The sequence below is a fragment of the Peromyscus californicus genome, unplaced genomic scaffold, assembly GCF_007827085.1.
Source record: "Peromyscus californicus insignis strain IS unplaced genomic scaffold, ASM782708v3 Scaffold_15__1_contigs__length_86483966, whole genome shotgun sequence".
In the NCBI taxonomy this organism is placed as follows: Eukaryota; Metazoa; Chordata; class Mammalia; order Rodentia; family Cricetidae; genus Peromyscus; species Peromyscus californicus.
Window position 1 is genome coordinate 70,683,163 of NW_026294447.1, and position 573,560 is coordinate 71,256,722.

The 573,560-nt window shown below is 45.9% G+C and overlaps 14 protein-coding genes and 2 long non-coding RNA genes across 40 annotated transcripts; 7 read left to right on the plus strand and 9 right to left on the minus strand.

Annotated features, from left to right (window-relative positions):
* Window positions 1-16,965: 16,965 nt before the first annotated feature.
* Window positions 16,966-19,144, minus strand: Vrtn (vertebrae development associated). Its single transcript, XM_052738232.1, is given in 2 exon segments — window positions 16,966-18,735; window positions 18,737-19,144. Coding segments are annotated over 2 exon segments (2,178 nt in total).
* A 47,653-nt stretch (window positions 19,145-66,797) lies between these two features.
* Window positions 66,798-82,944, plus strand: Abcd4 (ATP binding cassette subfamily D member 4). 7 transcript variants are annotated; one of them, XM_052739296.1, is made up of 19 exons: window positions 66,804-67,011; window positions 68,927-69,045; window positions 69,168-69,295; window positions 70,441-70,580; window positions 71,584-71,700; window positions 72,052-72,177; window positions 72,748-72,798; window positions 75,549-75,643; window positions 75,921-76,042; window positions 76,120-76,211; window positions 76,353-76,442; window positions 78,611-78,819; window positions 78,953-79,044; window positions 79,477-79,513; window positions 79,846-79,895; window positions 80,546-80,598; window positions 80,886-80,962; window positions 81,513-81,628; window positions 81,765-82,944. In XM_052739296.1, the coding sequence occupies exons 1-19, from the start codon at window positions 66,974-66,976 to the stop codon at window positions 81,831-81,833; spliced, it is 1,821 nt and encodes a 606-aa protein (XP_052595256.1). In that variant the 5' UTR covers window positions 66,804-66,973; the 3' UTR covers window positions 81,834-82,944. The 7 variants fall into 7 exon arrangements, with proteins under 7 accessions (XP_052595258.1, XP_052595256.1, XP_052595259.1 ...); XM_052739297.1 differs by lacking the exon at window positions 66,804-67,011 and adding an exon at window positions 67,056-67,178; XM_052739298.1 differs by lacking the exon at window positions 81,765-82,944 and having other exon boundaries at window positions 66,798-67,011; window positions 80,886-80,954.
* Window positions 82,945-90,940: 7,996 nt separating this feature from the next.
* Window positions 90,941-116,544, minus strand: Vsx2 (visual system homeobox 2). 2 transcript variants are annotated; one of them, XM_052738234.1, is made up of 5 exons: window positions 116,125-116,544; window positions 114,773-114,857; window positions 110,018-110,141; window positions 93,911-94,091; window positions 90,941-93,160 (listed from the first exon to the last, which is right to left on the minus strand). In XM_052738234.1, exons 1-5 carry the CDS (start codon window positions 116,492-116,494, stop codon window positions 92,835-92,837), a joined length of 1,086 nt encoding a protein of 361 aa, XP_052594194.1. In that variant the 5' UTR covers window positions 116,495-116,544; the 3' UTR covers window positions 90,941-92,834. The 2 variants fall into 2 exon arrangements, with proteins under 2 accessions (XP_052594194.1, XP_052594193.1); XM_052738233.1 differs by having other exon boundaries at window positions 90,941-93,217.
* Window positions 116,545-154,592: 38,048 nt separating this feature from the next.
* Lin52 (lin-52 DREAM MuvB core complex component) lies at window positions 154,593-242,998 on the minus strand. 3 transcript variants are annotated; one of them, XR_008218474.1, is made up of 7 exons: window positions 242,809-242,994; window positions 239,422-239,496; window positions 237,164-237,201; window positions 234,798-234,864; window positions 232,572-232,655; window positions 167,350-167,410; window positions 154,593-156,459 (listed from the first exon to the last, which is right to left on the minus strand). XR_008218474.1 is itself a non-coding variant. In XM_052739303.1 (7 exons), the coding sequence occupies exons 1-7, from the start codon at window positions 242,837-242,839 to the stop codon at window positions 156,404-156,406; spliced, it is 372 nt and encodes a 123-aa protein (XP_052595263.1). In that variant the 5' UTR covers window positions 242,840-242,998; the 3' UTR covers window positions 154,593-156,403. The 3 variants fall into 3 exon arrangements, 2 of the variants coding, with proteins under 2 accessions (XP_052595263.1, XP_052595264.1); XM_052739303.1 differs by lacking the exon at window positions 167,350-167,410 and adding an exon at window positions 232,455-232,475 and having other exon boundaries at window positions 242,809-242,998; XM_052739304.1 differs by lacking the exon at window positions 167,350-167,410 and having other exon boundaries at window positions 242,809-242,979.
* A 359-nt stretch (window positions 242,999-243,357) lies between these two features.
* On the plus strand, window positions 243,358-262,210 carry Aldh6a1 (aldehyde dehydrogenase 6 family member A1). 2 transcript variants are annotated; one of them, XM_052739311.1, is made up of 12 exons: window positions 243,358-243,485; window positions 250,666-250,725; window positions 251,887-251,961; window positions 252,124-252,285; window positions 252,736-252,814; window positions 253,929-254,231; window positions 256,183-256,304; window positions 257,408-257,597; window positions 257,798-257,979; window positions 258,811-258,990; window positions 259,311-259,409; window positions 261,550-262,210. In XM_052739311.1, the coding sequence occupies exons 1-12, from the start codon at window positions 243,435-243,437 to the stop codon at window positions 261,652-261,654; spliced, it is 1,608 nt and encodes a 535-aa protein (XP_052595271.1). In that variant the 5' UTR covers window positions 243,358-243,434; the 3' UTR covers window positions 261,655-262,210. The 2 variants fall into 2 exon arrangements, with proteins under 2 accessions (XP_052595271.1, XP_052595272.1); XM_052739312.1 differs by lacking the exons at window positions 243,358-243,485; window positions 250,666-250,725; window positions 251,887-251,961; window positions 252,736-252,814 and having other exon boundaries at window positions 252,189-252,285.
* On the minus strand, window positions 259,416-295,417 carry Bbof1 (basal body orientation factor 1). Of its 3 annotated transcripts, XM_052739308.1 has the most exons (12): window positions 295,163-295,416; window positions 292,204-292,432; window positions 290,298-290,363; window positions 285,937-286,080; window positions 278,491-278,571; window positions 275,700-275,770; window positions 272,009-272,153; window positions 269,717-270,210; window positions 266,777-266,878; window positions 264,580-264,654; window positions 264,324-264,438; window positions 259,416-259,535 (listed from the first exon to the last, which is right to left on the minus strand). In XM_052739308.1, exons 1-12 carry the CDS (start codon window positions 295,216-295,218, stop codon window positions 259,473-259,475), a joined length of 1,641 nt encoding a protein of 546 aa, XP_052595268.1. In that variant the 5' UTR covers window positions 295,219-295,416; the 3' UTR covers window positions 259,416-259,472. The 3 variants fall into 3 exon arrangements, with proteins under 3 accessions (XP_052595268.1, XP_052595269.1, XP_052595270.1); XM_052739309.1 differs by lacking the exon at window positions 285,937-286,080 and having other exon boundaries at window positions 295,163-295,417; XM_052739310.1 differs by lacking the exons at window positions 272,009-272,153; window positions 275,700-275,770.
* On the minus strand, window positions 281,315-286,050 carry LOC128111102 (E3 ubiquitin-protein ligase RNF113A). Its single transcript, XM_052739316.1, has 2 exons — window positions 285,937-286,050; window positions 281,315-282,820 (listed from the first exon to the last, which is right to left on the minus strand). The coding sequence occupies exon 2, from the start codon at window positions 282,563-282,565 to the stop codon at window positions 281,552-281,554; it is 1,014 nt and encodes a 337-aa protein (XP_052595276.1). The 5' UTR covers window positions 282,566-282,820; window positions 285,937-286,050; the 3' UTR covers window positions 281,315-281,551.
* Window positions 295,418-295,680: 263 nt separating the features above from the next.
* On the plus strand, window positions 295,681-334,231 carry Entpd5 (ectonucleoside triphosphate diphosphohydrolase 5 (inactive)). The gene is given in 16 exon segments (XM_052739315.1): window positions 295,681-296,227; window positions 299,396-299,465; window positions 315,152-315,216; window positions 315,218-315,432; window positions 316,352-316,431; window positions 318,427-318,570; window positions 322,349-322,424; window positions 322,641-322,676; window positions 323,530-323,618; window positions 323,891-323,970; window positions 324,579-324,640; window positions 325,420-325,521; window positions 327,158-327,298; window positions 328,624-328,680; window positions 329,888-330,003; window positions 332,106-334,231. Coding segments are annotated over 15 exon segments (1,359 nt in total). The 5' UTR covers window positions 295,681-296,227; window positions 299,396-299,456; the 3' UTR covers window positions 332,193-334,231.
* Window positions 334,232-337,355: 3,124 nt separating this feature from the next.
* Window positions 337,356-352,488, minus strand: Coq6 (coenzyme Q6, monooxygenase). 2 transcript variants are annotated; one of them, XM_052739313.1, is made up of 12 exons: window positions 352,266-352,487; window positions 347,614-347,748; window positions 344,687-344,745; window positions 343,938-344,061; window positions 341,017-341,147; window positions 340,281-340,388; window positions 340,140-340,202; window positions 339,750-339,857; window positions 338,873-339,075; window positions 338,683-338,798; window positions 338,393-338,559; window positions 337,356-337,488 (listed from the first exon to the last, which is right to left on the minus strand). In XM_052739313.1, the coding sequence occupies exons 1-12, from the start codon at window positions 352,438-352,440 to the stop codon at window positions 337,459-337,461; spliced, it is 1,419 nt and encodes a 472-aa protein (XP_052595273.1). In that variant the 5' UTR covers window positions 352,441-352,487; the 3' UTR covers window positions 337,356-337,458. The 2 variants fall into 2 exon arrangements, with proteins under 2 accessions (XP_052595273.1, XP_052595274.1); XM_052739314.1 differs by lacking the exon at window positions 347,614-347,748 and having other exon boundaries at window positions 352,266-352,488.
* A 142-nt stretch (window positions 352,489-352,630) lies between these two features.
* Fam161b (FAM161 centrosomal protein B) lies at window positions 352,631-367,999 on the plus strand. Of its 3 annotated transcripts, none has more exons than XM_052739305.1 (9): window positions 352,631-352,764; window positions 355,708-356,027; window positions 357,786-358,354; window positions 359,201-359,550; window positions 361,408-361,535; window positions 364,258-364,416; window positions 364,643-364,742; window positions 366,551-366,693; window positions 367,096-367,999. In XM_052739305.1, the coding sequence occupies exons 1-9, from the start codon at window positions 352,711-352,713 to the stop codon at window positions 367,166-367,168; spliced, it is 1,896 nt and encodes a 631-aa protein (XP_052595265.1). In that variant the 5' UTR covers window positions 352,631-352,710; the 3' UTR covers window positions 367,169-367,999. The 3 variants fall into 3 exon arrangements, with proteins under 3 accessions (XP_052595265.1, XP_052595267.1, XP_052595266.1); XM_052739306.1 differs by having other exon boundaries at window positions 352,632-352,764; window positions 357,804-358,354; XM_052739307.1 differs by lacking the exons at window positions 366,551-366,693; window positions 367,096-367,999 and adding an exon at window positions 364,958-366,537.
* A 1,270-nt stretch (window positions 368,000-369,269) lies between these two features.
* Znf410 (zinc finger protein 410) lies at window positions 369,270-400,836 on the minus strand. Its single transcript, XM_052739317.1, is given in 13 exon segments — window positions 369,270-370,042; window positions 376,740-376,867; window positions 378,288-378,428; window positions 379,526-379,651; window positions 383,800-383,889; window positions 384,842-385,023; window positions 385,622-385,772; window positions 387,707-387,746; window positions 387,748-387,899; window positions 389,404-389,622; window positions 393,012-393,147; window positions 394,038-394,220; window positions 399,692-400,836. Coding segments are annotated over 12 exon segments (1,437 nt in total). The 5' UTR covers window positions 394,071-394,220; window positions 399,692-400,836; the 3' UTR covers window positions 369,270-370,003.
* A 110-nt stretch (window positions 400,837-400,946) lies between these two features.
* Ptgr2 (prostaglandin reductase 2) lies at window positions 400,947-431,053 on the minus strand. Of its 8 annotated transcripts, XM_052739322.1 has the most exons (11): window positions 430,942-431,034; window positions 428,863-428,933; window positions 425,560-425,644; window positions 423,785-423,903; window positions 419,872-420,063; window positions 416,489-416,659; window positions 413,300-413,509; window positions 411,603-411,724; window positions 410,043-410,130; window positions 406,691-406,730; window positions 400,947-402,911 (listed from the first exon to the last, which is right to left on the minus strand). In XM_052739322.1, exons 3-11 carry the CDS (start codon window positions 425,594-425,596, stop codon window positions 402,835-402,837), a joined length of 1,056 nt encoding a protein of 351 aa, XP_052595282.1. In that variant the 5' UTR covers window positions 425,597-425,644; window positions 428,863-428,933; window positions 430,942-431,034; the 3' UTR covers window positions 400,947-402,834. The 8 variants fall into 8 exon arrangements, with proteins under 8 accessions (XP_052595282.1, XP_052595278.1, XP_052595283.1 ...); XM_052739318.1 differs by lacking the exon at window positions 428,863-428,933 and having other exon boundaries at window positions 430,942-431,053; XM_052739323.1 differs by lacking the exon at window positions 428,863-428,933 and having other exon boundaries at window positions 430,872-431,040.
* Window positions 431,054-431,068: 15 nt separating this feature from the next.
* LOC128111106 (uncharacterized) lies at window positions 431,069-455,105 on the plus strand. The gene is made up of 3 exons (XR_008218479.1): window positions 431,069-433,080; window positions 451,333-453,855; window positions 453,960-455,105. It is a non-coding gene; the product is annotated as an uncharacterized LOC128111106 (long non-coding RNA).
* A 42,552-nt stretch (window positions 455,106-497,657) lies between these two features.
* On the plus strand, window positions 497,658-567,522 carry Mideas (mitotic deacetylase associated SANT domain protein). 3 transcript variants are annotated; one of them, XM_052739327.1, is made up of 13 exons: window positions 497,658-497,786; window positions 544,520-546,203; window positions 547,229-547,531; window positions 554,337-554,682; window positions 556,444-556,510; window positions 556,985-557,127; window positions 557,253-557,356; window positions 558,018-558,093; window positions 558,721-558,809; window positions 560,582-560,731; window positions 561,852-562,067; window positions 563,447-563,643; window positions 563,999-567,522. In XM_052739327.1, exons 2-13 carry the CDS (start codon window positions 544,752-544,754, stop codon window positions 564,159-564,161), a joined length of 3,306 nt encoding a protein of 1,101 aa, XP_052595287.1. In that variant the 5' UTR covers window positions 497,658-497,786; window positions 544,520-544,751; the 3' UTR covers window positions 564,162-567,522. The 3 variants fall into 3 exon arrangements, with proteins under 3 accessions (XP_052595287.1, XP_052595286.1, XP_052595288.1); XM_052739326.1 differs by lacking the exon at window positions 497,658-497,786 and adding an exon at window positions 524,994-525,316; XM_052739328.1 differs by lacking the exon at window positions 497,658-497,786 and adding an exon at window positions 526,305-526,536.
* Window positions 522,769-523,624, minus strand: LOC128111109 (uncharacterized). The gene is made up of 2 exons (XR_008218481.1): window positions 523,519-523,624; window positions 522,769-523,067 (listed from the first exon to the last, which is right to left on the minus strand). It is a non-coding gene; the product is annotated as an uncharacterized LOC128111109 (long non-coding RNA).
* A 952-nt stretch (window positions 567,523-568,474) lies between the features above and the next one.
* Pnma1 (PNMA family member 1) lies at window positions 568,475-570,846 on the plus strand. The gene has a single exon (XM_052739329.1). The coding sequence runs from the start codon at window positions 569,038-569,040 to the stop codon at window positions 570,097-570,099; it is 1,062 nt and encodes a 353-aa protein (XP_052595289.1). The 5' UTR covers window positions 568,475-569,037; the 3' UTR covers window positions 570,100-570,846.
* Window positions 570,847-573,560: the final 2,714 nt, after the last annotated feature.

Consider the following 573,560-nt stretch of genomic DNA (forward strand, 5'->3'; position numbering starts at 1 on the left):
TCTGCTTTTTGTCTCTATGTGTTTACCCTGCTGCTTATTTAACACAAAGGCGAACAGACGATGGGTGGCCTTTTTGTGTCTGGCTTCCGTTACTCAGCATAATGGCTTTGAGATTTATCCAAGCCAGGTGGAACCTGTACCATTACTTCATCCTCTCTTCCCCACCCCCATCTCTGGGGTTGACCCAAGGCTCTCATGAAAGCTTAGCTTGCACTGAGCTGCTGACCCAGCCCCTCCGTGTGTGTCTATTCAAACCCCCAACCTACAATTCACTTTTTTTTGCCTTTTTTTAAATTTAAATTTAAATTTAATTTTATTATATATTCCAGATATTCAACTACTTTCAGATACATAATTTGCAAATATTTTACCTCATTTTTGTGTTTTTTCTCTTCTGCATTTTGTTTGTATTGTTTTTCGAGACAGGGTTTCTCTGTGTGGCCCTGACTGTCCTGGAACTCATTACATAGACCCGCCTGGCCTCAAACTCACAGAGATCCTCCTGCCTCTGCCTCCCAAATGCTGGGACTAAAGGTGTTTGCCACCACATCCAGCTTGTCTGCATTAAAAAAAAAATTATTTGGATATGAGATGTAAAGCAAAGGATAACTGCTTCAGGCCGCAGGAATATATCATAAGAACTCAGCTGGTTATGGCAAAGTCACTACCTGGAGGGATCAAGGAATTCCTCCAGAGGAAGCCAAATTCCAAGGAACTTTTGGTGTTACTTGGCTTGTTATATATCAGCTGTCTTCTGTTATGAAAATCATGTGTGCCTTCACAGCTTTCCCAATTGACTTTTCCCTAAGAAGGGCTAACAGTGTGGACTGATCACTCTCTGGACATACACATTCCAGGTATTTGGAGAACAGCCTCAGGAAAGGCTTTTTCTGGAATCAGATATCTCCCTTGGCCACTTTCAAGGACTAGCAGTAATAACAGTCCACATGCAAGTGGATAAATTCCACAAAGAGACACTGCCTAGGTCAGGTGGACGTTAAGTAATAGCTTTACATAATTTAGCTTGAACCCTCCTTTCTTACATCCCTACTAATTTTATAGACCTCTAACTCCTTACCTAACCACTTCTAGGAATATTTAGATAACCTTCTGCGCTGACAGCTATGCTCAGCCAGAACCCCAGTTCAAGCCTCCCTGTAATTATCATCATTGGCAGCATCCGGCCAGGTCCATCCCCAGTTGGAGGAAAGTACCTTATCAGAGATACCTCTGTACTCTCTAAAAACAGACTTAACCATCCAGGCTACCTGTTTGAGAAGGCCTGGTGGATGTGCCAATTAAGCCTTACTTCCTCCTTTCCCAAATCTTACCTCTAGTTCCAGATCTCCCTTTAACTATCACCAGAGGCATCTAGCTGTACACAGGTTGCCTAGCGACTGAGCACACTTTCCCCCACCCTGCAGAAAAATGGCAGATAGCTTGGACAGATATGAGCCATAGGAAAAAAGAAGACAGTTTTATTTTCTCCCATTGACCTAGCAACTTATAGATTCTTAACATTTTCTACTAATCACGTTTAAGACTACAGTTGAGCACATAAGAGCCCTCTTCTTAGACAATACCTGAATTTAGCCTTTAGTTAATTCATTTCCCCACTGGTTACTTCCCTTTGGGGTTGCAAATGATAATTAACGGTTATTGCCTCTCTATGTGATTCTTATCGCCCCTCCGTTTGACCTGGAAGCCTGGCTTTACACTGCTAAGGGAATACTGCTTGTAAGTGTATATATACCAGAACTTTCAGGGCACGGGGAGACAGAGAAGAGAAAAGAGAATGGAAGAACTAGATGGGTAAGAACTTGAGAGGAACAAACTGAGATGGGGAAGAACTAGATTGAAGGGCTAGAAGAGAGGACTAGAGGAACGAGATGGAAGATGAGGAAGAGCCAGGTGGGGAAGAACAAGATGAGGAAGAACAAGATGAGGAGAGAGAAGGAAATGAGAGAGGAGATGATAATGGGAAGGAACAAGATGGATGAGAACCTAGAAGGGGCAGAACTAGATGAAGGAATTAAGATAGAACCCAGAGGGGACAGTAGATAAGTGTAGAAAGAAATCAGGCAAGAAATGAGCTAAATATGAGAGCAGAATATAAGCTTGTAACTGACACAGAATAATAAAATATATGGACTAAGGAGTTTCGTGTACATGGATTCATTTCTTTTCATCAAAGATTAATTATCAGCTGGTTATAGATTCTTCCCGGACCCTGGGAGGTCCGGGACTGGTCCCCCATAGTCCCTGATAGATAACCAGGCTACAATCTACTGCCCTAGAGAAGCTTGGTAACAAGGAGGACCCTAAGAGGGATGCATGGATTTCTCTGGGAAGGAGAAATAGATAAGATCTCCTGGATAAACTGGGGGCAGGGGTGGGAGGGTAAGGTGAGGAATGGGAACGTGAGAAATCCAGTTGGTTGAATTGGGGGTGACATAGAGTGGGAGAGCAATGAAAGAGATATCTTGATAGAGGGGGCCATTTGGGGTTAAGGAGAAACCTGGTGCCAGGGAAACTCCCGGGAATCCACAAGGATGACCCCAGCTAAGACCCCTGTAATCAGATTGGTGAATATCCTAATTATCATCATAGAACCTTCATCCTGTAACTGATGGAAGCAGATGCAGAGATCCACAGCCAAGCACTGGGCCGAGCCCTGGGAGTCCAGACTTTGTCCTTTTTTTTTTTTTTTTTTTTTTTTTTTTCCAGAGCTGAGGACCGAACCCAGGGCCTTGCGCTTCCTAGGCAGCACTCTACTGCTGAGCTAAATCCCCAACCCGTGACTTTGTACTTTTGACCATCTCCAGCACCGGGGCATTCTATGGTTAATCAGTTGCTACCAGATGGCTCGCCAAACATCCTGACTTTGTCCTGGGACCTATGTCAGCAGCTCTGAGAATCTTGAAACTCAGGCCTGTTTCAAGCTGGGGTGAGGGGCTTGCTTGAAAGGGGGGTGCTTTGGTTCTTCACAGTCAAAGAGAGGGAGGAGGGGGATTATATAGCAAGGGGGTGTCAGGAAGGAACAGTAAGAGATGAGGGAAGGGAAACAATGGTTGGTATGTAAAATAAATTTAAAAATGTAATTAAAAAATAAAAATAGTTTGTTTATTTGTATTTTATGTGCATTGTTTGTGTGACTGTGTCAGATCTTGGAGTTACAGGCAGCTGTGAGCTGCCATGTGGTTGCTGGGAATTGAACCCGGGTCCTCTGGAAGAGCAGCCAGTGCTCTTAACCACTGAGCCATCTCTCTCTCCAGCCCCCCCCCTTTTTTTTGTTAGTTAACACATAAAAGCATTATTTAGGTTTTTTGTTTTGATTTTAGTTTAGGAGACACAGAGTCTCATGTAGCCCAGGCTGGCTTCAAATTACTATGAAGTTGAGGCTGACCCCCAACCCTCCTCCCACACGTTAAGATTACAAGCAGACACTGCCATTTCCTTCTGTTTTTTTGTTGTTTGTTTTCGTCTTTATAACAGGTCTAGGTTTTCTTTTGTTGCTCATATTTTTAGTGTCAAATCTGAGAATCTATTGCCACATCTGTGGTCATAGTTTTATAATCTTAGCTTTTACAGTTAGGTTATTGATCTGTTTTGAGTTAATGCTATATTGGGGATACGGCAGGAGTCCCAGGAGAGTCTTTGCAAGTAACTGCCTGGGTATAAGAGCATCATTTATCAAAAATAAATAAGTAAAAGCAAAAAGAGCCAAACTCAATTCTTCCTTTTGGAATGCTCTCAGGACCCTCGTCAAAAACATACTGGCCAGAGAGATATTTGTGGTTTGTTTTTGGAATCTCTTTTTTATTTAAAGGTATTATTGTCATTATTTATGTGTATGGGTGAATTACAGGCAGGCCAGGTACCCTAGGAGGCCAGAATCAAGCACTGGATCCCTGGAACTAGAGTTTCAGATGGTTGTGAGGCACCGTGCGTGCGTGCGTGCGTGCGTGCGTGCGTGCATGCGTGCTTGAGTGCATGCGTGTGTGTGTGTGTGTGTGTGTGTGTGTGTGTGTGTGTGTGTGATGGAGATTGAACCTGGGACCTCCAGAAGAGCAGCCAGTGCTCCTGACTGCTGAGCCATCTCTCTAGCCCCTAATTTTGGAATCTGGATTCTCTTCAATTTACCTGATTTTTATATCATTTTGAAGACTGTAGTTTTTCTAGGACATTATTTTTAAGGTATAATCTAGTTTGTGGGTTTGTTTCATTGAGGTAAGGTCTCCCAGTGGAGCCAGGGACTCAGACATAGTCCTCCTGCTAGGCTCCAGATGCTGGGGTAACACATGTGCCCCACCACACACAGGCTTCTTCAAAGTTTCAAATCTGAAGACTTAACAATTTTCCAGTCTTATTTAGCCTAGGCTATCCTCTAACTAACCATGTAGCCGAGGATAACCCTGTGAACTCCGGGTCCTCCCTCCCTCCCTCTTTTGAGTGTTAAGGTTCCAGGCACGAGGCAGGCCGCCAGCTGATTTTCCATCCGTCATCATTTGTGGTCTTCAGTGGGTGAATCCTTAACCACCCGCCTAAATTCACTTCCGGGTAGTTTATCTTTTGAGCGTTGTTTTACTTGAATTGGTTTTTTTAAATTTACTTTTCAGGTTGTTCACTGCCGGTAGATGGAAACACAATTACATGGGTATATTGATCTTTGTGTTGGTTTTGGTTTTTCTTTTCCCTTGTGATTAAATACCTGAGCAAGACAATTTGGGGAGGAAAGTAGATTCTTCATTTGTTTCATTTTTGGTTGTTTTTTGTTGTTGATGTGTTTTGTTTTGTTTTTTTCGGGGTACGGGTTGTTTTTGTTTGTTTGTTTGTTTGTTTGTTTTGGAGACAGTTCCTGGCTGACCTGGAACTTGCTCTGTAGACCAGCCTGGCCTCAAACTCAGAGATCCTCCTGCCTTTACCTCCCAAGTTCTAGAACTAACAATGTGTGCTACCACGGCCCACTACCGTCTGGCTAATTTGTTTGTTTTAATTTGTTTGTTTTGATTATGAGAGAGGATGTTATGTAGCCCAGACTGGTCTCTAATTCACTATGTAACCCAGGCTAGCCGTGAATTCCTGATTCTCCTGCCTCCACCTCCCAAGTGCTGGGATTATAGGAATGTGCTACCAGCACTGCTAAAGAAATTCTTAACCCCACACTTCTTGTTTTCCCATGCTGAGAGGTCTGTCTCCAGGGCCTGGGCATCATTGGCAAGCGCTGCACCACTAACTCTCATCCTTAGCCCTAAAATGTTTTTCTTTTTAAGGGATTTACTTATTTTTATTTTGTGTTTGTGAGTGTTTGCCTATGTGCAAGCATGGATGTGCACCAAATATGTGCCTGGTGCCCTTGGAGAGCAGAGGAGAGTGTCAGGCCCCTTAGCGCTGGAGTTACAGCTGCTTGTCTTCTGCCCTCCACAGATTCTGGGAATCAAACTCAGGTCCGCTACAAGAGCAATGCATGCTCCTAACCACTGAACCATCTCTCCAGCCCCATACTTTCTTTTTAGCTTTTTATTTTTAAGTGCTATTAAGCCTCCAAAAAAATTTGTTTAAAAAAATAATAGTACACAGAATTCCCATAAGCCCTTTACCTAGTTTCCTCTACTGTTAGCGACTCGTTGGAGTGTGGTGAAAAACCATCATAACAGGAGAATACCAGCAAGATCCTGCTACCTAGCCTGTGGGGCTTCCCCATATTTCACCAGGGTTCTTCCAATGTCTTTTTTTCCAGTGTGCACTGAATCCAGGGTCCACACGGCACCAAGCTGTCTAGTCTCTTTAGCCCCCTTTAAAAAATGTGAAAGTTTCTCAGTTTTTTTGGTTTTTTGGGGGGGTTGAGACAGGATTTCTCTGTGTAGCTTCGGAGCCTTTCCTGGAACTCACTCTATAGACCAGGCTGGCCTTGAACTCACAGAGATCTGCCTGCCTCTGCCTCCCAAGTACTAGGATTAAAGGTGTGCGCCGCCACTGCCCGGCTAAATTTCTCAGTTTTGTTTTACATGATCTTGACATTTTTGTTTTGTTTTGTTTTTGAGACAAAGTCTCACTATGTAGCCTTGGGTGGCCTGGAACTCGATCTGTAGACCAGGCTGGCCTTGAACACACAGAGCTCAGCCTGCCTCTGCCGCCCGAGTGCTGGGATTAAAGGCGTGCTTAACAATGACTTCTGAATAATACTGGTCAGTTACAATGCATAAAGTCTCTCAGTTGGAGCTCATCTGGTGTTTTCCTCCTTCCACCCTACACCAGACAGGGTTTCTCTGTGTAGCCCTGGCTGTCCTGGAACTCACTCTGCAGACCAGGCTGGCCTCGCACTCACAGAGATCCACCTGCCTCTGCATCCCAGCTAGGACTAAAGGTAGGCTCCACCATGCCCAGCTTGTCTGGTGTTTTCTCGGGATTCAATTCAGAACATAAATCTCTGGCAAAGATTCTACACAGGAGGTTGAAGAGACGGTTCCGTGGTTAAGAGCACTGGCTGCTCTTCCAGAGGACCCAGGTTTGATTCCCAGCACCCACAGGGCAGCTCATAATCATCTGCAGCTCTAGTTCCAGGAGATCCAACACCCTCTTCTGGCCTCCAGGGGCACTGCAACCATGTGGTGCATGGATATACATGCAGGCAAAACACACATACATATAAAATAATACAACAATAAAATTTAAATAAATTGGAGGGATGACTCAGTGGTTACACACACCTACACACACATGCAAATAATTTTTTTTTTTAAATTAGGGGCTGGAGAGATAGATGGCTGAGCTGCTAAGAACACTTGTTGGTCTGGCAGAGAGAGGACCTGGGCTCAGTTCCCAACACCCACGTGGCAGTTCACAGTTCACAACCATCTGTAACTCCAGTTCCAGAGGATCTGACACCCTCTTTCTGGCCTCTGAAAGCACTGCACACATATAGTGCGCAGACATACATGCCAGCAAAAATACAAACCAAAAAAAAAAAAATACACATAAAAATAAATAAATCTAAAAAATTAAAATAGGTTTTTAACTAAAAGGGGCTAAACTGGGGGTGGGTGGATGTATAGCTCAGCTCAGTGGTAGAGTACTTGCCAGGACTGAAGGCCTAGTTATGGAAGGAAAGAAAGAGGGAGGGAACGATGGAGGGAGGACCCATCTAGTGTGTATATGAGGGAAATTAGTAGGGAGTACATCTCAGTCTAATGTGAGGATGAAATCAAAGGACAGAGTCTATATTTAGAAGGTAAGAGTCATAGGACATGTTAATTAGACCATGCAGATTGTGATTTTAATTGGTGTGCAGTTGGCCTGGACAACGCCAGGTTTGAAAGCACTCTGATGATTATGTTGGTCCACAGGTGAGGTGCAAGGCAGCCCGTCACTTGTTTTACACCATCCTTGGGAAAGGTGCCCAGTGTCTCTCAGGCAACCCAAGATGGAAATGGAGCTAGTGGAAGACCCGAGACACGGTCCCCTGCCTTCCTCCCAGTGCTCACAGAGTTGCTAACCACAGCTCCCACAGGGAGAAGTTACTGAGGCCAGAAAGAATAGTCAGTGAACACTGAATAATTGTTCATGTATGTCTGAAGCACCCTGTGGAGCGTCTCACCCCCCCCCCTCGTGTGTGTGTGTGTGTGTGTGTGTGTGTGTGTGTGTGCATGCGTGCATGTTTACATGGTAATGGGATAGCAATAATTTTTTTTCCATAAATATGCTCCATACAGGCTGGGAAGGGCTTGGTTGGTAAAGGGCTTGCTATGCAAACCCAGGACCAGAGTCTGGATCCCCAGGACCCATGTAAAAAGCCAGGTATGTTGGTATGCATCTGTCACCAGTGCTGGAGGGGAGAATGAAGTCAGAAACAGACCCTGAGGATTCGCGCTGGCCAGCCAGCCTGGAGGAAACCATGAACTCCAGGTTCATCGGGAGACTGTGACTGGGCCTGGAAAGATGGCTCAGCGCTGAACATTTTCTACTCTACCAGAGGACCTGGGTTTGGTTCCCAGCACAAATTCACATGGGCCACCTCTAACTCTAGTTCCAGGAGATCCGATGCATGGCCTCTATGCCTGCCCCCATATGCATAAATAAGAATAAATTAAAAAAAAAAAATTGTTTCAGGAACTGGAAAGATGGCTCAGTGGTTAAGAACACTTGTTCCTGCAGAGGACCTGAGTTCAATTCCCAGCACCCACATGGTGGCTCACACCCATCTGTAACTCCAGTTCCAGGGACTCTGACTCCCTCAGACCTCTGAAAGCACCTGGCACCCATGTTGTTCGAGTACATACATGCAGGGAAAACACTCATACACGTCAAAATAAGTAAAATGACAAATAAATATTTTATTTATTTACTTACCTATTTTTAATAGTTTTCAAGACAGGGTTTCTCTGTGTAGCCCTTGGCTGTGAAACTTGGCTCTATAGACCAGGCTGGACTCAAACTCACAGAGATCCTCCTGTCTCTGCCTCCCGAGTGCTGGGATTAAAGGTGTGCACTACCACAACAGGCTTAAATATTTTTTAAACATATTATTTCAACTAGCCCCAGTGGTGCATGCCTCTAATCTCAACACTTAAGAGGCAGAGTCAAGCCAGGCGGTGGTGGCACACGCCTTTCATCCCAGCACTCGGGAGGCAGAGCCAGGTGGATCTTTGTGAATTCGAGGCCAGCCTGGTCTACAGAGTGAGATCCAGGAAAGGAGCAAAACTTCACAGAGAAACCTTGTCTCGAAAAACCAAAAAAAAAAAAAAAAAAAAAAAAAAAAAGAGGCAGAGTCAAGATGGTCTACACAGCCAGTCCCAACTTATCCAAGGCATCACAGCAAAACTCTATCTCCAAAAAAACTGTGTTATCTGAAATTCAAATGTAACTGGGTATAAATTATTTGCCTAATTCTTTTTTTTTTTTCTTCATAGAGTAATAACACTTTCCTCAAAGCCTGGGTGGGTTTGATCCATTTTCCTCTGTTCTGAAGGCTCTAGATCAATAGACTTTCTTCTTTCTCCTGCTCATCTTCCTCTGCCTCATCCTCGTCTGGTCTGGTGAAGACTAGGCCAGCACCCAGGACAGGCTGCCTGTCATACTGCTGTCTCTGCAGGGCAACTCACACCGGGACTCTAGCACAGAGCTGGAAGGAGACGACCCCTGCCCCAAACCCTCCGGTTCTCAGCTCAGTAGACTTTTGAGCACTTACTATTTACCAAGCACGATGTAGACAGCAGGATACGTCAGACATGTTCCTGCCCTCTGGAGGCTTGCACCCCAAGTTACTGGGATGACTACTTCAGATGGGGATTCAGCGATGAAGAAGTGTGATGGTAATGGGGTGACCTGATAGAGTTAGGCCTCAGTAGGTAACATGGCTTCGCCTAGAAGGATTGACAAGCAGCTGTGTAAAAATAGAGGGAAGCCTCTTATATCTGGCTGGTTTATAATGCTTGTCAATTTCTACGGTATGATGCATCATGGCTAGAACTGGAAAGATGGCTCAGTGGTATTAGAGCACTGGCTTTGCAAAAGGATCTGGCTGGGCATCCGTGGCGCACGCCTTTAATCCTGGCACTCAGGAGGCAGAGGCAGGTAAATCTCTATGAGTTCAAGGCCAGCCTGGTCTACATGGCCAGTTCCAGGACAGCCAGAGCTATACAATAGAGACCCTGTCTCAAACAAACAGAAAGGACCCTGGGTTGGACCCTTAGCACCCACACGGTGGCTCACAGCCATCTGTAATTCCAGTTCCAGGGGACCCAATGCCTTCTTCCAGCCTCCTCATGCACCAGGTACACGCATGGTGCACATCCATGCAGGCAAAACAACCGTGCACAGAAAAGACATCGTGGGCCAACACAGTCACTTTTAGAAAGCCGACATTTTGAATGTTTGGAGCCCGTAAGTTCTGGAGCTAAATCACTACACAACAATTTGACTTTCATGGGAGTTTCCACCAGGCCTTACATTCTCAGTTCCTTTCTTCCTCAGTTTCCCTCATTAGCACACTGTGGCTTTTATTTTTAGTGTTGGGGATCAAACTGAGAGCCTTGTGCTGGACAAGCACTCTACCCTAGTCTTTGCACTGACTTTTAGTTTTTATTTTGTGACTACAGATGTATTGTCTTCGTGGATGTCCTGTGCACTACTCATATGCTGGCAGAGGCCAGACGAGGGTGTCAGATCCTCTGGAACTGGAGTTACCGACGGTTGTGAGCTGCCACGGGGATGTTGGGAATCAAACCCAGGTCCTCTGGAAGAGCAGACAGTGCTCTTAACCATGGAGCCATCTCTCCAGCCTCCCCCTGCCATCCACCACTTAGTCTTTGGAAACCTATCCCAGCTCCCAGCAGAGGCAGCTTATTCCTACATACCAGTCAAGAGTCCTGGCACCATTAATGGAAGTCTGTCTCTCTTCCACCTTTATGGGAAGTCTGTCTCTCTTCCACCTTTATGGGAAGTCTGTCTCTCTTCTACCTTTATGCAGCCACCTCCTGTCAGAACTTCGAATCAGTTGCTCCTCTTTGTTCTTCTTATCTGGGACTAATTATTATATTTTTTATGTATGGATAGAGGGCACACATGTGGTGGTCAGAGAACAACTTTGTGGGGTCCATTCTCTTCTCCCACCTTTTTGTGGGTTCTGGGGATTAAACTCAGGCCACTGGGTGTGTAGGTCAAGTGCCTTTACCCACCGGGCTGTTTCAGCTTGGGTGTGAATGTGGTGATTCACGCCTTTGATCTCAACACTTGGGAGGCAGAAGCAAGCGGCTCTCTCTGAATTTGGGGCCAGCCTGGTCTACATGGGAAGTTCCAGGCCAGCCAAGTCTATATCAAAAAACAAACAAACAAATCCACGGAGCCATTTCACTGGCCCTGTTTTAGAGACAGGGGCTCATATATCCTAGGCTGGCTTCAAATTGCCATGTCGCTGGAGATGACCTTGAACTCCTGACCCGGTTTATACAGAACTAGAGATCAAACCCAGGGACCTTGTGCATGCTAAGCAAGCACCCCACCAGCTGAGACACATCCCCAGTGCCCTAACCCCTGTTTGGTAACCATAGATGGGAGGAATGGAGCACCTACTATCCTACAGATACCAGCCTCCTTCCTGTCCTCAAAAAGCTGAGCTCCGAAGATGAAGATCGGTGCGAACCACAGCGCCTGTCATGTCTCCTAGCCCTGTTCCCAATTCTGACTTCTGCCAAAATCAGGGAACCTAAAAATTATCAAAACTCGCAAGTTTCAGGAGGCAGAGGCCCCGCTCTGAGCCAGGCTGGCCTGGGGAGGTGGAGAAGGGGACCCAAAGTCATTCATTTCTCTCCAGAATCTCCCTCACTCAGGACTCCCGCAGCCTGGCTTTTCCTCCTTCCCCCCAACACCGAGGGCTGTGGTTGAAGCACTGGGGAGGACCTCTGTGGGTGGCCTTTCCGCCTCCAGCCACCCCAGTGGCCACCCCAGGCAGAGCGATTACTTCCTGAGCGGCTCCGGCTGAGTCTCCTAGCTGCCTTCCATGCCCCCAGCACTCGGCTCAGCACAGAGTTAAGCGGATTTCACGCTATTTCCAAAGTCATCTTCCGTGGAAGAATTTTTTTACACCATTAAACCTACTTTCTGCTGCTCTACATTTCCCTAAAAGCTCCACCCCTCCTCTTCCATGAGGTAAATAGCGATGGGGGCACTTAGGGACCTGTTCATGACACCCTATAGGTAACCCTGACATCAGGAGCTGGAGAGAAGGTTCCTGTGAGAAGTGGGTCAGCCAGCCCATGGGGCTGCCGTGGGCTCCTCTCTCTGCATGCAACTAAGCCTTGCTTCTCAGCTTCCTGATCCTTCCTAAGGACCGATGCGCCAGAGCTGTCCCTCAGATTAGCAGCCTCCCTATGTACACAGCAAACTGAAGTCAGTCTTGAAGAGGAATCAAACTTCGTGCTTTGCGTGTACTAGGCAAGCACTCTACCACTGACTGAGCTGCACCCCAGTGCTCCACCCCCACCTCACCTCAGCCTCCAAAACAGCTATAGGTTGGGTCATGATCAGGATGAACCCAGCTACCAGGCAAAACCAGCTTGCACATTTCATATAGAAACCTACGTGCTGGAGAGATGACTCAGTGGTTAAGAGCACCGCCTGCTCTTCCAGAGGACCTGGGTTCAATTCCCAGACCCCACATGGCAGCTCACAACTGTCTGTAACTTCGGTTCCAGGGTATATGGTACCCTCACACAGACAGGTAAAACACCAATGCACATAAAAATAAATATTTTTTAAAGATTTATTTATTGTGTATACAATGTTCTGCCTGCATGTATGCCTGCAGGCCAGAAGAGGGCACCAGATCTCATTACAGATGCTTGTGAGCCACCATGTGGTTGCTGGGAATTGAACTCAGGACCTTTGGAAGAGCAGCCAGTGCTCTTAACCTCTGAGCCGTCTCTCCAGCCCACATAAAGATAAATATTAAAAGAAAGAAAGCTATGTGACACGCCAACCCTAGAGGAAATGAAGTCAAGTGACTCTCCTGAGCTATCAGAGGTCCCGAGGTCCCTGGGTGAGAATGGATTATATCCCCCTGGAGTAAGACAACTGACCTGCACCTCAGCCCACAGACAACAGGACAACCAGTGGCCCATAGGTGGGACCCGGTATCAGTGGAGAGGGCTAAGATGGACTAAACAAAGGATTCTTGGTAATCTTGGAATGGAGAAATAGCTAACCCAGCCCCTGGCCAGCTCAGCTGATAGCTGGATGCTATAGAGCAGGTTACCCATAGATAGAGCAGGTTACCCATAGAAGAGTGACTTAGTGAGGACGGGGAATGAACCTGGAGTGGCAGAATATCACAAGTACTAAAATCCAGGGACAGGCTTTCTTTCTTAGCCTTTTTTTTTTTTGGATGAGGTATCCTTGTCTATGTAGCCCAGGCTGGCCTCCTCAGCTTCCCATAGGTTGAGATTACAGGCACATACCACCACACCCGGCTGGTTCTCGAGAAACATTTGAGCAGCAAATCATGTGCCCGGACAGACAAGAATCTCCACAGAGACTGATCTCCTCAGTGGGAAATGTAGAAATAAGAGGGAAATGAATCATGTTTCTTTAGTCTGGTTTTTAAATTTTTAAATTACATTTGTTCATTGCTGTGTTTGTAGGTGTGTGCCACGGGCATTCCTGTGGAGACCAGAAGACAACTTGTAGGAGTCAGCTCTCTCCATCCTGTGGATCTCAAGGACCAAACTCAGGTCCTGAGACTCAGGACCCAGTGCCCTTACTGAGCCATCCCATCTGACCTAGGGTGAGTTTTTTCAGCCAGGCTCATTACATAGCCCTGGCTGGCCTACAGCTCACAGAGATCCACTTGAAGGCTGACCTCAAGCTCAGATCCGCTTGCCTCTGCCTCTGGAATGATGGAAAACTTTTATATTTAAAAGGCGGCTGGAGAGATAGCTCAGAGATAGCTCAGCAGTTAGGAGCACTGGTTGTCTTTCCAAAGGCTTCCATTCCCAACACCGACATGGTAGTTCACAACTGTCTGCAACTCCAGTCCAAGGGGATCTGACGCCCTCTTCTGGCCTCTTCAGGGACCAGGTGCACATGCGGTACACAGACATACATGCAGACAAAACACCCAAACATATAAAATAGCAAATTTAAATAAAATAAAACTTGCCCTTAGAGCCACACAGAATGTTGCTCTCAATTTTTTTTTCTTCATAGGTATCCAGCCAGGATGAAAAGTGGCACCAAAAAAAACACAAATAATTTCAACAAATGTCAGTCTCAAAACCATCATGAAGCTGGGCAGTGGTGGCGCACGCCTTTAGTCCCAGCACTTGGGAGCGCAGAGGCAGTCTTGCAAGTCCGAGGCCAACCTGGTCTACATAGTCAAGTTCCAGGACAGGCAGTGCTACATAGTGACACCTGAGTGTGAACATTATTGACAAGTATGAACACAGCTTAGGTACCTTTGCCTTGAAAGGCACGTTACAAAGGAAACAGTTCTTCAGCACAGTAGTAAAACTGAACCCTGCAGACAGTCATTTTCCAGTGATACTGACATGTTCTTTGCATTCCTGCCTCCCTGAAACAGAAGCTAAAATTTCTGCTGCAGGTTTAAGGCTCCACACTGGACATGGATGAAATGATCGTTCCATCTCAGGACTGGAGACCGAGCAAGCATCCCAGGCATCTGCCTACCCTCCCTGCCTCAAACAGAAATCAGACTCCAAGGGACCTCCATAGATCACTCACCTAACTCTTACATGCCTACCATACCGTATGACTGAGATCCTGTCTTCAAATGGGAAAAAGTAGACACACGAATGTCTACGGTGGGAATGAGTAGATCTGGATGGGGCCCTGGAATCCACATCCCTGACTAGCCCTCCCCCTTTCCTCTAAATAGCAACCCATAAATGTGTTTTGGTGTCAGTACTGGGAATTGAACCCAGGGCATCACCCATACTGGGTAAGTGGTTATCCATTGAGCTGCATCCAAAATCCCATGATGTTTTTTAGGTCCCACTAGGAGACTCTGTTCCCAGGCTCAAAGGGCCTGTTCTGGTGCCGAGTGTGTGCAAGAAAATGTAGTTTCAGCACTTACATTCTCAGAAGGGACCTTGGGGCTACCTCATGGCCAAAATGGATTGCACTGGACTGCCACCTGCTGGCTAGAAGTTGCTACTGCAAGTTAGATTAAGTAGGGGCTGGACTCCAGTGAGCCCCACTAGTTTGGAATCTGTGCTGAGGGCAATGGGAAAACCAGCAGTGAATCAGATTCAGGTAAAATTATTCTAGACCTCATCAGGAAGAAGTAATAGATCAAGTGGAGGGCAGAGTCGGTTTGGAAAACAATACAATATCAAGGCAATCTGGTGCTGGCACAGACTACGGGGAGCCGCAGAGACGGGGGGGGGGGGGGGGGGGGGGGGGGGAAGAACTGGCCTGTGAGAAACAGTTAAGACATTGGTTAGGTTTGCAAAAACCAGATCTCACAGGATTAACAGTAAGAGAGGCTTTAAAACTTCATTCCATTCTTTCTCTTTTCAAATATTAGCACCTCCCGTGTGTAGAATTCAGTGCTGTAAGCAAAAGAAAAATACAAACGTTTTTTTTCATACAGCCTGTACGCTAACGCAGGCAACCAAACAAGAAAGCCGCAAGAGAAACGAGACCCCACTAGAGAATTCAAGAGCGAGGCTAGAGTGACTCCGGGATACAGGTCTGCTGCACAGATAACGGAGAAAGCGTTGAAATGGGCTGTGGTGTTGTACACCTGCAATCCCCCCATACCGGATGCTAAGGTGTGAAGAGCTGGGTGATGCAGAACTTGAATCCAGCACCCAGGAGGCAAAGGCAGGCAGATCTCTGTTGCGTTCAAAGCCAGCCTGGTCTACATAGCCACGGTTACATAGTGTTTAAAACGAACTCATTTTAAAAGGAAGGGGAAAGACAGGGATTGAGGGGAAAACGAGGAGAGGAAGGAGTGAAGAGGAAGAGGAGGAAGAGCATTTTAGACGGAAGGAAATATGTGAAGCCCCCGAGCAGAAAAAGAGGACACATGTTCAGCATTGGGGACAGCCAATGTGACAGGAACAGTGGGCCATCGCAAGCATGGTACAGAGGAGAGTGAGCCGGGGCCACTTTACACTGCCCTTCTCAAAGGAAGGGATTCTGTGAGGAAAGGAGGCCAAAGACAGGACAGTGACATGATCTAATGTCATCAAAATCCCTCCGGAGATGGGATCATGTGGGAGGGGAAGGAGGGAGCTGTGTTGTGGGCAGCGGAACAAAAGGAAGGGAGATCCTGAATAGAACTTGGAATTTAGGTAAAAACGGGTCTGGGGATGACTCAGTGATGGACCATCTGACTGGTGTGCACAAGGCCCTGGATTCCACTCCTAGCACCACACAGTTAACAGGGTTGGATGTGGGGTTAAGTAACAGGCGGAACCCAGGCGGCTACAGGAAACTATGAGAGGACCTAAGAGAATCTCTCCTCAGCTCAGTAGACAAAAGCCTTCATCTGTGGCTGGGCCCAGCTTGCCTGACACACCTCATATGTGGAGGAAAAAGTGTCTTATTCAGCCAGACCAAACTGTCACTTTAGGTCCAATTCCTACCAGAGTCCTACCACCAGTAAGCCTTGGTCTCAAGCATGTACTATCAGAAGACAGAAATGGTATCCCAACCCCCTTTAAGCCAAAAGGGCGCCTGGGAACAGGCAGTCACATCTTAGCCAAACAAATCCCAGAGACTTCGGGCAGTGTGTGAGCAAGGCATCACTTTATTTCTTTGGTTGTCCAACTTTGCTGTTGGACAATGAAAACTCAGTCACCCATCAGCCTTTATAACCTTGTGGCTCCTTGCCAAGGATGAGACTCAACAGCCAGCCAGGCTGGCGAGGACTGGCAGAGACCTCTTCCCCAAGAGAGGGAACAGGCCTTCCTCTCCAGGGTCTCCAGTGCCTAGGGGCCTTCTCCAGATTAGAAGCTACCATGGTTTGTTCTATGAAGTCCAGCTGATGATGATGATGATGATGAAGAGTCTGGCACCTTCTCCCCTGGGGGCAGGAGACAAAGCCACACACCTGCCTCATACTCAATTTTCTTGTTTCTTTAGAAGACATCTTTGGGAAAAAAGGACATCACCCTAAAAAAAGTAAAGCTATATTCTGCCTGACAGAAGATACATGGCCATGCTGTAATACTCTTTGTGGGCCCAGGAAAAGCTGCAGAGGGCTTGGGCACAATCATGACTTCCACTGGCAAGGGGGTCCTGCCAACCCACTTTAATGGAAAAAAAAATACTAAACACAATAAAAAATATATGACGAGCCAACACCCGAAGAGTCCATCGACACTCCTGTAGCTTTCGTTAGAATAGGTGGCTGACTTCCACATTTCCATCCCAAGCCGGGAAATTATGGAAGAGTAAAGGGCATCCTGGCCAAGTCAGGGGACAACTCAGGTCTCCCCTTCATCAGCCATCAACCAGCGTGAGGCCTTCAAAGAGCGCCCGCTTCCACATGTAGTAGGTGGAGCGGGCAGTGAGGGGGAAGAGAGCTTGGAACTCCTTGTAGGAGGGGAAAGTCTTGGATTGGAAGCGCTTCTGTAGGAACAGCTTGGCTTGGGCCTTGAACCTGGTGGTGGTAAGCATGTCCATCACCAGCACCTGGCCATCCCTGCCACCTGCTGCCGCTGCCACAGTCTGGCTTGACAGGAATCCACTGTGGGGTTGGCCCTGGGTCATAGGTGTCTCCTGAATGACCCCTTCTCGAGAAGGCCCTCCCTGGGCATCTTCTGGAGTGTTTTCTGGCAGGGTCTCCACCTGAGGAACCACGGCAGATGTTACCTTCTTAACGGCTTCCATCTCCGGCCACTCATTTGATACATTCTCAACAGCTTCCATCTCCTGCCATTCATTTGACCCCTGCCCTTCATCTGGCTCCTGGCTCCTTTGGCCCAAAGAGGAGGCCTGCACCCTGGGCCATCCCCGGGAAAGACTTTTCCATACCCAAAAAGTGGAGGGTGACAAGCTAGGGTAGCGGAGGCGGAAGCGACAGAAAGGCAGGTGCCCGCTCAGCACCTGCTTGCGGGCGGCCCTGCGTAGTCGCCTCTGCCAACGAGACAGGGGCATCCTTGTGGAAACGAGCCCCTGGGAAACAGGAGGGCCTCCACCTCCTGCTTTCCCTGTCCCCTCTTCTCCCACCTCATCCTTCAAAGGGAGCAGGGCCCTGTCCCCAACATCTGTTGGGGGTAGAGACTCAGCGGTTGCAAGGGCTGGGGCCAGCTTGAAACTGGGGCTCCTCCTGAGGGCCTTCCGCCTCCAGTTGTAGTAGGTGGACCTCGAGATGCCAGGGAACCTGCATTTGAAGCAGCGATAGGGTACCAGTTTGTTCAGAGAGATGCAGTGTTCCAGGTACGACTTGGCGCGCTGCATGAAGAGCACGCTAGGGCTTGACACCCCCGCCGCCAGGGAGGAGCGCCCCAGTCCCTCAGCAGCCTTCTTCCCTGGCAGGCTCTCCAGCTCGGGCCCAGCCAGTGCCTCCCCGGGTGGAGCAGCCGGGACCAAGGCTGAATCGGCACCAGAGCCCAGCAGCTCATGCTTCCAGGCATAGTAGGTAGAACGGGAGATCTCAGGGAATCTCTGCAGGAACTGTTGCAGTGGCACAAGGCCCCCACGGTAGAAGCTGTCCTGCAGGAAGTGCTTGGCAGAGAAGCGGGTGGCCACCTTCTGCCGGTGCTCCTGGGTCTGCCGCCGCCAGCGGTAGAAGGTGCTCTTGGTGATGCCGGAGCGGTCACAGAGGTGGGAGTAGCTGAGGCCAGGCTCCCGGTTGAGCAGCTCCAGGGTTTCGGCTGGTGGTCGCAGAGAACCCAGGACCGGAGGAGTGGGGTTCAGGGTAGCAGTACCATCAGCCTCCACCTCTTCCAACCCAACCACGGGGGCAAAATACTGGGGGCGGAAGAGGTGGTTAGTGAGGGGCTGGCCAGCCCACATGATGTGCAACATGGAGGTCGCATGGGTGCAGCGGCGAGGCCTGATAACGCGGTTAAAATAGGGTCGGATCTTGACGTTGCGCATAGGGTAGATGGAGTAGATATTGCGCTGAAGGATGGAGGCCAGGGCGTACAAGTGCCACACGTTGGAGAAGCTGGTAGGGAAGCACGTAGCCTTGACATCTGCATCAAAGATGGCCTCCAGCGTGGCGGAAGACAGGCTGGTCATCTCGGGGGACTCCTCGGAGCACAGGGGAGTAGCGTACAGCCTGCAGCATCACCTTGGAGTCGATCATGCCCTGGAGATAATAGTGCCTGTGCAACAGCATCTCTACCACAGTGCGGGCCCGCAGCTCCAAGCTGAGGCCGGTGTGCCCCCACAACAGCATGCTGGCTGCTTCAAACAGCAGACTACCCTCGCCCTTGCACACCAGGGGCAGCATGTTCCGAGGGGCATCCTCTGGGTACAGACTCAGGGCCACAGAGTCCACCTCCAGCACCTGGGGCCCAGGGCCACCCTTCTGGCAGATGGGGAGGGTGAAGGAAGACAGGACCTGCTTGGCCTCCACGGCGGCACTGGTGAGACTTTGCAGGCCCTCGGACTCCACTGCCTCCTGCAGATCCCGCAGCACCTGCTGCACCAGCTGATCCCGAGAAGTCATCCTGACAGGGCAGAGGGCAGAGGTCAGAGGTCAGAACAAGATGCCTATATGATACCCAATAATGGTGGATGCCCTGTGTACTCTTACACCGTCTTCCCAGAGCAGTGGTTCTCAGCCTGTGGGTCGTGACCCTTTTTGAGGCCGAACAACCCTTTCACGGGGGGGGATTGCCTGAGATCATGGGAAAACACAGATATTTCCACTACAATGCATGACAATAGCAAAATCACAGTTATGAAGAAGCAACGAAAATAAATTTATGATTGGAAGTCACCTCGGCAGCATTAAAGGGTCGCAGGCAGCATTAGGAAGGTCGAGAACCACTGTCCTAGAGGTAACGTCCTTTTACTGGTACTTCTCCAGGAGACATAACCTCTAATTGCTACCTTGGCTTTGTTTAGTCCGTGAGTCTGAGGAAAAGCATAGTCTCTGGAACTTTGAATCCCGGTTCTGGTATGGATCTGGCAAAGCACTTCACCTTCTGGCTTCTGCCTTCTCCCCTGCAGAAAGGGAGTGCCTACCTTAGAGCATCTATTGGCTTAACTGATATAACGAAAGTTAAAAAATCACTGAGATCCACCTGGCTCTGCCTCCAGAGTGCTGGGATGAAAGGCATGCGCCACCACCGCCCAGCTGGATTTTGCTTTTTTGTGTGACAGGGTTTCTTTATGTAACAGCCCTGGCTGTCCTGGAAATCACGTTATAGACCAGGTTGGCCTCAAATTCACAGAGCTCTGCCTGCCTCTGCCTCCCAAGCACTGGAGATTAAAGGTGTGCACCACCACTGCCCGGCCTGGTTTGCCGTCTTCTCATTTGAATAGAACTGTGTTATCTGATGGGGAGTAATAGCTTACTCCTATATTCCCAGCACAAACTACAAAGTGAATTCCAAGCCAGCCTGGGCTACAGCGTGGGAACCTATCTTTCCGATAAAGGCAACAGTATCTAATTATACCAGAAGTCATGTTCTTCCCCCTGGTGCCTTCGAAGAATGCCCTTGAGAACACATTTTATTAAACAGAAGTCCTTAATCACACCCACGTGTTTCTAAAGTGGGCCTTTCATCATGCTGAGCAGGAAGAATGTCCCCTTTGGACTATTATTGTTTAGAGGTATGCGATGAATTAGCTTTTAGCATGGAACATTTTTATGTAGAGCAGGCTTGCCTCAAACTCAGGCCTGCCTCTGCCTCTCAGTGCTGGGATTGAAAATGTGCACCACGCCCCATAGAGCAATTTTTTTTTTTTTTAAAGCGCAGCTGGGAGTTAATTTAAGAGTTCTCTGCCATGATGGCACACGTCTTTAATCCCAGGACTCAGGGGGCAGAGGCAGGCGGATCTCTGTGAGTTTGAGACCAGCCTGGTCTACAGAGTGAGTTCCAGAACAGCCAGGGCTACACAGAGAAAACCCATCTCAATAGGGGAGTGGGGGTGGGACGGGGGAATGGGATTTGTGGGGGAGAGACGACAAAGAAAAGAAAGAGAGTTTTACTATAGATTTAAGGACAGCTCTTAAGAGAAAGGCTTAGGAAAATGGCCTGCTCTAGCTTAGCATAGCTTAGCTTCTCAAGAGTTGGCCAGAATACTCCTTTTAGCAAAAGACTGGTAGACATTATATGAGGCATGGCAGTACACATCTGCAATCCCAGCTCTGTGAAGCAGAGACAGAAGGGTCAGATTCAAAGTTCAAGGTCAGGCAGGGCTATAAGGCTAGTTCAAGGCCAGCTTGAGTCACAGAACCTGACTCAAAACAAAAAACAATTAAAAAACAAAACAAAACAAAACACCACAGAGATAGAGAAATGGGTTATGCTGACTCAGGCATATTTGAGGGATAGTCTCTCAAAAATGAACCAGGTGATGAGCTGGAGAGATGGCTCAGTGGCTAATCATCGCTGCTCTTGCAGAGGACCAGGGCTTGGTTCCCACACAAGCACATATCCCCTGTATCTCCAGTACCAGGGGATCCAACACCCTCTTCTGGCCTCCTTCAATACTAGGAATGCATGTGGTATCTATACATGTAGGCAAAACATTTATACACATAAATATGCTAATTTTTCTTTTCTTTCTTTCTTTCTTTTTTTTTGATTTTCAAGACAGGTTTTCTCTATGTAGTCCTGGCTGACCTCGAACTCACAGAGATCTGCCTGCCTTTGCCTCTGAGTACTGTAAATAAAGGCATGCACCACCACCACTGCTGGGCTTAATTTTTTTTTAATAATATAAAAAAGAGGGCTGGAGAGATGGCTCAGAGGTTAAGAGCACTGACTGCTCTTCCAGAGGTCCTGAGTTCAATTCCCAGCAACCACAAGGTGGCTCACAACCATCTGTAATGAGATCTGGTGCCCTCTTCTGACCTGCAGTCATACATGCTGTATACTAAATAAATAAATCTTTAAAAAAAAAAAAAAAGAGTTCCTAAAATAAATATATATATAAATAAATAAATATATATATATACACATATATACATAAAGAGAGAAAGAAACAGATCTCTTCAAAGAAGTTAACTATATTACTGTAACTTAAAAAGCTTGAATTTTCACCTGAAAAATAGGGAAAGTAATCACCAGTGTCCAGGGATTCAGAGCTAGCCTGGGAAACACCATTCAGACTCTCTATCAAAAGATAATAATAGCCGGGCGGTGGTGGCGCACACCTTTCATCCCAGCAGAGCCAGGCAGATCTCTGTGAGTTTGAGGCCAACCTGGTCTACAAAGCAAGTTCCAGGAAAGGCGCAAAACTACACAGAGAAACAGAGAAACCCTGTCTCGAAAAACCAAAAAAAAAAAAAAAAAAAAATAATAATAATAATAATAATAATAATAATAATAAAAAATCCAGGTACACAACTTTAATCTTAGCACTTGGGAGATTCACGGCCAATCTGGGCTTTGCAGTAAGTTTAAGACTACCCTGGCTGATCCTGTATCAACTTCCTCCAATTTTTTTTTTAACTTGATATCTACTACAGTAACCTTGCCAACTTCCCAATACCTAAATATGGATGACCTTGTAAGGTCAAGCACTTTGTAAAATAAGCAAAGCACAACATATACAAAATTTTCAGGATACAGTTTGTTTTCTTTAAATAGTGTCTCCTGAGCCTCTGCTGAGAGCTGGGAATAGTTATGGTTTGAACCCTGCATCATAACTAAGCTTTGGCCAATTGTCATGCAGAGTTCACAGAGAACAGCAAAAAGATCCATTGAAAATCCTCAAAGTCCCCTTCAAATAGGGATCAAATGGGGGAGGGGAGGTTGGTGACGCACACCTTTAGTCCCAGCACTCGGGAAGCAGAGGCAGGTGGACCTCTGTGAGTTTGCAGCCAGCCTGGTCTACAGAGGCAAAGTAAATTCCAGGACAGCCAGAGTTGTTACACAGAGAAACCCTGTCTCAAAAAAACAAAATGAATAAATGAATAAAAGGATTAAAGTCAGATTTTCCTAATTTTTTCCACAACAAAACAGTGTATGAAGACAGACTGATGAGGATCTTCTAAACTAGTATCGCAGAGATCTGAATAAAGAGAAATTAAATGATTCTTACCTTTTCTTTTACTATAGAAATTTTTCCTTTTTAAATTAGTGCTAGGGATCAAACCCAAGGCCTGAGCACATCAGTGGCAAAACTCCACCACAGATCTGTACCCACAGCCCTGAAAAAGTTACTTTTCATAACAGTGATTAGCTGTTACTATTTCATTTTTACTTTGTTTTTAATTCAGTATTAGGAGTTGGACCCGGGGCCTCGAACGTGCAAGACCAGTGTCCTGAGCTCCTTGGTTTTCATTTTGAATGTAGTACACATTGAGATATTACCTACATTACCAAAGTCTTCAAGCCCCCTATTTAAAGATCCTGAAACTAAAAAAAAGCTGAGACCCGCAGTCTTGGAATAGATGGTCTTTCACAGAGGCAACAGGGAAGATGTCTGGTGCGGAGGTCTGTGGAATGGAAACTGCTCGTATTCTAAACCGGGCAGCAGGACCACAGTGTCAGAACTACTGGGATAGCTCAATGGTAGAGCGCTTGCCTAGCATGAAGGACACCTTGTGTTCAATCCGCAGTACTGAAAAAAAAAAAAAAAAAAAAAACCAGATGGGGAGAGAGCTCAGTTGGCACAGCGCTGGCCGGAAACCTGGCCGGAAACCGGGGCCTGAGCTCAGAGCATAAGAATTCATGTTAAAGCCGGGCGGTGGTGGCGCACGCCTTTAATCCCAGCACTCGGGAGGCAGAGCCAGGTGGATCTCTGTGAGTTCGAGGCCAGCCTGGTCTCCAAAGCGAGTTCCAGGAAAGGCGCAAAGCTACACAGAGAAACCCTGTCTCGAAAAACCAAAAAAAAAAAAAAAAGAATTCATGTTAAAAAGTCAGGGGGAGCAGCACACACCTGTACAGTCAGGAGGATCCCAGAGACCTGCTGGCCAGCCCCGCTGGCTGAATCAGAGAGCTCCAGGTTCAGTGAGAGAACCTATCCCCAAAAGGAAGATGAAGAGCAATGTAGGAAAGACACCCAACATCACACACACACACACACACACACACACACACACACACACACCCCAGGCGACAGACAGACACACACTCACAGACACACTCTTACACACACACACACACACACACACAGACACATACACAGGAACACAGACAGACACATGTACACACACACAGAGACACAGACAAACAGACACAGAGACACACACACAAACACACACACACACACACACACACACACACACACACACACACACACACACGAATCAGTGAGTAAATGTGTTTACTGCCAAGCCTGATGACCTGAGGTCTGAGTTCAATTCCTGGAACCCTCATGGTAGAAAAAGAGAACAGACTCCAGGAATTGTCCTCTGACTACCACATGTACACTACGGCATGTATGCCCACTACATACAAAATAAATAAATGTAATCATAATTAAAAAAAAAAATCCTGGGCAGTTAAGAACATTTGTTGTTCTCACCAGTGACCCAGATTCAATTCCTAGCACCCACATGGCAGGCATAACTCCAGTTCCAGAAATCTAACATCCTCTTCTGACTTCCACAGGCACCAGACATGCCTATGGTGCACAGATATACATTCAAGCAAAACACTCATACACATAAAATAAAATAAATTTAAAAAAATAAATCGTAGGGCAGTGGTGGTGCACGCCTTTAACCCCAGCACTCTGGAGGCGGAGGCAGGCCGATCTCTGTAAGTTCAAGGCCAGCCTGGTCTACAGAGTGAGATCCAGGAAAGGGGCAAAGCTACACAGAGAAACCCTGTCTCGAAAAACCAAAAAAAAAAAAGCAAGTCCCTGATTTAAAAAGGGTGTGTGAGGGCTGCCAGGAATATAATTCAGCTAGCAGAGAGCTCATCTAGCATGCAAGAAGCCACAGATTCCATTCCTACCACCACATAAACACCTGTGTGGTGCATGCCTGCAATTCCTGAACAGCGACTCCAACACTCACCTATTATTCCAGCCTGCGGGAGGCGGAGGCAGGAGGATTGATGCCCAAGGTCGTCCTTGGCTACACCTCCAGTGTGAAGTTGGTCTGGAATACTTCAGACACTGTCTCAAAAAAGAGAGGGAAAAGTTGGTCCTATCATTAGCCCCAATTCACAGGTGGAGAAACTGAGGCAATTGGCAGCTGCCTAATTAGTCTAAAATCTCACCAGTGACTGAGCTAGCCCGGCGCTGCACTCCCATTTAACCAGCCGGCCTCCCTTCGAATACAGGTCAATCTCCCTAACTTCAGGAATCGCCAAGCAGAGGCATTCCTTTATGGACAGCTTTTCGATTAGAAAAGAGAATGGTTTTCTTCTCTGGCTTCGCAGATCTGGTTCTCAGAGCCTAACACATTGCTTTAATCAGCCCCCACTTTAAAAGTGTGTTTGAGTATACTTGCTTCAGCTCACCAAACTGTATACTTAAAGAGATGCACTGGAATGTAAATCGTAATTGGGTAAAGGTGGGGAGAAAAGAATTTTACCTGATGGCAAGCAAGGAAAACCTTTCAAGCAGTGACAATAACAATCGTCCTTAGTTAACACCATAGGCTGTAAAGCCTTCAAAATGTGTATATTAAGGAAAAAAATGTATAAGAATTATACCCCAGCCGGGCCGGTGGTGGCACACACCATTAGTCCCAGCACTCGGGAGGCAGAGGCAGGTGGATCTCTGTGAGTTCAAGGCCAGCCTGGTCTACAGAGTGAGTTCCAGGACAGCCAAGACTGTTTACACAGAGACCCTGTCTAGGGAGAGGACACACGTGTATATCAGGAATAATCTGGCATAAACTCACCAACTTTCTACTTTTGCAATCTTATTTAATCTAGATTTGGATTCTTTTTTTTTTTTTCTTTTTTGGGGGGCAGGGGGGTAGAGGTTTTCGTTGCTGTTCTTTGAGCGGAGCACAGGGTGTCATTATGCAGCCCAGGTTGGTCTTGAATTTGAGATAAGTCTTGCCTCTGTCTCCTAAATGCTGGGATTATAAAAGTGTACTCTCGAACCCCTTGTCCCTCAACCTCGACAGAAATTGGCCTTTTGAATCTTTTATCTTTTATGCATTTTACATTTTTGAAAACTCTTTTTCCGGGGCTGTTGAGATGGCTCAGCAGGTACGGGGTTTGCTGTACAGGTCTGGAAACTTGGGCTGTATCCCTGGAAGCCAGATCAAGGTGGGAGAGTTGTCCTTTAACTGCCACATGCCTGCTGTGACACATGTGCCCACAAATATGTATCATACACACAACATACATATATACATAATAATAATTTTAAAATTTTAATTCTAAACCAGGTGGTGGTGACACACGCGTTTAATCCCGGCACTCAGGAGGGCAGAGGCAGGTGGATCTCTGAGTTAAGGCCAGCCTGGTCTACAGATTGAGTTCCAGGACAGCCAGGGCTACCCAGAGAAACCCTGTCTCAAAAGACCAAAAATAAATAAACAAAAATAAATCTATCATTTTCCTTTGGACTTGGGAGATAAACTATATGCAGATCGTTAGTAGAAAAACACTGTAACACAGGCAATAAAAAAACCGAACCCCCAAAACAAATTCTAAAGACAAAGAGCTTTTCCTCACTGTCAAAAAATCGTCCCAAGAAACAGGATAATGTCCCCTGTTTATCTTACAGGATGTCACCCACTAAGTCGTGTCATACAGCTGCATGCAAATGAGCGCTCTGAGATACTTTGCAAACAAAATTAGGAAAATAACTGCCACTTACTGACTCTGCACTAAGCGCATTTAACTTCGGTAATTCAACCGAAGTCTCAGAAAGAACAATTTAGAGCGTGTAGGTGAGTCTTCCTGCTTCCACTCCATGCTTACAAGTGGATCGTGATGTTCCCCTGGGTGATCACAAGTCCCTGTGGGCTTTTGTGGGGGTGAACACTGGATTCCAGGTTTTCAGAGGTAATTTTATTACCCTGTGGGTCTCACCTTCCACCCCGCCAACTACAACTCTATCACACCTACCCGGATCCCAGGCATCAATGTTCCTAGCTCACACCTGGAGAAGGGGAGGCTCAGCGGGGGTTCAATTAAGAAAGAACATACAGCTATTAAAAGCTGACTCCAATGCTCTCCTAACTGCTGTAATTCCATCACATAAAATTCTCTAAAGCATTTATTTAAGTGATCCGGAGAACTTCTTGGCATTTTGAGATGCACCTAGTCACTCTGCAGACAAGGAAACAGACAAGGTACCAAGGGTAAAGCTGACTTGCCTGAATTCCTCCAGGAGTGTCCACCACAGCGTCCAGATACGGCACTCTTCCTCTGCACAGACCTACCTACCCCCCCCCCCCACACACACCCTACTGGGTCCTACCCTGCCTCATCTTCCTTGGCCTGATCACACCTGACTCTCTTTCCTCTCCCCCCCCCCCCGCCCCCCAAAGAGGGAGATGTAAGTAGGTAATGCCCGGCTTCTGGCTTCCTCAGACCCTTGCTGAGAGCAGGGTCTAGTGGCACAAGCCTGGAATCCCAGCACTCACAAGGTTCTTGAGTTCAAGTCCAGCCTAGTCTACGTAGGGAGACCCTGTTTCTAAAATAAAAATTTTAAAAAGCAGCCCCATACCAAGTAGGACTGGACCACCAGAAGGCAGCCAGTGTGGAGGGGGCAGGGGATGCGGGAGGAAGCCCTTAAGTAGCTGATTGGTGATGGAGTTCAGGTGCAGCGCTTCGGCCATGGCACCCCTTCCTGAAGTGTACGCAGGGCCAGCACCACTGCTGCCAGGTGCTCTGAAGGAATGATTCCAGTCTGTGGCTGGCCTCCCTGAATCCCCACATAGCTCCTGGAAAGGGTCTGAAAAAGTACTAAACCAAAGAGGCAACCCCTGCCTCCACCATACAGACTTCAAGTTGGAAGGGAGGAGGTAAGGCTAGGCCATCAGTTTCTAAACAACATCTTAATGCCTGGGAAGGATCTGGAGTCACATAAGAGATAAGTGGACAGGGGCAGCACACTTTATTAGTCACCTTTACCAGGGCCACTTCCCTGTCGCCTCAGGGATCTCTGCAAGCAGATGGAAGCTGCGGAGCCAGGTTCGGGTTTCTATCCCCTGTATTTTAGGAGGGTTAGGAGATCAGGGCTCTGTGTAGGACTAGGAAGGGAAAATAAACTCCTTCCCTACCAACTGTATCCTGAACTCCAACTGAGAATCCAGAGCTCTCTGGGAGACTTCCCCCTTTCTCCCTGTCCCTCCCAAAGCACCCCCTGCAATCTGTAATCTCCTAAACCGGCAGGCATGTGGGCCCACAGACTTTAAGGCTCAATACGGTAGTAGAGTTTGATCCCTACCTCTCCAGCCTGCCTGGCTTCAATTACCAGGGCGCAGTGGCCTGGCTGCCCAGGCTGCATGGCCAAGGGACTGCCAGCCATCTTGGTTTCCTCCTCTGTGTCTAGACATGGCAGGGCTCCTGGGACTCACTGGTAGGTCCTTTAGACGCTGACTTCCCAAGGGAACTCCCGTCACAAAAGGTAACTAAGGGGGTGCACCTGAGGCCAACCAGAAGAGCCTCGGGGGTACCAAGTTCAGTACCCTGTGTCTGGAAGGGAGGGAGAAAAGTAAGGGCAGTCCACAAGGGGCATTGACAGTGGCCACCAGGCACCCTTGGGGGTGCTAGAGTAGAGAACTGGCCCACCTGGAGCTGCAGAAACCAGGACCCTAACCAGAACAGCTCTGCGGTCTGGGGAGGGGCTGGGGCCATACCATTGTGCCCGCCCCCCGGGGGGGGGAGGGAAGATAGGCTAGTCCGTGGGGGGTGGGGAAGGGGCTGGAGGTGTGGGGGTAGGGAGAACGTAAAACAATGCCTGGCGTCCCTGTCCGCACGCTCCCCTAGCATCTCCACCGGTGGTTCTTAGACCTGAATCCTTTACTAGCCAACCCCTAGGTGCCTGGGTCACCAAGCTCAATGAGGAACCGGCCCCTTCTGGTTTTGAAAAAAAAAATCCTCCCTTACTGACCTCGAGGGTGGTCCAGAGCCCTGGGGAGCATCCAGTCTTCTCTCCACCTTCCAGCCGGGGTCATTTAGGCCTCCCTACAGGGAGAGGCCTTCCCGGAGCGCTTCCCTTGTTGACCTCCACTCTCTCGGCCACATCAGTCCCATATCTGTAGTGGACCGTCAAGCATGGACGGCCGACAGCCAACTGACTGGTGGGGAAATGGTTTAAGCCACTCCCCCCCAGGAAATCGCCCACCTCCAGGGCTCTGGTCCCAAGATGAAAGAAGTGTAAATTCGGGGGTCACTTCCAATGGTAAAGTGATAGTAGCTATTGTCATCCACTGTCCCCCGCTGGGAGTGTTAAAATGGCCTGACCTAGCTCTGAAACAGACCCCTCTCGGCCCAGGGAAAACTTAAAAGAAAATTAAAAGATTGCCTAAGAGTTTGGGGGGGGGGGGGGGGAAGGGGGAGGGGAGCAGAAGGGAGGAAAAGGTGAGTAGAGAGAGGGAAGGGAAAACTTTGTAGTTAAGCTTGAGGGTTGGGCAGTGTGTGTGTGTGTGTGTGGACAGCTTAGTGTCGCCCCAAAAGAGGCATGGATGGTTGAGTAGAGAAAGACTTGGGTGTTTTCCGAACCCCTGAAATGTACTTCTGCCTGAGCCAGCTTGCCCAAGTAGGCCCTACAGGACCAGAACAGTCGGGCTGGGAAGACAGCTCCCTGCCCCCATCTTGGTGAAGGCCTGGTTCTCACAAAATCTCCAAAATTATGTCTCACTGTTCTTTGCTCATCCCTCAGGCTGCTGGGGCCTCAACACCTCTTCTTGCCAAAGCTTGCCTGGGCCTCAACTGCATCTGGCAGCGGCTGGGGGGGAGGGGAGGGGGCTATCCCAGCACACCTAAACTCTGGGCCCACGGGGAGGAGGGGCTCTACTGTACCAGGGGCTTTAATCCCTCCCTGCAGTTCACCTAGGGCCCTAGGGGCTTTAGATAATCCCCGAAAGGATCCAGTCCCAACTGCCTGTCTAGTTTTGGGCAGTGGGGGAGGTGAAGGGCTCCGATGGCTGCCTTTGGAGGGGGCTTCCCTCCAGGAGTTTTCCTGCCCGGTTTTAACCCTTTGGAGTGTTGGGAGTAGCTGGTTTCTCTCCCAAGCTTCCATGTCTACCTCCCTCTCTTCAGTACTCTTCTGCTCCTCAGGGTCCATTATACCCAAAATCACTGTTATCATTTTTTCCAATTACAGGCTCTCGTATCACTCAAAAATCCCGTCTTAGACTTGCCCTCCACTGAAGGGCTGGCTGGCTGATGGGCCGTTACCAGCGCTCCCCACTGTGATGGAAATGTCCTGAGGCAGTGGTTTAGCCTACTCTCACCGTCGTGGATTTGAATACCTGCCCCGGGCAGATAGTTAACCCTCAGAACGCTGACTTCTTGGTTACTGGGGCGTACATAGCATTTGATGTCTTGATCCATTGAAAGTATTTTGGATTCTGCATGGCACAAAGGGAGTATATTCCAACTCCAAAGCCCGCTGGTGATTTGAAATTGCTTTTTATGTTCTTCATGTAAGTTTGCAGCGTTTTTTAAGTTTGAGAGAATAGTGGGAGTCTTGAATTACAGAAAACTTTTTTATATATCTTCTTCCTGTGCTGTTTGACATTTTATAAGGGGCTGTGTTGGTTGCCATCTTTTTTTTAAAAAAATGAAGATAATTGAAAATTCTTTAAACGGCTAATGGAGTCTTTTAAAGGTGTGTGTGTGGTTTGTTTTTTTTTTTTTTTTTTTTTTAAGATGTAGTAGAAAAAAGAGCTTGGGGGCTGTTCCATTACAAAGAAAGAAAAAACTACATGTAATTTCATTATCTAAAGGCAGCTATTGTGAACATCTTGGTATATTTTGTTCCTAATCTAGATTTTTTTCTTCCCCCTTGTGATTACACAATTTAAGCATTCTCTTTTTAAAAGATTCAAGTGGCACAGGGTTAAAAAAAAAAAAAAAGGAGAGAATAAGAATCCATCGGGATGGCTTAGCCCGAAAAGGCCATCAGCCCTGTAGATGTGAGTTCAGTCCCTGGAACCACGTGGGGAAAGGAGAGAAAGATTACAGCAAATTGTCTTCTAACCTCCACATGTGTGCTGTGGTACATGCGCCACACACACACACACACACACACACACACACACACACACACACACGATCAATAAAATGAATTTTTAACAATAGAATAAGTTTAGCAGATTCTGTTCCCAGGCTCAGCTCACCACTGTCCCTGTCTGCCAGTGTCATAGCAGTATATTCCCATCTGAGGCAGATTTCTCTGGTTGGAAGTTTTTGTTCTATGTTAAGGATTTAATCTTTTTTCCCCTGATTCTGGTAATTCAACCCAGGGCTTCACTCGTGGTAGGCAACAGCTGTAGTCCCAGCCTCTCTCTCTTCACTTTTTATGTTGAGACAGGATCTCACTACATTGCCCACAAATGCATTACGCACATAGGTAATATATAAATAATATATCACAATACGTATAAAAGATCCATAATAGAGGCAGGGAGGTAGTGCAACATAGATAAGCTCTAGCCCTAGAAATCTGATCAACCTTGATCCCCAGAACCTATGGAAAGAGCCCGGTGGGGTGGGCCAGCCAGCCTGGAATAAGCCTGGTAAGAACAGAAACAATGGAGGCCTGCCTCGGCAAAGTGAAAAGCAAGAGCTGACCTCTGGAAGCTGTGTGCCTTGATGCTTGCTCACATTCACACGCACATACAGTAAATAAATCATATAGAAGCCGAGAGAAGGCTCCGTGCTCAGGAATGTTCCCTGCTAGTCCAGCAGTGGTAGTGCACGCCTTCAATCCCAGCACTCGGGAGGCAGAGGCAGGTGGATCTTTGAGTTCGAGGCCAGCCTGCTCTACAGAGTGAGTTCCAGGACAGCCAAAGCTACACAGAGAAACCCTATCTTGAAACAACAACAACAGAAATGAATGCTTTCTACTCTTTCAGAGGACCTGAGTTCAGTTCCCAGTGCCTGAATTATCAGATTGCTCACAACCACCTGTAGTCCAACTCAAGGATCTGACAGGCTCTTCTGGCCTCCTCAGGTACGTACATATGTGGCATGTACTCACACAGACACATATAAATACACATAATTTTTAAGTGTAATAAAAAAAATAGCCGGGCGGTGGTGGCGCACGCCTTTAATCCCAGCACTCGGGAGGCAGAGCCAGGCGGATCTCTGTGAGTTCGAGGCCAGCCTGGGCTACCAAGTGAGTCCCAGGAAAGGCGCAAAGCTACACAGAGAAACCCTGTCTCGAAAAACAAAAAAAAAAATAGATGATATTCAAAATACTTATACACCTTGGCTCAAATCTTTATGAAAAGATTTAGAATTCAAAGCTTAACTCTGTCCTCTAACGATAGTTTCTTTCTAAATAAATACCACTCGTTCTGACTAGATTTTAGTCAACTTGACACAAGCTAGAGTTCTTTCAGAAGAGGGACTCTCAGTTGAGGAAATGCACAAACAACAGATTGGTCCATGGGCCAGTCTGTGCTGCATATTCTTAATTGATGACTGATGTGAACAGGCCCAGCTCACTGTGGATGACGCCACCCCCGGGCTGGTGGTCCTGAGTTGTATAAGAAAGCAGGCTGAGCAAGCCATGAGGAGCAAGCCAGTAAGCAGCACTCTCCATGGCCTCTGCTTCAGTTCTTGCCTCCAGGTTCCAGCTCCCCTTGATTTCCTGCCAGCTTCCCTGCCAGCTTCCCTCTGTGCTGATGGACTCTTACCTGGAAGTGTAAGATAAAATAAACCCTTTCTTTCCCAAATTGCTTTTGGTCTTGGTTTTTATCATAGCAATAGAAGCCCTCACTAAGACACCACCCGATACTGTTTTTAGTGTGTCCGTTCCAGAGACGGATTTAAAAAGCAAGGCCGTGACTGGGGAGGTGTAGCTCAGGTAGTAGAGGCTTGCTCAGCATGTTCCAGTGGTACACCCCTGAAATCACAACACTTGGGAGGTGCCCAGCATGTTCCAGTGGTACACCCCTGAAATCACAGCACTCAGGAGGTGCCCAGCATGTTCCAGTGGTACACCCCTGAAATCACAGCACTCTCCGGAGGTGCCCAGCATGTTCCAGTGGTACACCCCTGAAATCACAGCACTCAGAGGTGCAGGTATGGGCTGGAGGAGAAAAAGTTCCTTAGATAACCGTCTTCAAAACAAAACCCATGTCACAAAGAGGGAACAGATGGAGAGGCCTCCCCCTTTCGTTAGACGCAGTGTACTAAGCACTCTTATGCACCTCGATTTTGTCAATTTCTTTTTTTTTTTTTTTTTTTTTTTTGGTTTTTTCGAGACAGGGTTTCTCTGTGTAGCTTTGCGCCTTTTCCTGGAACTCACTTGGTAGCCCAGGCTGGCCTCGAACTCACAGAGATCCGCCTGGCTCTGCCTCCCGAGTGCTGGGATTAAAGGCGTGTGCCACCACCGCCCGGCTTTTCAATTTCTTTTTATCCAGAGCCGTCACCGTCCAACGAAACTGGATGAAAGCCACACTAAATAATATGCACTGTTAGATAGTCTTTAGGCTCTTTTTAAAGAGGAATAGCAGTGCACGGTGGCACACACCTTTAATCCCAGCACTCCAGAGGCAGAGACAGGTAGAACTCTGAGTTTGAAGCTAGTCTGGTCTACAGAGCAAGTTCCAGAACAAGTCAGGGATACATAGAGATCTCATCTCAAAACAAGAACAACGAAAACCTATTGGCTGGTGAGGTGGCTCAGTAAAGGGACTTCCTGTGCAAGCCTGGGGACCTGAGTTCCACCCTCTTAACCCGCAGTAGGAGAGAACCAGCTCCACAAGGTTGCATTCTGAGCTCTTCATGCTCACAAACACGTGCACATCACACACACACACACACACACACACACACACACACACACACACACACATTATGTATTATTTTGGCTCCTGTAGCAGCAGGAGTATGAATGTGCTCGCTCACATCGAGACAAGTTGAAAAGCAGAGAAGACGGAATTTTTATTCAGAATGCTGTATCTCAAACACAATTACTCTGGGTTGAGGATGTTACTCAGTTGGTAGAGCGCTTGTCTAGCATGCACTAGTGCATGGGTTCAATCCCCAGCACTACATAAACTGAGTATGGGAGCCATGACTGTAATCCCATGGGAAGGTAGCAGCAGGAATATCAGAAGTTCAAGGCTAGAGACCCTAGGTCTGAAAACAAAGAAACAAACAAACAAAAATCCAAAAACAAACAAAATTTATTTTTGGTGGGAAATATTAATTATTTTAATTAAATTAATTAATTTAATATATTAATAATATTTAATTAAATATTAAATAATAATTAATCACTTAATTATTAATATTACATTTACTAACAACGGAGGTGGCACCTGAACTCCTCGAACTCCAGAGACTGAAGTGGGAGGATTGTCCTGGGTCCACAGGTTACATGGCAAGTTCCAGACCAATTTTAGCTGTGAAGTGAGACCCTACCTCAAAAAAAGAGAGAGACAAAGACAGAAAGAGAGAGAGAGACACAGAGACCAAGAGAGACAGAGAAATACAGGGACACACAGAGAGAGACAGAGAGAAAGATTACCTTTCTTTAGTTGTTTTAGCTTTGCTTCTGTTTCCAGACCGACGGAGCTGGGGGGAGGCCCTTCCCTTCAGATCCTCCAGCTTCTACCCCCAAGAGCTTGAATTATAGCTGTGTGTCACACAGGTGTATGAGCTGCTAGGGATCAAAATAAGATTTTACTCACGGTCGGCAAGAACTCTATGAATGAATCCACATCCCCAAAGTTATATTTCTCACAACTGTTTATTAACATTGACATTTTCATAATTGGATCGACTTTTTTTTTTTTTCAAAAAACAATATTCCATGTAGCCATGACTGTCCTTGAACTCACTATGAGGTTGATCATGGTCTTGAACTCCCGATAAGGCCTCCCTCCACCTTCCAAGTTTGGGGATTACAGGTTTATGTTACCATGCCCAGCTTCCTACATTCCTCCTCTACCTAGTCTTCAAAATCTGGTGTGTTTTTGCTTCATCTTATTTTTGTTTTTGTTTTTGAGACAAAGTCTCCTAGCTCTGGCTCGTCTGAAACCCCAAATCCTCTGCCTTCACCTCCAGAGTTCAGAGATAAGAGACCTGTACCACCATGTCTCGCTGGGATGTCACATTTCATTAAGCTAAAGGCATCTATGTTACCACAAATGTACACACAGCATGAACTGGGAATGAATCAGTCTAGCTCTTCAGGTAGTAGTAATGGTTAAGATTGTTTCCAAGCCAGGCAGTGGTGACACACATCTTTAATCCCAGCACTCAGGAGGCAGAGGCAGAGGATCTCTGACTTTGAGACCAGCCTGATCTACAGAGGGAGATCCAGGACAGTTAGGTCTACACAGGAAAACCCTGTCTCTAAAACAAACAACATCAACAACAACAAACTGTGCTCATATTTTTATATTAAACTATGCTAAAGTGAATTACAGTGAAATAACTATTTGGGGTTTGTTTGTTTGTTTGTTTGTTTGTTTGTTTTTGAGACAGCCTAACTCTATAGCCTAGGCTATCCTAGAACTTCACTGCTTAGCTTAGGCTAGCCTCATACTCATGACAATCTTCCTACCTCAGCCTCCTGAGTTCTGGGATTATAGGTGTACATTACCACTATGCCCAACACAAATGCTTTGTGCTCTTTGTTGATCCCATTGGCAGAAAATTTGTCCCTTTGTCCCTCAAGTCAAGGACATCTTGGGCTACATGAGACCTTCCCTCAAAAAAATAAAATAAACACACACACACACACACACACACACACACACAGCTCAATATTAGACTATGTTCAACTCCCCAACCCTGCCCCCCCAAAAAAAGAGGCCAGGTGTGGTGGTGCACATCTGTAAATCTGGGCACTTAGAAAACTGAGGCAGGATTTTCATGAGTTCTAGGTCAGCCTGAGCTACATAACAACACCCTTTCTCAAACGTACCCAAAACCAGACAGTGAGGTAACACAGCAGTAAGGAGTGCCTAAGGCTCTGGTCATAAAGTTATTAAACACCAAAAATTCCCAGACTCCCAGCAATAATTAAACTGGTGTCTACAAGCAGACATCTTTAGTAAATACATACCTAGCTTTGAACAAAATCCAGATTGAGGAAGTGGATAAGTCAACAGTAATCTGTCACTTATAAAGGGACATGCAGAAGAAAAGCTTTCTTTTTAAATACTGAATGAAGCTAGGGAATGAACTGTTGGACGTTACAGCTTCCCGGGGGTAGCTTAGAGGGGGATCACGGTTCACCCGTTCTTACTTCCGCTACCAAAACCACATTCCTGATGAGTAAAGTACTTGTTGCGAGTCAGTGTAGAGTAGAAAGATAACATCAGTTCCTGCTTTGCCCCGTGGACACTGAGCAAGATCTCTAGCCCACCGACAGGAGCCAATTTCACTGGGCTGCTGTGAGTGGGGAACAGGCTGCTGGTGGAGTGTGCTGTGAGTGGGAACCAGGCTGCTGGTGGAGTGTGCTGGGTGGGAACCAGGCTGCTGGTGGAGTGTGCTGTGAGTGGGAACCAGGCTGCTGGTGAAGTGTGCTGTGAGTGGGAACCAGGCTGCTGGTGAAGTGTGCTGAGTGGGAACCAGGATGCTGGTGAAGTGTGCTCTGAGTGAGAACCAGGCTGATGGTGAAGTGTGCTGTGAGTGGGAACCAGGCTGCTGGTGGAGTGTGCTGTGAGTGGGAACCAGGCTGCTGGTGAAGTGTGCTGTGAGTGGGAACCAGGCTGCTGGTGGAGTGTGCTGTGAGTGGGAACCAGGCTGCTGGTGAAGTGTGCTGTGAGTGGGAACCAGGCTGCTGGTGAAGTGTGCTGGGTGGGAACCAGGCTGCTGGTGAAGTGTGCTGTGAGTGGGAACCAGGCTGCTGGTGAAGTGTGCTGTGAGTGGGAACCAGGCTGCTGGTGAAGTGTGCTGTGAGTGGGAACCAGGCTGCTGGTGGAGTGTGCTGGGTGGGAACCAGGCTGCTGGTGAAGTATGCTCTGAGTGGGAACCAGGCTGCTGGTGAAGTGTGCTGGGTGGGACCCAGGCTGCTGGTGGAGTGTGCTGGGTGGGACCCAGGCTGCTGGTGGAGTGTGCTGTGAGTGGGAACCAGGCTGCTGGTGAAGTGTGCTGGTTGGGAACCAGGCTGCTGGTGAAGTGTGCTGGGTGGGAACCAGGCTGCTGGTGAAGTGTGCTGTGAGTGGGAACCAGGCTGCTGGTGAAGTGTGCTGGTTGGGAGTGGGAACCAGGCTGCTGGTGAAGTGTGCTGGTTGGGAACCAGGCTGCTGGTGAAGTGTGCTGTGAGTGGGAACCAGGCTGCTGGTGGAGTGTGCTGTGAGTGGGAACCAGGCTGCTGGTGAAGTGTGCTGTGAGTGGGAACCAGGCTGCTGGTGGAGTGTGCTGTGAGTGGGAACCAGGCTGCTGGTGAAGTGTGCTGTGAGTGGGAACCAGGCTGCTGGTGAAGTGTGCTGGGTGGGAACCAGGCTGCTGGTGAAGTGTGCTGTGAGTGGGAACCAGGCTGCTGGTGAAGTGTGCTGTGAGTGGGAACCAGGCTGCTGGTGAAGTGTGCTGTGAGTGGGAACCAGGCTGCTGGTGGAGTGTGCTGGGTGGGAACCAGGCTGCTGGTGAAGTATGCTCTGAGTGGGAACCAGGCTGCTGGTGAAGTGTGCTGGGTGGGACCCAGGCTGCTGGTGGAGTGTGCTGGGTGGGACCCAGGCTGCTGGTGGAGTGTGCTGTGAGTGGGAACCAGGCTGCTGGTGAAGTGTGCTGGTTGGGAACCAGGCTGCTGGTGAAGTGTGCTGGTTGGGAACCAGGCTGCTGGTGGAGTGTGCTGTGAGTGGGAACCAGGCTGCTGGTGAAGTGTGCTGGTTGGGAGTGGGAACCAGGCTGCTGGTGAAGTGTGCTGGTTGGGAACCAGGCTGCTGGTGAAGTGTGCTGTGAGTGGGAACCAGGCTGCTGGTGAAGTGTGCTGTGAGTGGGAACCAGGCTGCTGGTGAAGTGTGCTGGTTGGGAACCAGGCTGCTGGTAAAGTGTGCTGTGCAGGTCTGACACCAAGACGCTCAGCCAGTGTCCTGCTGATCAGCCAATTCTCTTCCCTACTCACTACCTTTTTTTTTTTTTTTTTTTTTTTATAATTATGTCTGTGTATGTGTATCTGGGGTGTAGATGCATGCACGTGAGTGCAGGGGCCTGTGGAGGCCAGAAAAGAATGTTGGACCCCCTGGAGCTGGAGTTATAGGTGGTTGTGAGCCACCTGATTTAAGTGTTGGGAAGGGAACGTGGGTCCTCTGCAAGAACAAGAAGTATTCATAACCACTGAGCCATCGTCTTGGCCCCCAGTTTGTTTGTTTTTTTTTTTGTGTGTGTGTGTGTGTTTTTTTTTGTTTTTTTTTTTTTTGGTTTTTTTTTTTTGTTTTTTTTTTTTTGGTTTTTTCGAGACAGGGTTTCTCTGTGTAGCTTTGCGCCTTTCCTGGAACTCGCTTTGGAGACCAGGCTGGCCTCGAACTCACAGAGATCCGCCTGGCTCTGCCTCCCGAGTGCTGGGATTAAAGGCGTGCGCCACCACCGCCCGGCCCCAGTTTGTTTTTAAGACAGGTTCTCACTGTGTGTCCCTGACTAGCCTAGAACGGCCTTTACAGACTAGACTGGCCTCGAACTTGTGTTGATCTTCCCACCTTTGCTTGCCTCCTGAGTGTGGGATTACAGATGATTGCTATCATATCTGCCCTATACAGATTTAAAGAATTCATTCCTTTGTTACTGGACATGGTGATGGGGGAATGTCTGAAAAATAAAAGAAAGAAAAAAGAAAAAGACGAAAAGAAAGAGAAGACGAAGAGGAAAATCAAAAATTTCTCCATCTTGCTGGGCAGTGGTGGCGCACGCCTTTAATCCCAGCACTCGGGAGGCAGAGCCAGGCAGATCTCTGTGAGTTCGAGGCCAGCCTGGTCTACAGAGTGAGTTCCAGGACAGTCAAAGCTACACAGAGAAACCCTGTCTTGAAACAACAGAAAAAAAAATTCTCCATCTTTCCTTTGTATTACTTCAGCCCCTCAGTGATTTACTAAAAAATGTGTATTATGTGATGTAACCCATCATTCTTTTCACCATTGATTTATTAAGATAACCATCCACTCATTTATAATACACTTGATCTTAGCCAAAAGGCCAGGAAGTGATACCATCCACTCATTTATGTCTAGATATAAATGGGGCAGATATCTGAGGAGCCTAATGTTGTCAAGGTAAGCCTGAGACTACCACACAAACACTCATAAAGCAGAAAGAATGTCTTTATTTCCAGTGTGCTGCTGCACCAGGAATTGACCCAAATCACAAAGCCCTGGGACTTAAAGCCCTTTGTCTTTTATGTGCAAAAAAACACATCCTGATTGGCACACTTCAGTTAGCAAGAAACAGAACTACAAAACCAAAAAGCAGGTTAGTACATTTAGAGACTTTCCTGGGACTATGGACGAGGTCTTTGGTAGGTTAGGTCTTTGTTTCTATTTTGACAGGTGTTGGGGCCTCTGTGCTGGAGTTTAAGGTCAGAATGGAGCCGCTAATGTGTCATCAATTGGGCTAAGGTCTGGGGCCTGTTACACCTGGTATGTGTATGGTCCGAGGCTAGCCATCTACAATGATGCACATGTAATCATATATAGACATGACTCTAGGCCTTAGACCACAGGCCATATAGCCAACACAAAATTGTAAACGTTTTTTTTACAAAGTTTACAAATGTTTTGCTTAAAACATTACAAAATATCTTGTGTGTGTGTGTGTGTGTGTGTGTGTGTGTGTGTGTGTGTGCAGATGCCTTCAGAGTCCAGAAAAGGTGATTGAATCCCCTAGACCTAGAATTACAGATGTTTGTGAGCCATCTGATATGGCTGCTGAGAACTGAACTCGGGTTCTCTGGGAGAATACTATTTTTTATGGTACTTTCAACTTTTTTTTTGCTAATTTTTAAAATTATGTGTATCTGTATGAATGCATGCACATGAGTACAGGTGCCCGTAGGGGCCAGAAGAGTGTATCAGAACCTCTGGAGCTGGAGTTAGAGGTAGACAGAGCTGGCTGAGACATGTGCTCAGCATCCAACTCGGGTCCTCTGCAAGAACAGTATGTATCAAAACTGCTGAGACACCTCTCCAGCCCCTTTGTGGTTAAGTTTTTTATAACTCAATTGAGAGGTTCTTAATTGTAAAAAAAAAAAAAAGAAAAAAAAGAATGTAGATGACAACATCATGTTGCAATATCAAGGCTCCAAAGACTTCACTCCGGTAGCTGCTTATTTTTACTTCCACGGCACGGGGAATTCCTGGTTCCCTTTCTTCTTCTTCCTTCCTTCTCTCCCACCCACCCTTCTCTTTTACCCTCCTTTCTTCTACCTAGGTTTTGAGACTTCACTACCCTATCAGAGACCATCATCAGGATTACCAGGAGGGCTGGAGAGATAATGACTCAGCAGTGAAGAGGTCTTACCTGCTCTTCCAGTGGGCCAGTGTTCAGTGCCCAGCACCCACCTGTTGGCTCACAGCCATCGTGGAATTCCAGTTCCAGGGATCCAGTACCCTCTTCTGGCCCCCTCAGACACCAGGCATGCAGTACACAGACATACATGCAAGCCAAACACTCATGCACATAAAATAAAACAGACAAACTCTCAAAAATAAAAGAGTACCAGGAGATGGATGATCAATTAGTCCAAACTTGATGGGGGTCTTGGCTTCCTCACTTCTCAGTTATGAGACCTCAGGCAAGTCTGTTACTCTATCCTTTATTAAAAGAGGACACTTACATCCTCTTATAGAGCCAATGAAATGATCTACTATGACCAATATTATCGCTTGGCTGTGAACAAACTGTGAATACCAGGACAGCTCAGCCCACCCAGCTAGGCAATCTACTGAGTGTTGTGGAAGATGCACAAAGAGCTAATGGAATCTCAGGGCAGAAAAGTTTTAAGCAGGGTGTGGGGGGAAGAGATGAGGAAGAGGACGGGGTAGGAGGAAGGATCAACTGACAGTGTATGGAAGAGCCATAAGGGAATCTGGTACTTGATAAACTAATCAAAAAAAATTAAAAAAATAATTATTTAAATGAAAAAAAAAAGCCTGTGTGTAGGTTTTTTTTTTTTTTTTTTTTTTTTTAAGATTTATTATATACACCAGAATAAGGAATCTGATCCCATTACAGATGGTTGTGAGCCACCCTGGGGTTGCTGGGAATTGAACTCAGGACCTCTGGAAGAGCAGTCAATGCTCTTAACCACTAAACCATCTCTCCAGCCCTTAGTTGTTTGTTTTTATTCTATACTCTTTTGGCTCTTTAGCCCTTTGGGGGGCCTGCCACCCAGTTCCCAAATAAATCACACGCAGAGGTTTGTTATTACTTACAAATGCCCAGCATTTGCTTGGCTTGTTTCTAGACAATTTTTCTTTCTTTTTTTTTTTAAGATTTATTTATTTATTATGTATACAGAAGAGGGCACCAGATCTCATTACAGATGGTTGTGAGCCACCATGTAGGTGCTGGGAGTTGAACTCAGGACCCCTGGAAGAGCAGCCAGTGCTCTTAACCTCTGAGCCATCTCTCCAGCCCCTGTCAATTTTTCTTAACTGAAATTATCCCATCTACCTTTTGCCTCTGGGCCTTTTCTTTTTCTTACTTCTATTTATTCTCTCTGTTTGCAGCCCCGCTTGTCCTTTCTCCTGCCTAGACATTGGCCATTCAGCTCTTTATTAGACCATCAGGTGTTCTAGACAGGCACCGTTAACACAGCTTCACAGAGTTCAACAAATGCAACATAAAGGAATGCAATACATCTTTGCATCATTAAAACAAATGTTCCACAGCATAAACAAATGTAACACATCTTAAAGTAATATTTCACCACACCTGTGTGAGTGGATAAAGATGTTCCCAGAAGCCGCAGGTAATTAAATGAAAATTCCGGTGTCAGGGGGTAGGCTACTGCTCCACGAATTGTTGTCCAGGAAAGTCCCTGACGCTCCCGAACAACATAGACAGTTGTTACTACTCTTGGTCACACATAAGAATTGGATGGTCCGACTGCTATCATAAAAACACCACATATGCCTTGGTCAGAGGAAATAGTGAGATCAAACTGAACTGAAAATTCCCTCCCTGCAGGCTAGCCCTCACAGTGCCATGGGGTCATAGAGGAGAAATGCCATCAATACTGATAATTACCTGTGGTCTTTTCATGCTGCCATGCTGACCAGCCAGACCAGATGAGTTCACTGGTACAATAACGGCAAGTCGGTATAGGAGTAACCAAATGCTTTCTGGTTGGATTTGATGACCGCTCCACGAGGGAAAATTCACGCCTGCCACTGTCAACGAAGTCAGAAGCCCCTGGCGAGGAAAGACATGATTTGGGGGGGGGGGGGGCCCTACTGCTGTTGATTTTCTAGACGGGCATGATATGTGTAGTGGGAAATCGAGTAGAGTCGTTGTATCTAGGGTAAACATTAGAATGAAGGAGTTGTTGTCTGGAAGTACTTAGACCTTGAAGAAATCATTGTAGAAAACAGTGGTTGTCTTCTGTGATTTGTAGAGTTGTTTTTCTGAAGGAGCTTCACAGTTTTCGCATGACTGTAGTCATAAAACCATCCTGGCCAACCTGGAGCGTCTTGGTTACTGAGTTGCGTTATTGAGTACTGCCAACCGTGCACAGTAAGGACTGAAACTGCAGAGGTGTGCCGTTTTCCTTCACAAACACATAGATTAGGTCTGGGCTTCGGTATGAGGAGCTTGTTTTATACAAAAAAAACACAGCTCTTGTGTAACAATCAATAAATATGCTTCTCCATGGCTGGTCGAGGGTCAGTTCATCGGAGTCTGTTCCTCCCTGCTGCCTCAGAGCCTGATTACATTCTGGAGTGACCATCTTTCTTTGATCGTCCCTCGTGGCTCAGAGCATCCACAGATATGCCTGTCAATTTGCCTTCTAAATGACTGTGTTTCTGCTCACAGAATAGTCCTGCTGTTGGCTTTTTTTTTTTTTTTTTTTTTTAGTGATCTGAAGTGATTGCTGAGACTCAACTGATGGAAGTACTTAGAATAAATGACTATTGAGTGCCCAGCTATAAATGGGACATCTGTATCATTCCCTCCAAGGTGTTGGAAATATCATGGAAGAAGGAGTTAAAGGGATCAGAGGAATCAGTGAAGGGTGGGACCCTGTGTGCTCTGGGCATTACAACTATTTTTCTCTTTCCTTCCTCCCTTCCTTCCTTCCTTCCTTCCTTCCTTCCTTCCTTCCTTCCTTCTCTCCCTTCCTCCCTCCCTCCTTCTCTCTCTCTCTCCCCCCCTTCTTCTCTCTCCCTCTCTCTTTCTCTTTCTTTCTTCTGAGACAGAGTCTCTCTATGTAGCCTTGGCTGACCTGGAATTTCTCAGAGCTCTACCTACAAGGCATGCACCATCAGGCTAGGCCACTGTTTGGTTCTTGAACTCACAGCAAGATTAGGCCTGTCAACACCCTGTCCCAAAGAGGGGAGAAGGCGCCCACGGGGTCCCAAACCTCCCTGAGGACTTAATCCTAGTAAAGGATGATGGGAAAAGGAAGGACATTTTTCTTCAGTAGTGTAGCCACTGGTAAGGGGCACGTACTCTTACAAACAAACTCTTATCTACACGCCTGTAAATAACCCTAATGAAACTCAGTGGGACACACACACACACACACACACACACACACACACACACACACACACAAAGTGGACTAGTTGGGCAGAAGAAGGTGATGAGTAGGAGTGGGAGAAGAGGGCAAGAGACGGTAACTAATAGAGGGGATGAATATGATGGAAATAGATTGTGTACATGTATGGAAGTCTAATAATGAAATCCAGTACTGTATATAATTAATGTGTGCCAACTCAAGCAATTTTAAAGAGCTAATGTTAATTTCTGATAGCCAGCACAGGAAGGTACACAGTACAACTACATAAGAGCTACCGTTATTTTTCACTCCCAGGAAAAGAACAAATGGTCCTCCACACATCCCTGAGCTCTAGCATATCCTAGACACAGTCCTGAGAGCGCTGGAGTTGGCATCTCTGGAGCTGATCACCCCTCCAATCTGGCATCACAAATGCCTCTGAAGCCATCTGACTTTGCGAAAAAATTGAATATAGATCTTTAAAGTATCCTTTTTTTTAATGTTTACGTTTATTTTATGGGTGTTTTGCCTGCATGTATCTGTTTACCATGCACGTGCAGTACCTGTGGAGGGTAGAGGAAGGTGTCAGATCCTTTGGGGACTGGAATTACAGACAGTGGTTAGCTGCCATGTGACTGCTGAGAACCAAAACCCTCTACAAAAGCTAGCCCTAAGTGCTCAAAACTGTGAGCCCTCTCTCCTGCTCCCAGTCTTTGGCCTTTAAAGTACCTTAACATATCTTAAAGAACTAATGATAAATTTATTAATAGTAATAACAATATGTTGGTTACATAAGAAAATGTCCTACATTGCAGTCATACATACATATATTGAGAGTTGAATCTTCTCTACTGATTTCTTTGAATTTTATTATTTTATGTATGTGAGTTTTTTGCCTGCATGTATGTATATGCCCCACACTCGAGACTAATGCCTTTAGAGGTTGGAAGAAGTTGTCAGAGGTGCAGAGGTCACGAGACCCCCCCCCCCCCAGTGTGGATGCTGGGACTGAATAAATGCTCTTAACCTCTGAGTCAACTCTCCAACTAATCCCACCTTAATTTGAATGGCTAGTACCAAAAAGATAAAAAATGGCAAAGGTGGGCTGGAGAGATGGCTCAGAGGTTAAGAGCACTGGCTGCTCTTCCAGAGGACCTGAGTTCAATTCCCAGCACCCACGTGGTTCCTCACAGCCATCTGTAATGAGATCTGATGCTCCTCTTCTGAGAACACTGTACACATAATAAACAAGTAAATCTAAAAATAAAAAGTAAAAAAATGACAAAAGCTGACCCTTCTCATCATGCCTGACTCTGTTTTTTGTCTTGTTTCAGTTTTTAGACAAGGCCTCACTCTGTAGCCCTGGTTGGTCTCAACCTCATGATTCTCTTACCTCCATCTCCCAAGTGCTGGCTACCACCGCACCTGCTTCCACCGCACCTGCTTCCAACTGTTACATGTTACTCTATTACTGTTAAAAAGGTTTTAACAGCCGGGCGGTGGTGGCGCACGCCTTTAATCCCAGCACTCGGGAGGCAGAGCCAGGTGGATCTCTGTGAGTTCGAGGCCAGCCTGGGCTACCGAGTGAGTTCCAGGAAAGGCGCAAAGCTACATAGAGAGACCCTGTCTTGAAAAACCAAAAAAAAAAAAAAAAAAAAAAAGGTTTTAACAATTAAAAAAAAGGAAGAAGAAGAAGTAAGGGGCGGGGCTGGAGAGATGGTTCAGTGGTTAAGAGCACTGACTGCTCTTCCAGAGGACCCGGGTTCAATTCCCAGCACCCACTTACTGACTCATAACTGTAACTCCAGTTCTAGGAGATACATGGGTACTGCGTGCATATGATGCACAGACATGTATGCAAGCCAAACACACATAAAAGATATTCTAAAAAGAATTAGGAGATAAATTAATAAGATTTCAAGGGCTTGCATTTTAAACTGCAAGAGAAACATAAATAACAACATATTGATAGTTACTGAGTTCCTTAAAGCATTCATTCTGAGTGGTTCATTATTCTACCTTCTCATTTAGGTAAATGCTAAGTAACTCAAAACATAAAGTTGGGTATGGAGGCCCGTGCCTGTAATCCCAGCTCTCCAAGGCTGAGTTAGGACAGCCAACATTATGGGTTACGTACATGCTGACTTCCGGGACAGCCTAGGCTACGAAGGAGAGCCTAGGCTCAAAAAGCCAGCCCCCCTCTGCCTCCAAATTAAAATTCTCTGAGGCTACATAGAATGCAAATTATGAGTAATAGCTTCAGACCAGAGAGAGGGCTCACGGGGTAAAGGTGCTTGCCACCAAGCCTGAGGACCTGAGTTCCATCCCTGGGACCTTCGGGGTGGAAGGAGAAAACTAACTCTATTTAGCAGTTCTCTGACCTCTACATGCATACCAAGCAAGGCGCATGCCCCCGTGTGTGTGTGTGTGTGTGTGTGTGTGTGTGTGTGTGTGTGTGTGTGCACAATAAATAAATAAGTGTAATCTAAAACACACACACACACACACACACACACACATATATATATATACACACACACACACACACACACACACATATATATATGTATGTATGTATGTATATCCTGGTGAATCTGTTTAGTATTTATGTAATTTCAGGGCTGACCCTTTGGCCTTGGGTCACCGATTAAGGGGTTCATCCTAAGGATAACCTACTAACTTTCCTTTTACTTTTCCCAGAAGTCCTCAGCTGCAGGTAGTTCTCTGTGTAAGGGTGGGGTCCCATGAATTCCCCTCCCATAACAGAGTGTCTGCTGGTGTCACTTGTTCAGGTCCTGCTTAGGCGGCCATTCTGTTAGGATTTCCATAGTGTAACTTCCCTGTCATTTCTGGGAGACACAGTCTACAGCAGACTTGCTGGTCCTCTGGCTCTTAGACTCTTTCCACCCCCTCTTCCAAGATGTACCCTGGTTCTAGATTCAGGAATAAATGCAATTAAAAATTGTTTTTTGCTAGGTAGCGGTGGCGTATGCCTTTAAACCCAGCACTTGGGAGACAGAGCCAGGCGGATCTCTGTGAGTTCGAAGCCAGCCTGGTCTACAGAGCAAGATCCAGGACAGGCACCAAAACTACACAGAGAAATCCTGTCTCAAAAAAAAAAAAAATATATATATATATATATATATATATATATATATATATATATATATATATATATATATATATATATATATATATATATATATATATATATATATATATATATATATATATATATAAATTTGTTTTTCACCTGGTGGTAGTGATGCACACCTTTAGTCCCAGCACTCTGGAAGCAGAGGCGGCCAGATTGTTGAGTTTGAGGCCAGCCTGGTCTACAGAGTGGGTTCTAAGACAGGGCTACACAGAGAAACCCCATCTCCAAAACAAAAACAAACAAACAAACAAAAATCAAAATAACATAGTAGTAGCTTCAGAATTGAGTAACCATGGGTTTTTTGTTTGTTTGTTTGGCTATTTTGAAACAATCTCTTTGTGATCCTGACTGTCCTAGAACTTGCAATGTAGACCAGGTTGGCCTCAGAGAGATCCACCTACTTCTGCCTCCAGAGTGCGGGGATTAAAGGCACATTTAAACCACATCCGGTTTAAACACAAATTTAAATCTCAGCTCTCAACCAGGTGTGGTGGTGCTTCTCTGTCACCCTGGGGAACAGCGGAGGCTGAAGGACCAGGAATCCAAAGCCAGCTCCAGGCCACATGGATCTCAGGAACAAATTAAACTCTTAGAGCTTCAATGTCCTCATCTGAGAAAATGGTCATTCTAATAATCACCTCCTTGGATTCTGATAAAGATGAGATGACCAGCGGGAAGGGTCTGTGGGCAAAGGGGCTTGCCCACAAAGTGCAAGGCGAGAAGACTGACTTGTTCTCTGCCCTCCAGAAGGAGCCGGCTATATTGTGTACTTCCTGCCAACACACACAAATAAATAAATAAACGTAAAGAAAAAATGTTTAGCTTAAATAATAAAACATAAAGAAAGAATTTATACAGTGACTGTCACAGAGAAAAGGCTCAAGTGTGGGTCAGCTTGTGAACTAGTTATTCTTCAGTCAAACTAGCTGGCTGCTAGTGGAGGCGGATGCTTACCATTCCAGCACTCCAAACAAACAAGGCGGAGGAGGCAGCAGGCAAAAGATCACTGGGAGTTCCAGGTCAGTCAGGGCTAACAGCAAGACTTGTCTCAAAAAACTTACAAATAAAAACGACGAACTCAAAGCAGAGATGTGTGCTGTCACCAGACGCCTTATCCTGCGTTACGCTTTGGACCTCAGGTGCGGGTGGTTATGAGAAATGGCAATGTGGCACTACAGTCTACTGCCAGGATCTAGTCCAAAGCACCACACACTCTTCCAAGGTGGGAAGATGGAGGAGGCAAGGGGTGGGTGGTCTGAGGGGTATGCAAGGTGGACCTGAGCAGATGTGTGTTTCTCTGGTCTCTCATTCTTCTCAGTTTCTGTTGTTTTGTGTGTACACAGTTTAGGAAGGCATTCACATTGCTTACGAACAAGCATGGCTCTGTTGGAGCATTTAGCCATTTTGGCCAACTGAAGGTCCAGCTTTTAGGTTTGGAAAGCAGTGTTTTTACAAACTTTTCTCGGACTCACGTTCGCAAAAAAGTTGCATTTCTCCCAAGCAGTTGGCTTATTGTGGGCTGTTGATTTTAAGTTTTTATTTTTTATCAGTGTGTGTGTGTGTGTGTGTGTGTGTGTGTGTGTTAGCAGAGCCAACAGATTTATTAAGGGACTGTAAAAAGAACTCCCAGGAGGGGGTCCAAGGGATGAATAAGTCCCTTTTTTCCAGTTCCAAGGCATGACAATGTGCAAACCTTAGAAATGCTGCCTGAAGTCTTCTGGTACAGAGCCGCCCCTCCTGTCCCTACAAGATTGTCTTTGATACATTGACCCACAACTTCAGAGCTGGAAGTGCTTTGGGAGTATCTTAAAAGACAGAGTTAACTAGCTCTCCTTTTCTCTTAAGGTGGAGCTAGTCCAGTGGGCCAGGACTTGCAAGAGAGGGAGGCAGAATTGTGGCAGCTGATCCAAGCCGGACGTAGAACTAACTCCCCAGGGCATCTCCCAGCACTGAGGGGTAACTGCCCTGGGACTGGGTGATGAGAACACAATGTATGTTCCAGAGGTTAGGAAGGGCCAGTCTGGGCCAGCCTTGAGGACCACGAAAAGGCAGGATGATGCTTTTGCACACATATGGGAATATCAGTGAACAGGTAAACAGCACGGACTGGAGGGATTTGGACAAGACATCAGTCCTCAGCCCCACACTCAAGATGTGGAAGACCTGGATTCACATCTTAGTGGTTCTGCTGACTTGCTGACATTGAAGAGACCAGAATGAACTCAAAAGCTCCGACCCTGGCACACAGGAAGTGCTCGGTGAATAGGTTACATTTATCAGTGGATAAAGGAACTATCTGAGAAAGAGAGGGATCAATGTCCTCCAGGGAAGTGAGGCCAGAAATCAAGTGCAGTGACCAGGCAAGAAGCTTCCGGTGACCCTGTGTGCCTTTCGATTGCAGCGGTGTCCCATGGAGTCATGGTGTCCTATACAAAAGATCAGCACCTGCAGTCTAAGCCGTGAATGCTCACATGGACTGTTTCCCTGCCCACTCCACAGGTAGCCACCCTCAGTCTCCAGAAAACTGTGAGGATCCTAGGGTCTCCTGGCCGTGGGTGGAGAGAAGGGAGTGGGATGGGCAGGTGGTAAAAAGTGTGAATGGTGTGGTAGGAGCTCGGCTCCAGCTGTCTGGCACTCCCCGGAGCTGGCAGAGGCCGAGAAAAGAGCTCTAGACTCTGGGCGCCTTTTGTCTCAGGGCTTGGCTATGTAAAAGGTGGGGGAAGGGGCCTGAATTCTTGGAACTTGTCGGTTCACTGGAGCCCCCGCTGCCAGCAGGTGCGACCGTGGGGGAGGGCTCCGCAGACGGAGGCCTGGAAGGTTTAGAAATGAGAATAGAGACTCAGCATGCCCTGGACCGGACAAACAGATTCCACAGCCTCCCAGCCTGTGAACTTCCAGGCCAGTCAGACTCCATCCTGCTTATTAGAATTTGGTCACAAACTGAATCCCCCACCCTTCAATTGTCATTGCAAGTCCCCATCCCTCCAGTCCCCAAATCTGCCTAAGCTTCCCGGGCCCTATAACTACGGCTGCTGAATTTTCTGAAGTTTGGGAGATGTCTTGTTTTTACTTTTCCATGATTCTCTCGCTTGGGACTCACAACTTCATGCACCAGAGGCTGACTGGACATATGAATCGAGGTCCTAGACAAACCAGTGTCGGGAGCGAAGACCTTGGACCTGGGTCCAAACCCACATCCCCTTTCCAGCCGGGAGAACCCCAAACATGATGACAACTCGGTTTTCTTTCCTTCCATCTGTCCTTCCTTCCTTCCCCCCTTTTCCCCGCTTCGTTCTCCCTTTCTTCTATAGTTATTCAGTGACAGAAGTAGAGATAGTCTGAAAGAAGAGAAAAGCACTTCCAAGACTGGGAGTAGACTAGGGAGCCTCCACAGGACCAATACTCAAAAGCCATTCAGAGTTCCACAGGTAAAATCCGCATCATACTTCCCTGCTTCCCGGAGGGTTTGTACAGGATAACTGCTGGATCAATGTCTTGGCTTTTGTTTCTTGAAACAAGGTCTCCGTCTGTAGCTCAGACTGGTATGGAACTCACTGTGTAGCCCAGGCTAGCATCAACAGGCTAGTGTTTTAAAATAGTTATATATATAATCATACATAGTTACATATAATCATATATATTTATGTATTATATATAACTCTCTATATATGGTGTGTGTGTGTGTGTGTGCAATATATGCACTTCTATTTGTAAGTTTGTGCCATCCCTCCATTCTCATTTGGAGGCTAGATGTCAACGTTGGGTGTCTTCTTCAATCGTTCTCTACCATTTTTATTTCTGTTTTAAATTTTTTTTTATTTATATGGCTTTTAGTTTTGTTTTCTTTTGTTTGAGACAGAGTCTCACTATGAGCCCTGGCTGACCTGGAACTCTCTCTATAGGCTTGCCTCTGTGTCCAGAGTGCTGGGATCAAAGGCATGTGCAACCATGCCCATCTCTCTACCATTTAAAATAAGAGTATGTGTGTGTGCGTGCATGCAAAAAGAACGTGCATATGATGTCCATCAGCACACGTGTGGAAGTGTGAATCCTTTGTGGATTCAGTTCTGCTTCTGCCTTTATATGGGTCCTGGAAGTTGAAATCTGGTTTTCAAGTCTTTACCAGCTGAAACAGCCCATCGGCCCCTGTGCTGTATTTTCTGAGACAGAAATACGGCAGTTTTCTCTCACTGAATCTGGAGCTTGCTGTTTGGGTTAGATTGGCTGGCCAAGTATCTTCCGGGATCCATCTGTCTCTTCCCCTCCCCTCCCCTCCTCTCCCCTCCCCTCCCCTCCTCTCCCCTCCCCTCCCCTCCCCTCCCGTCTCCTCCCCTCCCCCTAGCTTTCCCACTTGTGGGCTAACAGGACAGTGGAGCAGCCTACATACAGGACTATGGTAGTTTGTGCATGGCTGAATAGTGATGATTTATAGCATCCTGGGCTTTTCATATCCATGAACAGGAATGGATGGTCATTTTTCCTTGTATTTTCTCTTTTCTGTAGAGGGATGAGGGAGACCCTTTGCAAATGATGTGTTCTTTTAGGGAGGTTGTCCCTGACAGAAAGGCAGGCTTTTTTAATTTTTATTTTTTTAAAGATTGATTTATTTATTATGTATACAGTGTTTTGCCTGTATGTATGCCTGCAGGCCAGAAGAGGGCACCAGATCTTATTACAGAGCCACCACGTGGGTGCTGGGAGTTGAACTCAGGACCTCTGGAACAGCGGCCAGTGCTGTTAACCTCTGAGCCATCTCTCCAGCCCCTTTTATTTTTACTTTTAATTGTATGTGTCTGAGTGTTTTGCCTGCTTGTGTGTCTGTACACCACATGCGTTCACTGCCCACAGAGGCCAGAAGAGGGTATCAGATCCCCAGGAATGGTGGTGAGCCACCCAGTGTGGGTGTCAGAACCCCAAATGTGATCCTCTGCAAAAGCAGCAACCACTGTCAACCACTGAGTCATCTCTTCTGCCCTGGTTGGTTTTTTGAGATAGGATCTCAAGTAGCTCAGGCTGGCCTTGAACTCTCTGTAGCAGAGGCTCCTCCTGCCTCCATCATCTGAGTGCTTTGCTTGTAGGCGTTTACCTCCACACAGTACATTTTACTTATTTGGTATTGATATATATTTGCTATGCTGGGCACCAAGCTCAGGGCCTTGTGCACGCTAGGCAAGTCCTCTGCTGCTGAGCTCATCCCCGGCTCTTCATTTCCAAGCTGATCTTAAACTCCTGATTCTCCTGCAGTCTTGGAATGCTAAGAAGGCAGGACATAAAGATGGGGAGATCTGTTGAGATGAGGGAAGGAGCCCCTCATCCCAGAATTTGATTGATGTCTCTGAGCAGCTGAGAATCAAGAATTGCTACATACACAGTTAATGACTTTTGCCTTTCTCCTTTCCTAGCTGTAACTTGAAGTTTTCTAGGACTCTCACCAGAAACCCCATTTAAAGACATGTCCTAAACCCCATAGGCAACCCTCGGGGCTCCTATACATTTCCCCCATCGGGCTGTAACCCCATCTAAGGCACATCTAGAGCCACCCTAGAATCTCAATTATTGAAAAGGGAAACAGAGTAGAAGAGGGCCCCTTAAAATCCCATTGAGCAATGTTATTTCAAAAGCTTCTGAAGTCCTTTAATTATACCAGTCTCAGGGCCTCTCATATTCCGGGCAAGGACTGTACCACTGAACTACACCCCAATCCTCGGCCGCTTTTTTTTCCCTCCAGAGTCCCGTCATATAAATAGTCCGACCTAGGTTTGAACTCCTGACCCTTCTGCCTCTCCTTCCCCCAAACTGAGGTTGTTAGTTTAAATTATTCTCTTTTGCTGAGCTGGAGAGCAAGCCTAGGGCCTCACACATTGGAGGCAAGTGCTTCTCCGGCAAGCTATATCCCCAGCCCTGTTTTACGCGGATTAAAGGCATGCACCACCACCACCTGTTGGAGGTGGGATCTTTATACATTCTGGAACTCTGGAATTTGTAATACAATTTATTATTGTTTTTTAATATTTCATTGTGCTCGTCCTCTTTTCCTTATCCTCTTTTTCCTTTCTTGACCCACTGCATTGGTCCTTCCTTTTCCCACCATCTTCTCATTGATGCTCCTCAGGCAACGGTCTCATATAGATTGATTTTCTTGACATTTGGGGGCTCCACGTTCCCTCTGGAACCCAGGACTTCCCAGGTCTTTCTTATTCCTTGCTTTGTTCTCAAAATATGGAAAGCCTGCAACTTGCACGACATCCCAGGTCTGGTCCAAAATGCACACGCTCCCCCTAGTGGTCCCTTCAGTAAGCACACTGTTGTTTTTGTTTGCTAGTTTGCCCCCTTGAGGAAATGCCATCTGATTGATAAATTAGTGTCACTAATCTTCTCTTTGGGGCACAAGGCTGACTCAAGCTCCCAGACAGCTGCCAGACAGGCCAGACTCCTCTTAACTCACTGTTCACTGACGCATTTCTGAGAAGCTGATGTAAATCTAATGTGATAGGCTAGACTTAACTGCTCTCTAGGAGATGCAGAAATTAAAATGAAAGTTATGAATCCTAATAGCTCATTATTGGGCAGTCACCATGTGCCATTTGCTGTGTGAGGCACCTTTTCATGAAGATCTTAGTTAACTCTCACCACAGTGAGGAATGTCCCAGCTTCTCCACTTTGTAGATAAGGAGTTCAAAGGAGCTGTGCAGCCTGGCCAAGATCACCCAGCAGGACGGTGACCAGACAAAGCCAAGACAAATGCAGGACGCCCATTGCATTTTGAACTGAACATAAGTAATTCATAATGTTTTAGGATCGCATGTCCCAAAGATTGGGAGCCCTACCCAGCTAGTCAGTGATGGAATACAGTGGGATTCCAAGTCTCCTGACCCCCTGACCTCCAAGTGTTGAGAGCTGTGAGGATCATGTTTGATTCCTGTTCTTGTTTGGTTTATAATTTTTAAATTACATTTATGTATGTGTGTATATATGTATGTATGTATGTGTGTGTGTGTGTGTGTGTGTGTGTGTGTGTGTGGTGTGTGTGTGCATGCATCTGTGTGATGTGTGTGGATGTGACTATCCAGATGTGAAGGTCAGAGGGTAACTTGCAGGAGTTGTAAACAGCTGTCATAAATCAAACCTGGGTTTCCAGGCTCCTCAGCTTGACTTGAGGAGCCATCTCCTCTGCCAAATTTGTTTGGCTTTTGAGACAGGACCTAACTATGTGGCCCTAGCTGCCAGGAACTCACTGATTAGCCCAGGCTGGCCTCTAACTCGCAGTGATTCTCCTGCCTCAGCTTCCCAAGTGCTAGGAATATGGAATTCTTTGTAAAGCAAGAAAACTACCCTACTTCAGATGTACTGAAAACTGTGTGGGAAAATACGCTTAAGACTTTTCATTTTGCTTTGTTTGTTTGTTTTTCCTTCTTTACAGTGCTGGGGGTCTGACCTGTGCTCTACCACCACACACTCACTCTACCAGCTCACACTCTACCACCACACACTCACTCTACCAGCTCACACTCTATCAGCTCACACACTATCAGCTCACACTCTATCAGCTCACACTCTCTATCATCAGCTCACACTATCAGCTCACACTATTAGCTCATACACTATCAGCTCACACTCTATCAGCTCACACTCTATCATCAGCTCACACTCTATCAGCTCACACTCTCTATCATCAGCTCACACTCTATCAGCTCACACTCTCTATCATCAGCTCACACTCTCTATCATCAGCTCACACTCTGTCAGCTCACACTCTCTATCAGCTCACACTCTATCAGCTCACACTCTACCAGTTCACACTCTATCAGCTCACACTCTACCAGTTCACACTCTATCAGCTCACACTCTACCAGCTCACACTCTATCAGCACATGCTACACTCAGGAATTTGTACTCTTCACCCTGACAATACTAGAAATAGACCCCCAGGGCCTCAGGCATGCTAGGCAAGCAGCTCTACCACTGAGCTACAACCCCAACACCCTATCCTCCTTTTTTCTTTTAAGACAGGGTCTTATATAGTGCCCAGACTAGCCTCAAACTCAGTATGAGCTTGCCTTGAACTCACAATCTTCCTGCCTTTACTTCTCAAGTACTATGGTTTACAAGTGTGCATACCACATGCAGTAGAATTTCTGCTTTCTCAGCCTCCCAGATGTTGCAATTACAGGCACGCACAACCATGCCTGGTTATTGCTCTCAGTATTGTTTCCAGCTTGTTATATTGTCACCCCACTTAACTGCCTGTGGCCTCCAATACTCTCAGTACAGTTGTCCCCGGCATCTGTCAGGGATTGGTTCCAGGGTCCTCTTTTCCCCAGAATATCAATTGTGCATACACCATTTATGTATACTCAGGTCCTTTCTACAGTGTATTGGTTTTATTTATTTGTATTGAGACAGACTCTCACTATTTTGTAGCCCTGGCTATCCTGGAACTCACTCTGTAGACCATTCTGGTCTCGAACTCACAGAGACCCTCTTGACTCTGCCTCCTGAAAGGCATGTACCACCTCACCTGGCTTTCAGCCAAGTCTTGAAAGACCAGTAGTTATCTTTTCCTATTAACAGGGGAATAAATGGCAACAGACATAAACATTGGGCAGGAGTTAAAATTTGGAGAAGAGATAGTTTGGGTGAAAATGGAGGGAAGAGTATGAACTCCAAAGCCAGAAGTCTTGGTTATATCCCCAATCCATCACTTAGGAGCCAATGACTGAGTTTATGAAACTGGTTCCTTCCTATGTGAACTGGGGTTAACAAAATGACCGGTCTTACAGATTGGGTTTACAGATTAAATGATTCAAATAAAATGCCCATCACCTGCCTGGCGGTGGTGGTGCACACCTTTTATCACAGCACCCAGGAAGGCAGAGGCAGGTGGATCTCTGGGAGTTTGAGGCCAGCCTGGTCTATATAGTAAGTTCCAGGACAGCCAGGGCTACATAAAGAGACCGTGTCTCAAAGAGGAAAAAGAAAAGAAACAAGAAAAAAAAAAAAAAAAAGTCCAACATAGCTCCCAAGTCTTTGTAAGCAATCAAAAAAGGGTAACAACCATCCCCTCCAGAATTTCTTTCCTATGGTTTGCGTATCTGTAATATCTGACTCCGCATTCTCCACTTAGCTACTGGCACTTTATCTGTTTCTCTTTTTTTTTTCCTTCGAGACAAGGTTTCTCTGTGTTGTTCTGGTGCCTGTCCTGGATCTCACTCTGTAGACCAGGTTGGCCTCGAACTCACAGAGATCCACCTGCCTCTGTCTCCTGGGTGCTGGGATTAAAGGCGTGTGCCACCACCTCCCAGCTCTGTTCCTCTTTTTACGGCCCAATTCTGAACTCTCTATAGCCCTCATTTGACGGGAGCCATAAGCCTAAGCCACCCTTGATAGACATGCTGCCATATTTGGGTTTCTCTCCTCTTTTCTTAGATCTAGCTTAAGTCTCCATAGCACCAGAACCTCTTCTCACAGATACCAGAACCTCTTCTCAGATATCAGGTGACTGCGCTGCAGTTAGGCAATTAGGCAGTTAGACAAGGGTAGATAGATAACCCTCAGAGCAACATTCCCTGCTGGCCCAACAGCCCATAATTAAGTCCCTTCCTGCTTGCAACCCCCATAATTAAGTCCCTTCCTGCTAGCAACCCCCTTTGCCTACCTATATATGCCTTGAGAGAAAAATAAAATTTTGGAGCTTGATCAGACGTCCTGTCTTGCTCTCATTCTCTGTGTCTCTTGTCCCTCTCATTCGCCGGCCATCCCTTTAGGTCCCCGTTGAAGACCCCGCTGGCCGGTGCACCTGGCGCCCAACGGTGGGGCTGAAGCTGAGAAGGGCCTGGCGAACGTTGCACCCAGGCAAGCCGGCTGACATTGGACCGCGGCGGCCCTTTGGTCGTGAGTGAAGGTCCGAGAGGAGATCGCTGTCGGACTACCCGCCCCACGAGACAGATCCGAGGAGAGACATTTGGTGTCCAGTGAGTGAGTCATCATGGGACAAGCATTTAGTAAATAGGACCTGTTTATTTCAGGTTTGAAAGAATCTCTCAAGACATAAGGAACTAGGGTAAAGAAAAGGGATCTTAAATTTTTTTTTTTTTTTGAACTATATTGGGGACATTTGTCCTTGGTTTCCTCAAGAGGAAACTATAGATGAAAAAAGATGGAAACAAATAGGAGATTGTTTAAGAAATTTTTTTTTTTTTTTTTTTTTTTGGTTTTTTCGAGACAGGGTTTCTCTGTGTAGCTTTGCGCCTTTTCCTGGAACTCACTTGGTAGCCCAGGCTGGCCTCGAACTCACAGAGATCCGCCTGGCTCTGCCTCCCGAGTGCTGGGATTAAAGGCGTGCGCCACCACCACCCGGCTTGTTTAAGAAATTATTATCAAACTTTTGGCCCTGAGAAGGTGCCTGTTCAGGCCTTTTCTTATTGGAACTTGATAAATGATATCCTAAAGGTTTATTAAAAAAAAAAAAAAGTAAGGAAAGATTTAGGAGACCCCCTAAAAGCGGCCAACCTTATGAAATTGATTTACCATCAGACTATTATAAGCAGCAGAGAGTCTAACTCCTCCCTTTAGGGAGAAACCTGCCGTTACTTCATTCAGGGTCTTACAAGGAGGTAACACAATATTATCACACTTACAAGACCTCCTGAGAGCGCAAGCCAGAACTAATTAAGATCACTATGTTCTCCATAGTAGCAGCAGCGTCCTGCTACAAACAGTCTTTTTTGCTAAAACTATCGGAATCTAAGGGCTAACTTGAGCCCTAAACTTGCCCTGAAGCTAACTAGGAGCTCTGCTCCAGCAGCCTTCATTTAAATTAACAGAAGCCTCACAGCCAGTGCCGATTTAAAAACTAATGGCAACTCCCAGCTCTCCTAAAAAAGTGTCCTTTTCTCCTCTTTTTGGGTTGACTTTTAAGTTCTTGGTAATTTACAAAAATCTTGGCCAAGTACAAGAACTTCAGTTAACCCATTTCAAAAAAACAGGTCCTGGTTAGGGGACGCCCTAGTACGACCTGTATGGATTCATCAGACCCCCGAAGACGTTTGGGGGTTGGAATCCTAAACAGTTGCCTTCTTCTCTCCGAACCTAACTCTCTGCTCTCTGCATCTCAGCTCACTTCCACCCCTCTCCTCACCCTGCCATTCCCGGTGGCGATCTGGCTTGATACAGACTGGACACACCGGCTGCAGCTGCTACAAAAAAAAAAAAAAATCCTCCTCTGTTTTAGATTTTTTTACTGTGCTTATCTCATTTCATGATACACCTTCAAGGATTTATTGAATTGTTACTCTCCTTATATACTATATTTTCGAACAAGAGTTCCTATTTCTATATTAAAATAACTTCAGTACAAACTTAATATTTTTCAGGCTAAACCTGACAGGTATAAAACCCAAGTTCTAAGTTTACAGAGACAACTAACTTATAAATTGTTAAATAAGTTTACTTTAGTTAAAGATAATTAAGAAATAAAATTTATTGATTGATTGGCCAACGTCAACTGTAAACTGTTAAGGATAAGTTGTACTTAAGCTATAAGCTATTAGAGATAATTATTAGGATACAAATTAAAGCTTGATCGTTTTATGATCAAATTCTCTAATGTATACAAAATCACATTTTTTATATACATGCTAAGTATGCTAAATTTCATATAATCAACTCATTACTTAGCCCCCTAGCATTTAAAATGCTTAAGCTTTGGACAAAACTGCCATACCCCTTATTGCCAGGGTTTTGTCCAAACTATGCTTTGAGATCATTTAGATTATATCCCCATTTAGCAGGCCTAAAAGATAATGTGCCTTGCTATCCAAATTCATAGAAAAGATAGCTCGCCAAACAGATTTCAAAATAATCTTTGACTGTTCCTTTGTTTAAAAGGATTCACCACATTGGCTGCTCTCAGTAATCAATCACCTATATCTCCTGATGAATTAAATACAAAAATGCTTTTAGATGTAAAGTTTTTATAGGACATGAAGGATTAGATATAAAGAATGTTTAAGAACATTAAAAAATAATTTATTACATATGTAATGTAAGTCACTGGGATAAAAAAAATAACATATAAACATCTAGATATATTATAAATGGTACGTAAATCTCAATAAATAACCTAAAGATATTGAGGATGTATGCCTAAGTTAGATCTATGGATAAAGTTTTTATTGAGGTCTGAGATAGATATATAGGCTTTAAAAATAAACTTATGTATTGACCCGTCCCGCGGGCCAGGTTATTGGGGAGACCCGAGGAGGCACCTCCTGAAAGATCAATGGGGGCGAGAGAGAAAGGAGACCAGGCGCATTAAGGAAGACAGAGTCAGTCTGAGTCGCGTCAAGGTCTCGTTTATTGACTGGGTATTGAGGTTTATAAGCAGGGCTTCAGGCAGGGAGGGGGAGCAGAGAAAGCAGAGAGAGAAGAATGAAAAATTCCTGAGGAAGGGTGAGGTCGCTTTGGTCCCAGGCCCCTGCAGCTAACTGATTAGCACGTACTACCGGAAGTTGTACAGCCCGCAGTTAGGCCAGGAACCTGTTTTTTGCAAGGTTTGATAAAGTAAGGAAGGTCACACAAAATTCAAGACACAGCTATCCGGGGTCGGCCCCCAACAATGTATACCTTAATACAAGAGTCTATGGACCTCCCCAGAAGGGACACTGGGGCTAATTATAGGCCGTAGCTCATCGGCTGTACAAGGTTGCCCCAGGGATGTGCGATTCTGACTTTACTGGAGAGATTAAGATCATTGTACAATTCAGATTCATACAGGGCAGCACCTAAGGGAGCTGCTCATGTGGATTCTAGTGATATGGCCTTCTGAGTTCAGGAAATTAAATATTCCAAACCAACTAAACACTTAAAATACAGGGAAAGAAGATAATTGGCTTGCTAGACATAAGCATGGATGTTTCTTATATTTCAGGAAAAGATTGGCCAAGTACTTAAGATGACTATTACTTCTTCGTCTCTTACAGGCCTAGGTCAAGCTAATAATGTAGCCAGAAGGTCAGGAAAATCTAATGCTCCTATCTGGATCAAACAATGGCTTTTGAATGCTGAGAGAATTGTAATTGCTACCTGTCTGGTGGAGGAAAAACTTAAATATTGGGCATATAAAGCCCCCCACCAGCCCTTAAATCACCCTAATATCTTTTTATTCAGGAAAATCAGGCCTATAGACTGTTACAGGTCCTTAAGAAATTAAATAAAATTTATTAAAGCCAAGGGAAGTCTCACAGCCTGGCTTGCCATCTCCCATGGCCATCCCCAGAAATAAAAAAAAGTAATAATCGTCATAGATATACAAGATTGCTTCTTTACCATATCTCCTCAACCTAAAGATTGTCAGCATTTCACTTTTAGCTTGCCTACTCACCCTGCCATGATGGAGGCCAAAGGTGACATACAGAGCAAGAAATGTGAGTTCTATTTATCCAGGACTCATTCATTGAGCAAAGTTCCTCATTATATATACAGATTAACTATCAGAGCTAACTGTCAATTATAGCTTCCTCACAGTTCCCCAACCTATATGTATGTATACATGTATGTATATATATATATATATCTTACAATACATTTATTGTACAGATGATATTATATTTATATCAAACTATGAAACTTATGAGTCTATAAAATGGCAAATAACTCTACAGGATATACTGGCACCTTTTCATATGTCTGTCCAACAATTATAAATTCTCTCTCTATGGAAGCTCACCCATGAGACTTACATCCTGATTTATGATTTATGGTTATGAAATAAGAAATAATACACCATTTCTTTCACTGCTTTTCAATTTTAGGAATGCCTGGAGCTCATGTATAGACAACAGCGTTATATATACTTCAAGAGCTCTTAAGAATTGGTGCTTCCGGCCGGGCGGTGGTGGCGCACGCCTTTAATCCCAGCACTCGGGAGGCAGAGGCCGGCGGATCTCTGTGAGTTCGAGGCCAGCCTGGGCTACCAAGTGAGTTCCAGGAAAGGCACAAAGCTACACAGAGAAACCCTGTCTCGAAAAAATCAAAAAAAAAAAAAAAAAAAAAAAAAAAAAGAATTGGTGCTTCCAGGCAGTGGGACCGGGTCCTGTACTCAGTGCATGAGTTGGCTGTTTGAAACCTGGGGCTTATACAGGGACACTTGGCTCAGCCTGGGAGGAGGGGACTGGACCTGCCTGGACTGAGTCTACCAGGTTGAACTCAATCCTCAGGGGAGTCTTTGCCCTGGAGGAGATGGGAATGGGGGGTGGGCTGGAAGGCCAGGAGGGTGGAGAACAAGGGAATCCGTGGCTGATATGTAAAATTAAATTAAATTATAAAATACAAAAAAAAAAAAGAATTGGTGCTTAATTTTTCATATCCCCCACTACAGGTATTCCTCATCACCACCAGGCCAAGCCACAAAGTTACAGCTAAGCCTCTGATCTCCTCACTGGAATTTAAAAAGGTCCTGATGTTTTCATAATGTCAGGAGGAGGATACATGTCTTTATAGGACATTGACCCACCTTTATGAATCCTGGATCGCCTGGTCACACCATATATTAGGCAGATGCAGGACAAAGGCTCTCTAAAGCTACCAGTCTAAATACAGGCTGTTATTTCCCTCTAGATTCTTAAATATCGAGCCTTCAATATAAATAAGTTGATACAATTCCAGATCCTTTTGATGAACTGTTCATCAATGATATCAAAAGTTATAGAAATATGATTAAAACTAATAATTCTGTTCTAAATGCATTTTATTAATTTTTGTCAAAATATATATGAGACTTGAGAGATATATAAATGACACATTTCAGATTTCATTCTCTGGCTATCCTGATGTTTTTTTTTTTTTTTTTTTTTTTTTTTTTTAAGATTTATTTATTTATTATGTATACAGTATTCTGCCTGCATGTGTCCCTGCAGGCCAGAAGAGGGCACCAGATTTCATTACAAGTGGTTGTGAGCCACCATGTGGTTGCTGGGAATTGAACTCAGGACCTCTGGAAGAGCAGTTGGTGCTCCTAACCGCTGAGCCATCTCTCCAGCCCTATCCTGATGTTTTGTTGAGGCTCCAAGGACTCATAATTTTGCTCTGATAAAGTTCACCACTGGTATATTGCTAACATGTCTAAGATTTTGTCTATTAAGAAGGTTCTAGCCGGGCGGTGGTGGCGCACGCCTTTAATCCCAGCACTCGGGAGGCAGAGCCAGGTGGATCTCTGTGAGTTCGAGGCCAGCCTGGGCTACCAAGTGAGTCCCATTAAAGGCGCAAAGCTACACAGAGAAACCCTGTCTCGAGAAAAAAAAAAAAAAAAAAACGAAAAAAAAAAGAAGGTTCTTATAAGCTTCAGGAGATCAAAATTTGCCAACACCCACAAGCCAAGAAGGACTGGGAGGAATACAACCTGACTGACTGCAGTTTATATCTGCCACTTATAAATTTTCTTTTTCTTCTCTGGGGTAGGGTCAGACTGCCCACAATTGTAAAATTTATTGGAGGGAGGAAAGCATAGGATGCCCCTATTCTTACTGCAAAATTCATGATACCATTCCTCCTGCTAAGGGACAGGCAATTGGGAGAGAATGGAATGGCCCAAGCAAAAAAGAGCTGTCTTCTTGCCCCTTGTGGCTGGAATTTCCCTCGCCACCTCCCTGGTCTCTGCAGGCTTGGCGGGAGGAGCCCTGGGTCACTCCCTCATAACAAAGGCTCACCTATCAACAACTTCAGGTAGCAATTGAGGCTTCTGCAGCGTCCTTGTCCTCCCTTCAGAGGCAGCTAACCTCTCTCGCACAGGTTGCCCTACAAAACCGACGGGCTTTGGACCTGCTGACAGCAGAAAAGTGTGGGACATGCCTTTTTCTGAGGGAAGAATGTTGTTATTATATTAATGAGTCTAGAATGGTAGAAACCCAGATAAATAAGCTACATAAACTTAGCCTAGAGCTACACAAACAGCGATTCTCTGCCACGGCAGATGACTGGTGGAGATCATCCATGTTCTCCCTTTTGATTCCTCTCGAAGGACCATTAGTCAGCATCTTGTTATTTGTAACTTTGGGTCCTTTTGTAATTGGCAGGCTAACCCGAATCATCAAAAAAACAAATAGACGGGCTGGAAAGATGGCTCAGAGGTTAAGAACACTGACTGCTCTTCCAGAGGTCCTGAGTTCAATTCCCAGCAACCACATGGTGGCTCACAACCATTTGTAATGAGATCTGGCGCCCTCTTCTGTATACATAATAAATAAATAAATCTTTAAAAAAAAAAAAAAAAATAGACTCCCTGGCATCCAAACCTATACAGGTCCATTATCATTGGCTTGATTTTGCCGATCAAGGCCATGCAGAGCCTTTGAGCAATGACTGTCCTTCGGGAACTGCATGAAAACCCAGAAACATGCAAGCTCGCCCCACTTGGGAAGAGCTTGGGTACCAAGGAAAGTGTGAGGCCAATGGCACTGCAAGGGGAAGGACCAAGCTTTCTGCCTCTGGGTCCCCCGAGGAATATCCCTGAATGCATAGGGGTTGGTGTCTAAGGATGAAAATACATCCAGGGCCCCTCCTCCAGCAAAAGACACCTATAATAAACCGGGAGGATCAGGGCAATGTTTCCCCTCCTTGGTTAACGCCCATCGCTTCCAGGTGAATTTGTATGCCACCTTGGACCTACATAAATAATTAAAAGGGAGGAGCTGACGGGAGCCATAAGCCTAAGCCACCCTTGACACACATGCTGCCATATTTGGGTTTCTCTCCTCTTTTCTTAGATCTAGCTTAAGTCTCCATAGCATCGGAACCTCTTCTCACAGATACCAGAACCTCTTCTCAGATATCAGGTGAATGAGCTGCAGTCAGGCAATTAGCCAGTTAGACAAGGGTAGATAGATAACCCTCAGAGCAACATTCCCTGCTGGCCCAACAGCCCATAATTAAGTCCCTTCCTGCTTGCAACCCCCATAATTAAGTCCCTTCCTGCTCGCAACCCCCTTTGCCTACCTATATATGCCTTGTGAGAAAAATAAAATTTTGGAGTTTGATCAGACGTCCTGTCTTGCTCTCATTCTTTGTGTCTCTTGTCCCTCTCATTTGCCGGTCCTCCCTTTAGGTCCCCATTGAAGACCCCACTGGCCGGGGCACTCATTCAGCCTCCCCTCGCCCCACAGACCCTCTGATAAGCTCCTCAAGGCAATGCCAGTGGGCAGTTCAGTCTTCCCCGGAACCTTTCCACAGGATCTAACAGCTGGCCTATCTTGCTCCCTCTCCTCTTTTCTCTCTTCTGTGGTGCTGGGATTGGATCTAAAGCTCATGCAAACTTCTTCGGAGCAGACTTGCCTGAGATCATGGACTTCTTGAAATAGCATAGATTCTAAGACTTAGCAACTAGAGTAGAGAGGGTAGCTATCTGTGCCCAGCAGGGCCAATCCTGATGCATCATTTTAGTTCTGGAACTTCTTAAGGGGTCCCAGGAGGCGAGATCCTCGCATGGTGATTTCCTCCTTGGTTCTATCTTGCTTTCTTCCACAGATGTGATCCCAAGAGCATTCCTAGGGGCTGGCCATGCTGGCCACATGCCTTTGATCCCAGCACTGGGGAGTTTGAGGCCAGCCTTGTCTACAGAGCCAGTTCCAGGACAGCCAGGGCTACATAGAGAAAACCTGTCTCCAAAAACAAACAAAACAAAACAACAACAACAAAAATGTCATAGAAACTAAGAACTATCTCAGGGCATGGACCGGTGAACTCGACCTCTGACAGCTTGCTATGGTCCTTCTTAGCAGAAGCTGATCTGTATATCATTTCATTTGTTTATTGTTCATGGGCTTAAGGCCAAATGCAGTTATGAAAATAGAGAAAAATTGTTTTTAAAGATTTATCCTTTAAAATACGTGTACCTAAGTGTAGATATGTGTACCTGCAGAGGCCAGAAGAGGGCATCAGATTCCCTGGAACTGGAGTTACATGAAGTTGTGAGCCTCCTCATGTGAGTGCTGAGAACCAAACCTGCGTCCTCTGCAAGAGTAACAAGTTCGCGGGCGGTGGTGGCGCACGCCTTTAATTCAGAGCCAGGCGGATCTCTGTGAGTTCGAGGCCAGGCTGGGGTACAGAGCGAGTTCCAGGACAGACTCCAAAGCTACACAGAGAAACCCTGTCTCGAAAAAAACCAAAAAAAAAAAAAGAGTAACAAGTGCTCATAATCACTGAGCCTTCTCTCCAGCCCTTGAGATTTTTTTTTAATGTTTACTTTTTTTGTTTTGCTTTGCTTTGTTTTTGAGACAGGTCTCAGGTAGCTCAGGCTAGCCTTGAACTCTTACTCTACCTCCCGAATGAATGCTGTGTTTACAGGCGTGTACCCCCACGTGGTGTTGAAGCTGCTATGTCTCCAGTCCTTAGAATCAGGCCTGACACAGCAGAATGATTGTCATTGTTACCATCTTTCTCTATCCTGGATTGATTGCCTCTCTCATATGGAAACATTGTTTTTCAATGCTGAGGAAGAGAGTGAAGCCAGAATTTTGGTCCTCTTCTCTGCTAAGGGATATTTAGCAACATGTTTTTGTTGGCTGATTCCGGGGCAGTGCTATGGGTGTCTTAGGGCTGTTCAGTCCTGAGGCATTGCTCAGGCTCCTATAACTCATCCAACAAAGACCAGGCCCCAACAATTGTTGGTGTTGAAGTTGGGGAAGCCTGGTTTTATTGTTGTTGTTGGTTTGGTTTTTTAAATCTTTGTCATGGAACTTCATAAAGACAGTCGTGCTGGCCACCTGACAGACCTGGAGACTTAGAAATCCCTTGAGGACGACTGATGTGTGCTATCTTGTTGACTTGTCCAGTGGTTGGCATAGCGTTGACCATAACGGTTGAGGGACAATAAGAAGATACATCTAGATTCAAATTTGGGGCCCCGTGAGATGATATTATTGTTTTCTTGAATCTCTTTAGGAACTTTAGTCAGTTAGTTGATGAGAATTTCATCCATGCATCTTTTAACACTATACACCAGCCAGGCGGTGGTGGCACAGGCCTTTAATCCCAGAACTCGGGAGGCAGAGGCAGGTGCCTCCGAGCCCAGCCTGGGCTACCAAGTGAGGTCCAGGAAAGGCACAAAGCTACACAGAGAAACCCTGTCTCGAAAAAATCAAAAAAAAAAAAAAAAAAAAAAAAAAAAAGAAAAAGAAAGAAAGAAAGAAAAAGAAAAAAACAAAACAAAAACACAAACAAACAAACAAAACCCCACTATACATGAGCAGTGTTGAAAACAGCAATGATTAAAGAATCCTCCCCCCTTTTTTTTTTTCTTGAGGCAGGTCTCTTGTAGTCCAGGCTAGTCATGAACTCAGCACTTTTGTTTTTTTTAAACATTTTTTCTTCTATAATTTATTTATTTTTTAAAATTTTATGCGCATTAGTGTTTTGCCTGCATGTATAGCTGTGTGAGGGTGTCAGATCTTGGAGTTATAGACAGTTGTTAGCTGCCCTGTGGGTGCTGGGAATTGAACCCAGGTCCTCTGGAAGACAGCCCAAACTCAGCACTTTCTCTGTAACTGAGGCTTATCTTGAACCCCCCCCCCCCCATCCTCCCGCTTATACCTCCTCAGTTCTAGAATTACAGGCTTGAGCCGCCGTATTTGGCTGGGAAACAGATTATATGTTTATTTTTGTAGCGCTGGGGACTGAACCGAGGGCTTTATGTATTCCAGGCGAGCCCTTTACCACTGAGCTACAACTACCTGACTTAAAAATCACTTTGGGGAGAGAAGGAACGTCCTGGAGAGATGGCTCAGAGGTTACAAGCACTGGCTGCTCTTTCAGAGGCTCGGGGTCTGTAACTTGAGTTCCAGGGACTCCGATGCCCTCTTCTGGCCTCTGCAAGCACCAGGTACGCACGTGGTACTCAGACATACATGCAGGCAAAACATCCATATACATGAAATATATTTTTTTAAATCATGGAAATCGTGCCGGGACCAACGAGCTGGTTCACCCGGTGAAGGCTCTTGCCGCCAATCCTGACAACCTGAGTTTGCTCCCCAGGAACCCTCAGGATGGAAGGAGAACACTGACTCCTTGAAGTGGTCCTCTGACTTCCACCCTTGTGCCCTGGCTCACGTGACTCGCGTGGGCACACACCTACGCACACTGAAGATCACGCTGGCTTCTCTGGGAGAAATTTACACGGCTAACTACCAGTTGTCAAAAGAAACCTCCCAGACCCAGTGGGGACGCTCTAGCCGCCGTGCCAGCTCCGTACATCCTGGCCATTCTCTTGCCCTTTCCGGAAAGCCCGCGCTTCCGGGAGCGGCCGCGGCGCCCGAGCCGTCCTCTCTATCCGCCGCGTCTCTGTGGTCGCTGGAGTCCCTCCCCTTTTCCTCCCGGGGCGGGACCCCGAGCGCCGCCGCGGACTCTGCCCGGGGTGGACACGGGGCTAGCTCGGCCAGCTCTTGGCTCGCATCCCGGGTTATGGCGGTCCCAGGGCCCAGAGCCCGAGCTGGCGCCAGGTGAGCAGGGCTAGTGAGGACGGCCGGGTTGGTGGGGACGCCCTGCCTGGGCAGCGGGGAAGAGGCTGCTGCCCCCGCCGGGCCCTCTCTGGCAACTGTCCTTGGAGTTCTCGGCGCTCTTTGGAACCCCGGCTTCCCAGAATGGAGTTGACGCTGCTTCATTCTTGGTATTGCGGACACCCCTCCTCTGCTATCTTTCTCCCGTGGTTCGCATTCTCAATCCCAATCCGCTCCTCGGACACCAACCCCCCCCCCCCCGCCCGCCCCGTATTAATTTTTTTCAGACTCCCTCACTTAGATTGTCATGTTACCTTAAATATATGTATTGATTTTGAATTCATGTAAGTAATATGTTGTGATTTGGGTTTGTTGTTGTTGTTTGTTTGTTTTGTTTTTCAAGACAGGGCTTCTCTGTGTAAAAGCTCTCTGGCTGTCCTGGAATTCACTTTGTAGACCAGGCTGGCCTCGAACTCACAGAGATCCACCTGCCTCTGCCTCCCGAATGCTTGGGATTGAAGGCGTGCGCCACCATCGTCTGGCTTATATGTTGTGATTTTTAAAACAGAAAAAAAAAAAAAAAAAAAAGAAAAAAGAAAAGAAACACCAAAAACTTAAAACTGAGCTTTGGGTTTTGAGGTCATCTGAGCAATAAGAGTTTTCACTCCTGAGTGTTGCCTGGTATCACCCTTCTTACTTAGACTATTTTGCCCATTTCCCTAGTAATGGACACCTAGATTATTTCCAATACTTAAAGCACCACAAAATATGCTGTAATGAATATTCCGGCAGTTGTCTCTTGGTAGATATTGCTGAATTTTCTCTGGGCTATCCACCTGCAAATAAGATGCTGAGCCATACTTAATTCCACAAGGTTATTGTGTGGAGTGGTCACGACCAGTTTATACTTCCCGACAGCAGTATATAAAGGTTCTGGTTTCCCTTATTTCCATCCCCAATATTTGGTATTGTTTGGGTTTTTTTTGTTTGTTTTTAATATGTATCAATCTGATGTGTGTAAGATAGTGTTCTATTATGCTAGCCTTATTTTTATTTTATTAGTGTGTGTGTATGTGTGTGTGTGTGTGAGATGTGTATGCTGTGACACATGTATGGAAGTCAGGGAGTAACTTTTAGGAGTTGGTTCTTTCTTTCTACACTGTGATCTGGGGATAGAATTCAGGTCTTAAAGACAAACACTTGTACTGACTGAGCCATCTTGTCATGTGTTAGGCTTGTGGATTGCCCCTTTCGTAGACTACTTGTTTATATGCTTTCTCCACTTTCCTGTGAAGTAGCCTGACTTGCAAAATTCCTTGCATGCTCCAGATTGTAATTTCTTACAACTTTCATTCTGTAAATACCTTCTCTCGCTTAACCAAAATCTGTGGTACTGTGTTGAGTAAAAAATACTTCATTATAAATTAAGCCCATTGCCGGGCGGTGGTGGCGCACGCCTTTAATCCCAGCACTCGGGAGGCAGAGCCAGGTGGATCTCTGTGAGTTCGAGGCCAGCCTGGACTACCAAGTGAGTTCCAGGACAGGCGCAAAGCTACACAGAGAAACCCTGTCTCGAAAAACCAAAAAAAAATAAATAAATAAAATAAATAAATAAATTAAGCCCATCAGTTTTACCCTGTACTGCTTGTAGATTTAGGGTCTTATTTGGGAAATGTCTTCCCACTCCATCATTGTTAAGGTATCTTCATTAAAATATCTTTTTTGTTGTTACATTTGCTTTTATTAGGTTAGTAGTGTCACTTTTTACACCGATATCCATCTAGCTACCATCTTCAGTATCCATAAGCCAATCTTCGTGCAAAGCCTGGACCCTCAGTAAATGACGAGGCTAAGCCCGATACCTCCTGTGAGGCTGGACTGTCCTCTGAACCTTCTCTCCATGTCTGACTTTCTGCAGGCCCAAGTTAGATCTGCAACTTGTTCAGCGGTTCCTGAGGATACAGAAGGTTTTCTTCCCTTCTTGGTCATCACAGAATGTCTTAATGTTCGTGACGCTCTTGTGTGTGACCCTCTTGGGTGAGTGAATGGGCTTTGGGGGATGGGAAAGAGCCTGGGTTTAGGATTCCTTTCCTTGTCTCTGGCAGGAGGAAATGTCTTTCCTTTCCCCTGTGATTTCTGGCTCCTCTCCCTCCCCACAGAGCAACTGGTGATCTACCAAGTTGGCCTGATCCCCAGTCAGTATTACGGGGTCTTGGGAAACAAAGACCTGGATGGATTTAAGGGACTGACCTTCCTGGCCGTGGCACTCATTGTTCTCAACTCCACCGTAAGGACTCTCCCTTTCCCTGTGGTCCCCCTTCTCCAGTCTAGTGCAATGCCTGGTGGGACTTAGTTAATATTCAGGAAGCAGGAACCAAGCTCTGAGTGTGTTTCTGCCCCTTTCTGGGAATTAGAGCTTTGTTTCCCTGCAGGTCAGAACCTGAGGCAGGGCCATGATCTTGCTGTTGGCCTACTTGGGATGAACTTCCTGGTTTAGCATTCAGTGGAAACAGTCAAGGTCCCTTCCCATCCCAGAAGTCTCATTTCAGGGAGCTCAGGACACTTTAAAACTTGGATCTGCAGCCGGAGAGCTGGCTGCTCCTTCTCTGGCAGCTGAGGCTGTGACTCATACCTCCAACCTTCCACCTGCTTCTTTCTTGTCCCCTAGCTGCCTTCCACAACTTGAGTTGGCAACACCCTGCTTGTCTTCCATGGTACCTTTATTGGCACTCTCTTGAGTCTTCCTCAACTTTCTTTTTCTTTCCCCCATCAAAGTCAACCCTGTCTCCGTCTGCACTTCCTCTTTGAGTTGACAGCTGCCGCCACGCTCCTTACGCCCTTGTGATGCCCTTGTGATCGTCTGCTCGCTGGCTGGATTGTGAACTTGTCATTTCCCTAGTGCTTAGCGTGAGGCTCTTCAGAAGTGGCAGGCGATGGAGCAAGGCTCTACCAAGACCCAGCCTGATGCCCTCTGTCAGGCTGGACCAGCAGTTTCCTGGGGCTGCCCTTTCTTGTCCTCATGGGGCCATTTGGGTGTGCTTTCAGTCAGTAAGACCTAAGACATGTGGAGGTCTCTTCCATGCTTGGGGACAGAGGGGGTAAATCATAAATGGAGCAGACCATACGGTGTCCTGTCTCCAGCAGCACCCCTGCTCTCTGTGAGACACTCACTGCAGAAAGGGGCCTGAGGGGGCCTGCCTTTGGTAAGCTCGTTGAGATTTGTTGAAGGACTAGGCACATGAGCAAATGGGGAAGGGGAGTCTCGTGATCTGAAGCCTTACCAGGGAACTGTGCTGAAATGATCCGAGTGGATTCTGCCTTATCAGCAGAAGCTCCTGCCGGCTCTGAGCTTTGAGCCTAGACTTGCAGGAAGCCATCCTTTCCTCCCCTCCCTTTGCCCTGCCCCCCCCCCAACCCCCACCCCGTGCACAGCTGAAGAGCTTTGACCAGTTCACCTGCAACCTGCTGTATGTGAGCTGGAGGAAGGACCTCACCGAGCACCTGCACAACCTGTACTTCCGGGCCCGAGTGTACTACACCCTGAACGTGCTGCGGGATGACATCGATAATCCGTAGGCACCCCTCTCCATCTTTGCTGCCTCCTGAGTGTCCCAGGCAGCTAGCTTAGTCCTGCAGACTCCTGGCCACGCTCACCTGCAGGAGGCCAGTGTGGCCGCCCGGAGCTGCTGTGTAGGGAGGGTGTTCTGCAGAGAGACTGTGGGGCCGAGAATAGGGTGCTAAAAGGAAGAGATTGGGAGCAATTCCCTTTAGTCCGTTTGATATATTGAGTTGAAGCAAGTGAAGAAAGCATCCTTGCCAGGAAACAAGTTCTTGGATGTGCAGCCGTACAGGGCAGAAGAAAAAGAAAGTGACTATTGCTGTCTGGGTTTCAGATCCCTATTCCCTCCCCTCCTTGCGTCTAGCTCTTATGTTCAGTAAGTCCCACCTTCATCTTCTGTCCAGAGACGATCATAGTGGTTCCTGTCTCAAGGATGTAGTGAGGGTGAACTAAGACCCGACCTCAAGTGTTTCAGTGTAAGCTGTAATTTTAGAGATGAGGGATTGTGAGCGGCCTGTCCCGGCTCATGTCTCTCACTGGGAATAGGAGTCAGTGTGGCCCCGGTGGTGAGACGAGACCTGTGGGATCTCCCCCTCACACTTAGGCCTTCCCCACCCACCACGTCACAGCAGGTGCTGCCTGCCCGAGGTGACTTTTCCTCATCTCAGGCTGAGCTTCTCAGTGAAGGGCCTGAGAAGATGGCCTCTTCGTGATGACTCAGCCCTGGTGAAGCTGTCACAACCAGCTCCTGACCTGGAGTAACCTCAGGTCCATAGAGAGATACAGGAGGATTGAGATTAAGGAGACCATGTTCCCGACCATGCAGGAAGACAGCTCTAGCCTCAGATTTTCCTTGGATCTTCAGATGGCTTTTTTCCCCCTCCCATGTAGGGTAAATTGAGACAGCTGTCTCGAATCCTGGCTAGAGTCTAAGGACTATTTGGGTCCGTCTAAGTCAGGGTGAGAAGTGGAGGTTCCCCGCCCGCTGGGCTCAGCCCCTCTGTCCTTGGCTGCAGGGACCAGCGCATCAGCCAGGATGTGGAGCGGTTCTGCAGGCAACTCAGCAGCATGACCAGCAAGCTGATCATCTCCCCCTTCACTCTGGCCTACTACACCTACCAGTGCTTCCAAAGGTGCAGCCTCTGCCTCCAGGGGCCCTCCTCCCCAGCCTGGTGTTTACCCAGAGCCTCCCACACCCAGGGCAGGACAGGGTCCAAGGGAGGCTCATCTTTCCCACCCGCACCCCAGGGAGACTTCCCAGCTCACGTGCTCATGACCCTGTCCCCTCTTTGGTCCTGTTACACGGTATTTCACTGTCAGGGACCCTGGCTCCATAGCTTTAGCCAGGTGTCAGGTGTCACAGTGACGCAGAGATCGAACAGGGGCTACCTGAGAGGGATGAGGGCAGGAAGGAGGTTCGCAGAGCTACCTGCGATGTGGCATCCCACATCCTCTCTCACCCTTCCTTTCTCTCTGCCGTTCAGCACAGGCTGGCTTGGGCCTGTGAGCATCTTTGGGTATTTCATCCTGGGAACCATGGTGAACAAAACTTTGATGGGGCCCATCGTGACAAAGCTGGTACAGCAGGAGAAGCTGGAGGGGGATTTTCGGTGAGTCTTCTTGGTTGAGATTAAGGGGCAGGGTAGCTGCTGTGCCAGCCACTCGCCATGTGTGACCTCGTGGGGGACCCAGGTGTCATATGCCTCTTGAGATTTCCGTTCTCTCATCTCTGAAGTGAACGATGTGCTTGTCCACTGAGAGAACTGTGAGAATTAAGGACATCATGCGTGTCAAGCAGTAAGAAAGGTGTGGGTTGGCCATCACCAGCATCTTCCGGGGCCTTCTCACAAGCTCATGGTCTAATTGCCCAGTCTCTTGGGCTAGCAGCTGATCTACAGCCTGCCCCTGCCCTGTGCTTCTTGCCTTGGTTAAGCTAGGCCTCGGGGAGGAGGTCCCATCGGCAAGAATACACTTGTCCCATCCCAGAAAGCTGAAGTCAGCACAGAGCTGAGGTCAGCGCTGTTTGTACAGCTCCTGCTGCTCCACCCAAGCCCCCGGGGTTTTTTACCCCTGTGACAGTCCAGGGACAGGCAGCCACAGTGCTGAGGGAGCGTGGGAGTGGGCTTCCTCTCCATCCAGGGCTCCCGGCCTCAGCACGTGTTCCCCTTCTGTCTGCCCAGGTTCAAGCACATGCAGATTCGAGTGAATGCCGAGCCTGCAGCTTTCTACAGGTGAGTCAAGTGGAGGAGGTTCCCCTCCTCCCCACAGTTAGTATCAGGACAGGAAAGGTAAAGTCCACAACCATCCTGGCACCGTAGAGCTTGTCACATTTAGTGACCCTCTCCCCAGCCTTCTCCCTGTGCTCCGGCATAGCGACTGCTTCTGGAACTGGTGGCTTCCTCAGTCTCAGTGGCCTAACATGGGGTCTAACATGGCCAAGGAATAAAGAGTGGGTGGCTTCATCTGGATTGAGGTACTGCCTTTGTCTCTTTGCCTGTCTGTGGAAAGGCTTCCTTTTGTCTCGGCAGTGTGGGGGTGGGGTGGGGGATAGGCTTCTCACAAAGGTCACATCTGCTCGCCCCACTTGCTGGAGCCTCAGGCCTGGTGTCTTGCTGGGTGTTGTGAGGTCCCTTCCCTCCTGGACCAGGGCAGGTCCTGATGTCGGTGTCCAGGCTGGTGGCATAGGCTGTATTTAAGAAGTTGAGGGGCTGGAGAGATGGCTCAGAGGTTAAGAGAGTTGACTGTTCTTCCAGAGGTTCTGAGTTCAATTCCCAGCAACCACATGGTAGCTCACAACCATCTGTAATGAGATCCGATGTCCTCTTCTGGCCTGCAGGCAAATATACAGACAGCACACTGTATACATAATAAATAAAAACTTGGCAAAAAAAAAAAAGAAGTTGAATTAGTCCCTGAATCACCTGTGCATGGGGTGGATTTAATAGATCCCTTGCTCTCGAACAGTCTCTACTGCAGTTGGCAGTCACCTCCGTGTGGGGACACCAGGAACACTAAGAATCTGAGATGAGCCAGGAGGGCATGGCGGCTCACACCTTTAATCCAGTACTCAGAAGCAGGTAGACCTCCATGAGTTGAAGCCAGCCGGGGTACATAGTGAGACTCTCAAAAAAAAAAGGAACCTAAGCCGGCTTCTGGTGGTGCATCTGCTTTGGATCCTGCAGCTTCTGCTGGTGAGATCCGACAAGGCAGCTCTTACAGCTGCAGACGGGTTCTGCTGACTCTGCAACATTCAAAAACGCCCCCCCTTCTTCCCTCCAACTTTTCTTTTGGAGAATTTCCGCCTGTGTTTGAAGCCTTAGGTTACCTCCCCGGTGGGGTTGGGGATGTAGCTCAGTGGTAGAGTGCTTGCCTCGCAAGCCCAAGGCCCTGGGTTCGGTCCTCAGCTCCGGAAAATTAAAAAAAAAAAAGTTACCTCCCGGGCAGCTGCCCTGGACTCCCTTAGTGGACACGCCTGTTGGTTGCCGTAGTCCTGAGGACACACTTGACACTCCACATTTCTAGTGGCAGGACCACCTGGGCCACCTGCCATCCACTGCGAGTTTCTTAAAGGAAGGAAAGGAACTGTTTGTTCCCTTGCACTGTGTAGCTAGAGTTTTCCTGACGGCCAGCATGGAGTCTGGTGTGCAGTGACTGCTCCGTTTCATTTGCTTAGTCATAGTAGCTCTTGAGGTTGGCGGTTGTAGCTCAGTGGTAGAACACTTACCTAGCATGAGCACTGTCCTGAGTTCTAGCCCCTGCACTGTAGTAGTAATAATAATAATTAATAATAATAACAACAGCAATACTAATAGCTCTTATTTACTCAGGGTCCCTCGTGTGCATGGTACTTTATATTCGGAAAGTCTAGGGCTAGAGGTGTGGATCAGCTGGCAGAGTGCTTGCCTGGCATGCCTGAGTCCCTGGGTTGAGTCCCCAGCACCACATAAACCAGGTGTGGTAGCACATGGCTGGAGTCCTACCATTTAGGAGGTAGAGGCCGGCAGTAATTCAAGATCATTCTGGCTATATGGCATGTTAAGGGCTGGCCTGGATGCATGAGACTGTGTCAAAAAAGAAAAAAAAAAAAAAAAACAGAACTCTTTTTTCTTTTAAATTCAATTGCTTTGAATTTTTTTTAATTTTTTAAAAAAATTTTTATTTACTTTATTCGAGTGTGTGTGTATGTGTGCTGGTGTCATTAGGGCCCAGAAGTAGGCAGTTGTGAGCTGCCTCCTGTGGGTGCTGAGATTGGATTGGCACCCACTGGAAGAGCAAGGATGCTCTTAACCACTGAGCCAGGCCTCCAGCCCCCTACCGCCTCCCTCTGTAGCCCTGGCTGTCCTGGAACTCTCTCTGTAAACAGGGTGGCCTCGAGCTCACAGAGCTCTGCTTCCCAAGTGCTGGCATTACAGGCGTGCACCCCTACGCTAGGCTATAGGTTTTTAAGATTTACTCATTTTATGTGTGTGAGTGCTTTGCTTGCGTGTCCATCTGCTCCATGTGTGTGCCTGGTGCCTGCTGAGGTCAGAAGAGGCAGTCAGGTCCCCTGGAACTGGAGTTAGAAGCAGTTGTGAGCTGCCATGTGGGTGCTGGGAATTGAACCCAGGTCCTCTATAAGGGCAAAAGCCCTGAGCCTTCTCTTCAGCATCCCCCAACAGAACTCTGAGATCACGATCTAACTTTCTATGTAGTCGTCACTAGTTCAGTTTTAAAGCAAGGAACAGGTGTTCAGTAACTGATTTCAGTAGACACCAGCCAGAGTTTTGGATTGGAACCAGGCCTGGCCAACTTCAGAGTTCATGACCACAGACTGGGTCACGGGGCTCAAGCTGTGGGTAGGTGCTCATGGAAGGAAGTGTCTGAGGCTAAGATCGTTTGCATGGGCTTGGTCTCTAAAGGAGGCCATGGCAGCGGCAGTGACGGTGCCCCAGCCTCGCTGAGCCCCGGCAGGTCCTATAGACACCTCATCCTCTTCCACCAGAGCTGGACTCGTAGAGCACATGAGGACGGACCGCAGGCTGCAGAGACTCCTTCAAACCCAGAGAGAGCTGATGTCCAGGGAGCTCTGGCTGTACAGTAGGCAGAGGGGCCCTGGGAGGTGGGACCCCAGGATGGGGATGGTGCCATTAACACTTCACTTGCTTACCACCCTACTGTCTGCCTGCCCTGGTGGGGGATCCATTTACTGAAAGGATTAACCAGGGGGAGCCCCTGCCTTTGCTGTGGGTATCCTAGGGGAATGGAGATCTGGAGGAAGTGTGACCTTCCTTGGCTTCCTGCTCCCCAGCCTGAGTTATGTCCCCCGCAGAAGACATGAGCGACTCCTGGGTCTCACGAAATCTGTTTCCCGCAGTTGGTATCAACACCTTTGATTATCTGGGCAGCATTCTGAGTTACGTTGTCATCGCCATCCCTATCTTCAGTGGGATCTATGGAGACCTGAGCCTCACAGAGCTCAGCACCCTGGTCAGCAAGGTGAGGTCCCTTCTGATAAACCCTTACCCTGTGGCCAGTGCCTGGGGCCTGCACTAACTGCTCTCCGTCCTGACCAGAATGCCTTTGTGTGCATCTACCTCATCAATTGCTTCACCCAGCTCATTGACCTGTCCACCACATTCTCCGATGTTGCCGGTTACACACACAGGTGAGCAGAGTGTGTGCCATTAGGAAATGCTGAGTGGGAAAAGGACAGAATCCCACCGTGTGTTAATGGGCGTGAGACAGGAGGGAGCTTCCCCTTCACCTGGCATCTGGATCCTGACTTTGTTCTTACTTTCTTTGCCAGGATTGGAGAGCTTCAGGAGGCCCTGCTGGACATGTCCCGAAAATCACAAGACTGCGAGAGCCTAGGCGAGAGTGAGTGGGATTTGAACAAGTGAGTACCGAGCTGTGGTGTGGGTGGACGAACGCAGTAGTCAGCAGCTGGTTTTGATGTGGAGCCCCTCCCGCTAGGCAGCAGAGTTATAAGGAGTGGGTGGAAGCAGTCTCCATGCTGTATCAAGTGCATTATTAGTGTGCGCTGTCGGCTGACACCTTCATTCTGGCACCCGTTGTATAGATTGCCATCATTCTCCAGCCGGAAAAAGCAGACGTACACACCTTCTGCCTGGCATCCTAACAAAACAAAGAGCCAGGCATGGATGGTGGCTTACACTTTTAATCCCAGTATTTAGGAGGCTGAGGTAGGACTGTTTTGAGTTTAAGGCCACCCCGAACTACATGAAGAGACCCTGCCTAAATAAAATACATATTGTTTTATTCATTTATCAATAAAAATTATATAAAATAAATAAATAAGAAAGAGAAGGGGTTGGGGATTTAGCTCAGTGGTAAAGCGCTTGCCTGGCAAGCGCAAGGCCCTGGGTTCGGTCCTCAGCTCCGGGGGAAAAAAAAAAAAAGAAAGAGAAGAGGGGTTGGGAGATGTCTCAGTGGGTAAAGTGCTTGAGGATCAGCCAGGTGGTGGTGGCGGCGCACATCTTTAATCCCAGCACTCGGGAGGCAGAGAGCCAGTCGGATCTCTGTGAGTTCGAGGCCAGCCTGGGCTACAGAGCGAGTTCCAGGAAAGGCGCAAAAATACACAGAGAAACCCTGTCCCGAAAACCAAAAAACAAACAAAAAGTGCTTGATTATCTGCGGTCCAGTCTTTGGCGACCACATGGAAGCCAGGTATGGCAGCGTGTTCCTATAGAACTAGAGCAGGGTGGTTGGGAACAGGCAGATCTCAAGGGTTCAATGTCTAGTCAGCCTTGGCAAACAGTGAACTCCAGGTTTGGTGGGAGACTGTCTCAAAGGAGGAACACATGACATGACCTGTGGCGCCACATGGCATGACCTGTGGCGTCACATGACATGACCTGTGGCGTCACATGGCATGACCTGTGGCGTCACATGATATGACCTGTGGCGTCACATGATATGACCTGTGGCATCACATGACAGGACCTGTGGTGTCACATGACATGACCTGTGGCATCGCATGCGTATGCACGTGCACAAACTTGCACGCACCACACAGGACAAAAGTAGTATTTTGCTTTTTAAAAGAAGAACAAAGGTCTGAATAATGCCCTCCTTACCTCTTCTTTCCGCTGAGCCCGCCACTCTCCCCCACCGCTGTCCCTTTCCTAGGGTGCCCCTTGTTTCATGCCTCCCTCAGACCCAGAGATGTCTTTTTTCATGTATGTCTGGGGTCCCGCAATGTTTCTGGCTCCCTGTTTCTTCTCACGGGCAAGTTGCCTGACTGTTCCGAGTATCATTGCCTTGATCTCCAGAAAGGATACTAACGAAATCTTTCTTGGAAGTAAAGATTAGATATGGCCCTTGGAAAGTGCTTGGACAGTGGCCACCAGTAAGATTCCAAAAATGGAAATATGGCTGAGTGTGACCCATGCCTTCAATCCTAGGACACAGGAAGCAGAGGATCTCTGAGTTGGAGGCCACCCTGGTCCACATAGCAAGTTCCAGGATGGCTTGGGCTACACAAACCACAACAAAAAAGACAAACGATAGCCCCACTAACCCTAGAATGAAGCTGTGTAGCCATGGGCAAGTCACTTGGCCATCCCAGCAGGTTTCCTCTGTCTGCCAAGCAGGGCAGCATTTACCGTTCATGTGCCAAGACTGATTAAGATCAGTCACGTAGGGGCTGTCACAGTAGGTTACAAGTTAGTGCTCCTGCGGCATGTCCACGCTAATTCCTAGGCTGCCATGACATTCTACCACAGACTGGCTTAGATGACAGAAAGTTTCTCACAGTTCTGCAAACTAGAAATTCAAGGTCTAGGTTAGAGTGGGTGGGTTTGGTTTCGGGAGAGGCATCGTTCTTGGCTCACGGAGGGTTAGTTAAATGTTGGTTGTCACTTGGCCTCTCGGTATGCCCTATCCCTGGGGTCCAGCTAGCAGCCTCATCTCCACATGCTTTTACACCCTGAGGCCTGGGGAGTTTGAAGGCCCCCGGGACAAAGGTGATATACCTCTAGGCCAAGCGCACGTTCCTGGTACTACTCACATGGCCTCTCTTCCCACCTCCCTTTGCTGCCCTAGGGCCCCAGGGTGGCCAATAGCAGAGCCATCAGACACAGCTTTCCTGCTTGACCGGGTTTCCATCATGGCCCCCTCCTCTGACAAGCCCCTGATCAAGGACCTGAGCTTGAAGATCTGTGAGGGGCAGAGCCTGCTCATCACGGGCAACACAGGCACCGGCAAGACCTCCCTGCTGCGGGTGCTGGGAGGCCTGTGGGAGAGCATGAAGGGTGAGCCATCCCTCCCGCCTCCCATGCAGCCGTGGCCCCGTTGGGCAGTGTGGCGGGAAGCGGGTGAGAGGAGAGAAAAGGCAGGCACCTTCTCTGCGAGGTCTGCCAATGGAGGCTTCTGTGGGCTCTGCAGGCTCAGTGCAGATGCTGACTGATTTTGGGCCCCACGGGGTGCTGTTCCTGCCACAGAAGCCATTCTTCACTGATGGGACGCTTCGGGAGCAGGTCAGCAGGGCCGGGGTCCACTCCTCCAACCTCATGCCATCCACTTGTATCTAGGGCGTCTAGCAGTGTGCCAGGCCTCAGGCCCTAGGAGGCTAGGGACAATAAAATGTTCATGCCTGGGAGCCCCCCGCTTCTGAGAACCTACTGCGCAGTATTTATGGGCTGGACCCGGAGTCACTTCCCTGGGGTGTCTAGCCAGTTACCCCGTTTGTCTGTTGGCCATCAGAGTGTGCCCTCAGGAGGCTCCAAGACTCTTCCTCCCCAGCACACTTCCGAAGGCCGCTGTTGCCTCACCGGCTGCCTCTGTGGCTCTCCTGCTGGACCCTCAGGCTGCTCTCCCCCCTCTGTGGGCGGTTCCTAGGAGTGCTGAGGGGTGGGACTGAGTTCGGTGTCTCTCACCCCCTGACCTAGCCAGAGATGTTCTTGTTTCAGGTGATCTATCCCCTGAAGGAGATCTACCCCGACTCAGGTGAGCTGCCCCTCCTCGATCGATCGAATCTTCTCATCACTGTGCCCCTGCTCTGCCTGACTGGCCTCCCCTGTGCCTGAAGAGTGTCTAGCCAGGCTGTTGGTTTCAAGTTGGGTCTTATCCTTTATCTGCTCACTATTTTGGGGTCCTCTCCTTGTCCGGTCTTCCTTTCCTGAGGAGAGACACCCACTGGAGGAGGGAAGTGAATATTCCCTTCACGGGCCCTTCTGCCGCGAGGTTTGTCCTGGGGAGTCTGCCCCTGCTGTGATGCGTGACCTCCATCCTGGCCAGCCTGAGGCCCCCCGTGTGCTGAGGAAGCCCCTGTTTTGCAGGTTCTGCTGATGATGAGAGAATCATGAGGTTCTTGGAGTTGGCAGGTCTGGTGAGTGGGACAGGGGCTGCGAGGACTCAGGCCCACCTGAGAGCACGGCCACCGGTCGCTCCTGGCCGGCAGAGACATTGACGTTTCTGGGGCAAAGGGTGGGAGTGCCAGTTGGCAGCAGGAGCTGCGGACGGGGCACAGGCACTCAGGAGCTGTGCTCTTGCTCTCCACGGAGATCTTATTTTCATTGCTGGTGTGTGTGTGTGTGTGTGTGTGTGTGTGTGTGTGTGTGTGTGTGTGTGTGTGTGTTAGACATGTGTGAGTGTGCATGCCACATCGTTCATGTGGAGGTCAGAGGACAACTTTGAACTCAGGTCTCTCCGTCTAGCTTTGTGTGGGTCCCAGGGATAGGGCTCAGGTTGCCAGGCAGGCTGGTGTGCCAAACACTCAACCCACTGAGTTTTCTCACCTCTGTGGAAAATTTTAGAACAGTAACAAAGCTGATGGAGTCTGTCAGCTTTTTCTTGTCCCCATACTCCAGCCAGCCTAGAGCATAAGTGATAACATCCCCCCCCCCCCCCGCTACCTCCCCCCCCCCCCCGAGGTATACCACTGTGGTGTCCGTCTCACAGACATTTGAGGTGGGGAGGAAGGACTACAGAAAACAGGGATGCACCTTGTGTGGACTTCCTGCCCTCTGTCTGTTACAGTCCAGCTTGGTGGCGAGGACGGGAGGTCTGGACCAGCAGGTGGATTGGAACTGGTAAGGATGAGCTGTTTCAGGCAGCTCCTCCGTGAAGACATGGGACCCAGCAGCCCTGTAAAGGGCTGGAATGGCTCCTGACCCCAGCAGCCGGCTGTTGGGCTGGTCCGCCAGTTGGGGATCTGTACCTCGAGTGTGGTTTGGGCCTCACCTATCATGTGGCTAAGCGGGAGGGCCTCTGTCCCGGAGCCAACCTCTGCAGTCAACTTGCTTCTTTCGAGACCTTATTCTCTGAAAAAGTCCAGCTGTCAGCTCTTTAAGGGCTCACTTCTCATTGCGTTTCCTAGGTATGATGTCCTGTCTCCAGGGGAGATGCAGAGACTGTCCTTCGCTCGCCTCTTCTACCTGCAGCCAAAGTACGCAGGTGAGGTCACCCCACGGGTGCACGTGCCCGGTGCTGTGTGTATTCACAGGCGCTCACAGCATGTGTTCACATCCACCTCTGCTCACCTGCGCATGGCTGGGCATCCCTGTGTCCCTTACCTGTGATGAGCCGTGCTTGGCACTTTGGCATAGTCCTGAGAATGTAAATACCCATTGTTAAGCTTCCTGCCATGGCAGCTTCGGTTAGAGGGGTTGGGGTTACAGCTCTTTGGGTTCTTCCATAGATGAGTGGGCATCCCCCGAGCTGTGCCTGGCAGGGGTATATATGTGTGGCAGGTATGGACGTCCTGGATCATACAGTCTTGGGACAGTGTTATTTAGCTGTAGGCAGCTGAGAGACCTGGGCAATGCTCACAGGTGTGTTCTCTGTCCTGGTGTGACTCTCTTGGACAGTCGTGTCCCTGAGGCAGGGATCCCGTAAGCCAGGGTATCTGTCAGTCCTCCACACCCCGGGGTGAACATGGGTTGGAAGAGTGACGGAGAGGGCAAGGGCAGGTCTGTGACCCCTTTCCACCGCATGCTGCCGCCAGTGCTTGACGAAGCCACCAGTGCCCTGACAGAGGAAGTGGAGAGTGAGCTCTATCGCATTGGCCAGCAACTGGGGATGACATTTGTCAGCGTGGGGCATCGGCCCAGCCTCGAGAAGGTACCCATGTCACAGGGACGGCCTGAGGAAGGTTGGGCCTGGCCAGGGCCCCTCAGACGAGGCCTTGGGCGGCAGAGGGAGCTGGGTGACTGCTCTGGCAGCCATCTGACCTCAGTGGGGTAATGGTCTCTTGCAGTTTCACTCCTGGGTTCTGAAACTCTGTGGAGGAGGAAGGTGGGAACTGACCAGAATCAAAATGGAGTGAAGCCAAACATGGATACACCAGGACAGCCAAGCTCTGGGCAGGCCTGCAGTGCCCGGGGCAGCCAAGCTCGGGGTAGGCCTGCAGTGCCCGGGGTAGACAAGCAGGGCTGATGAGACAGGAGGAGCCTCATATTCACCCTAGCAGCCTCAGGCCCTGCCCAGGGTCGGCCCTGCAGGGAACGCTGAGGTCTCCCCAGCACTCCCCCGTGATTTTTCACAAAAGCTGAATGAACTAAGAAGTGAAGGGTCAGAGTGGGACAGCTATTAGACTCAAGAAAGCGGATTCAACTTCAGTGACAGATTTTTTTAACTTTAATTAACCATTTGGATTTTATAAGTTTTAAAAAAAAAAAAAAAAGAATAAACATTAAAAACGTGGCTTTTCTCTACTGTAGAGTGATCTTTTTTGAGTGAGTCTCCAGACTTGTCCTTCACGGTTTGAAGGTACACTCTCCTGCCTCACACCTGCCGGGTGTTTCCACTCAACCTGTCCCTCCCCCTTCCACCAGACGTCTGGAGAGGACACAGCGTGACCAGTGCCCGGACCACTGACCCTTGGGACCCTCTGTCTCTGTTATCTTTGGCTTGTTCTGTTACTGGGAATTGAACCTACAGCCTTATGAATCTCAGGCAAGTGCTCTACTACTGAGCTACAGCCCTGTTGTCTTTATTATCTAACTCGGAAGAAAATAGTACCTTTCCCCTTACCAGGTAAAATAAGGTCGATGGGTTTGTTTTGGTTTGGTTTCTCCCACCCCAAAAATAAATAAATAAATTTAAAAAATAAAATAAAAAAATCTGTATTGTGGAACAAGAAAAAAAATTAAGCCAAGTGTGGTGTTGTATACCTGTAATCCTAAAAGTATGGTGGCAGAGGCCGGAGGATCATGAGTTGAGACTTGCCTGGGCTACATAATAAGACCCCTCAAGTTAAACAGACAAACCTCAAAAGCATAAAATAAAGTTATTGAACCCAAAGTCCTTTTTTTTCTTTTTTGCCAGATTTCTGTATTCTCTGTATGTATGTACTTATGTATTGCCCCAGTACGGAAAGATAGGACATTTTTTAAAACTTAAAAAAAAAAATCTATTAAATTTTTTCATACAATTTATTTTGATCTCCTTCTTGATCCTCTCCATGATTTTTGTTGTTGTTGTTGTTGTTTTTCCTGAGGTAGGATTTCTCTGTGTAGCCCTGGCTGTCCTGGAACTCAGTCTATAGACCAGGCTGGCCTCTGCCTTCTGAGTGCTGGGATTACAGGCTTGTACCACCACCACCCAGCTTTTGTTTTTGTTTTGAGACAGGGTCTCACTTTATAGCCTTGGCTAGTCTGGAATTCACTATTTAGACCACTTCTAGATTTGAACTCAGAGATCTGCCTGCCTCTGCCTCCTGAGTACTGGTATTAAAGGATTGTGCCACCATGCCCAACTTGGATGGGACCTTTAAACCAAATGGGGAAAAAAAGCTTTGCTTTTGTGTGTGTGTGTGTGTGTGTGTGTGTGTGTGTGTGTGTGTGTGTGTGCGCGTGCGTGCGTGTGTGTATGTGTGTGTGTTCATTCATGTGCACTCATGTGTGAACATGTTGTCATGGTCAGCTGACAACTTTCAGAAGTCCATTCTCTCCTTTCCCCACGTGAGCCCCGAGGATTGAGCTTAGCTGGTCAGGCCTGGGCGGCAGGCACCAGTTTATCGTCTTACTGGCCCAGAGGTGGACCCTTAGAGGTGCTGAGTCCAGAGTGCATCGCCCTCGGAATGCCCTGAGGCAGTCACAGCATAGATGGCTAATCGTAGAGGGGGGTGTCTGCTCCCTTCCCCCTCTGCCTCCTTCCTTTTCTCCCCCTCTCTTTATGTCCCCTGCCTTCCGTACTGTGACCCAGCAGGAAGCCCCTCTTCAGCCTTAGCTTGGCCAGTTTGCCAGTCCTGGAATAAACTACATTTTTTTACAAAAATAAACTATTTCCTGTGGTATTCTTTTAGACCAGTGGTTCTCAACAACCTTCCTCATGCTGTGACCCTTTAATACAGTCCCTCATGTTGTGGTGACCCCCCCAACCATAAAATTATTTTTGTTGCTACTTCGTAACTAATTTTGCTACTGTTATGAATCGCAGTGTACATATCTGTGTTTTTTGATGGTCTTAGGCGACCTTTGTGAAAGGATCTTTGACCGACCCCTGTAAAAGGGTCCTTCGATCCCAAAGGAGTTGGGACCTACAGGCTGTAAACCACTGTCTCAGAGAAACAGGAAGTAGACTGACACACCAAACATACCAAAACAAATGATAGCCTTTTCCCTGGGAAGTCAAGCGATGCCGCCCGCTGTCCAGTCAGCTGCCTGAGCTGGAATAAGCCCCGCCCCGCTCCCTTGTTTTGAGGGTTTCACTATGTAGCTCTGGCTGGTTTGGGACTCAAAGAGATCTCTGCCTTCTCCTCCTGTTGTGGGGATTAAAAGTGTGCCCTCCCACATCCGGCACAGAACAAGTCATTCTTTTTTTTTAGTTTTTGAAAAGATGCATTGTAGACGAATTTTTAAACAGTCTTATTAAATAAGAAACACAGAGCCAAATACAGAGGTAATAGCCAAAGAGATCAGCGAACTAGGGAAGAGCCACGACTACCTTATCGTACCACCTCACCGCCGTTGCTTCCCCAAAGAGAGCTTCTTCCTGTCTAACCTGTGTTCTTATTGCTTTCCTGTTCTGCCTTCTCATTGGCTCTAAGCCCAATCACATGACTTCCTTGTCACTGCCTGTCTATACAGACCTCCTGGTCTCTATGGTTAGTACTGGGATTCAAGACTCACGGGTCACCACGCTTGGCCGTGTCCTTGACCACACAGAGACTCTGCCTGCCATGTGATTGGAATTAAGAGCATAGGCTACCACCACCTGACTTCTATTCCTGGCTCACTAATGACCTCTGATCTCCAGGCAAACTTTATTTATTAACATACAAATAAAATCACATTTCAACACAATTAAAATATCACCACAATATATTCATTGTATTTTTATGTGCATGAGTGTTCCCCCTGTATCTATGTCTGTACCACATGTGTGTCAGAAGAGGGGGTCAGGTCCCCTTGAACTGAAGTTAGGGATAGTTGTGAGCTACTGTGTATGTGTGTGCATGGGTGGGTGCGCGTGCATGCGCACACGTGTGTGTGTGTGTGTGTGTGTGTGTGTGTGTGTGTGTGTGTGTGTGTGTGACATGAGATCTGGTCTCCTGAACACAAAACTAAAATAATAACTAAAGAAATCAATCAGCAAAACTCAAAATATACTCCAGGGCAGTATGAGTAGCTTAGTGCAGATCATTTCTCACCATCTCATCGGACTGTGGCGAGAGCCCTGTGAAGAGGTGCCATGGTAGATGATGAGTCTGCCATCATCCGGAGAGGTTGAAGGTACCATCTCTTTGATCCACCCTGACATTCTTCCCATCTCCTGGCAACACTGTTTTCATGGAAGACTGTTACCCCTGGGCACAGGCTTAGGAATCCCCAGATGAGGGAGGACTCTGTGCCTGGCTCAAAAGTCTGGTCTCTGCTACTTTCCTCCATGCTACTCTGCACCCCACCCACCCCTTCTCAGAGACATGCTCCTTTTACACACATGGAAATCATGTGCAGACTTATTGCTGAGCGGTAGCACATTATGGGGAACATGGGATATGGGGGAAGGAGCCCCTCTGAAGATGTGGCCCTTTGAACATACCCCGTGTCTATTACTATTCAGCTCAGCGCTGTCCTAACAATTTCTTGTTTTGTCCATCTATTTCCTGTGTCCTTGCAATTTCAATTAGCTGAGCCACTTTTTTTTAAAGGTGTGTGTGTGTGTGTGTGTGTTGATGAGTGTGTGCTATGTGTGTATGATGCCCTTGGAGGCCAGAAGAGGACATCAGATACCCTGGAGCTGGAGTTACAGATGATTATGAACTGCCTGATGTATGCTAGGAATTGAACTCGGGTCCTCTGGAAGAACAGCAAGTGCTCTTGATCACTGAGCCATCTCTCCAGGCCACTAAACTGCTTTTCCCCAACTGCTTCTGCTTCTGAGCAGCTTCAGGCCCTGCGTTTGATCCCCAGCACCCCATACAAACCTGTGCCACTTCACCTATCAGAAGGGAGAGTAGCTTCCCTTTCACCCTGGGGGGCCACCATGATTACCTTGTTTAACCACCCACCCCCAGGCTTCAAGAGGCCCCAGGCAAGAGTAGGAGAATGTCTTAGTTACCTTTCAATTGTTGTAAAAAGACACCATAACCAAAGCGACTTATAAAAGAAAGCATTTTTTAAAGATTTCTTTATTATGTATACACAGTGTTCTGTCTGCATGCCAGAAGAGGGCACCAGATCACATTACAGATGCTTGTGAGCCACCATGTGGTTGCTGGGAATTGAACTCAGGACCTCTGGAAGAGCAGCCAGGGCTCTTAACCTCTGAACCATCTCTCCGGCCCCAAAAGAAAGCATTTAACTGGAGGCTTGCCTACAGTTTCAGAGGTCGAGTTTCATGGCGAGGAGCATGACAGCAGGTAGGCATGGTGCTGGAACAGTAGCTGAGAGTTTACATCTGATCCACAAGCAGGAGGCAGACACACACACACACACACACACACACACACACACACACACACACACACACACACACGCGCGAGTGACTGACAGACACAGACTGGGCCTGGACTTTGGAAACCTCATCGCCCACCCCCAGTGACACATCTCCTCCAACAAGGCCACACCTCCTAATCCAAAACAGTTTGACCAACTAGGGACTGAGCACCGAGCAACCAAATATGTGAGCCTGTGGGGGCCATTCTCATGCAAAATACCATGGAGGGTGAAGTCCACCCGATGTACTACAGGACAGCTTGTGTCTTTTCAGCTTAGCACAAGGCCACCTACCTCATCATTCCTTAGCCCTTTCCTGTGGCAGAGACTCCCTGAGGGCCACACACCGCCTCACTCAGCCACACTGGGAACCATGGAGATGAATGGGAGGGGTCCCAGGCACAGTAGACAGCAGTCGGGAGGGGGATGAGGTTGCCCATCAGCACTAAGAGGGACTGCTCAGGAGTGGGAAATTCATGGAGGAAGGCACCGTTAGTTCTGCTCAGCTGTGACTGACTGCCCTGATGCCTGGGATGAGGAAGAGCATAGGGAAGGCCAGGGGTGGTGACGAGGACCGCAGGGACGCCTGCAGGCAAAAGAGACTACTGGCTTTTGACCAGAGGGTGCTAGGTGACTAACTTGGTAATCAGAGACCTAAGGATTAGAGACAGGGCAGGGGGCAGGTCTGGCGCTTGTTCTAACCCGAAGATGCCACCTGCTGAGGGCTGTGTTCCACGTGCTCTCCACACCTGACTCTACAGAATTGAGAATTGAGGCCCAGCGTGCCAACACCCCTCCCACACACCCCCATTTCCCATTATTAACGTCTGTCATTTTATGCCTCCTTAGTGATAACTGATGGGCCAGGTGCAGCACCCCAGGGGTGTCTGGGAAGACAGAGCACCGCCCCTCTCACGGAGCAAGAGAAAGACCCCAAGGCCACCATGGAGTGGGGGTGCAGGTGACACAGGAAGTTGGAGAGGCCGGCATGGAGTAGCGGCCAGGTCCCAGTGGTTACAGAGACCAAGTCTCTCCTGTTAGTGTTTTCTCCAAGCCACGGGCCCTGGCCTCAGGAGCTCCCACTCCATCCCCCCCCCCCCCCCCCCCCCCCCCGACACCATGGGCCACTCTCCCCGCCCCCAGCCAGCCTCCTCCTCATCTATCCCTGCCAGGCCTGTGCAGCAGCTCCGACAGCCCTCATCAATCAGTCCTTCCTGCTCTTTTTATCACTTGTGCTTCCCAAGGCTCACGGTTTTCTATGGGCAGCCAGTGGGGCTGTGGCCCCGTTGCCTTATCCCTTCCACGGGAGGAGTTCCAGGGTCTGCACCTGAGCAGTGATTCTCTTTGCTCTGCCCTGATTGGGCCTGGCCATCTGCCATTCCTGCCTAGCTCTTCTGCCATTGATAATCTGAAGACCAGTAGCCAGCCTCCTGCCTCCTGGTGATTCTTGGTAGCCATCCCCTGCCTCTTCCCACGTCCAGGGTGATTGTCTCTAGGAGGATCCCCCAAACATCTTGATTGTCCCAGCTGTCTGTCACCCAGCTCTACCTAGAGGTGGAGCAGCCGCCAAGGGCTCAGAGCTTGGCGTGGTGGTTTTGTGGGACTTTTCCCAGTGTCCTTCATCCTTCCTTCCAAAGCTGTGGGAACAGATAGTAGACGGCAAGAGGTTCAAAGGTGAAACTCCTTGACCCAGAACCCCAGATGGTCACGTCACTATATTTTTTGTTTTGTGGTCCCTTATGCTTCTGAGCCCTTAGGTCCTTTGCTGTTTTACATTCACTCATGTGGTTACTGGAATCGGTGTCCCTCTCTCCTGACTGTAACCTCCATGAGAACAGGCATTCAAGACTCCTCTGCCTGTTACTGCTGCCCAGTGCCTTGCCCGGTGATACACGCTGGAGGCTGAGATGTGTTAGAGCTCGTACACATTAGATACTCGATAACTCTTGTTAAGTTATTGATGAGTAAGTTATAGGTGGAACATTCATCCCTCCCTCCCTCCATCCATCCATTCAGCAGTGGTTGAGCAGCAGGCCCTGTGATGGGGCCTGGGATAAAAGGACAAATCAGATAGATGTAGGCGCTGCCCTTAACGAAATCCATCTGGTGGGGAAGATAGACTTGCAAACTAAAAATTACACCGTGACAGGGAAAATGCCAGTATGGTGCCGTGTACCAGGTGCTGCGCCAGAGAGGAGGCCATCAGCCCTGACTCAAGGGACAGGACTGAGGAGCGGCAGTATGCTTTCCTGGAGGGTTGGTGTGGCTAGGAAGAGGGAAGGGCCTTCCAAGACTAAGGGGTGTAACTGCAGAAGAGGCCTCCTGTGTACAGGGAGCCCACCAGAGGCCCAGTTTTGTCCCTGCACCACAGAGGAGCCAGCTGGTTCCCATGGGTACCCTCAGGCTCCGGGATGAGGAGGACCACACCTAGGGCTGATCCAGGTCTGAAGCCTTCCCCTTCCTGTCACTCAACTTGATGGGCTGCCGAGCAGTCTCTCCTGCCAGGGAGTTCCAGGACTTGAGCCGATTTAAAACGACCTTATGAGATTTCTTGAGCCCAAATACCACTTATCTCATCTGCTCACTGCGCTCTCTCATCTCAGAATTCCACTCAAGACATCATCAAGTTGCGGGTCACAGCTGTCTGCAGGCAATTTCATGCACTTTCTGAGAGCTGTGTCTTCTTCACGCCCGTCGTCTGCTTTTAAAGATTGTGTGTGTGTGTTTCTGTGTATGTGTTTGTGTGTGTGTTTGTGTGGTGTGTGTGTATCTGTATGTTTGTGTGGTGTGTGTCTGTATGTATGTGTTTGTGTGTGTGTATCTGTGTATGTGTTTGTGTGGTGTGTGTATGTGTCTGTGTGTGTATATCTGTGTATGTGTGGTGTGTGTCTGTATGTATGTGTGTGTGTGTATCTGTGTGTGTGTTTGTGTGGTGTGTGTGTATCTGTGTGTGTGTATCTGTATGTGTGGTGTGTGTCTGTATGTATGTGTTTGTGTGTGTGTATCTGTGTATGTGTTTGTGTGGTGTGTGTCTGTATATGTGTTTGTGTATGTGTATCTGTGTATGTGTTTGTGTGGTGTGTGTATGTGTCTGTGTGTGTATATCTGTGTATGTGTGGTGTGTGTCTGTATGTATGTGTGTGTGTGTTTGTGTGGTGTGTGTGTATCTGTGTGTGTGTATCTGTATGTGTGGTGTGTGTCTGTATGTATGTGTTTGTGTGTGTGTATCTGTGTATGTGTTTGTGTGGTGTGTGTCTGTATGTATGTGTTTGTGTGTGTGTATCTGTGTGTGTGTTTGTGTGGTGTGTGTGTATCTGTGTGTGTGTATCTGTATGTTTGTATGGTATGTGTCTGTATGTATGTGTGTGTGTGTATCTGTGTATGTGTTTGTGTGGTGTGTGTCTGTATGTATGTGTTTGTGTGTGTGTATCTCTGTGTGTGTGTTTGTGTGGTGTGTGTGTATCTGTGTGTGTGTATCTGTATGTTTGTGTGGTGTGTGTCTGTATGTGTTTGTGTGTGTGTCTGTGTGTGTGTCTCTGTGTGTGTATCTGTGTGTTTGTGTGGTGTGTGTCTGTGTGGTGTGTGTGTGTGTGTGTGTGCTCGAACCTTTGGGCACAGAGGCCAGAAGAGTGTCAAATCCCTCAGAGCTGGAGTTACAGGCATTTTGCAGGGCATCTGGTTTGTTATGTGGGTACTGGCACCTGAACTCTGGTCCGTAGAACTGAGCAGCAAGCACTTTCAATGGCTGAGTCATCTCTGGTCCCCCTTCTGCTCTGTCAGGGACTCAGCATCATCTGATGTGTGTACCTTTCCTGTGTGCTGTTGTGGAGGCTGAAGGTGAGACCACACCCAGGTGTGTACTAAATGAAGCGAGGCTGTGGACTGTGGGGTCTCCAGAGAAATAGCCTTGAGCAGAAGTACCAGAGGGAAAAATAACGTCTCCTTTCTGTGTGGGGATGAGCAGGGGCCTAAAGGTAATTACTCAGGAGATGTAAATTGGGCTTGCAGTGGAAAAGGGTCCCACAACACAGTGACAAATGTCACTCAGATGTGGTATGAGCTCAGCATTGAGAGACAGGCCAGTTATTCCTTGAAGTCTGCAGTAATTTGTTTTGCTTTTTTTTTTTTTTTTGAAACAGAGTCTGGCTGGCCTGGAACTCACAGAGATCCACCCACCTCTGCCTCCCAAGTGCTGGTATTTAAAGGTGTGCGCCATCATGCCTGGCCGAAGTCTGGAGCAACTGTGGATTTACTTTGTTTTTTTTTGTTTTTTGAGACAGGGTTTCTCTGTGTAGTTTTGGTGCCTGTCCTGGATCTCGCTCTCTAGCCCAGGCTGGCCTCAAACTCACAGAGATCCGCCTGGCTCCGCCTCCCGAGTGCCGGGATTAAAGGGGTGCGCCGCCGCCGCCTGGCGTGGGTTTACTTTTCATGCCGTCTCTCAACACACACAAGCAACCGGCCCACCTGGAGAGGGCTCCTGGGTCCGTTTCCAGCACTCTGCATGAATTTTATTCTTGCTCTTGTCTTTACAGAAAACAGCACAGAAATTATGCTTTTAATACCTAAAAGTTATGACAGTTCAGTGTTTCAAACACCTCAGGATCCGGTTTCTTCCCTTCCCACGCTATGTACATCATTTACATAGGCTGGAGTCTAGCATCTCAACCCGGAAGAAGACAAGAACTTGGGAGCGGGAACGTTCTATGAAGAAACCAACCATCAAAACAGATTTAAAACCGCCACTCAGTGTCCCGGGCCTTTCTCGTGAAGCAGCCCCAGCAAAGGTGGCTGGGGTGCCTAACTTCACAGGGTGAAGGGGGTCTTGTGGTTGGCCTGGGAACCCAGGAGCAGAGGACTCCGTAAGGCGGTGTGCCCCGTGACCAATATGAAGACGGGAGAGGGACGTCTGCAGAGAGGCCATCGGTGTGGACAGCTCTCCTCCTCTGCAGGCAGAAGTCCCCCAGTCCACCATGGCTCCTCACCTGTGGCCACGCTCCTGGGCACACAGCTGGCGTGAAGCTTGAGTGCCTGCAGCTGGGTGTAGGTTTTCACTGGCCACCTGCCTTGCCTTACTTTGAGTTTTCCCCTCTACCTTCCTTATCACACATCCTTGATGCAGATGCAGAGCCCAGGCCCGCTTTAGGTTTGGCCTTTTAGGACTGCCTAGGCCAAGGTGAAGCCGGGTCTGTGGCTTTCAAGCCTCGCCGTGTTCCTCCAAAGCAGGGCACATGTGAACCGGCAGGCTACAACAAGTTCTCAACCTGTGGGTCACAACCCCACCCCGATGTCGCATATCAGATATTTACATTACGATTTCATGACCGTAGCAAAATGACAATTAGGAAGTGGCAACGAAATCACTTTGTGGTTGGTAGGTGGGGTAACCACCACACAAGGAACTGTATTGAAGGGGCATAGCACTAGGAAGGTTGAGAACCACTGGTCTGTAGGACGCTCTAGCCGAAGGAAGCCTTAAACAGTAGGTTGACGTCATAGGCAGAAGAGTCAGAACGCTTCAGAGTAAGCTCTGGGTAAGGGTTTGAGCTCCACAGCAGAACAGTGAGCCACAGCGTTGGTGAGATGTGCCCCTCCCTCAGGGTGTAGGGCCTGTACACTGATACCTGTGGTGTTGCCCACCTCTGCAAAGGAGGAACCTATAGGGCAGGCTGGGTGTGAGAAAGGGCCTGAGGATGCTCCACAGCATGGCATGAGGGTGGGGTGGGGGTGGGGACCCAGTCTGAGACTTGCCCTGTTTAGTCTGGAATCTGGCCATCAGTGGGTAGGGCAGACGATGCAGAGGTTACACATGGACCAGCAGAGCAACATATTCACGCAGCAGAACCCGAGGTCCAGGCCTGCGAGAAGGAACAGATGGAGAGGGAGCGGACCTGCTGAGTCCTGGGGGACTCAGGACACCAGAGCTGGTGTGCGGGTCCAGGTCACAGCTGTGTCAGGCCCTGGGCTTGCAGCAACAGGCTTCAGGCCTGGGCTGGTGGAGTCCACGAGGGGAGTGAGCTGCAAAGGAAAACTCGAGGGAACAGGGAGTGAGGGGTAGGCTTGGACAACCAAGAGTCACCAAGGGATGGAGTGGCAGCAGGACCTTGATGTTGGGGTGGCGAGAAGGCTCCAGAGGCAGGCTGTTAGGATGAGCAAGAGGAGGATAGAGTCAGGAGTGGGTCCACGATGTCTCAGCATGGTCCAAAGCTGTGGCCAGAACCGGCCCGTGTCTGGAGTTGATGGGGTAATCAAGGGCCTGTGGTGCAGGGAAGAGAGACAGAAGCCAGGCCTGGCCTGGCCTCGGAGAGGATTCCCTGCACCACAGGCCCTGAGAGGAGCAGAGTCTCGGCGTTCCAGAGCCAGCTCCTCTCCACCTAAGCCGCGGCCTCCTAAGCCATGTCCTCCAGCTGTGGTGGGCTGAGCTTCCCTGCTGGCCTGTCTTCGTCCATGGCTTCCTCCTCTTCTGGCTTCTCAGCGTTCCTGGCCAGGCCGTCAGGCCCTGATACAGTCCCCAGGACCTTGGTGCTGTGCTCCTGAGCTTTGGCTCGGAGGGCCGCAATGCTGTTCTCCCTCAGTTCCTCCTGGGAGATGGCTGCCTGGGCATCCGGGGCCCGTTCCTCCTGCTCCATCTTGTCGAGCTTGGGCAGCGTCTGCCGGTCCACCTCAGGCTTCCTTCCCGACTCAGCTGCTGCCTCCAGCGACTTTTTGTGCATCCCTAAAAAGAATTGTTGGTATTCGGGTTTAGAAAAGCGTCTGGGAAAGCCATCTTGAACTGAAAACGGCAAAGATAGAGAGAGGCCAGAATTAAGGAGGAGCAGAAAGCCGTTCTTCACAAACCACAGTCAAGTCCCACACCTGGACCAAGGTCTGGGGTGGGAGGGGGCCTGGTGGGGGCAGGTAGAACTTCAGGCCACCAGCTGGGGACCAGGCCTTCAGCAGAGTTCTCTCCACCAGACCCTCAGGCTTGAGGACACCCCCAACCTGTCCTGTCCCTTCAAGGCATCTCCCCTACCCCTTTGTCATAGGATTCCAGGTTTTAGGACCCCAAGACAAGCTGATGCCTAGATGGTAGTTGAGAGATGGCATATGGGAGGTCTGGGGCGAAGAAGTTCTTGGGCAGAACTAGAGAGGTGGCCCAAGGGACATAGGAGTCCCCTTAACCCACGAAGGGAGACATTTCATTCACTGTAAGCCCATTTTCAGTCAGGGAGAAAGTACAGGCTCTAGGGAAAGGCCACATCCTCATGGGACAAAAGAAGCCAGTGACTCCAGAATGGGAGTCTGGACACCCGGGACACAGGTGCAAAGGATGGCCCCAGAAAGATGGGATCGGCTGCCTGGAAGACCCCTCTCCCATTGGTCCACTGTGCCCTAGGTCTCCCTACCCGGTGTTCAGGTCCCTCCCCCAGGGAGCCCGCTCTCCTCACCACAGGGGCAGGGCCCCAAGGAGGGCGCGGGCTCTTACCCAGCAGCCATGGGGCACAGGAGTCCATGATGCCATCCTTGGCGGACTTGAGGATGGACTCCGGCAGGGGGATGGAGTGCCGCACCATGGCCCCGTAGAGCCCGTACTCAGCCATGACACTGCTCCGGCCCCAACACTTCTCTCTCTTCCTCCACTTGGCTCTGCGGTTCTGGAACCACACCTGGCAGTGCAGAGACATGGTCAGAGCTGTGCTCTGAGGAACTCCAGGCCCAAGGCCCTGACCCCTGTCTGCCTCAGGGGGTTCTTAACCCAGCTCCCCTTATCCCACGGAGTCCCCGAGGTATCTCCGACTCAGGCAGGGTGACATTAAGACATGAGATGACCATGGGCAAAATGGGTCCTTTTTTTTTATTTTTTATTTTTTGGTTTTCCGAGACAGGGTTTCTCTGTGTAGCTTTGCACCTTTCCTGGAACTCACTCTGTAGCCCAGGCTGGCCTCGAACTCACAGAGATCCACCTGGCTCTGCCTCCCGAGTGCCATTTGTTGTTTTAAATCAAAGCCGTTCTGGGGAGATCAGCTTGGAACACTTCCAGACAAGGCCCTGCAGGTGGGCAGCACCAGTAATGGTCCTGCGTTTGCAGCTACGATGTCCACGCAAATGTGAAGGATCTTGGGGATGCTCACACCTGCAGTGTACAGATGTGTCTTGTCTCCTGACATCGCAGCAGGATTTGGTCTCATCTATGAAGTTCTGGCTTGAGTACCACACAATCAAATTTAAATAAAAATATAAAAGCCAACCCAGGCGGTGGTGATGTGTGCCTTTTTTTTTTTTTTTTTTTTTTTTTTTTTTTTTTTTTTTTTGGTTTTTCGAGACAGGGTTTCTCTGTGTAGCTTTGCGCCTTTCCTGGGACTCACTTGGTAGCCCAGGCTGGCCTCGAACTCACAGAGATCCGCCTGGCTCTGCCTCCCGAGTGCTGGGATTAAAGGCGTGCGCCACCACCGCCCGGCGTGATGTGTGCCTTTAATCCTAGTACTCAAGAGGCACAGGGAGGTGGATCTCTGTGAGTTCAAGGCCAGCCTGATCTACAGAATGAGTTCTACAGCCAAGGTTACACAGAGAAACTCTGTCTCAATGAGCCCCTCCCCTGAAAAGCCTAATGTGATATTTTAATTGTGCTGAGATGTGATTTTATTTGTATGTTAATAAATAAAGTTTGCCTGGAGATCAGACGTCATTAGTAAGCCAGGAATAGAAGTCAGGTGGTGGTAGCCCACGCCCTTAATCCGATCACATGGCAGGCAGAGTCTCTGTGTGTTCAAGGACACAGCCAAGCGTGGTGACCCTTGAGTCTTGAATCCCAGTACCAACCATAGAGACCAGGAGGTCTGTATAGACAGGCAGTGACAAGGAAGTCATGTGATTGGGCTTAGAGCCAATGAGAAGGCAGAACAGGAAAGCAATAAAAACACAGGTTAGACAGGAAGAAGGTCTCTCTCAGGGGAAGTGACGGCAGTGAGTGGTAAGCTAAAGGGAGTCCTGGCTCTTGCTCTGACCTCTTTGGCTATTTCCTCTGTATTTGGCTCTGTGTTTCTTATTCAATAAGATTGTTTAGAAATTTGTCTACAGCCTAAACCTTATCATATTTTAATTAAGTTTACAATTTTGTGTTGGGTAACATTCATAGCTGTCCAACCCACAGGCCATGCCTGTAACAGACACTCTGGTTTGCAAAAAGACAAATTCCAGGAACACTGGCTTTTCTTCCAGAGGACGCAGGTTTGATTCCCAGCACCCACATGAGTTCACAGCCTTCTGTAACTCCAGTTCTAGGGGTCTGACACCCTATTCTGGCCTTTGCAGGTACCAGGCACACAAGAAGTACATGGAAGTACACACAGGCAAAACACCCATACACATTAAATGAATTAAGATTTTTTTTCTCTTTTTTTTTTTTTGGACAGGGTTTCTCTGAATAACAGTTCTGGCAGATTTTCTTTTTTTTTAAGAGCAAATTCCCTAGCCCTGTTATCTGCCACCATCTGGGGAGAGTACAAGAGTGTGAGTCTGTGGAGCCCAGAAGAGTGGATACATTTGGAGGCTCCACCGCACACATGTCTGCGGTCTGGCCGACTCAACACTCATCTGCCATATCTTCCTGACCTCTCCCACATACTTTGCTGCCCATCACTTTGATTTCAGGCCTAACTTTGAATGGAATTTTGGAAAGGTGGGTGACATTCCCGGGTCAGGTAAGGAACTTGACGTTCTCTAGAGCATTAGGGCAGGGAAGAGTAGGGACCCAGCAGAGGGATTGGTAGGTGTCATCCTAGAGATGGAATAATTGGCCCCAGAGTTGATTGGTATGGGCTGAATATGAATAACACTGGGGGTGTCTGCAGCATCATCACCATCACCATCATCATCATCATCATCATCATCATCATCATCATCATTCATCATCTGCAGGGCTGGGTATGGAACCCAGGGCTTGCCCATGCTAGGCAAGCACTCTATCGCTGAACTACATCCCCAATCCCACTGCAGCTTCCAGGAGGAAATCCACACATTCAAGGGACCAAGATGTCTCCATCTCCCCCAAGCAGCCCTCCTGAGACCTGCTGCTGACAGAACCCAGAGTTTCCCTACCCTTGGATGCTCTCTGGGAAACCGGTGGTCCTGGAAGGCCCCAGGCACCTCTGGTCCCAATTTGACCGCAGGGTAAGAAACTGGGGACAGAAAACCAGCTAGCTTCCCGCGGGTGCTTTCCATCCACTCGCCTCTGGCGCCCCCGCCCTTCCCTGCGGACCCCTCCCCCGCCCTGGGCGGCCAAGGTATCAGCTTTTGATGAAAAATTGCTCCTGCTCTATTCAGGAGGCGGCAAAAGAAGAGTCACCCCCAGGGGCAGCCCTGGGCTGATTGAAAAATAAGTTAATTTCAGTTTGAATCGATGGGCCTCAGGCACTGAAATATCACGGGAAATTAAAGCGGCTTCTCTCCCGGGAGCCACGGCATTGACCCGCACTAATTAATGCTGGGGAGGCAGTGATCGCCTCACCGCGAGCTGCTCCCCCTCCCCGGGGGACCCCAAACACTTCTCATTTAACTAATTAGACGGGGAAAATTGGGTGTTAATTTGTTTAGGATTTTTTCCCCCCTCTTCCCCTCGGCACCTCCCTCCCCGGCCCCCGCCCGGTGCGGGGGCGCGGAAATGAATGCGGGGCTCGCCGGCAGATGGCTGCCCCGGTCACTCTGCAATCTTCTCCGACTTGATTGCTTGATTAGGTCGTTAGCACATTAAAAAAAAAAATTGCTTGCCGTCTGGCGCTGGCGTGATGAGTGGGACGCGCGGCAGCGCCTGGGTAATTTATCTTTTTATACGGCAAAGAATTTGATTTCAATCTGCAGATATATGGGGCGCCTTTGACACCTGTTTAACTTCGCGCCGCTGACAGCTTAACCCTTTGCTGCCTGGGCAGCTGGGAGCCAAGGCTCGGACGCGGGGCTCCGCGGGGCCGCGCTCTCTGGCGTTTCCCGCCATCGCCGCCAGATGGCGCAGAGAGCGCGGATCGTCCCCTAGCCGCATAGCCCGGTATAGGGCCAGCCACGGCCAGCAGGGGGCGCTCCTGGTACTACCCATCCAGTTAGGTGAGGCACAGGGATGCTCTCTTCCTCCCTGGGAAAGACCTCACCTTTCACACCACCTTAAGTTAACCCATATAGCCATGTTTGGGCACCTCTTCCTTTGCAAATAATCAGGAGCCTCTAAAAATAGGAAAGGGCCGGATGCGGTGGTACACACCTTTAATCCCAGCACTGGGGAGAAAGAGGCAGGTGGATCTCGGTGAGTTTGAGGCCATTCTAGTCTACAGAGTGAGTTCTAGACCAGCCATGGCTACACAGTGAGCCTCTCTCAAAAATAAATAAATAGAGATAAAATCAAAATGAGAACATCACTGCCTGCCTCAGAAGCTGTGATTCTCCCCCGCCCTCGCAGTGACCAAAAGCTTTAGAGCGCCATTGCTGGACTCTTCCTGGATGGCAGCACCAGCCAGAGAAACACACTTTTTGCCACATACCGCCTATTGGAATCTGTAGTTCCTGTTTAGATCTGGGGAGCAAAGATACAAGACCTCCTCCTGGTACTCCAACCCTTTGGGTAGCTCACAGGGAAAGAGTTCATATAAAATGATGGCCACTAGGGACTGGGGGTTAAGAACATTGGCTGCTCTTCCAGAGGCCCTGAGTTCAATTCCCAGCAACCACACGGTGGCTCACAACTGTCCACAGTGAGATCTGGCGCCCTCTTCTGGTGTGCAGCTGTACACGCAGGCGTAACTCTGTCTACATAATAAAATCTTTTTTAAAAAAGGTGTTGGCCGCTAGACGGCTGGCCTCTGTGCATCAGAGTTAGGAGCCATGAAGATGGCCTGCTTGTCCTGCCTTGGCCTCACTCTGTGTTTAGGTCCTCCCCAAGGCTGCCTGCCTGTTTTCCAGGGTGTCTGCCCACTGTCTGCCCTATCTGGGTATGACGTTTGTCTGGGGCTCCTCTTGTTCCACGTGCTTGGTCCCCGTCTACAAAGTACTCATCTGTTCCAGGCTTCCTTCTCCCGACAGAGGCAAAATCTAAAAGGATTAACCTGTATACAATCGTAAGTGACTTCCAGTTTCCTCGACCCCTCAGACAAGAGTGTATAATAGATGGTGACAGATTCCACCCACCAAAATATGAATGGAAACAAGCCATATGCCCCCAGGCCAGGAGACGGCCAGTCTAGCAGGAGCTTTGAAAGTCATTGAGGTCATAATTCCTTAAACAGAATCCCTGCAGCCAGAGAATATCTGGGACTTTAGAAACAATATGTAGCCTGGACTGGAGAGGTGGCTAGTAGTAGTTAAAAGAGCATGTGCACCTTCAGAGGACCTGAGTTCAGTTCTCGGTACCCATGTTAGATGGCTCACAACCTCCTGTAATTCTAGCTACAGAGGTAACCAGTGCTCTTTTGCAGCCTACCCAGGCACTGGCACACACAGAAATAAAAACAAATCTTTGAAGAAAGTATATGTAGCCGGTCATGAACGCACAGACCTGTAATCCCAGAACTTGGAAGGTAGAGGCAGACAGATGAGAAGTTCAAGGCCAGGCTGGGCTACATAGGAAGTATAAGACCAGCCTGGGTCAAATAAGACCTTGTTTGAAAACTCGAGAAGGAAGGAAGGATACATATAGCACATGTTAATGCCACTCTGCCCCCTGAGCACCACATAATCGTATCCACCAGCCTCAGTTTCTGCAGCCAGACTCACCCACACTGAGACGTGTAAACTGCACAAGGTCTGGTCTGCTTTTGCCACTAAATGAGTTTTGATGCTAAAATCATTAAAGACCTTTCCATTTTCAGCACAGTTTGGATTGAGGGATTCTGGAGAAGGCATTGTGGAACGAGCAGAAAACAGAACACTCCTGGCTGTCCTCCATGGCAGGTGTATCCCCTAGCTGGTCCAGGAAGTGCTGGAGGTGGGGCAGGGCTGTCAGGTAGGAAGAACATTTTGGAACTAAAGAAGGGGTACAGGCTTGCAGGTCCCTTCTGGGCTCATAAACAGAACCCCCTTTCCTGGTTCTCCTCTGGCAAATGAATCACTAGTGTGGAGACCAGCTTTTGCCCATGACGCTCTCTCCCAGGGGAGCATGCTGCCAGCTGGTAGCTCGAACCTGGACCCTCAATTATGAGTTCCTGGAGTGCCTGGCTCTCTGCGAAGACCAGATGTGGTTCCAATTTACGGAGGAAACCTGGACAGCCAAAACGATTTTGTTTTAGGGCATTTGGCATCAAAATGAAAACTGCCTTGGAGGGAAGTGGATAAGGGATTAGTGAGACATTTTCATAGCTATCCGTCTCTTGTCTTGATGGAAGCAAGCAGCATGTCTGCAGAGCTTAAAAGTCACTACACTTGGGGCTGGAGACATGGCTCAGAGGTTAAAAGCTCTTCCAGGGGACCCGGGTTCTAGTCCCAGCACCCACATGGTGGCTCACAACTGTCTATAACTTCAGGAGATCCAGAACTCTCTTCTGGCCTCTGTGGATACCAGGACCACATGTGGTGCACAGACGTGCATGGAGGCAGAACACCCACCCACATACATTAATTTAAAATCTTTTAAAAATCACTGCCCTTGATCTCAGCCAAAACCAGTCAGAACTGAGTAGTGCCGTGTGATCTCAGGTTCGCCAAAGAAAAACTGCAATCGGCCTTCTGTGTCCACGTCAGTGGGCTCAACAACCATGGACAAACATGTACAGGTGTGTGTGTGTGTGTGTGTGTGTGCTCTGTGAACTGTGTGCATGTGCAAGCACTCATGTATGGACACGTGGGATGTCAAGAGGTTGGTGTTGGCTGCCTTCCTTGATTGCACTCTACCTTGTTTTTTTTGAGATAGGGTCTGTCACTGAACCTGGAGCTCAATGATTGGCAAACTGGCTGGCCAATGAACTCTATGCAATCCTGTCTCCACCTCTCAAAACTGGGATTGCAGGGGCACGCTCCACACCAGGCTTTTTACATGGGTCCTGGGGATCAGAACTCACATTTATTCCCACAGCAGATACTTTATCCACTGGGCCATCTCCCTAGGCCCCCCCTGGTACTTTTTGTGTGTGTGCTGTTTTTCCCAAAACAACATAGTGCAACAACTATTTACACAGAATTTACATCAAGTAGATATTATAATTAACAGATGATTGAAAGCAGACATGAGGATGTACCTACATTATGTACAAATTCTACGCTTTCTTTTTTTGCCATGGTAATAATAGAAGCCAGCGACTAACACGGACTAGACATCACCAGCTCTGTCAGTTTATATTGGGGACTTAAGCATTCCTGAGGAGAAAGGCTAGAACTAAACCCCCTTGGATAATGAAGGACCCTTGTGCCTACATTTCAGGCTCATTCGAAGATTAAATAAAATAAGTGAAAGTGCCTAAAATCAGATGGTGTCATACAGATGGTGCTCGATAATTGCTGGCTATTATTACTTCAGAGGAGACACAGAAAATCAATGGGAGTCTGCCTAAAGGGCAGGTTAATCAATGGCGTCGTCACCTGTCCCTCTGAACTCTACACATAGCTGGACTTACCCAAGACAGTGAGTGCAATCGAAGGCAGAGAGGGGCAAGCTAACTAACTTCCAGGCAATAATCTCCCTGCCCCACATCGGGATGGAACCTGCGCCTTACACATGCTTCATCATCAAGCCGCATGCCAACCCTAAGGCTTTCCTTTCTTCTTTAATGCGTGTGTGTGTGTGTGTGTGCGCGCGCGTGCACACACGCCTGCTTGTCTGCATGTGCACCATATGCATGTAGGTGCCCATAGAGACCGGAAGGCATCGGATTCCCTGGACCTGGAGTTACAGGGGTTGAGAGCCGTCTGATGTGGGTGTTGGAACTGAACCCAGGCCTTCCTGCAGAAGCGAATGCTCTTAGCTGCTGAGCCATCTCCAGGCTGGGCTTCCATGTTTGAATACAGACAGCCTCTAATTTCCCTGTAACGTCTGAAGATCCAAGCAGATCGTGCTGAAACTCTATAGTCTAGGCTCAAATGGTAGTGGTCCTACAAAGCCTATCCTGCCCAGAGCTGCTTCAGATGTGTCTACATCACAATGTGTCTACATTGGAGATTGCTGCTCTGTCTGCGGCTGCCGCCGTGACCAATGCACATCCACTCACCTCCGAGAGCTTCCTGCTTCTCAAATGCCCTGTTACCACCCACTGGCAAGATTGTCAGGGAACGTTAAATAAAATAGCATGTGGGGAATGCCTGGCATGTAGTAAGGAACCAGCCTGACACTTGATAGAGTCTGTGGACCACAGTGCTATGTGAGGAAGCCTCTTTCCGGCGCCAGCTTTAGGGTCACAGAAAGGGGTCCTCCTCCTGCTTCCCACCCTGCAGAGTTCACAGCAGCCCCTTCTATTTGACTCTTGGTTCTGAGAATCCCCCAAGAATTCCTGGAGTTTCCTGATTCTACTTCCTAAAAAAAAAAAAAAAAAAAGATAGTCCCTCTATCATGGAAATCTGGTCCCAGGGAGGAGCAGAGGCCGGTCTTACAGAGAGCCTGACAAAGGTCTCAAAGTGACACAAATAGCCACCAAGTTTGGGGTCCTCAGCAAAGGCTAGCTGGGAGGCTTTGGGGCTTTGGGAAGGAGCCTGGGTGTCCAGGTACACATCCCCTTAGAGGAGGGTGCCCGGCAGTCTCAGGAAGCCCAGCCAGCATTCAGGTAGCCTCCAGCTGTCAGCAGCTGGTGCAGTTGTCTCTCCAGCCGGCAGAGGGCACCTGTGTCTCCCAGGTGAACAGCCCAAGGACGGCCTCCTCACCGAAGGGCTGCTCTGCTGCTTCAGGGCACACAGCAAACAGGCCAACCAGGCAGCTCTACCAAGTCTTTCTCCCACTTCGTAGGTGACCAGTACCAGTAGCTGTAGCTGCGCCCCAGGACTCCTCTCTCTCCTAACTCCTCACATAGGTCCCATCTGCAGCCCCCACCCCAGTATCCCCACAGGACAGCATGCTCAGGGTTCCTCCCAGGCTCACCCCTCTAAAGGTGACATTTTGCAGGATAGACGCTGTTCCAATATTTGTCACCTTGTTACCCAGACTTTGCCTTTTGTTTGGTTTGTTTTAGATTTCACTCTGGTAACTCAGGTTGGCCTTGAACTCCCCAGGAAGCTGGGGGTAACTTCGAACTCCTGATCCTTCTGTCTCTATGCACCAAATGCTGCCATTACAGGCATGAGCTACCACAGCCTGCAAGTTTTGCTTTTTTTTTTTTGAGACAAGTTCTTACTATGTAGTCCAGGCTGGCTTCAAACAATCCTGCTTTATTTTTGTTTTTTGTTTTGTTTTCAAGACAAGATTTCTCAGTGTCACAGTCCTGGCTGTCCTGGAACTCTCTTTGTAGACCAGACTGGCCTCGAACTCACAGAAATCTGCCTGCCTCTGCCTCACGAGTGCTGGGATTAAAGGCATGTGCCTCAATGGCCTGGCCCTGTTTTGTTTTTTAAGTTGTTTTTTTGTTTTGTTTTGTTTTGTTTTTTTTTTTTGGTTTTTTCGAGACAGGGTTTCTCTGTGTAGCTTTGCGCCTTTCCTGGAACTCACTTGGTAGTCCAGGCTGGCCTCGAACTCACAGAGATCCGCCTGGCTCTGCCTCCCGAGTGCTGGGATTAAAGGCGTGCGCCACCACCGCCCGGCTTTGTTTTGTTTTTTATGTGTACCTGTGAGTGCCTGCATATATGTATGTGGTATGTCCCTCGAGGTCATAAGATGCCAGAAGAGGAGACTGGATTCCCTGAAACTAAAGTAACCGGCAGTTATGAGCCACCATGTGGGTGCTGGGAACTGAACCTGGGTCCCCTGAAAGAGCAGCCAGTGCTCTTAACTGCTGGGCCATCTCTCCAGGCTCCTGGCTTATTTTCACTGTTGCCGATTGAGACCAGGTCTCATGTCATCCCTGGATGGCCTCAAACTCACGATGTAGCTGAGGATGACCTTGAACTTCTGACCATCCTGCCTCTACCTGCCCAGTGCTAGGATTACAGTCACAAACCCCCAGGCCTGGTTTATGTGATGCTGGGAATTGAACCCAGGCCTGTGCAGATTAGGCAATCACTCGGCCAACTGAGCAGCATTTCCAACCCAAGGCTTTAAACCCTGTCTTCTGGCCTCAGCCTCCCAAGTGCCTAGCTTGTAGTCATGACCACCACGCCCAGTTGTCTGCCTTCCAGGCTTGTTACGGGCCTTTATGTCTGGCTTTATCCGTCACATTTACCCAGCCTCTTCTCTGATTCAAAGCTGATGAATTTGGGATTGTTGCTAGCATGATCTAACATTCCACGGCCACGTAGCATTGTGTGTGTGTGTGTGTGTGTGTGTGTGTGTGTGTGTGTGTGTGTGTGTGTGTGTGTGTGTGTGTGTTTAGGGGTTAATTTGTTTTGAGACAGGGTTTCTTTGGGTAGCCCCTGCTGTTCTGGAACTCACTCTGTAGACCAGGTTGGCCTCGAACTCAGAGATTTGCTGGGATTAAAGGCGTGTGCCACAATGCCTGGCTTTTTTTCTTCTTTGAAACAGAGTCTCAGTATATAGCTGTGGCTGATCTGAAACTTCCTATGTAGACCAAGCCGGCCTGGAACTCCCAGAGATCCACCTGCCTCTCTTCTGAGCCCTGGAATTTAGTTGTGTGGCACTACACCTTGATTTTGGGGGGCTTTTTGAGATGTAGAATGTAGCCATGGATGGGTTCTAACTCATGGTAGTCATCCTGCCTTACAGCGGTTTTTCTACCTCAGCCTGCTCAGCGCACGTAAACTTCTGACACCATATTTCAGCAGACTTCTTCCATGCCATCCAGCGTAAGGCTCAAAGATCAAGCTTGTCATGGCCTTTGATGCCCACTAGGGGGCAGCTCGGCCCACATTTCTAGAACTCTGAAAGCAGCGTCTTTCTGTCTACCATGACACGTTCTTTCCTTCCCCACCCCACCTCTGTCAACCCACACTCCACACTACCTTCCACGTCCTTTAACCCACTTACAGTCCTATCCTACGCCCAAGACTTGGTGTTCTCACACCAGCTGCGTACAGAAGCAACCCCCTGGAGAGATTTGAAACACAGACACCAAGGCTCTACTCCAGACCAATTCAGTCTGGATTGATGGGCATAGGGATGCCACAAGGGTATTCTAAAAAGTTGTCTGTGAATGCACAAGGCCCTGGGTTCAATTCCCAGCACTGTAAAAAATAAATAAATAAATAAACAAGGAAATGGAGACATGACTCCACAGTTAAGAGCATTGGTTGTTCTTGTAGAAGACCTGGGTTCAGTTCCCAGCATCCACATGGTGGCTCATAACCATCTGTCACTCCAGTTCCAGGGGATCCAATGCCCTCTATGACCTCCGGGGGCACCAGGCACACATGGGCGCACAGACCTACATGCAGGCAAAATACTTGTATACATAAAACAAGTACTAATAAGCATTCCAAGCCAGAATCCTACAAACCCTTTCCCATCAGGACAGCTACCTTGAACTTCTGGAATAGAACTTTGAGGATGGGGTGAACAGTCTCACTGTGTTTCCAAGGCTGGCCTTGACAATGGAATCCAGGCTGTGATGAAACTCCAGCTCTTCCTGGCTGGGATCACAGATGGGCCACCGTGCTTAGCTTCAACCATGCCTGTTCTAAAGTGGTCTCCAGTCAAGGGAATGTTAGAAGTGTTAGGTGGGTGCGGTGATACATCCCTAACATCCCCAGTACTGAGGAGGGGAGGGGAGAGGATTTCACGTTCCAGGCCAGCTTGGGCTACATAGCAAGACCAGGTCTAATAATAATAATAATAATAATAATAATAATAATAATGCCAAAGTGGAATAATGCTAGCCAGGTAATCCATACTCACCTTTCCCACACAGTAAGAGCAGTGTGAGACTGTATCCATCCACTTTACATATTTGCTTTTCTCATATAACAAGGTATCTTTTGTTAAGAACAGTAACAGAGTAATCAATTAAGAGAATAAAGCCAGAACTGGTACTGCACTTGCCTATAATCCTAGCAATTGGGAGGCTGAGGCAGGAGGATTGCTGAGGCTGGTTGGTTGCTAGTTTAGCTCCAAATTCAGGGAAAGACCCTGTCTGGAGGAAATAAGACATGGAGTGGGTGGTAGGATGGGCCACCTAACCTTCCCCTCTGGTCTCTGGGAACACGCCTAAGTGCATGCACCACACCCCCACATGCATCTATACCACAAGCACACTCAAACACACACACAAATTGAAAATAAAAATTAGATTTTAAAGAAGAAAAAGTATGTATTTTAAAAGAGGGCCAAAGGGGCCTGAAGAGTTGGCTCAGTGGCCAACAGGACTGGCTGCTCTTGCAGAGGACCCAGGTTCAGTTCCCAGCACCCACGTGGTGGCTCAGAACTGCCTGTTACTCCAGTTCCAGGGGATCCAAGGCCCTCTTTTGGCCTCTGCAGACACTGTGCACACAGCTAAACATGTAAGAAAAATTAAAGACAAATCTGAAAAAGCCCCACAGGGCCAGGGATCTGTGAAGCTCAATGGTAATACGCTTGCCAAACACGGGCATGGCCCTAGGTTCCATCCCTAGCACCAAAACCGAAAACAAAGACCCCAAAACCATGTATATAGCCCCCTCTTATAGTTCTAGTAACCTGTGACCTCAGAGAAAATAAAATCAGTCTGGAAATCCATTTCCTCTTCCCCAAGACTGACATCTTGAAGAGGCTTCCAGAATATATATTCTAAATTTTGATACATAAAGAGAACCGTGTGGCCAAGTCTGTTGTGGTCACTTAGAACCTTTTCTATCCCCAGTGTGCCCCACATCACTACACCTAGCCCAGAGCTGCCCATTGAGGCCTGGCTCACTATCACTGCCATTTACCCTAATTACAGTTTGTACAGATAGTGTCATTTCATCTCATGGGATAGCAGTGAAACTGGGCTCTGAATCCTAGCCTCTTATCAACTTTACCTTTCAAGCCCCTCAGTTTCTCTCATCCAGAAAATGGGGTATGAAAATTAACACCAGACTCATCTGGTGCTGAAGGGTGAAATGCTGTAAGACATACCATGCAGCTGACCGCCGAGGGCAAGTGGTGAGTATTCAGTAAAGGCCCCAGATCACAACACCTTCAGCAAGGTAGGAATTTGGGGAAATGTTATTACTATTTTTATGAATGAGTCATATGAGGCTCAGCCTGTGACTTTGCTGACAGCGAAACAAAGAAGGAAGTAGGTGTGCCTAGTGTCCCGTGTGTGCTGCGGGTTGTCATCAGACTGGGCGGGAAGCCTCAGCTACACCGTGAGTTGACTTGGCTTGGATGAGCAGGGGCTCAGCTTCCCAACTGCCTACTTAGGGCTGTTAAACTCTACTTAGCCCGCACTCCCCCCGTCCCCATCAATGGCAGCCTAGAGCCTGGCGACAGCCGGTGATCCTGACAGCGCTGCTCCTGTTCCGGTAGCTCAGGGGGTAGGGTGCTGGGCGAGTATGCAGGAGGATGTGGGTTCTACTCCATGCCACCACCATCACCAAAACCAAAACCAAAACCAAAACCAATCGTTGTTCCCATTTGACCTGTAAACTCCTGATTCTAAGGACTCCCCATCTCTCTCTCCTCTCTCTCTCCTCTCTCTCTCTCTCTCTCTCTCTCTCTCTCTCTCTCTCTCCACACACACACACACATACACACACCACACACAGCCTACTGCTGACCCAATGTTGTAGCAGGCTGTACTCAAGTGCTCGCAATCCATCTTCAGATACTTTGGTTCCACCTATCAGCATGCCCAGACCCCACTTCTGAACTCAAATCACTTTCGTTCTTCCAGATTTGAGTTTAGCTTCTTCAAACCCAAGAAGCCCAAGGCAGAGGGTGCATTTTAAGACCTACGTTCCAGCCTTACGCCCCTCCAGTTGCTAGCTATGGAGCACAGGAAGCTGTCAACTTTCATTTCCCAGTTCTAAAGGAAGCCATTGGTCTCTGCCCTGCCACTTGTCACCAAGAGTTAATGAGAGCAGAGCTGACTCTGAGTGAGCAGGGACACATGTCCCTCACTGCTCTGAACTCTGTTCACATTCAGCCTGTTGGATCTGCACAAGGGGTGGGGTATGTGCACTCTAATCTCACACGTACAAGGAGACTCTGGGAGGAGATGCCTGGCTGTGAACCCAGGAGTCTGGCTCTGGAATCAGTGTCACCAGCCCCTGCCTCACCTTGCTTTGCCTGTACACACCTTTGGCACATGAAAACTTCTCTGAAATACCTGGATTTGTTACCAATACACATCAAGACCTTTCCTAAACCACTTGGTTATGCTGGGGGCAAGACCACTTAATCACTCATAAACTCCTGTAGGGGGCAGCACTTAGCTATGTGGTGCCCAGAAGATTGGCAAGACTCTGGTCTCATCTCTCCTCTATCCACCCATACATAGTCAGCCGTCACAAACAGTGTATGCTCTCTACTCCCCACCCCTCCTTGTGCTGGCTATGGTGACTTTGAACCCCTCCCAATAGACAACCTCCAGGTGACTTAATGAGCTAGCCTGGGCCTGTTGGGAGCATTTACAGGGCAGTTACAGGGGAGGTTCCGGCTTCCCACAGCCCTGCCCACCACACCACAGCCCAACAGAGATTAGACAGCACACCAGAGAGACAGCAGCTCCTTCTCACTAATGAACAAACCTGGGCCTGTCAACAATGGCCTCCAAGCCGCTTGGAATGGCCAGCTTGATGCTAATGAAGGCCGGAAGGAGAGGACTAGCCACACCAGGCCTCGGTTTACAGAGTACACACCGCCACCCCATGCACGTGTGTGCACACACAAACAGTTCAGAGGCAACACCCACCCAGATCACCCCCACTAGAACTCAACTGGGTGAGAATAAACATCCCCAGGTCTCCACAGATAAGCATAAGCTGCTTATGGATAATTGAGCTTATTGTTCGTGTCAATGTCTAAAGCCTGGAGCTGAAATTCTGAATTGATTTCTAGTGAAAGGAAATCTCTTTTGGAAAAACAGCTCCTGGCCCATTTTTTTTTTCTTTTTTGGTGTTTTGAGACAGGGTTTCTCTGTGTAGCCCTAACTGTCCTGAAACTAGCTCTGTAGACCACACTGGCCCTCGAACTCACAGAGATCTGCCTGGCTCCGCCTCCCGAGTGCTGGGATTAAAGGCCACCACTGCCCGGCCTGGCCTCACATTCATTCTCTGGTTCTCTAGTCAGAACAACCCATAGCCCTTGCTTCCTTCTCTAGCACACCTGGGTTGCTCCCTCCATCAAGCACTTGCTGACAGAAACAACCTCTAGTGGAGACAGAGAGGCAAGATGCTGGGCAGGCAACAGCATCAGGAAGTCAGTACCTGATCTCCACACCCCCCCAACATCCACGTCCCCATCCCCACACCTCCTACCCCTAACCCCCTCCCCACCAGTTCTGTAGCAGCAGGAATCCACCCTCTGGGCCTGCCTGGAGCAGCTTTCATTTAGGGCTAAGATGTACCTGGAATCAGTTCTGGAGATACTCCACCCATCCCACTCAATTCTCTGGCCTCAAGATGTTCCTATATCCTGGGGTTTCTGGGCTGGGCACACCAATCTAGAAAAGTGGCTGGTTATGCCACACAACCACCCAGGAGGAGGAGGGGCTTGGTGAGTCCCACTAGAGGGTATGTGTACCCAGTCACGTTCTGGGGTTCTGGGCCAGTCCAGGAAGAAGCACTGAACAGGAGCTGCAGGTGGGAACAGCTGCCCCCGTCATGAGGGGAGCACAGAGCTGCAGCTGGATGCAGTGGTGAGGAATAGGAGGTGAAGGGGAAGGGAGAGGCGGAGAAGCCGGCTAGGGTTAGAGGCAAAAGCCAGCTTCCTCTCTCAGCCACCTGGTCCTACCTCTGGTCTTAAAAGAGCCTTGTGCTGCTGGGTGGTGGTGGTTCACGCCTTTAATCCCAGCACTCGGGAGGCAGAGCCAGGCCGATCTCTGTGAGTTCGAGGCCAGCCTGGTCTACAGGGCAAGCTCCAGGAAAGGTGCAAAGCTACACAGAGAAACCCTGTCTCGAAAAACCAAAAAAAAAAAAAAGAGCCATGTGCTATAATAGGCTTGCTCGGGACGCCCCTACCCCTACCAACTCTCTCTCTCTCATTATAAGGCCTCCTTACAGTCTCTACAATGTACTCTCAGGAAGCCTACCATCTGCATTTTGTTCGTTTGGGTTTGGGGTTTTGATTCGGTTTTTTACTGGGAATAAAACCCAAGACCTCTCTCAAACTAGGCAAAGCACGCCATCACTGAACTATATCCCCAGCACAGGAAGCCTACACTTTAGAAGAGCAGGCAAGACTTATCTACCAAGCCTCTTGTCCACCTATCACTTACTTGGTAGGTATTCAGCAAATACCTGTCCGCTTAATAGACTTGACTAAATGGTTTTTACTGAGGACAGGGTCATTGGCAAATGGTCCTTCCCCCAGGGAAGGGCATAGACGCAAGAGGATGGGCACCTGCCCCTGGGGATATAGACGTCTCCAGGCGTCTCCAGATGGCTGGAGGGGACTAGCCACTGTTACCTGTATCCTGTCTTCTGGCAGCTCCGTTTTCATGGCCAGCATCTCCCGGGCATAGACATCTGGGTAGTGGGCTTCATTGAATGCCTTCTCCAGCTCCTCTAGCTGGTAGGAAGTAAAGATTGTCCTGAGGGGAGCAAGATCAGAACTCAGAACCCTGGTACTGAAAGAGCCTGCCTGCCTTGGAGAAGGCAGGATCTCTCTCTCCTGTGCCTTGGTCACAATCAACTCCTCTCTTCTCTCTCTCTCTCTTCTCTCTCTCCTCTCTCTCTCTCTCTCTCTCTCACACACACACACACACACACACACACACACACACACACACACTGACCCTCTAGCCTCTTCTCTATCCAGGGCAGAGGTCCCACATCATCCTGGTCATGGGCACCCATTATTTTAGCTTAGGCGACATTTCATTCAGAATCTTTCTGAAAATACTCTGGGGAAAAGTGCGTTAAGAAGAAAATTCTAAGGTGGTGGTGGCAGCGGTGGCGCTCGCCTTTAATCCCAGCACCTGGGAGGCAGAGCCAGGCGGATCTCCGTGAGTTCGAGGCCAGCCTGGTCTACAGAGCGAGTTCCAGGACAGGTGCAAAGTTACACAGACAAACTCTGTCTCGAAAAACAAACAAACAAAGAAACAAACAAAAAATACAAAGAAAGAAGAAGAAGAAAATTCTAGAATATTGAATATTGAAAGTCATTCTTCCTCCCCCACAAGCCAAAGAGAAGGTCCCCGTCAGATGAATAAAGTCTTGGTCCACTGGACCTGCATCCTGAGCTCCTCCCCACCAGACAAATGTAAAGATTCTCTTTAAAGGCTAAAAGCAGCTTCACTTGGATAGTTTGTCCAGTGAGAATGGCGTCTCACACACCTCTGACCTCTCCCTCCTCCCTCCCCACCCCCACCCACTCCCCTCTCCACCTGTGCACAGCACTGCTACTACCCAGACCCACCACACAGGGTCAATTGCTCACAGGTAAGTGCGGGGATGTACCATCCCCTCTCCTACCTCCAGAATGGTTCCCACTGACCCATTTTAAGAGATGATGAACCTTTAATCCCAGCACTTGGGAGACAGAGGCAGGCGGGTCTCTGTGAGTTCAAGGCCAGCCTGGTCTACATAGTGAGTTTCAGGACAGCCTGTGTAGAGAGACCTTGTCTCAAAAAAAAAACAAAAAACAAAAAACCCAGACCAAACTAAACCAACCAACCAACCAAACAAACAAACAAAAAAACCAACAACAAAAAGCTGACAAAAGCTACATTCTCTCACCCCAGGAAAATGGGCAAATAACAAGCCTCCGATATTAAGGCGTTCATAACCCTCCTTTTAGAGTAACTAGGAACCACCCACCGACAGCTGCAAACTCTCTCCACAGATTCTATATTCGTTGCATTTACCCGTCCTTTATCTTACCCCCTCGTAGACCACAGGTCCAGTTTCTACAAACAGAACTTGTACAAAGGGGCATGTCCCTTCTTGATCCTCTGAGATTTGGACCCTGGGGCCAGCACAGGGTTTATTTGCAGAGTGTTTCCCTACTGTGCCCTCCCCTCCCCAGTGCATAGAAAAAATGCACATATAAGCCCCATTTCTTGAGCTAATATGGACTTCAGTATATCCAGGGGTATTATACAGGGTGTGAGAGAGGGGGGGGTGTGTTCTTTATAAAAAATGACTAGTTTGTTTTTAAATTATTTTGTCTAGTCTCTTGGTGGCAATATGTGGAATTCTTATGTGCATGGAATGTTAATACATTGGCTGGGTGTGGTAGTGATGCTTTTAATCCTAGTACAGAGGCAGACACGGGCAGATTTCTGTTAGTTAGAGGCCAGTCCAGAGTACATCAGGCTAGCCAGAACTACACAGTGAGATCCTGTCTCACAACAAAACAAGCAAAGAAAGAAAAAAGAAAGAAAGAAAAAAAGTTAATGCTTCAGGATTTTGAAGATCTGCAGCTCTCTGTTTCTCTCTATTGACTTGCTGGAGGTCTCTTGAGCAGATTATCAAAATAAGCAATCAAAATATGCAGGTCCCTCTTAAAACCAGGGAAACTGAGGAACACAACTGGTGTAGCCTGGCCAAAGTGCAGGAGGGAGCTTACTGTGGATCATTTAGAGTTTTTAAGGGCTTTTCTGTACTTGGAAGAGTCCCACTCGAAACAAAATTCGGTTGTAGTAGGGACTGCTCTGTGTTCCTGCCATTGGAGGACTGGGCGGGAGGAACAGTGAGTTCAAGGCCAGCTTGATCAACATAGTTCAGGCCAGTCAGGACTATATTGCAAGAAAACAAAAACAAACTAAAAGCTAAGAAAGTAAGAAAGAAGGAAAGACAGACAGACAGAAAGATGCAAACCTTAAATCCCTCAAGCTTCTCTCATTCCTGCCTCAGAGCTGGTCTCCCCATTGATAACCACATACTCTTCAGGAGGGTCTCTTCCCCAACCCAGAGACTGCAAACTCGGCTCCTGACTGAGGTAGAGCACAGGATCTCTTGCAAGAGGATCTGCAGTTTTCCCAAGAACAAAATCCCGGAGCTGGGTCACCACTGCGCTGCATCCCTGGCCTACTCCCCTTCCCCCCCAAGTTCTGCTGAAACTGGTTTGTTTCCTGAAGCGCATCTCTCGTCACAGGGCGCCAGGGGCTCTCTTCCTCAAAATCCTCAAAGACTGAAGCTCAGGGAATATGCTTTGTTTTTCTATGCCCCCCCCCCCCGCCCGAAATCTATAGCCATTCTTCTTTCCGATGATCTGCTTGCTACCTTCATGCGCCAGAAAAAGACAGACACCCAGGGCAGCTAGTTCTCTGATGTTGGTGAACTGTTCTGCCTGGCTCCCAACCCACCCAAACCCCAAATGTTTCTCTATCAGAAAGGATGGAACGAGGGACTTTAAATACGGACTTAGAGCTGGGGCCACCTTGCCTGTTTCTATGTGGACAGCAAAGTGAGATGTCCTTATGCCTTCTCAGCACTGTCCAGTACGGCCAGAGTTTGGGGAATGCTCTTTCCAGGGCTCTCCAACCCTAGGATAAGAGCAGAGCCCCCCCCCCCCCCCATGTTGACCTTATCCCAGCACGGAAGATCCCATAGGTAACGTTTTAATTAATATTTGTTGGATGATTTTTTAAAAAGACCAGTGACTGGACTAATAATTTTTTTTCCTTTTAAAATAAACTGGGCTGGTAAAATGTCTAAACATTAAAGGAAAGGCACTTGCAGCACAACCTTGGAGACATGAGTAGATTCCCCGGAACCCACAAAAAGGTGGAGAGAATCAACTCCACCGAGTTGTCCTCAGACCGACCACCAGGTACATTTCCACGGCGTAAATGAGTCCCCTCACCCTCACCCACACACCCCCCATTACATGCACACATAGTAGTAACAAATACAAATTTAAGAAAAGAATAAAACGAATTGAACTAACGCCCCCAGCTGCCCGCGGAGAATGAAAGGAGGTTCCCCCTGAGACCCAAGCTGAAGTTCACTTTCCCTTAAGCCAAAACCTGTTCCGAGGTCAGGAAAGAGAGTCAGTGATGACCTTTGGGGGGTGGGGGAGGCTAGGGAAATTCAAGACGCAGAGAAGCACGGAGGGGGGCGGCAGGGGAGAGGATGCAGAGACAGAGACCAAATTCGGGGGAGAAGAGGGGATGCGGTGGGACCACTGGCCAGAGAGAGCGGCAGCGGGGAGCTAACTGTCCCTGGGGCCTCCTCACTTGGGTTAGGACAGAGAGAAAAGTGAAGGAACCGGCCTGCTAGGGAGTGCAGGGACAGAGACCTGGGAACCGCACTCCCAGAAACTCAGTTTTTTTGTCTCTCTGGCTTGCCCTAGCTTAAAAAAATCGCCTGAGGATTTCCACCAGGAACGAATTAGTGTTGACGCTGAAATGAATAAGAGTCGGACACCCCTCCCCTCCCGGGGTGGGGTGGTGGTGGTGGTGGAGGGAGCATACTTCTTAGGATAGACCCATTGAATTTTTAACTTTGGACTCACAACGTTTGTTTAAAGACATTTTGTTTCACACTAAAAATATGCGTATGTGTCTGCTTATTAGTACGTGCACGTGGTGCCCCAGGAGGCCAGAAGAATGCATGGATCCCCATGAGCTGACCACCTCTCCTTAGAATGTACACCAATGCAGTCCACCCCACTCCGGTCTCCGCAGGTGGAACCAGATCGTTCGCTTTCTTCCCCATCTTCCAGACTAGGAAACTGAGGCTCACGGGAGGGTAGCGACCCGCTCAATAGCACAAACGAGCAGAGGCCGAAAGCAAAGGTCCATCCGTGCAGCAGTCACTGGAGTTTGAAGGGGAACGATCGCAATAGAAAACTGGAGAGTTGACGAGACAAGGCCAGTGTAAGAGGAACCGGGCGCCCAGGGCCGAGCTTGCACGGACCCGGCTCCAGCGGGAGGTGGGAGTCTATCTGCTCTCCACCGGGTCTGTCGCTCTCAGACCCGGTCAGTGCCGGAATCTGGGGCCGCCGACGCCTCTCCAGCTCAGATCTGGCCTCAGCTGGTCTTTCCTTTCTCCAGCGCAAGGAGAAAGCAGAAAAGGTGCGGCCGCCCGGGCTGACACTCAGTCACCCTCAGCGGGTGCCAGGGCTGCCCCGGGGCAGGCTCCAGCAAACCACGCAGGTGTCTTTGGTGCAGCCCGGGCCCTCACATCTGCGATCCGCAGAGAACAAAATCTGAGTGACCCGGCCGGGGAAAAGGAAGCTGGGGATGGGAGCAGGAAAGAACTGTGCGGCCCTTACCTGTGTCGCCGCTTCTTGCGTTTCTTGGTCTGGTTTAAAGCCGATTTGGACATTTTTCGGTCACTGGAGGAAACATCTTCGGAATCTGAAAAGCGGGCGGAGAGGCAGGAGGAGGAATGGGGAGTGCGCTCCGCTGAGCTGCAAAAAAAGGTGAGGACCCCACCTTCTGCAGCCTGAGCGAGCCGCGCGGGCCTGTGGTCTCTAGCAAGCCCTCCGGGGCCTGGGCGACCGTCTCCATCCCTTAGCCCAGGCTGACCCTCCCCTGGTCTGCTTCTGAAACCAGAGATTTTGAACAAATTTCGTTGCAATAAAGACCAAGGCCCAGGCGCGCTGGCAGGCAGGGACGTGGGAGGATGAGGTAGGCACTGAGGATTCAGGGACCCGGGTTGGTACTCTTAGCTCTGCCCTGTCAAGTGCAAGTCCCAGGTCGAAAAGTTGACCCAAGGAATGGAGGCTTGTTGGAGGGGAGCTGGGGCTCTGGAAAGGTCTGGAGACTGCGGGTTCGCTGCCTCCTTCGTGGCACCCACAAAATGTTTTTCTGTTCGAGTTCAGAGAGCCTGCGACGAACCACTTTTCGTTCTCCTTCTACACTTAATACATACTAAACAATGGCACGAAAAACCTAGGGAATTACTGAGAGCCAGTGGTGAGCTAGAACTCACCGCCAGGAAAGTGGCCCTGAAAGGGCGAGAGGGAACTCATCCAGGGTCCCTGATCCAGAGAAAAATCAGGATCCAGTACAGGATGCGCTCAGGTTGGATCTGATGGATGCCCTTTGGCCGCCGATGTGGCTTTATTTTCCCAGTTCTTAGCGGGGGAAGGAAATCGAACCTCAGCTAAGCAATACAGAGGTTTGGAACGGAGAAGAGGGGAGGAAAGTGGGGGACAACTTTGCAACACGGGGGCAAGAGCCAGGGCTAGCTTCTCTTTCCTGTCCCGCCAGCAGCATAAGGCTTCAGGAGCGCAGGTCCTGCCCAAGGCCAGGGCACCGTGGAGCAGCCGAGCTGGGGCCCTCCAGCTAGCTCCATAGGGGATGATGCGACAAGGACTCAGCCACCCGGAGCCTAGCATCCAGTAGGACCCCCCAACCCAGAGATGGGATCGTGCAGGGCCAGACACTAGTTCACAAGAACTGAGCAGGGCTTGGAAAAGCTGAATCTGAAAACCCTCTGAGTCCGGGTCGCTGGCCGGGGGCCCTCTGACTCTAGGCCTGGGCTGAGATCCATTGGCCTGTGCGAACTTTTCCTCCCGGGGGAGGTCGCGGCCGGCTGGCGAGAGCCGACGGGCGCAGGCAGGGCTGCGGCTTTCCCAAGCAGTGTGGCAGGCGAGCAGCCTTGCCCTCCCTCACCTACCCGAGCTGGCCGTCTGGCTGGTGTCCAGCGGCCCCGACGCTCTGCCTAGTGGCTGCAAGTGGACGCTCTGCGGATCGGACAGCACTTCCAGAAAGGTGGGCTGCGCGTAGAAGCCGGGAAGCCCCCCGGGCCCCAGCAGCCCCATGCCGCCCACTCCTGCGGGGCTGAGCACCGAGCGCGCAGCCAGCAAGTGCCCGGGGGCCAGGCCGTCGAGGGCAGCCCGCGGGTGGGAGCTGGGAGGCTCCTTGTTCAAGCCTAGGATCTCCTGGATGCCGAACCCTGTGCACCTGGCCGGGGCGCCCCCCGAGGTACTCTTGGCCACTGTCTCGGATTTGGGCTTGCTCAGCGCTTCCCCCGTTTTCCCCGTCATCTCCCGGTTCTTTGGAGGGGCTGAGGCCGCGGGTCTTTTGCTCCCCCAACCCCCCCCCCGCCGGGCTACCCGCTTCGTGAAGTTGGTCCCAGGTGCCCCCTCCGGTGTCTAATGCTCTGGAGCCCCAAGGAGATTCCCTTTTTATCCAACCAGGCGGCTGCCCAAGTGGGGTCAGAGCTGAACAGCCAATCACCGGGGCCAGGAGCGATTAGGAATTCCAAAAAGCTGGCAGCTCCCGCCGCCACCGGCACCGAGGGGCCAGGGCGCTGCAGGCCCAAGTGTGGTGGGCTATGCAGGGTGCCTGCCCTTGGGCTGGATCTCCTGGATCCCGGGTGTGTGTGTGTGTGTGTGTGTGTGTGTGTGTGTGTGTGTGTGTGTGTGTGTGTGTGGTGGGGCGGAAGTGGAACAGCTAGGTTTGAGGCTGTCCCAGGAGGCACAGTGGATGGGGGCTTTGAGTTGTATAACCTGCCTGGGACCAAGTACCGAGGTTCCCTGGGACAGATCCCTGGTGTGGGGTTGGGGGACGTTAGGATGGGCTGCAGACAGAGGCTAGAGGTTAGGAGACCTCCCTCCCTTACCCTCAGGAGGCTCAAATAGACTCAGATATGGGACAAGAAAGGCTGGAGGGCCCTGAACTGTGTGATGGGAATTGGGGGGGGGGGGGGGTTAACCGGAATGGGCTTCAGCGTGGAGAGGGAGATGTGTGGGTAGGGACTTGTCTCCCCAGTACAGAAGAGCTACTCAGTAAGCTGGGCCACCTTAGAGGTGGCAGGAACAGGATCAGGCCCTAGGGGGAAGAGGAGCAGCTAGGATTTTTTTCCCGACAATAAATATGGGGGCTTCCCCCCTCCCCCTTTCTCCCTAGCTCACCCTTCTCGCCCAACCTTTCTTTCCATTTCTTCCTGGGTTTTTAAAGACAAAATCTCTCTCTAGAGTCCAGGTTGTTCTCATACTCGCTCTTCTCCTGCCTTGTCCTCCAGAGGGACAGGATTTTACCTGGGGCCCACTTGACCAACTGTGTATTTCTGAAGTGTGCCCGACTTCACTCAAAGATCATATTTATTTGGTCTTCCAGTCACTCAGTTAGCAGCTCTAAGTCAAAAGCGTGGAGTTCTGCAGCAAACCAAATAGGCCAGGCAGAGGGTCCTTCGGGCTTGCCCATGTAGAAGAAGGAGGATTAGGAGGAAACTAGAAGTGAGCAGCCGCCCCCCCCCGCCCCCCCCCCCCCCCCCCCCCGTTGGTGGGGCCCCTCTGACCTCCTCCTCCTCCAGGAGCTACAGGAGGACAGTCAGGGGTGCCAGCTGAAATGTAATCAGAAGGGTAGGACACTGCTCCAGGCAAGCTGCGAGTTTTACCTGGAGAGCAGATAGGCCGGATTCCTGAGTTGGAGGTGGGCTTTTGGTTTCTCGCATACTCTTGCTTCAGGTCTCAGATCAGAGTGTGGTCCAAGTGTCACTAGCCAAGGTGAATATGTGTTCCATACACGCTACAGACCCCCCAGTTAGTGCCTCTGTCACCTTCCAGAACTGGAGTTTATCTTATTTATTTTGGGACTTCCCTGCCCGCTGTGCAGAACATATGATGATTTTTAATAAATGCTTCTTTGATTTGAAGAAGGTAAAGGCTGGACGAGGACCCTGGTGGCGCAGGCCTTTAATCTCAGCACTCGGGAGGCAGAGCCAGGCAGATCTCTGTGAGTTCAAGGCCAGCCTGGTCTACAGAGTGAGTTCCAGGACAGGCTCCAAAGCTACACAGAGAAACCTTGTCTCGAAAAACAAACAACAACAACAACAGAAAAGGAAGGTGAAGACAGTTGGTTGTTTTGGGCAGAACATGGAAAATCAGACAGACTGGCAGGAGATTTCATTCAGAATGTTTTGGCTTCTTTGCTGTGACCCTCCAAAGAATGGGGAACCCTCTCGCCATCCTCTGCCTGCTGCCATGGTGTCTGGTATTCTCTGTGGCCTCTATAAGGTCAGATTGAGAGGTCAGAGACACTATAAAGGGTGTGGAATTAGGCTTTGTTGAGTTGGGTATGGCAGCGCACACTAATTCGAACACCTGGGGGGTGGAGGCAGGAGGGACAGAGTTCAAGATCACTTTAGCTACACAGTGTGTTCAAGGCCACCCTGGGCTTCTCAAAAACAAAGCACTCGGGAAGCAGAGGCCTCTCAGTGAGAACTCTCAGTGAGTTCAAGACTAGCCTGGTCTACAGAGTGAGTTCCAGGACAGCCAGGACTGGTACACGGAGAAACCCTGTCTCGAAACAACCAAAAGAACAAACAAAAAGAAACAACAACAACAACAAAAATCACACATACACACAAAACCAAAAACAAACAAACACACAAAAAAACAAAATAGGAGCTGAGGATTTGGCTCAGTTGGTAAAATGATTTCTGCTCAAGCATGAGGATTGGAGTTCAGTCCTCAGCTCCCTGGTAGGACACTGGGCACGGTGGCTCGGGTTGTAATCCCAGTGCTGGGAAGACACAGACAGGCCATTCTATGGGCCTTCCTGGTGCCAGCAAGCAGTGATGGTCCCGATAATTGCCCGTTTGACAGAATCTAGAACCGCCTGGGAGACAGGCCTCGAAGCATGTCTATGGGGGACTGTCTTTTAAACTCATTGTTTGTGTGTTGGTTTTTATTTAAGTGTATCTGTGTAGGGGTGTGCCATATGTGAGTTCAGGTGCCCCTGGAGGCCACAAGACCGAATCAGATCCCGGGAGCTGGAGTATAGGCAGTCGTGAGCTGCTTGATGTGAGTGTTGGGACCCACACTCAGGTTATCAGCAAGTGCTCTTTTGTGCGTGTGTGTGCGCGTGTGTGTGTGTGTGTGTGTGTGTGTGTGTGTGTGTGTGTGTGTGTGTGGTTTTTCAAGACAGGGTCTCTCGGTGTAACAGCCTTGACTGTCCTGGAACTTGAAGTGTAGATCAGGCTGGCCTCGAACTCACAGAGATCCACCTGCTCTGCCTCCCGAGTGCTGGGATTGAAGGTGTGCACCACCACCGCCCAGCTGCAAGTGCTCTTAACTGCCAAGCCATGTCTTCAAGGCCCAGAAAATTATCTTGACTGCATTAATTGAGGTGGAAAGACCTTCTGACTTTGAGTGGTACTGTGTTCTGGCTGAGGTCCTGGACTCTAAGTAAGGAGGCTGGAGAGATGGCTGAGCAGTTAAGAGTACTTACTGCTCTTCCAGAGGACCAGAGTTCGATTCCCAGCACTGCAGCAGGAATCTTAGAGAGTCTTATTAATAAAATCAAACCTGAGCCAGGTATTGGGGTGAACACTGGAAGGTCAGAGAGACAGAACAAGCCACAGCTACCTCCCCTTGCCAGTACCTCAGTTGGTCCTGTTTCCTCAGACTGGAAGCTTCTGTGTCCTCATCCCAATGGCTCTCAGATGAACTGCTGCTAGAAGTCCTGAACACTTAACCAGCCAAATGCTTATAGTTTCTGGTCCCCACACCTTATAAACCTTTCTGCTTTCTACCACCCCTCCCTCGTAGAAAGGCGTGAGTCACCATGCCTGGCTGTTTCCAATGCGGCCTTGAACTCACAGAGATCCAGAGGGATTTCTGTCTCTGGAATGCTAAGATTAAAGGCGTGTGCTAACATTTTCTAGCCTAAGTATCTTGTGGCTTTTCTGTTCTCTGACCCCAGATAAGTTTATTAAGGTACACAATATTTTGGGGAACACAATACCACCACACAGCACCCACATGGTGGCTCACAACTGTCTGTAACTCCAGTTCCAGAGGACCCGACACCCTCCTCTGGCGCCCTTGGGTACTGACATATGCGTAGGCAAAACCTATATACACATAAAATAGAGTCAAAAGGGGAGGGGCTAAGCAGTGATGTCCACTCATCCATCTCCGTTCCCTGATTTTGCATGAAGCAATATGACCAGATGCTTCAAGCTCCTGTGGCCTTGAATTCCCTGCAAAGATGGACCGTATCTTTGAACCTTGAGCCAGAATAAAGCCTTCTGTATTAAGTTGCTTTTGGCAGAGTATTTATTACAAGAACAGGAAAAGAAACCAAACCTCCTGGCTGGCCTAATGAGCAGCGCCCTGGGTCTCAGGGAGAGACCCTGTCTAAAAAAACCCAGGGTGTCTAGAGAAAGAAACTCCTAGGTTAACCCTCTGTTCTCCAAGTGCGTGTGCCCTCACATGCATGCACATTTGCACAAACGTGAAAAATGCACATGTGAATTCACACACACGCACGCACGCACGCACGCACGCACGCACGCACGCAAAAGAAACGAAACAAAATACATCAAGGCCTTGCTACCCGTACTGTTGTGAAGTGTGTCTCCTCCTTCCCGTCACTCTGCTGTGGTACACGGGAGCTAGGATTAGGCAAGGGCATCACACTGAGCAGAAGGCATCTGGGAGATGTATGCCAGGCACTCCGAGGGCACTCTAATGCAGCCATTACGCTGTCACATCCTCTGTGCGTAAGCATCTTCCCGGCCGCTGAGTACAATCTTTGGTCCTTACTACATGCCTACGAGGGAAGGTGTTTTGGTTTGGATTTGGATTTTGTGGAGGACTTTATTGTTAATATTTTGAGGCTTTTGTGAGATGGGGCTCACGCATCCTCACAGCCTCCAATTCCTGTATGTACCCAAGGTTGGCCTTGAACTCCTGACCCTCCTGCCTCCATCTCCTGAATTCTGGGGTCACGTGTATCTCCCAAAACACCTAGCTTACTACATGTGGATGTTGGCTTAGCAGGGATCAGCAATTTCAAAATATCTTTTACCTTGTATTCATGGAGTTGAGTTCAAAGCAGTAACTAACCACACTGTGAACAGACTCCTGGGCTTTGCTAAGTGCTGTGCTGGCTTGGAGGGGGAGTGGCCAGGAGGGGGAGGAATTTCCACCTCCTTTCTGTGGAAACAGAAACTTGGGTTCCCCAATCCTTTAGCTAGTGAGTGAGCTGCAAAAGCCAGACTTAGCCTCCAACATCTGCACTCAGAAACTACTCTCTCTAGCCAAGCAGTGGTGGCACAGGCCTCTAATCCAAACACTCAGCAGGCAGAGGCAGTTTGAGGTCAGCCTGGTCTTCAAGTGAGTTCCAGGACAGCTAGGGCTATTACACAAAGAAACCCTGTCTCAAAAAACAAAACAAAACAAAAACAAAATAAAACAAAAACCCCCAAAACTATTCTCTCTTGACTCGGTACCTCTCAGGGCCTCCTCTCCATGATCCATGCCAGCCTGCTCTGGGAGGATGGATGGAAATGTTATGTTAATGGCATCTGTCATATCTCTGACTTACTGTGAGACCGCCGAGCTGAGCCAGAGGCCAGCCGATGGGCAAGGACACGAGTGATGGAGAACAGAGAGGGAGTGATGAAGTTGGCCCTTGCCAGAAGACGAGGATGAAAAATCTCTTGACCGGTCCCTATTTCCGAAGCTGCAAATTCCCTATGCCAGGGCAACAGTGACCACTCTGTCCCCGGACTTACGAGCAGGAGTGGCCTCTGATTGTCTAAGAAACACCTTTGCCAGAGGCTTCAGGTGGAGGGAGGGACCAGCATCAGCCGGCAGCCAAAGGTACCCTGGGTTCTGGGACCCTCAGTTGATTTTAGGGTACAGGGTAAAGGGGGCTGCCCCATTCTGCTTTGATGGTTACTGATACACAGCTGCCAGGCTGGGGCTAGACTCTGACTCAAAACATCTGTGGAGTTGGGTGTGGTTGGGCAGGTCTCTAATCCCAGAATTTAGGAGGGAGAGGTAGGAAGATGGCAAATTCAAGGTTATTTTTGGCTACACGGCAACTTGGAGGCCAGTCTGTGCCATATGAGACCCCGTTTCAACCCCTGCACCTAAAAAGTCATTTGGGAGGTGTTGAGACTCTCTATAGGGAAAGATAGTTCCCGAAGCTTGGGCTAGGTCTTGGGAGAAGTCTACTGTGCCCTTTCAGAGACATTTAATCCGATCATAGTGGGTTCAAATCCTGGCTCTGCTCGCACCAAGTCATTTAATGTTTTCCTCAGCCTCTGCTGATTTACCTGTAGAGCAATCGATGTCAGGTGGAGTGAGGCCTGGGGACATGAGGATTACCACAAAGGTCTGTTTGGGATACAGTGGGAATCTGCCTCACCAAAACAAAGCAACCCAACACAAAACCAACCAACCAGACAACCCCAGAGCTGTCTGTCCCCCGTCTCCCCCCGCGCCACCCCCCCCATCCTGAGTCCACGCAGAGGTCATGGATTTTAGAGTTAGGCTGCCTGGGTTTTGACCTCTGCTCTAGAATTTGCCCAGTCACTTTGGGGAGAGCCACATCCAAACTCTCCACGCCTTTAGTTTCTTCACCCATGAAACAGGGGTGGCGATAAAACCAGCCCTTCGGAATCATCACAGTGATTAGACATCTGCTTGCTGGAATCCGCAACATAAAAAAGCAAAATAAGGCTGAAGGGAATATTCACCATGACTAAACCAGGCAGGAAGAAAACCGTGCTGCAGCCGCAGCCGCGGTGGAGAGCTAGCTCCCGCCTTCCTAGAGCTTGAGCTGGCGATTGAAGGAGGTGGTAGTCTTTAAAAAGTGTTTAAATGTACCTGAGTGCTTGCCTGCATGTATGTGTGTGTACCACATGCATGCTTGGTGCCTGAAGAAGTTAGAAGAGGGTATTGAATCTCCTGGAACTCAGTGACAGACAGAGTGTGATTCCTCCAGAGCAGCAGCACATGCTGAGCTATGGCTCCAGCCCCAGCGGGCAGTCGGACAGCACTGAGCTGGCTTTGGGGACCCAATTCATGACAGTCCTTCTTGCTATGACTCATGGCTGCCAGGCTGCTTAACACATTGGAGCCTCTGAGTCCCACTTGGTGCCAATAAAACCCCAAAACTCGGAGGTTGAGATCAGGGAGGAAGGAGTCTGCTATGTCTGTGTGGCCTCTGTGCCTTCCCAGCCGAAGCCAAACCCTTCTCCCCAGCTGCTGTGTCCAGAGTCACTATCCAGCACTCAGCCAGCAACACATTTTTGGGAGGGGCTGGAAACCGGAAGGAAGCAAAGGGGATGGTTTTGAACCATTAAGGGCCATTATCAACCTGCCACCCAGGGCTGAGCTGCACCTTTTGAAGTGCTCTTGTGTATTTGGGGCTTGCTCCTGGGAGGTGAATGTCATCTTTCTTTGCGCGGGACAGTTCTCCCTAGAGAGCCTGAGGATGGGCCCACAAACAAATGCCTGCTCTTTTCTTCTGTCCTCAGATGTTGCCTCTGATCTTCTGCTCTCTTTGTTCGGTAAAGAGCCTGATGCCAGGAGAGGGATTTTTCTTTTTCTTTTTTCCACAACGGACAATCAAACGCAGGACCTTGTTCACACCAGGCAAGTGGTCTACCTGCGAGGTAACCCTCAGCCCCCTCAAGAGGGCTTTTGATTCACATTTAATTTACGAACAATGAACATTTGTTACGTTTTGGACTTCTTTTTTAAATGGTTTTTAAATTTATTTATTTTTATCTGATGTGTTTGGGTGTTTTGCCTACGTATATGTCTGTAAACCATGTGCATGCAGTGCCCACAGAAGCCAGAAGAGGGCGCTGGATCTTCTGGGCCGCTGGTGAGCTGCCATATGGAAAGGAAACTCAGGTCCCCTGGAAGGACAGCTAGTATTCTTAACCATGGAGCCATCTTTCCAGTCTCCTAGGTTTCTTCACACCATCTCAATGAATCTTCCCAACTACCTTGAAAGATTTTTTAACATTTTTTCCCCCTCTGAGACAGGGTTTCTCTGTGTAGCCCTAGCTGTAATGGAACTCACTCTATAGACCAGGCTGGCCTTGAACTCAGACATCTGCCTGCCTTTGCCTCCTGAGTGCTGGAATTAAAGGTGTGCAGCACTACACTAGACTACTGCTTCTGTTCTTGAAGATGGAGTCAAGACATAGGAATACTGGATATGAGAAGGCAAGCGGACTGTAAGAGCATCTTACCTTAAACACCTCTGTCTAGCATTCCTTCCTTTCCCGACACAAGGGCACAGGCAATCGCCGCTGCTCTTTAGAACTTTCCTTGAGGTTCCAAAGGCGTGGAAGGGAAACAGGTGATGCCTCAACCTGTCCCAAGGAAGTTGTCTCTTGTCAGTCACTAAGTCTCTCTTCCTGTTGCTGTGACAAAAGACCCTGACAGAAGCAACGTAAGGGAGAAAGGGGTTATTTCGGCTCTCAGTTCAAGGGCCCAGTCAGTCAAGGCAGGGACATCCTGGGGACAGAAGCATGAGGCATGGTCAAGTTGTTTCCACACCTAGGAAGCCTCCCAAACACTGGGATCCCTAGATCATAGGTATGTGCCACCATGCCTGGCAAGTATTTGTTGAGTATCTACTATCTGTGAGATAATATTCTTTAAAAAAAAAAAATATATATATATATGGATTGTTTTTTTTAAGATTTGTTTATTTATTATGTACACAATGTTCTGCCTGCATGTATGCCTGCAGGCCAGAAGAGGGCACCAGATCTCGTTATAGATGGTTGTGAGCAACCATGTGGTTGCTGGGAATTGAACTCAGGACCTTTGGGAGAGCAGTCAGTGCTCTTAACCTCTGAGCCATCTCTCCAGCTTCATACATTGGTTTTTTGAGGCAGGGTTTCTCTGCGTAACCCTGGCTGTCCTGGAACCCACTCTGTAGACCAGGCTGACCTTGAACTCAGAGATTCACCTGTCTCTGCCTCCTGAGTGCTGGGATTAAAGGCGTGTGCCACCACCTCCTAGTGAGGCTTTATTGATTTTTATTTCATGTGTCTATGCACCACATGCATGCTGTGCCTGTGGAGGCCTGAAGAGGGTATCAGATTCTCTGGGAGTGGAGTTACAGATGGTTGTAAGCCATCATATCGGTGCTGGGACTTGAACCCAGGTCCTCTGGAAGAGCAGCCAGTTCTCTTAACCACTGAGTCATTTGTTCTCCCCAAGATATTGTTTTTGTTGGCAAGAAAAATGTAGCATAGGCAAGACCTTGTTTCACAGAAAGACAGTAGTATAGTATAAAAAAAAGCAAACCCCCGTTGTTAGTTAACCTTCCATTAATATAGCAAAATTCTTGAAGCTGGGCATGGTAGTGCACACATATAGATCCAGCAGATAGATCTCTGTGAGTTCAAGGCCAGCCTGGTCTACAGACTGAGTTCCAGGACAGCCAGGACGACATAGTGAGATCCTGTTTAAAAAACAAACAAACAAATAAATAAAAACAAAAAACTAGACAACAAAAGAAACCTGAGACAATGAACTCAGAGAAAAGGGTTATTTCGGTTCAGGTTGTAGGGGTTCCATGGTTGGCCTATTGATTTTGGATTTATGATGAGGCAGTAGATCCTGGGAAGAGCACATGATAGAATAATTTGCTTACTGCATGACGGTCAGGAAATGAGAGAAAGAAAGGAAGGAAGGAAGAAAGAAAGAAAGAAAGAAAGAAAGAAAGAAAGAGAGAGAGAGAGAGAGAGAGAGGGAGGGAGGGAGGGAGGAAGAAAGGAAGGAAGGAAGGAAGGAAGGAAGGAAGGAAGGAAGGAAGAAAGAAAGAAAGAAAGAAAGAAAGAAAGAAAGAAAGAAAGAAAGAAAGAAAGAAAGGGCCAGTGTTCCACAGGTTCTTCTGATGGCAGGTCAGCCATTTTACCCTTCTGAGGGCAATGTTCTAGTGATGTGATCCCTTCTGCGACTGGGGCCCATCTCTGAAAGCGTCCACTGCATCCCAACATTGCCACACTAGGGACCAAGCTTGCAACCAAACATGAACACTATCCAGATCTTAGTAGCAAGCGTCCAGGCTTTGGGGAGAGGCCCTCTGGGTTTTTCCTCAGGACAAGCCAGAAGGCAAAGAGGCCAGAGGAGAGGGTTGAGAGCCGGCCAGCCTTTGAAAGGAGTACTGCAATGCCATTGCCACTGAGGGTCTCACAGGAGACATGGTTAGTCTAGGAACAGAGGGCACTCCTACAGGCATGCGCCATCACATCCGACTCAATAGGAGTGATAAAACCTCCTTTACAGGGTTGTTGTGTGGATTGCATGGAACAGTGTCATAAAGTCATTATTGTACGGGCCATGGCTTGGTCCTCACCAACCTTGGCCTCCTGCTTTTCTGGGATTGCCTTTCTCTTGATGCCTAGCACCCTGTGCCCAATGAGAATATGGACATGGTTTCGATCCCAATTTACTTATGGTGTCCTTCTGGGTGAGTGGTCATGTAATTCCTATGAACCTGGGTTCTCATATCTGTAAAATGGGTACAGTGATGCCGGCCCTGGCTTTCTTTGAGGGCTCTGGGAGACACACACCCATGAAAGAGCCCAAGGGATGGGAAATGAGGAGATGGGAAAGGACCATTTAGAAATCCCTTCATCTGCTTCTTGATTACAAATGGTGATCCAGATGGTGTTAGCCCTCTGCCCACACATGCTGCTAGTTATGTCTTCCGCCTGTTCTCATTCACAATCGCAGCTCCCCTGCCTGCCTTTCTCACCCCCAGTCTTGTAAAGATCCACCTGAGATTTATTCCCGTTGACTTGGTATTTTACTATGTAGCATTTACATAGCGTTTGCACGTATCTGTTGAGATTTACAGCCGCCTCTCAATCTCAGTTAATATTTAGTGAGTGCTTCCTAGGTACCAGCCATTCTGTTTAGCACTAATACCCGGATTATCTTATTTAGTAGTCACAGAGAACCTGAAGGGGTGGATGCTTCTGCTTCTTCCTGTCACAGATGAGGAAACCGAGCCACAGTCTGGCCACAGCTGGGCAGCTGAGTAACTTGTCATTGATGTTTGAACACAATGAGTTGGGTTGTACTGCAAGAAGACCGTATCTGTACAGCAAACTCCACAACTCCTACAAATACTATGTAGCAAATTATTTCTATACCTTAGGGGCTTTGTCTCTCTCTCAGGGTCCCTGGGTCCATCAAGTATGCCTACCTGACTTTGGGGGTTTGAGTAGGACTGGCCCCCATAGACTCATGTGTTTGAATGCTTGGTCCTTAAGGAGTGGCACTGTTAAGAGGTGTAGCCTTGTTGGAGTAGATGTGGTCTTGTTGGAGGAAGTGTGTCACTGGGGGTGGGCTTTGAGGTTTCAGAAGCTCAAGTCAGGCCTCGTGGCTCACTGTCCCTTCCTACTGCCTGTAGATCCAGATGTAGAAATCTCAGTTACCTCTCCAGCATCAGATCTGCTATGCCATGCTTTCCGACATGACGATAATGGACTAAACCTCTGAAACTCTAAGGCAGCCCTAATGAAATGTTGTCCTTTATAAGAGTTTCCATGGTCATGGTGTCTCTTCACAGCAATAGAGCCCTAACTAAGACTCTGGCCTTCCTTAAACTATGGTTGGGTCAAGATGAACTTCACGTAGCTCATTCTGGGACTGGTGACTTCCAAGTGACTTCCTTCTCCTGGCAGAAGTCAAGATGACTGGAGTCTGAGCCAAGCCATCATGATCCGTTAGGTCCTTGGGTTGAGTTGGGTCAGCGTGTGTCTACTGGATGAAGGTGGTGGTGTGGTCATTCCCCAAAGCAACAAGGTAGAGTGGTAGGTTCCCAACCCCCACCGCCAACTGGGGAAAGCACCATGTGAGTCCTTTGTCCCATTGCTGCTGAGGCTCAAGAGTCTCTTCCACCCTACTGGAGACTGTTCCATGCTCCAGCATTCTCTCTCAGCTGGGTTCTGTCACCTGCAGCTAAAGGAGATCTTTGCTAAGACACTCTGCGTGTTGTCTGTCGTAATCCCCATTGGAGAGAGGCATCAGACAGAGGCTTGTCTGAAGACACAGGGAAGTGAGTGGCAGAGATGGGTTTGGAACTGAGTCATAGGGGACTCTGAAAGTCGTGGTTTCTGTGGGAGCAGTTTCTTCAGCCAATCTAGTCACCTCAACAGCCCCACTCTGTTCCCAGGCTGAAGAATGAGAGAGGGCAATCACTTGAGTGTCTGCACTAGGAGAATACAAATGAAAGTTAAAAAGGATGTAGCTATGGAATAGAAACAACTCAGAATAGCAGTAGGAGGAGCCCCTGGCTGATGGGCCCTTCACAACTCTCTCTGCCCCCGCTGGAGATGGAGCACAGGGACTCTGCTATGCCGGGCAAGTGCCCACCACTAAGTCCAACCTCTCTTAGCAAGCCCATCCAGCCTCTGCATGAATCATTATCTTAGTAGCTCTAGAAACCCGGTCCCCTCAGGGGCCATTGTTATCTGCTCTGGGCCCCGGGCTTCTGGCATTTCAGACTCACTCCTTTTCCAATGTCTTGATCCAGTATGCAAAGACCCCTGGCTACCTGCCTAAGGGCTCATTTCTGCCTTCTCTCAGAAGGTGCCAGTGGTGGCTAGTCTTGGTTATCCACTTGACTACATTTGGAGTTAACTAAAACCCAAATGACTGGGCACATCCGTGAGGATTTTTTTTTCCCCTCAATTTCATCATTTTGTGGGAAGATCCGCTTCTAATGCTGACCTTTGAGGTGGGAAGATAAACCTTTAAGCCAGATCTTTTGAGGTGGGAAGATGCACCTCTAATCTGGACCACACCTGCTGGCAGCCCTCCCTAGCAAGTCCATTCCTTCACTGGTGCCATTAGGGCCTACTTCTTCGGGATTCTGGTGTATACTGAGGACCAGCTGCGACATCCAGCCTCATGGACTGAGCAACTACTGGATTCTTGGACCTTCCATTTATATGCAACCATTGTTAGATTAGCTAGACCACAGCCTGTAAGTCATTCTAATAAATCCCATATATATATATATATATATATATATATATATATATATACACACGACTTCTTAGAATTTATTTAATTTATTAGGATTTACTTAAGGACATAATTTTATATATATATGTATATATATATATATACATATATATATATGTGTGTATATATATATACTCATTCTATAAGTTCTCTTACTCTAGAGAACCTTAATACAGTACCTATGTGCCTGGTTGATCCCCAGGACCTCCTTCTAGCCTCTCCTACCATTGCTGTATCACTGTGGAACATTAAAATCTGAGAAGCCAGGCATGGTGGTACACACCTTTAACACCAGTCCTTGGGAGGCAGAGGCAGTGGATCTGTGAGTTTAAGGACAGCCAGGGCTACACAGAGAAACCCTGTCTCAAAAAAACAGAAACAAAAACAAAAACAAAAACGAGAGAGAGGATTCATGGATGCCCTGCAGTGCACACAAAGGCCCCAGCACACCTAGATACTGAGTCTTGCCTTTCTTTACCTCGCCAGGCTGAAGTCACCAGCAAGGCAGAGCTGAGGGCACTGGTTCTGAAATCAGCTACAGGGCATTGAATATAGAGCCCTGAGCATGCAAAGCAAATACTCTATCACTAGGCCACCCGGCTCCCAAGTTCCACTGAAGAGCCTTTCTGTGCCTCAGTTTCCTCTCCTTTTTTTCTCCTTTTCTAATTTTTAAAAACAAGTTATTTATTTTTATTTTATATGCACTGCATGTATGTCTGTGTGAGGGTGTCAGATCTTGGAGTTACAGACAGTTGTGAGCTGCCATGTGGGTTCTGGGAATCGAACCCAGACCCTCTGGAAAAACAGCCAGTGCTCTTAACCACGCAGCCATCTCTCCAGCCCCTTTCTTTTCTAATTTTTGTTTGTCTGTTTTTCAAGACAGGGTTTCTCTGTGTAGTTTTGTTGCCTGTCCTGAATCTCGCTCTGTAGACCAGGCTGGTCTCGAACTCACAGAGATCCGCCTGCCTCTGCCTCCCGAGTGGCTGGGATTGAAGGCGTGCGCCACCACCCGTCCCTCCAGCTTCTTTTCTAATTTTTAAGACACAGTTATTTACTTATTTTCGAGGTCACTTTCCACAGCTGATTTGTGGAGGTCAGAGGACAACTTGCAGGAGTTGGTTCTCTCCTCCCGCTTTTATGGGCGTCCCAGGAATTGAACTCACGTTGTCAGGCTTGGCAGCAAGTGTCTTTACCTGCTGAGCCATCTTGCTGGTCTCCCACTCTTTTGTTCCCCCTTGAGACAAGGTCTAAATAAGTTGTCCCATCTGGCCTCGAGCTTTCAATTTTCCTGCCTCGTCTTCCTGAGTATCTGGGACTACAGACAGCCTGGACGACCTTCCCGAGGGAGACCGTAGCTGGGCTCGGAAGCTCTGGTGTTTGTGGGGACTCCCTACTCTCTGGCCTGAAGCAAAGACGTCTCCAGCTCCTTTGCCTGTGACCATCTCCTCTCAGCGCTTTCCCGTGAACTAAGATATGAAAGGAAAGATCCCTCCCACTCAGCAGACCAGGTCCTCATGGTTGCCCTCAGCCATCCTGGAGTGGCTGCCCGGCCCTCAGGGCCCGGGTGTCTCTACCCCACCCCCAATTTTTCTCTTGGCCTGGAAGCAAGGGTCTTGTCATAAGCAAGGGCTGACGTCATTTCCTGCAATGCTGGAAGCCGGTGGAAGGAGAGAAACCCCACCCTGCCCCTCAAAGGGCTCCCTGCGGTGAGGAGATGGGGACTGTGGGAGGGAGGGGGACAAGTGGATGGAGAAACAGCCCGGTGGAGGGCTTGGCCTCACAATCCAGGACCCCTTAATATCTCATAATAAGGTGCTGTCAACATGAGTTTCCTGTTCAAGTGGATTTGCTAAGAAGGCTGAGGGAGGTCAGAGGTGCATTCTGGCCCTCCTGGGGTGGGGCTCACAGGAAGAAAGTTGCCAGACTCATGTGTACCCAGGCTCCGTGAATCTGTCACGGGGTATGGAGAGGACCTGGAGGCGTCTGTGGACACTGTGTCTCCGCAGATCCACAAAAACAGGGTTTTGTTTTAATGTGAGGGGACTCAGGGCTTGACCAGGGGAAGCTGGGCATGGAGATCCCATGGGGACCAGGGGTAAAGGGAGAGGCACAGCGCTAATGTTGAGACAGGGCGCTGCTTGATGAGAAGCCAGAACACATGGGTCAACCCTGGCCCCTATGTGTGACAACCCACGGGGTGTGATCCTCCTTGATGTTCAGATTTGGCTGCTGGCTGCCCACTCTGCTTCCCTGTGGAATTCTTGCTAAAGGTTCCTTCTTCCTGGGGTGGGGGTGGAGGGCAGAGGCCTAGCTCCCCAGGTGCCTCAGTGTCTGAGCCAGCTGGGAGGTCTTGAAGGGCGACATAAATGAGAACCGGCAAGTGGTCGCCATGTACCAGGCCTGTTCTAGAGCTTTCCATATGGTACTGCCTTATGAAGTCCAGTGGAGTCAGGCCAGGTAATGACACTTGAGGGGTCAAGGCTGGGGATGGAAGTTGTGTGAGGACAGGGGACACGATCCCTACTTCCCCAAGCTAGCAGGAGCTGCTGGAATTTAAGAACAGTCCAGGACAAGATAGTGGACAAAATCCCAGCACTCAGGAGGCTGAGGCAGGAGGATCATGAGTTTGAGGCCAGCGTAAGAGCCTGTCAAACAAAACTAGACAGGTGCTTAATGTGGGACAAGGATGGAGTCTCAGTCTAGAAGTATCTAGAAAACCTGGGCTTGGGTTTGGACAGGGCATGCTGGGCACTTCTGCCTAGAAGAAGCCACTAGTATGGCAGAGGTGGGCAGGATGAGGATGCTGTGGGACCTGTGGGTGGGTGAGACCATGGGGGGGGGGCGTAGGATGGTGAAGCAGTCTGGGGGTTGAGGAGGGCAGGGATGGCCTTCTATCCCTTTTGTGAGCCGTTTTAATTCGTGTAAATGAGGGTTTTTAATTTGTCATTCCGGGTTTTACTTCTATTACCATCTCATTTGCCTCTAAACCCTATTTCGCCTCAGCCTGGACCGAATTCCATTTGATGCATTAGGACTAATTCTCCTCCTAAGGGGTTAGACGTTTTCTCTCCACACAAAAGTCGCTTATTTTGGATAAAGAGACGATTAGATTTAGCTTTAATATTTTAATGGCAGCTGGGATTAGCGGGCAAACAGCCCCAGGCACCGGTCGTTCTCCCCAGATTAGGTTCTGGTAAACTCTCAGATGGGGAGCCCCCCCCCTCCACACTCCACTTTCTGTTTTCTACAAAGTGCTTTTTATTATTATTTTTTTTTGTGTGTGTGTGTGTGGGAAAAAAATTCCCTTGTCTTTTGGAGCATCATAAATTCCATTTGCTGTTTTCTATTAAATCAAGTTGATTAAATTCGTTGTGACTCTTCGCACATAGATCTTTTTAATTTTAACGTCTCCAGCATAAAATCTTTAATGGTGCAATTTGAAATTGCTGCAATATACAGTACAGGCCCTGATCAAGCAGATGGAAATGAGGTTCTGTGGGGGTGAGGGAATGTCTTGTCAACAGGAGGTAGAGTGAGGAGAAGGCAGGGGATTGACTCTTCCCTAAGCAACTGAGCAAGACCCAGAGTACCCCAAGTTCTAGTTCCTGTTCAGCCCCTTCAAGCCTCAGGCTTTGCCTAGAACCCAGGTCAGTGTTTACAGAATACTTAGCGTGTGCCTTTTACTGTGTGTGTACACGATTAATACTCCTTATAGGAGAGGTTAATGGCTCAAGGTCACAGAGCAAGTAGGCAGCAGCCATCGAGTCCAGCTTGTCTGGTCTGCAGAGTCGACCCCATCTCAACCCTCAGACCCTCTATTTTCTCATCAGTGAAGTCTCGGGGGACCAGCTCTGCCCTGACTTGGATGGCTTGGGCGATGGCCTTATACTGACTGCTTTGTGAACAGTATGGGGCTGGACTTTCCTGGAATCCCCGGGGACAGTTCGGATCCATTTGGGACCAGATGCCCTGGCACCCCTGGGTAGAGCTGTTTTTTGAGGCCTTGGGAATCTTCCCCATCTACTCCCCTCAATTTCCTAGCCCTCGGGGCTTTCTCATCCCTTCTTCTATCATCTGACCTCATCAAGGCCTGGGAAGGCTGATCCACAGGAGCAAATCCCTCATCCAGAGGGCCAAAATCAGCTTAATTTGTAGCAATTTGAAGCAGGTCTTTGCCAGGATTTGAATATCAAATTATCCCATAGCCTGGGCCGACCTGGGAGCTTCTCCTATCCCCATCCCCCATTGCAATATGGACGGATGGGTTCTGGGCTCTCTGGGGGACACTGGAGAGACCGGACTGGGTCAGAGGATGCTGATGGGTGTCAGGGGTGCTGGGGAAGATGGGAGTCACCAGTCAGCTCCATTCCTAGAAACCACTGCAACCCCCAGACCCAGGCCTGAGCGGTAGGACAGAGTGAAACAAAAACTTCCTGTTTAGGAGACCGATCTGGGGCCCCTATCAAATACACTGGCCTTCCATATCCACGAGTTCTGCATGCATGAATTCAAGCAAGCATGGATGGACACTATTCAGAAAAACTGCACCTTCAGGAAACATGGGCAGATTTTTCTTGTCATTTAATAACACAGTATAATAATAATAATAATAATAATACATTGAGGTGTCCTGAAGGACACTCTTGAGTTACGTGCAAATATTCTGCCATCAAGAGCAGCTTTTGCTATGGATGGGTGTCCCGGAACAAGTCCGCCATATTGAAGGGCAGGTCACAGCTTCGTGGGCTCCCTACACATGGGAAATCAGGATATTCATGAGTAGGAAGGGCTGCGGCTGTGGCTCAGTTGGTAGAGTGTTGGCCTACCATGCAGGAAGCACTGGGTGGGTGGCTCATGCCTGTCATCCAAGCAGGAGGTTGAGACAGAAGAATCCGAAGTTCAAGGTCATCCTTGGTTCCGTACTGAGTTGCAGGCCAGCCTAGGATACACGAGCTCCTGTCACGAAAGCAATTTTGATGACTAGGAAAGTTTGGGGGGCTCTCAGCTGGCTAATCAACAAACACTGTACACACTCCATCTCTCCTGGTGTTTGGGGAGGGTCCCATTCTCAGTACTACAGACCACGTCCTTTGCAGTCTGACCCATGGTGGCCCTGGTTGCCCAAGTCAGCTGCGTATCTGTACAGCCTTCTTGTCAATACGCCTGTTTCTGCTGGCAAACTGCCTTTTGATCCTTGGTGTGTCCTCTGGCCTGGAAGACGTCCACTCATGCCCACCACATGGGGTACACTGCCCAGACCCAAGTGCCATAGTCACACCCCTCTCCTGAGCCTGTCACAACCTGCGGGGTGTGGGCCTCTCCAGGGAGGGCAAGTTTTAGATAAGCTACTCTAGTCCTTTCCTTTTGGGCCCTTTGGTGTGGTAGCTCGAACTGAGAGAGTCCTGCATAGGCCTGTCTGTCCCCCCAATACCAAGAGGAGAAGCCAGCCAGGTGTGGTGGCTGATGCCTTTAATTCCAGCACTAGGGGGCAGAGGCAGGAGGGTTTCTGTGAGTTCAAGGCCAGTCTCGTCTATATTATGTCAAGCTCTAGGCTAGTCAGGGCTACCTAGTGAGAACAAGTTTCAAAAAAAAAAAAAATGGAGAGGGGAGAAGCCAGTCCCTGAGCTCTAGGTACTCTTGTCTGGAAGCAGACAGACAGATAGACAGACTGAGCAGCAAGTGTGACAAGTACCAGGAAACCAGAGCGTTGACTTAGTGCCCACTCTACACTCATATAATACTGAGTGCTTCCCCTCCATTCTTGTGTTTAATTCTCACAGAACTCTTGGAGGTGGGGATTGCTATGACGAACGTCGTCCACTTTATAGAAGAGTAAACTGAGGCACAGACAGATTATCAACATGCCCAGGTCACACAGGAAGCTGAGGACTAGATGTTTATTTCCACGTAGTCAGACTCCAACCTGTCCTTTTAACCTCTTTCCATGGCACCCACCCACCCATCTTTATCTAGAACTAGTCAGACAGACGGGCAGAGTGATGGACAGACATCCTGAACGCCACCAACCTGCTGTATTTTAGAAAACTTTTAAACATTTTTTATTTATCATGCACGTGAAGTCGGGCACGGCCATGGTCATGTGTGGAGGTCAGAAGACAACTTTGAGAGTCAGTTCTCTCCTCCCACCATGTGGGGTCTTTGGGATCGAACTCAGGCTTTCAGGATTGGTGGCAAGTGTCTTTACCTGCTGAGCCATCTTGCCAGCCAGATCTGCTATATTTTTGAGGGTGTTGTTTTGGAAGAGCAGAAAGGAGGATCCGACCTTCATGAAGGCAATCACAGAGGGTTTGCTGTCTTCGTTGACTGATGCACAGAGCGCTGCTGACACACAGGCGAAGAAGCCATGGTCCTGTCCCTCAAGCAACTCTCAATGTAGGGGACCGCACGCCTCCCAAGCAGATGTGGTGACAGGTATTGATGGAGAAAGTCAACTGCATGCGACATTGGGGGGATCAGCTCAGGCTCCCTGGAGAAGGTATACTGGAGCTGAGGCTGAAAAGCTAAAAGGGAAACTCCAATTCCCTTCACTGGGTCAAGTCCCCTCTCTAGGCCAGTCCCTCCAGGGAGCCTTCCTAGGCTAACCCATCTTATTATTATTATTATTATTATTATTATTAATTATTATTATTAAATGTACACTGGTGTTTTGCCTGCACATATGTCTGTGCGAGGATGTCAGATCCTGGAGTTACAGACTGTTGAGAGCTGCCGTGTGGTTGCTGGGATTTGAACCCCAGGCCCTCTGGAAGAGCAGCCAGTGCTGTTAATGGCTGAGCCATCTCTCCAGCCCCTTGTCCAATTCTTTCTCTGACCTCCTGCCCCAGAGAAGCAGATTCCTTGGTGGGAAGACCTGTGTACCCACACTCCTGTGTGCTCTGGGAGCCCTGTATCCTAGACTTGAGTAGAAATCTGCTAGAGGCTCTTATGGGCACAGTGGCTGCCTTGGGAGAACCCAGTGGTCTGGTTCCAGGGTGCCTAGACGCCACTCAAACCAATCAGAAGTCACAGCGGCCACCCAGTCTCTAGGCTGTAGTGGGGATTAGGTTCTTGTCTCTGGGGTGGTCTGCCACCCACCCCCAAGCTCCTCCTGCCCTGGCCCCCCATGTCTGCCTTGCCTGGTGGTGGCCAGGGCAGCTTCCCTGAATGACGATGGTATTGGCTCAGATTAAGGGCAACTAGCTGGCTCTTGGCTTTTCCTTTTTATATAACAACTAATCTTCTAATCAGCCATTATTAAATTATATTCCGTTTTTAATTCATTCACAGATCACCGTTGGGACAGCTGGATGGATAATTGGGGAGAGATAATTTATGTAAATGAGGAGCAGGAGCAGAAGGTGGGAGAGAGGGAGACCCAGAGCCCAAAGGACCCCTCGAATGCCCAGGGTGAGGAGGGGATGGAGCTGCACCCAGTCTGGTTGCGATGGGGGTTGGGGGGCCTATTGGACTGCATCACCCTGAGCACTTCCAGAGAGTGGGAAGCCTATTACTATGGGGCATAGTTGTTTTGGGGGATCAGTTCTGCTCTTCAGTGTGTCCTGAGAGGCAGTAGAATGCCTTGGAGAATTCTAGAGCGTAGTAGTTTGCAGCTGTATTGCCACACAAGCTGTCCATTAACCTCAGTACTTACATCTGCAAAATGGGAGTAATACAGGACCTGTCTTGTAAGAGTGCTGTGGAGCCCAAGTCCCTAGTACTAAGGAACTCAGTACAAAGCCCAGGGGCACCTGACACCCTTAGGAGGACTGTAAACACCGAGTCCAAATGCTCCTCTTACACTTGCCCTCAGCCAGGAAACGTTTTTTGGCGTGTGTGAAGCTGACAATGTGGACCACTGTTAAGAGCCACATCAGGACTGGCGCCTTGAGGGCCCCTCTGTCAGGCTGGACACCTGATTCTTTGTGTCTTCTAGCTTCAGAGCGGCTGTTTGAAGAGGGGGCTGCTGACACAGTTTTACTGTAGACACGGGGTCTCTTTCCATCGGTCCTGAAACAGAAGCCCTGGAAGTTACTTAGGAAGGGAGCGGGAGGTAGAATGCTGGCCTAGCGTGTTCGAGGCTCTGGGTTCCAGCTCCAGCCCAGGGGGAATACACAAAACAATAATAAAACCCGCAAGAGTTTCCTGAAAAAGAGAGCCCGGAAGAAGGCCATTTTAGGAAGGTGTGTGTGGGCCTGGTAGACTGGGGAGACCTTCCACCTTCCTGGCCCTCCCTTGGGGACCTCAGAAATGGGGCACAGGTGGTGTGACAGAGACTGGAGGATGGGGGCTGCATGTGCCTGCATTGGCAGGGACTGGTAAGGGGAGGACCTCGGACTATTCCCGGAGGGAGGCCGGGGATTAAAAGGGACTAGGGAGGGTGGTCCCAGAGGGTCCATGTAGAGTAATGAGATTAGGCCCCAGACAGTGTGAGTGAAAGTTATTACCGTGTGGGGCCTCTGCCCTGCTCCAGACTGCAGCTGTCACCCACGCCTGGGAGAGAGTTACCAGGAGTTCCCTACTGCCATGGGGACAGGCTGGCACCCCCCTCTGTCTCTCTATACCCCCTGGCATTCCTGCTGTGGTCCATCCGCCAAGGGTCTGGCCTCGGCAGCTTAGTCTTCTGTCTACCCTTGACGGATGGGGCCGCCCACACACTGTGCTCTGGCACTGCCCTGTGCCTTGGTTTCCCGGGATAGAAGGCTATGGTAAAGATACTTCAGACTGTCTGAGAGAGACCTTCCGAGGCAGGGAAGTCCGGAGCCAGGTCCTTGGGTGTGACGGCTGTGTGACCCTGGATAGGTTTCTTACTTAGCCTCTCTGTTCTAACTGACAAAATGGGAGCAACAGCATAGCATGGTTTTCACAGGAGAGGGCAGCATGGGGCCTTTAGTGCCAGGCACTCTCCAAGGTTGAAGTCACAGGCCTGGACCTCATATTATTCTTAAAATGTTCTTTATTGGTATTTGTTAATTATATATAATAACGACTTTTATTATGGCATTCTCATATATATATATAACCATATATGCCATATATGTTTTTATCATATCCACCCTTCCATTACCTCACTTGCCCCCATGCACTCCCACCTTCTTCCCAGCCAGCCCTCCTCACGCTTTGATGTGGAGGGACCTTGGGGAAGAGGCCGCGCAGAGCCCCTCGTGGCTCCCTCTAGTGGTGATGGAGCGAATAGCACGGGCTCGGGCACCTCGGCTTGGACCAGACTTGGACACTAGGACACTGGCGGGGGATGCCCGCGTCCTTCAGGCAGGGCTCTGAGGGAAGAGCTGTCAGGGGCACCAAAAAGGCTTCCCCTCTTAACCAATGCTGACATCCATCAGAAGACCATCCTTCCTTCAATTGCAGGTCAGGTAAAGGTTAAAAGGAAGTACCTCCAAGCAGGGGTCACACGTCAGAACATCTCACCCAGGGCTCGCCCAGCTCAAAGCCCTGCAGAGAAGGGAGCAGACGCTGACGCTCTCCTCCTCCTGGAAGAACGGGAGTCAAGGGCCACAGGGAGGTCAGCGCCTCTGAAACCAGCACACAGGCAGGACCAGAGCAGCAGCTCCGACTTTTCAGTCCAAAGAACCATTTTCAATGAAAACACTCACATTTCCCACATCCACCTCTCACATTTGACTCAGGAGCCCATGTGACGGCCCCAAACCAGTAGTGCTTTTATATGAATTGGGGCTTTATTAATCTCAGTATCTGTATGTTTTAATGTTATTCAAGAGCCATTTTTTTTATAAGCTCAGTGTGTTTATTAAATAGAGTTGAACAGAGGCAGGGTTATTGCATCCCATCAAGAGCCATTTTTAAAAGAAATTTAAATATAGTGAAAGGAATACAACATGTTCCTATACCTGCTTCCCAGTTATCATTTAACATTAGTGTGGTACCTAGTTATGACTAATGAAGAAAACAGAACAATTTCACACACACACACACACTCACACACACACACACACACACAAATAAAATACACTAGTCCTAAAGTCCATGCTTTAATTTACACTTTTCTAGTTTTATTTAATGCTCATTTTTTTTTTGTCCCAGGATGTCACCTTACATCTAGTCACCATTATCAATCACCTGGGCTGTGATGATTTCATATAATTTTATTTTCTTTCATTAAGATTTTTTTTGAAGCCAGGTATGGTGACCCACACTTTTAATCCCAGCTCTCAGGAGGCAGAGGCAGATAGAGCTCTGTGAGCCTGGTCTACAGAGTGAGTTCCAGGACAGCCAGGGCTACACAGAGAAACCCTGTCTCAGACAGAACAACAACAAAGAAGTGACTTTGGGGGGGCGGGTCTCAAGTAGCTCAGGCTGGCCTCAAATTCCTGTCATAACTGAAGATGACCTTGGCCTTTCACCCTTCTGCCTCTGCTTCTCTGGGGTTACAGGCATCTACCACCACAGCTGTTTTTTTGTGGTAGCAGGGTTTGAACCCAGTGCTCTGTGCATGTTAGGCAAGCGCTCTACCAACAGAGCCACATTTCCAGCCCAATTTTTTTTTTTTTTTTTTTTTTTTTTTTTTTTTTTTTTTTTTTTTTTGGTTTTTCGAGACAGGGTTTCTCTGTGTAGCTTTGCGCCTTTCCTGGAACTCACTTGGTAGCCCAGGCTGGCCACGAACTCACAGAGATCCACCTGGCTCTGCCTCCCGAGTGCTGGGATTAAAGGCATGCGCCACCACCGCCCGGCTTCCAGCCCAATTTTATAGAGGGGAAAAAAAGGACACATCAAGGAATGGATTCTGGGCTGCTGTGACTTTAAACTCTGATCTGGAACAATCTCAAGGCAGCATCCGTTTTAAAAAGGAAGACAGAAACAGTATATGTTGTTTCCTTTACTCATGAAAAATAAAAGATATATATATATATATGTATATATGAATTTGAAATTTTTATTTTAGTTATTATTAGTGTGTGTGTGTGTGTGTGTGTGTGTGTGTGTGTGGTGTGGAGGATGTAAGTGCACAATGCATGTAGGTACCTGGGGAGGCCAGAGGAGGGCGTTGGCTTCCCCAGAGCTGAAGTTACAGGAGGTTGTGAGCTACCTAATGTAGGTACTGGGAACAGAATCTAGGTCCTCTGCAAAAGCCTTTCATCACTAATCCATCTTTCCAATTTCTTTTTATTTCTTTTTTCTTTTTCTTCCTTATTTATTTATTTTTTTTCCTTTTGAGACAAGGTCTCACTTTGTAGCCCCGGCTGGCCTGGAACTCACTGTATAGACCAGGTTGGCTTCGAACTCACAAAGATCCGCCCAAGCGGATGCCTCCTGAGCACTAGGACTAAAGGCGTGTGCCACCACACCTGGCCCTATGTGATTGTTTTTTAATCTCTGATAGAGTGTGTGAGAACTGGTTACTGGTTGGTTGTGGAGAAAGGAACAGATGTCTAGAGAATGATACAGGAGAAACACACACGTTATTCTGTACCTTGTTGTATTAAGGAGTTTCAAAAACTGTACAGTCAGGCATGGTAGCACACACCTTTAATCCCAGTGTGCAGAAGGCAGAGGCAGACAGATCTCTATGAGTTTTTGGCCAGCCTAACCTACATGGCAAGTTCTAGGCCAGCCATAGCTACAAAGTGAGACTTTGTCTCAAACAAAACAGTCAAACATACAAAAAACTGATTGTAGGGCCTGGAGAGATGGCTCAGTGGTTAACGGCACTTGTTGCTCTTGCAGAGGACCAGGGTTTGATGCCCAGCTCCCAGGTGGCGACTCACAACCATCCATAACCCCAGTTCGAGGGGATCCAACAGGCACATATGTGGTGCACATACATGTATGCAGGTAAAACATTCATATACACAGAGTAAAATAAACATAAAAGAAAAAAAACTTTATGTAGTTGAGCATGGTTTCTCACACCTGAAATGCCAACATTCCAGAGGCTAAGGCAGGGAACTGCAGAGCATTTGAAGCTAGTCTGGGCCATATAGTTGAGTTCCAGACTGGTCTGGGTTACAGGGCCTTAGAAACAACAATAACAAATCAAAACCAAACCAAGACAAAAAGGAAACCCAACCTTTAGGTTTGTGTCTGTAAGCCCGGCCCTTAAGAGACTGAAGTAGGGTTGTGAGTTCAAGGCCAGCCCAGACTACACTCTGAATTCCTGTCTAAACAACAAACAAGCAAACAAACATTGTATACACAGTATCTATCCTGATAAACAATGCATTAAGCATAACAGTATACACAAATAATATATTATCGAATTTCTTATATGGCATTCCTGCCGGCACACAGCAGGCACTTACTAATGCTCCTTGCGTCCCCAGAGCACACACTAACAATTGTGTTTACCCAGCCATTTCCGTTTCCTCTGTGAGCTTTGGTCAGCACGCACAACAAATGTTTGCTAAGTGACTGATTTATACGAGGTGTGGGAGAATGTCTCCAAGCTTTCACAGGAGTGAAAACAAGTACCCTCCGTTGCCCGCAAAGGGAGGGAGATGTCCTGTGCCAGGGTGGAGACAGTTGATACAAATTACAAGGGGGGTCGAGGCGATGGGAGACTCTGTACTGGTGTGCTGGAGTTGGAGCATTACTGGAGTCATACTGTCAAGCTCACCCTGTCCTGGACACGAGGGCAGGAACTAGGCAGCTGCCAGGACCACGTCAGGAATGCAACCTCACCACCAAAGCTCTGTCCTGAGGCCGCTCACCTTAGAGCTTGCACCCCTAACACCCAGGTTGGAGAGGGCCCTTATCTGCCCTCCTCTTCCAGTCCTTTAGCTAGAGTCCGATGGCTCCTCATCAGATGAATGGTGTATGTGAGTGGAGAAGGACACCTGAGCTCTGGGTACCCAAAGGTGTAGGGGGCTGGGGATGCAGATGTGGTAGCTACAACACCCAGCCTCCTCCGGCACCTGGCATGTTCTAGACAGCCAACTTGTAGTGCGAGCTGTTTGAGCCATGCCCTGAAGCACCGCCCGCCCCTAGTGAGGTAGCAGGTGGCTGTTACACCTGCCTATGACCTTGAGGTACATGCCCCTGGGGCGTGGCTGCTGGGGAACCCTTAAGACCTGAGATGCATGTAGGCTCTCTCTCTGTTACCTCATGGTTTTGGATGCTGGTACAGATCAAGACCAAGCTTGCCAGAGAACCACGTTGGACCGTGCCTCACCCTTCCCTGACCCTGCGACAAAGTCCTTTATTCTGTCTTGTGAGTTAACCCCCAAATAAATTTCTTTGCTCATTAAGCAGGCCCCGTGGATTGCTAGTGATTTTATCCCAATACCAACTCACATTTTCCAGGGGTGCACTGAAAGCTGGGGACTGTCAGGTGCCTGGAGGTTCAGACTTGGGGGAGATTCTCTCTAACTTGAGCAGTTCTTAGGTGGAGCACCTCTGGGTCTTGACCCACTCTCCTCCACTGTCGCCACCACTGAAGTACTGACCAGGGTGTGCCAGGCGCGTCACGTGCAGAATCTCGCAGAGATCCAGGAAGGCCTTAACAAACTAGTCTCAACTTTCAGAATAGCTCAAAGAAGTTAGGCCATTTCCTGTGTCACAGAGCTCCCAATAGCCAGAAGCCTCAACTCCCAACCTCCTCCCAGTCCACTCTTGGCTCCACTCCTGCCCAGGACCTCAAGTGCCAAGCACCGCTCACGAGTTCTTCACAGCTCTTGGTTCCTACCATCCCACTTCCCTAAGGTCCCACCTGCCTCTAAGCTCTCCCTCTCATCGTTCATCCAGCTTCCCGGGAGGTCCTGGAGCCCCCAGTGTTGGGGACAGAGGGCCCCGGTGCCTGCCTCTGAGCTGGGCTGGCAGCTCAGAGCTGTAGCGAGGCCGGCGGCGCAGTGCACGGCACTGATCCTAACCAAGTTTGCCAGCCCAGCTTTTCTCATGGCTCCCACATAATGGTCCGCTTTGTGCCCACCTGCCGATAATGCTTAATTAGGCGAGGAGTTGATTAATTTGAGGTAATTGACAGCTAATTAGAGGCCTACAGGCTCATTAACTTGACATCTTGTCTTGGTGAATTGGCTGAGTGTGGTCAGGTGATGGTAGCCATTGCTTCCCCACCCCCACTCCCAGCTCTTCCAGCCCCGATGAGGCATCACCTAGGGCAGGGCTGGGAAGACCCAGGGGTTCAGGTAGGGCAGTTCCAAGGTCAAGAGTAAACTGCGGAGGTGAAGGATAAAGAGTCCTAAATGGAGATGTCTGCCCTGCTCTAGGAAGGAGAGTGAACAGGAATGGAGGGCAAAATTATTATACAGGACAAAACCACCCAAGAGAGTCGGGGATGTAGCAGGAGGAAAGGCCAGCCTGGAGTTCATACAGCAGGGAGGGCCTGGGGAGCAGGTGAGTGGGGAAGTCTGTTGGTAATACACATAGGCTTTGAAGTGAGGCCTACTTGGAGTTGATTCCCAGCTCTGCCACTAAAACCAGGTGATTACAATAGAGCTATTTAATCTCTAAGCTTTAGACTCACTTGTAAAATAGGAATAACAATGTCTACTTACCTCACGGGGTTATTGTGAGCAGTTCCTGGGACACTGGAGCAAAGAAAGGATTCAGACCAATACTTGGGGGCCTAGTACGTGCTCAATTAAATGTTAACTAATGGGCTGGTGAGGCGGCTCAGTGGCTAGAAGCACCTGCTGTACGAACATGAGGACCTGAGTTTGGTCCCTGGAAGGAGAGGACTGACTCCAGAAGATCCTTCCCACCTCCACACATGTGCTGGGGCAAACACCTTCCCCGTGTGTGTGCATACACACATGCGCGCGCGTGCACATACACACACTAATAATAATAAGTAAAACTAAAAAAAATGTTAACTATCCTTGGCAGCAGGAAGAAGTGATGTAACAGTCTAAGAGATGGGCCATGGGGTCCTGGAGGCAATGGAAATCCCCTCCCATGGAGAACCAGTGTTACCTTGTGGAAATCTGCATTCCTAACCACAACAGGGTCTGAGGGTGGGGGAAAAGACCTTCTTGTTGCAGTCTCTTTAGTGGGCGATTTAGAGATATGTAATAAGATTAAGACATATATGTGGCTTTTGACCCAAGAGCTCCCCACTATTAGCATGCCCTGAGCGTTTATATACACGCACAAGGACTTAAATACATCACAACGTGGTCTGCGGAAACTCCTTGCATATCCCAGTTAGAGGAAGACTGGAAATAGCCTAAAAAGTCCATCACTGACCAAATAGAATATGGTATGTCCCCATAGTAAAATAGTATATTGCTGTTGAATCTACACATACCAATATGAACAAGATCCAAATGCAGTAAATGGGGGTCGGGGGAGTAGGTCAGTGGTCTGAGGTCTAGGAAATGGGAGGATATATATTTTCATATTCGGTTCATTTGGAATATGGTTTGTATTTATTACTTTTTTGAACATCAGTTTACAATTAAAAAGCCACGCCCTATAAAGGCAGAGTAGCTCCATGAATGAGGGGTGTGGCTCAGTCCTATCCACCTGGTTCCTTCTTCTTGTCTTTTCAAGGATCTAATGGGGCTTGAGGAGCATCTAGAATCTACTGCTGTCCTATGATAGAGCAATATGTGGTTCTCCACTGACAATTATGGCGGCCAATAACCATGTAATATATATGTATATATATATGAGGACTGGTTAAGAACATGTACTGCTCTTGCAGAGGACGAATTTGGTTCCCAGCACCCACATCAGGTGGCTCACAACTGCCTGTAACTCCAGCTCCTGAGGATCTGGTGCCCTTTTCTGGACTCCACAGGTATTACACCCACATGCACCTATAGATAGAGACATACAGACATCATTAAATTTAAAAAAGGAAAGAATGGAGAGAGGGAGAGGGAGGAGAGGGAGAGGGAGGAGAGGGAGAGGGGGGGAGAGAGGGAGAGGGAGGGGGAGAGGAAGGGGAAGAGGGAGGGGGAGAGGAAAGAAAAGGAAGGAAGGAAGGAAGGAAGGAAGGAAGGAAGGAAGGAAGGAAGGAAGGAAGGAAGGAAGGAATATTTTTATTAGAGCATACTTTTGGAAAGTGTAATTCCAAACAGCGTGGTACAGGATCTTACAATACTGCCCTTTGGTACATCACATCATGGTAGGTGGTCACATGTATTTTTGCTGGAGCTGAATTTTAAATTTTTACTTACTTGTAATTTATATCTAACAGCTACATGAGGCTAACGGCCACAGCATGTATAGCACAGAAATATGCTTAAGAGATAAACAAGCCAGTGGTCTTCACCTACCTCTGAGGGAATTCTCAGTAGTCAGGGTTCCAAGGGGACCCGGAGCTTCCGGCCAGAACAATCAGAGTGTATGGAGAGAGGCGCATCAGAGGCGCTGGCGGCTCGGTTGGAATGTCTAGTTGTCTTAGGAAGGAGCATCTTGATGGCTTAGTCCAGTGGTTCTCAACCTTCCTTTAACAGTTTCTCATGTTGTGGTGACCCTCAACCATAAAATCATTTTCGTTGTCATCTCATAACAGTAACTTCGCTACTCTTGACTCATAATGTAAATATCTGATATGTGATCCTGGGGGGAGCGGGGTGTTGAGAACCACCGGTGGGGAACTACTGACTCAGGCAGGAGACAGCACGTTTTGGGCTGAGGAGAAGACTCTGTAGGTAAAAGTGCTTTCAGCACAAGTGTGAGGACCTGAGTTCCAGCCCCAGCACCCACGTGAGGCCGGACACGGCTGTGTGCACCCCTGGGAGGCGGAGGCAGGAGAATCTCCAGAAGCTCTTGGGCCAGCTAGACTAATAGGCAGCAGAGAACAAGGTCCCCTGTCCAAACAAGGTGGAAGGCAAGGACCAACACTGGAGATTGTGCTCTGACCGTACCCCACCCTCAAGGATACTGTGGTATGCACATGACTATACTCACAAACAGGAACATGTACACACACACACACACACACACACACACACACACACACACACACACACCATTTTGGCATTGACATAGTGATCAGCTCTATCTAGGAAGAATTTAGGTCCTGCCTTAGGCGGCTGGATTCAGGCATCCACTTGGTGACTGCGCTGAGCACCCATGGTATGTCAGGCTCTGGCAAACATCCCCACAAACTGAACCTTTGCTCTGACTTCTCAGTAAGGGCAAGGCACAGCCGTGTTTCTCCCTCACAAGAAGGCTCAAGCGTAAAGGTCGGGACTTGAGGAGTCTAGCTAACAGCTCTTTGTTGTGTCAAGGTCATAAGACAGGCCCCCGGCCCTCTGCTCGGTTGCCGTGGGAGCGTGGCAGGCAGCTGACAAAGGACATCGTCATCGTGTGCCTTCTCATTCTCCAAAGCTGGGGACGGGCCTGAGAGCCTCTGTGGCATTGCCCCTGAGTTCCCATGGGTCTGCAGTTTGCAGTATAAAAAGCATCACTTCTCAAGGATGTTTCCCTTGGGAGGCTCAAAGAACCTCAAGACCCTCGCTCTGAAGGACAGCTTAGAGGTGCACAAAGGCTTAACGCCCGGCTCAGTGAAGGTTCACAGACACCGATGTCTGCATAACTACCACTCTGACTCAAGCCCCCGCCCTGTGTCCTCTCTAGACAACACCCCCAAGTAACAACTGCTCTGAAGTCTACCACTCCAGACTTCTGGGGAACTTCATACAGTAGAGTCAGAGGGGATGCATTCTTTTCCTGTCTGCTGCCATTCTGTCCTGGTCCTCTGACCTCTACATGGTGTTTGTGCACCACAGGCACACGCACACTGTACACACACACACACACACACTACATAAAATACAATAAGACTTTTACATTTTTAATCCATTTGCTTGAATTTTTTTTGTCTTTTTTTATTTACATGAATGAGGCTTATTTCTATTGGGCATGTACCTAGAAGTGGAATTAACCAAGGGTGCACTAAATTTTTCCTTTGAGATAGGGTGTCATTATGTGGTCCAATCTGGCCTCAATCTCACCATCCTCCTGCGTCAGCCTTTCTAGGGTTAGAACAGGCTTGCATTACCATGCCTGACTCCCAAACCCATCAAAAAGCAGAATGTGGGCCTAGTATAGTTGCGCACACCTTTAATCCCAGCACTTGGGAGGCAGAGGCAGTGGATCTCTGTGAGTTCAAGGTCAGCTTGGTCTACGGAGTGAGTTCCAGGACAGTCAGAGCTACATAGTAAGACCTTGGGGAGGGGGCAGAATGTGGGTTCAGAAATTCCATTTACAGGATTGCCCCCACCTTAGGGAACTGCTAGGTTTACAGCAAGCTAGACAGTGATTCTAATTCAGGGTCCGTTGTAGTGACTGCCGAGCATCCATGAAGCTTGAGGCAGGGTGCCGCACGCCTGGAACTTCAACACTCAGGAAGTTAGGACAAGAGGGCCAGAAGCCCCCAGTCAGCCTCTGTCACAGAGTTTGGGTCTTGACTGCAGTACATAAGAAGACCTTGTCTCAAAAAAGGAAGGAGAACGTGGAGGAGGAGGAAGAAAGGAAGAAAAACGACACCATCCCCCACAAATGGACTGCGATGACAAGTTGGCTTCTTAGTCCTCAGGCTGGGGGTCCCTTTGGCCTCAGGTTTCATCAAATGCACAGCGCACACCGTTGGCACAGTTCCATGCAGAATGGTTGATCACCCCAAATCTCTGATACCAGGATTGTGTTCGTTACTCTGAAAAAAGTGATCGAGAGTAGCCTGGCTATTGTGGGGTACACCTTTCAAGATTTATTTTTACTTTGTGTGTGTGTGTGTGTGTGTGTGTAAATGAATGCCACATGTATGTGGGTGCTCACGGAGGCCGGGAGAGGGCATCAGACCACTTGGACTGCAGTCACATATAAGCCGTTGTGACACCTGATACAGGTGCAGGGGACAGAACTCAGGTCCTCTGGAAGAGCAACAAGTGCTCTAAACTGCTGAGCCCTAATGACACACACCTTTAATCCCATCGCTCAGGAGGCAAAGGCAGAAACATCTCTGTGAATTCTAGAACAGCCAGGTCTACAGTGGGACTCTGTCTCAAGGGGTGGGGTCGATAATTTATTTGAAAAGTGAGTATCAAAGCTTAGGAAATAAAATTAGAGTACAGTAACATCAAACCCCACACTTGAGTGCTTTTACTACACAGGATTGGGAAGGCAGTAAAGACGGAAAATTGTTTCTTTCCCCTAATGGGACAAAATGGCTCCTCAGTGCCCCAACCCCTCGATGGCTTACTTGCAAATGAAGCTCATGGCTTGGCCAGAGCCCAGCCTTGTGGAAGGATCTAGGAGCTGACAGTCTAGTGGCAAGTGGAACCTGCACGGCCCTCAGGTACACAGTTGGGCCCACACAACCATGGTCAGGAACGCCCATTGTGTTTGTTCCTGGGTCCTCAAGGTCAGCTCCTCCATGCTCTCCTGCTTATCTGTCCCCTTATTTAACCTTCCAAACCCCACCGCCGCCGCCCAGCTCTGCTTTCCAGGCTCTCAGCCCTCCCCACACCCAGAGGCACCTTCATCATTTCGCCTTGACGCGTCTACTTTCATTTTCCTGGGACGACTCATTTGACAATCGCCTGCCCATATTTCTAAGCTTGCCGGGTCTTGCCGTGCGGGCTTTCCTGTCCTCTCTGGGGTTTCTAACACCAATCATCTGCAGGTTTCATTAGCATGCTGTTTACCCCCGTCTTTCAGACCACTAATGAAGATGTGAAGCGAGCCACCAATCCGCACAGCCCCACCAGGTGCCCCTCCCTTGCCTGTACTGGAATCATTATCCTTCCTCGTGTGACAGGGTCAGAACCAAACCAATTTGCATCAATCTTTGGTGCTTTGGGAAGTGCCGTCTGCGCGCCGCGCGCGCTACCCTCCTCTTGTAGTTACAACCGCTCCAGCTGTCTGTCATTCCGGAGTGCTCCGTCTCCTTTGGTGGGCTGATCAGGTCCAGCCGCCCCTCTTAGCTGGCAAAGCCTCAGAGCTATGGCAATGGCCAGGCGGGACTTGGGGGCTGCACCAGTGTGCCACGTCCCCCTCTTTGTGTCTTGAGCTGGACCTTTTTTGGTAAAAAAAATGAACGGCACATCCCGGCAGAGGAAGGAGCAGATGTGGCCACCTTGGGATTTACGTTTCTCGCCATGCCATCTATTTCTGTGGACATAGAGGGCAGGCAATCCTCCTTAGGATCTTCCAGGGCCCACGCAGGCCCATGAGCTCGATGCTCCAGGCACGGAGGCTGGGGTGGCCGAGGCATTTCTCAGGACAAGGCCTCTCCTTCCTGCTCCTTTCTCCCGTCTCTGGCCCTGGTACGTTCGTCTTCTCCACTAGCCCTCTTGTCTTGCAGGGAGGACCCAAGTTTGATTTCTCGTGCCCGTGTAAAGTCCAGGCACAGCAGGGAGGGCTTGCCATCTCAGAGCGGGGAGGTGGAGACAGGAGGATTCCTCAGGCTGGCCGGCCAGCCAACCTAGTTGAATTGGTCAGTTCTAGGGTGAGAACTATCTCAAAAAATAAGGTGGACATCACTCTCTGGACTATGTATAGGCATATATGGTCATGTAAACTCTCTCTCTCTCTCTCTCTCTTTCTCTAAGGCGGAGGCAAAGCAGCGGTGACAGATGGCGGGAGAAAGGAGGTCAGTACGAACGAAGGGCTGGCTCTTGGGTTTGCTTCTGAAGCCGCCCTGTATTCATAGACTACTTCGGGTTCTAGGCCCCACAAGCCTGCGGTCCTGACCAAGGCGCCCCGGCCATTGCAGTCGGCGCTTCTCATCTCCACTCCGCCTTCAGTCACTGACTTTTCTAACTTGACTCTACCCTGCTGCTCCTTTGTGTGGAGCTGAGGGCACAGGCCACTGTGGCTCCTGGAGCTTGGCTGCATCCAGGAAGGCCCCAGGATGTGACCTTCAGCCTCATTTGACCTGAGACCTCAGGCTCCTCAGGCCAGGCTGCTCTCGAGGGGCTGAGGAGGAAGCTGAGGCCCGAGTCGGCCCTGTTCAGTCCTGGGAAGGGAATGAGAACCTGACCAACCTCATAACTGGAAAAGCGCCTGGAGGAATGTGGAAGGACACAGAGCAAGGGCCAGGGGCCCGACATAATGAAGCAGAGGAAGACATTCCTGGGTGGTGATGGAGTAACATGGATACTCAGAAACTCTCAGGATGAAGACCAGTGACGAAGCAATTCGACACTCATGGGAAGACCACGTCAGCTCAGAAACCTCTTCGGGCTGTGGAGCAAGCTTCCCTCTAGGGCCACAGATGGTCTTTCATGCCACCGTCTGCAGAGTCAACAGCTGGCTTTTTCAAGTGCACACGCTAGTCAGAAAGCGGAAGGGGTAGAGATGCTACTCTGCATTAATTACTTCAGGGTTACCATATTTTCCCCGGAAATGTCAATAATTTTAATAAATGTGAGCAGAAAAAACCTAAAGATACTGAGTCCATCGTTAATAGCCCCGTCAAGCAGTTCTGCAAGGGTTAAGATATGCCCTGCACTGTTTCTCCCATCTTGCAAGGACCCACTTAATTGCTGCAATGGCGCTAGGAGTTAGTGGCCACTACTGGACCCATGTCACTGGCAGACCAAGGTACAGAGGTCAACTAATCTACCCCAAGTCTCACTCCTAGCATTTGGCTGGAGCAGGAGTTGAGCCATGGCACTCCGACTTGAATCTGCACCATTCATCGGGCTGTTTCTTTGAAGTGGGAAAGGGTCTAAGAAAACAGGCAGAGTAGTGACTTACCTAACCCCATCCCTACCTCTCTAGGAATTTGAGGGATTTTTTTTTTTTTTTGAGATAGGGTCTTGATATGCAGCCCTGACTGTCCTTGAACTTGTGATCCTGTCCAGCTAAAACAAATTTTATTATTATTATTATTTGGTTTTTTTGAGACAGGGTTTTTCTGTGTAGCCCTGGCTGTCCTGAAACTTGTTTTGTAGACTGGGCTGGCCGTGAACTCACAGAGATCCTTCTGCCTCTGCCTTCTGAGTGCTGGGATTAAAGGTGTGCACCACCATCGCCCAGCAACAAAATTTATTTATTTTTACACTTACTTATTGAGAGAGAGTGTTGTGTGTGTGTTCACGTGTACATGTCATGGAGCCCATGGGGGATGAGGACAATTCTCAGGAGTCAGTGTTTGCCTTCCACCACAGAGGTCCCGGGGTTCAGACTCATCTCTTCAGACTTGATGGCAAGCACCTTTACCTGCTGGGCTACCTCACCGACTTCAGCGGATTCCTAAATGCTCTTTGCCATGTACTGCTTTACATTCTATTTACCAAAGAGACCATGGGACACAACACATTTGGACTTACGTTGACATCTCCCAAAAGTTATTTAAAAGTCAGGGATTGTTACCCTGTCTCTTGCACAGGGAAGATAGGAAAACAGAATCAGAGACTCTGAGATTTTTGGCTCCTTTGATGCTGTATAATTGAGCTTTTGGTTATTGGAAGTCACCTCCAAAAATATCAGGTATAGATCAAAATAAAGATGAAAAAATGTGAGGCAAGCTTCAGATTCCCACGGAAACTATCCACACACCCTTTGTCCCTGGCGACAACCAAGTTTACCACCGCACTCTGTACGGCAAAGTACTTCTGACATGGGTTGCAGTCAAGGGGGCTGGATTTCTCTTCATCCACCAGCCAACCCCCAGTCACACAGAATGCAGCTAATCATGATGGCTTGTGTTGGCAAATAGGCTCCTTTTCTGTTTTTTAAAGAGATCATCCAAGGGAGCCTGGGGACAGCAGGCAGGAGAAGAGCCAGACACATGGAGGTGATAGGGGCTAGAAATGCAGGCAGGCTGAGGAGGGGTACCCTGGCAGGCCATGTGCTCTTTGAGATCAGAATCTACATGCAGGCTGTGGGTCAATTCTTGACATGGCTGGAAGAAGCTCAGTGAAGGTCCAGGAATGGTACCACAGCCAGGCTGCATATGGTGTCATAGAGAGGGAAAAGGAGTGAGGCCAGAGGGTGAAGACACAGTAAGGTCAGACGGCAGAGCGGGCTTCCTGGAAGGGCAGGGTGCCTAGTGCTTCAGACTCTGGCTCAAGGGATGGAGCCAGGCTGTGCCCAGCACAGCTCTCCTCTGCCCATGGCCTGTGCCTTCTGGGGTTGGGAAAACCTCTCACAAGTTGCTTTGTTTAGAGACTCTGTCCCCATCCCTTCTCCCCCCTGCATCTGTCCTCTGTTTAGAGTTGTGTGAAGCGGAAGACAATTCGGGGCTTATTAGTGTCCCAGGGAGACATGTAACTTGTGCTGCTGGGACCCAAACAGCGCGAGTCTTAACAGCAAACTCCAGCGGAGTAAGGACTGAGGAATTGTCTCACCTAATTACAGGGACTGGCTCTCTCTGTGTTTGTGATTCGGTACGGTTGTCCGATCGCTTTTGATCGCTTTTCTCCGTTTGCCGGCTCAGGTCATGCTGGAATTGTGCTAATTAGAAGAGAAATGGACAGAGTGATCCTGTCAGCCCCGGTTACTGGTGGGGACAAAGCAGAATATTATTCTGAGGCAATGTTTTGTAAGAGCCCTTCTCCTGCTCTCATTAGGAGGAAGAGGCCCCCAGGAGGGAAGTTCCCAATGCTTGGCCTGGCTAATGGAGCATTGGGGTGTTCTTGTGCTAACTAACAGGCTCTGCTAGCCCTCATGCCAACCAGGGGCCTCACAGTTGCCCCTGGTATCACCTGAAGCCTCCAACTGTCCTTGGTCTAAAAGAAAGTGCCAGACAAAAGGTGGGAAGGTTGATGGCCTTTTCAGACACAGGGACATACTTCCAATGTGGCAAAGATTCTAAATAGGTATGAACAGCCAGTTACAGGACAGTTAGAACTTACGAACTGAACTTGGAGAGACCTCTGCTTGCCCATTCAATGGGCCGCTGGAATAGGGTGGTCTTGGATCTCTTAAAGGAAGAAGACACAAAACAGAATATGACTTCAAACTTGGAGATAAAGATGGGCCAAGTCTAAGCTGCTAAGAAACCACTTATTTGACCCCCGGGAGCCAGGTATCTTGGCCTATCTGCCCCCTTTTCAACCTGCAGTCCATCTTCCTGCAATGCCTTAGTGCTGGGGGACAGGGACTTCATTGCAAAGCAGTCGTGGGCCTCCCAAATGCTGTTCTGAGGTTGCAGAGTCAGTGGGGAAATTTCACCAGCTGTATCATTACTGTCCTGATTTGAGTGAACACAAAAGCTATAATAACAAGACCAACACCAAGGGGCAGCTAGCAAATGCCTACTTCTAATTATAACAAGGGCCAGATGTGGCAGCACACACCTTTAATCTCAGCACTCGGGAGGCAGAGGCCAGCTGATCTCTGTGAGTTGGAGGACAGCCTGGGCTACATGTTGAACTCCAGGACAGCCAGGGCTACATGATGAGATCCTGTTTTGTTTTTTTTGTTTTTTTTTTTTTTAAATAAGGGCTAGTGAGATGACTCAGTTGGGTAAAAACACTTGCTGCCTAGCCTGATGAGCTGAGTTCAAGTCTCTGGACCTACATGGTGGAGGGAGAGAACTGACTCCCAGAAGTTGCCCTTTGACCTCCACAAACACACACAGTGAATGACCAAAAAGTTTTATAGTATGGAAAATACATTTTTAAAATAAAAAGATAAAGAAAATTAATGAGGGTGCTTTGTAGTTAGCAAAATTAATATCCTATATGAGCTATCTATCACTTCGTTTTTCTTAAGCTGGAATGCTTTCTCTAGAAGGACATGCTCTGGTGAAGACAAATCTATGACCCACAGGTGACAGAGTGGCCCAGGTGAGTACTTCTCTTCTCTAGGTCTCACACAAAGGAACTTGTACTAAAGCAGCAGAAGACGTCTTCCATGAAGACATGGAAGAACTAGATACATATGAGGGAGACACAATCCCAGGAGCTTGTGCTATCCAAGGGCGGTAAGATCTGGACTCAGATTACTTAGGTGTGATCAGGTGTGATCCTGTGATCTGCGGCACAGGAATGGCACATTTCAGTGTTGGAGGAAGGTCATCTCCCGTGGGGTCACCAGGGCTTACAGGAAGAACAGGTATGATATGTGCAAAATGAAATGGAGGCCGAGACTCCTGTGGCATGGGTAAGCAAGGCACTCACTGCTCAGAGTAAGAAGAGTTCTTATTGGAAGAGAGACTTTCTGGGGAGAAGAAAGAATCCAAATGGAAGGATCACCCAGGTTGTCATTTTAAACTGTTGTGTTTAAACGTTTAAACCCGAGGACAGAGATGGACCTTTGACAATATACACAAGGTGGTACTAAAGCTTTCTAAAGGTTCCTACTGGGTCAGGGAATTTAGCATTAACGGCAGGATGGCTGGTGGGACAGGGGACTTGTCACTCAAGTTGTACTTTCCATGAGTCCAGGTTTAAATATACAGCTTGGCCCTTTAAGGGAAAAATTCGACCTCCTATACAAGGGACACATTTATTATGAAGACATATTATACACAAAGTATAATCCTCTAACGTTCTAAAATACATATGCATACTGTACTTAAATTTATATTATCAATATAAAAATACATCATTAACATTTCTAAGGATGACAAATACAAAAACAATAAATATCACAATTCTACAACGTCTACTTACATTAATTAAGTGCTGGTGAACAGGGTGACAGACAGTGAAGGAGGAGGCCACAGCAGTTCCAAATACCAACTACTGGCTTCCCATTACAGACGAGCTGGTTGGGGAGCGATCCCAGTATTCTCCACATACCTTTCAATGTCCCCAAACTCTGAAAGTGCCTGATGTCATCAACTCTCAAAAACAGAGTGAAGAAAAAATTTGACATATGGCATTATTTTCTGATCACTCGTATACACTCACTTTAACCGCATTTAGTGAGATAAAAAATGTCAATCACAGACTTAAGCTTAAAATCAACTGGCCCTTCTAGGGAGTACTCCAGCAGAATGCTTCTCTTCTCATACTTCTCTTTTGTGGTACACATTTCATTGCTTTTTCCTTTTAAAAAGTAAAACTGTGTCGATCAAATAGCACTAATGAAGGGGACAATCCAACATCAACTCAAGCATTAGGCACAAGTGTCGGGAATGGTCAAGGGACCTGCTGTGAACCTCAAGAGTACTGTGCCCTAATAGACACATGACACAGACTTGGCCACAGCTTCTCCGTGTCCAAACTCCCAGTGGATGACAGCCACAGAGCTTTTCTTCCTATAATATTGAGGGAACTCTCTGCGCTTTTCAAAATGTGAAAGACTAGGTCTAATCCATTTTACCCATGGGCAAGATTTTCAGACTTTAGCAGACATATACAAGTAGCAAAAATAATCTGTGAGAGTTGCTGTAAGCCAGCACATTCTCCTCTGGGTATGTTTGGATGATGTAAGTGGAGTAGCTGATATGTGGTTGAGAGGAGGAAAAGGGGAAAAGGCATTGTTACCATCCGACAGCACACACTCAGTCAGTCGGGGCTTCTTGTTTTCAGTCAAAGGGAACTCTTACAACCATGCCCTCCCACTACCAGGTCACACTCACTTTTTCACTTACAAATGTAAGAGACTAACCAGAGTTCCTTCCGTTGCCTTCACACTAGTCTGGAGGTCTAGAACTCAGGGTGACCCCGCATGAGCCTTTTATTCCAGAGAGTCACTACAAGAGCTCCACTTGTCCGGAGTCAGAGCTGCAAAGTGGGCCTGGGAGCGGGGGAATGGACAGTGCTAAGGGAGAGAGTACCATTGGAGAGACAGACGTAAAAAAGCAGATGTGCACTTCAAGACGATTGTTTCCTTCAGAATGGAAGTCACAGAATCCGTTAGATCTGTAGAGTTCACAGGTCAGGATGCAGTCTGGTCCAGAATGTAGTTGGTCTCTGATGTTCTTGTCATGAATGTTTCTTAAGAGGTCAAGTACAACTCAACAGAACCCACTAATCGACACGTCACTACTGACTTTGCCATTACAGAACCGAAGGAGTTCTGAGACTCCTCAATCACTTTTGGGAAGGACCTTTCGGAATGATGAGACCTCTACGTCACCAATACCCAGAGCTACGGAGCCGACTCAGGAAATGGCAATGATCCTTGGGTAGAACAGATTCTTCTCTTGCTGCCAAATGTCCTCAGAGGTGCAGAGTGCCAGGAGCAGGGGAGAAGGGCAGTCTTTCCCCAGGAAGCACGCTGTGTGCGTCATCAGAGCGACACTGGGAAGGGTACTTGGTTGTGGTCTTCAGGACACTTGTGCTGGAGCGGCTGCTACTTCTTGGGTTTCTCTAGGATGTTCAGGAATTTCCCCCTAGTCATCTCTCTGGCTGCAATCATAAAGTAAACAAAGCAGCAATGAGAATTAGGAAGGGAAAAGGGGATCACAGGAAGACTTAAGTTACACATGAAGATCCAACTCCCCCAAAGTTGTCGCCTGACTTCCACACCCTTGTCCTGTGCACCTGCACTTATAAACATGTTAATATGAAAAAGTATATTGGTAATTAAATCAACTGTACACCAAACTGCTACCCCAACAAATTCAATCACCACTCATGTTCTAGCAGAGGAAAAGAAACCACCACTGACAATTATGACTGGACAGCATATCTCAAGTCAGCAATGTCTAAGGTCCAGGGGACGGGGGTGGAGGGTGATTATCAGCTTTCCTTACAACAAATCACCAGGGAATTCCCGTAAGTCCCTCTGTTAGTCTCTCAGCCCTAATGCTCATGTTTACTATCTTATAGCATTTGTTCTGGGAGGCTAAAATCCAACTAGGAACAGAATCTTGTCTGGACTGTTGGTCTCTGCCCATCTAGAAAGTCAAATCAAAACCCTCCCTCTGAGCTGCAGTGGGAGGCCCTGTGTGCTGTACTACAGCAGGGTTTATATCCCCTCAGTGCAATTCATCTGGGATGGTGTAATAAAGCAGGGTTTATAGGGCTTTGGTCTTCTCGCTTGGCATTGTCAGCCCGTAGGTATTTAATAGAACCAGGCAAGGTTTATGTGTCTTTCTCCGACTTTCAGCACCGTCAATCTCTGAAACCTAGCTACTGCTAGGTTTATTCAGCCACTTTCCTGTATGTCAGGCTCCAAAGTAAAAGTAAAACATTTCCCAAGCAGAAGGGCCACCACTCTAGAAGGCCCCATTAGAGTTCTGTCAAGCAAATTTTCAATAAGCATGTGTAATGTGACCTCCACCCCTCTGCAGCCTTCCACAGAACCATCTTTTCAGATCTCTTAAATGGACTTAACAGTTCTCAACAGTTTCTGATGGCTAGGCTGAGAAGCCAGAAGTCTTCCAGAACTATGCAGTGAACATCGGACGGTGGTGTCTCGGCCTCACAACATGTCCATCTTGGACAAAGAAAGGAAGTGGCTAGGGAGGCACCTGCAGTAATGAAAGGGATGTTTGCCCCATCTTCTTGTTGCCTTTATCTAGGACAGAGCAAAAGACTCGAGACAGATCCTCCACTCCAATCAACCTAAACTTAACAGCGGCTTGTCTGCCGGGCCTGATGGTAAAGGCCTGGAATCCTGGCCGGGGCTGGATAACTTCCTAAAACCCAGTCCTAGAATAAAGTGAGTAAAACAAGGCCTGGGGCTGTAGCTCAGTTGGTAGAGTGCTTGCCTAGAGGGCAGCAGGCTGGAGGTTCAATCACTGCCTGCACCCCAGCTCCTTCTATGTACAACCTGCCGTCACAGGGATGCTTTCGGTATGTCAGTCCGTCCTCCCAGTGTTCACCAGCCCCGAGCTCCAGCAAAAGGCGGACATTCTGTCAGGTAGGAGTGCAAGTTCAGGGAGAGCTGTCTCAGTGCTGCCCACGCCCAAATCTGAGCCTTCCTTGGTGGTTTACACAAGTTTTGTACACATTTCCTCTACTAAAATGTCAGAATTGAGGGAGGCCTATTGAATAAATCTGGTCACATACACAATAATAAACAAGAGAATAAACAGGAACACAGCAAGCGCTAATGCTTCCTTTAAAGTCAGTTATGCCTAGACAGTGGCTATCAGTGAACCATTCTCTCTATATGGTAGGTTTTTATTTCCATCATTCTTTTTTTATTTCAAGAAAATATTTAATTTTTTTTTTCTTGAGACAAAGTCTCTATGTAGCCCTGGCTGGCCTGGAACTCACTCTGTAGACCAGGCTGGTCTCAAACTGGCAGAGATCCACCTGCCTCTGTCTCCCAAGTGCTGAGATTAAAGGCGTGTACTACCTACTAGGCCCAGTAAAAACAACAATAAATTTAGGTTTATTTACTTTGTGTGTGTGTACACAGCGCCCACAGAAGTCAGAGGACAACTTGTCGGGGTTAGTTCTCTCTTTCCATCCTGGGTTTAAGGGACTGAATTCAGATTGTAGGCTAGGCAGCAATTACCCTTATTGGCTGAGCCATTTGAAGGAAGTAATGTCAAATTAATGGAGATCAAGGTCAAGGACTAACAACTCTAGAGGAAATCCAATCAACTACTTAGCTAAGGGGAGACGGCAAGGCCATTTTATAGAGAATTCAGGACTTGGGGTCGGGGATGCAGCTCGGTTGGTAGACTGTTTGCCTAGTACTACATAAACTGAGCATGGAGGTGCATGTCTGAAATCCCAGCACTCAGGAGACAAAGGCAGAACTTCAAGGCTGTACTTACAAAGTCAGTGAGAGGTCAGGATGACTACACGGGGGGGGGGGGGGGGGGGGGGGGGGGGGGGGGGATCAAAGAGAAGAAAAGAATCTGAACTCATTTCTAGCTCAAGAGCAGTAAGGTACTGGGCAAGCCTCAGGCTGGACAGGCTAAGCCTCACCGTCCTCCTCTGAGCAGCAGGAGCAGCAGAGCCCATCTCCACCTTCTCTTGGATGGTGGCCATCGATCACTAACAACGGTTTTTAGAGATGGCAAGTGACTAGTTTTGTTACTCCCACATTTTGAGTGAATGAATGGATGAATAAGGGAGGTCAGAAACCTCAAAACTCCATTGACAGAATATCTACCCTTATCTTTACAAATTTAATTTCCTTACACTTTTGGGTAGAGCGGCTACAAGGGTTAACTGCCTACTCTTGAGGGTAAAGTATAAGAACTTTAAACCCAAACAGCATCAAATCAGCCTGCAGTGTGGCTGGAGGTCAGTGTGGAAACCAGAACCCTGACACACCCTGATTTCATTGGTGATTTCTGCTTGCTGGTGATTCCAGACTTCCCAATTCCTTACTGGTATTTAAAATAATAGAGATTTATCCTTAATTATGTGTGTGAGTGTTTTGCCTGTATGCATGCATGGTTAGCGCCTGCAGAAGACAGAAGAGGGTGTCAGATTTCTCGGAGCTGGTGTTATAGATGGTTATAAGCTGCCACATGGGTGCTGGGAACTGAACCCAGATACAGTGTAAGAGCAGACAGTGTTCTTAACCACCAAGCCATCTCGTCACCTCTTACTTTTGCCCCAACCCACAGTGAAAGACTGACCTGAATGTGTTAAGACTTAGAATTTTAAAGACCCAAATATTTGAGGGCTCAAGAGTTTAAAAGGAAAAATAGACAGAGATTCTGAAGTCTCTCAGTGGTAAATTTTCCTCGAATTTAACCAATCCTTTTTTTAACAACTCCCTTTCCACTCAATCATTCCTCCCCCTTCGACCTAATCCAAGTATACAGAGTTGCAGGAAACCACCGTAAAAGTAGAAGTAATTCAAAAGACATCATCTTCTACATGGGAGGGGAAAGTTTCCCTTCTTGCCAGTCCCATATAGGAGATATACGAATGCATGACATAGCCGCTCCCTAAAAGAGGGCTGTGTCCTATAAATCAGCTCCTCAACACCAACCCCTTTTTGTGCACAGGGAAATTGCTACGGGTCAGGGGCTGCTCCAGAGCAAGTGCCCTCCTGTTCACTTGTCATCAGGAATGTTAACATTTCTGATGAATTCATACAGCCCTTATTTTATTCCCCATTTCTTTCTCCCTGCTCTCGTGATGTGTTGCAGTGTGAAGATTTTCACCCAACCTTCTACTGTAATCACTGCCCGCACATTGCACCCCCCTAAACCTAGTGAAATTGTTTAGTGATGCCAACCGCGCTTTTAATTTGCAAGACATCAGACACAGAGGTAATTTATACCAACATCTGTTCATTTTTGACTTCTGAAACAAACTCGCACATGCTGTTACAAAATCCCATTAGGAGTAAGGAGACAGCCTTCTGCTACTGTTTCCTATTCCTTACACACACACACACACTCTCTCCTCTCTCTCTCTCTCTCTCTCTCTCTCTCTCTCTCTCTCTCTCTCTCTCTCTCCTCTCTCTCTCCTCTCTCTCTCTCTCTTTCTCCCCTCCTCCCTCCAGGAGGGGTTATATATGTAAACATATTTGCTAATGTATTCTCACCAAAGGATTTCAACTCTCTCTTGGGAAGAGCGTTCAGAGCTGCTGCTTACTCTCAGGGGTAAGGAAGCTACTGTCGTCTCCTGCCTAGCTCCACACCCCCCTTCTTCCCAGTAGTTAGAGTTTGTTTTTTTTTTTCTGGATAAATGCCCAGGGTAAGATTCTATGTTCTTGAGCTTGGCACTTTTAGTTCCTCCATTTTCTCTGGGTTCTTCCCAACGCCTACAACGTGTTACAAAAGAAAACAAGGGCCGAGCTGGAAGACGCACAGTCACAAAGTACCTGCTGTGTAAGCTGAGGACCGAGTTTGGTCCCCAGAACCCACCTGAAAAAGCTGGGTGTGGTGGTGCATGCTTGTCAGCCCAGGGCAAGGGGTGGAGACAGGTGGAGCCCTGAGGCTTGCCAGTCAACCAGCCTAGTCTTACCTGGCGACTTCCAGACTAGCGAGACCTGTCTCAGGAAATAAGGTGGACAGCACGTGAGAAAGAACACCGAGGCTCCCCTCTCGCTTCCTCACGCACGTCTGCGCATGCACCCTCACACATGTGTACTCAGCACACAAAAGAAACAATCCCAAGAGCAAGGGATACAGCTCAATGGTAGATTGCTTGCCTAGCAGGTCTGATACCCCGCATCACACATATATAAGGAAAAGGGAAGAGGGAGAGGAGAAAAGGCCTAGAAAAAAGAAGTGGCTGGAGAGTTTTATCTAGTTGATGAAATTTGTGTTTTTCCTTTGGGGCCTATTGTCTAGAACTACCAGCTTGAATGGGAAGACAACATTACTACCAATGTAATGACAATGCAAGAGGGGCCCAGTGGCCATCAGCCACCAGACTATGTAATGTGCTGATGAGAAGCAACACCACGTCACACCATGATCTACAAGCCCTCCCAGATAGTGCACAGATCACAAATGGAGATGCGCACAACAAAGACTCATCGCAGGGTTAACGTGAACTGCTGCCGAGTGTGGAGAGGAGGCCATTCGTACATGCAGAAAGCCAGCAACCGGCTGGACTCCGATCAACTCCCAGCTTTATGTTGCTTCTATTCCCCTTTGCAGTCTCTCCCAGGCTGCCAGGTTCATAGCAGCTGTAAATACCCGGGTATACTTAGAGAGGTCATGGCTGAAGGGAGGATGCTAGCCTGCTTACTCTGAAAGGGGTGTGGGGTTAATATAGTCTCTTCCTTAGACCCTTCAATCCCCCATCTTCCATTGCCTCTAGTTCCCATTCCACTGACTAGCCCCAAACTGCCTTCTCTGCAGTAAATTTTCTGGTGGCTGGGTGAAAAGATTCAGTAGTACAGATTGATTTCTTACCAGTGAGGGGATGAGGGATTACCAGAGGCCCCTGGTTAACGAGATTGGGTGCAGAATCTCTCTTGAGACCAGCCCTCTCTGCCAGAGCTTTGTACCTTTTGTCCATGACATATGGGTTTCATTACGGAAAGATTTTTCAGATTATAACTTTGAGGCAATTGCCTGCTAAAATTCTGCTTGACTTTTATGAAGGGAACAATGTAAAGATTAAGTAACTTTTTAATGAAATAGAAGAAACTCATAAAATGTTTGGGCCTCAATTTCAATCTACTTTAAATATTTTGGTGCTGCAATGTAATTAAAAACATTTGCAAGGTGGAGAAGAGTTATTCCCTACCCCTCTTGTTTTTTAACTCATCTAGAAGAGTAACAACCAGCAGCTTTTAGGAGATTCTATTATGAGCAGTCAAGAAAACAAAGGAGACAAGCTAATACCGTGACAGGACAGGTCTCTTCTGTATGCAACAGAATACAGAAACTTGAAACTCAGTTCCTACCTTGAACCTGGAGCCCCGTGGGCAAGCACTAGTCTATCTCTTGGAGCTTCAGACTCCTCATCTGTTCAAGGTGAGATTAATACAAAGGCCACACAGGCATCCATCCGTAAGTGCTACCTACTGCCATCATATCGCTCTTGTGCCTCAGTCTTCAGCTGCACCACAGAAACATACTGTTCTATCACCTTCACACTCATGTGACCACTGTTCTGAGTCGGAATTCCTTCCCTAGGTTTTGGTCAGCCTTGGCAAGCACTGGCATTTTCTTAGCTGTCCACAAACAAGGGGTACCAGGTCTATACTAAATAAATGAACATACAGCAAAAGGAAGCTTATTATTTAATCTTCTTTTTAAAATAAATCTTTATTTTAAAATGAATTTTACTCATTTAATGTGTGAGTTTTGCCTGCATATTTGTCTGTTGCCCATGTGCATGCTTGGTGCCCACCGAGGTCAGAAGAGGGCATCAGATCCTCCTGGAACTGGACTTATGGATGGTGATGGATCACCACGTGGATGTTAGTAATCAGCTTGGTCCTCTGTAAGAGCAACAAGTTCTTTTAACTGCTGAACCATCTTATTATTCTTAAAAGCTCTTATTATATTATTATATGATTAATAATAATATTATTATAATAACCATCTTATTATTCTTAAAGCTCATCAGCTGTAAAATAGTAACGGGCACACCATACATCTGGATGGCACATATACTCTGGAGGTTTGAACCGTGCCAGGAGAAGGTCTGTCAATCACAATGTTGATGACCTCTCATGGGCTTATGGATGACTTCAACAATCCTGAAGAGAAGGTTCCAGTTACACTCCAGTGTCCACTTTACAACTCCCCCAAAGTCAAAGAAGAGCTAGAATATTCCTAACAAAATCAGTGTGTTGAAGGCTCTTCCTTGAAAAACATTTTTAGCTGTCTCTCATGTTTTGATCCCATTTCTTCTATCATAATAAGCAAATGATAGGAACAGAAAAAAACAAACAAACCAACCAACTAAACAAATACAAAAGCCCAATCCCTACTGGAATCATGTTGGGTGTTAGAAGCAGTTATCTTCTTTACCTGCACTAAGATTTACTTAGAACAGAAAGGAACACATAGAAGCCTGTTTATTTAACTAGCTTTGCAAAGATCTTTTGTAGCTACGGTTCAGTTTGTTATTAATTACTGTTTTGACTCTGAACCTGGAATGTTCTCAACAGCTATGACATGAGAGCACTCCACTGGTTGGCCAACAGTGTGTGTGTGTGTGTGTGTGTGTGTGTGTGTGTGTGTGTGTGTGTAATATGCAGAAAGTACAAAGGGCGTGGCCCCTCGGGAATGTCAGCCACAGTGGGCCTACTATGTGCCAGACGCTTTCTGAGAGGGACTCTTCTGGAAAGCCTGCTGCCTTAGAGGAGGAGCCAGAGTTAACAGATACTCTGGTGCAGTAGAAAACAGACGCCAAGGTAACTTATAACACCGATCTCTGTTTTGTGGAAATTGGAAAGTTTTCCTGCTGTGAGGGTGCGCAGCACAGCAGTCCCTGCTTGCCAGCCTAGGCTGTTCAGGTCAGATCTCCTCTGGACAGAGCAACACCAAGTGATCAATAACCCAAGTTTAATCCAAGAAGTCATAGCAGAAGGAAAGTCAGGACTTGATGAACAGGTAAACAAATGTGGACAGTTCCAATATGGAAAATAATTTTAATAGTGTTTCATAACAGAAGGAGGGAAAAAAGAACAGAAATATTCAGCCAATGGATTTATTTTCAGAATATAAAACATCAAGCAGGAACATAAAATCTGAGATGTGTCAGCCATGATGCCTGATGACTGAAGGCAGAAGCAGACGACTCTTAATTGTCAGGCACTTGAAAAATGCTGTCTTCCGGTGAGAGAATGCCTGTTTCTACATAACTCTGCTTGCTCAGAAGTCTTTAAGAGCAAAACAAGACTACGCTTGGAATATGCAATCTTACCATCCTTCTCCCTACTAAAAAGTCCAAACAAAAAGACCTTAAAGATTTGTATTCCAGAAATGAGAGTTAACTACTTCTTATTATGTATTTGAGACAGGGTCTCACATGGCCCAGGCTAGCCTCAAATTTGCTGCATAGCTGAGGAACTCCCGATCTTCTTGCCTCTACCTCCAGAGTGATGGAATTACAAGTGCGTGCTATTAAGCCTGGTTTATGCATTGCTGGGGACTGGGCTGTGCGCACACTAAGCAAGTACTATACCAACTAAGCTAGATAGATCCCCACAAGCCTTTTTTTTTTTTTTTTTCCAGATAGGGTCTCATGTAGGCCAGGCTAGTTTCCAACTTTCTGTGTAGCAGCCAAGAGCCAAGGATGTCAAAGCCCTGATCCTCCTGCCTCTGCCTCCTGTGGGCTGGTGGGATTATAGGGGGCGCCACCATACCCTGCTCATTTGGTTCCTCTCAAGGGTAAAGCTCAACTGTGTGAAAAACAATGAGATCAAAGCAATGAATTGCACTATTAGGGTAAGAATTTGTACCCTTCTCAAGCTGATGAAAGAATATGCTGGCTGTATTTTCAGGAGGGGAGGCTAAAATCTTTCTAGATTATGGATTAGCCTATAGAAAAATGTCTGCTGTAAATCAAACAGTGAAGGGGAAGATGAATAGGAATCTCACACAACTTAAGTAAAACATAGCTCTCTGAACAGAGGAAGATAGGTCTCTTCTGTATCCCGGAATCTAATCAATATGTATATGTATAGTTCAGCTATTATTTGGCTTAAAAGGGCTTATTGGGAGATGTTATCATTTTTTACTATTTTCTACAGAGAAAATATTTTCCAGTTTCAAATAACTCTGGACTTTGGAATTATAACCTGTTTTTATGTTAAAAAAAATTTAAGTGAAAAAAAAAAAACTCCAAACAAAACAAAACAAAAAAACAAAAAAGAAAAACAAAAAACCCAAAGCAATGAATTAATAGTCTGAGGGTTAGAACTTTTATTAAATACTCATACATTTGTGCAAAATACTCATCTTTGAAGGCTTTACACAGTAATAGATCCTGGTAAAACGTGACAACCCAAGTCTTCACAAGGTCAATATCCTCACTCATAAAGTGGGAACAGTAATAACCCCTGTCCAAGGTTAAGACAGAACTACTTACTGGTCAAAGTGCCTGATCAGGACACAAAACACTCTACCCCAAGTCAGTAACTCACTCATGTTATAGTCTACTCTCAGGGAAAACAGGCCAAGCTCACAGTGCAGATCACTCCACTCAGCTGGGATACGCTGACAACTTCCCTCCTGGTCCATGCCACTACCAAGTGCTGCTTAAGTCTGAGGAGAAAGGAGGACTAGCCTTCTTGACCCCCAGGGCAGGGAAAGAGTTACAGCCTCACCCTGAGAAGCCAATAGAACCTCTCTTGATTATAATTTAGATAAGAACCACTAGATTGAATAATAATGTCTGAAACTCCCCTGGCTGTTTCACCTTGAGACGTCCATCACTGGGTTAAACATGATGCTAATTGCATTTGGATTGATTAATTTCTCTCACTCCTGTCTATTCGAATAACGCTTAACAAAATAATCATAGCACCCGGAGCCAAATCTTTTCCGTCAAAGGAATGAAGCCATCAGAACAGGCATCGATGAAAGAAATGAAGATGACCCGTAATTACAGCTACGGTGATATCATTACCATATTATACAAAATGAGCGCGGGGGGCGGGGGGGGGGGGGCAGGGATTATTTATTTATTTTCACGGAAGCCTACAACCTAAGAATACAGATTTGATAGCGAATGCAAAGCACAGAAATATGTAACTGTAAAATAAAAATCTTGCTCACAAAATCACAAAATCCAGCAAGCCCCAAGGCCCCAGATACATCAAGTGTGTGGGACTGTGAGCAGGGATCATCCACACCACTGCTTTTCTCCACAGTCATGTACATGACCTGCAGAGAGGTAAGATGCTGTCTTCCTTCACACCACAAGGATTCCCAGAGCTACTGGGGAATTCTTCTTTACACAGAAAATATAATTTTATTTTAATGTTGTTAGACGTGGCCTTGTGGGCAGGAGAGATGGCTCAGAGGTTAAGAGCACTGGCTGTTCTTCCAAAGGACTCGGGTTTAATTCCCAGTAGCCACATGGCAGCTTACAACTGTCTATAAGTAAGGTTCCAGGGGATCGGACACCCTCACACAGACCTACATGTAGGCAAAACATCAATGTACACAAAATAAAAACATTATAAACAAGTGGCCTTGTTTATACATGTATTACCTGAATTTTAACTGAAACTGGTTCTAGTTTAAGATGTCAAAGCAAATAGATATCTAAGAACCTTACATATGGTTCACTGGACAGTATTACGGAGTTTATTTAAAACACTAGTAGGAAGAATATAATACTATTTCCCTATACACTTTTCTATTGCCCAGTAGGAGCTTTGAACACTTACGAAAAGAAAACCTTTGATTGCACAGGAGTTAAAACCTGGTTCTACCAGGGTTATGTGTTGGCTCACCCCAACATCTACCTTATTGGTGATCTGCTGGAGCATGTGAAGGGACCGGTCCTGCAGACCCAAAGCTGCAGGATTTCCACAACACAGGGCAACAGCAGGATATCCAAGAGGAGTTCCAGTGAGGGCCCAGCATCGATAGTGTAGCAGAAACCAGAGGCCTCGACGCAGACCAGTGACTCTGCAGTGAACACTAGCAGTAAAGATGTATGGATACAAGGGTTTACTGTGTGACTCACTGGGTCACACTACAGCTCCCGTGACGAGGCTGATTTCTCCTTCTTTTTTCTCTCTTCTTCTTTTCTCTTAAATTTTATTTTATTTTATTTTGGGAGGGGTGGTTGCAAGGGCAGAGGGCAGATATGAAGGGATGGAGAAATGAATGGGATGAAGATGCATTGCATGATGTGAAAGACACAAAGTTCGAAATAAAAAGGAAAGTTAAAAAACAAACAAAAAACAAAGAAACAAAAAAACCTGATTCTAAATCTAGAACTTACTAGATGGTGTTTGCAGATAAATCATGTAGCTTCTCTTTGTCTCAGCTCTTTCATCTGTAAACTACAGACAGACAGACAGACAGACACACGTTCAATAAGTACTGGTGCAAGAAAATAGACCAGTAACAAAACACACACATTAGAGCAATGTTGCTCCCCTAAGGCTAACTTTATAGTATCTACAGAGCCCTGTACAATGTTCTGGTCACTCCATTTACTTAAACTAATCAAACAGACATTTGTAAAGTACCTTGTACACAGAATTAAAAAATATTTATGAATTAGGTAAGTAAGATACTTGGTATATAATTTTAAAAAGATAGAGAATATTTGTGTTAGGGAATTTTAAAGGCAGAGCTCTCCATAAAAAAATGAAAATGGATACTGAAATTGCCTTATTTAGCTTGAACAATAGGTATATTTCTCTATTTTTTCTTATGTATATGCATGTTTTTCCTGCTTGTGTGCATGTCCATCATGTATGCCTGGAGCCCTCAGAGCTTAGATGATGTTGGATCCCTTGGAATTGGAGTGACAGGTGGTTGTGAGGTACCATGTGGTTGCTAGGAACTAAACCCAGGTCCTCTGCACGATCAGGAAGTGCTTTTCCTATCTGAGGCATCTCCACAGTCCCTCTATATGGAAGTGTTCCTATGTAAGTGTTAGGAACAAACTAAGCACATACATTTGGATTGATAATCAGTAACGACTATGAACAGTACTTTAATAAAAAATCCAAACAGATACTTCCGCCAGTTAATGGAGTAAAAATCTGTTTTGTTTTATAACTCAAAAGGAAAGGGAAGCTATCAAAAATTACTGTGGTTAGGAAATTATTTTTACTCTATTAATTCAATATTATCTGGTCTCTTTCCTGGTTTAGACAGACAATGAAATATAGTGAAAACGGTTTATTTCTTCTAGCTTTGGAGTTAGATAGCTACAGAGTTAGATTTATTATAGAAATAGGTTTATCTTTATTGTTGCTGTTTTGAGACAGGCTCTTACATTGTAGCCAAAATGGCCTTGATCTCATTACAATCATCCTGTCTTAGCCTCCTGATCTCAAAACTTAAAGGCTACAAGCACTCAGCTATGGCGGCTTACAACAGTAATTCTAGCACTCAACAGGTGAAGGCAAGAAAACCATGAGTTCAAGGCCATCTACATAGTGAGTTCCAGGCCAGTTTGGGCTATATAAAACCCCATCTCAACCAAATGACCACAACCACAAGCAAATAAGATATTCCTGAGCATCAGTTTTCTTGTCTGTAAACTGGAAACTACGGTTTTGTAAGCGCAAACAAGAGGTTTTTAAAAAGAAGGAAGCTGGATGTATGGCAATCCCAGTTTGTAATTTCAATACCCAGGAGGTTAAAGCTAGAGATTGTCACGAGTTTGAGGCAAGCCTGGGATACATAGTGAGTACTAGGTTATTGAGGTATATATGGCAAGATCCTGTCTCAAAAAAACAAAAGAAAAAAAATACTGTTTGGCAAGTCAATAAATGGAAGGTAGCAGTCATCATTTTTATCTTCTATGTCTTAGTTCAAATGCCCTCAACCAGAGTGGTTTCCTTGACAGGCCTAACTAAAGCAAGACCTTTTCAATGTACTCATTTCCATCTCAACCTACTTACTTCTGTCACAGCACTACAAAATCTGAAATTAACGTTATCTTTCTTGTTTCGTCAAGTTCTGTAGAACCTCTTGCAGCAACTAATAAAATACCAGATAGGCATGGTATCCCACACCTCTAATCACAGCACTCAGAAACAAAGGCAGGAGGATCTCTGTGAGTTCAAGGCACCAGCCTGTCTACATACTTCTAAGACGGCTAGCGCTATATAGACAGACCCTGTCTCAAAATAACAAAACAAAAGAGTATAATATCGGACCGACAGTAGCTGGTCAACATTTATTTACTTGTGAGGAAAGAATTGTATATCCTTCTCAATTATCATTATTATTCTTACTATTATCATTATTAATTATTTAATGTGAATGACTGTTTTGCCTGCATGGAATGTCTCTGCACCACCTGGTGCCCACAGAGGTCAGAAGGGGGCACTGGATCTTCTGGCACTGGAGTTACAGACAGATATGAGCTGCCAAGTGGGTGCTAGGAATCTGGTCCTCTCGAGGAGTAGCCAGTGTTCTTAATCTCTGAGCCATCTTTCCAACCCTCCTTTTCAATAATTTTTGTTTTCTTTGAGACAGTGTCATGTACCTCAGAGGCCTGAAGTCATCATGTAACTGAAGAGGACCTTGAACTCCTGATTTTCCTCATTCTACCTTTAAGTACTGGAATTGCAGGGGTGCACCACCTGACTTCAGCTTAAATTTATAATTAAACACTGTGCACATAAAAAAATCTGCACTTCTAAAATTACTTACACAATTTGCCCTTGAGCCAGGATTCCACTATAGAGTATTAGTATGTCTATTCACTTCAGTAATTTGATAATAAGGAAGGTAAGAAACAACCCAAGCACCCATCAACAGGAAATGGACTGGCTGAGTAAACTATAACACACCATATCGTGGAACATACCGTTCAACTGTACAACAGAATGAGGAAAATATCCTCTTACCATTAGGAAGAGAACTCTAGAACACACTGTTAAATAATAACAGCAAAGTACAGCATGTATATGATATGTTACCTTCATATGTCACCATACCTGTCCTTGTTACAAGGAAATTTAGGAAGATGGTATTTAAGAAAATATGTATTAGTTATACTGTCAAAACAAAACATTGCAAGGACAAAGTTTGGTATCAGCTTTGCTGATAAAGACAGCTAGCTACTGGGGAGGGATTAGAGAGAGGGAAAAGGTAGACAAATACACCTTTTCTCTAATTTTTACTCTGAGATACGTAAATATTTACTATGTTAAAAACAAAATCCATTAACTAGAAAGAAACAATCTTTAAAGTATGGCATAACTACATAGTAACCACATAGTACAAAGTAAAATTTAAAAGGTGAACTAAAGTTATATGTGCAGTCACACATATCCTCAGAAGCACAGGTCCTAGAGTGCAAGGCAACGCACACCACACGCAGCCGTCTTTGTGTTATAGATAAGTAGTGCGTTCAGAGCTACTTTCACTGCAAGTGAAAGCAAATGATTATGTTAATTACTAGGAACCAAGACTTTCCCACAAAAGAGAGAATTATAAAATAAAATAAGATGCACTAAGTAAAACTTCAATTTGACTGCACATGTTACTAATAGGAACATTTAATTTTCTCCTCTTCTTTTCAAAAGAGATGGCTCAGTGGGTAAAGAAGGAACTGGGGAGGGGAATGGAGAGATGGCTCAGAGGTTAAGAGCACTGGCTGTTCTTCCAGCGGTTCTGAGTTCAATTCCCAGCAACCACATGGCAGCTCACAACCATCTGTAATGAGATCTGATGCCCTCTTCTGGCAAGCAGGCAGACAGAATACTAACTGTATGCATAATAAATAAATAAATCTTAAAAAAGAAAAAAAGGAACTTGGCTCCATGCCTAATGACATGTTCAAACCTCAGGTAGAACCCACATGGTACAAGGAAAGAACTGATTCTCACAAGTTATTCTCTGACCTTCACATGTCCACTGTGGCATGCATATGCATACACACACATAAATAAATAATGTAATGAAAATGTAAAGGTTAGATGGTGGCATACATCAGTAATTCTAGCAACTTGGGAACTAAGGCAGTAGGAGCAGCAGCTTTGGAGCTGGACAGAGAGCTCAGCAGGTCACAGTGCTTGTTGTGGACGCAAGTTCAAATCCTTAGCACCTATATAAAAAGTTGGGCATGGCTGGATGTACTATTATTTCTAGTACTGTGGTGTGGTTGGCATCAGAGGATTTGAGGAATTTGCTGGTAACCAGGCTTGTTCCAGGTCCAGCGAGAGATCCTGTCGCACAAGAATAAGGCAAAGTGATAGAGCAGGACATCTGATGTCTGCATGCATGCATGAATGCACACACATCTGCACAGATCACATGCATACACCACTCACACACAAAAGAATCCCAGGCTGCTTAAGTTACACAATAAGAACTTGTCTCAAAACAAAACAACAAAAACCCAAACTAGATCACACCAAACTACATCCAAACTCCAAACAGTCTCCAAAACTTCATGAAGAAGGCCCAGAAAGAACAACTGAGCAGTACCAAAGAATATGATTAGTGTTTCCGTGTCTACTGAAAGGAAGCAAGATTCCTTGGAAAAATGGAAGAGATTTCAAGATTGGAGAAGTAAATGACATAGCTGAAAGCAAGGAAGCTATCCAGTACTACTACAGACATGTCAAAGACTTGGGGGCCAACACAAAGAGGCATCCACTAAAGGCATGATAGTTTTAGAGTAAAAAAAACAGCAATGGTCACAACACACCAAAACATATTGAGGTCCAGCCAAAATGGCTCAGCAATAACGTCTCAGTGTGTCACCAAACTGGACCACCTGAGTTTAATCCCTGCAGCCCACATAATAGTAGGGGAGAAAAACTCCTACAAGTGTCTCTGAGCTCCACACACATGCGTCCCCTCCAATGAACAAATAAATGTAATAACAAATAAAAAATATCGAATATAAACATCTATGATGCTAAAAATAATCCATCTGTCATTTTGACTCATTATTTTGACAACTGACAAAAAGATGAAACAAACAAACAAAAAAACCCCCTATTCTCTCTGCAGTCTTTTTGGACTGAATTTCAGGGAATCAAAATAAATGTTTATTTAGTAGAATAAAAAGAATAACAGTTGATTTTTGAAAAAGATAAGGTTGATAACACACGAACACATTAATCTTCTCTCAAACATGTGCTTAAGATAGGGGTGTGTGTGTGTGTGTGTGTAGTTATAGGGAAGATTAAAATAGATTAGACTCATGTCAACAAAACATACTATTTGGATACTAATTCAAACAAAGCAATTGTGAAAAACAACAACGACAACACAATTTTGAGCTGGATAGGGACTACAGAAGACATTGCTAAGGAGCTCTATCATTTTGTTCAATATAATAACTATGTCATTTAAAATGTTAGAAATCATACAAAAGCATACTAGAGGAAATGGCACGATAGCTAGGATTTACTTTCAGAAGTTTCAGTGAATATAAGCACAGCATAAAGTGTGACATCAGTGGGTGCAGATCTAACAACAGCTGAAGGTTGACCATTACGGGATGTAGGGGATGAGTGTGGGGTTCATTACAGCATTCACTTTAGTTAGTACATGCTTTAAAGAAAACTTCGCTAAACACTACATACCACCGTATAATTCAAATCATACTATAATTCTAGGGACTCCATGATGAGTTCTCAGAGAAGAGCAGACAAGAAAAGTGATGGGGAGAATTAATTAGGCAGAGAGCTTGGAAATGGCTAGACAGGAAGAGTGTTAGAAAGGGGATCATTTTTCATGTCAGGAATATTTATTTTTATTGTTAAAATCTTTGGTGAGAAGCAGATTAGATATGGTCAATGGTCAAAAGCAGATTATTTTCTAAATACACATTCAACACAGGTTAGATCTAGTAATAAGGATATGCTACTTTGCAGCCCACCTCTCTCTTAATTACTTATGAAATCACACAGATAAATAGCTTAATATTTCACTCTGTCCATAACATGGCTATAAGAGAAGCCTACTGGGTCAACATGTCTCTACAAGATTCTTGGGAGGGGGAAGAGATTGAGCCCTTGGCTATTTATTGAATCTCTCAGAAGAGGCTACAGCAGAGAAGATTAACAAGATACAAAAGAAAGAGACTAGCTTCACTTAAACTTCCACTAGCCAAACTTGAGTTCAACAACTTCATCCTCACACTGCCAACAGCTACATACGAAAATGATGACCTCACTAATTCTACTTTACTCTGGCCATTCTTTTACTTCATAGATTTATCCAACTAAAAAAGATTTATTTATTTTACTTTATACAAGTAGGTGCATGCCATGAGTGTATATGTATGTTGTGCTAGGGTTTCTATTGCTGTGATTAAACACCATGACCAAAAGCAACTTGGGGAAGAAAAGGCTTATTCCAGCTTACAGTTCCCCATCATGGTCCATCACAGTCCATCACGGAGGGGAATCAGGGCAGGAACTCAAGCAGGGAATGTGGAGGCAGGAACTGAAGCAGAAACCATGGAGGAGTGCTACTTATTGGCTTGCTCCTCATGGCTTGTTCAACCTGTTCTCTCTCTCCCTCCACTTCTCTTTCCCCTTACTTTTTCGAGATGGGGTTTCTCTGTGTAGCCCTGGCTGTCCTAGAACTCACTTGGTAGACCAGGCTGGTCTCGAACTCATAGAGCTCTGCCTGCTTCTGCCTCCCAAGTGCTGGGATTAAAGGTGTGCAACACCACCGCCCAGGACCACCTGCCCAGGGGTGTCATTGCTCCCAGCAGGCCGGGCTCTTTGGCGTCAATCATCAATCTAGAAAATGCATCCCAGCCTTGCCCACAGGCCAATCTAGTGGGGGCATTTCCTCAACTGAGGTCCCCTCTTCTTAAATTACTTGAGCTCGTGTCAAGTTGACAAAAAACTAACCAGGACATATGTGCACTACATGAGTGCAGGTGCCCACAGAGGCCAGAAGAGGGCATTAGATCCCCAGAACTGGATTACAGGCCATTGTTAGATGCTCCATGTGGGTGCTGGGAACAAACCTCAGGTTCCTTGCAAGAGCAACAAGTGCTCTTTAACTGAGGAGCCATCTCTCCAACCCCCTGATTTGTTCAATTTAAAACAGATTATTTGTTACCTACATATGTATGTTCCATTTGTCCAAACTGACTGGAAAATAAATTCACTGATGGAAGAGATTTTGAGTTAATTGAATTTGAAAAGATGCAAAATGTACAGTGGCTACCTAGCTTTAACTTAAAAACTTTTCTTTATAAAGTTATGTAGCATAGGAAAAATTATGTCACAGCATAAAGCCATAATGCTTTCATCTTCAGTATTTATAAATTTCACTTAAAGCTGAATTACAATCAGATAAGGTTATCCTCCTTGTGATTAGAAATAATAGCTAGTTAAACCTATGTTTTCCCTCAGAATATCCTGTTTTGATGTTTCTAAGTAACCTTATTTGTAATATTCATAAATTATGAGTTTGAAATAATAAGAACACAAAAAAATCCTTAGCCAGAAAAAATTAAACCATGGAAATAGTCTGCATCACTCAGCTCCAGAGCTCAGTCTGCACCTAGCTAATAGATGCTGTGTAGTAAGAGATAGTACAGAGCAGCAATTTGGATCTTTTTTTTTTTTTTTTTTTATAATTTAGAATCTTAAAAGTTGCTTGTGGATAATCAATATGGCAAAACAGAATATAAGGGAAATGTTGTTAATCAGATTTTATGCAGGCATTTATTATGTAACTTTTAATTAAATTTAAACTTCCATTTTATTAACATTCAAACTAATATACAAGTGAGAGTAAAAAGAAGAATTTTATAGATTCTAGCTAGACCACTGGCCTCAAAAATCAAAAACTATTTTAATTGTCTAGTTAACAAGCTCTTACTTCATGTTCATTATATGTGTATGACTGCAGATGATTAGATGTTAAAAGAAGCTAACAGTCTTCCTTAGAAACTAAGTGTCTCCCTGCTCCTTTGGGCACTGACATGTTCTCAGGAGTTGGTGCTCTGTACAAACACAATACCTGTGAAGAGTTTAGTGAATATGAATAGCCTTCCCCCATGGCCTTGAGGAGGGGTTGGGTGGGAAAGTCAAGAAATCATCTTATTCCAGTAGACTGTGTGTGTTTGATTCCAGCTAGAGTCACTTTGAAAGAAGGAAGGTCAACTGAGAAAATGCCCCCTCCAGGCTGACTGGTGGGCAAGCCTGTGGCACATTTTCATGATTGATGTGGGAGGGCCCAACTTACTGTGAGCTGGTGGTTCTGGGTTCTGTAGGTACAAGCCACTGGGAGCAAGCCAGGAAGCCGTACTCTTCCATGGACTCTCCATGAGTTCTAGCTTCCAGGAGTTCCAGCCTTGAGTGCCAGTGACGGAGAGTATGACTTGAGAGTTGAAAGATAAAATAAACCCTTTGCTTTGGTTATGGTGTTTTATCACAGCGATAGAAATCTAACTAGACACGGAGTATATAGGTAGGTTAGCATTTTAATTTATGTAAGTAGTTCTCAAAATGTTGTTCCTGGGCCAACACATCAGTGCTACCTGAAAACTTGTTAAGACATATAAATTCGGGGGCTAGAGAGATAACTTAGAGGCTATCTTCCAGAGGTCCTGAGTTCAATTCCCAGCAACCACATGGTGGCTCACAACCATCTGTAATGAGGTCTGGTGCCCTCTTCTGGCCTGCAGGCATACATGCAAGCAGAACTACATAAATACATTAATCTTAAAAAAAGTTAAAAGACATATAAATTCTTAAGCCTTCCTTCAGATCCTAAATGGGAAACTTTAGAATGAGACTGAGCCCAAGAATCCATATTTTAATAAGCCCCGGAGGTAATCCTAATGCAAGTTAGAACCATGAACCCATATTACCCAATATTTTTCACTTTATATTTCGGTTCCCTGTAGCTCAAGTTCATTACTAATAGAAGCAAGGTTTTACTCTACCAGTACTATGATCACAGTCACATTTTTATTTGAGATAGAGTCTCCTGTAGCTCGGACTGGCCTCACACTGCTCTGTAGCCCAGGAGGACTCTCGACATTTGTTTCTCCAGCTCCCTTCCAGGATTGCTGGCATGCACTACCATCCTGGTTCATGTGGTGCGGGATGGGACCCAGGGCTTTAATCATACCAGGTAAATGCCAACTGAACTACACTCCTAGCTACCATAAAAGCAGACACCTCTTATTCTTAAGCAGTGAAGGGAAAAGATACTTTCAGAAAACACAGCAACAAAGGGGTGCTTGCTGTTAAACATTTAGTCAAATAATTAGATTTTCATTGAATTTTTTTTTTCCACTGCTGGGGATAGGACCCAGAACCTCACATATGTCTGGCAAAGGCTCTATTGCTGAGCTACATTTCCACCTCAGGATAAGAATTTTTACCAAATTTAAGCTCTATCTTTATTGTCATCTATGTGCTTAATATTAAGGCTCTAATACAATTCTTAACCTTGAGAAGTTTGGCAGAAGATACCCTGGGAAATAGAGAATTGTCAAACGATGGCATGGAGGCTTTAAGAGGAGTACAGAAGACAATATGACGGCAGAGATGGAGAGAGCTTGCCAAGGAGTTGGATTGGACGGACAAGAAAAGCTTTAGAAAGGCAATGCTGTTTGAAGTGAACCTTTCGGAAGTGCAGGGACGACCCAGGCAAGGAGAAAGCAGCTCCTGTGAAACAGATGTCCACTAGGCCACTGGTGTCAAATCTAAGTGAATATCATGAGATGGGAGTCTCCCACTGCACAGGGTTCTGTGGACACCACACTAGTGGACAAAGCCAGGCCTTTAGGAATTAAGCCACACACAGAGGACTGGGAAGGTAACAGGCTGGTAAAGGCTCGGCTTACCCAAGCAGGAGGACTTGAACTTGATCCCCAGCACCCAAGTCAACAGTGGGGCATACTAGGACCTTTGAATTCCAGCACTGGGGAAAAGAGAGAAGGGTAGGGCCCCAGCTCAATGGCCAGCCAGTCTAGCTGAACGGAGAGCTCTCCATTGAGTGAGAGAAAACAAGTAAACGGCTCCTGAGGAGCTATATCTAAAGTTGACCTATGGCCTCACATGCACGCCTTTTCATCATTTCAAATACATAAATGCTTTCTTTTTTTTTAAATAAATGATTTCTATAATTTGGTGTGATTTGGATTGCTGCATAAACAAACAAACAAATGATTTCTAAAATCCAGGCTGGAGATGCTATCCTAAAAGCTAAAATATGACTATGCTTAACCAAATTCTGTGATGTAGCCCCACCTTAAAGAACTTTTATCAATTATCACTGTATGCTTGTACACAATTGGTGTGTAGGGACACAGGTCATGACACACGTGTGAAGGTCAGAAGCCAACTTTGTGGAGTAGATTTTCTACTTCTAATTTTGACTTTTTTGTTTTTTTCCAAGACAAGGTTTCTCTATGTAGCCCTGGCTGTCCTTGAACTCAGAGATGGGCCTACTACCTCTGCCTCCCAGGTGCTGGGATTAAAGGTGTGCATCACCACCATCACCACCCTGGGCCTGCTTCTTTTCTTTTTAACTCAAGTCAATAGGCTTGTGCAAGAGGCATCTATATTGGCAAAGCCATCTCTCCAGCTCCCAAATAGCCAAATCGTAAAATCAATTTTGTATCTATATTCATGCTGACTCCAATAAATGAGTATTTCTATAACCAAACATACCACCCTGCCAGCTCCCCACTAAACTATTTTTTACTTTCTTGAAAACACAGAAACTACAAATCAAGTTTTCAGAATTTGCTAAAAGGTTTACTTAATAGACTATTTACCAAGTAAACAGCCAACCTAGCTGATTCCTAATAAATCTCAACGCCCCGATCCAAAGTTAATAGCCAAAGGCAGTGTGAATAAAACTTAAAGTTCCCTTTCATTAATCACATTGCTCGAGTGATTTTCTTTTTTCTTTCAATTAAAAGACATGACTCGGGGCTGGAGAGATGGCTCAGTAGTTAAGAGCACCTGAGTTCAATTCTCAGCAACCACATGGCGGCTCACAACCATCTGTAATGAGATCTGGTGCCCTCTTCTGGCCTGCAGGGACACATGCAGGCAGAACACTGTATACATAATAAATAAATAAATCTTAAAAAAAAAAGACATGACTCTATATGTATAGATGTTTTTTGTCTATATGTATTGTATGTCTGTGCACTCTGCACATGCCTGGTTCTCCATGATGGCCAGAAGGCGCTGAATCCCCTAGGATTGGAATTACAGATAGGTGTGTGCCATCATGTGAGTGCTAGGAATTGAACCTGGGTCTTTGAGAAGAGCAGCTACTGCTTTTAATAAGCCCCAGGGCCACCTTAAAATTGCTCAAGTTCAACCTGAGCTACTGGTATATTCACCTCATCTGTACAATCAATGATGAAGTTAGTGTTAGTAGAGAAATTGATTTCTCCATGTCAGAAACTATTCATCTTTTTTTTTTTTTTTTGGTGTCTGTGTGTGTGTGTGTCTATGTGTATGTGTAGCTTTGGCTGTCCTGGAACTCACTCTGTAGACCAGGCTGGCCGAGAACTCATAGAGATCCACCTGCCACTGTCTTCCAAGTGCTGGGATTAAAGGTGCATGCCATCACGCCCAGCATCTGCTCTTCTTTTCATGCAGTCCAATACCCAGCCATCAGGGTGAGTCTTTGCACATCAATGAACGCATTCAAGACAGTCTCTCAAAGACATGCCCATAGGCTAACCTAACGTAGACAATTTCTCTGACTCAAGCCAGATGATTCTAGAGTATGTTAAACTGACAATCAAAACTAACCATCACACCTCATATGAAAAGAAGGTTAAAGACGGTGATACCAAAATTTTGGACATAAATGTTCACAGTAGCATTAATACACTAGCCAAAATTTGGAAACTATTCAAATGTCCGTCAACTGATGAATGAATGAATAAAATGTGGTATTATCAACGTTATTTGGCAATAAAAGGAAGTGAAATCCAGAGAAAGGAAATAGGTTAGTGGTTATTTAGGGCTGGTGGAGCAGGGTAGAAGGAACCAGGGAAAAAGAGGGCCTGTGAATGAGCATGGGATTTCTTTTGGAATAACGGAAATGTTGCAAAACTGTGGTGACAGTTGTACAATTCTGGAAATATATTAAAACACCACTGACCTTACCTTTTTTTGAGACATGGTCTCATTAGTCTAGTACACCCTCACTTAAGATAATTTGGAAAACACTGAAAAATCATAAACACATGGCGGTCATCAGCATGTGTGCACACTGCACCTACATGGAGCTGCACCCCCGTGTTTTAGACTAGTCCCAGAGTGAGAAGGGCCCAGTTGGACTAGCAGCAGCAGTAACCAGAGCCTGAAAGGAAGGGGAAACCTGGGTGTGGTGGTGCATGCTGGCACAGGAGGAAACTTTAAGCTCCAATGCTGGGTAACAAGAATAGCAAGAAAACAAAAAGGCAGAAAATAAATAAACAAGCAAATAAAGAGATAGATAGATAAATAGACAAAGAAACAAACAAACTCAGGAAAAGACAGGGTGTGAGGAAGAGTGCTCCACCCTGGGGTTGAAGTTTCACAGATGTCTTTTACTTTCAGATCCTTGGAATGTGAAATCCAGTTCTTAGGAGCTGGCATTGGGAGGCACCAGCCGCCATGTTTGATATGGGAGACAGCTTCTTTCCTCTTGACCAGCAGTTTGTTCATGTCCTCCAGGAGGCCTCTTCCACTTTCTCCACTGCCTTAGCTGGCACTGGACTTTGAGGTCTTGATGGACTACAGCCTCCAAGAGGTACCTTCTGGCCATTATGCCTCCTTACAGTGACACCAGCCAGAGCAGCTGGCCAGTGCTGACTCAGAGCTTTCACCACGGCTGGTCCCTGGACTCCTCAGGCTAGCAGAGAACATGAGGAAGGCAGGTGGGCCCTGGGGGTGGAGACAGGGGCCCACTCCACATAAGGGTGGTGCTGGCTCTGTGTGAAAGTATGCCCTGGTGGGAAGACAGGCCCTGTGGGGAGGCCTCTTTTCTCCAGAGCACTATCTGAGTTGCTCAGTAAGGCTTTATTAATTTTGTTTTTATCTTTCTTTTTTTGTTTTTGTTTGTTTGTTTGTTTTTGTTTTTCAAGACAGAGTTTCTCTGTGTAGCTTTGGAGCCTGTCCTGGAACTCACTCTGCAGCCCAGGCTGGCCTCAAACTCACAGAGATCCACCTGGCTCTGCCTCCCGTGCTGGGATTAAAGGTGTGTATGTACCACCACCGCCTGGTTTTGCATTTAATTTTTAAGATTAATTTTTATTATGTTTAGAGTGTGTGTGTGTGTGTGGCCAGAAATACAGATGAGATAAAATGAAGCACTTAAAACTGCAAGCCAACTTCTAAAAAGTAGAACACTATAGAATTCAGCTTGCCAAGTGTATTTTTATATTGTTTTTGCTTTAAGGTTAGTTGGTAAAATACAGCATAACAAGTTCTAGGAAGTGGTCAAGTAATTGGTATATCTATTTCGGCATCCTTTAAGAAGAAATGCCCACAGCAGTAAAGCCTGAGACACTTTAGAAGATGCAAGTACTAATAGTGGGGAAAGAACCAGTCTCAATGGAATTTAGACGGAAATCACCTACCTGTTCATCGTTGGTTGGCTGTATGACCTCACTCTTCACAAGAGGGCAGCAAGAAGCTTTCTGGTTCCTTAAAAGTCCTATTTGAAAAGTATGCTGAGATTTCAAGCTACTCTACAATTACTGAGGCCACCTATAACAACCTTAAGAATGCACAGCTGATAAAAAGATTTCACAACTTCTAGCTAGGTGCTGTGGTGACACAGCCCATATACATCTAGTTGAGGCAGGGGGGATCGATTGAGCCAAGGAGTTCAAGGATGGTCCTGAAAGCATAGCAAGATTTTTTTTTCTCTCAAAAACATAACTAGGGCTGGAGTGATGGCTCAGTGGTTAAGAGCACTGGCTGCTCTTCCAGAGGACCCAGGTTGGATTCCTAGCAACAACATTGTGACTCAAAACCTCAAAACTGTACATACCTCAATTCTAGAGTACCTGATACCCTCATCTGGCCTGAGGACACTAGACACGATCACGATACATAGACATACATGCAAGCAAAATACCCATATACACACACACACACACAAAAAAAACAAAGCCAAAACACTACCACCAAAACCCAACCAGAGCAACATTTAAAAAAAAAACAAAAACTTCCAAAGGCTTATAAAATCAGTAATTTCACAGTTCCATCCAAATAGTAACAGTCCTTTGTATCCAGAGAATTTTACTATGGTGTAAGTCATTCAAGCTTCAGACAAAATGTTTCCTTTTACTCTAAATGATGTTTTAAAAACTCACTGATTTTTGGGTCAGAACACCACTAATCCACGCTAAGCACTAGTTAACATCACTACCCCCATTAACAACTAACTTCACCTGAGGACTAGAAGGTCAGAAATAAACAGAAACATGGCAAAGATGGAGCGGTGCCACAGAGACAGCTTACTGTGAAGACCTTTAAAGCAAAGAGAATGAGCTCTTGACTCCTCTAACTAAAAAGCGTATTGAGATCAGCCCATCCGTGCCCAATCAGGCCTCCCGGCAGCTCACAGTTCTGCCTGGGCACTCTCCTGAAGGGGCACTGGGCACCTTCTGAAGCCCACTTAGTTTCCGGACATTCAGATGGCTTGCTGGCCTGTCTGAGTGTCTCCCTACTATCTACTGGGTTAGTTTTTCTTTTGGAGATAGGCTTGACTATGTAGCCCCTAGCTGGCCTGTTACTTGCTGCAGTCTAGGCTAGCCTTAAACTTGGAGCAACCCATTTGCCCCAGCCTCCCAAGTACGGGAGTTAAGATATTCACCACCACTCCTGGCTTCCAAGTTCTTTAATGGTGTGGCAAATACATAAGTCAGCACCCAGCTGCTCCCTAACTTCTCACTGCACCTAATTCTGTTCTCTGAGACAGAGCAAGGACCAAAGCTCAATTAGTCAAGGGAGAAAAAATGGGATATAAGGAGTCTAGTAAAAGCCAAAGGAAGTAGGGGAAATCTTAGCAACAGCTAAGTCAATGGGCAAACCCTAAACACTTCAGAGCAATGAAACCAACCCTTCACGATTTGAAGCAAGGATACTGCTCAAGTCCAAAAAGGTTTCTAGAAATTGTACACGTCTTTCATGATTAGAGATACTAAGTACTTCTTTAGATGAAATACATAATAGAGAGAAATGGGATGCAATGCTATATCCGAACACGGATGATCCTTAGAAAGACAAGTGACAGCTCAAGCCTCTCTCCAGGGACATTGGTCACCTATGCCTTCATCCTTCAGGGATTTGAGTGAATGACATATGTTGTAGGTTGATAATTAGTTTTTCTTTCTTCCTTAAAAACAAAAGGGAAAAGCACAGGAGGCCACTGTTGGCCTCTTCCCCAGGAGAGACCTTGTATAATATTAAAAGGACCAGCCTAGCCTGAGTGGTTTGGGGAATCCACGCCTTGACCAGACTTGCACTATGACTGCTGAATGCATGCACCGTCCAAGGAACACCTGCTCTCCCGAGCAGCCGCCTGGGACTGAGGCTGGATCCATCAATTTCACCTTCCCCAGAGAGATCACCCAGACCCAATGCTTAATTCAGTGTCATGCCAAAAACAAAAACAAAAAAAACCCAAAAAGCTACCCATCAACAACCAGGGCTCAATATTTAAATAGTATATTAATGGGAATTATCATGTAATTTTATTTTGTTTTTCCAAATGAGTTACAATGCCACTAAATATGGGCACAGCATCACTTGTATCAAGGCAGGAAAGACAGAAGGAATAAGATTTCTTACTCAAACCTGTCCCCGACATCTTGCCAATGGCTTAAATTTTGAGCTTCATTTCCACATCACTGGATGGAAATAGTTGCTTCTCATCCAGAAACTGTGAATTATTTATTTTGGATTATAGTTACATTTGATTACAGATTTTATAATACAGAAACCAAAACCCATAAACAATCACGTTTTAATTCAAAGTAATTAATTAGCCTTTTTCACAAAGAGAGGTAGCCTTCTTTTATTTTTGGCACATTTATATGCTCTTTGCTTACTTTAGTTTCCATCATTTTGCTATTAAATGTTATTTAGCCTATATATCTGAATGTTATAATACCCAGCCTCTGTCCTCCCTATTACCAATTTCACCTATTTTTTGTTTGTTTGTTTATTTTTGAGACTGTCTTACTATATAGCTCTGGCTGGTCTGGAAGTTGCTATGTAGACTAGGCTGGCTTTCAAATCCCAGAGATCTGCCTGCCTCTGCCTCTGCCTCTGTCTCTTCAGTGCTGGGACCACCACACCTCGCAATTTCACCTATTTTTAACAACAAAGTTGTATGTGTATATATTTCAAAAGTCAAATAATTCTAAATGATTTTTAAAAGAAAAAAAAAAAAACACAGCTCCCAGTAGTTACTTCGCAGTGTCAACCACTCTCCCTGTTCAGTGCATTATTTTATATTACCTCTATGTCTCTTAATAACTAAATAACAGGCTATATTATTTATTGTACTTTTTTTTCAATTTGACACTTTATCTATCGACTTGCCCCAATAAAGACAGTGATAATCTAGCTCTGTTTTCCACCTATTCCCCTACTTTTAATTCCAACACTATATATGCAGGTACTCTATCTCCTCATAGTTCTACAGCCTTGTGTCACTTAGTGGCAGTGACATATTCAAAGAAATGATTCACTAGGGTGATTTTTGTCTTTGTGTAAACATCAGAGTATAGTTATATAAAATTGCTGTTCCAGCCTACTATGGTGCATCATATTGCTCTAGGGCCATGATGAATGAAATAATACAATTAAACCAAGCACAATATAATCAGAGACAAAGTAAACACAAGATATATAAATGCACTGCTGACATAACATGGCATATCTTACAGGACATTATATACGTGTGTGTGTGTGTGTGTGTGTGTGTGTGTGTGTGTGTGTGTGTGTGTGTGTGCATACTCTTAAACCATCAACAATTTAGTGTAGTAAACACATACATGGCCCAATCATGTATTGCAGTTATCAAGTACTATGTTCCGTACTCCATCATTCTGCTATATATATGTTTAATATTAATCACTACTATTGTTATTGTTGTGTGGGAGTGCACGTGTGCCATGGTGCAAGTCTGGAGGACAGAGGGCAGCTCTGGGGAGTCAGTTCCCTCCTCCTATCTTATCTGGGTCCCAGAGGTAGAGCTCAGGTAGTCAGTTTGTTTTTTTTGTTTTTTTTGTTTTTTGGTTTTTTTCGAGACAGGGTTTCTCTGTGTAGCTTTGCGCCTTTTCCTGGAACTCACTTGGTAGCCCAGGCCGGCCTCGAACTCACAGAGATCCGCCTGGCTCTGCCTCCCGAGTGCTGGGATTAAAGGCGTGCGCCACCACCGCCCGGCGAGCTCAGGTAGTCAGTTTGTACAACAGCTCTTCTACTTGCAGAACTGGTAAGAGCTGGCTGCTCAGCCGCTGTATTTCCATCACTGCCGTGCAGCTCTGTTCTAGCAGCATAAACACCGCGCAGGAACAACATGTAGTATTATGGTCTTGTGATAGCTATCATGTAACTAGGATAGGAATTTATCAGTTCCATTATAACCTATGCAATCAGTTGAATATGTTGTCCATTGTTGACCTAAAGGATTGTTATATGGTAGAACGTCTTTGTTATTATATAAATGCTACGATAGCCTTGCCACACAGTAAAAGAAGCTATACTTCCTTTTCCTTCCTGGCATAGTTGTATGTTTCTCTGGGATTCTGCTTGATTTTCTCTGTTGTGTTTCTATTTACTTCTAATTCAACTATGGAATCTATGTCTCAGATGTCTCATGGACTTCACCTTCACCTTCCTAAAAACACATTCTACTTTCTCCAAGGTGTTTTTAGTTATTGTTGTTGCCTTTGTTCTTTAGTTTTCATATTAAGAATGTTCTTGCCAGGCGGTGGTGGCAAATGTCTTTAATCCCAGCACTCAGGAGGCAGAGGCAGGTGGATCTCTGAGTTCGAAGACAGCCTGGTCTACAGAGCTAGTTCCAGGACAGCCAGAGTTACATAGAGAAACTCTGTCTTGAAAAAAAAAAAAAATTTCAAACACTGGTAATCTAAAACAAATAAATAGACAAACAAACAAACGAACTGGCCAAGACATTACTTGCAAACTCTTAGTATAGGATTTGGCTTGTAGACTGTGACCACACTGTTTAGTTGGAGAACTTCTAACATCAGCACTACTTTCCTTGGGCTGGTCAGATTCCCTGGAGAAGTCTTTTCCAAGTGAGTAAAGGCCTAGCCAGGGAAGGCAAGACTTACCATGCAGTGTGCATAATTTACAATATTCCAGTACAGACCCCAATCCTTATATATGTACACATGCATGTCTGTGTATAGGGAGGCCAGCGTTCTTCAGTGACTCCCCAACTTTACAAAATTTAATTTTATCATCATCATCATCATCATCTTTATCATTACCATCATCTTCATCATCATCATCATCATCATGTGTATGTGATATGTGTACACATGCATGCCAAGGCATGCCTGTGGAGGTCAAAGGACAACTTTGTGGAGCTACTTCTCTCTTCCCACCTTCAGGAGGATTCTGAAGATCAAACCTGGGTAATCAGGTTCCCATAGAAGTGTTTTTTTGTTTTGTTTTGTTTGTTTTTCGAGACAGGGTTTCTCTGTGTAGCTTTGTGCCTTTCCTGGAACTCACTTGGTAGCCCAGGCCGGCCTCGAACTCAGAGATCCACCTGGCTCTGCCTCCCGAGTGCTGGGATTAAAGGCGTGCGCCACCACCGCCCGGCCCACAGAAGTGTTTTTAGAAATGACTGAACTCATTGACTAATCAATTAACTAGTTTTCTGTGTATGAATGTTTTGCCTATATGTAAGTGCACAGCATGCATGTACTGACCCATCACGTCAGCTCAAGCACTCTAAGTTGGGAGGCGGGGCTGCTCACTGAACCGGAAGCTCACCGGTGGCTGGCGTGACTGGCATGCATTCTCCCATCTCCTTTTCCCCAGTGCTGAGATCACAGCGGCACACCACCACACTTCTGGGACTTGAACTCAGCTCCTTGTGCTTGCAAGACAGCACCTTACCAAAAGAACTACCTCCCATACTTCAAGAACAGGTTTTCACAAATTCCAAAAGTCAAAGAAAAATCCAATAGTAACTGAGAGACATCAAAACAATGTTAATAAAAGATGACTCTCCTGCCAGGCGGTGGTGGTACACACCTTTACTCTCAGCACTCGGGAGGCAGAGCCAGGCAGGCCAGCCTGGTCTACAGAGTGAGATCCAGGATAGGCACCAAAACAACACAGACAAACCCTGTCTCGAAAAAACAAAAAACAAAACAAACAAACAAACAAAAAAGATGACTCTCCTAATCCCTTAGTTACATTGAGTTCTCTTCATTTCTTTTTTTTTTTTTTTAAAGATTTACTTATTTATTATGTATATAGTATTCTGCCTGCATGTATGCCTGCATGCCAGAAGAGGGCACCAGATCTCATCACAGATGGTCGCGAGCCACCATGTGGTTGCTGGGAAATGAACTCAGGACCTCTGGAAGAGCAGTCAGTGCTCTTAACCTCTGAGCCATCTCTCCAGCCCCAATTTCTTTGGTGAACAGTTTTCTCTTCTGCTTCATTTTTCTTGAAGTGTTGTTCTCCCCGCCCCCCCTTTTTTTCCATAGTAGACTCTCCTGCTCCTGTCTTCTTTTAGTTTATAACTATTTAAGTGTTCTTCAGTTGTTATATACTATGTTTGTCTAACCAATTCCACCGTGGGGCACTTGATGCCAATTAAAGGCCATCCTCAAATCCTAGTTAGAAACAAAACAAACAAACAACAAAAGACCCCAAACCCAAACAAACAAACAAACAAAACTAGCAACTACTGAAAGAAATTCTCTACTATCTAGTCTGAGTAAGACAATGCTAAGTATACAGTTACTCAACTCATGCATGTAAGCTTTAGACCGAGACTACAAACTACATGAGAAACCCCTTCATATTTTGCTATGATAAAGTCACAAGATGAGTGGCTGACAAGGACCCAATAGATGAAAGAACCCGATTATATGAAAGCACTTAATACTGCTGCTCCTGGCACCTTCCTTGCAAAATTAATTAAAAATAGACAGGATATATGAGTCTCCTGAATTGAAAACTGGCCTTAAGACTGCAAGGAGTGATTATACACTGCCTTAAATCACATTAAGCAAAGTGTCTGGTAGAATGTCCACAGAGTATTAGATTGGTTATAATCTAGTATTTCCATTAGTGCCTGGGAAAGTAAAGAGTAAGTTAATTAATGTTGAGCACACATTAACTAGAAGATATCTGTGAAAATGAGCATTACCTACAGTATAAAGGATTTTTGAAAGTAGGAAAGATATGCCAAAAAAATCTTTAAAAAGCGAAATTGTTTCCTTTCATTATAAATAATTAATATAAAATGAATTCTCATCAAGTCCTATACATACGGACTACATAAAATGGATGGGGAAGAAGAGCAGCCACCCTAGAAGACCTAAAGCCTCTTAATCTACAATTGTAAATTATAGAAATTTATAAACGCACAGAAAGATAAGAGGCCAAATTTTGCTATGTAGCCCAGGTATCCCAGTCTGGCTTCATTCTTGCTATATAGTGAAGGATGACTTTGAACTTGTGATCCGTTTGCCTGGGGAACTGACCCAGCCTTTTGTCTACACTAGGCGAGCACTACACCATCTGAGCTACATGCCCAGCCCAAACTGAGGTTCTATTCAAATACAGAGTGCTATGGGATGCTTAGGGAAGGCTGGGGTCCTTCCAACCCCAAAGCATAAACCTTTTCACTGATCCATCTCAGTCAATCATGGTCATCTCGTTTCCTTGAAAGGGAACGATCTGGGCATAGGAATGTGACCAATATCCATTCGATGGCACATGAGGGGATCCGCCGCAAAGCTTCTGAATTTCTCCCACTGATGAAAAGAATTCAGAGGGCGGAATCCTTCTTCTTCAAGTACTACTGTCATCACATGATGTAAAACCTGTACCGGCCATCTTGAAAATATGAGAGAGGCCAATCTCAGAAGGAACTGAGCACACTGAAGGGGAAATAGATGGGGGAGGGGAAGATGAATTAGAAGGAGACCCCTAACGTGGGTCTGCAATGCTGAGCTGCTGAAAGCCAATCTGGAAAATGAAGCATGTCTGGACCACTTGTTAGGTGGAGCATCTCAGCTTGCAGTCCACAGAAGCTGGGGTTCTGTAATGTGCAGATAGAAGCCCCGAAAGAACTAAGAGACTATATTAGCTAGCTATGGCCACCACAACAAATAACGAAGTCAGTGATTCAATATTAGACTTCTATTTTTTTTTTTTTTGTTCTGGAGGTTAGACATCCAAGATCAAGAGCCATGATCATGGGATTGGCAGGGTTGGTTTCTTCTGAGGGACTTGAAGGAAGCACCTACCTGTTCTACGTCTTTCTCCTGGGCTTGTAGATCACCCTCCGGTGCCTTTCCTCTGTTCACTCCCTTTTGTGACCATGTTGGATCAGGCCTCACAATGAGGACCTTGTTTTAATTTGATTACCTCTGTAAAGACTCTATTTCCAAATAAGGTCACATTCTGAGGTACTAGGCTGTGATGGGGAACACAATTCTTTTTAAGACTCTGATAGATAACAGCTATGAATACTCCACCAATACACATGTGTACTTTTTGTAATTTAGGAAATTTATGAACACTAGGTGAAACCATTCTTGAAATTACTTAAACAAGACACCCTTGAGCACTATCCATATAGTCAAACTTAAATCAGTAACTTTAAGAAGCGATGTTATAAGCCTTTCATCTACAATGCTGTCCTGGCTGCACTTTATGCTAGCTAGGGCAATGGTGGCCAAGTTTGTGGGAGTAACCAACCAACCTCTGATTTGACTTAAGGCCCACTCCACAAGATGGAACCCATATCCAACACCGCTTGGGTGACCAGGAACCCCAGGCTAGATAGCTTAGGGACCTAGGGTAAAGTCAAACACTATTGTTATAAAACAAACTAACAAAAAAAAAAGTGACATTCTGCTATATTCATAGATCAGTGCCTTGCTCAGTCATCATCAGAGAAGCTTCCTCCTGCAGCAGATGGGAACAACTACAGACACCCACAGCCAGACATTATGCAGAGAATGAGAGACCTTGGAACACTCAGCCCTAAACAGAATGTCTCTAGCAAATCCCTCCCTGCAGGGCTCTGGGAACTCTGCAGAAGAGGAAGTGGAAAGTGTCCTTTTCCTATCCTACGGCTTCCAGTTTAGTGTTTTTATGGGATCCGAGACGACTATTCAAACATGGGTCTCTGCATCTACACCTGCTTCATGTGCCTTTTCTTGGGCTCTTCCTCTGTTTACTTGTTTTGTCCTATTCAGATGCATTCCTTTGTTTTATCTTGTATTTTATTATCATCCTGTAGAAGCCTGTTTGTTTTCTTTTTTTTTTTTTTTTTTTTTTTTTTTTGGTTTTTCGAGACAGGGTTTCTCTGTGTAGCTTTGCGCCTTTCCTGGAACTCGCTTTGGAGACCAGGCTGGCCTCGAACTCACAGAGATCCACCTGCCTCTGCCTCCCGAGTGCTGGGATTAAAGGCGTGCGCCATCACCACCCGGCCAACCTGTTTGTTTTCTAATGAGACAGAAGGGGGTGGATCTGGGAAGAGAAGAGGGAGTGGAAACTGTAATCAGGATAAATTATGTGAGGGGAAAAAAGCTATATTCAATAAAAGGGAAAAAAGAAGCAATGTTATCCTGAAGATAATTTTTTGGTTATGAATACACAAAGCCAAGAAATACCTTACTGAATAAGAGCCATGTTAAAAATTCCCAGAAAAGCGAACTACGGCATCGAGGAAGAGCATAGTGGAGCACACCTTTAATCCCAGCAGTCAGGAAGTAGAGGCAGAAGAAGCAGGAGGATCTCTATGATTTGAGTCCAGTTTTGTCTACATAGTGAGTTCCAAGCTAGCCAGGGCCACATAGTAAGGCTGTCTCTTAAAAACAAACAAAAACAAAAAGCCCCACAAAACAACAACAACAAAACACCATCTGGCAAATGATATCCTTGATTACTAGAACTAAGGAGCTGTATATTTTTTTCTTCCACGGCAAAGCCTCAAAGCTTCAAGTGTAGAAGCTCCAGTGAAGGACAAAAACTTATTTGAAGTTCTTTGATAAGTAGAAGCTTCATGCCTTTCATGATGGCCTAAGGAATTTAAATTTTATCTTGTAGAATCCAAAGAGAAAAAGGAATTTTATAAGCAATATTATGAAATGATTTGTTTTCAAAAGAAACACCTGGGATTGAAAAAGTTACATGTTTCTCACCATTGCCCATGCTACATAACAATCGAGTAATATCTGGTAATAACAATGGTCAACTAAAACCTCAGTCCAAAATGCCAACATTGAGTAGTCACATAAAGAAAAGTATTTAGGCTGGAGAGGTGGCCTGGTGGGTAAAGATGCTTGCCACCAAACCTTACAATCTGAGTTCAATCCCTGGGACCCACAGGTGGAAGGAGAGCTATAACTTCCAAAAGTTTGTTCTGACTTCTAACCACAGCCGCAAAATGAATAAATAAAATGCAATAATATGTATTTTTAAGAAAAGTATTTAAGGGTTGCAGAGACGGCACTAGAGTTCAGAGCTATCACTGCTCTTACAGAGGACCCAGGTTCAGTTCCCGGCATCCACATGGTGGCTTACTACTGTCTGTATCTCCAGTTCCAAGGATCTCACACCACAGGCTTCTGCATCCACATGGTGCACACACACACAACCATGTTAAATAAATAGGTAAGTCTAAAACGCAATCACGCCGGGCGGTGGTGGCGCACGCCTTTAATCCCAGCACTCGGGAGGCAGAGGCAGGTGGATCTCTGTGAGTTCGAGGCCAGCCTGGGCTACCAAGTGAGTTCCAGGAAAGGTGCAAAGCTACACAGAGAAACCCTGTCTTGAGGAGAAAAAAAACAAAAAACAAAAAACAAACCACAATCACACGAAAAAGCAAAGCACTTACGGCTTCGTTTCCGTCATTGTTAACAAAGGGTAAGTATGATTTGCAACCAAATGATGCCAATTCTTTCTCTATGTTAATATGACTTTATCTGGCTTAAACTAGCAGGACAAAGCAAATCAATAACGTTATCTAGAGGAAATAAAGCCAAGTAAAATTGCACGCAAAACATCAATGTTTATGTCAGTCTTTAGGCCTTTTTTGCTCAGCTGTACAGTCTCCAATCATCCCTGAAATACAAGAGCTTGGGCTCTTCTGGGCCCACCAGTTAAGGGGAGGGGACATTTATCTACCGTCAATTCACGGGACAGTAATCTCCTTCCCACTGCTCTGATTAGGAACAAGCAGGATGCTAGAGAAAGGCCTCACCAGAAGCTTTAAAAATAAATAAATAAACCCAGCCCCTTCTGCTCCCGGAATACAGAAAAGATTGGCACTACTACAAGAGAAAGTGAGGTGTCCAAACAAAAGCCCATCCCAAGGAGGAGCCCGAGCTGGCCTGCCACTGTTGCTAGCAGGATAGCACACTTGTTAAAAATGTATATTTTAATTTTCTGTATTGCAAAAGGCCCCAATTTGCCCAGGGATCCAGCTAAGCTGCCATTTTCTACAACGACAGACTCTAATCTTTATTTAATGGATTTAGCATCTATCTTTACTAGAGTGGTCTCTAAGGAAAAGGGGAGGGGAGAATGCAGGGGCAGAGAAGAGCCGGTCTGGTCCCCCTCCCCCTTTCATCCATCTAGCACTCATGTTTGTGTTCAAAATTCAATTACCTCCTTATTGATACTTCACAGAGATATTTAAGCTGCAAACATGAAGCCCTGATTTCCCAAGGGGCCATGCCCCTCTCTATTTCACTGCTCTGTTCCCCGAGGGTGAATTCCTGAGGCGTCCATATTAATAGGTAATCAGTCACAATTCATTTATTAAACAGCTAGCAAGGTTTATCAGCCTGCCCTGATTAGCCCGAAGAAACCGCTGAATTCCTAATTTATTTATGGAAATGTGAGTGTCTTTCTGAATTCCATTCAGGACTTGCTGTTTTGGTTTAGCATAGACACCTAACAGGCAGCACAAGCAGCAGGCAGGCTGTCCAGGAAAAAGAGACATTGCTTGACACTAGAAGGCAAAGAGCCAGTGACACACACCGCAGAGATTCTTCGGGCCCTGGATTTGGGTCCCGTAATCCTTGGATTAGTGCTTATCTGATTGCTTTTTGTTTACATGAAAGAGCTGGAAATGCTGTCACCAGGCAGCTATAACTATCCAGTGTAACAAAAAATCAATCTCTGGGATGCTGCCTTTTGATTGGCAGAAAAGTGGCCCTTAATGGAGTAGAATTGAGGACCTCAGTGATTTAAAAGACAATAATTCTTAGCAGAGTTTAAACCAGGCTGGAATACAAACCCAAACCACTGACGTAATACTTCTGAAGCACTCATCTTAGAAGAGGAACTAAACCAGATCCTGTTTGTCTTACACCACTCTAGGCTACACTGACAGAGAGCTTTGCGTATAATTTCCACAATTCTAATCAATTAACAGTTCATCAAAATTGCCCATTACTGATTAAAGGCCAATACGGATTAAATAAAGCTCTTAGGAGTAACATTAAAATGTATCCAAAATGGCCGGGCGGCGGTGGTGGCGCACGCCTTTAATCCCAGCACTCGGGAGGCAGAGCCAGGCGGATCTCTGTGAGTTCGAGGCCAGCCTGGTCTCCAAAGCGAGTTCCAGGAAAGGCGCAAAGCTACACAGAGAAACCCTGTCTCGAAAAACAAAAAAAAACAAAAAAAAAACAAAAAATGTATCCAAAATGTCCCCACTAGGTGAAATTAGAGAAGCAAGTGCTTCAGGGCATGAGTAGATTCCATCACCAAGACTCCTGCTGCCAGCAGAATTAGACCTGATTTCTTATGAAAAACATAAAAATGTTTTTAAAAATGCAAGGATTGTTGTCAATATTTCAGTGTCAACAAAGAACACAGTTGATGCTTATTTTTACTTATCCATCATTAACATTTTCAAATTCTCACCTGCCTTCCCCCATATAACACAATGTATACGGTGGAAGACAAACCATAACTATGAGACACACATCAGCTGACTTCCAGCTGAGGGACATTCTACAGTATCCCTCACCAGCACCTCTAAAAAAAAAAGAAGAAGAAGAAAAAACAAGTCTTCAAACACAAGGAAAACCTAAGAAATTGCCTTGGCTAAGAAGAGCCTAAGGAGGTGTGACTACTAACTGTAATTTGTTACCTTGGAATAGAAGAGTGACTTTAAGAATAAATTTAAAAAACCTAAATTTATGGATTTTATTGATTCATCATCATCATTATTATTATTATTGAAACAGGGTTTCTCTGTGTAGCCGTGGCTGCCCTGGAACTCACTGTATATATGATGCTGGACTCAAACTCAGATCTCAGAGATCTGAGAGATCGCCTTCCTCTGCCTCGAGTGCTGGGATATAAAGGCATGTGCCACCACCACCCAGGTTATTCATTAATTTTTAAATTAAGAATTGTTTATTTATTATTGGGTAGACACAATGTGCCACAGAGAACACTTTTAAAGTCGAGGTGGTTCTCACCTTCCTTTTTTTCTTTTAACTTCTTATTTTTAATGTGCAACTGATGTTTTGCCTGCATGTATGAGGGTGTTGGGTACCCTGGAACTGGAGCTATAGACAATTATAAGCTGCCATATGGGTTATAAACTATTGGGAATTGAACTCAGGACCTCTGGTAGAACAGCCAGTGCTCTTAACCACTGAGCCATCTCTCCAGGCCTTCTCCACCTTCCATTTTTATGTGAGTTCCAGGGATTGAACTCAGGTCATCATGCTAACAGGCCAAGGCTTACCCCAAGAGCCATTTCACCAACCAATGTACCACACTAATAACAATAGGGGAAAATGGATTTAGGTGGTAGGAGAACTCCTTTTTACATATAAAACTATAATAAAAACAAAATGTTTATTTAAAAAGTAGTGACAATTTACTGAATACATCAGAAAGTAGTCAAAACATGAAGTAATTTTATGTACTTACAGAACAAGGCATAATTTTGAAAAAAAAATACAACACCTTCTACTAAAAATTATCTTTGGAATATGGAAAGATAACACATTCATAAATTTAAAAATAAACTTATTTTTGCCTAACAAGAATTAAGTTAACAATTAACAGCAAAAGTACATTAGTTGCTAACATAATTAGTTATCAATTTTGAATGTATTCTCCAAAAGATATTATTTATTTATTTATTTATTTATTTATTTTTTTTTTTTTTTTGGTTTTTCGAGACAGGGTTTCTCTGTGTAGCTTTGCGCCTCTCCTGGAACTCACTTGGTAGCCCAGGCTGGCCTCGAACTCACAGAGATCCGCCTGGCTCTGCCTCCCGAGTGCTGGGATTAAAGGCGTGCGCCACCACCGCCCGGCTGATATTATTAACATATAAATTACAATAAGCAGAAAACAGCTTTAAAAAGGCATGTGCACAATATGTAGAAAGAAAGGAAAAGCAAAGTCAGTCTAACATTGAAATATAACTAGAAGAGGTGTCTGTAAATAAAAAGATAGCACATGCTTAACCTAGACAGCTTAACACTCTAGACTGTATATCCCTCTTCATTCCTCTCCTTAAGCTGAATCTTTTAGAAATTATTTGCCTGTGCTCTAAAGACAAAATACAGGCTTAAGTCAGAAGAATAAACGTCCTAGCCTCTCAAATTAGTCATTGCATTCACTAGGATTCTGTTACTAATCCCCAAGTGAAACACTTTTCCTTTAAGGTCCAATGTCTTCATTACAAATACTACATGCAGGAAAGCCAGACTCAAGTGTGTCAGGAGGGCCAGCAGGATGGCTCAGCAGGTAGTCACCAAACACCAAGGCTTGACAACTGCATTAATCCCCTGGACACACAGGGTGGAAAGAGAGAACGGAATCCTTCAAGTTGTTCTCTGATATTCTCTGCATACATACACACATACACACACACACACACACACACACACACACACACACACACACACACACAGAAATGTAATTTAAAAATCCCAGGGGCTGGAGAGATGGTTAAGAGCACTGGCTGCTGTTCCAGAGGACCTGGGTTCAATTCCCAGCACCTACATGGCAGCTCACAACTGTCTGTAACTCCAGGTCCAGGGGACCCGACACTCTCACACAGACACACATGCAGGCAAAACACCAATGCACATAAAATAAAAATAAATTGCTTTAAAAAAAAAATCCCTCAAGCACATCACAGTAACCAGAGCATTATATGCTAAAAGTAATGGCCATGGAGTTAGATGGCTTAGACTTGATTCACAGCTCTTGGACTGGTCCAGACCTTTGTCATCTGTAAAATGGAGTCAACAGTTTTAAGAGACAAAGCATGTGAGTGCACTTTCTTCAATGCCTATCAGTAAAAACTCAAATAATGATGCTGTTAAAGCTATAAGTTTTCCACTACAGGAAAACTCCAGGAAACAACTGAACAGTATACAAAACATTGTAGCATCATCCACAGTGCCCTAAAGACAATCCATCCTTTTGGTATACTCAACAACCCACAAGGAATGCTGAGAAGTTATTATTTACTATCTGTATTTCACAGACAAGAAAAGGAAAATTTAGGCTATCAGTCACTAGCTGATTATAGTACAAAGTCAAGATGAATATCATTCTTCTGACACCAAGTTTTTAGTACTGAACCTATTCTACTTAATAGGCATGTTTTTGTCTTTTGACTGATAAATTTTTTAAGAATTATTTTTTTTTGGGGGGGCGCCTAGAGAGATGGCTCAGTAGTTGAGAGCACTTGCTGTTCTTCCTGAGGACCTGGGTTTGATTCTCAGCACCCACAAGAAGGCTCACAATTATTTGCTATCCAGTTTCAGGAGATCTGACCCCTTTTCTAGTCTTTGTGGGACTAGGCATGCAAACGACACCTGTGTACATGCAGGCAAAATACCCATACACAGAAAAAATAATTTTTTTAAATGAACAGCAATAAAGATTAACTTTATTTTTTCTTTTAATTTCTATTCTACTACACTCATTGTCAGAAAATTTCACCAACATCTTTGCCCAAAGTAGTTAGTAATAATCTCAAGCTTGTAACATATATAGATATTCCTAAATATTAACACTCCCTGAAGTAATACCATAGTAAGCAAACTTCTTAAGGCACTTCTATGATTTTATGTAGAAACTTAGGTCTTTCAGTTGTTTTTGGATTTTAAATTTTGTTGGTTCATTCAAGACAGTAATATAGCAAATGAAAAAAAATTCTTGTCTACTTATTCCACTTATGGGACTCTTTTCATTCCTATAGAAAAAGTTGCTAAGAGTCACCCTATGTACCTACCTTTTAACTAAAAAACTTCAAAGGAAATGCTGCCATCTACTGAATCATATTTATTATCATCCTTTCTGTAATCCAGTGACAACTCATTTAATGATGCACTGTGAGCAAAATGTTATTATGAAGGATGTTTGTGTTTTTAAAAAAACAAAAAAACACTATCAGCCAGGCATGTTGACACACAATTTTAATCCCAGCACTTGGGAGGCAGAGACAGGCAGGTCTCTATGAGTTCAAGGACAGCCTGGTCTACATAGTGAGTTCTAGGTCAATCAAGGCTATATATATATAGAATGAGACTCTGTCTCAAAAGACAAAAACCAAATAAAAACAAACCCAAACTTTAAGGCACAAAGACATTATATACATTAATAACTACCAGTGACAAAAACCCCAGAAACCCCTTCACTATTCTTCCTCCATTATGTAGGTCAGTTAAGAAGCCATTTTGAAGTCTGGAGGGTGGGTTCCTTTCGTCCTCAAGCTCTCTTCCTATCTGGCTAGGAAACCACTGCTGTTCTATAGCCTTCTTTCAGGAGCTTCCAACCAAACGCAGCTGTAAGCGCTACAGTTCAACTTAAGGAAAAACTGGTTATTGGACTCCTGTCAATTTATTTCCATTTTTACTTCTTGTCTTTATAAACTTTTAATTTTAGAGACTTAACACATATACAGGAAACTATATCATTATATGTATAATTATATAAGAAACTTTACAAAATCACATATTCATTGAAACAACAAAATATAAAGAGAATGACTACAGTCACCCAAGAGCCTCTCTGCCTGTGGGTCCCCTCAGCAATCACAATCCCAAAGCAACCCTTATTTTGACTTGACTGGGTGTCTTTGAACGTTATATGAATGAGACTGTATAACCTGTGCTCTTTTGTATTTTTGTATCACTCAACGTTCCTATGATGACTTGTGCTACTGCATACAATTAACAGTTCATGTATTTTCATAGCTATAAATATTCTATTCTATTTTTTAAAATGTATTTTCATAGCTATAAATATTCTATTCTATTCTTTTAAAATGTTTATTATTTATTTAATGTGTATGTGTGTGAGAGTATATGTATGTGCACTGCGTGCATTCAGGAGCCCAAAAAGGTCAGAAGACGCCTCTGGATCCCTGAAAACTGAGTTGTAGGTAGTTGTGAGCTGTCATGTGGGTGTTGAGAACCAAACCCGGGTCTCCTGCAAGTGCTCTCAACTGCTGAGCCACCTCTCGATCCTCTATAATATTCTTGCCAACGCATGATTACATTATTCAGACTACTGCCAATGCACTTAAGATTATTACCAGCCACCTCCCTAACCTTGTATGCATCTTTTGATACACAAATCTGTGCTTTTCTATTTTTAGGATATTCATCTAGCACTAGAATCACTGAGTCATAGGGCACATGTCTGAAAAACCTTAGCAGATATTGCCTACCAGTTTTCCAAAATTGCCAGAAATGTTCCTATTTCTCAGCAAAGGCAAAAGAGATTGTTACAGAGTAACGCCACTCCCACTTTTTACCTCCTCTGCATATTCTCCCTTGCTTTTCTGCTGTATTAACACGCAGCATGAGGGTCTTACCATATGCACATACACAGTCAACTTGAACTTCAACCCTTCAGAACTGAGAGCTAAATAATCCTTTATAAATTATGGAGCTTCAGATGTTCTGTAACAGCAACTTACTTATTCTGGAACAATATTTCAAATCACAAATTGTTTGAAGCTAAAAGAATCTGAATCAATATGAAGCAGGCAGGAAGTGCTTACGGAAAGAGCTCAGAAAGCTGTTGAGATGACTACCCCCTCCCAGACTCTGAGGCCTCTACTTGGATCTAGAGTCCAAGGATTACTAGAAACCCAGTTGGAGGACAGAAAAGCCTGTGTCTCTATTCCAGCTCTCTTTAACACTCTCTTAACCCTAACCAGAACCTCTGCTCCTAAAGAGAATATGCTTTTCATTTCCTGTTTTGTCTTGCGGTTCAGGGGTGGAATTCAGGACTTTGTACATGCTAGACCAACTAAGCTACATTGGTGCCCTTGGCTTTCTTTTCTGTTTTTCAGTCAGTGTCTCTTGAACCCTGTGGCCCAGACTGGCCTTAAACTCCTGGCACTAGTCTCCTGCCGGAGACTCCCACATGCTGGAATTACATGCAACAGCCATCATACCACCTTAGCCTTTGGCTTGTTGAGACAGAGTCATATTAGTTTAGGCTGGCTGCAAATGCATTATACAGTCCAGGCTGACCTCAAACTAACAATCTTCCTGTTTTCACCTCCCTGGAGCTGTTTATGCGTGTGTGAAATATCACATCTAGTTTAGATGATATGTTTTTCAATGTCAAGTAAGTTATTTTAGTTAGAATTGAAAGACATTTTTATACCCTTCCTTCTTATATGACCATATGGAATGTGTTTGAAGTACTTTCTTAAAATCAAGACTATTACTATAATCGAATGGAATTACTATAATTGGAACCTCTCCCCCAAGATTCCTCTATTTGTAGTGACTAAGACCCTTGTCAATAATGTGAGAATACTGTGCCTAACCTCATGCACGTACCCATCAGCCTGATGCAGTCTTATCTCATCATGATGTCTCAACTTAAGGGGAAACAGGAGACAGCTGCCAGAATATTTTAATACCTATGAATTTAGAGAATTGCTTTATGTCAGTCTAATCATTTTGTAGAGTTATAAACATATCTGCTACAAAAGTGGTGCTATAAGTGTGTGTCCTGATATAGCTGAGGGTAATAAAACACTGCACAGTCCTGGGTCACAGCCTGCCAAGCCAGAACTGATATATTTCAGGGCTGCTGGGAGTTCTTAACACTGTTCTTGCTAATCTCTAAAGGATCCTCGAGTAGTTAGAGACAATTAGCTGCAATAGTAGCTAACTGCTTCAGGCTTTACCATGAGCTGAGCCTAACGACTGTTTAAAACCGTCACTGCAGGGCCTAAAGAAGGATACATTTGACATGGAAAAAGGCACTTCCAAAAAGAAAAGGGTATTTACCTTAAAAGAAGGGTCTTCGAGACTCTGATGAGTAGTAGTAAATCCATTCAACACAGAAAGCAAAAACAATCAAAATCACTGTTAAGGTACAGGTCAAATTCACTAGGTCAGAGATGCCCAACAGTGGTGACTTTCCCATTTTTCTTTGTTGCCACTCACAGGCTTAATAGGACAAAGAGAGAGAGGCACTACACAGTTAGTGGACAAATTATGCCACACGATCTGCCTTTCTGTTTCATTACTGGTTTATATGTGTAAGAACAGACAAACAAGCAATGGTTTTACTGGACTGCCAACAAGAGAAATGGGTATGAATACAAGGGTTTGAGTTGGCCAATGTAATAGCAACTGCTACATGGAATGATATATTTGCACAGAATCTGACGGTGAGGAGGGAACTAATTTACCACTAGTAAGTATTTGCTTCTTTTATTTCACTTTCCCCATGGTCTACCCTATCCCTCGTCTGTAAACTATGCTAGTCAAGCACCTTGCACTTAGCACACTGTCTTTACTGTAAGCAACCTTCATAAACTACCTTGTTTCCCTAACAAGGTCATTAGTGCTTTGAGAGATGTTTATGTATTTGACACCCAAGGTCTAGCACACTGCTTTTTAAAACAGCCCATAATAAATGTACTACTTAATATCCTTATTATAATATACAAATCTGAAGAAATAGATGTTAACCCTTGGTAGGACCCCAAATATTAAAATAACACCAGGGAAGATCAGGAGATAATTTCACACCCATTCTGAAAGATAAAGGAAAAGGAGACGTGAACAAGACTCATTCGTGACTTGAACATTAAATTAGTATTCATTAAAGAAAAAAGATCCTTCAACTAGAAGCAGCCTTATAAAACAGGGTCCTTCCATCCCTTAGTGACTCTTGGACGAGGTATTTTTTTTTCCTCATACAACTTTAAAAACTGAGCCATAATTCACGTATTATAAAAATTGCACCTCTTTTTTTTTTTTTTTTTTTTTTTTTTTTTTGGTTTTTCAAGACAGGGTTTCTCTGTATAGCTTTGCGCCTTTCCTGGAACTCACTTGGTAGCCCAGACTGGCCTCGAACTCACAGAGATCCGCCTGGCTCTGCCTCCCGAGTGCTGGGATTAAAGGCGTGCGCCACCACCGCCCGGCCTCTTTTTAAAGTTATAGTGAACTACATATTAAAATTCACCATCTTAATCATTTTTAAATGTACAATTCACTGGGTATCATGAAGATCAATTAATATCAAACAACCAATCTCAAGAACTTTACATCCTCCACAATGGAAACTCTGAAACCATTAAACTTAACTTCTCATGCCCCTCTCCTCTCAGCTGGCAAGCACTTGTCTCGATGGACTTGATCGTTTTAGTTATCTCAAGCGAATGGAATCATATGGGATTTATCTTATTGTGTAATATCCTCAAAGCTATAGGTCAGATGTTCCTTCTTTCAGAGTTGAGCAACAGTCCATTGCATGTGGTCATCACAGTTGTTGTTTAACCACTCATCTGTCAATGTGCATGCCGTTACTTTCCTGTCTCTACCTCCCCCTCAATTCTTGAGGGTACTTTTACAGCACAAAGTTCTGTACTTTGACAGACCTCATAAGCTTTATGCTATATGCTTAGATATGGTATCATCTAAGAAGCCACTGCTAATTTGAAGGTCATATGCTGATTTCTTTTTAAGAGTTTTAAAAGTTCCAACCCTTATATTTAAGACAATGATCTATTTTCAGTTAGTTTTTGTCTATTGTGAGGGAGGAGAGAGGTATGGTTTTAAATTTTGCTAATGAATATTCAGTTGTCTTTATACATTTGTTAAAAAGACTGTAGTTCCCCCTTTCAAGTAGTTTTGAACTCTTGTCAAAAGCCAAGTGATTGTAAATGGAAAGACTGATGTCTAGGCTCTCAGTTCTGTTCCACTGATCTATAAGGTATCTCCATGCCACTTTCCCATGTCTAGGCTCTCAGTTCTCTTCCACTGATGTATGTGGTATCTCCATGCCACTTTCCCATGTCTAGGCTCTCAGTTCTGTTCCACTGATCTATATGGTATCTCCATGCCACATTCCCATGTCTAGGCTCTCAGTTCTCTTCCACTGATCTATGTGGTATCTTCATGCCACTTTCCCATGTCTAGGCTCTCAGTTCTGTTCCACTGATCTATATGGTATCTCCATGCCACTTTCCCATGTCTAGGCTCTCAGTTCTCTTCCACTGATCTATGTGGTATCTCCATGCCACTTTCCCATGTCTAGGCTCTCAGTTCTGTTCCACTGATCTATATGGTATCTCCATGCCACTTTCCCATGCATTGACTGCTATAGCTGGGGCAGGAAGAAAGACAAGGAAATTATGGGGACATGCGGAGAGAAATGAATACTTTATCCTGGAGCCTCTTGTCAGCCAAGAGTAAAGTGCCACATAATAATATTTGCTGTGAAGAGTGCTAAATAGAGACAATATTCTTTTTATATAGGAAGAGTTCATTGAAGAATGTTTTAATAGGAATGAACCATGCTTAAGGCCTAAGGGTGGATGATCTTTCTCCCAACCAAGCTGTAAACTTAATTTTCTAGAAATCTCATGAAAACCATTTACTAAAAGGACCTGTCATGACTCTTGTGCAACCTTAGAGGCTCCATGGTCTTAGCTTATCAAATTGTAACCCATCGCCAGCTGGTGGTGACGCACGCTTTTAGTCTCAGCACTTGGGAGGCAGAGGCAGACAGATCTCTGTGAATGAGGCCAGCCTGGTCTATAGAGTGAGTTCCAAGACATCCAGGGCTACACAGAGAAACGCTGTCTTGAAAAACAAAAACAAAAAAAAAAATTAAAAGCAAAGCCCAAAAAAATTGCAACCCCATCAAACACACCTCCAGAGACACCCTATAATCTCATTTATTGAAAGTGTGTATGCAGGTTCTTAGCAAACTTTTGAGATGTAACTTGGAAACTACCAAAGGTATCTGTGCATACCTGACACTTACTGGTAACTCTTCTTTGAGAAATCCACACCCATGCTCTTGAATGTGCCTTAGTCTTCCTTGAGTTATGAGGGCCCAACCTACTCAGGGTCAGAGAATCTGAGATTGCTTTACCCAGAAGGGCTACAGAAGGAGATGATTTGGCCACAGGCGAGTTTAGCAGGTGTATGGAAGGGTCTACACTGGGCTCTATGGTGTGCTTCAGTCTTGAAAGGGAGAGGTCTTTTGCCTCTCCCCTTGGCATATTATAAAAAGTCCTTTTTGAATAAACCTTTGGGCAGCTGGGTAATGACCCAGCCCTCCTGAAGCTATCCTGTGTCTCTGTCTTTCTCCTCATTGCCTAGGTCTATATTTCTACCTAATATTTCCTCATTCCTCTCTCCTCCACCCAAGAACCCTTTGATAGGTGGGAGCAGGTTGAAACTGGACTCCCATAGTCTCCCACATTGAGTACCTTTCTATTTTTAATAAACTTCAACTCTGCTTGACACTGACTCATCCTGAAATTCTTTAAAGCCAAGGATTCAGTTTTACCTGAGTTGAGGTCCCCTAAAAGACTAAGGGAATTCCTTAAGCTGCTGCAGGTGACAGCACAGTGCTGTGCCACTGTGCCTCTCTGTCCTTGCCATTGCTGACAACAGCTCTGAACAAAGTTGTGAAACTAAGAATTATGCGCGCCCTGGAGTTGTGTTCTTTTATAAGACTGTTTAACCATTCTGGATGTGTTGTAATAGAATGTGACTTCTAGGATTCGCTTACCAATTTCTGAGAAAGCAGTTAGACTCTTGATAAAATTAGAGGACAGACAAGAAATAAAAATAAAATGCCAATGAGATGGCTCAGTGGGTAAAAGCACTTGCTGTGTCAAGCCTGATGACTTGAGTTCGACCCCTGGAACCCACACGATGGAAAGAACAGACTCTAAATTGTCTCTGACCCCCAGCATGCCATAACTCCCTTTACACACACACACACACACACACACACACACACAAATGTAAAAAGCATAAAGGAAACAAAAGGACAAAGGGAGTTTCCTTATGCAAGAGTCTAATTTGCAGGCCTATGGGATCCTCCTCTTGTGTGCACCTATCAAGCAAAAATCAAAGCACATACAGGTGATAACAGCCCATTGTGCATACACTCATTTCACACACTGCTAGCAAACAACAGAATCAGAAACCAATGTAATTCCTAAGACCAGAAGAAGAGGAAATAGTAGATCTCATTTATGGCAATAAATCATATTCTTTCCCCAACAGCATCACAAATATAAAAACTGACCTCCCCTTAACCCTTTCTTCTTTCTTTCATTTTTTTGGGGGGGTTGGGGGGAGCACAGTGCAAGGGCTCAAATCCAGGGTTTTACCCACACTAGACAAATGCTCTACTAAAAAGCGATATCCCCTAGCCTCAATATGACTTACAATAAATGAAAATGCCTTTGTTTACATAAATCATGAAAGAGAAAAAGCATGTACCAGACAGTAGATAGCTACAATGTTCCAATCATGCTAAGTGTTGGCAATTTAATGGTGAAAATACAGACAATCAGGTATCCTTTGAGAGCTGACAGACTGACTCTACCACACTGCTGTGACATTATAGTTTAGATACTGAGTATTTCGTCCAAACACAAAGAGCTTGACCTCTAGCTAGCTGGCACTAATGAGAGAGGGTCACATCACAGGGCACTTAACTTCACTGGTGATCTCATATACTGATAAGTCACAGCGGAAAGGGCTCTTAGGAAATGAGTCAGTAAGGCATGGCTTTGAAGGGTATATGTTGTTTCCAGATTCTTCCTGTCTGTCTGTCTGTCTGCTTTCTGACTGCTATGAGATAGGCAGCTTTCCTTTGCCATGACTTTCCATAACACTTTCTTCCTTTAAGTAAGTAAGTTCTCTGGGATGTTTTCTTGCAGCTAACACGAGCAATGAACAGTCTGTATGGGGGAAAAAGTATTCTCTACTAATCTGAGAGCCTTAGGACACTAAAGAAAATGTCTTTTCAAATGGTGGTAAGCCAAGTCAGGAAGAAAAATAAAATGCCTCAGATACAGGGCAAGCCACCTCTTCACACATACCATTTTGGTTATCTCGCTGTTATTTTGAAAAGGAGTCTTGCTATATAGCCCAGCCCAGAATGGGTTTGAATTCACTAAATATTACTAAATATTACAGGCTAGCCTTAATATTACCTTCTGACTCAGTCTCTTAAATACAAGTGATGGCATTATTGGTCTATGCCACCATGCCAGGACAAGGTTTTCTGTTTTGTTTTTACACCTTTTATAAATATTTTGAGATTGAAATGGAGAAATGTCTAACTGCTCAAAAGCTTGATTTTCAGGTTCTCCCCATCATGTACAGTGTGGGAAGGTCTTTTTTTTTTTGTTGTTTGTTTGGTTGGTTTTTCGAGACAGGGTTTCCTTGTGTAGCTTTGCGCCTTTCCTGGAACTCACTCTGTAGACCAGGCTGGCCTCGAACTCACAGAGATTCGCCTGCCTCTGCCTCCCAAGTGCTGGGATTAAAGGCATGCCCCACCACGCCCAGCTTTTTTTGCGGGGAGGGGAGAAGGTCTTCTTAATGGCTGTAGTTTGTTTATAACTCCAAACCCTAAGGCAATTGTTCTTTCTACATCTCACTTATAAACTGTCAAGTGAAGAAAGATACTTAAGGAAGGTCACGTGACTTTGCCATCTTTTCACCAGCATCATATAATGCTACAGACAAGGCCTGGTAAACAGGCCTGGGGAAGTCCATCTGTGACCCTCTAATAATGAGACCTTAACCCTGACAAAGCAGGGGGTGAGGCAGAAGTTCAGAGGACACACACAAAAGGGCAGGGGTGGCGCAGCCTTCAATTCCAGCACTCGGGAGGCAGAGGCAGGCAGATCTCTGTGAGTTCGAGGCCAGCCTGGTCCACAAAGCGAGTTCCAGGAAAGGCGCAAAGCTACACAGAGAAACCCTGTCTCGAAAAACAAAACAAAACAAAAAAGAATTTAAAGAGCAAAAGGGCTGAGAGACAGGTGGGCAAAGAATGGCAGGGGTGTGGTACTGAAGGCTAGAACCTTGGGGACTGAAGTTCTAACACGAGTAGATGCTGACACCATAACCAACTGTCATGACTAGAGCTTTCGCTAATAAAATCACACCCTGCCACAATTCACTGATTCATCTGAAGGAAGCTTTCACTTCCTGAAGACGTCTCTGGAAATACTGTTTCATAACCATCGCCTTTCAGGGCTCTGTTGAAATGTGACTTTTTCTGTTTAGTTCACTCAATGACCTACAGCAGCCCTTACTAATTTGGCACCTAGCTCTTTTGAGTTTAAAGATTCAGGCAAATTCAATTTAAAATTTTACTAATAATTCAACATATTTCACCAAAACATTTATTTTAGTGGGAAAACCCCTTTAGTTACCTCTAGTTATAGAATGATTTACATAAAAGCCTAAATGTGATGCGATACAACTTCCATCAATTATGCCTTCTTTTCAGAGGAAAAATTTTATGTTCAGGCTTATCACAACCTTTGGAATTCATCATGAATGTCAAGGTCCTATGTGGAAAGCAACAAGTTAATTCTCCAATCTGTCCCAAAAGTTCCAGATTCTCATTTTCAAGGGAGATTGTATGAGCCATACATTTAATGAAGAATTGTTAGTTATACATTTGTCAAAGAATATTTCTCAGAGGTTGAGGATACTACTGACAACTTCTTGTTTTGTTCTTCCTGATGAACAAAATAAGTTGAGAGCAGTGGTATAGCACTGATCTCAGCACTGAAAAAAAATTCTAAAAAGCAAATTAAAAAATATTCACAGTGAATGATTTCCTAAAATAAGCCAAATACATCTGCAGAAGTACAGTACTTAGATTTCTTTCAGAGCAAGACAGAACAATTTAGTAGCTAGAAGACAGAAATAGTGTACGGAATCAGAATGGGGTTCTGTTAAACTAGAGCCATTACTCACAAAGCTTAAGCCAGTTGATAATTACAGTTTACCTGTTTTAAATGCTCATCCAAGTTGCTAGCTCCAGGGAACAGACACTTGTATGCTCTGGCTCATTCTATACTCTCCCATCCTTCATCATAAGAACTCAGCTCTAAATTCTGTCTATAGACCTACTTAATAGATTCACAACTTCCTGATAGCGTAGGAAAACTCTTATCCTAACTTAACCAGAAAGCTGAATTCAGGGCTGGGGACAGCAAAGGTCAGGGAGGTCCAAGAGTCAGAACTCTTCCTATAAAGAATAAGACATTAAGTAAGTTAAGCTTTGAGAGCCATATGCACTTTCTGTTTTACAACTTTCTCTGTCCCACATGTCCATTTTTACAAAAATGTAAAAGCCATTCTTAGCTCACAGAAAAAACAAAAATAGTTGGCTAACCTTCAGTTTAAAGTGGTGCTGTCTAATACAGTGGCTGACTAGTTAGCTACATGTGGCTACTGAACATCTACTAGTGTGGCTGAGGGATTTTAAAGTTTATTTAATAATTACTTTGAACAGACACATGTGGCTGGTGGTGACTATTTTGGATAGCACAGGTTTGGAGGACCTTCAACACCCAGAGAAGCCTCAGAAATCTCTATACCTCTTACTCATGAATTGACGGAAGAATAAATAGTAATTATTAAGTTAAGGGCTATACACTATTCAAATGTCTAACATATCAAGGACAGGAAAAACATTAATTAGTAATGTTTAGACAATACAGAACTTTGTGGTGTTGAAAGAATGAGTTTAAAAAGCTTTAAGTTTGGGGCTGGAGAGATGGCTCAGTGGTTAAGAGCATTGACTGCTCTTCCAGAGGTCCTGAGTTCAATTCCCAGCAACCACAGGATGGTTCACAACCATTTGTAATGAGATCTGGTGCCCTCTTCTGGCCTGCAGTCATACATGCTGTATACATAATAAATAAATAAAATCTTTAAAAAGAAAAAAAAAAGCTTTACCTTTAAAAGGATATGCAGTGTCCCCGATTTTAACAGACAGGAACTTTTGCACTCTTCAACTTGTAAATAGACTCTCTTACTGAAGTCATATCCAACTAAAATTAGGTTTGTTAGGCCAAGAAGACAACTGGTTTCTCCTGTCACTGACCTGAAATGCTCCCAGAAAATCACTTTGCTTCCATGTATTCATTACAGTGCCACTCCCTGGAAGGCCCTTGAAGCTGGTGAGACACAACTTAACTTTGTTAGTCAAGCTGTTAGAAGCTTAACTCCCCCATGTGTTAACAATTCCCCAAGTTCATTGATGTACCTAAAAACTTGATTCATGGACTTCTGAAGCAGAAAATGACAGGAGAAAATGCTAATTCAATTTTAAAGGATGTCTCTAGTAGATGCCTTGGATTATATAGTCCAAGTTGTTTCTCCTACCTATTTGGTGTTGAACATTTCATTTACAAAGTAAAGAACAGAAAATATGCAGCATACATATCAGTAGACAAATACCTCGCTGATGATACATGGCAAAATTCTTGCTAACCCTCTAAAAGTTTTGCCTTCATCATTTTCTATTTTAAAACAGTCTTGGATTAAATATTCCTGAAGAAAGGAAAATCACTGAGAAATAAGAGTTTGAACCACAGAGCCCAAATCATGGATGAGACCAAATGTGACAGTAAGTATTCACTTATAATGTCCAAGTCAAATTACCTAGTGGACGTCTTAAATTGGTTATCAACACAATGAAATTCTAGGCAGCAATTAAGAACAGTGAAGCGGCCCAATACACCTGAGCAAAGCTATCTGAGATATAGCATAGGGTGAAAAGTCACGTGTACATAAATTATGATCTTAACCTGAGTACAGAACATGTCTGTAAGCATTCATGGAGAAACTGGTGGCAGTAATGGGTGACCACTGATAAACTCAGCCCAGGTGTTTTTCTTTTGTCTTTATATTCTTCCATGCTACCTAAATTTTTTCATATGAAGAGCTTGTATTACTCATATAAGTTTATGATATTCCCTTTAAAGCCCATAGAGATCTCCAAAGTGGTTCCTTTAAAAGGAATAAGTGGCTCTTCTTTGTTGTCGCAGTGTCTGTAATTTAAATAAAAAGTCAAAGTGATTCTTTTGGTACTTGAAGCCATTATAGCATTCCAAACACTGCCTTTGTTCATGAATTTCCATAGCGGGCAGGAGGAAGAGAGAGAGAAAAAAAAATCATACAACAGTACCATAAAATTGGAGGGAGGGAGGGAGGGCACACTTCAAATAGGACTTGGGTAGGACAAGACAATCCACAAGTGCCAACCAGTTCCAGGGCTGGAAAGATCTCAGGAGAGCCATCACATTTCAATTACCATCACTAACATTACTTATTATGTGGCCTGCTGCAGTCCCCCAGGAAGGCAGCTTGTGATGATAATACCCAGCCTCTGCTTGTAAAACAATTCATTAGGCAAAGCAGAACAGCTGGGGCAGCCACGTGCGCGCTCTCAAAGCACCGCCCCACTGGGACCTCTGGCCCAGATTTCCCTTTTCATGGGGGGCAGCGCCTACCCTCTGACAGCTGTGGCGGTCTCCAGGGAGCCTTGAGGTTTAATCAGCACTTCCTGCACTGCAGAGGGCATTTGATTCCTAACATACACTAATGGCACTCCTGCTTTCAGCAGGTTACAGCGGACATCAGATAAGAGGCTTTAAGGCATTTTTATCTTGTTCTAAAGCTCAAGAGTTAATGAGGCAGCAAAAGATACTGTCATAGAGTCCCGGTGTAGCTATATTATCCAATAAACAGACTCTCTCCAAGACAGGTTTAATATGGATCGAGGAGGTAAAGATGGCTGGTTTAATATTGATCCTATTGGGAGGAGGAGAATCCAGTCACCGTAAGCAGGACAAAATCATGCACAGTGTGCAGCAGGCAGAATGCTACAAAGAAGGTAAGGAGATGCCTTTAAAAACCAGGAGGAAGATGCTTTTTCCCTCACTGACAGCAACATAAACTCATGTGGCATTGTAAACTAAGATTTTTAGGTGTTTTGTTTTTTTTTAATATTTCTTAGTGAAGCTACCTACTCTTCATGTGTTTGGCTGAAAACTGTTCTTGCTGACTTTATGGCCAATTATAAAGTCTACTATAAAATAGTCCTATATTACAATATAAAATATTATAGTAAATATTATATATATTATATGTTTTAAAAACAATGATAGCTTTTTAAAGTGTATCATCTACAAATCACATTTGATTTTGTTAAATGGTGAAGCAGCCTCTCTAACTTCTAAATTTCACACAGAGCTTCCACAATCATTCAATCAATCAGTCCTAAGCCCTTTGTAGGCAAGGCTATGTATGTCAAACACAACAGAAATAAAATCTAGCCCCTGGTTCACCACTCCCTGCTAGGTGTGTAAACAAAACATTACCACCCCACCCCACCCCCCATAGCTTAGAATCTGTTCTGGCAAATATACAGAAATCAGAAAACCAAATACTCCTTTTACATGGTAGAAATATCTATCATAGGCTTTTCCCTAGCAATTTAAAGAGTTGAATATTTCTGGAATAGCAGCTTGTTCCCTAAAAATTAAAAAGAGTTGAGTTGTTTTAGTTTTTTTTAATTTTCATTGAAAAAAAAATAGCAAAACCCAACAACAACAAGAAACCTGAAAAATCCCTTGAAAAGGTATATTGGGAGAGGCAGCCTAAGCTTGGTGGTGTACAATGTCTGCCTAAGGCACAAGTCGGGGAGGGGTATTGGACATATACTCACTCATTTACAGAATATCAGAGTACCAAACAAAGCAAATATTTTAATAAAATTTAAAACTGAAATTCTGCTGGCTGTTTCCTAATACTATCTCTCCTCCTCCTTCTCCATTCATATAACCCCAGGTTTTTGCCCAGCCATTCTATGAGCCCATTACATTATTTTATAGTTGGATCAACTGACTCAGTCTGTGGGACTTCCAAAAAGGCTATAGAAAGAGCCAGCTATGTGGGATTCCTGTTTTGCCCCCTTCCTTTCCTTAACTGGGCCTAGAACTCAGATGTGATGGCTGGAGTCCCAGCATCCACTGGGTACCATTCGGATAAAGCCACACATTAAGAAAGTAGAGGAAAAGATGGAAACCTAAGTTTTTAAAATGATACTATGAAGCCCAAAGACCTGCCTTGGTTTATCTTCTTCCAGTCTTCCATCTAAGAAAACAAAACAAAACAAAACAAAAAACACAACAAAAAACAACTGTCCATGTAAGACACAAGAATTTTCGATTGTCTACTATTTGAGACTGTACAATACTCCAACAAAGAAAACTGAAGTTTTATACCTCACTTCCTGGCTCCATCCTAAATTGTATTTTGCTGGTAACAAGGGCTTATAACCCTGATATCCTTGATTCTTTTGTATCAATTTTTTTTTAATGCTTACCTGTTTTTCCTCCAGATCCCATGATCCCTTCCCCAGCAGCTTCCTTGCCATCTGGGAGACCCAGGATGACACCCTTCAGTGGTTTCTGGGGGCCGCTATTAGGGTTTAGGGAACAATTTTCCATGTGGTCATTTAAGCATTTACAATCTGGCTCCTCCTCGCTTTTCTCACCCTCCTTTTTCTCCTTCCAGTCTGCAGTATAGTCACTCCACCCACACAAAAGTGCCATCAAGTACTACTTCAGGTTTCAGCTCTCTCAAGAGCCGTTTCTGAATTCCTTACCTCACCACTTCCCTCCTGTGGAACCTGCAAACACATTCTCAGAAAGAGAGCAGGGTGTGAGAAAGGCCAGGGGAAGCAGAGCTAGAATACGGCCAAGTTAACGATTTTGACTTTATCCCAAGAACAACAGAGAACCACTGCGGGGCTACGCAAAGAGAATGGGGTCGCCTGTCCATTTGTTTCAGAAGTATCCTAACCGTAGAATGTGGCAGATATTGGAGAAAAGATCAGTTCTACAGCTAATTTGGCTGGAAGAAGGGAAGAATATCCAAAGAGTCCATGACAGAGCTTGTTGTCAAGGAACAAGTTGAAAATATTCTGGAAGAAAATGATGCTTACTTGGGTGAATATATGTTTGTTGTAGGAAAAAGTAGCAAATAGTTAAGAAAGCTGGTGTTCAGAATTTAGTACTAATGTTTTATCAAGATGCAATGGCATTAGCCAATGGATATTGGATTTAACAGGGAAAAAATGTTACACAATTCCATAAGACACCCCCACACCAAGATGAAGAGCTACAGGAAATTAATGGCTACTAAGAAAGAGAGAATCAGTCTCCCCCAGGGATGAGCCCCCTAAATGGTTATTCAATACCATGTCATCAGCCCTAAAAACATATATACACGCAACAATGATACTCAGCAGGTTGTTTTTACATTCACAACAATAATAAAGAGTGAGCCATAAATCTGAGAGGAAGGGAGACAGACAGGGTTGGAGGGTGGGTGGGAATGATGTAATTATATTTTAATCAAATTTTTAAAATGGAAAAAAAATCCAAGATTTTTAGGGATAATCAAAAAGTCAACACGGAAAGAGAATTGTTCTGAGATATGATAATGGTTGTGCAGAACCATTTTTTATTTTTTTGGAGAACCATGCCTTATTTTAGGAGAACTATTTAAGGGTTAAATGCCCTGGTGTTTAAAATTTATTTCCAAATGGTTGAGTGTGGGAGGCTAGCTGGGTGACGGCCTCCCACATTTTACTCCAGGGTCCTCTTGAGGAGTGAGGGGTAAGAGATTTAGACAGAAGGATAAAGAGGAGAGAAACAGAAACACAAGATAACCTTGAGAGGGCCAGGATCCTTATCCACCAGCCGTTCTGGCTCTTCCAAAGGGCTCTTTATAGGAATGCCAAGGGGTGGAGCAAAAGACCTGCCCCCAGCATAGCCAAGTGCAGACCCTTTCCAATCACCTAGTAACCAAGCTCGTGGTCAAGCAATCCTCTAATGCAGCTCTGCTGGGTAAAGCAAGCTCAGCTCTCACCAGGAAACCTCTGTGGGCCTCCACAGGTGGGGAGGGGGAGAATACACTGGCATGTACACAGAGGTGGTTCACTGTTTGTTTTTGTTTTCTTATAACATAACTGAAGGAAAATAAGTCTTAATGGCATTTCTTCAGGGCTTTTCTCTTGACTTATTTGTGATACTGACATGAATTCATTTATTTGATAATTGAAAATAAATTTTTTAAATTGCTTTTAGATCCAAGAAGTCTAGGATCTTAAAAAGAAAAACACCAGCCAAGTGGTGGTGGTGCACACCTTTAATCCCAGCACTCGGGAGGCAGAGGCAGAGGCAGAGGCAGAGGCAGATCTCTGAGGTGGAGGCCAGTCTACTCTACAGAGCAAGTTCCAGGGCAGTCAGGGCTACACACAGAAACCTTGTCTCAAAAAACCAACCAAACAACCAAACAAAAAAGCACAAAGGTTCACTCAAGAACTATCCCCTCTACCAGTAGTCTGCAGATCAATACTGCAGCTGGAGCTTAGTGTCAAGCCTGGCTACTCCTGGCTACTATTCTCCACCTGACTGAGGAGGCGGCCTGTCCACTCCCAAGCTGGAGACACATGACTGAACACTTCTCAACATGTGTTATTGGCCCACTAAAGAACAGGAGCACTCACACTAGCACTGAATACCTTTTTAAAGTGTGGTCTTCTTTTAAATGACATTTTTCTCCAGCTCTTGAGTCCATGTCTAATTAAGCCCTTGTTTCACTGAATTTGACAGCCGACAGCAGCAAAGAGCAGACAATTTTCTCTGCCTCCTTGTAGCGATGTACTTTCCCACCATCAAACTATTTGATGGTAAAAATTTTTCTTAGTAATAACAAGCTTCTTAACCTAAGCAACTGCAAAGTCTGGTTCCATCAGTCTTATCTAGAAATCGCATCTTCTTTTGACTTGAGCAGACATGGTCCAAACTTTCTGTACTTAGACTACATAAAGGCTGACAAAAAAGAAAGTCTGCATCAAAATGGATGTCAACCACAGACGGTCACTAAGGAAAAGTTTAAATTCATAAAACAAAAATGAGATGTGGGTATCGACAAGTTAAATGATTAACGAAATACTGTTTAGTTATTTTTGGATGACTGTGTTGTACAGGATATGGTAGCCCTACAGTACAACTTTTCCAAAACCTAGAATTAGGTGACAGTGTATTTCACAAGTTTATACCATGAAGATTAATGCTGATCTGATAGGAAAGAAAAGGGGTTAAGAACTAAAGGGGACTTCTTGTTCTACAAGAGGTCAAGACAGACTGAAGACAGGCCACATCCAACACACAGGTGACCACAGATGATTAAGAAGAAACTGTACTAAGGCCAAAGAAGAGGTGAAAATAAAAAACTTTCAGATAATTTTTTTGCAAACAGAGTCTTACTATATAGTTCAGACTGACCTGGAATCTACTTCAGAGCCTAGGCTGACCTTGAATTCATGCTCCTCCTGGGTACTAGGATTATAGCTGTGAGCTAGCCCCCAGATAATTTCAAATCCCATTTAGGCCCTTTTTTTAAAAAAAAAAAAAAAATATATATATATATTTTTCATCATGGTTTCTGGGAAGAACTCAAACAATTCTATATCTCCATTAATCTTCCCATTCCTGTCTACTGGTAGATGATTGTAACCAGCTGTGACCAAAAAAAGAATGCAAGCAGAATAAAAGAACTCAAAGCTGGGCTGGAGAGAGGTTAAGAGCACTGGCTGCCCTTCCAGAGGTCCTGAGTTCAATTCCCAGCAACCACGTGGTGGCTCACAACCATCTAGTGGGATCTGATGCTCTCTTCTGGCCTGCAGACATACATGCAGATAGGGCACTCATGTGCATCAAATTAATCAATTAATTAATTAATTTAAAAAAAAAAAGAACTCAAAGCTATGGAGAAATCAGCCAAGTGACCCCACTCCACGTGGACTTGCGGCTGACTAGAATGTGAGACCTGTCACACATCTGCTTGTACTTCCCCTGGCTTTGTAAAGCAGCTCAGAGAAGGCTCAGTGTATGCAGGGGAGTTCTGATTAGAGGGTCTGCTTAAATAAATATCAAGTCTACTGGAAGGAAACCATTTGGTCTGTGACTCGACTCCACCTATTTAAAGGGAAGTTCTCTTACTTTTCAGTTTCTTTCTAAACTGTAATGAAAAAAGAAAACACTAAAGAGATTCTAAAAACAGCCCCAACATTCCTTTTCTTGAGACAATGTCTCGCCCTGCGGCCTTAGCTTGTTTAGAATCTGCTATTTAAACCAGGCTAGCTCTAACTCATTGACATCTGCCCACCTCCCAAGAGCATGCTAGAATTGAAGGTGTGTATCACCACACCCTGCCAAGCTCTAAAAAAGCCTTCTTAAAGGCACGTATACTGGAAATTTTTCCCCACAAGACGGCCTTTCTGATGGTGAACGGCTGCCAGCAAACCGCTTGAGAAGACACGGCAGAGAGTCTTCATCTCACCTTTAGCTGGAAATGAATGTTCTGAAAGAGAAATTGAATCTTAGAATGCTAAGAAAAGGAAAATGGGCAGGGAAGTTTACTTCTCAACAGTAACAGGAAAGGGAAGGCATCTTAAAGGTGGTGTATAAAATGAAGTTAGAAAGGATTCTTCGCCTTTCATGTGAAATAACCAATCTAAGTTATGTCTTCGTTTAGGGGATGAACATGACTTGTCCATGCTCCGTTTTCAGCACAGCCTTATCCTAGGGAGTCACTTGACCACAAACAAGCAGGAGAACAAACAAGAGGCCAAGGTCCAGCATCAATTCCTACCCAAGCATCCCCACCTAATCTAGCAAGCCAATGCAAATCAAAGCTAGCACTTGAGTGCTGCGGGTAGTGGAGCCTGTGCCGTTCCCAAGAGAGGCCTGTAAAACAGGACAGTCACTGACAGCAGTACAATTACTGACACAGATACAGACTTTATGGACATGTTTATCTCCGCTGTAAATCCACACTCTCTCTCCACTCCGATTCACGAGTCATAAAGAAATTGCAGATAATGAAAAAGTTGGGGAAATTTACAGCATGTCGGAAACCTCAGACAGCCAGAAGAAATTAAAGAGCTGACTAGGGATAAATCACACAGGTACAATTAAAACTTCCCATATACCTCTTCATTTCCAAACTGAGGCACAATCCAATGGGGCTGATGAAAAGTTGAGGTCATGACTCCTCAGGCTGCAATCATTTCTTAACTAACTGCATGTTAAAAATTAGCTAATTCATAGGTCATGTGTAAACGCTGATTTCTTGCTGCTCTCCTGATTTCCTCTTCTCTCCACTAGAAGCAGCCACAGAGCAATTCTGTCTGTAAACAGGCCAAATTGCAACAAGCAATAAATGGAGAGGTGATGTCCCCTCTCTTGCTGCCATCTCTGTAGGTGCAAGACATCTTTACCACCATGACCATGGGCTGAGCATTAAAATGAGGAAGTGGAGCTACAATGAGTGAATAAAACTGGAGGTGTCTTGTTACCCAATAAATAACCACTCTGAAGTTTTCATTTTATCTCTTTTCAACATTCCAAAGGGGATTTTAAAGGACTGTTACGTTTGATTCTAGACTAAGAGTCACTTCTGGTGACTTGTTTTTCAGCAGTGAACGAGCTAATGGTTCACAGTCATACAACCATCTCTGCATGTGCTGATTGAGATGCAACTCCTGTTCCACTAAAGTCAACAGAAAGCTTCCAAAGAAGTAATGCCTATTACTTAAACAATAAGGCTGAAAGAGACCCCATCACTGAAGCCCACAGAGTTGATACTGGGTCCCTTTAGTCTCTAAAGCCTTTCATAAAATCCTGAATGAGGGGAAAGAAGGATTCTATCACATGCACTCTCTTCTCACCTTCCCCAACTTATTTAGATGTAACAGTGGCTTTAAAAACATTAGGTCACTCTTACAAGCAGAAACGGGAACACAGATCTTACCAACTAACTTCTATGTAACCAAACAAAAACAAGACTGTCAATGAGGCCAGAGGCAAGTCAATACTAAGCACTATGCATCTATACAGAACAAAGCTCTGGCCAAATTAGCTCTAATATGATTTGAAATTATGAGCCCTATCAAGAAATAAAGGCTTTTTCAAAAAAGATTTGATGGATGCAATTGACATGGCTTCGATTTTTGTTCCAATATGATCCCTTGATGATCTCAAGTTCATTTTACACTTCAGAGAACCCAAATGTCATTTTCATTTTATATATTAAGATTTTATTCTCTAGAGTAAAAATAGTTCTAAGAAACTGTTACTCGTTTCAACCCACACAATCATTACCAGAAAAACTTAGGTCCTATCTAGTAGATGGAGCTCAATTCTATTTATTCACAAGGCATGGTTTCTGAACTGTTCTTGCTTTTAATGAAAAGTACCTTAAGCTTCTAAGTGTCACAACCATCACATCAGTATCTTGTAGCAACAGCAACTGTTAAATGGAAGCAGTTTTATTTACAAGCTCCAAGAAGCAAGTCATATTTTATCAAATGAGTATTAGAGCAAAGTCAAGAAACATAAGCTCTGTTCCTTTGCTGACAGGCAAGGCTACCCTGAATCAGAATCAGAAGACCTGCAGTATAATCGTAGATTTACAAATAACTACACGACTCTGGGCCAATCAGCTACACTTTCTTACTTGTTTATTTAGAAACAGGCTCTCACGTACCCCAGGCTGACTTCAAATTCACTGGGTAGCATAGGAAGACCTTGAACCTCTGATCCTCCTGCCTCTACCTCCCAAGTACTAGGACTACAAGCATGACCCACCACCACTGGTTTATGTGGTGCAAGGGATCAAACCCAGGGCTTTGTGCACACTAGGCAAGCACTCTTAGAGCTACACCCCCAGCCTCTATGTCTACAAATTTTAAGTGTACATTTAATTTGATATAAGAAAGGATGATTGTTGTAGCATGATTTACATTAGTGAGATGCTAAAAAATGACCTAACTGACAACTGAAATAATCATTTCAGTAAACTGCAGATGGTCATACACTGCCATTCTGGAGTCTGTGCACAACACATTACATCAAGAAAACATGGTAGAGAATAGGAATAGTATAGAAGCAGACATGTAAAAATTATTTATCTGCATGATAACATGTATGAGTACGTGTACACACACATATGTCATTCAATATGATATCACTTAGAAGATATGTTCAGAGGGCTTGGCAAGATGTTTACCAAAATGTTAATAGTGACTATGTTAGTATAGTTTGATTTTAGGTAATTTTTATTTCTCTATGTTTTCTAATACGCACATACTCTTCTCTACAGTATCCTCCGAATCCTGCCATCTTTCCAGTCTGGCTGGTTTAGGTAGGCACTATCACTGGTCCTGTGGTGTCAGGTACTATTCCCCCAAGCCCTTCCACATGACTTTCTTCACCTCATGTGGTTTCCTGACATGAATGTGCAGAGCAGTCCTCGATGGCCTCCACAAGGGCTCTCTCATCTGTCTGGTATTATGTCCCTGGAACTCTAGCTCCTCAGCTGCTCTAAAAGCAGCTGTTCTTCAAGACAGGGAGACAGCTGGTTTCTGCCTGAAGTCCATCTCCTGATGCTACTGTCTGGAAATTCTTAGAGCAGTAAGCTTCAACAATCAAAGGGACACCGCAGTGTGTTGCCTTATGTCCAGTATTACAACCACATTTTTCCTATATATTTTGCCATTAAAAATTTATCTCTGGCAAGAAGATGACTCTAGTCCCTGATATGCCATTTGGCCTTTCCTTTGTTTGTGCATGCCACTGGCTACCACCACCAGAGAGAAATCCAGAAGCCATTCCTGACAACCTTCCCCCTCACCTCTCCTAGCAAATCCATCAAGACTTGTCTCCGTCCCACAACGTTCTCAAACTAATTACCTCTCTCCGTGTCCATTAACAGTCTTGGCTACTGCAATGACATTAGTTACCCTGGTTTCTCTCCTGTCTTCCTCTTTAAAATTTTGAAATAGTAATGATAACATTGTTATTTTTACTGTGTATGCTTGCACACGATGTATGTGTGAGTAGTGCCACAGCACATGTGTGGAGGTCAGAAGACAACTTTGTTAAGTGGATTCTCTTCTACCTTTACAAGTGTTCCAGGGATTGAACTTGGGTCACCAGGCTTCTGCAGCAAGCACCTTACCCACTGAGCATTATCACCCACATTCCTGCCCGCCTCTTGACCATTTCTACTTAGCCAAATTTGGGCATACCACACCAAGATTCAATTTTAATGTGCTACATGCTGCCTGGGTGTCTCCTCACACGTGGCTTTAATTAGAACCCAACAGTTGATGGTATCTATATTTGTTTTCTGGGTTCTATATCCACATACTCTATTTTTTTCCTAATAGCCTGTACATACACTTATAACTAAATCACTCCAAACTCTCAGAGATGGTTCTTTCCTAATATTTACTCAAACTTTAAACACAAAAGTTCTTTTTCTTGAGACAAAAATCTCTCACATAGCCCAGGCTGGCCTTGAACTCACTCGCTAAGTAGCCAAGGATGACCTTGAACTTGATTCTCCATCCACTTCCCAAGTACTGGGATTGTAAGTACCTGCTCCCACTCCTACCCCTGAGAGTTACTTTTCACTCTTCCCAGAACTCTCTAACCCCAATTCATACAACCAGTCACCAAGACTTGGCATCACTCAACCAGATTTCTAGACTTCATCCTTTATTTTCAGATTCTATTTCCATTATCACCCCCTCCTATTCTGCCACTTACAAATTTACCACTAGAAAACACTAAGTATGATTTGGATTTTTTTTTTTTTAGATGGACTCTCATTATATATATGTAGCCCAGGCTGGGTTGGAATTCACAGAGATCTGACTGTCTCTCTCTCCTCTGAGTGCTGGGATTAAAGGCATATGCCACCATGCCCCGCTCTACTGAAATTCTCATAATGCAGTGGTTCAGACTGCAGAGACGGTAGTCTCCCTCATTCCATGGTCATCACTGTTGGCCATACTTCACCTGGCTGACACTGATTTCCAAGTGATTGTTCCTTCCCTATTTTTTTTTTTTTTTTTTTTTTTTTTTTTGGTTTTTCAAGACAGGGTTTCTCTGTGTAGCTTTGCACCTTTCCTGGAACTCGCTCTGTAGACCAGGCTGGCCTCGAACTCACAGAGATCCGCCTGGCTCTGCCTCCCGAGTGCTGGGATTAAAGGCATGCGCCACCACCGCCCGGCTCCTTCCCTATTTTAAAACAAAACAAAATGCTTAAGAAGTCAGACACATACAAATGATTTAATTTGAGACTCCATCATAGATAAGTCCAAATTTAATCAAAATTCTTTTAAGAGTCACAAGTACTGCTTAGCTTTGGGGAAGGGGCTAGACAAATACTGGGAAGAGTATGAAGAAGGCTTTGTATACTATGAAAGTCCTATATCTTAAATCTGTTCTGGGCAACAGTTATATGAGGTTGTTTATATTATAAAAATTGAGATATACACTACAATGTTTATTTCTGTTTATATACATTATATTTAATTTTATTAAAAAAAGTTTTGAGACAGGGTTTTATGTAGCCTAGGCTGGCCTCATACTCACTGTGTAGGCAAGACTCAGCTCTAAAACTTTATTAAAGAACAAAAACTGGGGAATACTAGAATATTTTTATGTCAGAAATATCACTTTAGCTCTGTTTTCTCATTCCATATCCAAAACAGACTTGTCAGAGTGAACCGTCCTCTTGAAGAACATCCTACCCAAACAGCTAGTCTTAAATTTAATCTCTTATAACAGTCAATTATTATACAACAGTTATTTTCCTAACCAAGAGATTTCTCTAGTTATAGGAAAAAGTACCCTTTAACAATTAACTTAGATTTAATGGTTGGAGAATGATACTTTTAATTTCTCTATGTTAAAGCCATTATTTCTCTAGTACCCCCAGCAAAGTCCTCTGTATTCACTTATAAATTCTCATGTAATGGCACTTCTTCCCAGATTATATTTTCAACACAAACCAGTAGATAAACAAAGGGACTGATCCTTAATCTACAACAGGAAATACTGTTAAGTTGACATCACTAGAGTATCAATAACCAAACTTATAAAACACAAGCAAAAACAATGTGCCTATTTATTTCCCCATGAACACTGTCATTCCTAAATTGAAAGTCTAGGAAGGATTCAACTTCCATGAACGCTTTTGAAATTATTGTATATTAAAAAAAATCTGATAAATCTTTCCTATTTTATCTCTCAAACAATGGCTGCAGTTTCACTTCCCACTGCCAGGCATTCCCAGTGGCTCTTCGCTTCCACTGTATACTCAATACTAAGTGTTTAATTTTCCAACTACAGGCAAGACAGCCTGAAATAAAGCTTGACAAAACTGGCTAATGTTTGCTTAATAAAATTTGCTTCTTTGTGTTTTTAAAAATGCATTTCTTAGCCGAGCGGTGGTGGTGGCGAACACCTTTAGTCCCAGCACTCGGGAGGCAGAGCCAGGCGGATCTCTGTGAGTTCGTGGCCAGCCTAGTCTACAGAGCGAGATCCAGGAAAGGCGCAAAGCTACACAGAGAAACCCTGTCTCGAAAAAATAAAAAAATAAAAAATAAAAATGCATTTCTTTTTATGTCTAAAAATGTTTACATGCATGCATGCATGTATATGCACCACGTGCTAACTGGTGCCAAAGAGGCCAGAAGAGAGCATCAGATCCTCTGGAATTCATGCTACAGATGAACTGCCAGGTGGGCGCTGGGAACCGAACCCCGGTCCTCTACAAAAGCAGCAAGTGCTCTTAGCTGCCAAGCCATCGCTACAGGCCCTTTGTTTTTTGTTTTTTCCTCCTCCAGGGTTTCTATGTAGCTTTAGAGCCTTTCCTGGAACTCACTCTTTAGACCAGGCTGGCCTCGAACTCACAGAGATCCGCCTGCCTCTGTCTCCGGAGTGCTGGGATTAAAGGTGTGTGCCACGGCCTCCCAGCTTGGGTTATTATTGAGACAGCTGTCTTGCTATGTAAGTGGTCTGCTATTCACCTCACATCTTCCCTCCTTAATCTCCTGAGTGCTGGAATGACAGGAGTGGGCCACCAGAGCTGGCACAAAAGATGCCAATCAAATCATCTTATGGCCTTGACTAACAGCTTAGCCTCTACTTCTGCAAGGCCACGCCAAAGTTGGAAAACGAAGTCTCATTTACTTCTTAACCTCACTAGTCACTGGGAAAGCTGACCAGCTGTTTTTCATTGACAGAACAACTCTTACTTAGAAACAGTCTATCAAAGAGTAAAAACCTCTCAGGAAAACAGGGAGTGCACCTCTTAAAAAACTCCAATTATTTCTAAAATGGTATTTAATTTTCCTTCTTCTTCTTCTTTTTTTTTTTTTTTTTTTTTTGGTTTTTCGAGACAGGGTTTCTCTGTGTAGCTTTGCGCCTTTCCTGGAACTCACTCTGTAATCCAGGATGGCCTCAAACTCACAGAGATCCGCCTGCCTCTGCCTCCCAAGTGCTGGGATTAAAGGCGTGCACCACCACCGCCTGGCTTTCCTTCATTTTTTATAGAATTTTTCCTATATAATTTAAAATCACTTGTAATATAAATTAAATATATTTGTATTTCCTTTCTGACATTTAACTGTGTTCCTACTCTCAAAACTAAAAATTGTTGATTTTGAGGCACTTTACACAGCCTTGGTGCAGGGAGGAGGGGCTTGGACCTGCCTCAACTGAATATACCAGGCTCTGCTGACTCCCCATGGGAGACCTTACCTAGGAGGAGGTGGAAATGGGGAGTGGGTGGGGGGAAGTATGGGAGGGTGGGAGGAGGGAGGACAGGGGAATCTGTGGTTGGTGTGTAAAAGGAATAGAAAAATCTCTTAATTTAAAAAAAAATTGCTGATTTTATTATCTCCTTTTAAAAAAATATTTTTATTTATTGGGCAAGGTGTAATATCACATACTTTTAATCTCAGCACTTGGGACAGAAGCAGGATGACCTCTGCAAGTTCAAGGCCAGCTCATGATCTGTACAGGGAGTTCCAGGCTAGTTAGGGCTACACAGGAAGGCCCTGTCTAAAATTTTACACACATACATATAAATGTGTATGTACAGGCGTATTTCTTTCTGTTGTGTGTGCACATGCACGATGCAGTCCAGTGGAGGTCAGAAGACCACCTGCAGAAGTTGCCTCTCTTTTACTATGTGCATTGCAGGGATCCACCTCAGGTTGCCAGGCAGCAAGCACAGTTACCCACTGGGCCGCCTCACTGACCAATACTCTGCTTTTTTATGCTTGGTATTGTCCTCACATGTGAGTATTTTCTGTCACTGGATGGTCTCTAATGCTTTAACATTATTTTTAATGGCTGCATTATCCTTTAAGGGTAGATAACAGTGTACCCGGTTATCCTAGTTTCCATGGACCTATTTGGTCTTTCTGTGATTACAGCTCTGGGGACTGACCCCAGGGCCTCATCGTCTATCCCTGAGATAAATCACACACACATAGTAGTCCCTCTAAATATACATCTTCTTATCTAGCATATATTTTGTAGAATTATACAAAATGATACTTTGAAAGCAATCCTATCCTAATTGATTTATGTCCTGTCTGTTCTCCTCTATCCCGTCCCTCCTCCCCAAATCACAAGAGAGTAAAATACCAGAAGCATTTTATGGCAAAATCCTCTTTGTGAGTAAAACCATTTCAGAGGCAATGTTGGTTTTATGAAGTAACTTGACTAATGGATAAAAGATATGAATGCTTATAAGCCTTAAAGGTAATTTGAGGATTTGTATATCCTAATTTGTTAGCCAAGGGAAAAATGAGAAATACTGGCATGTTTTATTTCTCATTATCATAATACATTTTTAAACAAAATACTTAAAAGCTAAATTGACAATTTCTAATTATGAGAAATAACCTTGATCCTTTCAAAGTGGGGATTCTAGATTTTATACTGTATTATTATCTAAACAGGATGCTATGATAATGAATACAGTGAGATGTTATGGTAATACATGAAACAAAAGAAATAAGGTTAAATTTTGAATGGTATTTGAAAAAATCAAGTATCAGGAGTTTTTACAGTGCTTTTGAATCAAGTTTCCTGAATTTATATTTTAGGTTATAAAAATTTATCCTTTTTTTCCTCCAAGACAGGGTCACATTAGCCCAGGCTGACCTGAAACTCAATAGACAGTAGAGCCTGCCCTTGAACTCCTGATCTTCCTGCTTCCACCTTTTGAGTCTTAGAGGTGTGCACTATCATGTCCAGATCTAAATTTATATTTTCTTGGTTCTGCAGCCTTAACAAATATACGATCAATATATATGAAAATGAAATTCACTTCCACAAGTTGTTTTCTTGACTCTGCAGCCTTAACAAATATATGATCAATATATATGAAAATGAAATTCACTTCCACAACCTGTTTTTTGCCTATCAAATTGACAATGAAAAAATCCTAAGTCTTAGTGTTAGTAAGAAAGGAGAGGTGGGAAGCACCTTGCTGGAAGATGAGATGGTCACATATTCTCTCTAACTCCACAGAAAATGGGGGTCTTCATTCTTAAAATGAACTAACCTGGTGCAGATATAATCTAAAGTTAACTATGCAACAAAAGCATACCAATTACTGTCACGTCAAATTTAAATTTCCAAAACCTTTTCTAGTTAGCAAAGAATTATCTATCATATATACAAAGGGCTTACTACATCCATCTGAAGTATTACTTGTCTCCCATCTGGTATGGCTCAACTAGACAAGATCGCTGCTTTCATACTGATAGTAAAACCCATCCTGAAAAAATGGCTTTTACTTATTTCTAAAAAATAAAAACAAAAGGTATGCTGCCTGCAGAAAGACAGAAAAGAATCAGATGATTTTTGTTGTTAATCAAGTATCTGACCTCCTTCCTGACTTCCCTGTCATCAACAGCATGGGGGACTGGGGATGTGGCTCAGATTTGGCACAGTATTTGCAAGCATACACACAGCCTTGAGTGCAATCATGTGGTGATTTCTGTGATCCCACTACTCAAGATGTGAAGGCAGGAGAACGGAAGTTCAAGATCCTCCTTGACTGCACAGGGAGTTTGAGGTCAGCCTCAAACAAAACAAAACAAAAACCCCTAGCATGACAAAAAAAAAAACAAAAAAAAACAAACAAAAAAAAAACCTCCTAACATGCACCCAGGCATTTGCCCATTCCTGAATATTACAAAGCTAGAAGACACACTCTCCGAGTGCAATCTCCTAGTGCACTCTCCTCCATTCTCACTGCCACCCTCCTTAACTTCCTGCCTCTGGTCTCGCAAAACTCACTCCACCCTATCTTCACTAGTCTCCTATAGGTATGTGGCAGAAATCTTAGGAAGGGAAAAATAAACAGTGTCTGTTATGTTAGGAAAGCATCTCCGGCTGGGTGGTAGTGGCACACGCCTTTAATCCCAGCATTTGGAAGGTAGAGGTAGGTGGATCTCTGTGAGTTCAAGACTAGCCTGGTCTACAGAGCGAGTGCCAGGATAACCAGGGCTACACAAAGGAATTCTGTCTCAAAAAACCAAACCAAAACAAGCCAAAACCCTAGGAAAGCATCTCTGTGTATCTATATGAGCACAAGTAGAAATATAAATACTCGAATCTAGGTACAAAGAGAATAAAAGTGGCCAAAAATGTTTACAGCAGTTACCTCTTAGTTATAAGGCCGTGGCTGTTATTTTTTGCTTTCTTATTTTTACAATAAAAAAATATATAGCCGAGTTGTTAGCCAAGTATCTCTACTACCATCTATAATAAACGTATAACTAATGTCATAGCCATAATAATCTCTTTCACAGAAAATTCACTCTCTTCATCCCCTGGAATTCAAGGTCTTCTTCAGTCTGATCCCAAGACCCTCCCAGTCTAAGTTCTTATGATTCCTAATATAATCTGGGGTCCTCAGGGACGAGCTTCCATCACTCACTATTCTTCTGAACACAGATGCTGCTTCCAAACTCTACTTTACTCCTAATATTCAAACCATCTGGAATCTATTCCTTGCCATTTCCATCCATGAAAATCCTACGTGTTCTTTAAAATCCACTTTCATTCGATGGTGGTGGTGGTGGTGGTGTGTGTGTCTGTGTCTATGTGTACCCATAGGTACACAGGCAGAGGCAAGTTAACTTTGGGTGTTTTCTTCTGTCATGCTCCACCTTATTCCCTTGAGACAGTATTCACTGAACATGAAGCTGGTCATTGAGGGTACAGAGAACTCCAGTGCTCTCCTGTTTCTACTGGGGTCACAGACATATGTGGCTGAGCCTGGTCTTTGTTGTGGGAGCTGGGGATTCAAAGTCAGATCCTCGTGCTTATTCAATAAGTGCTCTTATCCACTGAGAAATTTCCACGGTTCGTTTGCTTTTTTTTTTTTTAAAAATAATCTATTTATCTTTATTTTATGTGCATTGATGTTTTGCCTGCATATATGTCTGTATGAGAGTGTCAGATCTAGGAGTTATAGTTTTTTTTGTTTTTTTGTTTTTGTTTTTTATTTTTTGTTTTACCTGTACTGGATCTCACTCTGTAGACCAGGCTGGCCTCGAACTCACAGAGATCCACTTGTCTCTGCCTCCCGAGTGCTGGGATTAAAGGTGTGCCCCATCACCCATCAAGTCAATTATTTTCAATGTTTCAAAACTTACTACCATGCTCCTTTCCCTTGTCCGGGGCAGATATCAGTAAAAAACAGAATCTTTCTCCATTAAGTGGTTCTAGACAGTCCTTACTGATCAATTCATATTGACATATAAAATGAAGCTTATCTGCTTTTCCTGTCGCAACTTACATAACTGCTCCTTCTCTCCAAAACATTTACTTCTTTGTACTCTTAAAGAACCTATTTCTCTATGGTCCATTAAGAACTGCTTACTTATCATCTTTCCCTCTCCTCATAGATTTTAACGTGCATAGTGAAGTAATGTAATGTACTCAACTCCATATCCCATACAGAGAGAGCCCTGTGTGACGTAGATAAATAGCTGCTGAGTGGGACACATTTCTTTCTTTCTTTCTTCCTTTCTTTCTTTCTTTCTTTCTTTCTTTCTTTTCTTTCTCTTATCTGATCATTCAGAATGACATGATGTCTGAAAGCTTTATTTTAAAATAATTTAATTTTTCTTAAAGGGCACCAGCCCAAGTTTATTCTATCAATTTTAGATAAAATTCCTGTTTTCATTTAACATGGCATTGCCTGATATTGCATGATAACACACCAGAGTGCAAGGATGCAAGAAAAACTACTAAGAAGAGAGAGAGCACAAGTCAGAGCACTGAGCCCATTCTGAGAGTCTTATGTCCAAGTGTGGGAGCAACTGATTAAATAATCACACTTTTAGAATGTTAAAAATCCAACCTCCATGATACCTTCAGTCCCAGCACTGGGGAGGCAGAGGCAGGCGGATCTCTGTGAGTTCAAGGCAAGCCTGGTGAACAGAGTGAGTTCTAGGAAAGCCAGGACCGTTATACAAAGAAACCCTGCCAGGGGGTGGGGTGGGGATGATCCAAACCCCATAAGGAAATGCAAAATGCCACTTTAGACAATAGAGAAATTAAAAGACTCTGATTGTCACAAATATACACTGTCTAAAAAGAAAATTAGCTTTAAAAAATAAGATGGAGCAATGAAAAGGAAAACAAATATCTGAGCAGTGGTGGTGCACAACCTTGATATTGGAGCTCTGGAGACAGAGGCAGGTGGATCTCTGTGAGTTCAAGGCCAGCCTGGTCTACAGAGTGAGTTCCAGAATAGCCAGGCTTACTTAGAGAAACCCTGTCTCAATAAACAAACAAACAAACAAAAATTAGAGAGAGAGAGAGAGAGAGAGTAAAAAAGCTGAAAGACAAGTTGTAGTGGCACACAACTTTAATGCCTGCACTCAGGAGGCAGAGGCAGGCCTGTGAGTGAGGCCCATGTGGTCTACATAATGAGTTCCAGGACAGCCACACATAGACAGCCTGTCTCAAAAAAAAAAAAAAAAAGAAAAGAAAGAAAGAGAGAGAGAGAGAAGGAGGAGGAGGAGGAGGAGGAGGAGGAACGACGGAAGGAAGGAAAGAAAGAAGGAAAAAATTTAGGCAAACAGTCTGGTAAAACCACAAAAAACTGCTTTTACCCAAATCAGAAACCCAGCTCAAGCACTATGGCCAGAATTAGAAGTACTGTAAGACTTCTGCTGCCATCTAGAGGTTACACATGAGATGACATCTTTCCTTCATCAAGGACTACTCATTTGTTAGAGACAGAGGTTATTATAAAAGCCTGACGAAGAACCTTGATAGCAGGCCACAAAGCACACCTACAGTTAGTCTCTCCTCCAGTCACAGACTAAACTTAGAACTCTACGGAGCTAACTGTCCTTTAGATTTATTTAGAGCTAGATGTGGTGGTCCATGCCTGTAAATCCCAACACTTGGGAAGTGGAAGTAGGAAGATTGCTATAAGTGCAAAGCCAGCCTGGGCTACATAGGAACATCCTGTCCCACAAGCAAAAAATGTAGATGGAGAATAATTTCTCAATATAATTAGCTACTTTTCAAAAGCACATGCCTAGAGGGTCCTAACAGAAGCGTTTGGAAGCATTGGTTTTTCTTTGGTACAACCACTAAAACTTATACCATATATTGGTACAGACTTGAACACTGTAATTAATTGAGTGCAGTATCAAGTTTAAAAGAGGTCTGGAGAGAGAGAGAGCTCAGTAGTAAAGAACTCATACAGTTCTTGTGTAGGATCTGAGTTTGGTTTCCAGTACCAAAGCAAGCGGTTCACAATGGCCTCCTTGGGCACTCACAAGCATGTATGCACATACATATGCAATTAAAAATTAAATAAACTTGCCTCACAGTGGGGGCTCACGCCTTTCATAACACATGAGAGGCAGAGGCAGGTGCAGTTCTATGAGTTCAAGGCCAGCCTGGTCTATAGAGTGAGTTCCAGGACAGCCGGGGCTGTTTATACAGAGGAACCCTGTCTTAACTTTAAAACAAACAAACAAACAAACAAAACAAAACAAAACAAAAAAAGAAATCTTTTGCAAAGCTTAAATAGGGAAGTCTCAAATGTCTTTTACACAAAAATGTTTTTAAAAGTTCTAAAAATCTAGGTAAATAACTCCAACTTCTAAACAAACACACACGATTAGATGAAAAAGAACAGAAGTAGCTATCAAAGTAAGGTAAATTCTTGAAAATTTTCTTAAGAAGTAATACATTCAATGTAGTGAAATTTAACTAAGGTAAGAAAGTGAAATCAAAAAATATGAAAGCATGTTAAGCATCAATCATCATTGGGCAAATGCAAATTCAAACCACAGTGAACCTTGCACCCCTAGGATGGATGTAACATTTTTTTAAAGGACAATAATGAGTATTAGCAAAAATTTCTCTACTGCTGGTAGAGGTATACAATGGTTCAGCCAGCTTGGAAAACAGCCTGTCAATTTCTCAAAAAGTCACATACAAGCAAAGAACACACCTTTAATCTCAGCACTTGGGAGGCAGAGGCAGGCAGATTTCTGTGGAATCAAATGCAGCCTGGTCTACAGAGTGAGTTCCAGGACAGCCAGAGCTACACAGAGAAACCCTGTCTCCAAAATCCAAAAAAGTCAGATACAATGCTACCATATGACTCCAGTTATAAACACAAGAGAACGAAAATGCATCTACACAAAAACTTCTACATGACTTGTCATAGCAGCATTGTCCATCAAGTCTAATAGTAACAATCAAATGTCTGTCTCTCAATTGGTGGTAAATACAATGTGATATACCTACCCAAAGAAATATTATTTGACCATACAAAAGAGAGCATTGATATATTCTGTAACACAGCTGAACACTGAAAATACTGTTTCAGTAAAAGAATTCAGGGCTGGAGGAATCTAGCAATATACAGGCTGTGGGTGTGACACCCAGCACTTTGAATAACAGACAATGAAAAAGAGAGAGGAAAAGAGAAGAATAAAATGAGACTCTAGTCACAGAGACTCGATACTCCATGATTCCAAACGAGGCAAATCTAAACTGACATCAAACAGATTAGCGGTGGCTGAACCCACAGGAGCTTGAGAAGAAATGAGGAGGAGTAGAGCAAATGGCCCAGGGCTTGGGGTGGTAATGAAAACATCCTAGACCTGACTGTGTTGCGGACTCAATTGTCCAGGATAAATAGGTGACTTACAGGAATATGAACTGCAGCTCAATAAAGTTGTTACAACAAAAAACCAAATGCATCAGAGACCCAAGGTTTAGCTCTAGCTGCAAAGACATGATTCTCAGTTTTCCAAATCTTTACAACCTATTTTCAGTTATTTCCAAGTTAGTGATGATAAATAAGTAGGTTGTTTACATGACTACTGGAAAGCTTGTCACCTTCAGAACCCCGAAAAAAAATCAGAAAAGGGTAAAAATTGCAGAGAATCAGTAGTAGGATGCACATCAATTAAATGGGTCTCAGGAATAAAAGCAACAACCTACTTGCTTTTCACAAGCAATTCACAGGGCTAAGGCAGTATCCCACCCACAGCATAATGGTAATGAGGCAAGGTTCAAGCACACACAGCCAAACAATTAACACACTTCATGTTATATGTACTATATAATTATCTACTACTATAAAAGAAGAAAATATCACAAGATCTTCAAACACTACTTCTCATCACTAAACACCAATTACTTAAAACTAAAGCAATTTTCAGAAGTTTCATCCTTTCGGTTGTGAGTCACGGGCTTCAGCAGAGACAGTGTGTCACATCCATCTCGGGCATCATTAACTGACCATTCCTTCATGCCACCGGCCAACGTTTTCCCACTGCAAACCTGCTGTCCTGCCAGCTGATCCAGACTACAAAGGCAGGCAGTCCCAAAAAACGACTTTTATCTTGAAAAGTTACATTTAATCCAAGGGCTAAAACAAATTTCCAAGAATGGTAAAAGTACCTTAAAAATGAAACAAATCTATAACAAAGTTACTTGTATTCTAAAATCTGTACACCACGGGTTATCTGACATATAGCCATGTAGCAAATCCGAGAGTAACGTAAGGCTCACCTTCCAAAAGATACAGTCTAGTTACTACCAGCACTAGAAGGTTCTTGTTACTCCTATACTAACATTAGCAATGCTGTGAAATGACAATCATGGTTTGCGGCTAAATATTTTCTGCATTTTTCTCATCTCATCATCTTTATCAAGGCAGATATTTGCATGAAAACAGTATCACTGGTCCCCTGGGATTCATCAGTTGCTACTGCTTATTTTTCACTCATGTCATCCTTTCAATTAATGTAGGAAAAAAATACCGAGACATCGAAACACCAGATTAAGGTGTCAAGTCAAAGACAACCCCTAGAGTAGATGAATAATCTAAGAGGAAAAAAAAAGATGTTTTTATGCAAATACACTATACACACTAAAACAAAGAGACTGTATCCAAGAAATCCAATCCATATCAATGCAGTCATTTCAATTTCTAACGAAGTATTTTCTTACTTCAAATAAACCCACTATGGCCAAGGACAATGGAGTAAGTTACAAAGTACTGTTACACAAGTGGAAATAGGCTGAATTATGAAGTATAACAATCTATGTCTCTACTGTGTGTTGTAGAATATTATTTCAAGGTGGGTTACTTTTGTTTATGCTCAGGAACGTTTGTTTAATGATGCAAAGATGTGTTTGATTATATAAAATTCACCTGCAGTCAGGAGGCTGAGTCAGCAACTAGCTGACAGGAAACGGTAGGGAGGAGCCAGGTGGAGAAGGGCTTATAAGGAGGATCGAGAAGCATGAGGGCTTTTTGGAGAACATGAGCAAAGAGAGGAATTCTGAAGAGCAGAATTAGCCTTTGAATCTTGAGTTCTTCAGAGGGACAGAGGTTTAGTTAAGTTCCCTTCTTAGCTTTGCAAGCGTCGGAGCCTAAGGGAACAGAATTCCCTCCGGCTACGCCCATGAGGCTAACTGCTGCTGGTAGTTGTTGATTCAGACAGCTGTGGCTTCAAAGGCAGCAACCATTTAAAAAGGGGCAACAACTGTGTTCATCCTACCCACACTGGCAGGAAAACAATCTTCGTTGTTCAGCCTAAGCTTAAGATTAAGATGGCTGAATTAGTTGACTGCAACTAACCCCATCCCAATGTCGTCAGTTCCTAGAAATACAAATACTTGGCAGAAAAGATGGCTCAGTGGATTAAGGGACCACACCGCCAAACCTAGTAACGTGAGTTCAGTTCCTTGGAACTTACATTAACAGAAAGAGAACCAGCTCTCCCAAGTTGTTCTCTGACTACTGCCCTGCAAGTATGTGCACTGGTACAGAACAGGTAAAGTCTCTCTCAGAAAGACACTCTTCCTTCCTGTGGGAATCAGGATATTCCAACAAACTGGATCACTTTATGCTCACCTTCCCTAATGCGGAGCAAAAGCTCTTGGCAGCAGCAAAGACTCTATGGCTAATGGCGTGAGTAAAGTGGAGCCTGCATACACAAAAGCAAGAATAAGAATACCCCTATGGGTCGGGCGGTGGTGGCACATGCCTTTAACCCCAGCACTCGGGAGGCAGAGGCAGGCGGATCTTTGTGAGTTCGAGGCCAGCCTGGGCTACAGAGCGAGACCCAGGACAGATACCAAAATTACACAGAGAAACCTTGTCTCGAAAAAACAAAAACAAAAACAAAACAAAAAAAGAATACTCCCAATGACATCATTAAGGGTCACAGATCTAGATAACCAAAGCTATTTCTAAGCCTGGATTTTTAATAAGAGAAAGTGAACTAACCAAGTTTCTCTTTAGATTAAACTAGTTTTAGTTGATGTCCTAGCACTTAAAATAAAAAGGTTCCAAAAGATGTATATTGCACAAAGATTTTTTTTTTACCTATTGAGTCCAGTCAATAGTCTAGCACATTCTGTCATAAAAGGCACCAAGTTACACCAAGTTCCTACCTTCAGATGGCTTGTCTTTGCCTTGGTAAAAGGAAAGTATATTTTCATGAGTTATAAATAGAATTCATTGTGGAATATACAACATGTAACCTTGTATAAAATTAATTGGGTACTCACACTCATCCAGCCCCAGCTGATAGGCCAGGTTCTGGAGGCCTCGTACCTTCTCCATCAAATTAGCTGTGGTGAGGCTCCCCAGCTCTGAAATAGAAGACTTCATTTTAGTATTACTTCTTCCCACTGGTCTCCAGCTACAACTGATTTGGGTTGATAGTTCTAGTAATAAACGATTTCTGGCTGGGCTGCGGTTACAGTTGAATGTTAGAACACTGGCCTAGCATGCAGGAAGCCCTGGATTTGATCACCAGAACTAAGAGAGGGTGAGGAAGATTTCAAGCGTACATTCCTTATTGACTAAGGACAAGACAGACCCTTGATTTCTTTTCCTCCAATTTTACATATTCTCCCACAAAAACAGTGAAATTTTCTACCACTGCAAAAATACCTCAGTATTATACTTAACAAATTAAGTGGGCTTCAAAATCACTTTTTACACTTTAAAAATGTATTTGGTGTGTGTTGGTGCACACTACTGCATGGGTATCGGAGGACAAGTTCAAAGAGTCAACTCTCCCTTCTAGCATGTGGGTTCTAGAGAGCAAACTCAAGTTGTCAGGCTTGGTGGCGTGTGCCTGTACAGCTGAGTCATCTCACCTTGGGTACCCAAGTGTTTTATCCCAAGGATCTACTTATAACATTCATTTTTGTCTACCATACAAAATGAACACACCGTTAAAATATGAAGGCTTACGATGTGACGGATCATTGAGAAAACCTTGCAGACACACCTTGGTCATGTAAAACTGATGTTGTCTCCATTGATAAGTCCCATGATTTCAACTATATATAGTAGCAATAATAGCAACAAAATACTGTTTACCATGTTCTCAACTATAGAAAACAAAAACTAATCCAAACTTTTCCTTCAAATCCCATTTTTGCTTATTTTATCTACAATTAATATTACTTACTTTCCAGATTTTACTTACTTAAATAAAAGCTACTCCCCACATTTTCATTAATTAGCACCTAAATCCTTGTTTAAAATAGACGTCAATTTGCATGAAACATAATGCTATGTGAACTCTCACTAAAATTTAAAGTTTTCTTAAGAAAAATATGCTCATCGTTTATTACATGAGTATTTTTGGAATAGCAGGACAATGAATCAGAGACGCCTTTGAGACATAACTTTTCCACGGGTGGGGAGGGAATCAGTGTCTAAACATGCGACAGTGAGTGACTTCTGAAATCACATAAAGGAGCTCTGGTCCTCCCTTTGTCATCCTGCAGTCAGTCCTACTGCATCAAGCACATGCGACTCTCTTGACTAGTTCAGCTGCTTAAATAGCTCAAGAATCCCCAACTTTTACCTTAATTTCAGTCCATTACTTTACAATCATCATGAATCTGAACACGAGAAGAATGATTTTTTTAAAAAAGAGTAAAGCCATAAAATTAATGTTTTTTTTAATTTAAATTTCCATTCTCATTGAACTCTAAATCATTTATCAAACAAAAGTATTCACTGCTCATAAAATTCTTGATGGAAGAAACTGAAAGAATAGAAAGAAATAAAGAGTAGTCTTAACCCACTAAGGCAGTGGTTCTCATCCTTCCTAACGCTGCAACCCTTTAATACAGTTCCTCGTGTTGTGGTGACCGCAACCATAAAATTATTTCATTGCTACTTCATAACTGTAGTTTTACTACTACTATGAACTGTAATGTACATATTTATCTGATATGCAGGATATTTGCTACGGGACCCCTGTGAAGATGTAATCTAACCTCCTAAAGGGGGCACAACCCAGAGGTTGAGAACCGCCGCACTAAGGGGTTGTCATTTTATAGTACTAAGGAAAATGTATGGCACTCGGGAGGCAGAGGCAGGCAGATCTCTATGAGTTCAAGGCCAGCCTGGGCTACAGAATGAGTTCCAGGACAGACTCCAAAGCTACACAGAGAAACCCTGTCTCGAAAAACCAAAAAAAAAAAAAAAAAAAAAGGAAGAGGACAAGCCTGGTGGCTGCCCGAAGTCCCAGATACTTAGGAGGCTGAGACAGGAGGAGACCCCATTAAAAACAAAAACAAGTCAGGCAGTGGTGACACACACCTTTAATCCCAGCACTTGAGAGGCAGAGGCAGGCGGATCTCTGAGTTTGAGATTAGTCTGGTCGACAGAGTGAGTTCTAGGACAGCCAGGGCTACACAGAGAAACCATGTCTCAAGAAACCCAAAACAAACCAAAAACCAAAGATAGTAGACATCAGCATCACGTACCTTTCAACATATCGATGTCATCACGTTCTATTTCAGCCATCCATTTTGGTGGAGAGCTAGTGATGGGCTGTCAGAAAATAAGAATACATCCATTCAGGTACATCCTTCTTATGAGAATGCAGTTTGTCACATAGCCTTCAGATTGTTTGAAAAGCTTGGCAAACTACAATTTCAAAACTCCAGGTCTTGTGGGTGGAGAGACGGCTCTCCGGGCAAGAACACTGACTCTTCTTCCAGAGGACCAGGGTTGATTCCCAGTACCCACAACCATCTGTATCCTTAGTCACAAGGGATATGATTCCCTCTTCTGGCCTTCTCAGGCACCAGGCACACACATGGTACACAGACATACATACAGGCAAAATGCCCATATATATAAAATAAGTAACGAAGTAAAATTTCAAAACCAGGTTGTTAGGTATAGCTTTCACTTCAAAAAGTCATTTTAGAAAGTCCTGCTACTCCGTTTTAAAATTGGTCTCAGAGGGGTAGTTTTGGATGAATTTTGATGTGTCTACTATTACTAATTCAAGCATCAGTTCAGCAATGAAATTATTTAAAATTCCATTCTTATGAAAGACTCCAATTGAATGTTTAAAACAATGATCAGTAACAGTCTCTGACAGAAAGAAGAATCAGAAATAAGAAAACCCTCAATTCAAGTGGGGAAAAATTAAAATGGTCATCACTTGATATTTCATCATTAATTTTTTTTTTTTTTCTGAGACAGAGTTTCTCTGTGTAGTCCGTGGCTATCCTGGGATTCTCTCTGCAGAACAAGCTGGCCTCGAACTCACAGAAATCCACCCGTGTCTGCCTCCTGTGTGCTGGGATTAAAGCGGCACCACTACCGCCTGGGCTAGGTTTCATCATTAAAATTTCTTTTTGTTTATTTATTTGTGTGATGTCGGGGGAGGGGGAGTAGAGCATGCATACGCCATAAGCAGGTGGAGGTCAGAGGACAACTTGTGGGTGTTAGTTCTCTCCTTCAATCATGTAGGTCCCAGGAACTGAACTCAGGTCATCAGGCTTGATGGCAAATGTGTTTACCTGCTGAACCATCTCACCAGCCCAGATTTCTTAATTGTATTGTAGAAGTTTTTGGAAATTTTCAGCACTTAAAAATGTTAACGAACATAAGTGGTATTGCAATCCAAGCAAAGGCTGAGGCAAAAGGATGGTTAAGTTCAAGGTCAGCTTGGGTTACTGTGGTGACTTGATGAGAATGGCCCCTATCAGAGCAGATATTTGAACACTAAGTCCCTAGTCGGTGGAACTGTTTGGAAAGGTTTAGGAGTGTGGCTTTGTTGAAGGAGGTGTGTCACTAGGGGTGGGCTTTGAAGTTTCCAAAGCCCATACCAGATCTCTCTCACTCTCTGCCTGCTGCTTGTGGATAAGATGTAAGCTCTCAGCTACTGCTCCAGCACCATACCTGTCTGCCTGTTGCCATGTTTCCCACCCCACCATCATGGTCTCTGAAACGGTAAGCAAGTCCCCAAGTAAATGCTTTCTTTGTAAAGTTTCCTTGCTCATGGTGTCTCTTCATAGCAACAGGACACAGTGAGATCGTCTTCCCTCTCACCCTGTGCAAAAACCAAATCCTGGACATTCCAAGATGAACTGACTCAGAATATCAAGGGCCATTAAAAGGGACTACTAGAAAGAAGAGAGCTAAGAAATTAAACAAAACAAAAAAATTGTAAAAGCTTTGCAGCTGTGCACTGACAAATCTGCCATGCAAACAGAGGTTAAGACACCTAACCTTGGGCCAGAGTGATGGCTCAGCAGGTCAATGAGCTTACTGCCAAACCCGATGACCTGAACTGAAACCCCAGGAACCACAGAAAAAGAGAAAACCAACTCCCACGTAAATAAAGGGGCAAAAGCCTCAAAATTATATACAGTTGGGGCAAAGAGAATATCAGTGTTACATCAAGTACTTCAACCGCTTAACCTTAAAGTTTTTGAGCTGAGAAAAGAGTATTAGCCTCTGACAAGGATCAGAATGTCAAAATAAAGCATTTGAACAGAGGAAGGGATTATCAACAATTAACTCTGATAATATAAAAGTATTTAAAGGTCTACAGTCAAAAAATGAGCCGGGCGGTGGTGGCGCACGCCTTTAATCCCAGCACTCGGGAGGCAGAGCCAGGCGGATCTCTGTGAGTTCGAGGCCAGCCTGGTCTCCAAAGCGAGTTCCAGGAAAGGCGCAAAGCTACACAGAGAAACCCTGTCTCGAAAAACCAAAAAAAAAAAAAAAAAAAATGATTAGAAGACTAAGGCACTATTCTTGAAAATAAAGATTTGAGCTTTTTATCCAAGGGCAAACTTTGGATAAACTTCCATAGACATAAGCTATTACTTACACTTTTGAAAGAAGCTGCAAATTCAGCAACTCCTGGTACTAGAAAGGAAAAACAACAACAAACAATGTTATTCATGTAAGAAACATTTGTGTGTTCAGGCACAGAGGATTTAAATAATAAAAAACAAAGTCTTGCCAAGTGGTGGTGGCTATGGTGGCACACACCTTTAATCCTAGTTCTCGAAAGGCAGAGGCAGGTGAATCCCTGAGTTCGAGGCCAGCCTGGTCTACAAAGCAAGTTCCTGGACAGCCAGGGCAACACAGAGAAACCCTCCCTCGAGCAAACAATCCAAAAACCTCCTGTTGCCTTCAAGGAGTTTACAATGTAGAAGAGGGCAGGTCAGAAACCACCAACACTGCTTAAGCATTTCAGAAAGATGTTAGCTGTTACAGGAAGACAAAACTGGAACTCTAAATCAGAATGATGGGGCAGGAAAAGCTTCTCAGGGAAGCCAATGCCTCACAGTTTTAAATAAGCAGGATCTGGCTTGGAGAATAGTAAACTATCTCTTGTCAGAAATTTAAAATTTCCTTTCCAGGGCTAGACATTTGTCTAGCATGTACAAGACCCTGAGTTTGATCCCCAGGGTTGCAAATAAATCAATCAATAAATAATAAAAATGAGCACAGTACACTTTCTTTTCAATTGTCCTTTCTGTTAAATTACTCCAATGTCTCATGGATAGTATCACATTAAAAATCAAAGCAAAAATTACATATTTAAAGTGAAATAATGTTCAGTTCTACTAAGAAATACAAGCTTGGGCTGGTGAGAAGGCTCAGTGGGAAAAGGCACTTGCTACTGAGCCCGACAACCTGAGGAGTGGATTCCCAGGTACATGGGAAAAGGATAAAACTGACTCCTACAAGCTATCCTCTGACTTCCATATGTACATCATGGCACATGGATGCCTCCCCCAGCCCAATAAATGAATGAATGCCATTTAATTAAAAAAAAAATGAGCCGGGCGGTGGTGGCGCACGCCTTTAATCCCAGCACTCGGGAGGCAGAGCCAGGCGGATCTCTGTGAGTTCGAGGCCAGCCTGGGCTACCAAGTGAGTCCCAGGAAAGGCGCAAAGCTACAGAGAAACCCTGCCTCGAAAAACCAAAAAAAAAAAAAATGAAAAAAATGAAAAAAGAAATGCAAGCTAAACATAATAATGACTAGTAACATCCAATATTGGCTAGTGAGAAAATGGGCAGTCATCCTCTTCTACATACAGGACATATATGCAAGGATAATAATTAATACGCTGCTTGTGAAATAAAAATCAGATAACTTAGGTTTCCAAACAGAATATAAATATAGAAACTAGAATATACCTATCCACTATAATATATTTAAAAGGATGAAGTAGAGCTACAGAGAGCAATATGGAAAAATACATCAAATTACTAATTTATTGATATTGCTGAAGGCTTTATACACGACTTCATCATTATGAAAACAACCCCTCTGACATCCATATCCCCCCCCCCGTGTGTGTGTCATGCACATGCATGCATGCATGTGAACTTATTGTATAAGTATTAAAAAAACCCAAAACCCGATGTATACAAAATTATTAACAGAGCAGGGCGGTGGTAGCGCACACCTCTGATACCAGTGATTAAAGGAGAAAATTAGATGAAGAAAAGTTTTGTGCATCTCAGAATAATCTGAAATTATTACAGACGTATTTTTAAAACTATTAATTATTGTTTAAAAGCTCTTTATCACTTGTCTCACATTAAGTCCCTATTTTTACTGCACATCAATCTCTTCCTTTTGAAGTGAAATAAAACTTCGATTATCAGGCGGGTGGTGGTGGTGCACGCCTTTAATTCCAGCACTTGGGAGGCAGAGGCAGGCAGATTTCTGTGAGTTCAAAGCCAGCCTGGGCTACAGAGTGAGTTCCAGGACAGGCTCCAAAGCTATACAGAGAAACCCTGTCTTGAAAAACAAAAAACAAACAAACAAAAAAAAACCTTTAATCATCACAGATACATGATAACACTTCAAAATTCTCCCATGGGGCCGGGCGGTGGTGGCGCACGCCTTTAATCCCAGCACTCGGGAGGCAGAGCCAGGCGGATCTCTGTGAGTTCGAAGCCAGCCTGGACTACCAAGTGAGTTCCAGGAAAGGCGCAAAGCTACACAGAGAAACCCTGTCTCAAAAAACCAAAAAAAAAAAAAAAAAAAAAAAAAAAAAAAAAAAATTCTCCCATGGAATCACTGACGCTCCTGCATCCATTCTGATAGAAAAGTAAAAACTTACATTGTTCCGGCCAAAGATCTGGCGAGGCTCGGTCAAGTTTCTCAAAACTTAGCAAAGATGCTTCCAAATCTGTCCCTAGAACCAAACACCAAGAGGAGATGAAAAACACATTCATTTATATTTTATTATATTTCAATCTCAAAGAGCATAAACTGAAACACTCCACTGGAAGTTTAAAGATCTGAGTTACTGATGCTAGTGGGCCATGATATAATATTAATAAACTTGATTCTCCCTCATCAAAACTCACGTCTTCCGGTCTACCAAATAAGAGTATTTAAGAAAGTTAGGGCTGGAGAGATGGCTCAATGGTTAAGGGCACTGACTGCTCTTCCAGAGGACCTAGGTTCAATTCCTAGCACCACATGGCAGCTCACAACTGTCTACGATTCCAGTTAGTACACATGTAGTGCAAAGTCATACAGAAAGCAAAATACTCATACATATAAAATTAAGAAAAATTGCTTAGAAAAATGAGTACTAGCTGGACATGGTGATCCAAATCTGTAATCCCAGCATTTGGGAGACTAAGGCAGGAGAATTAAGAGTTCCAGGCCGCCGGGCGGTGGTGGCGCACGCCTTTAATCCCAGCACTCGGGAGGCAGAGCCAGGCAGATCTCTGTGAGTTCGAGGCCAGCCTGGGCTACCAAGTGAGTTCCAGGAGAGGCGCAAAGCTATACAGAGAAACCCTGTCTCGAAAAACCAAAAAAAAAAAAAAAAAAAAAAAAAAAAGAGTTCCAGGCCAGCCCAGACTATATATCAAAACCCCGAGTAAGAAGAGTGTGAGCAAATCTATCTATGTCTTCACTCTACTTTTCAACTTTCCTCCATTCACAATCAGCTAAGTGTCCCTGCTCTCATGAAAGACAGTCTCTACTAAGACTGTAGACCACTGTCTCCAGCTTTGACAAGCACCTCAATCTTCTTGTACCATCAGTTTCTCATACTCAACAAGCAAACCTGCTCTACAAGTTTTCTACTTTCTGACTTTTGAAAAGAACATTTATTGCCAGGCTATGACAGTGCACACCTTTAATCCCAGCACTCAAGAGGCAGAGACAGATGGGTCTCTGTGAGTTCAAGGCCAGCCTGGTCTACAGAGTGAGTTCCAGGACAGCCTGATCTATACAGAGAAAGCAAAACAAACAAACAAACAAACAAAACAAAAACCTCCAAAAAACAAAAAAAAATGTATTGTTTAAAAAAGCAAAATAGTATTTACTTATTTATATTTATTTATTGGGTTTGTGTTCATGTCATAACAATTGAAGAAGCTGGTTATCTTCTTCAGGATGTGGGTTCCAGGCTCAAACTCAACTTAGCAGTCTTGGTGACAAGTTCTTTTACCCAATGAGTCATCTCATTAGCCCAAAATTTCCCTGTCTTGGGGAAAAGAAAAGAAAAGAAAAGAAACGAAAAGAGTGGGGAGAGGGGTCGGGGGCTGAGAGATCTGTCAGTAAACTGCTTGTTGTGCCAATATGAGGGCCTGAGTTTGATCTCCAAGAACGTATATGAAAAAAATGTGAGGTAGTGCGGTGTTAGTAATCCCAGCACTGAGGGATTCTTGGAGCTTGCTGCCTAGACATTTCAGGCCAATGAAAAACCTTACTGGAACAAGGTAGATGTCTCTTGAGAAACTACATCCAAGGTTAACCGAGTTTCCACACGTATGCAGACACATGTGCTGGTACCCACATGCATGTCTGAGCACAGACACATACATACACATTCTAAACATGCAAACTCTCCCCTTAAACTCATAACCTCCTTCCTGGGTATCCTGTTCTTACTTCATCACCTCACACTTGTGTGTGTGTGTGTGTGTGTGTATGTTGTAATGAGTATATAATGAGTGCAGGTGTAGGTGTGTGTGGCTATGGAGGCAAGAAAGGATGCTGAGTGTGTTCCTTCAGCTCTCAGACTTACTGTCTTGATATAGCATCTACTCTAAACCAGAAGCTGTTAGACCAGCTAGCCAGCAAGCTCTCAGGATCCACCTGTTTGTCCCTCACAATGCTGGGGTTACAGGCACATGCAACCATACCTGGTTTTTAAGTGAGTGCTTGAGATTCAAACTCAGGTCTTTATCTTTGCCGAGCAAGCATGCTTACCTACTGGGACATCTCCCCAGGCCCTATCCTTAACCTATAAAAATCATGATTCTGTCTGAGCGGTGGTGGCACACACTTTTAATTCCAGCACTCTGGAGGTAGAGGCAGGAGGAGCTGAGTTCGAGGCCAGCATAGTCTACAGAATGAGTTCCAGGCCAGCCAGGGTTACACAGAGAAATCTTGTCAAGAAAAATCAAGCACACACACACACACAAAAACAACTTTTTAGGCATACCTTGCCCACAATTCCCTCTGTAGCCTAGGCAAGCTTGAAGCAAAAATCTTCCTGCCTCTGTCTCCCAAGTAGCTAGGATTAAAGGTCACACATCAAGGCCAGTTTCATTTTTTTTTGAAAAATGTTAACTTAAGGCCAAATGCTTTGTAGGCATTATGCGGAAAACCTAGGATTAAACTATGAAATAAAACAGACTTGGAACTTATAATTGGGTGTGGCCCGGGCAAAGTTAACAGAATAACTATGCTGACAGTGAATATACTGAGATACTGAATAACGACAGAAGGGCAATTCCAAATACTAAAACAGAACCTGGAGCAAAAGCATACGGATATAACGAAAATACCCAATTGCCACCTGAGATGACGTGCATCTTAAATGACATATAAGCAGAAATGTTCCTGTCATCAGCCTAAGGAAACAACACATCAAGTAGAAGAGCGTGGGTTAAGGGTTGAGACGCGTACGAACTACATTAACAAGCCTAATTTTCATTTCCCACGGGACTCAGGGTCAGGAAACCAGGTCCTCGCTTCTCCTGCTGCCAGGGCAACGGTCCTAAACTGAGGAGACAGCATGTTTCTCTCCCGGCTCGATCCAGGGATGAACCCCGGTCCTCATGTCAGTCACCAGTCACAGCTAGGGCTTGAGAGACTCGCTCTACCTCTACTGAGATGAGAACAGAACCAACACTCCAAAGGGCCGGTCCGAAAAGAAAGCTCCCTTTCCCCTCAAGTAGTCCTTTTTGAGCCCTCAGCATCACCGATGGGCCAGGACAAACTGTCCTTCTTCCGGGAAAGTGTCTGGTTGGTGGCCTCCTTCACCCACCTAGGACACAGCGAGGCAGACCTGGTACTTGGCACCTCCGGAGACGCTGTGAAAACCCTGCTAGCTGAAAACCCGACATACCCCAAAGGAAAAAAAAAAGTGGGAGATAAAGGAAAGGGGCCCAAGAAATAAGTGTAAGCATGAAGACATTGGAAGTTCCCAGAGAAACAAATAAAGAGACTACAGGGGAACAATCTCCAAGCCGGCTCTTACCGTCCGTGGGAGACGCCATCTTCCAGCCCATGTCACGTGACGTGGCCAACCGTCGGCGGGAAAGCGAGGACCCACAAGCCACGCCCCTACAGAGATAACCTATCCTCAACTCGCGGCCCGCTCCTGTTACCCTACCCCATAGGGTAATATTTGCCTAGTCCCACCCCAGACAACGGCCCCGCCCGTGGCGTGGTAGTTAAGGAGGAACGTAGGCAAAATTCTCCAAGGGCCTTATTTACTTTCCTTAGCGAGGGGGCGGGGCCTCGGGGAGTGCCTACCTGTAGCCAATCGGAGTTCCCGGTTAGGGGGCGTCTTCCCTATCTCCGCTTGGTGCTTAGTAGGCAGTACCAAGTCGGGGGTGGGGGGCGTCTCCCCATCTCCGCCAATAAAAATCGACTGAAGTGAGAGGGGGCGAGAACGCTTCCGCTTCTGACCAATCACCTATCCCCAGGGCTGGGAGTGATGGGCGGGAGTCAAGAGTTCTGACAAATGATTGGTTAGGAGAAGTGGCCCTCTCCTCCAATGGAAAGGCCTGGCCGTGTGGAGGGCGTGGCCTAGCGGTGTGACTTCTGGGGAGGCACTGGCAGCCGAGGCTCGGGGGAGCTGGGCAGAGGAGCTGGTGAGCCATGGCAGCGGCGGTGGCGGCAGCGGCAGCAGTGCGGACCCGGATCCTGCAGGCGAGTGAGGGTGGCGACGAGGGACCATGATGTTAGGAATGGGTCCTTACCGCCCCGACTCTAAACCATGCTCCTGCCGGACAGACTTATTGGCCCATCCCCTTTTGCCGACCGACCCTCGTTCCACTAGACCCCTGCGTCCGGGTTGTCACTCTGTACCGTCTTTGGCCCTGGAGCTAGCCCCGAACCGTCACGCCTGGCTCTCCCTCCTTTCACTCCTGAGCTTTTCCTTTTCTGGCTCTGACCCATTCACCTCCAGTTCAGCTCAGTCCCTGCCGTCACTCACTGGCCTGCTTCTCTTTCTGGTTCCTCCTATGGTCTCTCACTTCTGCACCAGCGACCTCTGTTCCCCAGGAACATCCCCCTTTTGGTCACCTTTCTTAGAGTACATTCCTTTGCCAGGAGCGTTCCTTCCCCCCACCCCCACCTCTGATCATAATCTGAGGTGGGGATGGGGGATGGGAGCTCGCTAGGGACGTGCAATGAGGGTCAACGAAGAAACTTTGAATCGCCTAGAAATGTACCCTAGGTTTTCACATCAAAGGCAGCCATATTTGCTTGCTGTTTTCACAAACTATTATGATTCCTAGTGTTTTTCACAAGCTCTAAGCCAAGTTAAACTTTCTCAGCAAAGTTAAACGGAGTTAACTTTTGGAGGTAAGTAAGGGCACGTTGTAATGCTAATACTGCTTAATTCAAAGGACTAAACATTTCCCAAGCAGGTGGTAGAAAATGAGAGCCTAGGAAGACATGTTCCCAAAGTGAACTCCTCAGGTGCCAACACCCCCCACACACTCTGCAAGACTGGGATCGGAGCCCTGCAGAAGCCAGCCCTAAGGCAGTTATAGAGCTACAGAGACTTCAGTCTTGTAATCTCCAGCTTTGTTCGTAGCCTCTTGTGGGTTTGCACTTTAGCAAGGCCTTAGACTATGAGGCAAGATTTACTATGTTACTGGCAAGATTCATAATCCTGCATTAAGCAACATTGTCTCCTTACTCATTCAGCCTGGGAATGTCCTCTATAATGTTGCACTTATATAAGTTTTATTTCTATTCATCAGTTTCTATGAGTTCTACTGCAGAAAAGTGTGCATTTATTAGATTGTTGGAGTAACCAAAGGTTCAGGTTTGAATATGCTGTTTAATGGGCCAGTATGGAGAATGAGTTGGAACCTTAGGGGCTTGGCATGACTTCACTCCCCTAGTTCTGTTCTGGTTTCTCTTCCTAGTAAGAGGACAGCATTTCCACTCTACATTTCCCATCACCAACCTCTTAAAATCCTTTATAGAAATTGCCCCCTCCCCCATTCGTTGTTAACCCCTATTACCATGAGTCACTGAGAACCGTAAGATATTTTATCCTTTGAACAAAGGAGCAGAATCTCTCTTCCCATGAGTATTTTTTTTTTCTTTTTAAAAACCAAATTGAAGAAAACTCTGAACTAACTTGGAAAAAGACCAGAAATAATTCTTAGACAATTAGGAGTTACTGTAGCATGACAGTTTGATAAAGGCTAATCTAAGTGGACATAGTGGCACATGTACGTAGGCCCCGCTCTTGGAGAAACTGAGGTAGGAAAATCTCTTGAGACCACTTCAAAACTAGCCTGGGGAGGGAACCAGCCAGACAGCAGGAGGGAAGATGAGGAGGGTAAGTGAAGAAGAAGATGAAAAGCAACAGAGTAAAAGGGCATGCCTGAAAATGCTTTCATGAAAACAACTACTAAAAATAAAAATCAAGAAACAATAATATCCAAATGAAAAAGTAAAATTGGAAGCTGGAGAGATAACTGCAAGATTTGTAAGTAAGAGTGCTTACTGCTCTTCAGAGGACCTGAGTTCAGTTCCCAGAACCCATACTGGGTAGCTCACAACTGTCTGTAACTCCACTTTTAGGGGATCTGATAGTTTCTGGTCTCCTAGGGTACGTGTACACACATTCCATACATGCATTTATACACACACAAAAAAATTTTTAAATAAACTTTAACAGAAACAGCAGCAAAAACACCTGGATAACATACTAAGCCCCTATCACAAAAAGAAAAAGAAAGAATAGAAAAATAAACAGAAAGGAGAAAATTGTCTAAATTCTGACAGCCATGACTTTTAGAGGATTATCAGAAGAAACTATGAAGGATCAAATTCATGTTTCCAGAGATTTTAATTTATTTTTTAGGCTAGCATATAAAGTAATGGGTAAATTTTCAGTGATTTTAAGTATTCCGCCTATCTTTTATGTTTGGGGATTAGTAGAATTTAGCCTAGACTCTGCTTTGTGAGATATTATCTTTCCCATTCAGAAATAAGAAAACCAGTTTTTTTTTTAAACAGATTTATTTATTATGTATACAGTGTTCTGCCTGCATGTATGCCTGCAGGCCAGAAGAGAGCACCAGATCTCATTACAGATGGTTGTGAGCCACCATATGGGTGCTGGGAATTGAACCCAGGACCTCTGGAAGAACAGCCAGTGAAAACCAGTTTTAACGAAACCCAGTGACCTGCCTCGTTGATGCCTTGATAATCTGTAAAGTTAACCCTAACTCCACTACTCTCTAGTTTTGTTTTGTTTTTCGTTTTTTGTGGTTTTTGTTTTGTTTTGTTTTTGTTTTTGTTTGTTTGTTGGTTGGTTTTTCGAGACAGGGTTTCTCTGTGTAGTTTTGGTGCCTGTCCTGGATCTTGCTCTGTAGACCAGGTTGGCCTCAAACTCAGAGAGATTCTCCTGGCTCTGCCTCCCGACTGCTGGAACTAAAGGCGTGCGCCACCGCCGCCCAGCCTACTCTCTAGTTTTAAGACTATCTGTGAAGATTTGAATTGAAAAATGCAGTGAAGTAAATTAGCTGACACTTCAGGTCATTGGCCCGAGATCACCTAGTTAGTAATTGATGGAGCTGAGAATTTAGGACTGAGATCTTGGCATGCCTTTCTTCCTTTGCACTGTCCTAGACTTTTAACATATTCTCAACTGTAATGCAAGGAAAGTGCTGCACAATTAAGGGTGCCCAGAGTACTGAAAGGACAGGGAACAAATGCCAAACTCCAACTGTCTAATTAAGCACGAGCTTCTAGAAGAGGTGATTCTGGGTTTGAATGTTGCAAGACTAGCAAGTCATTAGCCAAGGGGAGAAGACAAAGGAAACAGCAGGTGGGAAGTTAATATCCAGAGCAGTGGTTCTCAACCTCTGGGTCATGGCTCCTTGGTGTTGAATAATTCTTTCACAGAGGTTGCATATCAGATAGCCTGCATATCAGATATTTATATCATGATTCATAACAGTAGCGAAATTACAGTTAAGAAGCAGTAATGAAATAATTTTATGGTTGGGGGTCACCACAACATTAGGAACTGTATTAAAGGGCCATAGCATTAGGAAGGTTGAGAACCACTGCTCTAGAGAGTGAAAGTCGGAGGCTAGTTTTTTCAGAAATAATACTAATGAGTATTTCTTAAGAAATGCAGGGCTGGAGAGATGGCTCAGTGGTTAAGAGCACTAGATGCTCTTCCAGAGGTCCTGAATTCAATTCCCAGCAACCACATGGCAGCTCACAACCATCTATAATGTGATGTGATGCCCTCTGGTGACATGTAGTCATACATGCAGACAGAGCACTCATACCTAAAAAAAAACAAAAACAAAAAAACCCATAAAATAAATTAAAACACACACACACACACACACACACACAAATAAATAAATTTAAAAAAAAGAAATGCAAAGCAGATATGAGGTCTAACCCTGCAAAAACTACATGATGATATTTCACTATAGTGGGTGGACTGTCAGCTTTATCTTCTTTCCATGAGGAAGGCTGTGTGGAAGTTAAAACACAAAGTTTAACTGACCTAGAATGCTTAAATTAGCTGATCCATGCACTTTCTATCCTTAAGAACACATAAAACAATATTAGTAATAAATTATTGCTTGGTGAGTATTCATCCTTTGATTCTGCAAAATATTAACAAACCCTCAGTCATTAGAGGGATTAGGCTAGGGGAAGAGGACACAATGGTCTAGTGATCTCAAGAGAGAGACACTTAATCATTAAACAAGCTGCTATCCTGTAACATGGAATGAAAAATGGAAGATGTTGAGTGCTTAACCTATACCTGAGGTTGAGACTACCTAGAAAAGATGAAGGCCATCTAGAAACCTGAGGGAGTTGAGAATGAGCCAGACTAGTGGAATGAAACAGTTTCAGACACGATGGGTCATCATATACATGTCCAGAAGGCTTGGACCAACCTTGGGGCAAAACAGTATAATGTCCAACTCCAGATGGGTGGAGCAGAGAACAAGGAGGAAGTAGCAATCACACTATGAAACCAGAGAAGCAGGAGAACTACACAGTCTTCTAAATAGCCCCAAGGATGTTAATCTTGATTGCAAGGGCAGTAGAAAGCCATTAGAGGGGCTTTTTGTTTTGTTGTTTTGTTTTTTGCTGTTTTGTTTTGCATTGCTAAAAATGGAGCCCAGGAACTTGTACATGCTAGTTACTTTACTTCTGAGCTACGCTCCCAGCTCCACGGAAGGGTTTGCCATAAGTGGGTAGTCTAACCTACTTCCTCTTAGAAAGACCCTCTGATTGTGGAATAGAAACTAGATTCTGAACTTGGTGGTGCACACCTTTAATCCTAGCACTCGGGAGACAGAGGCAGGAGGATCTCTGTGAGTTCCAGGACAGCCTGGTCTACAGAGTGAGTTCCAGGACAGCCAAGGCTACACAAAGAAACCCTGTCTTGAGAAACAAAACAACAGAAGAAACTGGGTTCAGAGCATGTAAGATTGAAAACTATGAGACTTATTGAAAAGTCACTGTTGAAATCCAGAGAGGAGAAGGCAGTGTGGTCAAAGACTTCTATGAAGATAGATGGTCAGGACATATTTGGTTCACTGATAGAGAAAGGGAGGAGATCAGGTGATGTGGTCAGCCAGGTGACTGAGGACCCCATTGCTCGGGTGGGTGGGTGGTAGGAAGTAAAGCAGACTGACGGGAGGAAAAGGAGGTCCAGCTTTCCAACATGATCCTAAGTAGAGGGATGAAAATAGTTCCATGGGTGTGACCTGCAGAGGGAGATTCTGGTTGAGAACTGCAGACCTGGGCATCATCGGAGTCTAATTAGGCCACTGGAGTTGCTGGAATCTCTCAAGGAGAGTGTACAGAACAAGAAGAAAGCAAGCCCAGGACTAAGCCTTGGGCAACTGAGTTAATGGCCTGGAAGAAGAGAATGGGGTTGGGGGGGATGGAAAGATGAGACACCAGGGCAGCACAGGAGACGAGAAATTAACCATGCCACTTTTACTGTGAGGTCAAGTCTAAGGAAGACTTAGGAGGATATAACAAATCACTGATATTTAGTCATGAAGGTTGGAGTAGATTAAAGAGTTGAAGGGGGTTAAGTAAAGATAACTTACTAAAGGAAGAAACCCATTTGGTAATATCCGAGATCTCCTGGTGAAGATGGGAAAAGTCAATGGTCACTGGGATTTTGCTTCGCTCTCCTCTGCTCCCTGGTCCTTGTGATCACCATCAAAAGAATTCAGGGGAGACACACATAGTATAGTGTAGAAGTGAAGCGCTCTGTTGGTGAACCTGGACAATGACCAAGGGGACCATTGTTGTAAAGCACCTTCTCAAGAGCTGAGAGTCAACAGTGGACAAAGAAACCATCAGCCCAGCTTTCTTTCACTTGAGTATTTCTTAAGTCAACTTTTCTAACATATGTTGAATATTTTTTAGAAGTACAATGTGAGATTTATTAACATTATTATAATTGAGCCTCCCTCCTTAATTCCCTGATTTTTTACCCTACCAAATATCAACGTGTCCCTGCCATGAGGTACCTGTACCATTTTAAAAATAGCTTCATTAAAGTGAAATTGACACAAAATAATCTGTACATATTTAAAATACACCATCTGGTAAGCCTTAATGCCTGGGAAGTATCAGAATAATAAAAGTATTCACTACCACAAAACGTCCCTTTCAGCGCCCCTTACTGCTGCCCCCTTCACCCATGGGTACCTGCAGATCTGATGATGCTACAGATGAGATTGTATCACCTAGTTCTATATCAATGAAGTCACCTGCTGTTTCATCTCATTCGTTTTCCCCTGGAACAGAGTCTCACAGCCCAGACTACTGGATGTATGATCCATCAGCTTCCTGAAGTGCATCTCCATACTCAACTATGGCATTTTTTAAACTTTACTATTAGCATATATTCTATAAAAAATGGCCTCCATTGTCATATTTTCATATGTATGTTCTCTGATCACATTATCTAATAGTGGACATTTGTGTCATTACCAAGTTTGAGGCTAATGAAAGATGTTATGAGCATTTGTATTCAAATATGTGTGAATATATATTTACATTTTATTACTATTTAATATGTATTCACATTGGCCATAGACAATATTATTTATGGTTCATTACATTAACACTGATTTAAACTGTCTTCAACACTTACTTTAAATATCATATTAAGTACTTTTGTTAGATTTGTGGTGACTATATTTTGCAAAATACAATATAATGACTAAAAAGATTCTTTAAATCAGGACTTCCCAGAACATCAGGCAGTGGTGGCGCATGCCTTTAGTCCCAGCACTCAGGAGGCGGAGGCAGGTGGATCTCTGTGAGTTCGAGGCCAGCCTGGTACTCCAGGATGCCCAAGGCTACAAAGAGAAACCCTGTCTTGAAAAACTTAAAAAAAAAAAAAAAGACGTCCCTGGAAATCCAGGACATGATCTTTATGATTTATTGTTTCCATAACTTTCTGTGTCTCCTAGTTTCTTGTCAGGATTTTCATTTGGTTAGTTGTTGGGGTTTTTGTGTTTGTTTTTGTTTTTGTTTTTTAAGACAGGGTTTCTTTGTGTAGCCTTGGCTGTCCTGGAACTAACTCTGTAGATCCAGCTGGACTCAAACTCACAGAGATCCGTCTGCTTCTGCCTCCCAAGTGCTAGGAATTAAATCATGCACCATCATGGCCCGGCATTTATCAGATTTTGGTTTTGTTGAAATAGGATCTTACCGTGTAGTCATGGCTGGTCTGAAACTCATTCTGTAGACCAAGGATGTCTCCAACTCACAGAGACCGCCTGTCTGCCTCCTGAGTGCTGGGATTAATGTGCCACAACACCTGGCATTTATCAGATATTTTTTAATCCCATAGGTTTCTGCTAAAGTAAACTCCACATGGTACCCAGCATCCTACTTATCATCATCATCAGTGGTGAGTATTTGAGGTGCTAAAGATGAACTTCTAAGAAAGAATCGGTGTAATTTTCAGGCATTTCCTTTTTATACAATTGTGATCAAAATGTATGTAACTTTTAGTTTGTTTTGCATTTTTTATTGAAATTTTTGTGTGTTTATGGTATTTTGCCTGCACACATGCCTGTGTACCATGTGAGCCTGGTGTCTGCAGAGACCAGGAGAGGCTGTTGCATACCCTGGAGCTGTTTTCAGATGGCTGTGAGTGGGTACTGGGAAGGAACTTGGGTCCTCTTAAGTGCTGAACCATCTTCCAGCCCCTTGTTTTGTGTTTTTAAAAACTGGTCTCACGCCGGGCGGTGGTGGTGCACGCCTTTAATTCCAGCACTCTGGAGGCAGAGGCAGGTGAATCTCTGTGAGTTCAAGGCCAGCCTGGTCTACAAAGTGAGTTCCAGGACAGTCTACACAGAGAAACCCTGTCTCGAAAAACCAAAAAAGAAAACAAAACAAAACAGGTCTCACACCTTTAGAGAGGCAGAGGCAGCTAAATCTCTGAGTTTGAGGTTAGCCTGGTCTACAGAGTGAGTTCCAGGTCAGCCAGGGCTACACAGAGAAACTCTTGTCTCCAAAACAATACAAAAAACAGGTCTCATTATGTAGCCCTGGCTTGACCTGAACTCACTATGTAGATCAGGCTGGCCTTTAGCTCTTGCGTCAACTCCTCTCAAGTGCTGGGATTACAGATATGTGCCACCATGCCCAGAAAATTTTTCTACTTTAGTTTTCTTGTCTGTCACTATATCTGTTATGTTTTAAACAGTTTCAGTGTTGCAAGATATTCTTTATAATTACAATTTTTAATGGCTGCATAATATTCCATCTGATGTATGTAACTTGATTTTCTTCATAGAACATTTAGTGTGCTTCAGGTTTTTCAGTATTGTGAAATGAGCATTCTTCTATAGTTTTCAAAAATTCTTTTGGATTATTTTTGTCTTGAACTTTACTCTCATAACGTATAGATATTTCCATTGCTACTGGAAGTTTAAATTTTTGGTAGGGAAAGGATTAGAGATGGTTCAGCAAGTACATCCAATTAGCATCAAAATTCCTTCCTCACAGAGAGAGAAGCAAAATAATTCATAGAAAGGGGCTTTTATGTGTGTCTTTTTTTCTCTAGCCAACTGTAAAACTCTTCATTGATGGGAAATTTGTTGAATCCAAAAGCGACAAATGGATTGACATCCACAACCCAGTAAGCAAAACCTTTCTGGACTTCAGCCTAGTAGCCTAGAATTTGGGGAGCAAGGGACAAGGCGGGGGCTTGGGGCTCTACCACAAAGCACAGTGTTGCCCCTGTGAGTAGGCCAATGTGGGGAAGGTGAGGCCCTGGCAAAATGGGATGGCTTCTTTTCAGGCCACCAATGAGGTCATCGGCCGGGTCCCTCAGTCCACCAAGGCTGAAATGGCGGCAGCTGTTGCTGCCTGCAAACGTGCTTTCCCTGCCTGGGCAGACACATCCATCTTAAGCCGTCAGCAGGTCCTGCTCCGCTATCAACAACTTATCAAAGAAAACCTGGTAAGAACTCTGAGTGGTAGCCCAGCCCGTTTCCTACGGTATGTTGGTCACCTCTTCAAAGACTTGTTGAGCTGCCCTCTCTGACTCCACAATACCGGAGGACATTGACCCTTGTGAGTTCTCTCTCAGTTTCGTCTGTCCTTGGAGGAAAATAGGTGTCGAGTATGTGCTTAGTGAACACGAGCAAGACCCTGAATTCAGCCTGCATGGTGGTTCATACCTGTAATCCCAGCACTTGGGAGGTGGAGGCATGAAGATCGTGAGTTCAAGGCCTGCCTCAACTACAGAGCGAATTTGAGGCTAGCCTGAGCTACATGATACATTGTTGCCCCCCCCAAAAAAAAACATCACCACCACCCAAAAATCATAACGTACATCCTCACCATCAAGAAAGTAAGTAAATAAAGGAACATCCTTGGATTAGTTTCTATTTGTGTGTTTTTTCTCTAGAAAGAAATTGCCAGGTTAATCACAATGGAACAAGGGAAGACTCTAGCTGATGCTGAAGGAGATGTATTCCGAGGCCTTCGTAAGCTGGGAGCCCCTCAGGGGACTTGTGGGAGAGGTCAAAAGAAGATGGGAGACATACCCCAGAATGGGGACGTTGATTCTTTCTTTATGTAGATTTTGCTATCCTATAGTAACTTTTCCCTTCTTTCTCTCTCTCTCTCTTTTTTTTTCTTTGTTTCTATTTGGGTTTTTGTAGCAGGCTTGCTTTTGGGCCACCAACCAGCTCCAAAATCTTGACATGGAGACTTATCATTAGTTACGAATGCTGGACCTAATCTTATGCTTGTCCCACTAGCTCTTATAACTTATTTAACCTGTTTCTATTCATCTATGTTTTACCTCGGGGCCTTTTACCTTTCTTTCTGTATGTCCTGCCCCATGTCTGCCTGGCTGGCTGACCCCGGATGTCTCCCTCTCTTTCTCCCTCGTTCTCTCTCTTTATCCCAAGCCTAGATTCCTCCTCCTACTTATTCTCTCTGTCTGCCAGCCCCGCCTCTCCCTCCTCTGCCTACCTATTGGCCTTTTGGCTTTTTATTAGAACAATCAGATTCCTTAGGCAGGCAAAGCAACACATCTTTAGATTGTTAAACAAATGCAGCATGAACAAATGTAATACACCTTTACATAGATAAAGTAATATTTTTCAACATAAACAAATGTACCACATCTTTACATAGTTAAAGTAATATTCCACAACAGTTTTTTTTTTTTTTTTTTGTCCTTTGAGGCAGAGGCTCACTGTGTATCTCTGGCTGCTAGCCTCAAACTCAGAAAGATCCGCCTGCCTCTGCCTCCTGAGTGCTGGGATTAAAGGCATGTGCCACCACCTCCTGGCCCAGCAATACCTTTTAAAACATTTTTAAAGACAATGCTTGTTTGGTGCCTTTGAGACTAATTTGGTTTGGAGTGTTTTTTTTTTTTTTTTTTTTTTTTTTTTGTAAGCTCAAATGATGTTTCAGAACAAATATGCATCTCACTGTCCCTCTTCCCCCCTCAGAGAATCTGTTTATCTAATCTTCCCACATGGAAGGACAAATCCCCGTCATTGGTCTGACCCACCCCTTATTCTCAGGATTGACTAGAGCGTGACAAAAAACCTAAGTAGTATTCAGTCTTCGTCTTCTCTCTTCCAGAGGTGGTTGAGCATGCCTGTAGTGTGACATCCCTCATGCTGGGAGAGACCATGCCATCTATCACCAAAGACATGGACCTTTATTCCTACCGTCTGCCTCTGGGCGTGTGTGCAGGCATTGCCCCGTTTAATTTTCCTGCCATGATCCCCCTTTGGATGTTTCCCATGGCTATGGTCTGTGGAAATACTTTCCTAATGAAACCATCAGAGCGAGTACCTGGAGCAACTATGCTTCTTGCTAAGTTGCTTCAGGATTCTGGTGCCCCCGATGGAACACTGAACATCATCCATGGACAACATGAAGGTAACTTTCGTGTGGGTACTTATCTGACTTCCGGTGTTCAGTATTGATTGGTAATGTTAATGTTCATTTATGGGCATGTGATTCTCTGTGTGTCTGCCACATATGTATGGGAGCCCACAGAGGCCAGATCAAGGCATTGGATCTCCTGAAGTTGGAGTTATAGGTGTTTGTGAGATGCCCAGTGTGGGTACTGAGAACTGAATTCATATCCTGTGGAAGAGTGAGAAGCATTCTTTTTTTTTTTCAAAGCAGGGTTTCTCTGTGTAGCTCTGACTGTCCTAGGACTCACTCTGTAGACTAAACTGGCCTTGAAACTCTCCGAGATCCACCTGACTCTGCCTCCCAAGTGCTGGGATTAAAGGCGTGCGCCACCACTGCCCAACTATGAGAAGCAGTCTTAACTACCAAGCCATCTCTCAGGCTCTATGATTGGGAATTGTAGTATGAGGAAATTAGCAAGGAAGGATTTTACTAAGAGTAACCTCCATGTTTTAAGGTCATATGTCCTAACCATCTTGCCATCTGGATGGACTAAAGTAACTAACTAGGAGTGTTTCTTATTCTATACTACACACAAGGACACCAGAGCAATGGATTTGGACCAAAGATAAGATTAAAGAGAAACTTTATTTTCTTGTTTAATATCTTAACATCCCTTTAAGGGAGGTACTATTTTTCTTTCTTTTTTTAAAATTTTTTATCAAATCTTTTCTTTTTTAATTAATTAATTTATTTATGTATACAGCATGTATGACTGCAGACCAGAAGAGGGCACCAGATCTCATTACAGATGGTTGTGAGCCACCATGTGGTTGCTGGGAATTGAACTCAGGACCTCTGGAAGAGCAGCCAGGGCTCTTAACCTCTGAGCCATCTCTCCAGCCCGGGAGGTACTATTTTTCATCTTACAGATGAGAAAATGCACCGGGCGGTGGTGGCGCACGCCTTTAATCCCAGCACTTGGGAGGCAGAGTCAGGCAGATCTCTGTGAGTTCAAGGCCAGCCTGGTCTACAGAGCGAGATCCAGGAAAGGCACCAAAACTACACAGAGAAACCCTGTCTCGAAAAAACAAAACAAAACAACAACAAAAAAAAAAAGAGAGAGAGAGAAAACAGAGGCAGAGTACAATTAAATCATTTGCTCTAAGTAACACTACCGGAAACTAGGAAAATTAGGATATGTCTATCCAGGAAGGCTGGCTCTGGTTCTTACTCTTAAATATTGTACCCTATCTATAACCTCTGCATGAAGGTCTTAAGTATTTGAGAATCTTAGATATAACATATGCTTAAAGGGTAAAATAAAAAGGTCAAGTTTTGAAAGACTGTTACTTTATTTGAAGAAAATAGAAATTGTAGCCTTTATGGGCTGTCAAAATGGATCAGCATGTAAAGGTACTTGGCAAGTAAGCAAGATCCCTGAAACTCATACAAAGGTAGGAGGAGAAGACCAATTTCACAAAGCTGTCCTCTAACGTCTACACGCACAGAGAGACACACATCATCATCATCATCATCAAACACACATGCACTCTAATAATAATAAATTTTAAAGAAATTATGACTTTCAGAGATTAGAAATTGTTTCCACTTAGAAGTGTTTCTAAAATACTAAAGAAAATAAATAAGTTAAAATTTATAATGTAAAGACAGGTATGGTGGCACATGACTATAAAACCAGGATTTGGGAGATGGAAGCAAGTGGACCTCTGTGAATTTGAGATCAGCCTGGTCTAGTGAGCCCCAGGCCACCAGCCAGGGGTACATAGTGAGACCCTGTCTCAAAAACAAAACAAATTGTCGTTTAAGAGAAATAAGAGCACACCACAGTGGAATTTCCATGTAGAAATGTATGAATGCTAATTCACAGTATGGGGCAAGGGAAGGTTTACTGTTGATAAACCTATGGGTTATTAATTCTTTATGGTAATTGCTTATTTTCTTTTTAAAGCTGTAAATTTTATTTGCGATCATCCAGACATCAAAGCAATCAGCTTTGTGGGCTCCAACCAGGCAGGAGAGTACATCTTTGAAAGAGGGTCAAGAAATGGCAAGAGGGTTCAGGCCAATATGGTAACTTCTCTTTCCTTTTGCTTCTCAGACTTGGCTGTGTGGCTATGTAAGGCCGTCTCCTCAGTAGACGGCCAGTATTTGTCATTTCATCCTGAGTGTCTGCTACCTTAGTCCCTGAACCTTGTGAAGTTTAATTCTGTTATGGTGATCATCTTTTACCATACACAATTAATCTTGGTGACAGAGGGCACATTCCTCCTCAAAAATGTTGCTTCAGTTCTTTAGTCTTCAGCATTAACAGCCAAATTTCTCTTTCTAGACCTTATTTCTTGCTTCTTTTAAAAGTATACCCTAACTACCAATGGTATGGCTTAAAAATATGATAAAGGTATGGTTACCCCTGAGGTTATTTATCTGTACAACCAGTTTGTCAAGGAAATGAAAGGGGCCAGTCCACGGAAGGCACTGGTTCATATGTCCTCATATAATACATAGTTTATTTTTGTATTCTACTATTTTTTTGTTTTTGCTTTGGTTTGGTTTTTTGAGACAGGGTTTCTATGTGTAGCCCTGGCTGTCCTGAAACTTACTCTGTAGACCAGGCTGGCCTCGAACTCACAGAGATCCGCCTGCCTCTGCGTCCCAAGTGCTGGGATTAAAGGTGTGCGCCACCACCGCCCAGTTTCTACTAGTCCCTTAACCTGTCAATTTGAAAGTAACACCCTTCCCACCACTACCACCTTGTAAATGGTTTTGACCTAAATAGATACATATCAGTTTCTCAAGAAGATTAAAATAACATGGAACCTGTTTAGTATTGCTTAGACTTCAGCAGTATTAAAAACAATCTCTGGCCTGTGCTACAGAGTGAGTTCAATACTAGCTTTGGCAACTTAGTGAGAATTTGTCTCAAAGTAAAATGATTGAAAAAAAAAGAGATATACCTCAGTGGCTGACACTTCCTTGGCATATATGAGGCCTACATTCAATTCCCAATACTACAAAATTTTGAAATTAAAAAAAAATTGTTTTAAATCTTTGTTCAAAATAACAAAAGATAGTCTTTCCTTAGCTTCTCATTTTATGTATCGGATTCTTTGCTTAAGTTCTTGGCTTAACTTAATTTAGCTAAGAAGACCTGTGTGCTTTCTGCATTTCTTTAGGGAGCCAAAAACCATGGGGTAGTCATGCCAGATGCCAATAAGGAAAACACTCTCAACCAGCTGGTCGGGGCCGCATTTGGAGCTGCTGGCCAACGCTGCATGGCTCTTTCAACAGCCATCCTTGTAGGGGAAGCCAAGAAGTGGCTGCCAGAGCTGGTGGAGCGGGCCAAAAATCTGCAAGTCAATGCAGGTAATCAGGCACCTGCCAAGTAACTTTAGACTTTGCTTCTCTGGCACTGACTTCTTAGATTTGGCCTTGGCCTTGTCCAAGGGAGCAGTTGTATATACTTCTACCATTACCTCTCTTTAATTCTCCTTGTCATTCAGAGTTATTTCAGCAGTGAAATTTTATGTTAATAACAACCTTTGACACGTCTACTTGTTTTACAGGAGACCAGCCTGGAGCTGATCTAGGCCCTCTGATCACTCCCCAGGCCAAAGAGCGAGTCTGCAATCTGATCGATAGTGGAAAAAAAGAGGGAGCTTCCATCCTTCTGGATGGGCGAAAAATTAGAGTCAAAGGCTATGAAAATGGTAACTTTGTTGGACCAACCATCATCTCCAATGTCAAGGTAAACAACTCTGGATTATTTAACAAATGCAAGAGCTGAAAACACCTTCGAGGCTGGGGAATCTCTAATCTCTGCTCCTAACTACTGAAGTGTCCCAATCAATATATTAACTACCCAGTATTTATAGAATATTTTACCCTGTGCCCAAAAGTTAATTTCGTCTTTACCAAAGTGGAACAAAAGAAAATCATCTATCAATTTTATTTATCAAAGTTTGAGGGTCTCTCAGCTCCCATTCATGACTAAATTGAGGCAGACTTTTCGTTGTGTGTCTTCACTAATCCCGAAAGATTACGGGTTGCAGCGTCTTGCCACAGAACTGAAAAGAAAACGTATTGGCAACGGACACAGCTGGCTCGGTGCAATGGTGAAGGATGTTTTGAATATTTGACAAGAACCCAGTATCAAAACTGGAGACTTATTTGGAGGCAAAGAAATGAATGAGAATGGATGTTTGTTGCAAGGCATTCCGCAAGGAGTTTCTAGAAAAGTTCTGGTATACTAACTTATGTTTGATTCATAAAACGGACTTTTCATGTAACTTTCATTAATGACTTATGAAACGAGTTATACAGGTATTAAAAAGGAAGCTGGTGATGGGTCTTGAACTTGAAATAGAGTAATGAAAAGCAAAAAATGCAAGAATTCCAAGTTACTTATATGGTGGGGGCTCCACAGGTGTCTACCTTTTGAACAGAAGTAAGCAATGATGAAAGATTCCTAGCATGAAAGCTACCCTGGAGACAACGGGGGGTGAGTCAGGCTGCCAAAAGTGCATTAAATACTCACTTCACAACGCTGACTTCTTTCTGGACCCATCTCTCCTGACAGCCAAGTATGACCTGTTACAAAGAAGAGATTTTTGGTCCAGTTCTTGTGGTTCTGGAGACGGACACATTGGATGAAGCGATCAAGATTGTAAATGACAATCCATATGGAAATGGAACAGCCATCTTCACCACCAATGGGGCCACTGCACGGAAATATTCTCACCTGGTGGACGTCGGACAGGTTTGTGAAAGGAATTTCTGAAGTTTCTTACAGCTAAGAGGAGGAGACAGTGAACAATGATCAGTCAAGTGCACCTTGTTTGAAGACTGCACCTTTAATTGCCCATAATTCCCCATTCCTTCCTCATGAAGAAAAGTTCTTAGGGTGGAGCACAGGTGCAAGATGACTACTTAAAATTTCTACTTCCAAAAAACCCAAACTACGCAAAATCTACCATCGAAAGAAAAAATAAAATGGGGCTCTGTTGTCTTTGTCTTCTATCTACGTGGACACTGGTTGGAGCCTTCCAACAGTTTGTGATGTGCGTCTCTTCTCTCTAGGTGGGCGTGAATGTCCCCATTCCAGTGCCTCTGCCAATGTTTTCCTTCACCGGCTCTCGATCTTCCTTCAGGGGAGATACCAATTTCTATGGCAAACAGGTAACTTTTGAGGTGGTATTTTCTTTCCTTTGAGAAACTTTCTTCAACATATTCAGAGCAAGATTACATAAAGGACTGGCTGGAATCTGTTATGGAGTCATCTCTTCTGCTCTGTTTCTCAGGCTCCTAAAAAAAAATTTAAAAGTTAACAAAATTTTGCCAACCCTGTCTCTTCTTGAGTAACTCAAGACAGTATGTTTAAAGGAAAGAGTGTAAGGAAATCCAAGTCTTTGTGTAGATCATTTCTTTTTCCTGTAACTCTGTCATCTGAATAACTTCTAAACATTTATCCTGTCTTGGTTTAAAGATCTTCAAGCTTTTTTGTTTTGTTTTGCTTTTTCATTTTTTTTTTCAAGACAGGGTTTCTCTGTGTAGTTTTGGTGCCTGTCTTGGATCTTGCTCTGTAGACAAGGCTGGTCTCGAACTCACAGAGATCTGCCTGCCTCTGCCTCCTGAGTGCTGGGATTAAAGGCATTCGCTACCACTTCCTGGCCAAGCTTATTCTTATACAATAAATTATATATATATTAGGTGGGGTGGAATAGAACATAGGTCTTACACAGCCTTAAGTGTACTAAAGGTTTTGGTAACTTAGAAATGGATCTGTACACTATTTTAGGTTTGCCACTTTGTATAATATGGCACATTATCACTGACTACTAGAGATAGAAATTTTTTTTTCTTCTTTTTTTTTTTTTTTTCCAGAGCTGAGGACCAAACCCAGGGCCTTGCGCTTGCCACTGAGCTAAATCCCCAACACTTAAACAAATTTTTCTTTTTGTTTTTCGTGACAGGGTTTCTCTGTGTAGTTTGGTGCATGTCCTGGATCTCTGTAGACCAGGCTGGCCTCGAACTCACAGAGATCTGCCTGCCTCTGCCTCCCAAGTGCCGGGATTAAAGGCGTGCACCACCACCGCCCAGCTTGATAGAAATTGTTGAATATCAGTTACTTTGCCATGTTATTTCAGTTTCTCCTTACAACTCTGATAAAAGGTGAGTTTTTATCACAGACAGGGATCAAGGTTAAGCTATAGTAAAGTCTAAAAGCAGGATCTGAGCAAAGTCTATTGATTTTGCTGCATAGTCAGCTCTGAAATAGAGTGGCCTGAAAATTTAACAAGATTACACTCTTCAGTTTTTCTACTTTGAGTCCCCTATGCTTAAAATTCTAACTTCAGTATATTAATGATGTCTAAGTTTTAATTGTTTAGTATCTGGCAAGTATTATGCTAAGTGTCTTTATTATTTAATTCTTTGTGCCAGAGGTGGGGAGCGGGTATCCATGCGGAGGTCAGAGGACAACCTTGGATATTGATCTTTGCCATCTTGACTCTTGTTGTTTGCCAGACTAGCTGGCCCTTGAACTTGCAGACATTCTCCTATTTCTACCTCCCATCTCACCATACGGGATTACTGAAGCTTGCTACTGCACCTGACTTTTACGTGGGCTCTAGGAATCCAAACTCAGGTCCTAATGTGGCAACTGCTTTACCCACAAAGACATCTCCTCAGACTTATTTATTTTTTGGAGACATGGTCTTATATATCCTAAGATAGTCTCCAACTCACTGTGGTAGCTTAGGATGACCTTGAACTTTTAATCCTCCTGCTTCTACCTCTTGTATTTTGGGATTATAGGCATATACTACTACCATGCCTGGTCTATTCCATGTTGGAGATTGAATCCAGGGTTTCATGAATGTTAGACAAGAATTCTACCAATTGAGCTTTATTCCAGCACCATAAATGTGATTTTTATTTTGGAGGGGGTTGTTTTAATTTTGTATTTATAGGTATTTTGCCTACATATATGTCTGTGTACTCTATATGTGATTGATTCCCTCAAAGGCCAGAAAAGGGTGTTGGGTCCCCTGGAACTGGATTTATAGGTGATTGTGAGCCTCCAACTGAGTAATGAGCATCAAACCTGGGTCCTCTGCAAGAGGAGAGGTACTCTTAATAGCTGAGCCATCTCTCTACACCCCCATAAATCTTTTATCTCATAAACATTGGATTTTATTGCACCAATTACTCAAATAGGAACATGAGTAGTATTCATAGCACCACCTTCAAAAATTAATTTTAAAAGTTAATATACTCCTAGAAGTATAAGCTGACTCTTTTTCTTTGTCCTTTTTAGGGCATCCAGTTTTACACTCAGCTAAAGACTATTACATCTCAGTGGAAAGAAGAGGATGCTACTCTTTCCTCACCTGCCGTAGTCATGCCTACCATGGGGCGTTAGAAGCAAGTTCTTCCAGACTCAGTCCAACCTGAGTAATTTCCCATCATTCTTGACTACCTTCACTTGCCATCTTTGCTCAGATCAGATCCATGGGATTGGAGTATGTTACAACTCTCAGAACTGTCAGTCCCTTCATAGTAATAGGGAGACTACAGGAAACACCATGCTGAGTCTGGACCTGCTCTGCATCCTTCTGTTCTGACTACAGGGAAACACTATGCTGGGTCTGGACTTGTTCTGCATCCTTCTATTCTGCGGGTAATTGTGAAGTGTTTACCTGGAGTCAGAGCTTAGACCTGTCTTCTAACAGCTCTCTTGATGACTTGGAGGGGAATGGCGGCATGGGGACAGATCTCCTAATTATTGGAAGGACTCTTGGGTAGGGACGGAGAGTAGAAACAGTTCACCCTCTGGTTGAGCCTCAAACACAGCCCTCCATGATTCCCACACTACGTAAGATTTAACCTATTTTTCTTATCCAAACATTTTAAGCACTGCTTCTTTTCTGCTCAGTGGCCCTTTCTTCTCATTTTGATTCATGACTACTACTTAATTCTATCGTTGTCCATGGTCTTTTCTACAATACTTCTCAAAGATACCTCAGGATATAAGTAATGCGCTAGCTTTTTGTTATATGTGCCATGTTTCATGGTTTGCTTCAGCGATCATTAATCAGTGCTCCAGCCATTAATTCAGATGCAAACAATCCTTAGAAAAATTATTTCAAAAGTTATTTGTGACCCAGAAATCAAAGAATGTGCCAATCATGAAAATGGGTAAGACTCTTGGCCTTAACCAAACCTATTATTATTTGCCAAAATTTATGTTATTCTTTCTTCTTTTTTTTTGTTTTGTTTTGTTTTTGTTTTTGTTTTTTCAAGACAGGGTTTCTCCATGTAGCTTTGGAGCCTTTCCTGGATCTCGTTCTGTAGACCAGGCTACCCTCGAACTCACAGAGATCTGCCTGGCTCTGCCTCCCAAGTGCTGGGATTAAAGGCATGCATCATCACCACCTGGCCTAGTTGAAACTTTTTAATGAAAGTTCTTTTCATATAGAATAACTGATTGGACTACAAGAAACTTAAAAGTTTCCATTCAACTGCCTTTAAACTGGCCTCTCTGATCATCTAAGCCTTAAGTCAGAAGAGATCGATGGGCTGAACAGAAGAGTCTGTCTGTCTGACCTGCCTGAAGCCCAGCTCTCTGAGCTGGAGGCTGCTGGCTCTGCTAGCCTCGTCGTCACGGCTTAGTGAGCTGAGGTATTGGTCACTTATTTCACTCTGTTCTGGACAGTCACGTGGACAGTGCTGCTCTAGTCTACCGAGTTATTTGGTGAGTTAAAATAAAGGTGGTGAAAAACCTTGAAAATTTCCACTCTGTCGGCACAAGAGTATTCGAGTATCCACCTCTGGTAGAATTCAGAGCCTTCAGTCACTTTAACAAAACACAACTCTGATTTTTTGTTTTCCATTCTAAAACCAAGTTGAAATTTGTAGTTTGTGATTATAATGCCTTTGTTTTCTTATAAAACACAGTTCATGCCCAATTCAATCCAACAATTTTGGGCTGGGTTAAAAAGTGGTTATTATCTAAATTCCAAGTAGAATTTAATCACAAAGACTCCTAATATTTTCCTTAGATATAAAGGAAGTTACTTTTAACAAATACCAACTAATCAGAATTGTGTTTCTCTAATTAGAATCAACTGACTTGGCCAGCTACTTGTACTCAAAAAGTTTCTTGTTTCTTAGATGAAATCTACAGTTATATTCACGTTAGTACCACTAAAATAGAGAATCAGCATTTCCTTTTTCTTCTTTTATGGCCTCATTTGAGTTTTGTCAGATTATGTACTGATTGTGAATAACCAAATACAAATAAAAAGCTCTTAAGAAAAAAAATACAGTTTTGAAAAAAACAGTCTTTTCCTTCCTGTGTTCTCTAGGTTCCAGTGATCTGTGCTCCTGACATATGCTCACATCCAAGAATTGCAAGGATATTATGTCTGTGCTTCTATAAAAAAGACAGGAGGACTGAGGGGTGGCTCCATGGGGAGGCATAAAGGTTCAGTCACCAGCACTGAAAACAGTAATAACGCAATACACATTTTGACTAAGCTGCCTATTTCAGAAAGGAATCTATAGGTTCTCCAGGTACACAGAATATGCCTTATTAGTATGGACATTGTTTAAAATTTTCTGTGCAGGCAGTGGTGGCATATGCCTTTAATCCCAGCCCTTGGAAGGCAGAGCCAGGCAGATGTCTGTGAGTTCAAGGCCAGCCTGGGCTACAGAATGAGTTCCAGGAAAGGCTCCAAAGCTACAGAGAAACCCTACCTCAAAAAAAAAATTTTTTTTTCTATGTTGTCATCCCTAAGAGCTGTTTAGGGCTAGGCGGTGGTGGCCTTTACTCCCAGCACTCTGGAGGCAGAGGCAGGCGGATCTCTGTGAGTTCGAGGCCAGCCTAGTCTACAGAGTGAGTTTCAGGAAAGGCACCAAAGCTACACGGAGAAACCCTGTTTCGGAAAAACCAAAAAAAAAAGAAAGAAAAGAAAAAAGAAAATTGAAAAAAAAGAGCTGTTTGGGTAGTAGAGAACTGTGAACTAGCAAGACATCACATAATGAAAGATAACAGTGGTACATTGTCTGACTAGATAACAGAGTCCTTACTATGTCAGAGTCCGGTAATTCTTTAGAAGTAACGCTGGGTGACATCACTTTATTGGAGTCTGATACTGGAGCTTGCTGGGTGATGAAGGTTTGATCTGGAAGGTTGATTTCTTCCCTATAATAATGACAAAACAGTGCTGTCAACAGGCATGCATGCCAATTCATTCTCACTTCACTTGGGATATTCACTCAGAATATCCACAAGGGAGATATATCCATCAGGCTTTGTTCAGAACTCTGGCAGGAGAAATCTTACCCGGTTTCTTTCACTTCTCCACTGTCAGGAATGATGTGGTCTGGAACAGGAGGCTTAGAACTCTGATTGTATTTCCTGCGGGCAGAAACATCAATAAACAAAAGAGCCAGTGTCTCCTTGTGCCTTCCTAGTTCAGTACCCTCAAAACGCTGAGTCAGACTTCAGTTGGATAAGGTTTCCATTTTCAGAATGAGTTATATACATATATAAATTTTGGTTTTGTTTTATTTTTTGTTTTTGGTTTTTCAAGACAAGGTTTCTCTGTGTAACAGCCCTAGCTGTCCTAGAACTCTCTTTGTAGACTAGGCTGGCCTCGAACTCATGGAGATCTGCCTGCCTCTGCCTCCCAAGTGCTGGAATTAAAGGTATGTGCTACCACCGCCTGGCTGAGATGTGATATATTATGTAATCGAATATAATTGCTTAAAGTTGAGACACGTTGAATTCAAGAAACATCGTTATGGAGACAACCATAATGAAGGTATTCGTGAACAGTGATTAATGACTAAAGGCAAGGCTGAATGAAAGAACTGATCAAAACACCTAGAAAAGTTCCTTTCCCCCAAATGAGCCTCATGGAACTAAGGATGGATCAGTGGGTAAGAGTACTTGCTGTAAAAGCAAGACCTGACTTCAAATCTAACATTTGGAGGAGGACACAGGTAGATCCTGGGAACTAAACAACAAAAAATAATTTATGTCAAGCAAACGGCTTTTGGTTGTTTTAAGATAGGGAGAGCTGGCCTCCAGTTCAACATGTACCTAAGGATGACCCTAAACTCCTGATCCTCCTTCTTCCACGTCTGGAGATAAGAGGAATTATATAAAGGGATGAAGGCCTAGATTAGGGAATCTGTCTTCATTGTGAAGGTCAAGAAAGTTCTGACAAAGGAAAAGCTTGAGGTAATATCCAAGGCTAACAGAACAGTTAGGGTAGAGAGCGTCTGCAGGGCACATAGACAGAGACACACACAGACTCTCAGGACACAAAACAGCCGTGGTGACAGGCCCAGTATACTTCAGAAGTGTAGGATAATAAACAGGAAGTAGAATGTAATTGATTCATTATTCTGAATGAGTGAGTTTATAGAGATAAAGTGCATGGAATAATCCTTCTGTACACTGTGAATATATATTACTCTAATTGGTTAATAACGAACTGACTGGCTGGTAGCCAGGCAGGAAGTATAGGCAGGACAGCAAAACTAAGAATGCTGGGAGGAAGAAGGGTGGAGTCAGTGGAGTTGCCAGAAGACAAAGAAGGAACAAGACATGCTGGAGGACACGGTAAAGCCATAAGCCACATAGCAATACACAGATTAATAGAAATGCGTTAATTTAAGTTGTAAGAACTAGTTAGTAATAAGCCTGAGCTATCAGCTAAGCATTTATAATTTATATTAAGTCTCTTGTGGTTATTCGGTAGCAACTGCTGGGTCACAGAAAAACTCCACCTACAATAAAGAATATCACATGTTGACTTCCCAAGAAAGTCACATACTCCATTCTTAAACTTGACTTAAGCAAGTGCAATGAAAACAGCATTAACCTATTCAAATGGTGGCAACATTAAATACTCTAATAGTTAAACATAAAAAAATTGTTAGTAAAGCCTCAGTGATTGCTTAGTCATTTATTTTAGCTGTTTACTGTTTATACTCCTCTGACTTAGGTCCATTACAAAATACTCTACTGTTGAATTCACAGTTATACATAGTCAACTGTGAACTATTACCAAGTTCCTGATTATTATTAGTCTTACTTGGGAGGTGGAGTCAGATCAGGAGTTCAAGACTAGCCTCGGTGACATCATGAGATAGAAGCAACCTGAACTATATATACATGAGACTCTGCTACAAAACAAACGAACATCAGCCTGAAAGAATTTGCTCATCTTTGGAAACCAATACAGGCTCAACAGTTGGGTTTCCCTGAAGGTGCGGCACAGTCAGCCCATCAGCAGCCCTTCGGAAGCGTCCCCTTACACGTCTAGGATGTATTTTCTCTCTCCCATTTCCCAGTCTCCTTTTATTCATTCATTTCCCAGTCTTTGTCTCTAAAAGCTGCAACAGTGGATCAAGTAGCTAAGGCCTTTCTGGTCTTAGCGTATCCCTGTAATTCTAAATACCACGTGGTCATTGTTCCTCATGTGGCTTCTGGGTTGACAGCCTGACGTTTCACAACAAGGGGAAGTTACCTGGCAGCGAAACCGTTCATTCTTGCAAAGAGCAGTCTTAGGACTTTCTCCTTCTGTTCCCAGGTCAAGTCTCCAATATCCACAGGTTTTTGAGTAGTTGGCCTGAAGAATTTTTTAAAAAGGTTAAAAAGAATCGCTTCTCGGCCTTTTGGCTAAGATCAAGTGTAAAAAGGTTAAAAAGAAAAGGTTAAAAAGTAAACTTATCTTCTTTAAAAAAATACAAAGTATGCAAATAGAAAATTTCTATAGCATAACCAGATACTGTGTATGATTTCAAAGCAAACTATGCACATTACAAAACAATAAAATTTGAAAAGGATTATCAGCATGCTAGCCAATCCAAATGTTCTGTCGTCGTTGTAAGATGAAATGAGAAACACAGCATGTACTGTGATCTGTTGGCAGCTTATAGGGGGCAGACTGCTAAAGCACAGGGCACCTCTGATACAGTAAGCTGCCACCGACATCCCACTTTCCATGGTGTGAGGAAATCTCCAAATACTTAGGAAATTTTGAGACTTTTGGTTAATACAATGATGTAGGGGACACTGCTGAATGCCCTCCAATCCATGGAACATTTCTGCACGACGTCATTATAAAGGATTATTATATTTATTTTTAAAAACTATATGGTTGGGGCTGGGCGGTGGTGGCGCACGCCTTTAATCCCAGCACTCGGGAGACAGAGCCAGGTGGATCTTTGTGAGTTCGAGGCCAGCCTGGGCTACCAAGCGAGTCCCAGGAAAGGCGCAAAGCTACACAGAGAAACCCTGTCTCGAAAAACGAAAAAAAAAAAAAAAAACTATATTGTTGGTAGCCTATAGAGCTATCAGATGCAGCAGATGACATGAAGTTCAGGTGTCAACCCACCAGATGGATAATTCTCAGATGGAAAACCTCGTTCGAGCACGGCTTACAAGGCCACAGACTCTGGAATATCGTTTGCTTCTGTCTGTGATTTCTCATGTGTTATTACACCTCTTCCCTTGTCAGCTGCGGGAACTTACCACTACCTGTCCTGTGATGTGTCTGTCTCGTGATTACATCTCAGTCTTGTGGGCATTTATAGCTGTGGACTGTCTAGAAGACGACTCCTCACTAAGCTGTATTGTCCATTTGATATCTATGTTAGCGTACACGAGTTTGATGAATAAATAAGAATGCAGAGATTTACTACACAAGTTAGGAATTATAAGTCCCTGAGAACTGTTTCATATCACAGCTCAGGCTGACATAAGAAAATAGTTGCATCTCCCCAGCTCTAAGACAACTGTACCATTAGCTGATTTAATGCTTCACAGTAACTTTAGATTAAGACCAAGTGCCTTACTGATGTGTTTATAGATAAACACTCCCTATCTTAGTTCCCAAGGACATACTGAGCTGTCTAGCTAGGTCATAAATACAAAACAGCCCAGTTATTGCTAGCTTGCACCCATTCCTGACCTCAACTTGTGAAAATATATTCTGACTAGTCAAAACTACAGAAAATAACTTGACTCTATAACCCCTAATGAGGGCTGCAGGTGTTCTTAGACAATCAGAAGTTACACGCAGGATAGGAAAATATATTTCAAGATTTAAAACGCTTTTTGTGTCACTGTACCTTGGAAAACGACAGTGGGCCTATATTAGTAGATATAAGGTAAAGTGAAGTTCCCACCAAAGCATTTAGGACACAGCTCTTTCTCTGTAAGCACTTCAAGAAAGCCTGGCATTTCTGTTAATCACAAAATGTTAGTTTAAGATGGTACTACACTTAGAAATATAGGAGAGTACACAAATTCCTTAACTTTCTTAGACTCCTCAATAGTCTAGCTTTATAACTCTTAACCCTTTATAAGATTATCTCTTTAAGTTAGATAACGTAATGACTGATTATTTGCAGCTGCACTTACAGCCAATTAAGAAGCTAAGATTAATTGCACGTGTATTCATCCAGATGGCTCTGTTTCTTATTGTTTTCTGAAATGTGCCGTTAAAGTGTAATTCCTATATTCAACATGAAAGTTTCTGTTGGGTATATGTAGCTGTAAGAACAGAGAAGGAGGGGGAGCCAAGAGGAGAAAAGAGAGAGCAGATTCAGCGGCATGAGGAAATAAAGAGAGATACCATCAGGACGCGAGTGACTCTTATTCCATTTCTAAAGGCCCTCAGATAAATAGAAAAATTTTCTAAACATGCTCTCCCACCTGAAACATTCTATCCTCAACCCTGCAACAGCCTGGAAGCTGGTCTTACAGGCTGCATTATTATATAATGGTTGTTACCTATTAATTTTATCTCAGAATGGTAAAGGAACAGCATAAAAGAAACTGAAAAAGTATGCTTATTAAAAAATCTTTAACCTAGCCTGAAGTGGTGGTACACGCCTTTAGTCTCAGCACTTGGGAGGCAGAGGCAGGCAGATCTCTGAGTCTGAGGCCAACCTGGTCTGCAGAGTGAGTTCCAGGACAGCCAGGACTACACAGAGAAACCCTGTCTCAAAAGTTTAACTTGAATCTAATCAAGACTTTTCAACAAATTTCCAATTTATTAAGAACTAAGATAAAGAAAGTAAAAGACATTACAATGATGTCACTCAGCACAAAATGACAGTCACTTTTACAAATTTCTGTCCTGAGGTAAATGTGGACGGCTACTTAGAACACATATAAGCCTTACACACTACGCCAAGGACAGGGGCTACAAAGGTAAGTCAGTTCCTGTCCTCAAGTATCTTACTAAGGAATCCGTCCAACAAACTGAACTTGCTCTTTTTTAGAGGAAAGGAGACAGGTTGAGACAGGCTCTCTCTCTGTAGCTCAGGCCAGGAATGCCCATCTGTCCTGTGATAGGACTACAGGCATGAGCTGCCACCACCTGCTGAGTTCTCATTTTTTTTTAAAGGATGAAAAAACCAGGGCACAAAAAGGCAATATACTGCAGCATTGTTAGTACCATTTTTCAGCCTCCATGAGATCCTGATTCACACTGTTGGTACTGTGTTCTTTGCCATCAAAGGTCCTGATTCTGGGATATTCCGTTCTTCCTGCACACGCTGTTCTCATTTTTAAATTGAAGGCAGCTTGTGCTATCTGCTTGTAATGCTTCCTGTTGACCAGAATCTGCTGTTTCACCTGGGACAGAGCATCCAGGAAGAACTGTTCCACTTCCGACCTCTCATCCAGTATGTTCTTAGCCAGCTTCTTCACTCGGTTCATTTCCCTGTCCTTCATCTGAAGGAGCTGCTGCAGCTTGTCAATTTCTACATGACCTGCTTGATTCTCGATAGCGGCCTTTTGCTGCAGTTTCAGGATTTCAGCCTCAAACTCTGTGGTCATATAAGTCAGGGCATTCTCCAAGCTTACCACCTTCTTCTGAAGAGTTTGGATTTGTGATTTCTGCTGGGTAAGTTGCATAATCTTTTCCTTAATCAACAGCTCATTGATTTCCTAAAAAACAGAAAGTGGGAATTTTTTCTTTAAACATTCTAGAACTTAAAACCCCCTCAATAATTCCTTTTTTAAAAATTTTACTTATTTGTATTTTATGTATGGGTGCTCTGCATGTATACCTACATGCCAGAAGAGGGCATCACATCCTATTATAGATGGTTGTGAGCCACCATGTGGTACCTGGGAATTGAACTCAGGTCCTCTGGGTAAACTGGAAGAACAGCCAGTGCTCTTAACCGCTGAGCCATCTCTCAAGCCTCCCTTAATAATTTCTATTACCTAAGGGGATCTGAGCTTCATGTTAGGCTGAGGCAATTATTTTCATATCTCTGTGGGCAGAAAAAGTAACAAACATCCTTGGGTCCTTGCCTGGGCTTGGGAAGGTAATCCACTGATTTTATTAATTAGGAAACTTTCAAACTTCCTCTATATTTCTTACAAGGTTACATATTTTATTTTATTAAAATCAATAAAACTGTACAAAAGCCACTAGTAAGTCTATAAAGAAAACTGTAGCAGACTCCTGGTTGTCTATCCTAACGTCCATTTTCCCTTTCCCTCAAGGCAGGTGGAAATCCAGGGTCCCTTGCAGTTCAGTGAGGACAAGTTGCAATATAATCGGATTTTTTTGTTTGCTTGCTTGTTTTTTTTCCCCCCGATAGAGATCTCTGTGTAGCTTTGGCTGTCCTGGAACTCTCTCTGCAGACCAGCCTGTTTTCAAACTCGAGATCTGTCTGCTCTGCCTCCCAAGTGCTGGGATTAAAGGCGTGTGCCGCTGCTGCCGCTGCCGCCGCCGCCGCCGCCGCCGCCGCCGCCGCCGCCGCCGCCGCCACCACCACCCACCCCCCCGGCTGTGATATGGGTGGAAACAGGACACCTGGGAAGATTTTTAAAGGAGCCATATTTTGTTGTTTTGTTTCTTATCTTTCCCTCTGGTGGTCTGGTGTAAGTAACCCTTAGGTCTCTCTCACCCACCCTGGCCATAAGGTGCTCAACGTCCACAAACACTAACGTGAAAACATGTGTAAGATGAGGGCTGGAGAGATGGTTCCACAGCAAAGAGCACTTGCTGTTCTTGCAGAGGAGCCAGGTTTGGATCCCAGCACCCACATGGCAGCTCACAACTGTCTGTAACTCTAGTTCCAGGGATCTGACACCCTCTTTTGGCCTCCACAGACACTGCATGCATGTGGTGCACAGACATACATGCAGGCAAAACACCCATACACACAAAATAAAAATACAACTTTTTCCAATGTTAAGAATACAAGCTATATGTTACAGAGGATTAAGGAAGGCAACCCTAATCTGGATTGCTTTTCTTCTTTTCTTCTTTTTTTTTTTTTTTTTTTTCAGAGCTGAGGACTGAACCCAGGGCCTTGAGCTTGTTAGGCATCACTGAGCTAAATCCCCAACCCCTGGATTGCTTTTCTTCAAGCATCTTTTAGGTAAAAGACTAATCTTTATGTTGTGATATCACTAATGTGAAGTCTGTTACAGCCGAACCAATTCCTAAATGATTTAGGATCCCAGAATAAACAAAACAAAGTGAGTATTGTAAGGTATTAGAGGATAAGTGTCGTGTTTATATTTCTGATGTATTTGTAAAATCATGCCACATGTGTTTATAAAGTCATTTAGTAATTATCTTTTCACATAGACGGTTATGAAGACAGAAGGAAAATAGTATTACTGTCCTTGTCTATCATTATTATGCTCAATTCTTGGTATTTACCAACACAAACTTTAAAAAAAAAAAAAGAAAAAGAAAGAAAATCTAAATGAGAGTGGGAACCTTTTGATGTAAAAGGCAGGAATGACTTTCTTGCAATTTCTTGGAGTTTTTCTGTCGTATATCAGCTTCCTTCAAGTGGTATGTAAGCGCCTTGTGAAGAAACACGTTCTCTTTAAAAACATTTCTCCCAGCAGTATTCAATTGCCTGAAAGATACATATATATATATGTATATGCATATATACACACATGTGTATATATATACACTTTAAAGAACCCAAAATATAGGCCTACGTCTCTTGTGGGGTGTTCTGAGTCAGGGTCACTCTGTGTAAACCAGGCTGGCCTCAGATCACAGAGACCCACCTGTCACTGCCTGCCTCTGGAGTGCTGGAATTAAAAGCAGGCACAACCACACCTGACTAATGCCTAAGTTTTAAATACTACCTAAGAGAACCATGGCAGCTTTTTCCTCCAAACATTAGACTGTGTGGTGATATTTTGTTTGTACTCTAACAAATAAAATTTACCTGAAGATCAGAGGACAGAGCCAGCCACTAGATTAAACATAGAGAGAGGCCAGGCAGTGGTGGCACATACCTTTCTTTAATCCCAGTACGTGGGAGTCACAGGCCTTTAATCCCAGCACTTGGGATCTCATGCCTTTGTCCCAGTATTTGGGAAGCACACAGGCCAGTAATCCCAGCACTAGGAAGGTTGAAACAGGAAGTGGTATGGCAGGGCAGAGAAAGGCAGATAAACTGGGAGGAGACAGCAACTCAGCCCTTTTGACTGAAGACTCAGGAGCACTCATGCTACAGGCCACAGGAATATATTGTAAGAACTCAGCTGGTTATGGCAAAGCCACCATCCAAAGGGATCAAGGAATTCCTTCAGAAGAAGCCTAAATCTTAGGGAGTATTTGGTGATATTTGGCTTTTTATATATCAGTTGTCTTCTACTGCGAATATCATGTGTGCCTTCATAGTTTTCCCAATTGATTTTTTCCCTAAGAATTGCTAACAGTGTGGACTGATCACTCATTGGACATGATACATTTGAGGTATTTGGAGAACAGCCTCAGGAAAGGCTTCCTTCCCCCAGGCCCATCTCTTTCTCCCTTTCTAGCTCTGGAATCAGATATCTCCCTTTGCTACGTCCAAGACAAACAGAAATAACAGTCCAGACCACCACATGCTAGTCTCCTGAATGAAGGTAAATTCCACATGGAGACACCGCCTAGGTCAGGCAGACCTTAAGTACATAGCTTCCTACAATTTAAGCTAGGACCCTCCTTTCTTATACAGCCTCACTAACATTATAGACTCCTAACTTCTTACCTAACCACTTCTAGGAATGTAGATTGAGCACATAAATTCCCTTTTTGATATACTAACTGATATTAGCTCTCAGTTGACCTCCTCCTTTAACCACTCCCTTTCTGGGTTATAAAAGAAAGTCTGACAGTCACTGCCTGAGGAAAATTCTTACCTGCCTATAATTCCCTGTAGGAATTCAAGCCTGGTGACCTAGCTGGAGTGGGAGGATTGCTATTGCTTGGGTTTATAACTGTAAACCTCAGAGACTGGAGAGAAGAATAAATCGATAGACTAAGAGCTCGGTGTGCTGAGATTCTTCTTCTGAAAATAATTCTTGCTGTTCGTAGCTTCTCTCCTGGGCCCCTGGAAAGAATATTATTAAGGCTGGTCCTTAATAACATTCGAGACATTCAGTCTGAGGATTTTTTTTTTTTTTTTGGTTTTTTGAGACAGGGTTTCTCTGTAGTTTAGGGCCTTTCCTGGAACTCACTTTGTAGACCAGGCTGGCCTCGAACTCACAGAGATCCTCCTGCCTCTGCCTCCCGAGTGCTGGGATTAAAGGCGTGCGCCACCACTGCCCGGCCAGTCTGAGGATTTGTAGAGACAGGATCTTCCTCTTTGGGCTGAGGAGTTGGTGAGGTGAGAAGTGACTGTGGTTTGTTTCCTCTGATCTTTCAGCATTTACCCCAATATCTGGCTCTGGGTTTTTATTATAAGACCAATTAGGATTCATGCAACAATACTGACCACCACTAGGCTGGGTATGTAGTTCAGGGAGAGAATACATGCTTAGTATGTGCAAGTCCCTGGGATTAACTCCTAGCACCAGAGTTTGGGGGAGGGCAGAACATGGGACACACAGGACACTACCACAATTTAACTTATGAGGAGTAACTACTCAATAGGGAGGTAGAGACCTTGTGACTAAGTTCTTCCTTAGCAGTAAGTGGAAAACTATGTGTTAGCTAGTCCTGATGGTACAAGTTGGCCGACAACTTGAACTATAGCAAGACCCTGTCTCTTAAAATTAAAAAAATAAGCCGGGTGGTGGCGGTGCACGCCTGTAATCCCAGCACTCGGGAGGCAGAGGCAGGCAGATCTCAGTGAGTTCAAGGCCAGCCTGGTCTACAGAGCTACTCCAGGACAGGCATCAAAGCTACAGAGAAACCCTGTCTCAAAAACACCCCCAAAATAAATAAATAAATAAATAAAAGCTAGGAACAGTGGCATGCCTTTACCTAGCATATACAAGGCTGGCCTGGGCAGTTTAGCAAGACTGTTTCAAAGTGAAGGGAACTCTGGCGACAGAGCTCAGGGTGGAATGGATGTGCCACTGTGGGTGTTCAATCTCTAGCACCTCACCCACAAGAATGTGACACCAGTCTCCCATGTCTTCTTCTATCCATGTTCATATGACGACCTACAGAACTCCACACTGACAGAGGCAAAAGACAGGAGCAGCCCAAGTTCCTGAATCACTCCCTGAAGAAAGCTGCCAGACTTATCATTACATTAACAAGAAAGAAACCATCGAGACCTGGGGTTCAGTATTAACATAAACACACTCCAGTGCTGTTACACAAATATAACTTCTGACAACCTCACAAAGTTGCCCTAGGGCCTTATTTTAGGTTTGTTTGTTACAGGGTCTCACTGTGTAGTCTAGGTTGGCCAAGAACTGATGAAGCTCCTCCCTCAGCCTCCTAAGCACTGGGATTATTTTAAGTGTGTGCCACCATGTCTGGATGGCCTATTTTTTTCATGAAATTTATTTTCGTAAGAATTCTTTCAACAGGCCAGAAGATCCCAGCACTAGGGAGGCAGAGGCAGATGGATCTCTGAGTTTGAGGCCAGCCTGGTTTATAGAGTAGTTCTAGGACAGCCAAGACTACACAAAGAAACTCTGTCTCAAAAAAAGATTCTTCCAATGAGGCCAACGAGATGGCTTCATGGGTAAAGGCACTTGCCATCAATCCTAAGACCTGAGTTCTATTCCTGGAACCCACATGGTGGAAGAGAGAACCAACTTTCTGCAAGTTATCTGACTTCACACTCAAATTACAGCACTAGTGTAGCCTCAAATATACCCACTGACCAACCTACCTAAATATAATAATTAAAAAATCAATTTTCCAGTGGAAAATTAGGGCTGGAGAGATGGCTCAACAATTAAGAGCACTGGCTGATCTTCCAGAGGTCCTGAGTTCAATTCCCAGCAACCACATGGTGGCTCACAACCATCTGTAATGAGATCTGGTGCCCTCTTCTGGCCTGCAGGCATACATGCAGGCAGAACACTGTATGTGTAATAAATAAATTTTAAAATATATATATTTAAAGAAAGTTTGCCAAGAGACAGAGGACAATAAGCTAAGAATAAACTAGACAGCAAAGAAGAGAGGCTGAATGACAGAGGAAGCAACAGGCTCTTACACCACAGCTTCATGGTGGGCTCTCTCGGCCAGCATTACTATCCTCTTCTCAGCCTCTTGTTCCAGACGGTGCTGAAAAAAACACAATATGGGAGGGTTACATACAAAACTATACTTCTAAAACAAATTTTTCATAACACAAAGTAATTACTTCAGCATCAAACAGAATTCTTCATTGGGGGCTGGAGAGATGCTTCAGTGCTTAAAAGCCATTACTGCTCTTGCACTGGACTGGGTTCAGTTCCTGACACCCCCATGGTGGCTCAGAACCATCTCTGACTTCAGTTCCAGGGGATCTGACCCTGTTGTAGAATGTTATTTTAAGATGTGTTACATTTGCCAGGTGGTGGTGGGGCACGCCTTTAATCCCAGCACTTGGGAGGCAGAGGCAGGTGGATCTCTGTGAGTTCGAGGCCAGCCTGGTCTAAAGAGTGAGTTCCAGAAGAGGTGCAAAGCTACAAAGAGAAACCCTGTCTAGAAAAAAAAAAAAAAAGAGGAACACCAAGTTGATATCTTAAGCCTTCACAAGATGACAGTCCCTCTTGAGGGTATTTCAAGACCCCTGAATAGAAACAACCTTAATAGCCTACCCACTAACTGATGAATAGATGTGGTATATACATAACAAAATGCTTTTGTCATAAAAGGAGTGAAATCCGGTCACTTGTGACAGCTTTAATAGAACTAGAGATCACTGTGCTAAGTGAAATAAGTAAGGCACAGAAAGACAAGTACTGCATGATTTCCCTCAGAAACACACTCTATAAAGGTGTGATCTCTGGCTGGAAGTATAACTCAGTGGTAGAGTGCTTGCCTACCATGTGTAATGTCCTATGTTCAATCCATAGCCCCACAAAATAGGTAAATGGAAGACAGATAATCTTATGAGAGTTGAAATTGGAATAGTAGTTATGGAGCCCAAGAAAAGTGAAGAGGGTGTCTTAGGTTTTCTATTGCTGTGATGAAGCACCATGACCAAAAACAACTTGGGAAGGAAAGAACTTATTTTGCTTACACCCCCTCATCACAGTTCATCACTGAGAAAAGTCAGGGCAGGAACCTAGAGGCAAGAGCTAATACAGAGGTCATGGAGTAATGCTGCTTGCTGGCTTGCTTGCCATGGCTCACTCAGCCAGGGATGGCACCATAAACAATGGGCTGGGCCTTCCCACATCAATTACTATTTAAGAAATGTCCTACAGGCTACAGGCTTCCCTACAGTCCAATCTTTTTTTTTTTTGTTTGTTTGTTTGTTTTTGTTTTCGAGACAGGGTTTTTCTGTGAAACAGTCCTGGCTGTCCTAGAACTTGCTCTGTAGACCTGGCTGGCCTTGAACTCACAGAGATCCACCTGCCTCTGCCTCCTGAGTGCTGGGATGAAAGGCGTGCACCACCACCACTGCCCGGCCCTACAGCCCAATCTTATGGAGGCATTTTCTCAATTGTAGTTCCTTCCTCTCAGACTCTAAGCTTGTGTCAAGTTAACATAAAACTACCCAGCACAGAGGGGATAGTATGGAGAAGTGTAGATTGGGGTGCTAAGTTACAATGACATATGTGCACAAGTTTTTGATGTACTATTACACAAGCAGCTGGAAAATTGATGATAATGTGCAATACATTTCAAAAAGCTAAAAGAAAATATTTTGAGAGTCCCATCATAAATGGTACTTACACGAGGAGACAGATATCCTTATTAATGGGGTATGATATACATACCTGTAATCTCACCACTTGGAAAGTGAAGATGGGAAAATCATGAGCTCAAGTCAGAGTGCCACTAAATAGAAAGTTTAAGTCCAGTCTGGGGCTACCTAAGACCTTATCTTAAAAAAAGTAAGAGGGGCTAGAGAGATGGCTCATTGATTAGAAGCACCTACTGCTCTTCCAGAGGGCCTGGGTTCAATTCCCAGCACCCACATGGCGGTAGACAACTGTCTATAACTCCACTTCCAGGGGATCTGACACCCTCACACAGACATACACATAGGCAATGCACATAAAATAAAAATAAATAACTCATTAATAATAAATACATTTTAAAAAGTAAGAAACAAATCAAAAAGATATTATTTAACCTAACTTAAACATTGTATAAGCAGAGGAAGGTGGATCTCTGAGTTTGAGGCCAGCCTACAGGAAGAGTTCTAGGATAGCCAGGGCTACACAAAGAAACCCTGTCTCAAAAAACAAAAACAAAAACCATTGTATAAATATATTGAGAAATTTCATGGCACACTATTGGTATGTACAAATTTCTTATTTATTTGTTTATTTATTTATTGGTTTCTTGAGACAGGGTTTCTCTGTGTAACAGTCTTGGCTGTCCTGGAACTCATTCTGTAGACCAGGCTGGCTTTGAACTCAGAGATCTGCCTGATTCTGCCTCCTGAGTGCTGGGATTAAAGGCCTGTGCCACCACTGCCCAGGCAAATTTTATTTTTTATGTGTCACTTAAAATTTAAGGAAGGAATCTCTATGTGGAAAAGAAAAAAAGTACTAGACAATGATATTTATAAAGATTTGTTTTTCCTCATTTGTATTTTTTTTTTTTTGAGACGTCTTAGTACGTAGCCCAGGCTAGCACGGAACTTGATATGTAGCGCAAGGCTGGCTTTGGACTTAAGATCTTCCTGTCTCAACATCTTGTGCTACAATTCTGGGTGCTTATTTTCTGCTACTTGATAACATTTTCTAGCAAGGTACCAAATGGGACGCTGGAATGCTCAGAATGCATATAAACATACTTTTGTTCTAGTAAACAAAGCATTTCTTAACATTAATATTCCATACCTTTTCTTCAAAAAATCTGCTTTCTAGTCTTCTAAGTGTCTCCTGATGTTTTCTCTCTGAGTTCCTTAAATTTTCTTTCAGCTAAAAAAAAAAAAAAAAGAAAAGAAAAAGAAAAAAGAAAAAAACTGTTCAAAGAGAGGGACATAGTCGTAGAAAATTCTGAAGATACATTATATGTCATATAATCTTGAACAGACACACAGAATCAATGTCATCTCCTCTGAGCACATTTTCCTTAACTGTCTATAGATTTACTAGATTGGTACTGAATTTCTTAAAGACTTTTCATGAGTAACAGTTCCCAAGGCATTCGGATAGATTCTCTTAAGATATATGAAATATGGACTCAAAATCCACAGTCTGTAATATAAAAGAGAAGAGGGTGGGCTGGGGGACGGCTCAGCAGTTAAAGCACTCCCAAGCAGGAGCAGGCAGTTCAGGACCCTAGGTTCATGTGACAGGTGGATGTGGCGCCCACCTAGAATTCCAGCTGGAGGATGAAAGGCAAAGAATCCGCAGAGCAAGCTAGCTAGGGAAAACTAGCCTCGGGGAACTCTGGGTTTGACTGAGACTGCCTCAAAGAACGAGGTGAAAGAGTGACTGAGGAAGAGCCCCTCACATCTCAGGCCTCCACATACATGTACACACCCCCCCATACACATTAACATACATGGACATGCCTATGAAAAAGGAGAAAAGGGTGGTAAAATTACCTGGGGGGGCCTGGTGTGGTGGCGCAAGCCTTTAATCCCAGCACTCAGATTGGAGGCAGAGGCAGGGGAATCTCTGTAAGTTCTGTTGGGGTCCACAGAGGTTTCCTGGCGGGATCTGAGCTTGCTTTACCCAGCAGGGTTGCATAAGGGGATGGATTGACCATGTGCGTGGTCACCAGGTGTTTGGAAGGGTCTGCACTTGACTGTGCTGGGGAGGACTTTTGCCCCACCCTTGCCATTTCTATAAATAGCCCTTTAGAAGAGGCAGATGGGCCTGGTAGTTTTGACCCAGGCCCTCCCAAGGCTATCCTGTGTTTCTATCTGTCTCTTTCCTCTATATTTCTATCTAAATATTTCTCATTTCTCCCTAACAAAAAGAATCCTGGGGGGAAAAGTGGGGGCGAGTCCCCCACAAAGTTCTAGGATAGTCTGGTCTACAAGGCGAGTTCCAGGACAGCCAGGGCTACACAAAGAAACCCTGTCTCAAAACACAAAACAAAACAAAACAAAACAAAAAAAGAATCACCATAGAAACCCTCTTCTGGATGTGTCTATAAAGGTGAAAGGTCCAGGGACTGGCAAGATAACTAAGTGCTTAAGAGCCTTTCATGCTCTTCCAGAGGTTTGTTTCTAACACCCACGCTTGGTGGCTTACAACTGCCTAGGATTCCAGCTCCAAGCAATCTGAGGTCCTTTTGGCCTCCATGGCACAAACACAGACATACTTATATACAATATATACATCGTTTAAAAATAGAAAGGTTCAGCTCCAGAGGGAAGAACCACCCTGAATGTGGGCAGCACCCTTCAAAAGTTTGGGGTCCAGGACTGAATATGAGGAGAAAGTAAATGCAGTACCAGCATTTATCATTCTTTGCTTCCTAATTGTGGGTGTGACCAGCTGCTTCACATTCTTGAGGCCATGACATCCCCATCATAATGAACTACTCAAAATGTGAGCCGAAATTCCCCTTAAGTTGCTTTTGTCACAGGTATTTTTCACAAGGAGAAAAGTAACTAATACAGGTAAGAGTTAATCCATACAAGTAAAGTGTTCAGCATACTAAACATTTAATGGCATAACATCTTCACCTATTACCTAATAAATTTCTATATTATAATCTGTTCTAATATACCAAATCTCCATCTTATTATTTCTTTCAGATGTTCTATTTGTGTTTAATTTTTGGAATGGCTTGTTACACTTAACAAAATTAATGTCAACATACCAGTTCATGTATGGTTCAAATATCCCCCATCCAGGTGTCTGGAGATGAATCTTTGATACATCATTAGACTCCCCAAAATCTATACATCCATAAATCATTCAAAAGATAAGCAGTGGGGCAAACAAAAATGGCTTCATGTGTAAAGGTACCCAGAAGCCACACAGTAGAGGGAACTGACTCCAAGTTCTATTCTGACTTCTACACACACACACACACGTAAATAAAAGTTAAGGTGAAAATTAGTGGCTGAGCACAGTGACTCATTACTAGTAATCCCAGCAGTCGGAAGTCTGAGGCCAAAGAATCCCAAATTCAAGACCTGCCTGGAATATATAATAAGCTGCAGGTCAGTCTGAGACACAGAAAGACTGTCTCAAAAACCCAAACAAGAGGCAAGTGAGATGGCTCAGGAGGAAAAGGGTAGACATCTGTCACATAGGCTGCAACTTAAGTTAGTAAGTTAGTGGATGGAGATGACTCCACAAAGTTGTCCTCTAGGCTCCCTTATTGTACAAAGGCAGGAGCATTCACACATATATCATACATACACACACAACCAACACACTATTCTTGCTTTCATTTTTCTCTAAAATACATGACCTGAATTCCTTTTCATAAGCTAAATGTATTTAGACTCAAGTCTACACAAAAATTTTCTACCTAATGTATACATTGCAATCTTAAGTATATGGGCCCCTCACATCTGCCTCATTTCTTCTACATTTGAGATTCCAAAGAACTGCCCTATTTTTTTTTTCCAGTGACTTTGACCTTGAATTTTAAGTGTTCTACAACAGCCCTCTTTGAAATGTCTGAATCTACTTCTCCAATAGGTGGCGACATTGTTCTTTAAAAAAGAAAAATCACATCAGGGCACCAGAGTATGAACTAGTTCTTAGTTTATTTTAACTTAGAATGTATAGCTATACACAGGATGGGTAGTCCGAGAGTTCCACAGGTTAACTGTATTGATTCAACTGCAACATTGTTATATAAAACAAAACTTGGATATTCTTCCTAGAAAACTTAATATTCCTTCAAATATGGTTGGTTTTTGAAGTGAGCAAAACAAAAAGTACTTTGAGATCTGACAATTATGGAAGACCAAAGCAATGGCCATTAGACCCCATCAGGGTCTTCTGGGGTGTTGGAAGCACCTCCCTCTGCTGTTCGACACTTCTCCAGTTTAGCAATCAATTCTTTCGCTGGATTGAAGACCCCATGGGTCTGCTGCTCACAAACATAGCAGCGTGGAGTGGTGCGGAAATGCTGCAGTGCACACGTCTCACAGAAATAATGCTTACACTTGGTGACAACTGGATTTTGGAAGGTTTGGCGACAGATGAAACATTTGAATGGTATTTCCTCATCATCACTTTCTACTTCGTAGTTTTCGTCTTCATACACACCATAACGGCCCTCGTCAAGCTCACGTTCGATCTGCCACCCGTGCTTGTAATCTGAACGGTCATGGAGGAATTTGCAGCTGTCTCCAAAGCCACAGAAGCCAGTCTCCTTGTAGTCCTTACAGATGTCAGGCTGGTAATCCCAGCGCACGGTGGCACGTAGATGTTCGGGGGCTCGGATGGGGCCCTTTCTCACCATGCCGGAGGAGGCATTGCCCATGGACGTATCCTTTGGCTTCATGTACTTCTGATAATTATTAATTCCACGATAGATCTTGTCATCCTCCTTGCCTCTCAACTCCTCCTGGATTTTTTGGCTGCGCTCAAAGATGGCCTGCGCGTCTCGCTCTTTTTCTGTGTCCAGCTCGTAGACAGCTGTCGCCCCCATATCCTCGGGCCCCACTGGTTTGGCCGAGCGCGTGGACTTGTAGACTACGCCCAGACTCTCATTCTCTGTCTTCTCCTCCTCTTCGCTGCTCAGATCACAGTAGGCCGCCTTCTGTTTACCGCTGCCGCTCGTCTTCTGGATCATTGGATTGTGGGTAGCCCGCTTCTTCTCCGGTCGCACCACGGCGCAGCCTTCGTCGCTACTGCTTCCGCTTTCCCCGGAGCCCGGGTCGCACACCGGCCGCTTCCGGCGGCCAGCGCTCCCTTTCCGCCCAGGCTTTTTGAAGAGGAAAGAGCACACCTGGTCCGCCGACTTTCCCTGAGAAACTTGCTCTGCCATCTTTGACTTCGGAGCGCCGAAACGGCCGGCAGTAGCTGCGGGGCGCTGGGTGGCGCGGGATGCTACGTCACTGCTGAGCAGCGCCGCCACGTCACTGCTGAGCCGCGCTCTGGGGCCGCTGGAGCCGAGAACGTCTGGGCGCGTGCACCAGCCCGCAAAGGTTTAAGAAAAAGATGCCCGCGGTCTTTAGTAAAGTGCTGTTGTGGTTCTTGTATTGCAACGAATACAAAATTCCCGGCTCAAAGAATTTATAATCTAGTAGGGGAAGATAAGGTAAATCAAGATGTATTCTGTACCAAATCCCACGAAAAGATATAAGGAATCGTTGAACAGGACTCTGGGGGAAAGCTTCGGGAAAGTGCAATTAAGGTAATCCTTTGAAGACTAGGAGAAATTTGTTTTGTTTTGTTTTTCGAGACAGGGTTTCTCTGTGTAGCTTTGGAGCCTGTCCTGGAACTCACTCTGTAGTTCAGGCTGGCCTCGAACTCACATAGATCCGCCTGGCTCTGCCTCCCGAGTGCTGGGATTAAAGACGTGCGCCACCACCGCCCGGCGAGAAATTTTAATGGATAGAGATCTATCAGAAATTTATTATAATAAAAGAAATATTCTGGGCTGGAGAGATGGCTCAAAGGTTAAGAGCCCTGGCTGTTCTTCCAGACGTCCTGAGTTCAATTCCCAGCAACCACATGGTGGCTCACAAACATCTGTAATGAGGTCTGGTGCCCTCTTCTGGCCTGAAGGGATACATGCAAGCAGAACACTATACATAATAAATAAATCAATCTTAATTTAAAAAAAAAAGAAATATTCTGAATAAATCTAGAAAGACAAAGACTGGAGTGTAGCTCAGTAATAGATTGCTTGTCAAGTATGCCCAAGGCTCTGGGTTCAAGCATCAACAAAGAAAATAAGATTTCAAAGTTATAAGAATTTCCAGTTTGGGTAAATTAACAGATAAGAGACTGTGTATCGGTGTAAGTGTATTATTATAAAAGATTAAAATTTAAGCCGGGCATGGTGGTGCACGCCTTTGATCCCAGCGCTTGAGAGGCAGAAGCCAGCAGACCTCTGTGAGTTCGAGGCCAACCTCCTGGTCTGCAAAGCTATTCCAGGACAACCAGAGCTGTTACACAGAGAAACTCTGTTTTGAAAAACAAAAACAAGGGGCTGGAGAGATGGCTCAGCCGTTAAGAGCACTGGCTGCTCTTTCAGAGGACCTAGGTTTAATTCCCAGCACCCATATGGCAGCTTGCAACTGTCTGTAACTACAGTTCTAGGGCATCTGACATCCTCACACCAACTCACATAAAATAAAGTTAAATTATTTAAAAAAAAAACAAAAACAAAACAATTAAAATTTGATATGTATACAATCTTAATTTACACTGTAAGCTATCTAGACAATATGCTGTTTATAGCTAGGAAATATATATATTTTTTGAAATATAGATTCTTGAGGGAAGTGATCAGCACATTATCAGAACTGATATTTTAAAGATTCCTAATCGAATTGAGGCGTTCTTGTAATCCCAACACTTGGGAGGCAGAGGCAAGAGGATCAGGAGCTCAGAGCCAGCCTGGGCTACATAAGACCCTTCTCAAAATAAAATTAAGATGGGGCTTTGAGAGATGATTCAGCAGTTAAAATCATGCATTGCTCTTGTAGAAGACCAGAGTTCAGTTCCCAATACTCACATCAGTTAGCTAACAACTGCCTATATAACTCCAGCTCCAGAGGCTCCAACACCCTATTCTAGCCTCTTCGGGTACATGCACCCATGTATACCCACCCCCAACACTTATACATATAACTAAAAATAAAATCTCTGAGAAAAAAGGAATGAAAACAAAATAAAGTTCAGGAGACTGATGCCTATAATTCTAGCACTTGAGAGGCTGAGGCAGGGATGTGGTTTCAAGCATGAGGCCAGGCTGGGTATACAGAAAGTTCCAGATCAGCCTTTACAAGATCGTGTTTCAAGCAACCAAAATAAAGGAATATTCCTCCTGCAGCTGTGTATACTTAGGGCTACAAGGGTGTGTGGTTTTAAAGTAGGTTTACAATTCTTTGACACTATCGTCAAATGATGGAACCTGATTTGGAGATTCAGTTCCAAATAAGAGAAATGGTGCTGTGCCACTTGAAAGGATAGACCATGAAAAAAGCTGCTGGGGCTGGGATACAGGTGAGTCATAGAGTGATTTCATGGCATACATAAGGCCCTGGATTCCATGCCTACCAACACGCGCACACACAAAGATAGCTTCTACACGGCTCTTGAATTCTTCATTCTCTATGTCATCCAACATATAACAAGGACCCCCCCCCAAAAAAAAAAAAAAAACACCAAAAAACAAGGACTCTCAGCAGCTTACCAAGGGCCCAGGTGAATGATAACGTCTGCACAGCCATATGAATGTGCCACTTTGGAAGCAAATTCTTAAGCTTCAATCAAGCATTCAGATGACTCTATCCCTAGCTATACCATGGAAATCAGCAAATAGTGTAAAACAGGCCTTTCAGGAAACTTCAGTATTCCTCACCCCTTTCATCCTTACCCATACAGCCTTCTAATTTTTCCCAATATTGTCTCTTATCATCCTAAACACATTTTCCTGTAGAACACTGCTACTTTCCCGCTGACCTAAGAACTGATGGTTTGCTCTACTGCAATTCAAAGGTTTAACTACTGACTCACATGGGAAGGTGTGTTGGCTGAGATTCACAAAATGAATGTATTGCCAAGTTCCCAAAGAAACCGATGCCTAGAAAAAGAGCATTATCAGGCAGGAGGACTGACTCAGCAGATAAAGGTGTTTGCAGCAAGCCTGACCACCTGAGCTGATCTGGGGAACCCACACGGTAGAAGGAAAGAACGGACTCCACAAGATGTCCTCCTCTGACCTCCACACAGATACACCCCCCACACACATACAGAAAATATAAACATAAAAAAGAAAAAGAATAGACGACAGTTGAGACATTTCACTTTCTCTTCTCTAAAACATCCTGATTTCTCACAGGAATAAATGTGAAGACTTGTGGGAGAGGGGTAAATTGTTAATCCAATCTTTTTTTTTGTTTTTTTGGTTTTTCGAGACAGGGTTTCTCCGTGAAGCTTTGTGCCTTTCCTGCATCTCGCTCTGTAGACCAGGCTGGCCTTGAACTCACAAAGATCTGCCTGCCTCAGCCTCCCGAGTGCTGGGATTAAAGGCATGCACCATCACTGCCCGGCCTCCAGCATCCTTTTCTGGCCTGCTCCAGCACCAGGAATGCATACAGTGTACTTACATACATGCAGACAAAACACGCACACATAAAATAAATCTTTTGTTTTTTAAAGAAGAAGAAACAGAAAGAAACTTACATCCTCTAATTCTTTTTCCACTTGGATTTTTCTCTTCTGGAATTGTTTTATTGTCTTTAGTTCTGTCTGAATCATGCTAATTTCTTTGGCTTTTTGAGAAAACTGTCCCTCCAACTCGTGTATTTGTATAATATACTTTTGTTCCTGTATTCAAAAAGAAGTAAATGAGTTAGGAAAAACAAGTGTTCCACAGAGCCATGCTTTATCTGAGGCCTGAGCCACTGTGTATCTTCCTGAAAGAACTATCCCATCTTCATTTTACATAGAGCTATAATTTTTGCATAAAATTTTAATTTCTGTTAAATGATACCAATGGCCTTAAATAAGAAACAAATTCAGGGAATTGTTTTTTGTCGATGTAGCCCAGAGAGTAGAATGTGTGGTTAGTAAGTGAAACCCTGGTTTAGTCCCCAACAGCAAATAAATAAAATCCAGACCAAATAAGACACCTCTAAAACTCAAAGCCTTTGTGTTTAGTTGGCAACACAGTCTTACAAAAAAGGAATTTCATATTATTTTTAGGACGAGGTCTTCCCACTGCTTCCCTTGAACTTCCTTCGCTTCCCACTACTCTGCCCTTGAACTAACTATGTAGCCTAGGATAGTCTTGAACTCCCAGCAATCCTCCTGCCTCAGCCTCTTGAATGCTAGAATTGCAGGAATGAGCCACCACACCTGGTTTTCACTTAGTTTCTAAACTGTAGTAGTGTTGAATTAAGGAAGTAGTATGCATGAAGTCCTGGGTTCAATCTTCAATACCACAGGGAGGAAATATTTTTTTGCAGTTTTGATCAAAGATCTTTATCGATCTGTATTTAGGAGAAAAACCACCCCTCCTCCAAAAATTTCTCATTATTTTGATCTCTCCAATAATCTACTGGTGGTGGTATTAGTGTTCTGAGATTTTTACTGTAGTAAGAATTAAGTAATGAGGTAATTATACTGATACCATTTAGAACCAAGACTCTTGGTAAGGGATAAAGGTGTATCATACATCAAAATAAAAATGCTGTGTTTTGAGTCTGGACATGTAATATAAGGTATAACACCTGCGAGCATGCAAAAGCCCCTAAGTTTGATCTTTAGCATACATACCAGTCCAATATTCTTTCATCTGAACTCCAAGTATTATTGATTTTGAAACTCAGTATCTATTTTTTTGAGACAAGATCTTGCTTTGTTGCCCATAACACTGGCCTTGAGAACATCTAAACGCTCAAGTAGGACTCCAACTTTGGCCTGCTGTGGGATGTTCTGTATGGCAAATGTGTTGCTCTGATTGGTCAGTAAATAAATCACTGATTGGCCATTGGCTAGGCAGGAAGTATAGGCGGGACGAGGAGGAGAATAAAGCTGGGAAGTGAAAGGCTGAGTCAGAGAGACACTGCCAGCCGCCATGATGAGAAACAACATGTGAAGATGCTGGTAAGCCACGAGCCACGTGGCAAGGTATAGATTAATGGAGATGGATTAATTTAAGCTGTAAGAACAGTTAGCAAGAAGCCTGCCACAGCCATACAGTTTGTAACCAATATAAGTCTCTGTGTTTACTTGGTCGGGTCTGAGGGGCTGTGGGACTGGCAGGTGAGAGAGTTTGTCCTGACTGTGGGCCAGGCAGGAAAATTTTAGCAACAAATGGCGCCCAACGTGGGGCAAGAGTTTCCACCTAAAACCTGAAAAAAGATTCTAAAATGGAGCTAAAAACAGCTTCCTAATTGTCTCTCTCAAATGAGCGGCAGCTGCCGGTTTGAGCTACTGGTAGGTTCCTAGCGTGTGCACTCGACCTGCAGTATGGCGGGAATGAGGCCTCTGCAAGTGGCACATCAAGCTGCATGGTGGATTTAGCTTTTTCTAGTACAAAACAAAAAAAAGAGGTTTCTGGGCTACATGCTGCTTGGATAAAAGCATAGAGACCCACGATAGCTCCCAGAGCTGGCGGTAAACCACTGCCATGTTGGGAAGCTGAGGTGGGCGGAGCCAGCAGCCACAGCTGCTGCAGTTTAAGGCAATAGATTCACAATAAGACAGATTCAGATGTAATAGTTTACAATGTGTGTAAAAGATACGTAGGCTTGAAAGAGACAAAAAAGGTGATATATAGAGTTATAGAAACAAATACACAGTTTTTAAAAATAAAGTCTTTAAAGAGACAGTAAAGGTAGTATAAAAAATAAGCCACGTAAAAATGGATATTACACAGAGAATCTGGATTGTGTTGTCTTTGGGAATTTTTGTTTGTTTGTTTGTTTGTTTTTTGTTGTTTTTTTGTTTTTTTGTTTTTCGAGACAGGGTTTCTCTGTGTAGCTTTGTGCCGTTCCTGGATCTCGCTCTGTAGACCAGGCTGGCCTCGAACTCACAAAGATCCGCCTGCCTCTGCCTCCCGAGTGCTGGGATTAAAGGCGTGCGCCACCACCGCCCGGCGTCTTTGGGATTTTTAACTGCAGAAAAACATTTGATCATAAAAGATGTTGAGTTAAACCAATATATATATTTTAAAGATACCATGACTTCAAAATTTGGATATAAGGATATGTTGCTTTGGAAAGGAGACTCTGCTTGTGTTCCCACAGAAAGCCAGAGGCTATGGCTTTGTTGCAGATTAAGATACATCAGGTTTGACCAGCCAAGACCCCCTGAAAGGTCTCCGATGACACCATGGCCCAGATGATCCAACATCCAGAATGGTTTGAAGGCAACTGGCTCAGACGATACAGCCTCACGGACTACTCCATGATCCTAAAATTTTCTTTGTGTCCCCATAAGATACAGCGCCGCCCTCCAGCAGGAAGTAGTAAGAGAAGCTATGCCCAAATTCCCAAATTATATGTAATTTTACTTTGTTAAGGTTAAAACCTTCCTTTTTGAAAAAAAGAAAAGGGGAAGTGCTGTGGGATGTTCTGTATGGCAAATATGTTGCTCTGATTGGTCAGTAAATAAAACACTGATTGGCCATTGGCTAGGCAGGAAGTATAGGCGGGACAAGGAGGAAAATAAAGTTGGGAAGTGGAAGGCTGAGTCAGAGAGACACTGCCAGCTGCCATGATGAGAAACAACATGTGAAGATGCTGGTAAGCCACGAGCCACATGGCAAAGTATAGATTAATGGAGATGGATTAATTTAAGCTGTAAGAACAGTTAGCAAGAAGCCTGCCACGGCCATACAGTTTGTAACCAATATAAGTCTCTTTGTTTACTTGGTCGGGTCTGAGGGGCTGTGGGACTGGCAGGTGAGAGAGTTTGTCCTGACTGTGGGCCAGGCAGGCAAACTTTAACAACATTAGCCTTTGAAGTAGCTGTTGTAGGTCATATGCCTCCATAATATGCTACTTTTGAACATTTGTATAAAAAAGTGCATGGGTGTAGCATGAATCTTAAAAGTTCTTATTAATAAAATCAAACCCGAGGCCAGTTATTGGGGTCAATGCTGGTAGATCAGAGAGACAGAATAAGCCACAGCTATCTCACCTTGCCAATTCCTCAGCTGGTCCTGTTTCCTCAGACTGGAAGCCTCTGAGTCCTCATCCAGAATGAATCTCAGCTGAACTGCTGCTAGAAAGCCTGAAAGCTTAACCAGGCAAATGCTTCTAGTTTCTGGTCCTCACGCCTTATAAACCTTTCTGCTTTCTACCACCACTCCCTGGGATTAAAGGCTGCTTTCTGGGATTAAAGGCGTGAGTCACCATGCCTGGCTGTTTCCAATGCGGTCTTGAACTCACAGAGATCCAGAGGGATTTCTGTCTCTGGAATGCTAGGATTAAAGGCTTGTGCTAACATTTTCTAGCCTAAGTATCTTGTGGCTTTTCTGTTCTCTGACCCCAGATAAGTTTATTAAGGTACACAATATTTTGGGGAACACAATACCACCACACATGGGTTTTGTATTTGTTCATTTTTTGTTTTGTTTTGATAAGGATTTTGGGATCAAACCCAGGGCCTTGTGGATGCTAGGCAAACACTCTACTAAGCTTCTGGACCCCCTTTCACTTTTTTTTTTTTTTTTTTTGCCTGTCCTGGATCTCTCTCTGTAGACCAGGCTGGCCTTGAACTCACAGAGATCCACCTGGCTCTGCCTCCTGAGTGCTGGGATTAAAGGTGTGTGCTACCACCACCTGGCTCTTTTTTTGGTTTTTTGAGACAGAGTTTCTCTGTGTAACGGCTCTGGCTGTCCTGGAACTTACTCTGTAGACCAGACTGGCCTTGAACTCACAGAGATCTGCTTGCCTCTGCCTCCCGAGTGCTGGGATTAAAGGCATGCATCACCACCACCAGGCTTCACTTATTCTTATTGGGCCTAAAATAATCAAACTCACTAGAAATCTGGTACCCTAATAAATAAACTATCAGTATATGCCGATACTCACCAATTTTTCCTTCTCTTCTTTGGCTTTTTCCTTTGTTTCAACCAATTTCTGTTTCAGTTTTTCTATCTGTAGAAGATAAAATGCCAGAGTAAGGAAGATACACAATTGCTTTGTGTCCTATTTCTATTCATATGCTTTATTATTTATACAGTACTAAAGCCAGTAAGCCAGAAAGACCGTAAAGAAGGAGGGGGCAGGGATTTCCTCGTATATTTAATCTGCTATTGACAATTTCCAAGATCTAGCTATCACCCTAATTATGTGGATAACTTTTATTGCTATAAAAACCACAACATTGGGCAGGAGAAATGACTCAGTGGTTCAGAGTGTTTTTCTGCTCTTGCATAGGACCCAAGCTCAATTCCTAGCACCTACATGGCAGCTCAGAACTGCTTATAATTCCACTTCTGGGGGCGGGGGGTCTGTATCTTTTGGCCTCCATTCAGGCGCCTGCATGAATGTGATGCCCAGGTACACACATATACATATAAAAACCACAACGTCAAGTTTACTGTCAACCTTTTTTTTTTTTAATTTGGTTTTTTGAGACAGGGTTTCACTATGTAGTGCTGGCTGTCCTGGATCTCACTGTGTAGACTAGGCTGGCCTCAAACTTAGAGTTCCACCTGCCTCTGCCTCGTGAGTGCTGGGCGTAAATGCATGTGCCACCACCTCCAGGCTCTGTCAACATTTTTAAGTGGTCAGGTTAGTGGTGCTAAGTTTGTTCATGCTCTTACCTAAAAGATCTCTAGAATTTCACATTTCACATTTCTCCTTTTCCCTTCCTCTCTGCCTCTGGCAATCACTTTTTACTTTGTTTCTGTGAATTTGAATCCTTTTTATATTTCAAATTCCTTGAATCAGGGGCTGGAGAGATGGCTCGGGGGTTAAGAGTACTGACTGCTCTTCCAGAGGTCCTGAGTTCAATTCCCAGCAACCATATGGTGGCTCACAGCTATTAAAAAAAAAAAAAGAAAAGAAAAAAAAATTCCTTGAATCATACAGCCTTTGACTTCTTGTGACTGGCTTGTATCAATGTCCTTGAGGTTTACTATACTATAGCATGTTACGTGGTTTTCTTAAGGCTATACAATTGTCCATAAATATGTAAACTTGATTATCTTTTTCTCTCTGGGGAGGAGTGATGGGTGTAGGGACAGGGTTTCTCTATGTAGACGTCATTCACCTGAAACTGGATATGTAGACCAGGTTAGCCTGAAACACACAGAGAGCTACCTGCCTCCCAGGAGTGCTGGGATTAAAATGTATGCAGCCACACCAAGCCTCACTTGATTTTCTCTATCCATTTATTTTTTAATAGATTTTTAAGTTGTCAGTTGTTTTTTCAGATGTTTAAAATTATGTGTTGTATCTGAATATGGCTGTGTGTGGGGGTGTCTTTGGTGGTCAAGAAGCATCAGATCTCCCTGAAGATGGAGTGATAGGCCGTTGTGAGCTGCCTGATGTGGGTGCTGGAAACCAAACTTAGGTCCTCTGGAAAAACAGGACACACTCTTACCTGCTAAGCCATCACTCCAGTGATATTTTTAAGTTGTTTTCATCTCTGTTAATGTAAATAATGCTACAAGAAAGAAAGAAAAAGCCAATGATAGCAAAGCTATTCTGAAATAACAGCTTGCTTCAAGTTAAGTGTTAACTACAGTATCCTAACCATGTGATGAGATTTCAAGGTCTTACAATCTTTCAAAATTAAAAAACAAAAAACAGCAAAAAAAAATTTTAAGATAGAGGCAGATAGATGTCTGTGAGTTTGAGGACAGTCAGGGCTATATAGAAAGACTGTCTCAAACAAAAAACAAAACAAAATTGAAAAAACTTTAAAAAATATAACCATGTCACGTAAACTCAGAGGAAGGTTGTGAGGTTCAGTTTTCTACCTACCTACCATATTATCTTTCTCCTGATCCTGCTTCTTCAAGTAGCTTAATACAGACATAGTGTCTTTTTCCAGTTTATACTGCTGTTTCTTTAAGTCTTCATTATTTTTTGCCAGTCTTCGGGAAGTATCACGATACTCAATCCTAGAGAGTTCTGTGACTTCCAATCTGGCCTCCCAAAGAGAGGCATTTGCCTTGGCTCGTTCAATCACTTGGTCTTCTGTTTTCGACACTTTCCTGCAGAGGATGATAGTGACACTGTGGAATTTCTTTACTCTGTTAGCACCATTTCTCTTTTGTTTTTCTTGGCACTGCCTGGCACATAAAAGCGTATATTGTTGGATGAATGCATTAATAAGAAGTACACATTTGTTTGTATTCATGGAAGAGAAGATGAGCGCTCCAGGGGATGCCTTTAAAGGACTGGGAAAACGAAGAGGAAATAAGAGGCCACATGCATTTCATAAAGCTCTATACCTCTCATTTACTTCATTCTTCCATATTTTTTTTATTTACTTATTCTTGCTGTGCTGAGAATCAGACCCACTCTTTAGCATGCTAGGCAAGTGCTCTACAAATGAGCTGTAGTCCCAGCTCCCAAGTTTTTCTGCTGTTTCACTCAGTTGTGAGCCTTGGTTCACTCCCCTCACTATGGTTATATTTCTACACAAGGACACATTTGTTTGTATATCTGTAGTCTCCACTCCCAGTTTTTGTTATTGTTATTTTGTTTTGGCTAGTTCTTGCACAAAAGATTAGGTTACTTGGACAAGTATGTTAAATACTTTACTTGTTGGTACCACAGCATACCAACCTTCAAAAATGCCTGAAAAACACACACCATAGTCATTTATGTAGACATGAAAAGAATTTTTAAGGCCTCGGGGATGGAGACTGGTAGCAGTAGAATGAATGCTTATTGTCTATCTAGGTTTGATCCCCAGAACCATACCTTTATTGAAAGAGTAGATTCAAGGCTTTAATCAATAAAAGGTGAGGTTCTTCAGAATAAATATTGCACTAGCATTAACAAAACACTGCCCTATGATAGGAACTAGTTATATAAATAATAATGCATAAAAAGTGTTACCTGCTGCGGTGGTGGCGCATGCCTTTAGTCCCAGCACTTGGGAGGCAGAGGCAGGCGGATCTTTGTGAGTTCGAGGCCAGCCTGGTCTACAGAGCAAGATCCAGGAAAGGTGCAAAGCTACACAGAGAAACCCTGTCTCGAAAAACCAAAAAAAAAAAAAAAAAAAAAAAGAGATAAAAAAAAAGTGTCACCTACATTTGAATTCTAAATAGTCTCCCCAAAGTCTGTAAGTAGATCTGTTCCACTTCCACTGTCACTGTCCATATCCTCTCAACTCCTGATCCTTAGTCCTTCTGCACAGCTACTTTTTGTTTTCTTCAAACTCAGGCCAGCTCCACTCCCAATCCTCCAGTCTGACTTAGCAGCTGCTGGCCCTTTCCAGTGTGATTTAGACACTAGTAATAGAATGCCATTCTACAATCGCCAATCTCTTCCACAAAGTATCAAGAACTGATGCAGGCGCTCGGCAGTTGGGGAGCTCGCCTTTCATCCCAGCACTCTGGAGGCAGAGGCAGGCAGTTCTCTGTGAGTTTGAGGCCAGCCTGATCTACAAAGCAAGTTCCAGGACAGCAAGGACTGTCACACAGAGAAACCCTGTCTGGCAGGGTGGCGGAGGCGGGGCGGGATTTTAAATTGATGCAAGCAATTAGTTGTCTCTAAGAAAAAGACCACCAAGTTACTGAGGAAACAAAGGAGAGTTTCTCAAACAATGAGCCATGGACCATTCAAGGAATACAAAGTATATTATTGTTCCTCCCTGTTCACATATGCCCTGAAGATGAAGAGCCAACCAAAAATAAAATAAAATAAAACATGACTGCGAGTTACAGGAATGTGACAAGCCCTCGCAATCTTTAGAATGTGCTAGACTGAGAAGTTACATTTTGTTTTCTCAGTCACCTTGTAGAATATGTGTTAAGAGGTCAGAGATGTGGTTCTGTAGACCCTCTACCCCTTGCCTATCAGGGGAGGAGGGGTAGAGGGTCTACAAATCATTATCCTATCATTTAACACAGGGGAAAAAAAGAAAGAAAGAATGATGGTAGTGGTTAACTGTGGCTGGTGGGTTGACAGGTGACTTTTTTTTTCTTTCTCCTTTACTGCTTTCCATATCTCCCAAGCTTTCTGTACTGAGTATGAACTTCCTCTAAGTTACTCTTCTGGAGCTGGAACCTAGGACCCCGCACAAGCACTCTATCACTGAGCTATACTCACAGACCAAACAAGTTACTTTTTTTTCTTTTTTCTTAAAGACAAGCTCTCCCTATGTAGCTCTGGCTGCCCTAGAACTTGTGATCTTCCTCCCTAGGCTCCAGAGCAATGCGGGCAGGTATGCGTTTACTGAACCTGTCTCCAGAGAATTCACTTTATAATCACAAGTTTAAGGGATTCCTTTGCGATTCCCGTAGGCAGTGGTGTTGAACTCCATGTGTGCTTCCAACATCTCAAGGAACTGCCAATGGTAGCCCTGCGGTGCTATTTGGGTCGATTGACATTCTAGCAGCAACTCGGGGTTAGCGCTAGAGCAGCGCCAGTGTAGGTGGGGGATCTGACCCGTCTGGTCAAATCTTTCTGCGTTCTCCCTTTGATCCAAAAAGGATCCCTGAAAGGCCCGGGGAACAGCTTGAACCACTCAGACCAGAGCTACAATAGAACTACACCAGATCCTATCAGTCTCATAACGGAGATCTCTCTCAAGAGGCCAGGGCCAAGAAAGAATGGACAGCCGGAGCTGTCCTCAAAAGCCTGGCAAGCGGAGGCAGGGGGTGAGCGCGCCCCTAGATTCAAAGCGCCCCGAGGGCAGTCCTGGGGAACCCGGAGTCCGGGGCAGGGGCGTGGGGGGGGGGGGGACGACTGTGCGCCGCCGCTGCGCTTACTTTTTGTCTTTGTCTTTGCCTTTGTTCTTGCCTTTCTTCTTGTCCCTTGCCGGCATTTTGACCTCTTCTGGAGTCGCACCGCCGTGGTGTCCGGGGGGGCCGCCACCTGGGCCGACTCTGTCTCTAAGGAAACCGCCACGCCGAAGGGCTAACGTCCTCCGCGCCGTTGAGGGCACGCGGAGGGCGCACGCGCGTGACGTGACCGCGGCGAGGGGCGGGGCGGCGAGCGCCCCGAGGAGGCTGGCGGCCGCGCCGGGGCGGCGGCGGCGCGCGCGGTGAGTGTGCACGAGCCCCGGCGGCGCTCCCGGGGTGGGGGCCGGCCGGGAGGCTGGGAGGCCGGGAGGAGCGGGGACGGGGACAGCGGGGCCAGCGGCATCCCCGCCTCAGGAGCCTGGCCTCCACGCCTCAGGAGGCTCGCTTTCCCAGCGGCTCCCCGCCCGCCACGCGCGCATCCGAGCGGCGCCCGTGGGGCTCGAAGCGCTCCCAGTCGGGCCGGCGGGACCTCTCCGCCTCGGGCGCGGCCACCGCGGCGGTCCTGGCCGCGCCCCCGCTTCTGCCTCCGCGGGCGCCCGCGCTGCCCGACCCATGCTCGCCTCGCCTCCATCCTGGCTTCGGTCTCGCGGGCTCCGCCGAGGACGGGCGCACCCGGGGACGTCCCAGGCCAAACGCTTTCAGGGAGGCAGTTGACTTTTCCGAGGGCGGTGGCTGGGGCGAGGCTGTCAGCCTTCCCGGGTCAGCACGCTCGGGCGCTCGGACGCCCGCTCCCCCTTGCCTGGAGCTGCGTGGCGGGGAGGGTCGTCCGCCCCCCGTGTCGGCGGTGGCAAGTGCTTGGCTCCAGCCGACCCCCCAACCCCATCCCACCCCCGGTTCCTGTTAGCTAACATCGCCGGCATCCTCTAGTGACCACGGGTCTAGTCTCTTCGCTGCAAGTTGCATAAAGTTGCAAGCGCTTGCCTCGCATCCCGGTTCCCGAAAAGGAGTACTCCCGTATTCTAGTTTGTTCAGAGGAGGAGCCCTGTGATTATGCCTTCATTCAGGGAGGGAGTGAGTCATTACGGAAGACAGGTATTGTGACTGCCAAGTCAATAGTTAGGAGACGTGTGAGTGAAAGCTCTGTTTTTGCATTATCCTCCGTTTCAAATTACATTTAACATTTATGGGAAACATCATTGTTAAATCTTCCCGGCAACCCCCGCCCCACTTCTCTAGGGTGAACTTGATTACTATATCCTTAGCTGTAAAGTGAAGTCCCGCCCCCTTCACCCCCTGGGGGGCGTGGCTTATGTAGTTTGTAAATTTGTCCCTTAGCGTAAGCATGTTGATTTGGTAAATGACCTTGAAAGCGGTTTTGAACTATGTGCTAACATGGTTATGGTCTGTTTTGACTGTTTCTGGTGCATTCTGCCCTCTGTGTGTAACAGGCCAATAGACCCAGATCCCATTACCTCTGAGAATCGATCTGTGAAGTGCCCTATAGATAACAAAAGCAGAGAGAGAGTAGGGCATCTTCTATCATAAGGTATATATTTAGACTTCATCACAAAAATGGGTTGTAAGTAAAGGCCAGTCCCAAACTTACTATTTGAACATAGGCCTACTGACAAACTCATAAGTGAAATTTTGACTTCCGTAAGATAGCCTCTATGGCCGGGCGGCGGTGGCGCACGTCTTTGATCCCAGCACTCGGGAGGCAGAGGCAGGCTGATCTCTGTGAGTTCGAGGCCAGCCTGGTCTACAGAGCGAGATCCAGGACAGGCACCAAAACTAGACAGAGAAATCCTGTCTCGAAAAGGATAGCTTCTGTGTTTTGTTTTGTCTTTTAACCTTTATTTTTATTTGATGTGTAGGAGTGCTGTGCTCACAGCTGTACGTCTCTGTGCCAGGTGCTTGCAGTACCTCTGGAGGCCAGAAGGGGATATTGAAACTGGGATTACAGAGGGTTGTGAGCCAACATGTGGTGCTGGGAATCAAACCTGGGTCCTCTGGAAGAGCATCCAATGCTCTTAATCTCAGAACTCTCTCTCTAGACCCACCCCATTCCCTTTTTTGATATAGGGTCTCACTATATGTATTTGACTGGCCTAGAACTCACAAAGATCTGCCTTCCTTTGCTTCCGAGTGCTGAAATTAAATATGTATACCACCATACCTGGCAAGATTGCTTCTTAATTATATGCAGAGTACTTTATTTATTTTTTAAAGAATTATTTATTATGTCTACAGTGTTCTGTCTGCACGTATCCCTGCAGGCCAGAAGAGGGCACCAGATCTCATTACAGATGGTTGTGAGCCACCATGTGGTTGCTGGGAATTGAACTCAGAACCTCTGGAAGAGCAGCCAGTGCTCTTAATCACTGAGCCATCTCTCCAGCCCTTTTATTTATTTTTTTAGGTAGTGTCTCATATTTAGCTCTGACTGACCTGGAACTCACAATGTGGCCCAGACTAGTCTTGAACTCACAGAGATCTGCCTGCCTCTGCCTCCAGAGTGCTGGAATTAAATGAGTGCACCACACACTGGCTATGCATAATGCTTTAAGATACTTTGTTATTTTACTGTATTTTATCAAGCATAAAATAATCTGTTTTTTGAGATTACAATAAAATTATATCATTCCACCCTTTCATGCCTGCTTTATAAATTTCTTGGGGTTGGGAATTTAGCTCAGTGGTAGAACGCTTGCCTAGCAAGTGCAAGGCCCTGGGTTCAGTCCTCAGCTCTGGAAAAAAATAAATAAATAAAAATAAATAAATTTCTTTTTGTTTTTTTTTTTGTTTTTTTTTTTTTTTGGTTTTTCGAGACAGGGTTTCTCTGTGTAGCTTTGCGCCTTTTCCTGGAACTCACTTGGTAGCCCAGGCTGGCCTCGAACTCACAGAGATCCGCCTGGCTCTGCCTCCCGAGTGCTGGGATTAAAGGCATGCGCCACCACCGCCCGGCAAATTTCTTTTTGTAAATTAAAATGTATGACGTGAATATATATAATTTTTTCAAGGCCTACCTAAATTTATTGGTATTTCACAACTCTACTCAAAAACTACTTTTTAAAAAATTAAAATGTAACATCCATTTCCCCCTTCCCTTTTTTCCATCCAGCTGCAACCAGTCCCATGTACCCCCTTTGCGCTTGCGCTCCCTCCCTCCCTCCCTCTCTTTCATGGCTTCTTTTTCTTTAACTGTTGGTACATATATACTTTCATTATATATAGATATGTGTGTATATATTCCCAAATAAATAAGTACAGCCTGCTCAGTCCTTGTTATGTTCCTTGTATGTATATGATTTCAGGGCTATCTAAACAAGACCTGAGCAAGATGGCGCCAGTAGACTTGCTGACATGGCAGAGAAAAGGTTACAAGGCCCCAACCCAACACAAAGAACTGCAGGCAACTGGGGAATGCCGAGAGGGGGAGAGATAGTCTCCCCCAGAGATGACCCCCCCCCCCCCCGTTGGTTATTCAGTACCAGGTGGTCCACCATGAATATATATTTAAAAAAAAAAACTTAAAGCCAAGAGATGGTGGCACCCACCTTTAATCCCAGCACTCAGGAGGCAGAGGCAGGAGGATCTCTCTGAGTTCGAGGCCAGCCTAGTCTACAAAGTGAGTTCCAGGACAGCCAGAGCTATACAGAGAAACCCTGTCTCAAAAAAAAAATTTTTTTTTAATTTACTCTGTGTGTGCATGTGTGTGTGTGTCTGTGTCTCTGTGTCTGTGTGTGGTGTAAATACGATGTGGGGGCAGGTGAGTGTGTATGGATACGATGTGTGCATGGAGTCAGTTCTCTTCCTTCCTGGGTTCTGGAAACTGAACTCAGGTCATAAGGTTTGCATGGCAAGCACTCTTACTCACTGAGCCATCTTGCTAGCCCTATGCACTATTCACAGGAGAAATGCCAAGATACTTTATTCTGGTAGCAGTAGTTCTAGAGACTACAGTGTTCTGAACCTCCACATTCTCCACCAAAGAACTGGACACTGGTATTCTGTCATCTGTTGACAGGAAGCAACTGAAGTCAAGAGTATGCAGTAGGGAGTTCCTGTTGAGAAGCTTATCTGTTATCATTTCCTTCTGGAATTGCTGGTGGGGAGCCTTACTGTTAAGTTTCAGGGAAATGCTTTGTTTCATGAATTTGCTTTGTTTCATTGTTGGGAATGTTAGATGCTTTTAAGACATAAGTCGTTTAATATTTTGTTGACTTGGACTTGTTGAGTTTTTATGTTCTGTTTTCACAGTTCTTGGTTGACACAGAAATGAAGAGTATCTTGGCTGAGCATTCACACAGAGGGGATCATTATGACCCTGGTAAGTAGAGTATCCGGACCGAGGTACCATCTCTACTGGCTTAAAGCTGAATGTGTACTCCAGATGTTTCTGCTGCTGGATAGGAGTTCTTTGCTTTATGTCATTCCTGAATTTGACCATCTTTTGCCAAAAGATTTTTTTTTATCTTTCTCAATAATTATATTATTATCAGGTATGAGTTCAATTCAGGAATATTTTGTATCAAAATTAATATTATCCCTAATCTTTTCTCCCAAGTGTTTTCAAAACTGTTTAATCATTAGTTATCTGTGACTTTACTGGGTTTTACTTCAGAGATAAAGTTGTATACTGAAAAACAGCCATTCATTTTGTTTCATGCAGACTTTAGAATCCTGGGTAAATATGTTACTACACATCTATATCCAAAGGAGCTGATCAGGGTTTCTGAGTATTGTAGACATGAGTTACTTTTATCCTCCTTTTTTTTGTTTTGCTTTGGTTTTTTTGAGACAGGGTTTCTCTGTGTAGCTTTGTACCTTTCCTGGAACTCACTCTGTAGACCAGGCTGGCCTCGAACTCACAGAGATCCACCTGCCTCTTCCTCCTGAGTGCTGGGATTAAAGGCATGTGTCTTTATGTTCTGCCTGGCTTATCCTACTTTTTTTTTTGTTGTTTTAATCACATGGAATTGGTTTTCTCCTCCTATGGTGGGTTCTAGGGAATGGAACTCAGGTCTATTACATATAGAATTCTATTAAATGGACATTATTTTGTGGTGTGATTAGTGTGCATCCCTACAGGAGCACTATAAAGAATCCTAGAGGGTCAAGATTTAATCTTACCAGTTAGATCAATTCAAATTCACCATTTAATTTGTATCTAAGCTGTATTAGGGCTGGGATGTAACTTAGTTGGCAGAGTACTTGCCTACCATGCTTTAATCCCCGGGTTTGATCTCTAGCACTGCATGTACTGGGTGTAGTGTCACATGCCTGCAATCCCAGAACTGAGCAAGTCAAAACAGGAAAATCACAAGTTCAGGGTCATCCTTCGCTACAAGGATAAAGGCCAGCCTAAGCTATGTGAGACCTCGTCTCAAATATTGTCTTCTTATAGCTGATTATTAACTAATTAACCGTTAGTTCTTTCCAAAGTACTGTATTTTTATTAATTATTTCTCCCAACACAACCATTAGCCTAAGCTAAAAGTCAGTTCTTTAAGAAAAGTGTCCCTGGGTAGATATGGTAGTGCATATCTTTAATCTCAACACTAGGGAGGAAGAGGCAGGTGGATCTTTGTGAGTTCAAGTCCAGCCTGGTCTGCATAGTGAGTCCAGTCTAGCCAGGGCCACATAGTGAGACCCTGTCTCCAAAAGAGGAGGAGTGGAGCTTAGGGAAGACGGAAGGAAAGGGAGAAAGGAAAAGAGGAAGGAAGGAAGGAAGGAGGGAGGGAGGGAAAGTTTTAGGGTAGCATGTCACAGATACTTCAAATATTCATCCATTTAAGAAACAGTGCCTGACGTAGTGCTCATACTTGTAATACTAGCACTGGGGAGGCTGAACAGGAGGGCTCCATGAGACCTTGTCTCAAAAACAACAAAAATCCTCAAGTATTTAATGAGTTAAGAACATTCCAAGCTCCCATTAGACTGAGGGATACTTGGGAACAAGAGAGTCCCTACCATAAAGGTGTATAAACATACACACACACACTACCACAAATAAGTAAATAATACAAATTTTAAAATCATAACTAAGGAGCCCTCAGGATTTTGGTGTGTGTGTGTGTGTGTGTGTGTGTGTGTGTGTGTGTGTGTGTGTGTGTGTTTGAGACACAGTCTCGCTATGCCCAACTTGCCTCAAAGTCAATATGTAGCCCAGGCAACCTTGAAGAAGTCAATATGTAGCCCAGGCAACCTTGAAGTTTTGGTTCTCCTGTTTCAGCTCCCAGGTGCTAAGATTACAGCCATGTGTACCATACCCAGTTGCCAGGTTGTTAAAACGACCTGATGGTTTAAGAACCACTGGAGGACAGCAGTAGGTTCTTGTCTGGAAGTAGGCAAAACATTCTGGAAGGGTAGCCTGGGAACTCAGTAAATACTTGGAAATTACGGTGTCACACTCTTGTAATCCTAGCATTTAGCAGGTAGAGGTAAGAAGATAAGCAGTTCAAGATTATCTTCAGTTAGGTATTCAAGTGAAAAATGAAGACAGCCTGGGTTACATGAGACTCTGCCTCAAAAAATTCACATGGTAGAGAGGCCCAACTCCCACAAGTTATCCTCTGCCTCCATATTCAGACAGTGATATGCACATATATCCCCCTCTACATGCACACAAAACCGATAGAAATATTCTAAGCCAGATGCAGTGGCATGCACCTGTAATCCCAGCATTTAGGAAGTAGAGGAGGGTGAATCTCTATGAGTTCAAGGCCAGCCTGGTTTATATAGAGAAACCCTGTTTCAAATAAATAAATACTAAAATTTGATGAAAAAAGAAACAAAAGAACTTAGAATGTCAGAAGTTTGTCCTTCAACCTGTATATTAGAGTTAACAACTTGTGACTTGAGGGCTAGACTTAGTCCATAAATGTGTTGCTTCAATTTAAATTATCTGCTTGATTGGTTGGTAGATGGGTTGGTGAGGGGAATAGTGATATTTGTAGATTTTTAAGGGGAATTAGTTGTCACCATTTAGAAACCAGCAAGTTCTATAAATCTGTGCGTTTAGCTTATTCTTTAGAAAAATCACATTTATTTATTTAGAAGGAGTGGTGGGTATGGAGTCTGTGTGCCATGATGTTGGTGTGGCAGTCAGGAGATTACCCGGGCAGTCAGTTCTCTCATTCTACCATGTGGAGCCTGGGGGTTGGACTCAGGCTATCAGAGTTGGCAGCATGCACTAAAGTGAGCCATCTCACTGGCCTGGCTTGTTGTACAATTCCTAAATGGTTTTATAATAAAAACCTGGAGCTAGATATCAGGGGTGAAAGCTGAAAGATCAAAGTAGCAGAGCAAGCCACAGCCACCACCTCTTACCTCACCAACTCCTCAGCCTGAAAAAGTGAGAGTTCCTGTCTCCTCCCGCCTTATACTCCTTTCTCTGCTCAGACATATCACTTCCTGTCTCAACCTTCTTAGTGCTGCGATTAAAGGTGTGTGATCCCAAGTGCTAGGATTAAAGGTGTGTGCCACCACTGCCTGGCCTCTATGTTTAATCTATTGGCTTGTTCTGTCATCTGATCTTCAGGCACATTTTATTTGTTCAAAATATCGCCATACTGGCTTATCTTCACAATCAGATGGGCTAGAAATATGGGGCCTATGTTCCATTATTGCACCAATCAGTGGAAACGGCAACAAAAAAAAAACCTACCCCTTTAGTGAATATGTGCTCTCCAATTTGCCACAATCCTTTATGGTCTCTGTAAGTATTTGAGTTTGTAACTTCTGTTGTAGACAGCGAGAAATTAATGAACATTTTAAAGAGAGTCACGTTTTTATGTATTTATTCAATAAACAGTTCATTAAGTATATGTGAGGTTGTTGAGTGCTCAGTATTAGTGTTAAAGATGAATGAGCCCCTGCAATTAATAAGTTGACTATTTAAGTGGGAAAATGGTGAGGAGTATTTTAGGAAGATGGTAGCATATGGATTGCAGAATAGCAACAATAGTGGCTGACAGACCAGTTTAGGGGCCATACCAGTTTAAGTCTGACGTAATAAGGACTAGAATTTAGTTATCAGTGGAACTAGGAGGAAAGAGGAAGAGCTAGGAAGGGTTTTGCAAACAAAGACTTGATAAGAGTGTTGAATATAGAAGGCAAGAGAGAATAAAGTTAAAAATTAATAAACGTTTTAAGTTTCATATTGGAAAGTTGTGGTGCCACTGAAAAAGCAGGAGATTAGTAAAAGAATCTGTTTAGTCTTTGTTTTCTCTCTTTTTTTTTCCCCCCCCAGAGCTAAGGACCGAACCCAGGGCCATTGCACTTGCTAGGCAAGCACTCTACCACTGAGCTAAATCCCCAACCCCTGTTTAGTCTTTGTATATGTGTGGATAAGGCTGGAGGAGTACTATACAAGTGCCAGTTTGAAGTAGCTCTGATTTTGAATCATTATCTTGGAGTATACACAATTTAATGTGTTGGGGTTTTTTGTTGTTGGGTTTTTTTTGGGGGGGGAGGGGATTGTTTGTTGGTTTGGTTTGGTTTTTGAGACAGGAGTTTTCTATGTAGCCCTGGCTGTCCTGGGACCCATTATGTAAGCCCGCTGGCCTCGAACTCACAGAGATCCACCTGCCTCTGCCTCCCAGGTGCTGGGATTAAAGGCGTGCACCACCACCCAGCTTGCAATTTAAATTTTAATTATCTGTGGTGTGTGTGTGTGTGTGTGTGTGTGTGTGTGTGTGTGTGTGTGTGTGTGTGTCTGTCTGTCTGTCTGTCTGTCTGTCTGTCTGTCTGTGGGTATATACACATGAGTACAGGTGCCTGAGGAGGCTAGGGAGGTCAGATTCCTTGGAAATGGAATTATAGGCAATTGTGAATCTCTGGGAAACAAATTCAGACTTGGCTCCCCTACAAGAACCGCAAAGATTCTTCATTGCTGAGCCATCTCTCCAGCTCCTAAGTGTTTGTTTTTAAAGAAATGCTACTACATCCTAGGATTATAGAGGATGCTAGGAGAAGTGTTTATAGTCAACAAAGTGTGAGGAAACCCTCTTTGAGGACCTGAGGAGAGGGCTCAGGGATGTGGGGTTCTGTCTTGGTGCTGGCTGTGCCAGCATGAGGACCTGAGTTAGGATCCTCAGCACCCACACGAGAAGCCAGGCACAGAGGCCATGCCTCTAACCTCAGTTGCTGGGACGTGGAGACGGCAGACCCCAGGGGCTTGCTGGCAGTCATTCCAGTGAAAGACCCTGTCTTAATATAGCAGAAAGTGTCACCCTCTGGTTTCCACCTGAGCACACACACAGGTGTGTGCACACACATGCACATGTGCACTGCGCGGTGTGTGTTCCCACAGTCTAATTTTAGTACCAGGACACTATGTTTAGTAATTACTGTTTTGCAGGGCTGCATAGTGAGACTCTGTCTCCACAAAGGTTACTGAGTCTTATCGATAATGTCTTCCCGTGTGCTCCTGCTGGTGAGAAAGTTTAGTTTATAAGTGAGGTGCAGCAAGAGAGTCACAATAAGAAATGATAAAATAAGATAACTGTAGCTATGCTCTAATAAAAAGATATTTGAAACTTTTAAATTGTTCATTTTTAGAATTTTCCATCTAAGTGTTTTCCAGCCACAATCAGCTGTGGATAACTGAAACTTTGCTAAGTAAAACCGTGGATAAAGGGGTTGCTGTAAATGCCTCCCACAGTCGATACAGCTTATGAGGTAGAGAAAGCTTATCACCGCATATTCTTACTATATTTGTTTATTGGGCAGTATAAACCCCTCTCTGATTAATAATGTATTCTTATCTAAAAGACTGATTCTTCATGCATGGCTAAGAGAAGACCTTGTGGTTGTGAAGGAGGAGGGCGCAGTAGCCACAGCTGTCCCTGGAAGGTAATTATTGTAGCTCACTCAATCAGGCCTAAAGCAATGCAGAAGGAAGGCTTGCACTGCCAGACCCATTTTCATATAACACCCACATGCTTTCCGTGTACAGAATGAGCCTCATGGACACTAGTGGTCTAGACGTCTAATACTGTTCTGATGGAGGTGAGATACAAAAGGAAGGAGTCTGCCTATAAGAAAGAGTTTTACATTTGTTCCGACTACCCATCAGTTCTAATCCTTTAATGGGAGTTACGGTGTTTGAGTTGAGGACTGGAGGACATTAAAGAACCTGTGAGTCACTCCCCTTCTGAAGGGAATCCACCCTGACTAGCCTGGTGAGATTTTGGCTGACACCATGAGACAAAGAGCCTCCCCCTCCCCACCAGTGTGAGACGAACCGCCTCACTAGGAGAGTTTTACTCTTTGAATGTGCTCTGTTTCTATGTACACAGTTTTGGTGTTGATTTAATAAAAATTGATTTTTCATTAAGCCTTTTTATTAGTTTTGTTTTGTTTTGGAGACAGTGTTTCTCTGTGTAGCTTTGGAGCCTGTCCTGGATCTCACTCTGTAGACTAGGCTGGCCTCGAACTCACAGAGATCCGCCTGCCTCTGCCTCCCAAGTGCTGGGATTAAAGGTGTGCGCCACCACAGCCCCACCTTTTTATTAGTTTTATTGACATTTCAAATGACATGTGGTTAGTTTTTTTTGTGATTTTTCAGAGCTGTGCTGGTTGTCAGTAGTATCCCTTCTTACCAATACCTCTTCTATACCTTACTAACCTACTACTCTATGGTTAGAAACATTTTTATGTATGTAGTGTAAATAAGTTCCTTTTCTGTTTATATTTTTACTCTTGAATATTTAGTTTCAGTAGATTGTTCAGTTATTTACTGGTAGAAATAGTGGCTTACTTGTTTTCTTCTCTTTCAGAAATGTATCTCATTTTTATTTGAAATTTTTAATTTGATTTTGCTTATAGAAATGAGCAGAATGTTGTATGAAATGTAGTTTTTAAAATTTGATTCTTTTTCTAATATGATGAGACTATTAAAAATAGATTCAAGAGTTTTTAAAATTTTTTTTACTAATTTTCTTCTTTATATCGCTTTTTTGTTTGTTTGTTTGTTTGAGACAGGCTCTCACCATGTAACTCTGGAACTCGCTAGGTAGACCAGGCTGTAATCATCGTGAGACCTTGGGGGTATCCCTTTCTCCATTGCATGTACCCTTAGCCCATTTGGGATACATTCATTGGCTTTGAGGACCTAAAAGGTGTCATGCATGCCCACATGATTCAGATACCAAGGTACTCCAAGGCTCTGACCCTTGGTATCAGTTATGTCCCACCCCAGATGAGACATGCTCATTGCTGAACGTTTGCTCACTGCTGAACTCTCCCACACTTACCTTAGGAGGCCCACCTCCCTTTTGCTTGGTGTGGCTTCGGCCATATCTAGTCCTATAGTTAAGTTTACTATCCAAACTGTTATCCGAGTTACATTTTAAACTTGTTCTATGCTTAATGTTTAACTTGTTAAAGAGAGCTTTGCTGTGGACGCAGATGAGTTGGCAGTAGGCTGGTTTACATGTCACTGTGTTCAGAACTTCTGATGGACTTCTCCGGTCTCTTACTCTAATTTTCAGCTGTTGCTGAGTACTGTCATTTTATCCAAGTTAGTCAATATTGCTATTTCCTTAGGGAGGGAATAAATAGAAAGACCTAAATAATTGCCTTAGGGTGTTACCATGGAACTACACAAGGAAAACAAGCCTACTGCTTTAAAACTCTGAGTTAGTACCTCCAGAACTATCCTTCCTCACATTTGGCCTCCATACTTGAGATCCTCAGAGCTTCCCATGTATCACCTCTGCAAGTTAATGCCTCCTTCTGACCCAGGATCTGCCTTGGCCTCTCAGCCTTTAAGAAGCCTCCCATCATCGCTTACCTCCATCTCCCCCTCCTAAGCAGTCGCCTGGTCCTCATCCCCTCCTTAGCACCCATTCTGCCGGAGAACTTCCCCCAACACACGCTAGCCATTAGTTTGCCCGTCTGTTATTTCTTTTCAGTAAGTGTCCCCACTAAGACTGATGCCCTTTATACATCTAGACTCCAGCCTGATGCATATATATTTGACACTTAGTTGGAAAACCAATGCCCAGCTTTCTAGAGACTATCCCAGGAATGGAAACTATCATTAACTTTCCCACCATTTATCTAATGTAAAAACATCCCAAGGGCTAGAGAGATGGCTTAACTCAGGGTTAAGAGTACTTGTTGCTGTTGTAGAGAACCCAGGTTTGGATCCCAGCACCCATATAGTAGCTCATGACCATCTGGAACTTCAGTTTCAGGGCACACAATGCTGCCTTCTGGCCTTCGTGGCACCCACAAACACATGGCAGACCCAACAGGCAGGCAAATACATACAAGTAAAGAAATAATATCTTCAAAAAACAAAATTCAAGAATTTGGTTTTTCTTTTATTTATTTGTTTGTTTTAATTCTTTGAGACAAGATTTCATTACTTAGCTCATGGTGGCCTTGATCTCTGTTATCCCAAGGTGATTACAGACTTGCAATCCTCATGTCTCAGCCTCTTGTATGCTGGGGTTACATCCCTATGCTACCAAATCCTACTAGAATTCAGTTCTTAAGAAACTTCTGCCCTGCCGGGTGGTGATGATACACACTTTTAATCCCAGCACTCGGGAGGCAGAGACAGGTGGGTCTCTGAGTTCGAGACCAGCCTGGTCTACAGAGTGAGATCCAGGACAGCCAGGGCTACACAGAGAAACCCTGTCTCAAAACAACCCTCCCGTCCCCCTCCCCCAAAAAAGAAAGAAACTTCTGCCCTATGAACAATAATTCTGTTGGTTGGCATTTAGCAATTACAGAAGTAAATGAACCAATCATGTATGCAGAAAAAGGTGGAGAAGGTAAGAATGAGAGATAAAAGGGAATGAGTTAGCAAAAAGGTACACAGTTGCAAACTAGCTCGGTGAGTCATTTGTGCAGCAAGGCTTGTTTCGGGAGGGCTGGCCAGGGAGCAAAGAGCAAAGGCAATCCACAGTGAATGCCAACGGCAGACAGGAGCCGGTGAGTACCTCATGGGGCCGGAGCCTCTGCCATCGTGGTCGTCCATATTCTAAAGGGCAGGGAAGATGGAGAGGAAGCAAACTGTGAAGGTCGGGAAGGCTGGGCAGGAGGAACTGGTGTTCCCTCTGGTTATAAAGAAACAGTGACAAGCTCAGGAGGTGAAGAGGGGAGGATCGGAGTTAGAGGCCAGCCTGAGCCCGATAGTGAGACCTTATCAGAAAACAAACAAACTAAAAACCACTCTTGAAAAGACCGTAGCAGGAGATGGGCATACATTATCTGATCCAAGGATTTAAAGCAATTGAAGGGGCTGTGTTGGGGAGAAGAGATTGAGCAAGGGATTATTGCAGAATACAATTCTGGAAATAGTGGGTTGAAATATATTGTATTCTCCCCAGTCTGTAAAAAGGAAACAACTGTCTACATTATTTTGAGTAACACATGAAACTTAACTCAGTAGGACAAAATGAAATCTTTGTGTAATCTACACATTTGGATAAATGTCTGTCCTTGACAGCTTGGAATCATGTTCTCTCCTGTGGGGTGATTAATCTTTTGGAAAGAAGTCAAGCTCCTATACTGTGCTAAATGGTCCAGACCTATGTCTGAGCTATTAGGTCTGCCTTTATCCCTTCAGGGTACTTACCCAGCACCCACTGTGTGTTATCACTGTTCTAGCAATAAACACAGAAGCAGAACTCAAAACTCCCTGTAGATAGGTAGCTCACATGGAGGATAGAAGTGGGTGTTGGGAGGAGAAAATCACTGTGAAGAAACATAAAGAATGAGCATGTGGCCAGCTGAGTAGCATTTTTTAAAAAGGAGGGCGGGGAGGATTTCACTGAGAAGGTGACATATGAGTAAAGACTGTTAAACAGTGAGCGAGCAAGCGAGCTGTGCAAGCAGGTCTTGTGAAATGCAGTGCCCGTCTAGAAACTGCACATTGAACACCCTGCTAATACCATTTTCAAAATAACAGTCTTAAAGAAAAAGGAGCTTGCAGGAGGCGTTGGAAGGCGGGTGCTGAGGGCAAAGGGCATCTCGTGTGTCCTCTCGCTTTCTTGTAAACCTCTGCTCGACCTTCCCCTTACACAAGTATGACTCTGCAGTTTCTCACTCCGTGAAAACAGATGGTTAGCGCGTGTTTCCCCCTTTTTTAACTCTCTTCTGGACGTAAACAAATGTTTACTTAATGAAATGTTTGCTGGAGAGGTTTATGGAAACCACAGTAATACAGAAAATCTGAGAGACCCCGGAAGGAGTTTAGTGACAGATTGAGAAAGCTGGTGCCTGGGCTTTTCAGAGAGAAGAGGGACCAAAATGTTGAACAAAGTCTAAAACAGCCAGGCATGGTGTGCACGATGCCAATTGCAGCACTGAGAGGCAGAGGCAGGCTGATCTCTGTGAGTTCAAGCCCAGCCAAGACTACATAACAAAACCGGGTCTCAAAAACCAAGAACATCTAAAACAGTGTTTCTGCTTTCAGATATTTCAGTTGAGCTACATGAGTAGCTCACTTGCTGTAAAGGAAGAGTCAGCCGAAGGGAGTGCTTTAAGAAGTGAGTACAAATCTGGCCTGGCAGCTGCCCTGTCTGTGCTTGGTTTCCTGGGATGCAGTGTCTTTTGTTTGGGATTCTGAAGGATTAGCAATTCTCATTGTCTCTTTCCCTAAATAATAGCTTGCATTCCTAGCCTTAGGATAGAAGTTGAATCTTGGTGTTCGAATAGATATTTAAACTGCCATTGCAGTATATTGGTGTAACTTTTATTTTTATTTATTTATTTATTTATTTGGTTTTTCAAGACAGGGTTTCTCTGTGTAGTTTTGGAGCCTGTCCTGGATCTCGCTCTGTAGACCAGGCTGGCCTCGAACTCACAGAGATCTACTTGGCTCTGCCTCCCAAGTGCTGGGATTAAAGGCGTGCACCACTGCCGCCTGGCTGGTGTAACTTTTAAATTTTGGTAGTTCTGGGGCTGGAGAGATGGCTCAGAGGTTAAGAGCACTGACTGTTCTTCCAGAGGTCCTGAGTTCAATTCCCAGCAACCACATGGTGGCTCACAACCATCTAGAATGAGATCTGGTGCCCTCTTCTGGCCTGCAGGCTGAACACTCACTGCATACATAATAAATAAATAAATCTTTAAAAAAATTTTTTTTGGTAGTTCTTTTAAATTTGTTTTGTTTTGTTTTCGAAACAGGGTTTCCCTGTGTAGCTTTGGAGCCTGTCCTGGAACTCACTTTGTAGACCAGGCTGGCCTCAAACTCACAAGAGATCCGGCTGCCTCCCACCCCCCACCCCCATGAGCGCTGGGATTAAAGGCGTGTGCCACCACCGCCTGGCCTCTTTTAAATGTTTTTAAACTACAAGTTTAGACTTCCATTTACTTTACTTTATGTAATTTGTTGTTTCTGGGGAGAGAGATGTTTTGGTTAAACAAACCCCAGCTGGTTAACAAAGGAGAATAATCAAGGACCCCTAATCTGTATACTCCAAATGTACCAAGTGTTCTATTAGAGGTAAAAAGCCTGGGGAATAGCTTTGGTTTCAGATCTTGTGAATTAACCAGCAGTTGTGACTTAACATAAAAAATGCAGAAATAAAAGCTGGATCAGAAGACTCAGAACTGTTTGGAGTAAATACCTAATTGCTGACTAAGCAAGACTTAACTGTTAGAGAACAGCTGTGTCATTTTTCATTAATACCAGGAAAGTGCCGGGCGGTGGTGGTGCACGCCTTTAATCCCAGCACTCGGGAGGCAGAGCCAGGCAGATCTCTGTGAGTTCGAGGCCAGCCTGGGCTACCAAGTGAGTTCCAGGAAAGGCGCAAAGCTACACAGAGAAACCCTGTCTGGGGGGGGGGGGGACAAAAAACAAAAAACAAACAAACAAACAAATACCAGGAAAGTGTGTGGCCTAAAGCAAGAGCAAACAGCCAGGAGATGGCTGGAGGTTTCCAGAGTCACTCCTGGTTGTCACAGTTGGCGTACTGGGAGGGGAGCAGTGAAGTCTCTACAGGTATCTAGTGAGTATAGGCCAGAGATGCTGCTAAACAACCTACTATACACAGGACAGCCTGTGACTAAGAACCAGCATCCCCAGATGTTAGTGCTGAGTCTGAGAACCCCCAACTTGAAGACCTCTAGTTCTCTTTATAGTTTAGGTCAGCTACAAATCACCAAAACCATGTTCTGTTTTGTTTTGTTTTTCATGTAATGTCCATGTAGGAAAGAATAAATGTTTAAAACAACCAGGTAGAGTCAATTCCATTGTTCCACTGATGCTCTTACTGAAGGTTTGGGTTTTTAAAATGAAATTTGAAATTTATTTGTTTTAATTGTGTGGTTGGGTGAGTACTTGCATGAGAGTGTCAGATCCTCTGGATCTGGAATTATAGGCAGTTATAAACTACTCCATGTGAGTGCTGGGAACTGAATTCGGGTCCTCTGTAAGAGCAGAACATAATCTTACCTTCTGAGCTATCTCTCTAGCCCTGCTACAGAAAGTTTTCATCACAGATTTCAAGAACATTCACAACTTCCTTTAATGGCTCTGATGCATTATGATGGGAAAAAAAGCCTCTTGTACATTTTGAAAGTGTCAATAATAATAATAACTGATAATAATATAACAATAATAACCAATCCATTGTCTCTTCCCATTTCCCACAACATCAGTCCTAGGAAAAGATTAGAAGATATTATACAATCAATCTTTAAACAATATCTTGTGATTTGAAAGAGAAAACTGGTGATACTTTGTTTGTACTCTAACAAATATTTTTTGGCTGAAGATCAGAGGACAGAGCCAGCCACTAGATTAAACACAGAGGCCAGGCAGTGGTGGCACACACCTTGAATCGTAGCACTCAGGAGGCAAAGATGCATCTGGATCTCTGTGAATTCAAAGCCACTCTGGACTACATGAGATTAATCCAGTCTAAAAGAGAAACAGCCAGGCAGTGGTGGCACACACCTTTAATCCCTGTACTTGGGAGTCACACACCTTTAATCCCTGTACTTGGGAGTCACACACCTTTAATCCCTGTACTTGGGAGTCACACACCTTTAATCCCTGTACTTGGGAGTCACACACCTTTAATCCCAGCACTAGGAAGGTTGAGACAGAAAGTGATAAGACTAGGCAGAGAAAGGAATATTAGGCAGGAGACAGGAGTTTGGTGCCCTTTCGGCTGAGGACTCAGGGGCGTTCAGTCTGTGGATTTGTGGAGACAGGGTCTTCCCTTTTCTGCTGAGGAGTTGGGGAGGTGAGAAGTGGCTGTGGCTTGTTTCCTCTGATCGCTCAGCATTTACCCTGATATCTGGTTCCAGATTTTTATTATAAGACCAATTAGGCTTCGTGTAACAGAAAACCATATAGCAAGAAAACAGAACACTTGCTCTTAATGTTTACAGACAGGAGTGAAGGCTCAGGCTAAGGGACTTCCTCAGGATTGTGTAGCTCCCCACTAGAGACAAACGCTGGCCTGAAACCCAGGACTGGGACCTGACAGTGTTCTCTCCTCTGTGTTCCATGCCTTTATGCTAGGTTTCCAGCAGTAATTGGACAAGTTCAAAACAAATAGTTACCTAACTACGCTTTTGTCTCTTCTGAGGACACAGTTAAAAATACGGTGGCTAGAGCTAAGTGTGGTGGCACACACCCTTGATCTCAGTACTTGGGAGGCAGAGGCATGTGAGTCTTTGTAGGTTTTTGGACAGCCTGTTCTACATAGTGAGTTCCAGGACATCTAGGGATACATAGACCCTATCTCAACACATGAACACATATACATTTGCCATAAGAGAAGAGTTTGAAATCAGAGAAAAAGAAAGATGAAACATCTGATTTCTGGTCAGGATTTCACACTGACTTGCTTTATGACTTCCATCAAGACATAGAATGTCTCTACCATAATTTGTCCATTCACAGGCTGGAGGAATTTGTCCATTCACAGGCTGCTCAGCAGCTCAGGGCACAGACTGCTCTTCCAGGGGATCCAGGCTCAATGTTCAGTACCTACATGGCTATTAACAGTGGTTGGGTAACTCAATTTCCAGGGAATTTGACTCCCATTCAGGCCTCCCTGGCCATGGAGTGTGAACATGGTACACAGACCTGTATATAGGCAAAGGAGATCAGTGCACAAGAAATTTGTCCATTCACTCTTAAGTTCTCGTGGCAATAACATGATCTGAAACTTAAAGCCCATGGTGGTCTTGTTAGGTGTTTTTAAATTGTGTTGACCTTGCCTCAAAAAAACAACAACAACAACAAAATGTGTTGACTTATTTCCTTAAAATGTTAGACATGAAACCCTTAATATTGATCACAGGTGGCAGTTCAGTGACCTGCTTTTTGAAGGCAATAAGCATAAGGATAGAGGTTTTATAACTTTTTTGTTGTTGAGACAAAGTCTCATTGATTCCAGGCCGACTTAAATCCATGGTGTAGCTGAGGATGACCTTGATCTTACTCTTTTTGGTTTTTGTTTTTTAGACAAGATCTCACTACGTAGCTGTGGCTGGCCTAGAGCTCACTGTATAGACCAGGCTAGCCTGAAACCCACAGACAGACCTGCCTGCCTCAGCCTCCCTGACCTTAAAGTTTGATCATCTTGCTGGTTTCAAATGTACTGCTTAGCTGAGAATGACCTAGACCTCCTAATCTCCCTACTTCCACCTGTTTTTATTTGCTGGGATTACAGGCACAACCTGACACCTGGCTATGTGGGGTCAGGATCAAACCTAGTGCTTCATGTGGACTGTGCAAGCACTTGGCCCACTGAGCTCCCCTTAGGTCCTGAGCTTTATACCGTCTTTACAACTTTAATTTAGAAGTGAAGCATTTTTTCTTCAGCACTAAGGATTAAATCTAGAGCCTCTTGAATCGTAGGAAAGGACAAGTAGGAAAGTTATGTCCCCAGCAATCCCATACCACCACTGCTGTTGCCTTGTTTTCAGACAGGGTCTCCTATATCCCAGGCTGGTCTCAAGCTTACAGTGTAGGTGGCTTTGTTAGGGTTTCTATATAAATGGAGGGTTTCTTACAAATGAAAACATTTAATTGAGGATGGCTTCCAGTTTCAGACGTTTAGTCCATTATCGTCATGGTGGGACATGGCAGAGTGCAGGCAGACATGGTGCAGGAGAGGGATCTACATCTTGATCCAAAGGCAACAGGAAGTAAACTGTGTCACTGGGTGTAGCTTGAGCATAGGAGACCTCAAAGCCTGCCTCCACAGTGACACACTTCCTCCAACAAGGTCACACCCACTCCAACAAGGCCACACCTCCTACAGGCAAGAATTCAAATACATGAGTCTTTGGGGGCCATGCCTATTCAAACCACCCCAGTAGGCAAGGATGATCTGAAATTCTGACCCATTTGCCACTACTTTCCTGAGTGCTGAGATGACACACTTGTACTTCCATGCCTGGTTCATGTGGTGCTGAGTATCAAACTCAAGGATTGAGCATGCTAGTCAAGCATTCCAATTTTCCTATATCCCCCTTTAAAAATGTTCCATTTTGAGATAGTTTTCTTAAGTTGAACAGGCTGACCTTAAACTTACTCAGTAGGCCCAAGTAGGCCTCTAACTTGTGATCCTTCCAGCTTTAGCCTCATGAATAGCTGGGATTACAGGTCTCTGCCATTAGGCCCAATTGAGTGAACTTCTTAAGTACCAGTCAGAACCAAGAGGATGGAGGCATGTTCGTGTGTGATATAAAGGCAAATTTGTCAAAATGGAAAGAAGAAAGTTAATCCGAACCATACAGAAGCAGGAAGAAGACAGCCTTTGAGTATGTGAAAACCACCCTCTAATTCAGGACAAAGTGTGGGAAAGTATATTTTAAGCCCCAGTTTCCTATTGCAATCAGATACTCTTCAGAAGAAGGGCCGGAGAGCCTGTGTTGCCCTGGTTTAGCTTGTTGTACTGGTTATGAGAAATAGAGAAGGAACACCTTGGAGACTGGTAGGATTTCCACAACGAGTTACTTATTTATTTTTAAAATAGGTTAACCATAAAAGCCAGTCAGCTAACCCATGTATCTCTGTTCCCTAAGCCCCTACAGGAGTGTGAGCAGCACCGCTTCAGCACCAAAGCCTCAAGTCCACACCGTGGGAAGAATGGCCACTTCCTGGGGTGCTCTCCTGTTCGCGCTGATGCTGGCCTGTGTCAGCAGCACTGTCTGCTACAGGGAGCAGCCGACGTGGTTCGAGGGTGTCTTTTTGTCTTCCATGTGCCCCATTAATGTCAGTGCCAGCACCTTTTATGGAATTATGTTTGATGCAGGCAGCACCGGAACTCGAATTCATGTTTATACTTTTGTGCAGAGAACATCAGGTAAGCGCCGCTGGGACCCTTTGCCGGCTGCATGTGTTTACACCTTAGCATCTTCTTCCAGAAACAGATGTGCTGGGTGTGTTGTAGATTAGAGAGCCTTCCAGCTGTTGGATTCTTCAGAGAGATTATTGATATTATTGAACACATAGTTTAGTTTATGGAATTAAGAGAGACTTGTGTGGGACAGACTGGGGGCGTAGCCCAGTTGGAGAGCATTTGCCTAACATTCATGAAGTCCTGGGTTTGATCCACAACAGCACATAAACTGTGGTGAAAGCAGGAGAATCAGGAGTTCAGGGTCACCCTCAGCCACACAGGGCATTTGAGACCCAGCAGGCACTGTCTCAGATGAGAGAAAGAGGGTGTGTTTTGTCCAAGTAGAGATGTAATTTGTCCCTCATCCTCTCCAAAAGTTAGTACCCCAGAGGTCCAGAATATTGAGAATGTTGGCAGTGATTCTGGGGAGAAGTGTCAGCACGAGTTTTCACTGCCATCCTTGGAAAGGGGACTGAGGGGATGTTGGAGACTAACTTTTTTCTGAATTGTCAGTTTCCTTTCCTTGTGTTATCTGAAGAGCCCAGGGAGCTCAGGCAGAAGGAAATTCCAGGCTAGCTGAGTTTGTGCAGGGAATTCAAGGCCAGCCTGAGCTACACAGTGAAACCCTATCTCAAAACCGTATTAGCAGTTTGGGAAAAAATACAGAGTTGGAAGGAGTAAGAGCTAGAATCCCACCAGAGAGATGGCAAAGGGACCCTCTAGGGCTGCACAACACCCTGTGGTCGCCCTTCCCAGTGCTTCTGCAAAGCATTCCTCACAGCTTGGATAGAGACTTGTAATCTATTAAATCATACAGCAGTGTCTAGAGATTATCATCTGAAGTAATCCCCCCCACTCTCTCTCTGTTCCATGGACAAAATAGGACAGCTCCCCTTTCTGGAAGGTGAAATTTTTGATTCTGTGAAGCCAGGACTTTCTGCTTTTGCAGATCAACCCAAGCAGGTGAGTGTTATGATTGATGGGTTTGTTTCCATGTTATGTATGCTAGGGAGCAAACCCAGGGTGAGTGCTCTGTGGCTGAGCTCTGTTCAAGAACCCTTTTTACTTCTTATTTGGGACAGCATCTCACTAAGTGGACACAGCTGACCTTGAGCTCACTCGGTGGCATTAGAAGGCCTTAAAATTGTGATCCTCCTGTCTCAGCCTCTTGAATAGCTATAACTAGACCTACAAAACCAGGCCTGGCTTAATTTGATGTTTAGGGTCTCAGTGCCTTGATAAGTCTACAACACGTCTGTCGCTACACATCCCATGCTGTTCAGTAATAATATTGACGGCCTATGAGACCATTTTTCCTTCCTTAGTGAGTCTTCTGAGTAACCGTAACTGTATACCCCAGACTCAGAAGGCATAGGAAGAAGGCTAGCACATAGATTTTGGGAGCGGGGCAGATGCCTCAGTGAATAAGAGTACTTGTGCAAATGTGAGGAGCTGAGCTCAGATCTCAGCACCCTTGTAAAGCTGGACATGTCATTGCCTGACTGCCTGTCACCACAGCACCATGGGGAGTGGAGACAGGAGGATTGATGGGGCTTGTTAGGTGCCAGCCTAGCCAGGTGTGGTGGCTCACACTGTAATCCCATCATTTGGGAGACTAAGGCAGAGAATTACTAAGAGTTTGAGGCGAACTTCGGCGACATAGTGAAGTGTTTTTGTTTTGTTTTGACATCCTGGGCTACAGAGAGACTTTGTCTCAAACAAACAGTGGACAAATAAACCAGTGTGAGTTTAAAGAACTGAGATGCATTTTCTAGTTCAGTAGGTAAATGGCAAATGTGCTAGGAACTGAACTATTGAAAGCAGCTACATTAGCAGAAGACGATTTGCCATTTACAAAGGATGATGCATTATGTTTGCTAAGGGGAGGAGGAGTGTGGTGGCTCATACCTGTCGTGTCAGCATGTGGGAGGCTGAAGCAGGAGGATCAAAAAACGTTCAAGGGGCTATACAGTGATACTTCGTCGTAGCTCATTATCAGAATAAATTTTCACTTAGTAAAACAGTGGAATTACTTTTTTCATTATTTTGTGTATGGGTGTTTTCCTGTATGTATGTCTGTGCACCATGTGCATGCAGTGCCTGTGGTGGCCAGAAGAGGGCATCAGATACCTCCAGGACTGGAGTGACAGACAGTTGTGAGCTGCCATGTGGGTGCTAGGAATCAAACCTGGGTCCTTGGAAGAGCAGCCAGTGCTCTTAACCACTGAGCCATCTCTCCAGCCCCAAACATGGAGTTTTAAATAATAGTCATCATTTGTCATAGGTTAATGATCTGCTGTGCTATGCATGTTGGTACTGGTGATATTTTAAGAAGAACCTCTCACATTCTATCCTAGAGATAACAGCTACAGCTACCATTTTTGTGAGTGCTGGGCCTCATCCAGTGCACATGGCAGTTTAATGGCAATATGAGACATACTTCCCAGCCCCTAGCCTAGAAAAACCAAGCCCCAGGAAAGCCGTGTAACCCACATTAGGTCATGGCTCACAAGCAAGTTCCCTGACTTGATGGCCTAAATCTAAATTTACAGAAACATAACATAACAATCATTCAAAATGACAGCTCTGTAAAAGAATAACTTTTGGGCTGGAGAGATGGCTCAGCAGGTAAGAGCACTGACTGCTCCTCCAGAGGTCCCTGGTTCACTTCCCAGCACTCTCAGGGCAGCTCACAACTGTCTGTAACTCCAAGATCTGACACTCTTACATAGACATTCATGCAGGCAAAACACCAATGCACATAAAATAAAAATAAATTATCTTTAAAAAAGAATAAGTTTATGACTCTTAAAAAGAAATGGAGTCTCCTTCTTAAAAGTACTCCATTTCTCTAGGTTTTGCTTCTCCAGAGCAGGGGGGCTGGAGCACTCACTCTACCAAATTCCTTAATGCTGCTGAGTGGCCTTCCATTGGATGAATGTGTTTTCTCTTTGAAAGGGTGCTGAGACTGTTGAAGGACTCTTAGAGGTGGCCAAAGAATCAATTCCTAGAAGTCACTGGAGAAGGACCCCAGTGGTTCTGAAAGCAACAGCCGGGCTGCGTTTGCTGCCCGAGCAGAAAGCCCAAGCTCTGCTCCTGGAGGTGAGATTTAAACCGGAGTCTTGGATAATGCTGGGTTTGGGATTTTTCCTCTAAGAAGTCCTTTGGAGTGACATTGTTTTCGCTGTCCCATCACTGCTCAGTCATTGTGGGGATAGTAAGCTAGTCATGTACATTTTAAATTATCACCTTCGAAAGTACTCCCTTCCATAGTATGCATTTATTTGTTTGTTTGTTTATTTTGAATGTGTTTGTGTGTGTAAATTCAACATGTGCCACAGTACAGCATGGAGATCAGAGGACAACTTTCAGTTGATTCACACCTTCCACCAGGTGGATCCTGGGGATCAAACTCAGATCATCAGGCTTGGGGACAAGTGCCTTTACCCACTAAGCCATCTCACCTGCCCTCCAAGATAGTCTTTATATGAGTTTTCTAGAGGTATAATATAGAAACAGTTTTAAATAAACTCTGTTGAGGAAAATTGATGTATAGTGACATATGTCTGTTCATGGAGCTGGGGACATAGCTCAGAGTGTGAGCATCGGGTCCCCAGCACATACATAAAAACATCAGGCATGGTGGCACACCCTCAGAAGCTCAGTGTTGGAGAGATGGAGACGGGATCACTGGGGCTTGTTGGCCAACCAACCTAGCCTGATCACCCAGGTCCCAGTGAGAAATCCTGTCTCAGAAATTAAGGTGACAGACCTTGAGAAAGGAAACTCAAAGTTGACCTCTGCCCTGCATACATCTGTGCACACAATGTGTACACACACACACACGCAAGCGTGCACAAACACAAGTTAAAATGTAAATATACGTTCAAGTGCTCAGAGAAAAGGTGTTCTGACAAGTAGAGACGTCTAGGTGCTCTTTTCCAGTCAGTTTTCACTACCCTTGAAACCAGGCAACCACAGATCTCTCACTGTAGATAGGTTTGTTTCTTCTTATGTTCCATACAAATGGAATTATACAGTGGACAGTCTCTGGCTTTAAAAGTTTTTTTTTCTCTCAGCATAAAATGTTGAGAATATTTTTTTAAAAAACATTGCCCTTCAAATAAAAAAATTAAGTATAGTTTTATTAAACTGAATATTTTATATTTTATTGTATGTACTTATATAATAAACATAAGACATAATAAACATTAGATTTCATGTTGTAAAGAACATTTATAGGCAGAATCTCATTTTAATTAAAAAAAAAATCACAGCAGAGTGGGAGTCTGCCCTCTAACATAGCCTCCACCTAAATCATGTTCTTGTCTGAGTCTGAAGTGAGTCGTCAACAAGGTCTTAGTGTCAACAGGTTTTCTTGACTGTCAGCACAGAGGGTTTGAGTCTCTTGTCTAAGCATGTCTGTGAGAATTCAAATCCCGACTCTTACTGAAAAGTTTTTTCTTCAGATTTACTTACTTTTATTTTGCTTGCATGCACTTATGTATCGAATGCATGCCTGGTTCCTGTGGAGGTGAGAAGGGGGGTATGATCCCTTGAAACTGAAGTAATAGATGATTGTGAACCACCATGTGGGTGATGGGAATGGAACCAGGTCCTCTGCAAGAGCAGCCAGTGCTCTTCACCGCCGAGCCATCTCCAACCCCTAAGATCTCAATTCTTCATCCTCATCCATTCATTCATCTACCTCCTGAGTGCTTCCCGTGTTTTGTGAATTACTGGAGACATAGACAAGGAACGAAAGGATAGTCAGTGCCCGCATGGGGCTTACATTCTAGTGTTGGGAAAACAGAAAATGAGTAACGAAGTAGGTTAATACAGATTATTTCATGCCCTGCAGATTCTGTGGGAAGATAGAAGAAGGTAAAGCATCTAGGGAATGCTGGGGGGCAGGCATTGCTGTTTTAAGTAGAGCAAAGATCTCTTTGAGCAATATGTGTTCTTAACTACTGAGCCATCTTTCTAGCCAAATCTCTTAGATATAATTTATTTGATCAGAGATCTGAGGAGAATGAAGGATTGTACAAGACTTTGTAAGAAGACTCAAACAGCAAGTGCAAAGCCTGAAGTCACGAACAGCTTCCAGGAAGTCCTGTGGCTGGCTTGAGAGGAAGGGGAGCAGTCAGGAAGCTGGGTGACAGGGAGTAGTCATATCAGTATTAAAAGACAAATAAACGTTTTTACTTACTTTTTAAAAACTTTTGTGTGTGTGTGTGTGTGTGTGTGTGTGTGTGTGTGTGTGTGTGTGTGTGTATTTATGAGTGCTCTGTCTGCATGTATGCCTGCACACCAGAAGAGGGCATCAGATCCTATTATAGATGGTTGTGAGCTGTCTCTCATATGGGTGTTGGGGAATTGAACCCAGGACCTCTGGAAGAGCAGCTGGGGCTCGTAACTGCTGAGCCATCTCTCCAGCCTGGACTACTTTTTTTTGTTGTTGTTGTTGTTAAGGAAGCTATCAGGATATTTTGAACTAAGGAGAAATAATCTGTTGTCCATTTTAAAAACTCACACATTAGGACCTTCATTTTGATCCCTCTCATCCACACAAGGTAAGCATGGCTGTGGGCACCTGTGGCCCCTTACTGGGAAGACAGAGACAGGAGGGTCTCTAGGGCTTCACTGACCTCCAGGTTCATGAGACACTGTCTCATCTAGTAAGGTGGAGAGTGATTGAAGGAGACACCTGAGGTTGACCTCCATACACATGTGCTCACACACAAACACATATACATAAACAAACAAACAAACAAACAAATACAGTGTTGGCTGCTGCATTGAGAATAAACTTGGGGCAGAAGATGGGAATGGAGAAGGCAAACTGAGAACAGCAAACTGAGTAGAGTCCTTTTGATTTATATTTGGAGAATCCTCCATCTATAATAGTAATGTAAAAATAAACTACAATGTAGGCCAGTGAGATGACTCAGCACTAGGGGTGCTTGCCACCAAGCTTGGTAACCTGAGTTTTTTTGTTGTTGTTGTTGTTTTGGTTTTTTGAAACAGGATTTCTCTATGTAGTTTTGGTGCCTGTCCTGGATCTCACTCTGTAGACCAGACTGGCCTCGAACTCACAGAGATCCACCTGGCTCTGCCTCCCAAGTGCTGGGATCAAAGGTGTGCACCACCACCACCACCACCACCACCAGGTGGTAACCTGAGTTTTGTCTCTAGGACTCACATAGTAGAAGGATCGGACTGACCCTTGAAAGTTGTCTTCTACCCTTCAGACATGTGCTGTGGCATGCACAGGCCCACATGAATGCACACATATGTGCACATTCACACATAAAAATCCATAAATGTAATTTTAAAACATTTTAAGGCCATAATGCATGCATCAGTGGCCTATATTTATGGAGACTCAGAAGCATTTGTATAAGGTCTTTACTCACATCTCCTAAAATAGGACCCCATAAGGCCAGGTCTGAGGTCTCCCTAGGTCTCTATAGGCCCTAGCTGGGTACCAAATCCAGCAGAAGTGAGTGCCTTAGCTCCTTTCAGGCTCATCAGTGTTCACTGCATGTCCAGGTAGAGCTAGTCAGGGGCTAACAAAGGTACAGGCTCTTGATTTGAGTTGGAAGGGTCAAATATACGTTCTTCCCTAGGCGCAGCTGATAGGAAAGTTAGATGGGTTTCTTAGGGAATCCATGTGCTTGTGTTTCTGCAAGCACATGACACTTCCTTGCCTGGTTCCTTCTCCGGCTTCACAGGGAAAGGGGTAAATGCCACTGTTGTTTTATCTAGGGAAAAGAGTGAGGGTTGTTTTCTAGGACTTAGAGAACACAGCCAGTGGGATCATTGGTAATCATTTGTTTTACTGTGTCACAGAATCCAGATTTTTACGCTTTTTCCCTAGGTAGAGGAGATCTTCAAGAAGTCACCTTTCCTGGTCCCAGATGACAGCGTTAGCATCATGGATGGGTCCTATGAAGGTGGGACAGAGGGTGAAATATGTACTTGGCTGAGAGGGGGTGGAATCAATGAATGATCCAGTTCAGGAGTCTGGGAAGAAGGGTCCAGCATGAAAGAAAGAGGAGCTAAGTAAACATGGAGGGATAGGGCGGGAGACAATGCTCTAGACATGAAATTTAGAGATAGAATAGAGGGGAGATGATCTGGAATGTAATCTTTGCTTTTCTCTCCTTTAGGCATCTTAGCTTGGGTTACTGTGAACTTCCTAACAGGTAAATTAAGTAGATTCTGAAGTTTCTCTTATAACCTTAACTGGCTTTTCCAGTTTTTGTTTGTTTGTTTTTACCAGGAGGGTAAAATCCACTTCTCTCTTCCTGTACTGTTCTTTCTTTAAAAGAAGAGGCTTTTTTGGGGTTGGAGAAATGGCTCAGCAGTTAAAAGCACTTACTGTTCTTTCCAAAGACCCTTGGGTGGCTTACAACTGCCTGTAATTTCAGCTCTAGGTCTCTAGCCTCTGGACAGCCACACTTATGTGTATTTACCCACACATACACATAATTAAAATAGAAAAAAAACTCTTTTTTCAAAAAGAGGGAGCCCAGCACTCAGGAGGCAGAGGTAGCCGGAAATCTGTGAGGCCAGCCTGGTCTACAGAGTGAGTTCCAGAACCGGCTCCAAAGCTACACAGAAACCCTGTCTCAAAAAAACAAAAACAAGCCGGGCGGTGGTGGCGCACGCCTTTAATCCCAGCACTCGGGAGGCAGAGCCAGGCGGATCTCTGTGAGTTCGAGGCCAGCCTGGGCTACCAAGTGAGTTCCAGGAAAGGCGCAAAGCTACACAGAGAAACCCTGTCTCGAAAAACCAAAAAAAAAAAAAAAAAAAAAAAAAAAAAAAAAACAAAAACAAAAAAGAGGGTTGGGAGATAAGCTAATTTTATAATCTGTTTTCAAGGCCTCAGCTGCAGCAGGAGGCCCTCTGTGTTTATATTAGCCTGTAGCCTCTGGGCTCAGGGAGCAGTAAATAGTCACAAAATACCCTTGGTGTACAATAATAAAAGCAGGAGAGAACCTGCAGAGAGTGTCTGGATGGCCTGGGTACTCATTCATACCTTGCTGTCATTAACAGGTCAACTGCATGGCCATGGCCAGGAGACTATGGGGACCCTTGACCTGGGGGGTGCCTCCACCCAAATTACGTTTCTACCCCAGTTTGCGGTGAGTCATTTTATTAAGGCCATGTTGGCAACACCCTTAGAAAGCATCATGGTGCTAAGAAAGCAGCATCCTGTTTTGAGACATCAGCTCTACAGTGACTAGGCTAAGTAGTCAGTCAGTGACTAGAGAAGTCTCTGGCTCCTCAAGATGTGGGAGACTTGCAGTGTAATCTTCCCCAGGTTCGATTTGGGGAGAGAGGGTTGTGGATAGTGGTACTAAAATCTTGATGTAATTGCAGATGCTGAAGTCTCTCTGCTTTTTCTGATTTGCAGAAAACCCTGGAACAAACGCCTAGGGGCTACCTCACTTCCTTTGAGATGTTTAACAGCACTTTTAAGCTCTATACACATAGGTGAGGAGGGGGTAGGGAAGAATAACAGTTCACATTGTATTACTTTCCCTAACTTTTCAGGGCATTTTCATATTTGTTACTATATCTTATCAGCCTCAGAAAGTCTGCCAGTCCCCTAAGCCCTGTCCACTGAAACCTAAGCAATACTCCAAACTTGAGAAACTCTGGAGGCAACCCATTTGGGGTCTCAAAAGTATGTGATGTAAAAGTCAGTTTTTCTTTAGATGGGAGCATGTGGAGAAGGCTCAGAACTCAGCCAGTTCTGAGTCAGTTGGGCTCATGTGATCTGGGCTCCAGGTGCTCAGAGACTAGTCTGGGGGTGATAAGAGCTAAAAGAATGAGAACTATTTCTGGGGCTGGTTCTCAGGCTGGACCACCAGGAACAATCCTATTCTTCGGCATCACACTTAAGAGCGGTTTACTGCATATCCTTGGTCCAGACTACGGAAGTCTTCCTTTATTGGTCATGTGAATAATATGACCAAGAGAGAGGGCAAAGTTTCTGTCTTTCCAAAGGCAGTCAGAGAAACTATGTCACATCTGAAAAAGGTAGAGTGGGCTGAAAACATCCAGGACAGCCTGGAATCGGTCAACCCTGTATTTTACAGTTACCTGGGATTTGGATTGAAAGCTGCAAGACTGGCAACCCTGGGAGCCCTGGAAACAGAAGGTTTGTCTGAGTACCAGTTCATGGTGGGAGACAGTGAGTGAGGCCAAGTGCAGCCGGCCTCGTCCCTTCCTTGGCATTCATTTTATGGAGCAAGGGTTATGTTGACTTGAGAAGCGTGTGTTGCATAACAGACACGAAACGGCTGGTGCTGTGGTGTGTATTCATCACCTCGAGAGTGAGGGCCACTGATGCAGGATCTGTGGCTGCAAGGCTGAAGCCTCCACAGTGTTTGGTAGGAACTTGCACAAGCCTTTGTCAGGAAATAAGGTCTGTTCAGTTTGCCAAGTGGAATGACTGAGCAGTTCCCTCTTTGTCTTCACAGCTGGGCACAGGCAGAACTGGCTGCAATCCCAGTTCTGGGTTGGGAACAAATCACTGGCCTTCCTGTGCCCCAGTCTTCACCTAAAACACGATTTTGTATCTAGTGCACTCTGGACAGTGCCTCTCTTGCCTAAGCTAGGACGGGATGAGGAGTACATAACATTTCAGAGTTTGCCAAGTATCTTCAATTACATTTCATTTAACCTCTCAACTACCAGTGGAGTTTTCCTCCATTAAAGAAAGGAACTAACTTGATTATGGTATGAAAATCAGCCTCTAGTGTTAGAGGGTTCAGCACTACCACAAAGCCTGTGAAGAATCCCTATCAAGGATGCAGCCAAGGAACTAACTTGATGAGATCCGAAGGCCCAGTCCCCTTGATGATTCCTTTCAGCCTCTGCTTCCTGCTCCTGCCTTCCCTCTCACATGCTTGCCTTCTTGTGTTGCGCTTCTTTCAGGGACCGATGGACGGACCTTTCGAAGTGCCTGTTTACCAAGATGGTTGGAAGCGGAGTGGATCTTTGGGGGTGTGAAATACCAGTATGGTGGCAACCAAGAAGGTAAATGGTGTTTCCTCACTGGTTAAAATTACCTTCAGAGTCCATGTTCTGGAAAGTCTTTAGGAAGCAGTCCCAGAGCCCAAGAGAGACTCACCATATTGAAAGCACTTACTCTTGGCATGTTCAGAGGCCAGCAAGCAAGGCAGCAACTGATCTGCATCCTCTTCTGAGTCCTGTGGTGTATTAGAGACCTGTTGTAACCTGTCTAGTGCAGCAGCGTGAATCCCTGTTTCAGGTCCAGTGTATGTTTAACGATTTCAGTTAGAGTAAAAATCAAAATTGAGATAAGAATCACTCATTTTAGATTCATTAAAATCAAGGGGAAATTCTGTTCTCCCGAGAAGGAAACAAGCTTTCTGAATAATTGCTCACAAAGACCATGAAGCATAATGGCAGGCAGAAGCATGGTGACTGTGGCTGTTTTTGGTAAACACAGATAAAGGAGAGGAGCTGCCCTGGACCCCAGCAGTGAGGTTGAAGAAGGTTACACACCTTTTTAAAGACTTCTCTGACCTAGCCACCTTTTTGTTTTCTTTGTTTAATGTTTTTGTTGTTTTTAAGATTGATTGTTTTAGTGTATGGATGTGTTTTGTGTGTTTTGCCTGCATGTTTTTCCGTGTGCTATATGTGTGCCTCCTACCCATGGAGGTCAGAAGAGGGAGTCAGTCCCCTAGGACTGGAGGTACAGACCGTTGTGAGCCTTCCCATGGTTCCTGGAATCTGAATCCAGGTCCTCTTCAAGAGCAGGAAGTGGGGTTGGAGAAATGGCTCAGTGGTTAAGAGTACTTGCTGTTCTTTCAGAGGCCCTGGGTTCAATTCCCAGCACCCACATGATGGCTCACAACTGTCTGAAACTCCAGCTCCAGAGGATCCAATGCCTCTTCTGGACTCTGAAGGCACCAGATAATATGTAGTGCACAGATGTTTGAAACAGGGTTTCTCTGTGTAGCTTTGGAGCCTGTCCTGGAACTCGCTCTGTAGACCAGGCTGGCCTCAAACTCACAGAGACCGGTCTGGCTCTGCCTCCTGAGTGCTGGGATTAAAGGCGTGCACTACCACCTGACAAAATAATACCATTTGTAAGCAGCAGCCAGTGCTCTTCACTGGGTCCTGTTTTCAGCCCCGGGTATTGTGGTGGTGTTGCTGTGGTTCCAGACCTCAGCTACATACATGCACAGAGGTGCAGCTGTTTCTGCTGCTCTGCTTTCCTCATTTCTCAGACTTAGTGAGCCAGCAGTCCCGGGCTCCAGTCTTCCTGGAGTGCAGGTCGCGCCTTTTACATGTTGCTCTTCTCTCTCTGAACATGGTGATGAAGAGGGTCCAGCCAGCGCCGTCTGTGGACAATGCGTATCTTGAATAGCTTGGACCCTATGACTCCTGTCACTGTAGCAGTCTGGTCAGCCCCACCTTCAGATGGCCCAGCTGTTTCAAGAGCTCTTCCTCTTCCTTGTGTGAAGGTCTCAAGACTAAACTTGGGCCATAGCTATGCTGCTCGCACTACTGCTGCTCAAGGACTAACATTCAGCCACCATGGTTTTCTTGCTCTTCTCCCGCTGACTCCATCAGCTTGCCACAGACGGTGACTCTTGCCACATCCTTACTCTCCAGTGATGGATATACACGTTTGCCCTGACAGGGGAGACGGGCTTTGAGCCCTGCTATGCAGAAGTGCTGAGGGTCGTACAAGGGAATCTTCACCAGCCGGAAGAGGTTCGAGGAAGCTCCTTCTATGCTTTTTCCTACTACTATGACCGAGCTGCCGACACACACTTGATTGGTGAGTTCACGCCTGGTGTCAGGCCATGAAGGAAGAGAATGGGACCATGGGGAAGGGCAAGAGCATCGAAGGCTGTGTTGTTTGGAGTGATTTTCCAGCTTTCCAGTAGTGTTATACTAGCCACTAGAATGGAAAGGTGAATATACCTTTGGGGTCTTTGGGAAGTGGCAAGTGACCTAGCTGTTCATAAAGTCTGTTTGTTTGAGGCAGGGTTTTCCTATGTATCCTGAGAGAAACCTTAGAGGGGTAAGGGTTTCTTGTGGACCATGGCTTCAGGCCATGGTCAGCAACTTCCCTGTTTCTGCCACAGTAAGGCAGAAAATAACGGTGGAAGGACTTGGAGAAGCAAAGTTGCTTACCTCATGGCAGCCAGGAAGGAAGAAGAGGCAGAGGATGGGACGTAGACAGAGCCTGCAACAACACATTCCTGTTGACCATTCCCCACCTAAGCCCCACCTCCAGAAGTTCCTATTACCTCCCAACTACACTATCCATTTATGAATACATCTGTAGCTTAATGCATTGATGAAGGCACATCCCCCTGGTCCAGTCACCTCTCAGTGACTGGGACTCCACTGTCTGGAGACCAGGCCTTCAACACATGGGCCCATAGGAGATATTTCCTCCAAATCATAAAAAAATGACATACTGTGAGTGCACATGATGCTTTCAGACAGTTTGCCAAACCTTGCCATGTATATACCTGTGAAAACTCCCCACATTCAAGATAGTATAGCCATCACTCCAACATCCTGTACTTTTAGGAATTTTTTTTCTTATCACAGAAGTTGTATTTTTGTTTAGGTTTGAGTACACACATGATCTGTCATGACCAGCAAGAGATCATTTTCTGCCCTGCTTATTGTATTTTTTAATCTATGTGTATGTGTCTGCATGACTTTATAAGTACCATGTATGTAGGTGTCTGCAGAGGCCAGAGGGCATCAAACCCTCTGGGACTAGAGTTACAGGTGCTTATGAGCCACCTGATGTGAGTTCTGAAATTGAACCTGAGCCCTTTGCAAGAACAGTGAGTACTCTTAACCACTGAGCCATCTCTCCAGACCCCCGCCAATTTACTAAACTTTTAAATGAACCTACATTTTTATTGTGGTTAAATATATGATACAAAATGGGTGTCATACATTAATTGTAAATAAATAAAATAGGCAGTGTGGATTTGTATTGTACAGATATCATGTTTATGTATCAGTGTCTTATGGTGGAAATTACATATATTTCTCGTTTTTGTTACTATATATCACTGGGATAAATGCCCTTGTTTCCTTGAAGCTTTTGGCACTAGCTATTCTGTTTCATTTTAGATTATGAAAAGGGTGGTGTTTTAAAAGTTGAAGATTTTGAAAGAAAAGCCAGAGAAGGTAAGTGTCAGGAAATTCTTGAAATTGGACTATGAAGTGTGGCTGCCAGTGCAGGCCCCCTTAGGACTGGCTCCTTCCTGAGCCTTCCAGTCTGCTGGAAGTACATTAGGTACTGTCAAGTAAGAATATGGGGATCTAAGACACTTCAGAGAAATAGTTAAAAAAATAAACTTTCTACATTTTTTCCTATTATAATTATTGCATTACTATTATCTGTTTGTGTTTTTTGTTTTGTTTTGTTGAGACAAAGTCTTATGTAGCTCAGGATGGCCTCACATTTGCAGTGTAGCTGAGGATAACCTTGAATTCTGATCACCTCTCAAGTGCTAGGATTATAGGCATGAGTCACCGTGACTGATTTATGTGATAGTGGGGAAGGAATCCAGGCTCATGAATGCTAGACAGTCATCCTAACACCTGAGCTAGCTATACGCTCAGCCTGGCACACTCTCTCTCTTTCTTTAAATTGGAATAGGTAGGATTATCAGCAGTAATAAAAAACTGAGCACCAGAATGGATGGGACATCCTTGAGGGAATAAATCTAAAATACAAATGATCTTTTCCAGTGGCAACAGGAGAGGGTTAAATTATATTTCTCTGTGCTCCAGGCCTCAACTAGGGACTTGGCATTAAGTAGCCACAGTATGTCACAGAAATCTGAAAAGCGGAGTACTGAGAGTATAGCTCAGGTGTGGAGAATGTGCCTAGTATGTGCAAGGCCCTGGGCTCGATTTCCAGCGGAGCCTGCTCACCCCCTGCTCACCCCGCCACACCCATAACTGGCAAATAAACTAAGAATAGAAGATTTTTTTTTTCTTGGTTTTTTGAGACAGGGTTTCTCTGTGTAGCCCTGGCTGTCCTGGAACCCAGATGGCCTAGAACTCAGAGATCTGCCTGCCTCTGCCTCCTGAGTGCTGGGATAAAAGGTGACCACTGCCACCATGCCCAGAGAATAGATGATTTCATACAGGAAATGTGCAGATTCTAAAGAAGCTGTGGTCTTGCAGAAGCAATCAGTACACAGACGTATACAGTACACAGAAGTATACAATATACAGAAATATGCACTACATAAGCTAGACTTCAGGAAGCCCACTCACCAATTAAATGGAGACATTTTTGCTTACTCAAGCCCTATGTACAGCCAGAGAAGACCCTACATCTCTTAGTTGCAAACTTGAATGCTGTTTTCCCTCTCACTTTTAGTGTGTGATAACTTGGAGAGCTTCACCTCTGGCAGTCCTTTCCTGTGCATGGATCTCAGTTACATCACAGCTTTATTAAAAGATGGCTTTGGCTTTGCAGATGGCACCCTCTTACAGGTAAGAAAGAGCACTAGAATCTTACAACCATCTTGTTGCTTTGGGAAAGAACTTGTTTAGTAATCAGAGCAGCAGGTGTTCTTGTTTGGGCTGAAGCCAGGGCACCCTGCTCGATACCACAAACACGTGAAACACTTGGATACAGTTACAGTCTCTGAGTGTAGTACCAGGTGTGGTGTGCTTCAGGACACAAGGCAGAATGAAGATATTCAACTCACGTTTATGAAGTCAGTTTAGAACACAGTGAGAAGCATTGAGAAAGAAAAGGTAGAAATAAACATCCAGAACACAGCGCATGCAAGTTGGAAGGGCCATGCTTCCTGAATCCCAGGTTCCTCGTCTTGGGTTTGTATGCCCTCACCTGCCATGATCATGTGGTTGTAAGAACTTAAGCTGAAGTTTGCTCAAGAGAGCACAAGATAAATAGTAGCTGGGGTCATGACAGACTTATATTCAGAGAGGCTGTGAGGCAGATAAACCTGCCTGGTAACATTGGCTTACCCCTTGTCTCATTTGCACAATGATGTTAACACTGAGTGGCTGACTTCATCAGTGTCTCAAGCATCTGTAACGTATCCTGTATAGTCTAGGTCTGCTGGATATTTAGTTGAATCTCTTCTAATAGACTGTATGCAGCTTGAGGACATGATAACATTTTAACCATCTTTGTAAATATAATTTGTAGTCAATAGTGGTATAGGAAGTAAGAAAATGAAATTCATAAGATATATTTTAGAGGGTCTAGAGAGAAGGCTCAGTGGTTAAGAGCACTTGCTGCTCTTGCAGAGGATCCAGGGTTGGTTCCCAGGACCCACATGTTGGCTCATGACCACCTGTAACTACAATGCCAAGGGATCTGATGCTGCCTTCTGATCTCTGTGGGTACTAGGTACATGCATGGTACACATACATACTTGTAGTTGAAACACTGATATGCATAAAATATACAATTTTTTAAAAGTGTATGTTTTAGAGGGCTGGAGAGAAGTTTGCTGCTTGTCTCAGAAGTTAAGAATATTGCTGCTTATCTTAGTTAGGGTTTCTGTTGCTGTGAGGAACCATGACCACGGCAACTCATAATCAAAAACATTTAACTGGGTGACGTGCTTACAGTTCAGAGGTTTAGTCCATTATCGTCAAGGCGGGAAGCAAGGCAGCATGGAGGCAGACATGTTGCTGGAGAAGGAGCTGAGAGTTCTATATCTTGACCCACAGGCAACAGGGGACACTGGGTGTGGCTTGAGCATAAATGAGACCTCAAGGCCCACCTCCCACAGTGACACCCCCTCCCACAGTCACACACTTCCTCTAACAAAGCCACACCTCCTAATAGTGCCACTCCTTATGTATGAGCTTATGGGGGCAGTTACATTCAAACCACCACACTGCTTTTCAGAGAACCTAATCAGGTGGCTCACAACTACCTGCAACTCCAACTCCAAGGGATCCAACACCTCTGACCTGCACAGGCCCCTGCACTCATGGGTACATACCCACGGATGGACTCTTACATCCACACATAATTTAAAAAAAAAAAACCTGAAAAATCTTTTTTAAAAGATCTATTTTTACAACCAATAGTTTATTACAGATGAAACAGAGGCTGCATGTGCTGAGGAAGGAGAGGAAGGAGTCTTACAAAAACAATTTGATAAATACTAACCTCCTTTTCTATAATTGAGGGACCAGATCTAAAGTCCTGCCCAAAGCAGTAAAGGCTGAGCTATCAAGACAGTCTGGTGCCGAATGCCTCAGCTGATTGTTACTAGTACTTAAGGAACAGCTGCTTACGGAGACTCAGAAAGCTGAAGATGTGCTTTCCTATCCTAAATAGGTCCCCAGTGCTTGCTGATTCCCTTCCTACCACAGCCATGAACATTTCATTATCATTGCCTTGTCAGGTTAAGGAGCATCCAGAAGCCTTTTCTCAAGAATCTCTCTAAAACTGTCTGCCCAGTACTGCTTGCTAGGCCTAAGGTACTCAGGCATGCACGTGCTGGATGGAGAGGCAGTTAGGGCTTGGCCACATGAGTGCTCTTTGTAGCGATTCGCTGTCCAAAGGCCATGTTTGCTTATGTTGACAATTTCTTCTTCTTCAACAGCTCACAAAGAAAGTGAACAACATAGAGACGGGCTGGGCCCTGGGGGCCACCTTTCACCTGCTGCAGTCTCTGGGCATCTCCAGCTGAGGCTGAGCATGTCCTCTGACGCCTGCATTTCTGAACAACTTTGTTTTTACAGGAAGGAGCGGACTCAGGCATTTTCTGAGCTACTCTGGGGAAAGCCCGGACTGAAACCCATTAGCCGGCTTTATTAGGAGGGAGGGGGTTTTATAGATGAGTCTTGCCCCTTGAGCCTAGTGATTTGGGCTTAATTAATTTTGCACATCTAATGTGAACATCTCCCTAACCACTTGGCAGGCGTACAGCTGTCACCAGAGTGTATATCTTTTGAGATTCTTTATATGTCACAGAGTCCTGTGGGGGGAAAAAAGAATAGGTTTGGAACTCCACGTTAGATTGGGAGTTCAGAGACAGGTCCTTGGGAACCAAAGGAAAAAAAATCTCATTTCAACCCTTGGAGTGCCTCATTCCTTTGAATGTGTTAGGTTTTTTTGCTTAAAAGCTAAATGAAGTTGACTTACTGAAGCCCCATACCCTATCAATGCTGGTATTTTTGTCTTCTTCCCACCTCATTACACCCTACCCTAAAACCCAAGGTGAGAAGTACCTGGTTTTGCTTCCCATCTGTAATTCAAAGAGAAGGGGAAAGGTACTCTATTAGAATTTGTGTGATCCTATGGCACAATAGATCAACCAGCCAATTTAGAGCTTAGAGCCATCCTGGGTATTTTATTTTTTGATAGGCATCATATTATGTTGCTCAGGCTGGCCTGGTACTATGTAACCCAGGTTGCCTTGAAGGATCAATTCTCCTGCCTCAGTCTCCTGAGTCTTGAGATTACAGGTGTGAGCCATCATGCTCATCTCATGGGAAATCTTAGCAAGATGGTGGAGGACCTCTTAACTGTGCCTGGACTAGAGATAAAAGAAAGAGGGCCATCCAGTCGGTAGCAAGAGACAGCTGCTGCAGAGCAGGGCTGTGGCCTACTTACTACCTTTACTCCTCAGTCCACTCTGGGGTTATGACCTCGCAGCCTTAGAGATGCGCACATATCCAGTGCCAGCGCTGCCTCCCAGGCCAGTGTGGCTATGGTGTTAAACATGGCCCTGAACTTAGCATCCTTGTGTTTCTGTGAAATACAGCTGCGCCCTACCTAGTTTGGGTCTATGGCTCGAAGTTAGCGTGTGTGCTATTCGAGTCTAAAGACCACCGTCGCTTTCATCTGTCCTTGGGGTTGGGTGTGGAAAGTGCTGGAGACAGAACCCAGGACTTCTTGCATGTTCAGCACAATGTGCCACCACTCCGCTGTTACAGTAATGCTTTCCTGCTGGGGCCCTTACTGACTTAGCTGTTTTCTGAATTTATTGTCTAGCTCAGGATTTCATATCCTTTCCAGTGGTACCCAACATTTGATTTGATTGGCTATTTTGGCCCATATCAGAACATTTCTAGAGAACCATGCTTTTCTCTCAGGCCACTCTTTGTGTTGAGGTTGAACACATGTTGTCATGCATGCTAGGCATGGGTGCTCTACTACATTATAAAGTCATTATCTTAAAATTTTTACCAGGTGATGGTGGCACACACCTTTAATTGTAGCACTTGGAAAGCAGAGGCAGGTGGATCTCTGAGTTTGAGGCCAGCCTGGTCTATAGAGCGAGTTCTAGGACAGCCAGGGATACACAGAGAAACCCTGTCTTAAAAAACCGAAAACAAACAAACAAAAAAAATCATCATGTCATTTCTTGTGTGACCATCACTGGCTTGCCTCCTACTTGGTTTGTGGCGTCCTCTGCTGCTGAGCTCCTCCATCATATCACTTTATCCCTTCCTCCTTCCTCTTCTCTTTCCAGGGACGTTTCCATCTCCCCTAACTTGTAATTTTCAGTCATCTCCTTCCACTCTTCACAAAGGATGTGAATATGCCTGGCCCCATGGCAGCCCCGGGGGAACATTCTTTTTGAAGCCATTACATTGAGTCAATAAGTATTACCATCTGTTGTGTATAAAAATGTAGGCAAATGTGTATCCCTACCCCCTCAATTTTAGCGTTTTATTCTGTTTTGATTAAATGTGGAATTTCTTCAGACTTTCACACTGAGAACATGTCTTAAGGCTGAGTTTCATTTCTGCTTAATTTAGCCTTGAGCTTCTTGGACACAAGTGATCCTTTCACCTTAGACTCCCGAGTATTGAGACTATAGGACGCCATGCTGAGCCTGGCTCAGACTTCTATTAATAAATTCACCTTCACGTCTTTAAAACAATGCTTGCCGCTGGGCGGTGGTGGTGCACACACACTTGATCCCAGCACTCGGGAGGTAGAGGCAGGAGGATCTCTCTGAGTTCGAGGTCAGCCTGGTCTACAGGGTGAGTTCCAGGACATCTAGGCCTACACAGAGAAACTCTGTCTCAAAAAACCAAATATCAAAAATAAAAAACAAAAACAAAAAACCAAAACCAAAACTAAACAAAAAAACCCAAAACAACCCCACAATCCCACAGTGCTCACACATAATGAAATAGATTTTCTACATCAGAAAGATAAAATCCAATTTCCTATGGAATGCATACTCAGTGTTTCCCTAGCAGGCTTCTCCATCCAGCTCTGTTAAGTGTTTTCGGGCAGCTCCTTTCCACTTAGGATGTCACTGATGTTTACAACTTTGTTAGCTGAGCACTACCTCCTTTCCTTCAATCATATGCTGTCTCTCACTCCAAAGCCTCCCAGACTCTTTGAAGATAACTAGTTTTATGCCTTAAAAAAAAAAAAAAAAAAATGAGGATACTTTCTAGACTGTTTACCATGTCTATTAAAAAAAGTATTAAGCTAGTCATAGTCCACTAAATGCTGTCGCAGTTGAGAGAAACTGAGCGGATTCCTCAAGAGTAAGCTCTACAGCAGGCCTTACAGCACAGGCCTGTAATTCTAGCTACGTTGGAGCTGAGGCAGGAGGATTGCTATGTAGCAAATTTGAGGCCAGTGGGCAACTCAGTAAGACACTCAAAAAGTTTTAAAAAGGAAAGAGGTTAGAAGATTTCAGTGGAGCTGGAGAGATAGCTCAGAGGTTAAGAAGTTAAGAGGCTACTCTTCCAGAGGTCCTGAGTTCAATTCCCAGCAACCACGTGGTGGCTCTCAACCACCTGTAATGAGATCTGGTGACTTCTTCTGTTTTTTGTTTTTTTTTCTTTTTTTTGGTTTTTCGAGACAGGGTTTCTCTGTGTAGCTTTGCGCCTTTCCTGGAACTCACTTGGTAACCCAGGCTGGCCTCAAACTCACAGAGATCCGCCTGGCTCTGCCTCCCGAGTGCTGGGATTAAAGGCGTGCGCCACCACCGCCCGGCCTGGTGACTTCTTCTGGAGTGCAGGCAGAACACGGTTTATGTAAGATTTTAAAAAAAGATTAAAAAAAAAAAAAAAAACTTCAGTGACCAAGTGTATTTAGCACATCAGGTCCTAGATTAAATCTCCAGCACTAAAAGGAAGCAGACAGCTCCAACTTGACAGATGAGTTCCCGGTGTTTCTACCACAGGTGGTGTCTGAAGCCTCAGACACACGCACCCTAGCTGTAAAGTGTGTACTGTTCCACAGACACCTTCCAGTTACCTTGGATATTGCCAGAACTCAAAGATGGGACTCTCACCTCAGAAATTTATCTGCATATATCCTGTTAATCTTGACCAGAGTCTGTTGATTTACCAGTTTGTTCTTTTAAATACAATTTGAGGGTCTTAATTTTTCTCAGAAAAAAAAAATGCCATGGGCCTTTTTGTTTGAAACAAGTGTTTCTCTGTGTAGCCCTGGCTGGAGACCAGGCTGGCCTCAAACTCAGAGATCTGTCTACCTCTACCTCCCCAAGTACTGGGATTAAAGGCGTGTGCCACCACCGCCCGGCAACATGGGCCTTTTTTAAGAAGGGGTCCTATGTGTTCTGAAGTTGCTGACAAGTCTCATCTCTGTGAAAATATATTTTCACTACCTGGGATGTGGTCTGGGATGTGGTGGATATTGTGTGTGTTATCACTATTCTATGAAGAACATCTGACTCACAGATGTCCTTGCAAAGTGTGCCTTAAAGTTCTCATCTCTGGCTCCCCCCCCCCCATATATTGGAGAGTCAGTATTCTTATTAAAGCTGCCTTTTTGCAAAAGGTGCCCTTGTCCTGATAGTCTCTGGCCATCAGTTTTTCTCAGCAGTTGCCATCTTTTATTCTGGGTACATTTTCTGGGTTTACTGACATATTGCTTTGTACTAAGTTATCCACATGTTTAAAAATCTGCCCTTTTGCAACAGCTGTCTTATCCCTTCAAAAGCTATCCCTCCAAAATACTTTAGCTTAATTGAAAAGAAGACTTCCTTATTTTATCTTTTCAAAACAAGACTTCTGGGCAAGACGCTCTGTACAGTGTTCTTATCTAACACAGGTAAAGCTCTCTTCTGGAGGCCTCTCTGGTGCTGTGCAGTAAGTGTTTCAAACCCCAAGTAATAAACCACTCCTTAGGCTGGGCAGTGGTGGTGCATGCCTTTAATCCCAGCACTCAGGAGGCAGAGCCAGGATCTCTGTGAGTTCTAGGCCAGATGGTCCACAGAGTGAGTTCCAGGACAGGCACCAAAACTACACAGAGAAACCCTGTCTCAAAAAACTAAAAAAAAAAAAAAAAAAAAAAAAAAAAACCTATTAAAAAAAGACCACACTCCTTGCTAGCCACTGGCCACCACACATGGAGGGGTGTTCCCGAGTCCTCTGCAGCTGTGTGTGCAGTGAGATTGATTATTGTTTTATAATAACAGAATGAACAGAGAATGACATCACAGAGAGGAGTAGAAACAAACCTGAAATGTGGTACTGTGATAAAGCCTACAGCATTAATAAGACTGGCTGTTACTTATCTTTGCTTCCCCCTTAAAGTCCAGTGTACTTGGTCAAAGCAATTTGTATTTAATTGGCATGCCAGTGTCAACTTTAAAACAACAATCTAACAAAAGTGTATCAACTATTTCTAATCTTACTCTGTCAAAGTAATTGTGTACATTTCTGACCAGCATTACAGTATTCTGTGTAGAAAGGATTGTTACCAAGTGAAGTGAGGGAGACAGCATCTCAGTGATTTGTTTGTTTAGTAATAAAAAGCTCCTTTCAACCAAATAGTGTCCCTTTTTTTTTTTTTTAAGCTCACTCACTGTTTTGGCTCCACAGGCCCATTAAGCAGAAGAAGGAAAGAGACACAAGTTGTAGTGTAAATCTATTAAACCGTCGTGGAAACGCAGGTGATGGTCACATGCTAGGTGTTCTTTGTCACCCACACCGTCGTCTCCAGGAGAGGAGCACTCACTTGCTGGCAAAGGCCATTATCTGATCCTGGAGAAAAATGAGAGGGGCGAGTGAGCCTCGGTCACTGTAGGTGAGAGGACAGTGACGTCATGGTGAGACAGCCAAGGTGACTGAGGGAGACACTCCTCCCTGCTTTCTTCCAGCTCTCAGAACGAACCTGACAGCCCGAGATCAATGACTGTCGTCCCCTGTGGAAGGAGAGACTAACTCCTGACCTCCATGTTTGCTGGGGCATGCGAACACATGAATACAGGCACCTGAGGAGGCCAGAAGAGGGTGGAGGGTGTCGGATACCTGCTGTGAGCCATCCAACATGGGTGCTGGGGACTGAGCTCTGCAAGAGCAGCAAGCACTCCTTGTTAATCTATTTATTTATATCTGTATGGGTGTTTTGCCAACCCGTACGTCTACACACCACATGCATGCCTAGTACACTTGGGCCAGAAGGCACTGATCCCTTAGGACTGGAGTTACAGACAGCTGTGAGCCACCATGTAGGTGCTGGGGATTGAACTAAGGTCCCTCTGGTAGAACAGCCAGTGCTTTTAACCCCTGAGCCTTCTCTCCAGCCCTCAGCCCTGTATTCTTAAGCCCTTCCTACATATTTCCAGTTATTGCCTAGGCACCACCAAAACCAGCAGGTACTCTTATTCATAACCAGCTGAGAAAGTAGAGCAGGTATGGTGGCTGGGCATGGCCGCACATGCCTTTAATCCCAGCACAGAGCAGGCATAAGTAGACAGATCACTATAAGTTCAAACAGTCTGGTCTACCTAGCCAGTTCCAGGCTAGTCAGGGCTACATACTAAGACCCTATCTCAAAAATAAGTACAATAAAAAAATGTTATAAGTAAGAAAATTAATTCATTTAGAATTTCTGCAGTCCTTCTCAGTAAGGAAAAATGTTGGAGAGCTCTAAGTGGCCACTTACTTTGAGAGGAGACACTGCGTTAGTTGCCTGCAAGCCCCATGTCCTGAGCAGGACCAGTGGAGTGGCACTGGTGGAATAGAGCCTTTTCAATAGGTCAGTAGCAGCCAGAAGAGCAGTATTATGGCGCTGTCTGTCTGTTTCATAGCCTGTGAGGTGGCTCATGGAACCTGGAGTTCAAAAGGAGGAGGAAAGGTCAAAGCCCTCCTCCCAGTAGACACTACCACATCTTGTTCCTAGGGCAGTTTGGCAGCCCTGACCTTTACATGATGTCAGGGGACCTGAATCCTTACCTAAGTCCTTCCCATTGAAGGCCGCTGTACTGAGATGATGAACCAAGCTGGAAATATCTCTGAAGCCCATGTTGACACCTTGTCCTGCCAGTGGATGGACTCTGTGGGCTGCATCACTAAGAATAAAGCAGCATTCAGGTGTGGCCTCCAGCAACACAGAAAGGAGAGGCCTGCTCCATCATAGTCTTACCCAATGAGTGCCACCCGAGGCCGGACGTACTCAGCAGCATGCCCCAGCCCCAGAGGAAAGAGGGCTCTGCTTTTAGCATCCACCTTGGCTATACTTGGGGGCAACTGACGAGCTGAGACCTTTGTGGGCTTCAGAAGGGAGACAACGTAGTTCAACATGGTGCTGGCAGAGTCGACGAAGTCTGTGTGGTTAGCATCACTCCACTGTATACCATCAGCCCCCAATGGTGAAATTTGATTAGTGACTAGTAAACAATTAAAAACCCAAAGAACCCCTTTTTATAACCAAAGCTAAGGGTAATGCTACCTAACATGCCTAAACTGATTTTGTTCATGAGGGACAAACCCCTTAAAACACATGCAAAGCTCTCTTTCCCAGCATTCCCTGCAAGTTTTATTTAGGATCATGCCCAAGTATTTCAGGGTTGGCCCCTGACTAGAATTGAACTTTACTAAACTTCACTAGTCCCCAATAATAGCCACCGACGAGCTCCAGTGCAGCTCACCTTGTGCTGGCCTGCCTGAGCTCAGGTGAAGCACAGACCAGCTCTGAAGCCTCTGTTCCCGTGTCACCCTCTGCATGCCTTCATCTGTTACTGTACTTGTCACTCTCCCACTGGACTGTGCGATTCCTGACAGTCTGTCTCCAGAGCCTCGTACTCAGGAGGCACGACTCCAGAGCTGCTTCGCTGTACAGGAATGCAGACTATACAACCGTGGCAGACCTTTCTAGCAGCACAGCAGCCCACAGCTTCCATTGTTTGGCATTCCCCTGGATGCCCTCACCGAATCTAAACCAAGGACTGGACTCGCTAAGGGGAAGCTGATGATTACTCCTTTTTCCTCATTACACCAGTAGCTGGACAGGTGATACTCACAAAGGCAGAGTTGATGGCATCCACAAACTCTTCCTCATCCATGCTGACCAGCTCTGCTGCATGGTCATGGGATGTGGACCAAACCAAGGAACTCAAGGTATCTGAGAGCTATATCAAAAGAAGAGCATCAGCCTGGTGTGGTGGCACATGCCCGTAATCATAGCATACAGCAGGATGAGTGCTAGGCCAGCCTGGGGCATAGCTCTCAAAAAAACCAAGAGCAATAAAAACCTGCCTCTTCTGAACTTTGGCATTTTCAAGCATAAGGAAACGGAGAAAAGGAAGCAATGCATGACTGAACACAGTCCCTTTACACCAGGCTGAAGGACAGTGGCGTCCCAAAGTCTACGGCTGGCTACCTTTGAGCCACCTGGCCAGAGGCTCTCTTACCGGAAGCAGAGCAATAGGCCCAGAGGGGAGAAATCTCTGCCAGGCTACGTTGTTTTCCGTGGCCTAGAATAAAAGGAAAGGTCTTGTAAGGGCTACCGAGTGCTCAGGACAAGGTCCTCTGATGGCGACTCCAGAGCTCACCTCTGATAAGTGCAGAGTGGCCACCACAGCAGATTGGTCATAGGTCCAGCTGACATTCTGGATCCCAGCAGCTTGCCTTACTCCTGAGTTGTGCCCATCAGCACCAATCTGCACGGACATAAGTAAGAGCCTAAGTCTTACAGCCATTCAAAACCAAACAGCTCCAGTTTCTTTGCCCCTCTGCCTACTCCCAACTGGAGTAGGAAACTGCCAGGCCGGTCCCCTCACAGCCCCTCAGGGACAGCCCTACAAAATGGGACCTCAGCCTGAGCTAATGGGACCAAAGTGGCTATCTGAAGCAAGAAGTGCCAGCAAGAGCCACACTCAACCAGAGTCTCTGGATCCATGAACTAGAAAAGTCAGGCACAGAGTGGGCCCTGGAGTCGAAAAGCAGCAGCTGGTGAGCAGAGACAGAGAAATGAGAAAATGAGAGCCACAAGGAGATGAATGGCACAGGGACTGCTGGGACAGAAAAGAACACGGCCTGAGTTTCTAGCACGCCTCTTCCATCCTGTCCTGGGAGGCCTGCTAGCCAGCCTATCCAAAGCTGGCCCATGAGGATGCTTCCCAACCAGGAGGTGGGAGACCATCTTAGCTCAGGCTGCCTTGAACAGAGGCTGGTCACTCTATAAACAATACCCTGAAGTCAACCCATGGTTTCCATCTGAAAATACAGACTCTAGGATGGAAGGTGTAGACATGCAAGACCCCTGACAAAGGAAGAATATTCAACTACCAACAGTTTGGTCTGGAGGGTGCTGCCATCACCTAGGGTAATATTGACCCAAGGGCTGGAGTCTGCCATGGAAAACGGACCAGGCCAGGCATAGCCAACAGCTTTGCTCCTGTAGAGAACCTTCACACGGTCTGGAGAAGTCAAAAGAGAAAGAAGTAAAACATTAGAAAGGTGGGTAAAGGACCGTGCACAAACTGTAAGTAGCTTAAAAGCAACTTCCCTGGATAGCCCTGTCCTGCCATTTACTGACAAGCAAAAAAAGCAAGATCTAAAAGTAATTCAAATGATAACACTTGGCCTAAGAACTGCTGGTGAAGGGAAGAAGCCAGAACCACTCTGTCAAAAAGTTAAAAAAAGAAAGCACTAGCTGGGCATAGTGGAGTGCGCCTCTAATCCTAGCAGATGCAGGCACATCTCTATGAGTTTGAGGCCAGCCTGGTCTACATAGAGTTCTACATAGAGTTCAAAGCTAGCCAGAGCTACACAGTGAAATCCTGATTCAACATCCCCACCCACAACACACATGAGAGACAGAGGGAGAATTCTGGCCTAAGGCTCTTCTCCTGGTTTCACTCTGCATCTGAGGGGGTGGAGGGAATGCAGGCAGACATATGTGTTACACTGTAAAAGATTTTCTTCCTGGGTGCTAAGTTATAGTTAGATGGGAGAAATAAATTCTGGTGTACAATCACAGTGGATGATGGCTACAGATGACAGTGATGTAGGTAGGTCAGTGGAAAAGCACTTGCCTAGCATGCTCAATCCCAAGTAACACATACACATACACACATACACATACACACACACACACACACACACACACACACACACACACACACACACACACACAGATTCTGGTGATGGAGCCTAAGGCCTTACATACTAGACAACTGATCTACCACTGAGTTATACCACCAGTCCTAATTTTTTTTGTTTGTTTGTTTTGTTTTTTCAAGACAGGATTTCTCTGTGTAGCCCTGGCTGTCCTGGACCTCACTCTGTAGACCAGGCTGACCTCAAACTCAGAGATCCACCTGCCTCTGCCTCCCAAGTGCTGGGATTAAAGGCATGTGCCACCACTGCTGCCCAACCCTAAATTATTTTTAAAAGCTACATGGTGGCCCATTACATGGATGAATGAACAATATCCCATATAAAAAACCTGGTAAGCTGGGCATGGTGGCGCATGCCTCTAGTTTTAGCATTTGGGAAGTAGTAATAGGAAGACCAGGAGTTAAAGGCTAGCCAGAGGGGGCTGGAGAGATGGCTCAGCAGTTAAGAGCACTGACTGCTCTTCCAGAGGTCCTGAGTTCAATTCCCAGCACCCACATGGTGGCTCACAGCCATCTGTAATTAAATATGATGCCCTCTTCTGACCTGCAGGCATACACGCAGGCAGAACACTGTATACATAATAATAAAATACTCTTAAAAAAAAAAAGGGCTAGCCAGAGCTACATAGTGAGTTCAAACTCAGCCTGGGCTACATGAGATCCTTTGTTAAGAAACTGAAAGAAGAGAAAAGAAAAAACTCATAATTGCTTCCAGTTTTTTCTCACTTGATTCCCAAGATACTATACATACAGCAATTCATATATCTCCTAAGTAGTTCATATCCAGAATATGCAAGGAACTCTTCTAACTAAAAAACGAAAAGATAAATGACCCATTTTTAAATGTGCAAAAGATTTCCAATAGACATTCCTCTAAAGCAAATATACAACTAAGCACATGAAAAGGTATTAACATTATTACTCATTAGGTTAATGAAATCAAAAGTACAACGGGCCATACCAGGACATCTGTAATCTAAAAGAAGGCAAGCACTGAGAAGGGTGTGGAGAAACTGAGCCACTTCAACCAGGGGAAGTGAATGATGCAGCCTCCAGAAAAGAGTTTGGCAATTCCTCAGAATGTTCAATACGGAATTATCATATGACTATGCAACTCCACTTCCAAGTGTCCAACCAGGATAATGAAAACACATGATGCTAGGCCTGCTGGTGCAAGGTGCTTGTGAGGCCGAGACAAGCAGTTATAACTTAGAACCTGCCTGGAATACCGAGTGAGTCTAAGTCCAGCCTGAGCAACTTAGTGAGACCCTGTCCAAAACAAAAAGTAAAAAGAGAGCTGGGAAAACAGCTGAGGGGTTGAGAGACTGGCTAGCTTTCAAGACCCTGCATGCAGTCCTGAGTACTGGAGAAAACACAAAATGACAAACCACCCATCACACAAAATAGTCACAACACTATTCATCAACTGCCAAAAGTGGAAACAACCTAAATTCTATTAACTGATGAATAAATACCATTTGATATATCTATACAATGAAACATTATTCATCAATACAAAGAGGAGTATTACTAGTTGATGCTGCAAAGTGACTGAATCTCAAACCATGCTGGAGCGAGATCTAACCCACTAAAAATGGGGTGATTCCCTCCTCTGAGAAAGATAAAAGCGAAAGTTCAGGTAAGAATGAAGAACGGCAATAAGTAGGTGTGAGGTTTTCTTCTGAGGGATGGAAACACTCTAAAGAATGCCATGGCAACAGCTGCACAACTCCATAAATACACGGAAAGTCACTGAGTAACACGTAATAGGAGAACTGTATGGTATAAGTTTTTTTAAATGAAGCTGGTAAAAAGAAAGATAAATCCTAAAAGGATCTCATCATTTTCTTTTTCTTTTTTCGGAGACAAGACTACTATGTATCCCTGGTTGGCCTGGAACTCATTATGCAGTCCTGGCTGGCTTCAGTTCATAGAGATCCGCCTGCCTCGGCCTCCCCAGTGCTGGCATTAAAGATGTGCTAGCACCGCTTGGCCGGAGGCTATTCAGCACCTCTCAAAGGGTCTTTTCTTTAGCAAGTACCGAGGCAATCACTTCCCAGAGAGGAATGGAGACAGCAGCTCGCTCACCTGCCACGGCCTCCAGCTGCTTGGTGAGAGCATGCATGATGACGTCATTTTCCACTATGTAACCCATGTCATCTAAGTTATCCCTGTCAAACATGATCAGGGCCTCTGAGCAGGAGTCCCACACCTGCAAACACACAAGAAAAATGCATTAACTAAAGAAAAAAACCCAATTCCAACCCAAAGCTGAATGTGGCTTTCCAGAGTGAGAGGCAGCACATCACAGTCTGTCAGCCTCTTTGGCAGGATAAAAGTGAGAAGACTCCGAGTCAAGAATGGTGGGCACGCCTGTGAGACTGATCAGGCAAGCCTCAGCCATACAATAAGTTCAAGACAAGCCTGGGCTACCCGAGCCCTTACCTCAAAAAGACCAAATTAATTCATTAAAAAGTAAGCTGATTCTCAGGAATGCCCCACACTGGATTTATTTTTATTATTTATTTATTTATTTATTTATTTATTTATTTATTTATTTATTTATTTATTTATTTATTTATTTTTGGTTTTTCGAGACAGAGTTTCTCTGTGTAGTTTTGGTGCCTATCCTGGACCTTGCTCTGTAGACCAGGCTGGCCTCAAACTCAGAGAGATCTGCCTGGCTCTGCCTCCCGAGTGCTGGGATTAAAGGCATGCACTACCACCACTTGGTGAATTTAAATTTTGATTCATAAAAAGCCCAGAGAAAACGGACTCTGACAAGGTAACATGAGACAGATCAAGACATCCTGACAAAGTTAAGGGGAAGGAGGTACCTGCATCCGCCGGAAGGCTTTGCACCGCATATTGCAGATGTGGTCCCATGCACCAAGACCTACAAAAGAAACAGAAACCTCACATGGACCTGGGCCCCTGGTCCTGGGCCCCCTTGTCTCTCTCCATCCTGGTAGGTAGGAGGTTATTTTTATGTTCTCCAAAAACAGAAGGGAAAACTCTGCATGCTGTTAGGAACTGTAGGAAAGGGGCTAGCTAAAGAAACCCATCCTGACTCTAGAGCCCAGAACCAGGGAGAGAAACACAGCCTGGGTCTGGGACCTAGCCAGAGAAAGAAACACTTTATCCCCAAACCCAGAACCCAGGAAACATGCCCTGACTCTGAAACCAGTATCAAAGAAACATTCTTGGTCCCTAGAATCAGAGCCAGTGAAAGGAATATGCCCTGGCCTTAGAATTAGAGTCAAAAAACTAAGAAAGGCCAGTGAAGAAAACACAGTTTAGCTCTGAGATCAGAGCCATCTCTGCCCCTAACCCACAAAACCAACCAATCCTGAGCAGACCCTGGTTGACTCTGACCCCAAGAGACCCTATATAAACCACTCTGCCTGGTCAGTTGTGGGTTCTTCTCTCCACCCTGGTAGAGGCAACCACTCTCTTGGACTCCTCCTCCCCAAGGAAATCTCTTTCTCAAAAGAGTTTTAGTGTGAAGACCTTCATTCACCAGCACAGAGAAGATTGCTAAGAAGTCCCATAGTGGACTGAGCAGAAAAAAAACCTTGCTGAGACGTTTCCTTAGGGGACTGAGCAAGAGGGAGCTGAAAAAGTAACACTTTTTGCCAGAGCCAGAGAATATTGCTACATTACTGTAGGGGTTTCCCCTTTTGCAGAGTGAAGCAAAAGAACCAACATCTTAGGCCAGAGAAGAAATGGAACTCTGCTAGGAAGCCCCCTTAAGTGCGGGCTGAGCAATTACCCAGCTGTAGCAGCTCTCCAGGAGAGGAGCAGGATTGCTATATTCTGCGGGGAGACCATCCCCCACCACACCAGGTATAGCCAGACTCCTCAACAGTCAGGATACCCTTCCCTACTGAGCTGTCCTAGCAGCTCCAGGCCTGACTCTGCCTAGTAGTCAGAATACCTTCCCTTCCAGGGCTGAGCTGTCTCATTGTGGCTCCAGCTGTCAGAGCTGTCCTAGCAGCTGAAGATGTCGCCTGACTCTTCAAATAGTCAGGATACCTTTCCCCTAGAGTTGCAACACAGTCACTTACACTTTGGTGCTTAAACCTGGGATCAAACCCACAGAGTTGCAAAACTTACTTACAGGGACCAAGCCCTTCTGCTCTCATCTCCAGATTATACAGCATGAAGAAGAACCAAAGGCCAGATCACAGGAAAGCAGTGAAAATCAAAGGAAAACTAAACCACTATCATCCTTTCTCCTTACTAGCTTATTAGTTATTAACATTCTAAAGACTTGTTTTTTTCAACTCTTCCTGACACTGAGTAGATCTGTGCTTTGAAGAAATATTTACTAAGCATCTACCAAGAGCCAGGTATAATTTTAGGTCCAGATCAGACCAAACAAATTCCCTGTGCAGCAGCTATTTTAGCTGGAGAGATTGTGGAGACCCACAGAGGATTCCTAGTGAGACCTTACTCAGGGTCAGAGACTCTGAGCTTGCTTTACCCAGCAGGGCTGCATAATGGGATGGTTTGGCCACAGGCGTGTTTTCCAGGTGTGTGGAAGGGTCTACACTTGGCTGTAAGTTGTGCTTTGATCTTGCAAGGGAGAGGTCTTTTGCCTCTCCCCTTGGCATATTATAAAAAGCCCTTCTGAATAAACTTCAAGGCTGTTGGATATTGATACAGGCCCTCCTAAAGCTATCCTGTGTCTCTGTCTTTCTCCTCATCTAGGTCTATCTTTCCATCTGATATTTCCTCATTCCTCTCTCCTTCACCCAAGAATCCTTTGAAAGGTGGAAGAAGATCAGAGCTGGATTCCCAGAGACTGCCACAAGAGACAGACAACATGAACAAGTACATAATATAATGTCAGGTAGAACTTCATAAATAAAAAAACTGTAGGACTGGGCGTGGTGGCGCACGCCTTTAGTCCCAGCTCTTGGGAGGCAGAGGCAGGCGGATCTCTGTGAGTTCGAGGCCAGCCTGGTCTACAGATGAGTTCTAGGACAGCCAGGGCAGTTACACAGAGAAACCCTGTCTTGAGAAACTTAAAAAAGAAAAATATGTAGGCACTGAGGTAGCTCCATTCTCAAATAAAATCACTGGGTTTCATTCCTAGTACCACATAAAATGGTATGGTGATACCTCACATCATCCCAGCAGATGGGAGGTGGAAGCAGAGGGACCAGCATTCAAGCTCAAGTTCAAGGCCAGATCCTATCTTGAAAAAAGAAAGGAAGCCAGGCAGTGGTGGCACACATCTCTAGTCCTAGCACTCTGGGAGGCAGGAGCAGGCAGATCTCCAAGTTCAAGGCCAGCCTGGTCTCCAAAGTGAGTTTCAGGAAGGTAAGGCTAGAGCTTTAAAGTGACTGAAGAGTTGAATTCTAGATAGAACTGTCTCAAATAGGGCAGCCTTGAGGTTGGGAGTATCATGTAGCACAAACAGAAAGACAATTCGTCTATACCACCCCCAAAAAAGGCCATTAAAATGCGACTGCCCAGCCCTCTTGAGGACTGACTTGGACTAGAGGGAATGTAGTAGCCCAAATAATAATAGTCTAACATCATAAAAGAGGGGGACATGATGGATCCACATGTCTCAAGATGTCCTCTCCAGATCAGGACCTGACACACTGTCAACTATGACCACTACCAAGCTCACCTGCTCACTCCCCACTGAGAGCCTGCTCTCACTGCTCTAGTGTCTGCTGACTGCCCTAGGCCCTATGGGAAAGCCGAGAGGAAAGGAGGCAGGACCCAGGGGACAGGCTCTTCGACTCACTACTGAGAAGGGTTGCAGAGCCAGGGGAAATGGAGCTGACTCTGTTGCTGTAAGTGTCTGACAACTTCTCCAGTACTTTCTTTGGACCCCCTTCCAGCAACAGGATTTTCTTGTCACGAAAATGAATATCATGTCCTAAGAAAGAAAAAGAATTGACATTTAAGTCATTTTAGGAAAGCCAAGGATTTAATTATGTAGTAGGGCAACTACAACTAATAAGGATGTGTTGCCCACTTCTAAAGGCCAGGATTTTGAAAGTTTTCATCATTAAGAAATAGTAAGTGCTTAAGGAAATGTTTAAGCAGATTTGAAGTATACAACCTATGTATGTATCAAAACATTACAAAGCACACCATTAATAAGTGTAATTTTTATGTTTCAAGTCTTCAATTAGAAACAAATATAAACCAGCTCTGGTAGCTCACACCTGTAATCCTAGCACCTGGAGGCTAAGCTAGGAAGGTTACCATGATTTTGCAGTCAGTCTAGGCTACAGAACGAGAACATGTCTCAAAAAACAAAACAGCCAGGAGGTGGTGGCGCACGCCTTTACTCCCAGCACTCAGGAGGCAGAGGCAGGTGGATCTCTGTGAGTTTGAGGACAACCTGGGCTACAGAGTGAGTTCCAGGACAGCCTTGGCTACACAGAGAAACCCTGTTTCAAAAAATAAAAACAAAACAAAAAAAAACAACAAAAAGAAAAAAGATTAAGTAGTCTCTTAGCCTTGGAAATAAGTTTCTAAGCTGGGGATATAGCTCAGTGGTGGCATGTGTGCCTATCAAGTTGAGGTCCTAGTTCAATCTTCAGTACTGCAAAAATAATAATTCCAATTACCTAGCAGGGAAAAAAAAAAACCACTATCCTAAGCAATAACATAATCCACCATTTCATTAGACAGCCACCCTCCACACAACTGTACAGTGTCTCCAGAGTTCACTATATGTCACACAAAGAAGCAAATAATGGAAAAATTTATTAGTAGCAAGTAGAATTCCTTAGGAAGGAAGAATAAAAAATTTGTAGCCATCTATTTCTTAACCTCCGATTGAACTCACTAAAACCGAAACTTCATGACCCTGGATGCATACAGCTCAACAGGATAGCACTAGCTTCGCATGAGCGAGCGAGGCCTGGGGGTTCGTCTCTAGGCTGTGGTTGAGCACGTTCACACACACAGGAGAAAGTGAGGAGGAGGGTTTAGAACAGAAACATAAAACAATGGAGTATTTTACATAAACAAATTCACTGCAGTCTCAAGATAGAATAAAGAATTTATTATTTAGGGACTGGAGAGATGGCTCTGTGGTTAAGAGCACTGGCTGTTCTACCAGAGGACATGAGTTCAGTTCCCGGGACCCATATAGTGGCTCACAACCATCTGTAATGGGATCTGGAGCCCTCTTCTGGTGTGCAGGCAGAACACTGTGTACATAATAAGTAAGTAAATCTTAAAACAACAACAACAAAAAAAAAACCCTATTATTTAAAAAATACACTACAACCCCGATTCTAAACCATCTGCAGTGAAAACTGGACTTGGAAACGTTATTACTGGGAGAAGGCCCGCAGCAGTCTCCTCAGTATTGGAAAAAGCTAAGAACTAGAGGTAATTTGCTATTGGCAATGAAGGTGCTATAAAGAAATAATGTGGTTGGGTGGTGGCGGTGGCAACGAATACCTTTAATCCCAGCACTAGGGAGCCAGAGGCAGGCGGATCTCTGTGAGTTTGAGGCCAGCCTGGTCTACAGAGGGAGTTGGAGGGCTATACAGAGAAACCCTGTCCTCAAAACCAAACCAAAACACCAAAACCAAACAAAAAAGAATTAGTTTTCTAAACACATTATAAAACACATCCAGGTGATATATTTTATTTGTTAACTATTTAATGTGACTTTTTTTTTTTCTGGAGCTGAAGCTCAAACCCAGGGCCTTGTGCTTAAGTGCTCTACCACTGAGCTAAATCCCCAACCCCGTGACTTTTTTTAAAATGAAAAAAACACTTAGAAATAATGTAAGGCGGCCTGGTGTAGTAGCGTACACCTGTATTCCTGGCCACTCAGGGACTCAGGCAGGGATACTGTTTGAGCCCAGGAGTAGGAGGCTTAAATAAAAAGAATGGTATATTACAAGAATGGATTGAAATGTACTTGAGAAATTATGCAGGGAACTGTTCCCAAATCCAAATGTGAGAGGGAGCTACAAGCCTGAAACATAAATTAGTTGTGAGTTTGAAGAATAACAAAGGAAAACAGAGTGGACTAAAAGGGAAACATTAATCAAAGCCTACATGAATTAGGAGTGTGCTTGGAGAGTGTATGTGTGTGTGTGTGTGTGTGTGTGTGTGTGTGTGTGTGTGTGTGTGTGTTTGTGTGGTGTCACTTGAAGTTCCAGGCCAGCCAGGGATAGAGTAGGATCTAGCATGAATTAGGAGTGTGCTTGGAATGTGTGTGTGTGTGTGTGTGTGTGTGTGTGTGTGTGTGTGTGTGATGTGGTGTCACTTGAAGTTCCAGGCCAGCCAGAGATAGAGTAGGATCTTATTTCAAACAAAAACCTATTGGAAATGTCTTACTCACATATTTTTGTTTGTTTGGGTGTTTTTTTTTTGTTTTGTTTTGTTTTGTTTTTTGACAGAGGGTGTGGTGGTACTGTGTTCCCCAAAATATTGTGTACCTTAATAAACTTATCTGGGGTCAGAGAACAGAAAAGCCACAAGATACTTAGGCTAGAAAATGTTAGCACACGCCTTTAATCCTAGCACTCCAGAGACAGAAATCCCTCTGGATCTCTGTGAGTTCAAGGCCGAATTGGAAACAGCCAGGCATGGTGACTCACGCCTTTAATCCCAGAAAGCAGCCTTTAATCCCAGGAAGTGGTGGTAGAAAGCAGAAAGGTTTATAAGGCGTGAGGACCAGAAACTAGAAGCATTTGGCTGGTTAAGCATTTGGCTGGTTGAGCATTTGGCCTGGTTAAGCATTTTGGCTGGTTAAGCATTCAGGCTTCTAGCAGCAGTTCAGCTGAGAGCCATTGGGATGAGGACATAGAAGCTTCCAGTCTGAGGAAACAGGACCAGCTGAGGAATTGGCAAGGTGAAATAGCTGTGGCTTGTTCTGGTACTCTGACCTTCCAGCATTCACCCCAATAACTGGCCTCGGGTTTGATTTTATTAATAAGAACTTTTAAGATTCATGCTACAGAGGGTTTTATGTATCCAATGCAATCAAACTTACTATGTAGCCCAAAGATGACTTTGAACTTCTGATCCTCCTGCCGCTACCTTCCAAGGGCTGCGATCACAGGAGTTTACCACCGTGCCTTTTAGCACCCTGACTTTTAACGTCACTCCTGAGTTTTAAAATGGACAGAGAAGGAAACAATTCATTACAGAATTGTGTGTCTGTGTTAATAAGAGGGAAGCAGTGCTGCCCTCCCTCGCTGTGACACCCGGGAAGAGACGAGAAAAGGGCAGCAAAGCAAACTTTGAAAAACTCACAAAAATCTAACACAGAAGCAAGCCACCAAAATATGAACTCTAAGTTTCAAAGGGACCAGGAATGGTGGCGTACAATGCCTGCACTTGGTAAATTTAGTCATCATTGGTCACTGGGGAAATACAAACACAAACCACTTCCTACCCACAAACAAAAGGACTGTAGGTAGTGCTGTCACGGTCTGGAGAAACTGGAGCATTCCTGTTGAATTCTTCATGATAATGTAAAATGGTACAATCTCTCAAAGTCTGGCAGTTCTTCAAAACATTAGTTACCACGTAACCTGGAGATTCCACTGGTGAGAATAAACTCAAGATAAGTGACACTATGTCTACACCAACGCTTGCACACAAAATGTTTCTGAAAGTATGACCTGTTATAGGCCAAAGTGAAAACAAATCAAACGTTCATCCGTTAATAAATGGGCACGTACACACAATAGAGTATTGCTTCAGCCCTCAAAAAGAACGTCGTTCTGATACATGCTGCAACATGGATTAACCTTGAAAACACTAAGTATATGTCCACTTACATCCAACTATCCAGAAAAGGCAAATCTACAGACAGAAAATTGGAGAGTCGCTGTCTAGGGCTGTGAGGATGAGGAGAAATGGAGTAACTTATGAGTTCCAAGATTTGTTTGTTTGTTTGTTTTGTTAGAGTAAGGGTAATGTACTCAAACTTTTTGTGGTGACTGTATAGCTCTGCGAATGTACTAAAAACTCACTGGACCGCATGCTTGAAGTGGGAGGATTTATAACTATGTCAACAGTTATCTTAAGCTGCTTTAGGGCCGGGCGTAGTGGTGCACGCCTTTAATCCCCAGCACTCAGGAGAAAGAGGCAGGCAGATCTATGAGTTCTAGTCCAACCTGGCCTACTATCCGATACTACAAGGCCTAATGCCTCCCATAGTGCTCATAAATCCTGGGCAGTTGCCAAGCGTCGGACTGACTTAGAAGGGTCACCCACTTTTCCCATAGTACTGAAGCATCGTGCTCATTCCCGTCGGCCCGAGGGCTCCTCTGGGAGGGTCGCGAGCAAACCACCAGGTGAGGCACGCTTGGTTTGTTTTTTGTTTTGTTTTGTTTTGTTTTTTTAGTACAGCGTCCCGACTTCCACTCTGAGCTGCCCGGTTCCCCGCCACGGTCGAGATGCACCTACCCAAGGCACAAGCCATGGCAGCGCCCACCAGGCCTCCTCCTGATACTACCACATCGTACACGGTGTCTGCCGAGGAGCCGGCCCATCGCCGACCGGCAACCAGAGGGCCGAGTCCCGCGGCACTCCACCAGCGGACGCACAGCAAGCGGGTCATCGAGCCAATGCGGGCCGCCATAGTGACTCGCGCCTGCGCATGAAGCCTGGACTCCCCACGGACCTAACCCGGATAGTGCTTCCGGGGCAGTCTCCTAACCCGTGCTGCTCAGCCCTGTCTTCAGGACCGGAAATAAAATGCGCGAGGAGAATAAGCCAATCAGAAAGCGCCTCCTGACTCCTTGGGCGGAACAGACTGGCCAATCCCAGGCTAACGCTCTAAAGGGGCGTGGCTAGCAGTGCCTCGCCGCCCGCGCCGCTGTCACCGCCGCTTCTGCCTCTGGTTGGGAAGATGACTGTGGGGAGGTCTGCCGGAGCCCCCGAGTGCGCGGAGTGGAGCCGTGAGGTGAGCAGAGAAAGGAGGAAGCAGGATGCCTCAGAAAGGAATCCCCAAGAGAGGAAACTGTTTAGCGTTGCCGTGGAGACAGAGTCAGGGGCGTGTCGCCGAAGGGCGTGGAATTAAAATTGCCTGCGGTTAGGCATTGAGAGAATCTGTCTTGGGGACTTGGACCACTTGCTTCTTGTACCAGGCTCTGACATCGGGGAGCGTAGCAATAACAAACCACGAATTAACTTTCAAAATATTAAAGTGATCTCCATCTTCCTAAAATTATCGAGAAAAGGCAAATCCAAAGGGCAAGTCATTGCGTGCGACTGAGGAGGTGGGGGAGAAACCGAGAGGCTTCTAAAGGCTTCCAAGGTTTTTGTTGTTATTGTAGAGCAAGAAAAATGAACCAAAATTTACTGTAGTGATGAATGCGCAGCTTTGCGAATATACTAAAATTCATTAAACTGTGTACGTGTCTCCGCTCAACCTCATTTTTCTAGAAAAGAAAACAGACAGATCAAACAATTTGCCCCCAAATCTACAAAGATAGAAGGTAGACTGGCGGTTGCTTAGGGCTGACAGAGGGAAAGACGATATGGGAGGGTTAAGGGAAATAAAAAATGCCTACTAAAGGCTATAGTGTTTCTTGAGGGCAATGGTTCTCAACCCGTGAGTCCTGACCCTTTTGGAGGTTGAATGACCCTTTCATAGGGGTGGCATATCAGATATTTACATTATGATTCCTAACAGTAACAAAAGTACATTTATGAAGTAGCAACAAAAATAACTTTATGGTTGGGGGTCACCACAACTTGAGGAACTGTGTTAAAGAGTCGCAGCATTAGGAAGGTTGAGAACCACTGCTTTAGGTGAATGATGAAAAATGTTCTGAATTTGCACTGTGAGAGTTAGACAACTCTGACTATATTAGAAACCGGTGGGTTATACACTTCAAACAGTTGAGTTGTATACTGTGGACAGTGTGTTTCAATAACGTTGTTTTTAAAAGAAAGCGCCAGCATGATGGCTCAGACCTGTAATCCCAACAACTCAAGAAACTAAAGCAGAAGGATCAAGAGTTCAAGGTCACCCTTTGACCCTGTCACAACAGAGAGAGGGAGAGAAGAAAAGGGGGGGGGGAGGAGAGAATTGTGCCCTAGATCACATGCTCTTCAGCAACAGAGCTATGATCACAGCACATACATATCTTTAACTCGGATGGACTGCTCCAACTGCAGCTAAACATCTATAGTGTCGTGTAGTGTGTGTCCCGTCCCCCCCCCCCCCCCCCCCCCCCCCCCCCCCGTCTCATACCTGCCAAATCTAAGGACATCTGAGGCCACTGTCCTTCAGCCAGCCCAGCCTTCTTTCTGTCACTACCAGATTCATTTGAGAAAGTAAAAATCAGCCTAAAACTGGAAATCAGACATTCCTGACTTCAGTGGTTCCGTTTACCTTTCAACTTTATAATGGTGGAAAAGCAACATGCATTCAATAGAAACAGTACTTTAAACTTTTGTTTTCTATTTTTGTGGTACTGGGGACTGAGCTTAGGACCCTGTGCATGGTAGGCAAGTGTTCTACTATGGAGCTAAATCCCTCGCCCCAGATTTCAGTCTTTCTCTACATAGCAGTAGGATACTCTGTGTTGGGCAGTGACAGTGACTTGCAGCTTCTAGTGAGTTACACAATCAGGAGAGTGGACAATGGCTATTTTATAAGTGTCCTGTGTTGGTATGCTAGGTGCTCATTAGGTTACTGTATGAGTGCACTTTTATTTAAAATACTTTAACTTAGAATGGGTCTGTCTGAACATAACCCATCGTAAGTGAAAGAGCATCTCTGTCACTCAGACTAACAGATACAGCCAAGGCCAAAAGCAAGATTACCAACAAAACAGTGTTTCTGGGGGTTCTATAACATAGTTGCAAAATTGCTACTTTCTTCTAAGTGATTATGCTTACTTATCAATTGTTTCCCTTTGCCTTGCTTTATTCTCACTTTTTCAATGAAAAAAAAATTGCACAAGTATCCACCTTTCTAGACTGTTCTCTTCATCATAGCACCTGTCCAGAGTTGGCTCCTCTTCCCCTAACCCTCTTCTCAGAATACGCTGATCCTAGAAACTTATCCCCACTCATTTGCTATAGTTTTCCACAATGTTGAGCAACAAATTGATGAATTTAATCCTGATTATTGGTGCATTCCTGGTGACCTCTGACATCTATCGGCAGAAACGCTTTCCTGGGACACACTCATGTTATCCTATTTTCCACCTGCCCTCACTAGGATACATGCTTCATGACCTACTAGGAGCTCGACCCATATTGTCTTATATACAAATGGATGAATGTAGTTTTGATGCTGGTGCTTTACAGTGCTGGGCATCAAGGCCAACCCTTGAGCCTGCTAGGCAAGGATTCCACCACCAAGCTTCACTCCTAGCCCTGGAAGGATTTCAAAGCTGGTTGGGAGTTCTACTCTCCATGTAGCTCTGTCACCTAGACACATCACTCTTCCTGTTAATCACCCATTCCTGGTAACGGTGTGGAAATTGGTTAGGATATGAGGAAAGTAAGAGGGTCGATGGGGAAATAAGGAAGATGGGTAACAATTACATAAATCCCAAGTAAACCTGGGAACAGAGTGTAGCCAAGGTCATGGGCAGGACTCCTGGAGCACTGAGAACAGAATGTGCGGTTCCAATTAGGTACTCAGAGTGCTTTCTGTGCTGAATGGAGCAGGAACTGGCGCTAGCTCTTCAGCAACCTTTGCTGCCCATAGTCAGGCATCTAATACCTCGTGTTGTGAAATGTCTTTTGAGTGAAGAACACAGCTTACTTTTCTTTGCCCCTTCTTAGTCCCCAATATACTGAGGCTTATTCAAAGTAAAGTTAAAGTCATTTTTAAGTACCTTTGAAATTAGAGTTTAACTGATTATTGATTTCTATTTTGTTTTAGATATTTCCCCCCAAATCCTCCTCAGACACTGAGCCAGAAGATGAGCTGTCTGGAGAAGGACTGCTTTTGCCCAGAGCTGGCAAACTCCATGAGTTCCTCAGCCCAGAGGAGGAGACAGATTCTTCTTCTGACTCCACTGGGAGCTTTTACAGGACCTTACAGGTTCGAAAGCAGAAAGGAAGCTGGAGTCTAGTGGGGTCTCCCTTTCCATCTGACCCGGACAGTGATCAGAATGGCTCTGAAGATGAGGAAGACTTGGAGAGTTTCTTCCAAGACAGGAGCAGGGGGAAACCACAGGTCCAGGACCCTTCACCTCTCAGGTAAGACATTGCACTCAGTGGCTGCCACACTCCGGCACTCCAGGCCAGTCACGCCATGTCTCAGGGCCTTGCCTTCCCCTCTGTAAGACCACCTCAGCAAGTTGTCCCTTATCTAAGACTTTAGCTTGAGTTTTCCTGCCTGGCCCACAGTCAGGACAAATCTCTCTCACCTGCCAGTCCCAAGCCGCTCAGACCCGACCAAGTAAACACAGAGACTTATATTGGTTACAAACTGTATGGCCATGGCAGGCTTCTTGCTAACTGTTCTTACAGCTTAAATTAATCCATTTCCATTAATCTATACCTTGCCACATGGCTCGTGGCTTACCGGCAACTTCACATGCGGCTTGTCATCATGGCGGCTGGCAGTGTCTCTCTGACTCAGCCTTCCACTTCCCAGCTCTATTCTCCTCCTTGTCCCGCCTAGACTTCCTGCCTGGCCACTGCCAATCAGTGATTTATTCATTGACCAATCAGCAACACATTTGACATACAGACCATCCCACAGCATAAGACCCAGCCCAGAATTAGCTCTTGGATCCAATCACATGTTGTGATTCTTTCTATTATTTATTTATTTGTTTGTTTGTTTGTTTTGTTTTTCGAGACAGGGTTTCTCTCTGTTGCTTTGGTGCCTGTCCTGAATCTCACTTTGTAGACCAGGCTGGCCTCGAACTCACAGAGATCCACCTGGCTCTGCCTCCTGAGTGCTGGAATTAAAGGTGTGTGCCAACACTGCCTGGCTATTTATTTATTTTTTAATGGGGTGTGTGTGTGTGTGTTCTATATGCTTTGGAGCCTGTCCGGAACTCACTCTGTAGACCAGGCTGGCCTCGAACTCACAGATCCGCCTGCCTCTGCCTGCCACCGCCTGGCCTGTGATTCTTTTTAAAAATGTTATTTTATGTCTGCGGGTGTTTTGCCTGCATGTATGTGTACCATATACATGCCTAGTGACCACGGAGAACAGAAGAACTTTGGGTTCCCTGGAACTGAAGGAACAGACAGCTCTGAGCTGCCATGTACATGCTGGGAATCGAACCCAGGTCCTCTGGAAGAGCAGCCAGTGCTCTTAACTGCTGAACCATCTCTCCAGCCCACGTGTTTTGAGTCTTACCCAGCGATCCTAAATAACTCTGGGCAGCACTTACTCAGTGGAAGCACTGGAGTTGACCAAAGGGATGCCTTTCCTCCCAGAATGTCAAGGCATTGTCTGTGGCCCAGTCTGCCAGTGCACATATATATGCTTTGTCTTTTGTTTTGTTTTTTCCCTTCTTTTTGAGACAGAGTCTCATGTAATCCAGGCTGGCCTGAAACCCCTGAACTTCCCAGTTACACCTCTCAAGGGCCTGGATTACAGGCATGTGCCACCACACTGGCCTGTATCTCATTTGATATGTACTCTCTTCCCAATAACCTTGTAAGTGGATATTATGTTTGCCACTCTGCATGGGAAATCCAAAACCCTCAAGGTGTGAATTGGATCCTCTGACTCTGCGGCCCTGTGCTGCCACCGCTCCACACTGTTGATCTTATGCAGTTGTCAGACTGCAAGGGGCAATTCCTGCAGGAATTCCTAGGAGATAGTTCCTATTGGGCTGCTGGGATTGCCTGTGGCAAGAAGGGAAGCCTAGCTGGTAAGGTTAAGAACTTAGAGGCCTTTGGGGCTTTGGGGTCAAGGCTAAGAAGCTGGCCAGGGAGGCTGGGGAGGGGGCTCTCCGAGGAGCCAGGCCTCCTGACTGCTGGGTCCCCCCATAGCACTGCTTTCTCCTCCAGGTGTGGCTCCATGAGGCGCTGCAGCTCCATGACCAGCCTCCCCTCTGACATTCCCAAGGTTCAGATCCTGCCAACCTCAGACTCTGGGCCTCCCTCCCAGCACAGAAGTGTTTCCTCCTGGGCATCCTCCATCACTGTCCCTCAACCCTTCCGCATGACACTGCGTGAGGCCCGGAAGAAGGCCCAGTGGCTGGCCTCACCTGCCTCCTTTGAGCAGGAGAGGCTGCAGGCCCAGAAACAGGGCCAGGAGGAGGCAGAGTGCTACCGGCAGTTCCGGGCCCAGCCTGTGCCCGCGCACGTCTACCTCCCACTCTACCAGGAGATCGTGGAGCGCAGCGAGGCACGGAGGCGTGCAGGGATCCAGAAGAGGAAGGAGCTGCTTCTCTCCTCCGTGAAGCCCTTCAGCTTCCTTGAAAAGAAAGAGCAGCCAAAGGAAGCTGCTCCACAGAGAGACTCGGCTGCAGTGGCTCAGGCCAAGGTCCCCCTAAAGAAGGCCACTAGAAGGATTCCCAAGGCCATTCTGGAACCAGCCCTTGGGGACAAACTCCAGGGTAAGGATACTCTTGGCACCCCTGGCTACCTCTGGCCTGGGGTCCCCAGAGGCACTGCAGGGATTTAGGATGAAGATTCAGGGACTACACTGGTGTGGAGATTGCCCATGCTCCGTGTAGGCCAGCAGAGAGAGTTGGGTCTGTCCGAGGTGGTTCTCAACCTTCCTCATGCTGTGACCCTTTAATACAGTTCCTCATGTTGTGGTGAGTACCCCACCCCCGCAAACTATAAAACGATTTCGTCGCTACTTCATAGCTGTAATTTTGCTACTCTCATGAATTGTAATGTAAATATCTGACTCAGGCTACCTGATGGGGTCGAGGCCCACAGGTTGAGAACCACTGATCTATAGGGAGGTCCTACAGCAACAGCTCCAACCCCACCCCCCTGCCCCTTCCCTCAGCCCCCACTCCCAGGCTCAGCCTGGTGACCTGCCTGTGTAAGCACACGTGAAAGCCTCTGGCCTGGCCTAGGTATGGAAGCAAAGATCATGACATGTAGACCCTCCTTCCACCAGCCAGTGCCTTTTCCAGCCTGCTGCCTCTGGGAAGGCCAGCTCTCCCTCCCTCATCCTGCAGAGGGGCTAATCACTTGGGGGCTGATGGTTAACTTGTTCCCGTTATTCACCACTGGCTTTAGCACGCTGCTGCTCTTAGTGTTTAAATGAGGGTAAGTTTGGGCCTGTGGTTGCCTGTGCCTGTAATCCCACCTACTCAGGAAGTCAAGGCAGGAGGTTGGATAAGTTGGAGACCAATCTGGGCTACATAGGGAGAGCCTGTCTCAAAAGGGGGAGACTGTTCTCCAGACCTGCCGCCTCCCCTCTTCCTTCACTGCCCTCTTCACAGAAGCGGAGCTCCTCCGGAAAATTCGAATCCAGATGCGAGCCATGGACATGCTCCAGATGGCTTCGTCCCCTATCAGCACCTCCAGCAGCCGCGCTCCCCGCACCGCTGCCCGCACCCAGGAGGAAAAGCTGAGCTTTCTACAGACCGAGTTCGGATTCCAGCCGCGGGTGAACTCTGTGGTCCCTGACTACGAGGGCCTTTACAAGGCTTTCCAGAGAAGAGCGGCCAAGAGAAGAGAGACCCGGGAGACAACTCGAAACAAGCCCTTCCTGCTCCGGACTGCCAACCTGTGCCACACTCCGCGGTCCTGTGAGGCCACTGCTGCTGGAGGAGGGAGGATGGGGACCCAGGCAGGTAGCAGGGCGGGCCCATGTCTCAAAGGAAGGCACTTGTCTTGACATTTTTCTGTCTTCAGTTTTATTTTTTGAACATCTGCTCAGTTGCACGCAGAAACACATTCTGTAAACTGAAAACAAGAACATTCCCTTTCACACCTCCCTAGAGGCATTTCTGCAAATGGAAGTCCAGGCAAGTCTGAGAGGCCAGTCTGTCGTGGCTTTGTTTCCTGTCACTGTGATAAAATGCCGTGACCAAAGCAGCTGGAGGGAGAAAGGCTTATTCTAGTCATAGTCTGTGACAGCTGAGGGGTTAGAGAGGCGGGTGCTTGAGACAGCTGACCGCATTTATAGTCACGAGCCAAGAGTGAGTGAGTGCACACCTGTGCACACTCTGTCCACTCTTCTGTGAGTGAGTGCACACCTGTGCACACTGTCCACTCTTCTGTGAGTGAGTGCACACCTGTGCACACTGTCCACTCTTCTGTGAGTGAGTGCACACCTGTGCACACTGTCCACTCTTCCACAGTTGGCAGGTTTAGAGTGAGTTCACACCTGTGCTCACTGTCCACTCTTCCACAGTTGGCAGGTCGTGAGTGAGTTCACACCTGTGCTCACTGTCCACTCTTCCACAGTTGGCAGGTCTAAAGTGAGTGGGTTCACACCTATGCTCACTGTCCACTCTTCCACAGTTGGCAGGTCTAAAGTGAGTGGGTTCACACCTGTGCTCACTGTCCACTCTTCCACAGTTGGCAGGTCTAAAGTGAGTGGGTTCACACCTGTGCTCACTGTCCACTCTTCCACAGTTGGCAGGTCTAAAGTGAGTGGGTTCACACCTGTGCTCACTGTCCACTCTTCCACAGTTGGCAGGTCTAGAGTGAGTGAGTGGGTTCACACCTGTGCTCACTGTCCACTCTTCCATAGTTGGCAGGTCTAGAGTGAGTGAGTGAGTGCACACCTGTGCACACTGTCCACTCTTCCACAGTTGGCAGGCAGGTCTAGAGTGAGTGAGTGAGTGCACACCTGTGCTCACTGTCCATTCTTCCACAGTTGGCAGGTCTAGAGTGAGTGAGTGCACACCTGTGCTCACTGTCCACTCTGCCACAGTTGGCAGGTCTAGAGTGAGTGGGTTCACACCTGTGCTCACTGTCCACTCTTCCACAGTTGGCAGGTCTAAAGTGAGTGGGTTCACACCTGTGCTCACTGTCCACTCTTCCACAGTTGGCAGGTCTAGAGTGAGTGAGTGGGTTCACACCTGTGCTCACTGTCCACTCTTCCACAGTTGGCAGGTCTAGAGTGAGTGAGTGAGTGCACACCTGTGCACACTGTCCACTCTTCCACAGTTGGCAGGCAGGTCTAGAGTGAGTGAGTTCACACCTGTGCACACTGTCCACTCTTCCACAGTTGGCAGGTCTAGAGTGAGTGAGTGAGTGCACACCTGTGCTCACTGTCCACTCTTCCACAGTTGGCAAGTCTAGAGTGAGTGAGTGCACACCTGTGCTCACTGTCCACTCTGCCACAGTTGGCAGGTCTGTCCACCTTAATTAAAACAATCAAGGTAATCCCCCGTGGACATGCCCCCAGGCCTGCCCAATCTAGACAGTTCCACAGTGAGATTCTCTTCCCAGGTAATTCTAGAGTGTGTTAGGTTGATGAAGCCAATCACACAACTCCAGAACTCTTCTCACTTGACTGGAAACATTAGGATTGGTATGCAAGTGTGGGCCTTCAAGTCACTCAACAAGATCTTGTTCTCCTTCTCCCCAGGGGTGGGGGAATAAAGATTCTCCTTTCTCGTCCTTCACTGAAACTGAATCTTAGGACAGAAACTAACCCCATGTCGTCACCAATGCCCGCCCTCCTCTCTTGCAGAAGTCCCCTCGGCCAGCAGCTACACCCCTGCCAAGGAGTCGTTCTCTGAGTGGCCTTGCTTCCTTCTCTGCCAACACCCTCCCTGTGCACATTCCAGATGCCACCAGGAAGAGGGAGTCTGCAGTCCGGTGAGTAAGGAGGCCACCGCAGACTCTGACAGGCTTTGGTCCCAAATGCTAGAGCTGCTCCTGTTGCCGGATTATCAGAAACACCTCAGGGGACTGAAGGAATCCTCTGACGGGGCAGGAATACGTGCTCTCTCCAGAAAATCCTTTTGGGGTCTTAGTCTGTGCAAGACACGGTGTTAAGCCAGAGATGCCCGGAGAACTCAATGTAAACGAAGTCTGAATCTTGGGATTTTTCGGGGTGACTGCCCTGTTATATGAGCGGTGCACACACAGAGGACTATGACGGCACAGGGAAACTTAGGGTGGTGGTCTCCCATCTTTTGGATCACATATCTAAGGTAAAACATGAAGAATAGACTAAGGAGGAAGGGGCTGGGGAGACGGCTCAGTTGGTAAAGCATCTGCTGTGAAGTGTGAGGACCCGAGTTCAGATCCCCGGCCCCCTGTATGTCTGTGTACCTGCAACTCTGGCCTTTCGGGTCAGTGGTGGGTGGAGAGAGGCAAATCCTCCCGCTTGGTGGACATCCAGTCTAGCCAAGAAGGGAGTTCCAGATTCAGTGAGCAGCTACGGTCTTGAACCATAAGGTGGGGCCAGCCAGATGGCAGGGTGGGTAAATGCACTTGCTGACGAGCCTGCCGACCTCAGCTCACTCCCAGGACCCACGCAGTAGAATGTAAGAAGTGACTCTTGCAAGTTATCTCCGACTTCCACTTGCACACTGTGAGAACTGCCCCCTCCAAAGAGTAAAGAGGATCAGCCAGCGGTGGTGGCGCACGCCTTTAATCCCAGCACTCGGGAGGCAGAGGCAGGCCGATCTCTGTGAGTTCGAGGCCAGCCTGGTCTACAAAGTGAGATCCAGGACAGCCAGGGCTACACAGAGAAAACCCTGTCTCGAAAAACCAACAAAACAGCAGCAACAACAACAACAACAAGAGAACGAAGAGGAACAAGTCAGACAAAGGCTGGCGAGAGAGAAGGTTCCAGAACAAGGGAGTGTGTAAACCCTGCCCACGAGACAGTTAGGAGTATTGTGTGTGTTGTCCAGCCTGCTGTCCCTTGCAGTGTGCTCAATGGCCTTTTCTTTCTAAAGCGGAACAAAAGCCTGTGTGTAAGAGGGAAAGGTAGCCACAGGGAATACAGATCAGACTCGGGCATGGCAGCGGGGAGCGGAGCCCACCACGGCCAAGACATGACAGCCATGCGCAGGTGGTCCAGATCTGAGGTTCGTCTTGGAGAAGGGCAGCGCCTGCTGGGAAGCAGGTTCTTGTTTTATATTCCTTTCCTCCTCTTCCCTTCCCCTCCCTTTCCTTTCTTTTCTGTCCTCTTTTAGTTCAGTACTAGAGCTCAAACTCAGGGCCTTGTGCAGCCAAGTGACCTCAAGTCTGGAATTTCTAGCAGTCCAGCTGACCTGACTCTGTGGTGCTCTCATTCAGTCAGCAGGAAGTCCTGCATCAGGGCTCTGAAATGAGCCAGGGAGCTGTGGCTTAGCATGAAGCTGAGCCTGGGCAAAGGCCTGACACCTCAGGGCATCCCAGAGCCTCCCAACTTCTCCTTCAGACGTTGCAGGAATATATTTAGGATACAGAGATAATCCCTCCCTCCTCAGATTTATGTTGTCTAAGCACAGGCCAAGCCCATCAGTATCCCAAGGCCCAGGAGGCGATCACATCTGCTATCCAATGGCAGGGCGTGGACATTTTAGATTAGCTTTTGTGCCTTTCTTCCTGATCTGTTTGAATGTATTTCTAAGTGCAGAGTCTTATTACTTCATCTTTTGGTGGAACCTACCACAGAACTCTAGAATAATTACACAAGTTGAGTGCTCCAAGTTGAACCCACATTGCCTACATTGGAGGAGGCCTGTTTCCAGACCTTTATGGAAGTGGAGAGTTGACCTTTCGGAAACTGGGAACCTAAGTCACTGCCTGACCACTGTTTATAACACAGTGGTCAGGGGCAAACTCAGGAATCTGCCATCCTGGTTCTGATTTTGGCTTTCCCTTTGTATGCTGAGTAGCTATGGACAGGAGGCTTTCTGCCTCCCAGTCCCCTGTGTCAGAAGGAGGCCTCGAGTGTCTACCTCCGTAGGGCCTTGTGAGAATTGCATGAAATGAAATGGTCTTTGGTTCTTGGTAGGCAGCTTGGTAAATGGTAGCTCTAGTACTGCTCCAGATAAGGGAAAAGCCGAACCGACCTAGTGAATCTTAGATATGTAAGGCCATTTTAACTCAGGTATTCTGTCAAAAAATGGGTATCTCTTGGTGGGAAATCACAGGACCCATAGTGCTGAACATCTGATCCTGTTCTCAAGTGCTGGGATTACAGGTGTGTACCGCCACACGCATCCCCAGAATCTTTCTTTCTGGAAGTGTACTTGTGGCAGATTGATAGAAATACCTTATTCATAGAAACCCCAGCTAGGAGCCGAAGATAGTTAAGAGTATGTATTGCAGGGGATGTGAATATGGTTCCTAGCACCCACACTAGGCAACTCACAACTGCCTGTCACTCCAGCTCCAACAGACTTGATGCCCTCTGCATCCTGGGGGCACCTGCACTCACACCTGCACACATCCCTGCCCCCCAAATATACACATAAACAAACCAAAAAAAAATCTTACCAAAAAAAAAAAAAAAACCACTTAACTGATTTTCCAGAGAAGTTACTAAGTTACTTACAAACACACCCAAGTTATCTGTTATTTTTGCTCTCTCCTTTAGAATGTCACTTGAAAAAAAGGACAAACCAGACATTCAGTGGTTGGAGATGCACAAAAAGAACTGTCAAGCCATGTCTAAATCTGTGACCTTGCGGGCAAAAGCCATGGATCCCCATAAAAGTCTGGAAGAGGTGTTCAAAGCGAAGCTTAAAGAGAACCGGTCAGTGTCCCCAATGTTCAGAGGGGTGTCTGTCTTAGGTTACAGCACATCACTGGCTTTGAAATAGCAAAATGGAGTCAGGGTAAACTGAGTCATCAGAGTCAGTCAAGGATTTTGTTTGGCAGGCAGTTGGAATTCAGTGTACATGGGGATAACTGCTTAACTTGAAGGAAGGGTTTTCTAATTGAAAAAGATTGGTTGCTTCTAGAAACTTTGTTAATTCCAGGAACAATGACCGTAAAAGAACAAAGGAGTATAAGAATGAGCTGGAGGAAATGAAGAGAAGAATACAAACAAGGCCCTACCTCTTCGAGCAAGTTACCAAGGTAAAACCCAGACCCTTCTCTGCCTTGGGTCAAGTGTCTTAGAAACTGTATTAAAGAGTTCCTTAGGACTCAGCTATTCTAAACTGAATTCCATGATGGTTAATCTTTTCAATTTGATTGTACTGAATGACCTAGAAAGTTAAACAGTACACTTCGGGGTGTGTCTGCGAGGGGGTTTCCAGAAAGAACTAACTGTGGGCAGCATGATCTCATAGGTTGGGAGCCCAGGTGATAAAAGGCACAGGCACAGGGACATTCTCTTCGATTCCGGGCCATCATGACATGCACAGCCTCTGCCATATGCTTCCCCCTCCATACTGTTCAGAAGGTCAAAGTGACAGGGGCAAGGGACCGTGGACTCAGACTTCTGCAACCACAAGCCAAAATAAGTATTTCTCTTTTTTTTTTTTGAGACAGGATTTCTCTGTGTAGCTTTGGTGCCTGTCCTGGATCTTGTTCTGTAGACCAGGCTGGCCTCAAACTCACAGAGATCTGTGTGTGGCTCTGCCTCCCAAGTGCTAGGATTAAAGGCATGTGCCACCGCCCACCTGGCTTCTTTTCTCTTTCTAAAATGTAAAGACATTTGAGACAGGGTTTCTCTTTATGTAGCTCAAGCTGACCTAGAACTCACTGAGCCCAGGCTGGACTTGACCCCACCACCCTCCTGCCTTAACCTCCCCTGATCTGGGATTACAGACGTGCACCACCACACCCGGTTTTTACATTGCTTCTGTCAGGCAGTTAGTTAATGACAAGGGCTATTTGCTTTTTTAAATTTTGTTTATCTTTCATTTCACATGCATTGGTATTTAACCTGCATGTATGTCTGTGTGAAGAGCGTCAGAGTTACAGACAGTTGTTAGCTGCCATGTAGGTGCTGGGAATTGAACCCGGGTCCTCTGGTAGAGCAGTTGGTGCTCTTAACCGCTGAGCCATCACTCCAGCCCCGGGTTATTTGCTTTATTAATGCCATTTTACTCCAAATATAGGTCCTTAAAGGTCAGGGTGCTTTTAAGCACCCCACAAAGTTCTTTCCAGATTAAGTGGCTTTCCAGCTGACAAATTCATTTGAAAACTTTCTCTGGACTTTAAGAGCTCAATTCAATTAAGATCTCCTGAAAGAAGCTCTGGAGCCCTTGAACACCCAGAGACCTGCCCCAGGCAGTTAAGTGCTGTGTCTGGCTCCGTGGTTCACTGTGGGCAAGAGCTCCATCATACAACATGTGTGATATTCCTAGGTAATGGTGGGTCTCCTGCTGCAGATGCCCCTCCCCCATGCTGGACCATCTAGACTTTACTTAGGCTGACCTCTTTAGGTTCATTTTTGTCAAGTAAGCCTATTCTTCTTTTCCCAACAGACCTTTCCACATTCTAGAACAAAATACAAACAGTCTGTGGTTTTGTTCTTGAATACACAAAACAAGACAGGCTTCTTCTAGCTCTCTGCAAAACAGAGAGGCTGCTAAATATTTGTAATATGTTAGTCTTCCTGATGATGATTTGGTGCTTTTCAAGGTGTGGCTCTAAAGTTAATTAACAGTGACACCTCTCAGAAGTGTTAGAACACAGACTTGTAGGCCCCATCTGAGACTAAATGAAAACCTGCTTTTGAACAAGATCCCCATGGGACGGACTCCTTTACCAACTATGGCTATAAAATAAGGCTCTAAGGAAATTTTGTGCCAACTTTGGTCTAGCACTGAAGGTGGGGGGTGGTGGCAGGGGCATTATTCTAAAGACTGATTACCCAGGTAACTCAGAATCACAATTCGAAAGACTGCTGCAGTCAGCCGGCTTCCACTCCACAGGCGCTCGCCAGGAAAGAAGCAGAAGAGCGGTATCGGCACACCCTGCGGCAGGCGGGCCTGGAGGAAGAGTTTGTGATAACCAAGAGTCAAGGCACACAGGCTGTGCAAAGCAAGGAGGAAGGCAAAGTCAAGGATTCTCATAGGTAAAGAGAGCCTGGACCATCCCGTAGCTCTACCTCGCTATCCGCAATGATGCCACTGGGAGCAGACTTAGAGAAGTCACTCATTTTGAGATTGCAGTCCTGTGCATACCTAACAACTCGTCCACACACCTCTGAGCACACATCTCTGCTTGTGAGATGATAATGCTGCTTGTCTGGCAGACCTCCTTATGGCTGACTCCCTGGCATCACCTCTTTCATAACTGATATAAAGCAAAGAGAGAAGAGCAAAATATTACTGTTATTTCCAATTTTATTGTTTTAAGTCCATGTAATTCCTGTTTTTATCTTTAAAATTCCATTTCTGCCAAATAAAATAATGAAAATGTTGAGACTATTCTTAAGCCTTACATATCCTTTCAATTTAAAATATTGTTTTTTCAGCATCCATGAAACTATAAAACTCAGCATCGGAGAGTCATGGCAGGATTTAGAAGACTCTAGACCAGCGTGCTGACCCAAGGAGGAGTTGGAAGAGCAGTGGCTTGAACAGCTAACCAGACTGCTTGTTGAAGCAGTTCACTCATCATTATCCCATTTGATCATCAAGCAGCCAACTAGGTGAGGAGCTTGAGTTTAGAATCATGGCTACTGTTAGGGAATGGGAGGCAGTAACAACAGAAATGGCCTGCAGAGATCAAAGTGGAGTGGAGGGTGGAGGGGTCCTAGCCCAATGTTAAAGGTTCTTGTTTTGCACTTGACACTAAGGAGTAGGAATAGGAAATAAGGTCCATACCTATGGAGTAGGTATAAGAGGAATGCAGGTAGAAAAACAGGTAGCAATAAGGAAATGGAGATCCAGGACCACGGGACCGACACATTCTCATCAGCAGCCAGAAATCTTGCGTCCTGGCAAATAAACATTTAGGAATACTGTGTGTGAAATAAAATATATTTCTCTTTAGTCCACATCTGCAGCCTTAAGCACAGGCTTTATCATTAGCATCTGATTGACACATAGGGACAGGTCAGTTTCTATCCCATACCTACTGTACGCCCTGTAGCACCCCTCTGGGTTGTTGACAATAAAAAATGTTTCTAGATATTGCCAATGGCCTCTAGAGGGCAAAAAAGTCCTGGATTGAGAATCTCTGCTGCAGAAAGCAAAGACTGGCAATGGTGGAAAATCAAGTCATTGCTATGAACTTGGTTTCCATACTATAGGATAATTATGCATGCCAATAACAGATTCAGAGCAGCAGCTCTTCTCTGCCACTTTGAGAACACAGCACTGTTTGCATGTGTGTCAGCATAAAGCTCACCTTAAATAAAACTTCTGTGACCACTACGACTTTGTACTAATAGTGGATCTTTGGGGTGTCTTTCTTGTCAATAACTGTGCCACAGGCAATGGGCCAACAGAAGCCTATTTCTCATGTTTAACAATTTCTGGAAAAATCCGAATTACCCTTTTTTTTTTTTTTTTTTTAAAGATTTATTTATTTATTAGATATATAGCATGTATGACTGCAGACCAGAAGAGGGCACCAGATCTCATTACAGATGGTTGTGAGCCACCATGTGGTTGCTGGGAATTGAACTCAGGACCTCTGGAAGAGCAGTCAGTGCTCTTAACCTCTGAGCCATCTCTCCAGCCCACCGAATTACCCTTTTAAGACAAGGTTTCTCTGTGTAGCTCTCACTGTCCTGGAACTCTCTATAGAGCAGGCTGGCCTCGAATTCAAGAGATCCAGCTGCCTCTGCCTCCTGAGTGCTGAGATTAAAGGCGTGCACTGCCACCAGCTTAGGTTTGCCAGTTCTAATTAAAAAAAAAAAAAAGACACTAGTTTCAGGTTTTCTTTTTCAAGACAGGGTTTCTCTGTGTAGACCAGGCTGGCCTGGTGTCCAGTTTTCTAAGGCTCCTCAGTTCAGTTTTACCTATGTAGTAGCCTAAAAGTCAATCAGTGCCCTATTTTATGGTAGTAGTGTTTTCCCTTATTTTTAAAACTATGTTGTGTATGTGTGTGTTGTGGGGGGTATGTGCACGAAGCAAGTACCCACAGAAGCCCGCAGAGGGCATCAGATCCCCTGGAGCTGGAGTTAGAGGGTGTTGTGAGCTGTTTGTGTAGCCCTGGCTGTTCTGGAATTCCCTATGTAAATCGGGCTGGGCTCAAACTCAGAAGTCCGTCCTCTGAATGCTGGGGCACCACCACACCTGGCTTATCAGTGTCGTGTCTCTGTGTAGACTTGACTGCCCTGGGACTTATGTGACAAGGCTGGTCTCAAACTCCTAAGAGATCTGACTGCCTTAAAGGCATGAGCTCCTATCCCTCTCTCTTCAGTGCCATATCTTAAAGAGAAAGACTGGATTATTTTCTTGACTTCTCTAAGAACACATCTGTCTAAAACAGTTCTCAACCTGCGGGTCGTGACCCCATCAGATATCCCGCACATCAGATATTCATGTTACAGTTCATAACGGTAGCAAAATTACAGTTATGAAGTAGCAACAGATAATTTTATGGTTGGGGTCACCACAACATGAGGATCTGCATTAAAGGGTTGTAGTATTAGGAAGGTTGAAGACCACTGGTCTAAAACAAGAGCCAAAGAGCCGATTGGGTTGTTTTGTTTATTTAAAAGGAAAACTGAAACTCTAGATCATGTGGTTTTTAACTTAAACAAAACAAAAATAAACAACCCCCCCTCATAACATGCTATTTTAAGTCCCAAACGAAACAAAAAATGACCGAGTCGAGGTGTACAGGGTAAGTTGGTACCTCAGCCTGGGCCAAGGGGAGATTCAAGTAATTTATTTTTTTACAGCCCAGTGGCTGAGAGTCCTTTACTCAGGTTGCTAAAGGAAAAATGCCACAACATAATTGACATCACTTCCTTCTTCAAAGCAACAAGGCATCTCGAAAACTCAATGTCCTGGTGAAGTTCTGTGGTTGGAGGCAGGAAATCATTCAACCCTCTGAAAAGACAGCTGGGTCTAGGATGAAGACTCTTCAAAGGGAAACCTGAACAGTCACAATGAAAATCTTCATCCAACACATCATTAAACTTGCTTTTGAGAGAAGTCCACCCCAGAACTTTGCAGTGGGAAGAGTGAGAGGCGGCTACAGGTACCCAGCCTTCGTCACTGCCTCACTCTGTCTGGATCAGATGGAGGTTGAAGAGAGGCCCTCAGACATCCCTCTTCTCTGCCAGGGAAGATGAACAGAGGCAGGGTGAGGTCATTGTCCTTCACAGATTCATTTTAGTTCTGGCAGAATGTGAGCCTTTTGGATCTTGTTCCCATCATGCACTCTGGGGGCAGATAGAGCTGCTCCTCCAGGAGTCAGCATACTCATGTCTGTCTTTCAGTTAAATCTCCTTGATTTAGTAACTATAAAATTGAAAACAAATATAGACTAGGTTATGGATGAATTAGAGAAGCAAAAGAACAGCTTAGACTAAACGAAAGGGTGTTGTGTGATACTTGTTTGTGTTCTGACAAATAGAGCTTGCCTGGAGATGAGAGAGCAGAGCTAGCCATAGGGGACACACCGTTAGTCCCAGCACTAGGGAGGGAGAGGGAGGAAGTGACAAGGCAGGGCAGAGATTGGTCAGAAATGTCCGAAGGCACTGGTGGCTGCTCCTCTGCTTCTCTCATCTTTCAGGTTATTACCCCAATATCTGACTCTTGGATTTATTGATGACTAATTAGGTTCATGCTTTAAAAGGGTTAAGAATGGAGTCTGGGGAATGCACTGATAAATTCAGTAAGGATGATGGACAGAACTAATTTATACTCCAGTTTTTTTAATTTTTAAGAAATGATTTATTTCATATGTATTGGTATTTGCCTGCATATATGTGTATATAAGGGTGTTGGATTCCCCTGGAGTTACAGTTGTAAACTGCAGTGTAGGTGCTGGGAATTGAACTCAGGTCCTATGGAAGAGCCTCCAGTGCTCTTAACTACTGAGCCATTTTTCTAGCCCCCAAAAGCTTGCTTTTGTTGTTGTTTTGTGAGACAGGGTTTTCTCTGTGTAGCCCTGGCTGTCCTGGAACTTAGTATGTAGACCAGACCAGCCTTGAACTCCGAGCTCTGCCTGCCTCTGTCTCCTGAGTGCTGTGATTAAAGGCGTGAGCCACCATGCCTGGCTGCCACATTAACTACGGCAATAAAATAACCTGAATCTATAGGCTCAACAATCGTGTTCATACTCGCCAGTCGGTGACGGAAGAGTCAACACAGAGGGAAATCGGTAATGGCAGAACAAAGTTACAAAGTCAGAGTCAACCCAAAACAGACAAGCAGGAAAGGGAGCTGTTTCTGTTCCAAGTCCTGAAGCAGGAACCTACCCATTAGAGATTTGGGGTTTCACTGGCTTAAAACCTTTTCTGTGGTGAAGGGAGATGGGCCTGAAGGGTTCCTACGGGGCTATAGCAAACACTGATATTTCACTCAATACTGTTCAGTTTTTGAATAACTGATGAAACCAGTTTCCACCTGTGTGTGTATGTATATATGTGCATGAAGGAGGTCCACATGCCATCCACCGTGTGTGTGTGTGTGTGTGTGTGTGTGTGTGTGTGTGTGTGTGTGTGTGTGGTTTTTTTTGAGACAAGGGCTCTTGCTAGCCTGGAACTCATGGATTTTGACAAGGTCAGTTGGCTGATGTGTTCACATATTGCCCGTCTCTACCTTCCCAGTACAAGATTACAAAGCATGTGCGCCAAACCTAGAATTTTTTTTAGCTCCCCAGTGCTAGGACCACAGGCATATGTCACCATGCTTGGCTGTTTTACAAGAGTTCTTGGGAGCCAACTCAGGTCCTCACGCTTGTATGGCAAGCACTTGACCAAAATGAGCTACCTCCCCAGTCCCACCAGAAAACAGGCAGAGCATGCCAGTAAGCAATATTCCTCCCTGGTCTCGGCTTCAGTGCCTGATTCTAGGTTCTTGCCCTGGCTTTCCTCCGTGATGGGGTTGTAATAAACCTTTTCTTCCCCAAGTTGCTTTTGGTCATGGTGTTTAAATCACAGCAACAGAGAAACAAAGTAATGTGTTAACCAAATGCAATACATGGGTTTTGGTTCAAGTTAAACAACCAAAGACATTTTTGAGGAGATAAAAAACAGGAACTAAATATTAGAGGATAAAAAATTATTACTAAACTTGTTGGGTATGGAAATAGAGTTATTTCCTAAATCCTTATCTTTTAAGAGGTATACTCTTAAAAAAATTACAAGCCGGGTGGTGGTGGCGCACACCTTTAATCCCAGCACTCGGGAGGCAGAGGCAGGCGGATCTCCGTGAGTTCGAGGCCAGCCTGGGCTACAGAGTGAGTTCCAGGAAAGGCGCAAAGCTACACAGAGAAACCCTGTCTCGAAAAACCAAAAAAAAAAAAAAAAAAAAAAAAATTACAGATAGGTCTATAATACTTTAAAATATTCTGGCATAAATAGTAAGAGAAAACAAACATAGTCTAACGTCAAGTACTGAGGGGCTGGAGAGATGGCTCAGCAGTTAAGAGCATTTGCTGCTCTTGCAGAAAATGTGAATTTGGTTCCCAGCACCCACACAGTGGCTCCCAACTACCTGTAACTCCAGTTCAATAGCATCTGATGCCTTCTCTGGCCCCCTAGGGAACCAGGCATGCATGGGATACACATACATACATGCAGTCAAAACATAAAAATAATTATTCAAGTTGGGTGAAAGACACATGGGTTTTTATACTCACACCTCTCTCAATAGACCCTCTAAAAGCTATTTCCATGAGATCAATTTCAAAGAAGGGAAATGAAGAGAGGCAAAAACAGAGGGGACAGTTGCAGAAGACAGAGATGACTGGTTCCAAAACAGCAACCTACAAAAAGTAACTTAGAACCAATGATACTAACAGTAGAATGTTCAGTACAAAATAAGTCACAACAGCAAACGTAAAGTCCTGATAGGGTGTGCTGACATGAATGCCCAGAGCCCTGTGATTCCAGACAACCCAAGAGTTAATATATTTAAAGTACTTAATGTAGAACGTCGAGTCATTTGGATACTCTAATGCTTACCAGGGCATAAAGATTATACTGAAAGGAAAGGGAAAGGGAGCAGTTGTAAAGCCAAACCAAATACTGGAGGGATCTTTGCAGAGAGCTTATCCACATGCAGTGAACTTGTGATAAATCATGCTCTCAAGACCAAGGCCTGTTTCTCTTCTGTTTTCTGGGTCGGTCAAGACGATACAGTTGGAAGAGCTCACAATTATCTAAATCTCCTTGACTGGGACAGTAGTTCTCAGCCAACAAGCAACTGAACAAGGTTCTTTAGCTCAGATGGTTTGGCCTGTTGACTCCCATACTCATGACCATAGCAGAATAAATGACATCTTCTTTTTTGAACAGGGAACGTTTCAGATAAAGATTTTTGGCCTTTTCTTTTTTCCTTAGATGTTTTTGTTGTAGTTGTTTATGGCTGGGTCTCATTATGTAGACTTGGCTGGCCTAACATTCATCATATAGACCAGGTTGGCCTCAAACTCATAGAGATCTGCCTGTCTCTGCCTTCAAATACGGGTATTAAAGGTATGTGCTATTTCGACAGCTGGCCCAATTTCGACCCTTTTTTTTGAGAGAAGGGGTCACTCTGTAGCCCAGGATATCCTGGAACTCACTTGGTAGTCTAAGTTGGCTTCCAACACATAATTCTTCTGGTCTCTCAGTGGGAATTACAGGCACGTGTCAACACACCTGTAATCCCAGCACTCAGGAGGCAGAGGCAAGTGGATCTCTGTGAGTTTGAGGCCAGTCTGGTCTACAGAGTGAGTTCCAGAATAGACAGAGCTGTTACAGAGAAACCTTGTCCCAAAAAACAAAAAACAAATAAAAAAATATTTGCATGGATCATACCCTGATTGACCTTTCTTGTTCTATTGAAATCCCAACCCCCTCTTTTTTCCAAATATATTGCTCCCCTTCTACTTCCAGGGGTGTTTGTTTTTATTTCCTTACTTATCTATTCATTTGTCTTTGAAATAGGATCTAGCTGTAATCCAGACTGGCCTTGAACTTGTAATCCCCTTATTTCAGCTGGGAACACTGGAGCTACAGGCACAGGCCATGGCCCCAGCTCAGTCTCCCCATGGTTAGTGTCTTGCCATCCATCGCAGTTGTAAAATGGTGTGTGTGCATGCTTGCATACATGCAGGAACATGAGTGTGGAGGCCTAAGGCTGACGTCAGATGTCTTCCTTGATCACTCTCCACGGTATATACTAAGACAGAGTCTCAGTGAACCCAGAGCTTGCCAAATTCTAGTTAGTCTAGTTAGCGACCTTGCCCCAGTGAATGCTGGGACTGACAAGTACCTGACACAACTACCCAGTATTTCTACCAGTGCTTGGTATCTGAATGACAGCCTTGAGGTTTGCCTGGCAAGAGCTTGATCTACTGAGCCATCTCTCCATCATTTTTTGTTTTCTTGTGTGTAGGTGTGTATAATGTATATGTGTGTGTGTATTTTGTTATGTCCGTGCGCACGTGTGTGCAAGTGTGGAGACCAGAAGTTAATGTTGGGTGTCTTTTCCTATTAATATTGGGTGTCTTTCTCTTGCTTCTCCACCATTTTGTTGTTTTCAGATTTTTTAAAAACTTTTTATTTATTCTTTGTCTTTCACATCATGCAATGCATCTCCATCCCATTCATTTCCCCATCCCTTCATATCTGCCCTCTGCCCTTGCAACCTCCCCCACAAAATAAGGTAAAATTTAAGAGAAAAGAAGAAGATAAGAGAAAAAAGGGAAACTCAATCTCATCATGGAAGCTGCATTGTGACACAGTGAACATGCAGTAAACCCTTTTATCCATGTATCCTTTCCTGCAAGTGTTCACTGCAGAGTCACTGGTCTGCTTTGAGGCCTCTGGTTTCTGCTATACTATCGATGCTGGGCCCTCACTGGAACTCCTCTTGGTTATCCTGCTGTTGCCCTGCGTTGTGGAGATCCTGCAGCTTCACATGCTCCAGCAGATCACCAATAAAGTAGATGTTGGGGTGGGCCAACACATAACCCTGGTTCTGGGCCTGGGCAGCTGCAGGGTTGGTCAGCCCACCAGCTCTCCTGTCCTTACCACCAGGGTTCACTCTCCTGCATTGCCGTGGCTAGTTCAGCCCTTGCAGCGATGAGCAAGGGGCGGGGCCAGTTCTCCTGCTTTCCTGTCCTCAGGGTCAGATCTCCCACACCTATACCTTCAGGGCCAGCTCTACTGTGTTGCCTAGGTGTGGCACAGGGGCAGGTGATGAGGAGCAGGAAAGCTCTCCTGAGGGCCAGCTCTCCCAACTGTGTCAGGCATTGATGGGGGGGGGGGGGGGTGCCACATGACAGATGAGTAAGGGGGACAGCTCTCCCATGCTCACAACAGCGAGGCTGGCTCACCCACACCTTTGCCAATTGTTTTCAACTTTTTGAAACACCTTTTCTACACTTTCTGTGTGCACGGCCTGTGTGAAACCACAAAGATATGTCATGAAGTCAGCTCTCTCCATTACATGGGTTGTAGGAATCCAATTCAGATCATCAAGCTTGGTGGCAAGCACCTTTTCCAGCTCAGTTATCTTGATGACCCTTCTCCACATTTCTTGAGAGTAAGGTCTCTCATTGAACCTGGAGCGCAAATATTAATTTCTTAGACTGGCTAGCCAGTGAGCTCTTGTGATCCACCTGTTTCTGCCTCCTAGCACTAATGTTACAGATCCATACCACCCACATCTGGTTTTAACACGGGTACTAGGGATTTGAACTCAAGTCCTCGTGCTTCCATCATAGTTACTTTACCAACTGAGACATCTCCCTAGACCCTTGTTTTTTGTTTTAATTTAGATTCCATACATGAAAGAAATGTGGTATTGTTTTTCTGAGAGGTAGTCTCACAATATAGCCTAGACTGCCAGGTTAGCTTTGAACCAGCAATCCAATGAGGCAGAAACCAGTGGGAATAAACACAACTCATTAAGAAATATGTATGATGGGGCAGAATAGATGGCTCAGTGGTTAAGAGAGCAAATACTGTTCTTGAAGAGGACCTGAGTTCAGTTCCACCACCTATGTTACGTGGTTCATAACTGCCTGTAACTCCAGCTCCAGGGAATTTGATACCCTACTTTTGGTTCAAGGCAGGGTTTCTCTGTGTAACAGCCTGGCTGTCTTGGGACATGCTTTGTAGAACAGGTTGGTCTCCAACTTATAGAGATCAGCCTGCCTCTGTCTCCAGAGTGCTGGGATTAAAGTTGTGTGCCTCCACCGCCCTGATACCCTCTTTATTGACCTCCATGGATACTTCAATCATGTGCATCCGTGACACACACACAGGGTACAAATAATTCAAAACAAAAATGTAAACTTTACAAAAGTATGTATAAGAGTGCTCAGGCCTCAGAGTGTCGAGTCAATCTCCCAACTCACAAGACAACACCAGATTGCAGTGCCACTGGACTACTGTGCCACTGGACTCCTGTACCACTAGACTCCTGTGCCACTGGACTCCTGTGCCACTAGACTCCTGTGCCACTGGACTCCTGTACCACTGGACTCCTGTACCACTAGACTCCTGTGCCACTGGACTCCTGTGCCACTGGACTCCTGTACCACTGGACTCCTGTACCACTGGACTAACTACTGTACCACTGGACTCCTGTACCACTGGACTAACTACTGTACCACTGGACTACTGTACCACTGGACTCCTGTGCCACTGGACTACTGTACCACTGAACTACTGTACCACTGGACTACTGTACCACTGGACTACTGTGCCACTGGACTACTGTGCCACTGGACTACTGTGCCACTGGACTACTGTGCCACTGGACTCCTGTGCCACTGGACTCCTGTGCCACTGGACTACTGTGCCACTGGACTACTGTACCACTGGACTCCTGTGCCACTGGACTACTGTACCACTGGACTACTGCTGGAGAACAAGCCAGCCCAAGCTACAGAAAGCGGAGGCGGCACAGTTGTAGATCCACTGAACTAGACTCTAATCCCTGTCCACTGAAGTCGGCACAGAAACAAAGCAGGGCAGGAGGCAGGCAGCTTTACCTCCTGTGGATTGACTGCAGTCAGGACAGAAACTTCATAGGACTGCCTCCCCGACTGCATGGTCACCAAGTGATGTGTCACACCCGTCACTGCAGACAGGGGGCGGGAGGATCCTTCAGTAAGCACCTCTGTGAAACAACAGGAAAATTCATTTTCAGGGAATAGTGAATCCACAAGTACACAGCCACTGCTTTATCAAACCAATCATTAAAAATGCTAAAATCTGTTCCCTGAAAAACTCAATCCCAAGTTCTTTTACTTTTTCATTGTTAGTGGATTTAGAAAGTATTACAAAAGGAGGGTGGGAAGTCAAAAAAACCTGGCTATTATAAGAATGACAATTTTTCAATGTAACAATTTAGAAGAACAGTTTTTTGGACTATTGCCTGGATGACAACTGTATGAACTAGGGCAAACACTGCACAGGCAGGCAGAGCAGAGAACGGGCGAGGGCCAGCCCTTGAGGCCGTCAATACTGACGTTCTGAGCAGGATGTCCACGTCAAGAACCTGAGCTAGTCCTGCCTTCAGAATGCATACCGAGTGTCCCTTCCGCCCTTGAACTTGCTTCTTCAAAGCCGGCCAAGCTCTCCACGCAACTTCCCTGTCTCCTGATGTGCTCTGCACTAGTACTGCTCAGGATCGGGTGGACCGGGCAGCACATTTCAGGCCTTGTAAGCGCCACACAGAAGTTACACGGTCACTTATGCCTCAGACTGTGAAGGACGGTGTGACTAAGACACAGGACCTTACACTTAGTAGACATTCATTGGGGGGAGCAGGGTCACCATGAAAATCTTTTGGAATAGTTTTATAGACAAACCACTTAGCCCTCAAGCAAATTATAAGTCTTTTTTCTGGAGGCTCTGTAGCTTGGTCTGCTCTTCCAGACTGTACTGTATAATGAATGTTTGCTGATGGCTGGTGTCATTTCATCTATTTACTCAATGATGTTTCACACATTTATGCTGTTTCAACTTTTCAACTACAGCTTATGGCCCCGGCCTCCTCCTTTAGTCTTTCCCATGGTGCCAGGCACACAGTAGGCACTGGATAAATGCATGCTGGCCTCACCTGGTAAGTGTTTCAGAGAAGAGGGCCTGGCCTGTGTAAGCTGGGTGAAATTTCTATACCAGAGGAGCAACTGTTTCCTAGAGAGCCCTTGCTTTTCTCCAGAAGATATGGCTTTTGAAGGTATGGAGAAACTGCTCTGTCTCTCCTCTGTAAACCTGGTTATGCTCTGTTTAAATGTTTTAAAAGTTAAGCTCTTCCATAACTGCAACAGGAAAGACAGACACGGTTGGGCTAGGATGCTAAGGATTACAGATAATTTTATCTTTTAATTTTTTTCTTTATTCTTGTGTTAACATTGTTTTAATCATTAAAAAAAAAAAAGATTCATTTATCCACCCCAGAGAATAAATTCAAATACTGTTCAATCATACCATCATACAAGAGGTACTACTACTCAAGCCTCCAATTTTGGAGCTACTTTACTCTTTAGCCCTGAGTTACAACTTGTTTCCCCCCAATAAAAAACTAGTCTTACCATCGTCAACTCCAAGAATAGAATTGGTATTTGGTAGACTCAGGGACTCTCCACCGAGGCTGGACTGGGAACTCATAGACACCAGGTTTTTACTGGGTACTGAAGCTTCCTCAAGCAAACTGCTGCCCATTAGTGGCTCGGCTGCACAGAGAAGAGGAGGGAGACACACAGCAGTGAGGGCTGTGCCTGGTCCTCAGCCCCTCACAGGGAGGGGGCTGGCTACCTCTCAGAACTGTCAGTTTCTGTCTTGGACCCATCTCCTATTTCACTCACTTTCAGATAACAAGAACAAGCCTACAGGGGAAGCCAATCCTTAGGGATAATTATCTGTTCATGTGACCACCATCTGAAGATCAGCATATAATAGAGACGAAATGAGGAGGAAAGGAATATCTACAATTTTTTAAAGAAAGACATGGAAAAGAAAAAGGGGTTCGATCAATTTTAAAGTACAGTAAAAGGCTGCCAAACTATTAAATAAAAAATGTTAAATCTTCAGTTATATAGAAATCTTTTATGCCCATGCTCCCTAAAAGCTGAATCACAGACCACCTAGTTGACCTCAAACTCATTAGGGAAACATTTACTTACTATTTTTTGTTTTCTGAGACAGGGTCTCAAGTAGCCCAGGCTAGCTGCAAATTTGCTATGTAGTTGAGGTTGGCCTTGAACTGTTGATCTCCCACTTCTACCTTAATTTAATTTAATGTACCTGGATTAAAGGCATGCGCTACCACACCTGGCTTGTTTGTTTGTTTCCTAAGACAGGGATCTCAACATGTTGCTCAGATTGTCCTCCCACCTCAGCCTTCCAGGTGGATCTACAGGTGTTAACCATCAGAGAAATCACTATTTATTTACTTGTGTGTGTGTATACACATGTTCACACACATACACACCTTTTGTGGTGTTTAAACCCAGGGTCTTACACATGCTAAGCAAGCTCTCTACTCCTGAGCTGCATGCAAAGCCCTTGGTGGAACTTTTAATAGTATGTGTTCTGGGATTTACAACTCATCATTTATCAAGTTCCTTTACTGTGAGGGGATGAACATGAACAACAAGAAAGTATGTTTTGAAAGTTTGCAGATGACTGTACTGTCCAGCTGTTACAAACTATGAGTCCATCAAATGAAACCAAGTCTCTCTACCCCAAACCTAACTAGATTTCCAAATAGTCAAGCAGGCCAACGCCGTGGCTGTTGAACACAGTTCTCCACTATGATCATTCTCCTCACCAGTTTGTTCCTGGTCTTGACTCCCAGTGGTTCCCAGATGCAAGTGATGCTTTCTCATATGCACATTTCTGCTCCCACTCTGAGAAAAGGTCTTCCCACAGACTTGGCACTGATGAGGTTTCTCTCCTGCAAAAAGAACTATGTTAAGACAGGACAGCCCAAAAGACAGTATACAGTTCTCACGGGAAGCAAGTAGACAGAAGACTTACGGATGCTCTTTCACAGGAAAGGCACGAAGGCCACCCCAGGAGGGCTTAGCACATGCACTGGGTCCAGAACTACTTCTTTTGGGTTTTTTTTTTTTTTTTTTTCCGAGACAGGGTTTCTCTGTGTAGCTTTGCGCCTTTCCTGGAACTCACTCTGTAGCCCAGGTTGGCCTTGAACTCACAGAGATCCACCTGCCTCTGCCTCCCAAGTGCTGGGATTAAAGGCCTGTGCCACCACCGCCCAGCCCAGCACTACTTCTTTCTGGACCAAAGTCCCACTGGCCTTCCAAAAGAGCCTCCTCAATGTGGCATCATGGTACTTGCAGAAAGTGTTTATTTCCTTTCCAACAGTCTTCCATCAACCATCACACCTACCTCAAGGGTTCATTACAACCCTGGGTTCATAATATCCCACATCTTACATCCTATCAAGACTCAAGATCTTCAATATCTGCAAACAGTTCTTTTAACAAAAATGATCTGAACTATCATATCTGTTTACAAGTCCCCAAAAGTCTTCACTCACCTACTCAGACAACCACACTCAGAACAAAGCTGGAAAGCTAATTTCCATGGGCAAACACTCATGTTTACAGGGGTCTGGCAAGTAGCACAAAGGAGTAAAATGGAGAGTACTTCCCCAGTTCAAGGGCAGCTGCTTGCTATTCAGTTCTAACCACATGTAGACAGAAGCCTTGTTCTGCTAGATTTTTTTTTTTTTAAAGAAGCTAGAACTGAGGATTTTTAAATAAACTTGTAAATACTGGGAACCAATTTACAACTGGTAAAAGCATTAGGCAGCAATTTTCATTGCTGATGAGAATGCAAAAAACCACGACATACATGGTGGAGAACCTGACATTACCTAGAAACAACACAGAAGCTTTTGTCCGTCATCGAGGAGTCCCACCTCTCTTAAGTTACAACAGGAAATAACCTAGACATAGCTTATTATTGCAGCACTATTTTAAATGGCTAATGATTTAGACCACGCAAGTAAGTGTCTCACAGATTAAAGTTATGTACCAATATTCCTTAGGAGACTAAAGACAGGAAGGCTAAAACAAATGTTGAAGGCCAACCTGGGTTACAACAGTGAGCTCTAGACCACTCTGAACCATCTCCATTTCTATTCTTTTCTTTTCTTTTAGGTAATAAATTACAGACATCTCACTCTGTAGGCCCAGCTATCTTGGAACTCACTATATAGCCCAGGCTAGCTTCAAATTCATGGCAATCCTTTTTGTATCAGCCTCTGAGTGCTACGCAATATACTACCAGACCTTTCCAAAGTCTTACTTTAAAAAAACCAAATAGCTGGATGTGATCGTACACGCCCAGAACTTGAGTGGAAGATTTTAGTGAATTCCAGACCAGCCAGATCTATATAGTGAGATTCTGTCTCAAAAGGAAAACAAAACAAAATAAAAACAAACAAAAAATTCATTTGTATTTCTTTTTTCAGATTAATTTATATGAGAATATGTGTGCTTCTCTGTGGGTTTATGCATCACTTGCATGCAGGTGCCCGCAAAGGCCAGAGGGTATGAGGTCTCCTAGAACTGGAGTTACAGGAGGATGCAAGACACCTGATGTGGTGCTGAGAACTGAACCTGGGTCCTCTGGAAGGACAGTAAGTAGTGCTCTCTTAACTACTGGGACATCTCTCCAGTCCTCTGTTCCATGTCTCTATACTAGCTATAAACAGTCAAGAAACCAATTTAATTTGCATTAGAAGTAACCAAAGCACCAGTTCCTTATTCTGAAAGTTCACAATGAAGACCAGGCATGGTAATGCATTTCAATAATCCCAGAACTGGGATGGAGAGATGGCTCAGAGGTGAAGAGCACTGGCTGTTCTTCCAGAGGTCCTGAGTTCAATTCCCAGCAACCACATGGTGGCTCTGAACCATCTGTAATGAGATCTGGTGCCCGCTTCTAGCCTGCAGTCATACATGCAGGCAGAACATTGTATACATAATAAATAAATAAATCTTTAAAAAAAAAATAAAAAAATAATCCCAGAACTTGGGAAGTCGAGGCAGGAATTCAAGGCCAGCCTGGTATGTTCCAGTCCAGGCCTGCTTGAGCAAACAAAAACAAAAACAAAAAACAAAAGCAAGCTCATAATAAAAAGCCTTTTTATTTAACTTGCCATTGACTTGTGTAAATGATCAAACAGCCCTACTTCATGGAGAAGAGTCCCATCACACAGAAGAATTCTAGCTAATGTGAAAGAATACAAGGAAAACTACCATTAACTATCAGGGGCAAAACACAGGTGGAGATTCAGAGAGGACCTTGAGGACCTGGTTGACACCACCTGAACCCACTGGTAACTCTGTCCACCAGACCTGTGTGGGTCTGATGAGACACAAATGAAGTACACAGTACCACATACACCGTACTCTTGCACCCAATTTTGAAGGGTTGAAGCCTTTAGAGCTCAGTACAGGCAAACAAGCTGGACACCAAAGAAGCAGGTGCTGGGAAACAACTCTTTGGTGGCAGAGTTGCTGCCCAGCTGTGTGAGGCCCCAGGTTCAAGCTCCAGCACCGGGGGAAAGACGTGAAGGGAAGCTGACGAATCCAGAGGATGGTACTGCTACAGGACCCAGAACTCGGTTCTGTAACAAGTCTACCAAACAAACAACAGTATAAAAAGACTTAGGCTCAAAGAAGATTTCACAGCCAAGAGTGAGCAGTATTAGACCCCAGGGTATCCTTTTCTAAAAGAACCGACTTCGAGGTTGAGGCTGTAGCTCAGCAGTTAAATGATTGCCTATTACGCAAGAGGCTTTGGTTTCAATTTCCAGCAACATAAAATAAGTAAAATTTAAAATAAATGAACTGAAGTTATTTTGGAGACAACTGGATGGAACAGAACATGGACTGAATATAAGATAAAAGCAAGAAGTTATTTCTAAATAGGCCTAAGAAACTGTCTATTTCTCTACTCTTGTGTGTATCTGACTATACATCTGACATGGTTTTATACAAGTACAACAAAGCACTCTAGACGGAAGGAATACACATGTGAAGTCCACAGTCTGGCCCACAAGCCACCAGCCTGACACTTTTACTTGGAACTTGTCATCATATAAAAACTGCGTAGGAGCCGGAGACAGAGCTCAGTTGGCCAAATACTTGCCTCGAGTGTACAAAGACCACACCTGCAGTCCCAACACCTGGAGGTGGAGGCAAGATGATCAGAGGTTCAAGATCATCCTGTGCTACATAAGACCTGTATCAACAAAATGAAGATAAAACGGTTCCAGCACTGAATCTCAACTATGAAATTCCCATCCCTGCCTGACTGTCCATCTCCACATCCCTGACTCTCACTGAAGTGCTTTGCTGTCTTCATCCAAATCAACAGTCCTCTAGCCTCCACCCCGTCAGTGCCGATCTGTTTGGGAAGATGGGAAAGGAGGGAAGGGAGACAAATATCACTTTAGATTTTTCCGTTGAGCTTACAAAGTCAGCTGCTATACAATGTTTTCAGAAAGTCTGAAAGTCGTTTTTATCAGGGGGGATTAAGCCATCTGCATAGAATGAGCAAGCTGACGGAACTGCAGGGAATTTAACACAAAGCGAAAAGCAGGTCACTGGGTCTTTTCTTCTACACCACTGGCTACCATGAAGTCCTAATGGGCCCAGGCAGTTTCTGTCAGAATGGTGACTGAAGCAGGACCAATGCCTTCTCGGAAGACAGGAATGTCACAGACCCTGCTGCTACTGACAGTCTTCTACTGTGCTCTGGATTTTGAAATCCTCCCCCAGAGGAATGAAAATGTCAATACAGGATCCATATTAAATATAACATATAAAAAGATCCCCCACAGATCTCAGAAAAAGGTCTGCATTAGCAAGTTCCTCAGTAACTGAAGAGAACAATAAATCTAACTGATGAGAAGACCTTCTGAATATAATTATTAAGGGCCTTAATCTCTCAGTCTTGAGCTTTATTACCTTATGATGGAAAGCGTTTCTTAGAATACTGCACACCACCTTCCCACCCTTGTTTCCTACTGGGTTTGAAGTCTATGAACAGCACAGGTTCTAGTACCTGAGTGAACTACCAGGTGTTTCCGAAGGCTTGAATACTCGGCGAAGGAACGGCCACATCCCTGGGCTTCACAAAGGAAAGGCTTCTCTCCTAGAGACAGAAAGGGAGGCAAAGGCTCAGCCCTGTAAGAACCGGCCAGCATGTGGTTCTGCTTTCAATGACTTACTCATTCTGTTTCCTCAACGTATGCCATATAATTTCAACAGGGTACCCAGCAAATGATGCCTCTCAATGTTCTGAAATACAGACCACCAGACAGCCTTCCAACTTTTTATTCACATTCCCTTCTTGGGATAAGACCATTTGCTATTTCAAGAAGGCTGAAAAGAGAACTGTCCACTCCCCAACACACCGAAAGCTTAGGCCAACTGGAGGGAGTCATGTCTAGAACAACTGTGGTTTGAGCTTGGCCTTTACTTTCTAAATGCCTTGGAAGCAAACTTCCCGTCACTTGAGCAGAGACAGAGCGGCACAAAGGCAGGGAGGGGGTGCCCATTCTCACGGTGATCTGAGTTCAGTGACTAAGTTCTGCAGGGACACGTTTCTGAGGATGGCTCCAAAAGCACCCGTAGGATCTCAGACTAAGAAGCAAGGAATCTTCATCTTGCTCCTTCCATTCTGACATTTATTTTATTGCTCATGGCGTGAGCTCTAACAAGAACGGAAGCACCTCACGTTCAGGGTCATACTTAGTGCTCTGCAACATTTGTCTGACTCAACAAATGCAACTACACAACGTTCAGAGAGACTGGAAAACAGGTTGACTTGTCCATCGCCTCCTGGTGTCACTGCTATCTATGACAACCGTACATTTCTTCCTACAAGTTATAGGCTTCTGGAGACAGAAATCAATGCTGTCCATTCCTCACACACAGATGATAATGAATGAAGAGAATGCACAAGACACTGAAATGAAGAAAAATCTTCTTTCAGCGTCTAGGAACACCACTCTATCTTCAGTTCTACTCCCAGATTGCTCTCCTAAGCATAAGCAAGCGGCAAGCAGGAGCAGGGCCAATGAGGGGAATGCAGAGCTGCACACCTGTGTGGATGCGACGGTGGTTCTTCAGGTTGCCAGCTGTGGTGAACTGTTTACCACACCCAGACTCATGGCACATAAAGGGTTTCTCCCCATTGTGTGTCCTCATGTGCACCTTCAGCCTCTGCAGCACATAAAAGCTTTTCCCACAGCCTTCTGCAGGGCAGATGAAGGAGCGCTCGTTCCTGTAAAGACATCATAAGCAACAGGACCTGAAAACACTTTGTGCTGGTGGTGACAAGTGAGCATTTCTACTGACTCTCAAGGCACACAATGAACTCCCAAACTTGGATATATCAAAATAACCCAGCTTGTTAAAATTATAAAAGCCCCATCCCGACTCAACACTAACTCAAACCTCTCAGATTTAAGGTAACAGCCTAGGCACATATATTGTTGTTGTTGTTATTTTTATTTTATTTATTTTCATGTAATGGGTGTTTTGCCTGCATTGATATCTGTGCACACGTGCATACGGAACAACAAAAACCAAAACCAAACAGGAGGCTTCATGTTAGGCGGCATGCCTGTAAACACAACACTTGGAAGGCTGAGGTAGCAAGATCATTTACGCTCGAAGAATCTGCAGCAACTTGGGCAGCATAAGATTCCATCTAAAACCAAACAAGAGCCAGAGATCCTGGTTTCTGAGCCAAGGTCTTGCTATAGCCCAGACTGGAGGCCGAGATTACAAGTGTGTATCTCTCCTCACACCGGACTAAGAAGACAGTCTCAGCCAGCATGACTGGAGCATCAGGACAAGTTCCTCCATGACTTGCTCACCGATGGGTTTTCAGGTGGTACTTGAAGTGAGCTGGCCACACGAACGTCCGGTCACAGCCTTCAACTGTGCACTTAAGTCTCTTCTCCACTTGAGGAAGGGGCCCAGAAGCTTTGGGCTGCCCATCGCCAGAGCCAAGGTGGACATTTTCTCCTGCAACAAGTGACATACTTACAGTTCAGGGAAGAGTCCTGCTTAGATACTTAGGTTCAAACAATGAAACTCCTACATTTCATTCCTAGTGATCATTAATCAGATATCTGCTTGTGTTTCCTATATATAGGCATGAGAGTACTCTATATCCCCATCCAGAGAATTACCCACAGTTATCATGTTTTATTTAACAAGACCAAGTTTCTGACAAATGTAAAAATATCAAATACGGTTCCTTTTTATATTATTTCAAAAGCAGAATTAATACTATTCTGTAGGAGCCAAGCATGGTGGTACACACCTGTAATCTCAGCTTTTAGGTGAAGTAGTAGGATCAGGATTCAAGGTCATCCTTGACTGAGTAGTCTCAAAAAGAACCCTACTCTTAAAAAAAACAAAAAATGCCACCATTTTGTAAAACACAAGTTGGTAGAGGAGTAACACCCAGAGTGGAGGCTACAGAGGTAACTTGAAGTTCTAGGTAATAAAATCCTGCATTTTGGCCGGGCAGTGGTAGCGCATGCCTTTAATCCTAGCACTCAGAAGACAGAGACAGGCAGACCTTTGTGAGTTCGAGGCTAGCCTGGTCTATAGAAAGAGTTTCAGAACAGCCAGGTCTACACAGAGAAACCCTATCTCAAAAAACCAAATAAATACATTAACTAAATAAAATCCTGTATTCAGACAAAACCGTTGCTATGGCTGAGTTTATAGAAGGTTTTTGTCACAAATGCCACTCTTAAGATTTCCGTCTTTTGATTCAATTTGTTCATTTCCCATCACTGGAAGGATAAGAACAACCTTCCAATTTCCTATCTTACCCCTCTTTAGTTATCCAATGTTTAAAAATGTAAAACCTCAGATGAGTTTTAAAGATTTTAACCAAACTTTGATAAGAGAGAGAACACTTATAGGCATGCTCTTCCATAAGTAGAGTCAAAGAGAAGGGTAAACAATGGCTGCATTAAAATTGCATCAAGTCAGTTAATTAAAAATGTATGCAAGTTCCGTATCAGCAGGTGGTGGTCCTTTTCTTTCACTGTTCCAAAATATTGTTGGACAGCAACGGATCAAACTCATAGTCCCTTATTCTGCCACGAGTATACTGAGGTTCTTTGTATTACATACAACTTATGAATGGGATTGATATTTCCAAATTTCCCCTGAAAAGCCAAAGAGCAGAATATAATGTGCTGTACTCATGTCACAGACCCTATGAACAGCTGATCAAAAGCAGGTTCTGTCCCACCTAGCAATCTTTCTCTTTCTATTGCTATACTCTCCTTGCTACATTTTTTTTTCCCGAGACAGGGTCTCTCTGTGTAGTTTGGGTGCCTGTTCTGGAGTTCACTCTGTAAACCAGGCGGGCCTCGAACTCACAGAGATCCGCCTGGCTCTGCCTCCCGAGTGCTGGGATTAAAGGTGTGTGCCACCACCGCCCAGCTTATAGTTGTATTTTTATTAACTGGTAAAACTATTTTAACTTCTTAGAGTTCTAGATATAAAAAGTTTATATAAAATTTGTATTTTTACATACTTAAGAATGATTACAATAAAAACATTCAAGATAACCTTAGACTCTGTACTATTTTCTCTTTTTTAGCAGACGGGGCTATGTAGCCCATGTTGGCCTTAAAAATCCTCCTGTGTCAGCCTCATGAATGCTGGGACTAAGGTTTTGTGCCATCATTCCCAGACCCTGGTTGTTCTCTAAAAGATACTCTGTACATTACTTAAAAGTTGGAAATTCAAAACATGAGTTTAGTTGATTTGGTAGACAAAGCCAAGTTGTTTTATAAAATAGGGCAACTCATTTTTAGGCTTCCATTCTCATCAATAAAGTAATCTGAATTAAACATGATTGAAAACACAGCTATTGCAATACCCAAACTCCCGTTGCGAAAACCAGAAAGGAAATGCCACAGGCGTCTCACCACTGTTGCTGGTCTTTGCGCTCTTTGCCAGCTGTGCGCGGGGTAGCAGCGATCAAACTGTCATGGGCCAGTTCCTGGACCCGGAGGAACCACGGGATGCTGCTGTCTGCGCTCTCCCCAGAGAGGAAGTCATTCCCTGAATCCTCTGTCTCATCCTGTACAAACACAAAGTGCTCAGCTGAAGAGCCCAGACCTGGAAGGAGGACAGTGACACAGGAAGGTTAGCCAACATCCTTTCATTAGCCCTGGCCCAGAGACTTCGTGTCCTAAACCAAATCATTCTACACCTTTCCTTCTCACTTCAGGTTTCTGTTCTTATAAATAACTAAGATATCACTTTTCCATTCAGCCCACACGCTTATTGTTAACTCTACCTCCTCTTGTTTCAGAGGCATAATCTTCTTTCCTGACAACCAGGCCACCTCCCATTTGAAATAATATTCCAATCCCGTGCTCAGTCATTCTCTCTTGTATGCTTCAGTTAAATTCTCTCACTGGAGCAGGAAAGATGGCGCAGCAGTTAAGAGCCCTGGTGGTCACTCTGTAGGCCAGGCTGGCCTGGAACTCATAGAGGTCTGCCTGTCTCTGCCTCCCAAGTGTGAAATTAAAGGTGTGTGCCATCTCGCCCGCAAGTTTTTTGTTGGTTTGTTGGAGACAAGGTCTCACTATGTTGTCTAGGCTGGCCTCAGACTTGGCCTCCTGCTTCAGCTACAGGTATGTACTCAGCTTCAAAACAACTCTACCTTCTAACTTGTATTTCCATTCAGTCACATTCCATTCTCTCCCCACATCTATCCTCCAATAATTAGTATGTTTGCAAAGGTCACCAGACAGACGGTGAATCTCACTAGTGCATCCTATAGAATCACTTAGTGCCTGTGGCTTCCCACTCACCATCCTCTCCCAGTTCTCCTTGTTGTTCTGCTGTCCTCTTAAATGTCCCCCTGGCCCTAGGCTTACCTTTTCTCTACGTATGCTTTCAGCTTCTCTAGAATCACAGAATCCTTTCACATTTTCTGAAAGTGATGAGCAGCCCAACTGCCTACTATATACCAAATCTTTCCAGAACTCCGAATTCCTATTTTAAACCCTCTAAAGGACTCCCTCCTCAATGTGCCTCCAATATCAAAACACCAACAGACTCATTTGAAACTAAACATCCTCCCATAGCCTGTTCTGGCTCTATCTTGGTCAAGGGCACCACATTAATTTTCCAGACAAGGAATGTTTCTGTTGCAGGGCATAATGGCACACTCTACCCTTGCACTCAGCAGTATGAGGCAGAGGGATCCATATTCAGGACAGTCAGTGCTACACAGCGAAACCACCCATATCCAAGGCATTTACCATTTTGATACACAGTACCCAACACCCAACACGCCTTAAAGGAGCAGACAGCATTCTCCTGCTGCAGAGAAGAACAGGGATGATAAAAGCCAAAATATGCAGAGCAGACTGTTCTTACACTTGGCAAAATTTATAACCAACCATCTCACAAACTTGAACAAGAGGAAATGCAGAGTCATCACAGAGTCTTTGTACTTCCTTTATATATTCAACTAGTCACTAGACCACACCAACTCTCTAAAGAAATCAAATAATAAAGATTCTCTGCACCTTATCAGTATTAAATATTGGCCAGCCTCTAACTTTTTCCCCTAAAAACTGAGAAGAGTTCTGAAAGGATCAAAACGCACCTGCTCTTGTTAGGTTAAGAAGAATAAAGGAAGTGCTGTCACTTGGCTGTAGATCTTGCAACAGGCTGGGCGACTCCGGAGTGGACAGGAATTCTGGGGACTTCTGTACAGTCTGAGCCCTTGTCTCTTCTCCGTCTGGGCCCACGTTCACCTGAAGGCTCCTCAAAACAGCTGAAGAAGGGACCTCCTTGGAGGAATTAGTATGATTTGGAGTATCATCTAGTGAAGGAAAACACCACAGCTTTATGTAGCATTCACCTCCAGAGAGCTCACCTTTCAATAAATAGCACCTAAGACACTAAACTTCAATTCGTTTCTAGTACCCTGACAAGAGTATACGGCACTCTCATTTTTTTTGGGTTTTTTTTTTTTTGCAAATACAAAACTGCTTTGAATAATCACAGGGGGAAAAACAGCCTGGGAAACCATTGAAATTTTGTAGACTCATCAGTATGTTTCATTACAGTTTGGGGTTTACACTGAATATACATAAATCACTTACAAGACTTGCTCTAAAGAAGTTCGTTCTAAGCTGGACATAGTGGCACATACCTTTAGTCCTGGCACTTGGGGAGGCAGAGGCAGACGGATCTCTGTGAGTTCAAGGCCAGCCTGGTCTACAAAGAGAGTTCCAGGACAGCCAGGGCTACATAGTCTCAAAAATCCAAAAAGGAAGTTTGTTCTAAGGGGTGAGTTACATGAGACACTGCCTCAAAAAATAAATAATGATTTTTTTAACTTTTAAAGATAAATATTTTAAATGAAAATGAACATTTAAAGGAGAGAAGAGATAAGTATAATGGCTCTATACAATCAGGAATTACATTACGTGATGCAGTATACAATATTTCTAGAGGCTTTCATCATTCATCTTTATAAAAGTCAGGTAACATTTTTTTCTTTTAAACAGATGACAAGATCATAATAAAAATGGACAGTACTACCATTTTCATTAGATACTGGCCTAATGAAGTTGCACAATAATGTAAATAGTCTTAATATCACACACCACACACTGAATGATAATTTAAAATGGCAATCCTATGCCATGTGTATTTTACCAAACACATCAAAAATATTTTAATATAAAATTCATAAAAGCACTATTCATCATAGCCCTGTATCGGAAAACAGAGACATTGACTAAAAAGTTGTGGTATGTAAACATGGCAGGACACTATGAATATGATACCAACCAAGCTACAGTAAAAATGAACCTCACAAGGACAGTAAAACAAGGTACAAACACCTCTATTAAAGAGATTGTATCATTCCATTTATTTAAGGTCACAAACCGGCTAAAATTAAAAAGTTTTTCTTAGAGATGTATACAAGAATGGTTAATTTTGGAAAACAAAAGAAATAGTCACAGAAGTGAAAACAGTGAGGCTGCATTAAACAGCGGAAGTTTCTATATCAAGGAGAGTCTATGGAGACCTTGGAAGCTAATGATGGTGCTCTTGCTTGGGGAGGTCAGTATATGGACAGTTCCTTATATTTATTCCTCAAGCTGTACATATGTGGCTTTACACTTTTCTGCATCCACCACATATCACAACTAGAAACATGAGGGCCAACAGTATGGCTGTGGTTTGTAAAGCGCTTGCCGCCAAGCCCGATGACCTGAGTTCCATCCCTGGGATCAGTACGGGGGGGGGGGGGGGGGGGGGGGGGGGGAGCGGCTCCCACAAGCTGTCTTCCGACCTCCACACATGCATCCTGGTACATGTATTTAACATTTAACTCAACTGGTTTCAATTCCTTTGGAGATACCGTGGAATTGCTAACAAATCTGATCGTTTATGTTTAGCTTTCTGAGGAATTGCCATACATTTCCCATAATTTCAACAACGCATAAGGTTTTCTCCACATTCTTACCAACATTCGTTCTCTTTCAGCTTTTTTAATATATAATCACTCTAACAGGGTAAGGACTTTCTCGTTTGTATTGTAATTCCCTTTATTATGTTATTCAAAAATTGAAATTGGGACAGAGAATTCAGGATTGGCAGGAACTTAACTAACAAAGATTTATAGAAATCCTTACAGGTTGAAAGAGAGATTTAGATAACATGACTCACAATGTTATTAGAAACACAACAAATGATGTGAATGAGACATAGGGAACCTTTAAAAGATTCATCTTAGTGTATGTGCACACTCGTGTGAGGTTACGCCTGTCTATCCACGATTAGAGCCCAGAAGAGAGTATCAAGCCATGTCTGTTGGCTCATGCCTTTAATCCTAGTATGGGGGAAGCAGAAACAGGTAGCTCTCTGAGTTCAAGGCCAACCTGGTCTATACAGCAAGACTTCCTCTCAACAAAACTGTGTATCAGATCTTTGCAGTTGGGAGTTACAGATTTTTTTGTTTTGTTTTGTTACTGTTTTTCAAGATAAGAGTTTCTCCGTGTAGTCCTGGCTGTCCTGGAACTCACTCTGTAGATGTAGACCAGGCTGGCCTCGAACCCACAGAGATCCACCTGTCTCTGCCTCCTCAGTGCTGGGATTAAAGGCGTGTGCCACCGCCACCTGAGCAGATTTTTTTTAAATTTGTTACATTTATTTAGGGTATGTGCTTGCACGTTCTCGCTATGCTGCCTATGTGGAAATCAGAAGACAGCTTTCAGGAGTCAGTTATCCAGGGTCAAACTAGGATCATCAGGCTCGGTGGCGAGCTCCTTTCTGTTCTGTGGGGATTCAAACCCCAGCCCTCACACCTGCACAGCAGGTGCTCCTAACCAGCAAACCATCTCTCCGGCCCAAGACAGGGAAACTTTAATGCTTACTGGCTGAATACAGCTGTTTTTCTTGAATCTTAAAAGATCTTAAAGTCTTCACAGACCATCATCAGAGGGAAGTAATCAGAATTTTTAACAAATAACTGTCATCAACAGGCTAACATTGACTTCCCCCGGATTAGTATTAACATTCTAAACAGTCCTCAAATAGCTTAGATTTTAGAAAGAAAGAAAGAAAGAAAGAAAGAAAAGAAAGAAAGAAAGAAAGAAAAGAAAAAGTCTTTTAAAATATTATACAGGGCCAGTGGTAGGACATAGCCTTTAACCCCAGCAGAGGCAGAAGCCCGCAGATCACTATGAGTTCCAGGCCAGTCAGGGCTACACAGCCAGACCATCTCAAAAACAAAACAAACAAACAAAATCCCCCAAGATACTAGACTTTATACCATGACCTCCACCCCTGCAGCCCGGCTCCTCACCCTTTCTCTGCCAATGTTAACCAAGTCCTTTCTGTCTGTCTCCCTGGCTTCTTAGGGGCCTTTACCACACAGGTTTCCCTTGGGTCTCAGGCTTCCGAGCTATGCTGATACTCAGCTAAATACCTTAGCATTCCTCCCTCCTCTGCAGGCCTCTTGCCTGATACTGCAACTTCAAAAAGGAGTCCCACAGTGCTACAGTGGCCTCTCTGTCTCACTTTCATACTTATCCCCAAGGTTTAAACTACTTAGACACTTATGACTTCTGTGGTTGCTTTTTTCCATGACTCTTAGATTTTACTTTAAAATCAAATTATCCATTCTACTCTTGCCACAGAGTAGACTAAACTTCTTAAGACTTCTTTGTCCTATCTGTAGTGAACATATTTTACCTGGTAACATTAGCCGACTGCATTCTGAGGCCTCGGTCACTGGAAGGAGGGATAAGCAAGTAATGTCTTTAGCTTCTGATTCTACTAGCCCTTGTCCCAGGGGGATGGAGGTATTCTGAACAAACTGCACCAGGAGCTGAGGAGGGAAAGAAGCAACACTGAGAAACAGAGGTTGCTAAGGATGAATCTCAACTTTTAAAGTCACCAAACAAGCGATGGCATAATTCAGTCTTGTTCCTGGTCTCAGCCACAGACACAGAAAAACCAGACCGACTACATTCATCAAGGTGTTGGTTCTACGGAATGGTTGATTTATATAATTAAGTTAATCTGTCATTTTCTACCAAGTGTATTTTAAAATGATGAGGTTTTTTTTAAAAAAAAAAAATCAACTGCACTGTACTGATTACATTTTACAAAGCATTTTTCTGGGTAGTAGTGGTTCATTAATCCTTATAGTAAATTCCTAGGTGAACATGTATTTTACAAATGAGAAATAAATCTGAAAACACTGACTTGCCTGAGATGACATAACTAATTAAAAGTTCCAGTCTTCAAAATTAAGTAATGATTTCAAATTTGGTGACTCTCCTATTATGGAACACAGATTTACTAAAACTAAGGTGGGAAAATGAATGAAATTATAAAATGCTTAAATCTCCCAGTAATTTTCAGAAAGAAAATATTTTCAATTATATATAAGATTAACAATTTGTGTAAATAAATATATACATATATACCACAACTATATCATATAAATTCATTTTAGGGATATAAAATATTTTACCATATAAGCACCTTAGTATTTCATTAAATACTCAAATAGCAAATGGGAAAAATCCTCAACAGGTAGAAACAGAACAGTGTAATCTTGAGAAAACATTTAGTAACAGAAAAGTTGTAAACTATGAATTGCAGTAAAAATCATCTGGTTCACAAAGTCAAAAATGTTTACTACGAAGTCACTAGCGTTGTCTCCTGACCAACAGACTTAGATGAACTCTGAAAACAGCTAAGTGCGCTCACCTCTGGTTTGGATTCTAACTCATCTGATAACATTGATTCAGCTTCTGAAATCCTGCAGCTGTTCAGGGGACAGGTTCAAATCTAATTCAGAGTCAATGACACCTTCCTGTTATACTCATATCCCTTTAAGAAACATTATGCTTTTCCTGTAAGGTGCTGAACTAGGTTGGTAATCAATTTAACCTAAAATAGGGTAAAAAAAAAAAAAGAGAAAGACACAGCATTAAGAGCAGTAGGAAAATGTAGCTAAATAAAGACACACCTTTATATCTAAAAATCATAATCAGACTAAGAATTCAGCCCATAACATTTGTTTTAAAATGAACAAGCCCAGTAAGCATCAAAAACTGTAAAAGTGTTATGCTTTGATAAACTATTTCTTCTTTTTTTTTTTTTTTTTTTTTTTTTTTTTTTTTTTTTTTTTTTTAGTTTTTTGAGACAGAGTTTCTCTGTGTAGTTTTGGAGCTTGTCCTGGAACTCACTCAGTAGACGAGGCTGGCCTCGAACTCACAGAGATCTGCCTGCCTCTGCCTCCCGAGTGCTGGCATCAAAGGCAGGGCCACCACTGCCCGGCCCTACTGCTTTTAAAATTTTCATTTTTATTTCATGCACGTGTATCTCGCTGTGTCCCCAAGTGTCCAGAGTTCAATAGAGGGATCAGATTCTCCTGGAGCTCCATGGAGTTCCAGGTGCTTGCAAGCAGCCCCACATGGATGCTGGGAACCAAACTCTGGTTCTCTGCGAGAACAGCAAAGGTTCTTAACCACTGAGCCGTTTTCTTCAGTCCCTTCAAAGCTGCTCCTTCTAATGAAGGTCTTTTTTTTTTTTTTTTTTTTTTTTTAAAGACAGAATCTCGCTATACAGCCCTGATTGGCCTGAAATTCACACAGATGAAGTTGGCCTCCAACCGTCAACGAATTCTTCTACCTCTTCCTCCTGAGTGCTGGGATTACAGATATCACCACACCTGGATATAAAAAAGTCTTAAATACAGAAAAGCTATATTCCCAAAGATGTTCGTCAAAAATATAAAAGACAAAAAAGTAGAAGCAATACACAATTACCTTTTAGAAAACCCGAACACACACACACACACACACACACACACACACACACACACACACACACACACTATAAGCATAGCTCATTAAATATGGCATTGTCACTTCAAAATACTGCTCTGGCTGGAGATGTAGTTCGGTGGTAGAGCATTTGCCTAGCATGTGCAAAGACCTGGGTTTGATTCACAACACCACACACACACCACCACCACCACCACCACCACACACACACAGATTACGAAGCCCACACAACAAAGACAATTGATTGCAAATCTATTTTCCATTTTAACACTAATTACAACATGCATAAGAAAAAGTAAAAAGAAATTCACACTGATGTAACCAGTTTAACTTCACTTTTCTTTTCTTGGTTCTAAAAGGTAATTATGCTGTTCTGATAATACGAAAAACATAAGCCTAGCAGGGCATGGTGATGTACGTGTGGAACCTCATCACTCAGGAAGCCTGGGCGCTACAGCAACTCATGACGGGGGGTGGGGGGGGGTGGGGGGGGGGGAGGGGGGGGTGTTGGGGATTGGGGGTTGGGGGTTGGGGGTTGGGGTGGACACGGACAGTGGTACCTTCTCAGGTCTAGAGGTGTTAACTCACAACAGGGGTGGGGTGGGCTGTTAAGTACTTCCCCAAGGCAGTGCTCTTAGGACACAGAAGCAATCGATTCATTTTCACTCTCCCTCCCTCTCATCTTCTCTCCTTCCTTGGCCACCACTGCAGACTGAACCTAAGGTCTACCCATGCTAAGAACAGACCTTGCTAGTCTCCGAGCCAAACACTCATGCTTAAGTCCCCTCCATTCCAATACTTTGGCACATGAATTCACTTTTTTGGTTTAATTGCTGATAAAATTAGGAGTACTGCTATCCATAAAGACAGTAAACAATGTACCTAGGGTGGAAGTTTTCCATTAATACCATGGTAGACTGGAAAGTTGGACTAGGACAGACATTAAAAAATACTGGAGCCAGGCGGCGGCGGTGGCACATGCCTTTAATCCCAGCACTTGAGAGGCAGAGCCATGAGGATCTCTGTGAGTTCGAGACCAGCCTGGTCTACAGAGTGGGAGCCAGGACAGGCACCAAAACGACACAGAAAAACCCTGTCTCAAATACCTCCCCCCAAAAAAAAGAAAAGAAAAGAAAAAGAAATACTGGAAGCCAAGCGGTGGTGGTGCATGCCTTTAATTCCTGTATTCAGGAGGCAGAGGCAGACACATCTCTGCCTGGTCTACAGAGTGAGTTCAGAACTACACAGAGAAACCTTCTGTGTTGAAAAACAAAAAGAAGAAAAGAAATACTTGGAATTAGAGCCTGGAAGATGGGTCAGTGTGAAGGTGGCTACCATGCCTGACAACCTCAATTCAATCCCCAGGACCTATGTGATAGACAGAGAACCAATCTCCCAAGTTGTCCTCTGACCCCCACATATGTGCACACACAATTAATACATCTAATTTTTAGAAGAAATACTGAAATTAAAGTTTTGTTTGTTGATGCAAATGGCAGCCTGCAATCCAGTCTACAAGATATATATGAAATGTTTCTTTTACATATTACATAAAAAAGGATCATAAATGCCCAACTTTTCTTTCTACATACATTTTCTTCCTCAAGCACTACAATAGTTTAATATGGTTTATCCACTCACCCTCATGAGAGGAAGAAACCAAGGTTCAATAAGGTTCAATAAATCACTTGGTGAAGTTATTAAGCTGCATAAGCAAGCTGGCATGAATAGTTGGCACAAACAGGGAATGATTACATCTAAATTTGATCTTAAATTTCGAGGGCTTAGCAATTCCTCTTCCTCAATTCCAGCTCACATAACAAGCCAAGAAATTACCAGATGTTTGTTCTGGTTATTATTAAAGTGCATCCAACTTTGAGATTCTTGAATTGTAGAGTCACTAAGAAATAAGACAATTCACAGACCCTCAGGTGTCACCTACTACATCTCTTTATTTTAGTGTTTTCATTTTAATAATCTTTGAAAACAAGTAAAACTATTCTGGAACAACTGTAATATGTACATTGTAACTGAATTCAGCCATACAACGCTGGTGCCAAAATTTGTGACTTGTATGGGTACTTCATGAACAAATAAAGCAGAATGCACTAGAAGAGGTTGAACTCTCAGGAACCTGTTCAAGAACCAGGTGTGGTGGCAGGCACCTGTAATCTCAGCCATGGGGAGACTGAAGCATCAGACTAGGGAGTTTTCGGCTTATAGCAAGATCCTATCTCAGAACGATGAGAAAACAATCTGTGCTAGATAGAGCACAGTGGTTTATCAAGTGTTCTATGTGGACGTCATCTGTCACAGAACTTGCTAAGGACACTAACAAGACAGCAGTACCATGGCAAGCACATAAGCTAGGTTCGCTGCTAGTTCCAATTCCATTACCCGGATAACTGCTTTCAAAAGCTGCAATGTAAATTTTTTTCTTGCAATGAAAATCTTTCCAAAAAATTAACTTTGGGCCAGACATGGTGGCACACACTTTAACCCCAGCACTCTGGAAGCAGAGATAAGCAGATCTCCAGGAGTTGGGGGCCTCTACGAGAGCAACAGCGCTCTTAACTGCTGGCCATCTTTCCAGATCCCATTCTCACACATTCGGAAAAGTACAATTAAACTGTCTTTAGTGTATTCACAGTTGTGCAATTACATACACAACCAGTTTTGTCTGTGCTTGTTTTTTGGGGGTGGGGAGGGCCCAGACAGGCTCTTGCACAGCCCAGGCTGTCCTGGAACTCTCTCTGTTTCTGAGGCTGGCCTTGAACTTCTGGTCCCTCCTGCTTACATCTTCCAGTACTGAGACTGAAGGTGTGTATCACCAAGCTTGGCTAATTTTACATTTTCCCAAAAGAAATCCTGAAGTCACTACCCACTTTTAAAGTAGTCATTACTAGGAGTTTGAAGGACTTCATACACATTTCCCTGTGAGCACATAAAAAGCAATGGATAAACATTCAGACAGAGGATACCCAACATGACAAATGATACCCAATTCCCTGCCCCTTTACTCTTTTCTTTTGAATTCCAAACCTTCACTATGACTTACTTGCTGAGTAATTCCACATATATATCCCTCAGCATTTCAAACCAAACCACATCCAAAGCCAGATTATCATCTCCCCTGCCAAACCTGTTCTTCTTGAATTACCCCTTTTATTTATTGCCCAATCTTCTTTCCCACTCAGCTGCAAATTCTCTCTAGCAGTATCTCTCTTTCTCCGTATTTAAATAATCCCAGGCATTAATGACTTCCACAAGTCACTTACTCCTACTGTGATGCTGTTTAGATTTCTCAGTATCTTTCAATTATACTCCCCCCCCCCCCAACTACACTATTAACAAAAGCTTCTAACTGGTCACCTTGCCTTTAAAAGTCACCCTTTCCTCACTCAGGAGACAGAGGCAGGTGGATCTCTGTGCCTTTGAGGCCAGCCTGGTCTACAGAGCGAGTTCCAGGAGAGTCAGGGCTACACAGAGAAACCCTGTCTCAAAAATCCAAAAATAAAAAAATTACCCTTTCCAATCTATCTTTTACCAAACACTCATTATTTTTCCAAAACACAAGAATGTTTGTCACCTTCAAACTCAAAGTTTAGTATCTCAGAATAATGTTCAAATACATTACATGATGGTAAACCTCTTCACTGATATACCCCCCTCAAAGAAACTACAAATTGCAAAATTTACCCCAAATTTGACACCTACAAGGTCAAAGCTTAAATTAGAGCCTACATCTTCTGATAATACACTACGGTAACACAAAGTGTAATTTCTCAATGCCAAACACCAAGAATTGTCCGTCTTTTCCTTCTCTTCGCATATGTCACACTGGCCCCTGTGCCAACGTCTGATGTAAAAGTATGAACTCTGAATCCCATCTCAATAATATTTAACTCCCAAATGGTACCTAAGTACATTTCCGAGCCTCATGCGCAAGTGGGATAAAGTTTAATCAACGGATTGGATCCTCTTCTGAGAAACTTCGGAGGACGAGTTCAATGGGCAAAACCCACGCAGACTACGAACACTCGCTGTCCCCACACGGGCCTCAAGTGGCAGGTAGAGGAGACACCAGAGGTCCAGCCCTGGTCATCTAGGCGTCCCCTTCCAGACCAAGGAAGTGAGTGGACGCTGGCTCTGGCTGGAAGGCCGGCAGGGCACCGCTGGCAACCCTTGCCGCCAGCACAAAGGTCTCAGTGGCAGGCCCGAAGGTCCGCGGGCAGGCCCGGCTGCGGGTGCAGTCCGGAGCCTCCGCCCCGGGGACGCGCTAAGTCCGCTTCACTGGGGGCAATCTGCTCCCAAGCACCTTCCTGCAAAAACAAGCCTAGGAACCAAAACAGTGCCCCCCCAAATCCCGAGAGGGGCAGGGCCGGAGCCGCGGGGCTCCGGACCGGTCGCTCCCAGCCCGCCAGACGCCGGGGGGGAAGCCCAAGTGGGGGCGGCTTCCTTGTGCCCTTCGGGGGCAAACTCGCCTCCGGAGCCCCAAACCCCGCCGTGGGTTCCTTTCTCTCCGGGACCACCTAGCCGAGCGGGTGTGGCCAGCCCCCGCCCGGAGCTCACCTTCCAGTCCAGGGCAGCTGGCCGTCCGTCAGCCAGTCCCGAATTCCGTCCACACACACGGCGTCTTCCGGCTCCCGCCGGAAGCAGCTCCAGAGCGGGACAGGAAGTTTGGCCACCCCCCCACGAGCATACCCCCTGGCTTTCTTCTCCGCCCCGCGGGTGTTCCTCAGGTCGAGGTGCTGACCCTGCGGCAGCTGCGTGGGCCGATCTCCACCTCCGCTCACACCCGCGCTGGTCTCCGGCCGGCGAGCGGCAGCACCCCGGCCCCGCCCCCCTGCCCTCCGGGGCGCTCGGGTCCGCCAAGTCTGAAACCAGGTCAGGGCCGTCTAGCCGTGACGTCACCACCTTCCCGCCGAGGAGGGTGTGTGCGGCCGCGGCAATGAACCGGTGGGCAGCTTTCTCCGGAGCCGAGTTCTGATACAGTGAACGAGAAACAATGCTCCCGAAACACCAAAACTCTCCATGAAGAGGACCTGAAATCTTCACGGCCCAAGGAGGGACCTGCACAATCCAGCCCCGCACTGCCCACTGGACTGGGTATGAATTTAGACACGGACAGCCTTGGGGACATTGAAGAATTCCCAGAGATCTGGGATGTCCTGACTGAGAGCTATACCTGAGTTCCGAGGTGAATAATAGTACTCGATGGAACTTTTGAGTTTGACTGACTGCGTGAAATGTAAAGTCCTGGCGTGGTGGCACAGTCCTGTAATCCCAGCACCCTGGCACAGCTAGGACAGCTAGGGCTGCGTAGTGAGACTGTCAAAAACAAAGCAACCACAACAACAAACCCTCATGATGTGGTACACATAGAGTAAGGGATTAAAGATAGTGCCCGTGTGAATTAATGTTCTCTTAAGGCGTTTATTTTCATGTTTAGAGGTAAACCAGGAGCCTAAACGAGCTAGGGAGTACTAGTTTGGGTAGAAAACATTTTGGGCGTTCCGGGTGAAATGAATTCATCGGTACACAGTTGCGTGCTGGGCACGGAGGAGCAAGGCTGTAATCCTGTCTGAGGACTGCATGACAAGGACAACCGGGCTACATAGTATCCGAAGAAAACCTCGGGGTGGCAAGGAGATGTTTACTAGGAGTTAAAAGTCCTCAAGTCTAAGTAAGAATTAAAAAACAAATTTAGAGTTGGGAGTTACCAGCATATGAAGATACGAAGAAACCCCCAGAAAGAAAAACTGGTCCAGGGCAAGTATGTAGAACAAGGTTAGACCGATGCAAAACTGGATTGAATGATTACTAATACAATTTGAATATGTTTATTGCAAGTGTCACCTATAAAGTACATTGGCTGTGTAAAAAAGTGGCCATAAATCACACTCAGAAAACATCTTCAGTTTTACTTTTCCAAAAGTTGAGTTACAATTAATAAGACAAATGAGATACCTCAATATCTGGAATACTCTTGTCTACAACCCTTGGTTAATTTACTTAGTCCTATCATTTCCTGAAGCTTTTTTTACTTGGGGCTTCTTGGGAATGGGGGTTCCTATTGGGGATTAACCCCAAGGTCCCTAGAATACGGAGAAGGTCCCTAGAATACGGAGCAGTGTTCTGCCCTGATCACTCACTCACCCAACCCACTTTAATCAATGAAATTCCAAGTGATGTTTATATCTATTTGCTCTCCCAAGTGTCCCAAAGTACAGGCCTTTAACACTAGCCTCTGGAGGTAGGCAGGCAGGTGGAGATCTTCAAGTTCCAGGCCAGCCTGGGTTACATAGCAAGCTACATAACAGACTGTCACAAAAAAAAATTCCTCCAGTAAACACAAGCTTTTTTAGACTTGCTACACAGTAATTTGGCAGAACACAAATAGATCATCTTCTGGGTGCAGATCTGGTCTCTTGAGCTTCCCATCAACTCCACTGACTTCATCATCTTCTCACACTGCTCCCAACCCAACACTTCTGCTCTTCTTCCCCATAACCGTTCCACAATCTGATCCTCCCAATGCTGCCCCCAACCCTATGTACTTATACTATTCCAAGCCTCTCTTTTGGCAGGCTGGAGAGATGGCTCTGCAGTTAAGAGCACCTGCTGCTCTACCAAAGGACCTGCGTTCAAGAACACAGCACCCACATGGTGGCTCAAAATTCTCCAGTTCCAAGGGATCCAATGCCCTCTTCTGGCCTCTGCAGGCACCAGGCATGCATGTGGTGCACAGAAAGACACATTGGTACATAAAGATTTTTAAAGTCTCTCTTCCATATAAAATATAGAAAGCTCATCTCAATTCTAATATTCTCACTTTAAGAATAATGTTAAAAATTTCCCCAGGTCAACAAATGTTAACTGCTTCTGATCTTAGAATTACTAGAATGTTGACTCAGTTTTAAAAATAATTTAAAGATGTATACAGATGATCCATTAATAATCGTATTAACTATCCAGGGGTCATAAAATATTTGATACAAATATATGTAACATTAGTTTTAACAAACAAAATTAGCCAAGTATAATGAGTAACACATGCCTGGAATCCCAGCGATAATGGCAGTGAGGAACCTGAGGAGTCAGTCCAGCCTGAGCTATACTAACAGGCCCATCTCCGAAATAATTACTATTACTAGTTTATTATTATAAGAAAAATCAGGCATGCCTGTGATCCCAGCACTCAAGAGACAGGGCCAGAAGAATCACAAGTTTAAGGCCAGTGTGGACTTCATATTGAGATCCTGTTTCAAAAGTAAAATAAAAAAGGGAAAAACAGATGAAACTAACTTCAATCTATTGTAGCAATGGTTCTCAACCCTCCTAATGCTGCACCCTTTAATACAGTTCCTCATGTTGTGACCCCAACCATAAAATTATTCCACTGCTACTTCATAACTCTAATTTTGCTACTGTTATGAATCGTAATGTAAATATCTGATATGCAGGGTATCTGATATGTGACCCCAGGGGGGGTCACAACCCACAGGTTGAGAACCATTGTATTATGGTTAGCAAACACATGTTAGATATATAATTAATATATGATATTGAAGATAAAAAGGTTATGCAATTAAGAAAATATTATCACACTTAAATCAAGAATTATCTACTGTAAGATTCTTTCTTAAATGTATCTTAAGTATCTCTGTGCAAAGTAGGAAATGTAGGGTTTCCTTGACCAAGGTACACAAAGACTACAGAGAAGAATCTTCTGAAATGCAGACGATCTGCTTCCCTATGTTGCCTCCGGTCATCATGGATTGGAATGCAACTGGAAAAAAAAAAAGTAGGTTGTCTGAAAAGAGAAATGTCACTATATATTTGTTAGGCAGTCTCACATACAAAATTAGCTTGAATAATTTCTTAAGTGATTTTTCTTCCTTTTTTTTTTTGAGACAGTTTCTCTGTGCAGCCCTGGATGTCCTGAAACTCACTCTGTAGGCCAGACTAGCCTCAAACTCACAGAGATCCACCTGCCTCTGCCCCCCAAGTGCTGAGATTAAAGGCGTGTGCCACCACCACCCTGGCAAAAAATAAATCTAAAAAGAAAAATCACTGGGTCAGGTGGTAGCACACACCTTTAATCCCAGCACTCAGGAGGAAGCTGGATCTCTGTGAGTCTCTGTGAGTTCAGGGTAGCCTAGTCTACAGAGTGAGTTCCAGAAGAGCCAAGGCTATATAGAGAAACCCTGTGTGTGTGGGGAGGGGGGACACTTCCTTCCTTTCTTATTTATTTATACATACATTTATTTATTTATGTATTTATTATTTATTCATTCATACATACATTTATTTATTTATTATTTACTTATACATACATACTTATCTACCAAGCACCCATGTGGTGACTCACAATCAGTCCTGTTCCTAGTACCAGCTGTAGGGGATCCAACACTCCTCTGAACTCTGTGAACACTAAGCATGCATGTAGTGTACATACATGTATGCAGGCAAGACACACACACAAAAGATTTAGTTTATTTGTACGAGTGTTTTGCCTGCATGTATGTAAGTGTACAACATGTATGTGGTGTCAATAGGGAAACAGAAGGAAACTCTCATAGTGTATGCATGTAATCCCAGCATTCTGGAGCTAAGGCCAGAGGATCATGAGTTTAAGGCCATCTGGAATATACAGACTCAAAAACACCCAAAAAGAGTAGGGTAGGAGAGAGCACACACTTGCCTCCCTCAGATACACTGTATCTTAGAAACTTGGGGAAACATTCCATCTGCACACTAAGCTTGTAAGTTGGGGACCTGCCCCAACCTGGCCTCAAGAGTTAATGTGTTTTGGAATGTGAGAGAAGAAAGAGAGGGAAAAAAGAGGAGATCAAGTTTCAAACAAATGCAAACAACAGATACAAGTAGAATACAAAGCAATCCAATTACATTCTGAAGACTATTGTTGGGCTGGGTATAGCTCATCTGGTAAATTGCATACAAGAGGTTCTGGGCTAAACCCCCAGCACTTCATAAACCAGGACTGTGGTTTTTACCTGTGGATCCTGGGGCAAGAAGATCAGAGTTCAGGATCAACCTAGCCTTGACTGCATGACACCTGGCCTCAAAAAGGCTGAAAACCAACAAAAACCCTACTGCTATTTAAACTGGAAATAGGGGCTGGAGAGATGGCTCAGCGGTTAAGAGCATGGGCTGTTATCCCAGAGGTCCTGAGTTCAATTCCCAGCAACCACATGGTCGCTCACAAACATCTGTAATGAGATCTGGTGCTCTCTTCTGGCCTGCAGCATACCTGCAGAAGAACACTGTGTGTATAATAAATAAATCTTTAAAAAAATAAATAAATAAACTGGAAATATCTAACTAGTATCCATAGAAAGGTACAGAATCTGAAGAGTAAAGGCAAATAAATATGGGGCTAAAATGTCAGCAAAACAATTTTAAATAATTCAAAACTTTAGAAACTTTAGTTTTATTGAGTAAATACAGTAAATACTTGTTAAGCCAAATGAGTAAAATTTACATTGATACAAAATACTGGTTTGGAAATATATTAAATTTTTTTTTGAAAAAGGAAAAAAATGAGTTTGATTTAGCCTTTTTATAAATGAAAGTCTATGTTAGGCCAAAAACAAAAACAAAAATAGAATTTAGAAATTTGATTAATCTTATGTCTGAGAAACTGTTGCCAAATATTTGTTTGTGACACTGTAAAGATGTGTCTTTGCCAAGGCACCTTCTGATTAGTTTCATAAAGAGCTGAATGGCCAAGAGCTAGGCAGGAAGAGGTTAGGCGGGACTTCTGGAGGCAGAGAAGACTCTGGGAAGAAGAAGGGTGGAGTTGCCAGGCAAGTGGAGAGGGAACAAGACGTGCAAGACAAAAGAGGTAACACCACGTGACAGAACACAGATTAATATAGATGGGTTAATTTAAGTTTAAGAGCTAGTTGAGACAAACCTCAGCTAAAGGCAAAATATTTCATAATAAGTCTCTGTGTCTTTATTTGGGACTGGAGGCAGAAAAGAAAGTCTGTCTACAAGAAACATTTGATCTGAAAAGTTACCTAAAGCCTATAAAGCTTTCATAGTCCTTATATTTTTATAAACTGTCTAAGAAACCAAAGATATATATATATATAATATATGAAATGTGCAAACTGCCTCTTGATATACTTTGAATATGAAATGTCTCGAACAAACTCCCTCAGTTTTAAGTGCTTGGTCCTCAGCTAGTGGTACTATTTTAGGAGGTTCTGGAAACTTTATGAAGTGGAACTTAGCTAGAGAAAGTAGGTCAGTAGAGTTGGGCCCTTCCTCTTCCTGTCTTCTTCTCTGTTTCCTGTCCACCATGATGTGAAAACTACCTTCATGTACTCCAGTACCAGGATGATCTGCCCTACCCAAGTGCATGGGGCCAAGTGACCATGACCTGAGCTCTAAAATCATGAGCAAAATAATTCCTCCCTAAAATTTGGTTTCAGGTATTTTATCACAGTGATGAAAAAGTAACTAATACACATATTAAAGATCACTAACCAAGTGAGTTCCAGGAAAGGCGCAAAGCTACACAGAGAAACCCTGTCTCGAAAAACCAAAAAAAAAAAAAAAAAAAAAAGATCACTAAAGTGAACTCTTATGGTGTTTGATTTCAATATATAAGGAAACCTACATATATAGGGACAGTTTCACAGAAATAATATTTATTTGTTTGTTTATTTATTTGTTTGTTCATTTATTGTTTTTTTTTTTTTTTTGAGACAAGGTTTCTCTGTGTGTAGCCTTGGCTGTTCTGCAACTCAATTCATAGACCAGGCTAGCCTCAAACTCAGAGATCCACCTGCCTCTACCTCTGGAGCGCTGAGATTAAAGGCATGCACCATCACCGCCGGGCTTATTTTATTTATTTTTATTTTTATTTTTATTTATTTTTGAGACCGTCTCCTTAGCTGAGAACGACCTTAAATTGATAGTACTGCCTCTACTGTCTGAGTTCTGGGTTACAGTGGTTGCTAATATACATGTTTTGTACACGGCTTCATTCATGGCAGACAAGCACTCTACCAACCAGCCTACATCCAAAGCCCCAGCAATAAATTATTACAAGAAAATAAGATGGGTGTGGTGGCAAATGCCTGTAATTCCAGCACTTGGGAGGGCAGGAATTTAAGGTCAGCCTCAGCTACCAATCAAATTCAAAGCCCACCAGGGCTACATAAGACCCAGTCTCAGAAAAGCTCTGCTCTACCCCCTTCCCTCCAAAAAAAGAGAAAAAACAAAACAAAACAAGGGAAAGAAGCTATAGTTCCGTCTTAGAGGCCGTGCCTAGCATGCACAAGGCTCCAGGGTCAGTTCTCCATCACTGCATGAACAAAAGCACAGTCTTTCAGTGTCAGTTAACAGAGGTCCTCAGTGTCTCCACAAAGGAGAAGGGGGGGGGGGGTGGCTTGGGTTTAGCACAGTGGTAATGTGTGCTTAACATGAAAGAGGCCATAGGTTCATTCTCTAGAACACCTGAAAAGTAGCATTAAAAGAAAAATCAATACATGCATTTAGCACATGCATAGAATAAATCTTTATTCATCTTACCTCCCATGTTTTCCAATCCATTTATCACGCTCTCTTTGATCTGTGAATCAAAATAGCTAGATTTAGGGTTAATGGTTTCTACAAAAGGAAGCAATACGATTTACAACTTTGTATACAGTAGAAAAATGGGTAGCCTCCATTTTTCAATAAAATCCTAATCCTATATTCCTGTTGTCTGATTGTTAAAAATTCTTTTTTTAGCCGGGCAGTGGTGGCGCATGCCTTTAATCCCAGCACTCGGGAGGCAGAGCTAGGTGGATCTCTGTGAGTTCGAGGCCAGCCTGGGCTACCAAGTGAGTTCCAGGAAAGGCGCAAAGCTACACAGAGAAACCCTGTCTCGAAAAACAAAAACAAAAACAAATTCTTTTTTTACATTTTATTTGTTTTTATGGGTAAATGTACATGTCATAACATGCATGTAGAAATCAGAGGACACCTGGTACTCATTCTGTAGACCTCAAATGCAGAGCTCAGACTGCCTCTTCCTCCCTACTGCTGGGTTTGAAGGCATAAACTTCCATGCCCAGCTCAGTTCTTTCTACTTTTCTACCACATGGGTTCTGGGGATCAAACTCAGTTCATCCACTAGTGTCCACACTCAGTAAGCCATCTCACTGCTACCCCAACCCCATCTAGTCTTAAACAAACTGTACAGGCTACATAGCTGACAATGACCTTGAATTTATGATCCTCTCCTGCCCCCACCTCCCAAGTACTGTGATGATAGGCCTGTGCCAGTTTTTTTTATTCTGCTGGGGTAGACTAGGCTTCATGGAGGCTAAGCCAGTACTCTACCAAGTTACACACTCAGTCCATATCCACTCTTTGGAAAAAAATTATCTAAGTGTACACATATACAAGTTTGCCTATCTTTTTTAGGTTTCAAGAACATCTTATATGGATCCCAGATTAATAACTTCTAATTTCAGACAGTGGTGGCACATGCTCTTAATCCCAGTACTCGGGCAGCAGGGGCAGGCGGATCTCTGAGTTTGAGGCCAGTCTGGTCTACAGAGCGAGTTCCAGGACAGCTAAGGCTACATACATAGAGAAATTCTGTCTTGGGGGGGGGGGGGGACCAAAAACTTCTAATTTTGCCCAATCAGAATAACCACAAAGGAAATGAGTATTAAAAGGGCATTTACTGAAATCTATAAAAATCATAAGAAAATAGGTTATATGAAACCAAAATAATATAAATATATTACTGAACTACTGAGTTTACAATTGTTTTGTGCTTTCTAAAATGCAGTAACGACTCATTCTAGTTATATAAAATTCAACAAATTCCCATTTAAAAAAAAAAAAAAAGAATATCCAAAGAACATTCTGGCATGTGCTTATATGACTTTTAAGAAAGAACAATTTTGGGACTGGAGAGATGGCTCATCAGTTAAGAGCACTGTCTGCTCTTCTAGAGGACCCAGGTTCAATTCCCAGCTCACAACTGCCTGTAACTCCAGTTTCAGGTGATCTGACACCTTTACACAGACATACATTCAGATAAAATACAAATGCACATGAAATAAAAAAAATAAGTTATTGGGGAAAAAAAGAAAGCACAATTTCTCAGGCCAGGGAGATGGATCAGTGGTTAAGAGCACTGGCTATTCTTTCAGAGGACCCAGGTTCAATTCCCAGCACCCAGACGGCAGCTCACAACCATTTGTAACTCCAGTTCCAGGATATCTGACACCCTCTTCTGGCCTCTGTACGAACCAGGGCAAGCAAGTGGTAAATAAACATTCCTGTAAACAAAATATCCATGCATATAAAAATAATGTAAAATGAAAAAAGAAATCAGATTTCTAAGTACAATTCCACAAATATTTGTCAAATTAATGAACATTAAAAATTTAGATTTCGCCGGGCGGTGGTGGCGCACACCTTTAATCCCAGCACTCGGGAGGCAGAGCCAGGCGGATCTCTGTGAGTTCGAGGCCAGCCTGCGCTACCTAGTGAGTTCCAGGAGAGGCGCAAAGCTACACAGAGAAACCCTGTCTCAAAAAACCAAAAAAAAAAAAAAAAAAAAAAAAAAAAAAAAAAATTTAGATTTCAAGCCGGGCGGTGGTGGCGCACGCCTTTAATCCCAGCACTCGGGAGGCAGAGCCAGGCGGATCTCTGTGAGTTCGAGGCCAGCCTGGGCTACCAAGTGAGTTCCAGGAAAGGCGCAAAGCTACACAGAGAAACCCTGTCTCGAAAAACCAAAAAAAAAAAAAAAAAGATTTAGATTTCAGGAGAAATATCTATTGACTTTATGAATAATTCATGGAAAGTAAAGCTTATTAATTGTTTAAAAGATTTATTTTTATTTTATGTGTGTTTTGCCTGCATGCATGTATGTATGTACATGTATGTACAAGTATGCACCACTGTGTGCCTAGTACCCTGGGAGGCCAGAAGAGGTTACTGGATCCCCTGGAACTGGAGTTATGGACAACTTGTAGCAGCCAGGTAGGTGCTAGGAACCAAATCCAGGTCCTCTGCAAAAGTAGTAAGTGCTCTTAACCACTGAGCAGCCTCTACAGTCCTGAGCTTAATAAAGTATTGCATAAAAGTAATAAAAGAGTTTCTCACTCAGCAGATTATGGTCATCTGGGAGAAAATTTTATTCAAAGATTAACTTTTTAAACTATGTGTCAATGTGTGTCTCTGTGGGAGTATGTGCACGTGAGTGCAGCTGCTTAGGCGGTCCAGAGAGGGTCACAGAGCCCCTGGAGCTGCAGTTACCATCAATGGTGAGCAGCCTGACATACACGCTGGAGAACAAACCTGGGTCCTCTGCAAGAGCAATGTGCTCTTAACCACTGAGCCAATTCTCTAGCCTATATTTTGTAGGAATTTTTTGTAATGAAACAAATGTTTGCTATAGTAAAATCAAATAAAATAAAAGTATGCCTAATGGCAGAAAAAAAACATACTTTTTTTGTTTGTTTGTTTTTGTTTTTTCAAGACAGGGTTTCTCTGTAGCTTTGTGCCTTTCCTGGATCTCGCTTTGTAGCCCAGGCTGGCCTCGAACTCACAGAGATCCGCCTGCCTCTGCCTCCCGAGTGCTGGGATTAAAGGCGTGTGCCATCACCGCCCGGCCAGAAAAAAACATACTTTTATAATTAATAGAAATTTGGACTGGGGATGTGGCTCTGTTGATAGAGTACTTGGTTTGTTTTGGGTTCAAGCCCAGCGCCACATAAATTGGGCATGATAAAGAGCCTGCCTATAATCCTAGCACTAGTGAGGCAGAAGTAGGAGGCAAGGGGTTCAAGATCATTTTCAGCTACTTGCCAAGTGCAACCAGCCTGAAACCAGCCTGAACCACATGAGACCTGCTTTCAAAAAGCAAAAAAGGCTTTACCTTTAGCTTGCCCTCTTTAAACCACTGACTCAGCTGCAGAAGTCCCGGCTGAAATTTATCTCTGTAATTTAACACGGTAAATCTCTCTCTGTAAGCAGAGAATGAAAGGATGATTAGACAATATTTCAAGAGGGAGAACCTGAGGGGGTGGTGGCACATGCCTTTAATCACGGCACTTGGGAAGCAGGGGCAGGCAGATCCTTCTCCCATTTCTCAGGTAATGGTATATCCTTCTGAGGTCTTTGATGTAGTTGAAGACTATATAGTTATAATTCCCTTAGTTATGATAAAAGGTAAGTTAGATATGAAACCTTAGACTCACAAATATAGGATAGATAGGATATCTTCTTTAATCCTGCCAAATATAAATAAGACTAGATATTGTAACTGTAATTCTTGCTTGATAATTGTTTTGTTATATGTAATTTTACTATGTTAAAGTTAAAATCTTCCTTTTGAAAAAAAACAGAAAAGGGGAAGTGCTGTAGGATGTCCTGTATGCTGTAAATATATGTTGCTATGATTGATTGATAAATAAAACGCTGATTAGCCAGTAGCCAGACAGGAAGTATAGTGTAGGCAGGACAAGAAGGAGGAGAATTCAGGGAGGTGGAAGGCTGAGGCAGGAAGATGCAGCCAGCCACCACGGGGAGAAGCATGATGTAAGATACTGGTAGCCATGAGCCACATGGCAAGGTATAGATTTATAAAAATGGGTTAATTTAAGATATAAGAACAGATAGCAAGCAGCCTGCCACAGCCATACAGTTTATAAGTAATACAAGTCTTAAGTCTCTGTGTGTTTACTTGGGGGATGCGAGTGGGAGAGATTTGTCCTGACCGTGGGCCAGGCAGGACTAGGAAAACTTCAACTACATCTCTGTGAGTTCAAGGTCAATCTGGTCTACAGAGTGAGTTCCAGGACAGCCAGGGCTACACAGAGAAACCCTGTCTTGAAAAAATAAAAATCGCCGGGCGGTGGTGGCACACGCCTTTAATCCCAGCACTTGGGGGGAAGAGCCAGGCGGATCTCTGTGAGTTCGAGGCCAGCCTGGGCTACCAAGTGAGTTCCAGGACAGGCACCAAAACTACACAGAGAAACCCTGTCTCGAAAAACCAAAAAAGAAAAAATAAAAATCAAAACGAAACAAAAAAAACAAATCAAATCTTTCAAAATGGTAATACTTGTTAGTCTTTAAATTAGCACATAACCATACTGAGTCTGGTCAGATATAGTTTTAGGTGTAGTTAAGGGGTAAGTACTCTACTTAGATTGTTATATCTGCTTATCATCTACAACCCTATTTGGCAACAGCATTTTGATTTTTCCTTTGTGGATAACATTCTTTCCCTACCCTCACATGATCTCATCCAGTCAAAGCCAGAAGTATCAGTTTTCTGAGAACCAGTAACCAAAATTTAAATATTGAACCTCCTTGAATATATACTTTTCCATTTTATTTAATAAGGAAAAACTATAAATGAATACAATTCACATCTATGAAATTTAACTCCCAGCCCCTGTGATAGTAGCAGTAAGGGCAAAGGTGAAGAACACACCTTGTGATGTTTCTTTCCTTCTGGATTGCTTCTACAGCAGGGGACAGTGGAGGAGGATAAGGCACATCTTTATTGTACTGAGAAATTTGACCACATAGGATGATGTGGCTGTTCTGATTCATCTGTATAGAGAAACACTGATGATTACACCCTTAAGACACCTTTCTTATATTTATGACTACAACAATAAAAGCCTATTTAACCACCACACTTAAACCTTTATTGCTGATTAGTTTCATTTATTTTGAAGATTTACGTATTTAAAAGTCTTTTACATTTTTTATTTGTGTGTGCCTCTGTGTGTACACGCGAGTGCGTGCACCTACATGAATTTTATGTTCACTACATAAATGCAGGTGCCTGTGGAAGCCAGAAGAGGGCCTCAGATCCCCCTAGAACTGGAGTTACAGATGGTTTTGAGCTGCTGATGTGTGTGTGTGTGTTAGGATCCAAACTCTGTCCTCCACAAGAGCAGTAAGTACTCTCTTAAGTGCTGAGCCATCTTTCCAGCACCTACAAGTTTTATTAAGTTCACTATGAAGGAATGTAGAATAAAAGTTTGGTAATCACCAAAAGAATTATATTAGTTGCCACTGATCTTGCTGCTTTATTGTAGTATATTATTTTTTTAAAGCTTAATTTTATTATTTTTAACTATGTGTATATTGTGGGTCTGTATATAGATACTGTAACAGGTCCCCAGACCTTAGTAGGCCCTGAGACCTTACCACAACTGACTCAATGATGTAAGTATCATTCAGGATGTAAAACTCAGCACTTTGACAGCACCACCTGCCAAAACAAAGGCCTAATCCATCAAAGTCCACAGTTCTGGGAAAGTGTCTAAATGTACTAACTTTGCTTTTTGGCTTCTGTAGTTCCGCTTATGACTAACTGTTCTTGTTAACTGAAGTGGATTTTGTGCTTAAAAGCTCACCCTGAGAAAGGCTCAGGGCTACACTGGGATCTGAACACTGGACAGCTAATAAAGACTTTCTACTGGCTTAAACCCACGTCCAAGTTGTCTTCTCTGGTGGCTACCCCTCAGCAGAAACATGCATGTATAAGTGTGGGTGCCTGATGAGGCCAGAAGGGTCATTTCTCCCTGGAGCTTGATATACAGCTGGTTTGAGCTGCCTGACATAGAATCAAACTCAGGTCCTCTGCAAGAGCAGTACACACTCTCATTCACTGAACCATCTCTCCAGCCCAGTAATATATTTCTTTTTATTTCAATAATATAATCTCAACTGCAAGTAATTTTACATATAGTCAAGACCTATTTATTCTTATTATCAGTCGTATTTTACTACATTGCCAATAAAAATACGTACCATCTACAACCTATGAAAACCATCTACCTACCCAACTCAGAGGTTATGGCTGCAAAGTAATTGGTAGATGGTGAGTTACAGGTCAGAATCTCACTATTTCAAAAGGGCAAATCTTAATTTTTCACAAAAGTAAATTGAAGGTGAAAATATATTGCTAGGCAGGAACTGAAATTCAGAACACCAATGTGCAATCAATTCAAAGTAAGTATCAAGATCTTTTGTATAACTTAAATACAATAATCATGTTATTTGTCAAAAAGAACACTACAATTTTATAGCTCCCCTCAGTATCAAGCAAAGATATATCACACAATAAATAAAATATAGTGTCACATTTGTAACAGAAACAAATCGGCAAACCACCTGACTTATCACTGTATCACTGATGTCCCCTCCAACATTGTCGAAGTAAACATCCACTCCAGCTGGGCATGATTCTCGGAGCTGCTCCGCTACATTTCCTGTTTTATAATTCACTGCAGCGTCAAACCCCAGTTCTGAAGTCAGAAAGAGGCATTTCTCATGTGTTCCACAAATTCCCACCACTCTGGAACAGCCAAGCAGGCGGCCAATCTAGGGAGGAATGTTTTGAAAATTAAATGGCTTTATATTCTCACAAACATAAAAATGTCAAAGTACACAAGATATTGCAAGTAGAAGAGAGTATTTGTCCTGGCTAATTTTTATGTCAATTTGATATAAGCAAGCATCATCTGAGAAGAGGGAACTTCAATTGAGGAAATGCCTCCATAAAATCTGTAGACAAGCCTGTAAGGGCATTTCTTTAGTGTCTGAAGTGGGAGGGTCCAGCCCATTGGGTGCTACCCCTGGGCTAGTGGACCTGGAGTCATGATGTTTCATAATACATCAATATTAACTCTACAACAGTATTCATCACAATTTAGGTTTGATTACAGTGCTTTTAACTAAAGCATTTAAAGCATGATGGCGCACACCTTTGATCCCAGAACTCAGGAGGCAGAGACAAGTGTATCTCTGAGTTCAAGCCCCACCTACATAGAGAGACCCTGTCTCAAAAAAAAAAATAATGAAATAGGGAGAGAAAAAAATTAAAGCCAAAGAGACTAAAAGCAGATAATGTGATGCTTAAAAATAAATAAATAAATAAATAAATGAAATGTAGTTTAAATTCACAACTTTAATGTAATTAAAAAATCAGACCCAAAATATCACTCTTAAAATTCAATAATTTTCAGGGCTGTGGAGAACACAGATGATAGCTAGAATACATTATTCTGTTTCCCATGCTGTAAAAGCTACTGTATCAGTTACTTTCTGCTGCTGTGATAAGACACCACAACCAAACGCAATTTAAGAGAGAAAGAGATTATTGGGTTTCCGTTCCCCGAGGGCAGGGAGGCACGGAGCGAGCAGTGGGCATGGTGGGGGAGCAGGAAACAGAGATCACATCTCAGGTACAAGCAGGAAGAAGAAAGAGCAAACTAGACGTAGGATGAGGCCATGGCCTCTCAAAGCTTGCCCGCAGTGATAGACAGACTTCCTCCAGCAAGGCTCACCACCTCCCCAAACTCACTGGGCAGTGAGTGTTCAAATAATGGAGACTATGGGGCCATTTCTCACTCAAACCACCACAGCTACCATGCTGTCTAATCCTGACAGCCAACTTGACTAGATCTAGAATCATCACCATGAAAGCAAACCTCTGGGCATGTCCATGATGACTTACCTAGGTTAGATTAACTGAAAAGGGAAGACCCACTGAATGTGGTGGTACCATTCCACGGGCCTGGTACCACACTGAGTACACAGGAGACAGCAAGCTGAGTGCAAGCATTCGCTGCTTTCTGCTTCTCGAGTGTTGATGCAATGTGACCAGCTGCCTGGAGCTCCTACTATCATGACGTCCCTGCCATAATGCACCATACCCTGGAACTGGGTACCAAATAAAACCCTCCTTCCTTGGGTCGCCTTTGCCAGGCATTTCATCCCAGCCAAGAGATAACTAACTAATATAGCTATTACCTATAAAACACTGAACTTTGTACAGTTCTTTCTACATTTATTACATACTTACAATTCAGTAAATGCTTTCTGCACTATTATTATCTCAGCACTTGGAAGGTGGAGGTAGGAGGAATAGGAATTCAAGGCCAGCCTAAGCTACATAGTAAGTCTGGGCCAGTCAGGGAGACAAGTGACTCCGTTTCAAAATATACATAAATAAATAACCTTCTTGTGGAAGAAGAATTCTTATTTATTTCTTTAAAATAAGAGTTTGATTTTACGTTGTTGTTTAGTGCAGGCAACTGAACATAGAGCTCCGTGCATGCCTAGCAAGGGTTCAAACCTCTGAACCACAACCCAACACCCTTCTTTGTCATTTTTGTAAAGATGTATTTATTTGTGTTTGGCTGCATGTATGTATGTGCATTATGTGAATGTCTGGTGCCCGATAAGCCAGAAGGCAGAGCCGGGTACCCTGAACTGGAGTTATAGAGAGTTCTAAGCCACTCTATGGTGCTGAGAACTGAACCTGGGCTCTCTGCAAGTACAGCGAGTGCTCTGAACCACTGAGCCATCTCTCTAACCCTGCTTGTTTGTCTTTTAAGTCAAGGAGTTACAGACAGATCTCTATGGTTTTCACCCCTATATGGATGACAGAACTACTCTAACATTTGCTACATCTATTCCAGTTAACAGAGAAAGAGACACAAAAACATGTTTTGTTTTGTTTTTTCACATTGTTATCAACAGAATCAAACAGGTAATAAGACCATTTCTGCCAACAATGTGCAAAATAATGACATAGTAAAAATTTAAAATAAGAGGTCTGGAGGGATGGCTCAGTGGTTAAAAGCACTCAGTACTCTTATAGAAGGCCTGGGTTTGGTTTGAAACACCAATATCAGGAGGCTCATAACCACCTGTAACTCCAGTCCCAAGGGATATGACACACGAACATACATGCATGTGCTCACACAAACACATCAAACAAAAATAACGAATCTTTTCTTAATTAAGATCGAACTTATCCTTGACCATTTCATGTATGTATATCCTGTAGTTTGGTCACAGTCAGCCACATTCCCTTTCTCTCCCATTCCTCTGGAATCCCTCCTTCATCACATCAGGTCCCTTCTACTTTTATGTCTTGAAAAAAATAACCATTATGTTTAATCAGTGTTGCTTGCATGTTCTTGGGTGTGTGGTTATTTGCTGGATTATGGGCAACTTATAAACGGCTAACCCTAAAATTAATTACTTTTTGTGACAAACTTTTATATACTCCAGGCTGGGCCTGAACTCACTAAGTAGCAGAGGATGACCTTGAACTTCTGATCTTCCTGCTCTGCTTCGGAAGTGCTGAGATTACAGCTGTGTGTCACCACACCTAGGTGTTTTATGTGGTACCAGGGATCAAACCTGGAGCTTCATGCATGTTGGGCGAGTACTCTACCAACTGAGCTACGTCACCTGCCCTCGATTTTATTTTGTAAATTATATGCATGTACTCTGTGACCTGTTTATGCCTTCTATTTTAAAAAGTTAAGTAATTTTTGGAAACTTTACCTGGCCAGCCAAAGATCCGCAGGCCCCTGCTGCTCCACTGACAACCATTGTCTGATTAGACCCCGCAGATATGTGACCTTTTTCCTGGACCCCAATCAAGGAAGTCAAACCAGGCATACCCACAGCTCCAAGAAAATATGAAAGATGTTCGTCCACAAGTTGTGGGTCTACCTGAAACGAAAGGCGGACATTTTAAACAATACTGACATTACAGTTTTATGCTAAGAAGTTAGAGTTATAGACTGGATAGTATTCCACACCCAACTTCACATGCTCAATCTCTATATCCCTATAAGTATCAAGATCAAGACCTTTAAGGTAATATTTGCGGCTAAATGAGGTCATAAAGTTGGGGACCTAATCCAATACATGTATGTCCTTAGAAGAAGGAACAGATGCAGCACTCCTCACTGCCTGGAAGGTTACTGGATGACACAGCAAGAACACATTTCCTGCTGGGCCATGGTGGGGCAGGCCTTTAACCCCAGCACTCAGGAGGTAGAGGCAGGTGGACCTCTGTGAGTTCAAGGCCAGCCTGGTCTACAGAGTGGGTTCCAGGACAGCCAGGACTATTACACAGAGAAACTCTATCTCAAAAAACAACAACAACAAAGTATTTTTCTGCAAGCTAAGAGAGACCTGACCAGAAACTGAATTTTCCAGAACTCAATCTTGGGTTTTAACCTTTAGAATAGGAAGTGAGTCCCCACTGGTTAAGCCGCCCAGATTGTGTGGTGTGTTTCGTAGTCCACAGGAGACTCTTCTTAGTCTTGTTATAATTCTAGCCCATTTGTACACAGTAAAAACAGTGAGGGTTAAGGGGATGGCTCCTCAGTAAAGCTCTTGCCTTGCAGTCATGAGCATCTGAGTTTGACCCCTGAACCCTTTATAAACACTGCACTCCCAACCCTGGCAGAGAGCAGAATGACTCCCTGTGCTCACTGGCCATCCAATCTGGCTCAACTTCAAGCGGTGTCAGAGGAGGCTAGACAGCGCTCCTGAAGATGACACCCAAAGTTGTCCTCCAACTCCACATGTGCATGAACCCCGATGTGCACCCATATACTCACACACAGACAATCTATATGAATGAAGAGGAAAAAGGAAAAAGCAATCCAAAATTCTCTTCAGATTAATAAAATCAACTTTAACAATTCTCACATAAACTAAGGTTGTTTTTTTTGTTGTTGTTGTTAATTCCCAATGTTTTTTCTCAATAGAGAAAAAATGTTTAAATAGTGAAACACAGGCAAAGTCAGAAGGTTCTTAAATCTCTGAGCAATTACAAAATAAACATTTACCTAATTTCCAACTCGTTTGAACAGAGACACTACATGGGTAAATGAGTTGCTCCCTGAAGCCATAGATTATGAAATTAAAATCCCAGCCCATGGGTGGGCTACTTCCCTTCCAATTGTTGGTAACAGAGGCTTCAAAACAATAATGGTAATTGTCACGGCTGTTGGTTGCCTACCAGAACCAGGTGGTAAGATCTTAACTACCTGCTCAGGTGGCAAGCCACAGAGACATCACATTGTAACTGAGCTAGAAGTCCCCTCTCTGCCGGCTGGTCCTCACAGTGCTGGAGGTGCCCTGTCAACTGCTGGGGAAGAAATGTCATCAACAGTCTTACTCAGCTGTGGACTCTGTATGCAACACCACCAATCTGCTAGGCGAAATGTGCCCATTGGTACAACAGGAGCAAGTACGTCCAGATAACCAGCTACTTTCTGAGCAGATGTGAGGTCCAGTTCTGAAGAAGGAGTTCACATCAGGATCTGTAAACCTGGACAGAGCCTGTGGCCAGGGGATCACAGCCCTAATGGAGAAGCTATCGCATTTGCTCTGCTAAATGGACAAGAGGTGCCTGTCAGATTGCTTTCTAAATAACGTCTCTGCCCACAGACTAATGTGGCTGTCAGTTCTGGTCAGTGGGGGCTCTTTCTGCAGTGGGCAGCAGTGATAGCCTAGACTCACAGTTGGTCAAAGTGCTGAGAACAAGTGACTGTTGAAGCTGAGCCACAAGAGACCTCTGTACCACCCACCCACTCTAAAGGTGAGAGAACATGGAAGGAGAGGGAACAGAAAGAATGTGAGAGCCGCCGGGCGGTGGTGGCGCACGCCTTTAATCCCAGCACTCGGGAGGCAGAGCCAGGCGGATCTCTGTGAGTTCGAGGCCAGCCTGGGCTACCAAGTGAGTTCCAGGAGAGGCGCAAAGCTACACAGAGGAACCCTGTCTCGAAAAACCAAAAAAAAAAAAAAAAAAAAAAAAAAAAAAATGTGAGAGCCATATGAAGGGGTGACATTTTGTGGAGACGTGTCTTCAAGGTACAGCATGGCCATTATAGTCCAACTCAGGGCAGCTATGATTATCTACTAAAAACCTGCACAAGACTGAGCCCAGTAACATCATTTCATGGGAGGTAGGAGCTCACAAGAACCATTCTCTGGGGGGCTGGAGAGATGGCTCAGCAGTTCAAAGAACTGGCTGCTCTTCTAGAAGACCAGAATTTGATTCTTAGTAGCCGCACAGTGGCTTACAACCATCTGTAACTCCAGTTCTAGGGGACTCTGACGTTCTCTTCTGGCCTCCTCCAGTATCAAGCATACAATCAGTGCATAGCCATAGATGCAGGCAAAACATCCACACACAAAAAGATTGTTTTTGCTTTTTTGGTTTCTCTGTATAGCTTTGGAGCCTGTCCTGGAACTAAAAGAGATCTGCCTGCCTCTGCCTTCCCAGTGCTGGGATTAAAGGCGTTTGATTTCAAGGACAGCCTGGTCTACCTAGTGACAGGTCAGCCAGGGCTATGTAGAGGGCCCTTGTCAAGAAAAGAAACTGGAGTATAAAGAAATAAGATATAGTCGGGAGGTGGTGGCACTCGTCTTGGATCCCAGCACTGGAGAGGCAGAGGCAGGTGGGTCTGTGAGTTCAAAAGAAATAAGGAATCTTCCCTATGATACATCATTTTAGTTCAAATTAAATGAAGTTGCAAGGTTTTGTAGGTCAAAACAAGTACTGGTCATTTTCCATGGCTCCATGACTGAAATCTGGATTTCTGACATTAGATGAATTTTAATCATGAAGTAAATATATTCCTCATGTAGCTAGAGTTTCTTAGTAAACTGTAGCATATATAGGGGGATTTCTAGTTCTTAGCATTAAATATTTTTATGCTTATAGTTCAGCTTTATATTACACATTTGATTTGAGATGACAGCGTTCTCTGGTGATGTGTGATAGCCAACAGTAAAAAAGACAAAGGCTTTCCACATTTCGGCAGCTATCTAAAAGAAAATGCTATTCCCTCTCTAACAAAATATATGAATGCAGAAATGAGAATAAAGGAAGAAAAATCAGAAAGTTTTATATTATACATCACCTTTTCAAGGCCATTCCCATCTAGAATTGCTTTAGTTTGCCAGGGCCAATAAAAAGAAGTCACAAAATCGCCTTTAGCCAAATGTATGTGCTTGCTCTCTTCTATAATTCCAATACCTCCACCATCCGCCACCTGAGACAGCTGCCAGGGTGCTAGATAATCAGTTCCGGTGTCTTCATTCATCTTACAGCGCTGAGAAAAGAAAGCCTTCATTAAGGGAAGCTGATGAAAAGCATGTAAGTCTCTCTCGCTCTATCCCTTTCATTTTTTTTTCTTTATTTTGCAAAAATTGGGGAAACCATGTGCCTAGCTCTTACCAGTAAAGAAATACAACTGAAAAGAAATTCAGATCTGTTCTAATTAGACTGTGGTAATTAAAATAGTATGATACTGGCATAAAGAAAGACACATAAATAAGACCATTGAGATGGTTCAGCAGGTAAAGGCACCTGTCACCAAGCCCATCTGGCAACCTCAGTTCAATCCCCAGGACCCACAAGATGGAAGGAGGAAAGAACCAACTCTCAGAAGTTGTCCTCTGGCCTCCACATGTGAGCCATGGCAGTCATGCAGGAGCACGTGCAATCATGCACAAAACCACATACACATAAATGTAACTTCAAAAAATTTAAAACTGCGTGGAATTCATGAAAGAAACCATCCAGGGCCCAGCTTCTCCTTTCGGACGCTTTAAAGATTCATGTTGGGTGCAGCAGTGTGTGTCTTCAATCTCAGCACTGGGGGGGGGTGGGGGGGCTGGTGCCAAGCAGCTCCTGGGGGTTTGCTTACCAGCCAGTCAATGAAAGCCTGACACCCCGAGTTTGATCCCTGAACCCACATCAAGGTGGAAGGGAGAACTGACTGTACAGTTGTCCTATGGCCTCCACATGTATGCCACAGCATATGCATGTGCATACACATACTGATTTAAAAAATAAGCTGGGACTGGAAAGATGGCTCAGTGGTTATAGTTAATTCAAACTGTTTACAAACTCAAAGAGGAAAGGACAAACACTCCAACTTATTTTAGAAGGCTGGTGGGAAGGCTCAGCAGGTAACGGTGCTTGCTGACAAGCCTGACGACCTAAGATTGGTCCTCAGGACTCAAATGGAAAAAGGAGAGACTAGACTCCTGCAAGCTGGGCCAACTCACATGCACACACACACAAATAATATAGTAAAACATTTTAAACAACAACAACAAAAAAAAAAAAAACAGAATTGGTAGGTGGTAGTGGCAACCGCCTTTGGTCCCAGCATTTGAGAGGAAGAGGCAGGCGGATCTCTAAGTTTGAAGCCAGCCTAGTCTACAATGCAAGATCCAGGATAGCCAGGGATTCTATGCAGAAAAACCCCATCTCGAAAAACCAAACCAAAATAAACAAACCTTTCAAATACAACAAAAAACAAACAAACAAACACAGAATTAATTGGAAGATTCATGCCTGCTACTTTCCAGACTTACTGCAGTCATAATAATCAAGGCAGCAAGGCACATTTGGATAACACACATACTAATGGGATAAAACTTGAGTCTAGAAGTAAACTCTTACAATCAACTGATTTACAACTTATTTATTTTTTTAGACAAAGTCTCACTGTAGCTCAGGCTAGCCACAAACTTGCAGTAACCTTCCTGCCTCCATTTTCCAAGTGCTAGGGTACAGGTATGAGCCACCATGCCCAGCTCATGGTCAGCTGATTTTCAACAAAGGTACTGAGCAAAGCAGTCTTTTCAATAAATGATACTGACACAATTGTACATATACCTGCAAAAGACTGAAGCCGAACCCTGTGATGATACATCTAGGGTATCAGTGGGGTTGTAGTTCAATGGTAGAGTGCTTGCCTAACATCAAAGGCCTAGGTTCACTCCCCAGTACTACAGAAAAAAAAGAAAAGGAAGAAAGAAAAAGACTTAATTTTAGATGTCTGTCTTACTAGATTGAGATGCTTACTTGAGATGTCTCTGAGCATGTCTGTAAGGGTGTTTTCTGAGGAATGTGGACATGAACTGGTGGGCTCAGTGGACTAGCTCTGCCCACAAGGCACCATCTAGTCAGGTGTCAGGAGCTGGAGGAAGAAAACAAAACGTGGAATACGGAAGAGTCCAGTCCTCCTCTGGAGTGGACACCTTTCTTCTGCCCTTAGACTCAAGAGCTGCAAGTTCTTTGGCCTTTGGTCTCTGGGAATCCCATTTCCACCGGACAAGTGCAGCAGGCTCCCAGGCTCCAGTAATGGCCTCAGAGTAAGACCTTCGTTATCTGTGTCCCTGCTTCTCAAGTCTCCTTCTGACGTAGACTGAACCAGGCTACAGGCTTCTCGGTCTCTATAATTAGGTTAGCTGACTGCCCTAACAAATCCCCTCTCATCTATCTATGTCTCTATAACTGTATCTGTCTCCCAGTTTCTATCTCCTTGGAGAACTATAATACAGACAGACCCCTTTCTCATACCACATACAAATACTAACTCAAAATGGGCCACACATGTAATTTTAAAGCTAAAACTATTAAAACTCGCCGGGCGGTGGTGGCGCACGCCTTTAATCCCAGCACTCGGGAGGCAGAGCCAGGCGGATCTCTGTGAGTTCGAGGCCAGCCTGGGCTACCAAGTGAGTCCTAGGAAAGGCGCAAAGCTACACAGAGAAACCCTGTCTCGAAAAACCAAAAAAAAAAAAAAAACTATTAAAACTCTTAGAAGAAAAGTTAGGGTTAAATCTTCATAATGCTGGGTGAAGCAAAGCCTTAAATATGAGACCAAACATATGTGACAAAAGAAAAAGTAGTACACTGGACCTTATCAAAATGAACAACTTTTGTGTTTCAGCAAGATGTATATTGTCACTGCAACAGAGTGCAAAGACAACCCATAAAAATAGGAGATTTTTGTTTTGTTTTGTTTTTTCAAGACATGGTTTCTCCGTATAATAGCCCTGGCTGTCCTGGCTAGGAGATAATTCTTACAGAACAAATATGAGGTACCAGGGTTTATATTTAGAAAATAAACTCAATAGAACAGATAATTTTTTTAATTTTCCATGAAACTTGAGACATTTTTCTGTTTTTTCCCCAGATTTATTTTTTAACGTGAATGAATGCTCTGCATGTATGTAATGTATGTATGTGCACCATGTGTGTGAATGAATGCTCTGCCTGTATGTATGTATGTGCACCATGTGTGTGCCTGGTGCCTGAAAAGTTGACAAGAGAGAACTGAACCCTATGTAATTGGAGTTACAGACAGCTGTGAGCTACCATGTAGGTGTTGGGAATAGAATATGGGTTCTCTGCAAGAACAGGAATTGCTCTCAACTGCTGAGCCATCTCTTCAGGCCCAAATGATTCAATTGTAAGATGCTCATGTACTCTGGGTAGATTTTTCTTCAAAGAAGACATCCAAATGGCCAATAGTCACATGGAAATATGCTCAAAATTAACCATCAAAAAAAAGAAAAGAAAAACCACCTGAGAGATTGTTCACACCAAGTATTATGTCTGTAAGTGTGTTAAAAAGACAGTGTTAAGCCGGGCGTGGTGGCGCTTGTCTTTAATCCCAGAGTTCAAGGCCAGCCTGGTCTACAAAGCAAGTTCCAGAACAGTCAGGGCTATACAGAGAAACCCGGTCAAGAAAAGAAGAAGAAGGAGGAGGAGGAGGAGAGAAGAAGAAGAAGAAGAAGAAGAAGAAGAAGAAGAAGAAGAAGAAGAAGAAGAAGAAGAAGAAGAAGAAGAAGGAAGAAAAGAAGAAGAAAGAGGAGGAGGAGGAAGGAAGAAGAGGAAGAACAATAACAATAACAACAAAAGGCATGATTTCTCAAATATTTATTAGTCCTACAGAAAGCATAATAAAATTCAGATGCAACAACACCAAAATACAAGAACAGAACTATTTTCATCAACACCCTGTTTCTTACCATGTAGGGATCCACAGAGAGATAGAGAGTTCTGACTCGAACTTGTCCTTCATTGATATTATCTGGTAAACTGACTTCTTCCATCCTGAAATTCTCTGCCACTGGATTACCATTTTTCCCTAAAATTTCAAGGAAAAAATTAAGTTAAAACATTGCTTTTTTTTCCCCCCCTAGACAGTCTCACTATGTAGCCTTGGCTGAGTTCTCCAACTCAAGAGAGATGGACTTGCCTCTGCCTCCCATGCTGGGATTAAAGGTACACACTACCATGCCTAGAAGAAAGTTACTTTCTCATACACTTATTATTTTCTAAATGTTACCCTAGGATTTAAAGTACTCCCTTTTAATTCAAGCAAGAGTAACTCAGCATAGTTTTTTAAAAAATTCTCATCATTCTTGATCATCATCATCAGAAATACTCTTGTAAACTAATTTTGTTTTTTAAAAAGTGATTATAGGTAAATAAAATATTCTGTTTCAAAATGATAGGAAGACTGTGAAAATGAAAACTCCCACTCTCTTGTGTGGTCAGGTGGTGGTGCACCCTTTTAATCTCAGCACTCGGGAGGCAGAGGCAGAGGCAGTGAATCGAGGCTACCATAGTCTATATGGTGAGTTCCAGGCCATCCAGGGCTACATAGTAAGACCTTCTCTTTAAAAAACGGGAGTGAGGGGGATAGGAGGCTAGGGGCAGGGGTGGGACCGCAAGAGGACCAGGGAGGAGCATCCGCTGATCTTCCAGGGATCTGAGGTTTGATTCCCAACACCTACACAGCCCCTAACATCTTTAACTCCAGTCCCAGGGGATCCATTGCCCTCTTCTGGCCTCCAGTACATGTATGTACATGGTACACAGACAGACATGTGGGCAAAACCCCTATACACATAAAATAAAAATAAGTTCTCCAAAAAGAAAAAAAAATTGAACTCAACTTTTTTCTTTTAATTATGGAGTTAAAATTTACAAAGTAACAGAAAAGCCAAAATAAATTTACATAATCTTCCATCTTCATTTTAAGAAACAAGCAGAGGCTTACATGGACATTTACTATTTTGTTTTTATAGTTTTTATACAGTAACTAGAAATCTTGAGCTGTAAGAAAAATGCTTAAGCAGAAGCAATTAGCACTGAAGTGTATTCATCTTGAATTATGCTGAACAAGAGCAAACTTCTTTTCAAGACCCATCAGATTTCCAAGGTGGGATCCCTGTAAAGGTGTTCCGCTAACTGTTCATAACTGAGGGCAGAAACCACGGCAGGCGGGCAACAAAACAAGGCCACACTTCGCGGATTATTTCCACGCCTGTGTTTCTATGACCAGGCAGATATCAGTACCGACAAAAGATGGTGTATGTCACATAAAAGAGAAAATCAAATGTTAATAATCAGTCATACCTACCACAAGGAAAAAAAAAATTATATATACACTTTCAATATAAACTTTCAAATATAACAATTCAAATGGCCTTGAAAAGTTAACATCTGAAAACTGAATATGACATTAAGAAGTTTAATCTAATACATTTACTAGTTTTTTGGGTTTTTACTTTTATTTATTTTGGGGGGGACAGGGTTTCTCTGTGTAGTCCTGGCTATCATGGAACTTGCTCTATAGACTAGGTTGGACTCAAACTTAGAGATCTGAAATGTACTAATGTCTTAATTTTCTTTACTACCTTAGTTTACCACACTGGTATCACGTTAGTTTTTATTTTTCCATTTCCAGTAGTAATTACCAAAGAGCACAATTGTTCCTTTATCACAGAATACATACCAGGTCGGGAATTCAATACCACTCTTTGTATAATCATCACTCTATTTGTGCGGTGGTCTCACAAGACTTCTACAGAAAATAATTCCTATAATTATAAAAAAAATATATCATTAGAAAGATAATATGAAGTATTCAATTAAAAAATTTAAAACTGAGTTCAAGGCCAGCCTGGTCTACAAAGCAAGTTCCAGGACAGCTAAGGCTGTTACACAGAGACACCTTGTCTCCAAAAACCAAGGAAAGAAAAATTTAAAACTCCATTTGTGCTTCTAAATGGAGAGGAAAAACTGTATTTAAAATCTAAAAAAGAGCTGGAGAGATGGCTCAGTGGTTAAGAGCATTGGCTGCTCTTCCAAGGACCCAAGGTTGTTCAGTTCCCAGCACCACCTGGCAGCTCACAACTTCAGTACTGGGGATCTGACGCCCTCTTCTGTTCTCCTCAGGCACTGCAGGCATGTGGTGTACAGACATACACACAGGCAAACACCAAAACACATGAACTGAAAAGAGCAGAAACTAAAACCTTATATAATACTCTCCCATCAGTTTGCTTCCTAACGTAAACATATGGAGAGAAACAACTAAGTCCAGTTAGAATTCTTGGCCAACAGGATCAAGTTCACTGAAGATTGAAAGGGGCGGGGGGGACGGCTTGGATGATTCTGAGACATCTGTCTTCATGCCATCAGGATCTTACTAAGGCTTGATTACAAACAAACATACAACAACAACAAAAAAAACATTTCATGTTCCTCCAGAATTAGGCAGTTAGTCAAGCTGTAACTATAAAAAGTAGTAACCTAGGAACTGGACACGCAGCTCAGCAGTAAAGCACTTGCCTAACATGCACAACCAGGATGGGATCCCAAATATCACAAAGCAAACTAAAAACTTAACTGCTTGGGCCAGCAAGATGGCTCTGTGGGTAAAGGCTCCTGATGCCAAGCTTAATGGCCTGAATTTGATCTCCAGGACCCACATAACTTCCAGAAGTTACCCTTTGATCTCCACATGTGCCATGGCATGCACATAGCCCTGACACCCACACAAAATAAATTAAAAAAAAAATTTTTTAAACAACTGTTTAGTTGGACATAATGGTACACACCTTTAATCCCAGCACTTGGGAGGCAGAGGTAGGCAGATCTCCAGGTTCAAGGCCAGCCTGGTCTACAGTGTGAGTTCCAGGACAACCAGGGCTACAGAGAGAAACCCTGTCTCAAACAAATAAGCAAAAACACAACAACAACAACAAACCCCTCTCCAACTGTAATTCAACCAATTTTTGGAAGGTTCTTTTGTGCATGTGTTCTGAGAATGTATGTAGATGTACATATGTACAGGTGTGTATGTGGGCTGTGTATGTGGTTCTGAGTTTTTATGTAGATGTACATGTGTACAGATGTATGTGGGAGCCAGAGCTTAACCTCGGGTGTTGTTTCCTGGATGTCATTCACCTTGTTTAGTGAGACAGAGTCTCTTCATTGGTATACAGCTCATCCATAGCTGCTGGCTGCCAACGGAGCCCCAGAGATTCACCTTCTAGCTTTCTCTTTCTCATGGGTTTGGAGTTGTTTGTTGTTGTTGTGTTTTATATTTTTATTTGGGGGTCGGGAGGAGGCATGTATACTGTGTTGTCCATGTGGTGGTCAGAGGACAGTTTCCAAGAGTCAGTCCTCTTCTTCCACCAAAGTGTCAGAACGGGAGACATGGCTCGCTCAGCCATTAGAGCACTTGCTGCTCTTGCAAAGGACATGAGTTCAGTTCCTAACATCTACATGGTGGCTCACAACTATTTATAACTCCAGTTCCAGAGGATCCAGTACCCTCTCCCGGCCTCCTTGGGCACTAGACATGCACTTAATGCACATACATGCAGGCAAACACTCATATACATAGCACATTTTTTAAAAACTATGTTTAGGACTGGAGACACAGTTTAGTGGTAGAGCACATTCCTGGTATGTATGAGGTCCTAGGCCTGAAACCCAGGACTCAAAGAGAAAAAAGCACTAAATGTCTGATGTTGGTAACATTCAGTAAGATAGGATGATGAACACAGAAACTCACACTATTCCTTTAGTTTCTCTAATGTGCATACTGATAATCTCACTAGTGGTGGCAGAAATGGCTAGTTACTCTCAAATTCACTCCTTCCTTTGGGATACACTTTGTCAGGATAAAATAATCTCCAGCTTTCCCTTAAAGCAAATCCCATTATTGTCCTGTTTCACTCAAAAATCCTTCAGTTATAAGCAACACAAGCACTGTGCCATTATTAACAGAATCAGCAGCACAGGTAACGTATTACCCCAACATCTAGTGCTCAAACTGCCCAAACGCCTAGTGGATGTTTTCACAGCTGATGACCAGAATCAGGACTCAAGGTTCACACACTGCGTTTTTTTTTTTTTTTTTTTTTTGGGGGGGGGTGTCTCTCATTCCTTTGTTGGGGTCTCTCGCTCCTTTGTATCTCACTCCTTGTCGCTCTGTTCCTTCACTCCTTTGTCTGTAGAATGTCCTGACTGGTTCCTCGGTGTTATGCGACTTTTTCTCCTAGTTTCTTAGTTGAAGGTGACAGGTAGATTTAGAGGTCCGAAGAGATTCAATTTCTCTCCCTTCCCACCCCCACCCCCCACTACTAGGGATTGCACCCAGATCCTGGCACACGGGAGGCAAGTGCTTCAGTCTTTTTTTGGGGGGGGAGGGGAGTGGGGGTTGAAGCAGGAATCTTTCAAGGTGGTGCTATCTTATTTCATCATATCATTTAGTCCCTGGGGAACTTTTTTTTTGAAATGGGGCTGCTAGGTGCTCAAATTCCAGAGTTGAGTTCAGCGCTTCCCTTGTCCCCACCTCTAACTATCTGTGACTACAAGTACCTTTCATCACACCCAGCCAGGCACATTTTCTACGGAATCACCATGTATAGGAATCACATAAAAATTAAAAAGAAAGTTTACTCCAACACAGTTGGTCAGACTGTCCTTGGTTATTAAGCGTACTGTGATGGCTGAATTTTCAAAGGAGTGTTTCCAAGTTGTCCCAGTGTCTTTTCCTGTTGCTGTGATGGAATACCCTGACAGAAGAAGTCTTGAGGGAGAAAGGGTTTATTCTGCCTCCCGGTTCAAGGGCACAGTCCATTGTGGAGAAGTCATAGCAGGCGCTTGAGGCAGCTGGTCCCAAGACACCCACAGTCAAGAACCAGAGGACAGTGAATGTTGGTGTCCAACTAGCTTTGTCCTTTTTTTTCAGTCCAGGACCCAAACACAGGACATGGTGCCAACCTTAGGGGAGTCTTCCTACCTCAATTAGCTTCAACTCAGCTAATTCCTCACAGGGATGTCTTGAAGCTTGTCTACTCAGGACTCTGGATCCTGTCAAGTTGACCATCAGTGTTAACCATCACACAGTCAAGTTTCCTATTGTTCTCTACTTTCAGCATTATGCTTTATTTGTCTAAAATATGCGTAATAGAGCCTACGGTGATACCTCCCACCTGTAATCCCAGCACCTGGGAGGGAGAGGCAAGAGAACTGAGTTCAAAGCCAGCCAGGCTACATAAATTCAAGGTCAGACTGGACTACAAGAGACCCTGTCTCAAAAAAACAACATAACAGCCGGGCAGTGGTGGCGCACGCCTTTAATCCCAGCACTCGGGAGGCAGAGCCAGGCGGATCTCTGTGAGTTCAAGGCCAGTCTGGTCTACAGAACAAGATCCAGGACAAGCACCAAAACTACACAGAGAAACCCTGTCTTGAAAAAACAAAACAAAACACAACATAACCCAGTATAATATAGCCAGCATAGTCCTGTAATCCCAGGACTCCAGAGGCTGAGGCCTGAGGATCTCAAGTTGAAGCCCCCTAGACAACATGGGAGATCCTATCTACAAAAGAAAAAATAAAATCTATGACTCGGCACATAGCTCCGTGGTGAAGTATCTCCAAACTTATGCAGACCACTCTGCTAACTCTGCACCACAAACAGAAATGACTAAACACTACTTGTCATCATGAAAAGGGTGCTACTATAGTTACTTCTTTTTGTTTTAAATCAGAAACCTTCACGTGCCAAATACAAGTAATTAATGGATAACTGCAATCTCTCTCAACAGCATAACAATCAACACACTCAAATTATACAAGAAACTTTGATTTACTCACAAATTTCCATCTAAAATAAAACAGACCAAATTCAAGATCTGAAGGACGGTGGGTGAAAAGTCATCACAGATGAGGTGGAGGTGGGCAGGGTAAACCTCAGCAAATCCTATTTGTCTGTTAAATTAAGTGGGTTTGTAACTGGTGTTACTGTTCCAAAATAATACCACCAAAAGATCTGGTTAGTCATAAAAAAATGTCTTGAGTGTCTACGTAGCCACCCAATGTCAGGAAAAGCTTACTCAATTCACAAGAGCAGAGAACACGTTCTGTTTCCCACCAAGTGGGACCTTGGAAAAGTCTTCTCTCAGCTTAGTTCCTGAATGTTTCCAGGTGCCCCAAAACCGGGTGAGTGAGTTTTGCTTGCTCTGGACATGGTAAGTGTACATTTGTAATCCCAGTTATTGGGTAGACTTGGGATGGCAAGTTCAAGGCCAGCCTGGGCAAATTCGTGAGACCCTGTCTCAAAAAACAAACTGGAGATACAGCCCAGTAGTAAAAAAACACTTGCTTAGCTTGCATGGGGGGCAAAGGGGCCCTGGATTCAATCCCCAGTTCAGAAAACAATAAATTATTAATTTGCTTGCTTAGATACAACTCCCTCCTCAAACACCACCACGATGAAGTTGCAAATGTCGTCTCCTCTGCCAGAAGCTATAAGGAGGCTGAATGACTTGCCCAAGGTCGCACAACTCGGCACTCACCCTTGAAACCATTCTAACACACCATTTTACAACATGAGCGTCCTAACACGACGCTGTGGACTCGAACCCGGGCCCGACACCTTTTAGTAAAATATGCCTTGTGTTTAGCCGGATTTTGTTCAACCATTCTGCCACAGAGGACCCAGGTGACCTTCCCTTTGCCCTCTCTGCCATCGTGTGAGAATTCCTGCACGGTTCTTCCCTCCCTCGGAAACCAATCTTCCTCTGTAGCTCCGACTACCAACCCCTCTCACAGAAATTACTCATCGGCTGGCCAGAATTTCAAGCCGACTGGCTAGATCCTCAGCACCAAGAGCTTTTTCTTTTTTTTTTTTTTCTTTTTTTCATGATTTAAGTATATCCCTCATGCGTGGCACACAGTAGGCGCTCAAAAGATGGTCAAATCTGAGGCACCTCAAACAACCATGCCCAACTGCATGCCGTTTACCCTAACAACTCTTAAAAGCGAAGAGCACCGGCTTATCGGGCACTCCCTAGTCTAGAGTCCCAGGCTATACCGCCGGTGTCTCCCGGAGCTCGGCGAGGACGCCCGCAGGTCACCCCGGTTCGGAGCTGTCTCCCCCGCAGACTTCCAGCAGCTTTCCGATGCCCGGATGCACTGACCCCCTGCGCGTCCACCCGCTTGAGATCTCGCGGGATTCGATGAACCGCGAGGGGCCGGCGGGCGGCTCGACCTTAGCCCTAGAACCACACTACGCAAGCGCAGGACTAAACCCGGCTCCGCCCCCTCCGGAGGGCGGGGTTTTGAAGTTTAGACCGGATCCCGTGGACCCCCAAGGTCGGTGAGAAGTGGCGGGGACACGTGATGGGTTGCTAGTCTAGGTAAGGAGTTTACAGACATTAACGCCCGTTGGTGTTCCGCGGCCGCCCCCGCCGCCTGGACCCGGAGAGTTCACATCCAGTGAGTTCCCCTCAAGTCCCCGGTGTCCTCCTCGGCTCCCCGGGACGCGAACCCACGCCCTGGCACGGCCTGCGCGCTCTGACTTTGGCGCTCTACAGCCCCAACCTCAAGGAGGGATTTTACTCATGTTGTACTCACGGCGTCTTAGGCTGGGAACTTACCCTGAGACAGGTACCATCGAGCCTAACCCTTGTCTTTGTAGGTGGGGAAACTAGAGCCGTGGTTCTCAACCTTCCTAAAGCTGCGACCCTGTAATACCGTTCTTCATGTTGTGGTGACCCCTAACCATAACATTATTTTGTTGCCACTTAATAGCTGTCACTTTGCTACTGTTACGAATTGTAATGTAAATATCTGTGTTTTTCGTTTTGATTGGCCTCCCAAAGGTGTCGTGACCCATAGGTTGGGAAAACACTGGACTCGTCCCTAGAGAATATGAAGTCTACCCTAGAGGATATGATGTCTTTAAGCCAGTTAAGGAAAGCACTGGAGTTACAAGCTCTCTCTGGACTGCTGGCCCAGGGACCTTTAGTCTTTTTATGTACACACACACACATATACACATACACGTTCCAGATTGGTTAAAAATGGTTTAGAATGTGTATTGATTTCTTAGTTTAATCATTAAGCTCATTTTTTCATAAACTGGACTGGATTGAGCAAGGCTTGTTTCTAGGATAATTTTGGATCTCCAGGAGCTACAAACCCTAAAAAACTGTTCTGAATTAGGCGGCTGTAGAAATCACAGCAAGAGCTAATGACGGAGCACTAACACTGGTATAGAATTACAGAGTAGTTGAAGCCGGTCGGTGGTGATGCATGCTTTTAATCCCTCTGAGTTAATCTTTTAATCTCTGTGCGATGGAGGCCAGCCTGGTCTACAGAGAGAGTTCCAGGACAGCCAAGGTTACACAGAGAACTCTGTCTTGAAAAACCAACCAAACAAACAAAATTGAATAGCTGAAAAATGAGTACCGACCATCGAATGGGCAGCCATCAAACGAACTGGAGACCCTGGTAGCAAGCACATCCAAACATTTTCACTTCCTTTGAAAAACCTCAGGAAAGGGCTAGAAGAATGTTATCACTTTACAAATACCTTCTGGCAGGACCTGATCTCTTAGTGGTCAGATGAATGAAAATAGAAAAAGGAAATGTGATGGTGGCGCAGGTCTTTAATCCCAGCACTCGGGAGGCAGAGCCAGGCGGATCTCTGTGAGTTCGAGGCCAGCCTGGTCTACAGATCCAGGACAGACACCAAAACTACACAGAGAAACCCTGTCTCAAAAAATCAGAAGAAAAAAAAAAGAAAAAGGAAATGTTCCAATAGAATAAAATTGATGGTAGAAAATAAAGATAGTCTATAGCTTAGGTCTAAAATTCAAAGAGAAGAAACTTGGTTTGGGCTCTTTTGATGTGAGGCTCCCTTTTCTCCTTAAAATGAGTTCTAGGTCCCAGCAGTTCAAAAACTGAATGGAGGAGTTCAGGTATATTTTCACTTATTTTCCCCCCTTCTAGATTTTCTCTTAACACTAAGGATTGCTATCATTTGTGTGATGCTTAACTTGATTTATACCATGCATTACATGATTTGTTCCTTTATATGATTTAATTTTCTTGTGTTTTGTTGTTTTGTTTTGTATCAGGGTGCCTCTACATAGACCTGGCTATCCTGGAACTCATTATGTAAACCGGGCTGGCTTCGAACACACAGAGATGCACCTGCCTCTTCCTTGTGAGTGCTGAGATTAAATGTGTGGGCCACCACTGCTGGCTTTGATTTTATTTTCAAAGTTACTGTAGTCATTTCCATTTCACTAATGTGGAAATGGAGGTTATCACTAAGTAACTAATAAGGAAAGGAACAAGTCGCCGAATGAGACCAAATACCTAATTCTTTTTTTCTACGTTTGCTGGGAGTTTGGAATTCCCTTTTCTTCCCTCTCTGTAGATCTCTGAGCAGCCTGTCTCCTCAGTTAACCCGTTCCAGAGATAAATGTTTTCCAGACTTAACGAAAGGCACGTGTCAACACTTCTCACCTCAGCCTACTGTAAATCACTGTGACGTGTATTGTGTCAGTCACTCAAGCATCTCTAATAAACAAACATTTAATCTGATATGTTTATACACTCAGTCACTAAATGGTTTTTTTTAAAATTAAAATGACTTCATTTGACTTCCTGTGTCGTCGTCTCTTTCAGACTGCAAATTACTCCGGAGAAGGAATTAAAGTATGTCCAACCCGCTCAAGACAGCACTCCATGCATCAGAGATAATTTGATGCTGAATAAATACATTTTCATGGCAGTGATAATTGTTCCTAATGACACAAATGCAGACCCAAACATATGTTCTAAAGAAATAGCACAATCACATAGGAGACAAAAACCACACCTGTCTCTCCACTAGTCTGTGACACAGTGAAGGACCATGAATTACTGCTGGCTTTGCTTTTCTCTGCCTCCCAGAACCTCTAGATTAGACCTGGCCTACAAGGTACTTGACAAATGTCGGTCGTATATTATTCGTAAGAGCTATGTCAAAAAATTATACGCTACCAGCTGGGAGGAAATGGTTCAGTGGTTAAAGTACTTGCCATGTAAGTGTGAGGACCGGTGTTCAGATCCCCAGAACTCACAGAAATGCCAGGTAGGCTTAGCAGGAAAGACAGGATCCCCAGAGCAAACTTTGGTTGAGAGATCGTCTTTCCATGAATAAGGTTAAAAAGAAATTAAGGACAATTCCTAACATCAACCTTGGGCCACCAACACACATACATGCCCACACCAAAAAAACAAAAAGTAGGAAAAAAGAAAAATGACATGTGTGCTAGAGAGCTGAGCACGGTGGCACACTCTGGAAGCTGAAGCAGGACGATTGCAAGTTTGAAGCAATTGAGAGCTATAAAATGAGACCTTGTCTCTAACAGAAAATCCTAACGATAATGTGTTTCATTATTAATGGAGATATAATTCACATATCAAAATCCAACACTTACTTTATGTTTGAGTGTCTTGCCTGCATGTATGTACATACACCAGATGCATACAGATGCCCTTGAAGGTCAGATGAGGGCATTGGAGGAGGTTGTGAACCACCATGTGGGTGCTGGGAACCAAATCCAAGTCCTCTGCAAGATCAACAAATGCTTTTTACTGCTGAGCCAGCTCTCCAGCACCAATTCTACATACTATACAATCTAGCAACTTTTAGAATATTCAAATGCTGTCACTATCCACATTTTCTGAGTGCATAATTTTTTTTATCATTCTCTACCTATTAGCAAGTATGTTTTCCAGCTCCTGGCAACCACTAATCTACTTTCTGTCTGCATGGATTTGCTTTATACATTATCATAAATTATTATTATAAAAGATTTTACATTATCTTTTATTATTGCATGAACTTAGTACCGTAGCTGAAAAAAAATGATGTAATACAATTCTGAATTCATGCTTAAGTGTACAGTATTGGCCAAATTGAGCATTTAGGAAAAAATTTTGTTTTAAAGGTTTTTTTATTTTTGTTTTATGTATTGGATCCTCTGGAGCTAGAGTTACAGACGGTTGTGAGCCATCTGATGTGGATGCTGGGAACCAAACTGCCGTCCTCCAGAAGAGTATCAAGTCTCCTTACTGCTGAGCCATCTCCACAGCCCCAGAAAATTAAGTGTTTTTGTTTGTTTGGTCTTGTTTTTGGAAGCAGGGTCTCACTGTGTAGCCCTGGCTGTCCTGTGACTCACTGTGTAGACCAGGCTGGCCTCAAAGTCACAGTAATCTTCCTGCCTCTAGGAAAAATATCCTCTGTCAGGGGTGCCCTCTCTGGAAAGCATGCTCTAAGTAGAAGTTGAATGTGCTGGCTCTTTGCTAGGAAATGCCTTCAAGATCCATGGAAGGAAGGACAAAAGGGCGGGGTGAAGGTGGTAGTGAAATCCACAGGAGGTCAGCTGTAGGATCTTAAAGTGCAGGGTTGCCTCCTGTTGGACCGGAAATCTCCACAGTTGCCTTCAGTGAAAGTGAATCTTTCCCTTAAGGAATCTGATCATTTCATACTGTAATTTTCTCTCCCATAGCTCCTAATGCAAGACTGATCTTCAGACTTTAATAAGTTCATATTCCCATGATATTCATAAAAGTATTTTCACTTCTTCTGTTACTTCTGCTAGTAAAATTCGGGTTTCACTAGCCTACTTTTTGCTTGGAATGTAGACTAATGGAATCTAGAATTTGACCTTAAAAATCCAAAGTCTGGCACACGCCTTTAATCCCAGCACTCGGGAGGCAGAGCCAGGCAGATCTCTGTGAGTTCGAGGCCAGCCTGGTCTACAGAACGAGATCCAGGACAGGCACCAAAACTACACAGAGAAACTCTGTCTCGAAAAAAACAAACAAACAAAAAAAAAGATTGCCAATTTATGTTCCATATTTTTTTTTTCAAGACTAGACAGGTTCTCACTCTGTAGCTGGCTGTCCTGGAACTCACTCTGTAGACCAGGCTGGCCTCAAATTCACAGAGATCTGCCTGCCTCTCTCTGTCTCCTAAGTATATGTTCTCTATTAATATCAGTCTGCCTTTGGAAACACAGTTCAAAAAAAGTGAAGTTGGCCGGGCAGTGGTGACGCACACCTTTTATCCCAGCACTCAGGAGGCAGAGCCAGGCGGATCTCTGTGAGTTCGAGGCCAGCCTGGGCTACCAAGTGAGTTCCAGGAAAGGCGCAAAGCTACACAGAGAAACCCTGTCTCGAAAAAACCAAAAAAAATAAAATAAAATAAAGTGAACTTGAAAAACTCTTAAAAGGTTTGACTAGTATGGGCAAGCCCTGGTTTTGATATCCAGCATCACAAAAAACAAAAGGGAATAATCTTTAAAGATTGGTCATTGTGTTGTGTCTATTACTGCATACAAATCACCCTCAAACTTGGTGTCTTAAAACATGAACATTTTTCTGGGAGTTGGCACACACCTTTAATCCCAGCACTAGGGAGACAGAGGCAGGTGAATCTCTGTGAGTTTGAGGCCAGTCTGGTCTACAGAGTGAATTCCAGGATACACGGAGAAACTCTGTCTCAAAAGCCAAAACAAAACTAAAAACAAACAAATCAACATTTATTCCACAAAGTTGGGTCAGGAATCTAGGAGTACAGCTAGCTGGATACCTCCATTAAAGATCTCTGCAGTCAAACTGCCTACTAGGCTGTGGTCTCAGGAAAAGACTCAAAGATTTGCTTCCAGGCTTTCTTTTTTTTTTTTTTTTTTTTGGTTTTTCGAGACAGGGTTTCTCTGTGTAGCTTTGCGCCTTTCCTGGATCTCGCTCTGTAGACCAGGCTGGCCTCGAACTCACAGAGATCCGCCTGCCTCTGCCTCCTAAATGCTGGGATTAAAGGCGTGCGCCGCCGCCGCCGCCGCCGCCGCCGCCGCCGCCGCCGCTGCCGCCGCCACCCGGCTGCTTCCAGGCTTTCTTACCTGGCCTTCTAGTCACAAGCTGTTAGATTAATTGGAGGTCCAGTTACTGACTTTCATCCTCCCTCAGCTCCTCTCCATAAGACTGTGTTAGTCCAACGGGAGAGGCAGCAACTGACTAAAACCATGCATGTACTAATACCTGCTGCTTCCCCACAGCAAGTGGGAGGGGGCGGGGGAAGGGAGAACATGACCAAGACAGATGCTGCAGTCTTGTGCGAGCACCACATGTGCTGAGGACTGAATCCAGGTCATTGTGTGCGCTAAGCATGTCCTCTATTTCTGAACTACCTCCTCAGTCTCTCTTCTGATTTCTAAGGAATTTTATAATGTTTGATGTTCCATTTCCCCCATTTAATTTCCTAAATTGGACCCTGAATAAAAAGCTTTTCGGATCAGTATTGTATAGGGGCATCACACAGGGCATGGGATTTCTTTACAAATGTTCACCCTCAGCAGTGTATGGACCCACCATAACTGTAGCCTCAGGCTAGTAGATCCAGCCCTTTGACCTCCTTTTTGGTGACCTGCCTGTGAGAAGTCACATTGATTGACAGTCACCAAGTATGGACATGGTCCTTCCTTCTAAGTTGTACTTCCTTCAACTGCAAAAGAGCTGCCTATTCTTTTTTTTTTTTTTCCCTCGAGATAGGGTTTCTCTGTGTAGCCCTGACTGTCCTTGAACTCAGAGATTTGCCTGCCTCTACCAGAACCTTTACACACTGAGTTGTGGTGAGGTAGGATGGGAATAGGCCCAGGTCAGAACATCTCCACTCCTCAGACTCAGCAGGAGCCCAGCAGTTCTTTAGGCATGAAGTCTCAGATTTTTGTTCCTCTGGTCTGTTTTCAGAACACAGATGACTGCTTAGAATAAACTTGTCCATCTTCATAGTTTTGATTCTTTTAAGGAATTGGATTTGCCGATCTTTTCAGTTGGCCATAGTCACAAGATTAGTTATTTTTGAATCTCTAATAATCTAGAGAAAAAGTTGAGACCTTTGGGGTGTACCCAAGCTGGGTGTAGTGGTGCACACCTTTCGTTGGGAGGCAGAGGCAGGTGGATCTCTCTGAGTTTGAGGCCAGTCTGGCCTATATAATGAGTTCCAGTTCAGCCTAGGCTATATAATGAGAATCTGTCTAAAAAAAAAAAAAAAAAAAAAAAAAAAAAAAAAAAAAAAAATCCACAAACAAACAAAAGTATATCCCCAAAAGAAAATGTTTAAAAATTGAGAAAGTGTCTCTTAATTCAACCCCAGTGTTACAGAGAAGGGAAAGAGGAGCTGGATGTGGTGGCTGAAGGCTGGGCAGGAGAGTTTTCCAGATTCTCATTCTAGGAACTGAAATAAAGCCCACACAGATTGCCAAGCAGCATGGAGAATTTATTTAAAGCATCACAAAAAAGTTAGAAGGCACTACAGTGGATCAGTGGGAGACACTCAAGGACATCCTTGTATAAAAGTCCAGAGAAAGAATTTACTTGCTGATGGGTGTAATGAGGCAGTTCTCTGTTCTGACTGATAGGTTATAGGTCTTATACTCATTTTCTACTGTGCATGGCCTTACCCATAATGTATCAGGTTTTATTCATAGACATAAGATGATGAAGAGACTTTTTTTCCTCAAAAGTTTACATGAAGACATAGTTTTGTCTTATTGCACATGTGTCCCAAACCAGATCAGGTTAGATCATGCCCCTGACATAGACCAGGATAGATTGGGAATATTATTTGAATGGAAATAGTGTAAATTTAATTGTCATTAGGGGCAGAGAAACATACTATTGTTCAGGAAGATTGTAGGAGCTAGGTTGCCAAGTAGATTAGTAGAAGAGGTTGTATATAACACAATCCAAGTACAATCCCAGATTGCTAAACTCATGATTTTCAGCCTCACCTATAATCTTAAGCTCTTGGAAGGCTAAGGTGAGAGGATATGAGTTTGAGTGGAGCCTGGGCCATGTAATGAAACCCTATGTTTTGCTAGTTTGGTTGGTTCGTTTGGTATTTTGTTTTGTTTTGTTTGTCTTTTTGACAGGGTCTCACTGTGTCACCCTGAATGTCCTGGAACTCTCAATGTATCCTAGGCTGGCCTCAGATTCCCAGTGTAGCTGATGATGGCTCCATTTTTTTTAAATTGTCACAAATGAGGCTTCTCTTCACTTAAATAATATTACCTTTCTTAGGAATTTTTTTTCTTAATTACTAAATTTGCTGCCATGTGTTGATCACCTCTGAGCTTGATTGTGTATGTAGTTTCTATGGATAGATAGCTGGGACTTTTATAATAATTAATAATGAACCATACTCATATAACCGATCCCTACTCTTGGTACCAACCAAACACTTATTTCCTCCTTTCCTTTCTTCCCTCTTCCCCTCCATCTCCTCCTCCTCCTCCTTCCCTTCCTCCACACTGATGAGTTTTATTTGAACGTTTGTTTTACATTCCTGAACAATGAACCCCAAGATTTCCCCCCTGTGTCTCCCTGTGGTCTGTAACTCCAGCTGAGGTATAGACCACAGTGCAGCCAAACTGAAGGATGGGCATGGGTTTTTCTGCCGTTTTCCCAGGGATCTGAATCACTCCACATTTGTTCAGCCTTGCTGCGAGGCTCATAGCAATTTCCCCAACTCTGTGAGCCTCGATGATCTCAGACCCACCAGTGTGACTGTGCCTCATCATCACAGTGTCTAATGTGACTTTGGAGCACGGCCCAGTCAGTTTGACATTTGCCTTTCTATTTGGCATTGTTCATGCTCTTGGGAGCATGACAGCATCAGATAGGACACTCGTGTGCACCATTACAGCAACACAGAAAGATGCAGCAAAGAGCTTATTCACTTATTCTGAGTCATCTCCCCCCAACCCCATTGTTGCTAAGGATGAACCCAGGGCCTTGCACACGCTAGGCAAGCTCTCTGCACCTGAGATACACCTCCTACTCATCCACCAGTGTTTTGTAACAAACATAATACCAGATCCAAAATGTCAAAAACATAATGTTGACTAGAAAAGGCAAATCGCAGGAGCTGAAGAACGCTCAATGGTTAAGAGCAGTGACTGCTCTTGCAGAGGACCCAGGTTCGATTCCCAATACCCACATGGTGTCTCCCAATTACCTCTAACTCCAGTTCCAAGAATCCCCTTCTGACCTCCCCAGGCACCAGGCATGTACACAAGGCACGGACATATATTCAGGCAAAACACAGATACACATAAGTAAGTAAACCTTTTAAAATTTTTCAAAAAGGACAAACAGATTGGCTTTTAGAGCATGCAGGTGGCTGTCTAGAATGAGGTTTTATTCTGCTTCATGGTGTTATGTGAGGCACCCAGAGGCCTCACCCACATGTGGTTAACGTAATCTGCCCAAGCCCTTCGTTTTCTTAAGCCTTTTCAGAACCGCACTGAGAGGTCACATATTGAAGCTCTGTGTCAGAAGGCAAGTTAAGGGTCTATCTGTGTCAGGCAAAGTTGTGAGAGAAAAACAATTTTAAATGTGTTTTTAAGATTACTTTTCAGTGAGCAAAAGATTGATATTGGGAAAATATTGAAACAGGCCACAGTAGACAGGCACCATGCCATCAGGTCTTCCCCTCTTACACTGTCTTTGCTTGTTGGACATGGTCCAGCTGCAAAACTGTGCAAAAATTCTTACCTATAGAAACGCAGATGAGAATGGGCCCTAGAACATGCTGCTCCCTCTCTCCTCACCCAGATGGCACCGTGGCATCCATTAGACAGGTTAGCTGTCGTTCGTCTGTCCGGGTGCCAGCTTTGATGGTTACCTTAGAGTCGGTTGTATTATTTTACTGCTCCCTCACCAGTTAATCTTTAGCACATGTTCATTTTTTTCCTTTTCTTCTTTTTCTTTCTTTCTTTCTTTTCTTTCTTTTTTTTTTTTTTCAAGACAGGGTTTCTCTGTGTCTGCCTGTCCTGGATCTCGCTCTGTAGACCAGCCTGGCCTTGAACTCGCAGAAATCCGCCTGCCTCTGCCTCCCAAGGACTGAGATTAAAGGCGTGCGCCACCACCCACCCAGTAATTTTTTTTCTTAAGGTACTGAGAGTCAAACCCGTGGCCTACTACATGCTGAATGAGTGCTCCAACACTGAGCTGCATCCTGAGTGTGGCACGTATTAATTATATCTGTATGAATCATAGTTTTTCTTTTTAAGAATGATTTTTCTGTAACAAGAGGAATAGATACTCTTTAATCTGACCTTTATGACTAGTACTTAGAAAATAATACCCCACAGGGTCATGCTTTGGTGTTCTGAGTATCTGTTGAGGTTCTTTATTTTGTCTTTTGTCTTGTTTTGCTTCTTTGAGACTGAGACATTTGCCCTCCTGTCTTTGCCTTTTGACAGGTTTTGTTTATTCATTGTTGGTTGTTTCTTGAGACAGGGTCTCATGTATCCCAGGCTGTCCTCAAACTTGCTAAGTTACGAAAGATAACCTTCATCTTCTGAACCCCGACCCCCCCAGCACCCCCCACCCCCGTCTCCACCTCCTGAGTGCTGGAATTACAAGTGTGTGCTACCACACACCATAATGTTCATGTGGTGCTGGGGATCAAACCAAAGCCTTTTGCATGTTAGGCAGAAGACTCTACCAACTGAGCTGCACCCCTAGTGACCCCCTGTGTCTTTGGATCTCCATTGTAAGTCTCCTATATTATATAAAGCATGGTTAGACAAGCATATTGTGCTTTTTCCTTGTTAATGTCTCTGGTTATAAGACTCTTAGGATGAGGGTGATGCTCCACACAAATTGCCCAAAAGATAGCTGTAGCCGGAGAGTTTCTCTCCAGCTCCCGCCAAGCCCCGGCAGTTCCGCAGCCCACTTACAAAATAAACACACAGACGCTTATATTATTTAAACTGTTTGGCCTAATGGCTCAGGCTTCTTGCTATCTAGTTCCTATATCTCAAATTAACCTATATCTATTAGTCTATACGTTGCCGCATGGCTCGTGGCTTACCGGTACCTTACATCTCGCTTTTCATGGCAGTGGCTGGCAGTGTCTCTCTGCCTCAGCCTTCCACTTCCCAGACTTCTCCTCTCTCTTTGTCCCCGCCTATACTTCCTGCCTGGCTACTGGCCAATCAGCATTTTTTTTATCAATCAGTCATCCACAGCAGATAGCTAGTTACTCCCTGACCAGACACTGGGCCCTAGGAATTATTTAGTTTCATTTATTCTCTCCTCTCTTTTTTCATGTTGGAGACTGATGTAGTTAGGGTTACCAACTGTGATGAAACACCATGACCAAAAGCAAGTTGAGGAGATAAGGGTTTATTTAGCTTACACTTCCACATCACTGTTCATCAACAAAGGAAGTCAGGACAGGAACTCTAATAGGGCAGGAACCTGGAAGCAGGAACTGATGCAGAGGCTGTGGAGGGGTGCTGCTTACTGGCTTACTCTTTGTGGCTTGCTAAATCTGCTTTCTTATAGAACCCAGGACCACCAGCCCAGGGATGTCACCACCCACAATGGGCTGGGCTCTCCTCCATCATTCAATAATTTAAAAATGCACTCCAGCCGGGCAGCAGTGGCATACACCTTTAATCCCAGCACTCGGGAGGCAGAGGCAGGCGGATCTCTGTGAGTTCAAGGCCAGCCTGGTCTATAGAGTGAGTTCCAGGACAGACTCCAAAGCTACAGAGAAACCCTGTCTTGTAAAACCAAAATAAATAAATAAATTAAGTAAATAAATAAATAAGATGTATTTATTTATGTATACAGTGTTCTGTCTGTCTGTATGCCTGCAGGCCAGAAGAGGGCACCAGATCTCATTACAGATGGTTGTGAGCCACCATGCGGTTGCTGGGAATTGAACTCAGGATCGCTGGAAGAACAGCCAATGCTCTTAACTGCCGAGCTATCTCTCCAGCCCTTTCTTCAACTTTTTAGCAATTGGAAATACAGCAATCTTTTACTAAGAAATTGATACACTATGGGGCTGCGGTGGCGCACGCCTTTAATCCCAGCACTCGGGAGGCAAAGCCAGGTGGATCTCCGTGAGTTCGAGGCCAGCCTGGTCTACAGAGCGAGATCCAGGACAGGCACCAGAACTACACAGAGAAACCCTGTCTTGAAAAACCAAATAAGTAAATAAAGAAAGAAAGAAATTGATACACTGGAGGCTCAGAGGCTGAGCATTGTGGTGCGTGACTTTAATCCCAGCACTTGGAAGTCAGAGGCAGGTAGATCCCCATGATTTGAGGGCAGTGTGGTCTACATAAGAAGTTCCAAGCCAGCCAAGGCTACATAGTGAGACCCTGTCTAAGAAAAAAAGAAAACCCTAACACATCAGGGTTTTCTTTATGATTAAGGTCATATCTGTCTAGTCTTCATTCTTCATTCTAAACATGTGAACACATGATACATACTTAACAAATGGATATTTCTTAGATACTTACCCATATAGAAGTGCTAAATATTGTGTCATAGAAATGTAAGAGTCCTTGACCCTTGGAAGTTACAATCTTGTTAGAAAGAAAGATTATATACAGTTAAGAATGAGTACCAGGGCTACACAGAGAAACCCTGTCCAAAAAACAAACAAGCAAAGAACCCAAATGAACAAAATAGACAATAGATTCATTCATTCATTTATTCACTGGTTCACTGAGCAAATATACGTAGGAAATGTGCTGTCCAGTAGTGAACAGGAAAGACATGAATAGGTACTCCTTCCTCAAGCTTTGTCTAAAAGGGACTGTAAACAAGACACCTGGCAGTTAGTTATATACAGTGTCTCCAGCTACAGTAAGTGATGTTGTTTTGGGTACCTGAAGAGAAAAACTCCAGAGATGCCCGATTAAGACTTATATGGAGTCCTTATTTACCACCAGCAGGGCTGTCCCAGGCAGAGTAGTGGGAAGCAGCCTGACCTGCAGTTTGTTCCAGTTTTTAAAGGCAAAAACTGCAATTGAGATGTATACAGAAAGGCAACTCTGGACATCTGCAGCAAGCAAGCCTTGTTTACAGAAGCAGAGAGATAGCAATTAAGTGGTCAGGTGGTTCCCATAACCTTTAGGTCAGGGACACATTGTTTAGGAATTTATGGCTGGTCCAGAGACCAGTTTGCTCTAGGAATTTATGGCTGGTCTAAGTGACCAGAGACCAGTTGACCCAAGATAAGTTTTAGCTATTCAAGTATTTTAGGAATACTTTCACAAGATATCATAACTATAGTTCAGTAGCTCACTACAATGTACAGGATACTATGGGAATATATCAGAAGAGAGCCTGACCCCTGACAAGGCAGGCGTTGAGGGAAGAGAGGATCAGAGGTACTAAGCCCTGTCAGAGGAAATGGTGTTTAGACTAAATATGGAGGATGACAGGCCAGATTAGGCTAGCAGTTACGGACGGACGGACAGACGGCAGGAAGAATGGGTTACAGATGGCTGCTGACCAAACCTGAGGATCAAGGACAGCTGCTAGTCTGAGGTCAGCCCTTGTCTACGCAGTGAGTTCCAGCCAGCCTAGGCTACAGTGTGAGAACTGCCTGAAAACCAACAAGAACCGAACCCAGACTGTGAGAACACCGTGTGTGCAAGTCTGGAGACAAAAGGAAAGAGTGTGTTCTGGTAACCGAAATAAAGTTTGAAACAAGGAATTCGGACTCGGTGAATTAAGGCATTTGTCTCTAAACCTGACGACCTGAGTTTGACCCCCAGAGCTCACGTGGTGGAAGGGAGAGATCTGACTCTTGCAACTTGTTCTCTGACCTTCGAGCACTCCCTGGTGCACACGTGCACATATACATAAAACAAACAAACATAAAAAATGGAAACCAGGAACCTGAGGCGAGTGTGGAGGCAAAAGGTGAAACTGTTAGGTCTCTGAGGCAGTCCGAATATCCAGAGTTGAGCTCAACCTGGCCCATCGGAGGATTTCTGGCAGTTAGATAAAAGCCAGCATTCCTCGGGAACTTGTGAAGCCAGTTCAAAATGGAGTCATTTCCCTGACCTCTGGCAGCAGGGACTAGGGCTCCATTGACATATACTTGTGGCTGCACATCAAGTCCATGCTGGCCTGAGGCGCCCTCACAAGTGCTTGTTATACATCTCAAAGCCTTCACCCAAGCATGCTGGCTTCTCGCCTCCTCAGGCTCCCCTCCCAGATACCCAACTGTTTTCTTTATAAGAGCAAGGCTCCCCCTGCTCTCGCTAGTCCCGCTACGCTCTCTCTATTCTCCCATGCTCTTCTCCCCTCTCTCACAGATAGCTCTGGCCATGTCCAGTCCTCTTTCTCTCTCTTTTCTGGACTCCTCCAGATGCCTCTGGCTGTCCTCTCTCTCAGAGCCACAATAAAAACCTCAAGCATAGCCATGTCTGTTATTGCACCCCTTGCGTACAAAAACCAGGTCATATAGAACTTTGTAAGCTATGTAAGAGATTTCAGGTTTAGGGCTGGGGTATAGTCCCCTGGGGAGTGCTTGTCTGGCATTCAAGAAGGGAGGATGTGGGGGAAGAGGAAGAGATTATCCCAAGATCAATGAAAGAACTAGTAAAAAAGCTTAGTGTTTTCTTTTCTTTTCTTTTCTTTTCTTTTCTTTTTTTTTTGAGACAGGGTTTCTCTGTGTAACAGTCCTAGCTGTTCTGGAACTCATTTTGTAGACCAGGCTGGCCTCAAACTCACAGAGATCTGCCTACCTCTGTTTCTCGAGTGCTAGGATTAAGAGCATGTGCCACCACCGCCTGGCTTTAGTGTTTTCTTTTTACAGGAACTGAATCCGATTATATTTGTCATGCTCTTCTGTTGGTTGGTTGGTTTTTGAGGTAGGGTCTTCCTATGTAGCCCAAACTGACCTCTCTGTGAGTTTGAGGCCAGCCTGGTCTGCAGAGCAAGCTCCAGGATAGCCAAGGCAACACAGAGAGACTCTGTCTCAACACACACACACACACACACACACACACACACACACACACACACCAAAAGAAAAAGAAATCAAGATATTTGGCTGAAATAAATAAAATGGGTTTTAAATGCATCTGACCAGAAGCAGGAAACCTAAGAAAAAGATAACAATGACCTAAATGAAGTCAAAATAGAGGAAGTGGAAAGAAAAGCACAGATGTGAATATTTAGGAGTCAGAGCCAATAGCTCTGAGGATATCCAGCCTGAAGTGGAGCTAGCCACTTGGGAGAGAGCACACATGGGTATACAGAGCTCAAGACAGACAGCTGGACTAGAGATACAGACGTGCAAGTCGGGATCTGTGGGACAAGATGAGGTCGCTCAGGAAGAGAAAGACACATTCAAAAGGAGACACCCCTCAACGCCCACACAGAAAGAACCCCGAGCTTTGGGGACAGAGATGTTTAGTCTTGATTGTCAACTTGAAGAGATTAAAAATCACCATGGATACAAACCTCTGGCTGTGTCTGGGAGAGGTTTAACCGAGGTCCGAAGACCCAAGGCAGCAGCATCGCAAGGGGGCAGAGGTCTAGGCTAGGTAAGAAGAAAACAAGCGGCAGTCCCCATTCATCTCAGGGGTTCCTGATCAGCTGCCTCGGGCTCCTGCTAACATGTCTTCCCTGCTGTAGTGGGCTGCGCCCTCAAACCGTGGAGCCAAAACAAGCCATGCCTTCCTTGAACTGTTCCCGTGGGGTATTTTGGAACAGTGCTGGAAAACATAACTAATGCAGAAAACTAGGGAAAAAAAAAGAGTCCTCGAAGAAACAAGGAGAGGATGCACAGCAGAGATGGGGAAGGAAAGCGGAGCAGCAGAACGCCAGGAGGTCAAAGGAAGGGGCTGCTTCCGAGAGGAAGGCGTGGAGAGTAAGCTCAGGAGGCAAAGTAGCGCACAAACATGAGGACCTGAGTTCGGGTCCCCATCACCCACGTAGGAATCCAGGCATGGTTCTAGCCCCAGGTTTGCTGAGGGGTAGGCAGAGGCAGGAGGGGGCTGAGGCAGGAGGATCCTGGAGGGCTCACTGTTTGAGCCAGTCTAGCTCAGATTCAGTAAGGGACCCTACCTCAAAAAATAAGAGAAGAATTGAGAAGGACACATGATGTCAACTTCCGGCCTCCACACATGCCTGTACAAGTGAACACACACACACACACACACACACACACACACACACACGCATGTGCGCACCAGCATGGACTTCCAGTGCAGTTCAGTGGTGGAATGTTAGCCTTAACATGCCCAAGGCTGTGAATACCACCCCCAGCTCCACAAAACAATAAAAAAAGAGACCGAAGTTGACAGCGCCCAAGGCTGTAGAGAGGCCAAGGGAGATGAGCCTATGGTGTGACTTTTGATAGTTAACCCCGAGGAAAGTACTTTGGTAAAATGTCACGGGTTGTTTCAGCCTATCAGGAAGTGGCCCTGGAAGTGAAGTGGACTGCCTGTCTCTCCAGATCCAAGCGTGTTTGTTTTGAAGTGTCCCCACCCCCACCCTCCACCCCCCACCCCCTTGTTCAGGGATGGGCTGGCTCCCCTGGCCCCATGACAAGGAAAAAGAACAGTGGAATAGAGTGAGACCCCATGCCCTTGAGGACAGCCCAAGGGAGAAATCCTGGTGAACAGAGGTTACTATTGTCTGTCACATGGTATAAAATGTCTGTGGAAAGGATGAGAGCCCAGAACCCATTGATGGAGAAACCTCAGTCAGGGACTCCCACTGACCGCCTCTCTCCCCAGGCCATTTCTGCTGGATGTTTGCAAGCCCTGTTTGTTGGATGGTGTGGCCTTTGTTTGCTCTCTCAGACTGCTCAGTAGTTTCTGTTTGTTGGATGCTGTAAGCGCCCGATTTGAGATTTGAGTATATTTTACCATCAATCTGATGCTTCTACTTATCTGCTTCTTGTTATATGTTCTGCTGTTTTTTAATTTAAAAATGTATTATTTATTGTGTGTGGGTCCGCATCCCATGGTGCACTCGAAGAGATCAGAGGACTTGAGTCTGTTCTCTCCTTCCACCCTTACGTGGGCTCCAAGGACGGAACTCAAACCGACAGGCTTGTGCAGCAAGCCCCTTCACTCACGGAGCCATCTCCCCAGCCCCTTGTTCTTTGACTTTTGCGTGCTGTGTGCTTCATAAACACTCATTTGAAACCAGAAATGTCTATTGTACATCATCCCCTGGACCACTTGCTGTAGCTCATCCTCTGTTCCAGTGGTTCTGAACCTTCCTAGACACTTTAATACAGTTCCTTGTGTTGTGGTGACTGTTAGTTATTATGCAGCGCTGTGTTATTCATTAAGCGGTGTTGTTTACCATTGGAGAAAAGCCACGAGGTAGGACAAAACCCACTGTAAGAGTTTATTAGGAGAAGGAACAGAGGGGAATGTGCTTTAGGCCTATGGAAGGTTGTGCATGGAGAGAGAGGAAGAAGAGGTGGGAGGAGTCTGTGACCCACTTTTTGTGGATTTCCCCCACACATGCGCATATGGGCTTATGTGGCTGTGCCGCACATATGCATAGATTACATAATCACACTGAGAGCAGATTATGTGATCACACTGCATGCAAATCACATGACCACGCAGTGCATGGATTATGTAGGACATAAGGCCCTGGAATGACTAAACATCTTGCCTGGCTAGTGGACAGCACATGTGCAGTCATGTAGCTGGGGGAGTGGCCAGGAATTCCAACAGTGACCTCCAACCATGAAATTATTTTCATTGCTACTTCATAACTGTGATTTTGCCACTGTTATGAATCACAGTGTTACTATCTTTGTTTTCTGATGGTCTTCGGTGACCCCTGTGAAAAGGCCGTTCAACTCTCAAAGGGGTTGTGACCCAAGGGTTGAGAACCACTGCTCTAGCTAATCCTCTGGAATGTACAGAACAGAGATCTGAGAGCACATGGTGAATGGTGTTGCTGTACTGACACTTTCCCATCTTATTAGCTAGAGTACCAGAATTTTTGCCCCTTTTACCTATATCCTATTTAACAATTCTTTGCATATATTTTCTCTAGGTTTGAGCCTAGAGATTGTATTTCGTTTGTTTTTAGAGCCTGAGTGAGCAGTAGTCTTTGACATCTATATGGAATGCAAAATAGCTGGGTGTGGTAGTGCATGCCTTTAGTCCCAGAGCTCTGGGAGGTAGTTCAAGGCCCGCCTGGTCTACATGGTAAATTCGAAATCAGTCAAGGTTATGTGGTGGGTCCCTATCTCAAAAATAAAAGAATGTAAACCAGGTGCTTCATATCTGTATCCTATAGCTTGGAGCTGAGTGCTGAAATAGGAGGGTTATTGAGAGTTTGAGGACAGCTGGGTAGCCTGGGCTACAGAATAAGACCCTGTCACAAAAACAACAAAAAAGTACAACTTGTATTTGTTAACTTTTTTTATTTTTATTTATTTATTTATTATTTATTTTTTTAATGCCAAATGCCGTTTATTGAAGGAGGGAGGAGGTCTTAAATACAGGCTTACAGCACAATGGGAGAACCCCGGAGGGCAGAAGTTCGCTACCGATGTTTTACAATCTTGCATCTAAGCTGTTAACGTCCATTGTGCAGGATACACAGACAAGAAACTTCCCTTAAGCATTCAGGAGGGTGGAACACAGCAGGGAATTAGCATAGGGAGGATATCAAGGTCAAGGTCAGCAAGCAAGGCAACAGTTACCCAAAACGGGGGCCAGGGCCCTACAGGTCCCCCTTTTACTAAAAAATGAGCTTCTGATTTAGGTTTCATGGGATGTCAGCAGGTCACCTTACCCGTCATGGAGACGCCTGCCCAGGCCACACAGGCGCTCTGTCTTAGGTTGGTGAGTGCCCCCCCCCCCAGGCATTACCCATCTCTGAATTTTTCAAAACAGAGTTTCTCTGTATAACAGTCCTAACTGTCCTGAAACTCACTTTGGTAGACCAGGCTGGCCTCAAACTCACAGAGATCCTCCTGCCTCTGCCTCCAAAGTGCTGGGATTAAAGGTGTGCGCCACCACCGCCCAGCCATGTATTTGTTAATTTAATGAAATGTCTAGGTAGGGGTCTTCCTAAAAAAAAAATGTTTTATATTTATTTAATGAGTGGGGTATGTGTGAGTGTGTGTGTGCATGCACATACTCAAGTGCCCACAGAGCATCCACACATTCATACACGAGGTGGAAGTCAGAATAACTTGTGGGATTTGGTTCTCTCCCTCTACCATGTGAGTTCGGGGGGATCAAACTCAGGCCATCAGGCTTAGCAGCAAGTGCCTTTACCTGTAAACCATCACACCAGGGCTGGAGGGGTTGTCATGGCAATTAAGAACACTTGTTGCACCAGGTGGTGGTGTTGGTGCACACTTTTGACCCCAGCACTCAGGAGGCAGAGGCAGGCGGATCTCTGTGAGTTCGAGGCCAGCCTGGTCTACAGAGGGAGATCCAGGACAGGCTCCAAAGCTACACAAAAGAAACCCTGTCTCGAAAAGAAACCAAAACAACAACAACAACAATAAAAAGAACACTTGTTACTCTTGCAGAGGATCTGGGTTCAGTTCCCAGTACCTATGTGGCATCTTACAACCCTTCATAATTCCAGTTCCAACACCCTCCTCTGACTTCCCTTGCAGGTGGTACACATACACACACGCAGGCAAAACAGTTACACACAAAATAAAATAATTTTTCTTTTTTTTTTTGTGATGGCGGTTCTCTGTGTAGCTCTGGCTGTCCTGGAACTCACTCTGTAGACCAGGCTGGCCTCAAACTCACAGAGATCTGCCTCCCTCTGCCTCCTGAGTACTGGGATTAAAAATGTGCACCACTACGATCCTGCAAAATAAAATAATTTAAAAAATTAAACCATCTTGCCAGCTCCTAAAGGTCCTTTTTTGGAACAGGGTTGGTTTCAAACTCACAGTGGTTCTGCTTCTGCTTCTTGAGTGTTGGGATTACAGATGTGTGAAATCATAGCCAGTAGCACCAGACTATTGAGAACCTTAACCCAGGGAACAATTTGTAATCCTCATAATGTGAGATCCATAACTGAAAGATCGTATCATTACCATGGCCCATTTCATTTTATCTAAATGTTTTCTTAACTGAGTTAGTTTTACATTTCAATGTGAATTGGTATGCAGTACTATTGTTAAAGTGAGTGTTGAATTTCCCCAAAGCTTTTTTTCCCTTCAGTAAGGGGGAAACTGGAGTAGACATTATTACAGTACTAACACCTTGCTTGTCATTTCAAAAACATCTTTTAAACGTTTACATTTTTTTCTTTTATGTGTATGGATGTTTTGTGTGCATGTATGTCTGTGCACCATGTACATGCTTGATGCCTACAGGGGCCAGGAGAGGGTGTCTAATCCCTTGGGGCTGGAGTTATGGTCATTTGTGGGCTGCTGTGTTGGCGCTGGGAATTGAACTCTGGTCCTCTGGAAGGGCATCCAGTATGCTTAACCCCTGAGCCATCTCTCCAGCCCCTTCACAAGAATCTTAAAACAGGAGTTGAGTGGAGTGATTGCTTAGAGCAGGGGTTCTTTACAGAAAAAGCAGGGGCATCCTAACTGACATTACTTACAATTCCCCTTTTCCTTTTCTGTTTCCAGATTCAGATTGTGAGGATCCAGGAGAAGACGAGGCCCAGCATCACAACTGGCTTAGACACTTGTTTAAAGTAGCTTCTGTCTCTCTGCCTTAGGTAATCAACCGATGCTTTGGGCTCCTTTGGTATCCAAAAAAGACTTGGAGATACGTGGCTCCAGCAGTCTGCCTTTCCCTGTGGCTACTGAAGAACCACTAGGCAAGGGCTTGTAGTTCAAGTGAACTGTCACTTCACTCTTGTTATGATTTGAATATGACATGTCCCCACAGGCTCAGCTGATGCACTGTTTTGGAAGATTTGGGAAATATTAGGAGGAAGGGCCTGATTAGAGGAAGTGGGTTGTGAGCGTGGGGGCTTCGAAGAGTGTCTTATTCCTGGGTTCTTCTTGTCTTTATTTTTCCTTTCTGTCTATCATGAGCTGAACATGCTTTACCACGTGCTCTCTGCCATGACGTTCAGCTTCCACACAGGCCAGAAGCAACAGAGCCAAGTGACAACGGTGAACTGAAACCCCGGAGACCGTGAGCCTAACCAGTCTTCCTCCTTATACTGTTAATCTCAGATCATCATCACAACAGCAAAGAACTGCCTGACATGTACTTCAGAGAGCACTCCCAAGTCAGCCACCCGCTCTGCCGGGGAAATGCTTTGCAGAACTGTTTCAAGTGATTGTATTTTACTTTTCAAAAACTATTATATTTTACCATGCTTTATTATTATGTTTTTCTACTTTTATGGTTATACTTTATTATTTTTACTACTATATCTACTGTAAAAGAATCATAAAACTTAACCGCATACTGCAGTTATTCATTTACAAATAATGAATGTGTGGCACACACCTTTAATCCCAGCACCTGGGAGGCAGAGACAGGCAGATCTCTGTGAGTTCGAGGCCAGTCTGGTCTACAGAGTGAGTTCCAGGACAGCTAGGGCTACACAGAAAAACCCTATCTTGAAAGACAAAAACAAAACAAAACAAATAAATGAACGAATAAATGAATGCTCAGAAGAATGACTAAAATCATCCTTTGGTTCCTTTATCTGGTCTGGAATGATAACTCAGTAGGTTAATAGCACTCTCACCCACGCCTGAAGGCCTGAGTTCAAGCCTTGCAACCCTCGTGGTGGAAAGAGAACTGACTCCAAGTTGTCCTCTGACCTTCAGGGGACTGGGGTTCAGTTCCCAGCACCTACACTAGGTGGCTCACAAACACCTGTAACCCCAGTTCCAGGGATCCAACATCCTCTGACCTCCATGGGCCACCTGAACGCATGTGATGCCTGTAAACTCATGCAGGCACACAGAGACACAAATAAAAATAATAAATAAAAGCTTAAAAAGAACAGATAAATCATTTTTATTTTTTATTTTTTTGGAGACAGAGTCTCTATGTAGTCCCAGCTGGGCTGGAACTCAAAATGTAGAGCAGGATGGCCTGGAACTCACAGAAATCCGCCTGCCTCAGCCTCCAGAGTGTACCAACACTGCCTAGTTTGAGACTTGTTTTTCTTCTGTTAATCTGTTTTAATAGCAACTTAACTTATGCAAAGAGCCTAGCAGGCAAAGGGAAGCATTCTCCCAGCCAAGCACTGGCATGAGCATACAACTTTTAGTTGATTTTATCATTCCATCAGTTTGAACAAAAAAACCCATTAAACTATAATTAAGATCTTTAGATAAAATAGGAAGAGATGTTGGGAGAGGGCAGAGGGTGTATCTACAGAAGGCGCATAGAATAAAATCAGTCATTGTCTTAGGGTTTGTTTTTGGATTTTTCTTGTTTGTTTGGTTTGGAATTTTCAAGTAGTCCTGGCTGTCCTGGAACTCACTCTGTAGACCAGACTGGCCTTGAACTCACAGAGATCTGACTACCTCTGCCTCCTGAGTGCTGGGATTAAAGGCTTGCGCCGCCACCACCCAGCGTCTTATAGAGTTCCCCTTGCTATGATAAAACACCATATCCATAATCTATTTGGAAAAGAAAGAGTTTGTTTCATCTTACAGTTTATAGTCCATCATTCAAAGGAGTCAGGGCAGGAACTTGGAGGTGAGAACTGAAGCAGAAGCCATGGAGGAGTGTTGCTTACTTGTTTACGCCTCTTGGCTCGCTCAGCCTGCCTTCTTACAACACCCAAGGCCACCAGCTCAGGAATGGCACTACCCAGGGCCCACATCAATCGTCAACCAAGTAAATGCCCTACAGACTTGCCCACGGGCTAATCCTAGGGCGTCATTTTCTTGATTTAAGAGTACTTCTTCCCAGGTGATCCTAGCTCGTCTCAAGCAGACATAGAGCTAGCCAGCACAGGGATGAAACAAACGGAAAGAGCTGTCGAGGAGAATGTCTAAAACATAACCTGCACTAAAGTCCTTGACAACGGTTTGAGGTTACTCTCGGGAGGAACTCTCACTTAAACCTCTGTGTTCAGAAACAGGATTGCAAGGAAGCCAACTCCTGAACACTATGGAAGAACAGACACAAACAGACACATAGCAAAAGTGGACAAGTGCGTGAATACAGATGTAAGTGGGGTTTTGTTGTTGTTGTTGTTGTTGTTGTTTTTCCTATGTGTGGTGGAGGCTCCTGTGTTGAGTAGGTTACTAAGAATTTTCATTCTGCCTTTCAGCTGCTTGCTGTCAAAACAGACAAGTTCATGAAACCTGGGAAAGTGGTGCTGGTCCTGGCTGGACGCTACACTGGATGCAAAGCCGTCATCGTGAAGAACACTGATGATGGCATCTCACACCCTTACAGCCATGCCCTGGTGTAATGGACCACTATTACAGTGGCTGAAATGGACCACTATTCCTGAAAAGTGACAGCTGCCATGGGCAAGAAGAAAATCGCCAAGATATCAAAGATCAAGTCCTTTGTGAAAGTGGATAACTACAACCGTCTCATGCCACAATGTGATCCTCTGGGGATAGCCCCTTGGACCAAACTGTTGTCAACAAGGCTGTCTTTAGAGACCCAGCTCTGAAACGCAAGGAGCAGGTCAAGCTTGAGGAATGATACAGGGAAGAACAAGCGGTTTTTTCAGAAGCTTCACTTACAGGTGTATTTTTTGTTCCCATCGTTAAAATTTATTTAAAAAAGAGAATTTCCCTTCTAAGGCATTCTAACCAAGAAGAAGCTCTTGGTTAGTAGCTCCTTAGATGACTGCAGACTCCTGATGGCATATCATCCTGTATTGTTCTCTGACTTTTGTGGTCCCTGTATGTCCCAAGTCAGTGATCTGTTGCTGTGAAGAGACACCATGACCATTGCAACTCTTATAAAAGAAAGCATTTAACTGGGGCTGGCTTACAGTTTCAGAGGTTTAGTCCATTGTCGTCATGATGGGGAGCATGGCAGCGTGCAGGCAGACGTGGTGCTGGAGAAGGAGCTGAGAATCCTACATCTGGATCCACAGGCAACAGAAGGAAAAGAGAGACTCTGGGCCTAACTAGGACTTTTGAAACCTCAAAGCCCACCCTTAGTGACACACCTCCTCCAACAAGGCCACACCCCCCTAATCCTTCTCCAAAAGAGCCACTCCCTGATGAGTAAGCATTCACTTATATGAGCCTATGGGGGCCATTCCCCATGGTGTACAGTGCTCACATACCAGGTAGGTATGTACATGAGTGTTGGTTTATTTGCAGCACTCTTACCCTGCGAGGAAGGGTCATGACCCGGATGTTTTGCCTGCATGAGTGTCTGTGCACCGTGTGTGTGTAGTACTTGTGGAGACCAGAAGAGGGTGTTGGTCTCCTGGGACTAGAGTTACAGTTTTGAGCTACCATGTGTATGGGTCCTGGGATTTGAACCTGGATCCTGTGGAAGAACAACCAGTGCTCTTAACCCCTAAGCCATCTCTCCAGCCCCCTGGCCTTTTTTTTTTTTTTTTTTTTTTTTAAAACCACATCCTTGAGTCTGATTAGTGCTGCCTCTGTACATGGGTATAGAGCATGGACAATCTCCCAGGGACCACATTCTTAAAGAAAACTGACTGCTCTCCCCTAGCAACCATCAACTCAATACCTCTTCAGCTAGAGGTGGGGCCCCATGTGCCCCTCTGTCACTCATGCTGGAAAGTTCACTGGCTTGATCGATCGTGTGCAGGCAAACACAGCTGCCGTAAATTCAACGAGTGTAATAATCCTGTCAAGTCCAGAAGACACTCTTTCACACCAGGCCTCCCCAGCCTTTAGTTCTTACAATCTTCCTGCTTCCTCCTCTGCAATGCTTTCTGAGCTTTGGGGGAAGATATGTGATATAGATGTCCCATCTATGGCTGAGCACTCCACAAATACTCGATCTCTGCACTTTGACCAGTTGTCTCTGTATTAACCACTGTCCATTGCACAAAGATGCCTCTCGGATGGGGACTGAGAGCGGCACTAATCTATGGGTATGGAGATATGTAGGTAGAGTGTAGTTTGATAACAAGTCTATTTATCAAAACAGTAGTAGCAGGCTCACCCTTAGAACCTTTGAGCTTCCCAGCCTTAGGCTCTTGGACAGATTTACAGAACCAGGCACGAGTTTCCTCGTTCAGGCCTTAAGACCAACCAGAGAGCAGTGGGTTACCTCCATCCTATTCATGCCACTGTTGTGCCAGTGGGCACATCTCTCACGTGATTGCAATTGTAGCTTGCAGGATTCATAGCTGGGTAAGACTGTTGGAGACTTTTCTCCCCCAGCAGCCTACACAGCATCTTCCAGTACTGGGAAGATAGCCAGGAAGGAGGAAGCTCCCAGCTTGATTTTTTTCTAAGGCCTATATTTTTGAGTAACATAAAAAATTATTTAATCCCAGCACTCGGGAGGCAGAGCCAGGCGGATCTCTGTGAGTTCGAGGCCAGCCTGGACTACCAAGTGAGTTCCAGGAAAGGCGCAAAGCTACACAGAGAGACCCTGTCTCGAAAAACCAAAAAAAAAAAAAAAAAAAAAAATTATATTATAGCTGGGCGGTGGTGGTGCACGCCTTTAATCGCAGCACTCGGGAGGCGGAGCCAGGTGGATCTCTGTGAGTTTGAGGCCAGCCTGGGCTACAGAGTGAGATCCAGGACAGGCTCCAAAGCTACACAGACAAACCCTGTCTCAAAAAACAAACAAAAAAATTATATTTCTTTATTTTTGAGTGTGTACATGCCATGTATAGCACATGTATGGAAGTCAGAGAACAACTTGCATGAATCAGTTCTTTTCTCCCATCTCGTGGTTCCAGGGATTAAACTCAGGTTTAAAAGCAAGTGGGCAACCAACTCAAAAAAGTCCATTATCTATCTATCTATCTATCATCTATCTATCTATCTATCTATCTATCTATCTATCTATCTATCTATCTGTCTGTCTGTCTGTTTTTCGAGACAGAATTTCCCTGTGTAGACCTGGATGTCCTGGAATTTGATCTACAGACCAGGCTGGCATCAAACCCAGAGATCTGCCTTCCTTCTGCCTCTGTGCGGGGATTAAAGGCATGAGCCACCACACCTGGCTGAAAGACTATTTTTTGTGGACAGTTGTGCAGAAGTATAATTAGAGGACACAGGGAGGTGATCTTTTTTATGATTTATTTATTTTTATTTCATGCCCATTGGTTTTACCTGTATGAGGGTGTTGGATCCCTTGGAACTGGAGTTACAGATAGGTGTGAACTATCATGTGGGTGCTGGGACTTGAGCCTGGGTCTTTTGGAAGAGTAGTCAGTACTCTTTTTTTGTCTTTTTTTTTTTTTCAGAGCTGAGGACCGAACCCAGGGCCTTGTGCTTGCTAGGCAAGCGCTCTACCACTGAGCTAAATCCCCAATCCCAGTAGTCAGTACTCTTAACCATCTCTCCAGCCCACAGGGAGGTGATCTTTGATACCAAACTGGGCAACTAAAGGTCCACTTGTTCAGGTTCTTTTTGTATCTCTGTGTCTTCAGAGATAAGGTAGCTACTCAGGGATGAATGGCAGGTGACAGTGGCCTTTCTGCTACTGCTGTTTTCCATTTCCAAGGGACCATATCTAGAGGTAATGTTTCCTACATCCCGTCACCTCTGTTACTTGTAATCTGCAAGTATGCTTGGCTGCTCAGCTCTTTCCTACCTCTGTCAACACTGAGCTTGTGGCCAGGAGCTGTATTGTTGTTGTTAGAGGTAGTGTGTGTGTGTGTGTGTGATTAATCAAGCTTATTGGCAGTTCTTATGATGTGGTCACAGAGGGAGGTAGGAAAGCTTTCCAGGCTCACAACACCTGAAATACTGCTGTGTATAATCAGAAGCATCGTTTTTTCCTCGAGGGGTCTCCTAGCAACGGAGGCCTCACACTGATGTTGTCAGACCCTCCCGGCCCATCGCCGCAGCACGGAAACGCATCCAAGAAAGAGAGAACAGTGGCAGCTGAGGTGGGGGCTGTCCTTCAGAGAGAGCTGCCCTTCCCACTTAGGGTCCCATGAGACAAAGGAAGGAGCCACTGCAGGCAGGGTGCCTGGATAGAACGTTAATGATTAATTTATGGCCCTCTAGCCAACATTTTATATTTCCCATCAAGCAGGAGGTTTATGTTTTACTGCTCTAGAGAAGGGTTGTGAAAGGAAAAGCGTCTTTTTGGTTCTTAAAGTCCTGGGAGGCTCTAGAACAGGAACAGAAAGAGAAGGACTCAAGGGGTTAAAATGGAATGGGTCCAGTCTTGGTTTTCCGGGCAGGGCCCCACGATCGATCGTAGCGACCAAGCGAAACAAGGGAACAAAGATGTCACCCGATCTGAAGGCGCTTCCGAGGCAGAGACAGTGCTGAGCTCCGTAATGGCATCAGTGACAGGAGGATCTCCGACTTGGACTTGGTCAGATCATGAAATCTCGGCCTGATTCCAAGGTGGGAAACACCAAGAATGGCTGATCTAAGTACTCCACCCGCCTGGCCGAGTGGGGCTCAGGGGCAGAAGCCCTTGGTATGGAGCACAGGCCTGACTGTGGACTGAGACTCCTCTTCCCCGAGGTTCGGAGAACTGCTGTTTTCATCTAGCTTCACTGGAACTGTATGTCCCAAAACACATCCATCACCTGCCACACACACACACACACACGCACGCACGCACGCACGCACGCACGCACGCACGCACGCACGCACGCACGCACAAGGAGTGAGGCTTGCCAGCTGGCCAGTGGTGGCGCACACCTTTAATCCCAACACATGGGGAGGCAGGCAGATCTCTGTGAGTTCGAGGCCATCCTGGGCTACAGAGTGAGATCCAGGACAGGCTCCAAAGCTACACAGAGAGAAACCCTGTCTCGAAAAACAAAAAAACAAAAAACAAACAAAAAAACAGCGAGACTCGCCTACAAGGAAAGTACTGAGTGATATTGAGAGGCAGAAACTGAGGCAGCAGCCGGGATGCTCTGCGGGCCTCGCATTTGTTTCGGGGGTGGGGGGGTGGGGGGGGTGGGGGTGGGCACGCCCGCTACCCCATCTTGCCTTTGGTGTGACCAGCTACTGGGCCTGCATTCCTCAGTCTCCCTCTGAGGTTTCCCAGGGTCCTTCCTAAACAAAGACCTTGCCCTCAAATCTTTATTTCACAAGTCTGGGGCGGGGGCGGGGGCGGGGGCGGGGGGATGGGGGAATGGGGCAGGGGGTGCTCCCATCATGCAGCTGCGGGCCTCAGAGCTAAAAGCAGGCAGGCATCTGGTGGTGTTTGTTAGGAAGTCCCTGAGGGGGGTCTCCCGGATTCTAAATTTCCAGTTTTGCTCTTCTGGTGGTGGGGATGGGTCCCAGGTCCTCACACATTTGAGGCAAGTGCTTTACCACTGAGCCACACCCCCACCCCATCAGTAACACTGCATCCCGTACAGTCATCCGAGCAGAGCAAATGTTTACGTATCAGATGCTGCTGATGAAGATAAAGAGGGGCTCATGAATGTGACCCAAATACATCTGAGCCCCCATTTCCTTCCTTAAGACCTACAGTGCTGTATCGGGGTCAAAAGCAGCACAGACCTGTCTCCAGCTGTCTCACAAGCAACAGTACCTTTCCTCAGTATCTGAGTCAACTGGGAAAGAAGTCACAGAAAGTTCTCTAGCCCCAGAGTTTCACCCATAAAGCATTTGCTTAAATCCGTCTTCAGGTCTTCAAAGTCTCCAGTCCCTGCGGGCTCGAGTTACTCCACTGTTCCCACTCACCCCCTGCTCTGGCTCACTCACAGTGGCGTCTCACAAACCAGGAGTTTCCTCAAGAAGTTGGGGAGGGAACTGGCTTGGGAATGGGGGAGACTGACTAATTCATTTCAAAAGCTTTTGTCTCTGTCACATGTGGAAGTTAATTAAATAGACCACAAGTTTAGTATCTGCTTCCTCGCGGGAGTCAGGTGTCCTCTTGGAAAAACAGAGTCACACGTCCCTCCGCCACTCAGTTCCCTCCGCTGTGCCAGCAGCCAGGCCCACACGCAGGGAGGTATCTTAAGGAAGTCTGCTAAAGGCCTTCCAGCCCATTAGAACATCCTTTGTGCTGGTTTCTCAAGCAGGAGGCAGTGTGAGTGGCCCCAGCTTCTCTCTCTGTCCTGGCACGGGTATGATCACGGTGTGCTCATGCAGCACCCATTATCATTGTCTGGACTTAAGATCTAGTCTGGCAAAAACAGGTTTTCTCAGGTTGGCTGACCTCTAACCCCTTTCCCATTTTATTCTTTCTGGCATCAGCGCATGAAGTAAAAGTTTATGTGGTTGACAGAGTGCCAACGCTCCGTTTTCTCTGCTAATGGAGGAGAGTCGGAGGGAGGCACAAACAGGTGATGTGCACCAAACACTGCCATTCTCACAATAGCCTCGCTTGTTGGGGCTCAGAAAATGATACCCTAAGTCTGGTACTTTGGTATATTGAGTACAAACAAACAACAAAAAAAAAAACCTCAGGGCAGGGGATGTAGCTCAGCAGTAGAGCATGTACCTAATTGTGCCAGACCCTGGATTCAACACACACACACACACACACACACACACACACACACACACACACACACACACGCACAAATGTTTTAAGATTTAAAAATAGCCAGGCATGGTGACAGACACCTTTAATCCCAGCACTCGGTACACAGAAGAAGGTAGATGTCTGTGAGTTTGTAGCCAGCCTGCTGTACGTAGAAAGTTCCAGCCTAGCCAGGGCTACATAGTGAACCCATGCTAAAAAAAACAGCAAAATGATATGAAAAGATTAATGTTTCTCTGCTTTCTGACCCTGGATGCAGTGTGACCAGCCTTTCTGTGTGATGGACTGTGTCCTCGAACGTTAAGGGAAGTAAACCCTCTTCAAGTTGGCTTTCGTCATGTGTTTGGTCACAACAACAGCAAAGGAACTAACCTGGGAAGTTGGTGCTGAGAGGAAACTCGGGCAGTTTCTGTGCTAAGACTAATTGTGTGGTTCACAGGCCTGTTTTGCTAGAGGACTATGGGAACGGTTGGACCTTTGAATTAGAAAAACCCTACAGTGCTATGAGCAGAACTGAACTGCCCATTCTGGAGAGTTTAGAAGACCAGACTTCGGGAAGAAATGTGGACCCTGGAAGCCCAGATCATACATTTTCAGAGAATAACAAGAACTCTCTCGAGACCTGGTAGCCCAGGGACCATTCACGTTATATTCTGAAAAAGAGTGTGGCTTCCTTCTGCTGGTGTCCTGAGACCTTAAGTGAGGCTGGGTTCAAAAGTAATGGGCTAGGCTGTGAAGACAGCTGTCTTGCAAGGTGCCTGCTCAGTACAAGAGGACTTAAATTTAATTCCTAGAACTCAAGTTAAAAAGCCCGGCATGACAGACACCTTTGCAATTCCAGCTTTGGGGAGTGGGGCTTGCTGGCCAGTCAGCTTAGCTGACTTGGTGGACTCCATGGCAACGAGAGACCCTCTCTCAAAAAAACACTGTCAGGACTGGAGAGGCCACTTAGTAGTTAGGGGCACCTGCCACCAGGCCTGAACTCAATCCCCAGAACCCGCACGAGGAAGAGAGAGAATTGATCCAAAAATGGTTCTCTGATCTCCACATACATGCTGTGGCATGTTCAGGATGCTAGTGTAGCCCCAAGCCTTTCTCAAGGTGAGCTTTTAAGCACAAAATCACATCCTGGGTTGACACACCTCAGTTAGTAAGAACAGTTAGTCAGAAGCCCAACTACAGAAGCAAAAAACAGAGTTAGTACATTTAGAGACTTCCCCAGAACTGTGGACGTTAATGGATTAGGTCTTTGTTTTTGCTTTGGCAGGTGGTACTGTCTGCGCTGAGTTTTATGGCCTGAATGGAATGGTACTTCCATCATGGAGTCAGCTGTGCTGAGGTCTGGGGGAACTCTTAGTAACAATCTCACAGCAGTATTAAAGAGGCAGAAGCATTTTTTTTATACATGTATTAGAAATTTTGATGTTACTGGGCATTGGTGGTACATGCCTTTAATCCTAGCACTTGGGAGACAGAGGCAGACAGATCTCTGAGTTTGAGGCCAGCCTGGGCTACAGAGCAATTTCTAAGACAGTCAGAGCTACACAGAGAAACCCTGTCTTGAAAAACCCAAAAAATAAAAAAGAAAGAAGGGATGGAAGGAAGAAGGAAGGAGGGAGGGAGGGAGGAAGGAAGGAAGGAAGGAAGGAAGGAAGGAAGGAAGGAAGGAAGGAAGGTTTTGATGTCGTATTTCAAAAGATACTTGATTCTGAGGAGAAAACATAAAAACTTTAAAATGGTCTCAGAACAAAGCCTCTCACGTTCTCCTGACCCCTGTCTCTCACCTCTTTCTCTAACTCAGGGAGAATCTTTTAGGAAGGATGCAATTGTCTTGAGCCCCTTCTGTAACTTCATCAAATGGGAAGATTCAGTCTTGGGAAAAGAGCTTGCGATTGACAGCAGACCCGGAATCCAGAGGTCCCTGTCCTTGGGCTGTTGTCTAGACCCCAGGACCACTTGTTTCACCCTGGGTATAATTCATTCTTTTTCAGAAACCACCTGCACTGCCCACTCCCCTCTCCATGTGGGGAGAGTAGAAGAAAGCTGAGTCTCACTGGGACACTGAGTGCTCAATTTCATTCCCCTGATGTGTGCATTCACATAATAAAGGAATGTGTGTGCATTTTTACCTGTCAATCTAGTTCCTGTTTACTATTTACCTTTCTTCAGATTCAGTGGTCAGATCTTCAGACGGCAGAAAGAAGGAGTCCCTGACCCCCGTACTTGCTTCAGGGGCAGCATGCCCCTAAAATAACCCCTGCAGAAATTTAGAAAAGAAACAGTGATTAGAACAGGCAAAATGATCAAGGGGGGCTGGAGAGATGGCTCAGAGGTTAAGAGCCCTGGCTGCTCTTCCAGAGGTCCTGAGTTCAATTCCCAGCAACCACAGGGTAGCTGACAACCATCTGTAATGAGATCTGGTGCCCTCTTCTGGCAGAACACTGTATATATAATAAATAAACCTTAAAAAAAAAGAGATGAACCAATGGGTAAAAATGCTTGTCATGCAGGCCAGATGACTTCAGTTTGACCCCAGGGCACTGTGGAAGGAGAGGACATCCTGACAGTTGTCCTTTGACCCACACATGTGCAGCATGCACACAATGTGATCATAAACAATTTAAAAAAAAAAAAGTAGTCATTATCAGCATCCAGGATGTTCCTTGGTATCCTCCGGGTAGTCACAGTCCCCTCCCTGCTTGTCAGTGTTCACTGATGGGACCCTAACTTTTGTGACATGACTTTCCTTCTCTATAGTCAACCCCTGTACTGAGCTTCATATAAGAATTCCCACTCTGTACATTATTTAGCATCTACAGAGTTTTTCTCGCTAATTTTACGTCGGCCAGAGTCCAACAACTCGCTGGCTCTGAGTGTGACACATTCATTTTCACTGTTGTACTGTAGTCCGTGGATGAATGCCCTACAGTGTGTTTTTCTCCTCCATCCTTGATAAACAGGATTGTTCCTAGTTCAAGTCCATGACGAACATGCTGCCAAGAACATTCTTGCAAATAAATCCCGGGACACATGTGCTCTGTTGCTCTTTTTTAGGGTGATGACCTAGTGTGGCTTCGATTTAATCCGGGCTTAGTGCATTTATGCTTCTTCTCTGTCTCCTCTTTCAAAACCAGCTCTCGGGAAAGGATCGTAAGTTCACCCATGCTCAGGGATAAACGGCCAAGAAGGATTACTATGTATCCTCTTCCATATAACTATGAAAAGAGATGAAATGAGTTGATTTCTAATTGTAGGATTTTAAGTATCTGGAGGCTGATGCGGGGAGAGATTCCAAAGCTGACCCTGGCTGGGGACAATAAAAACATCCTATGGTGGTAAAAGGAACCAAGAAAACCAAACAAAATAAAACAAAAGCATGTAAACAACAGGTCAGCCAAGGGCTGGATCCTATCTGAAAGGTCAAAAACCGGGCAGAGGAAGTGAAGTCCCTCCTTCAAGGGTGAGGCAGCTGTCGGGGGTGCAACCCGCTGCTGCTGGAGTGCGGCTGTGTGGTTTGGATGTGCAACGTGCCCCCCCCCCCCCCGCCAGGTCTTGTGTTTGCACACTTAGTCCTCAACTGGTGGTGATAGATGGGGACTTGGTGGAAGCTTTGGGAGTCGGGGCCTGGAAGGAGGAAGTGGATCTCGGCGAGGGTGAGTCTTGAGGTCTGTCAGCAATGAAGACGCAGTGGCGCGGGCACCTCCTATTTCCTCCCGCACTGCCCGCCCCACCACGACGGACTCCAGAGCCTCCAGCTTTGACATCCAAATAAACCCGTCGCGCTTTGCGTTGCTTCGTGGCAAGTATTTCATCACAGAAGTGAAGAAGCCGGGAAAATAAAAAACCCTTGTGGACGGGACACCGCCTCTCCAGCGCCACCCGTAGCGGTCACACATCTTCTGCCACCCTCAGTCAAATCGACTCAGTGACAGTACTTGGCTTCAAAACTAAAGTAAGGAATGGCTGGGTCCCATTTTGTGCCATCCTCGCCATCTAGTAAGTGCCTGAATGGCAGCAAACGTGTTTCTACTTATTTATTTTTTATTTGAAACTGAGCGTGGGCGCTCCCAGAGCCCAGGTGCTGTAGGCTGACTGCTGAAGGGTCTCCCAAGGCCCGCGCATTTTGTCAGGCCAATGGCTGGAGCGGGGCTCACCGGTGCTTTTGGAGAATCTTTTTTAAAGATTTATTTATTTTTTATGTATACAGCATGTATCCCTGCAGGCCAGAAGAGGGCACCAGATCTCATTACAGATGGTTGTGAGCCACCACGTGGTTGCTGGGAACTGAACTCAGGACCTCTGGAAGAGCAGCCAGTGCTCTTAACCTCTGAGCCGTCTCTCCAGCCCCAGAATCTTTTTTAAGAAGAAAGAGGAGGCTGGAAGGTGGGGTGGTAGGAGGGTACCAGTGGAGAACAAGGCTGCTGGATAAATGACCCGCTCTCCTGTCCATTAATGGGAAAGTTCTAGGAGGTTTCTACGGAGATGTTCGGACTGTCTCCAAGGAGATTGAGCTGCTTGTCCACGGTGACAACCAGTGCCCGAACACACTCTGTGTTGCTTCTTATTCCTTCCCTGTGTCACTCTGCCCTCCTCTCACACAGGTTCCTTCCCTGTGTCACTCTGCCCTCCTCTCACACAGGGGACATCTCTTGTCACCAACTCTTTGTCTCAGGCTTTTCTTTAGGAGGGATCCAAATGAAGTTGTTTTATTGTAACTTAACACAAAAATCCATAAGTTTGTGTGTGCATTTGTGGTGTGTGTGTGTGTGTGTGTGTGTGTGTGTGTGTGTGTGTGTGTGTAAGGCCCAGGGCGGCTATCCTCAGCCCAGAAATTAGGATTCTCTTTTTCCCAGCAGAACTTTTCAAAAACTAATAGAGTCAAGATAGCAAGAGACTGGAGAGATGGCTTGGTGATTAAGAGTGTATACCGCCCTTGCAGGATCCAAGTTCCCTTCTCAGCACCCACAGAGCGTGGCTCACAGCCACCCTCAGCTCCAGCTCCAAGGGGATCCACCCGAGACTGCATCATGAGCACATACCCATCCTTAAGGTACGCACACACATTATCAAATATAATAAAATAAATCTTCTGGCTGGTCGTTGTGGCTCACACCTTTAATTCCAGCACTCGGGAGGCAGAAGCAGGTGGATTTCTGTGAGTTCAAGGCCAGCCTGGTCTACAAAGGGAGTTCCAGTACAGCCAGGGCTACATAGAGAAACCGTGTCTCAAAAACAAACAAACAACAAAAAAATTTATATATATATATATATATGTGTGTGTGTGTGTGTGTGTGTGTGTGTGTGTGTGTGTGTATGTGTGTGTGTGTGTGTGTGTGTATGTGTGTGTGTGTGTGTGTGTGTATGTGTGTGTGTGTGTGTGTGTGTGTGTGTGTGTATGTGTGTGTGTGTGTGTATGTGTGTGTGTATGTGTGTGTGTGTATGTGTGTGTGTGTGTGTATGTGTGTGTGTGTGTGTGTGTATGTGTGTGTGTGTGTGTGTATGTGTGTGTGTGTGTGTGTGTATGTGTGTGTGTGTGTGTATGTGTGTGTGTGTGTGTGTATGTGTGTGTGTGTGTGTGTGTGTGTGTGTGTGTGTCTGTGTGTGTGTGTGTGTGTGTGTGTGTGTGTGTGTGTGTGTGTGTGTGGTGGGGAGAGACCATGGTACTCATGTGGTGGTCAGAGAACAACTTACAGGAATCAAGCTCTCTCCTTCCACTGCGTAGGTTCCTGGGATCAAACTCAAGATTTGGCAGCAAACGCCTTTCCTGCTAAGCCATCTTTCCTTCTTACTTCCTTTCACTCTTCTTAAAAAGATGTGCTGTAGCCTGTCTCGTGTAGCCCAGGCTGGCCTGAATTTGCTATGTGGTTGAGGATGACCTTGAACTCCTGATCCTCCTGCTTCCTCCTTCCAAGGGCTGGGAATTACATAGGCCTATGCCACCAGGCCTGACTTGAGTGAACGTCTCCTACTGTGTAAAATGTAAAAATTATAAAATAAACATTATAACTGACTGTGCAGTAAAATATATCTATGAGGGCATCAACACAGCATTTACAATAGCTAGAACCCAGAAACAGTGTACGAGTTCATAAAGGAGAAAATGGTTCATTCTGGCCCATTTCTACCATTAACTAGTCAGACTTTTTTTTCCTTTTCTTTTTTCTTTTTTTTTTTTTTTTGGTTTTTCTTTTTTTTTAAGATTTATTTATTTATGATGTGTACAGCATGTATGACTGCTTGCCAGAAGAGGGCACCAGATCTCATTACAGATGGTGGTGAGCCACCATGTGGTTGCTGGGAATTGAACTCAGGACCTCTGGAAGAGCAGTCAGTGCTCTTAACCTCTGAGCCGTCTCTCCAGTCCTTTTTTTGGTTTTTCAAGACAGAGTTTCTCTGTGTAGCTTTGTGCCTTTCCTGGATCTCACTCTGTAGACCAGGCTGGCCTCGATCTCACAAAGATCCGCCTGCCTCTGCCTCCCGAGTGCTGGGATTAAAGGCGTGCGCCACCATCGCCCAGCCCTGACATTTTTTAAAAGCATGAAGGAACCAGCGGGTTGGCTCAGTGGGTAAGAACTTTCTGCCAAACCTGATCACCTAAGTTCAGTGCCTAGGACCCATGTAGTAGAAGGAGAGAACCACAACTCCTACAAATTGTCCTCTGCCCTTTATGACGTGCATGGCACTCGCCCTACACAAAGCGAATAAATGGAAGGCGAGAATAAAAAGAGTGAGGGGACAGCAAGATGGCTCAGTTCTTTGGCATTTTGGTTTGGTTTGGTTTTTTTTCAAGACAGTGTTTCACTGTGTAACAGCCTTGACGGTCCTGGAACTAGCTCTGTAGACCAGGCTGGGATGGCTCAGTTCTTAGTGGCCAGAGTTCTATCTGCAGACCTCACACAAAGCCAGAAGGAGGAAACCAGTTGTTCAAGGTTGCCTCTGACCTCCAGATTTACACACACCCCACCCACACTTTAAAAAAAAAATAGGAATTTGTTAATATGATGGACTTGTGTTTTACAGTTTATAAGAATGTGTAAGGGCACTGGCTCAGTAGTTATGAGCACTGACTGCTCTTTTGGAGAACCTGGGTTGAATTCCCAGCACCCACATGGCAGTTCACAATTGTCTGTATCTCCAAGATTCAACAACCGTACACAAACTTATGTGCAGACAAAACACCAACACACATAAAATAAAAATGAATAAATAAATAAATAAACAAACATTATAAATAAAGAATATTTCTTTAAAAAAAAAAAAAAAGAGCCGGGCAGTGGCGGCGCACACCTTTAATCCCAGCACTTAGGAGGCAGAGGCAGGTGGATCTCTGTGAGTTCGAGGCCAGCCTGGGATACAGAGCAAGATCCAGGAAAGGCGCAAAGCTACACAGAGGAACCCTGTCTTGAAAAACCAAAAAAAAAAAAAGAAAGAAAGAAAGAAAGAAAGAAAGAAAGAAAGAAAGAAAGAAAGAAAAATAAAGGAAGGAAGTGGGTAGGGAACATGATTAGTTGTTCCATGGAATGTGCTTCCAGAACAGTTCTGAGTAACCAGGCCGGTTTTTTCAAATGCCATTGGTTCTCAGATACCTTCTCTCCAGGGTCCCTATCCTTGAAGGACCACGTGGCCAGACCCTGCAGTTTCTCCAGCTTTCCAGAAGGGGGCAGAGGCACCATGAATGGTTGACTCTGGCAAAGAGCCCTGTGACCTGAAATTTTAGGGCTGGGCCACGCCTGCAGGAGCCGCCAACTTTTGGCCTGCTTCTCCACCATTTAGGGGCTGCAATTTTCTAAGCTATTCTGCAGAACGTAGACTCAAGCATGTGCTTCTGGCTGTGTGGTGTAAAAATGCTGAACATGCATTTGAATTCACGGTAAAGACGAGGAATTAGCTTACTTGTTGAAGCAAAATATGATCACTACAATTTTTTTTTTTTTGAAAAAGCATACAATAGAAAAAAATGGTGTTATTACCTTATGAAAACGCTAATGTGGCCAGGCATGGTAGTACACACCTATAATCCCAGTGCTGGGAAGCTGAGGGAGGCGGATATGACCCAGGTGGAGTGAGTTCAAGATCAGTCTGGGTTAGATAGTGCAACCTCATCTCCAAGAAAAGAAGAAAGAATTCTGCGAGAATGGACTGAGCTGTCCTTGAGATGTGCTTGTTGTGACTGATGAGAAGGTGAGAAAGACTTGGGATGACAAGATTTTAGCTCATTTCCCCCAGGGAGACTGATGATTTCACTGGAGAAATTTATAAATGTAGCCCTTTTTAACAACATTATTAGGTGGATCATAAAGTGCTGGCCCATAACCCCAGCATTTTTAAAGAACGAGGCAGGGAGACCAACAGTTTGAGGCTATCCTGGGTGACACATTGAAGACTCATTTCAAAAAAAAAAAATTACTCGTAACTTTATATACAAAGATACATCAGATTTAAATTATCTTTCTTTGGCTCTATTCCTCCAGGTGTGCTTAATCTAAATTCCAGAAAACTTAATCACACAAAAAAGAAAATTTGGCTACTGAATTTGTCCACCATTTTGGGGAGGGTTTAAACAAACGCCTGAATGAGACTTTAAAGATTAGCCCCCATGCAAAACCAATGCCCTCAGAAACTAAAACTAGCATTGCCATCCACTTACAAAGATGGACGGACGCAGGAGAGAGGAAGATGTGGTGTCCTTTGCTCCAGGACATGAGGAAGAATCCCAAACCCAAACATCGTGTCAGATGAAGCAGAACCGAATAACCAAAACCACAGAAAATGAGCCAGAGATGCAGAAGGGCGGTCAGGGCTGTGGGGAGGTGAGAGCTTGCCAAGCAGCCAGGCCTCCCACCAAGAGTTCTGCATTTGTCTTCCTTCTTCCTCAGGAGTGAGGTCAGGGGAAACCATCAAGCTTCACACCACCTCCAAAGTCAACGCCTGCAGGAACTCCCATTTTTGGTCTGGGCACAGCCCGGCTGGCTGGAGCCTGGGAAGTGCGTTTTATTACATGGGTGTTTCATTTTGACATGATGGAAGTCAAAGGTTGTTGACACTGTGGGTAGCTTTCACAAAACTAAGTGTGAACAGCTCTTGGGCCTGTGGAAAGTAGTATGTGCAAGACCCTAGGTTCAATGCTCAGCACCAACAAAATTATAAGTAAAAGATATGGTGGGATGACTCAGCTTGCCACCCAAGGCTGATGACCTAAGCTCCATACTTAGGACCCACACATTGGAAGAGAAGAAATGCAAGTTGTCCTTTGACCTACACACACACACACACACACACACACACACACACACACACACACACGCATGCACGCACACACGCTGTGGGACTTTTGTACCCTTCTCCATAAAATAAATGAATAAATGTCATTTCAAAATTTCAAAATTAAGGAGTTAAATTCCTAGCACCTGTCAGGCTGCTTACACTGCCTGTGACTCCAACTCCAAGACCTCTAACTTCTTCTGGCACCCACACTCACTTGTGCAAACCCTCCACGTGTGTGTAGTGTTCCCAGAGGTCAGAAGAAGGCATCTGTAACTCCTGGGACTGGAGTTACAGAAGACTGTAAGCCGCCGTACGTATGGATGCCAAAAAAGCAAACCCAGGTCCTCTGAAAGAGCAGCCAGTGCTCTTAACCACAGAGCCACCTCCTCAGCACCAACCCGCAGGTTCTGTGAAACCATCATATTAAAAGAGTCCACTATTTGAAAAGGGTCAGTTTTACCTGATGTGGACTGTACCTCCAGAAGTTAAATGAATAAATAAAGCGGAAAGGACTAAAATAAATACATGAAGGAAGTCCAAACACTGGCTGATCCTCTCTTGCAGACGAGGGCAGAACTTGGAGCATCGAGCATTTTCCTGGGTGGGGTGATCAGCCGTGGCTAGGTGACCGAGTTCCAAGGGAGGAGCACGGGACAATCGGGAGGGTTGAACAACGCCCAGGAAGGCGGCACTGCTCGTTGGGGAAACCTCGGTAGGTGGCAACCCAGGAAACTGAGGCAACTGGAATTGAGCAAAGGGCGGGACAGGAAGGCGGGAGCGAAGGGACTCCTTGAGTTCAAGGTTGTCGAGATTTTGAGAGGGTGAGCAGTTTTTTGTGAGCTCTCTATAGCCAAGTGTTGTAAACAGGGGAAAAACTCTTAAGAGCACCAAAATGAAATCGATGTGCTGCTTTTTTCCCTCTTCCTCTCCTTTCCTTTGACCCCCTCCCTCTCCCTCTCTCCTCCCTCCTTTGTTCTATTCCCAGTTTCAGTCTCTTTCTTCCTTTTGTCTCCCCGCCCCGCTCTTTTTTTTTTTTTTTTTTTTTTTGTGGAGACAAGGTCCCTTATATACAGCCCTGGCCGTCCTAGAACTCACTATGTAGATCAGGCTGGCCTCAGACTCACAGAGATGCACCTGCTTCTGCCCCCCACATTCTGGGATTAAAGGTGTGCACTACCGTGCCCAGTTTACCACCCCCACCCCCCCTTTTTTTTAAGACAGAATCTCACTAAGTAGCTCAGGCTGAACTAGAACTTGTTATATAGCCCAGGCTGGCCTCAAACCCTCTACCTTCCTGCCTCGGCTTTCTCAGTGTATGGAGGTGTGGCACCATCTCGGTTTTTGGGAAAACTGGTTTACGGGGGTAGCAGGGCAAATGCTGTGTCCAAAGCGGTTTGTGACATTCAGTTTACTCAGGAAGTTTGTGTCTACTCTATCAGACCCAGACAATGAGGAGGAGAGGACAGGGCAGTACTTATGACCTAGGAGGAAAGACAGACAGGAAGTGTCTGAAGGGCAGGTGCTGAGGTGAAAGTAGGTACCAGAGGAGACAGACAAGGGTAGACTTAGGCAGAAGGCAGCAACCCAGCACATAACAATTTAATTCTGTGAGTTGGCTGGTAAGCAGAATCCTGCTTTTATTTTATTTCATTTTATTTAAGACAGGTTCTCTCTACAGCCCTACCTGCCTTGGAATTTTCTATGCAGACGAGGCTGGCCTCGAACTTACAGAGATGTGCCTCCTCTGCCTCCTGAGTGCTGGGATTAAAGGCAAGGGCCAGCCTACCCAGTTCTGAATTCTTTCTTTCTTTCTTTCTTTCTTTCTTTCTTTCTTTCTTTCTTTCTTTCTTTCTTTCTTCCTTTCTTTCTTTTTCAAAACAGGATCTCTGTGTAACTCTGGCTGTCCTGGAACTCACTCTGTAGCCCAGGCTGGCCTCAAACTCAGAGATCCGCCTGCCTCTGCCTCCTGAGTGCTGGGATTTAAGGCAAGGGGCACTACCACCTGGCTCCAAATCCTGTTTTAATTGTAATAGATTCATTGCACTGTAACACCTCTTTCCCATCCCCAAAGAGATATGTTGAAGTCTTTTTTTTAATTAATTAATTTACTTATTTATTTATTTTTTATTTTAGAACATCACTGTCTTCAATTTCATACACACATATAATGTATGGTGATTACATTCCACCTTAATTTTTTTAAATGAACATAATATTTGCAATTGTAACCATTTTTAAGTTCACAATTCGATGGCATGAATTACATTCATAATATTCATTAATTACACTCATGATATTAATTACATTGACTACATTTGCAGTATTCATTCAATAACTATATTTATGATATTCATTAATTATATTAATTATATTGATTTATTACATTCATGATATTGTATCCTGATACTACTGTCCGTTTGTGGGGCTTTTCCATCACACAAAACAAAAGTTCCGTTGGGGCTGGAGAGACGGCTCAGAGGTTAAGAACACTGGCTGTTCTTCCAGAGGTCCTGAGTTCAATTCCCAGCAACCACATGGTGGCTCACAACCATCTGTAATGAGATCTGGTGCCCTCTTCTGGCCTACAAACATGCATGTAGGCAGAACACTGTATACAGAGCAAATAAATAAATCTTAAAAAAAAAAAAAGTTTACGTTGACGTCTTAAACCTCTGACCTTATTTAGTAGCAATCTTTGCCCAAGTACCAGAATTGATGGGTCCTTAATTCAACGTGACATCAGTGACAAAAACATGGCCGCACGAAGACAGACACACCTGATGACAGAGGCTGAGATCCGAGAGCTGCCACGCAGGCCCAGGCGAACCACCAGAGAGAAGGCAGAGGAGTGGACAGATCCCATGTCCCTAGCAGAGGGATCATGGCCTCACCTACACCCGAATTTTGAGGGTGCCTACACCTGAGTTTTGAATGCCCAGCTTCTCGAACTGAAAAGAAACGTACTGTTGCTGTGCCAGCCAGCTTGTGGGACCGTAGAACCAAAGCGGGAGCAGAGTCCGCCTCCATTGCTGGAGCTTCATCCCCGGCACAGAAACACCGTCTCTAGTCTGAATTTAAACGGAGAAGATTCCCCATTTGCTTCCCTTAAGAACAATGCACGCCTTTAATCCCAGCACTCAGGAGGCAGAGGCAGTCAGACCTCTGTGAGTTCGAGGCCAGCCCGGTCTACACTGAGAGTTCCAGGACAGCCAGGGCTACACAGAGAGACCAAGCAAGCAGACAAACAAACAAGAAAATGACTTTCAAACTCCCTGGATCTCCAGGGCTGTTCCTGAAGCCTCCGCCCCACATAAAATGGGTTCTGACACGTGGTATGGGCTCTGACACATGCGATGGTCTCTGATTCCTTGAGCAGTACCTGGAAATGTCATTTTCCGGTCCTGCATGAAAAATCTGAGCTCCCTTTTTTTGTTCCTGTGGGGTTTTTTTAAATGTTTATTTTTATTTGTTTTGGGTATGCATATGTGTGTGGGTACCTGGGTGTCACAGCACATGCAGAGGACAACTTTCCTGAGTCTCTTCCCGCTGTCCACCACGTGGCCCCGGATGTCTAACCGAGGTCTTCAGCTTGTTGGCGGCACCTCTGATTGCTGAGCTATCTCACCAGCCCGATTTCTATAGTTTTTAACAGACGTTACAGAATTTTATGTTTCCATACGTGTGGCAGTCCTCATGCATTTATTCACTCGACAGCCGGTACAGCACATCTCCTGTGTGTCAGTGGTCCATGCAGTCTCACCCTGCCCTCCCCACCCTCGTAGTCTTTGTAGAAGAATAGTTTTTAAGACCATCCAGCAACCATCACAGCCACGTCTATGGAGTAAGACACATGGTTAGGTGGGAGGCGATGAGCTCTTTAGTTTTGTTCTAACTTCCCTGTTGCTAACGAATTTCAAAAAGAGGTCGAAGATATGTCGACAGCCCGTGAGGTGAGGACGTGAAGGGACACTGATAGCAGTGTATCAGATACAAAGCTAAAATGACTCACTGTGTTGCCCAAGGAGACGCTCTAAACTGATGCCCGGTGTTCTCACGGGTAGCCTTTCCCTCCCCTTCCTTCTGTGTGTTTCTTGCGGTGTGAAGACGACAATACCATTTGCCTTTGTCTTGAGTGAACAGACAGTGAGTGGCACAGAATTCAGACCTTCCCAAATAACCATTCCTGCCTGGAGAGACCCTTGCTCACCCTCACTCTTGTCCCTGACTTGGTCAGAAGATCGGCCCTCCACCCCCACCCCCGAGGTGATCTTCTTACTGGGGTATCAGCCTTATCGCAGCTTCTGTAACACATCACAAGACATGCCACGCTGGCTGGTGACCTCACAGAGCTGAGCTGAAGTGAAAACAGGAAGTGGCCCAGGCTTTCCTCCACAGGGGGAAGTGAGTCTCTCTACACCTGAGAAAGTGAATCTGCTGCTGCTGCCTCACAGAACTTGGTTCAAGGTCTGAAGTGTTCCGTCCTTGTAGGTGAAATTGGCAAAGGCTAAAATCAGTGTTCCGGGGTGTGTGTCACACATTTTATAACTACATTTGTAGTGTGTCAGAGGACCTGCAAAGGTCCTGCAAAGTCTGCAAAGGCCCAAGGCTGCCCATGCACAGGCTTCCCATACTCAGGCTGCCCATGCACAGGCTTCCCATGCACAGGCTTTCCATGCACAGGCTGCCCATGCACAGGCTGCCCATGCACAGGCTGCCCATACACAGGCTGCCCATACACAGGCTTCCCATGCACAGGCTTCCCATGCACAGACTGCCCATGCACAGGCTGCCCATGCACAGGCTGCCCATGCACAGGCTACCCATGCACAGACTGCCCATGCACAGGCTTCCCATGAACAGGCTTCCCATACACCCATTCATTCAACCACTTACTTGTTTCCCAGGTGCATATAAGAAGTTACAGGCACTTCTTGTTGTTGTTTGCTTTTGTTTTTCGAGACAGGGTTTCTCTGTGTAGCCCTGGCTGTCCTGGAACTCACTCTGTAGACCAGGCTGGCCTTAAACTCACGGAGATCCTCCTGCCTCTGCCTCCCAAGGGCTGAGACTAAAGGCGTGTGCCGCCACCACTGCCCAGAAGTTACAGGCACTTTAATAGACAGTGAGAAATCTGAAGCCAGAACCACAGTCATTAGCCTATGGCCCCAGTTCTCAATCTATGGGTCGAGACACCGTGTGTGTGTGTGTGTGTGTGTGTGTGTGTGTGTGTGTGTGTGTGTGTGTGTGTATGTGTGTGTGTCCCATATCAAATATCTTGCATATCAGATATTTACATTACGATTCATAACAGTAGCAAAATTGCAGTTATGAAGTAGCAATGAAATAATTTTATGGTTGGGGTCACCACAGCATGAGGAACTGTATTAAAGGGTGCAGCATTAGGAAGGGTGAGAAGCACTACCCTATGAGCTAATGGTAAGGTAACTGAGATGAACAGAATCTGTGGGTGAGAGCATGGTCTGAAATATGCTTGCCACCCTGGGATATCATGGAGATCTATCCCAGCATCCAAGTCAGCTTGCTTGAGAGCATTCGGAGCAGGAAAAAGCGTCGTATGTCACATGACTGCCCCCATCCCCCACCCCCGCTGGCTAGTTTTATGTTAATTTGATACAAGCTAGAGTTGTTTTTGAATAGGGAACCTCAACTGAGAAAATGCCTCCATAAGATCACTGTGGGCAAGCCTGTAGGGCATGTTCTTAATTAGTGATTGATGGGGGATGATGCAGCCCATTGTGGATGGTGCTATCTCCAGGCTGGTGGCCCTGGGTTCTATAAGAAAGCAACCTGAGCAAGTAATGGGGAGCAAGCCAGTAAACAGCACCCCTCTATAGCCTCCGCATCAGCTCCTGCTGCCAAGGTCCTGTCCTGACTTCCTTTGGTGATGGACTGTGATATGAAAGTGTAAGCCAAATAAACCCTCTCCTCCCAGGTTGCCTTTGGTCACGGTGTTTCATCACAGCATTAAAAACCTAACTAAGACACCCCCAAACCTGCTTTCTAAAGTGTTCCTGCTTCTTCTCCAAAGATGCTCTTCCACCGCAGATGCTGCAGCTCAGCTCTCTTCTCGCCCTGTAGCAGGCCAGCCTTTCTCCTCCTCACACCATCCTGCTGCTTACTGCCTGGCCTACCAAGAGGATACCTCTCTCAGGACTGCCTGCAGGGAGTCAGTGTGGCTTGGAATTGCTGTCCTGTAGAGCATAAGGCAGGAAGCACAGAGCAAGCCTGGAACCAGAGTCCTTTGTATCTCAGAAACCAAAAGCCAGGCTGACTTTCATAGTGACCACACATGCACACATACACACACCATGCATACACCCCCCCATATACCACATACACACACACACACCATATATACATACACACAGATTCCACACACACCACACACACACACACACACACACACACACACCACATACACACAGAGAGAGACCCTACACACACCATATACACATACATACTCCACATACACACACCACACACACTACACACATACACACACACACACCCCACACACCACATACGCCATACACATACACACACATATACACACACACCCCACATACACCACACACATACACACACACATACACACACACCCCACATACACACCCTATCTCTTGCTGTGTGATGTTGAGACTCTGCACTAAGGGAGCCATTTCCAGATGTGTCCCTGAATCTTGGACCAGAACCATAAGCAAAAATCTCTTTGCTTTCACTCTGTCTATAGTATTGTGCTGCCATTGAAAACAGAATACACATAATTTACTATTTGTTGAGAAAGCTGGTGTCAAAGCTTTCCCTACTCTGAATACTGCTGATCCATTGACAGGGTATCATTCTATGTGGTCCTCTATGTACCCGATCCGTTGACACGGTCTCATTCCACGTGGTCCTCTATGTATCACGTTTGATCTACTTTAGAAGCTTCAGCAGATTTAGGTCAGACTGTTTTGGCCAAACTACTTCTGGAGTTATTCAGCTTAGTAAATCAAAATCTAGGATGCCCAGTTAGATTTGAATTTGAAATGAGTGTTGAATACTTATTTAGTCTATCTCACAATATTTGGAACATACTTACACTAAAAATATCTGATACTTATTTAACATTCAAATTTATTTTTTTTTTTTATTTTTTTTTATTTTTTGGTTTTTCGAGACAGGGTTTCTCTGTGTAGCTTTGCGCCTTTCCTGGAACTCACTTGGTAGCCTAGGCTGGCCTCGAACTCACAACGATCCGCCTGGCTCTGCCTCCCGAGTGCTGGGATTAAAGGCGTGCGCCACCACCGCCCGGCAACATTCAAATTTAACTGGGAATTCTGTGCTTTATCTGGGAACCCCAATGATTAGATGCTGTTTTAGGACTAAACCTCGAGGTACCCCAACCTGGATGGGATTAATAATAGGAAGACCCTGCTCAGAAGACTTAGAAGAGGACCAGAGTGGGGAGTGGGGGGGCAGGAGAAAAGAAAGGTGCAGAGAGAGAGAGAGAGACAGAGACAGAAAGACAGAGAGATAGACAGATATAGACACACACACATACACACACAGAATATAGTCAGCTAGGCCAAGATGATACTGAGAGGCTAAGTTTGATGAGAAGGCAGATGGACCTGTTGGATTTAGCAGCATAGAAGATTCTAGCAGCCTTGACAAGGGAGGTGTTAGTAGAGTAGTGGGGGCAGGTAAGTGAGCAGGACGTGAAGAAGGGAACCAGAGAGAGGAGATTATTGGAACCAGGAACAAGAGAATAAAGTGGGGCCAAGGAAAAGAAGTCTCTGAGATGCCCCGTGTCGTGGGGTGCTGGTGACTGGTCCGAGATGCCCCGTGTCATGGGGTGCTGGTGACTGGGCTGAGAAGTGGTTCTGGAGACTCTTGACAGAATCCACACAAGAAACAAGGATAACCTGCAAGACGGTGAAGAGCTGACTGAACTTATGAACCAGGGACTTTCCATTTCAACCAGGAAGAAATGCTGGGGTGCAGAACTTCTGGCCGGCTTTGCCCCTCTATCCTCATCCCAGATAAGAACATGGACCAAAGCACCTGACATTTCCAAAAGCAAGGAATCGGGACACACACTGAGGCCCATCATAGGCACACAAGGGCCCCCAGGATGGCTTGGCGTAGGTTGAAGCTGAGGCGGCCTGTCGGGGTTCCTTGCTGCCCTCCCTGGATTTAAGTGGAGTTTTAAAACACTCTCCTCTGGCTACCCCAGGATTAGCCATGTGTCTCAGCAAGTGATTTAAAATCATTACTTGTTTCTTTTGGTTGAACCTCAAATGTTGGAAATGTCCACAGCTTGGCAGGCTGGATGGTACAGCTGAACATCGAGAGGACATGCCCCAACCATCTGTTATCCCACTTAATGCCAGCCTGCTGTCCTTCCCACTGCTGGGGAGTCCTGGATCTGACAGACAGAGTGGAGACAAAGACAGCTTCTGCCCTGGACTCAGACACTTGTTCCCAGGGTCTCTTGGGTGGTGGTGGAGGGGAGGGGAAGTGACTGAGTTGATTTTAAGTGCTTTGCCTGGAAGTATGGAACGTTGCCTCCATCTCACAGGTCCAGAGAGTTTTCGGGGCAGAGGTTAAGGATGCTGTCTTTGATTTTTCTCCAGCCAGAGCTGCTCAATGAATTTCAAACTATATTCACTAACTTTGGCGGCAGGCGTAATTCAGGGATGTCAGTGAGATTAGAATTTAATTAAAATGTATTTAACTATTCTTTCTTTTCTCTTCCTTCTTTCCTTCCTTCCTTCCTTCCTTCCTTCCTTCCTTCCTTCCTTCCTTCCTTTTTTGTTTGTTTGTTTTTCAAGACAAGGTTTCTCTGTGTAGCCCTGGCTGCCCTGGAACTCTCTCTATAGACCAGGCTGGCCTTGAACTCAGAGATCCACCCATCTCTGCCTCCCAAGTGCTGAATTAAAGGTGTGTGCCACCACCGCCCAGAATATTTAACTATTTCAAAAAGAACAATTGAAAAATATTTAGTTCAAGTTGTGTGGTAGTATACAACTACAATCTTAGGCTCAGATGGCATGACTTGAGCTCAGGAGTTCAGACTAGCAGGGGTAATACAACAAGTTACCCATCCCCAAGTGTTTAGACCATAACACTATAAATGAGTTAAATACTTATTTTAGTGTGTTGATATCTCAGTTGCTTACATTGTATCATTAGGCAAATCAATTCTTTGAATTGTATTATTATTATTATTATTATTATTTTTTTTTTTTTTTTGGTTTTTCGAGACAGGGTTTCTCTGTGTAGCTTTGCGCCTTTCCTGGAACTCACTTGGTAGTCCAGGCTGGCCTCGAACTCACAGAGATCCGCCTGGCTCTGCCTCCCGAGTGCTGGGATTAAAGGCGTGCGCCACCACCGCCCGGCGAATTGTATTATTTTTACTAATGTTTTATTTTATTTTTTTTAGAAAAAAAGGATTGGGGGCTGGAGAGATGGCACAGTGGTTAAGAGCACTGGCTGCCCTTCCAGAGGACCCAGGTTCAATTCCCAGCACCCACATGGCAGCTCACAGCTGTCTGTAACTACAGTTCCAGGAGATCTGACACCTTCATACCAGTGCACATACAATAAAGTTAAATAAATTATTTTTAAAGAAAAAAAGGATTATTACCCTCTCCCTTTCCAGAACCTTCTTTCTCCTTACATACCTATGACATATTTGTCATGATGATGGACCGACATTTATAGACAAGTTATTAACAGATATCCATAATTTGTTTCGATTGCCTTAGTTTTTAACCAATGGCCTTGTTTTGGTTTCAGAATCCCCTTCACAGTGCCACCTTACATTAGATGTCCTGTTTCTTCACGATCCTCTTGGCTCTGACAGTTTCCTAGGCTTTTGCTTTTGATGGCTTGTGGGATAACTTACAGGATGACTTTCTTATTTTTTTTTTATTTTTTTATTTTTGGTTTTTCCAGACAGGGTTTCTCTGTGTAGCTTTGCGCCTTTCCTGGATCTCACTCTGTAGCCCAGGCTGGCCTCGAACTCACAAAGATCCGCCTGGCTCTGCCTCCCAAGTGCTGGGATTAAAGGCGTGCACCACCACCACTGCCCGGCCACAGGATGACTTTCTAATGGGGCTCACCTGCTGTTTGGGTTGTTGTTTTATTTTCCTCAGGAGATAGACTTAGGTTTGGGGATTTGGGCAGGGGCGGGGGGTTCATGACTTCATGTTAAAGATACATATCAACATGATTTATAATTGTTGATGTTGACCTTGATCAGGAACTGTTTGTTTTCATTCTTTCTAACTTTATATGGGCAGGAGAAGGGGTGCAGTGGTTAAAAGTGGGTGCTTCTCTTGCAGAAAACCCACGTACTGTTCTCAGCACCCACATTGGGTGACTCACAGCTGCCTGTAACTTTAACTCCAGGGCATCTGATACCACTGGTCTCCATGGGCACATCACTCACGTGTGAACTACCCCCAAATAAAAGCCAAAGTAAGTCTTATTAAAGAAAAACCTTTATGTAAGTACATGGGTTGGGGTGTGTGGCTCAGTGGTAGAGTGCTTACTTAGCAGGCATAAGGTTCTGGGTCCAATTCTGAGCACTGAGCATAAATAAGTACTACACACACATTTATATAAGTATAGACTCACGGGCGTTTATCTAATACTTAAGAGTTATAATCCAAAACTATTTTATTTTATTTTGTTGCCTGACCTGTTCCCAGCTCGGCTGTTGGGTTTACCCTTGACTTCTGTGTCCTTTGGCAAATCTCTATCAGTGCAGTGTTTTGCTTCTTACCCATCTTTTAAATTTTTAGTTTAATTACTATGTGTGTGGTGGGGGAGAGGTGGAGGTCAGAGGTCAACTTTGTCGAGTCTGTTCTCTCCTTTTACCTTTAGGAGGGGTTCCAGGGATCGAACTCACGTTGTCAGGCTTACGTCTTTGGGCGGCAGGCACCTTTCCTGCTGAACATCTTGCTGGCTCTGTTTCTTCCTTTTAGGTTACATTTTGTACAGACTTTCACACAAGTCACAAGCTTCTGTGGCATCGCCAGCCTCGTCTGGCCCCCTGGGTGTGTCGGGGGCAGGGCTGCAGTGCCGCACCGGTCTGTCTGGACATGTCCCCTTCTGAAGATCAGAGCCGTGGGTTGCTCAGCTTTCTGCTTTCATACACAGAGGACTCCATCCAGCAGGCCCGCGGACAGAAAAACAGAAGACAGAAAGATCGAGGAGCTGTCTTGTTCCTTAGGACTGGTTCGAAAGTTTTAGATGTTGTTGCCCGATTTTGTGTTGATGATAATGGCGAAACGCAGTTGCTGGATATTTTGACAGTTACTCATTCAACTCTGAAATAAAACATTTTGCTGCTTTTCTTTTGAGCTTCCAGCTTGGCTTGAGAAGATCTTAACCTACAAAGACAGACCAGAGGGTTAGGGATGCACTCCGTTAGCATGTATGAAGCTTTGGGTTTAATACCTAGCAATGCAAAATGATAAAGATATGAAGGAGGAAAGTGTGTGTGTGTGTGTGTGTGTGTGTGTGTGTGTGTGTGTGTGTGTGAGAGAGAGAGAGACAGAGAGACAGAGAGACAGAGAGACAGAGAGAGATGGGGGAGCAACCATTAACAAGAATTAAGAACACAAATCTAGCCAGGTGGTAGTGGCACACACCTTTAGTCCCAGCACTTAGGAGGCAGAGGCAGGCAGATCTCTGAGTTTGAGACCAGCCTGGTCTACAGAACAAGTTCCAGGACAGCACCCACCCCCCCACACACACACACATACACACAAATGAACACAAATCTTGGAGTGGGACTGACTTGATGTAGGTCCTTGACCATGGGCAAGTCACTTACTCCTCCATACCTCAGTTATACTGTTGTGCCCACATCTCAAGACCCCTGAGCAAAACCGCCACAGAGCCGATATCTGATGCAAAACACACAGGGGTTTATTGATAACAAGCAAGCCTGGGCTTGGTCCGTGTCCAACACTCGACACAGCGAGTGGAGGAGGACGGCCCTGAACTCTCAGGGTGAGGGGTTTTTAAAGGGAAAAACCGCAAGCAGGGTGGTACAGGGCTTTGTGTCATATGATTGGGTGAGGGTGTGTAACCTTTGAATTTACTGGCTGGGGGTTACAGTTATCATTTTGGGGCAGGCCTGGACAAGTCCCAGGCTCTGTCCTTGAACTGCCATGGGGGCTGGCTGGCTTCACACATTCACATTGACCCATGCACGTAGCTCTACGTTAGTGAGGGGTCCCAGACAGTAAACAACTGGCTGAACCTTGAGCAGTCAGAGTACATGCAGAAAGGGAGCCACTGCAAGGACTACGTCTTTTGTTCCTGGCCCTCCCTGAAACTGCTTGCTCAGGAAACTGAAATTGAGGCCTGATCTCTGAGAGAAGACTGATTAGACTGTTATGGCGTCTGCTTGGTCCTTTCAATACAAGGAGAATGTTATTGATCACGCCACCTCAAAAGACTTCAGTGAGCCGGGCGGTGGTGGCGGCGGCGGCGGCGGCGCACGCCTTTAATCCCAGCACTCGGGAGGCAGAGCCAGGCGGATCTCTGTGAGTTCGAGGCCAGCCTGGACTACCAAGTGAGTTCCAGGAAAGGCGCAAAGCTACACAGAGAAACCCTGTCTCGAAAAACCAAAAAAAAAAAAAAAAAAAAAAAAAAAAAAGACTTCAGTGAGTTACCATATGGACAATGATGAGAATCAGGCCTGGCCTACAGCGAGAACTATGCAATGGTTTCTGTTATTGTCATAACCATCCAGATCAGAATCTCCTCAGAGCCATTTGTATTCAAGCAAAACATCAAAACCCGGCTCCCTGCTGAGACTGACACAGATCCCGCAGAGCTCTGACCTTAAAATGCAGCAGCGATTGGCTGATTTAAATTTTTTTAAAAAAAGAGAAATTACGGAAAGGATGCTGAGTTGCTCATGAGCACTCTGGGAAGGCTGGAGGGCCAGGGTCAGGGCATAAGTGGGAACAAGACCAAAACAGTGCCACTTAAGTCCTCCGGTGACCTTGACAACCTGCTTTGTGCTCAAGGGCAGGGCCTGAAGGATGATCTGTTTGCTGTTCCTCTGGGATCTGGACAAGGCTGTCACAGCCCGGTGGCCACTGTCACTGAGCTCTGGGGTTGGTGTGGGTTCCTGACTCAGAGTCCCAGGGCACTATACCTGGGTGACTGAATGCAGATCACGTGTCTAAGCCTGTGGCTAAGGAAGGTGGGCAAGTGTCTGAAATTGCCTGAGGGATGAGAAGTGGGGGGTGGGGGGGTGGGGGATTGGGGGGTGGGGGGAGGGTGGGTTGGGGGCTGGGGGGCTGGGAGAGTGGGGGTGGGGAGTGGGGGGGTGGGTTAGCTACCACTGCTACTCAGAAGATGGACTCTTCCACAGAATTTGAGAAGGATCCCACAGCTGAGTAGCCAAAGAGTGACAGATGTCACCTGTCGTCCTGCTTTCAAACTTTGTCCTAGCCTATCAACACCACTGATAGATCAATAATATTAAACACACATTTTAGAAGTGCCGCTCCCAGGCTTAGGTGACCCTTGTTTCCCTTTATCTGTTTTGTTCTGTTGTTGATTTTTTTCTGTGTTGTTTTGCCGCTGTTGTTACGTTTTTGTTTACTTTCCTTCAGAAGCACCAGCACCTGGCTTCTCTCCTGGTTGGGTTCACTTTGCATGGAGGCTGTGATTCTGCACTTTGAAAGATGCTGGTCTCCGATCACGGTAGTAGATGCTCCTACTGACTAATACAATGGAAATTCTAGAACTCGCTGTGTAGACCAGACTGGCTTCAAACCCACGAGAGCCCCTGCCTCTGCCTCCCAAGTGTGGGTGCTGTGACTAAGGTCTTTCACCACACCCAGTCCTGTTTTGCTTTTTTTGAGAGGGGGGCGGGCATTGAGACAGGGTTTCTCTGAGTAGCTCTTGGCTATCCTGGAACTCTCTTTGTAGACCAGGCTGGCCTCGAACTCAGAGATCCACCTGCCTCTGCCTCCAAAGTGCTGGGATTAAAGATGTGTGCCACCACCATGCTGCTCCTGTTTTTCATATACATATGAAAAATATATACATTTGTCTTTATATTAGAACTGGGCATTATTCCAACAATCCATTTTTTCTTTCAATGAAGAAATAGAGCACAGAGGATGAGGTGAAGGGTATGAAGCCCCTGGGCTGGTTTAGTAGCCAGTACTGGCCTTGTGCTCTGGTCCTCGGTGTCCACCATTGCCCTGTTGCTGGTTGCCAGGAAGCAGGCAGACTGTCCAGCAGTCAGCTGCACCTTCCTGAGGCAGGTCCAAAGAGGAGCCCTCTGGCTGGCCTGAGGTGACTGCTACTCCTGCATTCTTCTTCATCCACTGGGTGGGGAATCCAGAGCAGCCTTCTGTCTGTCTTTTATCTCTTATCTGGAGAGAGAGAAAGAGTGGTGAGCAAAGACCGCAGCCCCCACCCTGGGCTTGTTCTTTTAGAAGGCTTCTTTCTGCTGGGCCCTGGGGCAGCAGCTGTCACCTGCTGGACTCTGACCCTCGCCAGCCTCTGGCTCCCTTCTGTATTGCTCACCTCTTGCCCTCATCTTGGACTTGCTCTGGGGCCTGCCTTCCTATCCTGGTTCCCAGTCAGATCCTGCCTCCGTGTGCACCCAGCACTGTCCTCCTGGCCTAGCCAGACAGATGTGAACTGACCCAGCCACTCCACAGGACGCTCTCTGGCAGCTGCCAAACCTCTCCTCTCGGGCCTCCTCAGCACCTGGCTGGCCCAGCACACCTTGTTGAAGCGATGCATGCGCGCGTGACCTGTTCTTTTGGGTGTGGTCCACACCTCATCATGACTAATTAGAGCAGAGGGTGGTGGAAGTGCCGAGAGAGGACGTTTGTCATGAACCGTGTGGCAGACTTTCCCTCCACACCACCTGGGGGCATTCCTGTCTTGTACTGAGACTGGATATTTAGATCTGAAAGCCCAATGCCATCAGGGAGATTGGGGGTGTGCCCCCCTTAGGCTAGTGTGAGGAAAGTGGTCTTGAGAATCCAGAAGAACTTCTGGACCAGCCTGAGACAGCTGAGCTAAATCAGAGAGGAAGACATGCTGGCCCGACCCCTATTCTAAGATCTGTATTCAATGATACAGGTGTTGGATGCCATGCTAGATTCTCTGGCATTTGATGGTGAATGAGACATACTCCCTGCCCTCAAGGGAGACAGAGGGACCTGGTATTTGTAGCAGATAATGATGCATGTTGTAATAATAACAGCTAACATTTATTAAATGCTCACTATATGCCAGACTCGGTACTCAAAGATATTGACCGTTGTTTTCTGTAATTGTAACCGTCACAGTATTACTATTATTGCCTTCTTACAGAGGAGGAAATGGAAGCCCAGAGACATCAAGTGACTTGCTTAAAGTCACACAGCTGAGGGAAGAGGCATACCTAGAATTTAAATCTAGGTAGTTTTTGGCTGGAGAGTTGGCTTAGCAGTTAAGAGCACTTGCTGCTCTTAAAAGAAGACCTGGGTTCAATTCCAAGCATCAACACAGTTGCTCACAACTGCCTGTAATTCTGTTTCCAGGGGATCCAATGCCCTCTTCTAACTTTGGAGGGCACCAGGTACACACATGGTGCACATACATACATGCAGGAAAAACATTCATACATACACACACACACACACACACACACACACACACACACACACACACACACCCCAAAATCCAAGTAGTTTGACTGTAGAATCCTATGGTTGCAATTGCCCTGCCACGGTTCTGGCTCATGCTAGAGGAAAGCCCAGGATACTACCTGAGCATATGGAGTTACACCTGACATAGGAGGGCAAGGGAGTCCTTCATGAAGAGGCGATATAGGGCAGAGTTGGAAAGAATCAGTTAGAAACGGGAGAATAAAGGAGGAATGTTATGTAACGGCCTCCTCTGCGATTGACACATTCCATTCTGCAGGGAAGCTCCTTGAGCAGGAAGGTAAACAACTCAAGAACAGCTTCAGGAAGTCCCTGAATCTGACCAGATTCACTAGCCCCTCCCTTCCAGAGTAAGCAGAGCCAAGCTGCAAAGATGGCCTCTCAGGGGTGCCGGCTGCCAAGAAGACTCGCAGAAACTGCACTGCAAAGACAGCTCTGAGATCACGCCAGCTGCCTGAGGCACCTGAAAGGACACTCTCCAAGTCCTTGAGCGGCTTGCAGGCTGAGCTGTGTGTTCAGGTTCCTGGCTTTGTGAGCTGTCACCATGCTGGGGTAGGCCTTGATGACGCAGCTGTCTTTGAGACATCTCTGCGCCTGTCAGTCAACCCAAGAAAACTCACTGGCTCACCAAATTGGACTTTGGTGGAATCCGTACTTTGGTCTGTCATGGGTTCCCTATCTGGGGTGAGTAGACGTGTGTGTTGTGTCTCCCCAAGGAACGTCTGTCACACAACAGCGAGAAAAACACATTCCAGACGGAGGGAAGAAAGGCAAGGGCAGAGGCAGGTTCGCTGACTACTGGCTAGTGAGCTCCAGTGATGGGTCGAGCTCAGCCTTAGAAGCCTTCAGTGACCGTAAGTCATGTTACGACGTCACTGGCTTAGATGAGGAAAAGACTTGACAGAGGAGCGCCTGGATGGCTCAGTAGGTCCCTGTCACAAAGATACCTCAAATCCAGGCTGAGTGGTCAAAATTTTACCCACAATGGGGTGTGTGGGGGGGGCGTGAATCCTGCAGGATAGTCAGGGAGGTTCCACAATCAGGTTTCACTTCAGAAAACTGGCTTTTCACCAGACTTGGAGAAGGACTTCCCGCTGTCCTTGGGTACCCAAAAGCCTCTCATAGTCAGCCAGAGGTGGTGGCTGGAATTGGGGGCTGGCAGTAGCACCAGGGAAAAGCAGTCTGGGTACGGCTGCTCTGCTGCAGGGGATTAACCATCAAATCAGGAGACCAGTGGGGACCAAGACATCCCTTCAAGTCTCCAGGGGTCAAGGGTCAGCACTGGTTCAGTGCCAGACAGTTGGTCAAAACCTAAACAGGAAACTGATATTAGAGATTTACTTTTAAGTGTGTGTGTGCGTGTGCGTGTGTGTGTGTGTGCGTGTGTGCGTGTGTAAGTGGGTATATGAATATGTGAGCACATGTTCCCTTGGAGTCCAGAAGAGGGTGTCAGATCCCCTGGAGCTGGAGTTTCAGGCATGGGTGTTGGGAACTGAACTTCCGTCTTCTGGAAGGGTAGCAAGTACTCTTAAGAGCTGAGCCATCTCTCCAGTCTTGGAAGCCCATATTAGAAGGAAAAGCCCAACAAAAGGTAATTTACACTTTATTTTTTAATTCATTCATTTTGGTGCTAGGACTGAACCCAGGGTCTTATTTATGACAGGCAAATGTTCTCACATGACTTAAATACCTATGCCCTAACTTACTTTAAACATTTTTTTGTTCTCTGTGTAGCTTTGGAGCCTTTCCTGGAACTCACTCTATAGACCAGGCTGGCCTCGAACTCACAGAGATTCGCCTGCCTCTGCCTCCCAAGGACTGGGATCAAAGGCATGCAGCACCACCGCCCGGTCACTTTAAGCATCTTTATTGAGCTATAATTCACTTGCTATTCAGTTCACCCATACAAACTGTATCATTTAAAAACAGAGAGGAATCCAGGTGTGGTAGTACATGCATTTAGTCCCAGCACTGAGCAGACAGAGAACAGTTCCAAGACAGCTAGGGCTACTAAGTGAGACTTGTTGGGGAGGGGAGGGGAGTAATACAATTAAGTTGTTTTTATCCAGCCAGGGAGTGGTGGTGCACACCTTATAATCCCAGCACTTGGGAGGCAGAAGGAGGCAGATTTCTGTGAGTTCCAGACTGCCAGGACTACAGAGTGAGTTCCAGGACAGCCAGGACTACAGTGCAACCAAGTGTTATGGAAAAAAATTGTCTTTATCCACAGATTGGAGCCATTTCCCTAATCATTTTAAGGTGTTTTCATGATTAACTTGCTTTTTAAGGTGTTTTCATAATTAACTTGCTTTTGGAGGAAAGTTTGTGTTATCAGGAACGGAAACCTTGTGTCTTCCATCATTTTTAGACAGCAAAATAAAAATAAACAACAGGAGCTGGGTAATGTTATTAAATACATTCTCGCCAACGTTGCCCTTGGTTCATGTGAAATCGAGACTTCTTTCTTAAGGAGGGGGTGGGGGTTAGGCAGATGTCAAAGGCTTGTGGAAGGTGTACAGAACTAGACCGAGACACTCTCAGTGGCATCGTCAGGAAAATTCAAAGAGAACTAAAAAGAAAAGTGGCTTCTTCACGATGCACGGTAAAGCCATATCCCCAAGGCATCTGAAGTCATCTTGTGTTTCTGTGCCATCCTTGACTCCTCCAGGTAGAGTAAGGTGACTTATTCTACGATGTCACCAGGAGTGGCAAACGGGCTCATCACGCAGGCGTCTTCATTTCTCATGCCTGCTTTTTCTCCTCTGTATCGTGGTCTTTACAATCATTGCTTTTAATCAGGTCAAGTGCCTAATGTGTGTGCCACGCAGCCCTGCCGCAAATGTAGGAACCGGAACTTTTACAGCTAGAGGGGGCCTTGGAAACAGTCTAACCCCCCTCACTCCGTTTTACAGATAGGAAAACCAATGCGTTTGTTCACCTGAGCACGTTGAGAACTGCCTGTCCCAAAAGGAACGTAGACCACGTGTCAAGCACAGCCTACTTTGTGGCCGATCTAGACGTCCAGTTGACTGGAACCTACAGCTGACATTACAGCTGCTGACAGCCCAGACTTAACAGTGATCCTCCTCGGGTCCGTGCTTACAGCGAGCTTCCGGACCCGTCAGCCTGCCGCCAGGTCCTGCCCGACTTTCGGTCTTGCTGTTTAATTTGATCTGTCTTCAGCTCCGAATGAGCATTTTCCCCCTTGGCCCAGACCACCAAAGTGGCTCTCGGGATCATGGGTAGGAAGGGGATTAGCTGGTGGACTAGGGGGGTGTGTTATGTGAGAAACAGATGAGAGGGTGTCAACAACTGTGGAGGGACAGTTTTGTCCTCCTTGAAAGCCAACAGACACAGGACTTTTGGGTGCATAAAAAAAAATGAACATCTTGCTGGGCGGTGGTGGCACATGCCTTTAATCCCAGCACTCGGGAGGCAGAGGCAGGTGGATCTCTGTTAGTTTGAGGCCAGCCTGGGCTACAGAGTGGTTCCGGGACAGCCAGGACTACATAGAGAAACCCTGTCTCGAAAAACCAAGAAAAGAGAAAAAGGAAAAAGAAACCCTGTCTCTCTGTCTCGAAAAACCATTTAAAAAAAAAAAAAAAAAGACCAAAACAAAACGAAACAAACAAACAGAAAAAAACATCTCTACTTACGGCAACAGCAATTGTTAGGCTTCCGACAGTTCTTTGAGCTTGTTCCCTGAGCTACAATTCGCAAAGCAAAGATGGCCCAGTGAGCCCGGAGCATAGTAAGGCATGCCACAGGAGTGAAATCCTACGTCTAGAGAGGCGAGGCGGCAGGTGCCCACACTGACTGCTCTGCTCCGCCCATGTTGCTTCTTCTTCATTTCAGTTATGGAAAGAGCAACCGAAGGGCCTTTCATGGATTTTGACATTTGTCCCCCTTTTCAACGTCCATAGCCCCTCAAATCACGCTCTCCACTGGCTTTAGACAAATTTTTAGGTCATCGTTTTGTGTGTCTTTAAGGAAAATCCCCGGAAACCCGTAATTTCACAGATTGGAGAAGAACGTAGCTTTCCAAATGCTGTCTGATTTCTGGAAATAGGGCGTGCGGAGAAGATCCATGATTGCCACATTGCAGTTGATTGTAGGATGTGCATTCCTCTCTTACGTCATGTCCATCAACATCTAAGGTAAATATGGTAAGGCTTATCCAGTCACCAGGATGCAAGAGAAAAGATTCCTGACATGATCTTGTCTGTCATCTGATATCATGTCGAGATTGACCATGAAGTAGGTTTTATTTGAGACATGGGCTACATTTTTTTCTTTCTTCTTAAAAAGATTTTTTAAATTGATACTGATTAAAATTGATTTAAAAATTGGTTGAATGTTTTGACTGCATGTATGTCTGTGCATACCTGTGTGCCTGATGGCAGCAGAGGTCAGAAGAGGGCATCAGACCCCCCCCCCCCCCCCCGAGAACTGGAGTTACAGATGGTTGTGAGCCACCGTGTGGGCGCTGGGAACAGAACCGGGGTCCTCTCCAAGAACAAGTGCTCTTAACTGCTGAGCCATCTCTCCAGGCCCCATGGCTTTCATTTCTAAAGCAGACGTTTTTTAACTATAACTAAGACCTGGGATCCAGGACCTTGACTGTCAGGCCCAAGGCTGTCATGTTCCTCTGTCTGGAAGAGGAGATACCTTGGGACAAGAACTCCAGGACACTGCTGGCGTCAGAGCGGGACCCAGGATTTGGTTCACAGAGGGACTCTGTGCATACTGAGGCCCTTTGCCACCCCATCAGGTGGGAGGTAACTCAACAACTGGACCCAGGCCTTGAGGTCCTGGCAGGTGAGTCAGTGACCACACCCTTCAGCTGGGTGCAAAGGGCAAAAAATGTGTCAGGAAACCAGGCAGAGCCCGACATGATAGAACAAAGGGCACTCAGTGAAACAGCCCTGAAGATTCTAAAAGAGGGGCATGGGGGACATGACAGATCCTCCGGTGGGTGTGACAGGCTGCTCTACATGGAAGAACCACACACACACACACACACACACACACACACACACACACACAATATATATATATATATAAATCTGGTCATCCAATGTGACCGTCACTGACTTCTGGGGAACTCAATTTGGAATTGCCTGGACAAAGCAAAGGTCAACCCAACCCACAGCTTTCACACGTGGTTCATAGAAGCTACTGTGAAGAACTTTTGTTCACAAAGATCTATCCCCGCCCCCCACAAAAGCTGCTTAGGGAGACCAGGTCCCTGGCTGGACTCCCCAGATATGACCACACGCAGGGAAGGAGGCTCTCTTCTTTTCTGAAGAAGAGCGAGACCCTAAAGTAACCTCCAGATGCCTGGCTCTCTTGGCAGTGAAGCCAGAAGGCACCTCCCCTATTATGCTAAGGTTGATGTCCCAGAACCAGCATGTATGACGGGCAGAGCCTTATGGAAACACTTCCTTCCCACTGTGCAATGCGCTCTGACCTTTGAGCCGGGCCAGCCAGCAAACACTCACCCGTCTCAAACAGGAAGAAGCAGAGTGACGTGACAGTAGGAAGCTCAGGCATTGCTGGCCAGCCTGGGTCCCAGGAATACTGTGCCTAATACCATCCCGGGAACGCTGTGCCTAATGCCTTGACTCTTGACTTGGCGTTTTCCACTCACTGAGAAAAAGAAAGATGTATTTGCAAAGCCTGGGTGGTTGTGCAGCCTCTCTGGAGTCCTGGGGCTGTTGAATACACAGAACCCTCACAGAAGGTTGACAGTACTGGCTTAGGGCTATTGACAGTTCCTGCACTTGGACTCCACATTGTGTCCAGCCAGATGAATGCTGGTCAGCTTCCTGTCATTATGACAAAATACCTAAGATGATTGACTTTAAAAAAAAAACAAAAGGGGTTTGTTTTGGTAGTTTCAGAGATCTCAGTACATGCTTGTGTAGCCCCGTTACTTTGGGCCTTTGGTAGCACAATATATCATGGTGGAACCATGTAACTAAAGATGACTATTTACTTCATGGCAGATGGGAGCAAGGAGGGAGACAGGAAGTGGCTAGTGTCCCAATACCTGCTTCCAGTGACCTCATTTCCTTCCACCTAGACCCACCTCTGAATGTTCCACTATCTTCAGTGGTAGGAGCAGGGGGCCAAGCTTTCAACATAGAGGTCTTCGTGGGATAGATCTGTAACAAGCAGTAAGTCTGAGAAAAACGTGAAGACACAGTGTGTGAGACCTGGAGCCCACGCCTGATCCAGAAGCCTGCACACAGACTGCACTTGTTATTTATTCATGTTGTGTATGCACAGAAGTCAGGGCCCAGCTTGGGAGAGCTGGTCGTCTCCTTCCACGCTGTGGGTCCCAGGGTTTGAACTCAGGTTGTCAGGCCTGCCAGCCAGTGATCTTACCCACCGAGCATGGGACCGGTCTCCCTCCTCTCCCTTTCCTTTGTTTGAGACAGAGTCCTTCGATGTAGGGGGGCTTCAGACTTTTCCACAGTCACACAATCTGCCCCAAAGATGGGACCTGAAGACAGTCCGTGGACAGTGCGGGATCTTGGCTCCTAACCAGTCCACTGAGCTGCCGGTTGCCCGAGTTTCTGTTCGCTCTTGAGGACTCCTGTTTTGTAGACTAGGCTGTGATCCATTCTCCAGCAAAGCCCGCCTGCATTGTTTCCCCCTTCTCCAGGGCAGTACTTCTTTTCCTCTGAACTCCTCCTGCTGCAGACCCATGATCTTTCCCCAGCTTGCTGCAGGGTCATTCTGCCCTGAGAGGGCAGTCTCAACGTACCATGTGGGAAGTGCTGGCACTAGGAAAGTTTAAGTCAGGGATTCTGTCAGCTTTCTTTCTTTTAACATTATTCATTTTTTAGTGTGTGTGCTTGTGTGTTTAGCTTACACGTACCCATGGTGCCAGGAAAGGGCAATCGGATCCCCTGGAACTGCAGATATGCATGGTTGTGAGCCATCATGTGGGCGCTAGGAACCGAACCCAGGTCCTCTGGAAGAACAAGTGTGCTCTTAGCCCCTCAGCTGTGCCCCATTGGTTTCCTTAGATCTGACCAGCAGATTCACTTTGACAGGGCTGTCCTTGGCTTGGTATAAATCAATATTAGGTACAGTTTCCTTCCTGAATCCCAGTGTTCCCAAAGCCCCTCTCTGTATCTGAAGCGGGTTTTCAACAGGTGATGCACCTTCCTGGTTCCCATCTAAAGGCTGAAGGGGAGGAAAAGGCAAGGTAAGCTCCTGCTCTCCTTTCCCTCCTCTTCCCTTTCCCACTGCGGGCTTGGCTAGAGAGAGGATGTGTTTTCCTGCCTCACAGCTGGCTTAGCCTCACCGTTCTGGGTTGCAGGTCTCTATTCTGGTAAGAGAGGCCTCCAGGAACTCCATCTTTGATTTATTAAGGATGGAAGATTTAGAGAGCCTGAAGGCAAAGCTAGTTCATTAAACTATGCAATGGGACAATACCTTAATGACCCACCCACCAGAGGCCCTCCAGTGCATGGCTGTTACCATTCTACACACCCAGATCCTTCACATTTTTTTTTTTTTTTTTTTTTTTGGTTTTTCGAGACAGGGTTTCTCTGTGTAGCTTTGCACCTTTCCTGGAACTCACTTGGTAGCCCAGGCTGGCCTCGAACTCACAGAGATCTGCCTGGCTCTGCCTCCCGAGTGCTGGGATTAAAGGCGTGCGCCGCCGCCGCCGCCGCCGCCGCCGCCGCCGCCGCCGCCGCCGCCGCCGCCGCCGCCGCCGCCGCCGCCGCCGCCACCGCCCGGCCCTTCACACTTTTTTTTTGTCTAAATATAGGAAATATATTTGGCATTCCCACACGCGCAAATATACATCTATATTGTACCTACCCAAACAAATGCCACACGGTTCAGTGCTCACTCAACATAACACATCTTGATAATTCTTTATTTATTTTTCTTTAAAGAAAAACTACAGGTAGTGAACTAGATCCCGCCTTTCCAGACCTAGACTCCCTTGTCTGAGATCTCCTCCCTTATGCAAAGCTGGAGTCCAACATTGCTCATGATGCTCTGTAATTTATGTGTCATTTTCTCCCACCAGGGAGAGACTCTGTCCTCTTCATCTTTACATGCTTAGCACACCCTGTAGAGGTCATTCTGGGAATGGTAATTGAGGGATGAACGGGAAATGCCTGTGTGGTCAGCACAAAAGAAAGGCACAGGACCCCTTTTGTTGCAGCTACAACATCTGGATTGGTTATGGAGGCCTCAGAACCTGCTAGTGAGTTTTTTTGTACCTGTACCTTTGGGGTTCACAAAGGGATCCCTAAAAAACACCAGCACATACTTCTCCTGCAGAGAAGATCTAAATGCATAAAGCATGAGGACAATTTCACACACACCCCCACACACATTTTTTTTTTTAACTGACCCCTTTGTCTTCATTTCTATCATGGTAATTTAATCATGTAAAAACTAAGAACACGCCGGGCGGTGGTGGCGCATGCCTTTAATCCCAGCACTCGGGAGGCAGAGCCAGGCGGATCTCTGTGAGTTCGAGGCCAGCCTGGACTACCAAGTGAGTTCCAGGAAAGGCGCAAAGCTACACAGAGAAACCCTGTCTCGAAAAACCAAAAAAAAAAAAAAAAAAAAAAAAAAAAAAACTAAGAACACTCAAAAGTCAGGGCATTTGACATTCTTGCAAAGCCCGACTGTAGGAAACATGCCCACTGCTGAGGACATTGAATGTGGTTTAGGTAGCAAAGCAAATGACCTAACAAGGAATATATGTGCTGAGCCCAGTTCCTGTTAAATTAATAGATTCACATTCTGGCACATTCACCACCTCACGAGTCATAGCAACCGGATGACGGCATAGCAACCCAGCGGTTGCAGCCAGTGCACATGAGAAAAAATCAGAGCCCAGTGTCTCTGGAGGGAAACCAGAGATGGCTGGCCTTTCCAATCGCCAGTCTCTGCAGGAGGGGCTGAGGAGAGAGAGTGTTAGGGCAGGCACAGGCAGATGCTCGCCCTGGTCAGGGCTAAAGGAGGGTGACATCTTTCCTACTTCCTAAAACTTTGTTTTGTATTTGGAAAGTAAATAATGTGCTCCAGCTAGAGAGGAAGTATGCTGGTGAAAGACTCAGTCACATGGCTAGCCTTGTCTTCTGATCCATAAAAGCAACAGGGAAGTGATTTTTATCAGTGAGGGATTCACTCTTTCAGGATCTCACACTTTACTTTCTAGTTTTTATATTTATTATTATTATCATCGTTATTATTGTTACAGTACTTAGAACTGACTGAACATCAGGCCCTGGGAATGCTAGTCAAGCACCCAACCCCTGGGATATATCCTTTTTTCCTTTTTATTTGGGGACAGGATTTCACTGAGTTGCCGAGGATGGCTTTGAACTTGTGACCTTCCTGCCTCAGCCACCTGAGATGGGTTTGCAGGGCCTGTGCCACCAGACATGGCTTTTAGCTTTTATTTCAAACTTAATTATGTTAATTAATTTATTTTTGTGGTGATTCCCCCCCCCTCCCCCCGTGGGGCTCAAACACAAGATTGTAGGTGTGCCAGGCTAGCATTCCCTAGCTGGGTTATGCTCCCTAGCCCGAAGTAGCATAACTTCCTTTTCTTTATTTTTCTGGTTTGTTTTTGGTAGCCCTGGAGATTGAATCCGGGGCTTCGTAAATGCTAGACAAGAGCTCTACCGCTGAGCTACATCCCCAGGAAATCCCAGTGAACCTGCTCCTTCTGGTGGCCAGAGTTAAAGTCACTTCTGCCGTGTTTTCCTTCTAGGACCTAACTTTCATGTGCCGGGGTCTGGAAATCCAGGGTGGACGCCCCGAGGAGGAAGAACGGGATGCCTGGACAGATGTCAATTCCTGTGACTCCAAGACATCTGCATGGCTGTGAAGTAGGTGACACCCAATACCAGTGCTACCAGGGATGGAGCAGCAGTCCACACCCTCTGACCTAGTTTAAGTGGAAAGATAACCTTTGTTCAGCAGAAGGAGTGGAGGCTCAGATTTAGGTATTATACTTACGTCTGCGTAGGGCCCTTGTTTTCTTCTCCATGCTCCTTTTTGTGGAGGAGGAATTACCAAGGGCCTGCGGGGTTGTCTTTAAGCCCCTACTGTCTTATGTGCTGACTCCTAGTTAAAGCACAGCTGCTTGGCTGGGGATGCTGTGGTAGTTCAGTGGTAGGATGCTTGCCTACCATGCACAAGGGACTGGGTTCAATCCCCAGTATCGCATGCACGCACATGTACACCCAGACCAGCTTGTGATAACAAACACTTGTCCTGGTACAGTTTCTGTGGGCCAGGCCTCCAGGTAGCTTAGCTGAGATGAGGTTATTATTAAGTTGCTTCCTGGACTAAGAGACTTTGGAAGGCCTGGGTGACAGGGGGTGCTGAGGGAGGCATCATCCTTTTCCAAACTCATGCTCCTTTGCACGGGGCTGTCTTAGAACACGGCGGTTGGCTTCCCCTACACCGAGCAAGACAGAGAGCACCCGAGATGGAAGCCACGGTTTTCTTTGTAAGCTGGTCTCAGAAGTGGCATCACGTGTTTTCTGCCATAGTCTGTTTGTTAGGATTGAGTCAGTGGAGTTAGGAGAAGGGATTGTGTAAGGGTGTGAATGCCAGGAGGCAGAGATCATTGGCCGGGAGCTGTCTGCCATACCCTCCACACCATGTCCTGGGACTCCAGCAAATGCCACACGATGCAGAGACGAAGCAGTGTGTACTAGCATGTGTGAATGTCAGACCTTCACACATTTTGTGGGCTCTGCTAATTACTCCTGGGCCTGCCGGAGTGCTGAATATTCATGAAGTTGCCACAGAGGATTAGTACCACAACAGTGAACAAAGAAATATTCTGCTCTTGTTTTAGCAAATATGGAGTAACACCATTTTCTTTAGAAGCCTGGCCATTGTGGTAAGGAATGAGTTCTATACCAAAATTAAAACGAGCGGTACCTCCACCACGCCTTCACTCCATCATAGCGGGATATAGCAAAAATATCAGAGAATTATATTTAAGTCTAATGATATACTTGCTTCTTAGAACGATATTATTTTTCTTTCATCATACATTTTGTATTTGTACTGTAATATTAACCAGTGCATTAGCAGCTGCAACGTGGAAATTCCTGCTGCCAGGAGAGCTTGGGTCTACATGCTTCTTCTAGTCTTTGGGTGAGTCTGTGGCTTTCCCTGGGGTATTAACCAGACTTGGGGTGGAGGACATCTTGAAGATGTCATTTTCCGTCAGTCTGACATCACCCTTCGACACAAAACCTTCACTCAAGTTTGAGGTTTCCTGGGTTTTAGTGAGAAGATTAAGCACGGGATGGACGGGAGGTATTATCAGGCCAATGTGTTAGTAGGAGCAGTATTTGGGGGAAAAGGGGAACTTGTCCAGCTTTAGCTGAGGTCTTTGAATGGCCTTTTATAGGTCCCTGTTTTCCAGGGCAAGCTTCAACGGGGCTAAACGTTTCTGTTGGGAAAGCCTTGCCCAGCAGTTTTGACTGTCTGTTTTTTTTCTGAAAAACCACAGCAAAGGCCAGCCTAGTCCGCTCTGCAGCCTAAGGGAATTAGGAAGCTTTCCTTGGGCACTGCTGTTGGCCTGCTGTGTTTATGCTTACCAGAGGCTCAAAAGGCAGCTCTCTGTTGATGTCATGTTTAATATGCCGAGAAAAAGACATTTTGGGCAATGATACACTTCAAAATTACTATTGCCCGAAGCGCCTCCTCTCAGGATCTACCTTGTAAATCACTCTTGGCTCGTGATGACACCCGAATGCATCAGGCTCCGAAGACTCTGATACTTGAGTGCCAAAGGAAGAGGTGGAAATCCGAGAAGAAAGGGAACAGAACGACTTATTTCCCAGCCCTGACTTGGGTGATGACATAGTTCCTGAAACACAATGCATGGTGATGTCGTGCGCAAGTTCAACCCAGGGAAAGTGACCCGACAGACCTTTAAGGGGCCTGAGAGCTGGAGACTGGAGTTTGAAGTAGGCCCAGCATTATTATTTAGGGAAATAGCTCACTGCTTTCACCCATGATCTCTCTAGCCCAAATACCAAACGAAAATCTTTATCTCCTCCCTCGCTCCCGACTGTGTGTGTGTCGGGGGGGGGGGGGATCGGGGGTCGGTGGGGAACTTTTTTTTTTTCTCTAGGGTCCCTTGAACTCAGCCCTCTCACTCCAACGCCACCTTTTAGACCCGAGAGAGAGAGCAGGGCGGCTCCGATCTCACTTCCACCGAGCACAGCGGGCGGCTGGAGCGAGGCTTCCCCAGCGGCTGCAGCGCGGGGCACGGAGGGTCCGGCTGGGGGCCGCGCGGAACCGGGGCGCGGGCGGGGCGGGAGGCTGCAGGGCCCTGCGCGCCGCCGCGCTAGCTGCTGGGTCACAGCCCGGGCCGCGCCGCCCGCCCGCCCGCTCGCTCGGCGAGGAAGTGACGACTGCGCCGTCCCGAGAGCAACAAAGTTTGAGTCTGCGGGTCGCGCTCGCCTGCGTCCCGCGCCCCCTTCGGAGCTGCCCGGCGATCCAGCGTGCTGGTGAGTCGCGGACACCGCGCGCGTGCCCTTCCCGCCGCGGGGGCGTCTTGCTCGGGGAGGACCCCGGGGTTCTTTCGGGCTTGGCGGCGCGGGCCGGGCTCTGGGGCCCTGGGAGTGGGGGTGCAGAAGAGGGGCAGAGCGGCGGAGATCTGGGCCAGTGTCGCGCCCATGAGGTGGCTGCTTTGCCCCGGGACTTAGAACGGCCCGACTCCCCGAGATCGACTCTTGAGAGCAGAGATGCCTGGAAGGGGCCTCCCAGGACCCGCGTCCGGAGCTAGCCCTCCACCCTGCGCCCCATCTCTCCAGGCTGCAGGCAGCTGCCTTTCCAGCCCTTCCCGGTGTTTCCCTGGGAAACATTCCCTTCCTCTACGCAGCCCTCCATCAGGTTGCAGGAAGGAAGTTACAGGAACTTTCCCTCTACTTTTGTTTGCTCGGCCTTCCAGTGACGAAGAGCCGAGCAAATCAGAATTTTGGGTCAACAGCCCTATCCATTTCCAACAAACAAAATCCGAGTTGTCCCTAAACCTCCTTGAAGCAAGTCCCTCCCCGAGTCTTCTCTCTTCCTCCCTCCCCACCACGCCCCGAACCCAACAGTAAGCTCTCTAAGGCCTAACACTTTGCAATTTAGCCATAAAAACTGTCAGCACACCCACGTACATATGTGAGTGTTTTCTATATAAAACCCAGAAAGCCGCTTTCAGTGGACTCCGTCGCATCTTGTTCTTTTCTGTGTTCTAAAACTGCTAGGGCTGCAGGCATGTGCCTGGGAACTTTGATGGTGGTTCCTGCCGTCCTCCGTCCTCTGTAGCCTCGTGGCTCTGGGTCTTTAAGAACAGCTGAGAAGTTTATGATATCTTTGCAGAGTAGCGAGGGTCTTGGCGAGGCCCAGAGACTAGCGCCGGGGCTCCCTGGTTTGTGCCTGAAGCTGCAGCAGGAACGTGGTGGTGATGTGTGCAGGAATGTGTGTACAGGCCGTGGACACTTGGAGATGGGATGTCTAGAGGTTGAATGGTGAGGTCCCTAGCAGCAGCTTCCTGCCTGTCTGTAATTACAGCGTGATTGCACAGTCAGGCTTTGTTGGCGTGGATGTTTATACACACGCTATTGTGCAAGATCTTGGTGGTGGTGGTGAACAAAACGCAGATTTGCATTGCAAATGCTCAGGACAGATCTGGGCCTGAACTACAGTCCCTGAATTTTTTTTTTTACCCTTTAACTTTGGCTGGGTGGTTTGTTTCCTGGCTTTTCCCTTAACCTCTGACAACTTGCTAATCTCCGGAGAGTTCGGAGCCTACTCGGGAAAGCAGGCTTTTTCTACTACTTACCATAGAGTATCTTAGGCAGCCTGAAAATTGGAACTATACCTTCATTTGTCCTGAGAAAATGTGGGATGACGTCAGCAGGAAAAGGAGATAGCCTTAACAGAAAGGCTATTGGAATTAGCAGAATTGCACCCGGTAGCAGAATTGGGGCTATCTATAAAGAAGAGTCACAGGTCATGTATGTCTGAGCTGGCCAACCAGACTTTGAGCCTTGAAGTACCAGCTGTAGAAATTTAGGTGGGTCTTAATTCCTTTATTGTGTTCTGGGCAAAGGGGAAGCATTGCTTAGTGGCTAAAGGAAATGTGCTGGGTCTTTGAGACTATGTGTCGGGAGTTGTTGATGGGTGTGTGGGGGGGAGGGTGACTCACACATTTTCTCTAGTGTGATCCCAGTACAGCCTGCAGCACAGGCCAGGTCAGGGCTCCTCATATCTACCCAAATACTGCTCTGCAGGAAGCAGACTGTCTTAGTTACTGTTCTGTTGCTGAGAAGAGACACCATGACCAAGGCAACTTCTAAAAGAAAGCATTTAATTGGGGACTTGCTTACAGTTTCAGAGGGTGAGTCCATTGACCATCATGGTGGGGATCGTGGCAACAGGCAGGCAGGGTATGGCTCTGGAGCAGTAGCTGAGAGCTTACATCTGATCCACAAGCAGCAGATAGACAGAGATGGGGAGACTGGGCCTGGAAAGCCCACCCCCAGCAACACACCTCCTCCAACAAGGCCACACCTCATAATCCTTCCAAAGCAGTTCCACTAAGAAGGGACCAAGGATTTAAATATATGAGCCTGTGGGGGCCATTCTCATTCAAAGCACCCTAGGGCCAAGCCTGCACATAGAAGGCTAACAGTGTCTTCTTGAGAGCTTCAACTGGAGTAGAGGACCAGCACAGTTCTCCTAGGACACAGTCAAAATGCACGTGCTGGATTTGTGTAAGGCCATTCCTTCTGTCCCCTCAAATGTCAATCTTACAGTCTGTCCTGGGCTGAAGATTCACCAGACAGGGCTTTTCCCCTGATCCTGTGTGACTGCTTGGTACCAAGTCCCTGAAGTGCAGGAGCAGTTTAGCCTTTGTTCAGCGTGGCAGGTACTGGTGCCCCTGGCACGCTAGGGTTCCTTCGCAGCCGATGTCCCCAACTAAACGGTGGAGTTTCACTTGCAGGCCAACTGCTGGGTTTCAGCTTTGTGCCAGTTGGATGTCACTGGCGTAAGTGACCATTTGTTAGATCAAAACATTAGGGCCCAGTCCCTGGCAGGTATCTGGAGGAAAACCATGTAAAATCAGGGTAGTTCTGGAAAGTTTAGTCCCACAGTAGCCACAAGGTAATAAGATTCAGAACCAAAGCCCCACTACGGTAGGAGTTACCTTGAATTGCGTAACCCACTTGTTCCAGGGATATTGAGTTTTTAACTGAACTTGTCTGTCAAGGTCCTTATCACCTGACCAGAACTGCCTCAGTGAGGTCCTAGTGATACCAGGATCGATGGGAGGAGCATGCTTCCTTCTGACCCTCAGAGAAAGAGAACTCTGCGTTTATGACCTTTTATGCCCTTGTTGTACGATGAGATGAGAAATGCCTGAAGGCTCTCCCTGCATGGTTGGCAGAATGGCAGGGAGGGCCCCCTTGCAAGGTCTCCTCCCTGGAGCTGTGGGCTCACCTGGAGCAGTCTACCTGTCCAGTGTAGCCTGACTGAGTTTCACACAGCACTCAGGCCTTCTCCGGGCTTCCGAGGCTTTGCCTCTGTTCACAGCACTTGCCCTGCGGTGGTATGCAGTCCAGGCCTGACTTCCTCACCCACCTTACCCAAATGCTGGTTTATAGCTTGATGTTGCCACTCACCATCACAGCCCCCCCCCCCCCCCCAAGCAGCACGGCCTGCTGCCTTGCTATGCACAGTTGGAAATAGCACTGAAAACAGCTCTCAGTCGAAACCTGACTACATAACAAATACTTTTATTGTTCCAATAGGAAATGCTACTGGGAGTGGGGGGTGGGGGTGGGAGGTGAGGGGTGATTATGGAGTTCAGCAGCTCCAGAAGAAAAAAACCAAAAACAACAACAAAAACCCCCCCAGCAAAATGCTACTGGGAGACGCAGATTTTTTTTTTTTCGAAGAAGGTGGTCTCAGTGTGGAAGGCCTTTTATGCCACCCTAGCTGAAACTGCTATTTCTAGTTCTCTGCTTCCTTCTGGCTGCCTCAGGCCCTGCACAACGCTGTGTTTTGACATAACAACCCACCTCCTGAACAGGAGGTGGAGCAGCCCTCGCTGAAGAGGACATTCCAGGCTCTGAAGAAAGTGCTGCAATCTTCCAGATGCTGCTGCGGCTGGCCGAGCTGAACCACAGGCTTGGTTCCTTGGATAAAGCAGCCCTCGCATGAGTTCTTGTTCTCAATGAGGCATTTCTCTGTGAGATCCTTAAACCTTCTTTTTCTGGTCCACACGACACGGGGCAGAAGTGGGAGGACTTTGTGTCTTAAGTACCACTTGAAATACACATGGGGTTTTGTATAAGTCTCAGATAAAGGGCTGCTCTGTGATCTTTCTGAAACGCCTGTCTGCAAGGGTCATCCTCCTGCTCTGTAGCCTTCAATGGCTCCCCACTGTCTCCATGGTAAGGATCAAACATCTGGGCTGGGTGGTCAGGGTCTTCCACATAGAAGTCTGGCTCCTGCTGTTCTGCTGCCCCAAATCACAGCCCTGACCCAGTGACCCACTGTGGGTGTCTGTCCAACTGCTGATGGCCAGCATTCTGTCCTCTCATGCTTTCCTGGAGGCCTGGAATGCCTCTCTCTTCCTCGCTTCCACTTGGCTCAGTCTTGCTCTCTTCCCGCCCTGTTCTTGTTTCCTCGCTTCAGCGTTTCCCTGCCCCCACCCTGTGGGCCTCTGCCTGGGACTCTGGTAACATCCACTGGGGCCTTCTGCTGAAGTGAACCTTAGTCCCGGTCCAAGGATTTGCAGCTTCTCTTTTGAGCGTGGCTTCACTCAGACCGGCTGTTCAGCTTCTTAAATATATCTTTAGATGGATGAGAATCACCAATTTAAAGCTAATGTAGACACCCTGGTTTTGTATGTATTGCTCGACTTCCAGCACATCTTGGTAAGCATGGTGATGATGGTGGTGGTGATGATGATGATGATGATGATGGTGGTGGTGGTGGTGATGATGGTGGTGATAGTGATGGTGGTGGTGATGATGATGATGGTGGTGGTGGTGGTGGTGGTGGTGATGATGATGATGATGATGATGGTGGTGGTGGTGGTGGTGATGATGGTGGTGATAGTGATGGTGGTGGTGATGATGATGATGGTGGTGGTGGTGGTGGTGATGATGGTGATGATGATGGTGGTGGTGGTGATGATGATGATGGTGGTGGTGATGATGGTGATGATGATGATGATGGTGGTGGTGGTGGTGATGATGGTGATGATGAGGATGATGATGATTGATGGCAATGATACAAAGGGCTATAGTTGAATTTGTCTACATCGGCATAGGTATACATGCAAGCTAAGCCTCCAAACCTATGATTCCTGGTCTTACTTGCAAACACTTCTCCAGGCCTGCCTCCCCTGTCTGTTAGCCTCCCTCTGGATCCTTCTGACTTTTTACCTCATTAATTTTGTCCATGTCTAGCACTGCTCTTCCTCTGGATGTGGGACAGTATCTGTCCAGCATTGGCTCTCACTTCTCCTTGACCTGATTTGGGTGGGTTGTCCTGCCCATGATGTCCTGCTATGCTTTGGGGCCTGTCCCCAGGGCGGAGAGCTTACTACCTGGTTTGCTTGGCCTTCTGAGGGAACCCGAGGCAAGGTTTGACATGGGCTGATTCCCAGGTGGCTGTAGGCTTGCTTTGTGCAATCAGAGACTGACCTGCAGAACTAGGCTAAAGTGGAAAACTGAGTCCTGGGCGGGGAGGGGTCCTGGCTAAGCTCTGACGTGGGTTTGATGGGGAGGATCCATTGTCTCCACCCAGCTCTCAGGCTGTGACTCGAAACCTTGCCTCGAAAGTTAGATGTTTAAAAAAAATCTTTGTATATGATGTGTGTGAGTGAGTGTGGGTATGCATGTGTGTGACGTGTTGCATGTGTGGAGGGCAGAGGACAACTTTGTGAGGTCAGTGCTCCCCTTCCACCTTTAAATGGGTTCTGAGGATTGTCTCTACCTTTACCCACTGATCCATATCACCAGCCAAGATTTTTCTTTTTTTTTTTTTACTCAAGATACTATTCACATAATATACAACACACCCTATAAGGTAGATTCTTTGATTTCTTTTTTGTTAGAAATAAAATTTGGTAGATTCCTCTTCTCCCCCAGTTTTCCATTTCCTATTCTGGAAGCTAACATATATGCATAGTTCAAAATTCAAATGATATGTTACATAGTATAAAATAAGTCTCAAAATAATCTCTGTTACATAGTATATACATAGTTCAAAATTCAAATGATGTGTTACATAGTATAAAATAAGTCTCAAAATGATCTCAACACAGACAAAAGAGATTGCTATATATACATACATACAAACATACATACATATAATAAAGAGAATTAGAATAAATGTATATTAACTATGAGAAAAAGATTTTTTTTCCTTTTGTTTTTCGAGACAGGGTTTCTCTGTGTAGTTTTGGTGCCTGTCCTGGATCTCATTCTGCAGATCAGGCTGGCCTCGACCTCACAGAAATCCACCTGGCTCTGTCTCCCGAGTGCTGGGATTAAAGGCATGCGCCACCACTGCCGGACCTGGTTGGAAATTCTTAATGGCTGCCTGCTGGTGGGGTTAGATTTTCATAGACAACCACTTCTGAACTGAAACCAAATCGAATTTAAGTGCGTCAGTACTTTTTAGAATCTGTTGTTTCACAAGATAATGAACTTGGGATCTTAGGGACTCTCATCTACCTGCCCTAGTTTAATAATAGCCGCAGTGATTCCAGCATCACCCAAGGTCTATGTTGTGAAGGATCTGAAGCTGGAAAGCTGCTTGTGCTCAAGCTGTCGTGTTTAACTAAAGCGCAGAGAGGATACGGTGCCACTCTTTGGTCACATAGCTGGTGAACGGACATTCCATTCCCATCAGCCATCCTGTGTGATCATCTTAATGATTGCAGTGATCAGTTCCAATATATCTATCTGTAAGCCAAAGATTCCTTAAGATAGCCCATAGTATTTAAAAGGAGAAACTAGGAAGAAAAACCCAGGGTTGTAAGGGCAGTCTTTAAGAAGGGAGCAGGCTGTGTATTTAGTAGGCTGTTCACTGTTATGTTAGCTCACTGCAGTTTCTGGACTCCCTGCCCCCTCATCCCTCCCTTCCCTTCCCCTCCCCACCCCTCCCCTTCTTTCCTCCCCAGTCTTCTGCTTCCCCACTGTCCTGGGTATCCCACCCAGGACTTCACACATGCTAACTTCCTGCTAAGGGTATACCATGCTATACCCTTAGCCCTTAACTGAGTTTAATTGCTAGCTAGCAACTTGATAAGTCCCTCAAGCTTTCTTTTTAATAATTTTTCTGGCTTTTTTTTTTTATGTGCATTAGTGTTTTGCCATGGGAAGTTTTGAGTCCCCTGAAACTGGAGTTACAGACAGTTGTGAGCTGCCATGTGGGTGCTGGGAGTTGAACCTGGGTCCTCTGGAAAAGCAGTCGGTGCTCTTAACTGCTGACCCCATCTCTCCAGCCTCTGCCCCGAGCTTTCTAGCCATTTTCTTGGTCAGCAAAGTGATTTAGTATATTCTAGGTGCAGAATGGTGGCTTGATAAACACCAGGAAGGTAGAGAAACCGTCCTAGCTCCCGAGAGGCATGAAGAGAAGGTCCAGCAACACAGATACCCTGAGACAGCAGGTTAACATAGGGCCAGTGTCATGGGGCAGCTAGAGGGCTCTCATCGCTGGCACGATGAGGGGTCTAAAGTGGGTCCCACATACTCATAGAGGCCTTGTAGCCCAGGTGAGACTCAGAGGGTAGAGCTATTTGAGGGTGAATCTGTCACTGGGAGGATGGAATTTGGTGGGACAGTCGGTAAGTAAAGAATACTAATATATAGCTCGGTGGTGATGGCACACGCCTTTAATCTCAGCAACCGGGAGCCAGGGGCAGGTGGATCTCTTGAGTTCAAGGCTAGCCTGGTCTACAGAGTGAGTTCCAGGACAGCCAGGGCTACACAGAGAAACCCTGTCTCGGGAGGGAAAAAAAGAATATATATAATTAAGATTAACCATTGAAAGCCCTTTAGGGGACAGCAGATGTACAGTAGCCATATTTTGCTCCTTTTTTTCTTTTTTGAGACTGGGTCCTTCATTGTGTTCGGGCTGTCTTGGAGTTTGCTCTTTGTCAAAGCTGACTTCCCAGTGTTGTGATTACAGGCATGCACCATGATGCCTAGATCACGTAGGCTCTTGATACTTAAATTTATCTTTTTTTTGTTTTGTTTTGGTTTTTCGAGACAGGGTCTCTCTGTGTAGTTTTGGTGCCTGTCCTGGATCTCCCTCTGTAGACCAGGCTGGCCTTGAACTCACAGAGATCTGCCTGGCTCTGCCTCCCCAGTGCTGGCATTAAAGATGTGCGCTGCTGCCACCTGGCATTTAAATTTATCTTAACCTGTTGTATTTATAGAAGAGGGTGCAGTAGCCAAGATTGAAGACTAGGTGAAGAGGGATGTGTAGTATGAAATAGGTGTGGCTTTAAATGCTGTTGTGTGACACAGGGTGCTGATATTCCAGTCACAACACGCTTGGGGTTCTTTAGCCCATGCTTCCCCTTGATTGGAACAGGGGGTTTACACAGCTATTTTTCCTCTTGTTCTATTATGTTCTGTCCCCCCCTCCCCGCCCTATTCCCTCCCGTTGTGTCCTGCTCTCTCTCTCTTCCCTTCTAGTAAGCTTGACTCTCTGAATTTGTATAATGTAAATGAACATGGTAAGAGAGCCCATTGTGTGCCTCGTGGGAAGGAAGGTCGTGGGGGACAGTAAGCTAGGACATAACTAAAGGGGGTTAAATAAGAAAAGCTCTTTGAATAGGTGCACAGGGGATAATGGAGAGGAGAGCCACAGAGCAGGTTTTCAGTTGTGGTTGATCACCTCGGGTTGCAGAAGAAAACCTTGCCTTTGGGTTGCCTGTACTTGATGCGGGGCTGAGAGGGTGCCCTGCCCACGTGTTGGGGTACCTTGCTCTCAGGCTGTGCCCTGCTGTATGCCCTCTCTTTGTCTCTGCCCTTCCTTGACCTTCCCACTGAAGGCCAACAAGAAGAGGCTTACAGAGAAGCGACCGACAGGAATCTGTGTCTTTTCCTGCACACCCCGTGGGGTACCTTAGGAACCAGCAGCCATGTCTGGGCTTTGTCTCACACTAGGGAAGGCAGAGGCTTGAGGTTTCTTTTAACGCCTCTCTAAGGGGGCTCTAGCAGGTGGTGTTTCGAATCTGATTTCCCCAGCTGTGGAGAAGAGAGTTGGTCATAGCCATAGCAGGGGTGACCTTGCACGGTGTGGTTTACGAGGTGTTTTCCCTAGCTCTCTCCATCCTTTCTCTCACGCCACATTCATTTTTGGAGGGTACAATGATGAGGACGGTGAGGTACAGTGGTACTAGGGGCACAATGATGAAGAGGGTTCAAGCTTCCTCTCCACATTTGCAGTCCGTGAGGGGACAGTCGGGCATAACATCCAAGAGCAGTTAAACATTAGATAATTCAGTGTTCAGGACTAGTTACCTCCTCTGAGGTCAAGCGAGAGTGGAGACAGGAAAGGCCTGGGAAGACATTACACCTTGCAGGGTCTGTGTGCCATGCGGGCACACCGGGTGGTGGTGGCGCCCGCCTTTAACTTCAGAAGGCAGAGACAGGTGGGTCTCTGGGTTCGGAGAGCCCGCTCAACGAAGGAGAGGCTGCCTGGGCTGAGGAGTCTGAAAGCAAGTAGGTATCCACCAGGTGGCAAAGGGAACCAGGATAGTGTAGAGACGGGACAGTTCAGCAAGGCCTGGAGCTGCGACACATCCGCTTGGGAGCGAATTGCAAGTGGCAGAGACCGATGAGAACTGCTGGGAGTGGGCAGCCAGGTCATGGGCTGGCTGAATGTGCCGGCAAAGAGGTCTGGACCGGTCCTGAGACTGGGGGGTGCTGGGGGTGGGGGATTAAAAGTAGATGGGGGGCAACCAGGTCATGGGCTGGCTGAACATGCCGGCAGAGAGGTCTGGACCGTTCCTGAGACTGGGGGGTGGGGGTGGGGCTAAAACTAGATGGGGGGCTGCCTAGGGGTGTGGGTGGATGAGGGTTTCTTTTCCAAAGTTCACTTCAACAGAAGCACCGAGGAGCTATTACAGTCCTTGAGAGAGGGAGAAAGCTGGTGAAGGAGGTCAGGGCTGTGGCTTGATGGGCCCACTGAATGTTCCATGCAAGGAAGAAGTCAAAAGGTGAGCTCAGATTTCTGCTCAAGACACAGAAGGGAAAACAGATTTTAGGGGAAATTTGAGTCAGCTGTGCTGAGGTGGAGGAACCTGTGGAGTATCTGAGAGAGATGTCCAGGGGGCAAATTGGTCTGGGGAAGGAAACCCCTCAAATACAGCCTGTGGGGTTTGGCCTTTCCAGCCCAGTAACCCACCTGATTTTCACCAGGCTATCCCAAGACACAGCATCTAAGTAAATATGATGACTGTGATTCTGGACAAACTTGATCATCTCTCTGGCCTCCTTGGTCTGTTAGACATTCTGGAGCAGATTTTTGGGGGATCACCAGTACACAGAGAGCAGTAGGAGCTCACAGAGAAAATGACGTCATGAAAGGAGGAAGGGGGGAAATCACTGGTTAAGGGGTGTGGCTGAAGAGACTTGACAGAGACTGAGAAGGCAGTGGGGTGAGGAAGGAAGGAAACAGAAAAATGGGATGTCGTGCTTGGTGGTGGCACACACCTTTAATCCCAGCACTTGGGAGGCAGAGGCAGGCAGATCTCCAAAGGGAGAGAAAACGGGGCATTGGATGAGAATGAGGACTGTGAGTTTGTGCATGGCATGATGGTACCTTGTACTTTGTGAGAGTTCTCCATTAGTGTTTCTTAAATTAGGTTAAAGCCGACCTGCCATTGATCAGTGAGAAGTTTCAAAAGAGAGCATTGGAAGACATGTTGGTTAAGGAATTAGGTTGTTGAGGCTTTGCCATTGTGGGGAGGCGGGGGGGGGGCAATCTTATGTGATGTGGCTTCCCCGTGAACAAGGCGGAGCATCAGCCGCCCCGAATTGAAGTGGTGTGTGTAAGATGTACAACCTGAGTTTCCTCAGTCCAGCTCCACTTTTCTCTGATGAGGAAGTAGAGGAGGGTCCAAGGCAGCAGGGATGCTTTTTCTTTCTGTTATTAATACTTTTTTTTCCCCAAGGCTCATTGGTTTTGCCTGCATGTATCTCTAGGTATCAGATCGCCTGGAACAGGGGTACAGGCAGTTGTGAGCGGCACATGGATGCTGGGAATCGAACCTGGGTCTTCTGGAAGAGCAGCCAGTGCTCTTAACCACTGAGCCATCTCTCCAGCCCTGAAACTAATACTTTTAATGCAGGGTGTCTGTTCAGATTGAGAGCCAGAGTTATATCCGGCCTTTCTAGCACTTGCCGAATTGGTTATTCTCAGGTGGCTGTGACCCTTTGGGATAGTGATCGGTGTTTTAATTAGATTCTTCACAGAGGGGAAGACAGAGGCAGCTCTTCTCCCGGTTCCCATTCCTTCTCCTCCCCTCCTCAAGGCTGGGAATCAAACCAAGGGCTTTGATGTGTGCCAAGCATCCTATCACAGGGCTACCACCCCAACTGAAACAGAGGCTTGAGTGAAGTGGTGTTTCATGGGCCACGGTTGTCTGTTGTAGATGGGAGATACCAGGGTAAACCCAGTTCTTAGGTCTACAAGTAGAAGGAGACTCCGGCAGAACTGAAGAGAGATTTCCTGGAAGGTTATCTGGTGTCTCATTGGATGTCCTGGAAGAAGGTTCGGAAATCAACCAGAGTTTGTGGGAAGTTGGATAGCCAGAATCAGAGCCAAGGTGATGAAGACCGTGGCCCATAGTTACTGCTGAGAACAGGCCCGGGTGGTACCACCCCCTTCAGAATGAGTTCTGAACTTTCCCTGCCTTTTGGTACTACTCCCTCTCTACGCCTTCCTTGGGCTGTACCCCTTTAATACGGTTCCTCATGTTGTGATGACTGCCCCCAACCATAAAATTATTTCGTTGCTACTTCATAACTATAATTTTGCTACTGTTATGAATCGGAATGTAAATATCTGATATGTAGGATGTCAATATGTGACCCCCCCCGCGCCCCCCCCCCCCCAAAGGAGGTTTCAACCCACAGGTTGGGAACTGCTACTCTAGGCAAAGCCCAGGCTGGGCATTCAGTCAGCTCAGCTTACCTTATCTTTCTGCGTGCTTGTTGCTGGTCCCTAGGAGCCAAGCTTGAGAGCTTGTGGCTTCTCCAGTGATGGATGGAACTCTGCCTCCCCTTGGGTCTCAATACCAGGTGTCTGAAACTGAGGGAGGGGTGCACAGGCTGAATAGACAGGTGTCCCATCCCGTCCCCATCCCCCCCCCCCCCCCCCCCCCCCCCCCCCCGCAAGAATCCATTCTAGCACTTAGATGAGGTTGTTTGGACATGCTGGATGTGGGAGAAAGAGACAGGATATCCCTCTTGGGCTTTTAAAACATCCACTTCTTGACCATAATCTTTTTGGACATCTTTCCAAATCTTTAACCTTCGGCTGAGCTTTAGAATTCTTGTATGCTCTGGAGAGCCAAGCGTCTCCTTAGCAATTGGGTTTCTTTTCTGGAATTGGAGCCGTGCCAGGGGAAAAGGATGAGCATCCCAGCACGTGAGGAGGCCGGCACGTCTGACTCCATTTGGGAAGCTTCAGCGCTGCCCCGTGAGAACAGACATCAAGGCATGGCACTCTCTAGGTAATAGTTACGACTTGAATTTTGTTCCTCTGCCAAGGCTGCGGGAGACTCACAGAATCGTGAGGCGTTTGGGAGGGTGCCATCTTGCTTTTCAGATCTGAGGTTTGTGTTTGGCCTCTGGTTTGGTTTGTGTAACAGTTGAGGCCTCTGGTGCCCCAGCAGTGAGCACACCTCCAGTTCTGAAGATGTCAGTCTAGGTTAAGTTGATCTACCCAGTGTTTTTCCTGAGATCGGAGCTAGGGCGCTGTCTGTCTGGGGCTGTCAGCATTGCTGGTCACATCCTTGATCGATTTTCCAAAAGTAATTGTGAGCTCCAGCCCCCTTCTTGTCCTCACACTGTCTTTCTGAAACAAGGGCTCCCTGACTGAAAAAATGTGGTCATTTGGTTCCAATAACCGTAGACAAATGAACTAATTTCTGTAAAAAAAAAAAAAAAAAAACGAAAAGAAAAATGCGATGTTGGACTTACCAGTGCTTAGCTGTGGTGACTGTCAGTAGTGTTCTAGGACTTTTCCCCTGATGCTGGAGCTTAGTGACTAACGTGGGGTCAGGATTGCCAGGTTGGTGGGGGAAAAGTTGCATTCCTGGTCATGTTGATTTTGAGCCCATTTACGCTGAACTGGCCCACGTATATCCAAATGAAATAAATCGTGTGAAGAGCAGCTTTAAAGCGGAAATGAAGTCTCGAGGGACCTGAGTTATTCTATTAAAATACAGTTTTGGTCATGTCACCCTTCTTAACAGCCTTCAGAGCTACCCACATCCTGCAGGAGAAACCCCACCTTCCTCCAACAGCACCGAAGCCTTAAGGCCCAGTCCACCTTCCCCTGAACCCTGATGCCTTAACGTGGTCTCTTCCGTTGGAGTTCTCACTGCTCCTGGATCTACCATCCCTCCTCTCTGCCTGTGCTCACTGTTGTTCCCTCTCTGTGGAGTGTCCTCCCTGCCCATTTCCCTCTTGGCAGACGTCCACAGAACCATCTAGACATCACCTGCTTCCATGTGGCCCTTTTGAGCCACCACCTTTTGAGTTGCTGGCCTCAGTTTTCTTTCCAGCTGTGAGATGTTGGAGTCAGATGCAGGTGTGCCTGGAGTCTCACTGGTCCAGAATTGTGCCGAGCACACAGTAGGTGTTACACAGGGAAGACACTAAGGGCAGCCTGGGGGGCCGTGGGTGCAGTGGGATGGGACCTGGCAGTCAGGTGGTTAGGTGTGCGTGCGGAGCTGGTCGTCTGCAGGACAGCCCCCTCGCTGACCCCAGTCTTCCTTAGGCCCTGCTGCTACAGATGACCCCTTGATGTTCTGCTATTTCTGTGAGACTTCCAAGACCCTGGTGAGGGCAGAAGGGGAGTTAGGGCCTAGGAATCCCAGCAGCTAGGCTTGCCCACTCTGAGAAGAACTCACATGAAACATCCTGACTGGTGTCTGTGGCGAGGAACTGGTTGAGGGTCGCAGACTTGCCTTCCCACCCATCCTGACTGCCCTCAGAGGGCCCTCAGCTCTCCTGCACGGCGTTCTGCTGGCTCCTCACAGCGGGAATGAGGGTGAACGAGTCCAGCCCACACTGAAGGAAGAGAAACAGGGCTCTTTCGGACGAAGGCCCTGCTCAGTCTAGTCGCTCTTCCTGTTAGCGGGTGGGGAGAAACTTATCTTCCTGACAGTGACTTCAGGGTGTAGCTTGAGCCCCAAAGCAGAAACTCGGGGCCTTTGTGCGTCTGTAAAATGATTTGGAACACATGAGGTCCTTCCCATTTGGAGATGCTGCAAGCCTGGAAACGCTGCCTGCCAGGTGGTTGCCATGGTGCCTTGGGGTGGGAACCAGAGGTCTCATGGAGGCAGTCCTTCACCAGAGAGACACCTTGGGTCTGTCTGTGTGCCTCTTGGAGAGCAGTGTGGGAAACATCGTTCTCAGTGTGACTGCTGAACTGGACTGTCTCTCTCAAAGCTGAGGCAACCGTGGGCAGAACCTGAGTGCCTGGCCTGTTTGTTCAGCGCTGAGTGCACGGCTTTTGTTGTTCCTAGATAGATTTCCAAAGCCTGGAAGTACGTACTGTTTCCTCTGCCTTTTAGGAGCCCATCTTTGCTCTGGGCAGATCAGATTGGGGGCAGCGTAGATGGCAGATGTATGAGTCTGATGTTTCAGAGAGGTTCCAGCTTGTTTTAGGATGGCCAGTGTGTGGACACTGCCTTAGTCTTTATCTCTGTGGACCCACTCCTCTCTGTTTCTACCCAGCCCTCTATTGTCCAGCCTTCTGAATGTCTCTTTATCGTTCTGTGTCAGTTATATATCAATATGTATTATCAACCAATCAGTCATGCCACCTCCAACGTCACAGGGCATTCAGTCATAGGCTATTACTCCAGATGCCCAACCCACAGAAGAACTGGAAAACATGCGCTTTAAAAACTGTTTACTTATTTATTACGTGCATTGATATTTTGCCTGCATGTATGTGTGTATGAGGATGTCAGATCCCCTGGAACTGGAGTTACAGACAGTTGTGAGCTGCCATGTAGGTGCTGGTGGGAATTGAACCTGGGTCTCTGGAAGAGCAGCCAGTGTTCTTAACCGCTGAGCCATCTCTCCAACCCGAAAACATGCATTTTAAGAGTAGATTCAGGGGGTGGAGAGATGGCTCGGCGGGGTAAGAGCATTTGCTGAACAAGCATGATAACCTGAGTTTGGATTCTGACACTCCCATAAAAAGCTGGGCCTGGCCATGTATGTGTACCTATAACCCCAGACCTGGGCATGGGGTGGAGGCAGGAGGATTACTGGGACACACTGGCTGTGTGCACACGCATACACAAACAACCCCCCCATACACATACACTCACACCCTCAGGGGTAGAGAGAGATGGATATGTACAAAGCTCTGAGTTCAATCCTAGCATTGGTAGGCGGAGGTGGGCTGAAGAGGGTGTACCCTGATTGCTGGAATTGAGAGGTATTGTCAAGAGACCTTTGGAAAATAAGACAATCCTAACTCACAGGGAACAATATATATATATATATATATATATATATATATATATATATATATATATATATATATATATATATATATATATATATATATATATATTTAAATGCCAAGCTTGAAGCTGTAAGAAAATGCTAATTGTCTTTCACCTATTAGTGCCACTCTTGGGAATTAATTCTAAGGAAATGGTTCTAAAAAGGAATAGAAAGCTCTAAGTATGAAAATATTTGAGGCAGTGTTGTTTAAAATAGCAAGAAAACTGTTCATGGCTTCGGGGTTCCACGTGGCTACGTAATTTGTGATACCTGGACTCTGGGTGGGGGTCTTGTGTTGCATTTATATGAAGATGGTGCTAATTCATGGGAGAATGTTGATGAATTTTGATGAAAATAAGTGAGACATCAAACTGCCTATGGATATACTAGGCATAAAATCTTGAGTGCTTGGCCATAGCCTGAGGTGACATAATGCAAACACCAGGTCTAGGTGAAAGAGGTTATGCTTGCAGTATCTGTATATTTGATGTATAGCATTGACACTTTTAAAAAGATTAGGCTGCAACATCAAAGACTTTGGAAATGGGTGGGAAAGTCAGGGAGGGACACCAAGCCTCCCATCTGTCACCACCAGAAAGGCCCAACTGCTCTGGCTTATCAGCCACGGTCGCCGCATGCTGGGGCTGGGGAATCCAGATTGGCCTGACCTCACAGGCTGGCTAGCCTTGTACCAGTCAGGGTTCATGGCACGAGGACTCGGCCTCCTGCCACTGGGCCACGCAACCCCGGGTGGCTCAGAGACCCAGAAGGTTGCTCACGTCTGAGTTTCCAGGGATCCAGGCAGCAGGATGAGCATGTCGCCCTTGCGGCTCCGTGCCACCCACTCACTTGCAAGCCCGAGCCACAGGTGTCCAGAGCCAGCTCAGTCTTCTGCACCTCCCTAATTGGCAGCAGGAGGGTGTGCTCTGCGAGCTGACCTCCACAGCCCAGCGTCAGCCAGGTGGGGCCCTAGTGAGGTAGTGTCTTGGGTGTGTCCACTGTTGTCCGTATTTTAGTATGAGACTTGGAGCTGTTTTTCAGTGCTGGCCATCGGAAGCCTCCACCTTTGTCCAATCCACCTCTGGCTTGTCAAAGAGAGCGTCCGAGTCCCCATGCTGTCACCGGCTTGCTTGCAGCTTGAGGCTGTACTGCCGCTGAGACCCACCCTTCTGATCACCTCGTCAAATCAGGGCCCTTCTGAGTGTGTGGTGCCCGGCCGATGGCCCAGCCTCTCTCATTTTAGCCCCTTCTGTGTAGCCTTCTCTTCAGAGTGGGGAACTTTCTTGACACGGGGTTCTGGTTGGAGACCCTTTTCTTTGTCATTTCCTTGTGACCAGCCCAGGATTGTGACCCCCGGCAGGAAATGGAGACTCACTGGCCGGGTTTGAAGTCGTAGAGTGGGTGGGGCTACAGAGCTCTGGGTGTATCTTGAGTGGGCAGGTTGGAACTTGCGAAAACAAGGGCCACTGTAACAGAACTTGGAGATGGGCTTGGATATGTCCAGACCTATCTAGGACCCCGTTATCTTAAGCCTATGTCTGGCTAAAACCAAATTCCAGAACTGCCACGGATCTGGGAGTTGTTTGGTCTGTGTTCGGATTGAAATAGGGGCCTCGTGGTTGGAGGTTTGCCAGGGTCAAAGAGGAATTGGAATAAGTGTGGGTTCAGGGCTTGCCTGGATGCTCGGGAGGGGTAGTCAGGAGAGTTTCATGTCTTCCGGGACAAGCAATGCTCCTGAGTGTACTTAGGGTCAGGGTTCAGTCTCTCACATCTCCCTTGCATATGGCATCCATTCCTAGGTGCTCTGATTCCATCCTCGCCCTATCCCGACAGTGAGCTCAGTTCTGATCACTGATGGTGGTTGCATATAATTACTGCAGAATCTAAGTAGCAGGCCACCTTCCTGAGCTCAGGACCAGCCCATCTCAGTTCCCTAATTTAGAGACAATGTGTGTGCCCCCGGGTTGTCAGCTGCTCAGTTTTCTTTTGAAGCTTGAAACACATCTCCATAGAAACGATGCTATAAATGGTTTCTGGGTTCCTAGGCTAGCCCACAAAGAGCTCTGGTATCGCCTTCGAAGCTGCTGAAACGAAGTATTAGTAAAATTGAGAGCGCACATTGTGAGAGTCAGCGCCGAGAACGCTGGAGGTTAAATGGTGTGGGTTTATTTGGGCAACTGCTTTTCTTCCGTGACAGGTGTCTTTCGAAACTGTCCAGATAAAGTTCTGGGGTCCTTCTGCCCACGACCATTACCCCCTCCTGTACCTGTTTTGTTCTTTTCTTGTCTTCATCTAGGTGCCTGGGGCTGGAGCCTATCTGTCCCTCTGGGACCCCCCCACCCCCACCCCATTGTACCTTGAGGAAATTTGATCTGTGGCTCCCCATCCTGGTCAGGATCGTCATAATCCTTGTGATTTAAACTGTCCCCATCAGCCTGACATTTAAAAACATTACACAGCAACAATTTGGACCATTCAGACTTCTCATCGGATTGCATCTGATGTTCCTGTGGGCGTCTGTTTGCAAGTCTGCCTCTACACCTTTCTTTGGGCTAATCTTGTCACTTCATGTGATTTCCCCGGATTGGTCGGGGTGTTGAGCCCATTCACATTTCATCCTGCCGCTGTATCTTACCGTCCCATGATCAAAGTCGATCTCGGTTTCTCGGCTCTATAGAGAGTTGCTGTGAGTGTCTCTTATTCCAACTGTGTTGGGTGGTATTTTGGATTGTTTTCATGGTCTCCCAATCATAATTACCCGATCAGAGTCTTAGATTCTTTTTTTTTTTTTTTTTTTTTTTTTTTGGTTTTTCGAGACTGGGTTTCTCTGTAGCTTTGGAACCTGTCCTGGTACTCACTCTGTAGACCAGGCTGGCCTCGAACTCACAGAGATCCGCCTGTCTCTGCCTCCCGAGTGCTGGGATTAAAGGCGTGTGCCACCACCGCCCGGCGAGTCTTAGATTCTTATAACACGGTGTCAGATCACATTCTAGGTTAAGCAGGTTACCGTGTCACCGCTGTGACTATGGCTGTCTCCCCACGGCAGCTTTCTTGTCTTAAATATTTATTTATTTTCAAGTTGACTCAGCTGTAATGGGGCCTTAATGGTGTTCTGATTTGCATATCCTAAAATCGCTGCTGAGACTACATTTTTCCTCCTGGTGATCTGCTCTCTGTGTTTCCGCATGTGTCAAACCCTGCTCATCTCCTTCAGCTGCAGAAACCTCTGCTTACATGTATCTCCTGCTTTCCTCTTGGGAAATACGAAGTCCTTCCTCCTTCCCTGCCTGGGTGGGGCCCACTCCACAATCTTGTCTGATTCATCCTCACACCTGAGGGGTTGACCACTCTGGTGACTCTGGCCTTCAGCCTTTGACTGGCGGGGTACAAAGGGATAGGCCCTGGGGGAGCCCTGGATAGAGGCTGAAGGGCAGGAGGTTAAAGGGGGCAGGGGTTTGTCTGGGGAGCTTCAGCAGGAGGTTCAGAGGTGACCTGCTTGGAGGGCGGTTGCTCAGAGAGAGCCTGGAGAGAAACCCTAGGCTTTAGACTGGAGAGGGCCCTAGAGTTCATCTGGTCTAAGGGTCGTGCATTTAAAGGCCATCTGGGAACTGGGAGAATAAAATGATAAGCTGCTACAAATGGGATGATAAATGATGGTAGCTCATGACCTAGGAAGGATCAGGAACAGCAGAAAATTAGAATGTGTGGTGTGTAATGTAGTGTGTCTGCCATGCCTCTGGCTGCACCCTCCACTCCTTCTCCAAGGAGAGTCAGAGGCAGCCAGTGCTCCAGCTGATTGGTTTTTGTTTGTTTGAGGGTTTTTTTTTTTTAAGACGGGGTTTCTCTGTGTAGCCCTGGCTGGCCTGGAACTTGCTCTGTAGAGGAGGCTGGCCTTGAACTCACAGAGATCCCCCTGCCTCTGCTTTCCACTGTTTTTTTGTTTGTTTGTTTATGACAAACCAGAAACTCTAATTTCCAGTTTAAATCCCCTGATTTATTTAAAAATTTTTGAGGTTTATTTACTTTTATTTTATGCATGTGGAGATTTGCCTGCATATCTGTCTGTGTACAGCTTGTGCAAAATGCCAAAGGAGGCCAGATAAAGGTGTCAGACACCCTAGAACTGGAGTTACAGATGGTTTTTAGCCTCCATGGGAGTGCTGGGAATTGAACCCAGGTCCTGTGGAAAAGCAGTCAGTTCTCTTAGCTGCCAAGTCATTTCTCTAGTCCCCAAATCTCCTGATGAAAAAAACCCAACAACTTGGCAGTAAAGTCAGTTAAAAATAAAAGATAATATGTGGGTCAGATAAAATATCTCTGTGAGGGAGAATGGCTTTCCAGGCTCCAATCTACATCCCCCCATTTTATTCAGCTTCCTTATTTGGGAAACACAGAATCTGTGTCCAAGGTCGAATTCCATCTGTATGACCTTGGGAGAGCAGCTTCGCCTTCTCCAACCTCAGCTTCCTTTTCTATAAAATGGGATAATGGCTTCCTCCCAGGGTGCTGGTCAGGCATGCCCTAGATAAATATGTTAGGTGGGCTCTGTGTACGATCATCCAGAAAACTGAGGAAGAGTCAACCTTAGATCTTTGTTCAAGTTTCTCAGTCCAGAGTTTCTGCACCACATCCTAGGGACCTGCCTTCTTCAGGATTTCTTGAGGTACCTGGACACAGGAGTCTTTCATTTCCATGGAAAATTGTAGGTTGCTTTATGAGAACCTGAATGCCCAGCAGCTAACAAGCTTAGATATGAGGCCTGGTAACAGAGTGGACTGCATGTTGTAGGTTCTAGGACCCAGAAGACACATGTCAGTAATAACAATATCATATACCACTGAACCTAAGGAACCACTGATTCCAATAAGTACTATTCTTTTATGTCAAGCTAAAAAGAGAAAATGGGACTGGAGATTTGGCTCAGCAAGTAGGAGTGCATACTGTTCTTGGAGAGGGCCTGAGCTGGGTTCCCAACACCCAGATCAGGTGGCTCACACGACCTGTAACTCCAGCTGCAGAGGATCCAGTGCCCTTTTCTGGACTCTCTGGCACCTGTACTCACATGCACATACCAATACCACCCCCTCCACACACACTCTTTAACAATAATAAAATAACATTTTAAAAAGAGAAAATTCTGGCACTTAAATCATACATGCAGGCCTACGGACCCAATATTGAAGGTGTTTTAAGAGAATGGATTGAACCCAGGAGTTTGCAATCAGTCTGGGCAACACAGTAAGATCCTCTCTCACGCATGGAAACCAAAATCCAAAATCCAACCAAACCAAACCACCACAACAAATACATGCTATCCATTGTCACAAGCATACTGATTTCAGAGGGGCTCAAATGGACGGAGTGTACATCAAAGAATCAATGAACTAGAATAGCAATGAAAGCAGCAATTAAATTATGATCTATTTACCGATTACTTGCAGTCTTCCTATATATGGTTTTATTAAAGTTCTTGCCAGAAGTATTCACTAGTACCCACCAAGTGCAGATACTACACAGACGTCAGGGTTACCAAGATCTACGCTGAGCCTTTGAGGAGCTCTGGCCCAGGATGCTCTGACCCAGGAGAGCAGGTCAGCAGACAGAGTAGGACCATGTGTCGATGGTGGAGTAAAGGTAGCCCAAGGACCACTGTGCAGAAGCAGAGACCCGAAAGGGGTTTGCTGAGGAAGTGCCGGCAAGAGGAAGGAAAACAGCCGGGAAGCGAGGTCTGATAGCACAGCTGGAGCCCACAGGCAGCCCTGCAGCACGCACCGACTGCCACCCACGTGCTAGTCAGTCCCGCCAGAGGCTCCTTTGGTGGGACGGTGGGTAAAACCCTTTAGCCAGCATTCAGGTGCCAGCCTGGTGAAATGAGAGAGCTCTAACAGCATGCACATGCATCGGCTTCCCTTGCTTGGAGGAATGCAGGAAGGCTTCTTAGAAGCGCTGCTGGTGCCAGTCCGCCGGGACACCTGGGCACGGGTTACCTGCAGACGAAGGGAGAAGAAGTGGGGTGAGGAGGAAGAAGCATCTGGAGAACCTCAGGTCGTCTGTCTGTGTGAGGACTGGGGCTGGGAAGTTGGACAGTGTTAGGTGGTCCTGAGAACGTGTCTTAACAGCCTGGTTCACGGCCCCAGCTTTATGCAGGAGGTGGTAGGAACTACTAAGGAATAGGCACTCTGCTGGCTTGTGGAACACACAGCATGTATGGCCAGAGCAAAGAGATCAGCTAAGGAGGCGAGGAAAATGACAGGCACCGCAAATCAAAGACCCAGTGTGGGCCAGACATTTAAAACTCACTCTCTCATCCACACTTTGCAGATGAGCAAACAGAGTGTTTAAGTAGCCTGCTCAAGGTCATCAGGCTAGTGTGAGCCAGGATTTGGACTCAGGTCTTAACCTGTGTTTTTTTTTGTTTGTTTGTTTGTTTTTCGAGACAGGGTTTCTCTGTGTAGCTTTGCGCCTTTCCTGGAACTCACTTGGTAGCCCAGGCTGGCCTCAAACTCAGAGATTCTCCTGCCTTTGCCTGCCGAGTGCTGCGCCACCACCGCCTGGCTTAACCTGTGTTTTTAACCTGGATTATTCCCGTGACTGTGAATTTTGGATTCCAGTCCATGACTTATCAATATTTGTTTTTATTTTAAAGCATGCTCCATTGCACACATTGGATCTCTGGGGATCCCCTTTCTTCCTGGCTCACTGCAGTGATGAGGAGAAGCTGAGTTCTAGCCAACAGCCAATCAGGGAGTCTGTCCAGGGCTGGTTCTGCAGTGGGCCTGGAACTGTGCTGAAATGAGGTATCCGGGAAGCTGGCAGCTCTTATCCCTTGAAGAAAGGGTGTCTCTGTCCCTCGGCTCTGCGGGCCAGCCCTCCCTGGCTGCCACACCTGTTTTGTTCTTCTCCCTGCACCCAGCCAGACGTCTCTCCCAGAGTGACAGCAGCAAGTGGGGACATCTATAGAAGCTCCCTTTCAGGGCTGACAAAGGCACTCAGAACCTGGCGAGGCCTGCAGGGGAGGGGCAGGTGGGAAGTACCCAGGGCTGCAGACAGCTGGGGGCTGATGTGGCAGGCATTCCCCAGAACAGGTGAAGGAACGGGGAGCCAAGGCGGAGGGGTCCCTGGTTCTCAGGGGTAAATGAGATCAAAGTGCAGGGCCTTCTCAGCTTAATTTCATGACTGGGTTGGTTTTAAGCTGTCCACTCCTTCAAGGAAGGACCTGGTAAGGCCTGAGGAGAAGACACAGCCATCAGAGGGGCGTCCCTAATCCACCCGAGCTCTCAGTGTTGTGGAAGGTATAGTGGAAGGGATACAAGAGGCATGCAGTGGGGGCAGCCTTGGGTAAGACACCAGATTGATGCTGGAAATAGTCCCTCTGCTGGAGCCCAGCAGAGGCTCATCCTGCGGCCAGTGGGGCCACTTTGGGTGGGAGTGTGTGTAAGGATATTTCCTGGGATTAGGTTCTTGAAAGGGGGACGGTATTGGGGAGGAATAAACACAGAGAAATAACAGTTATAAGCCCTTAGAACACAGCTGAGCTGTTATAGGCAAAACACAACAACAAAAAACTCCGAAGTCTCTCGAAGACTGTCCCGAGATGGCTCAGTAGATTTATTTTAGACAGGATCCAGACTCAGTCCTGGTTTCCTGTCTTTCCCACAACTTTCTCTCTTTTCTTGTAACTCTAGGCAAGGAGGTCCTAAAGATAGCGTCTTTATGTTGCAAAGGGAACTAACTAGAGACGTAAGGAACCTGGCATTGTGGACTTTCGGTGCCCTCGATAGTGTTTGTGCCCCCAGTGAAGGGGCACTGACACTCCACGGGTGTTTGTGCCCCCAGTGAAGGGGCACTGACACTCCACGGGTGTTTGTGCCCCCAGTGAAGGGGCACTGACACTCCACGTGTGTACTGACTTCCGTGGAGAAGGGAAGAACGGAGAAGAAACAAGTACGCAAACTTGGGGGCCGGGGAGAAGAAACCTTTTTTTTTTTTAAACAGTATTTGTATGTAGCTCAGGCCTGCCCCCGAACTCCTGGTCTTCCTGCCTCTTCCTCCTGAGTCCTGGGGTTACAGGAGTGTGCTCCTTCTCCTCCTCCCCCTCCCTTTCTTCCTGAGCTTCCTCCCCTAGCATCTAAATGCAAGACCTCATGCACTGAGCTACAGCCCCACCCTAAAACCCCCCATTATTCCGTAGTGGACAATGCCAGCAGGAAGATAATGGTGGTAGATAGGTGGGTAATAAGACCCTGGGCTTCTTGGAAGCCCCTCCCCATTCTTTATATTTACTGTGATTTAACTCATGTACCATAAAATTCACCCCTTGGAAGATTTTAAAAAATAATTTATTTGATTTGTATGAACGTTTTTTGCCTGCGTGTGTGTGTGTGTGTGTGTGTGTGTGTGTGTGTGTGTGTGTGCACCAGATGAGTGCCTTGGGCCTGTGGTGTCAGATCCTTTGGGACTGGAATTATGGATGGTTGTGAGCCACCATGTGGATGCTGGGAACTGAACCCAGGTCCTCAGCAAGAGCAACAAGTGTTCTTAATTGCTGAACCACCTCTCCAACCTCACCCTGCCCCCTCCCCTAAAGAGGTTACTGGGCTGGACATAGGTGATGGCCACTCCGGGGAGTGCTGCCTTCCTCTGAGCTGTCATGAGAGTTGACATCATCCCAGGAAACCTCTGTTAAGGCTACACTCCACCCTGAGATGGACTCGGAGCTGGGAATCCAGTTCAGGATGCTTTGCTTCCTGGAGTGTTTCTTAGCAGATACACAGGGACCTGGAGCTCTGTATTCCTCTCTCCCCCGGGGTTTGGGAAGAAGTGGGGTGGTAGAAAAAGAATGGCATTCTCTAGGTAAAGTCTCAGGAACCCCTCCCTGCTCCCTATACCCCCCCCAGTCCCCCAACTCTAAAAAGGTTACCTTCTTGGTTGCCCCGGAGGCTTGTGGGAGGGACTGGAGAGCTTCTCAAAACCAAAACTGGCACTTCACAAGTCAGTGATGCTGCTTTGTCATATCTGCAGGAAGACTGACCTCCACGGCTTTCCCAGAAAGCCTGTAGCTTCCTCAGCACCACCCCATTTGCTTGGTGGGAGGTAGGCTTCTGCCATGTCAAGACAACCCCCCCCCCCTTTCTGAGGTGGCCCAAATGTAGAAGTTTACCTGAGTGAAGAAGCATGCTCAAGGCGAGTGGCTCCCTGAGGGCCACTGACTTCTTGTGCGTCTTGCCTCCTGTCTCTCCTCCCCATGCGACTTCTGGGACAGGCCCAGCAGTTTGTGGGGGGTCGGGGGAGGAAGTCCTCTGAGACCAGGCTGAGCAAATGCTCTTTGCCGTGGCTCCCACTGGTTCCCGGGAGGCCGGGCCCGGCACCATGGTGGACAGACTCTTCTAGGAATGTGCTCCCCAGCTCAGTCATTTGGGAGATGTCCCAAGACTAGTTTTGTATTCTCTTTCAGGGGCTCCCTCTGGGCTGGCCCTGGTTAGCTGCAGGGGCTGAGCCCTCAGGAAGGTCAGCATGGCTGCAGGTTTAATGAAGGACCTGGAAATACTGGACCCCGGAGACCAAGTGGGTTGTGTGGGGGACTGTGGGAGTCCAGCTCCTACCTTTCCCACCTTTTCTAGGGATCTTTGGAGGAGAGAGGGATAGGAAAATATTACATAGAATGGTAGGCCCAGAGGATGAGAGGAAAGACAGAAACACAGGTAGCTTCGGGAGGGTCTGGATCAATACCCAGCAGCCTCAAAGGTTTATTCAAAAGGCTTTTTATAACATGCCAAGGAGAGAGGCAAAAGACTTCCCCCTTGCTAGATCAAAGCACACCCATACAGCCAAGTGTAGACCCTTCCAAACACCTGGTATAAACACGCCCGTGGTCAAATCATCCCCTTATGCAGCAGCCCTGTTGGGTAAAGCAAGCTCAGATTCTCAGACCCCGAGTAATTTGGGCCTCCACGGGGTTGCTCTTGTTTTTCTCACCTAGATGAACTGCCACAGGGACAAAGAGGCCTACAAATGGAAAAACCCAAAATGGCTTTTAGATCCAGCCTCTGCCAGGAGCATCGAGAGTCTCGCTTTTACCTGGGGGGGACCTTGTACCTGAGTACCCCCAGTCCCTCAATGGTTCAGTGACCTACTCTTTGGGAGCCGAGGAAGAGAGGGGATAGATTATTGGGTTACCCTGTGACCTTATGCAAAGGCATGCAAGCTCTCTGATCCAGTGTTCCCATCTGGTGAATGAAGAGTGTTAAAATATCCTCACACAGCTGTTCAGATCGCTGCACAGGGAAGTGTTTGGAGACTTGTCATAGTGGATGCTAAACTGGGGAGTCTGGACTTTTCCTTGTAGAAAGGGGTTTCCCAGGCTCCTCCATTCAATTTCCACAATCACAGAATCACGGATCTTAAACCAGAAGAGATTTTTAAGAGGTCGTCTGGTCTAGTCCCCTGGCATACTTACTGTATGTATTTGTAGCTAGAATTCTTTGACCTGTCTGTCAGGACAGAGGACAAGTAAGCCCTTGTCCTCTGGGGAAGGAGTGCCTTCCAGGTGCAGGTGCACAAAGGTAGCCGTGAAGCCAGCGAAGAGGTGGAAGAGGATGGATGGGAAGCCATGCCACTTAGGTCTTGCAAGTGTCTGTGAAGAAGAAGGTTCTCTGTTGGATGTCTGTGTCCTCCACTCTTTAGGTAAGGTGAAGGCCCCAGGCCCTGCAATCTCAGCGTGAGAATTCTACTGCCCTTCCACTTCTGAGACAGGAAGGGATGTACCTGACACCCGTCCCAGGGGAAAGTGTCTCTCAGAACACAGTGTGTTCCTCCGTGGTGTTTCCTTTGGAGGAAAAACCTTCTGACTCATCTTAAGAAGCAGCAACATCCAAACAGCAAAAATACACCCGACTTTCCCTCAGCTCTGGAAGACCTCTTGAGTTTCCCATCATCCACTAAACGGGAAAAATGGCATCACGTGCTGGAACCAGAAAATTATGTCAGGGACGTTTAAGGAAGGCAAGGGGCAGTAGGACAGGGATGTGGCCTGGAGTAAACGCTGCCCACCTTAGGTCTGAGCTGTGAGAATTCAACCCAGGAGCTTTTCATCGCCTAAGTAAGGGTCACATGAGTCCTTTATAGGGACAGGGCTGGTTTCTCTATAACCTTCACATCAGGGGCAGGCTGGTGGCTTAGAAATCGAAACTCAGCAAGGCTGTTAATAAAGTGCCTCGGAGAGGATTGTGCATGCTTTACCATCTCCAAAGCCACAGTTTTCTTTGTGGAGGAAAGCGACTTGTGCCCTCTCCACCATCACACACACACACACACACACACACACACACACACACACACACACACACACACACACACACACACACTTTCCTGGCAGCAGGCTGCATGGGTTTCCAAACATTTCGTCACTGTCTCCTCCTGACCTTGGTGTGCAAGGAACAAGCCGCGTGGCCCTGTTGGTTACCGAAGAGCCATGGGGGCTCTGTGTGTGTGTGTGTGTGTGTGTGTGTGTGCGCGCGCGCGCTCAGGCCTAGGCTTGGGGTGGAGGGTGGCCGCAGCCTTGCAAGTGGAGGTGAGGTCTGCTGGAAATCCCCAGCCCCGGCAGCCGCCGGAGGTTTAAAGACGCCTCCCCGGCCTTATTTGGTCGCAGGAAGTGGGCGGCGCGGAGCCCGCGGGCGGAGAGGCCGCCCAGAGACAGTTGTGCTGATGAAGTGGTAGAGCTGGTTCCTGCTCGCCGCCGTGCCGCGCGCCGGCCAGCCACTGGGCGCTCGGCGCTCTCAGCCCTCGAGTTGTGCAATCCTTTGTAGCACGCCAGCGAGTCCTCCTCCTTCGCTCTTGCCTCTCGCCCTCTCTCTCTCTCTCTCCTTTTTTTTTTTTTTTCATGCTGTGAGCTCAACCGATGAGTCAGAGTCGTGCAATCCTGACACTGCATCGCAGGACTGGGGGTGACACGCAGGGAGGGAGAGCGCTCTCGAGGCGGACTGGAAGGGCGCGGGGCGCGCCGAGGCTGCCGGGTCGCGAGCAGCGGGTGACAGCACGCACGTCCCGCCCGGGGCCCTGCCAGCAAACTTCCCAGCTCCGGGAGGAGCGGGCTTTGGCGAGAGCCCTGCGAACGCCGCGGGCAGGCGACGGCGCCTGTTTGTTTTTCAAATCCGGGAGTGCGTGCAAGCGGCTGGGCTCCTCGGAGGCGACCCGCGGCGGCGGCCCGCGGCGGAAGGAAGGGAGACTGCTGAGGCCGGAGGCCCGGCGGGAGCTGGGTAAGTGGTGTGCTGCTCCGGGGACGGCCGAGGCCTGCGGGCGGCGCGGCCAGCCAGGGGACCCCCGGGGCGACCGTGCAGGAGGAGGTGGCTGCAGCTCGGCACGCGCGGGGGCCTCCGGCAGCCCAACTTCGGCGGCCTGCGGGGCGGCGGGAGCGGCTGCGGGGGGGCCGCCCGGAGCCCGCCTCCTCCCGGCCCGCAGCCCGCGCCCCGCAGCGGCGTGTGCAGCGAGCGCAGCCCCGCCGTGTTTGTGCAGCTACGCAGCTCGCCCGCGGCCCGCCCACCCCAGGCGCGGCCCCGGCTGGAAAGCCCTCCCGAGCCTTCTCTCTCCACGCCCGCTCCCGGCGGCTGGGGGATCGCGGCTTGCTGCTCCTGCGCGCGCGACAGAGAAACGTGGTGACCGCAGGGACCCGCTGGCGTGCCGGGCCGGGGAGGCGGCGACGAGAGGCTCGCGAGCTGCGAGAACTTGGAGCGGGCGCCCCCTGATCGTTGCAGCGTGCTGGGCGCCGGGTCGGCGCGGGGGACTTTGCGGGGACAGATCTGCGGGAGGGTGGTCGTGCTGTGGGGGCAGGGAGCCGGGGCCGGTGCTGGAGAGGCCTAGGCTGGAGCTCTGAGCGCGCGCGGGCCCCCCCACCCACCCACCCCGGACGACGAGGAGCGTGGAGCAGCCTCACCCCGCGCGCCCGGCGCTGCTTGGTGCACCTCAGACCTGTCATCTGTCTCGCCCGCCCCCGCACGCCCGCGTCCCCGGCCGGGTGCTGTGTTCCATGGGGCTTGTCGTGAGCTTTGGAGCCCGGGTTCGTCTGGGCCCTGCATATGGCGGGCTCGTTGGAGTTAATCATTCCCCGCCTCACACACGCTCACAATGAGGGGGCATGTGGACCTCTGCTGCGCCCCCCCACCCCAACCCCACCCAGGCCTTAAAGTAAAGACTTTGGGAAGCTGAGGAACTTGGAGTACCTGGGGCTTTCAAGTCTCAGACCCAAAGCCGACCTGGAGGAGGCGTCTGCCACCCAAATGGGAGGCCACTGAGTGTTCCAAAGCCATCTTTGGCCCGAGCTGCTGGAAAGATGAAAGGGGAAGTTTCTTGCCTCGTTTTAAACTTTGCTGGCTACAACTTCGGCGGCTACTTCCTGCTTCCACCATCCCACTTCGGACCTGTTTGCCCAGGGGAGGCAGGATAGGGGAGCAGTGGCCGGTCTTTGAGGCCACCGTGGCACGTGAGTGTAGGGGATCCTGGTGGCCCCTGTGGCTGGGGAGGGGGAAAGCGGCTTCACCCGGCACTGGGAGCTTGGTCTGGAGGCCTGGGTTATCCTGACCCTGAAGTTTTAGGACTAAGATGGTTTGGTGAAGATGGAATTGTATCTCTGACCTCTGCCTCCAGCCTGGATGCCTCGGCTGAGGGGGTGAAACCGTCCGTCAGTCCGAGCCCAGAGCCACCCGGGGAAAGTAGGGTATATGCACCTTTAGCATCAGAGAAATGCTCTCTCTCGGCATGGTCAGATGACTCCAGAACCAAAAGGGACGGGCATTTCGGTTGAGAACTTATGGGGCCTCTTTCCTGCTGCTCTGCAGGGTGTAAACATTCAATTACGGTGATAAACTATCTCATTGCACAGCCCTGGCCCAGTCTCCATTCTAATTGGATTGGCCTCTGGCTGGTTCCTCTGGTCTGTAGCTCCCAGGGGTCAAGGGGTGAAAGAGCCTGGAGAATGTCCCCAGGTTTGCAGCTTGCTCTAGGAAAGGCCTATCCGCTGCCTCTGTGGCAGCTCCGAGCACCAGGTAGAACCCCTACTCGTACTCAGTTCAAGAAAGAGTTCCTTGGAATGCCCGGAAGGATGCAAGTTTTAACTTTTAAACATGAGATTTTAAAAATAGCCCTAGTTTTAAAATCCTGGGCTTTTCATAAATGGAAAAGGGGGAGGCAGCATGAGGTGTGGATTCCATTGAGGGCTTTGCCCATGGCTGCAGAACCTGGGGGAAGGCTCTTTGAAACCAAGGCCTCTGGGAAAAAGACAGGAGTAGGCAGAAGATGGAGAGTCACCTGGCTAGTTTCCTGTGAGCCCAGACCACAAATCTTTAGCCTTGATAGCATGTCACGCAAAAGAAAAGTGTGCTGATGTCGGGTGAGGACATGAGTTTATGGGAGACGGCTGCTTATCTACCCCCTTAGTCCCGGTTCCCATGTCACTGTTGAAGGCCTTCTGAACACCCAACTGCTGCTTTATTTCATGGAGTTGCTGTGAGGACTCTGAGTCAATGCATGCAAAACATGGATAGTTTCTGCTTTCCTGTAAGCTTAGGGCTGTTTCCACAATGCCTTGGCATCCTGTGAGAGTTTAGTACACGTTAGATAAGTGAGTGAGAGCTCTCTACCTCCACCAAAAGAAGTACTTGCCAAGGTTAATGGCACACCCCTTTATTTAGTCCCAGATACTTGGGAGGTGGGTGTGGGACAGTGGTGTGGGAGGATTCTTTGAGCTCATGCATTAAAGGCCATCCTGGGTGGGCTACATGGTCTCTGCCTCAAAAAGAAAAAAACAGATTTGCTGTGTGGAGGGCTGGTGAGTCCTTCCTCTCCTGTGGGGACCACCTCACTGCATTGTTAATTTCAAGAGGATCAGCCCACGGTGAATGATACTGGTGTTGGTTAGTACAGCTTGTTCCTCTGCATCTCGCCTCTGGGAACTTGTGTCTCTGTCATCCTGACCCCACGGGGACCTCAGAGTGAGAGTTGTAGAGCTTCCTGTCTGGAGATCTGCTAAACTGGCCATTTTGTTTGGCTAGGACAGGCTGGCACCCTTCGTGTGTGTGTGTGTGTGTGTGTGTGTGTGTGTGTGCGCGCGCGCGCGCACACATGTGTGTACCTGTACTGTTGCAGGGCCAGCTGGTGGTAGTGGGAAGGCTCTACTTTCTCCTGACTCATTGGAGACTGCAGGAAATGCAGCCAGTGGAGGCTTTTTGTCGGGGAAATTGCTCCTGCACGTCCTAACTCCGTGCGGCTGGAGGAAATTGCACCGGGGCTAGGAATGCTGAAATCCCCAGTTCTTAGTAAGGGGGCCTGCGTTTGCATTTGAAGCAGCGTTCGGGACACTGAGACTGAGCTCATTTTATGAATCAGAAGCATTACAGCATAACTTCTGTGTTGGAGGCTGCTCTTTGGAATCCAGATCGCCCTCCTCCCACCCCTACGGCTTACACACTTAACGTGAGCTCTCACAGTCACACTCTTGGGATCTGTAACAGTCGTGGTGGTGGTGGGGGATCAATCCAAATTCCAGAGCCATCCGGCCAAACTCATCCACACCCACCTCTGCCTCCACACTGGAACGCCATTCCTGGATGGTGTGTAGACAGTCACCTGGCAGTGACTGAAAGAAGTCTGGCGGGTGCATGGGAATGACCCCTGAGCACCCAGGTTCATACTCCAGCTTTCTCCACTTGCCCTGTGGCCTTGTGCATCGCTTAATTTCCTGAGCCTCAGTTTTCTCCTCTGTAAAAGGGGGAGGAAAATAGTGCTTTGTACGGTGGCTGTAAAGGTGAGACAAGACTATGCATGCAAATTGATGGGCTGGTAGTAAGAAGGTTTGCAATAGGTGTTACCTATCCATCACTAGGTGCAGGTCCAGCTCCTGTTTGCTTTTCTTCGCCCCTACTGGGGAAGAGGAAGTGAAGGGTATCCTGCTTGTGGTAGGAAATCCGTGTCGGGATGCCGCTGTCGCTTGCTCAGATGAAGCTTATTTTCTAATTCCTTAGGGCTTGGGTTACAACTGGTTCACTTCAGGCTACTCAAGTCCATGCTGTTAGAAGAGACAGGAGGGTTAAGGGCTCAGTTTCCCGGAGGTCACATTGTGCTCTGAGGAACCTGCCCTCCCAGGCTGAACAGCTCACCTGGGTGGGCACGTGGGCTTTGCAGCCTAGGACAGAGTCACTTGGTTTTTTCCCTCACCTGTACTCTGACAGTGTGACCTGGTTGGAGGTTTGGGTGGAGCAGGAGTGGGAGTTGTCCCATGCAAGACCACTTTGGCCCTCTACCCAACGGAAGTAAGAGCAAGGATGAGAAGCATTGAAAGAGTGTATGGGAAGGAAGCCGCCACATGGAGAGATAACCAGGGCGACTGACCCATCACTTCCCCGGCGGGCGGCTGTGGCTCTTCCTCCTCTCCCTCACACTGTGGCCAGCCCAGGAGGCTGCACCCTGGTCCCTTTGCCTTTCTCTCAACCACAGGGAGCTTGTGGTGGAGGGAGGGTGCTTTTTCCAGGCATTGCTTCTTCCTCCAAGTTCCAGGGAGGGGGAGGGGAGCGGCCTGGGTGAGATCTCTTCACCCAAGCTGGAAGGGAGGGAGGTTCTGCAGGCGTGCAGCCAGCCGGGGATTCCCTGGGGCCATTCAGATGGTTAAGGAAGATGGGCTCCGGAGAAGAAGGAATGCTGTAAGGGGATTTGGGATTCAGCGTTTCCCAAGTTAGGTAGACAGACGCCCCAGTCCAGCCCACTGTGGCCAGAACTTGCCAGTTGGGAAGGGAAGGCCACTGGAGTGCAGACAGGGGCCTGTGCAGGGCAGGTGGGCCCTGCTTCAAACTCTCCCCAGCAAACTCTCCCTCTCTGCCTGAGGCAGATCCTGGGGCAAACACCTGTGTCCTCACCTGACCTCACTGGGTCTGAGGCCTCAGTTGGCCTTAGTTCATAATCCTGGGCTCTGCGGTTGTGGGGAGTTATCCCTGAGCTGGAAAACACCGGGGGGGGGGGGGGGACGGGGGGGGGAGAAGGGGGGCTTCTAGCTAAACTCCTTCTTTACCACACGGGGAGGCCAAGAGGCCATGCGTTGCTTGGGGTTGCCAGTTCCCATCTCACCTTGGGAGGGTGGGTGGGAAGAGGGGATGTGCTTACATGGGGGGGGCGTCGTCCTCAGGGTCACTGTCCTCCCAGTTTGGAAGTTGGACTGCAGTGCAGGAAGAATGCCGAGACGATACCATCTCAGCTCCTGGGTGTGGCTCAGCCTTCCACTGGCTCCATAGTTACGTGTGTGTGTGTGTGTGTGTGTGTGTGTGTGTGTGTGTGTGTGTGTTACGGATCTAAGTGAAAGCAGAAGTACTCATGCTACACACGCGCGCGCACACACACAGTGACAGCTAGAAGGAGAAGGGAGTGAAGGCCCCTGTGCACGGTGGCTGCTGCTGCTGCCTCCTGTCCCCACTGCAGGCCTGCACGCTTGAGAGTAAACAACCCGGCCACATTGCTAACAGCAGCCTTTCTGCGCCGGCTCTGGACAGAAGTGCCCAAAATAACCAGGCGGGCACTTCCACTTGTGGGACACTGTCTGCCATGGCTTCTGGGCAGACTGGCTTCCTTTCTACAGCAGCCTTAACATCTGCCGTCTCTGTTCTTCCTTCCTGTGGCCGCCCTGCCCCTGGCCCTCTCAGGCCATGGCACCTTCCCTTTTATTGGTCTTCTTAAACTGAGTGCAGGAGGGTGGCCGTTCACCCTCGTGGGCCTGAAAGCCCCGCTGCTGCCCGTGTTCTCCGGGAAGTACTTTGGTCCTGCTGTGTCCCTGCAGTCTCTGCTGGCACAGCTGAGTCAGGAGGAGGAGGAGGCCTGTGCTGTGTGTGTATGCTCTGGAATGCTTGCCAGCCCCTCTCCCGAGTCTGTGGACCAGATGTCTTACACATCTGCAGGGTTCAACCCTGTTGCAGGCACTCCTGGTCTCCTTGTTCGGCCCGGCCTGCCCGCCCAGCCTGCCCGGGGCCGCTGTCACCCAGCTGGGAAGGTCAAAGAGACAGGCCATTCATTTCTCTCAGGCCCAGCAGCAGGGGGAAGGCAACAGCATTTATCGGGTACTCCCTTTGTCAGGCAGGCAGTTCGTCTCTGGGTTACCTCACCTAACCCCACAGGAGCTTTAATACGGCTGCTGTACCCACTTACTGATAAGGAAGCTGAGGCTCACAAAGGCTAGTGATTCGAGAGCCCGCACACTGCACCCTCTTCAGCCTTCTTACCACACAGCTCCACTCTTCCTGTGACTGTTTAATGTACAGGGAACAGTGCTTCGCCCACAGAGTGCAGTGATGGTAAGGATTAGGGCACCATTGGACTGATTGGTAGGGGAGACATTTGGGGCTGAGAAGGGTAGGAAAGATCCCTCTGTGTCTCCCTCTCCCCATTACACTTCCTAGGGTAGCCAGAAGCCCAGTTTTGAGCTTGGGTCTAGGGCTTGCTGGGCCGTTCACGCATGCTTGAAAGGGGGCTATGAGGCTGAATTTAGGCCTTCCAGATGTCTTCTCTCTCAAATGTACCCCAGCCTCTACGGTCCTAAGAGAAGCTCTGGAGACCACAGACCTAGGGGTTAGGTGGGATCTTGGGTCTTGCCGACGGCTGGGTCTGACCCTGGGGCCTATCATTCCTGTTGGCTTGGCCCGGGTCCCGGAGTGCCTGGTTGGTGTGTACTTGGGGCTTAGGCTGAATGTTTCTGCGGGTGCCTGGCGTGGCATGCCAAAGGCCTCTGGGTGTATTTCAGGAACAATAAAGAATAAATCAACAGAGGAGAAAAGGCCCTACAGCAGCTGCTCAGAGACTGGAGAAATGCAAGGAATGTGCCAGCATTTGGCAGAGGCCCTGCATCTTGACCAGGCCTGAGAAAGGGCCTGGTGCTGACACGGTGTTTGCATGATGGGCATCTCTCTGCACCTACCATGTGGCCATGCTGTGAACCCTGCTTTCCTGGCAGTTGGCTTGTGTGCTTCTGGGTCACTGGGAGGATTGGGGAACACATTCACTTCCACACCAAGCCTGGTAACCAGATGGGTCTTGGCTTTCTCTAGAGCTACAGGAAAACCTGGGGTGGGGGGAGGATGAAGGCTTAGGACCCCCGTACACCAGACCCCCAGCTTCACCCCCAAACTGGGAAGAGATGAGCCAAATAGTTGAGGACCTGGCAGGTCTGAAGGGGTGCTGTGGTGGTTTGAATAAGAATGTGCCCTCCCCCCCCCCCCGCCCAAGGTTCATCTATTTGAGTGTTTACTCACCAGGGAGTGGCACTATTTGAGAAGGATTAGGAGGTGTGGCCTTATTGGAGTAGGTGTGGCCTTTTAGAGGAAGTGTGTCACTGAGAATGTGGTCTTTGAGGTTTCAAAAGTCCAAGCCAGGCCCATTGTCTCTTTCTTCCTGCTGCCTGTGGGTCTGGATGCAGAACTCTCATTTACTTACTTCTTTACACCATGTCTGCCTGCGTGCTGCGTGCTGCATGCTCCCTGACATGCTGATAAGGGACTAAACCTCTGAATCTGTAAGCCAGGCCCAAGAAAATGCTTTCTCTTACCTTGGAGTTGCCTTGGACATGGTGTCTCTTCACAGCAACAGGACAGTGGCTAAGACAGGTACCAAATGTGAGGGCCCCCACTTGGCGGCCCTGACCGCAGCTCTACTCAGATAGTCGTCTGTATGTCCTTGGGACACGCGACCGTGGGTTCATGGTCACTTAAGTCTCTGGGTCTTGGTTTCATCAGTCATGAAACAGGTTTCTGCTGTGATCTTGGAGTGTATGGTTACCCGTCTCCCTCTCCCTTACTGAGCGTGTGCCTTGAACAGCTTCCATTTAAGAATTTAAGTCCTCGGAAGAAGCCATAGAACCCCATGCAGAGACGTGATTGCCTGCGGCTGGATCTCATGCTCAGTGTCCTGAAGGGCCACAGGGCCTCAAAGGAACTCAGACGTGGAACTGAGTGGAGTTAGACTTCAGGGTGTCAGGCAGGGGAAGGGCTAAGAACTTGAGCCTTATGGGTATTTGGGGTATGTGATGGCCTGGGGAGAGCAGGCTTTATTCTGAAGCCGCGTAGGGATGTCGTGCTGGAGAGTATGGGAAGCATGCGGCTTCTGTGAGGAAAAGACACATCTTCCATAGCATCCGCAGGCGTGGGGATCACTGTAGCCTCTACAGAGCTCCTCACCCACCGGGCCTTTCCCAGCCGGCCATACTTCTGGGAACATCAGCGTGGTTTTCACAGTCCTCAGGGAGGCTTGGTGTTTCTGTCATCCTTTTCAAAACAGCTCTGTGTGGCATCCAAACAAGAGGCCAAGCCCGAGACTCGGGGAGAAAGTTTGCAGAAAGAGTTACTGAGGCAGGCAGTCCTGGCTGGCTCCAGTCCTAGACTTGTAAGCTCTGTGCTCTCCTGACCTTTGACCCCTTGGAACGTTTCGGGTTTGTTGGTGGAAAGAGAGGAGGACATTTGCTTTGCTGAGGATTAAGTAGGAGTTCTTAGTACCGTGCTTGCATGGCGGCTCCCTGAAGCGACCCTAAAGAAAGGGATGGATGTAGCTGTGTTTGTGTAGAGGTGCGATTAACCTTAGCTCCAGGTTTCCTCAGTGTCCTGCCAAGAGCTGGGCCTTTCTCACACGGAGGCATGAAGTATTGTTTTTTTAAGTTCTTAGCACTGGAGCCCTGCTGTACTCCTGGCTGTACGTCCTAAAACAAATCTCTTGCTTTCTCTGGATGACTGTGCCGAATGTGGAGTTAGGTTGGGTGAACACGGACATCCCTTGATAATTGGAATCTGTTCAGCTTTCCCAGCTGAGCTCTGCTTTGCCAGTTGACGCTGGAGAGAGGCCCAAGCCATCTTGACATGATGGGAGGCCTGGCCTTTACCTGACTAGAGTCCAGCTGATCTGCAGCTTCCGGCCTACCTCTGGGGGCTCCTTTCTCCACACTGTCTGTGTACTCTCTGGGCTCTCCTGACTTTCAGGAGCTTCTCATCAGCACCCCCCATCAGGGGCCTATTTCTAGAAGATTTGGATCATTTCTTGAGTGTGATACACCACACCCTGGTTGAAAATGCTCCCCAGGAAGAGCAGCATCCTTGGGGTGGAGCGGGAAGAGAGGCAGAGGCCACACTGGCTTGGTAGGATTCTCAAAAGTACTGTTCATTCCTTCTGGGAACTCCAGGTGTGGGATGGTGGGAAGAGGGGGACCTCGGAGGCAGACGGCATTTAGAACTTCTGCCGCGCTGACAGCAGCAGGCTCTGAGTTCCCCTCCATTGAGAGGTCAGGATCCGTCCTATGATGGCTTGTAAGGATGGATTGCCAGGAATCAGGGTTTGCCAAGCGCCTGGCTCAGGTGTCCTGAAAATGTTAGCTCCTGTCTTTTGGGAAGGAAGTGCATTTAGGATTTTCTGTAGACTGGCAACAGAGCGGGAATCCTGGCCTGTGGCCCTTTCCCCGGGGAAAAGCAAAGCTCCAAGATGGCCTGTTGCATGCTAAGCCTGCTTCGTTCTGAAGCTATTCCTTTTTTTTTTTTTTAAAGACAGGGTCTCACTATGTATCTCTGGCTGGCCTAGAACCCACAGAAATCCCCCTGCCTCTATGTCCTGAGTACTGGGATTAAAAGTGTGTACCACCACACCTGGCTTTGTGCAAGCTGTTTTATTGGGGTCAGAATCAGCGTGTCTGGTGTGAGGAACTGGCAAGAAGTTACCTACGTGCTTGCAAATGTTCAGGATCTAACTAACCATGCATGGAGAACACGGGTCGAGGAGGGAGTGGCCTTCACAAGCCAGGAGAGTATGAGCCGGTCTTTGAACCTTTGTTTTCTGAAAATTTCTCAAATTTATTATTTGCTTTCATATTTTAGCTCATTTTGATCAAAGAACGTATTTTGTATAATTTCAGTCCTTTTACATTTATTAAGGCTTATTCGATTGAGCCAGGCTGTGGTGGCGCACGCCTTTAATCCCAGCACTCAGGAGGCAGAGGTGGGTGGATCTTTGTGAGTTTGAGGCCAGCCTGGTCTACAAAGAGAGTTGAAAGGATAGGCAGGGCTGTTACACAGAAACCCTGTCTTGCGCGCGCACACACACACACACACACACACACACACAGAGGACTTACTTGATTTAGGATCCGTGCTGGTGGCTGTGCTCGCTCAAGAGAGTATATGGTGTTGCTGGGCAGGTGTCGTATCGGCGACTTTTAGATAGAACTGGTTTGTCTCATTCAAGCTTTCTTTTTCCTGCTGATCTTCTGTTTAATTGTATTGTCCATTATTGAAAATAGAATATTGAGACCGGGTTTAGGGATTCACATCGTTACCCCAGCACTTGAGACGCTGAGCCAGGAGGATTACATCAAGTTCTAGACTAATTTGGGCTAGAGTAAAACCTTGTCTCAAAAAAAAAAAAAAAAGACTAGAATACTGAAGTCTTTGGTAAAGGTTGACTGTTTCCTTCTTCAGTTCTGACAGTGTCTGCTTCATGGTTTTTTTTCTTTGTTAGGTGCATACATGTTTAACTGTGATAGGTTCTTGACGGATCGTCATTGTTAGCATGACAGAATGTTTTGCTTTGTCCCTAATAATAATTTTTGTCTAAAGACCAATTTTGCACAAATATTGTACAGTCCTCCTACGTCTCCTTTGGACATTGTTTGCATGGTATATTTTTATTCTTTTGTCTTTTCTGTATTTATTTGGTGTGTATGTGTATTTTGTGAGTGTGTGGGTGTGTGCCAGATGTATGTTAAGGCCAGAGGTCAAGGTCAGATGTCTTCCTCAGTCAGTCCACCTTATTTTTTTTGCGAAAGTCTCTCACCGAACCCGGAGCTCACTGACCTGACTGGGCTGGATGGCCAGCAAGCCCCAGGGATCCTCTCTCTCCACTGGGGTTCCAGACCTGTGCTGCTGTGCTCAGTGTTTTATGTGGGTGCTGAGGATCTGAACTCAGGTCCTCAAGCTTACAGCAAACACTTTAGTGACTAAACCATCTTTCCGGCAATTCTTTTTTTCCTCTTCTTTTTCTTGAGGTGGGGTGGGGTTGACACAGAGTCTTACAATGGAGCCTGGGATGGCCTTGAACTGGCTATGCAGACCAGACTGGCCTTGAACTCATAGAAATGTACCTGCCTCTGCCTCCCAGAGTGCTACTGTCTCTTTTCATTTTTTATTTTCAACCTGTTTAAGTCTTTTCTGTTTTTTTTTCGAGACAGGGTTTCTCTGTGTTGTTTTGGAGCCTGTCCTGGATCTCGCTCTGTAGACCAGGCTGGCCTGGAACTCACAGAGATCCGCCTGCCTCTGCCTCCCGAGTGCTGGGGTTAAAGGCGTGCGCCACCACCGCCCGGCTAAGTCTTTTAATAGAAAGAGTACCTTGTAAACCACATATCATTGGGTCAACTTTAAGAAATTCTGCCAACTACTGCCTTTATTATTATTTTTGAACCATTGCTTTTAAATCGCAGCATTTAATACACTGTCATTTTAAATAGTTGTTGATAAGGTAGAATTTGTGCCTCATTTTTGCCATTTCATTTTTATGTCTTGTCTTATACTTTCCCCATTACGGCCTTCTTTTGTGTTAATTTTTTTTTTTTTTTTTTGTTTTTCGAGACAGGGTTTCTCTGTGTAGCTTTGTGCCTTTCCTGGAACTCACTTGGTAGCCCAGGCTGGCCTCGAACTCACAGAGATCCGCCTGGCTCTGCCTCCCGAGTGCTGGGATTAAAGGCGTGCGCCACCACCGCCCGGCAATTTTTTTTTTTTTAAAGTATTCTATTCCTGGCCTGTAAAATGGAAAAAAAAAAAAGTGAGAGTTAAATAAGATGATGCCCACACCTTAAGAGCTCCATAAACATGGGCGCCTAGTTGGACCTGGGGTTTACTAAGCAAAGTCCACCTGGGGTTCTTTGGGACCCTTGTTTCTTCTACACAGAACACCACTCTGGCAGTGATGGTCCCTAGGGAATGTCGCCATACCAGGCCCTGACTTGCCATCTCCTCCCTGGCTCCCGTGCTTGGCACAGTTTGGGCTCTGTGTGAAGAACTCCGTACGGACTTACCTCCTATTTTCTCTCTTCCTCTTTCAGACCCGGGATGGTCTGATTCAGGATACAGACGGGTGGCAGAGTGTAATGATGGGGGCAGCTGTATGGTTTGGAGTCAGCAGCCTGGTTCCTCACGTGTGAACTCAGGGACAAGCCACTTTTCGGGGCCATCCTCTCGTCGTGTCTCAGTCGGGTAATAGTGTCTATGTAAGCAAGCAGCGCTTGCATGCCTCGGGCACGTGGGCGGTGCTGGTGGTCCTGTCTCGTGGGGCCGATGCTTGTTACCTGAGTGTTTCTTTGGTTCCCGAGTCTCCCCGTGCCCTGGCTGTAGCCCGTAAGTTCCTCAAATGCAGGACCCAGTGAGTGGAGATGATCGGACCGGATAGTTAGTTCCCTGACTCCACGACTCCCTCCCTCCCTCTGCTTCTAACCCGTGGAGCGTTATGGAGCAGTGATGGGACAGAACGAAGTGTCAGTAGGGGTGACAATATGTGCTGGAAACAGTGTTAGCAGAGCTAACCGTTGTAGAGGCTGGACTTAAAGGCGAAGGGGCCACTTCAGCAGAGGCTCAGAGCAGGGAGTTCCCTGAGGGTCACCTGCCCTTGTGTTTATCTCTGGCCCTTCCTCTCCTCTGCGTTATAGTGGATACGTGTTTCTGCATCCTTCTCTGCCCACTTCACTGGCAGCCCCACGGGGTAACAACTCTGTCTCCTGTGTCTCCCTGGAGCCTGGCCTGCAGCCAGGGCCGTCAGATGCCTGTTGAATGGATGAAGGGGCCCAGGCCGACCTGCACAGCTGCAGCAGGGTGTGTGCCGTGGGGGAAGAGGCAGGGCGGGCGCTGTGAAGCAAGGCCCCTGTGACTGATCTCCTCTGCCTCTTGGCTCAGCGCCGAGGTTGGCACTGGGGCACTCCGGCAGCCTCCTGAGAGCCCTGCCCTGGACCTACTAGGTAGGGAGTCAGACCTTTCCGGAAGGGAAGAGCTAGATAGAGCAGACTCTGGTGGCGTGAGCAACCCAGGGCGTAGAGAGTGTTGTGGGGGGGACAGACGAGAGGCCTCACCCAAGGTTCGGCCACCTGTGCACATGTGCGTGGAGGCTAGAGGTCAGTGTTGGGTGGCTTCCTCATTCGTATCTCCACCCTACTTTGGAGTCAGATATCTTATTGAACTTGGAGCTTGGCAATTGACTAGACTAGACTGGCTAGTAAACCCCAGGAGTCCTCCTGTCTCCACCTCCCCGTACTGGGATTATGGCTGCCTGGTCATGCCCAGCTTCTGATGTGGGGGCAGCGGGTCCAAGTGGAGATTGTCGTACTTGAGTGGCAAGCACTTTTCTCAGCCACCTGCCCAGCGCTGTCATTTCTTATAGACTGTCACTCCCAGCGTCACTGGTCACCCTTTTCCTTCTGGTCCTTGAGTTCTTTGGGGGGGGGGAAGGGGGTCTCTAGACAAGGTGGTGACCCTTGTCTAGTCGGCAAGCAGCCAGTCAGCCCCGCAGCGGAGGCTATGCCGAGTCTGGATGCTTGGTCCTCTGCCCAGCAGCCCCACAGTATAGCCCTTCTCTCTGCATGAGCTTCCCCCCAATAAAAGGAAACTGGTTATCCTGGTCCCTGATGGAGAGCGGGCTGATGTTTGTGGGGTGATGGGAGAGGGGAGACAGGGTTGTTGCTTAGGCTGGAGCCCCCCCGGAGTGTCCTTATCAGGTCGAGGATTCCCCTCTCACACATAATCCTTTCAAAGAAACTCACTGTTGGCCTTTCGAGCTGTCAAAGCTCATAGTGTACTCAGCTTGAACCTTGGCCAAGTTTCTGAGCCCGGCCAGCTTCGTAACCGAGACCCTGGGGACTCCCTCCCCAGCCTGTCCACCTAGGTGTACGGCATCTCTGAGCTGAAGTCTGGGGAAAGGGTGGTCCAGGGACTCTGGGTGGGGAATGGGTCAGTCACAGGCCTCCTCCTGCTCTGCTCCCCCTGCTCCCGTTAGGCATCAAAGCCTCTTTTCTCATTGACTTGCAGCTCCTTGAGAGCAGAGCTTCTGTATCCAGTGGTCTGGAGAAACTGGGCTCTCTGGCCTGAGTGTGAACTCCTTTTTGCAGTGGAGTGGAGAGCAAATGACATTTTGATAGCTACTTGGTTACTTTGTGTCTGGAGGGAAGGTTTATCCAAGACCTCACAACTCTAACTGGCCCAAGATGGCATTTCCATAATACTTACCCAGCCTGGCTGTAGCCAGAGACCTCAGTTAATCTGAGAAAGGGCCGTTCAGAAAGTGAACCTGGACTAGGGGGCCAGCTAGGCCATGCTGGGCCCCTTGGCATGGATCTTTAATGTTTTAGACAGATCTGGTGTCTTGAGACCCAGCCCAGCCATGTCAGGGCATGAGGTAAACAGATTTAAAGGCCTGTGTTCCTGGCCATGGCCCAGGCAGGGGTGAAAAGCCTTAGGGGCAGGAGAGCTGGTACTTTTCCAGGTGACTTGCATGTAGTATGGGGCTGTGAATGATGGTCCAGGAGCAAATGACTCATGGGCCCGCCACTGGAGATGGACCTGTGTTCAGCTTTGTCGGAAAGGACATGGGCTCTGTGTGTGTTGTCAGGAGAGCTAAGATGAGCCCTTTATATCGCCTCAGCAGGCTGGGGAGCTCTGCTGTCTATCAGGGAAATAAACTGGCCTTAGGACGAGGCAGGACCCCCAGTCTGGATACCTGGCTGTGAGTGCTTTTGTTTGGCTAAGTTCTAAGGTGCAAATCTTGGGAGCAGTCGTGAACGAACATCCCACTAGGCAGTTCCAGATGGCGTGCCAAGGCACAAGGGTCTTTACCAGAGATGAGGAACCAGGCACCTAGGTGTGTGGTGGGATCAGGCAGGGTGATAAGCTCGCTGCGGTCCCTCTTCCAGCTTCGGGTCAGAGAGCTCTCCAGAGGGGGCAGGGGCTAAAGGATGAGAGGGTTGAGCTCACATGCAAGGGGTGGAAATGCCGAGACACAGTCTAGTCAGGGACCTCAAAGCTTAGTGGGAAGGTAGGTTGGTGAGGCCTGACCATATCCTTCATGCATGAAATGCTAGGAGGGACAGCGGCAGCAGCAGCCAGAGTCTGGGGACTTTTGGGCAGGGTCGGTAGTTCAGACTTTGCCCCAAGGCAGCCTCTTCAGCGCTCAGAGCTGTGACTTGCTTGGAGGTCAGGGTCTTGGAGAGTGCGCTGTTTGTGTTTTACTTCCTTTTGGGTGGGAGACCCCCAAGCTCCGAGTCCCCCTGCTTCCTTGAGCTGGGCTGGTAGGGCTTAGACCTGGGGGGGGGGGCGGGCAGGTTCCTGCCTTCATTTCAGAGTCCAGCGCCTGTGACCCTGGATCAAGCTGGGCACGTCCTCCCTGGTCTCCGTGACTCACAGCAGTCTCTTGTCTCAGATGAACAAATTGAATGGCCCAGGTAGCTGCTGAGCGGCGGCCCAGTCCTCTCTCAGTGGCCATAACTGGTCCTTCTCCCTCTGCACTGAAGGGCCCAATAGGTTCTCCTGGATGGGTGAGTCACAGTTGGGCATGCAGGTGGACTGCTGGGCCACTTGAAGAGTGGCCATCTCTTCAGAGTGTAGTGGCCATTGCACAGAGCACCCCAAGGACTTTCTAGACCGTGCTCATGTGTCTGTGAAACCCATATGTGGGTTCAGCACTGCTTTTTTTTTTTTTTTTGGTGCACCCTGCCTCCCTTTCTGTAGAGAGAAAGTGCTTTTCGCCATAGATCTTTCTGAGAGCCTCACTGGTCCCGGGCTACTGATAATGACTCTGGCTTTGTTTTCAGCCTGAGGAAACCTGAGGCTCTCTGGCCAGAGATTGGTTGCAGCAGAGAGGCTCCTAGAGGAAGGGACCGCAGAAGGGAGCGTGACAGTCAGTCACTTAGCCTGACAGAGTGGTTGCCGCGCCTGGGGCCCCATGGTGGCTGTGGGTTTCCTTCTGCTGGGTTCTTTCATCCGTCAGAGGCCCTGCAGCTGGTCCCAGGGGTGCCCTGCCAGCCGGGGTTCCTCCTCTTCTTGAACCTTGGGGGATTTGGCCCATTGGCTGGCAGCCTTTGGAGAAGGTGGTTTCCTTCTTCCTCCCTGTGAGGAAGGTCAGGCTGACCTACACCTGAGGCGCCACCGAGGAGAGTGAGGATGGGACAGGAAAAAACGAGAGGAAGTGGCTCCGGCCTGGTTGAGTTGCTGAGGGTGGGAGGTGCCAGGGTACTCCGAGAGCTGAAAGCCCCACAACAACAACCAAGGCGGAACCAGGACCCGAGGTGCCCGTGTGAGAACCTGGGCATAGGGTGGGCCAGGGTAGCGGGTACAGGGGTCGCGGCCCCTGCAGCTGGGCCTCCTACCTGCTGTCTCTGTGATGAGGCCCCTTCCCTGAGTCTCTTAAGATGGGGGGCGGGTGTCTCAGTTATGTTTGGGGAGAGTGGGAGAGGGTTAGCTGCCAAAGCTCGGAGAGGAGTAAGAGGAGACTGCCCGGAGCTAGTGAAGAGGCCGTCTGTGTCCGGCAAGCCTTTGCCCTGGGCCCCAGGAAGGGTGAGCGTATGGGGCCTGAGACCAGAGTGCTCTGTGTCTAGGACTCCATCTTGAGTCTGACATGCCTGGCTTCAAGTCCTGGTGACATAATCATGGGTGACCATAGGCAAATGACCTTTTTCCTGTCAGCCTTACTCAGCTTACCTCCAAAATGGGAGTTAAAATATCCGTGCGTGGTAACAGACATTTTTTAAAGATGCAAAGTACTTTGAACCCTCCTGGTGCAGGCAGGCCACGTTATTACTGTTCTGGCTGCTTAGAGTTTGGTTGCCTAGGTGGCCCTTCCCACTTCCCCACAGGTCCCCAGGCACCCTCTTCTTTTAAGCCTGCGTGTTTGTGGACCTCTGCTGGTAGGGCAGGAAGAGCACAGCTGTGGAGATCTCTGCAGCAAGAAGCTGATGGGGGTGATTCCGTCTTTCCCCAAACCAGCCCTCGCCTGATTTGCTCTGAGGAAGTCCCTGACTCTCCTGTTGTGGTATGCTGAATGATGGGTTCTCCCTGGTGTGTAGGGTAGGAAGCAGGACAGCTAGTCACACCTTCTGACTTACACACACACACACACACACACACACACACACACACACACACGCCACCCCCACCCCCCCAGACCCGTGGGCAAGAGCAACCAAACCCTGGAGCTCTCTCCACAGACTCCACCCTGCGTCCTCCAAACCCTGCACCAGGCCCTGAATAGCCACTCCCCTGCCTAGGCCCCCTCTGACAGGAACATGTCTGCACGTGCATCCATGCCTGCCTGCCACGTGGGCCTCCCCCTGTCCCAGGCCCCCAAAGCCCATGCTGTGGCTCCCACAAATGAATGTGAGCATCCCAGAGCTTGCAGCCCCCTAGACGAGGCACGTGGCCTGCTGGGCTTCCCTCTGTCCTGTCTCCCCGCTCACGTGTTCTTTCTTCCTCGGTCTTGCTGCTGCTGCTGCAGACACGCGAGCATTTCTAGTTGGCCAGTTTTGCCGGACCTGGGTCTCCCTCAGAGGGGTGGAACTCTTCAGCGCCCCCCCCCCCCAACTTCACGGAGGCCCCAGGGGGATTTTCCCTCTCTGGCTGGCTTTTGGTTCGATGTTGTGAATCGGGTCTGGCTGCCCAAGGAAGGCGGTTTAAAAAGCAAGAGAAAGAGGTGTTCGAAAAGCTTGTTACTCTGGCCCTCAGCTCTGAGCTCTGGTCCGAATTCTCCCCTTCCTGCTGGGGTCCCTCTTTCCCTGCAATTTATATGCAAATGAGAACAAAAGACGTGCCCAGGCTAGGGGCTCGCACTGGCTTCGGGGCCCAGGGGCCCAGGAGCCGGGGAAGGAAATGGAGGAGGAAGTTACTCCCCTTCTGGGTGCTGGGTGAAAGTGAAAGAGCCCCCCCCCCTCCCGCCAGTGAGTCAGGCGGCCGAGCTGCTGGCAGGCCAGTCCCGGAGCCAGGGCTCAGGCTGTTGCGGAAGCGTGCAGAGCCGAGATAGCACCGTGTGTCTGGGAGGGGAACCGGCGCTAGGTGTGGGCAGGCCTTCTTGTGGGCAGGCCTTGTGACGCCGGGTCTGTTCCTTGCTGGTTTTCTGGGAACTGCCCCCCCTGCTAACACAATGTCTATTGCATCCAGAGCTTACCGAAGATCTGCAGATTCGTTTTTTGCCCGCCTCTCGCCTTCCTACCTTAGAGACCCAAGGCCTCTTGGGTCTTGGGGAAGACCCAAGATCTTGGGGAAGAGGTGGGCTGTTACACTTCCTACTCCTACCAACTTCCCAGGGAGAAACAAACAAACACTAGAGAAACAAGACTTTTATCTGGAGAAGGAACAAAAATTTAATGATAGAGCAAGCAGCCATGTGTGTTGTAAAATACAGGCCCGGATTCTGTTCTGTAGCAATGTCCATGTTAACAGTTGGTGTAAACATCGAGTTAGAGGGGGTTGGGGAGTCTGGTCTGGCTGACCGTGTACCGCGTGTGCTTAATTAACATATATGAAGCCCCCATCCCAGCAACCCCGTCCCCAAAATTATGGTAAAGCAGAAAAAACCGAGCACTTCACATCACGGCAAGTCTTGGGGGCCTAAGTTCTAGACCTCTGCATGCTTCCTATTTGAGTTAGCGGCTGCTCTAACCAGCCCCTCTTCAGCAGCGGAGGGGAAGGGGGTGGCAGAGCGGGCAGCAGCTGCTGACCAGCTACTAGACTAAATTGGGCCCCTGTCCAGCCCAGGGTTGCAAAACAGGTTCTGTGCTAGTTTGAGAAAGAGTCTGGCAGCCAGAGCCCCACCCAGCAGCTCTTCCCAGGGGTGGGGCCTCACCTACATGCCTCAGCATAAAAGGCTGCAAGCCTAGCTCTCTGGGCCTTTGCAAGAGCCTGGTGTAGCTACAAAGGATGGGTGGCCATACTGGGAATAGTCCCTGTCCCCTGACTTCCTTTGTCCTCAAGTGGAGTGTTGGAGGTGGCCGTGGCCTGAGGAAGATTCTTCTGGGTCAGGGGCTTTTGTGTAAGCAGAGGTGTGAGGAGGACCAGACCGGAGCTGCCCAGTACCGGAACCTAGTTTAATGGGACAAGGTTCTTCGTTTGGCCTTTGTTTTCCCATTTCTCAGTTTGCCTTGGGGCTTAGGCTACACGTCAGCTCCACTTGGTCCCTCAGCGTGTGTCTTTAGAGGGCACAAATTAACACACTCAAACGCAGCGGACTTGGAGTCTAGCCAGATGGTGGTGGGCAAGAGGAGAGGGGCAGTATGCCTGGGGAGACTGATCCTGGTGCCTCCCCTGGCAGGTGTCCCTGTGTACAGTGCTCTTCTGGGACCTGAGGCCGGGGTTGGGGTGGGGAGGACGGAACGGGATACTGGGGCTGATAATCCAGGGATCCTGTGGCTGATGGCTGTCCCCCGCTCTTCTCCTCTGCAGGCTCCAGGATCCGGGGCAGCAGCATGACTGGAACGTGTAGCTGAGCTCAAGAGCCTCTCCAGAAGAGGAAGGACCGGCGGACATTTCTTGGCTCCTGCGTTTTCCTCTGCCCTTCTTCTGCCCCCACTGGCTCCGGGACTGGGACTTAGGCCAGGCTTCCAGCAGGACCTTCTCCCGAGGGATGGGCAGTTGCTGAAGGACGTCTCATTGCCAGGGCTCAGCTGGCCACACCATGAACCTCCAAGCCCAGCCCAAGGCTCAGAATAAACGCAAGCGTTGCCTTTTTGGGGACCAGGAGCCAGCTTCCAAGGAACAGCCACCACCCCTGAAGGCTCCATCACAGTCCCTCAGAGCGAAGGAGGAACAGTACGAGGCCCACGAAGGTCCAGCCGGGGTTGCCTCCACCACCCAGCCTGTGGAGCTGCCTCCTACCAACAACCTGGCTCTGCTGAACTCCGTGGTGTACGGGTCTGAGCGGACCACTGCGGCCATGTTGTCCCAGCAAGCCCAAGTAAGCTCAGTCAAGTGGCCCAACTCTGTGATGGCTCCGGGGCGGGGCCTGGAGCGAGGAGGAGGAGGAGGAGGAGGAGCTGGAGGCATTAGTGACAGTGGCTGGCAGCAGCAACCTGGCCAGCCTCCACCCCACTCATGGAACCACCTGTCCCTCTACAGTGGACCCAAAGGGAGCCCTCATCCAGGTGTGGGGGTCTCTCCCTACTATAACCACCCTGAGGCGCTGAAGGGGAACAAGCCTGGAGTTCCACAGCTGGATCACTATGGAAACGCAGTGCAGCCCATGGTGCCACAGAAGGTGCAGCTGGAGGTGGGGAGGCCCCAAGCACCCTTGAACTCTTTCCACGCAGCCAAGAAACCCCCCAACCAGACACTGCCCTTGCAACCCTTCCAGCTGGCCTTCGGCCACCAGATGAACCGGCAGGTCTTCCGGCAGGGTCCACAGCAGCCTAACGCCAGCACCTCCTTCCAGCCTCAGAAGCAGCCGCAGCCACAGCAGCAGCAGCCGCCGCCAGCGGCCCTGCCCCAGATGCAGCTGTTTGAGAGCTTCTACCCCATGCATCAGCCGCCTTCACAGCAGCCCCAGGACTTTGGCCTGGCACCGGGTGGGCCCCTGGGACAGACCCACCTTGCACATCACAGCATGGCCCCCTACCCTTTCCCTCACAACCCAGATTTGAACCCAGAACTGCGCAAGGCCCTCCTGCAGGACTCTGCCCCACAGTCTGTGCTACCTCAGCCCCAGATGGCCTTCCCACGTCGCTCCCGCCGTCTCTCCAAGGAGGGGATTCTGCCTTCCAACTCCCTCGATGGAGCTGGCGCCCAACCTGGGCAGGAGCCCACAGGCAATCTGTTCCTTCATCACTGGCCTCTGCAGCAGCCACCACCGCCGGGCTCCCTGGGGCAGCCCCATCCTGAAGACCTGAGATTCCCATTGGAACTAAGGGAGTCACAGCTGCTGGCTGACGGGGAGAGACTGGCACCCAACGGTCGGGAGCGGGAGGCTCCCCCCATGGGTAATGAGGAGGTCATGAGGGCAGGGGCCCTAGGGGACTGTGGACAGATGATACGAGGTGGGGTGATCCAGAGCACAAGACGGAGGCGCAGGGCGTCGCAGGAGGCTAATTTGCTGACGCTGGCCCAGAAGGCGGTGGAGCTGGCCTCTCTGCAGGTGAGAATGCGGGGCTGCATCTGGCATCGGGCAGGGTCTGGGGTGGAGTGGGAAATAAATGTTGTCAGGCTTATAGGGCAGTTTTTTTTCAGTTATTTGAAGGAAATGAAAGTTCTTCATTCAGAAAACCCCTCCCGGAGGCACCCATACCTACAGGGATGCCGCGGTTTCTACACACGGAGGGTGGTGGGTAGGAAAGTCCTTGTTGGCTTCTTCATGTGGAACTTGAGGATTGGGAGTAGGGGTTGCTGAGAGCCAGTATTCTGAGATGCAAGAGTGTGCTGGCGGTTACAGAGACGGTGCATGTCAGAAAATCATTTAACTGATTTGTTTGGTTGGCTCTGAATCACACTGCCATCAAGTTCATTTTTCAAAGGCGGAAAGGTGAGGAAAACCAAACAGAATTTGAGCACTCGTGTTACCTTGGGGTTTCAATTTTATTTTATACTTGCTCAAAACTAACTTCTCATCAAACCCAGCATCAAGGGTAGGCCGCCTGCCCCAGGTTTCTGTAAAGAAGCTGAGTCAGCTGGGAGTTCGCAGGACCGTGTAGTCGGGACAGACGACATTTGATCAGCATCTACTCTGCCCTTCCTTAGAAGCTGCAGCCTCTGTTGCCTTTAGGTCCAGACGGATAGACAGGAGGCGACAGAATTTTGGGGTCTTCACTCCAGTCAGATACCCAGGAGGAAATAGCTGCAAAGACTTCCCTTCATCGTGCCACAGCAAGATCCTTTGTTACGAGTCACACCCTGTACGCCAGATGCTAAACATCTGAAGCTGTTTGTGGACTGAAGTGTCCACTTGGCATCACCTGCTTCAGGCCAGGGTGGCACAACCAGGCAGAAGGATGGAGAAGAGCTGAAGTGTATAGGGAGAGGGGTGGTCCGGGGAAGGCCGGGTTGTCAAAGACCAGGGAGTGGGTGCTTGAGTTGCTCGGTTGAATGGGCCTGGGAGTCCTAGACCAGCCACTGGGGACTCATCTTCTGAACCTCACTGCCTCCCCCAATCTCCCTCTTCTCCAGGATGCCAACGGCTCTGAGGAGAAGCGGAAAAGTGTGCTGGCCTCAACGGCCAAGTGCGGGGTGGAGTTTTCTGAGCCTGCCTTAGCTGCTAAGCGAGCTCGAGAGGAGAGTGGGATGGTGCCCCTCATCATCCCCGTGTCTGTCCCTGTGCGGACGGTGGTGGGTCCAGCGGAGGTGGCCCAAGTGGGAAGTGTCGAGGAGGACGGCAAGGGTCTTGAACACTACCCCACTGAGCACAAGCCCTCGGTCATCGTCACCCGCAGGCGGTCCACGAGAGTCCCTGGGACGGATGCTCCAGCTCAGGTATGAGGCTGTTCGCCAAAACCCTCCAGTGCTGGAGCTGCTAGCTGCAGAGACTCCAAGGGAAGCCGTAGATGCTTCAGGGAACTTAAGGAGATACTATTTTCTTTATCTTATGTCTGTTTACCACATGCATGCGATGCCCTTGGAGTTCAGAAGACAGCGTCAGATCCCCCGGAACTGTAGTTACGGACAGCCGGAGCCACCATGTGGGTCCTGGGAATGGAACCCTGGTCCTCTGGAAGTGCTCCTAACCACGAATCCATCTTTCCACTTGTCGGGGGGATACTGTTTTTATTTTCCAAATCAAACTTGTGCTAAGGTACATAGAGGGTATGAGACAGTTTCATACTTGAAATTGTGCTCATTGGGGAGAATCGGGAAATTTTGATGGCCCCCTCGTGAAGGCCCTGAGCTAGCTACTGAGGTGTAGAACTGGGGTGTAGAAGGTGTGCATGTTCTGTTCTGTTCTGAGCTGAGCACCTTGGAATCTCCCACGAAGACTGCGCTTGCATTTTTTCTTTTGCTCCTGCCATTGGTTTTGTAGGTTTTGCTGGGATGTTCTGGGTGTGTGCACGTTTAGACCTGGATGAGGGTGTGGGAAGGTTCCTTTTCATCTTCGGCATCTTTCGGTGTTTGGCATTCCTTTGATGAGTGTTGGCAGAGCGTATCTTTACCCTTCCGCTTCATCTTCTCCGTATCCTTCAGGAATATTTTCAAGTAGTATACAATTGTGGTTTGCCGTTTTCTAGCCTCACGACCTTTGTCTTTTAATAAGAACATCAGTACAGTTTTCACCTTTCTATTTATTAGTAAAAATGATGTGCATGGTCTGCAATATGACCTTCTGTGTGTGTGTATGTATGTATGTAGTCAATATAATGTGTGTGTGTGTATGTGTAGTCAATGTGATGTTATATATGTGTGTGTGTGTGTGTGTGTGTGTGTGTGTGTGTGTGTGTGTGTGTGTAGTAGTAGTAGTAGAATTAGTAGACCTGCTAAACCAAGCTAATTAGCCTAGTCATTACCTCACATCCTTACTATTTTGTGGTAAGAACATTTAAGATCTGGTCTCTTAGCAATATTTCTAAGAGAAATAAATGAATACAGTTAGTAATGAAAGCCATCATGTTGTACAATCGGCCTCCTGGATTCAGACCTCCCGTTTTTACTGAATTATGTTTCTTTGATCATCTTCCGGTCCTCACTCCAGCTCCAGCCCTTGGCAGCAGCCACTCTCCTGTCTGCACGGAGTTCTGCTTTCCTAGACTCCACTGATAAGAGTCTCTACTTAATGTGATTACTGATATACCCAGGTTGAACTCTGTCACCTGCTGTTACCTCTCTGCTTACGTCATCTGTCTCTGCTATGATCCCCCCACTCTCCCCCGACTCCCCTTTAAGCTGACTGGGGTTGTCATTCCCATCTCCCTTTTGTTAACAACATATTAGTTATAGACTTAATTATTTCTCTTTTAATGGTTACTTTAGTAGGCTTCTTACCTGGATTTCTGCAGCGGGACAGAGCAAGGTTGGGACTGTGCAATACAAGCTAGTTCAGGAGCTCCGTGTACCAGCCCCCAGCACAAAGCTACTCCTAAGATCTCTGCTGCTGCTTTTCTTTATTTAATTTTTTACTTATTTTTATGTGAATGGATGTTTTGTCTGCATGCATGTCCACGTATGGGCCTGGTACCTATGGAAGCCAGAAGAGGTGTCACGCCCCTTGGGACTGGAGTTCCAGTAAATTGGAAGGCACCCTGTGGGGGTTGGGAATTGAATCTGGGTCCTCTGGAAGAGTAATCAGTTCTCTTAACTGCTGAGCCATCTCTCCAGACCCCTAATCCTGGTTTTATTTTTCTATTATCTTAGCACTAGATGTCTTGGAAATGGGTAAACAGCCCAGCACTTGTGTGTTAATGTGTGCATATGTGTACAGACGGGCATGCTTGTGTATGTGCACCTATGATGGCCAGAGGGATGTCTCAATTACTTTTCACCTTAGCTTTTGAGATGGGGTCTCTTACTGAACCTGGAGCTTGATGCTTCAGCTGGACTGGCTGGCTAGCAGGCCCCAGGGACCCCCTGGTCTCCACCTTCTGACCCTTAGGATTACAGATGTTTGCCACCACATCTGGCTTTTTTTTTTTTTTTGGTTTCTCTGTGTAGCTTTGGAGCCTGTCCTAGAACTCACTCTGTAGACCAGGCTGGCCTTGAACTCACAGAGATCCACCTGCCTCTCCCAAGTGCTGGGATTAAAGGCGTGCACCACCGCTGCCCAGCACATCTGGGTTTTTTTATGTAGGTTCTGGGGATCCAAACTTAGGCCCTCATATGTGAGTGTCCTTGCTGAGCTATCCCCTATATCAGCCCTCCTGTACTTATTTTTTTCTATGAAATCTTTTTTCCTTCAGGATTGCTCAATTGACATTTCCCCACCTTACACATCATTTTAAAGGCTTCTAAACACCTTTCCACTTTCTAGAAGAATTCATCTTTTTGTTTGTTCTGTTTTGGTTTTTGTTTTTTTGAGACAGGGTTTCTCTTTGCAGCCCTGGCTGTCCTGGAACTCTTCTCTGTAGACCAGTCTGGCCTTGAACTCACAGAGATCTGCCTGCCTTTGCCTCCTGAGTGCTGGGATTAAAGGCGTGCACCACAACCGCCCAGCTCAAGAATTCATCTCTATATGCTATTTTATTTGCCAGATCTGAAGACATGGCTTCATGGCCAATTGTTAAAATTTACCTGAAAGGTCAGTGTGTGCATGGGTGTGTGTGTGCATGGGTGTGTGTGTGTGTGTGTGTGTGTGTGTGTGTGTGTGTGTGTGTGTCTGTATGTCTAGGTTCCATCAATTCTCTTTTTCCAAAGGGCATTTATCATGAATCCTGGTGGGTAGCAAAGGGTCCTAGTGATCCCGAATCACTTTTACTTAATCAGAAACAGATAAAATGATGTAAGCTTTATTCCCTGTGAGGACAAGCCTATTTGCCACTCACCTTGATTCTGAGGCACAGTTTTTATTCTGGTAGCTCTTGAAGTTGTTAAAACTCTTAGTCCTTAGCCCCTCCCAGTTGCTTCTTGCAGTAATAGGGTTCACCTGCAGGCATAAGGCAGTTCAGATGCTGTGTTCACATGACCCCATGCCCACCCAGGTCTTGGGCCTTCAATTCTTTGTCAAGCTGTTTCTTCTGGTATCTTTGGGAATGGCTTTTCTATTCAATTCTTTTTCCTGTTCATTTGTTTGGAGAGCTAGCCTGCATGCCTGTTCTCCATAATAGGAAAAAGAGTTAAGGCCTTCAATATTATTGTGAGGTAATTAATTCAAGCTAAGGCTCTCTGAGGTCTTGTTCTGTGTGTGGTTGGGGGGAAGTTTGTGTTCGAGGCTGGAAGTGAAGGCCTGGCAGCTTGTCTTGAGAGAGGGTAGGAAGGAGCCTGAGCAACTACCTAGTCAGCACCTCCATTTCATATGTGAGGAAACAGATCCAGAAAAGTCCAGAGACTGTATTTGCCTGCTTTTCATCACTATAACCAAACACCTGAGGCAGGCTAACATAATGAAGAGTTTTATTTCGGCTTGTTCTAGAGGTACAAAGTCCAGTGGCCTTTCCTTGTGATAATCATCTTGCAGGCAGAGTTTCAAGGTAATTGCAGAGCCTCACAGAGAAAAAGATAGGAAACACATGTGTCTGTGTATGCCTCTGGTCCCTGTCTGTATTCTTCTGAGGCCACCCAGGATTCAACAATGGTGGCCCCACTGTAATGACCTTATCTAAACCTAATCAATCGCCTCCCTGCCTCTAAATACCATCTGGACTTCCAGTGTCCACCTCCTTAATACGATGAGATCAGGCTCTGAGGCTTAACCCTCCACATGAGTGCATGCTTGGGGTGCGGATGCTGTTCAGCTTTCGCACTGGTGACAGCTCAATGGTGGAGCACGTGCCTAACACGTACAGGTCCCAGGTTCCAACCCCATCATCTGTTTGTGTTCGAGGCTGGAAGTGGAGGCTTGGCAGCTTGTCTTGAGAGTGGGTAGGAAGGAGCCTGCGGAGCTCTGCAAACCTGAGCACTGACCTAAGGTCATACAACCAGGCAATGGCAGAGCTGACCCTGAATTCCCTCTTCTGAGTCTGCCTGTAAGGGTTTCTGCTACACCAGAGGGCTCCAAGATTACTGTGGGATACTGTGGAATAGTTAGTTAGCTCAAGGTTGTCCGCTTTCTGGGGTCTCATTCTGTGTTTGTATTTTGTTGTTTGTTTATTCTGTATGTTTCATTGTATTATTGACATTTCCAGTCATGTATAAAAACAGAGAAGGGTCTAATGAATGAATGTTTATCCAGTCTTATTTCAACTGTACTTTTATGACCCTGAATTATTTTGAGGCACCTTTCACACATTGTATCATTTCATCCACAAATATTTTTGGGTTGCATCTGAATACATACATATAGTCTGTTTGCCTGCCTGCCTGCCTGCCTTCCTTCCTTCGTTCCCTCCTTCCTTTCTTCCTTCCCTGTCTCCCTTCTTCCTTTCTTTTTCTTTTTAAAATAGTCTCAGTAGCATTACCACACCTTAAAAGTAAAAATACTCACCGGGCAGCAGTGGCGCACACCTTTAATCCCAGCAGTTGGGAGGCAGAGGCAGGCGGATCTCTGAGTTCGAGGCCAGCCTGGTCTACAGAGCGAGATCCAGGACAGGCACCAAAACTACACAGAGAAACCCAGTCTCGAAAAACAAAAAACAAAACAAAACAAAAGTAAAAATATTCAAAACAGTTTAAATCTCTCACCTACAAAGAGCTGGAGCTGGTTTTGTATGGGAGGAGGGATTGCCTAGTACACCGGGGTGGTGTTTAGCTCCTGTTCTAGTTAGTCTTCTGCCGCTGTGATAAACACCAAGAACAAAAGCAACTTGAGGAGGAAAGAGTATTTCTTCTCACGGTTTACAGCCCGACATGAAGGGAAGTCAGGACAGGAGGAACTCAAGGCTGGAACCTGGAGGCTGGAGCTGATGCAGAGGCCACGGAGGAGTGCTGCTTACTGGCTTGCTCCCCCTGACTTGCTCAGCCTGCGTTCTTAAAGAACCCAGGCCCCCTTGCCCAGGGGTGGATTGCCCACAGTGGGCTGGGCCCTCACACATTAATTAGCAGATGGCCCACACACTATGGTCAGGCCGTCTAATGGAGGCAGTTCCTCAACTCAGAGTCCCTCTTCCTAGATGACTTTGGTTTGTGTCGAGTTGGCAAAACCAACTGGCATGGCTCACTGCAGTTTTTTTTTCCCCCCTCTGAACTCAGACTGTTCCCCTAAAGGCGGAGGAATGAATGTTCCTCAGTTCATCCTAATTAGTAAAAGGGACATGAGGGCAGACAGGAAGGAGGAAGGGTTATGCCAGGGCCTCAGAAGCAGAGATTCCCCCTTGGCTGGATCCTTGAAACGGGGAGACTCCGCCTGTTGCTCCCCCAGTCAACATGACTGACTTGGTTTACTGTGAGCCCAGAAATGCCTTAGGAGCTGCTCCCTCCCGACAGCTCTGTGCTTCCCTTTTGAGACAACGGTTAAGCTGTTTCTTGACAGCCCTGCTTTCTATTCTGTATAGAAGCCCAGAAGGCATGCCATGTCGACGAACCTCTGACAACATGGGTGGGCTAGCCTCTGACGGGAGCAGAGACTCCCGTTCCGTTCCGTTCCGTTCCGTTCCGTTCCGTTCCGTGGGCTCATTCCCAGCCCGGGTTCTGGCCCACAGTTCTTCTATCGCACGCAGAACCTGGACTCTAAGTAGTTATAACAGCTGTTACTACAACCACAGAGTGTTGATTTCCATATATTAGCTCATAGTACTGTCCAGGAGGCCGAGCCAACCCTGTTCATCCATCCCTCTTCGGGCTGAGGAGCTGAATGTCAGATTAGAGGGAGAAAGACAGTGGGTTGGAGCTTGTGCTCCGTGGAGAGAGCCTGCCTCGCATGCACAAGGCCCTGGATTCGGTCTCCATTACCACAAAAACAGATAGGCTTATTCATTCCCACATACTAGCTTACTTAATCTTCATGGCTGCCAGATCTGGGAGGTGTTTCCTATTGTTTCCATATGCAGCGTGAAGATGGAGGCTGGAAGGATGGCTCAGTGGTTAACAGTGCTGGCTGCTCCTCCACAGACACAAGTTTGGTTTCTGGCACCACTGAGGCACCTCCAGCGCCAGAGGCTCCTCCTCCTCCTCCCCTGAACTCCTTGGGTACCCACGTGCACGTGGCCGACACTCGCACAGACATATGTGTACACATAAGTAAAAACAAATTCAGTCTTTTTTTATGAAAAGGTGGAGATGCGCATGGGAAATGCATCGTTTTAAAATAGCCAGCCAAGGTGATGGATCCTGTCCGAGCAGTGGAGGCCTGGGCCCTTCCCAACTGAACTCTTCCCCCATTGCACACATCACAGCCTTGATTGGGAGCCATGGCCTGGAACCCAAGTTTAGAACGAAGAATAATTTCTAGGTTTTGACAGGATTCCTTCCTTCTTTCCCTTTCTTCTTTTCCTTTTTTTTTTTTTTTTTTTAAAGAAAATGTAAGACAGGTGGTTCCCGAGACCTGGAACACTCAGGCAGGCCCTTAGGTGCAGTTTGCTAGCCTGAACCTGCCTGGAGGGGACAGTAGGCTGGGCTTTTGGGCCGTCCCATCTTTCAGGCCGCCTTGGTGGGTACAGCGGGCAGGTCGCGTCAGAGATGACACCAGCAGGGTCCAGACAGGGCTACAGGTTTCTGGGGACACCCAAGAGGCTGAGCCTCTCTGCTCTGTTTCCGTTTCCAGGCTGAAGAGCTGAACGTCAAGTTGGAGGGAGAGCCTTCCCTGCGGAAACCAAAGCAGCGGCCACGGCCGGAGCCCCTCATCATCCCCACCAAGGCGGGCACTTTCATCGCCCCTCCTGTCTACTCCAACATCACCCCCTACCAGAGCCATCTGCGTTCTCCCGTCCGCCTAGCTGACCACTCCTCTGAGAGGAGCTTCGAGCTGCCCCCCTACACACCGCCCCCCATTCTCAGCCCCGTTCGGGAAGGCTCCGGCCTCTACTTCAATGCCATCATATCAACCAGCAGCATCCCGGCCCCTCCTCCTATCACGCCAAAGAGTGCCCACCGTACCCTGCTCCGTTCTAGTGAGTGACCCGGGGGCTGTGGTGGTGGTGGGGGGGGTGTAGAGGGAGGGACGCAGTTCAGTTTATGGGCGGTTGTAGTGGGGCTGGAGGCTGTGAGGAACTCTGCTGTCTCCCCCTGGGGGCTGGTAAGGCATGGTCCTCCTGCTTGGATTCTGATCCTGGATCCACTGTTTACTGTCACATGCCTTGGGCAAGTCCAACTGCCCAGACCTCACTCAGTTCCTTCATTATTCGGCAGGGATTAGATTCATCATACTTGGCTGATGGTGGAATTATTGATATTCAGCTGTTAGATCCACAAACAGCAGTTTCCTCCGGTTCAACCGAATAGCTACCTCCCTGGGTTGTGGTTGTTTAAATGAGGTGACGGTCCTGGTCTCCTTGGCCTGTTGAGCAGTCATTTTGATCGAGAGCATGCCTGGGTGTTGTGAGGCCTAAAAATGTCCATTTCACAAAGGGGTTCTTTTCCCTTGGAAAACGGGATCACCTGATCACTTGCAGTGGAATCACGCAGGCGCATTCTTCACCCAGTTAACCTCTGACCCCAGAGCTCACCCATGGTGTGGTTCTCTGGTGCCTCCTGGTGTCTGTGGATGGAAATTGCCCTGTGCTGGCAGGCGTGGGCTTTGCTTCCCAGGGAGGTTTCTCTCCCTGGCTCGGTTTGTGCTGGAAATCACTGAAGAGATCAGCCTGTCAGCCAAGAAGATGTCAGTCTGCCCAACAAGTGTTTACTGAGCATTGGGTGTAAAACCTTGCAGGGATCCTGTGCAGGCTCCAGGAATGCATGGGACACCGTTATCTAGTCTAAAGAAAGTGAGGCGCAGGATCCTTAGGGAATTACCAGGAAAGCCTGGGAGACCGAAAAGCAGAGGTTCCTGTAGCAGTGGGGAACCCGGACCCGGTGAATGGGGCTGACACCAAGCTTCTAGCCTGGGGAGCCTGATTAGATAAGGAAAGAATCTGGGAAATGGTGGAGCCAGAGCTAAGCTTGAGCTTCAGAGTGGGAGGGGCAGGCGGGGCACCGCAGGCGTGGAGCAGGGCCGAGCAGAGGGAGCCATCGAGGGCCACGAGGTTAGTAGGCCTCTGGAGTCGAGTCTGGGCTGTGGGAGGTACAGACACATGGGGAACTGCCTTGAACAGCTGAGGGTTCCAGGGGTTGTCTCACGCTGCAGAGAGACAACAACAGAGGTTTTGTGTGTTGTTTTGTTTTGAGTAAGGGAGTGCCTTGGTCTAGTCCGGCTTTCAGATTAGCTTGAAGGAGAGTGAGGCAAAAAAAAAAAAAAAAAAAAAAAAAAAAAAGGGAGAGGAAATGAGAAGATAATTATAGAAGAGACCCCCTTTACCATCTCCAGTGCGCCTCCAGTTTCAGCCTCTTTGCTAGAATAAAACCAAAGTAAAACATAGTTCTATACAGAAGCTTGTTTTTTGTTTTTGTTTTTGTTTTCCAAGACAGTTTTTCTCTGTGTAGCCCTGCCTGTCCTGGATCTCACTCTGTAGCCCAGGCTGGCCTCGAACTCACAGAGATCTGCCTGCCTCTGCCTCCCTAGTGCTGGGATTAAAGGCGTGCGCCACCACCGCCCGGCCCGGAAGCTTGGGTCGAGTAGCTCCTTTGTGCAGCTATGAAAACCGAGGCGCCTGAGTTCCAAGTGCACTCAGTGAGTCACCGCTGTGACTCTTCGGCATTCGGGACAGCCGCCTAGGACGGGAGTGTTTTCCTGCAAGGAGGAAGGGGCCATTTACCAATATGCTCTTTGCCCATAGATAGCTCCGAAGTCACCCCGCCCGTCCTGTCTGTGATGGGGGAGGCCACCCCCGTGAGCATCGAACCGTAAGTGCAGCCCTGCCCCAGGCTCATGGCGTGTGGGTGGCCAGGTGGACCCACTGCGGTGCAGATTAGCTTTGGGAGCAAGAGGAGAGGCCTGCATAGAGACAAGTAGTCTCTCTGGGCTTCTGTAGTCTGTCCCGGGCTCTGCTGTCTTCTGCCAGCTTTTGTGTGGACGCTGCAGGGAGAGGAAAGGGAAGGACCAGGGTGGCTTGAATTTGTCACTAGGGAGAGCTGGGTGGGGGCCGGGGGTGGGGGTCCAAGAGACTCTCCTTATCTGTCACATGTGGAGTAGCGTTTCCATTCCTTGGCCTCTGGGCCTGTCTGAGTATACCAGCTACCAGATTCCCTGCACGCAGCTGTGGCCCTGCTGCACTCAGCACCTGCCAGCTGCACGGTTCCTTCACATCCTAGGGAGAAAGTTGGGTTCCCTGCCCCCACAAAGGCAGGGCCTCACCCCTTGCCTTTCTGCCCCTGCAGACGGATCAATGTTGGTACCCGGTTCCAAGCAGAAATCCCCATGATGAGAGACCGTGCCCTGGCAGCTGCAGACCCCCACAAGGCTGACTTGGTGTGGCAGCCCTGGGAGCATCTTGAGAGCAACTGGGAGAAGCAGAGGCAAGGTGAGGAGGGAGTTCCAGTGAGCAGGGCATGGCAGGCTGGTGGGCAGGAGGGCAGGCTGGGGTCCTCAAGGTCCAACACTGAACACGATTCCCTCTTGTCCTCCCAATGCTTCCGGTGGATCCAGTGGATGACCTGTTGACAGCTGCCTGTTCAAGCATTTTCCCTGGTGCTGGCACCAACCAGGAACTGGCCTTGCACTATCTGCATGAGTCGAGGGGGGACATCCTGGTGAGAAAGCCTCGTTAATTTGCCCGGGCCGGGGGGAGGAGGGGGTTGTCCCTTAGGAAAGCAGTTACTGGTCCCTCCCTGTCTGCTACCAGGACCGTGCCTGGTGGTATAAATTTTTATCGATTTGTTTTTGCTCTTTTGTTCTGGGGGGGGGGGGGGCGTTACATTTCTTTCTTTTTTCCCCTCACAATCATGACTCCCTACCTCGCCTTGGCCTTCTGAGTGCTAGGGTGACTTGGCATGGTGATTTGAGGTAGCTACCAGGGGGTCTGACCAAGGAGGAGGTTATTGGGGTTTGGCCTCAGGGAACTTTAGTCTCAAACCCTAGCTGGGTATGCAAGGCCCTACTGTTGAATCTAATCCCTGATCCTAGGTCAGTAGTTTCCCCCGCTCTCTGAATTGTCACCGAGGGGCATTCTCTGTCCGTACTTGATTTGGTGGTTGAGCATTCCTGCAGTGGTCTCGTGGCCTGGGTCCTCAGCAGCCCCACTGCCTTGATTTTACCACGCTCCCACATGTCCTGTCTCACAGCGGTTAAGGCAGGAGTAAGTGCTTGCTCTACCCAGAGGCCTGCAGAGGCCTGCATGTTGCCCAGGCCCAGGGTACCTCGTCCTTCACCACGACTGTCACAGTTTCCTGATAGCCCTTTCCTCCCCTCCAGGAAACGCTGAATAAGCTGCTCCTGAAGAAGCCCGTGCGGCCCCACAACCACCCGCTGGCCACGTATCACTACACAGGTGGGCTTGACGGGGGTGGTCATGTGGTCCAGAGTCTCAGGGTCTCCAGCATCCGTGGAGCCCTGCTCAGTGCTGAGTCACAGCCCTGAATGGAGGTGGGGACAGGAAGAGTCAGCCAAAAGTCAGCAGGAAAACTAATGTCAAAGCCAAGTGTGGGGCTCCCCGTGCCCTTAGAAGGGAAGCATGAAGTGGGTAGGCAATCCAAGCCAAAAAAAAGCCCACGTCACGGGTACAGAGGTCGGAAACCTAGGGAGGAGAGCAGTCAGCTGATTTCAGGTGTGCTTGTCTTGGTCTAGATGCTGGAAGAGGGACATGGATGCTATCGTGTAAGCCCAGTAGTTACTGATGTCGAGCCTCTGTGAGGTCCACATTTGTCTGTACCAGGCAGAGCCCCGAAAGGTTCTTCCCGCCTTGTAGCATCTAGTCCGTTTTGGACCTGGAAAGACAGGTTCTAATGTTCATTCCCTTTGACGAGCAAGCGGGGGAGGCTTCACGAAGCTGGTAGTGAATGACCAACGTGAATGTGGACGGCCTCACACTTTCAGTGGGTCAGAGTCATGCTCACAGTATAGATAGACACTCATGTTCCTGCCCGACTCACAACCTGGTACCGTCTCCGCTCTTCAGGCTCTGACCAGTGGAAGATGGCTGAGAAGAAGCTGTTCAACAAGGGCATCGCCATCTATAAGAAGGATTTCTTCCTGGTGCAGAAGCTGGTGAGCAGGGGCGAGCGAGGGGTCCTGTGGTCACTCGCCAGGTGGCCAGACGGCAGGGTGCTTGCCTAGTGTGCCCGAGTTCCGGCCCCATCATCGCCATTAAGGAGCTTCGGAGATGGCTCTGTAAACCACAGCTTGCCTGACAGAGGGTCCTCTGCTGACCTCTGAGCTCCCGGGAGAGGACTTTTAAGCCTAGATGTGACTGAATCTAGGGATCAAGGAGGGGAAGTGTCAGAGAAAATGTGTGGGAATGCATTGCTCAAAGCAAACCCAGTGGTCGAATAGATCTCTGAAATGAGAGGGCAGATGTCAGAATCTGAGAGGACCATGAGATGACCTGGGGATTCTAGCGTCATACCCCTTACTTTTCACACACGAAAAAACAGAAATTAGGAAGGTGAGCGACTCGCCTTAGGACACACAGCCCTTTGCTGGCAGTAGTAGCAAGGCCGAGAGAACCTTCTGCTTCCTCTCTGGGCTTTCCCTGAGTCTTCCCCGACATGATGTTTCTCTTCCTTACTTGGCATTGTTCCCTAGAGAGGAGTGAAACCAGTCCCCAGATGGATGGAGGAGGTTTTCACTGCTGTGTTGGGGCCGGCTTTGGCTGTGCAAAGATGCCTGGATGCTTCTCTAGTTTAGTTTGAAATTCACTAAATGGAGCAGAGAAGGGTAATTCCCACGAACGCCCATTAAAAATGCCCTGCCAGCCGGACGGTGGTGGCGCACGCCTTTAATCCCAGCACTCGGGAGGCAGTGCCAGGCAGATCTCTGTGAGTTCGAGGCCCGCCTGGTCAGATCCAGGACAGGCACCAAAACAACACAGAGAAACCCTGTCTCGAAAAACCAAGGGAAAAAAAAAATGCCCTGCTGAGATTTGCCAGTTTTATCATTGTCTCGTTTTCTTTTCTTTCTCTGTCTGCTTCTAAACACGCACCCATGAAACACATCTATCTCTCTTCATCCTCCCTCTGTGTCAGCTAAGCATTAAAAGTCAGCTACAGCTGGGCCTCCAGGTCTAGGCCTGTAATCACAGCTGTTTGGGAGGGTGCGGCAGGAGGATTGTGAGTTCAAAGCCAGCGTGGGCTCCTGGAGTGAGTTCAAGGCCAGCTTACTTGCCTTAGTGAGACCCTCTCTCAAAATTCAAAAAAAAGGAGGTGGGGTGGGGTGGGAGTACTTAGTTAATGGTACAGCATTTGCCTAGCACGTCCAAGGCCCTATGTTCAATCCCTAGTACAGGAGCAGGGGGGTTATTTTCAAATAAAACTGCCCTAAGCATTGGCAAGCAATTTAAACAGCATATTGAGAGGCCTGTGAAGATGATCACTATGGTTACTGTGGTTCAAGCATCACTTCCCTTACGGTTTACACGTGAAAAAGCAGAAATTAGGGTGGTGAGCCCCTTTTTACCTGGGGACTCCAGGAGGAACTGTGTGAACTTCTGAGAAATTTGTGAGGGATAGGAAAGCTCAGTCATACCGCAGGGTGCCGATGCCGACCCCGCCAAGGCTCCCGAGCCCCTGCTGGCCCAGCGTAGCCTCTCCTGGCACAGCACTAATATCTCCCTGGAAATTCTGCTATTGGCCTGTAGTGGTTACTCACTGAGACGTTGCATAAGCCTCCTTTAATTGCACTGGTCAGGGGTTATTACGGAGCAGGCATGGAGAAGTGGGGTTTGGGGTTTAGTTTTTTGCCTAAGACTAAAGGGAGCATGCGGAGATGAGGAAAGTGAGTCACACCAGCTCCCTCTGACCTCAGTTTTGGCTTGAATGCAGATCCAGACCAAGACTGTGGCCCAGTGTGTGGAGTTCTACTACACCTACAAGAAACAGGTGAAAATTGGCCGCAATGGGACGCTCACCTTTGGCGACGTGGATACAAGTGATGAGAAGTCAGCCCAGGAAGAGGTTGAAGTGGACGTTAAGGTAGGTCCTTTCCCAGCCTCTACCGCCTCATACTCGGTAGCACCTGGGGCCAGTACCTAGCTGGAAGCTTGAGCCCAGACTCTCCTGGAGTTTACAGAGGGTGGACAGAGGAGAACAGGGTCCCTGGCAGCCCAGGCCCTGAACCCTTGAGTTCCCCCATATCACCTGCTGGCATCATGCTGATGGTGCTGATGCAGAACCCTGGAGAATCGGGTTCTGCCTCCTCAGAGCAGACCGCTCACGCCGCTTCTGAGCTCTAGCCCTTCTTACAGCACCTTTATGGTATCTGCTCTCTCCGGCCTTACCACATGCCGCTAGTACTAATTCTGTCATGTCCCATACTACTTTTACTATTCATTTTTTGGGTGTGTGTGGGGGGGGTCAACTCATTTTTATTTCTCAAAAGGGAAGCTTTATATTACAGTCATAAATAGATAACCAGTATTGTTTCCTATAAATAGAAGGTACTGGGAAAAATAAGTCCACATGAAAACCACTGTTACTAAATGCCAGCTACATGCTGTAATTGCCTGCCAGGACTCTGAGACACAGATCACCAGGTCTGGGGAAGCACAAGAGGCACATTAGCACCAACCCCGACCTCGTCCTTGAAAGATGCTGTGATTTCATTCTGTGCCATGGATCCCCCGATACTGTCTCTAAGTTACAAGTCCATACTTGGTGCCACGCTACTTTGAGACCCGGGAGTAGTTCGGCCCCCATATTGTAAATGGGAAGTAGAGATCCAGATAGTTAATGTCACAGATTGTTTAAACTGGAGCTCAGAGCTCCTGCCTGGTATACCCTGAGGTCACTCTGCCCAAAGGGTGTCCAGAAGATTCTGGGCATCTATCCAGGAGACCAGGTGGTTCGTGGGTCCTGGCATGCTCCCTCCCTAGCCCTGGCTCTGTCTCACCCAGAGGGCACCCAGGGTCAAGTCTACCCTGTTTCTGGGCCAACTGGCCATGGGAGGGCTGTGACTTAGGACAGAGTCCCAGTACAAGAGGCTACCCTGGGCCAAGATAGGGTGGCAGGGCCAGCCCAGCAGGTGCTCTGGGGCCTTGGCTGGATTCAGAGTCTGCACTCTGGAATGACCGAGCTCATTTTTGTCCCCTGGTAGACTTCTCAGAAGGTCCCCAGGGTGCCTCCTCCCAGAAGAGAGTCCCCAAGTGAAGAGAGACTGGAGCCCAAGAGAGAAGTAAAAGAGCCCAGGAAGGAGGGGGAGGAGGAGGAGGTGCCAGAAACCCAGGAGAAGGGAGAGCAGGAAGAGGGCCGCGAGCGCAGCCGGAGGGCCGCTGCCGTCAAGGCTACGCAGACACTACAGGCCAACGAGGCGGTAAGTGACCTCGACCTCCACTCTCCGAGCACAGGCCGGGAAGGCGGAGCTAGGCCTGGGGTGTGGGTGGGGGTGCAGAGCAAGACCACAGTGGTTCCCGCAGGTATAGCTCAGGAAGTGGACTGAGAACTTGATGTTTTCATTTGGGCCTCAGCCCTGTGTGGTAAGGGCTGTTATGAATCTCATTGTACAGGTAAGGGAACTGAGGTTGAAGGTAATGTAGCTTGTCTGCAATTTATATACAGTGTGTGTGTGTGTGTGTGTGTGTGTGTCAGTGTTTCTGTGTCTGATATTCCGAGGAAAAAGGCCTTGTGAAAACCCAGTAGATGTGTGCAGCGTGGGGGAAGCATTCATAAGCTGTAGTTGAGTCATGGTTCACCCTCCAGCATGCGCTTGACAAGAATGTCTGAAATGGAGCCGAGACGGTGAGAATACCAATAATGGCCCTCTGTGTTCCCCGCTGAGTGTTTCGTGTCCATTATCTCGCTAAGTCCCCGTAATAACCACACGGCGTGCTCACTCCCACTCAGCAGATGGGGGAATCGGGTCCAGAGATGCCATTTGCCTGGCCTGAAGGCCACACTCCAAGTCTTGGTCCCCTTCGCAGGCGATGCAGGCATCTCACCGTGGCTCCCATCAGGAGCGCGCTCCCCGGAAGTGGGAGAGATGGAATGCATGTCTCCACTTAGGCCCGCAGAGCACCTGTCGGCCAAACACAGCTGCTTGCTTCCTCTCCACGCGGCTGCTCTCCTGTCGGGGAGCCGTGCGGTGGCCCTGCCGTCTGGTTCTGCTGTCTTTGTGAACACTTTGAGGGTGACTCAAAGGCACATTCATCACTTCCGATGGCTGTCTGGGGGTTCCTGGCCTGGGGCCAGAGCAGTAACCTCCTTGGGGGGTACACACCATGGGTCTCGACACCTTCTCTTTCTCTTCTGTTCCTCCCTACCAGCACTTCCTCAGCAAGTGGCCATCACATCTGTCCCTTCCATTGCACCGGGAGCTTTCTGGAGACAGGGCTCCTCTGAGGACCCGTCTCCCTCCCACCTGGCCTGTCACGGGAACACATTTCTTTCTGGCATGGAGACATGCATGGTTTGGCGAGATGTCAGAAAAGATGAACACAGAGCCAGAAGTATTCAGGCCTATAGCTGCCGAGGTGTGGCACAGAATTCCTGTGCCAGCCACTCTGTAATAGAGCCAGAGCCAGCCCAAGCTGCAGTGGCCTCCTGGAGGCAGCCGGGGGGCGCTGTCGCATACTAGGCGACCATTTGGCAGGACTGTAGGAGTGCTTAGGGCCCCCTGTTCGCTGAGAGGCCAGGATTCTGAATCTACACTTGCCTCTGAAACACCCCCCCCCCCCCCCTGTTGGTTGTCTCCAGGCCAATGACGTCCTCATTCTCCGGAGCCACGAACCCAACGCCCCGGGGCCTGCAGGTGCTCAGACCTCCGAGAAACCGAGAGAAGGACCCGGGAAGTCACGCAGGGCACTGCCTTTCACGGAGAAGAAGAAAAAACCCGAGGCTTTTAATAAAACCCAAAACCAGGAGAACACTTTCCCTTGTAAAAAATGCGGCAGGTAAGATGTCCCTGCCTTGTCTGTCTCCACGGGGACCTAGTAGAGTGCTGGGGCAGGGACCTGGACGCAAGTTGGGGTGTAGGTGCTGCTGGGAATGGGCACTATGGATCTGTGTTTTGATTGGCTCGGTGGGTGGGTTTCCAGGGTAATGACATCACGGGGCAGGAGTGGGTTGAAGTGGGGTGTGTGTGTGTGTGTGTGTGTGTGTGCGTGTGTGTGCACCATCCCTAGTGGGAGCGGTGAAGGTAGGTGCTAGGTGGATGGCAGGAGTGTGAGGGAGCATTGAGGGGAGGGTGCCACACCCCAACCCGGGGTGGCTCTCTCTCACCCGAGGCCCTCCCGCTCGCTGCTGCAGGGTGTTTTACAAGGTGAAGAGCCGCAGCGCCCACATGAAGAGTCACGCCGAGCAGGAGAAGAAGGCGGCGGCCCTGAGGCTGAAGGAGAAGGAGGCAGCCGCCGCCGCTGCCGCGCACCAGCAGGCGCTGAGGGAGGAGAGCGGCGAGGGCGAGAAGGGCTGAGAGCCCGCTGGACCCTCTCCCTGGGCTCCCCCTGCACCCCTGCACCCGGGAACCTCCGGAGGGAGCCAGGAAGAGGGTCCCGTGGACTTTGCCAAACCAATCCGATGATGAAAAATAAACAGGCGCTTTTGTTGACGAAGGCCGAGGACAGTGTTAAGGGCTCGCAGGATCCAGTCCTCCCAGGATCTGGTCCGTCAGGAGTTGAGCCGCTGGCCTGGAGCCTTTGAGAGGCCGGGCCCCTTGCAAGGGGGAAGGGCTCTGGCGCTGCTCCCTGATTTCCGCTGCTGCTGCCAGGCCTTGCGCATCTCTGCCTCCCCCGTCCCAGGTCCCTAGTAAGCCACCGTGGCAAGCCAAACACAAGCTCACCCCATGGCAGATGATTTCTCCTTCCCCAGAGGTCCTGGAAGGCTGTGCAGACCTTGTCCCAAGACCCCGAACAAAGGGACTCCTCAGAGAACGGTGGCCTTAACACCTGGGTTGTCCCTGTACAACTGCATCCCGGCTGGAGCCGCGCCAGTGACCTGGCTTGAGGTCACCGCCTCTCTAGGAGTGTCTCGGAGGACAGTTTCAACCTCGTTGCTGCTTGTTAACAGCCCGTCTGGGGCTGGAAAAGTCTTCTCAAACATTTGAGGAAGGGCCCCCGCTCTTCACGTCCCTGCTCTCAGCCTGCTGCGGGGAAGGGAACTGTACAGAGGCCAGAAGATGCAGAGCCAGGCCGGAGGGATCTTCGGAGAAGCCTGATGACTCTTCCTGCTGCCTACCATTTTGTACCTTTGGGTCCTGGAGGCTGCTGAGGGAGCCTCAAGCAGGTCCTGGAAAGGCCTGGCCTGCTCTTCGGTGCCAGCTCCCGGCTTGCTTGTCCTGTTCTCGGTAGCTGCGGCCTAACCCCACTGTACCCCCACTCAGTGTTGATATTCACAGCCTAACACACACACCCCCCACCCGCCCCCATCCTGCATGCTGAAGATTTCTGGATCCTTCCCTGGGAGGGGGATGTCTCCTAACTAGATTAGACAGGAGCCTTCATTCCTTGACTCGTGTCATTTGGGAACTATTTATTTATTCTTAATATTTAATTTTTAACATCCTCAGGGACCAGGGGCCTCTTGCTTTCCAGAGGTCCAAGTGCATTTAATCCCAAAATAAGGCACCTTCTTAGCATCCCCACCCCCACCCCCAATCCCAAGGCCCTAGGGTCCCTTACCTTGTGGCTCTTGCCAGTAGGGACGGTGGTAGTACTGAACGGGCTGGGAAGGTGGGGAGTGTTGTCACAGTCACAGGAAACTAGCAGATGTGGGTGACATCAAAGGCAGTTCTTGGGCCTGCCCTCTGTGTACTTTCAAAACGCTTGAGGGAGTTGGCAGGCCGCCAGAATTCTAGTTCTGTTTATCAGCCTGGATTCTGGCTGGAAGAAACCATATTTGGCATGAAATTACTAAAGGGCCGGAATGTTCTGGAGGCCCCTTGGCTTGCCAGTCCCATAGGGGGCCTAAGTGATTTTTCTGACGTCATTAGTCAACTGAGTTGTGCAGAAGAAAGTCTAAGTGGATGTGTATCTGAGTGGTCAACATGTTAGCAAAGAACTGAAAAGGACTCGTTCACTGTTCTGTAGGGAATAGCCTACAGCCCTGTTGGAAACTGGAAAGAGACATGGAGTTTTGTTTTAAGCTGTTCACTATTGGGCATTTTTTACATTCATTTATGCATTAGTATGGTCCTATGAGAGCTGCCTTTGGAAGTAACAAAAATGTCCCCCTAGATAGCTGGGCGGTTACCTAAACCTTTAGCTTCCCTGTTAGTTTCTTTCAGAGGCGTCTACAAACTCAGAGTCTCAAGATTGCAAAAATCTGGTACCCTCTGGAAGCAAGAGAGCAACAAATGTAGACTTCCTTCTAAATCACGTGCATAATGAGTGCCTTCATAGCTTAGCCCCAAAGTGCTGCTTAATGGTTCCCGAGGTTTTTTTCTATTTAAACCATATTTGGCTCAGGCCCCTTGGACATGTGATATCAGACATCTTCAGCCACGTGAGACTCTTCTGCTCAGTGGTACCACCTAGTCCTTGGAAATCCTACTAAAAAAAAAAAAAGCGATTCTACTTTTCTCAATTCACAGAGACCAGACCAGATGAATATAGCCAGGAAAAAAAAAATCGAGATGCTACCTTTCAGTAGCAATCTCATCAGAAGAACCCATGCTCCAGGATGCAGTGTGAGCACCGCGCTGTTTCCAGGGCAGATGCCCTTGTGGCAGGCTGGCGCAGGCGCGTCCTTACTGGTGCTTTCTCCTATGAACACACTGGGCTTGGTTCGTTTGGGTTGTTCTTTTCTTCCTCCTCAGAGCTTTCTGCTTTAAGAATAAGTAACAACTTCAGCTTTACATTAGCCTCCCCACACCATCTCACCTTACCTGCCTCGCAGCCTCCGCCTGCATTCCGAGAAGGGCATGGAACTGACAATAGTGTTCTGGACCATTTCTGAGGTCTCTTACCCATCTAAGGAGACAGTGCCGTTACTGCTGTCCTCCGCGCCTTCAGCAGTCCCCTCTTGGCTAAGGTACATACCCGCCCCTCCCCGCCACCCCACCTCCAGCCCTGGCACAGAGGCCCTGTGCTGCTGATGTCTAAAGGGATTGCCTATATTTAACTGCCTCAGTGACCTAACCTCTTTCTTCTCCTGTGCCAGATGTTAAAGATGAAGGAGGAATATACAACACATATTCAAGCCTCAGCTGTTTAAATGTTTTTTTTTTTTTTTTTTTTTTTTTTTAAAATGGGGGCTCACTTTTCTGGGTTGTTATTTATTACTAGACTGGCAAAGCCTAACTCCTTAGGTTTTTACAGGAAGTATGCATATTTTTATAAAACAGTGTGTCTAACCCACATTTGACTGTGTTGGTTGCCTCAAAAAAAAAAAAAAAAACCAACCAATTGCAGCTGTTAGAACTTTTCCTCAATCGTCCAAGTTGAAGGCCTTGTTGGAGAGGACAGAGCACAGGAACAGCCTTGACAGTCTGTAATTATTGTACAAATAGTTGAATAGCATAAAATAAGCATAGTCCTTTTATTTTGAAACAAAATGATCAGACACTGCCTTTCGTGTTTGCTGCCTGTGCCACTCTCCTCAAAGACTGTTACATATTAAATAGTGTACATACATATATATATAAATATTACCTCTTTTGCTGTACAGTTGTGATAGACCAGACTGAAAATTTTATTTTTTGTGTGCTTTTTATAAAAAAAAATTAATACACTAAAGAGAATCTTGCTGATGTGATTGTAATGTACCTATGTAACTTATTTACTTTTGAATGTTCTGTATCTTAAGACCTTTTATTAAATAAGGTTTTAAAAAACTCATTGTTGAATGCCATATTCTTTTTTTTGTTTTGTTTTGTTTTCCAGAGACAGTGTTTCTCTGTGTAGCTTTGGTGCCTGTCCTGGAACTCACTCTGTATCCCAGACTGGCCTCAAACTCACAGAGATCTGCTTGCCTCTGCCTCCTGAGTGCTGGGATTAAAGGCATGCGCCACCACCCGACCGGCGTGTGCCATATTCTTATAGGGCTTTTTGGTTTTGTTTTGTTTTTTAACCAGCTGGGATTGACAGGCCTTGTTTTGTTTGAAGGGAACTTACCCACCTCTCTGAGCCTGAAGCATTGTTTTGTTATCCTACATACTCAATAAGGCCAAGAAATGAAAATGTTTGCTGTTTGCCTGGCTACAAAGAAGTATAACAGGTGGGTTTTTTGTTTGTTTGTTTTTTTGTGTTTTTTTTTTTGTTTTGGGTTGTTTTTTTTTTTTTTTTTTTTTAATATACAAAATCTAGACAAGAAAGCATAGGCAGCCTCTCACAGGAACCTATAGATGGCATTCTCTTCTGCTTCCATGGGGAGAAACAGAGCAGCTGCCCAGTGTGATCAGGTGGTACACAGAAGTCAGAGTGCTTGAGTGTGTTCATAGGCAGCATAGAGTGAATGCGTAGACTGGATGAGTAACATGAGACATCTGTCACGGTGGATGCATATCAATAAGGCCAATTTAAAACCACAGCAAAATTAGATTTAAAAAAAAAAGATGCTTAGCAATATTGTTAAGAAAGAATCTGGGAGATACAGGGGATAAAAAGAAATGCGCCATCACAGAATAGACTCCTCAAACCCCTCGGTACCATAGCAACCGCCAGATCCTCTGGAGTCCGCGCATCTCGCGTCGTCATGGACACGGTTGCCACGGCGACACTGGGGAGCCGACCGGCCCCGCCCTGCACTGCAGCTGCGCGGCGGCGGCCGTTGCGGGAGCGCGCTGCTGTAGGCGCTGAGCAGAGCTGTCTCCAACCGGCCGCCAGCCTTCCGCGCCTCCGTGCGGCCTCGGTCCCCGGTGCTCGCCAGCTGCCGCAGCCGCCGGACCTGAGTACCGCCTCTCCCCGCATCTTCCAAGCCCCGGCCTCGCGCGACCCTACGTCCCCCCGCGCCTACCACCGGCCGGCCGGGGAGCGGCGGGAGGAGCTGCCACGCCCCGCGACCGCACCCGGCCGTCTGCAGCCCGGAGCCCACCGCCTTCCATCAGCCTTGCTTCCTTCCTCCACGCGGTGACGCCACGCACAGCTGCAGCCAGCCCCCCGCCTGCTCGAACCAAAGAGGTCGACATTCGAGTGGTAGGCGGAGTGACCCGAGGCTCCCCGGACACTGACTTCGGGATCCGCAAGGGACCAGACAGGACTCTGGTGTCATTTGGTAATTGTGGTTGCTTGAAGCTTGGTCGCCCCTTGGCCTACCCACGGGAGGGAGGCATGTTGTATTGTTCTAGGTCCTGTAGCACTGTGATCCTCTCCAAGCGGTGTTTGTAGAACTGGCACCCTTAATAGTTGGGCGAAATGGCTATGACGCTACTGGAAGACTGGTGCAGGGGAATGGACGTGAACTCTCAGAGAGCTCTGCTGGTCTGGGGGATCCCTGTGAACTGTGATGAGGCTGAAATTGAAGAGACTCTCCAAGCTGCGATGCCCCAGGTGTCCTATCGAGTACTGGGGAGAATGTTCTGGAGGGAAGAAAACGCGAAAGCAGCCTTGTTAGAGCTCACCGGGGCAGTGGATTACTCCCTGATCCCTAGAGAGATGCCAGGCAAAGGAGGGCTCTGGAAAGTGATGTTTAAGCCCCCCACTTCTGATGCTGAGTTTTTGGAAAGGCTGCACCTCTTTCTAGCTAGGGAAGGGTGGACCGTGCAAGATGTTGCTCGTGTGCTTGGGTTTCAGAACCCTGCTCCCGCTCCAGGCCCAGAAATGCCAGCAGAGATGCTCAACTATATTTTGGATAATGTTATTCAACCGCTTGTTGAATCCATATGGTATAAGAAGCTGACGCTGTTCTCTGGGAAGGACATTCCCGGGCCTGGCGAAGAGACCTTTGATTCCTGGCTGGAGCACTCGAATGATGTCATAGAAGAATGGCAGGTATCTGATGTAGAAAAGAGACGGCGGCTGATGGAGAGTTTGAGAGGCCCGGCTGCTGATGTCATTCGTATCCTCAAGACCAACAACCCTGCCATAACCACCGCAGAATGCCTGAAGGCTCTTGAGCAGGTGTTCGGGAGCGTGGAGAGCTCTAGAGATACCCAGGTCCGGTTTCTGAACACTTACCAGAACCCGGGAGAAAAGTTGTCTTCTTACGTCATTCGTCTGGAGCCTCTGCTGCAAAAGGTAGTGGAAAAGGGGGCCATTGATAAAGAAAATGTAAACCAGGCTCGCCTGGAGCAGGTCATCGCCGGGGCCAACCACAGTGGGGCCATCCGGAGGCAATTGTGGCTGACCGGGGCTGCGGAAAGACCCGCACCCAACCTCTTCCAGTTGCTGGTGCAGATTCGAGAGGAGGAAGCCAAAGAGGAGGAGGAGGAGGCCGAGGCCGCCCTCTTGCAGCTAGGCCTGGAGGGGCACATCTGAGTCCCTGGGTTGGGATGGCTGCTTTTGTTATCCCTGTGCAGTCTTACAAGCCTGCCTCTCATAGTAAAGACCTAGCCTCCCGATTTTGTTTTGTTTTGTTTTCTAAGGGATGGGATCGGGGAGTCGGGCCTGCGTGTTCGTGTAGCAGTCGCCGAACTGTGTGATGGGCTAGAGCCGCAACAGCAGAGGTAGGTCATACGGCCTAAAGCAAACGCTGGCCGAAAGCCCTCCTGGTGACATCTTTGGCAGTTGTGAAAAATGTGAAGCTGTGAGTGACACTTTCTGTCAAGATGATTGTGAACTTGAAAGTTCAGATGCTTAGTGCAAGCCTGCCTCACAGGCTGTACGGTACAAACTGTTATATTTGTTACTAATATTGTGGATAGTTCGGCTGTACATTGTTCCTAATTTATATAGATGGAAAGAATGTGAATCTATTCGATGATATTACTCATCTTGAAAATTCAGATTTCTAATTTCTCGTGGCTCAACATCAGAATCAGTTTACCTGCAAAGTATTCTAAGACTAAAAATGGCCTGTTAGAAAAATGCGCTTTTATGGAGCTGCACAATCGACTTCTCATGGTGTAAGATACAGATATAAACCATAGCGGGAATTGCCATGAACAAGCTACATTTCCCCCACTTGAAATATTTGTCATTTAATTATTGGTCATGTTGATGCTAAGTGTCCTAAATTTGAAGTTATCAAACAGATGTACACAAATAAAAATTTGAAAATTCTCATCTTGGTTTTCCTGACATGTATAAAAATTTTCAGTGTAATTCAGCTCTGTACATTTTCCTCTTACAGGGATTTTTGTTCATGTCAAAAAAAAAAAAAATCTAACCCCCTTGCTAGGAGCTTAAATTGCAACATCATCTACACATTCTCTGCTGCTGGTTCCTTGCTTGGTTGTTTCTTTTTCACAGTCCCACTCTGTAGCCCAGGCTGACCTGGATTTCACTCTGTAGCCCAGGCTGGTCTCAAACTTGTGGCAATCCTCCTGCCCTCAGCCGCCACGGTGCCAGGGTTACAGGTATGAGCCACCACACCCAGCTCTTTCTTTTAGATAGAATCTCACTATGTAGCACAGGCTAGTCTTGAACCCGTGGTCTTCCTGCTCTTCCTCCTGGGTGCTGGGATCACAAGCATGCGCTGCCACATGCAGCTTTCGAGATCCCTTTTAGTGGGTTCAGTTTTCACATGACTTCTTCGTGGCAAGTGAGAATGGGCGAAGAGGTGAAAATATATTTCTATGGCATTTGAAAAATTTGAAATGGGACTTAGGTTTTCTAGCAACCTTTCTGCATTTTGTGACTTAACACCTTGTTTCAGTGAAGAAATATGGCCGAGTCACACATGTGCGGTCATTTTATACCAGGATGAGAAAAAGGAAAGGCTTAAAACATGTTTACTTGGCTCTCTCTCGAGAGCCTGTGACTGCAGATGCCCAGCCCTGAGCTCCTGCAGAAATCTGGAAGAGCCATGAAGCATTCTCTCAGGGTTTAAGATTGGGGCTGGTGTGACAATATAAATCACATGACTGTCTGTCCCTGAGGCTCTGCTTCGTGGAGGCGCCGGGGGTGGGGGGGTGGGGGGGTGGGCTAACTTGGGCAGAGAATGGGGTGACAGGGCTGGTGCCATTTGTTAATTGTGAATATTAATTTGTGAATACTAACATTGGTGTGTGTTTTTCCAGAATTTTCCTCTTTAAGATATTGTGTGTATGTATGTGGCCGTGCATGTCATGGTAAGCGTGTGGAGGTCAGAGGACAACTTGCAGGAATCCATTATCTCCTCCTACCATGTGGGTCCCTCGACCTAAGATTCTAGTTCTTAAACTTTTATGCATGCACACACACTTCGCTATCATGTGCTAACCAACCACACTCCCAACTCCTCCACTTAGATAAACATTCTGAAGCACAAATATGGGTCCTGCACATTTCATGTTGTCAGCATCCTTGGTTTCTCAGAGGGACACGGGACACTTTTTGTGTGTGGGCACGTACATGTGGAGGGCATAGGACAACTTGTACGAGTCTGTTCTCTCTTTCCACCGTGTGGGTTCGAGGGATAAGACCCAGGTTGGCAGCCTTGATGGTGCGTGCGTTTACCTGCTGTGCCGTCTCACCAGCCCACATCGTCCTGCCAACGGACCCTCAATTCAACGGTTGCTACATCGGTTTCTTCAGTAGCAAGAATTGAATCTAAGGTCTCATGCGTGCTGGTCAAGCACTCTACCATGATGCCACAGCCCCATCCGTTTTTTGTTTTGTTTTAAATAAAGTTTCACATTGTATAGAAGAAGCAAGCTGTCCCGCAAATTGTCCTCTCTGGCGCTGGATTATAGGCTTGTGCCACTATGCTTAGCCTATACTTTCTTTTTATAGCTGAAGAATTGACTACATCCTATGAAGAGAGGTATTTTTACTATTATACATAACAGCTGTGCATATCCACATGCGCTCACATCCATACTTATACAATAAAGTACAGTCAGGATCAGATGCCTGGTCTATATAGTGAGTTCTGAGACACTCAGGACTACACACTGAGACGCTGCCCCCCCCCCCCCCCCCCCCCCCCCCCCCCCCCGGGCCCTGTCACCACATGTTATACAAAAGCTGAATTGCTTCAAAAAAAAAATCAAACATCATGGGAGTCACTCTATGTTAACTAAAACATAATAACCAAAGGGCTTTTTTTTTTTTTTTATAAAATAACATGATTTATTACTATTTTAAAACAAGTTTCACAAAATAACATTCAGAAACTCAATATTACTAAATAATTTAACACACAATAAGTTTAGTCATAAAGTCATGCTACAAAAGTCCTGTGTATAAAAGATTATTACCAAGGCATTAACAGATGTTCAACTGTCCTTCAGAATGATGCTCCTGGCCATTCAGGGCAACTTGGGAGAAGCAGCTGGATGGTGTTGTCTTCCGCTCTGCATTCCCCAGCCGTTGACAGGAGTGGTCCCACTGGGCGACAGCGTCACAGTGATCTTCCACAGGGTCTCCCGATGATGGAGAAGCTAAGCTCCCACCCATGTAATGTAGCCAACACCAAAATGAATTTTAAAAATCTAGATATGGGCTGGGCGTAGTGGTGCGTGCACACCTTTAACTCAAGCACTGGCAGAGGCAGGCAGATCTGAGTTCAAGGGCAGCCTGGACTACAAAGTGAGTTCCAGCACAGCCAGGGAAACCCTGCTTCCAAAAAAAAAAAAAAAATCTAAATATGGAAAGAAAACACCCATAGTTTCTATTCTGAATAGGAATGCTATTTTACACCCTCCCAGAGGGATGACCTTGGACACAGCAACCCAAACAGGAAAAGGCAGGAAACCCTAACTGACCATGCAGACAGACAGCAATTTCAGCTGAGTGGGCAAGGACTGAAGCCTGAGTCTGAACACCTGTGTGCAGGCTAGGTAGTGCTCCACCTC

Bases quoted from the DNA above. Each gene is read 5' to 3' on its own strand.
- Abcd4 (XM_052739296.1), top strand. From the start codon at position 66,974: ATGGCGGTCCCAGGGCCCAGAGCCCGAGCTGGCGCCAG. The intron at 79,045-79,476 runs GTCAGCAGGGCC...TTCTTGTTTCAG, and splicing joins ATGGGACGCTTCGGGAGCAG to GTGATCTATCCCCTGAAGGA. The intron at 80,963-81,512 runs GTGAGGTCACCC...TGCTGCCGCCAG, and splicing joins CCTGCAGCCAAAGTACGCAG to TGCTTGACGAAGCCACCAGT.
- Vsx2 (XM_052738233.1), bottom strand. From the start codon at position 116,494: ATGACGGGGAAAACGGGGGAAGCGCTGAGCAAGCCCAAATCCGAGACA. The intron at 110,142-114,772 runs GTAAGGGCCGCA...TGCTCCCCTCAG, and splicing joins CGCAAGAAGCGGCGACACAG to GACAATCTTTACTTCCTACC. The intron at 93,218-93,910 runs GTAAGAGCCCGC...TGCCGTTTTCAG, and splicing joins CTGTGCCCCATGGCTGCTGG to TTCAAGATGGCTTTCCCAGA.
- Lin52 (XM_052739303.1), bottom strand. From the start codon at position 242,839: ATGGGCTGGAAGATGGCGTCTCCCACGGACG. The intron at 237,202-239,421 runs GTAAGTTTTTAC...TTTCCTTTCTAG, and splicing joins AGATCTTTGGCCGGAACAAT to TACCAGGAGTTGCTGAATTT. The intron at 234,865-237,163 runs GTAAGTAATAGC...ATTTTCTGACAG, and splicing joins TTGCAGCTTCTTTCAAAAGT to CCCATCACTAGCTCTCCACC.
- Aldh6a1 (XM_052739311.1), top strand. From the start codon at position 243,435: ATGGCAGCGGCGGTGGCGGCAGCGGCAGCAGTGCGGACCCGGATCCTG. The intron at 257,598-257,797 runs GTAATCAGGCAC...CTTGTTTTACAG, and splicing joins AAATCTGCAAGTCAATGCAG to GAGACCAGCCTGGAGCTGAT. The intron at 258,991-259,310 runs GTTTGTGAAAGG...TCTTCTCTCTAG, and splicing joins ACCTGGTGGACGTCGGACAG to GTGGGCGTGAATGTCCCCAT.
- LOC128111102 (XM_052739316.1), bottom strand. From the start codon at position 282,565: ATGGCAGAGCAAGTTTCTCAGGGAAAGTCGGCGGACCAGGTGTGCTCT.
- Bbof1 (XM_052739308.1), bottom strand. From the start codon at position 295,218: ATGCCGGCAAGGGACAAGAAGAAAGGCAAGAACAAAGGCAAAGACAAA. The intron at 272,154-275,699 runs GTAAGAGCCTGT...TGTATCTTTCAG, and splicing joins GCCCACCATGAAGCTGTGGT to GCAATTGAATACTGCTGGGA. The intron at 264,439-264,579 runs GTAAGATTTCTC...TCATTATTATAG, and splicing joins GGAGAAGTGAAAGAAACCGG to GGAAGAAATCAACCTTCCAG.
- Coq6 (XM_052739313.1), bottom strand. From the start codon at position 352,440: ATGGCGGCCCGCATTGGCTCGATGACCCGCTTGCTGTGCGTCCGCTGG. The intron at 344,746-347,613 runs GTGAGTCGAAGA...TTTCTTTTGTAG, and splicing joins CTCTGCAACCCTTCTCAGTA to GTCTTGGTGCATGGGACCAC. The intron at 337,489-338,392 runs GTAAGTGGCCAC...ATTTTTCTCCAG, and splicing joins ACGCAGTGTCTCCTCTCAAA to GATCAGATAATGGCCTTTGC.
- Fam161b (XM_052739305.1), top strand. From the start codon at position 352,711: ATGACTGTGGGGAGGTCTGCCGGAGCCCCCGAGTGCGCGGAGTGGAGC. The intron at 361,536-364,257 runs GTGAGTAAGGAG...TCTCTCCTTTAG, and splicing joins AAGAGGGAGTCTGCAGTCCG to AATGTCACTTGAAAAAAAGG. The intron at 364,743-366,550 runs GTAAAACCCAGA...TCCACTCCACAG, and splicing joins TCTTCGAGCAAGTTACCAAG to GCGCTCGCCAGGAAAGAAGC.
- Ptgr2 (XM_052739318.1), bottom strand. From the start codon at position 425,596: ATGATTATACAAAGAGTGGTATTGAATTCCCGACCTG. The intron at 420,064-423,784 runs GTAAGAAACAGG...TTCTTTTCTCAG, and splicing joins TCTCTGTGGATCCCTACATG to CGCTGTAAGATGAATGAAGA. The intron at 413,510-416,488 runs GTAAAGTTTCCA...ATTCCTCCCTAG, and splicing joins GCGGATCTTTGGCTGGCCAG to ATTGGCCGCCTGCTTGGCTG.
- Mideas (XM_052739327.1), top strand. From the start codon at position 544,752: ATGAACCTCCAAGCCCAGCCCAAGGCTCAGAATAAACGCAAGCGTTGC. The intron at 556,511-556,984 runs GTAAGTGCAGCC...CTGCCCCTGCAG, and splicing joins ACCCCCGTGAGCATCGAACC to ACGGATCAATGTTGGTACCC. The intron at 558,094-558,720 runs GTGGGCTTGACG...TCCGCTCTTCAG, and splicing joins GGCCACGTATCACTACACAG to GCTCTGACCAGTGGAAGATG.
- Pnma1 (XM_052739329.1), top strand. From the start codon at position 569,038: ATGGCTATGACGCTACTGGAAGACTGGTGCAGGGGAATGGACGTGAAC.